The sequence below is a fragment of the Candoia aspera genome, chromosome 11, assembly GCF_035149785.1.
Source record: "Candoia aspera isolate rCanAsp1 chromosome 11, rCanAsp1.hap2, whole genome shotgun sequence".
In the NCBI taxonomy this organism is placed as follows: domain Eukaryota; kingdom Metazoa; phylum Chordata; class Lepidosauria; order Squamata; family Boidae; genus Candoia; species Candoia aspera.
In genome coordinates, this window is record NC_086163.1 from 16626089 (window position 1) to 17152665 (window position 526577).

The following is a 526577-nucleotide window of genomic DNA, read 5'->3' on the forward strand; positions in this document are numbered from 1 at the left end:
AATCTCATGGCGGTGTTCATTTTTGCATTCGGCCGGATTCCGCCTAGCTCACCCCGTGAGGTTTTCCTGACCCCGGGGTCAGGAATTTTTTGATTTCTGGGCGAAAAATTGTGCCGTCCCAAATCGAGCTTGCAAAAGCACTCCTAGCCCTTACATTCCACCCCTAACCTCATGGCGGTGTTCGTTTTTGCATTCGGCCTGATTCCGCCTGGCTCACCCCGTGAGGTTTTCCTGACCCCGGGGTCAGGAATTTTTTGTTTTCTGGGCCAAAAATTGTGCCGTCCCAAATCGAGCATGCAAAAGCACTCCTAGCCCTTTCATTCCACCCCGAATCTCATGGCGGTGTTCATTCGGCCTGATACCGCCTGGCTCACCCCGTGAGGTTTTCCTGACCCCGGGGTCAGGAATTTTTTGATTTCTGGGCCAAAAATTGTGCCGTCACAAATCGAGCTTGCAAAAGCACTACTAGCCCTTACATTCCACCCCGAATCTCATGGGGGTGTTCATTTTTGCATTCGCTCTGATTCCGCCTGGCTCACCCCGTGAGGTTTTCCTGACCCCGGGGTCAGGAATTTTTTGATTTCTGGCCAAAAATTGTGCCGTCCCAAATCGAGCATGCAAAAGCACTCCTAGCCCTTACATTCCACCCCGAATCTCATGGCAGTGTTCATTTTTGCATTCGGCCTGATTCCGCCTGGCTCACCCCGTGAGGTTTTCCTGACCCCGGGGTGAGGAATTTTTTGATTTCTGGGCCAAAAATTTTGCCGTCCCAAATCGAGCATGCAAAAGCACTCCTAGCCCTTACATTCCACCCCGAATCTCATGGCGGTGTTCATTTTTGCATTCGGCCTGATTCCGCCTAGCTCACCCCGTGAGGTTTTCCTGACCCCGGGGTCAGGAATTTTTTGATTTCTGGGCCAAAAGTTTTGCCGTCCCAAATCGAGCTTGCAAAAGCACTCCTAGCCCTTACATTCCACCCCGAATCTCATGGCGGTGTTCAGTTCTGCATTCGGCCTGATACCGCCTAGCTCACCCCGTGAGGTTTTCCTGACCCCGGGGTCAGGAATTTTTTGATTTCTGGGACAAAAATTTTGCCGTCCCAAATCGAGCTTGCAAAAGCACTCCTAGCCCTTACATTCCACCCCGAATCTCATGGCAGTGTTCATTTTTGCATTCGGCCTGATTCCGCCTGGCTCACCCCGTGAGGTTTTCCTGACCCCGGGGTCAGGAATTTTTTGATTTCTGGGCCAAAAATTCTGCCGTCCCAAATCGAGCTTGCAAAGGCACTCCTAGCCCTTACATTCCACCCCGAATCTCATGGCGGTATTCATTTTTGCATTTGGCCTGATTCCGCCTGGCTCACCCCGTGAGGTTTTCCTGACCCCGGGGTCAGGAATTTTTTGATTTCTGGCCAAAAATTTTGCCGTCCCAAATCGAGCATGCAAAAGCACTCCTAGCCCTTACATTCCACCCCGAATCTCATGGCGGTGTTCATTTTTGCATTTGGCCTGATTCCGCCTGGCTCACCCCATTAGGTTTTCCTCACCCCGGGGTCAGGAATTTTTTGATTTCTGGGCCAAAAATTGTGCCGTCCCAAATCGAGCTTGCAAAAGCACTCCTAGCCCTTACATTCCACCCCGAATCTCATGGCGGTGTTCATTTTTGCATTCGGCCTGATTCCGCCTGGCTCACCCCGTGAGGTTTTCCTGACCCCGGGGTCAGGAATTTTTTGATTTCTGGGCCAAAAATTTTGCCCTCCCAAATCGAGCATGCAAAAGCACTCCTAGCCCTTACATTCGACCCCGAATCTCATGGCGGTGTTCATTTTTGCATTCGGCCCGGTTCCGCATGGCTCCCCCCGTGAGGTTTTCCTGACCCCGGGGTCAGGAATTTTTTGATTTCTGGGCGAAAAATTGTGCCGTCCCAAATCGAGCTTGCAAAAGCACTCCTAGCCCTTACATTCCACCCCGAATCTCATGGCGGTGTTCATTTTTGCATTCGGCCTGATTCCGCCTGGCTCACCCCGTGAGGTTTTCCTGACCCCGGGGTCAGGAATTTTTTGATTTCTGGGCCAAAAATTCTTCCGTCCCAAATCGAGCTTGCAAAGGCACTCCTAGCCCTTACATTCCACCCCGAATCTCATGGCGGTATTCATTTTTGCATTTGGCCTGATTCCGCCTGGCTCACCCCGTGAGGTTTTCCTGACCCCGGGGTCAGGAATTTTTTGATTTCTGGCCAAAAATTGTGCCGTCCCAAATCGAGCATGCAAAAGCACTCCTAGCCCTTACATTCCACCCCGAATCTCATGGCGGTGTTCATTTTTGCATTTGGCCTGATTCCGCCTGGCTCACCCCATTAGGTTTTCCCCACCCCGGGGTCAGGAATTTTTTGATTTCTGGGCCAAAAATTGTGCCGTCCCAAATCGAGCTTGCAAAAGCACTCCTAGCCCTTACATTCCACCCCGAATCTCATGGCGGTGTTCATTTTTGCATTCGGCCTGATTCCGCCTGGCTCACCCCGTGAGGTTTTCCTGACCCCGGGGTCAGGAATTTTTTGATTTCTGGGCCAAAAATTGTGCCGTCCCAAATCAAGCTTGCAAAAGCACTCCTAGCCCTTACATTCCACCCCGAATCTCATGGCGGTGTTCATTTTTGCATTCGGCCTGATTCCGCCTGGCTCACCCCGTGAGGTTTTCCTGACACCGGGGTCAGGAATTTTTTGATTTCTGGGCCAAAAATTTTGCCGTCCCAAATCGAGCATGCAAAAGCACTCCTAGCCCTTACATTCCACCCCGAATCTCTTGGCGGTGTTCATTTTTGCATTCGGCCTGATTCCGCCTAGCTCACCCCGTGAGGTTTTCCTGACCCCGGGGTCAGGAATTTTTTGATTTCTGGGCCAAAAATTCTGCCGTCCCAAATCGAGCTTGCAAAGGCACTCCTAGCCCTTACATTCCACCCCGAATCTCATGGCGGTATTCATTTTTGCATTTGGCCTGATTCTGCCTGGCTCACCCCGTGAGGTTTTCCTGACCCCGGGGTCAGGAATTTTTTGATTTCTGGCCAAAAATTTTGCCGTCCCAAATCGAGCATGCAAAAGCACTACTAGCCCTTACATTCCACCCCGAATCTCATGGCGGTGTTCATTTTTGCATTTGGCCTGATTCCGCCTGGCTCACCCCGTGAGGTTTTCCTGACCCCGGGGTCAGGAATTTTTTGATTTCTGGGCCAAAAATTTTGCCGTCCCAAATCGAGCTTGAAAAAGCACTCCTAGCCCTTACATTCCACCCCGAATCTCATGGCGGTGTTCATTTTTGCATTCGGCCTGATTCCGCCTGGCTCACCCCGTGAGGTTTTCCTGACCCCGGGGTCAGGAATTTTTTGATTTCTGGGCCAAAATTTTGCCGTCCCAAATCGAGCATGCAAAAGCACTCCTAGCCCTTACATTCCACCCCGAATCTCATGGCGGTGTTCATTTTTGCATTCGGCCCGATTCCGCATGGCTCCCCCCGTGAGGTTTTCCTGACCACGGGGTCAGGAATTTTTTGATTTCTGGGCCAAAAATTGTGCCGTCCCAAATCGAGCTTGCAAAAGCACTCCTAGCCCTTACATTCCACCCCGAATCTCATGGCGGTGTTCATTTTTGCATTCGGCCTGATTCCGCCTGGCTCACCCCGTGAGGTTTTCCTGACCCCGGGGTCAGGAATTTTTTGATTTCTGGGCCAAAAATTTTTCCGTCCCAAATCGAGCTTGCAAAAGCACTCCTAGCCCTTACATTCCACCCCGAATCTCATGGCGGTGTTCATTTTTGCATTTGGCCTGATTCCGCCTGGTTCACCCCGTGAGGTTTTCCTCACCCCGGGGTCAGGAATTTTTTGATTTCTGGGCCAAAAATTGTGCCGTCCCAAATCGAGCTTGCAAAAGCACTCCTAGCCCTTACATTCCACCCCGAATCTCATGGCGGTGTTCATTTTTGCATTCGGCCTGATTCCGCCTGGCTCACCCCGTGAGGTTTTCCTGACCCCGGGGTCAGGAATTTTTTGATTTCTGGGCCAAAAATTCTGCCGTCCCAAATCGAGCTTGCAAAGGCACTCCTAGCCCTTACATTCCACCCCGAATCTCATGGCGGTATTCATTTTTGCATTTGGCCTGATTCCGCCTGGCTCACCCCGTGAGGTTTTCCTGACCCCGGGGTCAGGAATTTTTTGATTTCTGGCCAAAAATTTTGCCGTCCCAAATCGAGCATGCAAAAGCACTCCTAGCCCTTACATTCCACCCCGAATCTCATGGCGGTGTTCATTTTTGCATTTGGCCTGATTCCGCCTGGCTCACCCCGTGAGGTTTTCCTCACCCCGGGGTCAGGAATTTTTTGATTTCTGGGCCAAAAATTGTGCCGTCCCAAATCGAGCTTGCAAAAGCACTTCTAGCCCTTACATTCCACCCCGAATCTCATGGCGGTGTTCATTTTTGCATTCGGCCTGATTCCGCCTGGCTCACCCCGTGAGGTTTTCCTGACCCCGGGGTCAGGAATTTTTTGATTTCTGGGCCAAAAATTTTGCCGTCCCAAATCGAGCATGCAAAAGCACTCCTAGCCCTTACATTCCACCCCGAATCTCATGGCGGTGTTCGTTTTTGCATTCGGCCCGATTCCGCATGGCTCCCCCCGTGAGGTTTTCCTGACCCCGGGGTCAGGAATTTTTTGATTTCTGGGCCAAAAATTTTTCCGTCCCAAATCGAGCTTGCAAAAGCACTCCTAGCCCTTACATTCCACCCCGAATCTCATGGCGGTGTTCATTTTTGCATTTGGCCTGATTCCGCCTGGCTCACCCCGTGAGGTTTTCCTCACCCCGGGGTCAGGAATTTTTTGATTTCTGGGCCAAAAATTGTGCCGTCCCAAATCGAGCTTGCAAAAGCACTCCTAGCCCTTACATTCCACCCCGAATCTCATGGCGGTGTTCATTTTTGCATTTGGCCTGATTCCGCCTGGCTCACCCCGTGAGGTTTTCCTGACCCCGGTGTCAGGAATTTTTTGATTTCTGGGCCAAAAATTTTGCCGTCCCAAATCGAGCATGCAAAAGCACTCCTAGCCCTTACATTCCACCCCGAATCTCATGGCGGTGTTCATTTTTGCATTCGGCCGGATTCCGCCTAGCTCACCCCGTGAGGTTTTCCTGACCCCGGGGTCAGGAATTTTTTGATTTCTGGGCGAAAAATTGTGCCGTCCCAAATCGAGCTTGCAAAAGCACTCCTAGCCCTTACATTCCACCCCTAACCTCATGGCGGTGTTCGTTTTTGCATTCGGCCTGATTCCGCCTGGCTCACCCCGTGAGGTTTTCCTGACCCCGGGGTCAGGAATTTTTTGTTTTCTGGGCCAAAAATTGTGCCGTCCCAAATCGAGCATGCAAAAGCACTCCTAGCCCTTTCATTCCACCCCGAATCTCATGGCGGTGTTCATTCGGCCTGATACCGCCTGGCTCACCCCGTGAGGTTTTCCTGACCCCGGGGTCAGGAATTTTTTGATTTCTGGGCCAAAAATTGTGCCGTCACAAATCGAGCTTGCAAAAGCACTACTAGCCCTTACATTCCACCCCGAATCTCATGGGGGTGTTCATTTTTGCATTCGCTCTGATTCCGCCTGGCTCACCCCGTGAGGTTTTCCTGACCCCGGGGTCAGGAATTTTTTGATTTCTGGGCCAAAAATTTTGCCGTCCCAAATCGAGCTTGCAAAAGCACTCCTAGCCCTTACATTCCACCCCGAATCTCATGGCGGTGTTCATTTTTGCATTCGGCCTGATTCCGCCTGGCTCACCCCGTGAGGTTGTCCTGACCCCGGGGTCAGGAATTTTTTGATTTCTGGGCGAAAAATTGTGCCGTCCCAAATCGAGCTTGCAAAAGCACTCCTAGCCCTTACATTCCACCCCGAATCTCATGGCGGTGTTCATTTTTGCTTTCGGCCTGATTCTGCCTGGCTCACCCCGTGAGGTTTTCCTGACCCCGGGGTCAGGAATTTTTTGATTTCTGGGCCAAAAATTGTGCCGTCACAAATCGAGCTTGCAAAAGCACACCTAACCCTTACATTCCACCCTGAATCTCATGGCGGTGTTCATTTTTGCATTCGGTCTGATTCCGCCTGGCTCACCCCATGAGGTTTTCCTGACCCCGGGGTCAGGAATTTTTTGATTTCTGGGCCAAAAATTTTGCCGTCCCAAATCGAGCTTGCAAAAGCACTCCTACCCTTACATTCCACCCCGAATCTCATGGCGGTGTTCATTTTTGCATTCGGCCTGATACCGCCTGGCTCACCCCGTGAGGTTTTCCTGACCCCGGGGTCAGGAGTTTTTTGATTTCTGGGCCAAAAATTGTGCCGTCCCAAATCGAGCATGCAAAAGCACTCCTAGCCCTTACATTCCACCCCGAATCTAATGGCGGTGTTCATTTTTGCATTCGGCCTGATTCCGCCTGGCTCACCCCGTGAGGTTTTCCTGACCCCGGGGTCAGGAATTTTTTTATTTCTGGGCCAAAAATTGTGCCCTCCCAAATCGAGCATGCAAAATCACTCCTAGCCCTTACATTCCACCCCGAATCTCATGGCGGTGTTCATTTTTGCATTCGGCCTGATTCCGCCTGGCTCACCCCATGAGGTTGTCCTGACCCCGGGGTCAGGAATTTTTTGATTTCTGGGCCAAAAATTGTTCCATCACAAATCGAGCTTGCAAAAGCACTCCTAGCCCTTACATTCCACTCCGAATCTCATGGCGGTGTTCATTTTTGCTTTCGGCCTGATTCCGCCTGGCTCACCCCGTGAGGTTTTCCTGACCCCAGGGTCTGGAAGTTTTTGATTTCTGGGCCAAAAATTGTGCCGTCCCAAATCGAGCTTGCATAAGCACTCCTAACCCTTACATTCCACCCCGAATCTCATGGCGGTGTTCATTTTTGCATTCAGCCTGATTCCTCCTGGTTCACCCCGTGAGGTTTTCCTAACCCCGGGGTCAGGAAGTTTTTGATTTCTGGGCCAAAAATTGTGCCGTCACAAATCGAGCTTGCAAAAGCACTCCTAACCCTTACATTCCACCCCGAATCTCATGGCGGTGTTCATTTTTGCATTCAGCCTGATTCCACCTGGCTCACCCCGTGAGGTTTTCCTGACCCCGGGGTCAGGAAGTTTTTGATTTCTGGGCCAAAAATTGTGCCGTCCCAAATCGAGCAGGCAAAAGCACTCCTAACCCTGACATTCCACCCCGAATCTCATGGCGGTGTTCATTTCTGCATTCGGCCTGATACCGCCTGGCTCACCCCGTGAGGTGTTCCTGACCCCGGGGTCAGGAATTTTTTGATTTCTGGGCCAAAAATTGTGCCGTCCCAAATCGAGCATGCAAAAGGACTCCTAACCCTTGCATTCCACCCCGAATCTCATGGCGGTTTTCATTTTTGCATTCCGCCTGATTCCGCCTGGCTCACCCTGTGAGGTTTTCCTGACCCCGGGGTCAGGAATTTTTTGATTTCTGGGCCAAAAATTCTGCCGTCCCAAATCGAGCTTGCAAAAGCACTCCTAGTCCTTACATTCCACCCCGAATCTCATGGCGGTGTTCATTTTTGCATTCGGCCTGATTCTCCCTGGCTCACCCCGTTAGGTTTTCCTGACCCCGGGGTCAGGAATTTTTTGATTTCTGGGCCAAAAATTGTGCCGTCCCAAATCGAGCATGCACAAGCACTCCTAACCCTTACATTCCACCCCGAATCTCATGGCGGTGTTCAGTTTTGCATTTGGCCTTATTCCGCCAGGCTCACCCCCGTGAGGTTTTCATGACCCCGGGGGCACAAAAATGTGCCATCCCAAATAGGGCATCCAAAAGCACCCCTAACCCTGAAATTCCACCCTGAACTCAATGTGGTCTTCAATTTTCCATTCGGGAATATTCCACCCGGCTCATCCCGGGTTGTCGCCCTGACTCTGCGGTCAAGAATTTTTTGATTTCTGGGCAGAAATGGTGACGTCCCAAAGAGGGCATCCAAAACCACCCCTAACCCGTAAATTCCACCCTGCATCTCATGGCGGTCTTCATTTTTCCATTCAACAACATTCCACCCAGCTCACCCAGGGAGGTCACCCTGACTCCGCGGTCAAGAATTTTTTGATTTCTGGGCAAAATTGTGACGTCCCAAATAGGGCATCCGAAACGACCTCTAACCCTTCAATTCCACCCTGAATCTCATGGGGGTCTTCATTTTTGCATTCGGGAATATTCAACCCGGCTCACCCCGGGAGGTTGCCCTGACTCCGCCGTCAAGAATTTTTTGATTTCTGGTCAAAAATGGTGCCGTCCCAAATAGGGCATCCGAAACCACCCCTAACCCGTAAATTCCACCCTGGATCTCATGGCGCTCTTTGTTTTTCCATTCAACAACATTCCACCCGGCTCATCCCAGGAGGTCGCCCTGACTCCGCGGTAAAGAATGTTTTGATTTCTGGGCAAAAATGGTGACGTCCCAAATAGGGCATCCGAAACCCTCCCTAACCATGAAATTCCTCCCTGAATCTCATGGCAGTCTTCATTTTTGCAATTGAGAATATTCCACCCGGCTCATCCCGGGAGGTCGCCCTGACTCCGCGGTCAAGAATTTTTTGATTTCTTGGCAAAAATGGTGCCGTCAAAAAAAGGGCACCCAAAAGCACCCCTAACCATTAAATTCCACACTGAATCTCATCGGGGTCTTCATTTTTATATTTGGGAATATTCCACCCGGCTCATCCCGGGAGGTTTCCCTGACTCCGCAATCAAGAATTTTTTGATTTCTGGGCAAAAATGGTGCTGTCAAAAATAGGGCATCTGAAACCACCCCTAACCATGAAATTCCACCCTGAATCTCATGGGGGTCTTCATTTTTGCATTTGGGAATATTACACCTGGCTCATCCCGGGAGGTCGCCCTGACTCCGCGTTCAAGAATTTTTTGATTTCTGGGCAAAAATGGTGCCGTCCCAAATAGGGCATCCAAAAGCACCCCTAACCTTTAAATTCCACCCTGAATCTCATGGCACTCTTCATTTTTCCATTCGACAACATTCCACCCGGCTCATGCCCGGAGGCCGCCCTGACTCCACGGTCAAGAATTTTTTGATTTCTGGGCAAAAATGGTGCCGTCCCAAATAGGGCATCCGAAACCACCCCTAACCTGTAAATTCCACCCTGAATCTCATGGCGGTCTTCATTTTTCCATTCAACAACATTCCACCCGGCTCATCCCGGGAGGTCTCCCTGACTCCGCGGTCAAGGATTTTTTGATTTCTGTGAACATATCTCCTTACACAGGTTAATAAAGAGCATATATATTCCTACTATGGGAACTGAAGCTTGCACCTCCTTATGTAGGGAGGGTGCATGTTGAAAGTACTGAATGTATGTCACAATAAGGGAGTCCACTGGGGGTTTCTTGTAACTAGTCTTGGGGTCTCCAGAATAAAAGGTTTCACTATTAACATAGGTAAAAGAATGTTGCAAAAATGCTCATTCTGAGGGGGAGTCTGAACTATCTCCCTTATTAATTGATTTTGCAAGTAGTCTATTACTTGCTAAAAGCAAGTGTTTGATGGATACACAAGCCAGAAGGACTTGGCTGAGGAAGCTATCTTCCTGCAAAAATTAATGGCACACTTCACTCCTGAAATTGAGATAGTATTACCAGGAACGTTTGACCTTAAGATAGAATTTCATCATTCCACTTCCCTGATCTCCCCATCTCATTGGTGAGCTGCGTTCTTATCTATCACTGCAGATTTTGTGGAAGTTAAAAAGCTATAGCAAAGAATTGGGCGCAGATATCTTTTCAACAATGCATGCTTTTAAAAAATCTACATTATCCCAGAGATTTATAGCTAGGAATGGAGGAGAAGCTTATCTGGTTCTTATTTCAAAGCATACAACCACCCCAGACTGTTACAACAGGTCTAGAGGATGGCAACAAAGATGATGCAGGAACTGAAGGATGTGACCTATGAAGACAGGCTGAAGGAACCTGGGATGTTCAGACTGGAGAAAAGCAGACTGAAGGGAGACATGATATGAGTGTTCAGGTACCTCAAATGGTGCCATAGGAAAGAGAATCAGGAACTCTTTTCTGTTGCCCCAGAAACCAGGATCCAAAATAATGGTTTCAAATTGAGGTTGCTATCTTGATAGGCAACAGATAGAAGCAGGCTATGGGTGATCTGAGGCATGAAAGAAAAGAGAAACCCCCTTGCAATTGCCTTGGGTCAAAGGGATTTCCAGTTAAGAAGGTCCATCAATAAGCTGACATGGGCCCATGTGACCCTATGGGTAGATCAGAGTAACGGTTCATTCTAAGCAAGTTTTTATTGCACAGTAAGTGGTGTTGTTCTGTTCCCAGATCATTTTATCAGTAATCCTCTATTTCCTTGACAGCGCTCTGTCTCTTCCGCTCCTCCTCCATTTTGTTTTGCCAGAATCAATTTGCAACATTAATCTAGAACTCTGGGTAGGTAGTCTTCCAAACCTGACATTGCTTTGTGCTCCTAAATTCCTTAAACTGGCCCAAGGTGCATAAATAATTGCTTCTGTCATCAAATGCTCATTGAAATTACTGTTCACTCCAAATGTTCATCTCAAATCTGTCCTCTTGAAGTGAGTAACTATTAGATGTAGATTTCTTTTTCAGTGAAACAGCTATAGTGTTCCTTGTCCAGGCTAAATTCACCTTATCCAGGCTAAATTCATTGTAAACTGACTTAGATAGTTTTGAGGGGTTTTTTCTTTGTTTTATTAAATTTTAAGGGCCTCCACAAACAATCCAGCCAAAATGCTCCCTGCTACAATTCTGCTCTGTCCCAGTGCTTTGGCCCTTTGAAATAAATTTGTATTTGTATGCATGAGATATTTTCTGTATTACGAACTCATACGTTTATATTTGCCATGCAGCAGCACTGCTTCAATGTCTTGTATAATATTACAAAATATTGCTTGAAAACTTTTCTGCCAGCATCCTTATAGTTATGTGACAAGTTAATTGCATGGAAATACTGTTTTGTGTCTGTTATTCCTTTCATCAATGGAACTTGCTCTGGCAACAGCCAAGTTCTATTTGCTGTGTGGTAAATGAAATGAAATAAAATGGTAAATGTGTTATTTCAGTGAAACCATTAAAAAAAAATACCCCCAAAAGTGTATGTCTGTGTGTGTGTCTGTGTGTCTGTGTGCATATGTGCATGTGCACATGCACACAGAGAGAATATTTCACAGGGGAAAGATACAGGCAATCCAATGTGTATACCTAAAGGAGGAAATGAATATCAAGGAATGTTTCTCTCTCCATATTCTTCAACCCCTCTCTTATTATTTTCATAACTGAATAAGTTCAGAGCAATGGAAATTCCTATGGACTTGATAAACAAATCTTTCTCCTATTCATTTCTTTTTCCTCCCCATTGCCAAAAATTCCCATTTTGCTTAGATTTCGAAGTCTAAAACTTTGTCATCCTTAGCAAAGTATTTCACATCTAAATATGAATTAGCATGTGATCACCCTGATCTATTTAAAGTTCCTCTTCATAAGATGAATGCATGCAAAGTCCATACCTGCCTGCTTTGTTTAACATTTAATGTGAGGGATTCTGACCCCAGGGAGTGTGGAAGAGAGGGAGGGAGGGAGGGATATCTCATGTGATATTCACTACCAAATCCTTGGTTGGTTGGTTATGAGGGATTTAGGGAAGATTTCAGCCACAAAATCATTACCTTTCTTTCTCCTAGTTTTAAGAAGTTTGAATGTTCAACACAATCTTGCCCCAAGTCCTGTTGGTGCCTGGGGCTGGGTTTAAAAATGACACTTCCCCCCCACCCCCTTGCCAATACAGGAGCTAAAGAAAGTGAGAGCTGACAATGAGACCATATCCTCTGTCATTGGGAGAATGAAAGTTAGAGAAGCAGTGCTCATCATTCTGCCTTCTGGCAGACCATCATCTACCTCCTGAAGTTGTTTTCCCATTCTGCCTAATGATAGGGTGAGCACCAATTGTAAATCCAAACAATCCAGGACTTAAGGAATATAGAAAATGAAACAGGGACTCTGAAGAGCCACAACATGGCAAATGCCATTGTTTTGGGAGATGTAACGTTTACTGAGGAACCATGGAGATGTTTCATCCCTCTAAAAGCAAGTATGTAAACAGAAGAATAAGATGTTGAATCTCTGATAATTAGCCCTGCTTTTACTGTGCTGATTTATTTGTTTTTCTTAGTATCTCCATCAATAAAAAATCTGGTTCCTGTCATAAATAATAGAAGAAACCAACACTGGGCATAATAAAAAAGAAATAGTGCAACAGTGCGGTCAAATGTATAAAATATTAGATGCCATACAAAAGAGCAAGGTGGGAGAACTATTATCAGTTTTAAAAAATGTCCTGTTTCAGGGAAACCATCTTTATTTATTTATTTATTGCCAGAAATATAAATAATATAAATATAATAAAAAAATATTATAGATTTACTGGGGGCGGGGGGGCAGGGATGACTTCATTGCAATTGGTTTTAGCATTGTGGATGAATGCACCATGGTTTGAAACAGGTCTAGTTTAATCAACCTGATGTTATGGTTGCAGAAGATATTATGGCACGCATTACTTCCAAGGTCAGGTCAAAAACATGTGCCATTGTTTTCTTGAAAGTTGCCAGATTTCCAAATGTGAGATAAATAATGCAGTGCGTCACCAGTTCAGCAATTAAGGAACAACATTTTAGGAAGTTGACTGAAAACAAACAATGCAAGGTGCTGAATAAAAGAAATGAAAACAAAAAGAAGGACAATCACAGCTGATTAGAGAGACTGCAAGAAATAAGGATCACAGTATGATCCAAATTCTAGTACAGTCAGAACTCTAGAACAGCCAAAATTGGTTTCCAGTTGGCTTGTCTCCTTGGTGATCCTTTGGATGGATGTGTGAGCCCTGGGCCAAAAAACTTCATGTTGCAGAATTTCCTACACTGTCTTCTAGGGTGATTGATTTTTGTGGGATTGGTAATCTATAAATTAGCCACTGCTGGATAGGACAGAGAGTAATCAGGCTGCAGAGTAGATAAGTGATTGTGTCTGGAGGTAACCATTTCCTGGTTGCAGCTATATCTACATATATAGATATTATATTATATTCTATATGTCTGTACATAACTAAGGGAATTCTTTAAAATCAATTTATTTGAAATACTTGTATCTAGACTGCAGTGAGATTATTGCATGCACAAAGATGGAAAGATTCAGCATTACACAATGGAAGAATAGTTGGTGAAGATGATGGAACTTGCTGAGATGGCCAAATTGACTTCTTTGGTTAGAGAAAAGACAGTATCTATGTTTATGGCTGACTGGAAACCCCTTATGGAGTTTTTGTGTAAAACAGAAAAAAATGAACTTATGATTTATGGCTTTGATGATTAGACAGAATAGACTATAGAAAGAAGAGCGGTACATTGTAACCATAGAGGTAAACTTGTCATTGTACTTATAACTGCTGTAAAGAAAATCGGAAGCTGCTACTTTGTATCTTTTTTTCTTTCTTTTCTATTTTTCTTTTACTTTTTTAAAAACTTCTTTGTGCTTTCAGCTTTCTCTTTGTTTTCTTTCTTTTTCTTTTCTTTTTCTTACTTTATATTAGTTTGTATCAGTTTTTAATCTTCCTTTTAAAAAATTATTTAATAAAAATTATATTAAAAACACTTCTATCTAGGGGAGGGGAGGGAAGAGGATAAGTTGTCAGTTATAATAAAACACTGAGTAATCTTTATATTTGGATATGGTTGATATACAACACTTACCAATATTTGGAGAGCCAGTTTGGTGTAGTAGTGAAGGCATCAGGCTAGAAACCGGGAGACTGTGAGTTCTAGTCCTGCCTTAGGCATAAGCCAGCTGGGTGACCTGGGTGAAATAAAGGACTGTCCTTTATAATAAAGGATGTATGGTCACTGTACCTATAAACTATAAACAACCTATGTAAGGCTTCAGTTGCTTATAGACTATTGTAGAGGCACTAATCCTTAGAGAAGGAAACATAAGCCAGCAGGGCTGACCTAGAGCTATCCAAGGTCCTGCCTGGTTCCAGTTCCCTGGTTCTCCCTTGTCATGATGCTACTGCCTTGACAGAACTGACTTGCTTTTTCAGCTTAGCCTTGGTAAATCAGAGGCTAAGCTGATTTTGATTTGAATCATTGACTGGATTAAGGAAATTGATCCAAGTTGATCTGGACATTCAAACAGATCTGGAAGAAAAAAAAACCTTGTATATTGACAGAAGTATCCATCTCCTTCAAATCAAAATGATTAAATTTGGAAAATCAATTCAATTTTGAGATTTAGTTGACTTTCCTTTTAACTGAATTTCCAGATTTACTGTGGATATCATGTAGAATGGCCCAATATCCCTTAAAATAGATAAAATAATAAATTATTTATCATGGATTGATACACATTCACATTTGAGCCTTGACAACTAAAGCATCATCACTGGAATAGCTAATCCAAATATTTTCCAAAGAAAAGAGAAACAAGATGGGCATCACACCTTCACATTTTAGAGGCAGGAGCACAGTTTGTGGTAGAAGTATCTCCTTGGGTTTCCTGCAGCTCCTCTTTGCAATCACACCATTTTTCTCACCCAGACTGACACATAGAAGGGACCCTGTACCATTCCATGGCTATCAATGCATATGTGCCCCAGGTAAGGACATATGTTCATGCCACATCAGGCTAGGTGAAGGCTATGTAAAGGTACTCACTAGTGTGCACATATGTGGTGTAGCTCATTGTGCAAAATAATCTCCTAAGTGAGAATGTAGCCACTGTGTAGCAGCCCTAGTAAGAAAAACAAATTACAATGAAAGCCTTGTTGGGGCACTTTCCCCCCCTTTCAATGGATTGGTAAATAGACAATTCATCTCTCAACTGTATGTGAACTGCAGACCTGCCACAAGACCTCTTTTTCAATTGATTCCGGAACCTGAAAATGAAAGAGGAGAGGAGAAAGGACACAATTCTCCCTTTCCTGCAGAAAGAGCTGTAAACAAAGAGAAGGAAATGAAAGGTGGAAAAGTTGGACTCTATTTGTGCCTGCACAGAAGCGGGAGAGAGAGAAAAAACGCTCAGAACAATACAGAATTGTGGGTTTTGCACAATCCTGCACCCATGCAGGGGTGGTGGGAATAACATTTCTGGGAGTTTCAGTTTCCTGCTTCAGTTGAAAAGATAAAGTTCTGGTTCTTGAGAGATGGTGAAGGTAATTGTCAAAGGGGTGTGGCAGGGCCTAGTGCCAAAAAAAAGTTGTTGAAAAAGATTCCTGTTGCCTGGATTTGATGATCTTCATTGTTATTGCCTGTCTTCTATAGCAAATATGAGAATAAGGAACAGCACTTAGATTCGCTCAAAGCTACAGGAGATGGTGGATAAAGCTGACAAGTGTGATTTTGCCCAGATCCCCATATCTGTGACCTTGAATTTGTCCTGAACTGTTCTTGAACCAACTCTATTCTTTTAAAGGCATGCTTTTCTAATTTACATGTCTGTCTCATGGGTCCCTAAAAGAAACAGAAACCTTGAATGCCATTTTCTTGAGATACACAGCGGGTTTTTTTCCATATTTGCCCTAATATACATGTTCATATACACCTCCTAATATATACATTTAAAAAACACGTTTTCTCTTATATAATCCATTTTCATATAGCCTTTCCCTTCAATGTGCATGTTTTTGCATGTGGGTTATTTTTTTCAATTGTTCTCATGTTGTGCTTGAAACAAAGGTACCAGCATTTGACCTTGGAAATTAGTTAAGAAGTCCCATTTGGCTTAAGGGTGCATTGAACTAAGAACCAAAGGAATGTCATAATTACACCTCTATTGAAAGGTTCCTGGATAAAATGTAATCTGGTGAGTCTGTCCATGTTAAACAGATGCAGTGGCATCTGCAGGGGGGAATCAGAAGTCTGCAAGATGACACATCATACATACTTACACAAGGGACAGAACTTGGATTGTGGTATCATACTCTTTGTCTTGTGGACTTTGACCAACATCTTCATGGCCATCCCTGGGCAGAAAAATGTGGTTGAATCAGGCAAACAATGGCAATGTTTCCAGAGACTGTTGGCCAGCCTGCCAGTTGCAAGAAATGTAAAATGCAGGTGAACTTGCAGTTTCTGTTTCTAGGATAAAACTGGGATTATAACTGGTCTGGAGCTCATATTATTTTATTTACTTTTTTATCATATTGATATAGCCTCCCATATGTGACTCTAACACCAATGATCATGCATAAGGTGCTTGGATACTTGTCAACTTTTTGAGGATGCAAAATTGGGCACCTTGGCATAATGATTGTATACAATCTGGGGTTTCCATTGGTTTTAGATTTTAGAATTTCTAGTATCATTAGCACTTTAAGGAATTTCTTTTAAGCCCAAATAAAAGGAAGGGGATTAATATATTGCTAGAAAAGAAAAATGGTCTTGTCCCAGCTCTTTGGCAGAATACTGAAAGGGACCAGGGAGAACAGTAAAGATTAAATGAAGATAATAAGGGATAAATAATGAGGATAATCGATAATAAGGAAGAAAACTAGTTTCCTTTCTAAAAAAAATTCAGAAAAGTCTTTGTTGGATTTACTGTGGCAGGGAAAACCTTGTTCTAGTGCAAAAGAATTCTTAGAGGCAGGTCTTTATGATGACAGATATATATTTTGCAGAAACCCAAAGGGAATGAAAATGTAACACATATCTTGTGGAATTCTCATTAATGAGGTGGTAGAGTTATTGACTTCCCTTTTCTGGGATTTCAGATAAAATATGAGACACACACACGCACACAGCACACACAGTCGTGTGGACAGCCAGAGTAATAGAATTGTATTTTCTTGGTGCAGAGCAGAAAGCAAAAGCAAAAAATATATCATGATAAGCTAAGTTCTTTTCTCAATACATTTAACAAGAATTTCTTCTCCCCCCCCCAAGAAATCTTTTTTGTTAATGGAATACAAAAAACCAAGAAAAATAAAAAGAACAGACAAAATTATAAAGAAGGGGGGGGGGAAGCTAAACAAAGAAACAAAAGTTACAGAATATACAGTATATTCACAGACATATACATACATCCAAGTTTTATTCAGTAAATATTTCAATGAATGGAAGCCATAAGTCATTATAATCATCAGTAGCTAATCTGTATTCATAAGTTATTGGTTTGTAAATTGCTGGTAACATCAATTCTGCAGTCCACTGAATAGTTGAGGCCATATGTTTATCTTTCTAATGCCAAACAGTAAGTCTTCGAGTTGTAAGTAGAATACCAAAAATCCATTTTCTTTGTCTAGATGTCAACTTCCATCTGATAGGGATAAACTTCAAAAGAATATGAACATCTGAAAATATTGAATCTCAAAATTAAGTTAATGCATGTAATAACTTTTTTCCCCAATGGAACAATTGTTAGACACTGTAAAAAACAAGAATGTTTTTCAAGATAACATGAGTTCTAGTTTCTTTAATCATCAGGTTCTGAACTATACAGTATTTGTACCAGAAGTGAACCAGAATCTCACAGAAGACAATTTTCAGAGATTCTCTGTTCTCTTCTGCCCTCTTTGGCTTCCTCTAAATAAGGCATCACCTATCTTTTTCCTCCACTGGGTCCAAAGAACTGTAAACAAAGAGCTGTAAACCATGCAGAAATTGTGGTTAGATTCCCAACACCATTCCTTTGGGGCCTTTTCCGAGTCCATGCCCCAACTGTGGAATTTCCTCTCCCTAAGGGACGTTGTCTGGTCTCCACGCTGCCTTCTTTCAAAAAACCATTGATGACATACCTATTCACCATGGATAACAAATACATTGCCATTTAAAAGAACAATCTTCTTTAAGCCCATGGAGCCATGAAGTTCTAAAATTATGGAACTGCCTTTAGAGAGCAGGTTCACCTCTGTGAGATGCAAGAGGGGAAAATGGGTGGTGTTCCAAGTTGCAATGCCTTTTCATTGCATTCAAATGTTCCTTGTTCCAGAAAAGGTTAAGAAATATGTTGGCCTCAGTTAATCCTTGTAGGTTGGTTTGCCTGCTTGGAGTCTTTTAAGCCTGACAAAGTATCTTAAGCCTGGTCTGATAGTAACATGATTTATTTTATATAACAACGTAAGTAGCGCAAGAGACTAACATTGTTTTCTGACAGATTGTCAAGCCTCCAGCAAATATTGCTAGCCTGGGCCCATCACATACAAGCTGTGGTATATTTCAGGGCCTGGCTGAGTTCGTCTGAGACTGTCTTCATTCACATGCTTCTCTCTTCCTCTTCCTCCCTTCTTTCTTAGACTTCACATGCAGAGACACAGGCTGTTGCCTTTGTCTTCCAAACAGACAATGGCAACTCCTTGCAGGTAGCCTTTAGACGCATTTCAGGAGAGGTCACATAGGTAATGCAAATATGGCTTTAAAAAGCAGGTGGGGAAGAAGAAAGGAAGCAGTGTTTCTTTTAGCTTTATTTTATGGCTCAGCCACTGAATATGCATTGGCTATGTCTCCAAATTACAATAACTCTGTCCCTTTGTAATAAGTTGAATGAAGATTCTTTGACTTGGTCCTATGCTGGCTTAATTCCTATGCTATTTTTCCTACATCCAGGTCAGTGCTGGCTCTAAATTAATCAGAGGAGGGGTTCTAAATAATACATCCTCTTTTTAAATGTTTTCCTTTATTTTATTACAGTTTGAAAAAGAGTGCACAAAAATAATTCAATCAATCAATCAATCAATCAATCAAAGACCCTGATAAACAATAGCAAACAAAACATAACAGGGGGGAAATGAAAATTATAAACAATCTAAGCATTGTTGTTGTTGTTTATTCGTTTAGTCGCTTCCGACTCTTCGTGACTTCATGGACCAGCCCACGCCAGAGCTTCCTGTCGGTCGTCGACACCCCCAGCTCCCCCAGGGACAAGTCCATCACCTCTAGAATATCATCCATCCATCTTGCCTTTGGTCGGCCCCTCTTCCTTTTGCCTTCCACTCTACCTAGCATCAGCATCTTCTCCAGGGTGTCCTGTCTTCTCATTATGTGGCCAAAGTATTTCAGTTTTGCCTTTAATATCATTCCCTCAAGTGAGCAGTCTGGCTTAATTTCCTGGAGGATGGACTGGTTTGATCTTCTTGCAGTCCAAGACACTCTCAGAATTTTCCTCCAACACCACAGCTCAAAAGCATCGATCTTCCTTCGCTCAGCCTTCCTTATGGTCCAGCTCTCGCAGCCATATGTTACTATGGGAACACCATTGCTTTAACTATGCGGGCCTTTGTTGTCAGTGTGATGTCTCTGCTCTTAACTATTTTATCGAGATTTGTCATTGCTCTTCTCCCAAGGATTAAGCGTCTTCTGATTTCCTGACTGCAGTCAGCATCTGCAGTAATCTTTGCACCTAAGAATACAAAGTCTTTCACTGCTTCTACATTTTCTCCCTCTATTTGCCAATTATCAATCAAGCTGGTTGCCATAATCTTGGGTTTTTTGAGGTTTAGCTGCAAGCCAGCTTTTGCACTTTCTTCTCTCACCTTCATCATAAGGCTCCTCAGTTCCTCTTCGCTTTCAGCCATCAAAGTGGTATCATCTGCATATCTGAGATTGTTAATGTTTCTTCCAGAGATTTTAACTCCAGCCTTGGATTCCTCAAGCCCAGCTTGTCGCATGATGTGTTCTGCATACACGTTGAATAGATAGGGTGAGAGTATACAGCCCTGCCGTACTCCTTTCCCAATCTTAAACCACTCCGTTGTTCCGTGGTCTGTTCTTACTGTTGCTACTTGGTCGTTATACAGATTCTTCAGGAGGCAGACAAGATGACTTGGTGTCCCGATACCACTAAGAACTTGCCACAATTTGTTATGGTCCACACAGTCAAAGGCTTTAGAATAGTCAATAAAACAGAAATAGATGTTTTTCTGAAACTCCCTGGCTTTTTCCATTATCCAGCGGATATTGGCAATTTGGTCCCTAGTTCCTCTGCCTTTTCTAAACCCAGCTTGTACATCTGGCAATTCTTGCTCCATGAATTGCTGAAGTCTACCTTGCAGGATCTTGAGCATTACCTTACTGGCATGTGAAATGAGTGCCACTGTTCGATAGTTGGAACATTCTTTAGTGTTTCCCTTTTTTGGTATGGGGATATAAATTGATTTTTTCCAATCTGATGGCCATTCTTGTGTTTTCCAAATTTGCTGGCATATAGCATGCATTACCTTGACAGCATCATCTTGTAAGATTTTGAACAGTTCAGCTGGGATGCCATCATCTCCTGCTGCCTTGTTATTAGCAATGCTTCTTAAGGCCCACTCAACCTCACTCTTCAGGATGTCTGGCTCTAGCTCACTGACCACAACGTCAAAGCTATCCCCAATATTGTTATCCTTCCTATACAGGTCTTCTGTATATTCTTGCCACCTTTTCTTGATCTCTTCTTCTTCTGTTAGGTCCTTGCCATCTTTGTTTTTGATCATACCCATTTTGGCCTGGAATTTACCTCCGATGTTTCTAATTTTCTGGAAGAGGTCTCTTGTCCTTCCTGTTCTATTGTCTTCTTCCACTTCCGCGCATTGCTTGTTTAAATATAATTCCTTATCTCTTCTGGCTAACCTCTGGAATTTTGCATTTAATTGGGCATATCTCCCCCTATCACTGTTGCCTTTTGCTTTCCTTCTTTCTTGGGCTACTTCTAGTGTCTCAGCAGACAGCCATTTTGCCTTCTTGGTTTTCTCTTTCTTTGGGATGTATTTTGTTGCCGCCTCCTGAACAATGCTGCCAACTTCTGTCCAGAGTTCTTCCGGGACCCTATCTACTAAGTCCAGTCCCTTAAATCTATTCTTCACCTCCACTGCATATTCCTTAGGAATATTAGTGAGCTCATATCTAGTCTTCCCTAATCTCTTTAGTCTGATCCTAAATTGTGCAAGAAGAAGTTCGTGATCTGAACTACAGTCAGCTCCAGGTCTTGTTTTTACCGACTGTACAGATGTCCGCCACCTTTGGCTGCAAAGGATGTAGTCAATCTGATTTCGGTGTTGTCCATCTGGGGAAGTCCATGTATAAAGCCGTCTCTTAGGTTGTTGGAAGAGAGTGTTTGTTATGCACATTGAGTTGTCTTGGCAAAATTCTATCAGCCTGTGTCCTGCTTCATTTTGTTCTCCCAGGCCATGCTTACCTGTAATTCCAGGTGTCATTTGACTGCCCACCTTAGCATTCCAGTCTCCTGTGATGAAAATAACATCTCTTTTAGGTGTGTTGTCCAGTAGGTGCTGCAGATCCTCATAGAACTGCTCTACTTCAGCTTCTTCAGCATTTGTGGTTGGGGCGTATATTTGGATCACTGTGATGTTAGATGGCTTGCCCTGAATTCGAATTGAGATCATTCTATCGTTTTTTGGATTGTATCCAAGCACTGCTTTAGCCACTTTACTATTAATTATGAAGGCTACTCCATTTCTTCTGTGGCCCTCTTGTCCACAGTAGTAGATCTGGTGGTCATTTGATGTGAAGTGGCCCATTCCAATCCATTTCAGTTCACTGACACCCAAAATGTCTATCTTTAATCTTGACATCTCACCAATAACCACATCCAATTTGCCCTGGCTCATAGATCTTACATTCCAGGTTCCAACGGTGTGTTGATCCTTAGAACATCGGATTCGCCGTTCACCACCAGCACCGTCGGCTGCTAGCCGTCCTTTCGGCTTTGAGCTAGCTGCGTCATCACGTCTGGGGCTAGTTGAACTCATCCTCTGTTCCTCCCCAGTAGCATTTTGACCATCTTCCGACATGGGGGTCTCATCTTCCGATGGTATACTGACATATCTCTGGTTGTACTGATCCATTTAGTTTTCATGGCAAGAATACTGGGGTGGGTTGCCATTACCTTCCCCAGAGATCGCATTTAGTCTGACCTCTCTGTCATGACCTTCCCGTCTTGGGTGGCCCTTCACGGTTTAGCTCATGGCATCATTGAGGTGCTCAAGCTCCAGCACCACGACAAGGTAACAATCCTTTGCTGAAGAATCTAAGCATATCTCCTATCTTTTTTAAAAAAAAAATCCAATCTATCATGTCCGATTCTCAGAGACTTCCTGGTCAAGTCCCTGCAATTTTCTTGGCAAGATTTCAGAAGTGGCTTGCCATTGCCTCCTTCCTAGGGCTGAAAGAGAGTGACTGGCCCAAGGTCACCCAGCTGTCTTTGTGCCTAAGGGAGGACTAGAACTCGTGGTCTCCTGGTTTCTAGCCTGGTGCCTTAATCACTACACCAAACTGGCTCACATCTCCTATCTATCAAATAGTAAATTTTGTATAATTTTTTTTCTAATTGAAAAATCATGAAATCTGTGCCAAGGGAAACTTTTGGGGGTATGCCAGATTGGCATACCAAAAGTGGTATGCCTACCACTTTTTAAACTATTTTTAAAATGATGAAATAAACATTAATGGAAAGCTGGTACTCTACATTAATGGTATGTGGGAATGACCTTGGGAGACAGGAGGAAGAGCCGCAGCATAGACAACTGTCATGCAAAGGTATCTCAGCCCACAGAAGGAAAAGGGGTGTGGGAAACATCTCAGAAGATACCCTCCCTGCTTTTATCAAAAGTAAAGGAGGGGAGAAGAGCTTTCAGACTTGCAAGATTCTGTTACTATAACCTTCAATAAAGGTGATATCTAAAAGGGCTGACCCTTACAAATTCAAGTGCCTATTTCTAGCAGCATCTTTTACAAGAATCTCACAGGGCCACTAAAAAAACCCATAGGTATTTTTGAAAAATGAAAATATTGGGGCTTTGTTTCTAGGCACATCAACCCACCCAGGGGAGGGGAAAAAATTGAAGGCAACGTGGGGTGGTAGGAAAGCTATGGCGGGCATAGAAAAGATTGTTGGGGGGAACAGTCTTTCCAGTTTGTCTTCTGGCAAGTGAGATGTCTTGTGATTGGGTATGTGCCCTAGGAAGGAGCAATGGCAAACCACTTCTGAAAAACCTCACCAAGAAAACTGCAGGGACTTGTCCAGGCAGTCTCCAAGAATCAGACACAATTGAACCATTAAAAAAAAAAAAGTGTGGTATAGCATCTAATTTATGGCTATGAAAGCTTTTCGTAGTAGCTATTTTGTGAGAGCCCCTGTAACCTGCTCTCCGAATACCAAAAGTGCCCAGCAGCCCAGAAAACAGAGGACGAGGGAATTGCGGATGGCAGCTCTGTCACGTTTTGAATCATTGCTTGTGCTCTTAGAGATGACAAGAGAAAAAAACAGCACTGAAGAGGAAGAAAAGAAGGAAGGGAAGGAGACGAAGGGCCAGAAAAGGCCTATGTGGCTCTGTGGGCTCAGGATAGATCTAATATCAAATCTGAATCTGAATAGAAGTTTTGAGAAAAGAGATGAGACACTTTCTTGTCCTTCCCCCTCTGCAAAGACGACGTTTCCATTTGTCTATGAATATTCTCTACCATTTGCTACTGCTCCTTCTCTCCCCTTCTGCCTGCCCTGTAATGACATCAGGTCTCCAGCAAGCTGGAAGAAGCAAAACACCTCAAGCAAAAATTAAATCAAGCGGCATTAAAGGAGTGTGACGAAAAGCAGAATAATTCTCGGCACCAATTTCACTCTTGATCTTATTCCCCCTCCACGATATTCCACGAGGATCTTTATGTATTGATTTCTTTGTTTACTAATTTGATTTATCCCCACCTCAATACTCAAGGCAATACCAAGATTAAAAAATTAAAAATTAAATTAACTGAAAACCTCAACAGTTGAACCCATACATTCCAATTATTGCTAAAACTAATGCTAATATTAATGAGCAACTGCATTCCTGGTAAAAAGAAAGGCACTTTTATAGATTTTCGAAGGGCTGGGAGAACAGGGCATGTAACTGCAGCTCCATAAGGAGAATATTCCAGGACCCAGGAAAAATGCGGGCCAGGATGTCCACAAGGTATGGTAAAAAAGTCAAGATGGCAGTGTGACAGTGCCATCTAAGTCCTGCCTGTCATTGTGCATGTCACATGTGCCATCTTGACACACACATAAAAAACAGGCAGAGCTTTGATCACACCGTCAACATCTGCCAGCTTAACTTATTTGATGATTCCCTGTGGACACCCCTGAATGCAGGAGAAACTTGTCTCCTGCGATCCTAACTCATGAGCCTCTGAGTAGCTTCAGAGGGACTTCTGAAGATTTTAACAGCAGAAAGATTTGTAGGAGGAAAAGTGGCCCCCTCAGATAGTCACACCTGAACTGCTTTAGAGCTTGGATGGTCAATACAAATCCTTTAAATTACGCCCAGTAATCAACTGGCCACAAATGTAGATCTTTCCTAGGAGACCTGTATCTTGCACCGAATAACACTTTAGCAGGCCCCTCTTACACCCCTTTAGACTTCTAAATTCTTTTAAAGGGGAGGCCCAAGTAAAGTATGTTGTTGTAGTCAGGATGGAATGTTGTCAGAGCAGGAATAGCCATCATCCAGCTGGCCCAGGAAGGGGCACCCCTGGTATTCTAGGCATAACAATACAAAAGCTCTCTTCACGCAGCCTCTGCATGCGAAATCAGTGGTGGCACTCCAAGACTGCAAATGTGCTTTTTCAGGGGAATGAAATCCCATTCCAAACAAGCTGCATCTTGTCTGGATTTAATTTCAGCTTGTGCTTCCCCATTGAGCCCATGATCGATGGTAGCCAATGTTCTGTCATGCAACAGTTTCAGCAACTTTTCTTCTTCTCCCCAATCCATCAATCGGGCATGATAGCATGTGATTTACAGCATGTATCATTTTCAACCAAGCCCTGTACATCTTTTTAAGAGGCCAAAAGAACAGGTCCATTGGAAAAAAAATATGTTGCCATTTCATGCATTCTCTAACAAAAGGCTATTTGCATTATCTACACTTAGCTGAAGCCTCATCCATTATGGCTTTTGTTTCTGAAATGGCACTTTCATGTTCCAGCATTGCTTCAAGAGGTGACAGATGAAAACAGAGGCACTTGTTCTCCATTAAGCCAAATGGGGTGGGGGAAAGAGAACTTACCAGCAAGTGAAGCAGATGAACAGCTTCTGAAATGGAGGAAGAAGGCAGTTCATACCCAAAGCCAGGCTAAGAAAACATCTTCACTCTTCTCATATCTGCTTCTGCAATCCTTACTCCAGCTAGATATTTTAGATCCTGGGTATGTTCTTGTCCCTGCACATTCAACTTTAGGCAGCCATGGGTATGGCTTCAGTTGTGAAGTACACAACTCACTTGCCCAAGTTCACATTTACTCTCAGTCATGGAGGTCCCTGGAAGACTTTGAACTAATCACCATCCCTTCACCCAACCTATCTTCTCTGGTTTGTTGTTGTGAGGGTGGAATGGGAAGTGATAATACTTTGCATGCCCCCTTGAGCTTCTGGAGGATAGGAAGAAAGTGCATCCAATACATAAAGAAAAATTATGGGGTTTCAGGGGATGCTTCATTTCATAGCAGGAAGGGATAATATATGTTAAAAGTAATAAATACTGTGAGTTTCCATTCAACAGTTGTGTATGTTTTACTTGGATATAGGATAATGTGTTAAAAAAAAAAGATATACATCAGTAGGGCTCTACAGCGACTGATGTTCAGTTTCCAAAAGTGCTTCAGAACAAACAGGATCATAAAATCTGAGCACTGTCACTGTTGCCTTAAAGCAGCAGACAGGAGCTATAGTATGTTTGCACTCTCCTGTGCTCCAAAGTGTATTTTGGGAATCAGATCCAAAGGGCTGCCCAATCCTATAAATCAGGGTGCAACCTCAAGCCCATTATAGTTTTCCTTATATTATTTTTACCAGGGGTGTCAAGTCTTTTCTAGGTCACATTTCTGGTCCTTGGTTTCTTGGTCAACTTCTCTTTCATTAATTGGATAAGAACTGATAGAAATCATGCAACAGAATTTTTGATGCATGACACTAGATAAACAGCCCACTTTTCTCCAAGGAGTTCAAGGCGATATTCATTAAATTCCCTCCTCCCATTTTCCCCCAGGACATCCCTGTGAAGACAGTTGGGTTGAAGATCTTGCCAGATACAAAGAGCTTGGGGGAAAGGTAGTCTTGAACTTGGTTCTGGTCCTTAAGGCATTGCATCAGCTAATATAACAATTCATGCTAAATATGTGAACAGCATCACATCTGACTGAATCCCAAGCATTTTTATTGAGAAGTATCGTTCAGTTCCATGAGACTTGCTCTCCTGAGAAGCATGCAGAGGTTTGCTGCTGAAATACAGACTTTTAATGGGGCATTTAATGTTGCCTTGGATCAAACGTTAAAATGTCTTAGAAACAAATCCAGCACCAGCTTTGGTTTTCTTCCCCTTATAAATGTATCTATCATCCACACCCTTGTTGTAAGGACAGATTCTGAATTAAAGCAATAACTCAGACAAAAAAGAGTAACAGATTAATTTATGGGAACATCATTAAAGCATCCAACCCTAACATCTTTGCCTTTTTCCCCTCTCTTTAGGAAAGAAAAATGGTTCAATTTCAGCAGCTGTTCTGCTTGTGCTTCCATCACATCTTCTTGGTTTGAGCCACAAACAGCTTCATTGGAAATGATAAGAAGAAGCAGCCTCTCTGTTTCCCCAGTGAAGGGAAGAAGAGGAAAAGAGGAATATGTAGTAGTAATCGTAATGGGGAAGGGGAAAATATGTCCTTCATTACCCCAAAGTAAAAGATTTTCCTATTTGAACCCATCCTACAGATTATTGGTCTGTATAACTATGCCCTAAATGTGGCAAGAGCTGACATGACTTCTACGCAGGGTTGATTAAAATCATCCTAATATAATTTCAGTGATAAAAAGAAGAAGGAGTCATTTTTCACTGCTGAGGAGCACAAAGCAACTGAACAGAGACAAAGCTGCCTGCAGGCCTTGCCATTTGGTGCTCAAGTCTGAACCATATATCAAAAGTTCTGTTGTTATGGTTTAGAGTTTTAATAAGCATCTGGTCTGAAGAAGCTGATTCCTAGCATTCCATCCTGGTGGCTGAGGAGCAGAACCCCTTGACTGGGAAGTGTTTACCATAGTCCCAAAGTTCAAGGGTTGCCAGTCTGGTTTTCTATACCATCACACATTCTGACATGCAGAGTCCTTTTCTCATGAAAGCACCAGCCTCTTTTGGAACTCAGTAGCACAAGAAATGAGGGTGACCATCGACTTACCAATTATCATTTATCATAGATTAACCATAGATTAGGCTATGAGTATACAAGGGCAAACTCTCCTTCAGATCAAGCTTGTCTCCTATGAATTTGCCTTCTTTCAGGGTGTTTTTTCAACTTGCTGGGCTAGGCTACAGCTCTGTACTAAAATGTTCATTACTTTAGCTTAGCTTCTCAACCCAGACGTCAACCAGATACTGAGAAGACTCTAGTAACTCTGAGGCCACGGTACCCAAAATAACTCCTCAGATCCATTTCCTCAATGAGAATCCTCCACATTTGCTTCAAGAATAGTGGTACTCTACCTATTTCTAGGAAATACTGCACTCAGCACTGAAACTTGGTCATCTTCTAGGCATAAGGAACTAAAAGCAGGAGTCCTTTCAAACACAGCTTTAGTCATGACTAAGATCCTTCTTGTGAGTAAGAATTGTGCAACAGCTTCTGCAATAGTTTGCAGCTAAGCCTTGGGTTTGGGCTTTATTTTGTATTTGGTAATTGCTAAAACTGAATGGGCCTTCTTCTAGCTGCTTGCTCTGTGGCTGCTGCTCAGATGTAACTTGCAATACTTAGGTAGTTATGGAGGGCTGTTAGGCTTATTTTGCCTGAAACTGGGATGGTGCAGGTGGGTTATTGTTGGTGAGTAGGTGGGCTCTGTTCTTTAAAAAAAAATCCCCTCTCACCCCTATGGGTGGCATGTGTCTTCCTCAACTTCGGGTCCTCCACCAGAGGCCTGGGAGTTTGAGGGTTCTGCGCAGTATCGTAGCTGTTCCCAGCACTGCCCTCTTCTGGACAGAGAGCTCTAATGTTGCTCCTGAACAACTGATGTTGGAGCCACTCTCCCAGCTTGAGGGTCACAGCCCCAAGTGCCCCTACCACCACTGGGACCACCTTGGCCTTCACTTACCACATCCTCTCTAGTTCCTCTTTCAGACCATGGTACTTCTCCAGCTTCTCATATTCCTTCTTCAAGTTGTTGCTGTCACTTGGCAATGCTACATCTATCACCACCACTATCTTCTGGTCCTTGTCTATCTGGCTGATTGGCCAGCACCTGCCTGTCCATCTGGATCTGGAAGTCCCACAGGATCTTAGCCATATATATATAGTAAAGGTAAAGGTTTCCCTTGACGTAAAGTCCAGTCGAGTCCGACTCTAGGGGGCGGTGCTCATCTCCATTTCTAAGCCTTAGAGCCGGCGTTGTCCATAGGACACTTCCGGGTCATGTGGCCAGCATGACTCACAGAACGCCGTTACCTTCTCGCCGAAGCGGTACCTATTGATCTACTCACATTGGCATGTTTTCAAACTGCTAGGTGAGCAGGAGCTGGGACGAGCAACGGGAGCTCACCCCGCCGCGCGGTTTCGAACCACCGACCTTCCGATCGACAGCTCAGCGGTTTAACCCGCAGCACCACCGCGTCCCCTAATATATATATATATATATATATATATATATATACATACATACATACATACATACACATACATACATACACACACACACATACATACATACATATACACATACTTACACACACACATACATACATACACACACATACATACATACACACACACATACACACACACACACATATACATATACACACACACACATACACACACATACACATACGTACAGTGTGTGTGTATACATATATGTATATGTGTGCATCATATATATGATTTTTAAAAAGAAATACAAACTAATATAAAGTACGAAAAAGAAAAGAGAAAGAAATCAAAGAGAAAGCTAAGAAAGAGGGAGGAAAGTAAAGGAAAAATAGAAAAGAAAGAAAAAAAGATACAAAGAAGCAGCTTCCGATTTTCTTTACAGCAGTTATAAGTACAATGACAAGTTTACCTCTTACTCTACGGTTACAATGTACCGCTCTTCTTTCTATAGTCTATTCTGTCTAATCATCAAAGCCATAAATCATAAGTTCATTTTCTTTCTGTTTCACGCAAAAAGTCGATAAGGGGAGCAGATGGGCTTGGTTCTCTTCCCCTTCCCACCCATTCTCCAAACATATAGACCTTCTGTCTTTGTTACTTCTGCCCACCCATGCAATCCTTTATAAATTGACTCTTTTTTTATTTTCTCCCTCCTGGGTGCACCAAGCTAGCCATTGCTAGCTGGAAAATTAATCATAAACAGTTCCATGAGACTAGCCAAGAGATCTTGCCTGGAAAAGGAAAACTGAAGCCCAAGCAAATCCAAGATTTGTTACCACCTGAAGCCCTTTCCAGCTTATCTTTCTGTTGAACTTACTTTATGGCACCTAAATCGTTATTCTCCTTTTTGGTTACTCTTCCCTTCAGAATACAGTGAAAAGTTGTTCGTTTATAGTGAGGCGTACAAGAGACCCCATTAGTGGAATTCATACTAGGTCTGCTTCCCTTAATTAACACACAAACACAAATATACCAAAAAGGATAATTACCTATGAAATATTTACAAAGGAGTGCTACATTTTTCACACGTGAGCCTGCCTGAGAACTTTTTGGTTCTCAAAGAAGAATTAATTAATTGGCTGTATGTCCAGCTTTACAGAAGATGGCCCTGTATTTAAATGACTGTCAGAGGAAAATACATGTGTTCAAAGGGAGTCCAGTTCAAAATGCACTACAGGTAATCCTCGCTTAACAACCATTCATTTAGTGACAGTTCAGACTAATTATGGTGCTGAAAAAAGCCAACTTTCAACCGGTCCTCATATTTACAACTGTTCACAATTTGGGGCTTGGCAACTGGTTTGCATTTATGACCCTTGCAGAGTCCCGTGGTCATGTGATTGCCATTTTTGACCTTCCCAGCTGGCTTCTGGCAAGCAAAATCAGTGGAGAACCACATGACTCACTTAACCACCACATGGTTCTTTTACCACCCACAGTGATTTGCTTAACAACCACCCCAAAAAAGGTCATAAAATCAGGTCAGATTCACTTAATGACCACTTTGCTTAGCAACCAAAATTATAGTCCCAACTGTGGCAATTAAGCGAGGACTACCCATATAACAAAAAGAGGGAGGAGGGACCTAAAAGATTCTCATCAAGTGGTTTTACTTGGACAGTGAAAGAGAATGGGCAGACATGCCAATCCCATTCTTTTTCCTTCTGGTGAGAGAATTTTTTTTTAATTTTTATTTATTTATCAAATTTGTCACCACCTATCTCCTCCCACTGGAGGGACTCAGTGGGAGTCAATTCCAGTTACAGTTACTATTTATTAATTTCCTTCTCTGCATAAATTTGCATAGAGCATGTAGCCCAGATCTTGTAACCCATAACAAATTGGCCCATTTCTGGTATCCTTTTTCTGTACAATTTTCAGAGAGGGAGATACATTTTCCCATTTTTTGTCGATGGTTAAGTGGCCATCCTAGCTAGTACAAGAAAAGTGCCTTTCCTAGCATCTCTTCTGGGTTCTTGTGAAGATGGGGGGAGGGGTTAATAGGAAATCGTGGTGTGTGAAGTACCCATGAATGCCACTTCCTTGTACTGTCTTTAATGGGATTCCTGTTAAGGAAAAAGAGGGTAAGTTCAAAGAACTGGGTTAATGAGTTCCTTGTACTCAAGGAGGAATTTAGACAGCCTTTCTCAAGCAGCAGTTCAAATATCCTCTGTCTGGATGAATGGACATATGGACAGACAAGTGGATGGATGGACAGACAAGTGGATGGATGGACAGACAAATGGACAGATGAACAGACAAATGGAAAAATGGATGGATGGACAGACAGATGGACAAACAGATGGATGGACAAACTGACAGATGGGCAGACAGAGAGACAGTCCCTCTCTCTCAGCCCCAGGAAGGAGAAGGCAAGCGGAAACCACTTCTGAAAATATTGCCAAGAGGGACTTGTCCAGGCAGTTTCCTGGAGCTGAGACTGTCTCAAGGGCACCAAAACAATAACTATTTGGAATTGCAGCCCAACTACGGTATGTCTTCTCTGTGATCAAGGAATTATTCACTGTAAGAACATCGTTATTTTAAAAACCAGGTTTTTTTTTAACTTACTTGCTTTCTTCTTGTCTCCACAAAAGGAAAAGGAATTCTCTTTGTTGTTTAATGTGTTTTTTCAGGTGAAGAGCAAAGTAAAAATGATTTAACTACAAATGCAGCCACATGTGTTTCTATCCATCCAGTTACATACATGGCAAAATGGCAGACGCAACATCACAGTGTAATGTAATCACCTTTTGTAAATGCATGTAACATCAACGCACTTACAAAAGGGGTGGGGCTTGTATTGCAATGCCACATCCATCATCTTGCCTGTTTTGATTGACACCCACACCCACCTCATGGATGTTGCTGTATCCATCTATTTAACTATCTATTAGAGGCTGGAGTAAGAAGAGAACAAAACTTCCCTTCATGTAGTAGGAAAATGAACAGAGTAGCAACTCAGCCATTAAGTGAAGCAGTTGCTGAGTGAAACCATGATGGTGCTTATGATCTAACTTCAGCTTTCCTTTGCTTTACAGACCTGTGAAGGTCATAAATGTGAAGATTGGTTCCAAAGTTACTTGTTCATCGCTGTCATAACTGCAAACAGTCAGTAAATGCGGCAGTTGCTAAACAAGGACAGCCTGTAATTCTGACTTCATCTGCTCATTTAGCTATGATCTTTCTCTCACAGCCCCACCAACCCAGTTCCTCCATGAGAAGATGACATAAACCAAAGAGTGTTTGAAACTAGCAATGAATATACATGCGGCTATCATTATTTTTCCCATGAGTGGTAGGATAAGCAATGATTCCCTGCTGAGAGCAGGAATAGCTGGGTGCCCAGTTTGCTATATTATCAATGTTCAAAAACTAGATTTAGAAAGATCACCATGTAGTGCTGCAGTTGATTGGAGTACTATAATCTAAAACAACTACCCAGGAGGATAAAAAAGTGCTAACACAAGATGTGTGATGAAATTAAAAGTAACATTTTCACATCAGAGTCTCCCTGCATATGGCCGAAACAGCCGACGGGGCCATGATCTATAGCCTAGGGCACTGCAAAGGAAGAAATAGATGTTTAAAAAAGGGAAAGAAATCTCACTGAGTGATTAAATAACAGTAGGGCAATTCTTTCATTGGAATCAACAAAAGGATTATGAAGTAGAGAGAACAGGCCTTTGAATTGAACAGGGGGCTTGTTTGGAATGACTGATAAGTAAAAATGAAGGGAGAGGGGTAAAAAAAGTGTTACTACTAAGGCTGCTTGGCCGAAAAATCACCAGTTATTTTCAAGAGAGAGAGGAGGAAGGAGTTGGGTTTTCTAACCCAGCCCCAGTTGGGATAGAAAAACTGCAGAACGTTCGCACACACACACACACACACACACACACAGGGGATTTTGAATAGAAGCAAAGACAATTAAATGGCAAGATCTGTCCCCCCCCCCCCCCCGCTGCCCAGCAAAAAAAACTGGTTAAAAAAACAAGGATTGGCTGTGTTCACACAATGTGTTTGACCAGATTGGTTCAAGACACAGTGATTGTTTTTTGCAAACCTAATCAGCTGATTCTATGTGTAAATGCTATTGCCCACCCATGTGGTTCTCTCTCCTTAGTGGGTTTATCCACGCTTGTAAGAGAAAACCGAACTGGATGTACTGTATGAATCAGTGTTTCTCAGCCTTAGCAATTTTAAGATGTGTGGACTTCAACTTCCAGAATTCCCCAGCCAGCCATATATCTATATTTATTTCTAAGACAATTAAATAACCACCATGTTTCCCTAAACTATTGTATTTTGTATAAATGAGTCCCATATTTCATTATATTTATCCATACAAAGTCTACGTCTATAGGCAATCCACTCATAGGTGGCGAGTATAACCAGGTCTTCAATCCATGAGTGAATGGGGCCATACATTTATCTTTCCAATGCTGCAACATCAGTCTTTTAGCCACAGTAAGGGCAGAGTATTACATGAATGCTGAAATCCCTACTAAATAGGGATATGTGAGAATTTTAGTTCACATGCACATGGATTTTTTTAAGGTTAAATTTTTGAATCCTTACACAAAACAAATTCAGCAATCTTTTGAAATTCACACTTCTCTAAATTTGTTCACTGATTTTTAGAAGAGAGAGAGAACAGCTGTATACTCATGAAAATACTGTACAAAATACATCCGTATTAGAGCATAGCATTTGCCCAATCAGTGTATATTAAGCAAAATTGTGAACAAACAGGTACATTTTTTAAAAAAGACAGGCACATGGATTTTATTGCAGGCTTAAAAAAAATCTCAGTAGTATAAGAATGGAGCAAACAGGAGTTTATATATAAAAAAACAAGGAACAGAAGCTAAAATTTACAGATATCATATACAAAAATGAGAAATTTGGAAAATTGACTAATTCACACATCCCTACTACACATATCACTAGTAAAGCAGCTTGGATGTTAGCCTTTCCAAACAGATGCAAATGGAGAAACAATTACTTGTTAATAAACATTTCACAAAGTTTCAGATACCCAGCATGACCATTTGGTTCTACAATAGAAACAAAACTTGTTAAATTTCTGTCAATAAGAGGTACTTGTAAGATGTTAGGATTTTTTAATATATAGTATCTGTTAGTTTCACTATATTTACACTGAGATCTTCCAGCTGATGATTGCTATGATCACCTAAAGGAATTTGAGATAAATCATGGTATCTACCAATACGTATCACTTCTTGCCCTGCATATCTGCCCCAGATAACTTCTGCCATTGTTCATCTGAGATGACAATGATCTAAATTCTGGCTTGCAAATTAATTTTAATTAATAAATTGATATTAATTAATTTATATTAATTAATTGCATATTAACCTAATAGGGCAAATATTTTTGAGGAAAGCGAGGGCAACAATTGCAGTGTGATAATGCAAAGCAAATAAGACTCTCACGAATAGCAAAAGCCAAGATTTTGGTCTTGGGGGACTGTTGTGGGTTTTTTGTTTGTTGTTTGTTTGTTTTGCAGGCCTTCAAGGCAGGCCAGATCAGGAAACAGACGCCACATAGATTCCAGAAATGCTACTGTATTGCTGAAGAGCATATTAACAGAATATTGAAAGCTGGCCCAAAACCTTCACTACTCTTTTTCAGGGGCAACAAGGTCCAGGCAGGACTGGTCTGAGTCTCAGTCTCATGCTTTCTACTTTCCCAGGGCTGAGCGATTGTTTCCCCTCTCCCACCTCCTTCTCAAGACCAAAGCTAAATTCCTCTCCTTACATCTAAAGATTTAGTGTTTCTCATCTAAAAATGGAGGAGGAACACCTCTACTACTGATTTCCACTAATTGTGGTTGGGAATTCTAGGGGCTTACAACACAGTTTGAAAGTCCCAGGGACTCAGTACACACATCCTTCCCTTATAAGCTAGCAGTGATGTCTCCTCAGTGGACTTGAAATCACATCTGTAATCCTCTATATGATGTAGTGTTAAAAGAATTACATATGGAAGTTTCTGCTCATCCTGTATGATTGGAAATAGTCAGCATGGCTTAGCTCCCATTGATTAAACAGTATCTCCTGGTGGGCCCCAAGAAGTGGGCCTTCTTTGTCATAGCACTAGCCCTCTGGAACAGCCTCCCTCAAAAGACTCATATGGCCTGCTACCCTGGCCTAATTTAAAATATGGCTTTTCCTCCAGGCCTTGGACTAGATGGGTGGCAGGCCTCTTATGAGACTTTGTATGTTAAGTTGGACATTTTATTGCTCTCTTGGATGTGCATCATTCTTTCTCTGTAGTTGTTGGTTTCAGACTATTTTTATTGTTGCAAGCTGCCTAGAGCCATTATGGCGTGGGTGGCTTTATAAAGCTGATGAATAAATACATACATAAATAAATCCTATGAATGTTCAGATCAGCTCTTAGATATAGTAATGTAGGAATATGGTAGGCAAATCTGTCCTACTGTTGAATTCATCATTCTGATAGGGTCATTCCAAACAGGCCGGATGGTTTGAAGGAAATCAAATCTACTTCGACAGTGTCCAAAATCCTCACCACATGCATAACGAACAAGCATAAAAAAAACTTCCAAGGACTTCTGGGGTCAGTTTTCATACTCAACATACTACTAAAGGAATAAGACTGTTGAGGCTGGTTGGGGGGACATGATGAACATGTAAATCTTGACCTTCTGAAATGTTTATCCATTTCTGTCTTCCCCTGAAAATGAACTTTTTGTTATGTGCAGCCTAAATTATCTGCAAACAAGTCAAATTCTTCCTGTTTCACTAATCAGGAGAATTCTTTTTCACCTCAGGGAATTTAACCATCTTAGTGTCTACCCAGGGCTGGAGCTCTAGAAGCAGTGGAGGATGGCTTCTACTCTTCCCCCTCCTCTTTGGAGAAAGACTCACCTGAGGGGGAATGACATCCTTGCAGTTCCCATTAACGGAGTCTAGACTTGCAGTCTGGAGCTACAGAGGAATTTTTTGCTTCATCTTCTGCAGGAATGCTTTTCAGATATGTAAGAGCCGTTATTAAGTCTCCTTTCACCCATGTTAAACATTTTTTTTTTCCAACCATTCATCACAGCCAGGACTTTGTTTCCAGGCCTTTTACTATCCTGTTCACCTTGCTTTATGCATTCCATGCTCTATTAATTAGTATGTTGAAAGTACCACTGATGTATCAGGGCTTTATAAACCAATGAATAATAGCCTAAAGAGTTGCATTCTAAAAATTAGATCAATATACAGTGGTAAGGGGTGGGAACTGAACAGCAGCCATGGATGAAGTTTCCTCTTGAGGAAAGCCATCTGGAATACTCCCTGAAGTAGAAAAGTAGATTATAAATCAGATAAGTAAATAAATAAACTTCAGCAAAGGATCGTTACCTTGTCGTGGTGCTGGAGCTTGAGCACCTCAATGATGCCATGAGCTAAACCGTGAAGGGCCACCCAAGACGGGAAGGTCATGACAGAGAGGTCAGACTAAATGCGATCCCTGGGGAAGGTAATGGCAACCCACCCCAGTATTCTTGCCGTGAAAACTAAATGGATCAGTACAACCAGAGATATGTCGGTATACCATCGGAAGGTGAGACCCCCAGGTCGGAAGATGGTCAAAATGCTACTGGGGAGGAACAGAGGATGAGCTCAACTAGCCCCAGACGTGATGACGCAGCTAGCTCAAAGCCGAAAGGACGGCTAGCGGCCGACGGTGCTGGTGGTGAACGGCGAATCCGATGTTCTAAGGATCAACACACCATTGGAACCTGGAATGTAAGATCTATGAGCCAGGGCAAATTGGATGTGGTTATTGGTGAGATGTCAAGATTAAAGATAGACATTCTGGGCGTCAGTGAACTGAAATGGACTGGAATGGGCCACTTCACATCAAATGACCACCAGATCTACTACTGTGGACAAGAGGACCACAGAAGAAATGGAGTAGCCTTCATAATTAATAGTAAAGTGGCTAAAGCAGTGCTTGGATACAACCCAAAAAACGACAGAATGATCTCAATTCGAATTCAGGGCAAGCCATCTAACATCACAGTGATCCAAATATACGCCCCAACCACAAATGCTGAAGAAGCTGAAGTAGAGCAGTTCTATGAGGATCTGCAGCACCTACTGGACAACACGCCTAAAAGAGATGTTATTTTCATCACAGGAGACTGGAATGCTAAGGTGGGCAGTCAAATGACACCTCGAATTACAGGTAAGTATGGCCTGGGAGAACAAAATGAAGCAGGACATAGGCTGATAGAATTTTGCCAAGACAATTCACTCTGCATAACAAACACTCTCTTCCAACAACCTAAGAGACGGCTTTATACATGGACTTCACCAGATGGACAACACCGAAATCAGATTGATTACATCCTTTGCAGCCAAAGGTGGCGGACATCTGTACAGTCGGTAAAAACAAGGCCTGGAGCTGACTGTAGTTCAGATCACGAACTTCTTCTTGCACAATTTAGGATCAGACTAAAGAGATTAGGGAAGACCCACAGATCAGCTAGATATGAGCTCACTAATATTCCTAAGGAATATGCAGTGGAGGTGAAGAATAGATTTAAGGGACTGGACTTAGTAGATAGGGTCCCGGAAGAACTCTGGACAGAAGTTGGCAGCATTGTTCAGGAGGCGGCAACAAAATACATCCCAAAGAAAGAGAAAACCAAGAAGGCAAAATGGCTGTCTGCTGAGACACTAGAAGTAGCCCAAGAAAGAAGGAAAGCAAAAGGCAACAGTGATAGGGGGAGATATGCCCAATTAAATGCAAAATTCCAGAGGTTAGCCAGAAGAGATAAGGAATTATTTTTAAACAAGCAATGCGCGGAAGTGGAAGAAGACAATAGAATAGGAAGGACAAGAGACCTCTTCCAGAAAATTAGAAACATTGGAGGTAAATTCCATGCAAAAATGGGTATGATCAAAAACAAAGATGGCAAGGACCTAACAGAAGAAGAAGAGATCAAGAAAAGGTGGCAAGAATATACAGAAGGCCTGTATAGGAAGGATAACAATATCGGGGATAGCTTTGACGGGGTGGTCAGTGAGCTAGAGCCAGACATCCTGAAGAGTGAGGTTGAGTGGGCCTTAAGAAGCATTGCTAATAACAAGGCAACAGGAGACGACGGCATCCCAGCTGAACTATTCAAAATCTTGCAAGATGATGCTGTCAAGGTAATGCATGCTATATGCCAGCAAATTTGGAAAACACAAGAATGGCCATCAGACTGGAAAAAATCAACTTATATCCCCATACCAAAAAAGGGAAACACTAAAGAATGTTCAAACTATCGAACAGTGGCACTCATTTCACATGCCAGTAAGGTAATGCTCAAGATCCTGCAAGGTAGATTTCAGCAGTTCATGGAGCGAGAATTGCCAGATGTACAAGCTGGGTTTAGAAAAGGCAGAGGAACTAGAGACCAAATTGCCAATATCCGCTGGATAATGGAAAAAGCCAGGGAGTTTCAGAAAAACATCTATTTCTGTTTTATTGACTATTCTAAAGCCTTTGACTGTGTGGACCATAACAAATTGTGGCAAGTTCTTAGTGGTATGGGGATACCAAGTCATCTTGTATGCCTTCTGAAGAATCTGTATAACGACCAAGTAGCAACAGTAAGAACAGACCACGGAACAACAGACTGGTTTAAGATTGGGAAAGGAGTACGGCAGGGCTGTATCCTCTCACCCTACCTATTCAACTTGTACGCAGAACACATCATGCGACAAGCTGGCCTTGAGGAATCCAAGGCTGGAGTTAAAATCTCTGGAAGAAACATTAACAATCTCAGATATGCAGATGATACCACTTTGATGGCTGAAAGCGAAGAGGAACTGAGGAGCCTTATGATGAAGGTGAAAGAAGAAAGTGCAAAAGCTGGTTTGCAGCTAAACCTCAAAAAAACCAAGATTATGGCAACCAGCTTGATTGATAACTGGCAAATAGAGGGAGAAAATGTAGAAGCAGTGAAAGACTTTGTATTCCTAGGTGCGAAGATTACTGCAGATGCTGACTGCAGTCAGGAAATCAGAAGACGCTTAATCCTTGGAAGAAGAGCAATGACAAATCTCGATAAAATAGTTAAGAGCAGAGACATCACACTGACAACAAAGGTCCGCATAGTTAAAGCAATGGTGTTCCCCGTAGTAACATATGGTTGCGAGAGCTGGACCATAAGGAAGGCTGAGCGAAGGAAGATCGATGCTTTTGAACTGTGGTGTTGGAGGAAAATTCTGAGAGTGCCTTGGACTGCAAGAAGATCAAACCAGTCCATCCTCCAGGAAATAAAGCCAGACTGCTCACTTGAGGGAATGATATTAAAGGCCAAACTGAAATACTTTGGCCACATAATGAGAAGACAGGACACCCTGGAGAAGATGCTGATGCTAGGGAGAGTGGAAGGCAAAAGGAAGAGGGGCCGACCAAGGGCAAGGTGGATGGATGATATTCTAGAGGTGACGGACTCGTCCCTGAGGAAGCTGGGGGTGTTGACGACCGACAGGAAGCTCTGGCGTGGGCTGGTCCATGAAGTCACGAAGAGTCGGAAGCGACTAAACGAATAAACAACAACAAACAAATAAATAAAATCATGTGTTGAATTTTGTTGCATATATCAAGACTTAATTTAGCTGCTTGGTCTTCATTCCTTCTGAAATTAATGGCTGAAAAGTAAAGGATCTTTTAGTTCTCCAGATGTTCTTAGACTTCATGCCTATCCACCTGATCAGAAGAACCAAAGGGCAGGGATGATGGACATTACAACCCAATGTCTGGAAGTCCAAAGATTCCACATTAGTGAACTAAAAAGTTTTCATGGAACAGATGGGATTCTGAGTTCTTGCACACTGAAATTCTGAGGTACAATCTCAGAGATATGGCTGGAATAAAAAGGAAGGAGTGGAGAAAATAGGCAGGTGCAGGTACAATTTTTTTCATGATGCTATATAATTGTCATAACAACAGTTACATATTGCAGGAACCAAGGGGTTAAATAGCATCAAGATCAGAAGGATCTTCACCTCATCTACCCAGCAGGGGGGGAAAAAGCCTGGGGAAGGAAAAAAACAAAAAAGCTAAAAATAAATTACAGGGTATGTTCTGTTATTGTCTACTTCATAATGAATTGCTATTTCAGGCCAACAATAGAAGTTGGAATAACAAGAGCCCCCTCTTACAGACTCCATCCTTATCCCCTCATTAAGTTTTACTGTCAAAATGATAGCCGTTCTAGCCCTGAAATTTGACCAGGAGAGACGCTTCATAAATTCCACCCCCTCCCTTTCCAGATGTCTGGCTTGCATGCTGGTTAAGAGGCCTGTCCTTGTAGAGAGACATGCACTAGACACGGTATTTGATCTCATTTGCAGAAGCTCAATTTCTCATTCGTGGCAGAAGCTTCACGGGCCCCTTCCAAGTCTGGCTCAGTTTTGACTGTGGTGGATCAGGACTGCTAACCTTTAATTGAAAGCCAGAACTGTAGTTTCCCCTCTAGGATATAAGTGACAGCTTCATTCTGGTCCCAGCTGGCACTTTGAGCTGTGTGCAGAGGCATTTTCTTGTTTAGTCTCCAACAGAAAGAGAAATCCAGCAAGATGGAAGAGGATGACAGCTCTTGTACCTCTTTATGCTGGAAGGGGCAAGTGCAAAGCTTAAGCTTTGCTTTTTTGGTGACAGCGTTGATTTCTTACCAAGTATAGACTATGCCAATGGCATCATCCAACAACTTGGAAATAATAAAAGGAGGATTAAACACAACAGAAATGTCAACAGACTCTAAGAAAACACACCTCTTAGGATCAGCAATTTGTTTTTCTGCACTCATTATATTGTCCCCCTTAAGAACCTAGGCATGACAGAGAAAATTTTAGCCCTTTGAGGGAGTACAGACAAGAAGCACAAACTGTGAGAACGAACACTATCTTTATTGTAAGGCTACATTAACAGAATCGTGCAAGACTGAAAGTATTTCTCTCTTCCTTTCCTTTTACTCTCCAGAAAATTAAGGAGAGTCCCTTCTGAAACGCTTCCTATACCTTCTCTCCTGTGGATTGAGATACTTTTTGCATGACAGTTGTCTAGTCTGTGGCTCTTCCTCCTGTCTCCCAAGGTCATTCCCACATCACAGAAAAGGAAATAATAATAATAATAATAATAATAATAATAATAATAATAATAATAATAATTGCTATGTCAAAGTACATCTCAAAAAGTATGCAGGAAATTTAAATAAAGCTGCATTAAAATAAAACATAATATAAAAGCAAAAGAAGTACACATTTATATATTTAAAACATTAATTCCAAAAAGAAAGCACATTCACATACAACACTTGTGCAAGGAAGGCCTTCCCTCCAAAGTTATCAATAGATTAATTATCATCTTAATGTAAGACAGCCAGTTTGGTGTAGTGGGTTAAGGCAACAGGATAGAAACCAGGAGACCGGGAGTTCTAGTCCTGCCTTGGGCACAAAGCCAGCTGGGTGACCTTGGGCCAGTCCCTCCCTCTCAGCCATCAGAAGGAGGCAATGGCAAGCCACTTCTGAAATCTTGCCAAGAAAACAGCAGGGACTTGTCCAGGCAGTCACCAGGAGTCAACAATGACTTGAAGGCACAAAAAACCAAACTTCTTATTGTAATAACGAAAAAGACATGGTATAAAGTGAGACTCACTATAATAAGACATTTGGGAAATTAGAGGAAATTAGTAGTATTCATAAAATAGTTTACTACAGACAGGGAGGCTTTGTTTTTGCAGATTTTTACAACTGAAATGAACACTTTAAAAATATGCAACCATCACTCCCCAATGTGTACTGTTGTGAGAGCTGGATCTCACACTGATAGGAAATCTTATAGTGCTTTCCAAAACAATCATTTTGTTTTGGAAACTGCCATCTTTTTCTTTACACTGAAAAAGTACAAGAAAACAAACCAGAATACTGCCACCTTCAAACCCAATCACTTTATTACACCCATAAGGCCAGAAAAAAATGGCCTTAAATGGCCTGTATATAGGTTTGTCATCTGAAAACTTGCTGGAATCCTTAACCTTTTTTTAAATAAATATTACTAATCAACGGTTTGAGAGGCTGGTTCTTTAGATCTGTTGTATCTGGTCCAGGCTTCTATGAGAGAAATTTGAGAGCTATGAAGTTCAGAACCCGCATCTCAGATTACTATCCTATTCTGCCTATCATGAAGAATTACCTTAGTGAAATGAAATACTGAAGCCAGAGGTAGGACTATTTCAGACTAGAATATATCCATATTTAACAATATATAGGATCAGATTAAAATGAGGTTGTTGAAATGCTCCAATATTGGTGGGCATTGCAATTCTGGTGCTTCTCCATAAGCTTTAGATGTACAAACATATAAAAATGCCTATGCTTATAGTATCCTGCTGTCCAAGTAATCAAACATTTTGGCTCAGTCTCAGAGGCATTTTAAATTGGAGTCAAGGGTTTGGAGACAGAAAGTCTGGTCAGTTAGAAGAGTCTAAAGCTTGATTTATAATGGTGATAATGAATTTGCTTAAAATAATACTAATAAAGGGAGGAACTTCTTGCTAGTGGATGCTTTTTCTTTAATTTTTTTAGTATCTAAGTACATAAAATATAGCATCATTTTCCAAAGTCCCTGAAAGCAATGGTAAGTATTTTGCAAGTTGGACTAACAGTAATGCTGAAGTCTCTATTAGTAGAGTACTTTCTTCATCAAATATTTTTCCTACACTCAATAGGACTTAAAGATACTAAATATTTGCTAGTCCCTTGAACACATTGAAGATAACTTGAGCCAAACTGTAGAAGCTGACAAAAGCCACTGAATCTTGCCTTAAGTGAACAAAAGCTAGACATCATCAAAAAGGGAAAGGTAGGGAGTTGAATGTAAAGGCTTAACTGCCTCTTGCAGCAATCCAAATTTATACTAGAAGACTGAAAAACCATCTTGAACAACATCAGATATTCAACAAGAACAAGAATGGGTTACAGTGAGTGACACAATGGATCATCTATGCAGGCTAAACTAGAATTTTCTAGATTTGGGGGTATTTATTAAGTGAGAAATGGGCCACCCCATGGCACCTGCAGCCTCATTTCCATCTGTGAATCAAATTCTCTATAATCCCTTTTTTCCCATACATGCTTCATCAACTCAAGCTTCAATCTGGAACAGTCAAAAGAATGCATAGCTATATTCTTCAGCTTTGTTGACATCTTTAAAATGTAAGAATAGGGCTGAGGAAGAAAGAAGAATCTAAAGCATGTCAATTCAGATGAAAGTGCCACGGAGTAGATTAGGGCAAATTCTGTAGTAAATGTGCATAGAACTACAGCCACAGAAATGGCTTTGCATTTCAATATGAGATAGACACAGTAGTGAAATGTACTGGAGGTGAAATTTCTTCATTCATTCATTCATTCATTCATTCATTCATTCATAATTTTCATATTCCTTGCAATGAGCCTCTACCTTCCAACCTTTTTATAAAGTCTTCTTACTATCAGTTCTATCTTCTTCTTCTAAGGTTTTGTAAGCCCCAGAGACACATTGAGATCTTTTGTCCTTTGTGATGCATCTTCCTATCCAATTATGACACATTATTATTTGTTTCCTCTTGAAGGTGCTAGTTATAAGCTGAAGGAAAAGTTATAGAGATACTCTGCAGTAGTTTTATCGACCTGGAAGATGGCAGAATGAATAAGAGGGAGGAAGAGGAAGCATATCAGAAGCAAAGACATTCTGTCCCTGACACCCACCTTTGCCCAGTCTTTGAAGAAGGTATCCATGATTTAAAAAGAAGTGTAGGGAAAAGGCAGATGGTACTACTCTGATAGTATGTGAGAATATTGTTTTTTCCACTTACTCAAAGGCAGCAAAAAACAGTATTTTCACAGAATACAGTTCAAAAGAAATGGGCCTTTGGAAATTGATTCTTCTCTTGAGACAAATTACTTTGTGTACTGAAACCAACACTTTTGCAGAAAGTAATGGACCATCACAGTATATGAAAAACACAATTAACATAGGAAAAATACATTGACATAAGAGAGTCATGAAAAGGCTATTCGTTTTCAAGTGCAGGTCCTTTGTCTTTCTCGCTCTCCCATCAAATAAATAAATAGGGAGTATTAATTGCTAAAAGGTTTTTCAGGCTTAAAAAAAAAAACCCTGGAAATAGAGTCAGGGATCAATACATAATGAACCCTGCATGGGAAAGGGTTGCTGGAGATATTCCAAAACCAAGACAAGGCTACCTAAGAAAAAATCATTTATGTGCAATTTGCAAATGATAACACTCTGAATATTCTCACCAGATCTTATGGTGAGAGGGGGACGGCTATCTCTCAGTTATATTTTGCTCCAGTCATCAGTATCTTCCTGCCAACCAGAAGATAAACTGGAAAAAAACAAGCAACAGTTCTATTAATGGAATATAATGTGCAATATCTCAAACCAATTAGAAGCACACTAAGAAACCTGAAGGTTACAAAATAACAGTGTCTGTTAACTTTAAAATAGATACATTTATAAATGTCATAAACCAAGGGGTTGGTCATGTTTTCAGATGCTGCAATCAAAATGAAATAAAATTAGAAAAAGATGGCCAAAACCTCATAAGAGTGATTAGAACTGCTTTCTCGTGTTGAGAGTATATTTATGCTGCCCATCATTGAAGATGCTTTGTATGACAGATGGCACAGAAATCTTTTAAATAAATAAACAAACCTGTTTCTCTATTAGCTTTGTGCAGAAATATCAGAACAGAAGAAACAATGCAAGCCCTCTAAGATCTATGTTTGTTTGGGAAGAAGACTTGTAACAAGACATCATTTTAATGTTTCACCTCTAAATGAACTCTTCTAATTTATAAGCTGTTACCCAAAACTTCTGGTTTATTTTCTCTGATAAATTATCGCTTCCTTTCTAGAGCTTAAATGTGCCTTCTCATTAAAGGACTACTCAGCCACTGGGTGTTTTCACATGGTTGTTAGAGTTTCCCATTTCTACCATTCTGTGACTCCAGACATCAACTAACTGGTGATTAACCCTCTGATCCTAGTTGAACTTGCTTTGGTAGGCCATGATGGCACTTAAAATGAAGGACGATCAAAAAGAGGCCAACTAGAAAAGTCATGACTAACAGTTCAGAGTTAAAGTGGCTTTTGCAGAAAAGTGTCTTACATGGTGTGTGATGCTGTCCTAAAATGTAATTTTACATCTCATGCCCACACTATGAACATTAACCATCAATCTGGGAAGGACAAGCATCTTCAAAAACAGCTCTTAGAACCCCTTCAAGATCAGACCTCAACACATTTTTTTTCCTTCCCAAGTTCAAACACAAGGCTCTGCAGGCACGAGTCTGCATCATATATTTGTATTATGTATTTTAAAAAATTCCCTTCTCACCCCTATGGGTTGTGTGTGTGTTCCTCAACCTTGGGTCCTCTACCAGAGGCCTGGGAGTTTGAGGGTTCTGTACAGTATCTTAGCTGTTCCTAGCACTGCACTCTTCTAGACAGAGAGCTCTGATGTCATTCCTGGGACCTGTTGGAGCCGCTCTCCCAGCTTAGGAGTCACAGCCCCAACTGCTCCTACCACTACTGGGACCACTTTGGCCTTCACTTTCCACATCCTCTCTCTTAATATTTTTCTTCCTTCTTCTGTGAAATGGTGCATTCACCATGACCATGTGCTGGATTCTGTAGATGATTTTTGAGTCTTGCTGGGGCAAAAAAGACATATGGTGGCTGATTGTTCATTTTTTAAAAGATAAGATCCACCCTTAAGGTGGAGGGCAGTTGACGCTTGTGTTCCAGCTATCTTAGAAACATTATTTGATGCTTTCTGAAATGTGTCATGCATCTAATAGGATGCCATCTGCATTTTTTTTCTTCTTATATGTGAAGACTGTACCCAAGCACATACTTCAACACTTCCACCCTTGCAGCTCCCCATTTTACATTAAGTGTGAAGCCTGATGACAAACTCTGGAGAACTTTAATACTTGTGTGCCATTTTGTGACATTTTGGCAGGGATGAACTTCCACTGAAGAGTTCTCACATCTCTTTAGCTGTAAAGACAAGGAAAAACATCCCAGCAAAGATTAGTAGTTGAGAATGGTGATCATTGGAAGACAGAGCGTCTAGAGGAGGGACAGCTCTGATTCAGGAAGAGGGTTGGCAAGCCATTCTTCATTAGGGTTACGGTTATAAATATTTACTTCCAAACAGGATTACCTTTCAGCAACCACATTAAGATAAATGTTTAGTTAAATGTGACAGCTTGGTTGTTAGGTCCATATTAGCCTGTAAAAACATAATAGCAGACATTTCTGTGGGGAGAATATCATCCTTTGAGGTAAGATAAATGCTTCTGTGCCCTGACAAATCTGCTCATTACAGTCTAGTCCAGTGTTTCTCCACCTTGGCTACTTGAAGATGTGTGGACTTCAACTCCAGAATTCCCCAGACAACATGGGTTAGGATTAGGCTAGCATGGCTGGCTGGGGAATTCTGGGGTTGAAGTCCACACATCTTCAAGTTGCCAAGGTAGAGAAACACTGGTCTAGTCTCTTGAATACTAGGTCAGTGGCTAAGTCTGCTTATCACAACCTTGAAAATAAAAAGAGAAGAGGGATTCCCTATTGGCCAGAGACGTTGCTGACAGTTTACCTTTGAAGAATCAAGCTGCTCAACCAGGAAGCTGTTCCAAGGTGTCTTGATGGGTGACTCACTGAGAAAAGAGCTAGGTTTCCTGAGACTCTAGGAGACTAGATGAGGTGTGAATCTGAGAAGAAATTGTTCAGTGTGCTACAGGCCCAATGAAAATATTGCCCTAATTGGGATTCTGCAAATATTCTTATCCGCCAACATGGAGTCAGTTCTGGAGATGAGCTGCAGGAATTCCTGATTCACGCTGATGGGTGAAACACCATGCCCAGATAGCCCAATGCTTTTGTCTCCTGTCTTCTCACCCAGTCCCTCAAATATCTGTGCAGTGGAGACCCTGTTTCTGCTTCCATCAAACATGAAGTATATTCAGTGACCTAAACTCTATTTCTGAGCTTGCCCACTTCAGAGAGTTGCTATGAAGATAATTCCGTGCTGGGGGAGAAGCATGTATGGCACCTTCCTATCAGAAGTAAAGGCAGGATATGAAAACAATAAGTCAATTAAATATGGACTCGTGAATCCTACCAAGCTGGACCATTGACCAGCCTAGCTTAGTCCTATCTGTAGCAGCTGGCTGCATTCAGCTCTAATAGAGCTGGACCTGATGGGCACTGAATCTGCAGGCAGAAGAAATCCTTCTCTTAGTGATGCATAGGAATGATATGAAAGAAACTCTGCATTTCTCAAGTTGGCAATAGAAAAGCTTTTGGATTCAGGAGAGTAATTAACAGCCTGGAGCACAAATCTCTGAAAGCCAAAACATCATTTCAGGTAAAAAGAAGCTGATTCAAAGTGGTATTGATCTCTGGGCACTGAATCTTTTGTTTAGCACTTTTCTTTTACTCCTCCTGGCCCCTCCCATTTTAAACCTATATTCACATAGATCTTAATTCCCATCAGTAAACAGGTAAATATGTACGGTAAGTTCATGGTGGAAATCATGACATTTATTTATTTGTAAAGCGGGTTTAACAGATCACTCGCAATTCATTTTGTAGGCCATCCTCCATGAGGATGTGCTGTAAGCTCATGAGTGCACATACCAGCATGTGGGCACCTCAACTTTAAGCACGAGCAGACACCAGCACTAGATGATCTTGGCAGATCTCACAAAAGAAGCTATCCAGGCTGGACCTAATTAGCACATGGATGAGAGATGGCCAGAAAATTCTGGCGATGTAATAAAAACAGCAATGCCAGAGAAGATGGCAAACTACTTAGGTATATAACAGTTGCCAAGTAAACTACATTCCCATAGATCTACTAGGAATCTGGCTTGATCTAAAGCCACCAGTTCATTGTGCCTAAAACATACAGCTCTTTGGAAAAATTTCCTCTCCCCACTGATGCCCTATAGACCTTGTTTTGAGGAGGTGCTCAGGGCAACAAATTGTAAGGGTCCAAGTCAACTGCCAAGAAATGTATGCTTTAGAAGGAGTGGTTGGCTTGCACCCACCAGGGAAGAATTCTCTGGAAGAACACAGCAGCATCATGGTGGAGGAGGGAGCAGCAATTCCCCCCATCTCTTCAGGTGGCAGTTACAGTATCTCCACTTTTTCTATGGAGTCTTGAATTGGTTCCAGCAAGGGAATCATTCCAAGTTCTCTGCTTCCCCTCTTCTTCTCATTTCTTTCCTCCTTTGGAGCCATTTAAGGCCTCTGTTCCATGGAAAGTCCTGTTCTTCCTATTTAAACAAAGGAATTAGTTTGTGCAGATGGGTGGGAAGACATTTTAAAATCCAATTTCCAAGGTTTAAAATCAGCTGCATATTTCCAGCAGCGCAAGCCTCATTTTGACAGAATGAAATTCATTACCATACATTTTGGTAAGTAAATTTCAAAAACCAAGTCACTGTAAGCTGATTGTGTGTGTGTGTGTGTGTGTGTGTATAGTGTGTGAAAAATAGCTGTTTTTAACCATAAGGGAAGTGATTAAAAACATTACTTATGAAAAATTCATAAACCAGCTCATAAAAATGGATGTGCTGTTAAAACAACAATTGCCTACTTATTTATCCATCTTTTCCCAAACCTATCAGTCTTTCAACCTAGTAATAACCATACCTTGTTCTGATTTTTGTTTGTTTGTTTTTGCCTATGGTCAAGAGAATTGTCCTCCAGCCTCTGCAAGTGTAAAAACAAAGAAGCCATTTCCAGGTCTCTCCCCATCTCATGTCCTTAAAAGTAAGTGCCTTTTAGGTCTAATTCAAGCAAATCCAGGAGAAGGAGTTGTATATCTGGGCTCCACCACTTCAGCTTGTAAGTGGAAGTCTCGTGTGAGAATTCAATCTCCATCTTAAAAATAAAGATAGGGCAGTAGCAGAGGTTGGTGTTGAGGGTGGCCCATACTCCTACAAAGAGGATATTGAGGACTCTTAGGGGATGGCTCTGCTACTTTTCTTCCTTGTTCTTACCACCATCACTGAGCAGGTAGGTAAGCACCGTACAAATATTTTCCTTCACTTACTCCTAATCTCCCTTTATGTAGTTTTGCCAGTGGAGCCAAGAGGAGACAGCAAGGCATTAGATGATTGTGGAAATGGAAAAAGGCTCCTCTGAAAAAAAAAATTGGCCAAAAGCTACCTAAAAAATCTAAACTTTGAGGTTCTTCACTAGTCTTCTATTGCCCCAAGTTAACTGTAGGGTGGAGAGTAAAAGACAATGCATTTTTAGTGACAACTACCAGTGGAATCACAGGCCAAATTACTGAATTCCATGCCAGTACTCAGCAGTTGATTTTGCAGAGGCTGATGATGTCAAGCCAATCAGACCAGCTACGAGACATCAAGGGAGAAGCATCATGTCTCAATAACTTCCATGGATAGTCAAAATATAGGACCATTCTCTCTTCTTTCACTCTGACATTCTGGAAGATGGTTCCCAATACTCCTCCCTAGCCGATGCACCAGGTAGGGAAAAATGGTGTCCCTGAGTTTAAGGACACTTTTGTCAACATCCTAGTTTTTAATGTTTATGATCTCCACAAAGGGACCATAAAACAGACTACTTGTTAATCTGGCCTACTCTTGTGTGTCCTACAATTTAGTGGAACAAGGCAACTGTTTAAGCCAGAATGAGAAAGGTAAGAAATCCGAAGGATAATCATCTTTCATTGTTAGAACTGTAGATCCCAGGTTCAGTCCGTAGCAATTCCTTCTAAAAAAAAAAAAGAAACCTCCATGATAAGGAAAAGACATAAGTAGATCAAGAAACAGTTGATATAAAACAAGATGGTCCCCTTTTTCATTCTACAAACAAAAACCCGTGAGAGTGAAGATGATTCTTTCTTCACCCTTGGTGATAGGACTACATCAGCTACTGACAGCAAACTACCAGATAGCAAAAAGGCCAGAAGATATGACACATAGATACATATGGTCACATCAACCTTGCTAGAGAGACTCAACTTGAAAGGTGTGTCTTAAATGGGCGCATAATTAAATTATTGGGGTTTGCAGGTGAAAATCCATCTGGAATGTCTGAATAAATCAAAAACTTTAATATCTAGAGCATGTGTGTACATGCACATAGACACATACATATAATCTTTTTCTAAAGTAACATGCACATAAAACCACTCTATGCATGATAGCCCATCTTCAGTATCCAAGACTCCATTTATTTGCAATCTTTCACTGCCCTATTTTTCCTCACTTTAAACTGTTCCATGGACTTAAAAACATCACTGATGGAAAATGATTTCCCTGAAGGCATCTACGTTTCATTTCCATAACAGTAATGCAGTAACTTCAGAGATCTCAATCGGTGCTCTGGATTTCTATTTACAGCATCAAGCTTAGACATCAAGGTGTGAATATTCTTAAAAGGAAAACAGAAAGTGCTACATTGTAACTGTGCCATGTCTGATGCTGTCCTCTCCTTTAGCAAATACCCAGATGCAAGTCGGAGGCTTCAAAGAACAAGATATAATTGTTGATAGAATTCTACACACCAAAAAATTGGAGATGGATAAAAACCATGGGATTTAAAAATTATTTTTAAAATATAGATTACCTGTTAAAAATAGAGATGCATTAAGGTCTGCAAAATATTCCCATCCTGCGGAAAAGGCAGGTGGCCTCTAGCTCAGCTATGGAGAACCTGCTTTATATGAAAAGATTCTAGGTTCAGTCCTTCACATCTCCAATATGGTAGATAAAGATTCCTTTTTGAAATTCTGGAGCCCTTGAAGGGCCATCTTTGTCAACCAGATGTGGACAACACTGCTGCCTCTGGGTTGCATGGAACCTCATTCCTTCTGTTATGAACTCCAGAAATACCCAGGTCATGATGCCTAAAATTAGGGGATGTGATTTTAGGTGTTCGCTTTATCAAAATAAGAAGCAAGATTGATGTGTTAGGCTCCCACTTCCTCACACCCTAAAATGGAAGAAGGCCAAAAAAGTTTACCTACTTGTTAACTGACATCATTCTGTGGCCCTTGGGGGCATTTAAAAAAAATCCAACTCCAGTGTAGAGATATCAAAACCTGGCAAATTTCTAGGATTCATAAGTCTGACATATAGCTATGGGTCCCTCCCTCCCTCCCTCCCTTCCCAAATATATAAAGAGGAATTCAAAAATCATGCAGATCAGGGCAAAGGCTTAAGTCTCCCCACTTCACTAATATAAAACAAATATTAATATTTGTTTATTATTTATAATTATTTGTTTATAACACTAATAACACTAATATATAACAAATATTAAAAAATATTAAGGATCAGTGGACACTACATATATAATGTAACACATAGTCATAGGGGGGTGAAAAGTATTTTTAAATTCTTCCTTATTTAAAGAATGAAAGGAAGAATGGAAGAAAGAAGGAGAAGGGGAAGAAAAAGGGCATGCTGATTTTCTAGTCCTAGTAGAGGGGCCCAACTGAAGTCCCCAGGTCTGCATATAGTTTGGAAAGCCTTAGGCATGTCCCTCTAGAGCAGGGTTTCCCAAACTGTCAGGTTTACCTCCCTTGGAGAGATGCAGATGGAGTCCAAGGGAGGTGTGAATAACTTTTTAGTTACATACTTGTAATATACACATGTCCCCAACGTTTCACTGTATTGTTTTCATGGTTCATTTGTGTTCATTTTGATGTTTGGATTTTTAGGGGAGGTGTGAACATTAAGATGACACTAAAGGGAGGTGTGATGGGAAAAGTTTAGGTACCCCTGCTCTAGAGCATTTCCAGAAGTTCTCAGATTGTACTTTTTAATGTGTCAGAAGCCAAAACTGATTCAATACATGATGGGATCAGGTCTATAGGTAATTAAATTTAGATAAACATAAAATTGGTTTGTGCTCAAGCCCCATGGAGCACTGTCTAGAATGTAGCCCTTATCTTGCCATTCAAAAGCTAAGTGCAATCCTCTCCCAGAAGAAGTTGTGCAACCCTAAGTGGCAGGAATTTTTAACGACTAATTACTTCTTTTCAACAAATGACAGATACAGAGACCTATATTCTGGCTCCCACTTTCTGCTTGGTTAGCTCACTCATAACTGCCAAATAAGAGGTAAACCATGGATATAAATAGTAACCATGAGAATCCAGCTTACCAACAGCTTCTATTTGCAAAGTGGGAAAGACCTTCACCCGTCACACCAACCCAACGAATGCCACACTATTCTTCTTTATTTATTTCCCACCTATTTTTATTCTATTACAAAGAAAAGAAGTTGCTTTGGAATTATCTTCCAGAGGTTAACAGGATTTCATAGAAATTCTTGCGAGAAAAATGTGTGCACTTGCTTAGTGGAGGTTTGTGAGCATTCTACCTTTCGTTTCCAATCCTTTCTCCAGTTGCTGCAGCTTCATGTCTTCCCAAACTTCTATTAAATCCTAAGAGAACACATTGCAAGGGAACTCCTCTCACCAAAGAGATTTCATCCTCCCCCTGAAATAATCAGGATAAATTATTCACTCAATTTCTCTGCCCACACCACAAATTTGGTGGAGAATTTCAAATAGGCCATTTGTGCCCATCTCTAAGATCAACCTTACCTTGTTCTTGCTTTTGCTAATAAAGGTTTTATGATTCCTTGGTTCTCTAATTAGGGGGGGGGAAATCTGAATTTTCTAAATGTATATTTGGGAGGAAAAATATTTCTTCTGCTCTTGGAAGTAGGCCATAATATCTCTGTCAATGAGATAAACATAAATGATATGTCATTTATCTGATATTAATTCAACCGTTTGAAATGTTCTTGAAATACCCTGTTTTAATTTGCTTCTGCAGCTTAAATTTTGTTTTTGGATAAAGGCCATGGGTTTCCCCTCCCTACCACCACCTTTGGAGGCAATTTTCTTATCCTTTGCATTTATTACATTTTGTGCCTGATCTTCATTACCATTTTTTGTTGTTGTTGTTTATACACTGCTAATGGAATCCTCTGTGTGAAAACTGCCAATCATTTATAATGTTGCTTCACCCTACAAAGAAATGCTAGTGATGGAATCACCCATAATCTGTATCTGTCCTGCGGTTTTAATCTTACTGGAAATAAAAATATAAAAATAAAAATAGGACAGGCAATGGATGAGGGGAATGAAGAGACAGAGAGGGAGAGGGGGAGAAACCATCTTGGTAAGCAAATAGGGAGGAAAAGCAATTGATACATTTTGATTAGCACTGAAATAACAATTGCAAAAGAAAAGGCTTTGCTAGTTAAATTTTGCTCTTTAATACAAAAATGAAGGAGAACAGAGGACCTCAAGCCACAGTGGGATATGAAAGTACATTCAAGTACAAACAACTGTTCCAAAAAAGGAAGCCACAGTGGTCACTACTGACATGAACGATTTCTGACAAAATGGACTGCCTTCTCTAGTAACCTCTTCTCTGCCGACTCCAAACAGCTATATCTGGCCATTTGCGACCAGAACATGAACTTGATGGTTGCTGCTTATATATACTGAAAGAATGCATAAGAGTATACATCGCCTTCATTATCTGCTGAAAATTGCCAATCATGTTGCAAAAAAATCTCTCTGAAATGAAATCATTTTGAGGTGCATTTTGAATGTCAACAAAAATCAAGTCATTCTTGTAAAAACATTAATTCTGTACACCTAACAAAATAGTTTCAAACAGCATGTTTTTATAATCCCAAATTCATAGTAAATCCTCCTCTGCTGACTCCCCGCAAGAACATTTCCTGTCCCAGGAAAGTGATGCAGATCTTGCCCACGTTTTCCTATTTCTTTTTCCAGTTTCTATATTGTATCAGTAAATCATGATTTGAGGGGCAATTGAAATTAATAGAATTTACATTCTTATGACAAACTGCAATTTAAAAAAAAAACTTGCCCCAAAATGGAGTTTCTGTTATATTATAGATACCTTTTTCCTAGCATGATTGGAAGTAGACATGTTCAAAAGAGAGGGTTACCTAATGAGATGGAGAATGGTAGGACCAAGTTTCTGCAGTGTTTTGCATTTGAAACTCAGGACCTGGATAAAGGTAAAGATCAGGCATCAGAATCCAGCGACTGAAATGCAGAATCTAGTGACCTGAGCAGCATCTTTGGGGGAAGATAGGAAGAACCCAAACTTTCATCAGTTGCCACTGCCCTTCTAAAAGGTGATCTGGCCAGTTAAAGGTTCAATTAATTTTTATGGAGATAGTGGATTCTTTTGAATTGTGGGGACTAATCCAATGGATATTTCTCAGGACCTTTTTGATCCTCTGATGTACCTGAGGACTATCAATCAAATAGCAGAGAGAAGAAGGATGAATCCTTTAGTTCCTTTAGTACTGCCTAAGTCTAAATCAAGGCTTAACTAAAAGGTATATTCATAACAATAAAGAGATTATCAATGAGTATGAGGAAATAACTAGTTTTGATTGGTCAACCACTGACACCTAGAAAACACTGGGCTGGATTTTTTTTTCAAAATTGATAACTTTCTTTCAGAAGATGGGAGAAAAGAGGTGCAAAAGAAGAGTGTGTGAGAAGTGTGTGTGTGTGTGCGTGCGCACATGATATATGTTTGTATGTGTCTGTGTATATTTTTAATGTATTCATGGAAATATGCATTTTGTGTGAATATACAGTATATGCATATTTCCATGTATACATTTAAAATATACAAAAAACCGCACAACCCTGTAAGGTACACAAGACTGAAATATACTGATTGGCCCAAGGTCATTTGATGGACATCAGGATGGATTTGAGCCTGGTCTCCCCAGTCCTAGACACTGTAACCCAATGGTGAAGCCTTCTAAATGTTGCTGAACTACAATTACTCATCACTGGCCACGTAATCTAAAGCTACTGGGAGTTGTGCTTTAGTGACATCTGGCAGTCTGCCCCTGCCCTATCCATTATCCCCTCTGTGCTAACTTAAAAAATCCTTACGCAAAGACTGCTAAAATTGTATACTACCATAAAGTATATTTTAGTGCAAACAGAAACAGCTTGGTAAATGAACAAATACTATTTTTGTTCTCCATGACACATTGGTGGAGGTCCAAATTATCAAGGCTGATGTCAGGGTCAGTCTCGCTTCGCAATAAGACACAGACTCACTTAATGGGTATTAAGGATTTCTGGTTTATTGGAATGATGGCTGACAGAACGAAAAATGGGAACGGGGGTGGTGATGTGGAGGTGCCCCTTTTATACCCTCTTGTAGTGCCCTGGGCTCCTCCACCCTGCATTGTCCCGATCCCTCTTGATGGGACCCTTGATGGCTGCATGGGCGTTTTCCCGGTGTCTTCTCTTGTCCTCTCAATTCTGGTGTGTCCTCCAGGGCACCAGGTGCGGCTTATCTCTGCTCATCCGATGTCCTTCTTTTCAGCTGTATATGGGTCCATGGGTGTGGGTGCTTTGGGTGCTTGTTTTAATCCCTGGTTTAATTATCTTCTTCCTCTATTCCTTGATGATCATGATCTACGTTGTGAGGCTCTTTGTGCCTTGCAACGAGGTCATGACATGCTGCCCCCCCAAGATGTCTTTATGGTGCTGGTTTCTCTGGGTATGCCTCGTGGAACTGTCTAGCTAGTTGTCTTGCCATGACATGTTGTGCCTGGACCCACTCTGGGTGTGGGAAATGTTTCCATTTAACGAGGTATTGTAGTGTTCCTCTTTGCTTTCTTGAGTCCAGTATCTCTTGTACTTCAAAATGTTGTTGGTTGTCTATCATTACGGGTGGGGGCGGGGGTTCTTCTGTATGCCATTTGGATGTGCTTGTTGGTTTCAGTAGTGCACAGTGGAATACTGGGTGGACCCGTCTCAAGTTGTGGGGCAGTTCCAGTTTGAAAGTAACTGGGTTGATTACCTGTGTGATTTTGAAGGGTCCGATGAATTTCGGTGCCAGTTTCTTTGAGGGTTGTGAGGTCTTTGTGAACTTAGTGGAGAGGTAGACCCTATCTCCCACTTTGTAGTTCGGTGCCTCTGCCCTGTGGTTGTCCGCATATTTTTTGTACGTGGTTTGTGCGTCTGCTAGGGCCGTTTGGATGATTGGCCAGGTTGTTGCCAGCTGTGCCGCCCAGTCGTCTGGTGAGCAGGGCGGGGTCTCTGGTTGTGGCAGTTCTGGTATCGGTACAAAATCCCTTCCGTAGACTACCTTAAATGGGGTGTGGCCAGTGCTCTGATGTACCGCATTATTATAGGCTACCTCTGCAAAAGGTAGTAGGTCTACCCAGTTGTCCTGTTGGTAATTTATGAATGCCCTCAGGAACTGTTCAAGTGTTGAGTTTAGGATCTCTGTGGATCCGTCCGTGTTTGGATGCCACGCAGTGGACAGTGCTTGCTTGGTTCGGATTAGTTTTAAAAATTCCCGCCAAAACTTTGACGTGAACTGTGTGCCTCTGTCGGTCACCAACCTGTAGGGGGTGCCGTGTATCCTGTATATGTGTGTCAGGAACAGGCGTGCCCGTTGTTGTGCGGAGGGGATAGTTGCGCACGGGATGAAGTGTGCCTACTTTGAGAAATAGTCTTTTACCACCCATATCACTGTTTTTCTTTGGCTGGGTGGGAGGTCCACAATGAAATCCATGGAAATTTCTTCCCATGGGCGGGAGGGGCTGGCTACTGCCTGTAGCAGTCCTTGGGGTCTCCCCCCTTTCCGTTTGGTGGTGGCACATGTGAGGCAGTTGGCCACGTAGTCTTTCACGTCTTTTCTGAGGTTAGGCCACCAAAATTGCCTTCTCGTTAGGTGCAGGGTTTTTACGAACCCAAAATGTCCCGCAGTTTTGTCATCGTGCGATCTGTGTAAGATTTCCCCCCACAGTGATTCTGGCACGTACAAGGCTTTCTCTTTCCAGGCAATGCTGTCCTTGAAAGATACATGGTGTCAGTTGTTTTGCAACCATGTATCTGTTTGTAGTGCTTGTGTGAGTCTTTGTTGCCAGTTTGGTGAAATTGATCGGCGGCTCCGATCGTTCCCTGTCGTTCATGCTGGCGTGCGCTGATTCCTTGTCTGGCTGCGCGTGACAGCTGGGCAGCCCAGCTGTTTCTTGGTCCATACTGTCCCCACGATGTCGGAGGCTTGCGTGTCGTCCTGTGGCCATCGGGAGAGGGCATCTGCCAAGAAGTTCTTCTTGCCCGGTATGAATTTCAGCATGAAATTGAACTGGCTGAAGAACTGAGCCCAGTGCACCTGCTTTGGGCTGAGCCGTTTTGGCGTGCTGAGTGACTCCAGGTTCTTGTGGTCCGTCCAAACCTCGAAGGGGCAAGTGGCCCCTTCCAGCAGGTGCCTCCACGTTTCCAGAGCTGTCTTTACTGCGAACGCCTCCTTTTCCCATACATGCCATCTCCGCTCTGTTTCGGAGAATTTGCGGGAAAGGTAGGCGCAGGGTTTTAGGTGGTTGTCGGAGTCCCTTTGGAGCAGGATGGCTCCGATGGAAAAGTCGGAGGCATCTGCCTGCACCTCAAAAGGCTTGGTGGGGTCGGGGTGTTGTAGCACTGGCTCAGCTGTAAATATGTTTTTTACTCTCTTGAATGCCGTTTGACAATCAGCTGTCCAGTTTAGTAGTGCCCCCGGGTTTCTTGATTTGCGCGTGTCCCCCAAGCCCTTAGTCTTAAGCAGGTTAGTTAGGGGCAAAATAGTCTCTGCCAGCCTTGGCGTGAACCCCCTGTAGAAATTAGTGAATCCAAGGAGGCTTTGAAGTTGTCTCCTCGTGTGTGGGCGCTCCCACGCCAGTATGGCTTGGACCTTGCTTGGGTCCATTTCTATTCCTTTAGCTGAAATCCTATACCCTAGATAGTCAATTTGTTTCTTATGAAACTCGCACTTGGAGAGCTTAACAAACAGCTCTGCCTTGCAGAGTTTCCTGAGCACTTCTTTTACCAAGCGTTCGTGCTCACGTTTCATTTCCGTGTAGATCAATACATTGTCGAGGTAAACCAAAACCCCCTTAAAAAGGTGGTCACGCAGGACCTCATTAATTAACTGCATAAATACCCCCGGTGCTCCTGCCAGTCCGAATGGGAGCACCTTATATTGAAACGCCCCCAATGGGCAGTTGAAAGCAGTTTTCCACTCATCCCCCTCCCGTATCTGTATGCGGTAATAGGCTTCCCTTATGTCCAGTTTAGAGAATACCCTACCCTTTGCCAGGTGGGACAAGATGTCCTTTATTAAGGGTAGGGGGTATTTATTTGAAATGCTTGCTGCGTTTAATCCGCGGTAATCTGTACAGAGCCACAGTGACCCATCCTTTTTCTCACGAAAGAGGACTGGCGCTCCTACTGGAGAGTTTGCAGGCTCGATAAAACCTCTCGCCAAGTTTTTGTCCACAAAGTCCCTTAATGCTGCCAGCTCCCGCTGGGTCATGGCATATATTTTGGGTTTGGGTAGGGGTACCCCCAGGACCAGTTCAATGGTACAGTCCATTTTCCTGTGGGGGGGAAGTTTGTCCGCCTCTTTCTCGCTGAAAACGTCGGCGAAATCCGCGTATTTGGTTGGCAGTCCCTCTGGCAGTGCCGTCTCTCTGTGCTCCGCAGTCGTCGTTGCCCCCCCCCATGGCCGCTCGGGGGACCCTGTTCCCTGAAGGTGCTTGGTAACGCCCGTCAGCAAACTTAATCTCTCTGGTTCTCCAATTGATGACTGGGTTTTGCTGCATGAGCCATGGGATCCCCAGTATGAGTAGGGGTTGCCCCACCGGTGCCACGATGAAAGCCAATTTTTCCTCGTGGCTGCCGAGCCTTAGCGCGGTTTCTCCGGTGTATTGGGTGATCGGGCCCCCTCCCGCTGCAGATCCATCGAGCTGCGTGAACACCAATTGGTGCTGAAGTGGATAGCAGCGGAGGTTGAGTGCGGCTGCCAGGTTTGGGTGCATTAGGCTTTTAGAGTGGCCCGAGTCAATTAGTGCCCAGACCTTTTCGGTTTTATCCCCATGGGTGAGGGTGACACGGACGTAGAGGGTGGGGCATTCCTCACTCACCCCTTTGTCGTTGCGCCTGTCACTGTTCTCCACCTGTCCTTCGGCGCCCCTTAGGCCAGGTGGTTGTCGTTTCCCGTCGGCTCATCGGGGTTGCTTCCCTCCTCCTCTGAGCTGTAGGGGAAGTGTCTGCGTCGGTACTCCCCCTTCGCTGCTGGTCGCTTTCTTGGCGCTGGGGTTGGTGTGGTTTGTGCCCTCCTTGGGCTCTCTCTGGGTGTCGATTTGGGGCATGCTGCTGCTTTGTGGTCTTCCTTGCCGCACGTGAAGCACTGCCCTTTAGCGAAGCACCGGTCCCATTCCTCCTTCCATGGTTGGGGTCTCACCTTCCCCTGCCTTGCAGCTGTGCGTGGGGGTCTCGCTGCCTCCGTCTGCTGCGTTTCCCTCTTGGCATGGAGGAACGTGTCGTGGGCGTCCTCTGCTTCCCCCACCAGCCGGATCCATTCTGTCAGGGAGTTGGGGTTGTCGCGGCAGAGTGCCCACCGGAGAACGTTTAAGTTGAGTCCGTGCTTGAATTTCTCAATCAGAGTCGATTGAGACCAGGTGTCCACTTTTCCAGCTAGGGCTTGAAACTCCATGGCATACTCTGCCACGGAGCGCTGGCTTTGTCTGAGTGTTTTCAGCGCCCTTTTCGCTTTTTCTTGCTCCAGGGGGTCCCTGAAGTGCCGCTCCAGCGCCTGCAGGAATTCCGTGCTGTCCTGCAGCGCCCGGGCACCTGATTGGCACAACTGGACGTACCAATCGGCGGCCCGACCTTTTAGCTTTATGGCCAGGGCATTGACTTTGCCCCTTTCAGTTCTGAAACAGGGACCCCATTCCTTGAGGTAGTACCTCGCGTTTGTCAGGAAAAAGGAGAGTTTAGAGGGGTCCCCATCAAACTTTATGCCAAAGTCCTTGGCAGCTGTTCTGGTTTGGCTCCCGGTGCCCTCTGTGCCGTGCAGCGGGCCCCGTGGGGTCTGATGCGGGTCGGATTGTCTCCAGTCCTCTTGCGGTGTTTGTGTCTCTCTCTGGGTCTCCTCGCAAGTCCGTCGACCCGTCGTCCGGGGGGGGCGGGACGTTCTCCCTCGATTGGGCTCCTGGATCCAGGCTCCGCTGTCGCCGCCGCCGTACGCCGGGTCATCCCTCCGCCTCTCGTCCGGGTGCGCCTCCAGTCGTTGGGTGGGTTCCTGGGACCGAGCTCCGCCGCCGCCGCGGTCGTCCCGCCATCTCTCGTCCGGGCGCGCCTCCGATCGGTGGGTGGGCTCCTGGGGTCGGGCTCCACCGTAGTCGCCACCGTCCGCTGGGTATCCGCTCCGTCTCTCGTCCCGGTGCGCCTCCGGTCGTCGGGTGGGCTCCTTGGGCCGGGTTCTGCCGTCGCCGCCGCCACGCTCGCCCTGCCGCCTCTTGTCCGGGGGTGCCTCTGCACTGTTTCCACTGCGGGGTCCCTGCGCTGCCGTCAGCTGTTGTAGCATCAGCCGTATCGCCTGCATCCCTTCCTCCAGCGCGTCAAGCCTCGCCGCCGTCCGCGGACTCCCGCTGGTGTGCTCGCCATTCCGCTCGCCCTCGCCGTTGGCCATTGTGGAGGACGGACCTTCCCTTGGTCCCTCCGCGGTGCCAGGCACTCCCTCGCCTCCATGCGCCCTGGGTGGCGGTTCATCTCGCGCTTCCTCCGGGGTTGCCTGCGAGCCTGGAGAGGGTCCCCTCATCTCGCCCCCGGTGGCCCACGGGCTCCGGGGTGCTGGGGTGGTTCCCTCCCCCACCGCTTCCCCCCAGCTGGGTCCCATACTTACCGGGGCATTACATCGCCTGGACCTCAGCTGCATCCCACCCGAAGGGAGCGGGGCTTCGTCGCCGGGTGCCGAAGGGTTGTGCTGCCTCGCTTCGTGGGTTTCCATACCTAGCTGGGTCCCTCACAAGTTTGTTGGATGGGTGCTAGGTAAAAAAATTTTGGGGGTTCCCGTTTTTATGTCAGGGTCAGTCTCGCTTCGCAATAAGACACAGACTCACTTAATGGGTATTAAGGATTTCTGGTTTATTGGAATGATGGCTGACAGAACGAAAAACGGGAACGGGGGTGGTGATGTGGAGGTGCCCCTTTTATACCCTCTTGTAGTGCCCCGGGCTCCTCCACCCTGCATTGTCCCGATCCCTCTTGATGGGACCCTTGATGGCTGCCTGGGCGTTTTCCCGGTGTCTTCCTTTGTCCCCCGGATTCGGTTGTGTCCTCCAGGGCACCAGGTGTGGCTTATCTCCGTTCTTCCGACGTCCTTCTTTTCAGCTGTCTATGGGTCCATGGGTGTGGGTGCTTTTGGGTGCTTGTGTTAATCCCTGGTTTAATTATCTCCTTCCTCTATTTCTTAATGATCATGATCTACGTTGTGAGGCTCTTTGTGCTTTGCAACGAGGTCATGACAGCTGACTGGTAAACATACAGAAATGTTCCTGAGTTTGGTAATAAATGTGGAGAATGGCCAAGTGCATCAAGTGGTCAGCTTTCATCCCCATTTCCATTATTGACCACTTGTCATCAAATGTTGCCATTTTCTGAAGTACAGTAGAAGGCCTTTAGAACAAGCCTGGTGATAAAGCAATTTCTGTTCAACTCTAATGCTACAAAGAGAAAATTGAACCTGGCCCAAGAAGCATTTCCTTGAAATCATACTATGCACAAGGAAACATTAAAACATCCAACACAAAGAGTTATCTTAAAACTAAAAGGTGTAGCTCACATTCAATTCCCTTTCACAATGCGTGCTCTTCAGATTGATTACAGTGAGCTTGCTTAAATGTTTGGAGGCAATGGCTCTGCTGTAACCTTTGGGGTAGCTCTCCCCCTTCCTCCCAAAGTAGAAGTTTAATTCACTTTTCACCTCTGAAATATAGCTCTTGTCTCAAATAAATATTCATATTTAATAGAACATTGTAAAAGGATTCCTTTTAATATTCAGAGTTACTCTCCTTGGGCGGTGGAGTTTAATGAAAAGACACAAGGAGACAAAAATGTACTATACTAACAATTGAGGGTCTTGCATTGCAGAAAAGATTCCATCCTCCCTTCTCTCCTTTGAGAAGTTCTAATCTATGATAAACCTTTCTGCTAAGCACACTACAGCGATCAAGCTATTTCAATTTCATGATGGAGCATTCTTCCCTCCAATAATTGCTGCATCTTCCCAGCCTCTCCACTAATACTGTATTGGGATGCAGGAACTGTATGGAGAAGCTATTGCATGTATCTGACCCAGTGATACTGTGATCTATAAAGGGAGAAAGGAGTTGGCCAGATAGGAAAAACAGTTTACCCTGTTAAAGCTTGAAATGTGCTTTACTCAAGGATGTGTTGCCAATTTGTTAACAAGGGATTCTCCAGTCACAGACAGTGGGACAGAGGGAGAAAAGTCTCTCCTTGATATCCTGTCTCTCACATTTTCTTTTTCCAGAAACCAGGTTATTAAGGAGAAATGAGAATGATTAACACTGACAGGTGACAATGTATGAGTCTGCCCTTGCTCACACTTTCCAGAACCACAACAGCTCTTCTACTACCTGCTTAAATTTCTTCAGTCTTCTGGGCATGACCAGGCCACTGGTCAGAAAATATTACAGTCTGGCCAAAGCTTTGTTTACTCCACATTTTCCTATTAGCTCTGAAAGCAGAAAGAGAAATGTGAAAGGAATTCTCAAGGTTCCTGAGAATAAGGTAGAAAAGTAGAAACCTCATTCTCAGGGAAGGAAACTGGTGACAAATTGCAAGGCAGCAGATGGCACCACATTAGGAAAAGTCCCAAATTCCTGGCATTGTCTACATGCATAACCCTGTATATAATCGACCACCTTTTATGATATGAATATGTATAAAGCATGCTGGGCATATAAGTCTCCTTTCCAAAAGATATAATTGTTAGATCTTCAGTGCTTTGGCTGGCTAGGTGAAAACTGCTTTTTCTGTAGAAGAAAACTTGTTATGTGGAAACTATTGCTTTTTCCAGTTGCCTTCACTCAATCATTTGCAAGACAGTCTGCAGAAACAAGCATGTCTACCGTGAAAACATTGGCTAGAGAACCATCTGTTCCTGGGATGGACAATGTAGAAATGAGTCCAAATAAAAGTTTATTCCCAGAGCTGGGGCTGAATCCCAATTATTCAGAGCAGAGAGTGAAAGGGAAAATGTGTTCTAAGGGGTAGACAGATGATCGATGAACTATCTCCAACTTCCAAAGCAGAAGACTTCTGGTATTATGGATGTTTGCTTTGGGTTGTTGTTTCTTGTTCTCTGTCTAAAGAATCAACCAACTGCTTTTTAATATGAAAGTATTTCTTCCCAATAATAATAATAAATTAAATTCGTATGCTGCCCAACTCCCAGCAACTCTGGGCAGTTTTCTGTTCAAAACCATTAAGTTAGTTGACAACTGCTCTTCAGCCCAGTTTGTTTCAATGGGTGAGTTTGTAAAACAGGCCCAATTAGTTTAGACCTTGATTACTTTTTTGACTTCTGCAGGCCCAGCCCATTTAGTAAGTTTATGGTTCAAGCCTCTGAGTGAAGTCAGAAAATGGATTCATTCAGTAATCAAATGGTTATGTCAACGCTGCCATTATCTATCCAACCAGAGACTTGTTCTGTACAACTTTTTGTAGAAAGAATATGCAGTACATCTTTCTTGCTATCCGTTTTAGTTTGTAATGGTTTGGATTGTTTATTTATGGAAATTGGGATAATATTAATAAAAATTATACTATTAATATTTGCAAATGTTCATAGTATTTGTATTGTATTTAACAATACTACCATTTTCTAATCCTATATTAAGAGTTTGGGTATGCTACAAATAATAAAAATAAATAAAAGTGTGTTGTTTCCAATATGTTCACTGTATCCTAGCAACGTGCCACTGGAGCTCTTTGGGAAGAAGTTCTCAAAATATATATTTTTAAAGACATTCTTTTTTCTTATAAAAAATGGATGCATCATCATGCAATATTCACATTCATGGCTGTGAGGCAAAGAAAAACTTACAGATTTTCCTAAGCAACATTGATGTAACTTTTTTAAAAAGCAGAGAAAATAAATAATTACTGCATAGCAAAAATAGTAAACCCATATGTAGTGGCAATGAGGAAGACCATTGTCATTTCGAGGAGTTTAAGTGACATATTTTGATTTTCTCCTTCACAGAAAGAAGCTTAGAGTTTGATATACTAATGTTTAGCTGGCTTGCTTTTTATTTGTGTTTGAAATGGGGGGGGGGAGAGAAAACCCCAAGATTGTTTTTGTTAAGCACTAGCTTATCTGTATAGCCTCCCAGGCTCTTGGATTATGTCACTGAGTACTGGGTGGCATGGAGAAACAGTCAATGTATTTCAAGAATTATGAAGCAGAACAGGCCAAGCTTTTGGTGAATCTTACAAAAAGTCATTTAATGGCATGATTAATACCAAGTTGATCTATTTTCAGCCTCAGAGAAGACCAGTCTGCTTCCATCACTCAACTGATGACACCTCTTCACTTGTTCTGTGTATTAAAAGCCCTGGATTTTGCCCATGGCCCACACAGATGATCATCACTGCATTTGCCCTGAACACAGAGATTATCATCATTAAGTCAATGACAAACCAATCTTGGTGTCAGTGTTTTTTTGCCCACTTTCAGATGTGTCATGGCAGGGGAGAAATCATCAGATATTTCATGTTGATTTAAATAAGCCATGGTGCCATGAAAAAGTTGAGCAGAAGCATGATGCAATGCAGGGCAAACAAGGTGAACCTAACATCCACATCAATAATTCTCAGGTTTCTGAATTAAAATAAAGGCACACTGCATGCTAAAATATATGTTGTTCATTAATAAATCATAGATAGTTCAAGAATTTGTGACTACTTGGACAAGGCAATTTCAGTGGGATTAAATAAGGTTATAAGAATGGTCTAGCTCATATTATGCAACCAGTATTCAGTGGCATTTTTAACCCATATTTTATTCATTTATTTGATCTGTCCCCATTTTCTTCAGGGGCTCCAACAGATTATATGGAAATCTCCCTTCATTTTATCCTCACAACGTGAAGTCAGGCTGGTAGGAAATGGCTGGCCCAAAGTCATCCCATGAGTTACTAAAGCTGAGGATCTCCTGCACTAAATTTTATGGCTTAGTGTGTTGTGCAAACCTGCCAATTGGGGTTTGTTTTTTCTATACTCTCTCCAGTGACTGGCAGCTTCTCCGTCTTCCCATTCTTCAGTTATAGCCCAGAGAAAGAAGAAATCAGGAGAAAATTTATCCCAGGGGGCTTTTTCAGAAGTTGTGCTAGTTTCACTGCTAAAGATGAGACCTGTCCTTAAGCAATGGTCAGAATTTTTTTCCTTTCCCTGGATCAGAGAAACTATCCATTCATTTTTTTCCCCTCCCTGATGAAGATTTCAAAAGTCCATTTGTAGTCCACACTAGTTTTAGACTCATAGAATTGTGGAGTTGGGAAGTAATCACAAGGAACATCTAATCCAACCCCTTGCAATGGGTAGGAAAACCAATTAAACCATCCTCAAGTGGTAGCCATCAAGCCTCTTCTTAAAAACCTCCAGCCTTTGTCCTTTTATGGCCCATAATGGATTGGCAATTTGTGGATGAAAAATGCTACAAAGCAACAATCATCTTAAAATACTTTGAATAGTCCCTAAAATAATGTTGTGATTTGTGCAGTCCTTCTGTACTAGAATATATTTGACCTGTCCAGGTAGCTATGACTACCAGTGAAATACCAACTGTGTAACATGATGATTCAGTAAATAACTTGTGTCAGTTGTACAAAGGATTCATAAACTAGGTGATTTAATGGATCGAGTCTTTCTTTTGAAGTCCTACACTCTAAATCTAATTTATTTGGGAGGAAAGCTTATGTATCTCTTTGCAGAGTAAATTGCTCATCTTTTTTCCAGGCCTAATAGGTAAGAGAACTTAACATTAGAGTTCAATTTTATAAATTGGGTGTGAGTAGAAGTATTGCTTTGTAAATATTGGATCAACATATGGTAGATGTCTTCCCATTTCTCCTATTTGGCAAGATTAATGGACTGCAGGAGGAAGTAACATGTTGTTTCTTTAAATTTGCAAAATTAAATACAACAAATTCTGCTGCTTGAAAATCAGTGCATCAGTTCAGTTCTGTGATGGCAAAACTAGCCATGCTAGCTTAAACATTTGTTGCTAAACAAATGCTGGAAGTGTTCAGGATCCATCTCAAGATCCAGGGACTGCGATCCTACCACCCAGATTGTTCATCACAATGCAAGGAACCAACTTATTGTTTAACTCTCAACAGAAAGAATCATTGCTTGTGCGGGTTTAAGAGCCAAGCTTGGTCTTTGAAAGTCAGGCCGGCAGTTGCTGGTCAAAACTAAAGCTGATGGAATTGAATTGGTTGCTAATTACAATTAAAATGAAACAAAATGAAAATACATTTAAGAGGCATACTGTTAGACATTATCTGTAATAAAAACAAACCTGATTCCTGAGCTGTGACCCATAAAAGTGAAAGGTTTTGTTACCAAGAACATGGGGTGTTGACTTAAGTTCCATGTTTGACCCCAAAATGCATTCTCCTGTCTCTTGTCTTCAGAGGTGGAAGAGTTTGCAATGTTATGATAATCAGGCTAATGAGAAATTTTTACAGTTTGGGATAATTGGATGCTGATAATTAAACAAATTGGAGATGATTAAGAGCCAGCTCCTTCTAACTTCAGCTTTTGTAGGAAGATCAATATAATTAAAATTACCCATTCAACCTCTTCCTCAAAATTTATTTGCATCCCAAGTGAAGCTTTATTCTGGCAATTACAATATTCTCAACTAAGGGAGTGAAATGTGGTAATAATTCTGTGCACACATCATCTTCTTTCATCTGATACCTGGCCACATCAGCTGGTGATTCTGGGAATCATACCAACTCATTTGGAGGGCACCAAGTTGGGGAAGACTAAACTACACGGCAATGTCACAAGGCTTCACTTTTACAGAAGAATGGTACATATGGTGGACAGATGTGTAGTAAATTAGTTGGCAACCAACCATGCTGAATGACAATTATTAAATGCATGGTGTGTGCATGGGTGTGGTAATCATGTTAGTTCAATTATTTATTTAAGTTGCATTTGCACTTGTCCCAATTTTTGGGGTGCTAAGCACATGAAACTTTTTAAGTGGGGTGCTAAGCACATGAAAGATTATGCACTGATTTTACCATGGCATCTTACCTTCTTTCAAAGAGGTTTCATCTCCCAGCTCTGCCATTTGATGCTTCCAACAATCCTGGGGAAAGAATTAGGCTAAGGGGTCTTGATCGCTCAAGATCACTCAGTGCCTATAGGGAAATTTGAATCCAGGTCTTCCTAGTTCATTCAGCTAATCCAGAGATCCAGATTAGTTCATGACAGTCATCTCACTGTCATTGAACTAGCACAAGCAAAGTAACTCTAAGTGCTGGTTATGGCCTGATCACATCTTCAGCCCGTGTTTGGTGTGCTTCTCCAAGACATATGCTTTAAATATGCAGCCTCCAGTCTCTCTTTACTGAATCAAGTTGCAACCCAATACTGTAGTCACCATTTGTTCAGGCCAAGCAATGCATCCCTACATTCCTGAAGAACATTTTAGGACAATTTCAGCTTAAGAGTACTGTGGTTTCAAGGTATGATGGTGCTTTAACAATAGTTTCAAAGTTGTATCAAGGTATGATGGTGCTTTAATAATAGTTTCAAAAATTGACACAATTTTTACAATATTGGAATCCAGGTCATCAGGTGAAGAATAGTGGGAAATTCTAGGCAAAAAAAAAAGCAAAGTATTTTCAGATGCAGACCATAGTGAAATGATCAATTTTGTTGCTATAGGATTTATCGGTGGCCACTAATTTAGATAAGAATTAGACAAATTAAGGGAGGACTATGCTATCAATGACCACTAATTATGATGGCTGTATACCACCACCTCTAGGATCGGAGAGAACATAGAACTCTTAATACAACATGCAAAGGAAGATGATGGTGCAATTGCACCAATATTATGCTTGTGTAATCTGGTCACCATGGGCCTGACAAGGAGAAAGACTTGTATAGAAAGTCTTAAAAGACCTCAGTTTGATTTACTAATATTCTTCTTACACTCTTAATCATGGCCTGTATTATAACAAATTCTGAGCCTGGAGCCTTGGTTCATACACATGCCTGTCCATGACTTGATGGCATGAATGTATGGATGTACCAAGAGTCAAACCTCCTCAAGGACTTTAACATGGCAGTAATAATGTAAATAATTAGATCAAACTCCTAATCTTAATAAAAATTAATTAAAACCCTACTCCTAATCTTGTGAAATGTGTGTCCACAGAGCCAAAATGATGACACACAAACATACACATAAAGAGTTAAATTTATCTGGGCAAGATAATTCATTATACTGAGATGGATAAGTTTCTAGATATATGTTATTAATATTACTTAGCATTTCTTCTCCTTTTGTATATTGTTTCTGGAGGCAGAGAGAAACTTTGAACTTTCACTTGAGAGACTTCTTATTAAGGATCTGTGTCTTGATGAAATACGAACTCTGCTCCACCTCAAGAAATATAAAACCAGTCTGTAGTTGTGAGCATGCAGACCGTTGACTGCCTCTCCACTTTAAAAGGAGTTCACTGGCCTCTGAAAGTATAGCTGGAGAATCATGCCCTGACAGGGGAAAAGTGTAGTCATGGACAGAAAGTAAATTGGGTGAAATTTTTGCAGAAGTAATCATCTTTTATGTGGGTTATTTCTTGACAAATGGGTAATCATTTCAGTGAATGCTCTTCCCAGCAAGTCAGAGAGAATAATAACATGATGGGGGTGTGGTTTTCTCCTTGGTAGTTCCTTGATTAGAGTATTGTTTTCTATGTGCAAGGACTCTCTTTTGCACTGTGGCAAATGTAAACCGTATTTTCAGCATATTGTGTACTTTTCCCATACGCCGTTCGGGTGCTCTTTGCAGGAAGAGTTCTCACTTTTCATTTCTTTCTCTTTAAGCTGATTAGACCTAGCAGGAGGTTCTTCAACTGGAGAACATCTTCAGACTGAGATTTATACTTTATAACAGGAGTGAGCAAGTAGTGGGGCAGTGACTTTGCCAAAAGAGAAAAGCTCTTACATTTTCACAATTTTTTCTCTTTGTGAGGTTGGAAGATTACCCACAACTACACATATTACTGGGTCAACATCAAAAATCGCTTTTCTTATGATCATGGAGGACTCTTGCTCTTGAAGTTTTAAAGAATTGTTGGATCATTTTGAAAAGGACAGACCCCTGCATGGCCAATGTCCTTGTGATATACTAGCCAGAGAGTGAGGGAGGAAGAAAGTCAGCATTACATCTATCAGTGGTAAACAAAACATTCAACCCAGATATCTTATTTCTTAAGGAGCTTACTTCAGTCTTAAGCAATGTCTTCAGGGATCATAGAAAAAAATAAATATGACTACTTCTTGCACTTGTACGCCAGTTACTTCTATAAGTCAAGCAAAGTGTCAACAAAAAGATGCTGGAAGTTTCTTCTAAATTGATCACACTCTGGGGATTATTGGCTGTCTGGGAAAGTCTGAAATCAGACTATACCATTGCTAAACATTCTGGTTTGGTATATGGGGAGAAAGGTATGTTTGTTAAAATGATAATTCCCACATATATGCTACTTGTGGAAAACATTGGCCACAGACTAACAGATCTAATTCAACTAAAATGTCCTACATTTTGTTTTACCTTGTCATTTAAATAGAAGTAATCATCACTAAATTCAGGTTTTCCTAACAAACGTAAGCTATTACGTTCAAGACCCAGTACCTGGTAAGTGACTATTCTTACTCTGAAGTCCTTGGTGCTCTCTGAGCTTGGTTGTTTGATTGTAGACGTTTCATTACCCAACTTGGTAACATCATCAGTGCGAGGGAGTGTGGGGTTTGCTCCCTGTTTATATACAGTAGCATGCCCAGCCAGTGTTGGTGGGGGTGTGGTTTTCTCCTTGGTAGTTCCTTGATTAGGGTATTGATTTGATTGATTCTGATTGATTGACCAACACTGACAGGGCAAGCTACTGTATATAAACAGGAAGCAAACTCCACACTCACTAGCACTGATGATGTTATCAAGTTGAGTAATGAAACGTCTGCAAACAAACAACCAAACTCAGCACCAAGGACTCCACAGTTCAACACTAAACTACATATATTCTCTTCTATTATTCCTATCTTTTTATCTTGTATTTGACTTCAGGGAAGAAGCAAAAAATGTGCAACCTTATACATATGTTGGATCCAATTCCCCTTACCCTTGGCCAGCATAGCCAATAGCCAACCAGATCAACCTGGTACCCTCTCCCATAAATCCTATTAATTGCCTATCCATAATATTTATGAGAAATGAACTTTAAAGTCAACAAATTGTATCCTGGAGCATTTAGCAACTTGTAATGATAATGGGAGGACATGGCCTTGGACAGTTAATTTTGATATTAAATGGATATTGTACCAACATGTAATATGTTTTTATCTGCAACTGTGACACGTCATCTATCAGGACCAAACTGTCAGTGATACTTCAACAGTCTGGCCCCTTTTAATGGTATATAGAGATTGCTCTGAGTGCTAATTTTCCCTGACTTGCTAACATTCTGTCACATGTTAGAATCATCAAGAAATCCAATACAGGTCAAATTTCTGTTCTACAACTTAATTCAGGTCACATCTGCTTCCCTTGCATCCCAAGGACCAGGGTGCAAGGAATACTCTTTGCAGATCAGTTTGTTTGGCACCAATAAACATACTCACTCCAAAACAGCCAGGGCCATGTTATCCAAACACAAGTTGATTCAGTTCACAGTAGTGGAATCCTGTGTTGTAAATCAGCTGTTGGGGATCAAAGGGCAAAAACTGGGTTCCAGCAGCTGGTTTAGTCCTAAGTCCATTGATAAGTATACTTTCTTCCTCTGGGCAATGAAAATAAAAGGAAAGCATTCACTTTCACCCTATACGGTTTCACTGTAGTATGCTGGTCACTTCTCCAGTCCTCAGCTCCTTGAGCATTTAGTGAGTGTTTTATAAATATCTCTTCTTGCAAACATCAGGACATAATAACATGACTTATAATGATGTAATAAATAATGGGCTATTGTGCTCCAGAAAATTTTGTGAAGGTTTGTTTGCTTTCAAGCCTAGGGAAGTGTGTGAATAATACCCATCAGCCAAGCTATCAGAGATGGGAAAGTATAGGGGCCATGGGACAAGCTTATGCTTATAAACATGGGCATCTGCTGTTATATGTAGAATTTATTTCTGTATTACACCGCTTTTCCCAAATGTTCACAGCAGCCTTTCAAGATCCACATGTTTTGCATTCATAAAGTCCCGTGGTCTGTGTCCTGTATCTCTTAGACTCTAGGTAGCAAGGATGTAAGAAACATCTTAAACAATACTAAGAATCATGGAAATTATAACCAGGATCTTTCTAGCTTAACTGCAGCTGTCCTTATGGATACCACTAGGAGTACAGTTTGAAGCATTTTTCAAGATCTTGGTTAGGCAACAGGAAACCTGGAAGCCATATTGCATTCAGCTGCTGCTCTAATTTTGAAAGTCTTTTTAGAGTCACCTGCTGTGTGGAGAGTATGGTGCTTTATTCATTCATTGTGACTGCCTTGACTAGTCCTTGCAGTTTTCTTGGCAGGTTTTTCAGAAGTGGTTTGCCATTGCCTCTTTCCTAGGTCTGAGAGAGGGACTGGCCCAAGGTCACCCAGCTGGCTTTTTTGCCTAAGGCAGGACTAGAATTCACCGTCTCCCAGTTTCTAGCCTGGTGCCTTAACCACTACACCAAACTGGCTCTCTTGGTGGTATAGAGCATCTAAATCATGCATATAGCATTGTGTTGTTTGGTATGACTTTTAGTAGCAGTAGTGTAAATGCATAACCTAACACCTAGTGCTGAGACCTTAGAGTGGAGACAGCAGAACCCAGGACCTTGCCTTTATGTGCCTAGAATCAGGTAATAGGAGAGCACAATATAAACACCAACGTTTATGGTATATGCTGATAACATCAGGAAGGATACTACAAGTGTGAAAAGTAACTATGATCAATCTAATAGCTTATCAAAGCATTCCAGAGGAAAGGGCACTGAGTGATTACATTACCCCTTTTATCTTTCTGTAATCTATCTGTTTCCAATGTTATTGCCAATACATATATAATGTGGAGAGGGGGCTTGCTCAGGGCTCTCTCCTGCAGTCTGTCGGCATAGAGCCCAGTGACTTACTGTAAGTATTTCTAATAAAGTATACTTCGTTGTTTCTGTCTACAAATGCTTCTGGTGAGTGTTTTGCTTTTGGTGTTTTGCTCACAACAATAGGAAGAGAGAAAATGATGGCCCAACTCATGTTGACCTCTGGCCTTACCCATAGTGGGCTTTGTGTCCTCCTCCTATTTGGTAGTCAGAAGATTATTCCAGTAGGAATGCAACTCTAAACTGAAAAGAAAGAAGTTGCCAAGCCCTCTTTCCAACTGTGTGAGAGCCCCAGCTTTTGCTAAATCCATGCAAAACATTAGAGGTTCAATATAGGCTAGCAATTACGGGAAGGCATGTTGTGAAATTTTCTCAGGGTGCCCTTAGATGGATGCATTGAGATCTATTCAGATGTTTCAATGAGAATGAAGACAATTTGACTGCAGTATTGTGGTGGCTCAGATCAATACAAATACTCCCACATACACTGCTTAGATTGTCTGGGCATTCCTACAACAAATTATAAAATTTGCAAAAAATGAATAGATGTTTCAGATTTGGATTTTCTATCAGGATTGTTCACTTTATAGCACATCGTTCAATTATATTAAGGAAAATAGAAATTTAACCCTTTTTTTTCTTTCCCAATTGATAGAGAATAGATATCTGAATTTTGTTTCTCTCCAAGCTCATCTTTTATAGAACTAAAGAATACATGACAGAAAACCACAGGAACAGCAATGTCTTATAGACTTATTGACAAGGAACAGATAGCATGCCTTTGTTATAGACAATAATAGCCAATGTGACATCAGCTCTGCCAATTTAGCAATCTCACTGCATTTTAGGCTTCTTGAGCTGTGAAATTCTACCACTTCATTAGTCAGCCAGATCTCAGCAATTTACACATGCTAAAAAGACCAGTGGCATCAGCTCCATGGAAAGTCTGATTGGCCAGCCAACAAATAGGTTGGGTTTTTTTTAATTTAAAAAATCAAACTAGCAATTTACTAGTTTGCAGATCTGTTCCTAAAGTCAGGCTGTAAAATGCTACAGACTGGTCCATTAGCATCTAGCTAAGAGTCAGTTCTAAAAACAAGGCCTTGTTTGAAGTAAAGGAACTCACAAGTAACCTTTTGAGTCACTCCCTCCTGGATAAAGGCTTCAGAAAGCAATAATGAAGTGAATATAGCAGCCTTTCTCAACCTTTTGACCCTGGAGGAACCCTTGAAATATTTTTCAGGACTTGGGGAACCCCTGCACATTCAGGCTCAAATATAGGCAGAAGTTACAAAATTATTATATTCATTTCATGGGTAGGCCTGTCTATATGCATGAACATTGTTCTTAAACTAAAAATAAAGGAGACTTACCTCTTCAATGTGAAGTTGCCCAGATTTGAAATAATTTTTTAAATAGATTGTGATCCCCCAGGGAACCCCTAGTGACCTCTTGCAGAACCCAAGGGTTCCATGGAACCCTGGTTAAGAAACCCTGGAATATAGGTACACAAGAATAATAAGACCTTTAACCAGGAACTTATAAAGCCAACATATCTTTTTAGCTATTTCTACACGTAATGAAGCAAGTCAGACTTCAGCTGCTGTCTGTTGCTCCAAGATCAGCAGCTGCTGTCTGTTGTAAAACCTTTTAAAGGATAATGAAGTAATGATGTGAAAGAGGGAAAGGAATAGAGGAAATGGTGGCAGTGAAGAAACTGACTTATGGTCTATCCTCACACTTATGGCCAGATCAGTGTCCCATGGTCACATGATATCCTTTTCCACCTTCCCAGCCGGCTTCCAGGAAGCAAAATCAATGGGGAATCATGTGGTTCACTCAATGACCACATGCTTCACTTAAAAACCTATGGTTTGCTTAATGGCTACTGCAAAAATGCTCATAAAATAAGGGCAGATTTGCTTAACGATTGCATTGCTTAGCAACCGGAATTCCAGTCCCAATTGTGGTTGTTAAGTGAGGACTACTTGTAGCATCTGATCTGGATTAAATTTAGGGCAAATGGGTATTTACAACCAGGCAATTATGAGTCGCAGAGACTGTTGAAGTTTGCCACCAGCCCTGCTTTGCCATGAAAAACCCAGAGAACCCCTTCTGACACATCTCCTCCCTTTACTTAACAAGGACTATATATGTAAAATTCCCTCCACATCGCTCCACAGTGGGGTATTGTATGCATTTTTCTTTATCACAGGAAGAAAGTAAAGTGGTCAATTTGTTTTCCGAGTGGAAAAAGCTGACATTAAGGCAGAGCTTACAGATGGCTGAACAATTCAATGAGAAAAAGAGGATGTCACCAGTTGTGTGTGTGTGTGGAGGGGGAGGGGTTCTGACAGTTACCACACAAGCCATTTTGGTTCTTAAAAATTGATGTGATGGAGGCAAATCACTGAACTGCAGCTTTTGTGTTTGTAAGTATTCAGCATTTAGATATGACCTTTTATCTTCTAGTCAGAATAATGAAACACCTGAAACACACACACACACACACTGACACACTTAGAATTGCTGAGACAGAGCAGCACTCAATGGTTTAGGGTTTTTTCTACCAAGGAAGCCTATAAAATTAGAATATCTGTATTTGTCTAGAGTCACTTATTCAGATATTCCCTCTGTTACATAAAAGGTCAGCGAATCATGGAAGAATGATCCATTTGTTTAAAGAAAGTAGGATAAAAGAGAGAGTGGAAAGTGCTTGATTTTAACCCAGTTATAACCATTACTCCTTACCAAATCCTGTTTCATCCAGAAGCCTATGATATGGATCTGTACAGCAAGAAGCCCCCTGGGAGCCATAAAGGTGAAGTCTGCTTTGAGTCAACATTGATGAAATTTGTGAAGCTGTCCACATAGTTCCTTGGGCACCAAGACAGAAGTGAGTTGCCATCACAGGCACCTATGGGTCTACAATGGATGAGACATGCATCTTGATGTCATGATGCACTAGTATTAAGTTGTACCCTTTGCATTATAACACCATGATGCGCCTGTCATTTTTCTACTGCTGTGACTTGTTATGGATGCTGCTGTTTCCTGTTGCCAGGACTGTTTTTTTTTTTAATTCCCAGTCAAGCCTGCAGTCCTAATATTCTGTAGAGAATTCCCACCCAAATACTAACCAGGGCCAAGCCTGCTTGGCTTCTGAGCCCTGGCAAGACCAATCATGATTTCCAACTGCTGAAACCAGGAGCCACAGCTAGGAGCAATTCCAACAGCTGCCGTGGTCACTCATGGACCTCCCCTCCAACTTTTTCTCAGCACCTTGGCAATGGCTGGGATTGCATAATGTACTCGACTGGAGCAATGGCGGGTTACAAATGTTGTTGGAACTACGACCCAATCAAAAGGGGAGCAGTTCTAAAATCTTGCCTGGCTAGTACTCCAGAAACAAGAGTGTGAAATGGGGAAGGGCTGAACTAACTGGCAAAGTCCAAGCAGACACAGGACATGCAGTGATTGGCTGAAGTACCAAACCCAGTCCACTACTGCCTGGCTGGCCAATGGACAAGGTCTGGTTATATAACCAAATCTTTCCATTACACACTCAGCAAATACGCACATACTGTATGCAAATATGTTATCTCAAGACTTATTGAAGGAAATAGTTGGATGTTCTGTATCCCATCAAATGGTGGCTTTTAGTCAATTAGCATAGCTGTATATTACTAAAAGTTTTTATGCCTGGGTTAACAACTGATGTAAAGTTCAGAATAGTGCAAGCAACGGTATTCCCTGTCACACTCCATGGAAGTGAAATTTGGACCTTGAAGAAGCAAGATAGAAAGAGTATTGATGCTTTCAAACTTTGGTGTTGGAGAAGAGTCATGAGAATACTAAAGACAGCCAAGGAAACAAATGGATCATTGAACAAATCAACTCATAGTTGTCACTTGAAGCACACATGACCAAGCTCAAATTATCATATTTTTGACACATTATGCAAAGACTTCCATGAGAACACCATAACGCTGAGAAAGTTGGAAGGAAAGAGACAAAGAGGAAGATCAGCAGCAAGGGGGATAGACCTCATTACAGTGGTGATGTGTAAAGGTATGTGGGAAAGACCTTGGGAGATGGGGTGAAGAGATGCTGTCTAGGGAATCAGATAACAGAGAGCATAGTCCATAGCTGGATAGTCAGTGGGACAAGAGCTCAGAAGGGACCCTCTGACAGATGAGTACACTATTGGAAGAGTAGAAGGGCCAGGTTGGGGACAGATCATCCTGGAGAAAGTCTTTCTGTGTGGTTGCTAAGAATCATCACTGACTTGATGGTATGTAATCAAATCAATCAATGACTGATGTGTTACATGTGCTGTGCAAACTAAGGCAATGCGTACACACAAACTCTAATTCATGGTTGGTGAATCTTAGAATACCAAAAAGGATAAACTTTCTTGCAACCTTCGTGAACCTGAGTGCCAGTATAGGGTGGATCCAAAGAAAGCATAGACACTGGTGCTAACATATGCACACATTCATTCATACACACCCACACATCTGCATGTCCTCAGACATAGCCTCTGTATATTAAACCACTTCTGGGGAGTCCTGTATAGGCAATGTCTACCTTTTATGGAGGGAAAATTGACATTTTGAAAAATAGCAAAAGATGGAGGTAGAATCTCCCTAAATTTCTCATCATCATGAAAATCTTGTTCAGCTGCCAGAGAGTCATAAAATATTCTTTTTCTTTATGGGAAGATAAAATTGGGAAGTCTTCTTATGACACACTAGAGAAAGACAGTGAGCTAACTGAAGAAAAAACAAAGCAGAGAGGAGGAAGTATGGATGGAAATGGGAAGAGGACGACGAGGAGGAGGGCTGTTGCAGGTAAAAACACCCCCAGCAGACCTGTCCATTTGTAATACAACAAAACATGTCTTTTCCCCCAGGCTAGGGTGGGTGGCTAGATGGTCTCTTATGGGACCATTTGTTAGGTTCCATATGTTATTTTTCTGTTTGTATAACATCATTATTATTATTATTATTATTATTATTATTATTATTATTATTATTATTATTATTATTATTTTGCCATCATGGCAAAACTGTGGGAAGGAAGGCTCAGATGGTATGGACACATCATACGCAGCAAAGAAGACTTGGTGGCGAAAACAGCCATGCGCCTGGACCCTGGCAGCCAGTGGCCCCATGGTTTGTTGTTGTTTATTCGTTCAGTCACTTCCGACTCTTCGTGACTTCATGGACCAGCCCACGCCAGAGCTTCCTGTCGGTTGTCAACACCCCCAGCTCCCCCAGGGACGAGTCCGTCACCTCTAGAATATCATCCATCCATCTTGCCCTTGGTCGGCCCCTCTTCCTTTTGCCTTCCACTCTCCCTAGCATCAGCATCTGCATCTTCTCCAGGGTGTCCTGTCTTCTCATTATGTGGCCAAAGTATTTCAGTTTTGCCTTTAATATCATTCCCTCAAGTGAGCAGTCTGGCTTTATTTCCTGGAGGATGGACTGGTTGGATCTTCTTGCAGTCCAAGGCACTCTCAGAATTTTCCTCCAACACCACAGTTCAAAAGCATCGATCTTCCTTCGCTCAGCCTTCCTTATGGTCCAGCTCTCGCAGCCATATGTTACTATAGGGAACACCATTGCTTTAACTATGCGGGCCTTTGTTGTCAGTGTGATGTCTCTGCTCTTAACTATTTTATCGAGATTTGTCATTGCTCTTCTTCCAAGGATTAAGCGTCTTCTGATTTCCTGACTGCAGTCAGCATCTGCAGTAATCTTTGCACCTAGGAATACAAAGTCTTTCACTGCTTCTACATTTTCTCCCTCTATTTGCCAGTTATCAATCAAGCTGGTTGCCATAATCTTGGTTTTTTTGAGGTTTAGCTGCAAACCAGCTTTTGCACTTTCTTCTTTCACCTTCATCATAAGGCTCCTCAGTTCCTCTTCACTTTCAGCCATCAAAGTGGTATCATCTGCATATCTGAGATCGTTAATGTTTCTTCCAGAGATTTTAACTCCAGCCTTGGATTCCTCAAGGCCAGCTTGTCGCATGAGGCCCCATGGTAGACCCAAGAAATGGTGGATGGACTGCATTAAGGAGGACATGGAATGCGTGAACGTCACCCCTGAAGATGCCTTGGACCGAGCCAAATGGAGATGGATATGCCGACAAGCGGACCCTGCCATAGCATGGGGAAAACGCTAAGAAGATTATTATTATTATTATTTACACTGACTGTACTCTTTTTAGTGCTGCAGGCTGCCTAGAGTCACTATGGAGTTGGCTGCGCTTGTAAATTGGATAGATTAATAAATAAATAAGGTACTATGATGAACCGCATTGATGGCCAGATGTTCAACCCTTTGAATGGGGAACGTTGCACATTTATACTAACATGGGGCTACGTGATGAATCACATACCTGGATTTTATGAATAAGGTACCCAAGTGGGCAACATTATCTTTTGACAAGGTAAACAACAGACATTGCAATAATGGTGAGACATTTCAACCCACTCTAACCGTTAAGCATGTAGAAATCAATAATGTTCCCAAAGGCTGTCGTTCTAAATCTTACCAATAGAAATAAGGGGAAGACATGCCCTCCATTCCTAATTTCTTTGTGTTACTATCACAAAAGTTATCATGCCTTTGCAGACAAGCTGTACAAGAGGGAATGCTGCACAATCAGAGCTCCCAGACAGACAAAGTTCTCCTCTTGTACTAATCTAAATGTGGTTCAGATAAACTGCAGAGCTTCCCATGAGGACCGGGGAGGTCATAGGAGGCCACCCATCTCCATCTTTCCTCCAGAAACAGAATGTTAAGAATGACTAGAGGGTGTTAAAATGTATCTATTCAACAGTTAAAATCTAATGGCAGCCCTAAGAAACAATGTGTGTCAAGTATTTTTAACATTTAGTGCCACTTAGTGGCTGTAGAGGCAATTTATGCAATCATCTAGAATATCATGATTAGTCAGATTAATCCAGCATCAGTTTAATGGAAACTTAAGTCATGAGAGTTATTGGGGAAGTAACAGTCAAGACGCACGAAGCATAGAAAATCACTGCGCAGCCTGGAGGCTGAAAGAGAATGCAAGATAACATTTCAACAAAAGAAACAAACCAGCGTGTGTCCCATACTGCTTGCAGTGTACATAATACAAGAACATATACAGTGTTAACACTCACATAGTTATGAAACCCAAAGTGGCTTTCTAGAAAGGGTTGGAGTGAATGAGTGATTTGCCAGATAAATCCAGTGATGAAAATATGGTCCTAGTGATAAGAAAAAAATACTATTTGATATAGATCAAGAGAATCCTCACTCAGCCTAGTGCCTTCTGGATGTACAATACTGGATTTTAGCTCCATTCAGGCTACCTAACTCCCAGACATTTCTATAACATTCATTCATTCTTTTTTAGGGGAAAGGCAATTGTTCAATGGCCAACCACAGTTTAGAAATAGTTCTAGATTTCATCTTAGGTCAATATAGAGAAGATTTCTTCGCATGCATGCATGCATGCATATATGTATGTATTTATGTATGTATATAGTCAACAGATAATACTTGTCTACGTAAGTGAACTTCATGAATACATGAGATATATTTTCCTTTAAAGGCTTGGGTCTTTTTGTTCTGGGGTTTTTCATGTCGTTTTTTTTAAATTCCCATTTTGCCTCTCATTACGGGGGGCTTCATTTCTATCCGGGGCTCAGAGAACTGGCTAGAATCTCCTTGCTATTCAGATAGGCCTTTCCCTATCTGGGTGCCCCCCATATGTATTGGACTTGAAGATCTAGAGCAGTGCTTCCCAAAGCTGGGTAAATTATCCAAAACTGGGTAAAAGTGGTTTTTCTTTGGGTAACAACACACAAACCCATTACCCAATCACAACAGGGACATTTAAATTGACTTAAAGTGTTTTACCTACATTGAGTAAAAAGGACTTTCTGATAAGCGGTTTTGGATAATGAAGGAAAACGTTTGGGAAGCACTGATCTAGAGGAAAACAGGTTGGGAAAGATAAGCCTAATTTTGCTTTTTATTCCTCTGACTTCCATGGAAATGGGAAAAACAACAAATGACGCCCTTTTGATGTTCTCTTCATATGGAGAAAGAACCCATGATCTGTTGTGCCACAGCATGAATAACTTCTCGTGTGATGCCTTCAACACATTTGAGTTCCCTACTTTCTCAGGACACAAAAACGGAAAGACCTCAGAGGCACACAATGTTGCAAATGAGGCAGACAGTGTGACCCTACATTTCTTCTCCATAGAAAGCTTCCAAGAAGCAAGGGTCCTTTCTCACTAATGAAATTATCTCTTCTGGGTTGTCTTACACTATTATATTACTACTGGAGAGGTTAGATTGGTGCTTCAGAAATATTAGAGAAGTCATGTAAAGCTCCCTTGAGCTGAATCAGGTTATTCTCCCATGTCAGGACCTGGTAGTTGCTTTGCACAAGTCAGACAATTGGGGATGGAGAGCATCAGAATACAAGAGAACAGTTCTACACCAGAACTGGGAGAATCTGACATTGTTGAACTATAGCACCCAGCGTTCCTCACCATGTAGTCTGGAGATACAGTACAGCAACATCTGGAAAGCCACAAAAGTCCCACCCTTCGATCTAAACTGCATGGTCGCTGAGGCTGGAATCTTCCCTATCCTGTTCAGACATGCTGGAGATTTAACCTTGAACCCTCTGTGTGCAAAGCATGTGTCCTACCACAGAGTTAAGAAAACTGTTCATCTGTCCATAGTCTAGCTGTCATTGCAATATGCACTGCTCCAGACAACCCAATCAAAGCTTGATGAAATAAAATACTGCCAGTGGAACCAGGGCTAACAGTTGGATGGGGCTTTAATTTTTCCCTTACAAGTCCTTATATTCTAATCCAGTTAAAGTTAATGACTTACTGATTAACAACAGAGGACACATTACTTTTGAATTATCCATGGCTATGGTGGTGATTTCAGGAAACCTTTGAAGAATATTTTTTTAAGACTTGAATGAGCATCATTCTGAAGTCAAATTTCCTAAATATCTTGACAGGTGTGGTAGAATCAAAGTTATTCATTTTGGGAGTGCCTTTCGTGTGTGCGTGTGTGTGTGTGTGTATTCCATTGCATTGATATCAGAGCTTGGATATTTTTCCTGAGAACATGGGAAAGATGCTGGGGTGAGAGGGCATACAGTACTTTGCTCATCTCTGCTAAGGTCCAAAGGTGGGCATGACACAACCTATATAAGAGGACAGGTTTTTGTTTGTTCAACCAGAACAGGTCCAAATAAACTAATCAGGCCTGACTGCTAGTGATTGCATGGACATACTCATGTAATTTTCTTGGCAATAATAAGAAAGTAGTTTGTCATTGCTTTATTCTAGAATACTTTGTTGACTTTCCAGTCTACCCTACAATCCTAATAGTCTCTAACTATCACTAAGATCACCAATAACAAACTAATCACTAATAACAAACAGTAAGCAAATCTGATCCTGCTTAGCTTTTCCAGCTCAGCCAGGATTGACTAGTTGTTGCTACTGACTTAGCAAAATGTTCAGAGTTTTCACGAGCTGGAAGTAGGAAGAACCCTCCCAACATGGACTGGGGATGAACATTTGAGGCAGGGGTATTTAGTATGTAGTAGCGAGGGTGTTTAAAGCCCCCCCCCCTTTATTACTGTACTTGATTTATTTATTTTATTAAATTTATTATGGCCTCCCACTATAAAATATTCTGGGTGGCTTCAGTTGGTATGGAGAATTTCTAAGTATCTGAGTTACAGCAAATACACTAATAAAGGGGGGAAAGAATGCTTCACAATTCAGTGAGTAAAGATCAAGACAGAGTTCTAGGTAAAAGTAGGAGGGTTTTTACTAACCAATTCCCATTTCAAAATTGCTCATGGAAATGAAGTTGGAGGGAACCATTTAGGCCAATGAGTTGAACAACCTGCTTAGTTCAGGAATCTAATTTAAAGCATCCTCTGCAGATGCTTTAAATTAGACTGTCTCCCCTCCACTTGAATATATCCAATTACCTTTTTTTCATAGGACTTAAGTTTCTCATGTTCTGATGAGATATTAACTGCCCTTCTCTGAACTTGTTCCACTTTGCCTGAATCCTTCCTAATATGTGATGTCCAGGACTGGACACAATTGTTGAAGTGGGCCTGACCAATGCAAGAATAAGGTACCTTATTTTTACTAAGTGAATTGATCTGTATGTCATTTGTCTTTCTTGTCCACTGATGAATTCAGTGTACTCAAAAAACTAGTCAATCCTCCATACCATTGGCCTAGTATATCAAGGGTGGGGAGAAGATATGTCTGCATTTGGACTTCTGACACCCAATTACCTATAGACCCACAAATGTACCCACATACACACAGAATTATACTGGTGAATAAAGCCATGGATGTACATTATTGGGCAAGAAGTAAGAATACTCCCAAATCAAGAGACATTCATGGCAATTCTCCTTTTGATTTTTTTGTAATTGTGTATCCTACCTGCTATCTATACTTTAGTTAAATACCATTTGGGGATGATTGAATACATTTTCATTCTGTGGGTGGGACACTTTCTCCTTATCACAGAGACCTTTTCATTGCCTTTTCAAGATTGCTCAGACAACAGGGCTCGATTTTGCAAAAGTTCAAAATGCTAGCCCATGAGCTATGACTCTGCAGTAGGTCAATACTAGTGAAAAATTAATTGCCCTATGAATTATACATTTCATACACCCTTTTGCAGACCCATCTCAGAGTCACTACCCTTCATACAATCCCTCCAAAGTCAGCAGAACCCGGTGTTAAATGAGTTGGTCTCAAGATTGCTGGTCTTGTACTTGCTTGTTTGCCTTGGCTGCTTTGCTCAATCTTTTAATATCCTTCTTAATTGCTTTACTAACTTCTGTCTAGTAAAACCAGTAACATCATTTTTCCATCTAATAACACTCTGCTTGCTATAGAATCCTAATAATTTGACAAATCATTTTATCTTTTAAAATTAGTTTTTCTATTCACTCCATAAGAGCTTATGCATAATGCTGAGTCTGGCTTAGGATCATCCATACGTAGGCAATTTATTGATGACATGGGCATCAGACAACCTGCTGGCTCTGATCAGATAGTTCCTCAGTCAGAAGACACATGTGATGTCCAGGACTGGACACAATTGTTGAAGTGGGTCCAAATAATGCAAGAATAAGTTACCTTATTTTTTACTAAGTACATTGATCTGTATCAATTCAGATCAATTGAATCTCACAGTACATGGACAGACTCAACCATAGTTTCAACTGGGAAGCTGTGAGCATCCTAGACCAAGCTAATTCCAAAACTGTGAGGGAATTCCTGGAATCTTGATATTCAAACAAGTCAGCCATCAACAAGCACATAGAGATAAATGAAATTTGCACACCATTCAAAAAAGACAATAAAAAAGCTAAAAAGGAAACAAAAAGACCAGAACACCTCCTTGCCAGCAATCAACACCCAGATAAACAGGGATTAACACCAGGATTAACACCAGACAACACCAACAATCAAGCAGTAACCAGTAACCCCAATCAAGGAACTACCAACTCAGACAAATAATCAAGCAGTAAAAGGCAGCCTAATCAGGGACCTGCCAAGGAGAAAACAACACCCCCGCCAACACTGGCAGGGCAAGCTACTGTATATAAACAAAGAGCAAACCCCACTCCCTTCTAGCTCTGAAAATATTACCTAGCTGGGTAACGAAACAACTGCAGGAAAACAACCAAGCTCAGAGAACACTAAGGACTCCACAGCTCCTCTTTTCTCTGGCTACTATTTTGCAATGGTTAACTTGTAAGCACTTGCTTTAAAATAAGTCCTTGGTGACTCAGCTGGGGTCAGAGCCAGAAAAATGGATTGGAGAAAAGCCAGATTTTTCCACAAACATTTTCTTGTAAAAGAAACCCACTATAAGGCTGCAAAAGACACTGGAGCATTAGAGATAGTTTTGGCTCCTCTTTTGAGGCCACTCTTGCACCCAACTTCATTTTCCTGGATGATTAAAAGCTACTGACCCATAAACTGGTCATTAATCCATTTTCAGACTATTGTTTGGAGTGCTATATGAATGCCTCCTAAATCAGATATTTCTTTTGGGGAGTTATTTGGAATAATTATTTAGAAAATAATCCTAATGAAAGCATTTTTAAAACTTCTTGACATTCTGGAAGGGGCTATAGGATAATTATTTATTATTATACAGCTTGATTTAATTTTGGAAATGGGGAGGAAGAGAGGACAAGAGGTTGGTGTGAGGAAATTTGTAATTAAATATTTTTGTTTAACTTGGCCTGTTTCTTAAAAGAAGAAGCTTTATGTTATGGAACCTTAACGTGCATGGAAGCCAAGTCAAAAGATCAATCTTCATTTCAGATTCTTCAGGCATGGTTTTCACTATGAAATGCAATTTTTTTTTCAATTCTACCCATTTACAATATTTTCAGAAAGCCAAATCCGTGGACTCAAAAGCAAGACCATGAATCCGAAGCTTGATTTGCTGCTCAATGAACTCAGAGCATGGGAAATGCAAGCAGAACCCTTCATGTGTAATGATTCAGGAGAAAGGTCTTAATTAATATGTTAACTGGAACTTGTGCTATTTTTTTCCCTTTGGCTGTTAGATAGCAACTATATTGTACGTTTCAAAAACTTTCCCAATTTTATGGCTAGGGAGAAAACAATATACTTTCAAGGAAGATCATTAATGGTCTGGGCACTTTGGAAAGGATCAGAATAAAATTAATTTTGGAGATGCCATCAAGGCTTGGAGTTGAGTAGTAATTACATAGAACAGAAAAAATATGGGCACAAATTCCTACTCGACCACAAAACTTACTGCAGAATCTCAATTAATAAGCCTAATCTGAATAATACGTTTGGTGTAAAGATAGTGTGATGGAGCAGAGAATATTAATTATAATAATAATGGAAGCACATTCTATCAGATCACTTCTCATTCTTGCTCTTTCCCCTTATCAATCAAAGAGAATATTTGTAGCTCAAGGTTGAACTGTGGAGTCCTTGCTGGTCTCTGAGCCTTGTTGTCTTCTTGCAGACCTTTCATTGCCAGACTAGGCAACATCTTCAGTGCAAAAAAGGAGTGCTTTTATGCTTTTTACAGAGTGCTTTTCCTGCAAATATACCCAAAGGATCTTTCCAGAGATCTGTACTTTATCTCTTTTGTATTTTTTAAAAGGCCCAGATTTAATATTGGAAAGTGGTACCTTGGGGGAATCTTGGTGACCTCAGCAATCCTGGGCCATTGATGTAATCTGCAAGTGCTTTGTGTTGACTATCTGGTTGGTTGCTTGCTTTTTTCTGGCAAAACCTAAAACCCGTCCCCAGAAAAATATAATTGATGAGAATTTGCTCAAATCATCAGGGAACAGTGGAGTATTAAGATGCCCTTCTACTGAAACCAGCCTTGGATCCATCTGGAATGACTGCCCAATTGGCAATAGTTCTTTAGTTTCCATGTTGTTTTTCCAACCCTACCTGGACAGGCTGAAGATGGAACTGGACAAAGTCAAGGTGAAAAAATTAAAAAGGGATTAAATTCATCCTTCACAGATTGACCACATTTGGTGAGCTTCATAATGGGAAATGTTTCGTCTTCTCATAAACATTTTGTATTTAAGTTGCCTTCTATAGCTAAAGTTTCAAAAGGGATCCCAGCTGCCTTTTTCCATCTGCAACTTTAATGAATTGCTTTCTTTTATTGCAATTACAGGCTGAGTTGAGAAACCTGTCATGCACAACAACTCACTTTTCCACCTTTTCATGTCTATGCTCCATTATATTTTAAAGTTAACTTTCTCTCCCCAATGCCTTCCTTGATTATTATAATTATTGATCTATCTTTCAGGTATGATGCCTTTAGATTTACAGGGGGGGGTGGTTTGTTGTTGTTGCTTTGTTTTTGTTACTGTAAAGCATTTTAAGTCAAGATCTGCATCTTCAAATTTAGAGGAGTATGGAATCTGAAAGACAATTGCATCACCATCCACACCTGGAAATCAATTCACTTGAAAATACAGGCCAAGAAAAGTTCACTGACATCCCCCTTTGAAAGAGGTGAAATACAGTATATCTACTTTTTCCTACTTTCACCTTTTTGTACCAAATCACAAACAGTGTAAGATTAATTATCCTTGCAAATTGTGGCTTTTGTGATGCAGTTCTTCTGTTTAAAAATGCAGATCTTAGTTCCCTTAATGTTGGCCTGATTGGCTTCACAACATCTGTATCTAGATTACTCCTTTGCTCTAGGCTCATAACACTGGATATTTTGCTGCTGGTGTTGTTTAAATATTAATCCAGAAAATTAGAAACTGGGCAGGCTAACTGGAGGGAAGATGGTAATGATCCACTTGCTGCTGATGCCACCTGGGCCAGCCCATTTAAACTTCTTTTTTACTGAATACAACAAAATAAAAAGGGAAGAGAGGAGGACAAGGATGAAAAGGAAAAAGCTTGAACTGAGTGAATAACTCTGTTAAAACTAATCTCTGCTTTGTGATAAAGGACTTGACAGCCCTCCACTAAGACAAACATGCTGAGGAAAAAGAGGAGAAGAAAAGAAGATTGCAAACAATGTTTCCCTGAACTTTTTCAAAAGCTCCAGTAAGTCAATTCAGCAGCCCTGTACTTTCTGACAAGTATTTATCTGGCCTGATGTAGTGAGAAAGAATGATGGATGCTTGATGGACATTGACCCAAGCGGGCATTTCACTGACTTCCCCAAATTACTTTCTGTTCTAGTGGAGATTATTCTGTATCATTTCTAGGAGTGCCCAGTAAACTATCAAAGAAGAAGTCAAAGAAGAAATTGGATGGTGAGTTACTGTACTGTAATATTTCAAGAGGATGATGTGAGTTTTTACATCTCAGCTCCATTCTTCCCATGGAGAGGAGCAAAGGGCATTGACCCATTCTCTTCCCAGTTACACCTAACTAGGACTTCACATTGCAATTCTATGAATCTTCTACTCAAAACTAAGCTTCATAAAGGTGCCACCCTAGGCACGCTTTCTGGTGGCACAGGCATCTGCTCCTAACCACAATAACACCAAATTGATGAAACATGAACCATGATGTCATGACACAAGGTCTATTTCATAACTTGTTCCTCTATTGCCCAGTGCCCCAGACACATATGAAGGATAGGGCTAATTAAATCCATTGGTCTCACTTTTTCTCACATTCAGTGGAGCTTTTTAATCATAAGTTTCTCCCCATTCCATTATAAAGAAATTTAAGAAAGTCTTAATTTAAAAACAAAATTCTCAGCAGTCTATGCTAGCCAAACCCACCTAGACCACTACGGAGATGATCAAGTCTCATTTGTTTCTCTTATCATCATTACACGTAGGAATCTTGTCTGAGCCTCTTGCCCTGCCCACTCTCCAGCTGCAGGCTCAGCTGTATCTTATTTGACCATTCCCTGGGCAGCATCTCTTTGCCCCATCTCCCAAGGTCTTTCCTACATACCATTACATCATTATGGAAGAAAGCAATGGCAAATAGCTCCCAGAAACTACCATATAACTGCATTGCACGGATACAGTCACCAGGAGCCGAGTCTGACTCAAGGGTGTCTCTACCTTTATTTATTTATTTTTCAGATTTTGCCACTGCCCATCTCCCCCCAGAAGAGGGACTTTGGGCAGTTTATCTTGAGCAATCAAGACAGCTCCTGCTATTCTGAAGCAAAAACTTGTAATGATTAAATGAAGTCTTACCAATAGTAATAGAACCCAATGAACACCAAAATGCCTACAGTTTTGGTCCAGCTTTAATGTAATTTAGAAAGGCAAGGTTGCATTGCAATGGCCTTCTCTTAAAGCCACTTCAAGCACCTTTGCCTCAAGGTTGTGAGAATCTAGTCATTCCTCAAATTGATCAAAATGCAATTCACACATTGGAAGGTGGTGAGAAAAATCTCGGGGGTGTTAATTAATTCCTACTAATAGGCAATTACAATTTATGCTCAAACCTTTCCGCATTTCACTGGAAACTGTTGGCATTTTTTTTCTGCTCTTGGCTACCATGATAATTAAGTACTTCCTTAAGCATAGGCCGGGTGAAGAGGTCGAATTTAATTGTCCTCAGTTTAGGTGTTAATAGTTGCATTGCCTGAGGGGAAGGCAGCTTGCAGGACTTTTGTTTAGTTTTTAGCCTTGCAGCCGAGTAAGCAGCTCGCTCCTCTCTGAGAGCGTGTGTGCATGCACAAGCTTGTAAATATGTTTTTGTCCTTTCTGTAAATAAATGTTTATAGAAATGCCTGGTGTGTGATTTTTCTGATCTCCTGGGCCAACCACTTCCTAGCCTACTCTGACAGAAACTATAATGAATCTTCACTTTTTTTTAAAACAAAAGCTCTTTTTCTTGTCATATGCACTGGATTACTGTCTATTTATAGATGGGCTGGACATCATCTTGATCACAACCACAGCTGTGCTCTTAAGTAAAATCATTGTGGAAGGGGAAATGTTCTAAAAGTGATCCTTGCCTTGTCAAGGAGGAATGCATGCAACTTGTAAAAAGAAAGTTATTCCATGCTCATGGTTTTCTTTTTCCCTTTAATTGGTTCCTAGATCTGAGGCTACATTTATCCCAAGGTTGCAGTTTTATATCCCCATCTACCTGATCTCGAAGGGAAGTCTGAATTAAATTGGAACAGCATATGGGCATATTTTGGCTAGCTGTAAAAAGGAAAGCAGAGCAAGTTTTGTAAGTTCATTTCTGTTGCCAAGACCATGTGTGGTGCCATGACAATGAAGGTAAGCAGCCTACCTCTTGTACTCTAGCCAATCAGGAGGCATTATTTCTGTTGTTGTGGCCATAGGCAACAATTATGCAAATCTGGAGCAATAACTGTGGATTCCATTCGCCAGTCGAACGATTATCATTGAACAACTTGATCTACACAATATGTTTAATTCAGACTCTGGACAGACTCAACCATAGTTTCAACTGGGAAACTGTGAGCATCCTAAACCAAGCCAAATCGAAAAACCCAGAGAATTCCTGGAAGCCTGGCACTCAGAAAAAGCAGCCATCAACAGAGACATAGAGGTAAACAACATTTACATACCTTTCAAAAGAGACAATAGAAAAGCCAAAAGACCAGTACACTCCCTTGCCAGCAATCAACATCCAGATATACAAAAATCAACACTAGGATTAACACCAGATGAACCATCAAACAGCACAATACACCCTAATCAAGGAACTATTAACTCAGGCAATCAACCAAGCAGCAAACAACAGCCCAATCAAAGAACTCTCAAGGAGAGAACAACACCCCCACCAACACAAGCAGGGCAAGCCACGGTATATAAGCTGAGAGCAAGGCCCACTCCCTCTTCACACTGAAGATGTTGCCTAGTCTGGCAATGAAACATCTGCAAGAAAACAACAAGACTCAGAGAGCACCAAGGACTCCACAGTTCAACCCTGAGCTACAAATATTCACTTCGATGTTTAATTCAGTCATCCACTTACCCAGTCATTACATCTCATTTTTGGATATGGCAGCCCACAATCAAGCTAACCATGTTAAGGACGATAGATAGATGATAGATATGGATGATAGGTGAAGATAGATAGATAGATAGATAGATAGATAGATAGATAGATAGATAGATAGATAGATAGATAGATAGATAGTCTTGGAATTATCAAGGAATTAAAAAGCAATATTAACCATATTAGGGAAAGTTTTATTTTGATGCTAAGATCCCGAGAAAACATATGGAAAAAACCAGATCAAATTTATTGATTCTTAGAACCTCTGACTCCAGCAAAGGCAAGGAATTGAACTTAAATATTGATCAGTTCAAAAGTTGCTTTGTAGGAAACAGGAAAGATCTTTTTTTAAAAAAATAATCCTTTTCCACAAAAATGTTACTTTTTAGTTCTGAGTAATCTACGTAGAAGGGCAGTCATAAAAAGCCTATTACAGAAGGACTCCAAGGGAGAAAAATAGAACTTACATCTGTGCTACCTATGGATTTATCATTTGAACACATCTTTTGATCTCAAAAAAATGTTCGACAAGTCCCACTGACTTTCACAATGCAGGAAGAGTAATTTGGTTTTTCTATCTTGCAGGTTTGCTTTGATGACCTATTGATCTACTCAAGTGGCTTCCTGAAACATCTGGGGCACATAGATATGGCCCCAAACTATCAGAGCTAAAATAGGATTAAAGCTGAAATTCTCCAAGTGACATTTTGCTCAGCAAGATCCGGGGGAAAATAAACAGGCACTTCGCCTTCAACAAAGGCACTACCACAAATCTGCCAAAGTTGATGATATATTTCAGGCAGGATTGGAGCAGTTTTGACTTGGTTGGCTTTCTGGGCCTTAAAAAGAAAGAAAGAAGGAAAAAGTTAGCTGTTAGACATGTGTAAAATTATGGAGTGGGTTACCAAGTCTCATCCTTCTGGATGATCCAAATCAGCATAGTACCAAAGTGGTGTGAGTAGAGGAATACAGGAAATTAACTGAGACAAAGCAAATGAGATGCAGGAAATATGGATTGTGAAACTTTTGAATTCACCCACACGTATCTAAGCAAAGTTACGGAGAAGACAATCCATCTTTTCAATAATGCTGTGCTGACATTTCTTTTACATACAGTATTTTAAATATGCTCAAAAAAGGGTCCATCTGTTAATAACAGCAGGTTCTCTTTTGGTGGGAGCCTTTTCAGCCTGATGTGAAGATGCTGGGGGTTGAACCTTGGACTTTCTGCTGTAGAGCAACTGCTTTGTTACTGGGCTTCTATTTCTGTCCCAACTTCAGTTCTTAACATCTGAGCACAGCACAATCTCCCCCAGGCTTAATTTCTTGGCCACCTTGCCCCTCTGCTCTGAGATGTACATGACTTTCATTTCTCCAGGTACACTGCTGTCTACTTGGGTGAGAGTATAATGGAACCGCAACACCACTAATTCTATATTTTAACTCCTTTCCCCCTGCAAATCCCCAGTTATTATTTAAGAATGCAAGGCAGCATACAGAGGTGTGTTTGTAGGGATATTATTTATGTATTTCACGCAGACTCTATTTCAGAGGTTGCATGTATGAACTTTTGCTCTGACGGTCAGATTCCTGTAGCAGATTGTAGTTCACCTGCTTTTGTACTCAAAATATTAATCCTGTGTGACTGAATGATGTAGGGCAGAGCATAGGTGAATGGCTGTTTTCAGCATTGAAGTACAGCATCAGTTATGGAGAAAACAATCAAACCCTTCGGCAGAATTCATTCAACGAAACAAGATTGTGGGAAAAGGAAGTGTGAAAGTCTTTGTAACAGAGTCCACTTGCGCCGAGTCTGGATGATGCGCCCTTTCTTTTCATCTTCGTAGTTTTTTAAAACATCTTCGTTTTCAAAACATTTTCTTTACTTTTTAAAACATCTTCCAGGGGTGTCTGCAGAGAGGGAATTGAAAAAGTGAAGATGTCAGCCAGAAGCCCTGCCCCTTTGATTGAGTAGCTGTCCCCACCATCTTGACTTTCTGGACCCCTTTCCTGCAGATACCCCTGATACCTTCCATTTGATGGTGTTCTTTCTTTCTTTCATACAAAGAAGGTATGTGAGCTGCTGAGAGTTGGTTTGATTGTAGCAGCTTACAAATATGTTTAATAAATAAATAAATGTGGCCACTCACTCCCCAAGCAGCTCTAGGTGGCTAGCAAATTAAAAACATCAAAAATACATCCAACCATTGAAAAACAAAAGGCCCTGAGAAGCATATACAGTCCTGGCAACAACAACTCACATCACACTACTAACACATACTGACGGCTCCTGTAACACGCTGGCCCAGGGTCCGAAGGTGCAAACTTGCCCTGACAATCAATTCTTCCTGCTACGGTATGTCCCCATGGTATTGCCTTTATCCATCGCTAGCCCATGAGTGATGTAGGCTTAACTGTCCTTGTTATTATGATGATTATATCCTGCTTCTATTTTGTGCAACTCAAGGCATCATAACTAATGCTCCCACCTCCTCTTCCCTGCAACAACAACCCTGTGAGGTGGGTTGGGCTGAGAGAGAGGGACTGGCCCAAAGTCACCCAGCCAGCCTTCATGAATAAGGGAAGCCTCACGGTCTCCTAGTTTCTAGGCCAGCACCTTCACTACTACACCAAATAGGCTGTCAGTTTTAAATCATCCTTAGTTTAGCTTTGATACTTAGCTTAATATTAAAGTTGCATCCCCTTATTTTGACCCCATTCAAGGGCAGCCTTAAGGACTGTAAAAACTGTAAGGCTTCACCCTTGTCAGGAAATCAGGTGACTGGAGGTAACAGGGAAACCAAAGGGTGCACCCCAAAACCCATGTTGGTATGCCTTTCTGTTGACCAAGGGTTGGATGACTAGCACCTTAATTTAGTTGTGGGGAAAAGGCCTTTTGGAGCATTTTTTTCAGCACTTCTTTTATCTATTTACATTACTCTGATGTGGTCTCACTTGTGATTGATTTTATCCATTCTTGTGTAATCAACTCTAATGGACCATGAATCAGTATGATATCATCTTTGTCATAATATGATCTCTGATTGGCTAGCATCGCCTGTTAGACTTCCAGGAAGATGAAACAATGTCCAGAGGAAATGGTACAGAGAGTCTTTAAAGAGGATTTTAAAGAAGCAGATACTTGCATGAAATGTAATTATGGTGATATTGCTTCACTAATGGAAACTATAACTAGAGAGAGAGAGAGCTTGAAATTGGAGAATATTCAGCGTGGCACAAGACATTTTAGTTTTGTGATTTTATTAATTAGACTTTTTCTTCTCCTTACTCCCTTGCTGTGGCTTCTAAATAGAAACTAATCCTTTAATAAATTAATCCCCTGGACTTTCTATTCATTTCACAAATTATGACCTGTTCTGTCTTCACTTGCCCCTCACAACTTGCAAAACAAGTTGGTAATGGGTTAATGGATGTCACACATCAAGAATAATTTACCATTTTAATGATTTTTTTATTATCATTTTCTGTTGTATTAAAGCTTCCCAGGAGCTACAGAAATCATATTTTTCATGAAATTAAGTTATAATTGATGTCAGTCTGTTCTCCAAGAAATTAATCAATGTGATGCGAAAGCTGGTTTTGTTAACTGTGAACAAAGCGGAAAACTGAGAATATGGAAGTGTGATTTTTATTATTTGTTTGTTTTGACTTTAGCCACATTTCCATCCTTTACTTTTCTTGTCTCCTGCAGGTTAAATTTGTGATTACATGTTCTTCAGATGAAGGCCCTGTCCTCTTATACTTGTTTTGAAACTCCATTGTACTTTGATGGAATCATATAATTATAATATGGGTCAGAGAACAATGGGACTGAACATTTTCAAAGAAAGCGGCTAACTCTGTATTCTAACACACTTTCAAAGAAAATAAGTAGCAGTCTTTTTCAAAATAATTTTCCTGCATTTCAGGAGAAAGTTGCTTGACATTTGTTTTGCCCGAGCACAAGAAAAGCCACACACACATCCACTTAACTACCAGAACTAGTGGGAAAGTTCAATCCTGAAGAACAATAATGTTAACCATTTATATTAACCCTGTTTTAACAGGCAATCTCCTGTTAAACACAAAAATAGAAGCATCAAAAGATAAGGAAATAGATACTTCCTAAAAAAAAACTGAAATTGTTGGACCCATATGCTTTATAGGGCTGAGTTAATACTGATTTGGAAATTCAGTTTGAAGGGGAGTCAATCAATCTGATTCAAAGTCTGAGCCGAAACTCTGATTTTAAGTGTTAACTCAGACAGCTTCAAACTGATTTGGAAAAATCCAATCCTAAACACATAATTCAGTGAGCTTTTACACACATGTAAAAGCCCTTTTTTTTTTCAAGTTGATTCAATCTAACAAATTCATGTTGGCAATCTGAATCAGTTTGAAGGTCCAAATCAGATCATTTATTTTTTCCAAACGGACTTGAAAGTCTGAATCCATTTAATTTCCCAAATCAGTTCAAAACTCCAGATTTTGGGAGATTCATATACTCTGAATACTTCACGCTAAATTATACTTATAATACTGCAGACACTGCGTCTGTGCTGAAGATGTCTTCCCATTTTTTTATCACTGTTCTTCTCTACCATGGCAGCAATATTCTTTCACGAGGCTGGCAATGGATTTTCCCCAAAGAATATAGGAATGGTAGGGGATTTCAGGGAGAAAATGAGCATGCACCAGTCATCCAAGTGGTAAGGTTACAATGTCTCACCACTGTAATTATAGAGTTTAGATGCTAGATGGCTCTGGAATCAGTTGCGTCAGAGTGTGTATGTGGTCTCTTCTTATTGAACAGAAACAGTAATGTTCACTCAGGATGTTTTCTCTCAACATTCTGTGGCATTCTCTGATTTCAGCCCTCCAAAACAATCACTGTAGTTCTTCCTCCATTTTGCCCTCTATGAAGGAGGCAGACACAGACAGGGCGGGAATCTTTACCTTAATTTGGTTTTCTGTTATGTGGATTGGACACTGCTAAGAAACCCCATTGCTGAAGGCTAGACTAAGAAGTCAAAACAAAATCCCAGAAGAAGACAGTGGCAAATTGCATTTGTATTGTTTCCAAGAAAATAACATGAATCTGTTTGTGAAATCAGCAGGGGTTGAGCTCAACTCAGGGGTGACTCTACTTTTTAAATAAGGAAGATAAAAGCAGTATAACTCATCCATCACAAGATTAATACAGTTACTGGCATTGTTAGAGCAGTACAACTTCAGGAACTAGTGCAATCGAATTTTATAAATCACAGGATTCTCTTTTTTTCTACTTCGGTAATGTATGGACCTTTGAGTAACATCTCCATCTGTTAGTCTCCTAACTTGAATCAGATACTCCAAGTTGGGGATATACTTCTGTCAGTGATTGCCAGTCAGTTGATCACTGACCTCTTCACATCCAACTTTCAGAGGGATATCATTTGGTTTTGGACAAATCTGAATATAAGCAAAGATAAGATTCTGTTATTTGCACAACTCCTATGAAGATGAAGGACCAATTCTTTATCATTTCACCAACATGAAGTTGGTGTTTAGGACAGAGATACATCTCCAGAAAAAAGGGGGGGTGAGGAAGATGCATATTCCCTTCTGTTCAGACTTTTTAAAATCTAATATTCCTATTTACACAAGTCAAACTCAATCGTAGAATGAACCTATAAGTTCCATTTACACTTCGAGAAATATTTTATTAAATGAAAGTAGGTTGATAGCATCACTCTGCTTCTTCTTGAGTTCAAAGAACAAGGATACAGATGGCAATAAAGATTTCAATCTGGAGTTTTAAAGGGAGGGGGAAGATTTCAGGCCAAATCAGAATCCAACACATTATTTCCAAAGCTGAAATGAAATGTTGCTTTCATTTAACGGTAGATAAGCAGTATTTAACAGCAATTGAAGGCAGGAAAAAAAAATACAGGGAAGCTTTATGCAAATATAGAAACAACATTTTAAAGAGATAACTAGTGTTCCTCCTCTCATTCTGACTGTTATCCTATGGGATGATGGTTATCCTGCCTGTTCATTGCAGCTAAAGTTGAATTGGAAGGTGTGGGGTGTTTTTTGTTGTTGTTGCTGTTGTTGTTACTTAAGGTTCTACCACTTGCTTCCCCTTCCTACTGCAACCAGTGGAAGAGAATAACACCAGGTTCAGAGGTGTTGTGGTTAAAGCATTCCTTGGGGACATATCAGACAAATGCATTTTTTCCCATCTCTAAATACTTCCTCCTTCCTTTTAGAGGCTCTGCTTAAAGCTGCTCTTTTCTGAGTAGTAGAAATTTCTGGTTAATCACTGCTAATGGAAATGGGAAAGCATCAGTCTTTAGTAAAGCAAATGGGAGAAAAGGGATGTCCTTTGTTGCTGGCTCCATCCTCACAGTATTACAGGTAGATTCCCTCTCCAACATACTCAGATCCTCCAGCATTAATGGAAATTTAAGTTTTTCAGTATTGTGTCCCCTGGCATTAATTGCAATCACCTGTAGCAACCTGGCATGTCCATGTTTCATCAGTATACCAGAACACCATATTCCTCATCTATGGCCAAACACAATGGCACCCCCTCCTTTGTCGCAGGGGAAAATGATGAGCATCTTCCCTTTTGTTGGGAAATCCATAAAGATCTGAGCTGACGTTTCTCTGTCACAGTTATAACTACAAGCACCAGCAATAACTATCTTCTAATATTCCATTACTTTTTTTATATACAGATGGATGGTGGTGTTTTTTTAACAGTTTGAAAGCAATTTCTTGTCACCCTTGGGAAATCACTTAATAAAGTTCCCAAGTTTACTCAGCTATTCTGACCAATAAACGTGTTTAATTCTTGGCAACTTAAATGTTGCCATATGATGAAGGTGAAAGAAGAAAGTGCAAAAGCTGGCTTGCAGATAAACCTCAAAAAAACCAAGATTATGGCAACCAGCTTGATTGATAACTGGCAAATAGAGGGAGAAAATGTAGAAGCAGTGAAAGACTTTGTATTTCTAGGTGCGAAGATTACTGCAGATGCTGACTGCAGTCAGGAAATCAGAAGACGCTTAATCCTTGGGAGAAGAGCAATGACCAATCTCGATAAAATAGTCAAGAGCAGAGACATCACACTGACAACAAAGGCCCGCATAGTTAAAGCAATGGCGTTCCCCGTAGTAACATATGGCTGCAAGAACTGGACCATAAGGAAGGCTGAGAGAAGGAAGATCGATGCTTTTGAACTGTGGTGTTGGAGGAAAATTCTGAGAGTGCCTTGGACTGCAAGAAGATCAAACCAGTTCATACTCCAGGAAATAAAGCCAGACTGCTCACTTGAGGGAATGATATGAAAGGGAAAACTGAAATACTTTGGCCACATAATGAGAAGACAGGACAGCCTGGAGAAGATGCTGATGCTAGGGAGAGTGGAAGGCAAAAGGAAGAGGGGCCGACCAAGGGCAAGATGGATGGATGATATTCTAGAGGTGACGGACCCGTCCCTGGGGGAGCTGGGGGTGTTGACGACCGACAGGAAGCTCTGGCGTGGGCTGGTCCATGAAGTCACGAAGAGTCAGAAGCGACTAAATGAATAAACAACAATAAATGTTGCACGTAACTGTTTCAAAGCATTGTCTCTCAGCTGGATTCCCTAGAGCTGTTAGTTGGCTGGCTGAGAAACAGACAGAAATCTAGCCACTAAATAATAATAATAATAATAATAATAATAATAATAATAATAATAATAACAATAATAATAATAATACCTCTGAAATTGCCAGTACTGATGAATAATCTTTTGATTGGCTGGTTGGTGAAGATTTGAGATTGTACTTGCTGCATTTATTTTTCCAACAAAGCTGTTTATGAATAATTCTGAAACAAACAAGTACACAAACATTCCCAGAAAACATGAAATTTGGAGATCCTATCAGGTACATTCAAGAATCCATTTGATTGCTATTTCAATCTAATTATGTCCCGCAGCATTAACAGGAAGGCAGTATTGTATTTACAGATAATACTTAGCCAAGGTTATTTTTCAAGGTTTGTTGAGCAAACTGTAGTGACTTAGCTTATATATAATACTAAGCCATTGTGGAATTGTTCATTTATCATGCTAAGCCATAATCAAAGAAACCATATTTTATGGCTTAGGGTTAGGTGTAAACGAAGCTGGTATGCTTCGTTTACACCTAACCCTTAGATAACATCAGGAAGACAGATGTTAGGCTTACTGGGTCTCTTTTGGTCTTTTATAAGAACAGTGAGGTACACTAACAAGTCAGGTGCAACATAGTGACTCAGGTGAGCAGGTGGAAAGAAGTATGAAGATAACCTTGAAGAAGAAACACAACAGCAGTTAAGTAAACATCAGCACAACCCCAAGAAAGAGAAGGGGATGAGAAAGAAACTCAAAATTAACCTGCCTTGATTCTCTGTGGCAGTGTTTCTCAGCCTTGGCAACTTTAGGCTGTGTGGACTTCATGCTGGCTGGGGAATTCATGCTGGGGAATTCATGCTTCTTGCTGGCTGGGGACTTCTGGGAGTTGAAGTCCACACATCTTAAAGTTGCCAAGGTATGAGAGGGCCTGAGGGAAACTCTACCAGGCTTTCAAGGTGCTGTTATTAGACCCTACTGTACAGCAATAAAGCAGAATTACAATTGTCTTGGTTACCTGACCTGGCCTCCCCTAGAGGGCTGACAGCAAGATGTTGGGCATGATACTGGGAGCTTTCTATGGATCTATGCAATAAGGTTATTACACCCATTTTGGTAAACTTTCCAGGCCACCCAGATAAAGTCCATCTCATTTGTTTACTTGTAAACAGAGAACCTGCTACTACATCTCATGTGGCAAAAAAAACACCACCCTGGACATAGAGCATAGCAACAAATAATGAGGGGATGCCAGCAAAACTGGAATCCATTTCTCTCTCCAGTTGTAGTATACAATCCCTTATTTCATGTATGCTTCTGACTGCTTTGCTTAGTGTTGTATTTGCATTATTCTCAGTAAGTCCTGTTCTAGTAAGTTCTTTTATATCCCTGGCCTTTGGTTGCAATAAAATAAGCTTTCAGTCAGGTTAAGACCTGAGAAGCAAAGGGCTCCTGAGCACATGTTCAAAACCAGAACAAATCTCTCAAGCCCTTTCTTTCTCTCTCTCTCTCTCTCTCACACACACACACACACACACACACACACACTTAATTTCCCTTGGGTATTATTTAAAAAAAACTAATTTGGAAAAGAAAGATATGTAATATTGGTTTTTATCAGCAGTTGGGAACAGCAATCATGGAGCTCTAAATAGATTGCCGCACATCTGAATGATCAAGCCCCATTTTGAATTCAAAGCTGTGGTCCATGTATGCTTAAGCCTCTACACATAGCAGACTTTGGGGCAAAGACAGAAAGACATCAAGAATAGCAGATCTGGAGGCAAAAATAAGTTTTTCTATTGCCAAGATGGAATGCAAAATACCATAAGAATGAGCAAGAGTGATTTTCCTGTGTTCAGGCACATTCTTTTCACCAATACTTTTCATATCCCTATTTGGCACACTTGTTGAAAGCCATAAGAATAATTAAAACCACTGATTTGGCAATAGGGTTTATTGGATACAGTGAGAACAAGTTCTTAGTCAAGCTGCATTGGATTGGGGTATAAGAGATATATTTACCCATTTCTTTGCAACAAAACAAAATGAAAAGTCACGGCTGAGCAGAGACAGTCAAGCAGCTACTTGGATTCCAATCTCTCAAGAATATTGGATCAAGAAATCAGTCTTGCAGTGGAAAATACACCTGTCAGAAAAACGTTCTTTCTTCCCTGACACCGGTTTAATATGGCTGACATCTATCCTCTTGCCAGAATATGCCAGCCTGCTTAACAGCATGGTGAGACTGAGCACATAATACCTTAGTTTTCTGCTAAGCAATATTTTCCTTCCCAATTTTTTTTTGTGCAGCTTAAACACCTGCTTGAAATGAGGGGGGGGGGGCAGGAGCACCAGAAATCCTGCTGTAATTGTCATCTCATTCCAATCAGCATCATTGCTGTGATCCGTGGACAGAGATATGGTGATGATGCCTTGAAGAAGGAGAGAATCATCACCAAATTGTCACTGGTGTAGCTTTTGCTTTGCGGGAAAAAGGTCCTGCTTTCAATGTAGACACCTTCCATTTAAAAGGGGAGACTGGGTAGGAGAGCGTGATAAGTCAGTGTTAATACACAGTATGTTAGCCCTGAGAGATAGTCCAGACAAGAAGCACACCACAAGTACTAACTCTATCTTTATTGTAAGGCTCCATTAATAGAATCTTGCTGAAAGTAGAGTTCCTGGCTGGGGTGGAACCAGCTGCATATCTGATGGTTCAGCTGATTTTCAGAAGGGAACTGTCTCAGAGAAGATACCGTGTTCAGAAGACCCTCAATGTATTCCATGGATATGTAAACTGACAGGCAATTGCAACAACAGCTGTTGTTCCCTAAACTAAGTTCTGTGACAATAATGTGACATACGTTTGGGTAGGAGGGCTGGGGCTGAAATTCTAAATTTCTGCAGAAAGAAAATAGACAAGTTGATTCCATGGAGGAAGCTTTTATTCTCATCAGATCTCCTAATGACCAGAACAGTTGTCTAAACACACACACACACAAATAGAGATGGAACATATGGAAGAAGAACCACTGCCAGTTTTCATCAGCTACAAAATCCCTTCGATGGAATACTTCTTAAAGCTCATAGCATCTGATGCTTGGGTTATTCCCAATTTTAAGCATAATTCCTTTCTCCTTTCTTGACAAAACTAGAGCCTAGGTGCCAACAGAGGCATATTATCATTAGAAATATAACCTTCATTTTCAGAACACCCTTTTCATTATTTATATTAAATTTATTTTACAGAATAGGGTATGTAACCAACTCAGGGATTACAACTGGAGTGGTATATAAAATTTAAGATTAGATTAGATTAGATTAAAATATAGTCTGAATACCCTTCAACTGACCACATGGAATCATGGTGGAGTAAAAATTAGGAATGTCCCTTGGGCTCTCTTTTGAACCAGACTTCACAACCTCACAAATCATGCTCCTTTGCAGGTTGCAATATGGCTCTTGCTCTTGCTCTTTGTTTTCTTTTGCCAAATTTCAGAGTTTGGACTCCTCAGCCTTGTGAATGGCATCTGTGGCACTGAAAAGGCCAGGGAAGGGAGCTGAATGCCGCAGGTCAGGCTGATTCTTAGTTGAAGAAAAAGGAAACTGAGGACCTTTTATAATGGAGCTGAACTAGGTGGAGTTTCAAGAGCACGTTCTCACTGATCTCAGAACGGCTGCTGCGGTCGCTGTGGATATTACAAAATAAGCATGTACTGGTAGACATGTAGGAAAGATGTCTTTCCATGCTCCCTTTCCCCTGTTTCACTCCCCCACTCCACTTCCCCAGTCCAGATTTTCTTTCATTGGAGGTGACCTTTGTTGGGACCATGCTTCCAAGCAAATTCCTGGGCTGAAGCTATCCACCATTTTTGCTTTCTAAGAATGCTTCATGGTACACCAAGCTAACTTTTTCAGTAATATTTAAACATTATTATTTTAAACAATAATTTGAAAAACCTTTAAAACAAGTGAAATCAGGTCAGATAGGAAACACGGCAGGTATTAAAAGGGAAGGGCAGCGTATTGTAGTTTTTTATCTCTGGTCAGACCAGGTAAGGAGGTATATGGCTGCAACATCGGTCATTTCATTGACTGTCATGAGGGAGTGTCCATGAGCAAGCTGGAGCCCATAGGCACTGCACTGACACACACACATGCACACACACCCTACTGTACCATTTACTTCCTCCAATGTGTTTAGAGCTAGAACTCATAAACCACCACAAAGAGAACATAAACTCTTCTCCTTTTTGCAAGGATTGCAAAAACCATGCATTTGACAAGGAATAACTGGGATGCCACTGTAAAAGCCATGTCTTTCCATTATACATATTCTACTGTACCTCCACCCACACTTTATCTATCAACATGAGAGCGAACAATAAACCCGGCTCTTTTGCAGAGATTGGATTAGATGGCCTATGGATCCATTTTGTTCGGATGATATTATGGTGCCCAGGTCTCCTTTCCATCTCTCCTCTGAGTGAGTCTATCAAATAAAGACAAAATCAATTCCAAATTCCCCATAAAAATGCCGAGAAATATCCTTCAAAAAAGAAAAAAAAAACAGTGTGATCTATTGATGAAGGTATCTCTGTTATGACCTACCTGCCAATGGGCAAATTTTGCTCTGTGCAGATGCGACACCTAATCCATATCCAACAAAGTTCTTCTGTCAGTCAAAGTACTTGTTAATGATTAGATGGGACGCTGCCTCCATAAAGTACATTGCTTTTGATGGACAGCTTCAAATGTGGGATATAAATCACAAAAGGTTTCATATGGAACTGACACACAGTAGGAACCGTCCTTCAGCAAACTCATGGAGATTTTCTCTTTATTCACATGATAGCAAAGTCTCTTACTAAAAGGAAACATCCAGCCACAATTCTGGTGAGCAATAAGCTTTGGGCATTATTCTTTTATATGCAGGGAAGCTTTTACAGCAATATGCCTGTTCCTATACAATAAAAAGGAAACACAGCTGGGATTGCTGCCAAGAATAAACTAGGGAGAGATAATGCCATTTTGGGTTTTCTCAGTTCTCATCTTATCTTCCTACTTCTTCCACATTTGTTTCAAATTCTTTTTTAAATAATTGAAGGAATGTCTCCATGCATTTTTGTATGCAAGGACACTGTATTATTTCTTTCCGAGAAAAGGTTAGGTACAAAATCCTGCCCTTTCAAATTAAGGGACCCTTCTCAGCCCATCCACTTCATTCATGACAGTCAAAATAACTGTCTTGATTTTGTTTGATATAAGATGTAGTAGAGAGAATCTCTAGCAGGCTTCCAAGAGTCTGTTTTTATACCCTACAACAATAAAAGGCATTCCTAAAATCCAGTGCCACTGAATAAAGGTAAAGGTAAAGGTTTCCCTTGACGTAAAGTCCAGTCGAGTCCGACTCTAGGGGGCGGTGCTCATCTCCGTTTCTAAGCCTTGGAGCCGGCGTTGTCATAGACACTTCCGGGTCATGTGGCCAGCATGATGACTCGGAACGCCGTTACCTTCCCGCCAAAGCGGTACCTATTGATCTACTCACATTTGCATGTTTTCGAACTGCTAGGTGAGCAGGAGCTGGGATTAACAACGGGAGCTCACCCCACCGTGCGGTTTCGAACCGCCGACCTTCCGATCGACAGCTCAGCGGTTTAACCCGCAGCGCCACCGCGTCCCTGTGCCACTGAATAGCCTTGCAAAAAAAATGTTGAATCCTTATTTGGACACAATATTTTGTAACTGGGCAGGCTTTAAATCCTAAGCAGTTCTAGAGATGCTAATTTAATCTGATTCTATTAACATGTCAGCACATTAGTACTGTTGTTGGGTTTCTGCACAAGTCAGTGAGAAGACTGGTGTGTTGGATTTCTGAATCTTCATTTGAACTTCAGTCCCAGCTGAAGTGGACAATTTTAGATTCAGCTGAGTCTAAAGGAGCTGAAATCACTCAGAGTCTGAACTGAATCTTATAGCTGAAAGAAACTCCTGATTCATGGCAATTTATTAGTAGTGGCAACTGAATTTCAAGCTTTGATAAGGAACTCCTAATCTTTATGTTATCTTCACAACAGTCTTGTGAAATACATGTTTTAAATCACCCACCAAATACCTCAGGACTATGAAAAGGTAAGCACAGTTTTCTTCTGACATTCTAACTATTGGACTAGAGCGATTCTAGCATATGACAATTTTTCAAGATACATGTATGAGATGATAGATAGATGATAGATAGATAGATAGATAGATAGACAGACAGACAGACAGACAGACAGACAGACAGACAATAAGTGGAAGTTGATTAGTTAATTTGGTATTCCAGTTAAAACTAGTTGCCACGCCATGTGGGCACCACCACCTAGCAATGTGTGAATCCATCTAAACCTAATTTGAGTGTTACAGTTATTAATCATAACATTGGATTCATACTAATCATGGCAAGTGCCAATATTGGAAACAAAAATGGGGGCTGGTCGATAATTCTAACTGTGACTGCGGGAATGTCCCGCAAACTTTACATCACATTGCAATGGAATGCCCCCACAGAAGGTTCCCTGGTTCCCTGCAAGAACTACATCATCTTGAGGGCACTGCTGTCTAATGGCCATAGGTTAGCCACTCTAGTAACTGCTCATACATAACTTAATTCTATTTATAATTTTACTCATTATTTGTATTGCATGTTTTTAAAATAATCTACTGTCCCAATGTTTTATATTTTATACACATTTTATATATTGTTCTGTGAACTTTTATGCAATAATGCTGTATCCTGCTATGCCACACGAAATAAATGTTATCAATCTATTCTGTTCCATCAAAAGTTCTGCTATTTTTAATAAACTCCTGGAAAATCCATGTTTACTGGATATATTTGCTAAGTTGAAAAAGTTTTGAGATGATGGATGGATGGATGGATGGATGGATGGATGGATGGATATCAGAGAGAGAGGGAGGGAGGGAAGAATATGTATGTTTTTTAATTTGCAGCTACCCCAGATAGACAAACGGATGCATTGTTTTATTTGTATGACTTTTTTGGAGCATAACAACAGGCACTACCAGAATCCATGTATTGCTATTCATCTGTGACTAATAAAATCCATTTTGGCAGATCACACTTTTTTTTATCCCAAAGAAAGACATGGCAGATTTGTTCTGTCTTCCTAACCATATCACATTGCTACAAAACATGCCATTTCTATCCACAATCGTCTGCAACTTTTTTGTATGTATGTTTTGTATGTATATCCTCTTACTCCAACCATAAAAATTAGTTTCAAAAATATAAACTTTCATTTCCCCAAAGAACCACTAAGGGATAAGATTTATTTTAACCAGGGTGCTATGCAGATTATGGCTCCCCACCATCTACTTCTTGTATTGGCTCTCCACAAATCAAGTGCAAAACCTCAGAGAAGCAGGAAAGAGTGGCTTGTTGCCTCATGAGCTATTTTAGTTATCCCTCAGCTTGTGAATTTTAAGTGCAGTTCTATATGAGCCAGTTGTAGTCCCTGATATAAACCTAGGATTACGAAATGTCAGAAGCAGGTGTTACAGATATATTTAAGATTGCACATTGTGGATTATGTATATTTACTGTGATTCAGTGGTTTTCAGATCTGAAACTTTGCTGCACTCTTAGAAACTGGTTCTCTACTCTAGCCATATGTCATCAGAACATTTCAGAAGCTCTCAAGATTTTTCAGCTACTGCTTTAGCTATCATTCTTTGCAGAGTTGCTGATGGACTGAAACTCACAAATGAGTTTATTTCTTTACATCTTAGAGCATGTATGAGATACAAAGCTTTTTGCAGAAGGAAGGGGAAAGGGAAGGGGAAGGGACAGTTTGCATTAGCCTAAACTGTCTAATACTAATGTCTTAGAGATCTGCAGCTTTAAACAGCTACATTTGTAAAGCTATAACACTTAATCACTTAATCTATTGAGTGAATTGATGACAAACTATTGTTAATTAAACAGGAGTGTGAACAATTAAACAGGGGGGGGGTTCCACAAGGTATGATCCAAAAAGTCAAGATGACAGCCACAATGGTGCAAAGTTTCTCCCATTTATTATGTGCGTCTCACACACTTGTTGCACATAAAAAAAACCAGAGGAGGGTCTATCACCCCATTGTGACCATAATCTTGATTTTTTTTAACTGCACCCTGCAGACACCCCTGAATTAGGTGGAGGTTTTAAAAATGATTTTTGCTGAAAATAAAAGGAGTGGCATCATGGTTTGCCCTTAGTTGCCAAGAACCAGGGAGCCAGTACCAACTCCTCCCTCAGAGATTTTTAGCTCTTTAACTCTAGTTCATCACTGCCTCTGGCTGTTTATCTGTCCTCAAGGGGTAGGCAACCAGTGACAAAATAACATTAAAGAGGTGCAACATCCTTGCCACCCCTCCCCATAAGTGGGAGTGGTCAAATTAATGGAAAGAGGGGAGTGATGTGAAAATGAGAGCCCTGTTGAGGTCATCTTGGTTGAGGACTCCCGAAACCTTAGACTGAAACTAGCAAGAGGCCAGCACTAAGGTAGAAAAAAGGCACTCTGGCATGGTGGTGATTACATTTTCATTGGCCATTCATTTCATTGATTTTAAAGTCATTTTCAAAATGTCCTTTTAAAAGCTGCATGCTGCCTTCACTGTTTATGCCAGTAGAATAAATAGAACTTGATTACAGTTAATTTGGCATTCCAGTTCAAACTAGTGTGCCACCCCAGGTGAGCCCCACCATCTAGCAATTTTGTGTGAATCCATCTAAACCTAATTTGAGTGTTACAGTTATCAATCTCTTCTGTTCCATCAAAAGTTCTACTATTTTTAATAAACTCCTGGAAAATCCATGTTTACTGCTGAACGTACTGTACTGTAACCTAATATATTTGTTAAGTTTATGCCAGGATGGGAAGCTAAGAAATAAGTAAGACAGGGGCTGCTGGGAGATGCATGGAAAAATCAAGGTGGTATAATGGTTAAGGTGCTGGCTGAAGACCAGGGAGAGTTGGTTTGAATCCCCCTCAACTATGAAGTTCATTGATTGATTTTGGGCCAGTCAATCTCTTTCAAGCCAGCCTATTTTACAGGGTTCTTTTGGAGGGATAAAATTAGGCCAACTCCATATGCCACCTTGAGCTAAAAAAAAAACAAGATAAACATGTACTAATTAATTAAAAAAAACAACTTAAAATGGGACTGGGGTCTTCATCTGCCAAGCTAATGCTCATAAGACCCAGTACCACCTTCTTGGCAAAATCTCACTAGTCTTTCATTCAGTAGAAAGAACAAGGGCTGTTTGAGCAACCAAGTATGCCACAAGAAATTCAGTGCCTGACCAGCAAAACCTTCCTCTCTCAGGAGGTGTTGATAACATTCAGATGTTACTATGAACATTCAGGATGGAACCAAACCAACCTTGCAGTGAAATGAGTCCATCTGTCTATCTTCTGTCACTTCAGTAGAGAATTAACAAGAGAGATGGAGCTGTTAATAAGACAAAGTGTCAAGAAGAGACATTAATGTAAGTATTGGCATGACAAGAAAAATATGTTACCACATGTAAAACTAATAGTATCTCTTTCCCCACTCATTCATTTCCTTCTGCTCACTTCCTTAAGGTAAAGTGAAATGTTGCAAAGATCTCAGCAGCAGGCATCTACAAATGTATGCAAATGTTAGAGTCTGTGCATAATGAAGTTTTCCACCTGTCTGAAGATAACTCAAGTTTGTATTTTTCTCCTTCTGCAAAGTGCTTTGTCAAAATGCTGTTTTGGCATAAACTTTCCTCTCGTTTTATGAAGCCAAGAGGAAAACAGAAGTCTCTTTGTAGGAAATCTATCTGAGTACATTCATTCTTTTGGATGTTATGGCTTCATCTCTGTCTCTTTCCCCCTCTTCTCCTCCTTCCATCATTTCTGCAAGCCTATCCCCAGCTAGAAGAAACAGCTAATAGGTGGTATAGAAACAGTGGCTTGTTATACTTTATTGATTATGTGCCTCCAAGTCAGTATCAACTCTTAGGGACCACAGAGATAGATTTTTCTCCAGTACAATCTGTCCCCAACCTAGCCCTTTAGGTCTTCCAATAGTACACTCATTGCTAGTGTAATTGAATCCATCCACTTGCTGCTAGTTTACCTCTTCTTCTTTTTCCTTCTACCTTTCCCAGCATTAAGAGAACATTTGCATAATGTGTCCAAAATATAATCATTTGAGCCTGGTCACTTGTCCCTTGAGTGAGAACTCTGGATTGATTTGTTCTATGATCCATTTGTGTTCTTCATTATTCATGGTATTCTCAGGAGTCTTCTTTATTATTGCTTACTTTATTACTAGCAGCTGTATGCCTTCTGAGAATGAGTTGCAGTACTTTTCTGGTTTATTACAAGACAGGAATGAAAGGTGTTACAGATTTTAAAAAGAGAGAGAGAGCCCGATCATCCAAATACTTTCCAGATTAATAAGGCCATTTCCCTCAAAATCCTTCAGAGAAGAAGTGAAGAGAGAAATGCTAAAGTGAAGAGAGAAATATTAAAACTTAGTGATGCTAGGATTTTCATATCACTCTACGGCCATGAGTTCTGTTGCTGTGCATCATCCAGGTTACTGTGAATAATGCAAAGAAATGCAGTCTCTTGAATTCCTTTTCTTCCATTAGAATCCTAACTATCATAAAGGAAAGATGGAAGAGAGTCACAAAAGAGAAAAGGAGAACATCGAGCCATACAGAGCTGGCACCAAGGTCAGAAGCAGAGCCCTTGGCAATCCCTCCTAGATGGACCTGCTCCAGCATGGTAGACCTACCCTTCCTTATCATGCCTGTATGCAGCAGATTCAACAGCAAAAATGTCCACTTTATGAAAACACAGGCATAGTGTCCTGGAGCAATGGTGCTTCAAAATCTCAATGGCATTGTGGGGAAATTCAAACAGGAGGTCCTAGTCACAGTCAGCTTGGATCTAATATTGAATGAAGAGCATGGGGAGGCCCCAACTGGCTGTAGCTGGCGTTTAGATTCAGTAACAAGCATGGGGATGTGTCCTTCTGAGATATGTGATGGACTGACCCTACCATTAGACACAATCAGCAGAAGATGATGAGAAGTGACAGCAAAACATGGGAGGAAAGATCTGCCCTATACCTCTGGAGACTTGCCTTCAGGTATAAGGGAGAACACTGCTAAAAAAAAATCACTTGACAATTTAATCAGCTTTAGGACATGGTATAAGACTGGATGCCATTTTGTTATTCACCACAAGCAGCAAGGCATCATGGGATGGCTTTGATAGTGCCAATCAGAAACAGGCCTGGAGTCACAATTCACAGCTAATACAGACCCCATACTATCCCAAGAGCCCACCACGACCTTTAAGGGCTGGAACAAGCTCTTAAAAGACAAGATCAAAAATAAAACTTGGCAAGCTACATGAAAAAAAAGATTAATTTTGCTATTCCAAATGCTGTCTCAGGCTGGATTAACATTAATTTTCTGGAAATGCAGCTACTTATTTTTGAAAACAAAATAGTTACCTTTCTTGTCTCCCCAGAACTCCTTTGAAGTCAGAAGAAATCAGAAGCCTGGATGCTTCAGGACTCAAGCAGGTCAGGGTTGCCCTTGGTCTTCACATTGCCCTTTTCATTCTTTTCCCACAGATGGTAACCCCATGTGATATATCTTGCAATAATCCAGCCTGAAGGTGACTAGTATATTTTTGTTTCAGAACCAATTTGCATTTTGATGCCATTTAGGAAATATTTTTAGCCCAGACATGTTTATCATTTGACCTTGCATGTGACCTAGCTGTCTGCTTCCCACACATCACAATCTAGAGGCAGCAAAAGCAAGACACCCAAAAATAAGGAGTAATAATAATGGGGGTGGGAGGGGAAGAGCCACAAATAAGTGTTCTGTTCTGAAGACAACAGCCAAATCAAACCAATAGGACTTAGTCATTATGAATATGTATTTATGTACACCGGTGGGGATATTAATTATTTGAACGTTTTCTTGGGAATAACAACTTGAAATTCATCACCTGCCCTGGTATGTCATACATATTAACAAAGACAGATTTAAAACTGATTTGAATATTTTGCAATTTTGCCTTTAAGAAGTCTTTTGTTTCAGAGATAATGTTTGCCAGAGGGGTTGGGGGGTGGGGGAGAGCACATCAACAACAAAGAAGAAAGAAAATTGTTTTTTATTCATAAGAGGTTACAAGAGGGCCATTTCAAATTTCAGGAGAGAGGGCCAGTGAGACCAAGAGATGTCAAAGGACTTGATGTAAGGGAGAAGGTCGCCAAGGTTTGCTCTTGCACAGATTCACAATGAAATGTCAACATACCCTCAGCACGCACATGCTGGACACACGCACAGATTGCATGTCAAGAGCAGTGGTTCTGTCTCAGTGACAACCATAAAAGGACTAGCAAGAAAGGGCAACAGTTCAGACAGACCCTATTTTTAGAATCAAACTATTTGTATCTTTGGGACAGGCTAAATAAAAAAGTAAAGTCTGCCTCAAGTTGAGATTGACTCAGGGCCCTGGTGACTTCAGGGCTGGGCTGTTGGTAGGGAAGATCTGTGTCAAAACCTACAATATGACTGTGATGGTGCAACCATCATCTCACAGTTTGGACAACCCCTCTCCCTCGACATGCACCACTGCATCGTAGATGCTACCAGAAAATGTTCTTGGTCGCAATATAGTGTTTTGCCCTTACCTTCTTCTCATAAGGTTATTTTCCCTATTTCCCAGGCTAGCTTACAGCTACCAGAATTCCTGGTGGTTTTCTATCCCCAGATCCTTAGATTGAAATCCCCACCCAACCATAAAGCTTACTAGAGGCCTTTAACTAATAACTTGCTGGGTTTGTATAATTATTATTCTATGGCTTGTTTAGCCATACTTTGCTGAATATAGTATCCACGACTAGGTTTGCACAAGATATAAACCATATTTATAAGCTATAACATAAAGCTATGGCACTATGTGAGTCCAGACACTGCTTTGATATGCTCCTTCATTTTTATTTTCTATCAGTTCTTATTGAAATACATAAAGGAAATTTTGCTTTAGAATTTCTTGTAATGGAGAAGAGAATTTTGGAGGAATTCTTACTGGTGAAGCACAGTACTCTTGCTTTTATATTTGATATATGCTGGCTGAATCCTTTATTGCTTTCACTGGACAGACAGAATCTCTCCAGACTAAAGCGACTGTAACTAACCTAAGGGTAAATAACCTGTGAGACTCTAGGGCAGACCTACCTTGAACCTCTTAACTTTCCCAGCGACAGACTCCAGACTGTGAATCCTCTTATCTGCCTGGAACGCGCCCCCTCATTCCTGGGAATCAGCAGCGGCAGTGAATTCCACCACATTAAAGGATTTTAGTCATTTAGTCCAACCCCCTCCTCAGGGTAGGATCCACTAGAGAATCTCTAATCATTCAGGCTCTGTTGGAAGACCCCAAGCAAAGGAAAAGTCACCACTGCATATGGCAGCCTGTTTCAATGGCTGATAGTTCATATAGGCAGGAAGTCCCTCCTGATCCCTAGCTTGAACCAGCTGCCTTCTGAACCATGTGCATTTGCTGGATCATCTTCAAGGGCTGCCCCAGGTAATCAGCATGGCTGCAGTCTAACCTGTATCTTGTTTAGCATTGTCTATCTGATTGGCAGTGGTTCTCTAGGACTTCAGCTACAGATGGATCTGCCAGTGTACCAGAAATATGCTGATACATAAGCAGATCTCCCAAGGGGGATTCAGCTTAAGGCCATCCTATGCAAGGCTTGTGCTCTCTCTTCAGCACTGATTCTTCTCCTGTTATGCTTCCCTTTATCTTTCTTCTCTTCTTGCCCTTTGTCAACTTTCCTAGTTTTGAAATGTAGGGCATAAATCCCTCAAGGCAGAGGGCTGTCCCTTTTGTTTATGTTGCTCTGCAAAGTACCATGTGTGTACTGACTGTGTGATCTACAAAAATAAAAATAACATAATAATTCATTGCAGACGTCTTTTGGAAATGCATCAAGAAACTCCTATCTATGCCTTGAAGTGTGCATTTACTGAAGAAGCGAGTGGTTGAGATTTCAATACCATTTCCATTTGCAGCTATTATTCCCTTTAGTCAAACTCTAAATGAGGGAATCAGAGAGACAAGTGTTCATCAAGCAAAGATCATGCTTTGACATTTCTCTAACTGCTTTACTGAGTTTGACAACCCTTGGAGGCTTTGCGGCAGACTACGGAGCCATATAATAAGTATTGAACAAAGACGCTAGAACTCACATGGCAGTTTATTTCAATCAATATTTCCCCCTCCCTTGCTGACTTTATCTTTGGATGCCAAGGGTCTTGTGTTGTGTTCGTCTTGGGCAACTTCTGACATGAATAGCATTTTATAAAGGTTGACATTTGGCAATGATTTTTCTCTCTGCCTACTCATGTATGCCAGCTAGATGGAGACTGAACCATTCTACGCTATCTCCAAATATCTGACCAACTGGCTGCTATTTTGATCTTACTTCAGAGTCTAACCTTTCAATACATTCACCTGTGTGGGATAAGAAAAGCATCCAAGCCCAGCAAATTAACATGGTTTTCCAACCTCCAAGGCAATGACTTGAGAAGAAATAGGCCATCTGATGTCTTCCAGATCTTCTGGATTTCAGATCCTATCAACCCTTGTCAGCCCCAAGATGTAGATCAGATCAAGAAATTAAATCCACATTAAGATGGAAACTACTTTTATTAAGACTGGCTATTGTAACAGAATCTTGCAAGTCTGATTATGCTTTGCCTCCTCCCTTTCCTATACTCATGTGAATTAAGGGGGTGTTTGAGACATTTACACATACCTTCTTCAATGTTGCTTTGGTAATGGATCTCCCTTCTCTCTGTCAAAGTAATCTTTCTTATTCCCAATATCCCTCTCCAAACAGGTAGGGACTTTGGGGCACACTAACTAACAATCAAAAAAGTGAGGAAGCAGATGAAAATAACCTTCATGATCACTGAAGGATAAATGATGGTTGAATTAATTTAAAGCTTGGCACAGACAGACTTCAGAAATTCTTCATTGGGGGAAGTCCTGCCCTGAGGAAATTACACACAGAAACATTGGATGGACAACTTCACCACATTTTTCCAGGAGCAAACAAGAAATTCTTCAACTATTTCTCAAGGGCAGAATTCTACCATAATGGAGACACAGCTTAACGACTGAAAATGGGAGGAATTCCTTAAGGATATATTTCTGCGGGATTTCATGAAAGTGTACAAATCCTGTAAGGCCAAAGATTACTGGAGAAATGATGGTGCAGTGTAAGGCAAAACACCCACATGTGTACACACCACCATACCTTGGCCACTTTGTCACTAAATAAGTGCAAGAACATGACACTCCATTAATGATTATTGTTCCAAAATTCTTGCCTCCTTTGAAAACATTTCTAAAGCAAATTTACTTTCCTTGAACTGAATGAGAAACAATTAAAAAGACATAGGAGAATTTTTCTGCTTGCACTTAAATCAATCTATTTCCAATCTATCCTATTGATTTAAACAGGAGGAAAGATATCAGGAGGAAAGATATTAGCCATGTTTCCATGTGAATCTATAATTGGTAATGTGCTAAGCAAAATGGTAGAGTTGTCCTTTAGCAAAGACTTCTTCCTCCTGTTCTCCATGCTCATATTAACATACCTATACCATGACTCTTGCAGAATATGATCTTCCCACATGGCCAACCCATGTGATACTGTCCAAATATCAGGGGTATCTCAGAGAAAGAAAATGGTAATTGAGGTTTGCAGTTAAAATCTTTTCATAAAAGCCCTATTGTACCATTTTCTTCTGCTGCCACATTACGGATGGGAAATAATTGTAGCAGATTGGTCTATGCATCAACAGGATGTACTGAATTATCCCTCTGGACGAACAAAAATGGTATACCTGCACTGCAGATTTTTAAATACTTCACATCCAATGAAAAGGAATTGCCACTTCTAAATCTAAATGCAGGGTTGTGTGAAGACTTGATTCAAAAGCAGTCTGAATCACACTTCAAACTGAATCTCAGATTCGAATTGCCAATACATTCAGCACACCAAATTCATTCAAGTGCCCTCTAATCGATCAGCAACTGAGTGAACTTTGGAGCAAGCACACACTTTTCTCAAACTTAATGTTCCAATCCAATCAATTTAGAATTGACAGTTCAAACTGGCTAGCCTTGATTCCTCAGACCAACTATTTGAACCAAGCTTGCTTGAGTCAATGACCCTTTCTAAATGATCATTGTCATTAACAAGCGTTGCTATCACCGTTGGCTGAGGAGAGCCTTTTGAGATAGAATAATCTATTGGAGTAGAATTGGAGATGCAATGGTGTTCATTTCTAACTATCAAAGGTACTCAGAAATATCTCTCTCTTTTTTTTTCCTTTGACTAAACTGCCTTACATCATCCATTGGTATTTCAGGGAGAAGCAAAATTTGGGGTCCAAAGGCCATACATAGCATGAGTGGGCAGGGGAGTAAAATCTGCAAAGTGGAAGGGCTACATCATATATATGGATTGGGCTGAATCTGGGGAGCTCCTTTGTTTTTCAAATGTATATATGATTATATACATTTGTATATACAAATGTAAGTATGATTATACTAGAGTTTTCATGGAACCATGCATATAACAAGCAAACTGGTTTGCTTACTCCCCACTGGCTCCTCAAATTTTTCAGCATGCTCCTCACCACTCAGTTCCCTTTTTCCTGAGCAGAGAGGCCTAGTTCCAAGCTATGCAAAACCTGCATCCCTTCTTTTATTTTTTCAGATTGTCCTCTGGAATATCTGCAGGGCCCTAAGGCATTCTCAGAAGATTATGCCTGAAGCTCACCCCATGCTTTGCAGCAGGCTTCCTTTCTATTTAACTTTCTTTTCTAACTAAATGAACCTAAAGGTAATAAAATCAGGTGGAGCACAGAGTCTGACCAGCATGTATGGTGATATATTTTGGCATATTTTTCCCCCTGGCACCATGTTAGAACTCCAGGCTTTAGGTGCCAATAACATTTGTTCCTTTCTTTTTTTTTTCTTTCTCTGCATTATCTTCACTAGGCTAACTCAGCTACTTCTCTGCTAGAAGGATAATATGGGGAAGGGAACCAGAAAAGGAAAAAAAGCAGAATTAAAGGTATACCAAAGGCTAATTAAAACTGTTGATTATTTTCATACTTTCCTATTTTCATTATGCCCATCCCAGTGACTTTCCTTAACATCAATTGGCCTGAGACCTGCCACCTTTTCCCATTTTATTAGTTCCCTCACCAGCTCAAAGTCTCTCCCATCAACCTAAAATGACATTAAAATCCTCGTCTGTTGCAGTAAAAGGAAAGGAAAATGTAAGAGTTGATGAATGCTAACTAATTAGCTTCAATGAACATGAGGCATTTTCTTTTTTCTTTCTTTTTTTTCCCCTCATTTTTCAGATATGCATTGTTGTTCCAGGTACCCCAGCCAGATTGATGACTAATCACTTAATCAGTGAAGGATTTAATACCAGAAATGGTCACATTATAGTTACATGCAATCAGTTTACCAAGGCCTAAGCATTTCATGGTCACATACTGTGCTACAAATTAGAGTTACCATCTGTCTGAAGGTAATCAAGAACGTCTTGATTTGATTAATGTATCCCGATCACAGCAAGATCGAGTTGGGGGAGAGTGATAAGCATTTGTCCCAGTCTAACAATGAATAAACAAAATATGATCTCCATTAATAGACTAGGTAAGGACTTGAATTATATCAAAAGGCACAGGTGCTCTGGATTGAACTGGTTTATTTTCTTTCCACCTCCATCCACTTCTATGTCTACCTCTATCTTCCCAAGTGAGAAATCAAATTTGCTAATGTCATGTAGAGAGCCAGTTTGATGTAGGAGTTAAGGCACCAGGCTAGACACCAGAGGACCATGAGTTCTAGCCTTCCTTAGGCCCGAAGCTAGCTAAGAGACTTTGGGCCAGTCACCCTCTCTCTCAGCCCTAGGAAGAAGACAATGGCAAACTACTTTCAGAAAATCTTGCCAAGAAAACTGCACGGACTTATCCAGATAGTCACCAGGAGTCAACACTGATTTGAAGGCACCAAAAAACAAAACAAAAAAAAGTCATATTACAAAGAGGTAAAGAATTTGAGACTACTGCATACATGCAAAAGAACCTGTTCAATACTACAGCTGATCAGATCTCTGAATAGCAGACTAGGAATTATTTCTACAGGAGAACTAGCCCAGTACTCTGCTAGATAGATGAATGTTTTGTCCAGTATAAGTTCATAGAACCCAGAGTTCTTTATACCTCCCTATTTTTCCATGGCACTGTAATCTTCTGAAAAATAACCTGGGAAAGCATTACATCCCTATTCAATTTCTAAAGTAGCTTTGCTTTACATCATTGTTCACATGTGCTGTTTTCTTATGCGATTGTGACTAGGCATCAAAACTCTGCCCAACCACTAGATGGCAGGAAAGAGTTAGAATTTTCTTTATCCTTTTTCTGCCATCTAGTGGTCATGTCTTTTTTGCAGCTACTTACAGAGAAGAGGGAGAGAAAAAGAGAAACAAAAAGAAATTCAAATCATGTATGCATTTTATTTTACTATGCTTAACTGGTAGAGAAGTTGTCATCACCATCTTATCACTCCCTGATTTATTAAGGCTACTCGTGAAAGGCATTTAGCTATTTCATTTACCCTTTTTAAAAAATCTTTAATAAAACAAAATGTGTGCATCCATAGAGACCAGATGATTCTATAGCAACCATCCTAAGAGGATTAGCAGCCACAGAGAAAATGTATCAAAAATATGAAATTAGCCTTCCATCATGATTCTTTTCATAATTTTTGCCTGAATGTTGAGAGGCTAGAAACTGAATTTTCTCAGCAAGAATTTGGTTTGCCAATCCAAATAGACCAACATTTAATTTTTTATTCAAGTCATATGTGGCGTTTCCAAAGATGAATGAATATTGTCTGGATTGTAACTCCAAGAGGGCCTATATTTATTTAGCCCCACTGAACAATATTATGGGAATCTCCTTGTTGTTGTTAATTTTTCTATAAAATATCACCTATGTTTGAAGAATGACAGGGGAAGTATTAGATTTGTTACTGTTGTTCAAAGCAGAGGTTTCCCCACTAAGCTACAGTAATCACCCTCTGTGAAAACTAGGTATCACATTGTTGTGGGGAAATTAAAATACTCATGTCCAAGAGTCTCACTATGCAAGCTTAGTGTTCTTGTAATGCCCTATCTCAGAAGGCTGTATGACAATCCACAAGCTAATCACAAGTGTTTTTCCATCCAAAATCTGGTTACTAGGCTTTCATTTATAGGCTCAACTCATGTCTTACACTTCTGTGATTTGCCTAACCCTGATTTCCCAATTAAACCTACATTGAATGGGTTTAGGCATAGACATAGGTTTAGAAATCACAGTAGAACCAGGCATTGGCCTGATTCACACAACACACACTAAACCAGCCTTTCTCAACCTTTTGAAATGTTTTTCAGGCCTCAGAGAACCCTTGCACATTCAGGCTCAAATATGGGCCAGAAGTTACAAAATTATTATATTCGTTTCATGGGTAGGCCTGTATATATGCATTGACAGTATTCTTAAACTAAAAATAAAGACTGAAACTGACTTCTTTAATGTGAAGTTGCCCGAATTTGAAATAATTTTTTAAATAAATCATGACCTCCCAGGGAACCCCTAGTGACCTCTCACAGAACCCTAGGGTTCCACAGAACCCTGGTTGAGAAACTCTGCACTAAACTATATTATGTTGCTAGGTTTTGGCTCAACATGTTGGGATGATAAAGCACAGTGACTTTTTAAATATGATTTAGAGCTTAACACACTGTACATGCAGGACTGAGCTCCGATCATGAGTACGAATACCATATCTGGGCTGCAAATATCCAGATGACACAAGACAGGAGCTAAGACTTTTTTGTGTTGCTTTGCTGTATCTTCTGATCATCCACATAGTCGCAATGCAGACACTAGATGCCTAGTTCTGCAATGAGTTAGATTTAGCTCTTAACAGCCCCAGACTTTTATATTGCTAAGCTAACTCCTCTGTTCATCAGAGGGGGGTGGGGGGGGGGAAACAAGCAGGAAGGAGAAAGAAATGGAACAGTTAGCAAATACTTTGTTCCTTTCTTTTATATAACCAGAAATATCTTGTTGGTCTTTCTTCCTAGGGAAGGTACAGAAATTACAACTGAATATTGGAGCCAAAGCTGTGCTTCCACTTTGATGAAAGTGTCTGCCAACTCGGTGCACCTGCCTAAAGTACATTATGCTCATGATCAGGAACTGGAGCTAATCCATTGTTTAATCCCACCCAGTCGAAAATTAAAAAGTGGAAACAAAATTATTAATTAAAAGGCAGTGGAGCAGCTATAATTTAATACCTATAAGCCCCAAAGAAAGCCCCAAAGGAAAATGAAACATTCTTGCATGTCCTCAGTAGTATACAACTTAAGCTTCTGAATTGTCAGTTATATCCATGTAATATTTAGGATAGCTTCTCCAAACTGCGATGTTCTAAACGCCTTGAGACTTCAACTATTTAACCATCATAATTCATAGTCACCAACATTCCTTTTTAAAGTCATCTAGGTGGCCTTTACCAAAGCCAGTGGTTTATGCCACATTGGAGAAGAATGAAATCTACTAATTAATTATGGGCAGAATCTGTCTCAAATTGAGAATACCAACTTCTATATCACCCTGACACAGAATATAATTCTGGCCCTGTATATACTATAATTTCTAGTTCTAAACTCTCCTTTAGGTCAGCAGACTCCAAAGAATTCTCATGAGTAGGTCTTCCCTCACAGAATAGGGGACCCTGCTTTACAAGGGATTTTAATCATCCCCATAACTCTACACATATTTAAGGAAATAGGAATAGAACTCCCATTCAGATCTTTTCACTGTATGCATTAAATGGCATGGAGATCTCCAAGCAAAGTCCCATTTTTAAGTATCGTTAGCCACCCAGAGTCATGCATTTGGGATGGACAACCATATACATTTAATAAATAAACTGAAATTCCCAGCTACCCAGAATTTTAACCATTGTCAGCCAACATATTTGGAAGGCTTCAATTTGGAAGGAGTGCCCTGCTCACATGACACTAGTATGAGTGAGCAATCTTTGGGAAACTGGGGACTGCGCTTAACAGTGGGTGGAGCGAGGTCCATGAAACTTATTATTGCCATCCTAAGAGGAATCTTATAGCTGGTGGTGGCTCTCAAGCTGCTCATCTCTGCCTTAAGCATTCACACATTCAGGCAAATACCGCTTAAAGCAACAACCACATCACAATTGCTAATTCAGAGCATTTTATCCCTCTGTGCAAGCAAAATGGTAACACAAAACAGGTCAGAGAGAGAGGCCAATGGAATGCAAAGCCTGGCTGCTTCAATGAACAGAAAACAAAATTCAAGAAAGCAACCTAGTGCTCAGCAAATGTCCCAAAGTGGGGAAGTAGAGTTCATTCTTCCTCCTCTCCAGCAGCCTTTGTTTTGGGATGGCATTTTGTAGGCCACTATACCATGATTTGTTCCTAACTGTCACACCCATTCTGCCTCTGACTCTACCTCCCACCAACAATATCTCAATCTGAAAGCTCTTCAGTCTTAGTTGGCTTCATTTATTACATTTCCATTCATACAGTACAGTATAGAGCAGTGTTTCTCAACCTTGGCCATTTTAAGACCTGTGGACTTCAACTCCCAGAATTCCCCAGCCAACATGCAGCATGATGGCTGGGGAATTCTGGGAGTTGAAGTCCACACGTCCTAAAATGGCCAAGGTTGAGAAACACAGGTATAGAGAATGAGAGACAGAAAGCTCAACTTGTCTTGAGCCCCCCCCCTCCCAAACTCTTCTTGCAAATCTCTTCATATCAAGCTGCTAGCAAAAGCAAAGGAGCAGGCTGGATTGTCTGTTTGATCCTTTAAAAAGAAAATGATCTTTTTAAAAATGGGTTTCAAAGCAGCTGAAGCCACCTGACATTCTTTTATTTGCATTGTTTCCCCACATTTGCAAGCTCTGTTTAACATTTGCAAAGAACTGCAGTTCTGGTTCACATGCCGCCTCTCCTTTGCCTGGGCTCTCAATTAACACTGGCTGTCAACCCTTTTTAAAATTCCAACCTGCTCCAGACAAAGTAACTGTTTACAGTATCAGACTGTGTATAATCCATTATGGGGATTTGTGGGGGGGTCCTCAAAGACTCGACTCTAGGTAATTTCACACAGCTCTACAACGCACTAAAAGTGTTCGATTTCTACATTTGGATCTGTGATAGAGTACCAAGATTGACAGCTGGAAATCGAGGGAACATGTACCTCTGAGAACCACCATAGGAGTGCCATTCAGTCCAAGGTGTCTGCAAATAAATTGCACTCAGCATACACTGTCTTTGTGCACCAGAAAACAACAACAGTTTACATCTTGCCGCCGTTTCCGGTGGACTTCTTCAGATTCAGAATTATGTAGCTCCCATCCCACAGTTCTGCCTCCCAGCTTTGTACAATAAGCAACTTAAAGCAGATATGGACCCAGCCTTTTTATATCAGAGAGGGATAGCTCGTAGAGTTCGCAAGCCAGTGGAGTTGAAGCAAGTAGCGTGTGGGGCTAGAACATATAATGGACAGAAATAGTCCACCTTTCTTTCTCTTCTTTCTGATATCTCTTTAATTCCCCTGCTCATTCTGCCTTCTTAGTGGGCTACTATATTAGGAAGAGAACAGATTCTCTAACCCTCTCAGAAGTTTCCACTGATGACTTGCAGAGAGCTTTTGAAATTACGCCAAAGGTTGCAGATAGCCCACCCTTGCAGCTTTGCAGAGATGGGCCATAAATGCCAATGTCATATTGTATACCATTTCAAGCTGGAAAAAATGTTCCCCTTTTTTGAAAGAAAAAAAAATGACTCATGTATTTAAAACAAAACAGCAAAACTACATGTTCAGCGGTGAGAGATTTTGATATGGAGAAACTGTTGAACACAAGATCTCCTCCATCTAAAGGGAATCTCATTGGTAAACTGGACATCAAATTATTTAGATTGGTCATAACAACAGAAGGTTGCAAGTCAATAGTGGTGAAAACTCACAAGAGGTTGCTTAAAAAATGAAGCCAATTGGTAAGTAACACAAGCACACACATACCCACTTTTAATCACTCTTGTAATGTAGTCTGTTGAAAGGTGCTCAGAACAGGATCGGCCGAGTAGTGTATCAGAATTGTCTTGATCATTATCAGGCAATTAAAGGCAAATCTATTGATTTATGATTTATGTGGCCTTTTATGAGCTTTGTAATTACTTGAATAAAGATAATGAGGGTTCTGATAGCTGAAAAATAATGACTCCAGTATAAGTAGTTATTAATGAACAATAAGAGTGCATCAATTAAGCATCAAGGAGAAGTTAAATGGCCCAGGCAGTCATTTTATTGTAATTTCTAATTTTGATTATTAGGTCAATGGGGCAGCAGAAAAGCCAGCCTTGGCACAGAAACAAAAGTTACAAGTTTGACTAAAACAAATCACATCTGTGTGTGTGCATAGACACACACACACGTATGGGATAGTTCCTTCAACTGATGATTCAAGTTAATGATCTTGACAGCCCTTTAGGTTCTCACCCAAGCATGTTGCTATTGGAAAGTGTTAGTAACATGCCCATTTTGCCTTGCAAAGACATTTTAATTGAAAAATCATTTGCCCATCAATTCCCATTCTACAAAGGGAAGGGAAGAAGAGTGTTGTGGGAGGGGGGGAGGTCTGCATTATACCCATAAAACAATTTGTTCATTTGACTCACTGGATCACCATACATTATGCCATGAAGAAAATGATTAAAGCAAGTTAGCATTTCGTCAGGCAAAGTAATTACGTTATTATGCATTTCATCCACACAGATACTTCTTTCGGCGAATGCATTCATCTTGTTGACAGAATGTCTATACATGCTAGATGGAAATGCATTTTATGGAGTTGATGCAATTCATTCCATCTGCAAGATACTCTTGAACTTCAGCTAAATTTTTGTCAGCAGGATGGATTTTGCCATGACATAAAATTAAACTTGTCTGCAGGATCGGTGGTCAAGATGTGTTAGGACACAGCTTGCATGAGCAAGTTAAAAAGAAACACAAGCAGCAGAACATTCAGACTTGGTTTACATATCTTGCTAACTCTTGGTTTGTTTAATCCTACTTTGGGAATAAATCACAATTAACTCATTCTGCACATTACACTAATTCATAATTCATTTATGTATTGTTGAATAAGATACAGTTGTTTGGATTCCCACATCATGCCAAACCATAAACCATAGTTTTCCAACTATAATTCAAGGATAATTTCTTGGAGGCTGCATGGTAAATGAAGCTGAAATTTTAAAAAAAATGTGGGGGATTAAAACCAAAAGTGGATGCAGACATCCTTTTTTTTTTCTGGCACCTCCTTTTCTTCTTCTTCTGAAGCCCCTTTTTCTCCATCACTTTTTTTTTAATGCCTTTTTTATGCCTATGAAAGATGGATACTGTACATCTTAGTAGGAGGCTAAATGGATCATTTGCAAGGGGGCTTTTGAAAGTGGATTGAAGGCTGCAAATTGTGTTTCCCTGTTTCAAACAATCTGGAGAATCATCTTTTGGAGATCTTCTGGATTCCTGGCATGGGATGGAAGCTCAGATTAGATGGTCTATTAAGCCCCTCTCCAGCAAAACCTTATATCATTCCAAATAGCCCCTGGGAAAGATATTTGCAAACCATTCGTGCAGTTTTAGGTTTATTCTGCCTTTTCTTTACTTGGCTAGTTTCAAATATTTCCCCATAATTAACTTCTTCACAGACCTCCGGTAATATCAGCTGTGTCCTTACTAATAAATAAAGTAAGCATGAACATCAGAAGACCATTGAAACTAAGTATTTAAAGGCTATGAAAACACCTGAATTGAGTTTATAGGATGATGAATAATTTATTTTATTCTTTTAAAATGATATTAAATGTTCCTTGACAGCCCCATACTGAGAGTCTGTGGTGTCTTCTCTGTAATTTAGTAAACTAGAAGTGAGAACAATATTTTCCACTTTCTTGGATTTTAAAGATCGAAATGGATTAGCTGAGTGCTTTAAAGTTATTTACTTTTACTACATGCCTGCTATGTAGCTATTAAATATGAAGAGCAGTTGGAAAAGACAGAGAACGAGAGAGTTGGGAATCCTAATTTAGCCCAAGTTGATAAAATACCCAGGGATTCAGTCCCAGCTTTTATGAGTTAAGCGCCAAAACCTCTTTACTCTAATGCACAAATAAGTTATGTTTATTTTCTCTTCCGTTCAATTCTTTTTCTCCTCTCAAATTCTTCCCATTCTGTTTATGAAATCTGCAAAATTCATGGGATCATAAATTCATGGGATCGTAAAGTTGGAAAGGGCCTTTAAATCTAAAGTCTTGCTCAGTACAAGAATTCAAATTATAATATTTGCAACAGATGGCTGCCTAACCTCCACCTGAATAAATGCAAGTTCCTTAGCCAGGAGAGAATCCAGCCTCTTCTCAGAGTTTTTGATGCTCAGAAGTGGGTATAACACAACCATGTTCACCCTAAGGAGCCTTGTTCAGAGACTCCAGCTAAGCAAAACAGATGTGTCCTGCAAACCAGAGATGACTGCTATGAAACAATGAACACTACTTGATTTGCTTTATATGATCTCTGGATCTGATACAAAAAGCCAGCAATTTCAAGGCTGTTGAAATGAGCTGGAGGAAAGTTAAAGTTTAAGATGGAGCCACCCCCAAGGTTGCTTTCCTATATATCAGACCATAACCAGGGTCAAGTTGGGATCCTATCATGCATCTACTTGAGCAGTCTTTCTCAACCTTGACAACTTTGAGGTGTGTGGACTTCAACTCCCAGAACTCCCACAATTCTGGGAGTTGAAGTCCACACACCTCAAAGTTGCCAAGGTCGAGAAACACTGTACTTGAGGCTTCCAGAAATTAAACACAAAAGGAAAAACTAAAATACAGATACAGGGACCAGGCAGGTCACAATAAAAGAGCAACCAGAAACAATTCCATGGAGAGCCCAAATGAGTCTGACTGCCACTGGATTGTATCCAGATCAAACCTTAAGCTGCCAATATAACACCACCTTCTTGGCTTTGTCATTGGCCAAAAACAAGTCATTTTCAGTGCATACTATATAATAATCAGCAGGTCAGCTGAATTCTGTATCTCTCCACATTCACACAGCGTGTTATTATCCATCAGCAACCCCCACTTGAGCATATTAGTCTTTGACTTAGGCACTCCAACCCTCAACCAATTCAGAGTCCTCCAAATAACATAGGGGATGTTGAATCCCTCAGCCATTTTCTCCTCTGGGACTCTTCCTTGGTCAGTGATTTCTCTCCTCCATCTTCCAATTCAGTTCTGCTCTTGCGTGCCCTCGAAAGTATTTGTTCTTGCCATGAAACTCTTCCTAGATTTTAGTCGACAAGTTTGAGGCTCCTTCCCATCCAGAGGGTGCCAGGGATCATTCTCTTGTTTTGTTGTCTGAACATCTGCTGCTACTTCTCTCCTGATCTTGGGTGATGCAATTCCAACAAGGGGGTACATCTTCTCAGTTGGTGTAGGTTTAAGAAATCCTGTCACTATTCATACTGCTTCATTGGAGAGCCAGTTTGGTCTAGTGGTAAGGTGCTGGGCTAGAAACCAGGAGTCTGTGAGTTCTAGTCCCACCTTAGGCATGAAAGCCGGCTGGGTGCCCTTGGGCCAGTCATCTTCTCTCAGCCCAACTCAGTGCAATATGTACTAGCCTCCTCATGGTGCACCCCAGGCAACGTGACTTGTCATGGCTAAATAGTCCACACATCTGGCTGCTGGACCTCACAAGGATTTCCCAGCAAGAAAAAGCAGCATGAACAACAAACTGCTATGCCATACGATTAAAAAAAAAAAATACGGCAATGTCAACTTGTTTCACATGTGTAGATGCACTGACTGCCGCTAGCACATTTGTACCTCTGCCCAAAAATTAAAGCCAAGCTTGAAATTTCAAACATTTTTCCTGGAAAATTTCACTTCATTGGCAGGGGGTGGGGGGACACTATTTTTAGACATTCCTATAAATGCTCTCCAACTCTTGGTGTGAAAGTGGGTGATGATCTGTTTTTCCTTCTGTGGGATATTCTGTGACCCAGAAGGATGCAAACCCTTTGGTATTACATAGGATGCCAAATGGAAAATCTTAAGCAGAATTGTGATGGTGGTGGCAGCCACAGCAACGAAAAACACCTTCCAAGATTCTCATTAGCAGCTATGAACCTTATCTTAAGAAGCAGAGAATTCCTTCTCTCTCTCTGGAGAAATCTAGTACAGTAATCATCCCAGTTTCTCTGCCCACAAATTGAAATAGGCTGTTTCCTTATGAAGAATAAGCAGGAGAGGTTTTGATCTATTAAAAGGGCTGGATAAAGAGAAAGAGATGAAGCACTACCAGTCCCCCCCTCCCCACCAGCCCGGTTCTCTACTAGATAATTTCTACTTCTTCATTTAGCATCTACCACAAGAGGGGCATTTACAACTGTTTTACTAAAAAACATCCACCTGGGGCTGATGGGAAACTCAATGACATTGTGAAGTTATTTATAGAACTAATACATGAAAGGAGTCATTAAAAGGGCTAGGTATGTCTGGGTCTGCATGTGTGTGTTCACCCCTCATATAAACAATGGGCTACATAGTTAACTATGATTTTGTAAATAAAACACAATGTGCTGGCTTCTGTTGAGCCACAGGACCTCATTTACAAGCCACAATGGTTGGTTCACACAACATACAGTGGCAAAGCCAAAGAAGACACCTAAAAGTAGCTTAGTGAAATGTGTGAACCCAGCTTATACACCTAACTTGTAACACAGAATCATACTTCAGGCACCTGATGTTTCATATAGTAGACTGTGTCATAATTATTTTGATCTTCATGTCCACAAAATTCTATTTTCTTTTGTTTTCTGCAACAGACTAACATAGTTATCCCACAGCTGGAAAATTTTAGGGATAATATCTATCCACAAAATGTGTGCTGGAAGAATGCAAGAGGGAAAAAATTGACTACATGCTCTCCAACCTATTTCAAATATTAACCACATAAAATACCTTAGGCTGCTTCATTTTTTAAATATGCCTGCTCACAGATATGTACAAAGTCTGCTCAAACATCACACTGTTCAACCTGTTGAGTAGCCTACAGAGAAAAGAGGAGGAGGAAGAGGAGAATTCCAAATTCTTGAATGGACTACATTGCAACAAACAAGAGGGAGGGACATATTTTAAATGCTCTCCTATGTTAAAAATAAAATCACATTGCAGCAAAAGATTCTAAGCCAGCCCATTCCATGCGTTATGAAGTTGACCTTTGTGAGAAACATGCATCAGTTTAATTCCTACCAACAGGACCATCTCATTTTGTGGTACATGAAGGCTGGGGATGAGTGATGAACTACTTGATGATGGACAGACTTGTGTGAATAAGATATCTGAGATTGGGATCTACCTGCTTAGCGTCTACCAGATGAGCAGGAACTTCATGTTTCTTTAGACCTCAGCAACAGCTCAATTGGCTGTATAAATATGAGATTTTTATTAAGGTCGAGCCTTTGTAACAGACTATTTTAATGAAAACTCATCTTAACAGTATAGTCATTAGTTTTAACAGATGATCTGACCATCTGGTTGACAGAGGGTATATGTAAGTAGGACCATATGTTCCTTGTTACTCTGTCATTGGAGCAATTATGACAAAAGGTGGGCCACATGGATGGCTCAGCCACAACAGAAAAATGTTCTCCTCTAATTGATTAGAAGCACGGCTCAATATCAGACAAATCCCAAAAGTCAAATTCAGGCTAATTTGGACAGATTCAGGATTCATCTGAAGTAAGTCTCACTTTAGTCTAAAGCTTTGGGAATAGTTAGGAGATTTGGAAGGAACAGAGATGCAGGCACTGTGCACAACATCCTCTTTTTACATTTCCTCCCTGAGCTGAAAACCCTAAGGCAATGGGCTAGAAACCAGGAGACTGTGAGTTCTAGTCCCGCTTTAGGCATGAAAGCAGACTGGGTGCCCTTGAGCCAGTCCCTCTCAACCCAGCTCACCTCACAGGGTTGCTGTTGTGGGAAATTAGGAGGAGGAAGGAGTATTAGGTATGTTTGCCGCCTTGAGTTATTTATAAAAATAATAAAGGCAGGACATTAAATAAATAAACACATCAGGATAAAGAGAGAAGGAAGGGGGTGTAGCTTTTGGAGGCACCTCCTGTGTTTTCACTGCATTTGGGGACTGTCTTCTGGGCAGCAATGCTCAGGGCTTCCAAGAAGTGCCCAAGGGGCTGCACATCCTTGCAGAATTATTCTATAGTTAGTGATAAGGGGAATCTCTGTAATTAGTCCTCCCTGGAATGCTATGAAATCCCCACCTTTTGGCATTCATATAGGCCTCCACAGAAAGCTACAAGAACGTTAGAATATCAATGTATGTGTCACGGCCTCAGGATGGAAGGTCCACTTTTTTGACCCAGGCAAATAGGAAAAAGGCAGAGCTTGCATCGCGATGTTGTGATGCATGTTTTGTCACTTGCTTCCCCTTGGCCTCCCCCACCCCCCTAACAAAGATGGCTACAGGCATGAAAAACAAGTATTTTATCATGGCTATGATAGACGATTTTACATATACAGTACTTAAATACAAATATATTTCATTTTCATATATTTTATATGTACGTAGCATTCATATATTAGAAACAGTTGCACTTTTATTACGGCTCTGAAATCATGTTACATTTCCTTGAAGAGTTGTGTTGGCTTTCTTACTCTTCCTTTCTAACAGGCCTTGACAGATAGCTGGGCCCATAGAAACAAAATAAGGTGTTCATTCCAAGGATAGCCTCTCCAGAGGAAAGTCATTGTTTAATAACGCTCAAGGGGCCCTAGCAAGGATGGAAGGAAATCCCATATATGGAATGATGTTAAGATAAAGTGAAGGAAGGAAATTCCTAATATGGAATGAGGTTAAGGTGGAGTATGGGTAACTGAGTAAGGGGTGGTGTTCTAAAGGAGGAGTTGAATGGAATGCATATCATGTGCTGTAAGGAGGGGGTCCTGCACAGCTGCCCACCTAACAGCTTGATGTCATTGCTTTTGCTCTTGGGTGAAGAATAAAGAACTTAATTTCATGCAACTGCCCGTGTCTTTCATCCCAGCTCAGAAACAGCTACACTGTCATGACCTCGTTGCAAGGCACAAAGAGCCTCACAACGTAGATCATGATCATCAAGGAATAGAGGAAGAAGATAATTAAACCAGGGATTAAAACAAGCACCCAAAGCACCCACACCCATGGACCCATATACAGCTGAAAAGAAGGACATCGGATGAGCAGAGATAAGCCGCACCTGGTGCCCTGGAGGACACACCAGAATCGAGAGGACAAGAGAAGACACCGGGAAAATGCCCATGCAGCCATCAAGGATCCCATCAAGAGGGATTGGGACAATAGAGGGTGGAGGAGCCCGGGGCCCTACAAGAGGGTATAAAATGGGCACCTCCACACCACACACCCCGTTCCCGTTTTTCGTTCTGTCAGCCACCATTCCAATAAACCAGAAATCCTTAATACCCATTAAGTGAGTCTGTGTCTTATTGCGAAGCGAGACTGACCCTGACATAAAAACGGGAACCGCAAAAATTTTTTTATCTAGCACCTATCCAACAAGTGTGTGAGGGACCCAGCTAGGTATGGAAACTCACGGAGCGAGGCAGCGCAACCCCTCGGCACCTGGCGACAAAGCCCCGCTCCCCTCGGGCGGGATGTGGCTGAGGTCCGGGTGGTGTAACGCCCCAGTAAGTATGGGATCCAGCTCGGGGGAAGCGGAGGGGGAGGGAACCACCCCGGCGCCCCGGAGCCCGCGGGCCACCGGGGGCGAGACGAGGGGACCCTCTTCAGGCTCGCAGGCAACCCCGGAGGAAGCGCAAGACGAACCGCCACCCAGGGCGCACGGAGCCGAGGGAGCGCCTGGCACCCCGGAGGGACCAAGGGAAGGTCCGTCCTCCACGACGTCCAATGGCGAGTGCAAGCAGAATGGCGAGTGCACCAGCAGGAGTCCGCAGACGGTGGCGAGGCTCGACACGCTGGAGGAGGGGGTGCAGGCGATACGGCTGATGCTACAACAGCTGACGGCAGCGCAGGGACCCCGCGGCGGCAGCAGCGTGGAGGCACACCCAAATGAGGGATGGCAGGGCGAGCGCAGCGGCGGTGATGGCGGAGCCTGGCACAAGGAGCCCACCCGACGACCGGAGGTGCACCTGGACGAGAGACAGAGCAGATACCCAGCGGACGGTGGCGACTACGGCGGAGCCCGATCCCAGGAGCCCACCCACCGATCGGAGGCGCACCCAGATGAGAGATGGCGGGACGACCTCGGCGGCGGCGGAGCCCGATCCCAGGAGCCCACCCAATGACTGGACGCGCACCCAGACGAGAGGCGGAGGGATGACCTGGCGTACGGCGGCGGCGACAGTGGAGCCCAGCTCGAGCCCACCTGATGGAGAACGTCCTGCCCCCCCACCCAGGCGACGGGTCGACTGACTTGCGAGGAGACCCAGAGAGAGACACGGATACCGCAAGAGGACTGGAGACAATCCGACTCGCATCAGCCCCCGTGGAGCATGCTGCACGGCCCAGAGGGGACCGGGAGCCAAACCAGAACGGCTGCCAAGGACTTTGGCATAAAGTTTGACGGGGACCCCTCTGAACTCTCCTTTTTCCTAATGAACGCGAGGTACTACCTCGAGGAATGGGGTCCCTGCTTCAGAACTGAAAGGGGCAAAGTGAATGCCCTGGCCATAAAGCTAAAAGGTCGGGCCGCCGATTGGTACGTCCAGCTGTGCCAATCAGGTGCCCAGGCGCTGCAGGACAGCACAGAATTCCTGCAGGCACTGGAGCTGCACTTCAGGGACCCCCTGGAGCAAGAAAGAGCTAAAAGGGCGCTGAAAACACTCAGACAAAGCCAGCGCTCCGTGGCAGAGTATGCCATGAAGTTTCAAGCCCTAGCCGGAAAAGTGGACACCTGGTCTCAATCGACTCTGATTGAGAAATTCAAACAAGGACTTAACTTAAACGTTCTCCAGTGGGCACTCTGCCACAACAATCCCAACTCCCTGACTGAATGGATCCAGCTGGCGGGGGAAGCAGAGGATGCCCACGACACGTTCCTCCACGCCAAGAAGGAAGCGCAGCAGACGGAGGCAGTGAGACCCCCACGTACAGCTGCAAGGCAGGGGAAGGCGAGACCCCAACCATGGAAGCAGGAACGGGACTGGCAGTGCTTCACGTGTGGAAAGGAAGACCATAAGGCAGCAGCATGCCCCAAATCGACACCCAGAGAGAGCACGAGGAGGGCACCAACTGCACCAACCCCAGCGCCAAGAAAGCGACCAGCAGCGAAGGGGGAGTACCGAGCCAGACACTTCCCCTATAGCTCAGAGGAGGAGGGAAGCAATCCCGGCGAGCGGACGGGAAACGACAACCACCTGGCCTAAGGGGCGCCGAAGGACAGGTGGAGAACAGTGACAGGCGCAACGACAAAGGGGTGAGTGAGGAATGCCCCACCCTCTATGTCCGTGTCACCCTCACCCATGGGGATAAGACTGAAAAGGTCTGGGCACTAATTGACTCTGGCTGCTCCAAAAGCCTAATGCACCCAGACCTGGCAGCCGCGCTTAACCTCCGCTGCTATCCACTTCAGCACCAATTGGTGTTCACGCAGCTCGACGGATCTGCAGCGGGAGGGGGCCCGGTCACCCAATACACCAGAGAAATCGTGCTAAGGCTCGGCAGCCACAAGGAAAAATTGGCTTTCATCGTGGCACCAGTGGGGCAACCCCTACTCATACTAGGGATCCCATGGCTCGTGCAGCAAAACCCAGTCATCACCTGGAAAACCAGAGAGATTAAGTTTGCTGACGGGCGTTATCAAGCACCTTCAGGGAACAGGGTCCCCTGAGCGGCCATGGGGGAGGCGACGACGACTGCAGAGCACAGAGAGACGGCACTGCCAGAGGGACTGCCAACCAAATACGCGGACTTCGCCAACGTCTTCGGCGAGAAAGAGGCGGACAAACTCCCCCCCCCACAGGAAAACAGACTGTACCATTGAACTGGTCCCGGGGGTACCCCTACCCAAACCCGAAATATATGCCATGACCCAGCGGGAGCTGGCAGCATTAAGGGACTTTGTGGACAAAAACTTGGCAAGAGGTTTTATCGAGCCTGCAAACTCTCCAGTGGGAGTGCCAGTCCTCTTTCGTGAGAAAAAGGACAGGTCACTGTGGCTCTGTACAGATTACCGCGGATTAAACGCAGCAAGCATTTCAAATAAATACCCCCTACCCTTAATAAAGGACATCTTGTCCCACCTGGCAAAGGGTAGGGTATTCTCTAAACTGGACATAAGGGAAGCCTATTACCGTATACGGATACAGGAGGGGGATGAGTGGAAAACTGCTTTCAACTGCCCATTGGGGGCGTTTCAATATAAGGTGCTCCCATTCGGACTGGCAGGAGCACCGGGGGTATTCATGCAGTTAATTAATGAGATCCTGCGTGACCACCTTTTTAAAGGGGGTTTGGTTTACCTCAACGATGTATTAATCTACACAGAAACGGAACGTGAGCACGAACGCTTGGTAAAAGAAGTGCTCAGGAAACTCCGCAAGGCAGAGCTGTTTGCCAAGCTCTCCAAGTGCGAGTTTCACAAGAAACAAATTGACTATCTAGGGTATAGGATTTCAGCTAAAGGAATAGAAATGGACCCAAGCAAGGTCCAAGTCATACTGGCGTGGGAGCGCCCACGCACAAGGAGACAACTTCAAAGCCTCCTCGGATTCACCAATTTCTACAGGGGGTTCACCCCAAGGCTGGCAGAGATTATTTTACCCCTAACTAACCTATTTAAGACTAAGGGCTTGGGGGACATGTGCAAATGAAGAAACCCGGGGGCGCTACTAAACTGGACAGCTGATTGTCAAACGGCATTCAAGAGACTAAAAAACCTCTTTACAGCTGAGCCAGTGCTACAACACCCCGACCCCACCAAGCCTTTTGTGGTGCAGGCAGATGCCTCCGACTTTTCCATCGGAGCCATCCTGCTCCAAAGGGACTCCGACAACCACCTAAAACCCTGCGCCTACCTTTCCCGCAAATTCTCCGAAACAGAGCGGAGATGGCATGTATGGGAAAAGGAGGCGTTCGCAGTAAAGACAGCTCTGGAAATGTGGAGGCACCTGCTGGAAGGGGCCACCTGCCCCTTCGAGGTTTGGACGGACCACAAGAACCTGGAGGCACTCAGCACGCCAAAATGGCTCAGCCCGAAGCAGGTGCGTTGGGCTCAGTTCTTCAGCTGGTTCAATTTCACGCTGAAGTTCATACCGGGCAAGAAGAACTTCCTGGCGGATGCCCTCTCCCGACGGCCACAGGACGACACGCAAGCCTCCGACATCGTGGGGACAGTATGGACCAAGAAACAGCTGGGCTGCCCAGCTGTCACGTGCAGCCAAACGAGGAATTAGCGCACGCCAGCACGAATGACAGGGAACGATCGGAGCCGGCGTTCAATTTCACCGAACTGGCAACAAAGACTCACACAAGCACTACAAACAGATACATGGTTGCAAAACAACCGACACCATGTATCTATCAAGGACAGCATCGCCTGGAAAGAGAAAGCCTTGTACGTGCCAGAATCATTGCGGGGGGGAATCTTACACAGATCGCACGATGACAAGACTGCAGGACATTTTGGGTTCGTAAAAACCCTGCACCTAATGAGGAGGCAATTTTGGTGGCCAAACCTGAGAAAAGACATGAAAGACTACGTGGCCAACTGCCCCACATGTGCCACCACCAAACGGAAAGGGGGGAGACCCCAAGGGCTGCTACAGCCAGTAGCCAGACCCTCCCGGCCATGGGAAGAAATTTCCATGGATTTTATTGTGGACCTCCCACCCAGCCAAAGGAAAACAGTGATATGGGTGGTAAAAGACTATTTCTCAAAGCAGGCACACTTCATCCCGTGCGCAACCATCCCCTCCGCACAACAACTGGCACGCCTGTTCCTGACACACATATACAGGATTCACGGCACCCCCTACAGGTTGGTGACCGACAGAGGCACACAGTTCACGTCAAAGTTTTGGCGGGAAATTTTAAAACTAATCCGAACCAAGCAAGCACTGTCCACTGCGTGGCATCCACACACGGACGGATCTACAGAGATCCTAAACTCAACACTTGAACAGTTCCTGAGGGCATTCATAAATTACCAACAGGACAACTGGGTAGACCTACTACCTTTTGCAGAGGTAGCCTATAATAATGCGGTACATCAGAGCACTGGCCACACCCCATTTAAGGTGGTCTACGGAAGGGACTTTGTACCGATACCAGAATTGCCGCAACCTGAAACCCTGCCCTGCTCACCAGACGACTGGGCGGCACAGCTGGCAACAACCTGGCCAATCATCCAAACGGCCCTAGCAGACGCACAAACCACGTACAAAAAATATGCGGACAACCACAGGGCAGAGGCACCGAACTACAAAGTGGGAGATAGGGTCTACCTCTCCACTAAGTTCATAAAAACCTCACAACCCTCGAAGAAACTGGCACCAAAATTCATCGGACCCTTCAAAATCACACAGGTAATCAACCCAGTTACTTTCAAACTGGAACTGCCCCACAACTTGAGACTGGTCCACCCAGTATTCCACTGTGCACTACTGAAACCAACAAGCACATCCAAATGGCATACGGAAGAACCCCCGCCCCCACCCGTAATGATAGACAACCAACAACATTTTGAAGTACAAGAGATACTGGACTCAAGAAAGCAAAGAGGTAAGCTGCAATACCTCGTTAAATGGAAACATTTCCCACACCCAGAGTGGGTCCAGGCACAACATGTCATGGCAAGACAACTAGCTAGACAGTTCCACGAGGCATACCCAGAGAAACCAGAACCATAAAGACATCTTTGGGGGGCAGCATGTCATGACCTCGTTGCAAGGCACAAAGAGCCTCACAACGTAGATCATGATCATCAAGGAATAGAGGAAGAAGATAATTAAACCAGGGATTAAAACAAGCACCCAAAGCACCCACACCCATGGACCCATATACAGCTGAAAAGAAGGACATCAGATGAGCAGAGATAAGCCGCACCTGGTGCCCTGGAGGACACACCAGAATCAAGAGGACAAGAGAAGACACCGGGAAAACGCCCAGGCAGCCATCAAGGATCCCATCAAGAGGGATTGGGACAATAGAGGGTGGAGGAGCCCGGGGCCCTACAAGAGGGTATAAAATGGGCACCTCCACACCACACCCCCTGTTCCCGTTTTTCGTTCTGTCAGCCACCATTCCAATAAACCAGAAATCCTTAATACCCATTAAGTGAGTCTGTGTCTTATTGCGAAGCGAGACTGACCCTGACATACACCTACACTCCCCTAATGAAATCCATCTAGCCCATTTCAAAAGCCCAGTTTTGCTTTTTTCCTTACCAATGAAACTGAAAAGATTGATAGAGCTAATCATCAGCCACAAAAAAATGGCTCCACTTTTGTGGGATAAGGATCGGTGCTCAGTTCAGCTATTGAAAACCTAATCCTGGGTTGGCCAGAGGCTTAAATATACACTGACCCTTGATTCTAAGTCTATCTCTGTTCTGCTGAACCTTTATTTTGCTTGCCAGGTTCTAGACTGAAAAAAACAAAACAAAACAAAACATAGTCCAGAAATAGGAAGTCTGTTCATGCTTCAGTTTAAACGTGTGTTTCTCAACCTTGGCAACTTTAAGATGTGTGGACTTCAACTCCCAGAATTCCCCAGCTTAAAGTTGCCAAGGTTGAGAAACACAGTGTAAAAGGATGAAGTTCCCATAATGAAATGGGTGGTGAGAATAACCTTGGGAGAGAGCAGGAGGAGATCTGCAGCCTAGACAATGGTCAGACGAGATATCTCAGTCCACAGAAGGAATGGGGGTAGAGTAAGCATCTCAGAAAGGATCCTCCCGGGTTCAGTGGGAAGTAAAGGCAAAGGAAGGGAGAAGAGCTTTCAGATTTGCAAGATTTTGTTACTGCAACCTTACAATAAAGGTAGTGTAATCAAAGAGAATATATGTAGCTCAGGGTTCAACTCTGGAGTCCTTGGTGATCTCTGAGCTTGTTTGTTTGTTTGTTTGTTTGTTGGGTAATGAAACATCTGCAAGCAAACCACCAAGCTCAGAGAGCACCAAGGACTCCACAGGTAGTATAAGGATCTTGGATTTGGTTTTTTGTCTGGACTTCCTCAAAGGGCTGACCCATAACCACCCAGTGGCCAGCATTTAACAATCCCTTTCCAAGATACATTATGACTGGACATAGAAGTATTATCTTAGATATATATATAGATAGATAGATATTCAGATAGATATATAGATATATAAAGTCAGACTGCTCACTTGAGGGAATGATATTAAAGGCAAAACTGAAATACTTTGGCCACATCATGAGAAGACAGGACACCCTGGAGAAGATGCTGATGCTAGGGAAAATGGAAGGCAAAAGGGAGAGGGGCCGACCAAGGGCAAGATGGATGGATGATATTCTAGAGGTGACGGACTCATCCCTAGGGGACCTGGGGGTGGTGACGACCAACAGGAAGCTCTGGCGTGGGCTGGTCCATGAAGTCATGAAGAGTCACAAGCAACTTAACAAATAAAAAGCAACAACATACATACATACATACATACATACATACATATCAGAGAAGGCATCTGGTGGGTCCTAGGAGGTGGGCCTTCTCTGCTGCGGCACCCACCTTGTGGAAGCTTTTCCCACCGGAAGTGAGGTTAGCCCCTTCCCTTTTAACATTCCACGAGTCCCTCAAGACCTGGCTATGTGATCAGGCCTGGGGGTCCCTGGAGTCCCAGGAGATTTTGCAATGGCTCCCTTACTACGGTTAACATCATCCTCTCCTGTTTTGTGTGGGTTTTTTTTTATAGCTTTATGTATCTTTATTGGTTCTTTTTAACAGAGTGTTGTACCCTGCCCAGAGTCACTTTCTTGTGAGATGGGTGACTATACAAATATGACCAATAACTAAAGATATGGTGATGCTGTTGGGGGATTCTCACCATATGTGAAAACCTAAATCTGGATGAGCAAAATTCAGTTGCCATGTTTACATATGTTACATCAAACATATGATGGCTTAATATGATGGTCTGGTTCCTACAACATACTAAGACAATGTGATGAACTATAAACTACTCAACCACAATGTACTTAATCAGTGAGTGCCTAGTAGCATTCATAACATGAATTTGCTCTGCACTTCTTTTTAAATGTTACTCTTGTCAAATTTAAAACTTGTTTTATCATGAAAGGAACAATTACCGTTAATTATGAAACATTCAGAATAAAATCAGTTTGTACTAAAATAAAGTTACTCTTCTTTGTTCTTAACCCAAGTATCTGAAAACAGAGACTTCTCTGTGACTTCTGATAATAAAGAACTTCCCCAAAACTATTAGCCTAACGATATTCATTAAAATTCCATAGACATGAAATGTTTTTAAAAATAATAATGTAATTTATAAATGGGGACCTTCCAGAAGTCTCAGGTAGAGATACATATTTAATTCCAAGCTTTTTTCTGTAGAGAGAAAATACTTGCCTTGGCAAGAAAAGAAGGCAATTATGGTAAGTAGGGAGAAGTTAAAATTGCAGGGAAAGTTTGCATTGTGTTTAATCCCCAGGTGCCTTATCAGCACTCAGAAAAGGGCTGTTTTATCCCAAGAAAATGGTGTGACAAAGGTAAACCTAATTCAAATTGTGCTTCTTATGCAACAACTCATATAGCTTTTCTTAACCAGCCTATTAAGTATTTGAAGCATGTGGTTAGTCCCCAGTTTTCTTCCCCACCTTTTTGTTTCTCATTCTCCTGCATTTTCCTCTGCCAGTTCTTTTTCAGCTTGAAGAAAGAGAAGTTGCTTGAGAGATTTTCCATGGCATCCAAAGGAGTTCTCAGAAGGGGCGTATAATCTCGTACCTATTGTGTCATATGGTGGCAAGGGATAAGCAGGGATCTTCTGCCCTTCACTGTAGCAGCCTATTTCCAGTGGTCTGCAACCTCCCTCCCTTCCTACGGTTTCAGTCAGAGATGTCCACAGGATATGATGCTTCCATCAAAATGTTGTAATGCATGTTTTACATCATGACCCATGTACAAAAGGGGCGAGGCTTGGGTTATAATGCTGCTTTATCATTTGACTCCCTCTGTAGACATCCCTGGCCACCAGTCCCTGCAACTTAACAGGAAAGGATCACTCACTAACCTTGTTACTAAAGCAGAAGATACACTCCCTCCCTAAACAAAGCAAATTTATGGCGCATGCCTGGTACTGCCATATGGATTGGAGGAAAGCACATCCAGCTGGCTGTCTAGGTAGGTCCTTTCATAAGCATTTCGTCTGGATTTATGGATGACAAGGCTTCAATACATATAAATGAAGGGATGAAGATACTCATATGAAGTTCACCAAAATTCCACCAGAGAAAAATTATGGGTCAGGTAATTCACTACAGATCTCTTTCAAAAGCAACTCTTAAAACAGTCAAATGGGAAAATGGAAACAACAGCCCTAATACAATCTCACTGCTCTACAACTTCAGTTAATATCCTGTATTTGTGTGTGTGAGAGTATGCGTGCATGCACATCTGTTTAATCCTCCTTTGCAAATTACCTATTATACAAGATAATGGGAGAGAAGTCAAAATCATGTTTTAGTGGAATCAAATTATTGCTAGTAATTATATATATGGAAACTCCCCACAAAAACCTTCTACTGGTACATGGAACATCCTCTTTGTACAAATACTTTGCTCTATGTTAACATTTAAGGAGGGCCTCCATGAGCAGGTGTTACTGAAACCAGGAAAAAAATTAAATATTGGGTGCTAGGAATTTGTTCTCTTTCACACCAATTTCCTTGGCCAAGCCCTCACTGTATGGCAAGATATTAAAGGGCTGCTCTTTCTTTGATACGATCTCTTACAGAAGGCGTCTAATCTGCTTCTTGGTTGAGTGGCAATCAAGTGACAGCTGATGGTAGAGAAGGATAAATGTCAGTTTTTATTTTGCTGAGTGCCTTATTTTTCCACCTTAATTTTAGTCATTTGTGCATTCATCTGTGTTTTTTTTTTGCACACAAAAATTTGAATGCACTTTTACAATAAGCATATTGTACTCTCTTTTTGCTCTCCACACATTATCTTCTAATATAATGAATTTTTTGCAGATGTTTCTTGCCTAGAGCTTTTTTGTGCTGTTTTTCCTTTGATGCATACATTTTTCTGCACAATTGTTTTGTTTTGAGCCAAGAACTATCTTGTAGGACCACAGAGGTATAAATTTTGGCATAATAATCTGCAGTAAGTCTATTTCAGCTGTTTTAGCAAACTGTAGTTACTGAGTATTTCTTTCTCCCATGTCTATTGTGGACAGCAGACTCAGGCCACAGAAATGGTGGTCTTGCCATCATTTATTTATTTATTATTTATTAAACAAATTTATATGGCCTCCCAACTCACACGTGGTGACTCCAGGCAGCTTACAAGATTAAGATCCGTAAAACAAAACACTCCCCCGGATGGCAACAGACACACTCAAATTAACCATTTGATCAGCAACATAGAAACCTGGGATCCCCAGGCCCACTGACAAAACCATGTCTTCAGGCCCTTCCAGAAAAGGATCAAGGAGTAATGAGTAATGTCTGTACATTTCTAAAAGACCTCACCTCACTTTAAGGGCAACAGGACAGCCAAAGAAAAGAAAAGCCTGCCAGGCCATCAAAACTGCAAAACCCCTGAGATGGAAGAAGGTCACCACAATTTTCACTTCAGCCCTTCCCCAAGTAGGAAAAACAACTAAGGCTTCACATCTCTCCATTCAAGATTTATTTATTTATTTATTTATCAAATTTTGTCACCGCCCATCTCCCTCAAAAGAGGGACTCTGGGCAGTTTACAGTAAAGCTAAAAAGATTAAAATACAATAAAAACAAGATATCTTAAATAAAAATATAAATATAAAATAGCATCCAAGATGGCAATATTAAAAGTTCTGATTTAAATCATACGGTAAGTCCACGGGAACCACTTTAAGGCGCTAACCACCCCCAGGATTGACTACCCCCCTTCCTGCCCCAAGGGAAATGGCAGAAATGGGGTCTTCAGCCAAGGAAAAAATGCACAGCCTGAGTCTCCAAAGCCACCATTACCCTTCTAAAGCTTTGGAATGTGACCCACAAACCTCCTCTAAAAGTTGTTGCCAAATTGTAATTTTTAATGCAATAGAATTAAATATACAAGGAGCTATTAATTATGTTTAATTGAATTAATGTTAATTAAATTAAGCATTAATGAAGGGTTTAGTTAAAAATAAAAAAGTTAAGCAGGGTCAAGCCCGCATTAACTCTTTAATAGTTGATCACTGGGAAATTCCACAGTTCTAGGCTAAACTAGGAAGCCAAAAAAGTATTGCAGAAGAAGGTAATGGCAAATCACATCTATGTTGTTATGTTGGATGCGTGTTCATGTTAACAACCAAGAGTTGAGGTCAGTTTGAGGGACTCATCACTTTCACCAATTTCTTTGGCCTAGAAAAATAAGATTTTGAAGTGTGCCCTACATTACTCTACTCAACACTCAAATACTATCTTCAGCCTGCCTCCAACATACATAAGAGTTGTGCATCCTCACCTAGAAGGTGAAGGTGAAGTTGTGCATCCTCACAATGAAGGTGCTTCATTGTGTCAGGAATCCGAACATCCAAGCAGAGAAAAATAATGAACCTGAAACCAGGCTTAAGCAGCAAATGAGCAATCAAACAAGAACTATGTTATAGATCTGATGGTAAAAGCCACCCAGCAGTGCAACCAATAAACCCACATTTTCTGGAGATGTTCAAGCAGAGACTGGGTAGACGTTTGTCAGGAGTGTTTTAATTTGAATCACAGAACTAAACAAGGGATTTAATGTAATGTTATAAATTACCTTGCCCAATGGTATGCATACATGTGTCTATGTTCAAAAGAGACACCAGCAAATGTTTAATTATTTAACTATTTAATTTAAACTATTTGATTTGATTTAATTTAAATATTTAATTAAGTCTGTAGAGGAATCTAGGGAACTAATTTAGGTAGTTAAAAAAAAACAAACCTGAATGCTGATTTCCTATCAGCAAACTCATTTGACTTATCTACAACCTGCTGACTGAGCTGTACCAACAGGGCATCTTCTCAGTTCTACAGAGAGAGAGAGGCAAAGTTTATTTCAGAACAATATCTGCATATTTCTTTTCCTGGCACTCCAGATTGGCATGACCCATGCTATCATTAGAACATTCTGTATATAAAAGATTTGTAGAACACGTTCATTATTCTGAGTAGAGTAAGAAGCTATATTTAAAAAATGGTATTTATGGCTAGGGAAGCAAGCAGAAATTAATAGGATTACTAGCACATATTTTCTGTGCTAAAAACCACATTTTCATTTGGCCACAAATAAAATTAAACAGTGTCCTTGATGGAAATGATAACAAAGAGACAGCATTAAAACCGAATGCTTTTGTATAGCCACTCAAACACATCTAGGCTAAATCTCTGTGTAGGTACGTATGTATGTCCATATGTAGTTTTCTAATACAATGAATTGAATTATGTAGAGAATAATTTTATGGGAAAAGCAGGGGAGAAGTTCTTCAAAGGCCCTTAAAAAGTGTATGAATAAAAATTACACATTGTAATGGAACCTTACTGAGATCACTTCAGTTAGAGGTCCAGAGCCCTGTGGTCTGCTTCTGAAGATGCACAAACGCTGCACAACAGCCGCCTCCCTCCTCGCACACACATAATTGCAACGTCCGTCATGGTATCTTTACAGAATACCAAATACAAAAGTCATATCGCAGTTGATTTATTTTAGTGGTTCACGGACAAAACTGCTGGAGCAGAGTGTCCTCTACTGGGGAAACAGACTTTGATTTCTTACCTTCAGGATTTTTTTCTCCTTTTTTTTAAGTAATACAGTGACATTATTTCAGTCTACCTCTCTCCTGCCCATCAACTTGACCCACCAACCATGACTGCAACAGGGGAGGAGGAAAATGCATACACTATAGGGAAAAATGGAAGCAAGGGATAGAGGAAAACCATGCAAAAGATACGGCTTTGTGGCCTCTCCAAGCATCTCTGATTTGATTAATGGCCCAATAACCATCATCTGTATAATCCGCCATAAGTGATCCTAAAACGCTCAACATTCCCATGCATGCTGTCTTTCTTGAAAAGATCCTATTGAACCATTAACTGAAAAGCCTTCCAGAATCAAACATTCTTCATTATTATTATTTTTCATCCCCACCCAGGTATAATATATGTCTTCTCTAATTTCAGACCAGCAGCTCTAATGTTACTTTCTGATTATCAGGCTGCATTCAATTTCTGGGCAGATGCTAAAGAGGATATAATTTATTTTTCAAGGAAAAATGTTTCTGTATGCTTATCTATGTAGCAATAATTTAAAAACATATTTTCTCTTATTTTGATTTTTAGGATTATCATCTTTCCGACCTGCAATGCGAAGTGGTAGTGAAGATGGAGATCTCATAAAAGCCCACTGGAATGAATAAAGCTAGGACAAAAATATTTCTACTTAGGCTGACAGATCATGGGGAGTTATAGGAAATACCATATCATGATTCCTAGAGTACAAAGTATGCTGGATTTTACGGAAGGGGTGTTGCATAGCAAAGGTCACAGATTCGATTCACAGCCTCTCCAGGTAGATCTGGAAAAGAATTATGTCTAAATGTGCCAAGAGCTGTGGCCAAGCAACACAAAGATTCAGGAGCTAGATGGACCAATGACATAATTTGATATAAAGCTGTCTCTTAACAACAGCCTCCATATTCAGCTGATTGGCAGCTATTAATAGGTTTAGTTTTGATTGGTTGCCCTTCATTCTACCCCTACCAAGTCTCTTCCTAATATTCATGTTCAAAGACACCAAACAGCTGGTCTTTTTTATCTCTCCTAAGCATGTTCCCCATTATTTGTATTACATTTTATTATTTTTATAACATTTATCTTGCTTTTTCTTTGGGGACAAATGTCCAAAGTAGCAAATTGCCCAAGAAGAAACACTAAAAATACAGAACAAATTGATCAAAAGCTGCAACGTCATTGCTGTTATGGAGAATAGTAACAAAGTATAAAACAACAGATAAAAAGACAGCAATCACAACAATGGAATCAAAACATCGTCCAACATTATGCGGGTTAACAAAACCACTTAAATGTGGAGCCTAAAAATTGTTTTCAGATGTGAACTATGCACCACATGTTATTTTTTTATTAATGTTATTGCTTTTTAAAATAATAACAGCAAAAGAAAAAAAGAAACAATACACAAAGATACATACACTGCCAAAAAAAGTTGCTTAAAAAGTGAGAAAAATATAACAGAAAAATAAAAATAAAAATATGAAATGTAATACTGTATATCATTACAACAGTTGTAAACAGTTACAATTCCATATATTATCTAATGCAAATATGGTGCAAACATACATCTATATTTATTTCTAATACAATTATATAACCATCATGCTTTTCCTTAAACTACTGTATTTTGTATAAATGAGTCCCATATTTCATTGTACTTCTCCATACAAAGTCCACGTCCATAGACAATCCGCTCATAGGTGGCAAGTGTAACCAGATCTCCAATCCATTGTTATTTTGATGTTTTAAGCCTATGCTAAGGCTTACAACTTAATTTAGCATTTAAAGAGGTTGGAAGAGTTCTGGAAGGTACAAGGTATCGAGGCCCAAAATACAGATAAAATTCCACTCCTTTTCCTTCTGCTCTGCAGTGATATGGAGTCCCACAAGGAACACCAAGGTGTTTTAGAAGTGTACTGTTTGCTCCCAGGTGATGCAGGGAAGGCTTATACTGTATTCTGCTAATTTTTATTGCTCTTCTCAAGTAGAGTTTTGGTGCCAGATGCCTAATCAGTCTTCAAGAAGCTAGCTTTTTTTCTTTTCTTTTCTTTTCTTTTATTCTTTTCTTCCTAATGTGAAAGCATTGAGACACACAAATATAAGAGAACAAGAAATGTATTTGGGTGATCTCTTTTCCTGGACATTATTGCATTTCCAAAGCTTCAGTCTCATAACTCCTTACATTGTAGGGAATAGCTGATGTCAAAACCTCATTGACTGGGGAATAGAACAGCAGATCTCAGTTCCTTCTACATTCTGCTCTATGAATACTTTTTTTTTATCTGTTCAGTTGTGTCCAATTCTTGGAGACTGCCTGGACAAGTCCCTGCAGTTTTCTTGGCAGGATTTCAGAAGTGGTTTGCCATTGTCTGCTTTCTAGGGCTGAGAGAGAGGGACTGGCCCAAGGTCACCCAGCTGGCTTTGTGCCTAAGGTGGGACTAGAACTCCCAGTCTATCAGTTTCTAGCCTGATGCCTTAACCATTACACCAAACTGGCTCTCATTCATAACTAAATACATAACTAAATACGTTTTTATGGTTCCTAGGCATAGAAATGTTTTGCTATTATTGTGTTAAATTAATAAATGCAATGTTAGTTATTCATCTGGTACTATTTCTTAGTTGTCTTAATCCCATGTACACATAGTAGGGTAGTAATCCCTTAGAATTGGTCCACTGGGACTTTATATTAGACAAGTTAAATAAACAAGCAAATGAATTCAATTTCAGGAAAAGTTTCCAGAGTGCTCTGCCCATCAAATCAATGGATGATTTGCCTTTTGGCATCTGTCCACAACCTTCTTCCCTTATATAATGACAAAACTAATGAACCGCTAATGGAAGATAAGTATTTCATATACTTGGAAACCCTGGGTTTCCCAGTCTTTCTACTTGGTAAGAGATCGTTGGAGGAATGTTTGCTGAAAAAAAATTCCTTACTACAACCAATCCTTGCATAATTACCATTAGAAGTACATGTTTCTTTTGCATTAAATTCATACAGCTTTCATTACAGAGACTCCTAAACTGAGCCAAAGTATTTTTTTACTTCTGGCAATCTGGCACCATGAGCTAAGACTGGGAGGACCCAAGAACAAATCCCCACCCAGCCATTAAACCCTGATGGATGTAAACTAATTCAATCACACTCTTAGTTTATTCTGTCTCACAAGCTGTTGCGAAGATAAACATGGGAAACTCTGCATGTACAGTGAAGTCCTGGAGGAAACACAGATTAAAAATGAATCAAACAAACAAATTATTCCCATCCTGCAGGTAGATTCATAGCAGTAGCATACCACAGGCTTGTACTAGGTTGCAAGATGCTAGCTGGAGCCAACTGCAACAACTATATTATGCTAGTACCTTTCTACCATTACTGGCTCTATTTTCAAGTCCAATTCTTTAGAATATTTTGCAATTTGAGACATCAGTACTCAGAAAGATCGGGTGCTTCCTATATATGCACATTGATCTTGATGTTGACTTTGGGGGACCTTCTTCAAGAGCATCTGGTTGAGCTAGGGTGCACAGGTTACATCAAAGGCCATTTCAGTGGCAGCACACTCCCTAAGAAATGTTCTCCTAGAAGCATCTGCCAGTCAGGGGTGCTGCATGCTACAACAACCAATAATAAATGTGGATTTGTAAACCAGTTCATGATAACTGGTAGTTATGTGGGCAATGTATCCTCATTAGTAGACATTGAATTTGAGGTCAAATGAAAGCTCCTTCTAGAGAATAAGATCAATGGTGGCCTTATTCACACATGCAGATCAATAACACTGCCCCGCCTTGAATATGTGGATATTTGTGAGACTGTTATTTATCCAACAGAGTTGTCACCTTAGAACAATCTTCCCAACCAGAGTACCACCTGGATAAGTCAACTCCCATATTTTTAAGCAATAGCCATGATGGCTGGGGAATTCTGAAAGCTGATTTGCACATCTGGAAAGCATCCATTGGGAATGGCTGTACTAGACCATGTATCTTCTCCATTATGGAGCTGTTCTTCCAAAATGATGACAAGATCACAGCAGAGTCAATTATCCAAGTCCTTCATGTATATAGATTGTTTTTCTAGCTGGGATGGATCTTATAAAAGTGTGTCAGTGGCATGCGAGTACTATCAGGCCCACAGTAAAATTAGGGAAAACTACTGTAGCCATGGGCACATCAAATCTGCCAATGCGTTCCTCAACCGATCCTATTTTGAAATTGTAATAAATTAACTTCATTTTATTTTGTCTGTCTACACTATAAAAAATTTGTGCTACACGTGCACTTAATTGTGTTAGTGGAGCATATTATCCCTCAGAAATTGTTATGAGGGAGTAGCACAGACAGAAGTTTTCCTATTAATCAGTATTAGAATTAATGATGCAAGAAATAAAAACTAAAATTTCATATTTGAAAATAAAATTGAAACAGTCACCACATGTAATTAAAATGCCTTTCCAAGTTTCTCTTTAAAAATTGGTTCCATTAGTTATTCTTTGCCTCTCTGCGGATTCAAGTCTGTTTCAGTGACAATCACAGATTTATTAGCTCCATCCAAGTGCCTAATTTCCTTTTTATGCAGTCTCTTCTAGCCAAAAAAATGGGGCCTTTCAGATTTCAATTTTACTTTTCCTTTCTCTAGTCACACAGGATCTTTATACTACAACTGGTCTTAAGAGACTTTTTTTTAAGTTGATGATTAAATTTAAAGTAGATCTATGTAGTCTTCAGAAATTATTTGGAAGAAGCATCTAAACCCTGCCCAAGCAGTCCTCTCTCTGATTTTTTTATTAAATCAGCCCCACTGGGGGATGGGGGGAAGGGATGCAGCTGTTTCCTCAAAGACAGTTTTGGGCAGAAAATTGGTGATGAAGATGAAGATGAAGATGAAGATGATAAGAGGCCAACTTCTTATCTGGCAACACCACAAGATTTCAGCCACTAGTTTCAGAACATGTACTTAATTCTGGATATCTCTGGCAGTCATTGATAACTACACATCTCTAGCCCCAATTCCATTGGCTGACCATTGCACTGAATGGAATTGTGCTGACTTCCACTAAAAATATAAACCTCTGAGAGGTGGTGAAACCTCACATATGGTAGTGACATCCCCCTGTAAAATAAATGCTGCCAGATGTCAAGGAAGGAGAAGGGAAACTCAGCACGTTTTGCTATGTTTGACGTACATTTAAAGATGCTTGTATATTATGTATTTGGAACACTTTTGAATTGTCCATCAACAATAGCTGTTTCCAGCAAACCAGAAGTAAAAAAAAAAAAAACCTCTTGTTTGTATAAGCCCCAAATAATACTCAAGAAATATCAAGTGGCTGGATTCACTTTCAGTTATTCCTCATGCATATGTAAGATTTGGGGCAATCTAAATCTCACTAAGAACCTAGACAGCTAACTTATTCAAATAAATCCTTGCATCAGCAGGTGGCAAATGGAATCCAAACCACTCTTCATTTTGAGGAAGGGAGAGTTACTGTCAAAGGGTGGGGGGGACACCTTCCCAACTCACTTTGCTTTTTCAAGTATAAAATCTAAAGCGATCTCATCTTGCTGGAAGGTTTTCAGAATACTTCTAAGGACTTTTCTCCCAGCAGAACAGAATCTAAAACTAGTGTGTGATTGGAAATGGTCCTCCAACTTGTGTTTTGGGGTTTTTTTTAAGCACCTACTACACAAAACTGTGCAGAGGGAGCAGGTAAAAACACAATTAGCACATGAGAAAGAATGTAATGGAGGTAAGTTGAAACTAATCAGTGCATTTAGTGCCTTTGAACAAATCTCCACCTTTTACAGGTAGTCCTTGTTTAATGACCACAACTGGGACTGGAATTTCAGTTGCTAAGTGAAGCAGTCATTAAGTGAATCCAACCTGATTTTATTACCTTTTTTGTGGCGGTCATTAAGCGAATCACCATGGGCATTAAGCAAACCACATGGTAGTTATGTGAATCACATGGTTTCCCATTGATTTTGCTGGCCAGGAAGGTTGAAAATGGTGATCACAGGACCATAGGACACTGCAACTATCATAAATGCAAACCGGTTTCCAAGCACCCATATCATAATCACGGGACTCCAGGAACACTGCAATGGTCATAAGTGTGAGAATTGGTCTTAAGTCAGTTTTTTCAGCACTGTCGTAAGTCTGAACTGCCAGTAAATGAATGGTTGTTAAGTGAGGACTACCTGTGTGTGTGTGTGTGTGTGTGTGTTTTATTCTGTTAATGTATTAACACAGCATTTGGCCAGATCTCATTACCTACTCATATCATGTAATCACTCTGTTCACTGTGATCCCTTATTGAGTGGGGTCACCTAAGTTTGGCAAAAAGAAAAAAATAACTTTGGCCCCTCACTTGACCACTATTAGAAAAGAGTTAGATATAATACACAGAAAAATGATTTGGGTCAGAAATAAGCAGATGTTTCCTAGCTGAACTGAAGCTCAATTGAATCTAAAGTGACTTTAGTGGTGAATGCTGTTTTTTAAATGCTCAGCATGAAATAGATAACTATGATAAAGTCACTTTAACAATGAATACAATGGATATGCATACAGTATATGATAAATAAGTCACATTTTTCTTTTCATGATCTGTAAAGATCTTGTGGCAAAATTATAGAGATAACCCATTTGGAGAAGTTTGGTCTAGTGGTGAAGTGTAATGGTTGCCTAATCCCAAATACTCAGTCTCACAAGCTCGGGCTTAAAGATAACTGATTTATTAAAGGAATGGTATGCAAATACAAAGAAAGCTGAGAATGAGCAAAAGCGTGCCAAATACAAACTTAAAAGCCTTGCCTTCAATCCAGTCCCGCCCCAAGCCCCGTCAGCACGCACCCCCTCCCAAGTGCTAGGAACCGTTACACGCGCCTGGGAAAGTAACCTTGAATAGGATTGCAAACCCAAACATACATTCCAAAGTTCCAAAACAAAGCAGAGCGCAGGAATGGAAAAACCCAGAAATGAGCCAGGCGGGATACACGGAAAACGGCTTGACATGTGAAACGTTACAATGTTAACAGAACATTGAAAGGGGGAAACATGACATGAAGGCAACGGGCTAGAAACTAGGAGACTGTGAGTTGTAGTCCCACCTTAGGCATGAAAGCCGGCTGGGTGACCTTGGGCCAGTCCCTCTCTCTCAGCCCAAGAGCCAATCAGGCTTGGTAGGAGAGTTCTAGTCCCGCCTTCGGCATGAAAGCCGGCTGGGTGACCTTGGGCCAGTCCTTCTCTCTCAGCCCAAGAGCCAATCAGGCTTGGTAGGAGAGTTCTAGTCCCGCCTTCGGCATGAAAGCCGGCTGGGTGACCTTGGGCCAGTCCCTCTCTCTCAGCCCAGCCCACCTCACAGGGTTTCTGTTATGGGGAAAACAGGAGGAGGAAGGTACATTAGGTATGTTCACCACCTTGAGTTATTTATAAAAATAATAACAGCAGGATAGAAAATAAAAAATAAAATAAAAAATAAAAAATAAATGTATTGGGGAAAAAGTTTTCAGAAAATATACTGCTCTTATAACAGTGCATGTTCAGTTGGGCTTAATCCACCGTTTTCATAATCCCTTTGGGAAAATAAGAGGATTAGTGGAAGATTAGTTGAGACATGTTAGATCTCTGTTTTTGTTTAAGAAAGCCACAGCTATTCTTAAAGTCTTAAAGATTTAACATCTGGTTAAGATGACAGCTCCAGATCTGGTTATAAGCTTCTATCCTCCTCCAGCAGGAAATCTTGGAATACAAAAACCTCACACAATATTTAAATAACTGTTTATGATATCTTCATTTTTAAATGGTAACATTTGGTCCTGCCCAGCAACTATTTAAAAAAAAGGCAAGTGTGGAGTTTGTTTCAACCTCTGAAACAAAAAGAATGAACTAACGGAATGGAACTGATTGAACTTGTGATGTCACCGAGTCTGGGACATCAACTGGGCAGAAACCTGGCTGGATCAACTGGCCAGCAGGAAGAACTGTATTCACTTATCTTTGGTACCAGCTGAGAATGGAATTAAACAGGAGGAATTCAATCCAACGCATTAATTCATTGAATTTCAAGATGGGGGGGTTGTTGTTGTTTGTTTGGTCTGTTTATGTTTTTGGAGAATGCTTTTCCCCTGCTTCTAATCTCTCTATGGACATTCTATTTTAATTAGCAAAATATTTGAAGTACAAGATTTAGATCCCCTATAAGCAAGTATTTTTAGAGGAAAATTATGGTGGAATCAATGGAATGTGCCCCTAAATGAATGGCTTTAATGGTCTGTTCTATTCCAGAATTCTGCTAAACTCTCAACATGCATCATTATCCAGGAGGAATGAGTTAAACAGCACCAATTCCACTGACCACCTTTCAATCTCATTCCATTAATCTGGTAAAAGAGCATCTCTTCTGCTCACATCTTTCCATCTGACATTTCTGATACACTTTTCCTTATTTGCCTTACTCACCCTTTAGGAAACAGAAGGATTTAATCTGATGTGGGAAGCCACTGGAGTACAGCTTATGCTTTGTGTGAGGTCCTACATTCAGTTATCAGCATCTCCAGATAAAGGGATCTAGGGTAGAGACCTTATGATTTGCTTAATATTAAGACAGATGAATGAATAGTCTGAACTGGGTTAAATCAGCTTCCTGTGTTAAGATGAAAGAGAATGGTTTTGTGAATCCTGTTCTCTTATATTCAAGCAGAGTTTGCTTTGTACTTTCTGTCCCTATTTAAAAAAAAAAAGTACAGTTGGGTATATTGGAGTCCAACAAGGATAAGATAGATGACCAGATAAAGAGCAAACCACTTCTTCCTCAGTCTCTTGGTCTAGTGTATAGTACCCCACTCACCTTGGTGTGACTATGGGACCAGTTCATTACTGTTTCAAAGGTGGAATAGAGATTAAGGAAGCAAATTTCCCTTCCAATTTATCCATCAGCGGAAGCTGGATTCTCGGGTAGCCAGCTCAGGTCAACTCAGCCTTCCATCCTTCCAAGGTTGATAAGATGAGTACCCGGCTTGCTGGGGAAGGTGACGACTGGGGAAGGCAATGGCAAACCAACCCACTATAGTCTGCCAAGAAAACGTTGCAAAAGTGGCATCCCTCCAAAAGGTCAGACATGACTCGGTGCTTGCACAGGGGACCCTTCACCTTTCACATATGTCTACTTTGTCTTGTAAAATTTCCTTTTGGCTTGGTCATGATTGGCATGGAAAGAAAGCAAGAATGAAGGTAATTCAGATGATGTGGATGAATGTCCCTAGGCTCTTGGATGTGAATTCTCAACTTTTCCCAATTTGCTGATAGTTTTGAGTAGTTGGAGATGGGGGGGGTGCTCATCTTTAGCAGGTTGTAGTCAATTGCTTATCTTTAGGAGAGTCTAGTCAATTGAACATAGTCCATTAAAGTTTGAGCAACTGGAGATTAGGATAATACTCATGATCCCAAGACGTTATAGTCAACTAAATGCTATCCAGTGGAGTTTGAGCCATAGGAAGTTGGAGACTGACAATGGCTCCAAGAAGGTTTAACTCATTCAGTCCTGTCCAGAAAGGCTTGAGTAGTTGCAGATAGAGGTCTGTCTAGTATAATCTGGAAAGTTCACTAAAAGCTGTTCAGCAGGATTTGAGCAATAGAAAATTGTTGAAAAGCAAAAGTTGGACTTTGAAGAAGCAGGGTACAAACAGTACTGACACTTTTGAACTTTGGTGTTAGGGAAGGCTGTTGAGAATACCATGGATAGCCAAGAAAACAAGTATCAATCCAGAGTTTTCACTCGAAGCACAAATGACCAGGCTCAAATTGTCTTATTCTGGATACATTATGCAAAGACTCAGCTCCCTTGATAACTCCATAATGCTGTGAAGGGTGGAAAGAAAGAGAAGAAGAGGATGACCAGCAGCAGGATGGAGGGATCCATTTACAGGGGTGATGAATGGGAAACCTGAAGGGCCAGGTTGAGGACAGCTCTTCTTGGAGAATGTCTATCTACATGGTTGCTAAGAGTCAACACTGAGTTGATGGCACATAATCTCCCTTACTGGCACTTGGTAATTAAGTTTATTATGGCCTGTGCAAATCCTTATTTTCAGAAATGTAAGTCCCTTATACCCACTTAACAACCTTCAATCAACCTCATCTACACAACCTTGCATTGTGTAGATGAGGGAATGGGAATAATCCATCCTAAAGCCTCAAGACTTGACCTAAAACTACCTGAGCATAACTCATTTGAAATTGTTGGGTCCTTGGTGCTCTCTGAGCCTTGTTGTTTTCTTGCAGATGTTTCATTGCCAGACTAGGCAACATCTTCAGTGCATTTGAAATTGCCATGTGCAATGTTTTGAAAGTTTAGTTGTTATTATAACTACATCAACCAAGATGGAGGGTTTTTTCCTTCACCTTGGAGAATAATGGATGACCAGAGTATCCAGCAAAAATAGCTGTACATATTGCATATGATTTTTCTTAGGCACAGGTCTCTAGAGAAATGACATGTAGAACATCAAGACTGCAATAAAGATCTCAAAGCAAAATCATGACAGTATTTTAAAAATTCCTCAAGCTTTAAACTTTTATTTTGTTCCAGTACACCCAAGTCAGACTGAAATTCTGCTTCTCCTGATCAAAAAGAAAATCCAGTTGAGAGAATAGGCAGATCTGAAAAGTTAGGAATGTTTCAAACTTCAGACCAGTGAAAAGTTTTGTAGAAACAAAGAATCTGGCCTGATATGTCACACTAATAAGACTGCTCCATGAGAATTAATCATTCCTTAAGGCATTATTCTATTAGGATTTTTTTTCTCGTTCTGTTGTTGACAGCTGACAAATCCTTCAGTGGATGATTATGGAAGAAGGCATTCCTTCACACACTAATCTTTCTGAACCGTTTTTAGAAAGGTTTATCAATTAGCTGAGGACTGAGGACAGACAGGACCAAATATTGAAGGTATTCACCAACTCCTGTTCTGCCCTTCCAACCTGCTGTCACAGTTCAGTGTTTAAGAAACAAAAATATCTTCTCCTAACTTTGATAAGCACCTATGGGACATCTTAGATTACTGACTATTATACAAATTAGCAGCTAAGGTTGAAGCTGTAGAATTTGACAGAACTGTAGGACCTTACTCCAATAAGAATCAAAGCCAGAAGAAGCTATCACCATCCAGAATGAATAAAAAGTTTTTACTAATCTTTTCTGTTAGCATGAATCAACCAGTGGTCAAGTAGGTTAAGTGAACAGAAGCATTTTTATATCTCTAGCCCTGATAATGGCTCATACAGTCCAAATAATTGATTTTTTTTTTATCCTGAGCCCAGCAAATTCCAACATTCATCCTCTGTTTTAAATAATTTCATAGGCTATACAATGTTGGGTTCACATGTCACAGTAAGCTCTGTTTTAACCATGGTTTGGTGAATTGCCAGGTTCATACATCATGATAAACCCTGGCTTTTAAAGCACAACAGCTGGGTCCATACATCATATTAAGGCAAAGCTGTCATGTTCGCCGTTTCAATGTCTTTGATACATCGTAACGTTTCGCATGTCATTAATTGGATGCGTGTTTCATCTCTCTGGGGACGATGGGAACAGTTATCTTTTAGCTTTGCTTTGGAATGTATTTGTCTTATTTACTGCGCTCAAGGTTACTTTCCCAGGCTAGCGTCTCTGACGATTGCTAGCACCTGTGCCGGGCGGGGCTGTTACGAGGGAGGTGGGATACGTTTGCACCAAGGGTTTAAGTTTGTATTTGGCGCGCTTTTGCTCATTCTCAGCTTTCTTTGTACTTGTCTTTAGTTCTCTAATAAATCAGATTTCATTTAGCAGCCTCTTGTGAGTCTGAGTATTTGGGCTAGGGCAATCATTACATAAAGCTGAGAATCTAAGATCCTAACCCCGCTGGCCCCTGTCCAGGAAAGACCAGTGTCTAACCCTGTGAGGGAGAGAGCCCGCGATGACCGAACCCGACATCATGATGATGGAAGAAGGGGAACCGGACTCGACCGTGAGGCAGTCCGGCCGACCGTCCCAAGGTGGGGGGCTGTCAGCCATCCGGGAAGAGGCGAGCTCCGAGTCGGAGAGTGAAGCCGGGGGGCTGAAAACGGCCCCGGAGACCACCGTGAATTCTCCGGGCGAGCTGCTCACCTGGGATGAGACCCAAGGAGATGCCACCATAGCGGGGGGCCCATCCTGGAAGCAGAGATACCCATTATCCCCCAACGTGGTGCAGGTGCAGCCAACGGAGGGCTCACCCACTCCGGATCGGATCCGAGTACTGGAGTCCAAAATGGATTCGTTGGAGGCTATACTGAAACAGCTGAGCTTGGATGTGACCTCGTTGCGAGAGGTCCGGGAAGAATCAAGCCAGAGGCATTCAACCCCTTCTTCCCAGGGGCGGTCCCCGGAATGGCGACGGGTGGTGCGGAGGCGCGAAGGGGACCAGTCGGTCCAGATGGAAATCGCAGCATCGCCAGGGCGATCGCCCCGGGGCCCCGTGCCGCCCCGAGCCAGGGGAGCACCAGCCGCGGCAGCACCAGTGGTGGGGCGCAGCCCGGCGGGAGGCGGCATGCGAGACTTCCCTGTCAAGTTTGATGGGGACCCGACCAAACTCTCGTTCTTCCTGACGAATGCGAAAACTTACATGGAAGAATGGGGGGCGTTTTTCCAATCGGAGAAGGCAAGGATCATCACCATTGCCACCAAACTGAAGGGGAGGGCGGCAGACTGGTATGTCCAGATGTGCCAGTCGGAAGCGCCCGAACTGGAAAGTTTCGATGAGTTCCTCTGGGCGTTGAAACAACACTTCGAGGACCCCTTAGCAAAAGAGAGAGCAAAGCGAGCCCTGAAGGAACTCAAGCAGGGGTTCAGATCGGTCGCAGATTATGCTTTGGAGTTTAAAGCGCTAGCTGGGAAGGTGGATGACTGGTCCCAAGCAACCATTATCGAGCTCTTCAAGGATGGCTTGAATACAGAGGTGCTGCGCTGGTCCCTGGGGAGGGACGACCCATATACGCTGTACGAATGGATCCTGCTGGCGGGGAGGGCTGAACATGCCCAGGAGATCTTTGCCCAGCGGAAGACTGCCAAGTCGGGGCGGGAGGTGAAACCCAGCCGCCCAGTGAGCACCGGGGGGAAACCGGGACAACGACCCTGGGACGAGGAGCGGGAGAAGCGGTACGCAAAAGGCTTGTGTTTGAGATGTGGTAAGGAGGGGCATCGAGTAGCAGCATGCCCGAAGGCAAAGGGGGAGGAACGGCCCGGCAAACCGTCGGCGAAGTCCCCTGCATTGCCGAGGAAGCAGAAAGCCGCGGTGGCTGAAGCCGAGGGAGACGATGTGATGTTCTACAACATGGAAGGGGAGACCGAAATCCTGCAGCCGGCAGGAAACGCCAGCCACCTGCTCTAAAGGGCGCCGCTGGGCAGGTGGTAGAGGAAGGGCGCGAGCCTCCATCGGTGAGTGGCAGTTACCGCATTCTCACGGTGAAATTGAAATTGGGCTCCCAATCCAAGACTGTAGAAGTATGGGCCATGATTGATTCGGGGTGTTCCCGGTGTCTTATGCACACCGACGTGGTAGCGGCTTTGGAGCTACCCATTTTCCCTTTACAACGACCCATCGCTTTTACTCAACTGGATGGGTCCATGGCAGGGGGCAAACCGGTCACCCATTTTACAGGGCGCGTAGCCTTGCAACTGGGCAGCCACCAGGAAGGGTTGTCTTTTGTCGTGGCTCCTGTGGGGGGACCCTTGGTGGTGTTGGGGGTACCCTGGTTGGTGCAGCAAAACCCCCACATAAACTGGGTTTACCGAACTATCACGTTCAGGGATGGGTTCTATCAAGCGGCCGAGGGGAAGGGTGCCCCAGAGGAGATGGTGGGGGTTGCGGCAGCTGCGACTCCGCCTTACCCGGTCCCTCCTCTGGACGGCTTGCCGGCCGAGTACAGGATGTTTGCTGACGTATTCGGTGAAAAGGAAGCCGACCAGTTGCCCCCCCATCGAAAGACGGACTGTGCCATAGAACTGCTGCCCAACACCCAATTGCCCAAGCCAAAGATTTATTCCATGACACAAAAGGAACTGACTCTGTTGAGAGACTTTGTGGACAAAAATCTGGCGCGCGGATTCATTGAGCCGGCGAATTCACTGGTGGGGGCGCCGGTGCTTTTTCGCCCAAAAAAGGATGGGACATTGAGACTTTGTACCGATTTCCGCGGATTAAATGCCGTTTCAATTTCCAACAAATATCCCTTGCCATTGATCAAGGACATGTTGTCACATCTGGCCAAGGGAAAGATCTTCTCTAAGCTTGATTTAAGAGAAGCCTACTATCGTGTACGAATCAAGGAGGGGGATGAGTGGAAAACTGCATTCAATTGCCCGTTGGGAGCTTTCCAGTATAAGGTGTTACCATTCGGTTTGGCTGGGGCCCCTGGGGTATTTATGCAATTAATCAATGAGGTACTGCATGAACATCTGTTTAAAGGGGTACTGGTGTATTTGGATGATGTATTGATTTATACTGAAACCATGGAAGAGCATGTGGCTCTGGTAAGGAAAGTATTGTGTAAACTCAGATCAGCTGAATTGTATGCCAAACTGTCTAAATGTGCCTTTCATCAGACCTGAATTGACTACTTGGGGTATAGAATTTCAGATAAAGGCATAGAGATGGACCCTGCCAAGGTGCAGGCTATCATGGACTGGGAGAGTCCCCGCACCCGCAGGCAACTGCAAAGTTTCCTGGGGTTCAGCAACTACTACAGATTATTCATAAGGGGGTTCGCCGAGATTGCCTTGCCACTAACTGAACTGCTTCGAACAAAAGGGGTGGGAGATACTCAGAGAGTCAAGAATCCCGGGGCGCTGTTGCGCTGGACGCCTGCTTGTCAAACGGCGTTTGAGCGGCTGAAAGCAGCTTTTGTCAAGGAGCCCATTTTACAGCATCCTGATCCCTCAAAGCCTTTTGTAGTACAGGCAGATGCCTCCGATTATTCCATTGGGGCATTGTTGATGCAACAAGACGGGACAGGATGCCTCAAGCCCTGTGCCTACTTATCCCGCAAATTCTCCGAAACTGAAAGACGTTGGCATGTCTGGGAAAAGGAGGCGTTTGCAGTAAAAGCCGCGTTGGAAGCTTGGCGGCATCTGTTAGAGGGGGCAAATCATCCCTTTGAAGTATGGACTGATCATAAAAACTTGGAGGCGCTTAGTGCCCCTCGAAAACTGAGCCCCAAACAGGTCCGTTGGGCTCAATTTTTCAATCGCTTCAATTTTCAATTGAAATTTATTCCGGGGAAAAAGAACTTCTTGGCTGATGCGTTGTCAAGGCAACCTCAGGACGCTGGGGCAGCGCCAGAAGTGGCTAGCACCCTATGGACGGCGCCCCAATTGGGCATGCAGGCTGTGACGCGAAGCCAAACGCGCGCGCAGCAGCCGCCCACCACGGACGCTGCCCAGCCAAGCACTTTGTCAATTCCCTCCCAGTTGCAACAAAAGTTTCTGAAAGAACTGAAAACGGATACTTGGTTGCTGGCGAATAAAGACAGTGTTACTTTTGACAGAGGCTTCGCTTGGAAATCTAACCGCCTCTATGTTCCTGAAAGCCTCAGAAAAGATGTGTTACTACGTTCACACGATGACAAGCTCGCCGGTCACTTTGGGTTTGTAAAAACCTTGCACCTGGTTCGGAGGCAGTTTTGGTGGCCCACATTGCGTAAAGATGTCAAGGACTACATTGCCTCCTGCACTGTTTGTGCAATGTCTAAACGCAAGGTGGGCAAGCCCCAGGGCCTTCTACAGCCGGTGGCCGCCCCTTCTTCCCCTTGGGAGGAAATCTCCATGGACTTCATTGTAGATCTACCACCCAGCCAGCGCAAAACGGTCATTTGGGTGGTCAAAGATTATTTCTCTAAACAAGCTCACTTCATCCCTTGCGTGTCCATTCCGTCGGCACGTCAATTGGCTTGCCTGTTTCTTGTACACGTGTACAGGCTACACGGATGTCCCTCCCGCTTAATTTCGGACAGGGGCACACAATTTACCTCGCAATTTTGGCGGGCGTTCCTCAAGCTGTTAGGCACGAAGCAAGCCCTCTCCACGGCTTGGCATCCTCAGACGGACGGGGCCACTGAGGCTCTAAATTCTACTCTGGAGCAGTACCTTCGAGCTTTTGTGAATTATCAGCAGGACAATTGGGTAGACCTCCTACCGTTTGCTGAAGTGGCTTACAACAATGCAGTGCATCAAAGCACTGGCCAAACCCCCTTTCGAGTAGCCCAGGGTAAAGACTTTGTACCTATCCCTGATCTACCGCAACCTCCTGCAGGATCAGCCACTCCAGATGATTGGACAACGCAACTGGCTGACTCTTGGCCAATGATTCAACAGGCATTAGCTGATGCACAAGCGGATTATAAACTGTATGCTGATCGAAAGCGGGCCCCCCACCCTGCATTCCAAGTCGGGGACTCGGTGTACCTTTCCACTAAGTTTCTCAAGTCCTCACAACCTTCAAAGAAACTTGCGCCTAAATTTGTGGGTCCTTTCCTGATTACCGCTCAGATTAACCCTGTGACTTTTAAACTTGACTTGCCCCATAACCTCAAACGCTTACACCCTGTTTTTCATTGCAGTTTGCTCAAACCGACTATTCCTTCTGACCGCTGGCATCGCCAAGCTCCACCTCCAACCCCCATCATGATTGACGGTCAGCAACACTTTGAAGTTAAAGAAATTTTGGATTCTAGACGCCTTCGCAATACTTTACAATATTTAGTTCGTTGGAAACATTTCCCTCATCCAGAGTGGGTTGCTGCACCAGATGTGGCTTCCCCTGTCCTGGTAGCCCGTTTTCACTCTGCTTATCCCACTAAGCCGGGTCCCTAAGTGTATTTTTAGGGGGGCGGTATGTCATGTTCGCCGTTTCAATGTCTTTGATACATCGTAACGTTTCGCATGTCATTAATTGGATGCGTGTTTCATCTCTCTGGGGACGATGGGAACAGTTATCTTTTAGCTTTGCTTTGGAATGTATTTGTCTTATTTACTGCGCTCAAGGTTACTTTCCCAGGCTAGCGTCTCTGACGATTGCTAGCACCTGTGCCGGGCGGGGCTGTTACGAGGGAGGCGGGATACGTTTGCACCAAGGGTTTAAGTTTGTATTTGGCGCGCTTTTGCTCATTCTCAGCTTTCTTTGTACTTGTCTTTAGTTCTCTAATAAATCAGATTTCATTTAGCAGCCTCTTGTGAGTCTGAGTATTTGGGCTAGGGCAATCATTACAAAAGCCAAATAAACATCATTATGGCTGAGTTCACATGTTATGCTATACCATAATACAAACCATTTGTCATAATTTAGTTTAATAAATTGTGTGAATCCAGCCAATTGTGGCTTATTCAATTAATTATGCTAAGACAAATCATGGCTTAGTGTGATATGTGAATCCAATCAGAATATCCCCTTCTATAATGATCACACACAGCTTCCTGGTCAACTGGCTATTCAACTAATCGTCACTTGACCGATATCCTGAATTATTCTCTGCTTGGCCAATTGACAAGGCTTTCAATATCTCTCTTTATAGCCAGGTTAAAGATCAACCGTCTACAAGAACAGTTCGAGTGTAAGTTGGGGCTTGTAAATAAATATTCTACACTTCCTGGAGATTTTTCATAGCATCAATTTCTCTTGACTTTTTCATTCTTTGGATAAATGAATACAAGGCAAGGGCTTCTGAGAGGCTGCTGATTAAAATGCCCTTTATTGTTAAAAGCATAATTAAATACTACTTGGATTTCTCTCTCTTCCGGGACACTGGGCTCCTAAAGAAATTAGAATCTCAACTAACGCGGTCATAAAGTCATCCCAGTTAATAATACATTTTAATTATCATATTTCCCATTCATGCACATCTACAAGATTTTATGTTACTTCTTCTTCTCTCTCTCTCTCCCCCTGTAAGTGTGGTGTGTGTGTGTGTGTGTGTGTGCACGTGCAGATGAAACCATAGATCAAATTATGAAGCTTCCCTCTCTTTTAATTTGTCTGGCTGCTTAAAAAAATGCAATTTAAACAGTAGCTGGATGCTATCTACAAAGGGTAGGCTTTCTTTTGGAGTCAAGTGGACACATCTGGAATTCTGAAAGCTTGTTGTGGGTATTCCTAGGAATGGAAGGGCTGCTTCTTTATTCACAAAAGGATTTCCAGAGTGAGTGTGGCCATCTCCAGCTCTCTGCATCCACACACTGTAATTTCTCCAGGACATTCCATGGCACCCCAGTTTGTCTTTTTTTCCGGAGAGAAGGGCACGCTTCCAGGAAAAAGCACTCGGCTACAGCTGTCCATCATATTTTAACCTTCTATCATCAGTGCATATGGAATCTATCTAGAGTCCAGGTAGGGCTCCGAGGTCCAGGCTGCAAGTATCCAGATGACCATTGGAAACAGCAAAGAGATACGTAAAAGTCTATTGCTTGGTTACCATCTAGTGGTCCCCAGATCTTTATAGCTAGAACAGGTAGTCTGGGCTGAAAGTGATTCTTGAAAACAAGAGCAATGCCCAAGGCTAATGCTTTGCTTTTTAGCTGGCCAGTTTCCCTTTCTTTTAATGAGATGAATTTTTGAAAATAAGTCAGAAGGGCAGGGAGCCCATCCTTTGCCAAGAGAGGAGTCCATGGGCATCTTGGTGCCCATAAACACCATGTTGCCTTATCTTTTCTAAAGTGTGTCAGCTGTTGTGAATAAATTGTCAGTCTTTTATCAGTTCTATACATTTGACAATGATTCTTGAATCAGACTAGGCATCACAGTCTGTACAACCCAGAACTTGATGCTTGGATATGCACAGAGAAGGGCCAGATAGAAAGCAGGCTGATGTCATGCACATCATGATGTAATTGTGTGACTGATGCAAATTATGTACCATAAGCCATTTGTGTCATGGCATTATGATGTGACTGATGCAAATTACATAACACATCATTTGTGGGATGACATAATCACTCTCATGCACTATTGTGGCTTCCACCCGATGCCTATATGCAGATGCTGAGAATTAACAAAAGGATACCCATTTCTGACATACAGAGTTAGCTTCCTTGTCTTCCATCCACCTTCTTTTACTTTCCACCCCTTGACACAATTACCTTTCCATCCCTTGACAATGGGATGAAGATCCAGGCTCAGTTGACTTTGTAGTATAATTGGATAAGCACTTTATATAAGTAGTAGTCCCACACACAGAGATCTTCCCTGGAATATGTGAAGCGGCATCCTTTCCTCTGCATGTTGCTGCATTAAGTTCTGGAGACTACAGGTTCAGTATTCAGCAAATGCTCCCTCCATTCCTTTGGAGCATTAGCTTTGAGTTATGAAACTCTGTAGGGTTGTTCTTTAGTTACAAGTTCTATTCTGTGGCAATTTGGTTGAATTAACCCTTCACAAATTGAATCTTCCCATTGATTTGATGCATCAAATCCAATCAGATAGCACTGAATCTATCATAGATCTGCTGGACTTTTGTGCAATTGACTCTACCTTGAAAAAAAAAAACAGTTGACAATTTGAATCCCAAATTCAAATCGATCCCACTCTTTGAAAATACAAATTCAAAATGAAACCAATTGACTTATTGAACTGTGAATTAGAACTGGATCTTCCTTAATCAGCACTCCCTTATTTTCCAGTTCAGGTCTTAGACAAGAATACAATTAGGAGCCCTGGAAAGCTCTTATGATGCATAGGATAATACAGGGTTGTTTGGTCAGTTATCTAGAAAATGTACAAGCAGCATTTAAGCAAAGAAAATCTACAAAGCACATTACATGAATCATAAATGTCATATGACTCAGTTCTGTCTGGATTGTCCCTCTTCAGATTGCTGATCTCATGTATAAAATAAGCGATAGAGAAGAGTTTTATTCTATGCTGTAAGTATTGGTTGGAGCAGTTAGTGAATCTTGTTTTGATTTTATTGACCAATAATGTCAGTTTATCACTATCTATGCTGCTGAAGAGTTACAACTTTGGAGGATTTTGTTTTACAACCAGAACATTAGCTTACCCAGAAAGATTTCTGTGAAAATGTGAATGACTGTATGCAAATAAATCACAATCCCGGTATAAGCATTTACAGTATACTGTAGAAGAAGAATCTTGATCATTCAAATTATGCCACAGGAAATCAAAGACAATGTAATCAATTAAGAAGAGCTGACATCTGATGCAGCCAAGGCATTCTAATATAGCATAAAATATTATTTGCATCTCATGCACCACAATTCATCTATAGCAGGAATCGTCAACACAGTTCCTATGGGCAACCATGTAACCAAATATCCTAGAGCCTCCTACAATTTCATGCAAAATGCTGAAATCTCATGTAATTTCAGCCATTTTTCATGAGTTTTCCACAAGTGCTAGTAATCTCATGAGATTTCAGCACAAGTTCTGCAATGGTATCAAGAACATCTCAAGAACCTGCTGAGAGTTCCCCTCTATACTAGGGGAAGCCTTTCTCTGCTGTGGCCCCCATGCTTCGGAACTCCCTGTCCCCAGAGATTCCACAATCCGTATATGGGCTGTTGAAGCAAGCACACCCTCAGAGATTCATGCTGGCCCCTCCCTTTTGGTGTTCCGTAAGGCAATTACAATTTTTTCCAACAGGTTTTGACCATAGGTAATTATTTAGTAGCATCTATCTTGGGTTGGGCCAATTAATCTTGTTAGCTGTTTTTATGTACTTCCTTGCTGTATACCACCCAGAGTCTCTGTGGTTTGGGGTGAGTTGCAAAAACTGTAAATAACCAGTAAAAATAAATTAATAACTTGCAGTGCATGTAATTATTTTAAAGTAATTTGAATTCAGAGTAAATTCAAATCACATAATGCTTGTTCTGACCTCATATATTCCTTTGTTCTGGCCCTACTCTACTTTATGGAGTGTCACTCACCAAGACAAGACAGTACTAAGCTCAATAAATAATTGCATCCCCCTCCTTAAATTGAACTGCAGATTGAAACTTCACTATATACCAGATTTTATTCTTTCCAAATGCTCCAGTACAGCTCTCCCAAAATGTAATTAAGCTGGGAATAGGATGGGGGAAAGAAACTTCTTTTTAAGATAAGATATTATTTAAGGGCGAATGTTTGTGTATATGAAACAATATTAACATGGAAACAGGCCAGTATGAATTCATGGATGAAGCAAATGCAAAAGTAACATGGACTGCAGTTAGACTGATCTGATAGAGCTTAGTCACCCCTAGTACTACAACAAAATAACCTGATCGTTTATGTGATCCAGTTTATCTGAGTGAGATCTTATCAGGGTTCTACGGAGCTAACTGCCCTCTTCCAAAATACCCCAATTTGTGGTAGGACAAAAAAGTTACCAATATTTGTAACTTTTACAGATAACCAAGCACAGCCTGGAAAACAACATGGATTTGCACTTTAGAGGCGTAATTGCAGAAAAACATGGAGAGTTCAGTGTTTCTCTCCTGCTCCTAAAAACAGAAGCAATTTTCGCTGTGGGCACAATAACTAATTTACAGAAGATTGCCTGGATGATAGGGAACAAGACCAGACTGTTTCAGCTTGTCATTTCCTTATCAGTAACACCTGGAGTGGTTGATTCCATGGCCAAGTTACAGGTACAAGAATGAAAATACCCTAAACCATAGTCTTGTATGCCTACTCAAGGTGGGGCTTATCCTAGGACAAGGCTCTATAGGACTGATGCTTTACTTGCTTCTTTCTCTTTATAAGTTTTTTCTATTTGTTTAAAATGGGGAAAAGGCAAAGTTTAAATTTTAACCCAAAGCATAGTAGATGTCCATATAATTGAATCATTTTTTCTCAATTAATTACAAACCAGGCTCTGGCATTTGCTCATCTTAATATACCAGCTCCCAAATCTGAATTGCATACTTGCCAGCAAAACAAAATGTTTAATTGCCCATTGCACTGTAAAGATAACAAAAGTATTCTGGTTGGAACCTAATCTGTTTCAACTGGATTGGTTGAAAGACTTGCAGCTTAACTCCAGGTCTGGCATCAAGGTTTACCATAATCAGGTGCCTGCCAAGGACCCTCACTCCAAATACAAGCCCTGTCAAGAGTCTTCTAGATCAGCTTCACCACTGCAACTTGCTTGTCAATTTGCTGATCGCTCCAGCTCAGGCCAGAAAGGTTGTGTGAAGGAGGAACAATCCCTCTGCTAGTTTGTCTGCTGTCTGGGAAGCAAGTATGAGGTAGCAATGAAGAAATAATGAAAGGTTAGAATTGGCAGGTGAAAATGTGAACAGCATGAACTCACCAAGGAAGAACACTTATTGTGGTGTTTTGCCTGATGGCCCTTCAAAGCCTGAAATCACTTAATAGGAACCAGGAGCACTAATTCATGAGGTGGGTCTCATTCCAAGTCTCCACCAAGAAGAGTGGAGAAGCTTTTATTGTGAAAAGGAAGCAGTAACAACTTGGGAACAGATGAAGTCAGATTGGAAACCAAAGAAGTTTAATTGCCGAAGAATATACCAAACTGAGGTTCTGATGATTCCCCACATGGAGCACAGATCTGTAAGTACTGTACCTGTTCTATACTAGTCTCTCCTGAGAGGACCACTACCCCAGTCTGGCCAAAGAAAGAAACTCCAAGGAGAACAGATTAGGAATCTTGATTCTATGGAGCAGAGCAGGTTCTGTGACTTTCTTGGAAGCTTATAAAATGTGTAGATGAGATTCACTCCAATCTCCTCTTGCTGACTTTAGACTATCTTCATCCTTGTTTTTCTTTTCTTTTTTTTCCCCACCTGGCCTCATCTTCCCAGTATTCGGAGTTAATGTCACTCCTATTGATGGGAAGTGGCTGCCAGCTACCACCATGTCTTTGGCCCTCTTGCTATCACTTCTCCGTTGCTACAGAATTAATTAAAAGGAAGAAATGGTTCTCATTTTGCTTCTGCTGTGTTGTCCATGCATAATTAAAAGTCGGGGAATGATGATGATTGACAACGCTTACATAACAGATAAATTATTTGTCAAGATTAATGTATTGTCAATGTGTCCTCCCAGCTGTGGAAAGAGAGAAATATAGGGTTCTCAGATCGGCTGTCATTTTAACTTATCTGACAGATAATACTGGCCAAATTTTCAAGATGTCTCACTTGCAAATACATTCCATTCTAGGATGCAAATGATGGAATTTAGACATCTGCCTTCCTGGTTGGTTCCCAAATTATGTCTAAATTCCCATCATAGAGCTAATACAATTATAGATGAGAATTAAAGGCAGCTGCTGAAACTTTGTCCCCTGAGGCATTTGTCACTATTTCACTCCAATCAAACAGCTTACCAAATGGTCATTCCCTTGCATGTCATAAAAACATAAGAGACTATAAAACACTTGGAAATAAAACATTCTCCAAGATTATATTCCCAAGACTTTGCGTGAATATCATGTTAGTACACATGTTGTCCTTTGATCCTCAAAGATGACTCAGCTGGTATAAAGTTTATGGAGAGAAAGGGTAGGATTAAAAAGCAAACTAGATTTGAATTGTACCATAAATGCAATTAAGGTACAACATTTCAGTTTGCTTATGCAGAAGCTTAGGCATCTTTAGGGATCTCCTGGTTCTTTATTTTTTTCCTATTTTAGAGGAGAATAGAATGGAATCCTGGAGGGAGGGATGGATAAATGGATGGATGGAAACTCCATGCAGCAAAATGTTGCTGCTGCTCTCATTACAGGTTGTGATTCCTTCCTGAGGTTATCAGTATGATATCATATGATGATTGCAACAAATATGTTTCTTTCCCGCACCTTTCCCCTTGCCCAAGTTCTTTCAATCATTTTTGTTGTAAGAATTATTGTTTTCCAGATAGAAACCCATTGAGGGTTGCTGTCATCCCCTGACACTGAATGATACATATCAGTATCTATAAAGCACATTCATAAGAGTTTTTGCCAGGGAGACAAGGTCTACCATTAACATTTTCAAAATGTACTTAAATCACTTTAAATACCAATGCAAACATATTTTCCCTAAATTATTCCACTTCATAGGAATGCATAATTTCAAATTGCTGTTTAAGATGCAGAACTCAGTTTATGTGTAAATATTTTGATTTTTCTTATTAAGCTGAAAATCCAAAATTTCTAACAACTGGCAGCAATTCAGAGAACTGAAAGACTCAGGTGTTTGGGAAACAGAATTGAGTAGGGCAGAGCTGTCAATTTTTTCCCAAGCAATCAGAGAAAGGAATTATAAGACTTTCACCTAATCAGGTTTTCAAGCTGTATGTGGAAATGAAGTTTCAAAGCCTTGGAGAGACAGGGCAAGGGATCTTGTGAAATGAAAACCTTGTCTGGATACCCCCAAATTATTTCACATCTCTTATTTTATGGGTGAAAAACAGTAAACATGATGAAACTTCGCTTAAAATATTTGTGCTGAATAACATCTGACAAATCCTGGGATCAAACTTAGAACTTCAAGATGGACCCTGGCTTAATATTGTGATATATCTATAACTAATCATTAGAAGATATAGGAGAGCCAGTCTGGTGCAGTGGTTAAGGCACTGGGCTAGAAACTGGGAGACTGTACCCACAAATCTGGGATCCAAGAATGGATCCAAGAACCAAACAGAACCAAGAATGAAATGGAACAACATATGACATTTCTCCTACAGGATTCCCTCAAGGGCCATAGTATCCAAGGCCAAAGAAATAATTCCACACACAACATTCTCCATTGCTGGCAGGAAATCTACACAAAATATATACCAAGAAGCTAGCCATTTTCCAATCTTTCTGTAGCTGTTCTGCTGTGCTTTATGGTAGGACCAGCCCTGCCAGACACACATTTAAGAACTAATGTCTGTCCATTCACTCTACTAGAATGCAAGCAAAATAATGTATCATATAATGAACCTGTTTGCCCCTGTGGATCAGGGCTTTTCTCAATGCTCAGAAACTTGTGAAATTTCATTCCTTCTTGTGGACAAGTACCCTAATATCATCTACAGAGTAGTCAGATGTTGCGTTCAGGCTTCTAGAACACATTGGGATATTCTAAGGGAACCTCTGTCTTCTTTGTAAATGGAATATTATGTTTTATACATTTCTGTTGTATTTTAAATGTGCCACATCAATGTAAAGCTTATAAAAGCTGGTTTTGGACCATAATAAAAAGTCATTCTTCATTCTGAAAGCACCACTTCCTGGCAAGTTTAGAACAATGTTTCTCTTACAAATTAAACATTTCAAGAACCTATGACAAAAGCCAAAAGATACATGGAGTGTATTTCAGAAAGATGAGATTAAAATTCTTTACGCTGCATAGTTTATAAAAGTAACACAAGCAACATCCCTTCTTTTATTCCAACAAAATGAGAGTTTCTGGAGAAACGAGGAGTGAATGTTTGATAGCCTCAATTCATTATCTCTTCTGCCCACTATTGCTGTTTGAGCCCTCATAAAATATTTTATTTTTCCCAAAAGGGAGATAAGCCATCAGATTAGCTGCTTTGTTGATGTAATTTCTGTGACACCACTGGAGCTATTTAAGATAAAGTTAGATTCCAGATTCCAGCCCGATGTGGTTAGGATAATGTAGTACACACATGATAGAGTTGGCCAGATTATTCCCTTTCTAAGATATACCTTCCCAGATCAAAAAATAATATTGCAATAAACAAGGTGGAGACATCACTTCCTGCATTTTAAGAAAATGGTAACTGAAATCCCTAAAGAAAGAAAAACTAGTCTGTGTGAATATGTGAATGCGTACTGTGCCATGAATTTCTTTTGCAACTTTCTTAACCATTGCCTTTGTCCTAAAAGGGGTTCATTTTATTTTATTACCAAAGAAGAAATTTTTGATGATATTCTCATGGGTGGGATACAGAATTTTGGCACCTGCAACAAAATAATTGCAGAAGAGTTGACTGTCTTGGTTTATATTGTCAAATTATTTCTTTAATGATATTCAGTAAAATTGGATTCCCATGCTTGAATTAAATCCTAACAGAAGACCTCAAAAGGGAATTCTTCCCATTGAGCTTCTTCAGACTGAGAAGTATACCTAGCTAGGAAGGTTTCAGAACAATGGAAAGATGTGCAGCAGAACCCAAAAGCACCAGCAGCTTCATCTTCTGCCACCTCCACCTGGAGTCAACAACAACAACAAAAACAACAGACGTTCAAAAGAAGTTCTTAAGCCTCTTTTAAAATAAGTTAGAAAAATGGAAACGAGGAAAGAAACTTTTGGGAAACTGACAAAAGATGTCTTCATGACATTAATATTTAACCCACAGTAGCCTTTTCTGACTTGACATATCCCATCCACCCATATGCATTCATTTATCATGCTGCATTTTATCAGCTCCTCTGACTACAAGTTAAGGATATGAAGAGTTACATTTAAAACCTTAAGTCCCTCAACACTTCCTTCACATTCAGAATTAGCTGTCATACATAATTAGGTTAATTTAGGTTAATGCTCCTCTGAAATGTAAGTATGTTATTGGCAATGAAAGCAAACATATGGGGCAGGTGACCTTGCTTCTGATGGAGAACAGAACTGCCCTTTTATTCAACTTTTTACTGAAGGTAGCAAGAGCTTGTATATAATATCTATAGCTAAGATGGGTCTGGCTATGAGACTGGATGAAGTAGAGCTATCTTCTGAATGGGTCACTTTGAAGATGGAAACAGAGATGAGATCATCACACCATGACATCTTCTATAGTGCAGCAGTTTTATTTATTTTATTCATTTCATTTATACTGTATTCCGTGTCTCCACTATGCTCATCATTCAGGGTGGCTAACACAGACTGATAACAATACTGTTATAATGAAGGTTAAATCTGAGCTGGTTTGGGAGGACTCAGAATAGGCTTTTACTCAACCAGTGTGGAATGGCCAAATATAGTTCCCAGACTGGAAAAAAAGAAAAGCACTCCTGTCCTAGATCCATAGCTTTTCAACCATGCTGTTTCCAACTTCCTTTGTTTGGCAAACAAGAACACAAAAGTACTTCAAAACTTCACTTCTTCATTTCTTAATAATAACATCGGTCTTCCTTCCACTTGGTGATCAGGTTTATATATGGTTCCATGACAAAGGTTACAGAGCTCAGGAGGACAGTAAAATGTTCCTAAACAAGTTGCAGAGAATAAGGGAAGATAAACAAAAACCATCTATTGGGTGAAATGCCAGAATACAAAAGAAGATTTAAAATACTTAAAAAGAATAAATACTAGATTACTAAATATTAAGCTACTGAGACATTAAAATGCTGATTTAATGGTGCTGCAGCATTGATAGTTGAGAAATAACCCTAGACAAATACGTTAGAAGATGAAGCTCCACATAAAAGTCATTAAAATTCTCTAGTACACAAGGCTGTACTGTATAGTGGATCTTCAGTCCTTGAGTGAACTGCCATAGCAATTGCTCAGAACCCTGTTATGCTCCTGGACTTCATTATTATACCCTGGTTCCTCTTCAGATCGTATAAATCTTTCACCTTTTACTCTTACTCATTATGTAATGACTACAAAGCAGAGAATGAGATCGTTATCTTCTAGATTTCCATGATAGACAAAAAGGGGGAAATTAGATCTTTGCACCATAGTGAACAATGGAAAAGAATATGGCAAATTCATCCAACAATCATCCAAGAGCAGGGAGCAAAGAAGTTCTTCTTACAGAAGAGGAGTTAACCTTCTAATAGTGCTGATGATAGCATGTTATACCTAGCCAAGATGAAACCTATATTAGGGACAAAAAAGTAATCGGAAAAATAAGAGGCCTCCAAAAAGGGTCTAATGACTAGGTCAGGGCTATACAACATAAATTTAGGCTAAAGCATAGGTCCTTCTGAAAATCTACACCAAAAATTTCAATTCTCACCAGGCTTTATCAAAACCCAACGTGCTCAGATATTGCAGAGAGAGGCTATAGAACTTTAAGTCCACAATTGTTCCTTTGTAAAGCTGTCCTGAAGGGTCAAAAAGGTCAGAGGCTCTCAAAGTAAATTAATTGGAACCAATAGTTTAAGCAGAAAGCCATCTACAGGCCTGTAGAGAGATCAGCCTGGCTTCCAGCCATAGCAACGGACTGGATGCCCAGTGCAGCACACCAACTAAAGTCCTTAGAAATTAGGACTGGTCAATTTGGAAAGGGGACTCAGGACAGTATTTACAGACTTGTGCTTCATCACTCAAATGATTCAAAACTTTTGCTTTATATATCATTGTTGCTGTCTAGGTGTGATTGTTACTGTTTTGTCTCACAAAGTGCAAAAGGATGAGACTTTGGGTTAGGAGCATTCATGGATGCCATCTTTGATTGTGCTTTTCAGGAAGTTGATGCCAAAAAGGAAAGTCCAAAATATTTAAATGACAGCCTGCTCAATGCTGACAGCATCACTCTTCCAGAAATGGTGATATGTCATTGCATTTCTAAAAAACACAGGTAATTTTATTTGGGCATAATGAATGACAAGACCATTTTCTCTACAGTAGGAGATGAGAGCCCTGATCCTGATGCCTATTTGGGATGGAAAAAGAATGACGGTGTCATCTGCACATAGAAGGACTGAAACCAGTCTTTTAGCTAAGAAAGAAGGATGGAATTCATCCTTTTTTTATAGAGCTTTATTCATTTTTCAGAATATAATTAAATACACAATATAGAACAGACAGAATACAAGTCTATAAAAGAAACAAGAAAAACTAAAACAGTGCAAGAATAGACAGGAAAACAAAAAACAGGTGACTTCTGACCTTCTCCAACACAGATATAAAAGGACATAAAAGTTCATCTCTTGCTATTAATTAAACATTTAGTTACATTATTTCTCTAAAATCAAACCATTTATTCATCAAAACCCAAAATCAGAACTTTGTTTTTTTTTCCATTACAAGCAAATAGTCCAAAAGCAGCTTCCAAACAGAAGGAATTCATCCTTGACAGACTTGCACCAGTGACTCTACTATCAAAATTAAGTAGAATAGGAGCCAGAATGCAGCCCCATTTTACCCTTTTCTGGAGGGATATTGGGGTAGTAAGTACAGAAAACCTTGAAAGCATCATGGCTTAGTATCTTCCTTGGTATCTCAAAAAGCCAGTTATAGCTGTCAGTCAACATTGCCTTGCCTTGCCTGAAAGTAAAATAAATGCCAAGTACCAATGGAACAACAGGACAATACTTTGCAGTATTATTTTCTGATTGCTGAGTTGCCAGCTGAGGAGATGTTGAGGGGCGAGGGTCAGGGGAAGAGAGTTGTGAAGTGAATTGATGTTTCAGTCTCATTCTCGGGGATGTCAAATCCGCTTAAACTCCCTGCCACTATCAAGAGTAGATGCAAACTCTCCTTTGGCTCTTATAAAAGCTATTTAATGACATCCATCTGAAGTAAGCAAGAAAAATAAAATGAAAAAGCCGGTTTTCTTCGGTGTGTTTGAGCTTCAGCTTCCATTTTGCTCATTATCACAATAGTGTGCCCACAAGTTTATAGCAACCAAAGAACTCCATTAGCATTCTTCATGCTACTTTCATTCCCTTTAGAGTGGAAGTGGGACTGTAGGGGAACTTTAAACCAATGAGGTGGTTCAAGAATTTTTAAATCTCTTTTCTTCCTCTGGGGTTGGGCTGTAAAACTCTCCTTGGGTCGGTCGGTCGGTCTGTCTTTCTCTTCCTTCTTTCCTGACAACTCTTTGTGATAAAAAGATGTAATGTACCAAGGCAATCTGCCCAGAATACAAGTCATCTTGAACATGAAATTGACATGACATTCACCAGGACCTCTCCTTTAGGGAGATTACTTTCCCAGGACAGGCAGATTTCAAGAGAAGCTCCCTGTCTCTGCTGCAGTTTGGAGCCCTTTGCTTCTGAAACAGGGCAGAGCTGCCTGGAACAAAGCAGATAATCCTGCTTGTGGAAATATGTTTTGACAAGTCTCACTCTCACATGACTGCCTCTCTGATCTTCAGGTCAAAAAAATGAAATATTTTCTGAGAGGGGCAGATGTTGAAAGAGTCTGTGGAATTGGAACTCCATGACAAGCTTGCTCTGGGTCTGAATGAGGAATGTGGAAGTTTTACTTGGTAAAAAAAGGCAGGAGACCATATTTATCTACAGCAATCATTCCACACCAATCAGTGCTTTGGAGACAAAAGGTCCTCAGTTCCAAACAGTGTATCGAGGCTGTTGCCAACTGCCAGACATCAATTTGATTTCGATGCACCCAGACCCAGATGTTACAGCTACAGAACTATGCATTTCTTTGTATGCACAATTTCCCATCCCACTGAAGGTGTAAGCATGGAAGGCTGCTTCCCTTCAAAAGGCCCCCAGGTAAAATAAGGTGGTTGTCTTCCATATGGTGATGTACTTAACTTGTAGTGCTCCAGTTGTTCCATATTTACATATGATGTTCAGCAAACATTCAGACTGCATGTTATGTTCATATTCTGGCAATGAAAATGCAGGGGAACCCGGTATTCCTGATAGCTTTACTTCTCTGCTCATTAACTTGTAGGATCATCTCTTGATCTAATTTCAGCTGTGCAGGTAAAGTTCACAGTTCACGGCAATCTTACAGAAATTAGTGTTAAGATTTTATTGGGGAAAGATGAAAAATAAATGTAGTACATGAATAGTATTAGAGGTTTGAGAGCTGGTTGAAATGACCATGCTGCATCTTTTCCAAGTCAAAATTTCTGTAAGAAATGTTATCAGCAGGAGTGCCTTGAACAAATATCTCTTAATATCAGATAGCTGACAATTGGTAATATTACAATGATAGGTTTCAATGGGAAGGATGTCATAAGAAGGCACAGATAATGGATGGAAATGATGCATTCTTTCTTCCAGTTAAACTGTTCTGGAATGAGGTCTGAAAAAAGTTAGAAAGCTGACTTGACTTTCTGCAAGAAATTCAGTAGAACTTGAAGCCCCCCATATTCTTTAACATGTATGTACATCTCCTGGGAAGGATTATTGGCAGGTTGGTGCCAATTATCATCAACATGCAGATAATACTGCTATACTTCTTTTCTGAAAGTGCAGGGTTAGATATATCTAGGGCTTCTCTCCAGGCTGTAAATGACTGGATATGTGAAAATCATCTAAAGCTAAACTCAGTCCAGACTGAGCTGTTACTGATTGCAAAGGCTGGCCTTCAGGATTCAGGAGATCTACTTGTTCTGGATAGGGTTGCAGTTCCCCCTTAAGGATCTGGAAATACTCCTAGAACCAACACTGACACCAGTAGCTACATAATATATTTGGCAAGAAGGACATTTATCAGTGTGTGCCTTATTTACAAGAAAAGACCTGGCTTCAATGACTCTTCTACTGATAATCTTACATCTGGACTATTTCCCTTGAAGGTGCTCTAGAAATTGCAGATGGGCCCCGAATGCAGCAGCACAAGTAATGAGATCCTTGAATCCCTCACTGTGTCCATGTTGAAGCACCTTCACTGGCTGCCAGTTGCCTTCCAACCCTAATTCAAAGTGCTATTAACAATTATGTATAAAGCCTTAGGTCTATGCTACTTATAGAATGTCTACTTTTTGGTGATCAGCCAGACACCTTTTACAGGTCTCACCAACTATTTAACATCAAAAATTAATTTTGCTTTCTGTGTACAGGGTCCATGTTATAGAATAGAGAGCAGAACCGAGCTCCTTCCTTATTAAAATTTGGGGTAGGGCCTGAAAACACATTGATTTACCTAGGTTAGTTTATGTTCTAGTGTTTGAACGTTAACCGCCCTGGTTATCAAATCAAATCAAATCAATTTTTATTCAGTCATAGACCAGCAGATAAAACAGAAGATTCACATCTAATTAGAATAAAAAGAAAAACACTTAAAATTCTTTAAAAATCTAAGAAAAATTAGAATGACCTGGATGTTTAGTAAAGAATGGAGACAATAATTCCTGGTGAGCATCTGCATGGAGAGGACAATACAAAATGATGTGTTCCATTGTTTCAAATACTCCTTTGCCACATGGGCACAGTCTTTGTTCAAAAGGGATGTTTTGTTATCTCCCTTCAATAAAAGCTGTTGGAAGGGCATTGAATCTAGCCAAAGATAAAGCCATTCTAAATTTCAGAATTGTTATGCAGCTAAGATACCTGGCTGGTTGGAGAAGATGTGCAGAATGGCCCAAAAAATGTTTTTAGGTAGAACTGATAAATCTGATTGGCCCATTGTCCTGGTTTTCAGTGTTCTATATTTTCACATTCCAACAAAGTTTTTATGGATAATTATTTTTGTAATATTTTTGCAAGTCACCCTGAGCTGCTAAGGAATTGGTGACATATATCCATGCTCTAAATAAGTAAAACAAGTAAAGTAAATTGATTAAGCAGCCCTTTGTGCTATTGCACCCCTGAGAACCAATATATTCTTGAGTACCTCCACAAAACCATTGTCCTTTCATGATTTTATTCCAACATGACTTTCAATGAGGAGAAAACATTGGCAGTGGTACAGTGTTTACTGGAGTGTGGGAGTAATTAAGTTGCATGCTCACCTATTCCTCCACAACAGAAAATCTTTTTTTTTTTACAGAAAATCCACATGTCACAGAGAATGGTAGGGCAGATGCTCTCCATAACTGATCAAATGTCTGTGTTTGGAAAGTAAATCAGCTTTCAAACATGCCTGATGAGCCTCTACAGTGCTAGTCCTGGAAAAGCTGTACTACCTAGTTCTGCTGATGGTGTTGGCCTCTGTTTTGCAAAGGAGCCGACTCCTTTTCCATTCTCATCCATCTTTCATCATCCCCTTGATCATTCCTTTTTTGACCTCCTTATGACTTCTACAGTGACCAATTACTGCATGCATTTGGAGAGAGAGGATAATAATTCTAGGGAGGGAGAAGAAACAGCAGGAACTGATGAACTCTTAAGGAAGAAAGACCTTTTTATTCAAATGTGCTTAGTAATAGAAATAACAAGCAAAAAATATGGGTAATGTGTAATATTTAGAAAGAGCTATTTTAAAATAGAAAGCTGACATTCTCAGCATGGGGGCCAGTAGCAATTTAATTCTCTCTTCCTTTTGAACAAAATAAAAGTATGAAGTACCAGATGCTGGATTTGGCCATTTCTGAGTCAGCTCCGGTGACCTCTAGCAAGACAAAAGTATATATTTTTATAAATACAATTTTCTTAGGGAAATAAGGAAGACTATCTTTGTAATCGTATGGCTTTTTATTGTGATAAACTTTCCGGGGAGATGAGGGCAGATTTTACCCTAGTTTCCCTAGTCCAGAAATAGTAACCTACAGTATAGCTAGAATTAAGCTAAGTCAACTAAGCTAAGCTAAGTTAGAATTCTAGCTGAGGCCATAAGAGGCTTAGTCTCCAGTGCCCAGAACTTCTCCACCTCTATTTTCTCACTGGAATATCTTTTGCATATTCTTGCTAGGGGACAAGGGGAGAAGAAATTACAAATTCTTCCTCAAAAGTAGTGGTCTGTGCAAAACTCTGCATTCCAGGCACAGAATATTCCAGTATGACCCGGAATATTCCATTTTTCTTCCATATCTGGAATGCAGAGTTGTGCTCATCTCTTGACCAGACCAATGCTCTAATTGGTTCTCTGCACTATCTCCACCAGACTATCTTTCCAACTTGCAAATGTGGGTACTTTTTCCTGGCCAAAGGCTCTATGATTAGGGTTCTTGCAGACATGGCTAGGATCCAGATTTTCCATTTGTTTTGGATTTTCTTGGATTGGGGAAAGAATTTTGCTTCCTCCTCCTTCTTTTCAGTGTTTACACTATGGTTTACCATGGCTTCCATCTCACAACGGCAGGAACTAATGTTGCCAATATTCACTGTCATGTCAGATGGGGTTGTGGCAGGCACAAAAAATGTGTTTGAGGAGTCCCAATCCATTTGGTCTTGTCATACTATGTGGAGGGAGCATTCAGCCCATTTTCTAATGCTTATTTCCAACATGATTTTAGGCAGTTATTTCCTTCTCCCACTCATCTTTAAATTCTACTATTTTTATATTTCTTGGAAATATAAAAGCCCAAATATGTCTCCATACTGTATATTTTTTCATGCTTAGTAAGTGCAGGGATACAGACTGTTACAAAATAGGCAGGATATATCTTCAGGTTCCCCCATTCCTCAGGAGCCAAGTGTAAGTATGGGGAGAACATTTGTTAACAATCAGAGAAATACCTCTCTCCTTATTACTACCTGCCTTCCCACATCAAACATTCATGTGATTACTTGATGGACAAGCACTTTTCACGCATCAAGCTAGCCTAAAATGGGATTGAGTGTTTTGCAATTCAGTATGCTGTGGAAACTGAGCCATAATCTTTACTGAGCCAATTGTTTGTATTAAACAACTATACATTTTATTTGGGCATAATAGGTTATGCAAACACCACAGCTGAGTTGGGTCAATCTGGATTTCACATGGTGACCTTGCCATTGGGTAATCCCATGAAAATAAGACCATGCTCCCAACTGAAAAACTATCTCCATGAAAATCAACTGGATCTGCTTCTGAGGACAGATGCTCAGGGTGGGAGGCTAAAAATGAAACACTGTGCATTTTTTTTCAGATATTGAATATGAGACAAATCTCAGCAACAAAGTCAAGACCAAGATATGATATTATGTCCAGTGGTTTCCATGTAAAATATCCATATCTCCAAATTTCTTACTCCTTTTAGGTATTTCACATCATGCATTCAGTCTAGGGTGTGATTGTGGTGATGTATATCTATAATTATAGGTATAATGAAAAGGGGCAAAGAAAATCAATCTGTGCTGTCTCCCATACAAAATACTTGGATTATTATGCAAAGATGCAGTCACTGAGGCAAGAGAGATTGCAGTAAATAAGGGCATAGAAATCATTAGGGTAAGATAGTGTTTCAAAGAATAGATTATACCAGGCTCCCCTGCTGAACTTCATTACAGAGATAATCAGTTCCTATTGGGCAATCCTGATGTAGGTAAAACTGGAGGATAATGAGATTCCCCCCAGAAAAGGAGATATGGAATGTGATGCATACAGTTTGCATAAAACTGGGGCAAACATATGCTTTCTATGGCCCTGGAACCAAGATGCTGTGATCAGGACCAAAATAGCAAGCATGAAACAAATTAGGACCAATTTTGAATAACTCCACTACAAGTCTTCTCCCACTACTTGTTCTTTTGGAGCTCCAGCTAAACAGAAACCCAACCTATAAGAGCATGTTGCTTTCAAGACTCTTGCATTGGGAAAACCAAGAGTAAACAGGAGAAACTCAAAGGTTTATATCATCCCTCCATTTCCCTATCAAAAGTCAGTAAAAGTAATGTCCTCACCCACATTGACTTGGGCACAACACACCATTGGCATGCACTGCTCTCAAAGTTTAGCCAAGAGGAACTAAAACCCTCAGGCTGAGAAAGTCTCCATATCTATGATCTAATGGTTGAACAGTCAACTAACTGGATCTTTAACAAAATGTGGATTTGAGCCTATGTTAATACAGTTACATGGTTTCTTTAAAACTACAACCCAGGTTTCTACACTTATATTCTCTGCCAAGAACTGCACTGTGCTCTCTGGAAGAAGCTCAGAGAAGAAATCACAATAACAGCAGTTGTACAAGTCCCACAAAAAATGGAAGAGGCTGTCATAAGAAGCAATGAGTTCTTCAGTGAAGGTCTTTAAACAGATGATCGACTATCAGAGATGCTTTAGTGGAACCTGCAACTAGAATCTAGTTGAACTAGAGGAGCTCTAAGTCCCTTCCAACTCTGTGAAAAATACTAAGAACTGAATGTAGTAAAAATGAGGTCCCGGACATGTGTTTATGAAGCCATGGCATATCAATTCACATATAGAGAAAAGATGAAAAATATCCTTCTCCCAAAAACCACATTTCCTTGAGAACAATACACTGGGAATTGTCTAGAGTAGCAGGGATAGCTGCTTGCCAAAATGGGTGTGTCTAAATTAGGCAAGGATGAAGTCATTCCATAGTCCATTCATCTTTACTACAAACATGTGTCTCATTCATCTCCTTTCTATTTCCCTCTCTCTGGTTGAATTTGCCAAGGCAAAGCACTTCAACAACCTGGATTCTTTCTCAAGGTTTTGGCAGCTAAAGCCAACAGGGGAAAACACTAAGCAATGTACATTTAACAGTCCATTTGGAAAAGAACAGTGTCAGAACCTTCCTTTTGGCATAACTTCAGCCTCTGAGGTGTATCATGTAATGATGCATGTGATCTATTGATATAGACACTTATACAAATTATATTAGCTGGGGATCAATCAAAGAAGAATATAATTCTAGCCTTTAGGCTGTGCTGAAGGCAGCTAGAATTGGCAATTTGAAACACAGCAGGTAAAAGTGTGTGGTTATGGCTGTTGAGACTATTTGAGTGGGAGGTATTATCTTCATGAATGGATTCAGTTATAATCCAAGTCAAAGAAAGATACCAGGCACTTGAGGAGCCTGGTAAACCACTCATGGAAATTTCAACCAGATCTATCCTCTAAAGGACCTTTGGAGAAGTAATGAATTGACAATGACTGGGACTGAGATTTATATCAAGAATTGATTGATTGATTGATTAATTAATTAATTAATTTTACATGGTGCCCAACTCCCAGCAACTCTGGGCAGTTTGAATTTACTTCAAACAAAACTTCAAATAGGTTAAAATGTTGTTCCAGCTAAAGGAAAACCCACCAACATTGGAACTATTGGTTTAGGAGAAAGTAATTTTCAAGATAGATAATGAATGTAGGCAACCAATGGAATACTTACCTAATCAATGAGTAAAACAGAAAAAAGGTAAGTACAAGTCAAGAAAAAGTTATTGGGAAGCTAGGTTACTTCTGAATGCTGATCAATATCTCTATAGCTTAACAATTCCAGAGAAAGAGTCATCAAAGCACTATTTTGCAGGGAATGACTTCCGGTGAGGAAATGATGAACTGATGTCCCATGGAGAGCAGGAGACATCACAGCTGAAAACGGTGGCTGGATGTTGGATCCACACCACCGAAATCTCTCTGGAGCAAGGAGAGATCTTGAGATTGCTAATACATACCCCAGACAGCTGTTTTTCATGAATAGATGGCAGGAACTGAGGTTTTGGCGGTTGGCTTGTGTAGAGCTTGGAGTCATGGGATTCCATCAAGCTCATATGGATTCAAGGTTCAACCAAGCTGAACCTCTTAATCACTTTTGATTTTTTTTAATGCTTTTTAAAGATTGAGAACTTTTGGAACAACAAGTTTTATCATATTTCCTGGTTAAGTCTTCTTCAATCCTTTTAAGAAAGAGGTTTGAATTATGAGTTTAAGGTTTTGCAAAAAAAGAAAATCGGGGGGAATATACAGCAAAAGGGTGAGTGAAGTATTGATTTTAAAGAGTTTTAAATGGACTAAGGGTTCAGATGGGCTTGAATTAAGACTTTGGAATTAACTATAAGAATCCTTCCCATGGGAAACTTTCCATGTTTACATCCAGGGGAAAAAAATAACTGATAAGATGATTTTGAAGGTTGGTCACTAGAGGGCACCAGAAGGAAATAAATATATCAATGAATCCATTGAGAGAGATTTACAGGTTTGGGGCTCAGAAATTAATTTCAAAGATACCTGCTATTTTAGATAAGCTAGATGGTGTCACAAAAGAGGAACAAGCTTCACCAGATAAGAATAAAATTGTTTTCAATGTGGATTTAAAATAAAAAGATGAAATATTGGATATACTGTACAAATGAAACCAGCTGATATTCTAACAGTTAAAATAGACAGACAAATACTAAACCAGAAGAGTGATGTGGATAACCTTTTTATATTGGATGTACAAAAGGGACCTGTTAATGTTGTCAACAATTTTGTGAGAAGAGATAAGGAAAACATGAAAAGAAAGCAGATGCTAGGACATTATCTGAGGGGACTAAAGACTCTTGGGAGAAAAGGGAAAGAATATAAAGTTGGTTTATTTGACCAAGGTTAAAATAGATTGGTTGCTACATCTAGTAATATTTAATGGATTTCTGCCTAGGACCGGATGACAATGTTTTAAAGGTTCTCTTTGCCTATAAGAGATGAGATAGTGGATAGAGAGTTCATTTGTTGCATTTTAAGTGTATCTGATTAATAAATGTAAAGGGAAGGATTTAAAGTGGGTTTATTAGATACAGTTTGTAATAGTTATGTTGCTATTTCTGATAACCCTTAATGAACTTTTGCTAATTAAGATGGAATGATGCTTTAAAGATCTGTTTATAGAGAATGAGGTGGGATATGGGATGAAGAGATGGTCTGTTGTATTCTAAGAGATGGTACTAAGTTGTTAATGTTAACTACACTCGCTGGGGACAAAGGGAGAGGTTACTTCTCTTTTTTTTTCTCCACATTTTTATTTTTATATTTTGCGGTTTGTATGATTTTTATCTGCATACCCTTTAATAAAATTATTGCAAAAAAAGCACCATTTTGCAAATGAATCAATGCAGGATAAATCTACTGTAAGGAGTAGGAGAATGATGATCAAACTGCCAAAGCATTACATGATTGACACCTTCACACTGGGGAAATTTATGTCACAGCAGATGCTTTTCCAAAGCTATAAATCCAACTTTGAAAGCATGAAAGTTCTGAGCTTGAAGTATTTATTATGCAGAGTTATTATGCAGACAAGCTACTCTTCAAAGCAGACCAAACAATAGAAAATAAACTCATCAGTTGTGTATCCCTATCATTTTAAGCCATGGTTTATTTTCATCCGGATTCACTGAACAAATCATAATGGCCTAGTTCGGCCTTGCCTGGAAACCAGGAGACTGTGAGTTCTAGGCCTCCCTTAGGCATGCAAGCTGTCTGGGTGACTTGGGCCAGTCCCTCTCTCTCAGCCCAACCCACCTTACCAGGTTGTTGTTATGGGAAAAATAGGAGGTAGGAGTATTAGGAATGATCACCACCTTGAGATATATATTAAAAAGGTGGGATACAATTATTATTATTAAGTATCGTCATCCTCATCAAACCAGAATGGCTGGATTCATACTTTGAGTATAATTCAGCAAAACAAATCATGGTTTATCAGCATTTGTGACCCAAGCCATTAAAAATGCTAATGAAAATCGTCATCCAACTATCCACAGCACTCCTGGTTTCAGAAGATGGGACTTCTGAAACCACAGCCATAATCCCTCATTAAAGGCAATTGTGTGATATCAATGAACATGTGAAAGGAAAGAGGACAACACAAGGGCTACATAGAAAGTATAATGCAGCAGCATGAAGAGCAATGCATTGATTGTAGATAAATCAACTCATGAGTAAAACCATACAAAGCTGTTCTACTCCCATGTAAAGGAGAGCTGGTTCTGGTCCACTGTAGTGTCACTACTGAGTTTTGTACATCAATAGTCTGCTTCCTTTCTTCATAATTGTTTAAGAGAACAGTAACTCAGTGTGTTGAAGTAGCGAATTAGTAATTTGATACATCTCACAGGTGATCTGAAACTCAAGAGAGGGAGAGATTTTTGTGTTACTCCTGAAATTATCTTAAATTAAATTCTCTGGAGTTTCAGCAATACTTACGTATTCTTATTCCAGGCATTTCATTAAAAAAAGAAATAGCAAAAGTGACTAATAATACTGAAATACATGAATGTAATTATTCAAAGACAACTACCAAGAAAACCCAGGATGGTGTCTTATGATGTCAAAGTGAGACTGGGAAGACCCAGGTTCAAGTCCCCCACTCAACAGATCTCACTAGTGCCCATCAATCTCTTTTAGGCCTACTTACATGTCATCAACAGATGGCTGCTATGATCATGCAACTGGAGCCCTATCTCCTTTTTCAAGTGCCTGATCAGTTTACTCAGCCATAGCATTTGGTGGACCTTACCTCTGAGTAAGGATTTAATAAGAATGAAGAGTAGGTTCTATCTAGATCTACTCTTGGGGCAAATACAGACCATAAAGTAGAGGGCCATTTTATGATCAGAGGAAGTTAGATGGCTCAGCTTCATAGGAGGACAAACAAACAGCATGAACATTTTGGCCTTAGCTTTGCAGGCTCACTCATGATGGGTTGAAACTTTCAGCTGCATAAAATGATAAACATAGGTGGCAGACCAGCATTCAGTCAATATTATAAATTTAAGCAATTTACATTCTATAGCTCTTTATTTTCCTTAATTAAACAAGGCTGAAAAAGGTTAACACTTTGTCAGTGGTGATTAATGCTAGGTCTTAAAGATTCTGTAAAGTGAGTGCTATACGCAGTGTCAAAAGGTGTTAGTGTGCTACTAAATTTGTTTACTAATAAAATCTTGGGAAAGGCTATACATACAGACTTTGGGAGGTTAATGGGCAATTCACTTATTTAAATGAATTTTCTTAGACAAGCTAATGACTCAGATTTCAAGGAAGAGGGAGAGATTTTCCCCTTATAACATTTTGCTTCTCCAGAATTGTTAACAAGCTCATTGCCAAAAAAGTACCTTTTCCTGTGAATATTTTTCAGTGTTATTATTACATAAGAAATGATGAAGTCTTGTCGCATTGGCTCAACACAAGGTCAGCTATGGATTTGTCTAGCTCAAGACTGTCAGCAGCTCTCTGGAACTTCAGACAGGAGTTTCTAGCTGTGGTTGGATAGGCCTAGAATTGAACCTGAGATGTCTTACACGCAAATATGTGTACTCTATCATTGAGCTACTCCCCTTGGAAGGCAAAACATATGGGAATTGTCTGAGAATGTCATCTGATTACATATTGTATGCATCAGCTGGGTGCACAAAATTATCCATCCTTTTTTCAGCATGAATCCAAGGTAAATTTTCCTCTTCACAGAATTGGTTTATTAAGGCTACCAAGCCTAAAAACCGCTCAGTGCAAAAATCCACAATGCAGCACACCCAAACAGATGTTTGTCTGGCTTCTGTGTGAACGTCTCCAGCAAAGAGGAGGTCATTATGACCCTTGTTAATTAGTTCCACTGTTATAGACAGAATGTCCTTAGCACTCATATATTTTCTCAAAGAAGTCTCTGAAAAAACATGGTACTTTCTAGAGACTCCTCTCTCTTGGAGAAGCATCATGGCAGGTAAAAGCCAACCCACCAGGGCCTTAGTATAAACTGCCCAACCCAAGAGAGAGCCTGCCTGGGGAGTAGAAGAGTTTTGGTTTAGGGTATGGAACAGTGGGAATTATTTATTTATTTATTTATTTGATTGATTGATTTTTATTCCTCCTTTATTATTTTTATAAATAACTCAAGGCAGCAAACATACCTAATACTCCTTCCTCCTCCTATTTTCCCCACAACAACAACCCTGTGAGGTGAGTTGGGTGCAGAGAGAGTGACTGGCCCAAGGTCACCCAGCTGGCTTTCATGCCTAAGGCGGGACTAGAATTCACAGTCTCCTGGTTTCTAGCCCAGCACCTTACCACTAGACCAAACTGGCTCTCAGCCTTGAATATGTATGAAATCTGTAGTTCATCTGGAACTAGGCAATATTGTATGGGACCCACCTAGAAACTATGTGCAATCCACCTAGTGTTCTAATGAAACTTTATTGTACCACAAATATCCATGCCACCCAAATCTCAGGTCATGTTCTTCTAACTCTAAAAGTCTTCTATTTCTCAGCAACACCCACTCTTTCATCCAAACCAAACAGCAAGCTGCAAAATAAAATTTCAAATCAGGTAAACCCAATGCTCCTCTTTCCTTTGCATATTATAACCTTATATTTAACTTGTGTTTTTTTCCTTTGCCATACAAACTTAGATATATCCTTTTGCCACTGTTTAAATAATGAAACAGTAGTCAAAACTGGTATTGTCTGAAACAATATTCTAAACGTCATTCTAGGCAAAACATTCATTTTGATCACAGAAATTCTCCCCAGCAATGACAATTCTAATTTTTTCCATCTTAACATACCCTTTTTAAATCCATTCCATGTCTTAGCATAATTATTTTGAAATAACATACAGTTGATATTTGTCATGGTGATACCCAGATATTTTACTTTTTTCTCAATCTTAAAACCTGTTTTCTTCATCAATTGTTTGATCCTCTATTTTCATGTTTTTTGTTAACATCCTCATTTTCTGATTATTAATCTTAAAACCTGCTAATGTACCAAATTCTTTTAATTTCCTCATTAATGTCTCTATCCCCTTAGTGGATCCTCCAGAGTCAACACCAAATCATCTGCAAAAGCCCTTAACATATAAATTTATTCTGTAATTTTTAATCCCACAAGTCTCTCATCTTGTCTTATATCTCTATTTAATATCTGAAGAACTAAAATAAACATGAGAGGAGACAACAGTCTTGTCCCTTTTTGTACCTCACAGGGTTTTGTTAGATCTCCATTGACAATTATTTGTGCTTTCTGTGAAGGGTAAATCAATTTTACCCATTTAATAAAATTCTCTCCAAAATTCATATCTTCCAAAACTTTAAACAGGAAGGCCTAGTTCAGATTGTCAAAGGCAGGTCATTCCATTTCTCAGCAATTAACAGATGACTCGCTAAGAATAATATGATTGGCTTGCTTTGGTTCTGTCTTAGCCTATGACTCCAGGCATTGTGATTTACCAGTCATGAGTATGGCTTAATATTAGATACGAAGGAGATAAAATATCCATTAATCCTCTCACTTTTGTTTCTATAACAGTTTTGAAAGGGAAGAATTGGTTTAAATCCAACATCCCCAGGGCTGTATTGAACTAAAAACTTTCTCTTGGTTACTTAGCAAGCCAGTTTAGGGTATTCACATGTCATCCTAATTCCCCTTGACCCAGTTAACTGGGTCAGTCCAGAGGGAGCCCCTGTATATTGATCTATAAAGTGGCTGGAGTATACTATAAGCAATGAAGAGTAAAGGGCTCATAAACTAACAAAATACCCCAGGCCAGTCATCATGCAAAAGCAAGAAACCAATTTTATATTCCAATAGGCAATTCGTAATACTTTTAGATGTTAATAGCTATGCAAAGCTAGCTTCCGAGCTCAGTAATTGTGAACCTATATTGCATCTCCAATGCAAGGTCAAAGAATATCCAATTGCTGGAGAAGAAATTTGCTCTACACCACCCAAAAACACACCTTGAGGATACAACACAAGCGGAGGCTCAAAAGCTGCCAGAAACTTAGTCCATACCCAGAAGAAACGTGTCATTTGTTGTCTCGCAAGACAGATATCTCTCTTGATGTTGCATCCATCTCCAAGATAAAACACTTTTTCTCCTCTTATGGGCAAAGAACAGCTATTTGAGGATCTTACCAGGAAAACATCAGGTTTCACCTAATTTGTTTTAGATTTACAATCCAATGCTACAGCGCAATCACATACATCATACTTTCCTTGAATTTAAAATATTAAAAAATGATTAAAATGAAGTTGCTAACAGCTTCAGTTGACTAATAAAACTCAGGCAATTTTTCTTCCTTTGCTGCTCTTAAGATGATAAAAAAAAAATGCTACCTGAAAGAAAATGAAGAATTTTCACTCAGCCTACAGTTAGTCAAATATGTCTGAGCAAAAGTAAAGCAAATCAGATGGGGTAGAAAGTTTCACATACTTCATTTTTTAAAAGTTTTATTTACTCTGAGTTCAGGATTACAGAGGCTATTAGTTCAGGGGGAAGAAAGCATATCTTAAAAAAAAAAACAATTTTGCTTTCAAGCTTGCTGATCTTGAGACAAGGGGAATATATATGACCATTCCAAAAATTCTTGAGTGCTTATACCAATCAGCAGAGCTGAAATTCTGCCATTTATAAGGCCAGGCAGAACCCCATTGGCCTCTCCATGTCACCTGACTGGGGCTGAACTAAAAGCTACAGGACCAGCCTTGTTATAGATAGATTGATTGCATCCAACTGTGGCAGTAGACTAGACTACAACTCTCACTTCTAGCTAGCCCATAATATGACCTAGGATCAGGTTGTCATCATTCTTGGCTTCAGAGGGCCTGTGCCTTCCACTTGGAAACCATTTCCTGTACTTCTTCACCATATAGTTCACTGACTACTCTATAGAACAGGGGTTTTCAGAACCAAAATTTCCTCTGCAGATTTAAAACGTTCAAAATCTTGGTAAGCTTTTCTGGGTCAACTTCTGATAGTTTGCCCTTTTAAAAAAAGGTGCAGAATTCCAGTCTGGTGTTTGCAGAAGCATTCTGGAGCCTACTGCCAAACTCTGAGGGGAAAAAAAAACATAGGATCAGGTTTAGCTTTTTAAGGATTTTTGCCTCAAATTTTGGTGACAGCAGGGCCTGAGAGGGCTTTCCAAGAGGTCAAGCCATGTCTACTGGATTTAGAGTTACAAAGGGAAGGGTACAGATTCTCTCACTACTGTAACACCAGCCTTTGGAATAGACTCTAAGTATTTATATAACATCCTTTTGCTCCTCACAGAAGAATATGTACTCCTGGTAGGTTTAATGCCCTACCAACAATGGTTCTCTTCCAAGGCTGAATCTGTCTCTGAATCAGCATGGAGGGTAAGTTGAATCAACATCACACATTTTGTTGAGTCACCCAATCAAATTTCCTTAGGGCCATTATAGGTGCCCCTAGATGTGTGGCCAATCAAACCCTGACGCAAAGTGCCAAGTGTCGAATCTCAAGCCAGGTTCAGAATACTGTTAACCTGGGTTAGAGTCTTATTAAACCCCTGTGGTTTACTACCACCATTATTACCGGACAACGACAAAAACACTTAGCCATTAACCTGTGAGAAAAAGAGATTAATCCATATGGACTCTTGCTTGAATTTCTAAATTGCATGGGCTATGAGGATGCTGTGAATATATGGTACCATGTGTGGTATTCTCAGTTTACCTCCCCTCTTTTTAACCAATCATTCTGGCTGTCTCATGGAAGAGAATTTCTTCTTTTTTATTGCTGGATCAAACTGCAGAAATCTTAAAAGAGGTGGCAAAATATGGCTGGCTGGGGAATTCTGGGAGTTGAAGTCCAGAAATGTTAACACTGCTGAGGTTGAGAAACATAAGTCTAGACTACACTTTATAGTGCTTTATTTCACAGAAGCACAGGACATCTTTCAGCCAAGGGTGTATTTAGCCTTAGCGTGGTGTGCACCAACAACTCCACTAAAAAGGGGGTGGGGGCAGCAGGATTATAAGCTACATTTAACTCAAAAGGAAGCTACACAGCCCAGCCTATTCATGCTTCTAAATAAAGCAGCGAGTGTAGGACTACAGCACCACAGTTAATGCAGCTATTGATCTAGTCCAGCATGACTTTTACGTTGCCAAATGCTGCTGATCATATTTCACTGCAAACTGCATTTCCTTATTTGGATTTCCTGGCTAACATACACATGAGAAGGACCCTGAGGCACACCATGGGCTTGCAATGTTTTTGGCCTTCCACGTTATAGCAACTCCAACAGCGGCAAAGATGCAGCTCCCTTTGTGCCCATCTGTTATTTTTGTCTTCAGCTGGGCTTGAAGGGTGAAATTTCAAGTACTTTCAATATCCAGAGAAAAAGAAGATGGAACTTATGGCATAACCCTTTGGGCCACTGCAAACTTGATTCAGCAAGAATATCCTTCCAGCCTAGACTTCTACAGATTATATCTGTGTGTGTGTGTGTGTGTGTGCGTGTGCGTGTGTGCGCACTATAGTGTTCAATCCTCAACAAGGAACAGGAATGTTTGGCGATTTATACATTAAATTTAATCAAAATTACATTAAAAAAATAATGTGAACATAGGTTCAGAATGTTGTATGAGCTATTGTCCATACATCTGAACATTCTGATAATTTGCAGCAGCACAGAAAGGCCAAAAGATTGAATTGGGAGCCAGCATGTTCTCAGAAAAAAAGGAAAGAAACAAAGGCTTTATTTGTACATCATGCTTACACAGGGCAACAATGGCTTAGTCAGTTAACTCAATTGCCAAAGTGCGCATGGCACACTGAACCTTAAACTAAATGTTTGTGTTGGGTCAACAAAACATACTAATATAAAATGCAGTTGCCTCGTTTGCAGCTGATTGAGCTCTACAAAGAACAGGAGTTTGGGGTGACTGTTCAGAATTCTCTTTGTGCGGAACATGTCTATCTTTACTTCACTCTGAACCTTACATAAAGATTTTCCTCCTCAGATAATAAAATGACTTCTACTCCCCCTACCACTCCCACCGCCACTTTTTTGCACTTTAGCACATGCTGGAAAGATTTGAGAGGTTTCTAGAATTCCAACATTGGTGTTCTATGAAACTGTAAATCAGACTGTCTCGCCCATGTGTTGTTGTTGCATTTTCACAGAAAGGGAAGGGGGGAGAAAATTTTGGAGTTGTTCTCCTTCAGATGTCCAACTTACCTCACCTTAGAACTATGCACCATGATTTTCAGCATAGGTTGTTAACTCCAATAGGACTTCAATTTCTCACACTCATCCCAAGATACCAAATTTATGTCTTGACAATTGATAAGCCATGATAAAATGAAACATTCCTTCAAACACCTCTCGAAATTAGAGAGCAGTTGTCGGTTTTACTACACATCTATAGTGTGGTAAGGCATGACATGATATAAATGTGACCTGTCTCTACCCTCCAAACACTCTCATGGTAGAAAGGAGGAAGAGGGATTAAGTCAAATTAATGGGTCCTTCAAACAGCATGAATTCCAAATGCCTGAAGATTCCACCCTGTGGCAGAAGGAAATGTCAGTTCATAAGTCAATGGAGCTGCTGTTGTATGAAAATACATCTATTACTGTCACATCTTGTGCCTTACATTCATATTTAATTAGCACAAGTACAGTAATATTTTCCTTTTAATCCTCTCATGAAGCTCTCCACACGAAATGTTTATCTTTTCTCTCCTGGTTGACCCATTTAGAATCAAAGATTTGTGTTAGCAAAGTTTTCGTGAGATATGTACAGAAGAATCTCTCTGTTCCCACAACTGGGCCCAAATGGCCCTATTAGTTAGGAATAAAATTTATTCAGAAACAGACCCAGTCCTGGACTGGGTTAAGCTAATTCTACCCCATTAGCTGTTTTGTGAGAATATCAATATCCAGTCAACCAATCCACTTTGCATACCAACTTCTCCAAAAACAAGAGCTGGAAGGAAAGAGCAGATAGAAAAGAAGCCCACCCACTACAAAATTCCTTGATAAGGCCTAGAAGTTCAAGACACACCTCCAAAATGCTGATTGGCTGAAGCATCCCAACTGTGCCTATTGCTACCTGCTGAAATCACAGGGAATGGGTTGGTGATGTCATAAAGCCTTGCCGATATCCATGTGCTGCAAGGATTCATGGGATGCTAAGCACTTTGTCAAGAAAATGCAATTCCAAAAATACAGAAATACATATCACATCTCATTTAGAACATCCAAAGGAGTTCTAACACTGAGGTCAAGAGCAAACAAGCATGACTTTACTCCAGGTGCAAAAAGTCAAATGAATGTTGGAATAAAAATGGCTGGACTCTAAGAATTTACCAGTACTTGAGCTTGGGAAACCTCAGCCCTAGGATTTTATATGGTCTTGCATAATACCAAAATCTTGAGAGAATTTAACTTTCTCCCCAGAAATTGGCAGAAACACACCTGAGATTTGGTGGTTTTGTAGATTTCCCTTTACTTGTTTAAAGTTATATTTTTAATTTAATTTGGGGATTCCACCTCCAGGGCTATTATGGATGGACTGGGTCCGTGTGGGCATTGCCTTGCCACCCTTACCCAGCTGATCTGCTATAACTGCTGTGCAGATTCATGCTGGACATTTATCTTTGACTATCATTTCTGATAATGTGTATTTAATGTACCGTTGAATGTGCACATTTATACCAATGGCTGGAGCATAAGCCATCCATCAAGTCATCCAGATTCCAATATAGCAAAGCTCATGAATCTCTCTTTACATTTTCCAAGTCCCTGATTTCAATAGGGGTTACACGCAGTGCTCTGGAGTGCCATTAAACACTACATACACAGTGCAATATTGACCCCTAATAGGCTTCTCAAACTATTTTAGTTAGAGTAACCTTTTCTGCCTCATCCTTCTGAGTCAGAAAAATAGTTTTTTGCCCCTTTTTTTCCTTTCAGCCTTCACAGCAAGAGCCTTTTAGCATAATGCATTTTAAAAATTACATGTAAATTCACTCTTCAGCTAGCAAAACAACTATAATCAGTGTATCGTGCCTGCAATCTAACTGTAATTACATATTGGGGGGAAATTCCTTTTACTGAATCATCCTGCAGCTTCTAGTTTTGTGGTTGGTTTCACAGGTGAAGGTGCAACTGGGTCACACAAGAAGGGTGAAAGGGTGTGTGTGTGTGTGTGTGTGTGTGTGCATGTGTGTGTGTGTAAGAGATTCAACATCAGTAGAAAGTCATGTGTAGAAACTGTCCAGATTTCTATGTGTGAGAAAGAGAAAGAGAGAAAGAGAAAAAGAGAGAGAGAGAGGGAGATCCATTTGCTTCTATGAAGGACAAACAGGAGGTTTTTATCATTCCTGCCAAATCATGAATGGGTATTAAAGGTTTGAGGACCCAACTCAGCCTCTCAGAGTTCTGAAGAACTACAGGAGGCCATTTCAGTGATGTGAAGGGGCATGGTTGAAACCTTTGGCTTTAGTTGGGGGGAAGGGTATTAAAAAGGGTTGGGAGTAGGAGGCAACCAATATCATTCCCATCCTTAAAACCATCAAAAAAAAACTGAAAATCATGCCATGGATATTTGGGTGTTTTGCTGCCAAATTTTGGTGGTGAGACTTCAGGATACTCAGACTATAAATAGGAGGCTGGGAGTTTGGAATGTCCATCCCTGGTGCAGATGGAGATCAGAACTGAAGTTATTGATCTTATATGGAATAGATGGAGATACAGTTCAAAAGCATCTTCAAAAGTTGCTGATGAATTGCAATTTCCAATGGGACAGAAGGATAACATATATAAATTTGTGAGAAAATATGGATATCCATGTGTGGGGAGCAATTGAAGACATGTGCTAGGAAGTTCTTCTTTCTTTCTATCTTAATTTTATTTTTATTTTATCTATTTTGTTTTCTTCTTGTAAATGTTAACAGGCAGGTCTATATTGTGGTTTTACTGCTCTTATTGTATGCTTCTAAAAGATGCATCTAGAAGACTCTGCTTCTATGTGCCCTTCTTTTTATTCTTGTAGCTACTTTGCTGGTTGCTGACCATAAATATAATTTACAATTTGCATAAATAATCACACGGTCAGAAACATATGTGATGTTTGCATGATAACATCATGTTGTTGTAGGAAAAAAATAAGCTGGGCCTGTTAAAAAATAGATCCAGCACTGTTTTCGATAAATGGACAATTACATGGATATGAAGGACAAAGAAATGGGCCAGGTACCAAAGAAAGAACAAAAGTGAGCTAAACTAAATCAGTACATCTGCAACTTTTCATTGGTAGCTTTTTAGATGCCTGCATTCCATGTAACATGAATACCTTCACCAAATCAATCTGTACATTGAGCTTGCTTGTACTGCTCATGTGTACATTTAACAAGGAAGATACATTGATCACTCTTAAAGAAGCTTCTAATAAAGAACACTTTCTCTTTATTTGTTGGTATACTTTAACTGGGTAAAAGAATCCATTTTTCCAGAACAATGATGCCTATGTCATAATTTTAATGTCATGATGATGTAACAGATGCCCAAGATTGGGCCTTATTTCAAATTTAAACTAAGCTTACATTAAAATGACATCAAAGATACTTATTGGCCTGGATCTACACATTTTCTGGAGGGCAGCCCCTGCCATGCCATTTAAAAACTAAATTAGGTGCCAAATCAGACACAATCCCATCACAATAAAGCAGCGGTCTCACATCCCATGATCTCTTGCCCACAATATTTAGCGAGTTAATGTTGAGTTATTTACCTTGGTTGCAAAAAAAGGAAAAAAAAACAGATGACCATTAGAGGGCAGCACAGTGTTCAAGGTTTCTATATGCCTTTGCTCCCCTCTAGCAGTTATCCCAATTTTTCAAAGCATGCATGTAGCACTACAAAAAGAAAGTGATGTTATGTTGGGTTTATCCACTTTCTCCCTCTCCCTTCTGGCTTCCTCCAGTAGGAGTATGGGTGGGTGGCAAAATGCTAAGATAGCAGGTGCAACTACACAGTTGAAGATCTGCCCCTTTGTACTTATGTAAGCACCTGTACCAAGAGGTGGGAAGGGGCTTCAGACCATGGCTTTTTGAAATTACAGAAGAGACAACAAGGAGGAAGAAGAGGAAGAGGAGAAGAAGGAAAATAGGGATTTGCTTGGGAAATGAGCCAGAAATTAAATGCTCCTTTAGTGGCAGAATTTTGTCCATCTAAGGCAGTGTTTCCCGATCTTGGCAACTTGAAGATGTGTGGACTTCAACTCCCAGAATTCCCAGAATTCCCCCACCAGTGATCTGGAAGTTGACGTCCACACATCTTAAGGTTGCCAGGTTGAGAAACGTTGATCTAGGGTAGGGCAAATGCCTTAGTGGCCGTGAGCATCCACTGCCAACCCCTGCTTTTCGGGGGATCTTCTGCCTACCATCACTTTTCAGTCTTGTTGTGGAGATAACAAGTAGACAATAAATAAGACAATAAATAAGACAATAAATAAATAAATAAATAGGAAGGAAGGAAGGAAGGAAGGAAGGAAGGAAGGAAGGAAGGAAGGAAGGAAGGAAGGTTTACAAATGAAATCAGTTTGTTTAAAAATGCCAGCCGGATTTCCTTTGAAGAGAAATCACAGTTCCTACCGTCTCTTCCAGTTGTTACAGCCCAGCATTTTGACATGGATACTTGCCAGTCCTTCTACAGTATAAGCAAAAGCCCAGCATTTCTCATCCTTTTTTTTCCTACTGATCTAGCCCATGGCAACTGAAGACCAAAAGGAAAAAAAAAAAAGAGGGAGGAAAACCAGCCTTAATATGACTGGTTTGGAAACACAACTCTCTGTGGGACTTTCATCTTTCTGCCAGTTCTGGGGTCAGTCCCTGTTATCAATATGTGACAAGTTAATGGGCTTTAATTATAAAAGCAGCAGTAAAGCAATTAAGCAAACTGTGGCATTATGATGATTCTCAGTTGGGACAGCATGTTTCTCACATGTGCTGGTTCAGAGATAACAGATATCTTCCCATTGTAAACAAGATTAATCATCTTAAGCCCTGAGTAGATCACGGTCCAGAGAAATTTATTTATTTCCTTTCAACTGTATCAGGATGGGGAGGGCTTGAATACAAGCTATTCAGTGGCAGAATATTTCACTGGGAAAGGTCATTGCTCATCAGAAGAGACCTTTCTGGGCAAGCAGCAATCCTTGGTATCTTCAAACAGAGTCAATAGACCCACATCTGAAATCCAAGACAGCCATCAGCTGCCAATATTCAACAGCTTTTCCCAATCAACCTGTAATGAGCTTCCAGGCTAAATGGCCACAGTCTAGTTTTCTAGTTTTAGACTGGAAGCTCATTATGGCTTGATTGACACCAGCCATGAAAGCCTACAACAGTGTGTAGCTTTTCTCAGCTTGGTGGCCTTCAGATGTGATAGACTACAACTTTCATCCTACCCAACCAAAAAAGTATACTGAGCTTTGAGAAGAGAAGATTGTGGGCATATGTAGTAAAGTAAAGGTAAAGGTTTCCCTTGACGTAAAGTCCAGTCGTGTCCGACTCTAGGGGGCGGTGCTCATCTCCGTTTCAAAGCCTTGGAGCCGGCGTTGTCCATAGGACACTTCCGGGTCATGTGGCCAGCATGACTCACGGAACGCCGTTACCTTCCCGCCGAAGCGGTACCAATTAATCTACTCACATTTGCATGTTTTCGAACTGCTTGGTGTGCAGAAGCTGGGACGAGCAACGGGAGCTCACCCCGCCGCGCGGTTTCGAACCGCCGACCTTCCGATCGACAGCTCAGCGGTTTAACCCGCAGCGCCACCGCGTCCCATATGTAGTACCACACCTGAAATACCAAAAGAGAGGGCATTCAGAGGAAAACCTATGCTTGTGCTTTTTCATTCCAGAGTTCAAGACAAAAAATAATGTACTTAAGTTAGAGGCAGATTCTTAACCACAAAAGGTTTACAGAGGTACTGATTGCTCAGGAAGGTAGCAGGATACATTCAAGCAGAAGCTGAACTGCTATCAAGATTGCTGTAACCAGGATTCCTGCACTGAATGGGAGATTGGACTGAATAGCAACAGGGGCCCCTTCAGATTCCATGATTCACTGAGTTCAAGAGAAATAGATAGACTTTCTATGTCTGATTATAGGGCTGTTTCTATAATAGGGGAGAAGAATGATAGGATATTGTCAACCCTCCCAGGTAAACCAGACAGGAAACACGACTAGATGAGCTAATTCTACTTTATTGTAAGACTACATTAACAGAATCTAGCAAGTTTGAAAGTAGAAACTTCCCACCCTCCCCATTTACCGCCTGGATAGTTAGGGCGGGCCCTTCCTAAGTTTCTTCCTCTGGCTGTTACTCTGTTGTGGGCTCCTTTCCCTTTTATCCGATTGTTCCCTAGACAGCATCTCTTCCCCCCCCCCCATCTTCCAAGGTCACACTCACATTCCATCACAGATATTAATGGCACTGATTATCTGCACCAATTAATAGCATTCTGTAGGACACAGCTGGTACCTAGTTGTCCACTGTGAGAAATATATGCATTTGATCTTGTCCAGGGTTATTATCCTTATGTTCTCTGAAGGGTGTCTCTGATCATTCCTACTACAGCTCTTTCTATACTTCAGAAAAGGAAATGGAAAGATAAGCCAAAGTGGGTATGTTTCCAGCATGAGATGTAGTCCCCCAGGGGGTCATAAGAAGGAGCTAATAATTTCTTATTTCATTACTCGCCAGATCCAAATGTTTATGAGAAATAATATGAGCCAGTTTGGTGAAGCAGATAAGGCACCAGTCTTAAAATTAAAAACTGGGAGTCCATGAGTTCTAGTCCCACCATAGGCACAAAGCTGGCTGGGTGACCTTGGGCAAAACGCTAGGAAGAAAACAGTAGCAAACCACTTCCAAAATCTTTCCAAGAAAGTTGCAGGGACTTGTCCAGGCAGTTGCCAGGGGTTAACACTGACTTAAAGGCACCAAAAAACCCCCCTTTCCTAATCAGTCTCATGCCACCTTTAGTTCTTGTAGTGATGTTCTCCTAGATCAAACTTAGACAACCTAAACCACGGTTTCTCAACCAGGGTTTCATGGAACCCTAGGGTTCCACAAGAGGTCACTAGGGGTTCCCTGGGAGATCACAATTTATTTTAAAAATTATTTCAAATTTGGGCAACTTCACATTTAAGAGGTAAGTTTCATTCCTTATTTTGAGTTTAAGAACACTGTTAATGCATATCTACAGACCTACACATGAAACAAATATAACTTCTGGCCTATATTTGAGCCTGAATGTGCAGGGGTTCCCTGAGGCCTGAAAAATATTTCAAGGGTTCTTCCAGGGTCAAAAGGTTGATAAAGGCTGACCTAAACAGACATTGTTCTGATAGGTCAATATGATACAGGGGATGCTGACTTTAAAATGTCAAATTTCTCAGCAAGCTTTGATTCACTAAGTTGGAGCTGATTTACAGTGCGCTATCTGCAACATTTTAAAAATGCCACTCCAGGCTAATTGCAGGCTCAGCTGATCCCCAAATGATTAATAAAGTTCCTGACTAATTTTCTCTCTGTCTTCAGCTGCCAGATGGAGTGCAACAAATTAATCTGCATCACATCATGCAGATTTGCACATTAATACACAAAGCTTGCAGGTGAAGAAAAACTAGGGAACAATTCACTTCTGACCCATCTTCCAGTTGACCCTTGAAGAGTACAAGCAAGATGAACTAATTAAGCATGGTCTATTTATAATGTCTCAGATTATATCACACATCCTATGTGGCACTTCTAATATAGATATAGCAAATTAATGCATTTATTACAATTACAAATTAATAAACTGCTAATATTATAATGCCTCTATACCAGTGACGGCGTGGATCAAACATGGAATGGGGTACTCAATTCTGGCTACCATGTCCTCCAAAAACAGGTGAAAAAAAATTGCAGAGCTGACAAATGTACAAACGGGAAACCAAAATGGAACAGGAAAACTCCCCTATGGAGAGAAGTTACAAAGCTTGGGATATTTTAGTTTAGAAAAGGAGTAGATGAAGAGAACATGACAAAATGATGCTTAATGCAGAGCAAGTAGGAAGACAGACATGGCGATTCTTTTTCTTTGAAACTAGAAGTCATTCAATGAAGCAGAACAGTATGAGATTCAAGAGGGATCAAAGGAAGCATTTCTTCACTCAGAGCATGGTACAGTTATGGAATATGCAAACTCAAGAGGCAATGTCCATCTCCTTTGATGTCTTTAAAAGGAGATTAGATAAAGTTACCTATTATTTCTATAGCTACTAGACATGGTTTTTTAAAAATAATGTATGAAATGTATAAACCACGTCAATCTCAGAGATTCTAAGCAGTTTACAAGAACAGCAACAGTGCAATAATGAATACCATGAAACCAAAAAATAACCTTTTTTATAATAATAAACATAACCCTTCCTCCTAATAGTGAACTCCCCAAAGTTGAATCGCTAGGTTCAATCCAAGATTCTCCAGTTTAGTTGGGCCAAATTCAGATATATCAGTATATCTGAGTGCACGTATGTGTGTGTGTATCTGTGTATATATGTATATATTTATATGCTCTATATCTTTTAAAAAAAAAGTTATGTTCTAAGTTATATACATTCTGGAAAAGAAATCTATTCAGCAGCTATTAGTTATATTCCCTATAGCCCCATAAATATCTTGTTGGAATTTACTGTCTAGAATATTATATTATTTAATCTGCAGTATGTTAAGAAAAGCAAACTTCTCAAATGGTGACTACTAACAAACAAAAGTGGAAAAAGAAAAAATGCCATAAAGTTTTAGCAAATCATGTCTGACTTTTCTTTCCTTTGGAAATTATCATGGAAATCAATACAAACACTGTATAGTATCTTATTGAGCTGAATTTGTTCCTATGGATTTTGTAAAAGTTACATATTGGCAGAAAGTATGCAAAGTTCATGGCTTTAATCCAATACCCAGTTTTCTAGGAAAAAGTTCCATTGAATTTGAATGAAAGAATTTTGGAATAGACATGCATAAAGCATATACTATTTAATTATATTTTAATTATTGCTATTTTATTTCAAATATGTAAAGAAATTCCACCCCTTTGGAGTATCAATACCTTTTTAGGAACATTCTATTCCAATGTGCTAAAAATTGTTTCCAATTTGTATGCAATTTTTTAAAATAAGGTTTGTTTTTTCACTTTTTTCATCTTTACCTGTGACTCATCAAGCATACTTATCAGCCATAGATCTTTCTATGGGGTTCAAACCCGCTGCAGGGAATTGAACTTATGTGAAATTGCACTTTAGATGAATTTATACACCACATTAGGTTGAGTTGCTCTCCAGACACCAGTCTTAGCAGTGTTGCAGGAAGTGATATATAGGAATACATCTTTAGCATGGTATATAGAGTCCACCTTTCTTTTTCTTAAGCTCTCAAGGAAATATGGAAGTTACCTACGTTATGCTCTAATTTTACATGACTAACAACCCCCTTGGCTAGCTGGGAGGGGAGAAATTTTTCTATTTCTATGCTGTGTATCCTGTGTGGTGTTTTTCCTTATAATGACCACCAGGAGGCAGTACACAACCAGTTGCATCTTCAGCTGGGTCTCATCAAGTACACATCTTTCTCCACCTGCTATGTGTCTCATATCTTCAGAAGTAAATGCAGTCATGTTGTGGAATCAAAACACAGGACCCAAAGGAAATAAGGCTCACTGCAGGGTTTATTGAACAGTACATAGTGGAGGCCACCCCTACTGACAGAGCCTCATGTGGTGCAGAGTGGCAGGCAGCAGTACTGCAACCGAAACTCTATCCTCTACCTGAGTTCGATCCCAGCGGAAGCTGGATTCTCGGGTAGCCGGCTCACGTTGACTCAGGCTTCCATCCTTCCGAGGTCAGTAAAATGAGCGCCCAGCTTGCTGGGGAAGGGGACGACTGGGGAAGGCAATGGCAAACCACCCCACTCGATAGTCTGCCAAGAATATGTCGCGAAAGCTGCGTCTCCCCCAAAGGGCCAGACATGACTCGGTGCTTGCACAGGGGACCTTTCACCTTTTGTCTTTCACCTCTACTGACAAAGAGAGGCACTGACATTTATACATTTCAAGAAAGAAAGGAACTGATGCATGCATACATATCCATAAGTAAGCAGAAACCTCCCACCCTTCTGCTAACTGCTAGCTTCAAAGAGAACAATTGTTTTAGTGAGAAGAAACAGGTGAGCAGGAGGGGGCAATTTAGGGGTGTCAAATGGCAGGAAGGAAGTTACACTCTTCCTTGGCATCTGGAGACAGATTCATGGGTTTTCATGAGAATGCCCAGATAAGGTTTGCAACCAGTTGGGTGTGAAAAGCCAGCTTCAAGGCTCGAAACAAATTCCTTCTGGTTCAGTTAGGGTTAACCTGTCCCATTCATTTGAAAACTTATTTTCCTCACCATGTTATATGCCAGGAAAGGTAATTAAAATTTTCTGACTTCTCTCAGCATGAACCGCTGAACTCTCGATCGGAAGGTTGGCGGTTCGAAACCGCACGGTGGGGTGAGCTCCCGTTGTTAATCCCAGCTCCTGCTCACCTAGCAGTTCGAAAACATGCAAATGTGAGTAGATCAATAGGTACCACTTCGGTGGGAAGGTAACAGCGTTCCGAGTCGTCATGCTGGCCACATGACCCGGAAGTGTCCTATGGACAACGCCGGCTCCAAGGCTTAGAAACGGAGATGAGCACCGCCCCCTAGAGTCGGACTCAACTGGATTTTACGTCAAGGGAAACCTTTACCTTTACTAAGATGCTTTGAGGTTTATTCAACCTAAAGTCAGCATACAAAAGTTTGAAATAGCTATGTAATAATTCTCTACCCAGACACCTGGAAGTAAGCCCTACTGAATTAAGGTGGACTTGCTCTGAGTCGATATATATAGTATTATGCTGTAGCTTGTAAGTGCAGTCCTATAGCCAATCCTTCTTGTACCTACTCAGTTGGACTACTCACATACCACATACAGTACCCACTCAGTACAACCATATAGAAAGACCTGTGGCTGTGTGTACCTGATGAGACCCAGCTGAAGATGAAACTGGTTGTATACTGCCTCCTGGTGGTCCTTATAAGTAAAAATACCAGAGTATCCCACAATGCACTGAAAATATAATTTTTAAAAAAATGAAAAGAGAATCCAGTATTGTTGCTCTTTTTTTCTCCCTTGAAAATCCCCCCCCCCCAATTGCTCACTTCTTATTACCTCTTTGTGGTCTGTACTACATGGGTGCAATCTATTGAAAAATGTAATGTCATGTTCAAGATTTCTCATACAAACAAAATGCCCCATTCAAAAAAGTGCCCTTGGCTTTTTCAAAAAATTGTAAAAAGGATGCTGAAAAATAATTTGAAAATGAAGTAGCCAGGGATACTGCCCATTCAAATTCAAATATCCCTTCTACAGAAACTAAAAGGAAAGGAAAGCTATTTTTAATTTAGGGCATTATTCTAAAGGAGTAGTTATCCATTGAATTTGCTGATACATTCTACAGAAATATAATTTTGATGGTGTTTACAATTAAATAAATTTGTTTCTTAGATGTGCTTCTGGAAAGCTTGAGAGCACATTTCAGCCAAATGTAGTAATGAGAGGTGTGAATTAGAAATGAAACACAAGACATTATCAAAATCAAGACTTAGCCAGCTGTTTTTCATGGATGATTAAGAAAGGACTGTGAAAGGATTTGTGCTGTAATCCCTAATTTGTGTTATGATCCCTGACTGGTAAGGAACAACTGTGTAACATGTATACAGAGGATTGCTTTCACTCTAAAGGAAATACTAAATAGATGTTCAAATACTTATCTAAAATTTTGATGTCATTGTATTCAGTAGATGATTTCCACTTGTCAGGGATCATTTAAGGGAAAAAAATGGCCAAAGCATTAGCATCAGAAGAAATCAATGACTGCATGTCATAGCAAAAAGCCACACAACATTTCACTTATGTCCAGCATTTATTCCTCTTCTAACCAAATATTCAAGGAGACACTATAGATGTCCATGACTTCTGATTCATCTTCAAAAGATCAAGTGGATGAACACAAACTTAAGATTAAAGAAACTCTCAATAGATTTCCCTTCCAGGAAAGCAGCTGCAACCTTTTAAAATGATAATTACATGTTGACATTTTTTTTAAAAAAAATTGAAAACTGCACTTAGTAGAGTGGTCAACCATGTGCAACCCTTATTGTTCTATATGTGTCTAACCACTGAAATTAAATTCAAACCAGTCAAAATTCTTCCCTGTAGCTTGACTACAGGGAAGATGCATTTACTTCCTCTAAGTTTTAATACCTAGGATTTTTTTCCTCTGATAGTGAGGAAGAAATATTACAATTCAATTTTAGATGTGCCTAGTCAACACAAGTTATTTCCTTTTGGTGATACTTATTCCTGAATAATAGAGTATAGGCCTAAAAGTTTATGTATTTGGGGTTGATTAATCAAACTTTCTCAACAAGATGCCAGGCAGATTATTGAGTTATCATTCCCATTCATCCCCAAATAACAAAGGCAACGGCTTTTCTGACTGGGATGTAGTCCAGCATACATGCAAGATGCTGGTTTGGAAGAAATCTAAAATGTCTAACAAAAAGATAGCAGGTTAACAGAAAGGTCACAGATCTGAGTTTAAGGTGAAAAATGGGGCATGGGTAAGAATAGCTACAGATTATTGTGCTTTTACCTTGACCAACAAAAATCATTCTGCAGGAGCTGTCCAAAGAGGAAGTGCTGAACAGTCCTCAAAGTTGTTCTTATGCATTAAAGAGATGCTGCACCATGATTTCAAAACATAATTTAAAAATATCTAGTTAAATGATTTTTTTTAATATTATCATCCTATTGAGCTTTAAATACATTATCTTTATTCACATTACAGTCAGAAATGAAAATCACTACATCTCCTAATCCCTAATTATCCATGCTAAATGATTAGCAGTAGCCACAAAGAAATGTCATTGGGTGCAATAAAATAATGGTAAAGTTACTGACAGTCTGAAACATTATATAGAGAGATATAGGTATAGATTATATATATATTCATCAGTTTGGAATAAAGTTCTGTTCAAACAGAAAACATTACAGGTAAGTTTAGCAATGGCAGAATTATCATCTTCTGCCAAGCTGGGAGCCAGTGATAGCTTTCAATTTGATGTAGCAAAGAGATTTTATAAAATAAATATGAAGAGTCTTTAATACAAAAATGGGATTTTCATTGTGGAAATATACGAATACATAATAGTCCCATTATGTTTCATTCTTATCACTGCTGATTCTACAGGAAACAAAATGATCAACTAAAATTAGGTGAAAGTTCTCTCTACTTTGGAACTCCCCACCTGTTGGCCTGGTACTTGAGCCTCAAAAGAAGAACTACTACATGAATACTAGTGCACCCAATGTGATGTAGTGAATTTGATATTGGACTAGAACTGAGGAGACCAAGGTTCAATCCAGCCTCAGCCATTGGGTGACTTTGGCCCAGTAACTCTCTTGCAGCTCAACCTGCTTCTCAGGGTATATTTTTGGAGAGGGGAGGAAATTGCTGTAAACACTGCTTTGGACACCACTTTGAATTCCTGGAAATAAACCTAAAGAATAAATAATAAATCTCGACCTAAGGCACCGGCCCTCCTAATTGGCTAGTTGGACCAACATAGAGCAGATCTCAATTCCATTTTATCCATAAACAAGTGGCAGGAGCAAGCTTTGAGGGATTTCAGAGTCAAAAACTGGCTGTAAATATTTTAAATCCAAACTACTATAATAAATAAATCTCCTTCTGTCATATCCTGCTAAAGCTCTCGTTTGGCACCTTTTGGGGTTTATCATGTTAAAAGAAAGAGAGAGAAAAAATAGATGGCCACTGGTCTGTATCAGCAATCAAGCTTGTTTTGCCATGAAGCAGATGCTCAGCACACTCTTCACCAGTATCTATTGATAACATTTATATAAAATTACCTTGCAATTTAACTTTCCTGCTTCAAAATACTGCTACTTGGGGCAAGAAATCAAAAGCAGCTGACAAAAGCTGCTGATCAACAATGGGAGGGGATAGAAAACAATGCAGCGCACAAATGGTTCACGTTTGTTCCGGGTAAATACAGCTCACAGTTAGTAGGGACAGAACATGTTCTGCATGTAAGTGTATGCAGACCAACATTTTCAAAAAGGCAGTTCATATATTAGCTATGGAAAGCTGCATTCATGCTGCGAAAAACAGAGACTTTGCATACAGCCTAAGGAAAAATTTTACACCTCTCTTGCCATTCTAGCATACATAAATAATGTCACTTTGAGACAGGCTATGGAAAGGAAAACTGACTTAAATGTATGGCATTTCACATCTGAAAATGAGCTTATAGTCCAGCTTGCTTGATGATGAACTATTTTTCTGCTTTTAACTTTTTGCAGTAGGGAGCATTCAAAAATATAATACACAAGTGCGCGCGCACACCAACACACACAGACTCCTGCTGCCTGCACACTATGGTTCATTGTGGTACCTCCAAACACTCCCAGCCTGCCCTTCTTAACTCTGGAACCAGGCCTTAGTTGTAAATCATTAAATATGGAAGAAGAAACTAACAAGAAACCAAGTTCATGAATGAATCAGCCATAAATCTAAGGATTCCAATCTGTGCAAGTGAAGATCCACAGATGCCTTTCCATTCATAGAAGCTCACAAACAGTGGCTTTCAAAGAATAGTTTTATCATGTTTCTATCCTACCCTTTTTCAAAGAACCTCAGAACACTGTGAATGGAGCTGCCCCATGGACAGAGTACCAAAAAGTTGGAATGATCTCACCATGCAGCAATCCAAGTGACCCAACTTCATGCTGGCTGCAACCCAGCAGGATGGAAACAACAAACAAAAGAACTTCATGTCCTTCTGGAATTCATGATCAGAGAAAGGAATAGTAAGTGGGGAGGGGAATTTAATTTGAATTCCCCCTTCTGAGACAGAATGTCTGTCTCCAGCCTTTCAGGTGTAGAAACTAAAGAATCTTACATGCTGTGAGGTGCTGCCTCTGGGGTGTATGATTGCAGTGTTAAGATCACTGCAGCCTATCAAGTAGGCTGAGTGAAAGAGAAGGCAAAACTGTCTCACATTCACTAGAACTGATCGAGGATGCAAGACCATATGATGGTCTGGCCATGTCCGATGCTAATTACCCACCCAGATTCCACCTGTGCCTTTTACGGCTCTGAAACAGCATTCCAGAAAATGAATGAGACACACTGTATAATATCTCTTTTATTTGGTAAACCACAATGCTCAATCAAACAACGCTCTACCATAACAATCTGCACAGCTTACAGGAAGCCAATCACATAAGATTTATTTATACAATATAATGCAAATGTGCTAAGCAAATGGAGGGAGGACGTGGAAATCGGCACTGGTAATCAGAAAGGTAGAAAAGAAATCAATAAACCACAGTTGTGAAAGATATTGCAAAGAACATACCGTAAATCAGGAAACAATGAAATGCACAAATTGGTGCCTCACTCAGAAAGAGTTAAGATACAAAACTAAAAGAACAGCTGATCTATGAATGCATAATTCAGTAAAAGGGACTGGAATAACTGAACAAAATATTGGAAAGTGGGGACTAATGATAACAAAAAACATCTTAGGCATGAGTTGGTTATGCTACTGAGAATACATTTAATATGCATGCAGTAACCTCCGTTCAGAAGGCTGGGAAATCACATATGACTAATGTCCAAAGAATATAGTGGATCACCTATATTGTGTTATGTCCCAGGATCCTGGATGAGGAGAGTTGATTGGACATTGCTTTCTCATGAGACAATTTCCAAAGTAATCAGAGCAGAAGCATCTAGAAGAACTAAAATGTTCATAACCTCATCACAACAGGAGGCCATGGGCTTGGGAAGACTGTATTAACCAACTACTGACTACATTGACTGCCCTAGAAATGGCTGTATCTAGGTCTACTTCTACACACACCTGTCCCTTGCTCCCTCTCTAATGGCTTCATTCCACCTCCACCATCACCAATGAACAGGTAAACCCCAAATGTGGGCTTGTGCCACATAACAGGGTATATCTGTGGAGTGGGAAACTTTTTTTCCATCTTGAGCATGATGGAAAAACAGAACATCCATTGAACGCTTACCCCAGACTTGGCACTACTAGAAGTTTCCAAAGGTAGAAGCGATCAGGAATATTAGGAACATGAAACTGTGCTAAGATATTGACACGGGGGCAATGCTCAGTGTTTGAAAACTACGCAGGTGGCTTCCTATAAAAAAAAAAAAATGTGCTTTAGCATGCTCAAAGAAAATCCAAAATCTGCCCCTTCTAAATATAAACGTTTGCCAGTGAACTGTCCAGAAATGTCCTTGGCATATGGCAACTCAGCTCAGCTTATTTTGTGAGTTGGTTTTTCAGGACTGTGAGGACACTTTACATTACTTCAGGCTGAATTATATAACTTATGCCACTAAAAGTTACAGGATATGCCTGGACACCCTATGTAGAGAATGCATAACGAGAGCCACTGTTCTGAAGTGTTTGTGGGGTGGCGGCGGGGCGGGGGGGGCGAGTTGCTTGTAAAATCTGGACAGTCAACATTTTGGCAGCCATTGAATTTAACAAGACACCAAAAGTACAATGTAAACATTCAAAAACGTAACTACATTTGGCAACCCAGATTTAATTATTAAAATACACTCCGTCTAGAAAAACACCTTGCAGAATATCACCTGCCAGATGCCACCAGGGGATGTGAAAGAACCTACTTTGTTTTTTCTTAGTTGTTTTATACCAAGTTCTTCTCCCATCCTTTTGTCTTTTTTTTTAATAAGAACTTTATTAAGTTTCAGACAAAGATAAAAGCTACAAAAAACAAAAAACTACCAAAAGAACTATTAAAAAGTGTAGAAACACAAGAGAAATCTTTTTTATAAAAAAAAAAGTTACAGAAAGACTTCTGACTTTTAACAGCAAGGATATACAACAATTTTCCATAATCGGTCCCTTACTCTATATTAAACCAAGATTGCATTATTTCTATAAATCATACAATTGGTACATTATAAAAAATCACTAAGTATCGTTGCCCCCTCCCCTTGTATTAAAAGAGAAAAGAATATATACGTATAAACCTCCTAATAACTCCCCCCCACAAAGATAACATGTATTTAATTATTTCCTTCCTATTACTATTCTATGCATTCCTGTCCACTATAATAGAAATCAAACTAAAAAACATACAAACTGTCTACCATTATACTTGATAATACAGCAGTTTTAATAATCTTAATCATATCAAACCCAAACCCAAATGTTATTTTTTGTTCTACCTCAATCATCTTAATCCAAATCGTTAAGGATAAATGACATCAGCCAAACCCTAAAAGCAATCCAGATAAATATTCTTAAACCCTTATCCCACTTCAAAATAAACCAAAGCATTTACATATCCCCACAATACGCTCAGAACTGGAACTAGAGCTGGATTCAGACCTGGACCTGGACCTGGACCTGGACCTGGACCTGGACCTGGACCTGGACCTGGACCTGGACCCGGAGCTGGAACCAGAGCCAGAGCCAGAACTAGAACTAGAACTAGAACTAGAATTAGAACTGGAACCAGAGATGGAACCAGAACTGGAGCTAAAACTGGAGCTAGAACTAGAACTGAAACTAGAACCAGAACCAGAGCTAGAACTGGAACTGGAACTGGAACCGGAACTAGAACTGGAACTAGGACCAGGGCTAGAACTGGAACCGGAGCTAGAACTGGAACTGGAACCGGAGCTAGAACCGGAGCTGGAGCTGGAGCTGGAGCTGGAGCTGGACCTGGACCTGGAGCCGGAACCAGAGCCAGAGCCAGAACTAGAATTAGAACTGGAACCAGAGATGGAACCAGAACTGGAGCTAAAACTGGAGCTAGAACTAGAACTGAAACTAGAACCAGAACCAGAGCTAGAACCGGAGCCGGAACTAGAACTGGAACTAGGACCAGGGCTAGAACTGGAACCGGAGCTAGAACCGGAGCTGGAGCTGGAGCTGGAGCTGGAGCCAGTGCTCAGCTACCACACCTCTGATTCCGATCTTGGTTGGGAAGGAACTGGGTCCTTGAGAAAAATTCCCAACCACAATAGATAGTGCTAGTGCTGTGCATTAAAATCATCGTGTTATTTTTTCCTGCTAGTTCTCTTACGTTTTTCAAGTAGAAAATGTGTTCTGAGAACTTCTCATGGTTCCACTATGAAGCTCTTGTACTTGCAGTTCTTCTCTTCCATTCCATTCCATTCTATAAGATCTATATGGCTACTGATCTTGTGAGACATAACTCTGGACAGCTAACCAAAAACAAACAAACAAGAAAACAATCCAACAAACAAGAGAAACCTGATGCCCAATCCAGCAACATCCATCGGACTATCCATCTCCCTGGCCTACTATCCCAGTGTCTGGGGCAGTGATTCTCAACCTTGGCCACTTGAAGATGTGTGGACTTCAACTCCCAGAATCCTCCAGCCAGCATGCTGGCTGGGGAATTCTGGGAGTTGAAGTCCACACATCTTCAAGTGGCCAAGACTAAGAAACATGTGGTCTGGGGAAAAAGCCAGCACTTAACAGCTAATACCCATGTGCTATTTTCATAGCAACCAACTTCAGCCTGAAGTTTCTGGATAATTCCCTATCTTTTTCTGCTTGACTTAGCATAACAAGTACTACCAAGTGTATACTTTCTCAGGCTAATGTGTGAAAACAGCTAAACAGAAGCTGGAAGATTCACCTCCTCCCCAGCCCCGTCCTGATGCTGTGCAGACATCCAGATTCAAAAGGCAAAATATGATTGACCGTGGCGCATAGGCACAGCATCCGTCAAAGTAAAGCTAAAGGCTGAGCTAACTGTCCTTCCCGGCTGCCACACAATCACAGAAAAAGCCATGTTGGGTTTACAGTGTGTGACTTTAGCTCACATACACTCCAAATGACCCTTTGCCCTTTGAATGTCGGTTGCTGCACCACCCTGCCCAGTATTGTTTCGAAAAATGCAGCATTTTGGAATTAAAGTCACTCTCCATGGTTCAGTGGGTCTATGGCCATAGACCTCTGGGTGAGATGGCGCTGAACAGCCTGGCTCCCTCCTTCGCCACTTCGGAATTTGCAGTCCTCCAAAGCAGTGTCAAGCATTAGCAGCGTGCATTTAAAACACACACGGCATCTGACTGCAAGCCTGGATCGGGATTTGGTTGGGTTTTCTGAATTTCAATTAGGCCTTACCACATTGAAAAGCTAGAGAGAGAGAGAGAGAGAGCAAGCAATCCACTATCCCAGTCTTTTTTAAAAAATGAACACAGTGTGCTTCCCTGAACCAAATGACTTGTAGTCTTCTTCAACCCCATTATGTGTGATATCATTTCATCACCCAAATATTCTCTCACAGCTGCAGCAGGCTGGCAAACACCAGTCATAACAAATAAAAGGGGGAAAAAATCTCATCTACATATTGGCTTCTGGCCTTGCTCACTAAAGTAACTTGCAAAGACAAATTGTGGTGTCAAAAAAAAGCTCATTAAAATTTTAATATCTGATTGTTTTGTTCCTCCTAAGTCCTGGGGTACTCATCTCTTTTGCTGCCCAGGAACATTTGGGTCCCCAAAGCTCAAGAATCTTCAAGGGCAGCTGACACATCAATTATATATCTTAAGAAGCTGTTTGCTTATTTGTCTAAAATGAAGCATGCAGGAATCACTAATTCACATTTCCCTCAAAGTATGGAGCTCCATTATCCTAGCCAAGCAGTTCTTTTGAGGACCATAATGATTCAGAGGGCATTTAATTCCTTGCCATGTTTGTGCTGAGCCAATCACAATGATTACATCCATGGAAATGGGAATTAAGATTCTTTCCCCCTTGATCTAGTGATCCTTTCTCTTTCCCACTGCCTCTTCTGTTGCATATGATTAAGCTCACCTTAACTATAGCTCACCAAAGCTTATACTGACTCATAAAATTTGTTAGTGAGAAGATACTACCAGACTCCTCCTGATTTTTCATGCCCCCCCTTCAGTGATACTGCCTCATGGCCCACAAAGTTGCTTTAAAAGCCTCTATAAAACTTGGGTTTTTATAAAATGATGCAATTAAGGAATTCCACTAGATCAAAGATGAGAAACCTGCTACAGGCTAGATGGTGCTGATGGTTAACTAGCCTGGCCAGTGTTGAGAGATGCTGATGTTGTTAATTCAAAAACACCTGGAGGTCTTTAGGTTCCCAACCCTACAGAAGTTCCCTTTCTTCATTCTAATAAATCTTATTGAGCAGTTAATTTCCACAATACGTTTTTAATTTCATGAAAAATAAATGGGTGAGAATCTGCCTCCTCCATCACCATTTTTGGTGTCCTCAAGTTGGAGGATGAATGTTAGCAGTTGAGAAATAACTATACATTTCTTGGTTCATTGTGTAATTTAGACCTCTGGGATGGTGGTGGGGGGGGGATCATCTAAGTTCTAAAGCAGCCTTTGTCACCCTGGTAATCTCCAAATTTGTCAAGACCTTTGGAAAAGCAATTGCTTTTTGACTAAAATTTTATAAGACTAATTTTCCCAAGTTCATCCAAAGCATGACTTGATACTTGGAATGATTAGATGGATCAATATTTTTCATTCAAGGCAATCAAAATGATCAATTAAAATATCATCTCAAGGGGATTTATTAGTATTTGGGGTTCCCCAGGATGCTATGGGGTAATTAATTCCAAATGAGGGGGGAAAAGTAGGAAAAAAGAACCCCAACATAGGATGCTTAGGCATCCAATACAAGCCACAATAACACCCTGTGCATTATGACATCATTGCACAAAGGACACAAATTATATAATTTGTGTAAGTCGCATGCAAATAGTATCATTCACAGTAATTGCAGGATGAAATCATGAAGTATATGTGACATCATTTGCTCCCCCGCCCTATTTTCCTCCCCTGTTGAAGCTTATAATAGGATGCAGTGAGTACAAAGGGTGCACCATATTTAACCAATAAGACTGAGTGACCCAGCCATTGTCTGCAGCAATTAATTCAGTCTTTCACACCAGCCACACATGGTCAAGAATGAGTCAGTCAGTCCCGCAGCAGCTATTTTTAAAATCCTCCCAGCCACTGCAAGAGAAAAATGGTGATTGTGTCCTGATCTCTTATTAGGAAGGAAGGAAGGAAGGAAGGAAGGAAGGAAGGAAGGAAGGAAGGAAGGAAGGAAGGAAGGAAGGAAGGAAGGAAGGAAGGAAGTATTGTAGCAGCCTAGGTTAGGGTCAGGATATGAGAAAAACAACTGGGGAAAATAATCCACCTACTCTACCTCTTTCTGCCTTTTGATCCCCAGGTGGTATGGAGTACTGTGAGAAGCCCCATCTGGGAACCATCTCTAAGAATTCATATCTGTTTCAGAAACTGGAAGAAAAACTTAACTCTATTAACCCCCTCAACCCTGCTCATATGACACAGTTGATTATGGGAAATTAGTTACAGTCCTGGGGTTATATCAGGCTAAAACCAACCTCCCATAGGTTAATTTTCAAGGTTAGGCAACTGGATCATCAGGTTTATTCTAACCTTCTCCCCTTGACTAAATCAAGTATAATAGATAATTTATATGTGGGAAGGGGAGCTTTAATTAAGTCAGAACTATGAGATTCGAAACCTAGCATATCTGAAGGCACCAAGCTGAGAAAGGAAACTCTACAATATGTGGAGCATACTGAATGAGACAAAGTCCTCCAACATTGCTGTACACTTTCTGCATGAGGAGCATGGAAATAGCATTTTCATGTTGCCCTTTGTTCCTATTTTACAGACTTCACCTAGATATGTCCCTATATCCATTAAGAAAGATGCATCTGCTCTTTCACAGTATGACTTACAGTAGAAATGCTATGGTAACACCACATGCAGTTCTGAAGAGGACCACATCTGTATTTGGAACATTTCACCATTTTTCTTCCTTTTCATTAACATTTATCTCCTAGACATTATAGTTTCCCAGAACATGGTTTGGAAACACTGCTTTATTTATTGAAACTCATCAAGTCTATTTCTATCAACACTGTCATGGTAATCCACCCCCTTAGCTTCTTTTTTCATGATTAAATAGTTGAAGGTTAAAATACCTTCATTGAAACTATCAAATATAGGCTTCTTTGATTTTATGTTGTTTATATGCCATCTTAAAAGAGAAACAGGGTGGCTTAGAAGGTGCAAACAAAATGAGTTAAAATAACTGCAGTTATGATTGAAAAAGGCAATCTCATGCAAATGACAATGATCTTATATGCAGTGGGGGGTTTCCTGCATGTAGTTTATCCAGTATCGCTAAGCAGAATCTACAGCATTACATATTCTTCCCAGCATGGAATAAGAAATGTGGTGCCTCTTTTCATAAGGCTTTCATTACTTAACATTAAACAGGGGTCTGCATGGATTTTGTAAGGGTGGATTTTCCCCTACCTTAAGGTCAATTTACTTCTCAGCTTTGACACTATTGAGATATCAAGCTGATGAAAATGTAATAACTCCTGCTAGCACAGAGGGAGTACAACTATAGTAAGGTGCTAACAAAATCCAAGTGATTACCTTGGAAAGTTCAAAGCAGACCAAACATCACTAGCAACTTTGTTCAGAAGCATCAGAGGCACTTTTAATATAACCACTTGGAGAACTGGGTTTTGGATGGACAAGAGGAGGATTGCATACAGTTCTCTCAGTATGGGGTTATATATAATATTAGAGGATTGCATACAGTTCTATAGTTTGGGGTTATATATAATATTAGAAAGCCATCATGTATCAAAACATATATTCAAAATCACATACAAAATGCATATATTAGAGAAAGAATTACAGAATTCAGAATTACAGAAATGAATAAGATTTGTAGGTCATCAGGCCCAACCCACTGTTCAATTCAAGAGTCCAAATTAAAGTTATCTCTGACAAACAGTTGACCATCCTTCAGTTGAATACTTCCAGAAGAACATAGTTCATCACCTCCCTAAGTTTATTTCAACTGTTCTTCTGATGTGTTTTCTCTAACCCTGAGCTTCCACAAATTTGGAACTGTTGTTCTATATTCTACATTCGGAGGTCAATAGAAGATAATTCATGCCATTCGTCTGTATTATATCCGTTCAGAGAGTTGAAGTGTTCTTTCTTAGTTGAAATCTCTGAGGAAAGGACTTAGGAAATGTGGAGTTGGGGAGCATGCCTTAAATTGTGCAATTGTGCTTTAAACATTGAGTCCAAGCAAAATTAAGATTTTTTAAAAAAAATGGAAGAAAAACAATCCCTCACAAGCCCAAGTGGTTTAATGCCACTAAATAAATCAGAGCTGGTTTTCAATCTAAGTTTTGCTTTGTAGTCATAGGTTTTGCTCTCAAGTGCCAGTGAAACCCCAGCTAAGGAGACAAAACTGAATTTAATATTCAGCTTTCAACAAATGGTCTTCCATGAATGGGAAGATTCCCTCTCCCTTCCACCCCCATCTCCTTTCCCCAGAGGCTCAGAGAAAAGCTTGCAACTTGACTGACGTTATCTCCTCCTGGGGAGAAACCAATTTCTACAAGAACTTAGCAATTTGGAACTTGGAGATAGAACATGCATTCAGGGAATCTTTTTTCCCCCTTCCACAAATTATAGGTTTGTCATTTAAGAGATTTAAGCTTGCTGTAAGGTTCCCACATCTCATCTTTTTCATTATAGTTGACATCTTTGACATCCAGAGAATTGGGACACTTTCTTTGAACACAACGGCTATGGGAATGGAGCTGTTTTCCTTCGGTCCCCTCTTCCCCGCCCCCCATTGTAATTCTTAGGTTGTTGAAACATGACATTTCAGTCTTTAGAATTCCCTTATTCAAATCACATTAAGCAGATATCTGTCCCTAAATAAGAACCCATCATTCTCCTCCCCATAATTTAAAAAAAAAAGTAAGACACTATAAAAGTGGGAATAATCTGTGAAACAGAAACTAGAACGATGAAAGTATTGGTGGATTTCCCTAGAAGGATGGGACAAGTTAGCTCTGAGGGGTGGGAATCAAACACTCCTCCCACTCAAGCCTTGCTAAGTCCCTTTTGGAGATTTCCCAGGTCAGGATTCCTTTCTTTAAAAAGAGAAGAAGGAGGATCCATTGTCACATATCCTTCTCCACCCAGGTTGGAGCTGTCTTTCTGGCTCTGGAAAGAATCATTTGCCTAATCCTATGGTCTGTGAAGCCATAGGATTGCAGCCTAAATGAGTTTACTGAGATCTTTGATGTTGGGGTGGGGGTCTCTTGACTTTCCCTAAATGAATTTCTTGCCTACCTTTTGCATCTTGTGGATGGGGGCATTATTTCTATGAAAACATCGGAAGCATTTCTATGAGAAGCGTTGAGTGGTACCCATAGAAATACAGCTCTTGTGCTTTCATAGACACATCATTAGTTTCTCTTCCTTCCTGACATTTCTTTTTCTATTACTTTGCCAAGAAACCATTGGCACAAACTAGATGGATCACAATGAGCAATACTAGAAGCACCCAATTAGATATATGTATGTACGTATATGAATGAGCAAGTGAGTGAGAGAGCAGGACATGGGACCAAAGAACAAAAATGGTAGATGGCCATTTAAAAGCATTTGGAACATCCAGCCTTGCTCCTTTAAATCCTGAATTTGCAGCAGTATCCTTCATGCCACTTAGCAGAAAGAAAGAGGCAGCTGTTTGAGGCTGAATGGGTCAGCCTCATAAATTAATTACAGCCAGTTAAGTGACCCCTAACTGGCATAGTTCTTCAATCATAGTCAATTGACTTCCTTCCAATTGAGCTAGGAGCCACTATCTGACCTGCCTTACTCCATGGGGAGTTTCCCGATAACAGCAAAATTTGACCCTTTGACATCTGATATGAAAGTCTGTTTACAAATCCAACCCACTTCTCTGGAGGCTTGAAACAAGTCTTAAGATATGCTATGGATACAATTTCAGGACACATTTTTATTGGCAGCTCAGCCTTCAGATTGTCGCTTCTGTTTATCACCTGGGCCATCGATGTAATTTATACAAGTGTATTTTGTACTTGGGAGTCAAATACAGAAAAGCACATGGGGAAGCATCAATACCCCAATCCTTGTCATGCTTACTTGCATCTAAGTTTCATTGATTTTAATGGTGTAGTCTTCCATTAGCCAGTTCTTTTGGAGGTTTTAGAGCAGAACATCCAAATGGAAAGTCACAATCAAGCTAGAATGCAACAATACATGGAAATGAATAACCCTATAATTATATCTCCACAGCACCCCCAATTTATCACACCCATACAGTGTAAAACATTCCCTTAGGAGGTCAAATGGCTGCGAGAGCTGGACCATAAGGAAGGCTGAGCGAAGGAAGATCGATGCTTTTGAACTGTGGTGTTGGAGGAAAATTCTGAGAGTGCCTTGGACTGCAAGAAGATCAGACCAGTCCATCCTCCAGGAAATAAAGCCAGACTGCTCACTTGAGGGAATGATATTAAAGGCAAAACTGAAATACTTTGGCCACATAATGAGAAGACAGGACACCCTGGAGAAGATGCTGATGCTAGGGAGAGTGGAAGGCAAAAGGAAGAGGGGCCGACCAAGGGCAAGGTGGATGGATGATATTCTAGAGGTGACGGACTCGTCCCTGAGGGAGCTGGGGGTGTTGACGACCGACAGGAAGCTCTGGCGTGGGCTGGTCCATGAAGTCACGAAGAGTCGGAAGTGACTAAACGAATAAACAACAACACAGGATTGCCTAATACAGTAGACAGAATCCTTTGGCAGGGACTACCACAAAGACGTCAACTGCCTCCACTTCCAGGAAGGAGAAAAATGGAGAATTAATTTTAAAATAATTCCTTCAAATAATTTCAAATTTTACTTGCCATTTAGTGGTATCTGATAGCAGAGATTCTAGTCACTGAGGGTTTTTTCTAAAGTTAGTATTGAATTCATAAATTTGCCCCTCGTCCAGTCACTGGCCTCAGCAACTATAATCATACATGATCTGCTACTCAAATTGCTTTGACAATGACAAAGCAACCTTGATCTATAATACACATTTATATTCCATGCCAATCATCCAATATTGGCTAATTACAATGAACGTGCTTTCTGCAGGATTATCAAGTGCATTTCTGGGGTTGATTTTCTTTTTCTAAAATAATGGTTCACTTACGAGGAGAGGAGATGAATGGTAAGGAGGGAAATAAGAAAAATGCAAAAGGATGGAATATTCATCACCATGCTAGAAGAACAGCTTTTTCAAAAGATCCCAGTTCAGTTATATAGAGGTCAAATGATACAGAGGGATGCAGAAGGCAAACTATTCCAGGTCTGATCAGTGCCTACATAAGACATTGCAGAAGTGCTCCACAAAGAAAAAAGTTGGGGTCTAACTCTGATAAATACCAATAAATTAAACTGAAAACCAGTTCCAGTTTCAAACATACTCCTTTCCTTATCAGGAGGAAGCACCTGGCTCAGAAGCTACACAGGAATTAGTCAGGAAGTACTTAGATGGGAGACCACTAGGGAATCCCAAGACTGTATTCTAGACTGGAAGTTGAAAGACTTCCTAGAAGAAGACAATGGCATGTCAGTCCTGTTCTGCTGAAAAGTCTGCACTGCTGTATCTATACAGTCATCAGAAGTCAAGCTCAACTCAAGAGAGACCTTACTTTGATCTTGAGGTAAAGTACCATATATATGTCATATCTAGAATGAAGAACAGTATCCAGTCAAGAGTGCTTTGAGTTATGAAGCTAAATCATGGTGCTGCCAAGACTGAGAAAATTCTGAGGTTCTCTGGAGGCCCACCTACCAACACCTGGCCACAGGTATCCACGGAGAAGGCAAGGGAATAAGTGGTTAAACGTATTTCTTGATCTCATGACACAAACCCTGTGATCTATTAATTTGCCACTGGACATAAGTACATAAGGACAGGGTTTGCATCATGATATCACCAGAGGTATGTCATTCTTTTTCCATCTGCTGATGCCAACCCACCCCTCTTTTATCTGCCTACTGCTGGCACATGCATTCCCAGTGGCTATGTCTACATGAGTCAGTAAAATACCTAGTAGTTGTATTCACACATCATGCTAAGCTTAGCACCTTGGTTAAATTTGGGAAGGCTTTAGCATGCTGCTCAAACCCAAATCTATTCAATAAGTGTATGATTTAGTGTGTTGGCCTGGAAAATGGATTAATTAAATAACTAAATGAAGCAGCCTGCAAACCCAGCGTCTGTGCATTTTCCTCTACATTTTCTTATAAGGGAGAAGCAGTGGCATTATTTCTCTGTCTCTTTTCCTTAATCTGTAAGAGAGTTAGACTACATGGTCTGCAAAGCTACAGTTGAATCCAGCATTTTATTTTCTCCAAAAAGTCACTCTTGGGGATTGTAGAATCCCCACCCATTTCACCAAGAAATGGGTGGTGTTCCACAACTTAAGATATATACTGTCACTATTGAAGAGGTTGTCTCTACAGTGGAGTCAGCATAGAACTGCTAGAGAAACCCATTAGAATTTGGCCCTTGGTTTAAACTATAGAAGTAGGATGTTCCTCTCCTTTTCCTTTCCTTATTCCCAGGGAAGTGACTTCATCCTTTCCCATTTCCTTATTCCCATGGAAATATTTCATCCTTCCCATTTCAAAAGAGGCAGAAATTCTGTTTATATTGCATGTTGACATTTGCTGGTGTGGGGCACCATCTGTATCTGAAACACCTCCAGTGCCACTTTTATAAAAATTTTGTAGCAAAAGGAGGAAGAACAAAACAAAGAAATGTGTGTTTGGAAATCTCCTGATGCTTATTTCATTCCAATGCCTTTCCAGCAAAGTTGAAAGCCAAAGGTCAATAGTGTAATCCTATACATATCGACTCATGCCCCATTGAGTTCAATGGGTTTTACTGTCTGCCAGTCAAAGAGAATAGAATTACAGGCTAACTCCACAATAGCTGAGCTTTCCATCCTGGGGATAAAAGAGATCCCTTTAAAAGTTTATTGCTGAATAGAAAGAAGCATTCTAAATTTTTCATTGAAGTTTGCTCAAAGCCAAAGCTGTATTAGTGGAAATGTTCTCCTACACATGGTTCAAAGTCAGAAATAGCAACTATGGCTGCCTAGCTGCTACTAGTAGCATAATAAAGGAGATTGGTGGTGATATACATCTCTTTATCCTTCTGTCTTCATTCTGCCTTGCTTTATGGCTTCATGCAAAACTATTGCCTAAGAAAGCCATTTCAGCTGCAAAGTACAGAGGGCTGTGGGAAACTAAGTCTAGCACATAGTCATTCTCTTGTTATATGATTCCTCTTGGGTGTTCATACAACAAGGATGGGAAAACTGTGGTTCTCCAGAAGTTGCTCACAAGGAAAATAGACATCCCCCATTTAGCAAACAAATCTCCCTGTGGATGGGTCAGATACCAATGTACACCTTATATCCACTGAACTTACATTTGATGTTTATAGTTTATTGCATGTATGGCCCACCTTTCCTTAGGAATTCAAGATAGCATGCATAGAGGTCTACCCTCAACATATCCTCAGGAGAACCACCTTGGTAGATCAAGCTAAGGCAAAAATGAGCAAAAACACAGCTGCATGGAGCACATGGTCAAAATTTGGGAGCAAATCCATCCATTTTCAGCAGTGTGATCATGTGCTAGCACACCCCCTTTGCTCCATAGCTCTATTGAAACAGTCAAAAATTCAATTCCAGGGATGTAAACCCATCATCCCCTTACAGACCCACAAGAACTTTTTCTTCTGAAAAGCTCATCTTTGCTTTGGGTTTATATTTCATCCTCTTCAGCTGCAATTGCAGCATTAGAGAGTAAACAGAGCATTTCGTAGAACAGGTCCCATATGCACACAGCGATGTCTGGATGGAAAGTGCGGGCTTGATGGCTACATGTTATGATACTTTAATCTTTGTCATGGTTAATATTCAACACCAACCTTCTTCTTGAGTTTTGCTCCTATTAATACAACATGCCTTTGAAATCTTCTTGAAGTGTACCTCTCTCTATATCCAAATTAACCTCATGTTTAAAACAAAACAGGGGTGCTTGAAAGAGGATAATAATTGTCTCTTACTCAAATTATTCTCTCCAATTACATGACTCCTTGATAATGTTTGCAATGGGGAGCAACATTTATTAGGAATACCCCTCCTGACTTCCATTCAACCTTCTAGCTTATTGTTCTCCCAGGATAATAAATAGATTTTTTTTTCTTATGGTTTACCTTATTTAGCTATTGTCCTACTGGGAAGGATGTACTCAATGGGACCAAAGAAATTTTGCACGCTAAACATTCCAAGTACATCTACCAATTCTAGTCCTGTTTCCTAGAGCAATGGATAGCACACAGCAGGACCACACTTCTGCTATTTGAAGCAACAATATCAGATATGGTTTCATGTTTATCATTCTTTACAAAACGTAATTGTTCAAAAGCATCTCCATCCTTTCAGACATAGGATTCCCAAGGCTTTTTGGTTAACCATGATGAAGACACAGTGCCTGATTAATAAATTCAAAGAATTCCAACCAGGCGATTTGATGCCCCCAAATTTCTTCAGGGGTTTTATTGGATGGCAAAGTATTTATCAGGCCACCTTCAAATTGGTAATAGGAGTCCAGCAGCTGGCACTGCCAGGATCGATACCAGGGAGTCATTGGTTCTGCAGAAATTAGATGGTGTTAGAATTCTAGCCAAATACTATTAAAAGCAGTAAAAGGCAGAAACACATTCAAGAAAACATATGGGACATATTGATTTTGGGGCAACTCTTTTCACTCTAAAAAAAACGAATGTTGCATTCTTTATCCCTGTTTCATACTTGTCCCATCTAGGTGCTCATCAGATGTGTCAGAGTACAATTCCCATCATCCCCAGCTGCCATCCTGGCTAAGTGGAGAGAGCTCTAATCTAGCTTCTTTACCAGATACTAGGTAGCCCATCAATTCAAACCATTCGTTAACAATGTTTTGCACAAAAGTTATACTTCATCTGTTTGTTCCTATAATCAAACATTCATGCCCAATTCAAACAGATGTTGCTTTAGGTTCTCATTTTTCAGAACAAGCCTTTTTTTTCTTTTTTCTTTGCAATGAAGCTTAATTGGTTAGCATTTATTGCCCTGAAGTTTAGCAAAATATGGGTTTGCAAGGTTTAACGAAACAGAGAGAGAACCGCTGGGTGGAATTCGGGGGAATTTTGAAAACCTTCCCTCAGTCTTGTTTAAATGGGAGCTTAGCTAGCGAGAGTCACATTTGCTTCTGAACATAATTTTAGTACTGTCCTTTTACAAACTCTGACAGTGCCATGATTAAGATTAAGCAAACAATTTCTGGTGTTCAATTCTTATAACTGAGGGAGTTTTGACACGCTCTCCTGGTTGCTCTTTTGAGCAAAAGCAGGATTCCATTTAAACCTTGCCATCCCATGCTGGATTGGGTACTATGCATTGGAGTTTATATATTGGGACAGGTGGGCTTGCATGTCTGCATGCACATGCCTAGGTAACTCGTATCTGAATTCTTTTCTTCCTCCTATCTGAACAGCCAGTTAGAATTCACATCGCATCTCCAATTTAGTCCTAGGCAGTTCTCTCAATACCATTTGCTTTCAAGGCTGTTTCCTATAAATCCTCAGCAATCAGGCCATGTTTTGTTATTAATACCTTTAATCTGACCCTGGGTATGAAATTTAGTGCTGTGTGATTTTCACCAGATCCAGCCAGTCAAGATTGCTGCTCTGTCTCTAATGCACATTTTCCTTCTATTTATTTCAGTGGGGAAGCAGGCTTGGCTAGGGAGAAAGAGTGGAGAGAAGAAATAAATAAGGCTCAATAGATTATGGACAGGTACAGGGAGTGAACTCAGTCATAGCTGCCTTGAAAATGTTCCTCTGAGTTATGAGACTCAGGATGCCCCCCCGTGCCCATAAAACAAACAAAATGGAAACTTATGATTTGCATATCATGGACAAGTCAAACATTTCATGCATTGCTGCTTATTAATTTTTCCTTATGAATATTTAACTGTAAACTAGGAGCACCTTGGGTGTTCAGAGAAGATAAAAGGTTTCTGTCGAACTTCACCATCAAGGCACTCCTTCAGATGGATGGCGCTAAAGATGAAAGCGCATGGAAAAAATGCAAAACAGTCTAGAGCTCAGCCTTCTCCAAGCAAAGCTCACTACCACTCAGCCAGTGGAAGGAACAGGTGCCAGATGTTCATGGTTATCTCACCAACATTATTCCCTTTCTGCCTCTCCTGTCATTCTATCTTGGGTTTAGGTGAGGAACTAGGGTCTGAATTCCAATCCTGATGCTAAAATTTACATCCCATGTTTTCATTTTTGGGTACAGGTCCATAAACAACCTTGAAAACAATTTGAATTACTCAATTTAAAAGCAATGACACTTGGAAAAATGAGTCCAGCGTTTAAATTTCTATTTACAATTTACATTCCACTGTTCTGCCCATAGGATACGTTTAAAGCCACAAACCCCTTAAAACCCTATCAAGTCACAGTTTCCTGTGCCCCTTAAAATGTGTTTTAAATCCTATGTTTAAAACCATCAACCCTTAAAGCACTATTACTATATCCCTTTTCATGACACCCTTAGCTAAGTCATATTTGGGTTGAATGCTATACGAGAATAGCTAAACCAGTCACCTGTGACTTGGAGCAGGTTAATTGTAACCTAAAACAGAGCTACAGACAGACTAGGGAGTACTAAAGAGAGAGTTAACCAACATGTAATCCACTCTTCCTACTGCGGTCATAGAGCTGAATGCCTAGAGAAACTGCAAAAACAGGGCTTCTCTAGGAATCCTCTCCAATTATTTTACTCTCCACACCCATTGTTTTCTCTCCCTGCAAGGGAAACCAAGGACTTGCCTAAATGTATTCTATGGAAATGAATCGTTCAGATGACAGCTTGCAGCTACTGCCAAATCCCAAGTGAACTGATTTATTCCTCTAAAGAAAGTCTCCCTGTGGTTCTGGCCACACCAGCAGTTGGACATCCTTTTGGCTTTAATTCTGCACAGTGTAAAAATAAATTTTAAAAAAAATACTCAGCATTTGCCCACTAGCTCGTTAGATACTTCCCACCTGGAGGGCTCATCTTCCAGTAACATGTTGACCATGTCCTAGTAGAGAATGTCCATTTCTCTTAGCAGAATACTGGGTGGGTTGCAATTTCCTTCTCCAGTGATCATATTTGGTCTGATCCCTCTTCAATAGTCTGCCCATCATGGGTACTTCTGGGAGTGCCTAATCCCAATTTCATTGCGATGTGTAGGCCCCTTCTTCACTGCAAGCAGGAAAAAGTTCTGCCCTAGTGTTTTCCTTTACAAGGAAGAGATGGATAGATGGTTGATAGACAGACATAAATACCTTGTCATTTACAGTCTGATACAGGGCAATCCAACACTGCTGTAACACATGCCTTATTTTGAAAACACAGATCAGGTCCAGTTGTACCAGTTCATTGTATCTTGGAAACAAGGGAACTTCCAATAAAAACCACTTTGCTATTGCAGACAAAATTCTGCATGTCTCAGCAACAACTTCCTTTACAGTAAATCAGGGTAGGGTTAAAGAACATTAGCAGGAGATGAATCCTATGAAGCTAAACCATTCTTGGAATTTCTTTTCTTTTGGGGGGGGGGTGTTTTGCTTTCTCTAATGGGTGCCTTTATTAGAGAAAGAAATGATCAAAACAAAAGGGACACTTGCCAATGTGCCTCTCTACCCAGGGACAACTCAGGTTGTCACAGTGCTTCAACATTAAGAGTTATCACCAAGGGATTTGCTAAGCAGTGCACCTGTAATTTATTCCATTTATGCTGAAGGAACTTTGATATTTAAATTAGACTCCCTCCCCCTGAACACATCACTTTCCTTCAATGTAAATGCTAATCAAGAAGACTGATGCTTAATGGAGCAAAAAATCTCCAGATGGGTTTTGGTTTTTGTTTTTTAACTTACAGCTTTACAGGAGGATGAAGTTTACAATGCTACCTCCTCAGAGGTGCACTCATTCCTCTCAATATGGTTAATTAGCACTGGGTTTCTCTTATCCAGTTTTTAGTCAGGCAGCTGTCTATCTTCTTGAAGAAAACATGAGCATGGCCCTATGCCCATCAAGCCAACATTCTGTCCCATATCTGTGGCACACTAGATGCACCTTGGAGGCCCACAGATAAGAGATCAAGGCCACCTTCCTCTCCCATTGTTGCCCTCTGCACCTAGCACATAGAAGGGGACCATTCCATGCCTGGAGGTAGCACTCAGGTATTAATTCAAGTAATCATTGGTAGATCTGTCCTCTAGGAATTTGTCTAACACTTTCTGAAGCCATCTAAACCAGTAGCCAACACCATATTTCAAGGCAGCATATTACAAATGTTGAAGAAATATTTCCCTTGTCAGTGTTAAATCTTACTAGCCAATTTCAGTGGGTTGCCTCTAATTCTACTATGGGAGATGAAGAAAAACTATTTGTTCATCCTTTTGTTACTATGTATAATTTGTAAGCCCCGGTCATACCTCCTCATAAGCATTTTTCCACTAAGTTAAGATGTGGAATGCTCCAGATAATATGGGTATTCAGCCTTGCAAAATGCAGTTTTATAGATACAGTCTTGGTATGTTTACAGCTCAGATGTTCCCATATGATCAGCTCAGGACCTGGACAAGCAGATGGATCATGGCTCTTCTGGCAGTCCATTGGTTTAGCTGCAGTGATGTCAGAGAGAAGCTAAATCATTTCACATTATAGCTGCTTCACACTCCTACTGCTACTATCAATGTACAAACTATCCTTCACGTTTCTTTTTTTTTCCCCAAGATGATGTCAGCTTAGTAGCCTAGTCAGTAACTCATCTAACTGCCTATCTAATTATTCAGTTAACAGAGGAGAATATGTATCCTCCATACCAGGATGGGCAAGAAGAGACATGGATCTAGCCCTGAGTCTTTGAGGTGGGTGAAGGTTGCCAAACAGTTAAAGATTAATGACTGTCTAACAGCCAACATTTCCAGTGAGTATCAGAAAGCTCCTAACACCGAGAGTATTACAAACAAACCATTCATTCCAACTTATCTACTAAAGATAACCATGAAAGCAAGAGCTGCCTGTCAGGACAACAGGGATCAACAGACATACCATGACTGGCAAAGAATCCTTGACAGAGTATCTAAACCAGCCTTTCATATTCCAGTGGTCTTCAGGTGGACTGGACATTACACCACTCCCAGATCGCAGGCTGGAAATTATAGCAGCTGCAGTTCAAGGCATCTGGAGCACCTTCAATTGTGTAAGAATGAGCTATGCTAATTGTCTTTGGGAAGCTTAGGACTGAAAATTGTCTATAGAATTTTTGTAGAGCCTAGCTGGTTGGGAAATTAAAAATAACATATATACTCATTTGTTTGTGGGTAGATACTGTATTCAGGGCCTAAACCATTATTCTATTTTTATAGACAGTTGAATTTCAAATGACTTCTTTAAGTGGCATAGTGGTTTATTTCTAATAATCATCTCTCCTAAGATATGTATCAATTGCATGTGATTAATGTCCCAATTTAATGTTTTCTGATGTTTTTTTTTAATAAACATTAATATTTATACTGTAGTAGCTTTGCCATCCATCCAGAGAACTTTGGTGATTGGGGAGATTATAAACATAAGTAAGCCCTGCTAAATTGGCAGAAAAATGTATTTCCAGTTTATGCAATGCAGATGACAGTAATCCTTTACAGGACCCCCAAAGGGCTCACAGGGGGCTCTTATCCAATATAGTAAAGAGAATAAGTTGGAAATAAATTATGGACTTAAAAAAACTAAAATTACAATATTTGCCAGAAGATCAGAGACATACCCCTGGAAAATCAATAGAAATTTAATGGAACAAGACTCATAGTTCAAAGATCTGGAGATGGTTTTTCATGTTTCTGGTTCACAAATGGTCCATGGAAATAACGTACCCCAGAATTCTCAGAGGAATGGTGATGCTTTCTTTTTCCAGAATCAAAGAGGCCATTACACACCAGCAGCTCTTGAACGTTCTGAAGCCAAGTCCTTGCTGCAACTTTTATCTGGAGTAGAGTTAGCTCTTTTTCTAACATTGGCCATACAAGCTCCAGGGGTGGGGAACAAAAGCTATGTTTGGAGGTAAACATGGCAAAAGCACAGCTAAGCCATACTTAACTTCTGGGACCACTTTTTCTGATAGGATTAACCTCACTAATGTTTGTAGATAGATATCTAATCTCATGGAACTTAACTGAAGAAATTACCTCTGCTTAAGTGTTCTCAGTGGGCTATACATAGACTAGAGCCTTCATAAAGCGTCTTATAGCAGCTATAGAGTGCCAGTCTGACCCAAGTCAGAAATCTTTATCTTATAGTACAAAGTTATAGGTCCCTAAACTCAGACAACTTCTAGAATTCATTCTAGCCCATTTCAGTCCCTCCCCTCAACTGTGCTAGGAGAAAGATTTAGAATATTTCATTTTTGGAACACTGTGGATCTTGTAATGATGGCTGAGTCCAAGTTATACAACACTGAACATGTTTTCTTCCATTGTGCATATTATACAGAGATTTATATTGCACTGATCAATAACAATGCCCATTTATTATTACTTGGCAATGGCTCTTGCAGCTTACAACAGTAATAGGCAGTTCTGCCACAGCAGCATAATAAAATACAGTGAAACCTGATAGTCACTAAATATTAATTGGACTAGAAATACATCCTTCAGCAAAGGATCGTTACCTTGTCGTGGTGCTGGAGCTTGAGCACCTCAATGATGCCATGAGCTAAACCGTGAAGGGCCACCCAAGACAGGAAGGTCATGACAGAGAGGTCAGACTAAATGCGATCCCTGGGGAAGGTAATGGCAACCCACCTCAGTATTCTTGCCGTGAAAACTAAATGGATCAGTACAACCAGAGATATGTCGGTATACCATCGGAAGATGAGACCCCCAGGTCGGAAGATGGTCAAAATGCTACTGGGGAGGAACAGAGGATGAGCTCAACTAGCCCCAGACGTGATGACGCAGCTAGCTCAAAGCCGAAAGGACGGCTAGCGGCCGACGGTGCTGGTGGTGAACGACGAATCCGATGTTCTAAGGATCAACACACCATCGGAACCTGGAATGTAAGATCTATGAGCCAGGGCAAATTGGATGTGGTTATTGGTGAGATGTCAAGATTAAAGATAGACATTCTGGGCATCAGTGAACTGAAATGGACTGGAATGGGCCACTTCACATCAAATGACCACCAGATCTACTACTGCGGACAAGAGGACCACAGAAGAAATGGAGTAGCCTTCATAATTAATAGTAAAGTGGCTAAAGCAGTGCTTGGATACAACCCAAAAAACGACAGAATGATCTCAATTCGAATTCAGGGCAAGCCATCTAACATCACAGTGATCCAAATATACGCCCCAACCACAAATGCTGAAGAAGCTGAAGTAGAGCAGTTCTATGAGGATCTGCAGCACCTACTGGACAACACGCCTAAAAGAGATGTTATTTTCATCACAGGAGACTGGAATGCTAAGGTGGGCAGTCAAATGACACCTCGAATTACAGGTAAGTATGGCCTGGGAGAACAAAACGAAGCAGGACACAGGCTGATAGAATTTTGCCAAGACAATTCACTCTGCATAACAAACACTCTCTTCCAACAACCTAAGAGACGGCTTTATACATGGACTTCACCAGATGGACAACACCGAAATCAGATTGATTACATCCTTTGCAGCCAAAGGTGGCGGACATCTGTACAGTCGGTAAAAACAAGGCCTGGAGCTGACTGTAGTTCAGATCACGAACTTCTTCTTGCACAATTTAGGATCAGACTAAAGAGATTAGGGAAGACCCACAGATCAGCTAGATATGAGCTCACTAATATTCCTAAGGAATATGCAGTGGAGGTGAAGAATAGATTTAAGGGACTGGACTTAGTAGATAGGGTCCCGGAAGAACTCTGTACAGAAGTTGGCAGCATTGTTCAGGAGGCGGCAACAAAATACATCCCAAAGAAAGAGAAAACCAAGAAGGCAAAATGGCTGTCTGCTGAGACACTAGAAGTAGCCCAAGAAAGAAGGAAAGCAAAAGGCAACAGTGATAGGGGGAGATATGCCCAATTAAATGCAAAATTCCAGAGGTTAGCCAGAAGAGATAAGGAATTATTTTTAAACAAGCAATGCGCGGAAGTGGAAGAAGACAATAGAATAGGAAGGACAAGAGACCTCTTCCAGAAAATTAGAAACATTGGAGGTAAATTCCAGGCAAAAATGGGTATGATCAAAAACAAAGATGGCAAGGACCTAACAGAAGAAGAAGAGATCAAGAAAAGGTGGCAAGAATATACAGAAAACCTGTATAGGAAGGATAACAATATCGGGGATAGCTTTGACGGTGTGGTCGGTGAGCTAGAGCCAGACATCCTGAAGAGTGAGGTTGAGTGGGCCTTAAGAAGCATTGCTAATAACAAGGCAACAGGAGACGACGGCATCCCAGCTGAACTGTTCAAAATCTTGCAAGATGATGCTGTCAAGGTAATGCATGCTATATGCCAGCAAATTTGGAAAACACAAGAATGGCCATCAGACTGGAAAAAATCAACTTATATCCCCATACCAAAAAAGGGAAACACTAAAGAATGTTCAAACTATCGAACAGTGGCACTCATTTCACATGCCAGTAAGGTAATGCTCAAGATCCTGCAAGGTAGACTTCAGCAGTTCATGGAGCGAGAATTGCCAGATGTACAAGCTGGGTTTAGAAAAGGCAGAGGAACTAGAGACCAAATTGCCAATATCCGCTGGATAATGGAAAAAGCCAGGGAGTTTCAGAAAAACATCTATTTCTGTTTTATTGACTATTCTAAAGCCTTTGACTGTGTGGACCATAACAAATTGTGGCAAGTTCTTAGTGGTATGGGGATACCAAGTCATCTTGTATGCCTCCTGAAGAATCTGTATAACGACCAAGTAGCAACAGTAAGAACAGACCATGGAACAACAGACTGGTTTAAGATTGGGAAAGGAGTACGGCAGGGCTGTATACTCTCACCCTACCTATTCAACTTGTATGCAGAACACATCATGCGACAAGCTGGCCTTGAGGAATCCAAGGCTGGAGTTAAAATCTCTGGAAGAAACATTAACAATCTCAGATATGCAGATGATACCACTTTGATGGCTGAAAGTGAAGAGGAACTGAGGAGCCTTATGATGAAGGTGAAAGAAGAAAGTGCAAAAGCTGGTTTGCAGCTAAACCTCAAAAAAACCAAGATTATGGCAACCAGCTTGATTGATAACTGGCAAATAGAGGGAGAAAATGTAGAAGCAGTGAAAGACTTTGTATTCCTAGGTGCAAAGATTACTGCAGATGCTGACTGCAGTCAGGAAATCAGAAGACGCTTAATCCTTGGAAGAAGAGCAATGACAAATCTCGATAAAATAGTTAAGAGCAGAGACATCACACTGACAACAAAGGCCCGCATAGTTAAAGCAATGGTGTTCCCTGTAGTAACATATGGCTGCGAGAGCTGGACCATAAGGAAGGCTGAGCGAAGGAAGATCGATGCTTTTGAACTGTGGTGTTGGAGGAAAATTCTGAGAGTGCCTTGGACTGCAAGAAGATCCAACCAGTCCATCCTCCAGGAAATAAAGCCAGACTGCTCACTTGAGGGAATGATATTAAAGGCAAAACTGAAATACTTTGGCCACATAATGAGAAGGCAGGACACCCTGGAGAAGATGCTGATGCTAGGGAAAGTGGAAGGCAAAAGGAAGAGGGGCCGACCAAGGGCAAGATGGATGGATGATATTCTAGAGGTGACGGACTCGTCCCTGGGGGAGCTGGGGGTGTTGACGACCGACAGGAAGTTCTGGCGTGGGCTGGTCCATGAAGTCACGAAGAGTCGGAAGCGACTAAACGAATAAACAACAAAGAAATACATCATATTTGTATTTTGATATTATTTCTTGGTATTGTTTTTCAAGTACTGCATAATTATTATTTTACTCTTGACTAGGTATTATTGTCAGCTATGTTAGATTAGGCTAAGCAAATTTTATAGGATTTCATAGATTTTTTAGATTTATAGCAGTAGTTTTATAGATTCTCTTAGTTTCTATCTTTACAGAATATAGTCTTACATTTTATAATATAAATATTTTACTCTTATAGATCCTAGGTTAATAGATTCGTTCATTATAGTCTTTAGTTTTATAGCTCTTAGGTTTACAGGTATTTTATAGTTTCTACCTTTACAGAAGCTAGTCTTATATTTTATAACATAAATCTTATACTCCTATAGATCCTAGGTTAATAGATCCATTTCATTATAGTTTTTAGTTTATGGATCTTAGTTTTACAGGTATTTTATAGTAAATACTGTATATCTTGTTATTAATTCTTAACACCATAGGTTGCCTCTATAGATAATTCTGTAATCAGTTGTGCATTGTCTATTGTACAGCTTATGATGGTCCAAGACGAAAAATAGAAGTGAAAGAAAGAAAACAACAAGTAAGCTTAGGAAACCTAAGAATCACAAGGACACACTCCCCATGGAGACACAGGAAGGCATAATGATGCAGGGGTAGGTTAGTTCTTGCATCATACTGTTCAAATTGTTCCCATGGTCATTTGTGAAATTTTGAAGAGTAAAATGATACCAAAAGCAAAAAAAACCCCACCACAACAACCCTGTTGCTTACAATTGTTTGATAGAACTGCAATTTTCTGAGAAAGGAGTTAAGAATTTTCTGCTGTTCTTTGCAATGGAACTTTGGTGGCTTTCGCGTCTTCATATTGGTTTCTCTAAGGCCATTACCCAAATAATATCATTCAAAACAAGCATAACAAAACACTCAAGGAGATGTCAGAAACTTTATGAAACAAATCCACTCGAACCTCTGGCTGTCTGTCAGTGTACCCAGTCAGCCTGTGCATGCTTTGAAGATGGTTTAGAAGAAGTGCTTCAGACTGTGTGTGAGTATAAGGCTGCTCTGCTATTCATGAAAGTGACTTATCTTTTTTAAGACTTGCCATGAGAACCTAACAAAGGATGCAGTGGCTTTAAGAGTCACATTCACTTTAAAGAGTTAACTCCTCAAAGCAGCTGCATCTTTTTCAAGCTCACCCAGGAGACAGAAAAACTATCAGTTCCTTTAACAAATAGCACAGAGTTCATTGGCTCACACCTGCATGAGGTCTGAATTATTTCCTAAGCATGCACAATCCTAGTATCCAATTCACTGGATGTGTCTTGAGGAGGAGATCAATGAAATTCCTCCCAGTGCTATATTTTTTTCCTAAAGCAGCTTTTGATCTCATATTAAGAAGAACATTCTTACTGAACCAATGAAACATACCAAGGAGGTGCCAGGCACCTTCTGGGAAAAGCCATTTTCAAGAACAGATCCACAAAAAACAAAGCCCTCTGCCTTCTAGCCACCACCCTAACTTCACTTGGAAGGTGAGGCTACCAGATGGGGGCTGCAAACATCCAGATTACCACTAGATGGCAACAGAAAGATATGTTTATAGCCCAGATAGCCCCATCAGCAGGGACACCTGGAAGAGGGTCTCTAGAAATTACCAGGTGTCCAGGAAAATGCATATAGAAAGAGATATTCCTTAATATTCTTCAGCTCCAAACCATTCAAGCTGAAGATATATTACTATATCTTTGTTTATAATAACACTTAGATTGCCTTGAGTGTTTATCATATAGCGTGTTCCAAACAAAGGTAATCTCAAGAAAGCCTGATAGGCAAGAAAAAAGACATAGCAGAAGTAGCCAGGCGGAAGAATTCATTTTGTTTTATTTCTTCAAAGTCTATCCCTCTGTTCTTCCATAAAGAATATGCGACACAGTGCACACAGAACACAAAATAGATGCTTTGAGAAACGTGCTCCTATCCAAATTCAGTTTTTCTGAATGCTTGAGGTTTCCAAATGCCTCTCAGAGGCATTGCCTGCACACGGCAAGTTGAAATGAATTAATGTAGCATGTATCAAGAGCCACTGGATGAGCTCGTGAAAAACAAGAGACAAAGTTCTAAAAGTGGCATGAAAAACATACAAAGCTAGAAGTGATGTACAGGTGATGTCGTGTTATTTGTAAGGGGCTTCTCCTTACAGAAATTCTGAAGGAGGGAATACTGTTAATAGAAACAATATTTGTACATGAAAACACCAATTCAGAAAAGAAAGCCTGAGAGGATGTTAGTGGATAGGGAAACCAAGAAGTACAGTAAATAGGAGAGAGATAGGACAGAAGAGCCATCATCAAGGCAGGAGCCAGAGATGGCACACAGAGCAAGACCTTCCCCAAAAGATCGTACAGGTAGTCCTTGCTTAATAACCACAATCGGGACTGGAATTTTGGTTGCTAAGTGAAGTGGTCATTAAGCGAATCAGACTTGATTTTACAACCTTTTTTGCAGCGGGTGTTAAGAGAATCACCACAAGCATTAAGCAAACCACATGGTTAAGCAAATCACACGGTTCCCCGTTGATTTTGCTTGCCAGAAGCCAGCTTGGAAGGTCAAAAATGGCGATCATGTGACCATAGGACACTGCGACGGTCATAAATGCAAACCAGTTACCAAGTGCCCAAATCATGATCACGTGACTGTGGGGACGCTGCAACGGACTTAAGTGTGAGGACTGGTCTTAAGTTGCTTTTTTCAGCACCGTCATAAGTCTGAATAGTCACTAAACAAATGGTTGTTAAACAAGGACTACCTGTAACTACAAGAAAGGTGGACAAACTGAAGATATTTTTTATCTTTATCTTTTTTGTTTTTTTGTTTTTACTTAGTGTTTTATGATGTTTATTGTTTTTATGTATTGTATGCTGTCCAGAGTCATGCTTTGTGAGCTGGGCGGCTCTATAAATTTGTTAAATAAATTTGTTAAATAAATTTGCTAAATAAATAAATTTTTTGCTCCAGTCCAACTGCTCTCTCAACGCATAGACTTCAGCTGTCAGAACTGTGGTCACTAATGAGAGTTCCAGCAAATGACAGACTGCATACAGTCTCTAGAGTGTCCCCAGAGTGGGAAACTTTGATTTAAGGTTTTATTAATACTAATGGTTGAATGTAACTTAATAGCAAACTGGCAGCCAGGAAGATCTTTTAGCACTGATTATGAGGTGGGCACTGTATGGCTCCTTGGTGCTCTCTGAGCTTAGTTGTTTGCTTGCAGATGTTTCATTACCTGACTAGATAAGATCATCAGTGCTGGTAAGTGTGGGGTTTGCTCCCTGTTTATATACAGTAGCTTCCCCTGCCAGTGTTGGTGGGGGTGTGGTTTTCTCCTTGGTAGTTCCTTGATTAGGGTATTGTTTCCTGCTTGATTCTGATTGATTGACCAACACTGGCAGGGCAAGCTACTGTATATAAACAGGGAGAAAACCCCACACTCACTAGCACTGAGGGTGTTATCAAGTTGGGTAATGAAACATCTGCAAGCAAACAACCAAGTCAGAGAGCACCAAAGACTCCACAGTTCAGCCCTGAGCTACAGATATTCTCTTCTATTGGAACTGTAAGGCTACCCAGTCAGTTAGCTAACCACCCTCTTTTCCACTATCTGTAGTCTCCAGACCCGCCCCAAGGGTATCCACACATGATCCACAGTGCTGATGAACATGTGGTGCTTTTCCATCAAAATGCAACTTTTGTCCAGCAACGTACAAGTTTAGATGCAGGATCTAATTTGCATTTGCTGGTTCATGCATGTAAGCTGTCAGTTTACTCAGAGAATGCCTTTTCTTCAGTGAACATTATTACATCTTTTAAATGTTTTTTTTTTATTATTACTGCAATTTAGGCAAGATTCTGACTCAGAGTTTTATTGGCATGCCAAAGGAGAATGTTAAAATACTTTATCATTTTCATAGCAAGAGGACAAAGGAGGGGGAGGGAAAAATCACACTCTTAAGAAAATTTCCAGAGGAGCCTATAATACAGAGTGTAAAACCTACTACTAATAATAAAGACATTTTATTTGAAATGCTCAGGGAGGCTAGACTGATAAAAGCACTTCAGCAATACTTTGGCAACGGCGCATTATGGCAGGAGTGGGGAATCTAATGTCATAATTTTAATGCAATAAAATAGGTTGAGATACTTTGTTCCAGTAAAAATTAATTATTTTCAGCTTGTGCTTCCAAGGAGAAATGGGTAGCTGCCTCCCAATATTTTTAGTTACAAAATTGGGCTATGGGATATACAGCTTCAGAAATCTATTATATAGGCATCATATGTGTATCTATAAATAACTATGTACACACATATCATTATAATATTATTCCTTACCCAACAACTACCATACTGAATAATAAATACAAATAGACACATGAGGACACAGATATAATTTTTTCCCCATTGTGTTCAGATTGTTTTTCAAAAAATACTAGAACACCCAACTCAGTAAAAGCAAAAGAATGTGTAGTTCTGCAGAATCCTCATCTAGGCTGAGGTTCCTTCACCCCTAAAAGTGCTCTCACTGCATTGCAGAAAGCCACCAAGAACAGGCCCTGGTCAACTTCACCATCAATTTTTCCCCAAGTAGAGACAGTCGTTCAAAAATCCTAGATCCTTATGCCAAAAAAAGAAAGAAGAAAGAAAGAAAGAAAGAAAGAAAGAAAGAAAGAAAGAAAGAAAGAAAGAAAGAAAGAAAGAAAGACCTTGAATGTCAAAACCAATTATTTGAATTGGATCTCAAAGCAAATTAGTTACCCATTGGAAGAAATGTGCTCCATGTGCCTCAACCCAGTTGATATTCTGATAGCAGTGAGGGTACCATTGCAGTTAGATGCTGAAGGCAGATCAAAGCTCTTCCTCAGTGAAATGAATAAAAGAGATCTTAAATGTGGAAAGACTGACTCATTTCAATTTAGGGTGCTTGTCACCATCTAAACAGGGGCTGGCTAGATTAAGGTATTATCTTGCCCCAAAATATCTACATAGGCTTCATATTATAGCATCCAACTCACTATAAAAATTACTTCATTTCATTTGGACTTTTTCCTACATGATTCAATTCTGTAGTGTTCTGTGATTTTATGCTTTGCAGTATTCTTTAGGATTTTACTTTCATGTTATTCTTTAATTGCTGTGTGGATGCATTTAAATCACTGCCATTTGTTTTTACCGTGGGGGGTGGGGGGCAGAAATCCCAAAAGGAACAATAAATATTCCTTCTCCACTCTGGTTCTAAAGGCCATTCACATCTTTGGAATCCATTTTTGTATCAGCTGGAAAGTATGTGAGCTTTCCAACCACGGTGCCAAATTTTTGGTCTTTCCTCAGTTTGGGTGGCCAACACATGAAAACAGTAGCCAAGTTACATTATAAAAATGATTATCTCAATAAGCCAACAAAAATGCCTTAAAACAAATCCAGACAGGACATTTAATAACATCTTGGAATACTCAACTGAAAAGCCTTGTTTTCCACCAAGGATATTTGACTAGGAAAGGAGATCTGTGGTTTACCAGTTTAGAAAATGGCCTATTATTGGATCAGCAGTGTGTTCTTATTACTCAATCCGGTGCACGAATCAGGAAGAAATGAAGCATCACAGACGCCTCCATAAATATAATGCATCCTTGGTGAATGCAGTGCCTTCTGCATTTATAAGATCATAAAGAATGTTACTGCTGTATTGCTCTGATAGATCAGCCTAGCAAAATGGGAAGAACAGTTTTATCAGCCTATTGGACAAAAAATGTATTACTTGCCTTTCCCAAATGCCAATTTTTAGCAGGATTTCCCTGGACTCTGAGCCAACCATCTAGGTCCATGCTGGAGCTGGTAAGATGGGCTATTTTACTCAGGTTGCAAGATCCCTTCAAACACATAGATGAGCCAAGGTCAGCATCATAACCTGCAAACAGAGGCAGAATGAAGGCCTCTGAATTGACTAGAGCAAGTCTAAATCTCAGAGACTAGCCTTCTTACCTTACTGGATACTCACACCAGAACAACTAGAACAAGCATAGGACTCTAACACTTTTCCATTAGGATACCAGTGTGGAACAGGGCCAGAGTTAGAGGGCACCATTTTGCTTGTGAAGGCCACCCAGTAGAGGGCTTATTTTGAGGCCTGGGGCCCTCTAGGCTAGCTGCTGTTCCTTGTTGCTATAGTATCAGTCCAGGAATGTGGGAACACCCTAATGTAAGCTAGGAGCTGTCAACCAAACTAAGGATGAAGAGTTTGATGTGGAAAATAACCCAAGATGTAGGATCAAAGATACAAGGACACACCTGAACTATATTGAAACAAGAAGTCTTTTATACTTCTTATAGCCAAGCAGATGGTGGAGAGTCAAACCAGGACTTGAAGGATGTCTCTGAAAAGTCACCACCTAAAGTGGTAGAGACCCTTCAAGAAGTTGCTTCAAAACCTGGGGAGAAATTTGCAGACAACCTGAAGATGTTAGATGAAACTGACAAAATGATTCTTTGCATTCTAAGGCTAATGAGGTTCTTCTTCCAACCAAGAGTTTCCAGCTTATAGACATCTGGAGAGAGGCAACAAAGGGGATAAATGACACCTACATCATGATACCATCCCACAAATTATGCAGTTTATATCAGAAGTCATGATACAGGCACATAATTGTGTCATTTGTGCCATGACATCATGACTCAAGTGTCATTATTTTGATGTTATTGCTGCTTGTTGCAGTGCAGATGTTCCTCCATCTTCTTTCTTTTGTGCCTTGGAAGAGCTTCCAAAAACCCCAGTGTTGCTCTTTGGAGAGGAATTTGAATGTTCATAATTCTAATTAGTTCTCTGTAGAAAAATTCTCCTGTTTCCAGCCACCCTTCCACCCACCCCTGTTCTAATTCTGTTGGATGAAAGAGAATTGGCTTTCAAAGGAGAGAATTCCACAGAAATTCTCATGGGTGGAATACGATGTTCTTGCACTTATTTCTAACAAAGTGGACAATGGGTGTGAATATCTCTCCAGCAACGTAAAGCCACACATTTCATTTCAGTCCCAAGGGAAGTCATTGTGAAGAATAGCACACTTAGAGCTTTTCAGATGGTGGAGCGTGAGTAGCCAGAAGATTTCAGAGCAATGGAAAGACTGGCTAACAGGAAAAGGTATGCTGTCTGCCACATCCAGAGATAAAATAAGCTCAAAACCACTTCCAAGAGAAATGCAAAATACATTCTCAAACACCCTGAGAATAAGGTAGAAAAACAGAAGCCACACTGAGGGGCGAAGCAACCTTCAGAGATGTTGCAAGACAAATTGTGACATAATATTCAAAACTGTCAGAGCAACAAAACTCCTCCCTCCACACTTCCCCAAATGCACCTCTGTGTCATTTTCAGGCAAAGAAGATCTAGCCTCACGATGAGGCTATTATTACCGTCATAATCATCCCTTTCACCATCTTACCAAGCCGCATTGACATCTGCAAAGCAGAGGGAGACAAAACCTTGCTGGAGACATCTGTTGCAATGTTTATCATGCCAAAAAGGGAGACTCTTCCAAATGTAGGCTGCCTCCCTCGTTGCTCATTAGTGTGACACTGGTAATGAGGTAATGCATCGCAGGGGCTTTTTCAGTGTTAGCTTGCTTTAAAAGGTAACAATGCATAGACTGGAGAAATGAACCAGATGTTTTGAAGGCAGCTCAAGGAGAAGATGGAGAGAGGATGCTGCAGCTTCACAGTTTAACTGACTTGATACTTAACCCAGGAGTTTCAAGCACAGAATGTTTCATTTCAGAGAGGGTGGGAAAGAGACGGGAAAGACCTTCACCCAAGACCACGCCAGCTGGACTCTATTTCCCTCCACTGCAGGACTGTTACTATCAACTGCCCAGGATAGGGAGCATCCTAGAATTCCAGTCTTTAAATCATGGTTATTTTTCTTTGCAAATTATGCATATTTTTCTTTGCCATTATTTATATTGCTCGAAAGCCATTCCAGGATGGTTTCCCTGAAAAGCAAGATTGAGAGAGAGAGATCTACAAAAAATAAATACACATTTGTTACAGGATTTATGTTTTACCTTGGAATATTTATGCTTGATCCCCCTGCGTGGGCATCCTTGTGTGTGTCTGTGGGTGCTAGATTTATTTTATATTGGTATGCATTGTTTTAACTGTAAGCTGCCTGGAATGTTCTTTATGAACAGAAAGGCAGGCTACTTTATAGAATAGATAATTAATTAATAACGTGAGAGAGAAGCAAGTCAGCTGCATCTTATTTTGCAGGATGCTGTTAAAAACAAGAGCCAAAATGACAGGGATGCTGAAGAGCAAGCTATGATTGCATCAGTGCCAACAATGACACAGCAACTCCACTGCCAAAGAGAACAAGCCTCTTTCAATGATTGCTTGGCTCCTTAGCAATAGGAACCATAGTAAAATAGGAGCTTTGCCTCTAGCTAGAGACCATCTGGCAATGGGAGATTTATCCATTGTTTCTGATCCATCAAGTCTTTCCAAAGTGGCCCACCTCTTTGATTACAGGAGAAGGAACTGGTTTGGTGAAAATGCTATGTACGGAAATCTCCCCTGTGGGTGTGTCTGTGTCTGTGTCTGGGTATGTATCTTTAGATCCAAGTCAAGTACATAAAAGTCTCACTAAAACAGATCCATTCGGATCAGGCAGTGTGAGCAAATCCAAACATTTTAAGACTCATCTGCAGCCTAAGTATGATAAATTCTCCAGACAACCTGGCAAGATAAACACAGGTTACTGTAAATAACCAAAGTAATCTAGATGAGCTATTTTTCTCTGGGGAAACACAGTCAGTTTCATCTCCTTGCCTACTAATGAGAATGTGATTGATTAAAAGATGTCTATTCCAATAAAATAACGTAATAATATATTATTAACAAAAGCTAAGCTGTTGAATGAACACATACACAGGGATCCTAAAATAACTTGCTACTTCTTCTTCCCCAGATATTAGCTTAAATGGCACTAAGCACAAGAGGAAAGTTAGGTTTAAGCAAAACACCTTGGGAGATCCAAAGCTTAAATCCCTGATTGTCACTTGCCTAATTTGATTTAATTTTATCCACTACTGAGTCTCCAAGAAAATGACTCATGTAATGATGGAGTTCACAACACACTAAAACCATAGTTTTGCTATATTTTATTAAATAAACACACCATGTTTTGGAAACCACAAGGGGTGGGAGGATTTGCTCAACTAGCTCAGCCTTGGTTACCCAAAATTCAGACAATATACTTCCACACCATTCCTAGACAGTATGGCTAATAGTGAGGGTGCTGGAAGATGTTGTTAAGCAACCTCTGGAGAGATGCATATTGTACATCCAGTCACTAAGGCAAGCCCAATAATCCACAGAATAGCTTTACAAGCTGCATGAACTAGAGCAGGAACTGCAGAGACACGTTCAAACAGTCCTTGTGGAACTTAGTCAATGCGTTTACCATTGATTTGCCACGGCTGATAAAGGGATATTGCCAGAGATATAGTCTAGCTGGTTCAGTATGTTTTACAAGAACCAGTTACGTTTTTTCAAAGTTAAATCCCAAATGTCATCATTTTGTGCCAAAGTGAATAAAAGATATAGTTGAAGATGGGAAGGTGGGTGGGAAGTTAAGCTGCAGCTACAGGAAGATACTCAGAAGATCTGGGATGTTCCAGCAGGAGTATCAGTAGCATGAGCCAAAAGACACTGGGAAGGTCAGCAGGATGGGCCAGCAGAAGAATTTGCAGCAGAAGGAAAACACTGGAAAAACAGAGATGGGCAAGCTGGTGGGAAGGTGTTGAGAAGATCAGGAATGGGCCAGCTAGAAGATCAGTGAAAGAAGTAAGAAGATTCTGAGAAGATGGAGGGTGGACAGGCCAGTGGGAAGTTGATGAGAAAATCAAGGGGTGGACAGACAGGCAGGAAGCTGCTAAGAAGTCAGAGTGCACATCCCAACCAGTTGTTGCCTAATTTAGATAACACCCCTGGGTATCTCTATTCTCCTTCTGCTTTAAAAAAAAAAAAGGCAAGAAGTACACCGACCTGAAAAAGGCAGACCAACAACAAAAGTTTGCATGTTAAATTATTCCCTCTGTCAAGCCAAACACTACGGTTCAGCCTTCAGAATAAAACGCTACAATTCTGTTCAATGGCAGCACAGCCTCCCTTCTCCTCTCCCCCTTCCCTCCCACTTCCTTCTTTAGCCATAACAATTATGATGCCCCATTTCCTCTGCAGCTCCCCCACCCATGGAGTCTCTTTGGTAGATTTAATGAGCTTGAGCTATTGCCCTGCAATCTACTCATCAACTGCACATCCAGGATTACAATTTCGTCCATGCAAGCCAGCATGCTGAGTGTCACTGCAGGAGACAGGAGAAATGAACGATCAAAGGGAGGACTCTTCCCCCGCCCCCGTTCCTTTTTTTTTTTTGCTCCTCTGTCTGCATCAAGTCCCTGAAAAGGGAGAGGTTGCTCCAGGGCAGGGGGTACTATGAGTAATTTGTAAGTCAGCCTCTGTCTCCCTTTCACTGTATGATAAAGATATTAATATTATGGATAAGAGGATTTCTTTTATTAGGTTCTTTTCCTGTTATTCGGGTCATTCTGCCCCGCAGATTTCTTCTCCTGAAATCCTGTTCAAGAAAAAAAAAGTCTGCTCTGAAATTGGAGCATGCCTATTTGACTGGGTTTTTCAGTCCTCACAGTTCCTTTGCGTCTTCTTCTTCCCCTTCACTGACAAGGTATACAAGTGCAGGTGTAAAACACTGCAGCAAAGCTGCCTTGCTATGCTTTAACATTGACTGCAACAGGGTTCTTTTTGTGCAGTGTTTTACTGAGATCCTCCTGCCCATTGGTAAAACACTACACAGGAATGAAGAATTTTGTATAGTAAAATCACATTGATTCCTCTTGGGCAATTTTTCATTGATGCATCTATACAACAGTATAATGAAAGAAAGTGGGGGAAGCATGCATGTGCTATAGCATTACCAGAACTTGAGATAAATTTCATATGGACAATGATCTGTGGACAAGTTAATTTAAAAAAAAAAGATGCATTAATGATGAATTTCGAACACATTGATTTAACACTGAATCAAATAAAAAGTTCCAGGCCACTGTGAAACATATGGGGAGGGAATGTTAAAATTATCTATAGTTCACATCGTAAAGTGATAATGGTTGGAGGTTTAGTTTATTTCTCCTAAGGAACTGTGTAATGGGAGGGAGTGAACAAATTATAGCATAGACTGTTGCCTTCTCTAGACCAAAACAAATTAGAAATGTTTACACAGTCAACAATATCATAGGATAAATGTTTACTTGAACCGTATCCTCAGGGATGCAATTGAAAGGAGGGACTGTGTGACTGAATGAGAACGTACAGAAAGTAGGTTCATTGGGGCAAAAACTTCAGTTTGGTCTTCCCCCTGACAAATTCATCTCCTATGCACAGGCAAATATGAGATCATCTCTAATTAGTTCTACAACTACTCCTTGCATTTCCGATGTTTTAATAATATAAAAAAAAAAATCCTGCAAGGCTGAGCTATTGATTTATTTCATTTGCATTGTCAAAATGTTACATTCAGTCCTGCACTTTTGTAAAAGCTTAGGGTTCTTCCTCTCTCCCCCAAGTTCTCTTCAATATTTTTGCTAAGTGTTCCTTAGGAATTAAATGAAAGTGACAGCATCAGGGCAGCTTGAAGATAATGTGTTTAGAAAGAGATTATGTATTATGTTTAATTAATGGATGTCTATACCAAGAGATCAGGCTTTCTAAACCTAGCTGAAGTGACAGTGTTTAGCGGTATCTTTTTGCAGATTTACTTCTGTGCAGCTGGGTCTCTAAAAAAAACTACTATATAACCTATTTTTCTTCGAATGTATTGTAATTCCCATTATTCTGGCTAAAGTGTTGGTTTTATTCTTTCCAACCCAATGGATGGTTGGAGAGGAATTGTGTGATGGCGCAGGCATCTGCAGGGGAGGCAAGTAACAAAACATGCTGTGATGTTACAACAAACTCCATCCCATACAGTATGCTTGTATGCAATGTTGCAGTACAACTATGGAAGAGTGGACCTAGAACTGTGACTTCATGACATACATTCGGTCAATTTGGCATCATTGTGGTGAAGAATGGCGGCATGTGCCTGAAAAATTGAGGACTCTGTCTGTCCATCAGTAAAATAACTGTTGGTAGTGCCACAACTCCATGTGGTCTTAGAAGCAGTAGGTTATCTGGACCCTTTTCAGTTGGGTTTTAGGTCTAGGTACAGCACTGTGATAGCACTGTTTGCACTTGTCAGTGATTTCTGGCAGGACCAGCATAAGGGTAGTGGGACTCTCTTAGTCCTACTCGATCTCTCAGGGGCATTCAACATCATCAATCATGGCATCTTTCTGGATCACCTCCGAGGGCTGGGACTGGGGGGCACTATTTTGCAGTGGTTCTCCTCTTCCTTTCTCCAAGGCCAGTTCCAGTCGGTGTTGGTAAATAGGGAGAAATCCAGCCTTGCTTTGCAGGACCTCACAGAGCTTGAGGCTGTCTCTACCTTTATTCAACATCTACTGTATATGAGACCACTACGTGAGGTCATCCAATGGTATGGGATCATCAGTATCATACCCAGCTTCATATCTTGACCCCTAGCTGCATAAGTGATGCTATAGAGTTGCTGGGAGTCAGGCAGCATATAAAATTATTATTATTATTATTATTATTAATAATAATAATAATAATAATTCAGTCCTGGTACCTGGAGGCTGTAATTGTTTAGATGAGAGGGAACAGGCTTAGACTCAAGCTTAACAACACTGAGTGACTTGATTTCAAAGGCTTGCTGGTCACAGCAATCTTCAGTTTTTGTCAGAGTGACACTACCCCAGGTAGAATTAGTATGTGAATTAGGGGTCCTCCTGGACTCTCAGGTCCTACTCAGGTCCATGAGCAGAAGGCAGCTGTGGCCAGGAAGCCTTTGCTCAAATCCATTTTGGGCATCAGTTGCATGCCTTCCTGGATCAGGAGGCTCTTTTCATAGTCACTCGTGCCCAAGTCATCTTCTATTTGCACTATTACAATGCATTTTCCATGGGGCTGCCCTTGAAGACCACTCAGAAGCTACAACTGGTCCCCCATATAGGGATTGACACTTTCCATTTCTCCTAAGTAACAACATTGCTCCCCAAACTGCATTGGGTTACTGGAGAGCTTCCAGGGCATTTTAAGGTGTCGGCTGTCACCTATAAAGTCCTTCATAGTAGGTGGAATGATTGTAATTGGGGATAATTGGGTGTGTGTGTGTGATCTGCTTGTGTTACTTATCCTCCTCAATGCACGCCATATATTCTTTTGTTATTTTTACCTGATGTTTGAATCTTATGGGGTAATTCCCCTAGAGTCACTTTGTGATTGAAGTGTCCTAAGTTGATAAATCAATTTTTTTTAAAAAAATCTCTCCCAACACTGAATAGGGGAGTGGGGGAGCCAGCAAGAAAAGACTGAGTTCAAAATTGGGCTGAGTCATTTTTCAGATAGATAGATAGATAGATAGATAGATAGATAGATAGATAGATAGATAGATAGATAGATAGATCAATCTACTATTTTAGACACTGTAAAGAAATCATGTAAAGTGGCTTAGACTGGGTTCAAAAATGGGGTGGGTCTGATATGGGGCTCTGGAGAAAACAAATCCAGAAAAGACTCGGCCCAAACCTGGTTCACCTGAAGCTACCAAAGGTACAACTTAATTTTGTTTGCATGCAGACAAGCAACAACACAGTATATACTGGATCCTCCAACAAAGCTTTTGAACCCATTTAGTGGCCTCCTAGAACCACTGAAATGGAGCAGAGCTTAACACAGCTGAGAAGCTGTACACAGAAAAGAATATTATCTTAAATAGCTTCAGTGAGCATGTCAGAGAAACACAGGTTATTGATTTTACACACTTAGCCCTCCCAAGCATAAAGAATCATATACTTAGACAGAGTAGGTTCAAAGTAAAAGTAAAAAGGGTCTTACTGACTTTATTGTTTAGTGCAGTTGCATCCATGTTCAGTGGAAAAGATGAAATCTTTGTTTTCTTTTGTCCCTAAACGTAATTCACCCTTAGCCCTACAGCTGCTAAGAGCTGCATGGAAGAAAGGGGCAGAATCCTTCATCAAGGCCCGAGCACATGGCCTTAGCACATGGCCTTGATGAATGGAGAGCAGAGCAGCATGCTTGCTTCTCCCTCAGTGGAAGAAGGAGGAAGAGAGAGAGGAAGTGGGAGTAGCAACAAACAGCTTTCTCAACAGCACAGAGAGTTTGCATCCTAGAGCAACTATCCATATGCTAATGAGGCATGCTGGATTTGCCAGGACTTCCAACAGTTTTGACACCTTGCTGAGTGGCTGTGAGCAAAAGCAGAGCCTATATACCTTTGGCCCGCTATGTGACAAAGACAAGACCAAGAACAAGGCAGACAGTGGAAATTACAGTGTGACATTGGAATATTTTAGATAAACCATCCATGTGATGACATCATCATCATCATCATCATTATAGCTGTGCTGGCTGGGGAATTCTGGGAGTTGAAGTCCACCCATCTTAAAGTTGCTGAGGCTGAGAAACACTAGTCTATAGAATTGGTAACTGAATAATATCTGCATGAATTGGGTTTTGTTTTTCTTCTTTTAAGACTGGGGAATTTGTGAAACATTTGCCAGGGATGTGTGTCCAGATGGCTGCATTCTACCTCGTGGACTCCAATTTGTGAAGATCTGAGTTATGGGTTATTTTCTTAGAGCCCCTCCATTTATCCTCAGCCTCATAGACTGAATGAATTCTTACTCAGATTTGTTTAGCAGGAATCTGCACTTTCTCCAGCCTAATGATTATAAGATTATCAATGGAAATAATCTTATTAAATGTGACCTTTTTCTTTCTTTCTTTTTTTTTGTGCCTCGCGTTTTAAGGATTTCACGTGCAGCACGTAAAGCAGTTTATTCCATTGTTTTCCATAGGTGTGTTTGCACTCACACTGGCAAATGGTTTATTACTTAATTTATTGCTTGACTAAAGCACTAAACTTCTCTACTGTCTGCGGTGCACTGGCAATGAATTAACTGTGTTTCTAACTCATAAAACCTAGGCTTCTAGCTCGCTCGTTTCCTTGAGGTTAATAGAAATCCTGCTATGTTTGGAACCCTGCCAAGGAACAATCATGATAAATCTATTACAAGGTCAACACCTATGTAAAACCTGAATCAGGAATGAAGGTTCAACAAACAATATACCATGGATGCTACTAACTTGATGAGTGGTCACTTCAGTGATAAAGTATTTCATAGAATGTATGAGTTGAAGGGACCTATTCGTTCATCTAGCCCAACCTTCTGCTTACTGTAGAAATCCATTAAATCATAGGTTGCCATCCACCCTCCATTGTGCTAAGCAGGTTGGTCCACTGCTTAACGACTCTTATCATCAGGAAATTACTCTGTCAGCTGGTTCACCTGGAGCACATTTGGTCATAAATACATATTCTGCATGAATCTCCTCTTTAGTTTCAACTTTGGTCCATGTCCTGGTTTCAGTGTTAACACAGGACAGGTCCATTCCTCACACATAACTATTTTTCAGATATTTATAGATGGCTATCATATTCATTTATTTATTCATTTTATCAAATTTTATCACCATCCATCTCTCCCCCAAGGAGGGACTCTGGGCGGTTTACCAAAAGACAAAATTTAAAATTCAATACAATTGTAAAATAATAAATATAAATATAAACAAACAATAAATATATAAAATGTGGTAAAATCAAGATGGTTAAAAATTCTATATCAGTCCGTGGGTATAAGGGCCATTCTAAGGTACTAGCCATTCCCAGGAATGACTATTCCCCTTCCCGCTCCAGGCAAGCTGGCAAAACCAGGTTTTTAGTTTTTTAGAGAAGTCCAGGAGCAAGGGGGGCTATCTCACCTCTGAGGGGAGGATGTTCCAGAGGTTGGGGGCTACTGCAGAGAAGGCCCATTTCCTGGACCCTGACAGATGGAATTCTCTTACCAACAGGGTCAGTCTGCATGCCCAGGTGGGACGGGTCAATGTGATAGGGATGAGACAGTCCCTCAGGTAACCCGGCCCCATGCCATGTAGGGCTTTAAAGGTGATAACCAACACCTTGAATTGGACCCGGAAGCAAACTGGAACCCAGTGCAGCTCACGTAGCAAAGGTGTTACATGTGCCAACCTTGGGGCACCTAAAATTGCCCACGCAGCTGCATTCTGAACCAGTTGTAGCTTCCAGATATTCTTCAAGGGTAGCCCCATGTAGAGCACATTGCATTAGTCTATACGGGAGATTACCAGGGCATGAGTGACTGTTCGAAGGGCCTCTCGGTCCAGGAAAGGGCATAACTTGTGCACAAACTAAGTTGAGCAAAGGACCTCCTGGCCACAACTGCCACCTGTTCTTTGAGCAGGAGTCGTGAGTCCAGGAGGACCCCAAGATTACATACCGGCTCTGTCTGGGACAGTACAACCCCATCCAGGACTAAAGATGGCAATTTCCCAGATACCGAGGAGCTGTCAATCCATAGCCACTCCATCTTACCATGGTATCAAAAGCCGCTGAGAGGTCAAGAAGAGCCAGGATGGATGCACAGCCCCCATCCTGCTCCTGCCAAAGATCATCCATAAGTGCAACCTTGGTTGCACTTATGGTTGCACTTATTTATCATATTTCTTCACCACCCATCTCATGTAGTGACGACTCTGTGTGGTTTACAAGTAATAAAAGCTTCCTTATAAAATATAAATATACATAAATATAAAACTATTTTTAGACTTGTATTCTATCAGTCTTATATTCTGCATTATGTGTCTTAATTATATCTTGAAAAATTAATAATAATAAGAATATATAGAATATATACAGTATAAATATAAAATATAAAATCCAACACGGTCTTAGTGAAATTTTTCAGGGCCACATCAGGGCACCAACCACCTCCATGATCGACTATTCCCTCTCTCGCCCCAAGCAAGGTGGCATAGCCAGGTCTTAACTCCCTTTCTGAAAGCCGAGAGAGTGGGGGCCTGCCTCACCTCTGGGGGTAAATTATTACTCACCTCTGGGGGTAAATTATATTTACCCGTAGTCTTCTCTTTCTGCAAATTACACATAGCCATTCTTTCCTCAAAGACTTGTTTCCCCATGCCTTGTTGTAACAGCTGTCCACTGAATCTTCTCCAGCTTCTCTGGGTCCCTGGACATAGTACTCCATGTGCAAACCAGCCCAAACTTGTTGGCCTTCCATAAGGCCCTAAAACTGGTTCTTCCCCAGGTAGGTACTGAGCCACAGCATGAGATGAATCTGTCCAGAATGAAAGATTTTTGAATGGACTACACAGTGGCTGGTCTTTGCCATCCCGTTTCCCTTGGTTATTGTTATTGTCGTTATTCTATTATTTTGTCTTTTTGTTTCGTTGTTCTGGATCTTTCCTGTGTTCTGTTTTCATTCTTCTATACAACTGTAAATAACCACCAAGAATACAATAGGACCATTATTTTCTGGGATCTGACTGCTTTTTAACTGCATTGATAGAAGCATTGCATTAGCTGTTGTATCTTGCTCTTACTCATAATCAGTTGGTAGTCTGCTAGTACATCTAGATCCTCCTCACTGCTGCCAAGCCAGATATCTCCCATCTTGTACCTATGGTCTATTGCATATCCCCCCCACCAACCCCAAGAAGGACTCTTTCTTACAGTTGATCACCATCCTATTGGATTTGATCCAATGCTTGAGCTTCTCAAGGTCATATTTAATTATGGTTTTGCCCTCAAAGGTGTTATGTGGTCTCTCTAGCTTAGTGTCATCAGCAGATCTGAAAAGCCTCCCTTCTGCCTCATTCTCTATTTCATTTATAAACCTGACAACTAGCACTGGGCTGAGAATGAAGCCCTAAAGAATCAGTACTTCCCTCAAGATAAGGCAGACCCATTTACAAGTATCCCTTGGCCTCTGTCCATTAATCCAGACTTAATGGCAATACCATGCCCTGTCCCTGGAACACACCTCCCACTAACTACCACAAAAAACCAAATGTACCTCATAGAGGATGTTCCTCTATCTTCCCCAGAAGATATCAGTTAAGCATAGGAAATAGATTTATATCCAATAGTGCTCCATCTAGACCCCAGGTTTTTCATATCAACCTTCCCCAACCTTGTATATATACCAGGAAGGCAACTTCCAGAATATCCGAACAGGGTGGCATTTGAAAGCTGCCAAAATATTCTGGGATTTATAGTCCCAAATATAAAGTGTCTCTTTGGGGAAGGCTGATCTGTACTCCAATCAGCATCAGGTCTCCAGAATTTTTAAATGAGGATAATTCTAAATCTACCTGAAAATGCAAAAGATTAAACTCAGGGCCTTTAGTATGTAAAGCAGTATTTCTCAATCTCAGCAACTTTAAGATGGGTGGACTTCAACTCCCAGAATTTCCCAGCCAGCATGCTGGCCAGGGAATTCTGGGAGCTGAAGTCCACCCATCTTAAAGTTGCTGAGATTGAGAAACACTGGTCTAAAGCATGCATTCAACCAATGAGTTTCATTATCACCCAAACATTAAGTCTACCACATTCTCCAAGATGGCAGAATCTTCAGAACATCCTTAATTTTTGATTTGCGAGCCAAGTTACATTTGCCATTAAACCAAAAGTCTCAAAATAATATTTTTCATAGGAAAGAAGAACGTGATTATCTGTGCAATTAGGCATTTTAAAATACAATCGTGTTTTGTTTGTTTGACTTTTCTCTCTCTCTCTCTCTCTTATTTATAAAGCTAAAAAGGATGCAGTCGGGTGGGGGGATGTTATACCACAGCTCCTTCTAGTGGCTAAAAATCGCTGAACAAAAGGAACATTTGTAAAGAACAATCCAATCCTGACACACTATTGAATAGAAGTTACTTAGGATTACCTATATTTACCCATCAGTGTTAGCCAAATTGCTTCTTTCAGCACTAGGGACAGAGAACTGCAATTCTTCAAAAAGATAAAGGAGGATTCTTAATCATGTTGACATGAATTTCAGGGATATTTTGCTACCTGGCTACTACTTTCCAAATGATCACTGTGGCCAGGAATGTCCTACAATTCTCCATTTATCAGCAATACTGAATATGCCATCCTCCCTTTTATACATACAGAAAGGGGACCTACAAAAAACACTTTCGATTTCCTTTTAGTCCCATATATCCATATCAATGATAGTCCACCCCAATAGTCAGACAGAAATTCCCTTTGCCCCCTCCTTTGTTTCAAAACTTTGGATTTTTCTGGTCTGTGATGAGAGTCAGCCACCCATCCATCTCCAAAACTTTTCTTAATTAACTTAGCTTTGTACTTTCAAAAATCTTTGCTGTTCCTTGAATCTGCACTAATTCTCTTAGATGTGTGTGTGAATCATTTTGGCTACAGAAGGATCAGAATTTAAAGAACTAAGTTTACTTTTAGCTCAAAGGAGGCTTAGAACATAAAAAGGGTCCTGTTGGGTCAGATCAAAAGCTAATGTCTTCCCACATGGCCAGTCACAGGCCTATGAGATGTCAGCACAAGGTCCAGCAGTATCCTGATGCTTGTGTTTCATATCTTGATAACCTTATTTTCCATCAATTTGTCCAATCCCATTGTAAAGGTGTACAGATTGTTGACTACCACTATATCCTAAACAAGGACATTCCACAGGTTAACCCTGCACTGGGTGAAGTTGGATTTCCTTTTATCTATCCTGAGTGTGTGTCTGCTTCTTTGGATGCATTATATGTTCAAATAATTTGAAAAAGAGAAAGCAAAACTCTTCCCTCTGTCCACTTCTTCACACCCTTGATGCTTTTATCTGTATCGATCATCTCCTAACATTTCTCTTCCTAAGCTAAAAGCCCTAAATGTGAGAACCTTTCCTTACAGAGAGAATTGTTCCAACACCCTGACATTTTTGCCATCTCTTCTCTGCACATTTTCCAGCTCTCTAATGTTCTTTTCAAGGTGCAGGTGTTAGAATTGTATAGAGGATCCCAAGTAAAAAAGGGAATCTAGGTGCAGGGCTGGAATTTTCATTTCCACTTTCTTAATCATCATTGTTTCTTCCCTAGAGTATGGAAAGCAAGAAGCAAAAATCACTGTTTGTAACCCCACTCCAACCATTGGAGCCCTCCAGTTTTAGAGATGAGAGATGCTTCACCCACCGCCATCCTGACAGAGCCACTGCAAGTGGTAGCTCAGCTACATATGTACTCAGCTATCCATTCACTAGCTGAATCCTAGAGTAACAAACAGTTAATCTTCAATTATCAAGCTGGCAGCACTGATATGGCTGGTGAGGGTTGTGTTAACATTTGCTCATTAATCATGGAAAAATGTACAAGAGCACTGCCCATTCGATAAATGATGTGTGGCATCTGTGATCAGATCTGTGTATGCAAATATATTGGCTTATATTACAAGGATAAGTCATGCATGCAAATAGTGAACCAAAGTCATGAAAGGGATACAAATGGTATATCCTTTTGTTCCTGGGTACTCTATTTCTCTAAAAGGAAGACTAAGCACTTGGCAATGAATGATCATTAACATGGGAGGCTCTTCTTAGAATTACTGGGAGGGTTACTTAATTTTTTCTTTGGAGGAGAATAATTCAGTTCAGAATTGTCTGCCATTGGGGTCAAGAGAGGGAAATGCTACTGGGGCTTCAGAGCCTGCCACAGCCCAAGTCTATCACCATAGATGGGAATTGATACAGTCGTTGGAGAAGCAACAAAAGTCCACACCTTTTCCAAGAACAGAGCAGTAATCATACAGAGCTGGCAACCTCTTCTTTCTGGTTTAGTGTGGGAACACAGGAGGATCTAAGGCAGGGTACACAATTTCCAAAAGCTGGACTGTGCTCCCAAGGCTCGTCAAAGGCCACCTGTCAAAATGAAAGGGGTCCAAGCCAATTTGGGAGGGGACTTTTAAGGGATGAAATTGATCCTTCCTTAGCTGCAAGATTTAAGATATCCATTTTGCACTTTAGGACTACCTCACATTACCAAAATGCAAAAGAAGGGCCACTATTTTGGGGTCTACTCATTCTGAAGGACTCTGGAAGCTACAAAAAGGACTGTGCACACAGGCAATGCACACAGCCCCTAAGCTCAGAGTTTACAAACCTGCTTTATTTTTCAAATTAATCTATCTACTATCATAGCATATTAACCCTGAGAAGCTTCTGCATTCAATTTTAAGATTACTAATTTAGTTCTAATAGCAAATATCCAAGCAGAGGAAATCCAATGTCTGTTTTTGCATCCTTTCACAGCCACAACGTCCTTGACTCTGATCTCTTCTATGATTGTTCATTTTAAAGTATGAAATCTGAAGTCCCAAGGTGTCTGATAAAGTAGAACCAAGGATACATTGCCAGCTTGTCTCTAAATCAAAATAATTTGATGCCTCTTTAGTCACATGAATTTTTCCCAAAATGAAATGAACTGAGCTCATAAAAAAAATGAGGGGGGAGAGAAAATGTCTCTCCAGTTGCTCCACGCATGAAATGAATTATGGCGGGATCATTGTCTCCAGCAAAGGCAGGAAAAGTCTGCAAAAGCTAACAAATAGCTTTCCAATTAATAGGCCACATAATTCATCAGAACATTGGAAAATGGCTTGTATCAAGTCCTACAGCCTAAGCAGGGTTTACAAACTATGTTGGGTGGAGGGCTTTGACAGGCATGCTAAGGGCTGTGCTCTGCAAAGGAGGAAGAACCTGGGAAGACACTAAGTTGATTAAACATATCTAAATGAAATTTATATGAACTATACTTGATAAGATCATCATTTTGTACTTCACGATTTCTCCCATTTTGTTCCACTTGGGGAAAACTATTGGAAAGTCACTGAGGGCTCCATGTAACTCAAGGGGCTTAGCTTGATGCAGCTTCCCATTTCTTCCTGCATGTCGAACCAGATCAGTCGTTTCTCGATTTCTCTGTTAGTGTATCGGTTTTGTGCACCCTTGAGTTTCTGTTAGTTTGTAACATTCCTGAATCCTGTCTGATTCAAAACCATCTATTTATGGTCCCAAACACAAGCACAACTTTTAAAAATACAGGAAAAGAAATCTGAAACAATTAATGAGGACAAGAGGATATCAAGCAGGTTCTGAAAGCCATAGCTATTGCTAGAAATTTGTCACCCATTATGGTGGTTGTCCATGTTAGGTTTTGCAGAAGTAAGACTGGAATTTCTCGATCAGAGAGACAACTAAAATTTCCGATGATCGGGTTTATGAGTGCCAGATGCCATGGGCGGTGCAATAGGCATGTAACAATACATGGATGCCTAACTCAGCCTCTGTATCTGAGCAAACACACTTCCATACACCATTGCTGTATGGAAGACTAGTATTTTTGCCTATGGTCTCCATCATGGGTAGTGCACCAATCTAACCCAAGATTTTAAAAAATCTCCTATGTGAAGTATGTAGGATGTTATAGAGGTAGCTAGGAATTGTCCCTGGAGCACCTGCAATTGCACCATAACACGAATGGATGATTTTGGTCCTTTCATTTTGTAGATCTAAATCTCAAGTCCTCTGTTTCCTGCCTGCTTTTATTTAAGGCTGGCTGACCCCCAGTTTCCCTAGAAACTGACAATGTCAGAGGCCTTTGTGAAAAGGAGACTTAGGATCCAAGGTTTCAAAGAGGTTATAAGGTCAATCCTGGACAAGCCTAGGAACCTTGATTGCAAACAGTATCCTGGGATCTCAAGAAAAATGCAAACCAACAATACAATTGCCTTTCACTAAGTCTCACCTAGCTGGTTCAACTAAGGGCTAAATTAGAATACGCACAACTTGTGTGTTGTACTGTCCCTGATTCTGATTTTACTTAACCAAAAGCATATAGCACATCTACTGTAGACAACAGCGCACCACTAGGGGAACCCCACCCCTCCTCATCTTTTATTTTTTTTATTTTTTTATGTATATTGGCAGCAATCCAGATTGGGCTACTGTGTGCATACAATTAAGTGAATAAAACTATCAACTGGAGCAGGACAACATGCAGTTTCTCCATCTAGTTTAGACCTTAGATAGTATCAATTCTACCATCACAGGACAAGATGTCCATCAGTTTATCTGAGCTCCCTTTTTTCCTAACCAGTTGGCATCAGGAATTGAACCTAGGTTTACTTTCTCCAAGCCAAGCAGGTTCTACAGCCCCCATAGAGTTCCTTCTCAAACTAAGAGAAAGAAGGCATCATCAAGAAGAAACTATTCCTTAGGACAGGGGAACCACTGTTTTCTTTGCAACCAACACAAAGAAGAACACACACCTTGAGGACCTGTTTTTCTTTTTCAAGCCTGTAAATGTGAAGTCAGTCTCAGAGCCACACTGGTTTCCCAGAAGATCCCCTTTAAAACTCAAGCAAGCACTAAAGAGAGAGAAACAGTAAGTATATAATCACACTTTGAGCCAATCCAGTAGGATACACCTGGCAAGCTTCAAGGGAGTCATCCAGGAGTTCTCCAACTTGGAGAGGGGAGATTCATTTTATTTGGGATGTTGTAGTTCCAAGGAGAGAGCTTTTTTATTCAAACTGGCATACTGGTAAGGCCAGCAGTAAAATAAAGAAAGCAGGTGAAGCAGACAGTGTGAGCCAAGGGAGATCTTGGGGGCACAACTGTAGCACAGGCAAAATAGACCTCCATCCCACCACCCCCAAGTCAACCATTGACAAAGATATACAGGGACAAGTTAACAAATTGGTAGATCTAAGTTCTAGGAGATTGAAGAAATTAGCTTATGTTAGACATTTCTCAGCCCTGGTCACTGTTGTTTCAGGATTTTTTTAATCACCTTGGGTGGAAGAAACTCAGCCATCCATTTGAGTCTTAAAGGCAAGGAGCTTGGTTAATGGCTTTAAGCTGATAGCTATCTGTTAGGCTCAGGCAGTTTCTCAAATCAAACAGAAACCACCCAGTTACACTTTTGCTGGAAGACAGAGTGCCCAATGGCCGAACAGCCAGTATTAATGTCCTATTACTAAGATATTATCACCAGCTTAGAGCAAGGCACAGTTCAGGTTAAGCTCAGCAGTACATCCAGGCAGATGATGTCATGCCATGGATGGATATGCTTGCATGCACACACAGTCTCTCTGGACTACAGTCAGTTTTATTTTATTATTAATCAAAACATTGGCTATTTTGACCTTCTGTGGCATATGTTTCATTAGCCATCTGGCCCACCATGGGAAGTTCCAACGTAATTCAGAGCCTGTTCAGCAAAACAGACCATTGGAACATAGAAATTGTGAAGGCAGACAGCACCATCATTTTTACTATAGGTATCACTTACTCTGCATTCCCACCTTTTGCCACAACAGCCCTTATAGGGAAAACATGACTAGCTGATGACCTAATACATAATTTAGAACATCCTCCTCTTTGTAGCACAGAAATATCCACATTGTGTAGACCTGTTATGCTTGGCTGAAAATGATTAACTAGATCATTCATTCATAGTCTTAATTCTTTTAGATTCAAGATTCTGCTTTGGCTTCAACTTGTGATGTGTGTGTGTGTGTGTGTGTGTGTGTGTGTGGAAGGAAGGAAGGAAGGAAGGAAGGAAGGAAGGAAGGAAGGAAGGAAGGAAGGAAGGAAGGAAGGAAGGAAGGAAGGGATCTCTCTCCATTTCACCACATTTTTCTCTTATTTCCTTTAAGTGTCCTTTAAGTAAAGCTTGACTCCTGGTAATTTCATGGAAACATCCATGAAAATTTCTTGGGAATGGCACAGAAATAATTTGCCAATCCATTGCCTTCTTCTGGGATGTTTTTTTGAATTCCCTCACAGTCTAGCCTAATTATGTGCCATTAAATAGGTGTCCACATAGACAGACCTTCTCCAAAATAATCTCTCTCCATCCTGGCCCTTAAGGTTGCCCAACAATGCACTCATTGCCTCTGTAATTGAGTTTATCCACCTTGCTGCTGGTCATTATCTTCTCTTTCCTTCCACCTTTCCCAGCATTATGGACTTCTCCAGAGAGCTGTTTTTTTGCATAATGTGTCCAAAACAGGATGATTTAAGCCTGGTAATTTGTGCCCCAAGTGAAAACTGTGGACTGATTTGTTCTATGATCCATTTGTTTGTTTTCATGGTATTCTCAGGAGTCTTCTCCAACACAAAAGTTCAAAAGTGTCAATACTTTTTCTATCCTCTTTCTTCAAAGTCCAACTTTGATATCTATAGAGTGTTACAATCTAGCCTACAGCTCTGATATTCTCTAGATGGAAGTCTCCCATCCAAGTGCTCATTAGGCCCGACTCTGCTTCCTTTCAGGGCCCAGCCAGGATTAACCTAGGCACTACCACTTGCTGAAGTTTTTCTTTCTTCTGTGTCATTTTTTCAAAATTCTTGCTCTCTTCTGCTCTTTCACTGCTCCTTTCCTCACTGAAACAAATTTTAAAAGTACTGTAATGTCATTGCTATAAATTGCAGATGGCTACATCTTTGTTTCTCCTCCTATAACTATATGCTTTCAAAAAAATAATCCATCCTATTTATAAAGAGGCTTAACAAATTCAGGTAAGTTATTATGAAAGAAAACAAGCAGGCAAAATCCTCATTGAATCCCAAGGTAAAACATCACAAAGGAATTTTTTCCACCAAACTTCAGAGAAGGCTTCAGAGTAGTGGAAAGATGTACCACAGAACACACTCTTAGCAACAGTACCATTCTTTGACTCCTTCACACTAGAATCAGTTCTAAAGCACCACCTACAGAAACCTGAAAGAAATTCTCAAGCACCCTAGAAACAAGGTAGAAAAACTGAACCCTCTTTCACAGTGGAAGAAAATGTCTAACAGATTGCACAACCAATGTCAGCACAACTCCCCTAAAGCCTCCATTCTTTTGTTGTTGTTTCATTTCCCTGTATCTACCAAAGCCCCATTGCCACAATATTCATGGAAAGAAAAAATAACAATGCCCTGAAAGGATTGTGATAGCTTTTGCTGCAAATTTCACCACCCTTTTCAGTTCAATGATTTTCTATTGTAATAATAAGGATAATAAAAAAATACGTGAGTCAAGTAATGAATCGTAAGAAGCTAGGCTGTCATGCCTGAGCTACAAATTTTAGGAACATAAATGTAGGTTTTCCCACCCACATATTTCGTTGTGGGATAACAGTGCTATCTGAATAACAGTGCTATCTGAATATCAAAAGAAGAAATGCAATGAAAAAGTATTGGGTGATCAATTCATTTTTAATGAAGTAGAAAAAGACCTTTTTGCTGCAGGAGAAAAGAAAACTGCATCACTCTTCTTGCAAGCCAACCATCCATAAAATGAAATACACCAAAGAGTGAGAGGGTGGGAAATGCAAGAGCCATTTAAAGAATAGTCACTAACACCCAATAATATGTGAAAACATGTTTAACCTCCTAAGCAATGCCTGAAATTATTCAGCAACTCCCCATAGGGAGCGTTTATGTTTTGTCCTGTTTATTCCGAGGTATGCGTAAATTCTCAAAAACATCTTCATTCTAATTTGGCCAGACAGTTTTTGGGTTCAGCATATTTTTCTAGAGGTGGGAACTCTGGTGATTTGTTTCTTTTAAGGGCCAAGAAGGTGTCTTTTGGCTTTGCTTAACCTGGAAAAGGCCAGCAGTACCCAGGCTCTTTACAGGAAGGTTTCAGCCTTTCTCTTGGTTCTTCTTCCAATGGCCACCCAATATTAGGTGGTGGTAGGTCTGTCCATGACACACAAAACAGGACAGCATCCTCTTTAGCCAGGTCACAGCATAACTGCTTTTTGATGTTTATCTGACTGTATTTATGATCTGGATATTTCCATGCTACTTACAGAGGGAACGGTGTAAACATGACAGCGGGCAAGCCTACCTACTCTCAGGCTACTAACTTCTTTGCAAGATGGACAGGGGTATCTGCAAGGTCTAGTAAAATAAATCAAGATGGTGACTTTGATGGTGCAAAGCTCCTCCTGTTCTTTATATGCATGGGGAGTTTCAATCACACTGTTGCAGCTGCCATCTTGACCACACCCTTCAGATACCCATGAAGACTATAATGCAGGATTTCTATAAGAACAATTTCAGTTTCTACTAACAGTCTCAGGAAAGCATTTTTCAGTTGCCATTATTATCCCAGTGGTTATCTTCTCTATTTGAATAATGCCTATCCATCACACTTGAAGTAAAATGGAGAACTTTAGTGAACATTTAATCTGAGATTATTTATATATGCACACACTTACACAGAGAGACATTATACACACACACGTATGTATGTACATACATACTTTGCCCCCTGAAGCAGACTGAGAAAACACAGAGTATGAGGCAAAACAGCCTTGACATCTACAAATGATAAGGACAGCTTGAAATAACTAGACACCACTCAACACTGTCAAATGTAGGTAGAGTTAACAAACTTGGCACTGATTCTGCTGACTATCTTGTCTAGCATACAAGAAACTCTTGGGAGAAAAATGTCACTGGTTCTCAAAAGCTGAGAAAGAAAATAAAACCTTAACTACATCTAGTCAGCATCATTAAATGGTTCTCTGGTACACATTTTAGCAGATTCAACTTAATATACTTCCACACTACTCTGCAATGTCACCACTTTGGGTTGAACATACATGATCAAATCAGCAGCTCCTGGCCTTAAGGAAAAGGTAGTGAGGGTAAATAGGAAAAGTGCCAACATCCACAAATTGTAAGGATAGTTCAGAATAGCTAAGCACCTTTCAACAGTCTAGCACAAAGTCTGCTCAGTTCCATGTTCATTTGATAGCATCAAGTGGCATGTTAGCCAGCTGGGCTTGGATGTATTCAGAGGTCAGGAATTTTAGGGACACTATGCTATAGGCTGTCAACACAAATTTAGGGGGATCAGGCAGGTGGTTGACTTCAGCCACCCCAAGTCAATGAAAGCTAGCACAAGAGAATGGATACAATGATCAGTGGGTCAGCATCTTCATCTCTATGTCTAGCACTGATCCTCTTCAAAAAATAATTACAATACAATACAATAGGCAACCCTACCCTGAAGCCTAAGCTGCTTCTCTCCCAAGCTTCTCCTGACTGTTTCTTAAGCAGAAAAGGTCAAGCAGAAAAGGTGGACCTGCCCTTAATCTCAATATTAGGTTGTATTTTGTAGTAATGGATAGATCAGTTCTTTCCTTGCTCAGAATTCCAGTTCCATATGATCATTCATAAACCAGTTCCATCTCTTTTCCTCACTGTATACATATTGTATATCACACTTAAATATATGTTTCTTAATACATCAAAGCTGCAAAAGACAAGCTTGCTTCTGGAAATCTCTAAAGACCATTTTTCATAATATTCTTAAAGCAGTTCATGTTTTTGGAGCCAAGAACCACATTGCAAGTGTATTTATATTCTGATACGTGCATGAATTCTGGTTTGGCTCTATTTTTATTAGATTTATCTAAGATCTCATTTCTCTGCCATCTTTAAAATAGAATTCCCAAATTGCTTCCTGGGTTAAAACAAGGACCTGTCTCCCAGTTATGAGATAGGCTAATGGTAGAGTTGAAATGTTGTAGGCAACAGATTCTTGGCAGCATTCTCCAAAGTTTTGGTATGGAGAAGTCTTTCCTTGAATTGGCAATTTGGAAATGTTAATACTGAATGCAAGACCTTATCCATATTAATAACTGAATGTAATCTTGTCTTACGTTGTCAGCTTATTGTTCCATCTTAGTTCAGTATTATCTATTCCAATGCAGTAGTTTGCTAAAATCTCAAGCAGAGACCTTTTCCAGGATGTCTTTTCAACTAGAGTTACTGGGAATTGACAACACCTTGCTCTGTACTGTAAGAATCAAACTTTGAACAGTGGCCATTGTAACCGTGGATAAATCCATCAAACAATGAAGACTCAAGTACTTCCAAATCTAAACTGATAATTCCACTGGACTGGCTGAAATATTATTAGATCTGATATAATCAGAGTTCTTTCTAGCTAGAAATACAGTGATACAAGAAGAATGCCTTGATACCTAGTGACATAGGTGTCTGTAAAAAGCCACAGTGATGTCATGCAAACCATAATGTTATAGGGCAAATGCTACATTTTTTGTAACTTGAGTCACTTGCAAAATGACATCTTGAGGCACATGTCACTTGCTCCCCTCCCCTACTGATGCCCATGCCCAGGGTGAAGCAGCAGAAGCAGGGATTAGGAATTGCATGGATACCCTCAATAATTTTTTGAGTGTGGAAATTGTGTTGAAGATTTGGTAAGATTAAATAGCTGGAGAGGTGAATTTCAAAAATTGAGAAAGGTTGAACTGCAACATTCACTGAAGCCCTAACCACACTTTCCTGGGAACAAAGCTTATTGAATTCAATTTGCCTACTTCTTGATACACATCCATAGCATTGCATAAACCAACTGCAAGTCCCGGTCTGCAATTTTAAAAGCTGTGTATATAATCTTTATCCCACAAATACATTGGAATGGTGTCATTACACTGCATGGTTGAAGCTCTTTGTATGAGAAAGGCAAATATATCATGCAAAATAGTTCTGGCCATATTAACACACCAACTTTTATTGGCATTTGCTAACTGCTTTTCTGAGAAGTAACTGTCTTGGCAGGAAGGGGGGAAATATAGTGAGCATATAAAATCAGACAGTGCCCTCTTTTGACCAGCAACTAATGAATGATGGATTTTCCTGTTTGTTGATTTGTACTGACCCCCAAAAGAAATTAATCACAAGTTAATTGCAATAAAGCACACCAAAACCAACCACACTAAGGGGAAACTACCTCTCTAACAGCAGTTAAGATGCACTTGAAAACTTCCAGCAAGATAAATCAGCTTGCCTTAGGGAATACACTCTTGTACTTTCATTATGTGGATTTTAATGTGCTTAAATAGAATCACAGCAAAACATGGCAATAGAACATAAAGCACTTGTAAACACTTGGCAAATTTGCATTTTTAAGCAATGTCGACAGTAATACATTTTTTACCTGATCATATAGCTGACAACTGAAAAGAGAACCTTCTATTCTATATATAAGTCCTCCCAGCCAAACTCCGAGCTATGTCAGGCGTTAAGCCCTGCCAATGTTGGAAGTTTGTTTGAACCCTCTCTGCAACTCAAACTTTGAATGCCCGAATTGAAATGCCAGATTGATCTCAGTATTTTATATGTGAAGCCAAAGTTCAAAGGAGGTCTCTAAGTGGTTTTAGCCTTGCTAGTATCTATTTCTTTGTTGTTTTATCAGACATCAAGTATTTGAACTTATGAACTATATAAGGCTAAAACCGCAATTATAAGCCTAATCAGACTTGTTAGGTGGTAAACCTAAATATACACACTTCTAGTTCAGTTTTAATCTGTGAACACAGATACTTATATGTGTGTTGTGTTCTGGTATTTTCGCTCTAAATATCCAAATAAGTAATTATAAAGGAAGCCTCACTCCAAATCTGACTAGTAAATGCAATTATTAGGAAAATAATTTTGATGGGATGGGGTTGATGCATAACGGAGAGAAACAAAATCTCAATTCTAGCTGCAATCTTAAGAGGAGATATATTAAAATGACAAATTTTACCCCTGAGTAACCTTTCTGTAAAGATGAACCTTTAGAGATTTAATTTCCTTATACTTACCCTCATTGTTAAGTAGTCCTGCAGTGAAATGTAACTTCATCATGTACATTCATCAGATTAAAGCTATTAAATTCTATGCAAATTATGTAAATTTTGTGTGAATGTAAATTCATCAAATTAAAGCTTTTAATATTAAAAAAATAGGTCAGAAGGAAGGGAGAAGGGAGATGACGTGTAGTCTATACATGATTATCCTATCAACTTTGATGACCATTTTTGACCCCATCAGCATGATTACAGTGGAGGACAGATGAGGAAAGCATATGCCTTACAGCCCCCAATGATTTCCCATTCTATCACGAGGCGATGAACTACTTCTTTCAGCCATTAGGTTTCATTAAGGAAATATGCACTAGCTATTCTGGGTTACTTATATCCCATCTACCTGGCAAATTGTATGGATTGTCACCAGCTATAAAGGCATCATTATATCTAATATTGACTTTTACACAATAATGTTCAATGAAGTAAGGTGACTCTTAAGTACCCAGCTGATGAAAAACTCAGATAGTGTACATGTATATGTGGACTGAACATATGTTTCAAAATCTCTCTTATCCTAAAGATTCAAATCCAAAATACTGATTTCAGAACCAAATCAGCGAGGGGAAAAAACAGCTTGAAGAATTCATTTGGAGGTGAATGCTCACAACTCCTAAATCATGTATACTGTATTCTTCTCTCACCAGGAATAAGCAAGCAAACTCAGCAGGTTCCCTGTACTCCACATCTCATTACTATTGACAAATCATGAATTTATGTATTTGGAACAGCATGTGGTCAAACATGCACATGGGTTTTATAAAAATCCTCCATTACCTTTTTCATATTTTTCTGGTGCTGTTAAAATGTCACTTGGGGTAAATAATACGTGATAATGTACCTGATAAATCTCACCTGCTTTTGTTCACTGTCTCAATCTCCTTTGGTTATAATTCAGCGCTGATGGGTTCATCAAGGTTATCTACAGCATCATAAAGAAACCCAAATCTTCGGCTTGTAACTCCAATCACATCAAACCCAGTTTGTTGAGATGTCATGCAAACAGAATTTAAGAGATTTCCTTTTGGCAGTGCATCACATCCAGTTTAACCAGTCTGTAATTTACCACTGTTATGGATGCATATTGATCATTAAGAGAGCCAGTTTGGTCTAGTGGTTAAGGCTCTGGGCTAGAAACCAGGAGTCTGTGAGTTCTAGTCCTGCCATGGGCATGAAAGCCAACTGGGTGACCTTGGACCAGTCACTCTCTCTTAGGCCAACTCACCTCATGGGGCTGTTATTGTGGGGAAAATAGGAGGAGGAGGGAGTGTTAGGTATGTTCGCCACCTTGAGTTATTTATAAAAATAATAAAGGTGGGATAGAAAATAAACAAACAAATAAATAAATAAATAAATAAGAGGTTCAACATATGTTAGCATACAGAACAACATAAGGCTTCATGCAAGGAGCAAATCTGGTTCAAAACTGATGGGTAAAACACTGTATAGGGAAGTGTATCCAATTGGTTCAAATGCAAAGTCTAACTGGGCCGCTTTGGAGAAATTCTGTGGCCTTCTGAATGAAGTGGGATTTCCTCTCAGCTTATTAGAACTGCATCTGAACCTTCACAAAACTTTGGCATTGATTCAACCTTTTTTTAGGGTTGGAGAAAGACAGATGATATTCATTCATTTCCGCATACGTATATACAGTATGAGGCATTAAATACAGAGCAATGACCTTCCTTTGAATTCAGTTTAGACAGATTAGGTAATTTGAATCAGAACCAATTCCGGTAACTTCATGGATACACACAAGTTGTTCTCTTGGCACCAATTTGAAAGTGGTTGGCCACTGCCTTCTGGGAAGATTCACCTCCCCCCGCCCCAGATTCCCAGTCTAGCTTGGAACCATGAGATTTTCTAGCCAAACTTGCTTAGCTTCTTGAGATCAGCCAAGGTCAGCTAGGCTCTGCTACTTATTCACCCACCCTAATCCCCCCTCCAACCAATCTTCAGCCAAGCTGCTATCAATCTTCATCAGATTCCAGGCAAATTAATATATTCCAACCCAGTACAAAAATCCTGGGCAGAACACTGTTAACCTGTATCTCTCTTAGGCTTCTTCTCCAAGTTTGACTTGTATTATAATATTGATCTGAGCGATATTAATTAGAAGCAGATAGCAGGCAGATAAGGGTCACATTTTATCTGCAGCTCCTGCTTTGTTGTAGCTTATGGTGATAAATCAGATAAATTAAAAACCACACTCCTTATTATTGAATTGGAGGATGGGGCTTTTCTTAAAAGAATTTTTTAAAAAAACTAAATAGGGATGATAGAAACCAACAAAATTGCCCCTTTTGTGTAGCTAATTTTTTCCTTCTCACTGCACAGCCACCCCCACATGAATCGAGATTGTCCTTTGGTGACTGTGAAACTTCCTTCTGTGGAGAAATAGATAGATGGGTTCTGAACTACTCCTATGGTTTGCTTAGTGCTTTGTCAGGAAAATTACAGTAATATCTCATGCCATCTGTCCCCTTCCCTTCCCACAGCAGGAGTCATCTTCAGCTATAAAGTTGCGAAGTTGGATTTAAATCTTAAATAGTTTGCATGCAAGAATGCGGGCTTGGAGGAGACAAATGTTCTGTTTAAGAGAAGGAAAAAGCAAAACGGTAGAGCATAAAGTTGAGTAGCAAGATCTGCTTTCCATATGGCTTCCCCCTTCCTCTTTCCTTTTTTTAAAACATAAGCGAGCTTTGGGGACACACATCCTTGTCTAAAAATGCACACAGAAAATCTGCTGTGAAACATCTCACTGATTTAGCAAGTACCAATGGTTCTATTGGAAAAAGATTTATACCCTCAGTTATGCAGGTGAGGGGTGTGTGGGCACAGCTTTCCTGGACTGAAAATCAAAGGAGTTTTCTGATATCTCCTCTAAGGTAGCATGGTAGGACATGAATCAGGATTCATGCCCATCAGAGGTTTCATATTCAAGGTTGTATTCCTACAATAAACAGTCAGCGATGGGCCATAGGAAGGGATCTGAAATAAATAAAAAGTTAAGACTGAAAAGTAGCCATCAGTGGAACCAAGACCAACCCACATCAGAACTCAGAGCAAGCACTACAAAGACAGATTTTTGGTCCAACTGAGCTCTTCTGGGTCCAAAAAATCCAATGGCTGTGATGGTATGTGGGAAAGACCTTGGGAGATGGGGCAAAGAGATGCTGCCTAGGGAACGGCCAGATAAGAGACAGCATAGCCCACAGCTGGATAGTGGGCAGAGCAAGAAGCTCAGAAGGGACCCTCCCTAGTTCCTCAGACTGTAAAGGAGGCAGTGGGGAAGACTGCACTTTCAGACTTGCAAGATTGATGTTGACCTTGCAGGGTAAACCAGAAAGGAATCAGAACCAAATGATTCTCCTTTATTGTAAAACTACATTGACAGAATCTTGCACGTCGGAACATATAATCCTCCCCCCAACACACACACCTCCTTTATGGCCCAAGAAACTAGGGAGGGTCCCCTCTAAGCCTCTTGCCCCACCCACTATCCAGCTGCCTGCAGCATACTGATATTGTAAATATATACACTTTACCGAGATATTTCAATTCTACCCACAGCAGTTTGGAGTTCCTAATCCAACAGAGATATAGCTGGGCCAAATGGCCAGTGCTTGGGCCCATCTTTTGGGTAATTGGCAATTAAATGGCACAATCAATTGTCCTTTTTCATCTCTTAATGTCCCTAGACCCCTCACTTCATCACGCTTGCCATCTTTTATCCTTATTTTTTACATTTTATTGATTTTATTGTGAGTCACCCCACGTTGTTGAGAGTTGGGCAGGATACAAGTTTAATAAATTATTGTATTATTATTATGCTTTGAGAATGGAGTTTAATGGACTGATCCAATCTAGAGGCAGCTACCATTCTATTACAGGGGTGAAGACAATATTTTAACATAGAGATTCTGCACTTCAATTTATAAATTGATCCTACTCAGATGTTGCCTTAGTTGCGTTCCATCAGCACCATACCAATTTGACCATAACTTCTCACCAGGTTCCATCCAGGTCAGGGTTTCTCAACCAGAGTTCCATGGAACTCTAGGGTTCCAAAAGAGGTCACTAGGGGTTCCCTGGGAGATCATGGTTTATGTAAAAAATTATTTCAGCTTTGGGCAACTTCACATTAAAGAGGTAAATTTCATTCTTTATTTTCAGTTTAAGAACACTGTAAATGCATTTATACAGGCCTACCCATTAAACGAATATAACAATTTTGTAACGTCTGGCCCATATTTGAGCCTGAATGTGCAGGGGTTCCCCCAGGCCTGAAAAATATTTCAAGGGTTCCTCCGGGGTCAAAAGATTGAGAAAGGCTGATCTAGAGAATTAGCATTCTAAAATAAACAAAAAATTAAAGGGTTTGTTTGTGTTACAGTAGCTAAAGTGTATTTATAGTATTCTATGGAAGCAAACTGAGAAAGGGAGAGAAATAACATCCAATCTCACTCATTTACTTTACTAAGTAAAGAACGGATTTCCTCCCATTTCATTTCTAAGCCAAATGCAATAACTATACAACATAGAGAAATGTAAAGACAGCAAAGTATCCTAATTAAAAAAAAAAAGCTGAGCCATACACCTTCACAAATATACATAGAAAAATTATGAAGCTGCAACTTAGATTAGCAAAAGTGGAAGCTGAGTGCAGAGCAAGATAATTTTAAAATGGATTGGCCAACCATCACTTTTATATTATACTACAGTACTGTGGTCAGAAGTGGGGAGGCTTTGTTTTAAAACTGGGAAGAGGGAACCAACCAACCTGTATCATTCTTTACATAATAAAAGACACCCAGCTATTCTTAAAAAAAAATACAATTTTCAGTGTTGTTTTTTTTAAAAAAACCAAAGATCTCTTTGAATGGCATGCCCATGAAGCTTTCTGGTCATCATATGAAAGCCCTTTGCAACTGCCATTTTCTAAAAGCCCTTTTTCAACTTCCCAGGCAGAGTACATTATGAAAAAGAGAAGGGGGAAAAAGATACCTGCAAGCATTAAAACATTCCAGGGAATCATTACAAATGCAAAGCCACACTTAATTACAATTCATTATTCACAGAGCCAACAGCAATATATTTGCTCCAGTTGAAAATCAGTAGCATAGCTCCAAATTTTTAGATTCTAGACAGGATGCTTTGACGTTCCCCCACTTCCTTCAATGCTAATGGATGTTATCTTACCTAAACCAACTCAGATGTTTTCAGAGGACTAAACCAGCCCACCTGTTTTTGAGTGCAGCCTTAGATGAGGATTACTTAGCTGGACTGCAAAACCAGGCAGTTGTCCAGAATACCTCAATACCTGCCCTCACCACTCCTGATAATACCAACTCCGGGCCCATTTCAACTACTCAAGAGCTTAAAATTCATGGTAGAAGCTAAAGAAAATTGTCTCTATTTCCTGATGCATTCTGACAAGATACAACAAACTAGAGCAGAAATGATGGAACAAGATACTAGAATTAGGACAGCTATTGCATCAAAGTTCCAGCCTAAACAACAAGTCTTTTATAGCCCTTCCTGTCCAGTCTCAAGCATGGATAGGAATATATATTCAGCCACCTTGGAAGATGTTTCAGTTACATTGCTTGTCTTTTCCCCCAGGAGCAGCAACATAGACACCTATTTTTTTGATCCTCTTGAATTTAAGAGGTATGAAAAATAGATCTGTAACCTCATTTCTGGTATCCTGTATTCTCTTACAATAAAGAGACAACCACTGTGGAATAAGGTATCTCCAAAAGAGAGAGATCACCCTGAGATACTGCTTCCATCTGACCATCCTAAAGGCACAAAGTTGGAATATGCATCATATACGTGCATACACTGAGGTTGAAATGAATTTGATTCTACTTAAAGCGAATAAAGCCTAAATTGAACACCCAAAATATTGGGGTTTTAGTGACCCCAATGAATTGATAGGTATCTTTTTTTTTTCAGGGCAATATTCATTTTAGGTTGATATAAAGGTTAAGGTAAATGGGTGATTACTATTCAGTTCACCCCGCCCAACCTGATACACATTTTAAGATGAAAAAAGGTCATGAGACAACCCTTACATCAAGAATTGACAGAGGAATTATTTCAGAATTCTAAAGCAATTGCATTCTAAATTATAATTGCTATTTTACCCAATTCTGTTTTGTCAACTTTAAGGTGGTTTTATTGTACCATATATCTCATGTTTTTTTTTAATATTTCATTTTTAAATATTTCATTTGACTCTATTTGACCCCAAAATCACAACAATGAAATGCAGCTCAATAAACATATGTAGATTAACAGGCTCAGTAATCCAATGAAGTTGGTAATTAAACAAATGCCTAACCCATTTTTCAGGTCATCATGATCTACAATACCTAAACATTATTTACAACAGTAAAAAAAAAATACAGGAAATTACAGTTCAAAAAATTTGAATTAGAACTATCCACAGCTTTAAAAAAAATCACAGCACATTAATCAAATACTAGCTGGGGTAAAATTATGTTTAAGAGTTCACTTAGAAACCAGCAGTAATAAAGCTATAGAGATTGGCTTTGGAAGAAATCCAAAACTTTGGAGCTATCACTAAGAGGTCCTAACTTTGGTACCTAACCATCTAATAGTTCTTCTAGTTGAGCCTCAGCGTCTGAGGATCATTCTAAGACAGGCCTATAGGGATTCAGGCAGTCCTTGGACAACATGCTCCTTTGCCAAGTTTGTTTCTTACTTTCATGTCGCCTTAAAATTTCAAATTTTGCAGCGCCCTGAGCTATTTGGAATATATTACTTGGCATCATTAGCTTAAATCTCTTTTCCTTCCACTGGTTAAAAAAAAAAAGCATCATGCATTGATTAAAATTCCTCCCTTGAAGAAGTTGAAGCTAACTGCTTTCAACTGATTAAAATGTTTCACAGCTACTTGCCATTCTGCTCCGGTATCTGTGTTTGTCTCTTTAGTGAAATGATCCACTTGGCTATAATTAGTTCTGGTTTTATCTCCCCTCCCCTTCTCTACATACCACAAATATATTGAGACTCAACTTTCTGCTTGATATTGGCTTAATATAGCATGGCTACAAAATATTACAGGGACTGGGTTCACATCACACATGAAGCCAAACTCAAACAGACCACATTACAGTTTAGCATAACGTATGGACTTACTTATCCAGGCCTCACAAACAAATATGCTTATTTGTCTTTAATAGCAGTTAAAACATCAGGCTTACCTTCTGGGTTATAACTCCAGTTCAAGTTCATACTCATTCCTAGGCAGCAAGAGAATATAATCCAGATATAGACTGGATCAGAATTTTAGAGACCAGTTCCTGGAGAAGGTCCAGTGTTGTGGTTGCTAAAAGTCAATACTGACTTTATGGCACATGATCAGTAGCAAGGACATCTTCACAACAGAAATTAATAAAAACCCTTCAAAAGAACATTATGTAGCAATCCTGAAAGCCCAAACTTCTGCTTAAAGAGCATCAGCATCTGTCTCCAGCCAAGAACAGCTGTCCTAGTCTGACCTGATCTTCTCATAGATTGATCTGGATGGATCCAGGAGTCTCTTGACATAGCTGAGCAGTCCTCCATAATTCTGCCTTCTATTGTACCCTTTGCTAATGCCAATGTTTGTGAGCTGGGTGGAGAATGCATTTGGAAGAAGTCAGAACCTGCTGTGGCTTAGTTGCTGGGCCCATGGCACACACAAGCTTTGCTCTGACAAAGCTTCTTACTGGTCTTCTTCTGAATCTGAAGACAGCTTGTGAAACCAGGTCATGACTCTTAGCTGTGACAGTGTTGACATATTGCGCTAAGCTACTTGAACCATGGCTTACTGAATAGAAGCAGTCAACTGGGCCCTGAGTCAACTACAAGAGGCTGCAGTTGGAGATGCACAGTTTCAGAGATGTGCTTTTGGGCAGGGTGTATATTTTTCCTCAGCTGAACTATATTGATCTAGCAACCAAATGGCTCATGCTTGCATTTGTTGCTGTTGTTGTTTTCCAGAAGTTGAATGGGTTTTGAAGACGGGATGGTGGCTTTATAGTAGAGCATATGCACTGTCTATATAGAAGGCTCCAAGTTGTGTTCCTGGCTTTTAGCTAGCAGGTAGCATATGATGAACAGCTACATTTACTTGGAAAGTCACTCTCAGTGGAAATAAACACCATTCTGGGCTAGAAGAACACGTAATGTGATCTTTATGTATTCTTAAGGCATCCTGGTGGTTTGTTCCAGGAGGCTATTTCAAATCCTCAAGGCCATGCCTGAAAGGACTAATTTCTCCCTCCTTCATTTGTTTCATAATGCTTGTTACAATCTTTAAAGCCCTAAAAGAGCTAACGCACTGGGTATTTAAAGAGCCTTCTGTTCATTTGTTGATTCAGCTCACCAGCTGAGATCTTCCAGAAAAGATGTGTTCCTCCTTCCAACTCTGAGATTACTGTCAGTGTTTCTCAACCTTGGCAACTTTAAGATGTCTGGACTTCAACTCCTAGCATGCTAGCTGGGGCATGCTGGCTGGGGAATTCTGGAAGTTGAGGTCCACACATCCTAAAGTTGCCAAGGTTGAGAAACACTGCTGTAGGTTAATAATTGTGAAACAGGGCATTCTCCTAGCACCGAGAGTTGGAATCCTTTTCTTGGGGAAACCTAATTTCAGCCCTCTCTTTCAGTTTTGAAAGAGCTGTAGAGACAATCTTTTCTAAAACCAGTTCTTTGATGTTTTTCTCATATTTTATAATTTTGTTGGTTGAATTCTGTATTAGAAATGTCTTTTTAAAGTATTACTTGGGTCTTCCCTTTTTGAAAAGAAAAGGGGAATTGCCCCTTCAAAGAAGAACAAGCCAACTTGTTGTGTAATAAGCTAGGGGGCAAAGGCCATGTTTTAAAAAAGAAAATTGAAACAGATGTTGAGAAGACTTCAATTTAGCTGGTTTCTAACAGCTTATTTACTAGAGCTGAATGAAAAAATCTGCAGCAAAAAGTGTTTTCTCAGATTAATATGCAACGTGGGTGGTGGGTGGCTTCCAACAAGCAGTCCTTGGACTTCTTTTGAAACGAAGAAAGAAGGGAATTCTGTTTTTGTTTCAAAATATGCATGTCATTGACAATGTCATTTAAGACAAATGTGCAAGCATTGTAGGAAGTGTTATACCTGATGGCTTGCTGTAAACCACAATGAGAAATGCATCCCTTCTACTTTGCAGAACTGTGCCCAGACTCTTTGGAGATTTGTCAACAGAATCTAGAGAACAAAATTATGGATCATGACAGTTTTTCTTTCTTTCTCAGAAGCAGAGAATCCATTTATGACGGAGGTGCTCAGTAAAGAAAGGACATCTCATTAAAACAGGGGCATGTGTACCATGGTCCATAGACCACAGTCAAATTAGAAATCTGCATCAATCCAAAGATCCAGTTCAGACACAGTGCAGCAGTGCAGGAAGAAGCTCCATCAGCAGACCTGCTTTGACCCAAATGAAAAGTGAGATTCAAAAGCCTGATTCTCTTGTTTCCCATTGAATTAGTACAGATACTTCATGCACTTCCTGGCAAGTCCAACATCCTGGGATTGTGATTGATTCCCCTGAATAAACCTTCCTCTAAACCTAAATATGCAATATCATATCCACCATTTATCTCAAAGTCCACTAAGGGAGGGTAAACTCTGGTACATAGAAAATTGATGCTTCATTTTTGCCTTGACACCTGTCTCATTTTTTGCAAATGTTAAACTTTCATGTTACCTCTTGCTTGGCTCTCTTCTGCCTCCACAGTGGTATTACTGACCCTTGTAAATGAAATAGTCTTCTTGCTTTGTTCTGTCTGCAAACCAAGTGACTCAGAAAGAAGACTTTGGCAATATAGAACAGCTGCCACTGGCAAAGAGAAGGCATTCATCTTCTTGCCTTATTCCATCATCTTTTCTTAGAACCTCCCCGCAACATCATCTCCAAGTTCGACCTTGCCACAACTGTATATCTATTTTGTGGAACTGTTGTGTGAAAACTGCACTGAGCAGATTATTTGTGTGGAGCAAATTAGCATAGGAGAGAGAAGCACACAAGCAAATTGTCTATTAATATGCATCTCGTGCTGTGAGCAAGTGTGAGAGTCCAGCTTTAGATGGCAAATAGCTGGCAGATGAGATGACCTAATCACTGTGCACATTAAGACATTAGTTTCATTAGGGGAGTCTAAAAATAAGGAACTTACTAGATCTGGGAAGTGGTGTAGAAACTGAATCCATCAGCATGTAACTGACAGGTATATTGTCATCAATTCTTTCCTCACCTCATTAAAATATCCATTTGGGACCAGAGAATCAGTTCCAAAATAATATAGAGAAAAAATTACTTCATTCCATGGAACCAAAAATCTGAAACCTTCTTCTGCAATTCTTTATTGTTTTCATAAGAGATGGCAAGAGCCACTGGCACTTTCAAGGAAAAGAGACAACTTGGAGAAGATCCATTCAGCCCTAACAGGGTAGAAACTGCAATGGCAATCAGACTACACAGAGGGCCTCATTTCTTGAACTTACCTTTTCTCTCCTTAAATGCCCAGTGATCTGGCAGTGAGTAAAATCACATCCCAGGGTACAAGGAAAAAAATAGATCAACTCGTTTCCATTTCAGCAGACAGATTAGAAATAAAATAAGAGAAGAGTCAGAAATAGTAAGTGCTTCTTAAAATAAAGTAACACTGTGACCTTCCCCAACCTTGGCATCCTCCAGACATGTGAATTTTGATTCCCAGAAATGTCATTAATGAACATGTTTGCCGAGGAATTCTGGGAACTTAAGCCCATGCATCTAGAGCAGTGTTTCTCAACCATGGCAAATTTAAGATGTCTGGACTTCAACTCCCAGAATTCCCCAGCCCTCATGGCTGGCTGCAGAATCCTGGGAGTTGAAGTCCAAACATCTTAAAGTTGCCACAGTTGAGAAACACTGATCTAGAGGGTAGCCAGGTTGGGAGGATGAATTAGATATAGATCTTATTCAGTTCAATTGACTGATTAGGAATTTTAATCTTTTAGGGTACAGTCAGGAAGATTCATAGCATGCACAGTTCTGTATTCTCCGCTGGATAAAACAAGATTCAGCAAACAATGAGAGGGGAAGGGAGATAAGAAGGTAGGAATTTCCACAGATGGTGATTTCTACAGTTGAACCAATAATTTGAATGACTGGAGGTGTATTTCAGTTAATTTCTGCAGGATGTGTTAGCACAGAGCTGAGTCCTTGGAGACTCAGTCTTGGTTGGCAAAGTTTGCTCTCTCTAATTTTGGTCAGTTCTTTGGTTTAGATGAATAATCTAGCAAAGGGGACTGGATTCATCACAGGTGACCACAAATTCTGGTTCTGTCCACAATGTCCCCATTGCATTCCAACTTCACTTCCACCTTTCTCAACTTTACTGTGTCGAGAGACAAGAGGATTCTGTTTTATTGCTTTAAACTTGAGTTTTCTGGACAATTAATGTACACAGAAAATAATTCTCCTTTACAGATTGTTATGTATCTTAACAAGTTGGAGTATTACATTAATTCATTTTGGTTGGTTAATATAAATATATTGTTCTCCACATCTCGCCACCTCTATCCTGCATAACTCCTTCATCACACTCAGTTGGCTTTCCAAGGGCTGGGTGGGTCATTCTAATTTGGGTACCACCCACTATCATTTAACATTAAAATTAAAAACTGGAAAACATTGCTAATTGTTAGTTTCAGACGTTGGATAGTAAGTAATCTGAAACAGTAACCAAATGCAGAAAAAACACTTAGCCAATATTTTTTTAAAAGACATACAAGATGACCTGGGAACATCTGAAATGCATCCCATAATTCCCAAGGTTCATTGCTAACTCCCAATTAATTCCACTATAGTTTAAAGGTAAGTTTGGTTTATCTCTTCCAGATCCCCGAGATAAGCTGCAAATATGCTAATTTAAGAGTAAGACATCTAACATATATGGTCGCCAACCCACCATCACCATGCTTTGCAACCGCCTCTTTTAGGGTTAAGTAATTCTAGAAGAAATTATAAAATTACATGGTGGCAAGTTAAAGATATTATTCAAAGCAGAACATATCTCAGTAATACATACAACAATCTGAAGGAAAATATACATATGGTGTAATTATAATTGAACATCAACTTGCACATCCAGCTGCCCTTTTGACTACTTCCCCAAATACAATGTCGCAAGATGTCCTACATCAGAGATGGGAATCACTCACCATTGGCATTCTAACTTAGGCTGTGGTAAGTACTAGTTCATCACTATCATGAGGGCCACAGGTTCCTCACCTCTCTCCTTCACCATTAAGACGCAAAACATGAAGGATCATTATAGCACCCTCATATGCTGCTCTATTTGGAAGCCTTACCAACCCAACCAGCCAGACGTTGCAGGTAGAACTTCTCTGACTCAATCCACAGCATCTTCAGGTAATACATCTTATGTAAACAAAGCAAGTAGTGATTCCAGCTTGGAGAACCATTCTGAGCAAATAGTGACCATTTTTCAAAGGAAAAAAAAAATCTCTAGTCCATAGGAGCCCTAAGCTGTTAGAAGATAAATTCAGATTTTTCTGAAAGAGAACAAAGCCAACAGACCATCTCTCTTAATAATTCATCTTTCTCCAGATAACTCCAAACAAGGAATAAATGGCAAGGCAATCATGTAGCCAAGCACTGATCACTCTTAACTTGTCTTACTTATCAGAGTTTTGAAGAACAACTTTCTGGAGCTATTGATTTGCTGTGAAGAAGCATTAAGAAACACATCATCACATAAAATATTTTATGTTCTGCTTTTCTGTGAAATAAAGAGTTGTAAATATCAATACATAGTTTTATCCATGACTATGTTGGCAAAAGATTTTCTGGAAAGTGGGGAAAGTAATAGCAAGCCTCCTGCTGTTAGAAAAATGAGATGGATTAGGGATTTGTCTATACCAACCTTTCTCAACCTTTTGACCCTGGAGGAACCCTTGAAATATTTTTCAGGCCTGGGGGAACCCCTGCCCGTTCAGGCTCAAATATAGGCCAGAGGTTACAAAATTATCATATTTGTTTCATGTGTAGGCCTATGTATATCCCTTAACAGCGTTCTTAAACTAAAAATAAAGAATGAAACTTACATTAATGTGAAGTTGCCTGAATTTGAAATAATTTTTTAAATAAATCCTGATCTCCCAGGGAACCCCTAGTGACTTCTCACAGAACTCTGGTCTATACTAATAATGGTAAATTAGCTTATCCCTGCACAAAGTGGAAGTTGTGAGCTGTGAATAGTACCAAACCTAACTATTCAATACACATCCGCATATGCTACTTAGATCCCAGCCACATTCCTTGTAGGCTTGGTCAAACACATTAACCTGGGGATCTCAAGGCTGGGCAGAGATGAACTTGAGAAAAATATGGCAAAGAATACAGCCTCCAGCACTACCAATCAACTCAAGTAATACAACCACTGGTTTCTTTCTTAATTGTTCTTTCTGTAAGAAATACAGCAGAAATCATGTTATAGAAATAAACAGGGCTATAGATGGATTATAAATTGGGACCCATGTAAAATTCTATGAATGAGACATGTTTCTGAGGAAATGGGAAGAAGCCTGGGATATTAGTGGTGATGGCAGTTAAGGAGGAAGTGGGGAACTGAAGATGCTGGGAAGACTGACAGCCTATGAAGAATAGGGAAGACGTACAAGGCACATTATATTTGCCCTATTCAACCATAAGACCCATCTAGATGCTGATTTGGCTGAAACCTAAAATAACCAAAATGTTCCATGGTTTGATTCTTCTGAACCACAGCCTGCCCAGAAAGGTTGTGCAGAACTTCTGAAAACACATCTTCAAAACAAACCACATGTTTCACACATACCTTTCTGAACTTCTCAGTTTAGCAACAGAGGTGAATAACATTTCAAACTGCTCTGGTCCCAAAGAGAACTAGATGCTTAGAGCAGAAAAAAATATCCCATTATTTTCTCCAAATAAATGCACCCCCTAAATGTAGGCAACACACAGTAAACTGTGCAGCTGATAATATTTGAAAGCTTATTTCTGTAGCCAAAAAAATACAAGAGAACAATTTTGCTAAATATAAAGGTTTACTCAACACAGCTGAAACTGACACACAGCCATTACTCAAAAAACAAATGTTCATTTTACTTGCGGTCAAGAGGTAGAAGGGTCCGGCCAACAGTCTCCCCTTTAAATGTACAGAGCTTTATTTTATTTTTAAAATGAGGTGACTTATGTTAGACATAAATAGTATAACAATAGAGTGATACACATAGCAAATAAGGATGAAGCTTCTCTCTTCAGAAGAGTCACTGGAGAGCTTTCAACTCTCAAGTTATGGCTTCAAAACTCACTCCAAGCGATATATGGATTTCACGGCTGTGATGCACACATCCACTCCTCAAAAGACTACACCAGAAGCACACTGAAGCAAGAAATATAACCAGATTTTTAAAAAACAGGTATCAAGAGAGCTTTAGCTATTCTGGAAGGCATCAGCACTCGGCTGCTGGTTATCTCTCTGGCTTTCCAACGCAATTCAGAAAGTCAATAAAGAAAGGTTCCAAAACACCCTTTCCCATTACGCTTGAACTGGTTGCCCATGATGGACACAAACAACTCCTGAGACATTGGGTTGTCGCGTGCCTCTGTGTTCCCCAGTTGACTCAGTCTCTTTTTAAGCAACTGGTTCTTCTTCAGTGATGTGGCAGAAAGCTCGTTTGTAATCTGAGAATTGCCTTCCCCAGGATCATAGTCACTGGCTCTTCCGTAAGGATCCAATCCACTACTAGCCCATTCATGCAGACCTTCACAATTCACAGTGGTAGCACCTTCAGCAGACTTGCTCTCTTTTATTTGTTCTAAATCAGAAATAGTGACATCAAATTGATTTTACGGCTGATTTTTATTTACTCCTTTCATAGACTCCCTTTCTGTCGATGTACATAGGTGGCATACAAAATGATGTGCGCTGGCCTCAGTACAAAGCAGAGAGAAAAACAAACAATAGCACCCATTTCTTATGCAGTGTTACATTAAAAAGATCTAAAACATGAAATGGATGTTTATTTGTTTGTTTGTTTGTTTAATTTTTATCCTGCCTAAGGCAGGACTAGAACTCTCCTACCACACCTGATTGGCTCTTGGGTTGAGAGAGAGGGACTGGCCCAAGGTCACCCAGCCAGCTTTCAGCTTTCGTGGGGACTAGAACTCACAGACTCCTGGTTTCTAGCCCGTTGCCTTAACCACTAGGAGAGGACTCTACTGAAACTGGTCTTAGCCGTTCAGGTGCAAGCAAGAATAGATCCAACAACTCTCCAAATAAAGACCATTTAATCCAGAGGGCCAAGATAGTGTTGATCTCAATGTGGTGGACCAGAATCAAAGAGAACAGGGTTCCAGTTCCCTCTTGGTCATGGATCTCACTGGGTGGTTCTGAGCTGGCTACTCTTTCGACACAACTTATTCTATGGAGTTATTTTTGACAGGATGGCATAAAACTATGGGAGACTCCATATATGGTGCCTCAAACTCGCAGCGCGTAAGGCACAACATAAATGTGATTAGCACAATCTGCTTTAACTACTGATAACTCCCAAGTTCAGATATCTCCATGTAGGGCTTTAATGCACAGCCTGTTAATAGGACCAGACAGATAAGACATAATTACATTTACTAACTGCAAAAAGAAGAAGTTATTTGACCTCTTCTGTTATAATGGCTGGGTTCACACACTGCATGCAGCTTAGCCCAGACTGTGACACCATCTATTATGGTATGTCTAGCCAGGATTTATAGCAGTGTTATGTTTGATTTAATCTACAATGGATTCATATACCATGCTAGGCCATAACATGGTTTGTTTGGTTTTGATTTAGGGCATTGGGGGAATCCAGCTGTTGCAGTATGAAAATACTGGCTTATGGCATGTTGTAGGGCGTAAAGCCGGCCGCTTTCATTGCACCATGCCCTTTCTGCAAGCTTAACAGCAATGCTGATGGGTTGCCAGTAAGTAACATATCAAGGCCATTCAAAATCATACCTGCCATGCTTTCTGGAGTGGTCTCACTTGTGTCTCTAGGTTTCACCAGCACCACACCGTAGCCTTCGTTATTGTGAATCACGTTGTTCACCATGGTTATCTTCGGAACATCCAAATGCTCATCTAAGAAGTTCTAAAAGCCAAGAGAGATGTACATAAGACCTACCCAGATCAACAGTTCTGGGAAGACTCTTTTTCAGCTCATTTGCAGATAGGAAGCCAAAGGCCCATATGCAGTAGTTTTATGTAGAGGAAGGAACCAACAAGAAAAGCTGTGCCATTCACCATCCTGCCAACATCTGCCAACCAGATGTTAACCAGAGGTACAGAAAGCAGCATATAAAATCAGCTTCCATATTACTCCAACTTCCTAATCAGCCAGTATTATGTAATTCTTATTTTACCCAACCTGGACTGAAGAGATCCAAGTCCTAATCCTAGCTTGATCATCAAGGTCACTGGGTGAAATTGTTTCAAGGTCACCCAATACACCCAATACAATCATCAAATGATGGCTGTATTTGTGCAAATCAGCTAAACATCTTTGAGCTAAACATCTTTGTCAGGTATCTCAACTCATTCTTAAGTCAACAGAGGCTGATTTGCACAAATACAGCCATCATTTGATGGGTGTATTGGGTGACCTTGAAACAATTTCTCTCCTTCTCAGCCCAATCTACCTTGCAAGTCTGTGGTGAGGCTAAAGGGAGGAGAGATTCACCCAATGCACTGTCTTGATCTCTCACAAGGAAATAACTGTGAAAATGACATCTTCCTACCACTGAAACTCTTCTGCTTGTTTTAGATAAAGAAACTCAGGGTGCTTTTTAATTGCACGATAAATACCCAATCAATTCTCATTCATGGAATTTTACAAGGAGTTCAGCCTTTGGTCTGTAACAATTCCCAGTAGGGTAACTCAGTTGCAGAAATAACAATAAAGCTGGGGGCACCTTAAAGTGTTACTGTGTGATTGAAACACAAGCTTTAGTGAAATAGATCCTAGTCCACAAAACTTGGGCTAGAATGACAGTTAGTTTGCAAAGGAGCCACAAGACTCTTGCTGCATTTCCATTTGTAATTCTCTCTTCTTTTTCCATCACTTTTTTTCTTACTAGGAAAAAAAGCTGTTAAAAGAAGACAAAGTGAACAGCTGAGCAATCCTTTCAATAATAGATTCAAATGCAGTGCATCCTCTTTAGACCAAAGTTGGACTGCTTCCTTTAAGGTACGCATCTCTCAGGCTAGAACACACCTTGATGAGGATTCCTTCTTTGCAATGGTGTATGCCATTCCCAGTCAAGGTGCACATGCTGCCTGGGTAGATTTCAATCCCAGCACCCTGAAATTTAGAGGAGAAGAAACTGTTAAGAAGCAGGTAAAAAAACAGGAACTTAGATACAAAGGCACTGAAGAAGCTAACTTAGTCTGGGCTGAGCAGTAACTGCCAGGAGTGATTGCTGGAAATACTTCGACTTCTCTAATGAAAGCTGCCTTCCAACTGAAAAGTGAAATCAGTAAAATGGATGGAAAGATGCAGTAAATGTAGCAAAAAGCATGGAAAACTGCAAAAAGGTTCAAAAGTGGTAGTGCAGGAGTCAGCTATTTGCTCTAGTTCATACAAATCTATGGCTACATCACTAGCAACCGAGTTTTTTTGAACAGAGCAAAAGTTACTTCTCAACAAACATGAAGAGTAGCCAAGGGGTTCATTCTTGGAATCCTACCAGAGTCTGCAATGTATTGGCAACCCATGTAGCTTGGCGTTATTCAATCACTTTATTCATTATTAGCCCAGCTTCTTCTGACAGTGGTGTCATCAACAGTGATGGATCCATAGAAGCACTTTGGTGCTCTGGGAAAGAGGAAAATCATTTAATGCAAATATCTGTCCTACCTTAGCACCATACAAGTCAGAGTTCTTCATTAAGAACTCAGCTGATGTCCGGATGGCAACTCCAGTTGTTTCACACTGCAACACGCAGTTCTCCAGAGTAGTCCTTCCTTGATGAACACCTGCAAAAGTATTGTACTCTTGAATTTGTGGGCACACAATCAAGACTTAACAGAAATTCCTGGTGAGCATAAACAAGGAATTCCGAAATGTTTGAGCTAAACATTGTTAGGTATCTCAACTCATTCTGAAGTCAACAGAGGCCAATTTGCACAAATACAGCCATCATTTGATGATTGATTTCAAACACACAGCTTCAGGTGCCTTTTGAGTTGCACGACCTGGTATGGAAGTTCTTTTGTTGATGACACATGCTTTGATTAAAAATCAATGAGCACAATCATTCCTTGATAAAAGCAGCAATCAACACTTATGTTTTAGAAGACTCGTATGAAGAAATAGGCTACAGTTATTTTAAACAAGTCAGTAAAAATAATAATAAAGCTTTCCCTACTGAACTATTGGACTATTATTCCCCAAATTCTTAACCAGCATGAGATTTGTTGTCCAACACTTTGCAGGGGACCAAAGTGGAGAAAGCTATAACACAGCTGATGGAAAAAGGAGTCCTTGGGAATTAAGAGGCATTTCTAGAAGTTTTAGACCAGTTTTGATTTTCTTGCATCAAAATGCACGCGCTTATATTAAACACTTCTTTTTTTTAAAGGACACAATGTATAAATTTACTCTTTTAAAGAATATATTAGGGACATGCAATTAGTAACTTTCTCCAAGAGTGGCCCAAGCACCCCCTCCCCACTTTTTTTGGTGAGTGAATATATTTTCACATAAAAGGTGCTGAAATAATCTTGCTAGCCCATGGAGCATTTGTTATTCAAATCCACACCTCAGATGATGAAGTGTTAATTATCACCTTCTTCAAAAGGCAGGACACAGCTAATAAAAATCATCAAATTCAAGGGGAGGGAGAGATAGAGAAAAGAGGACAGAAGAGGTGGCAGGTCCCCACTAGGAAACAAAATCTTTAAAGAAACTTTGGACATCAAATGTTAAGGAAAGTCATCATGTTTGCCTGTTCTAACAAGACACATAAAATCAATATAGGTTATTAACATGGAAAGAAAGGAATGGGGAAAAAGAATACAGTAAAATTATAACAATGAATACCCTGAAACTTTTAATTCTGAACATTATAGTCAAGAAACAGATATCACTGCGAGTGGGGGAGATGGGTGGTAATAAAATATGATAGATAAATAATTAAATAAATAAAATCACCCAAAGGATGTGATCCTCAAACAGATTTCTCTGCATACAAAACAGAGAAGACTGTGTTCAGACAACCAGCTCATATAAAAAACTAGCAAATAGATATCCACAACCTATTATATTTGGTTGGTCTTCCCCTAGTTTAATTTTTCTATAGTCTTTGGGTATTGAGCAAACCCAAAGTTTGGGTCAGTTTATGGTTCAGCGTATTAAGTCTACTAGAAAAGTCAGCAACCAACTTAAGTGTGCCAATGAATGCTACTTTTGCAGAACTCTTCCCGATAACTTTTTTTGTTGGTTAACCAGTGGAAGGCAGCACCTTCTACCAGGCACACCAGTGCAGCTTGGGACATCCATTGGCTGTATATGCTTCATTTGACTTAGGATGTCAGCTCAGAAAACTCACTCAAAATGCCTTTCACCGCATCATGTTGGATGAGCTTCAGGCTGGAGATTTTCACATCCTTTCCAGTACACTCAACAAAAGCATGTGCCTTCCCTTGCTTTTCTATCACGATGTCATCTGGCAGTCCATAGCCTTTGCAAAAACAGAAAAAAAAGAAAGAGTGGGGTATATTTTTGTAGGTTAGTAGATCTCCAGAGATGTAGATCCTTCCTTAGAGAAATATTCTGTCCACATCATTCCATGCTTATTTAGGACAGAAATTCAGATTCTGTAGTTCTACAATACCATCACACTGAACAGCCAAGAATTATTCTAAACATTGACCACTGATCTTTGAACTGTTCTAGAAAAACATATTGACCAGGGTTGGAATCACAATTCTATGCATCTGCATGACAAAGAATAGCCTGCTATATTCAGTGGGGTCATATGTTCAAAATTGTGGTAGTGCGTCACACAAAATGACTCACTTAACTTTAAAGAACTTGCAGCCAATGAATTTTTTTCACCAAAAATTTCAGGAAGCTGTAGTACAACCTCAAAACGTATTGGAAAATGTATTCTTGATTAAATAAGCAACATTACTTATCCACAGTGTTGTTTTAAGGAAGCTACCATTATGTACTACTTAGGAACATTCAAATGGCTTCACATTCCTTGTGCTAGCTTTCCTCAAACTGATGTCCTCCTGATCTGCTAGGTACGGCTCACACCACCTCCAACTATAATGCAGTACACCTAGAAGGCACACACTGGCTTAAAGATAAACTAAACTCCTTGGTAATCCCTGGCTGGGGAATTCTGGGAGTTGAAGTCCAGACAAGTTAAAATTGCCAAGGTTGAGATACACTGCTCCAAACTACTGAGGTAGAAAAAAGGATGAGCTATGCTTTGGATCCAATGCTGGAAAGGTATCTCTTTAATCTCTTTAAAGAAGCTGCATCTTTTCCTGGACTCACTCAGTAGCCACACAGTCCCAGGAAAACACAGATAAGGAGGCACCAACAGGCTGCAATAAGGCACTTCTGAGACACCATGGGCATGTTAATGGAGTTGCCTTACCTCAAGCATCTGTTTGAAAGGAGAAGACACATCCCTTCTTTACGGAGGCACCACAGGTATGGTGTGCACCCCTTGTCCACTCCAAAACACCTTCTCGGCTCCGGGTCCAAAACACTGACCATCCAAAGGATTTCTAATACTCCCCGTTTAGAAGCAGTGATAAGCAAGCAACTAAGACTGCTCATCAGCAGCTATGCTCCTGGCATTAATTTCAGTGTTAACAAATGGAGAGCTCCCTGTTACCACCAACTGAAGACAGATTTTTATTTCCATTATCTTAAAATGGACAGAAACTAATATTTTGCCATGACAGAGTATCTATTTGATCACATTGCCATGACCATGTCAGGATTCAGATCTCCTATTTATACACCTCTAGGTTTTTTAAAGGAAAGGCCTGCTGTTTTCTCATACTTAGGTTTTTTTTTTTAAAAAACTGCCTTTTTTTTAAGACCAAGGCTAAGTTAACTTAGTTATCCACTATTGTTTACTCCAAACCACTTAAAGAAATTTATGAGCACGTAAAGCTTTTATGGCCTGTCACTAGCATGAATAATGACAAGACAACCAGGAATATAGATACCATTAGAGTCAATGCATTTCTTTTTCTTTTTTTTTTAAGCATCCCAAAACTCAAGAGATGGACCCAATGAAGAGGTAAAGCTATCTACTTAAAAGGAAGAGTTCTAGGTGCCTTATAAGAAGCTAGGATTTAATTAAGGTTGCATACAGATGCACATGAGTCCATGCTAGGGGCTGTGCAAAATGTTCCAAGTTTGAAATACCTGGAATGGGCATTTCAAACGTCTGAAGCTTGAGTCAAAACATCCCATGTTTCAGAGCAATGTCTCCCAACCTTGGCCACTTCCTGATGCATGTCCTTTAGTACCTAGAATTCCTCAGCCAATGTAGGCATTGCTGGGAAATCTGGGAGTTCAAGTCTATACATGTGAAAGTTGCCAAGGTTGGAAAACACTGTTCTAACGGTTTGTTCCCAACACAAGACAAAATAGATATTTTGTTCCATTTTGTTTCACGTGTTCCATCATAGGAAATATTGAGAACTTGAAGCAAGTCCTTGAGCTCTTGTTTTGCATCCTGGAGGCGTGCTACTTATTACTCCACTTACAGAAAAATGGCCAAAGGGATTGTTTTTTTAAAAAAAATGTTATGTAAATAGGCTGAAAAATGTGCGTCATTTCTATGGGTCACTTTAATTTGAGCATGGACTTGTGGCTCTTTGATTCTACTATTCCCTTCCTGGCATTATGGAAACAAATGAGAAGTCATTCTACAAAACCACCCTTTTTTGCTGCGCTCTGAATTACATACAGGATGGTAAGTTCCATGTAAGAGTTTGAACTGAAGGCAGACAAATTAGAGACAATTATCCTGTCTCAAGCAAGTTAACAGCATCATCCAAAATTATCTACACTGCTCCAGGTTTGGGCTTTGCACTAAGGTACCAAGCCCTACTTTGCCTTACCATTTTTACATAGGCCAGTAGCTGGATTCCCCACATTGCACTAAGGCAGCATGGGGGTTGGGCTGAATTAGCCTAGCATGATATATGAACTGGCCATTGTAGTTCATAAACCTTGTTTTATTGCTTAACATGATGATCAATCCCATCAAAAAATCATACATAAGCAAACGGTGGCTTAATGCAATGGATGAATCAAGTCAGCGTATTAAACTGCCCACTAGATTTCTTCATATAGTTGCATGGGACAAAAAAAAAAAACCCAGGGTCCAATTGAAAGAAGCTTCAGACCATCTGATTACTAGCAGCCCTCTCTTCCTCCTTAAAAAAACAAGTCTTATCCCAACTGCTTCCTGCCAGGCCACAATGGTTCAAGTTTGGCCTTCATTGCAATTATACCTCCCACATCATTAACACTCATCATGAACAGCCTCTGTCTTTCAAAGTATTGTTCAGCTTCCTCTGCTTCCATGGCTTGCAAGGTGGGAGGGGAGGAAAACCACCCCCTTGACAGACAAGAAGACTTCCTGACCCTTGATCAAATCACTGCATCGACTCTGTGAATAAACTTGACATGGGCTTTGTTCCTTAAGAGCTTCTGGCTCTGGCTGGTCGAGAACACTTTTAATTTGCTTGCTAACATTTGCCTGACCTCTCCAACGGGATGTGATTTGTCACAAATACCACCCTGTGTGCCCAAACCATCTTATCCTCACCCCTACTGATAAATGAAATTTATTGCAACTCCATATCCTGCAGGGGTTCTGCAGGCTGGTATGGGTATCTGCATAAATCAAACGTTTGAGGCGGGCGGGGGGAGGGCAGCAAGAAAACCATCATAAGAAAAAAAAAAAGATGACTGGCACAGGGAGGAAAAAAACTAGAATCCAAACAGCAGGAAATTAAAAACCTTTGGCTCTTTTTCTATTCAGAAGTTTTGACAAGATAAAGAATGAACCTACAACAAAAGCCGGCTCCAAGAATCTGGAAGAGCGATACGCATCCCTGTTATGTTAACCATGAATGGCAGACCTCAGGTTCTTCTGGCAGACGGAATAGGGAGCTTTGCCTACAACACAGTTACTAAAAAAGAGTTTCGTGGGGGGTTAAAAAGGGGGGGGAAATCTCCCAAGCCAACTGCAGCTAGTGCAAAATGCACCGCCCTGTTGCTGAAGAGGGCATTGAAATTGGAAAATATGGTACTGGCTTGCAGCATGTTAGCAAGAGAACTTCAAGAGCCTGATTCTTACCCATACAAAGCACAGCTGTGACCCCCTTTGGACTGAACAGCAAAAGAGGCTCTGGGGCGCACATGCACATGGACATCCAAATGATGATGTGCATAATGGCGGTGTCGGTGTAATGACATCACCGCACAGATGTCATTGTTTTGGTGCCTTTGTGATTAGTTGAGAATGCTCTGTATGTGCAGCCTCTGTCTGAAGCTCTTTAAACCAGCTGTCTCTTTTCCAGGGAGTCTGTAGCTGCACTGAAAGGCCACGTTTGGGTTAAGGACAGACAAGAGCTACCTGCACGTCCAGGATCTGAAGCCTTTTTGCTTTTAAATCAAAAATACCGCACAGTGTTACTGCAAAGCTCTCTGTGGTCTAGGATCTAGACAACGTTTTGCTATGTGAGAACCTAAAAAAAAGCATTCTTGATACAAGAACCCCAATTGTACAATTCTCTCCCTGTTCATTAAGGTTTGTGTCAAGTCTGGTCCTTTTTTGGTATCAACTTAGATTCATCTTACCACCCAAGCACTGGTTAAGCCAGGGTTCTGCAAGAGGTCACTAGGGGTTCTCTGGGAGATCACAATTTATTTAAAAATTTATTTCAAATTTGGGCAACTTCATGTTAAAGAGGTCAATTTCAGTCTTGATTTTTAGTTTAAGGATGTTCATGCATATATACAGGCCTACACATGAAACGAACGTAATAATTTTGTAACTTGTGGCCTTTATTTGAGCCTGAATGGGCAGGGATTCCCCGAGGCCTGAAAAATATTTCAAGGATTCCTCCAGGATCAAAAGGTTGAGAAAGGTTGGGTTAAGCTGCTGTGATGTCATCACACTGAAATCACCATTATGCACATGTCATCATTTGGATGTCCATGAGCATATATGCCCCAAAGCCCATGCTGAACTTTTTGATCTGATTTGGGATTCTCCTGTATTGTAGACTTTAAGCTGTTAAAGATATTCAGCACAGTATTTTTGTAAGTCTTTGTTTGTTTATACAATTTATATGACCACCCATCTCATAGCAATGCATGAAAAGTAAAACCAAAAATTAAAATTAAACCAACAATTCAGATAACAAACATCCAAGGTTGAAAAAAATAATTCCCCTCTTACAACAGAAATAACCAACAATGAAATCAATCAACTAGCAGAGCTACTTAACCTCCTGGCCCCAATATTTTTACTGAGTGCTTACTTTAGTGTACAATAAATTTAAAACCCTCGCTTTCTAATTTATTCTAATGTTCTTAAAATGGTTCCCTGATTTGGATTTATTTTTAAGAAAGAAAACATGGATCTTTAAAAAAGCAATTAAGCAACCTTTCATGTGCTCATCAAGCAAATGCACCTTCAAAAATGCTAGACAAAAATAATAGACAATTGGTGCTGCCAATTAAATAACAGAATATGGAAGGGTAGGAATAGAGGAGTCTAATATTAAGAAGTTTGATCTGCCCAGAATCAGCCTCAACTGCTTCAGTTTTATCCCAGTTTGCATTCAGAATCTCCAAAATCTCTCATCCTAGGATAACTGCACCATGGTGGCAAAAAAAAACAAAACATCATTTAGGAATGCAAATAGTCCACCCAGCAGACAGAAATGAATGAGGGAGGGGAAACTTGAACACCTGATGTAGTTAATGAACATTTGGAATAAAAATGCTAGATTATCTGTGCTGTGATAATTTCCCCACCCATGGAAAAGTTTTGGTTTTTTTATTTTAGATAGTAAAGGTAAAGGTTTCCCTTGACGTAAAGTCCAGTCGTGTCCGACTCTAGGGGGCGGTGCTCATCTCCGTTTCTAAGCCGAAGAGCCGGCGTTGTCCGTAGACAACACGGAACACCATTACCTTCCCGCCGAAGCGGTACCTATTAATCTACTCACATTTGCATGTTTTCGAACTGCTTGGTGTGCAGGAGCTGGGACTAGCAACGGGAGCTCACCCCACCGCGCGGATTCGAACCGCCGACCTTCCGATCGACAGCTCAGCGGTTTAACCCGCAGCGCCACCGCGTCCCTTTATTTTAGATAGAAAAGTTAAAAATAGATCACTCTTAAAAGAAATACTCACCTTCTAGTGCAATAGAGTCAGCGATAGACAACTCTCCCTCAATAATGTAATGGCCAGGACAAACTATGATTCGGTCTCCTTCATAGCAAGCGCTCAGAGCAGACTGTGGATCATTGTGGAACTAAAAAGAACACAGACTAATGAAACCTGGAGAGCACCACATCTGGACGGTGATGCATGTCAAAAAGCAGAAAAGGCTGGAAGGAACGGTAGCCAAGAAATGAACTTTGATTCAGGATGAGATGAAAGTTAGTCAAACTCAGATCGATTATCTCCCATTCATTTCATTTCATCCTATCACTGCCACGTTAAAATAGTGAGTTATTTATTTAAAACATTTATATAGCCACCACCACATGACCAGATCCGATTTTATAACCATTTTTATGGCAGTCGTTAAGCGAATCCAGCTTCCCCAATGACCATTTTTTTCTGGAAAAGGGCAAAAAAGTTGCAAAACGTGATCGTCTGACCACAGGACACTACAACTGGTCGCAAATGCAAGCCGCTTGCCAAGCACCCAGAATGCAATTGTGTGACCAGCGGGGAGGTGCGATGTTTGCGACACTCAGAAGTGCTTTACGAGCTTTAAAGCACTCATTCCGAGGCCGTCATAACTTCGGACCATTGTTAAATGAACAGTCGTAAGTCGAGGATTACCTGTTCCTACTCAGGTTATTTCTGGCATAGCAGAGTAGCTACCAAGTATTTAACACTGTTCAGATTGTTAACTCCATTGCTGCTGCACATCTAAGATGACAATAATAATAAGCCATGACTGAATTTGAGGGCTAGGACCCAGAGGTGAGTCACAATTAATTCCTTTACACTTTATTTACAGCTTAATGTAATCATTTTTCTCCCCTTTTAGTGGTTCAGCTATTTTTTTCCTCTCATTTCTCATTTTCTATGGCGTTTTGGTTGTATTCGTGTTCGCCATACCTGACTCGTTAACAACCATAAACAAACTTTACAACTGCTGTGAATAGAACACAGGAAGTGCTGTATAGCCAGCATCTTAAATCTTTGCCTGCCTGCCCGACTTCCTGCCTTCCTTCCTGGCATTGTGTTAGTGAACACTCAAGAGGGTATTGGAATTGGTGGTGGGAAGGACACCCGGAGTTCTAGTCCCGCCTTTGGCATAAAAGCCGGCTGGGTGACCGTGGGCCACTCCCTCTCTCTCAGCCCAAGAGCCAATCAGGCGTGGTAGGAGAGTTCTAGTCCTGCCTTAGGCATGAAAGCCGGCTGGGTGATCTTGGGCCAGTCCATCTCTCTCAGCCCAAGAGCCAATCAGGCGTGGTAGGAGAGTTCTAGTCCTGCCTTAGGCATGAAAGCCGGCTGGGTGACCGTGGGCCACTCCCTCTCTCTCAGCCCAAGAGCCAATCAGGCGTGGTAGGAGAGTTCTAGTCCTGCCTTAGGCATGAAAGCCGGCTGGGTGACCTTGGGCCAGTCCATCTCTCTCAGCCCAACTCACCTCACAGGGTTGCTGTTGTGGGGAAAATAGGAGGAAGGAGTATGTTCACTGCCTTGAGTTATTTATAAAAATAATAAAGACAGGATAAAAATTAAATAAACAAATTCTGGGAGTTGAAGTCCAGACATCTTAAAGTTGCCACGGTTGAGAAACACTGCTCTAAAGAAAAGGTAAGCTACTAATCTAACCAGCAATAATTTAATAAGCAAACCTGGATTTCAATTTCTTCACTGAACTGCTCGGGAGAAAGTTTGTCCCTGAACAGACATTGCAGGAAGCTCGACTTGATTGTAGCACAGACCACATGGGTGAAAGTAGCACTAGAGGGACGGACTCCTTTCGCTTTGAGGCCACCATGCTTCTTAGAACCAAACACGTATCTGAAAAACCAAAGCAGCTGGCTATGGAGGGAGCGTGGGGATCAGATCTGGTTCCAATCTGATTCAGCAATTCAAACCGGCGATACGGTATCAACGTATGGTGCATGACACCGGTCAAGCTCTCAGAAACGCACAAAGGAATATCAAACTAGTGTCAGAAGTGTGAAAAGGAAGAGGGGGCTTTTTATTGTGCGTGGTGGACTTGTGAAAAAGCAAAAGAAATCTTGGGTGCAAATCCATACAATGATGCAAAAGATATTGTGGATTAACATTACGATGAAACCAGAATTATTTCTATTGGGTTTTATGGACTTTGAACTAGAAAAGAAACTTGGGAAATTTAATATTGTACATGGTAACTGCGGCAAGGTTATTGTATGCGCAGAGATGGAAGAATAATGAAATACGCACAGTGGAGGATTGGATTATGAAATTGACAGAACTTGCCGAAATGGCAAAACTGACCAGTTTGGTCAGGCAATAAATGATAAAAGACTTTTTTGAAGGACTGGAAACCTTATATGGACTTTTTGTTGAAGGAAGAAAAGATTGAAGTGATGATTTATGGATTTGGGGACTAAAGTGGAAGGGAAAAGAGTAAGATGGCAATGACTTGATAGAAAGAAGGGTGGAAATAAAAATTCTATATTTTCCTTCTTTCTTTTTCTTGTACTTTTCTTTTTTTCTTATTGTCTATCTTCTTTTTCCTTTTATTTTTTAATACTTGTATTGCATTCAAAATTTCTAATTAAAAAATAATTTAAAAAAAAAATTCAAACTGGTAGTGGCAAAGCCCAGAGGCACCTGAGTAGGTATGCCTATCCAAACTGATTTGGAATGTTGCTTCACTTTGGAGATTCAACTGAATCAGCTTCCAACTGAATCTCCAGATCCAGGCCTCAGACAGCCTGACCCGCCATGGATCTTCCCCAGTTTCCTGAAGTACAATTTGAAAACAAAAAGGGAGGCTCCACTGGTTAAATCTCTTCAAAGCATGTAGAACAGCCTTTCTCAACCTTTTGACCCTGGAGGAACCCTTGAAATATTTTTCAGGCCTCGGGGAGCCCCTGCACATTCAGGCTCAAAGATAGGCCACAAGTTACAAATTTTTTATATGTCATGTTCTCATTCTAATGTCTGGTTAACATTGTAACGTTTCACATGTCATTCTCTGTTCCGTGTTCCTTCACCCGGGGTTTTTCCATTCTTTCGCCCTCCATTGTTTTGAGGGCTTGGAATGCATGTTTGGGTTTGCGCTCCTGTTCAAGGTTACTTTCCCAGGCGCGTCTGACGGCTTCCAGCACCTGGGAGGGGGAGCGTCCTGACGGGCGACGGGGCGGGACCTGCTTACAAGCAAGGCTTTTAAGTTTGTATTTGGCGCGCTTTTGCTCATTCTCAGCTTTCTCTGTATTTGCATACTATTCCTTTAATAAATCAGTTATCTTTAAGCCCGAGCTGGTGAGACTGAGTATTTGGGTTTAGGCAATCGTTACATAAAGCTGAGAATCATTTCATCCATTTTCCGCTAGCCCCATCCAATCATTGGATAAGAGGGAACGCTAGCGATGACAGAACCTCAACTTCGCGCAAGTGAGGGAAGCGAAGAAGAGCGGGAGGCGGCCAAAAGCCGGCCAGTGCTAACTTCAAGAGCGCAAAGAGCAGCACGTCGGGAGTTGCGAGATATCCAATTGGACGAGCTGCTGATATCCATGCAGGAGAGTCTCAGGAGTGATCATAGAACCGTTATGGAAAGAACACAGGGGAGGGGGTCTCCACAATTGACCTGGGAGCACGAAGTCCCCTTGTCACCGAGGGTGGTGGTAACCAACTGTCATGTTCTCATTCTAATGTCTGGTTAACATTGTAACGTTTCACATGTCATTCTCTGTTCCGTATCTCTTCACCCGGGGTTTTTCCATTCTGTTGCACTCCCTTGTTTTGAGGGCTTGGAATGCATGTTTGGGTTTGCGCTCCTGTTCAAGGTTACGTTCCCAGGCGCGTCTAACGGCATTCAGCACCTGGGAGGGGGAGCGTCCTGACGGGCGACGAGGCGGGCCCTGCCCACAAGCAAGGCTTTTAAGTTTGTATTTGGCGCGCTTTTGCTCATTCTCAGCTTTCTCTGTATTTGCATACTATTCCTTTAATAAATCAGTTATCTTTAAGCCCGAGCTTGTGAGACTGAGTATTTGGGTTTAGGCAATCATTACATAAAGCTGAGAATCATTTTTTCCATTTTCCGCTGGCCCCATCCAATCCTTGGATAAGAGGGAACGCCAGCGATGACCGAACCTCAACTTCGCGTAAGTGAGGGAGGCGAAGAGGAGCGGGAGGTGGCCAAAAGCCGGCCAGCGCTAACCTCGAGAGCGCAAAGAGCAGCACGTCGGGAGTTGCGAGATACCCAATTGGACGAGCTGCTGACATCCATACAGGAGAGTCTCAGGAGTGAACAGAGATCTGTTATGGAAAGAACCACGGGGAGGGGGTCTCCCCAATTGGCCTGGGAGCACGAAGTCCCCTTGTCACCGAAGGTGGTGATAACCAACCAACCCCTGGAGGAGCCGGTCACTCCGGCCCGTATGAGGGCATTGGAAGATAAAATGGATTTAATAGTGACGATCCTCAAGGATCTACCCAGAGAGGATCAGCCCAGAGAGGCAGAGCCCACCCCGGAGGATTGGGAGGAAGAGCCGTCACAGTACCCCAGGCACAGCACCCTGTCGACCCGGGGGAGAAGTAAGACTCGATCAGCCCATCAAAGGGGAGAGCGAGAGGCAAGACCTCCTAGGGATCGACCAACTGTGGGGGCTCGGCGTACGCTGTCATTCGCGGCACCGCCACAGCCAGCTGAGCCGGTAAGAACCTTCCCACCATTTGGAGTGAAGTTTGATGGGGATCCTGCAACGCTCTCCTTCTTTATTACGAATGCCAAGCATTATATAGAAGATTGGGGTCGGAACTTTCAGTCTGAACATGGCAAGGTCAATTTCATTGCCAACAAGCTGAGAGGAAGGGCAGCGGATTGGTATGTGCAACTATGCCAAGCTGAGGCAACTGAGTTAGAGGACTTCGATGAATTTTTGTGGGCACTCAAGGAGCATTTCGAAGACCCCCTAGCTCAAGAAACGGCCAAAAATGACCTGCGCAAACTCTACCAAGGGTCCCTCTCAGTTGCTAAATATGCGTTGGAGTTTAAAGCTTTAGCAGGAAAAGTGGAAGACTGGTCTGAGCCAACAATCATCGAATTGTTCAAGCAGGGGCTAGAACCCGAAATCCTTCGATGGGCGCTAGGCAGAGACGATCCCAAAACGCTATATGGGTGGATTCAGTTGGCGGGAAGCGCAGAAAATGCCCTACGAACCTACGCCCATACCAAAGAGCTTAGACAAACACGTCTTGCTAGAGGAGCGCGCACATCTGGACTTGCCAGCCGCCCCAAACCGAAAACCTGGGAAGAGGAGAGGGAGCAACGGTTCTCCAAGGGTCAGTGCCTCAGATGTGGGAAAGACGGGCATCGAGCCACGTCGTGCCCGAGACGCCGTCCTGAGGAACGACAGACGAAACCCACGGTAAAGATGCCTGCTCCTGCTCCACCGCGAAAACTGAAGGCGGCCCTCGCAGAACTGGACCCCCCCGACCTACCCTTCGGAGAAGAGGAGGAAGAGTTGCAATTCGAGCAGCCGGCGGGAAAAGCCTACCACCTGCCCTGAAGGGCGCCCTAGGGCAGGTGGAAGAAACCGGGCGTAACCATGATTCGGTGAGTGGAAACTTCCCCACACTGACTGTTAAAGTTAAACTGAGCTCAAAAACCAAAACTGTGGAAGTGTGGGCCATGCTAGACTCGGGTTGCTCCCGTTCCCTAATGCACCCTGACGTGGTAGCAGCTCTCGAACTGCCCACGTTCCCTTTGGCAAGACCCATGATTTTCACCCAATTGGATGGAACTATGGCGGGAGGGAAAGCAGTCAATCTTTCCACGGGACTGGTCGCTTTGCAGATGGGCTCCCATCAAGAAAAGCTGCCATTTGTGGTAGCTCCAGTGGGGGGCCCTCTGGTAATCCTGGGAATGCCTTGGTTTGTGCAACAAAACCCTTTTATCAACTGGCTCCATAGAACTGTAACGTTTGCAGATGGATTTTACAAAGTACCCGAAAAGGACTTACTGGAGGACATGGAGGGTGGAGGGGTAGCGTATACTACTGTGCAAACGCTTCACCCTCTTGAAGGACTACCCAATCAGTATCAGGATTTTGCTGAAGTATTTGGGGAAAAAGAAGCGGATCGCTTGCCACCCCACCGAAAAACGGACTGTGCCATTGAGTTTTTACCAAATGTAAAATTGCCTCACCCAAAAATATACCCCATGTCTCCCAAAGAGCTTACCACGCTAAGGGAGTTCATTGACAAAAACCTGGCTAGGGGTTTCATTGAGCCGGCAAATTCCCCGGTAGGAGCTCCTGTCCTATTTCGGCCAAAAAAGGATGGGTCATTAAGACTCTGTACCGATTTCCGCGGGCTCAATGCGGTCTCAATATTAAATAAATATCCTTTGCCCCTGATCAAAGATATGTTATCACATCTGGCCAGAGGCAAAATCTTCTCAAAACTAGATTTGAGAGAAGCGTATTTTCGCATTCGCATAAGGAAAGGGGATCAGTGGAAAACAGCATTTAACTGTCCTCTTGGGGCTTTCCAATATAAAGTCTTACCTTTTGGCTTATCTGGGGCACCCGGGGTTTTTATGCAGTTAATCAATGAGGTCTTGCATGACCACCTATTTAAAGGGGTACTGGTATATTTGGATGATGTATTGATTTATACTGAAACCATGTCAGAACATATCCACTTGGTGCGTCAAGTATTGACTAAATTGAAAAAAGCAGAATTGTATGCAAAACTGTCAAAATGTGCATTTCATCAGTCGCAAATTGATTACCTAGGTTACCGAATTTCAGCTCAGGGCATTGAAATGGACCCTGCAAAAGTAGAAGCTATTGTGGCATGGGAGCCTCCTCGTACCAGGAGACAATTACAAAGTTTCCTTGGATTCTCTAATTTCTATCGGGCATTCGCCCAAAATTTTGCAGAAATCGCCCTCCCCCTTACGGAACTGTTAAAAACCAAGGGACAGGGGGATACGCGACGTTCGAAGAACCCAGGCGCGCTCCTTAAATGGACTCCAGCCTGTCAGCAAGCGTTTCAAACGCTCAAACAACTTTTTACCACAGAACCAATTTTGCAGCATCCAAACCCCTCTAAACCCTTCGTGGTACAAGTCGATGCTTCTGATTTTTCCATAGGCGCAATCTTGTTACAATCTGACCAATCTGGCGATTTAAAACCCTGTGCCTACCTCTCTCGCAAATTCACTGAAACAGAGAGACGATGGCACGTTTGGGAAAAGGAGGCTTTTGCTGTAAAAACGGCTTTAGAGACATGGCGACACCTATTGGAAGGTACTTCCAACCCTTTTGAGGTCTGGACTGACCATAAAAACCTGGAAGCTCTAAGCACCAGCCGAAAACTCAGTCCGAAACAGCTGCGCTGGGCTGAGTTCTTCAGCCGCTTTGACTTCACTCTTAAATTTATACCAGGCAAGAAAAACTTTTTGGCTGATGCACTCTCGCGCAGACCCCAAGATGCTGGCCCAGGGCCAACGGTCCAAGGCACCGTCTGGACCGACAAACAGTTAAGTCTGGCAGCGGTGACTCGCAGCCAGACCCGAGCACAATCGACTCCGCCTCCAGCCGCTCAGCCTTCCAGCGGCTCGCCTCCCTTGTCAATTCCCTCCGATTTGCAACAACAGTTGCTCTCCCACCTTAAAACAGATACTTGGTTACAAACCAACAGACACATGTTAACTTTCACCGATGATCTTGCCTGGCGCAACGATCGTCTCTATGTACCCGAAGCACTGCGAAAAACCATACTCCAGCGCTGCCACGATGACAAACTAGCGGGGCATTTCGGCTACGTGAAAACTTTGCACCTCGTTCGCCGCCAATTCTGGTGGCCCACTTTACTCAAAGACTTAAAGGAATATGTCACTGCGTGCCCTGTATGTGCGGCGATAAAGCGCAAACCGGGCAAGCCCCAGGGTCTCCTTCAACCCGTGGCCACTCCGTCTGTCCCTTGGCAAGATATCTCCATGGATTTTATCGTTGATCTACCCCCTAGTCAACGAAAAACTGTCATTTGGGTCGTCAAAGACTTTTTCTCCAAACAAGCCCACTTTATCCCATGTGCTTCTATCCCCACCGCACAACAGCTGGCACGCCTCTTCCTCATCCACGTGTACCGCCTCCACGGTATCCCCGCCCGTTTGGTGAGTGACAGAGGCACACAATTTACGTCACAATTTTGGCGGGCATTTTTAAAACTTTTAGGTACGAAACAATCACTTTCTACTGCTTGGCATCCGGAAACGGACGGATCTACAGAGGCGGTTAATTCTACATTAGAACAATACCTCAGAGCTTTTGTTAACTACCAACAAGACAACTGGGTCGATCTACTCCCATTTGCTGAGGTCGCTTACAACAATTCCATTCATCAAACCACTGGTCAAGTTCCCTTTAAAACTGTTTTTGGACGTGAATTTGTTCCTATTCCTGAACTTCCTCATCCTCAACCACTCCCAGCCACCCTCACTGGCTGGGCAGACTCTCTCAAAGACTCATGGTCTAATATTTTACTCGCTCTCCACCATGCCCAAGCTACCTATAAACGCCATGCTGATGCCAAGCGTTCCCCAGAACCATCCTTTACAGTCGGGGATAAAGTCTACTTATCAACTAAATTTATCAAGTCCCCACAACCCTCTAAAAAACTTGGTCCTAAATTTGTCGGTCCTTTTCCAATTATTGCTCAGCTCAACCCTGTTACGTTTAAACTTGATTTACCTCACAACCTTAAACGTTTACATCCTGTTTTCCATTGTAGCTTACTCAAACCCTGCCTGTCATCGGACCGTTGGCATCCGCAACCCACTCCTCCACCTCCCCTCATGATAGACAACCAGCAGCACTTCGAGGTGGCATCTATTCTCGATTCTAGACGCCAGCGCTCTACTCTACAATACCTCGTCCGCTGGAAACATTTCCCTCATCCTGAATGGGTTGCTGCTCCAGACGTGCATTCTCCTCGTCTCGTAGCCCAATTTCACTCTGCCTATCCTGACAAACCGGCTCCCTGATTTCTTTTGGGGGGGCAATATGTCATGTTCTCATTCTAATGTCTGGTTAACATTGTAACGTTTCACATGTCATTCTCTGTTCCGTATCTCTTCACCCGGGGTTTTTCCATTCTGTTGCACTCCCTTGTTTTGAGGGCTTGGAATGCATGTTTGGGTTTGCGCTCCTGTTCAAGGTTACGTTCCCAGGCGCGTCTAACGGCATTCAGCACCTGGGAGGGGGAGCGTCCTGACGGGCGACGAGGCGGGCCCTGCCCACAAGCAAGGCTTTTAAGTTTGTATTTGGCGCGCTTTTGCTCATTCTCAGCTTTCTCTGTATTTGCATACTATTCCTTTAATAAATCAGTTATCTTTAAGCCCGAGCTTGTGAGACTGAGTATTTGGGTTTAGGCAATCATTACACCAACCAACCCTCGGAGGAGCCAGTCACTCCGGCCCGAATGAGGGCATTAGAGGATAAAATGGAGTTAATAGTGACGATCCTTAAGGATCTACCCAAAGAGGATCTACCCAGAGAGGCAGAGCCCATCCTGGAGGATTGGGAGGAAGAGCCGTCACAGTACCCCAGGCATAGTACCATGTCGACCCGGGGGAGAAGCAAGTCTCGATCAGCCCGTCAAGGGGGGGAGCGAGAGGCAAGACCTCCTAGGGATCGACCACCCATGGGGGCTCGGCGCACGCTGACATTCGCGGCACCGCCACAGCCAGCTGAGCCGGCAAGAACCTTCCCACCCTTTGGAGTGAAGTTCGATGGGGATCCCACAACGCTCTCCTTCTTTATTACTAATGCCAAGCACTATATAGAAGATTGGGGTCGAAATTTTCGGTCTGAACATGGCAAGGTCAATTTCATTGCCAACAAGCTGAGAGGAAAGGCAGCGGATTGGTATGTGCAACTATGCCAAGCTGAGGCAACTGAGTTAGAGGACTTCGATGAATTTTTGTGGGCACTTAAAGAGCATTTCGAAGACCCCCTAGCTCAAGAAACGGCAAAAAATGACCTGCGGAAACTCTACCAAGGGTCCCTCTCAGTTGCCAAATATGCGTTGGAGTTTAAAGCTTTGGCAGGAAAAGTGGAAGACTGGTCTGAGCCAACAATCATCGAATTGTTCAAGCAGGGGCTTGAACCCGAAATCCTTCGATGGGCTCTGGGCAGAGATGATCCTAAAACGCTATATGGGTGGATTCAGTTGGCGGGCAGCGCAGAAAATGCCCTACGAACCTATGCCCATACCAAAGAGCTTAGACAAACACGTCTCGCTAGAGGAGCGCGCACATCTGGACTTGCCAGCCGCCCCAAACCAAAAACCTGGGAAGAAGAGAGGGAGCAACGGTTCTCCAAGGGTCAGTGCCTCAGATGTGGGAAAGAAGGACATCGAGCCACGTCGTGCCCAAGACGCCGTCCAGAGGAACGACAGACGAAACCCACGGTAAAGACACCTGCTCCTGCTCCACCGCGAAAACTGAAGGCAGCCCTCGCGGAACTGGACCCCCCAGACCTTCCCTTCGGAGAAGAGGAGGAAGAGTTGCAATTCGAGCAGCCGGCGGGAAAAGCCTACCACCTGCCCTGAAGGGCGCCCTAGGGCAGGTGGAAGAAACCGGGCGTAACCATGATTCGGTGAGTGGAAACTTCCCCACACTGACTGTTAAAGTTAAACTGAGCTCAAAAACCAAAACGGTGGAAGTGTGGGCCATGCTAGACTCGGGTTGCTCCCGTTCCCTGATGCACCCTGATGTCGTAGCGGCTCTGGAACTGCCCACGTTCCCGTTGCCAAGACCCATGATTTTCACCCAATTGGATGGAACTATGGCGGGAGGGAAAGCAGTCAATCTGTCCACGGGACTGGTCGCCTTGCAGATGGGCTCCCATCAGGAAAAGCTGCCATTTGTGGTAGCTCCAGTGGGGGGTCCTCTGGTAATCTTGGGGATGCCTTGGTTTGTGCAACAAAACCCTTTTATCAACTGGCTGCATAGAACTGTGACGTTTGCAGATGGATTTTACAAAGTACCCGAAAAGGACCTACTGGAGGACATGGAGGGTGGAGGGGTAGCGTATACCACTGTGCAAACGCTTCAACCTCTGGAGGGACTACCCAATCAGTACCAAGATTTTGCTGAAGTATTTGGGGAAAAGGAAGCGGATCGCTTGCCACCCCACCGAAAAACGGACTGTGCCATTGAGTTTTTACCAAATGTAAAATTGCCTCACCCAAAAATCTACCCCATGTCTCCCAAAGAGCTTACCACGCTAAGGGAGTTCATTGACAAAAATCTGGCTAGGGGTTTCATTGAGCCGGCAAATTCCCCGGTAGGAGCTCCTGTCCTATTCAGGCCAAAAAAGGATGGGTCATTAAGGCTTTGTACCGATTTTCGCGGGCTCAATGCGGTCTCAATATTAAATAAATATCCTTTGCCCCTGATCAAAGATATGTTATCACATCTGGCCAGAGGCAAAATTTTTTCAAAACTGGATTTGAGAGAAGCCTACTTTCGCATTCGCATAAGGGAAGGGGATGAGTGGAAAACAGCGTTCAACTGTCCTCTTGGGGCTTTCCAATATAAAGTCCTACCATTCGGTTTATCTGGGGCACCTGGGGTTTTTATGCAACTGATCAATGAGGTCTTGCATGACCACCTATTTAAGGGGGTACTGGTATACTTGGATGATGTATTGATTTATACTGAAACCATGTCAGAACATATCCACTTGGTGCGTCAGGTACTGGCTAAATTGAAAAAAGCAGAGTTGTACGCAAAACTGTCAAAATGTGCCTTTCATCAGTCGCAAATTGATTACCTAGGGTACCGGATTTCAGCTCAGGGCATTGAAATGGACCCTGCAAAAGTAGAAGCCATCGTGGCATGGGAACCTCCCCGTACCAGGAGACAATTACAGAGTTTCCTTGGATTCTCTAATTTCTATCGGGCATTCGCCCAAAATTTTGCGGAAATCGCCCTCCCCCTTACTGAACTGTTAAAAACTAAAGGACAGGGGGATACGCGACGTTCAAAGAACCCAGGCGCGCTCCTTAAATGGACTCTTGTTGCTCAGCTCAACCCTGTTACGTTTAAACTTGATTTGCCTCACAACCTTAAACGTTTACATCCTGTTTTCCATTGTAGTTTACTCAAACCCTGCCTGTCGTCGGACCGTTGGCATCCACAACCCACTCCTCCACCTCCCCTCATGATTGACAACCAGCAACACTTCGAGGTGACATCTATCCTCGACTCCAGACGCCAGCGCTCCGCTTTACAATACCTCGTCCGCTGGAAACATTTCCCTCATCCTGAATGGGTTGCTGCTCCAGACGTGCAGTCTCCTCGTCTCGTAGCCCAATTTCACTCTGCATATCCTGACAAGCCGGCTCCCTAGTTTCTTTTGGGGGGGCAATCTGTCATGTTCTCATTCTAATGTCTGGTTAACATTGTAACGTTTCACATGTCATTCTCTGTTCCGTGTTCCTTCACCCGGGGTTTTTCCATTCTTTCGCCCTCCATTGTTTTGAGGGCTTGGAATGCATGTTTGGGTTTGCGCTCCTGTTCAAGGTTACTTTCCCAGGCGCGTCTGACGGCTTCCAGCACCTGGGAGGGGGAGCGTCCTGACGGGCGACGGGGCGGGACCTGCTTACAAGCAAGGCTTTTAAGTTTGTATTTGGCGCGCTTTTGCTCATTCTCAGCTTTCTCTGTATTTGCATACTATTCCTTTAATAAATCAGTTATCTTTAAGCCCGAGCTGGTGAGACTGAGTATTTGGGTTTAGGCAATCGTTACATTATATTTGTTTTCTGGGTACTCCTGTATAGATGCATGAACAGTGTCCTTAAACTAAAAATCAAGAATGAAACTGACCTCTTTAATGTGAAGTTGCCTGAATTTGAAATAATTTTTAAATAAATCATGATCTCCCAGGGAACCCCTAGTGACCTCTTTTGGAACCCTGGTTGAGAAACCCTGATGTAGAAGACACACTTTGCGAGCCCTGTGGTGAAGTGTGAATCATTACAACAGCCTGCCCTTTGCAAGACTTGTGCAGCTGTTTCACAAATGCTCCCCCACTTCAGCCGGAGTATACAGTCAACATTCCATTCTTGGGACTGACAGGGAAGGAATCTGGCTGTGCATGTATGTACACACACGTGGAATCAGCCTGGGACACAACTATATGACGCAGCTGCTGGGGAGACAACTGACCTTTGTGCTAACTCAGTTTGCAAAAACCTCTTTTAAATGCTTTGCCCAGCCTTGAAAGACAAGATGGGCAACCAAAGGAAAGGCAGTTGTGTAGTGCTCATAGGTTAATTCTTTTCAAAAGTGGCAACCACAGGAAAAATCAGTGTTAGGATTGTGGTATATGAAATAATACAATTTGTAAAAATAATAATAATACCAATTATTATTGATATTATAAGGCAATATCATATAGATCTTGGTTGGGAAAGATTTTAAGGTGTAAATACTAATATTAGATAATAGCAAAGAAGCAATATATGTAAGCTAGTGAGTAACACAATGATAAATAATTAAACTAACACGGAGACAGAAAGAGACAGTTAACACAGGTAAAGGTTTAAATGTGTAAAAGCCTTGGGCTAATGAGGTGAAAACTGGCAGGCTTACAAGTAAGAACTCTTTCAAAAGAAACAAAGGGAAGCAATTGGTCTCTAATTAGCCTAACACTGACCAACAGAGGAGACATACGAACAAAGGCTCCTCCAGGGTGTGCTAAGCAAGGAGATAGAGTAAATGTAACCATATGAGATATTGTCCTATGAGGATTTCAATGTGTGAAAACCTTGGAATGTTTCAAATGCTTCAAAATAGGCTTTTACAAGCATAAGCAAAATAAGATAGAGGGGTCCAGGGAATGAGGCGGTCAGAAGATTGTGCGTCTGAGTGCCCAGCCAATGGGTAAACAGGCCAGAAAGGAGAGGGGGGAGGCTGGACAGGGAAAAGTATAAGAAAGTGTGTATTTGTAATTTTGGGTGTGGCATCTTTCCTTTTGATCAGACTCTGCGTAGCCTGGTCAAGGTGCCCACCGCGCTTTGCAAACCGCTTCAAATAAAGTAAGTTCCTTTTCAGAAATCTCTGGTCCAGTTTCCATGATTTTCATATCTAACAGGATCAAGGTGGGGGGAAGGATCCATTAACCCCCCCTGAAAAAAAACACCATCCTTACAAAACTTCTATGTCCCCAATTTCTCTGCTTCACCCTTTTATTAGGAATTCAGTATGGGGAGAAAGAGATCGAGTTTGGTGTAGTGGTTAAGGCATCAGGCCAGAAACCAGGAGACTGAGTTCTAGTCCCACCTTAGGCACAAAGCCAGCTGAGTGACCTTGGGCCAGTCACTCTCTCTCAGCCCTAGGAAGGAGGCAATGGCAAACCACTTCTGAAAAACCTTGCCAAGAAAACTGCAGGGACTTGTCCAGGCAGTCTCCAAGAATCAGACATGATTGAATGGATTAAAAAAAAGGGGGGGGGGAGAAAGTGTCAAGTCCCAACAGGCTTTTGGTGACCAGAAATTTGCTTAATGCACTGAAAGTCACAGAGCACACAAGGAGGATACACAGCAGGAAAGACTGGGAGTGTTCTTTCTGACAGTTGGTGGATGGCAGTGGCTTGTATTCAAACACCTATGAAAGGCTTGTACTTTAACTGGTGTGTTTCCTGCCTCAAAGTCAGAAGAGGGAATGAAATCTGGGTTGCACTCCGATAACTCCAAGAATTGCAATAAAAGCTTTTAAATATCACAGGCTGCACACTTCTGATTTCCTCTATTTTCCTGAGACAGCTATTTTTAATGGGAAAAAAAAGTTAATCCATTAAATGCAATCAAACATTAACATATAATCTGCTTTGGCCATGAGACCAAGGTAAGCAAACCAGATTATTCCACAAAAGAATTTAAACTAGAGGGGGAAAAAAAGACCTCTTTGCATTAGATGCTGTAGGCGATGTAATACTTTGCTTCAGAGAGTTAAAATCTAAATGTTTGCTTTACCTGAATAGAAGATTTTCAATCATTTTCAGCTTCTGTTTCAGGTGCTCTATCTGGTCGTAGAGTTTCATCCCTTCCACCACAGAGATATTGTCTTTCTCAGAGTCAGAATCACAGGCTGAGAGGCTGTTCCTGAGGACCTGAAACTTGCCATAGAGTTCTTCACACTGGGAAAGGCGGCTGTGATAGTCTGACACAAGAGTTGATGAGACACGATCTTCAATGATGTCGTAGTACCTGGAATTCCATGGTTGGAGGTGATTGGAAGGCAGAACGATATCCATGTCAGAAAAATTCCTGAAGTCTATGCAGTAAAGGTAAAGGTAAAGGTTTCCCTTGACGTAAAGTCCAGTCGTGTCCGACTCTAGGGGGCGGTGCTCATCTCCGTTTCTAAGCCTTAGAGCCGGCGTTGTCCATAGGACACTTCCGGGTCATGTGGCCAGCATGACGACTCGGAACGCCGTTACCTTCCCGCCGAAGCGGTACCTATTGATCTACTCACATTTGCATGTTTTCGAACTGCTAGGTGAGCAGGAGCTGGGACGAGCAACAGGAGCTCACCCCGCCGCGCGGTTTCGAACCGCCGACCTTCCGATCGACAGCTCAGCGGTTTAACCCGCAGCGCCACCGCGTCCCATCGAAGTCTATGCAACAAAACCTAAATTTAAAAAGTCTGCAGGACTTACCAAGTTACTACCATGAACACCTCTCCTTCATCCCCCCCCCCCCCAAAAAAGAACAGGGAGCTAGACAGAACATTTTCACTTTGCAGCAGAGAGAAATTCATTTTATTTTGTTACCAAAATTATAACCCACCTTTCTGTTGACGTAATTTCCCAACCATGAAAAAAAGACTATTACAGGCAGCCCTCATTTAGTGACTGCAATGGGTTCCAACAATTCGGCTGTTAAGCAAAATGGTCGCTAAGTGAACATGTGACAGAGAGAGAGACGCTGTGAAGATCACTGAGTGCTGCGTCTGATTCAGATGAAGTTCTCTCACATGGTGTCCTGTGCCTGACCCATTTTTTTTCCTTTTTTTTCCCTGCTTTTCTCCTCAGTGCAGCAGTTCCCTAAAAAGTACTAACAGCAAGTTAACAAGCTTAGCTCCATGACCTTAATTCAGTGCTTCCCAAACCTGGGTAAATTACCCAAAATTGGGTAAAAGTGATTTTTCTTTGGGTAACGACACAGGAACCCATTCAATTAACTTTAAATGTTTTACCTACATTGGATAAAAAGGACTTTCTGATAAGCAGTTTTGGGTAATGAAGGAAAAAGTTTGGGAAGTGCTGCCTTAATTAGTTGATTAGAACCCTCCCACCAGCTGCTGCCTGAAACTGACCAGACCTTAATCAGTTTTACACTGAAGACTTTTTAGTTGTAAATGCAGGCATTGTTGGTAAATGAATTTTTTATTACCATTAATTATCATATTTGCAAATGGCCACTTTCCAAGGCAGTTGCTAAACGAAGACTACATGCATTTGTGTCATACCACAAGATACAGCAAGAGCCTCTGCTTTAAAGAGGGAATAGATTAATTCATGAAAAATAGAGTCACGGTCCACAATTAAGCATGTGAGCTAACGGAACCTCAGTGGTGCAAGCCAGTGCACCTTTGCACACCCATGCCTTGCAGCACCCTAGGACTGTAGATCAGAAGTGGACAACCTGAAGCCTCTGGCTCAATAAAAAAGCTCTTCGCAATCAATTAAAGCCAAGCTTCAGCAAAAGAAATGTGTCTTTTCCACAGCAGGGCACTGCCTGAGGTAGGAAAGGAAATATATTTCAGGAAAAGCAGGCAGAAGGACCAACATTGCTGCTATCCAACACCCATTGGGGGTGAGGAGGGAACATATTTCATATCTACCGTGTTTCTAAACAATAAATAACTTTCGTGTCAATTGCAGGGGAACACTATTGCCTTTAGATCTTCTATGTGAGCAAATCTAATGCATCTCAATTTTCTTCTGTGGTGGAAAAAGACAAGGCTGGAGTGCTGGAACAAGAAGGCCTTTTGCACTCATCCAGCAAGGCCCTTCTGAAGATTGGCAGAGCATTCGACTAAGCAGACAGAATTCATTTCAGTTAAGACCTTGTCAAAACTTTCCTTGATTAAAGGAGTAAAACAGGTTTCCCAGAACCCAAGACACCAAGCCATTTTGGAAGAGAGTCATTCAAGAAGACAGTCCCCCACCACCAAAAAAAAAAAAGTCTTCCTCAGCACTGCTATTGCCAAGCAACAAGGAAAGAGGGCCCTTCCTCTGCACCGCCAAGGAGTACCCCACATTTTCAGACTCAGTGGAGAACGGCAGGCTCGTTTTCATGTCATTAATGAGGATGGCATTCACCTTTCAACTTCCTAGAATAAATCAACCTGCAATTTGCACCCCTGGTATACAATCTCTCTACTGCTGCTCTCCAAACATCCCAGAATGCAAAGAAGAAAACCAGACAAAACACACCACCTGACCAAAACGGTTGTGATCTAATTTTAAGACGAACTTGTCCAAAAGAGGAACAAGCCAACATCCTCTTTCTGGATGCTACAAGAATTTTCCCGAGGCATCGGATAACGGATGGGCTCTGACCGTTGGAATATAATCTAACTAGGCTGGATTTCCATTAATTGAATGCTTTTCCATCAACCTATCTACAATCAGTTTTGGGGTGCCATCTAGTGGTAGATGGGTGCAATGCCTCAGACAGAGCCAACAATACCCCTGCCCTCTCTTCCAGAATATCTTTTCGTGGTCAGGTTGTCAGCCTGAAAATATCGATAAAACCATTTAATACTTGAAATACAGAATGTGGAAGCGGGGAGGATTGCTTAAATTCTCCTGTCTGCTCCACTCACTACTCTCCTGCCAATGGTGGACTGACCTTGTCCACCCTTACGTTGAGTTTTGCCCTATTTCTCTTCCCAGCCACCCTCTCTTGATTTATAATATAGCTAAACTCTCTGCCTGATGCATACAGTAACTGCACATAGGCTGGGGGCCCTAGCAAGTGAACACGCCCTGCCCACCTAGCCACTCCACATGAAAACCATGCCACAAATATAACTGCACACAACACACTGTCTGCCAAGCCCATGTTGCACGCTCCCAGGCTTAAAAAAAATCCTTGCGCGGTACTTACAAACGCAGCCGAGGCTCCACACATCTGACAAAGTAGTCGAAGTCATCATCGTCTTCTTCATCCCAGCTCCGCCAAATGTGCTTATAGAAAAACCTGCAGATTCAAAAGAGTAAGCTAAGGGACCGCAAGATTCACAAGGGAGGGCAGATGCAAAATACAGGCTTGGTTCACATGTTACATTAAGCCCTTTGTTCACCGAGTAAGCCACAACCAACAGGTGTTCACAGAATGCCCTAAGTCCAGCTCTAAACCACGTTATGGCTTCCTACAGTGTGTAAACTTTTTCAAGATGACTATCCAGAAGTCCCAGTAAGAAAAATCCCGGTTTCATCTGAATATTAATTTTTAAAACTCTCTGCATCATCCTATGTATTTGTGTCCAATATTTATTTTGCTTTCTCACAAGTCCATCATGCGTGGTAAAACGACCCTTTGTGGGGGGTTTTTACATTTCCAAAGGTAATTAGAAGTACCTTTATACATCTTAGACAATTTCTCCGGTGACATACACCAACGGTACATCATTTTATTAAAATTCTCTTTTAAATTACAAGACAATGTGAATCCCAAACCTTTTAACCACTTTCTCTCCCATTGGTCCATTTGAATACAATGTGTAAACCTAACCCTAGTATTTGATTCTGTCTGCTGGCTGGGCCAGCGTTCTGAATTTCTTTGCTTTTCCCTTCCTTTGTCACCAGTTTTCACACTTTCACCCTGCAGGGAATGTGGAAAGCAGCCATTGTTTCAGATTATCTTGTTTCAATATTACTTCCCATCACTGGCAGGAGGTCCCTAACAACTCAGTGCAGAAGTGCTACTCAACTCACAATCCTTTTTTTAAACTACGAATGGGAGGGAGAGATTGAAACGTTTAGATGCCGAGTCTCCTTCTTGCAAGCTGTGTTTGAAATCCAGCTGAGGAAGGAGAAGCACCCAATGTGAACACGGTTAAGCATCCAATGTGAACCGTGTCAAGCACGGTTAAGCACCCAATGTGAACACGGACCAAGCTTCTTTTAAAGACAAGGCCCTACGCCTGTTTCCAAAAGGTTTCTGCCAAGAATGATACTAGATTTCCAACCAGATCAAGCTATCCTTTTTCTAATAGTTTGCTGGATATAGAGAAAGGGATAATAAGGAACAGAAAATTGTGGGGGGGAGACTATTTTGGCCATGGCTCCATCCACTGTTTCAACTCCACCCATAAGGGAGAGCATGAAGCTGGTAAGAAATTTCCTAAAGGAAATGCAGTCTCAAGGAAGGAAGCAAGCAAGCAAGCAAGCAAGCAAGGGCCTTGCTCCCAGTCCCCCATAGTTTACATACACCAGACAGAATTAGTCAGAAACTTGAAACCAAGTCTCTCCCCCAGCTCCAGGCCAGCACAGTCTACCTGACATGCTCTACAGCAAGTGCCGTCTGGTCAAATTCTCCCGATTCATCAAACACCACCCATAGTTCCTGCAGCGGCAGCTGGTACTCCTTCAGTTCCAATAGTGCGCACACGTGCTCTGAAGTGAAGCCAGCCTCTTGCACCTTGCACCGGAAAGGCTGAGAAAGGCGGACCACAGCTTTCAGGGAGGCATATTCCATATCGACCACCTGGCAGGTTAGGAAAACAAGAAATCAGCAGTGAAGAATTTTCTTCCCATTCTGGGGCAAACTCACCCTAAAAGAAAGCTAAGTCTCATTTGTAACAGCTTATCAGTAGTTGGGAAGCACTAGGCTTGATCAGCGACCAACTCAGCAGAAAAAGCAGCACTTGGGGAGAAACTGAAGCACTCCGGATGTCCTTAAACTACAGTTCCCAGCAGGCCCAGCCAAAGCTAAGGTGGGATGGGAATTGTAGTTCTGCAATTTCCTGAAGCCACAGGCCAAACCCCTCTGACAGAAGGAAACTCCATATTGATTTATAGAATTTGCTGTCAGCTAATGTGAGATAGGGGTTAAGTGTTGGGCTTGAACTGGGGAGACCAGGGGTCAAGTCCCCAATCCATCAGCTGTGCTGGCTGGGGAATTCTGGGAGTTGAAGTCCACACATCTTAAAGTAGCTGAGGTTGAGAAACACAAGCTTAAAGAAAAGCAATACAGAAATAAATACAGCCACTGGTGCAGGATGGCCATTTGACAAAGTCATGGAGCTGTGATGGCCAACTTAAATCTCCACTTCTCAAAGGTTTCCAAGCAGTCTGTGCTGGAATCACAATGCCTTTGGTCTGATGTATCAAACTGCAAGCAGATGCATGCTGTGAGAAATCACATTCAAGTCACCTATAGGGAAAGGTGCGCTACCTTCATTTCTACATCCATTTTCTGCTTGCCTTGTTTCCACTAAGAAAAAAAGATCAGTCCATTTGCAGGCAGTTTGCTTAGCAAAGAGTCTATGTACCTACAGAGCAATATGAGATCTTCACAAGGAAGCTGCATGTTGGATATCCTAGGGTAACCTTACCAGCAAGCAGCAAATCCATCGGAGACAAGATCAGCAAAGCCATTGAACCTGATTCACATATTTTTATAAGTCCGGCAACCTACAATGCCTCCATCTCTTCATTCCTACAATCCAGAGCAAGCAAGTCTGGGATCACTGCCAACTTGGCCAAACTGTTACGCATGATTGCTCCAACTTTACACCACCTCCATCTGACAAGGCCACAGTTCAAAAATTCAATGATTTTGAAAGCTCAAGGGGTCTGAATTTGCTAGTATCAAATTTTTGTTGTTTATTCGTTTAGTCGCTTCCGACTCTTCGTGACTTCATGGACCAGCCCACGCCAGAGCTTCCTGTCGGTCATCAACACCCCCAGCTCCCCCAGGGACGGGTCCGTCACCTCTAGAATATCAAGTATCAAATTTATCAAGGTTTATCTAGTATCAAGGTTTATCAGAGTATCAAGGTCTGCTAGTCTCAAATTCACCTCTTCAACATTTGTTGAAAATGGGTCAAATACGTACATGGAAAGATTTAAACATGTGCAGAGTTTTCTTTTCAGCTCTAAGTTACATGCTACCAATAGATTTAAACATGTGCAGAGTTTTCTTTTCAGCTCTAAGTTACATGCTACCAATAGTGCCTTGCAGCTCTTTCAGCACCAACTCAGTTTTCAGATGGGATCTCAATCTGAAATCAATCAATCAATCCATTAAGATTTTTTTAAAAAATCACCCATTAGCTGCTCTGAACCTTGAAAGCAGGCAACTAAATAGCATGCTGAAACTGTGTTACGCTTACCCCAACTAAGACTTCAAACGCATTAGTGCGCCAGATTGCCTGCCATCCGGAGGGTTCCAGAACCTTTTCCAAATACTCCGCTGTGAATTCTTTCACCTCTGAGGCTTTACAGTCAGCTAAAAATTAAACCAGGGACAACATGTTGATTATGCTTCTTGCCTACATTGATGATGATGATGATAGCAGCAATGTCATGACACCATAGCCACTACGATCCATCAGCCCCCGTGCAAAATTTTTGATTTAAAGGTTTCCCAAATGTGCTGTAATCTCAACAATGAAAAAGTTGTTGAAAATGATTATTTTAAAAGGTTATGGGATTTTCACACACAAACTATTAGCCATCTAGAATACAACACAACAGGTATAACAATAATTGAAAAGAAAAGAGTATTTTTTGTAGTGGTGGCAATACATCTACTGGGACAGCAGAACTGAGGAAAAAGAATTGGAAAAAAATTACAAAATATAGAAATCTAATGATCAAAATGGATAGATTATGGAAAAGACCGTACAAGGTTATCCCTATAGTTATTGGTGTATTAGATATGTAGAATAAGAAGCAAATTAAACCATTTTTACCAAAACTAAGTATTTCAGTTGTATCAACTGTGGGTTTACAAAAAAATAACATTGCTTGTTATATGTTAAGATGCTTCTTGGGTAATTCTTACATCCCTGGCTGGAACTCAAATTTCCAAAGAATACCAGTCAAACATGTGACTCTCTTTGGTGAATAAAAACAACAAATCAGCCTCCTGAGTGTTTTGGTGGGCAAAACAAAACAGAAAGCAAATGAAAAACAACAGTTAAGTCCTGTCCCTTCTGGACAAGATTTAGGAAACTAGGGTGGCTTTTTCAACATGCCCAAACATTGTTCCTGGCTGCAGAATGTGGAAGCTGCATTTCCACTGTATCTCAAGGCCATCAAATCAAACAGGAAGAAAAGCAGTCAGGGTTGAACTAGCAAGCAAAAACTAGTGTGTCAGACATGAGGCAGGAAGTTCTACAAAAATAGGCAGTTTGCAAACTTGCCAAGGGGAAGTTTGGGCCCTAAAGATATTTATGATTTGCAAGAAGAGCTGCGTAGTAGTGATTCTTGGGTGTCTAGAAACATTGGCAAGGGGTGGCATACAAATAAAATGAATAACAAAATAGAAAGGGCCCCAATTCAGCAAAGGTATAAGGGACGGGAACGCCCAGAACCTTGGCAGCAAGCTATAGGATAACCACTGAAATTCACTCACCTAACATGTAATCCTGGTAGGTCTTGAATCTCTCATAGAACAGGAGGTTGTTCGTCTGGAAAGTGTCTGGCAGAAGAGCTTTTCCATCTGACATAACCCTTTGCAAAGCTGTTCCAGGCCTGTCGTGACTCCCATAGTCGCTGCAGCTGCTGTCCTCGCTGTAGTTACTCTCATCATCCGCGTCTGGTAGCAAAGGGAAAAGACATTCACCCACATCTTTTAGTAGGGTTCGTACATGCATGCAGAATTGTTACGTTCTATTATTACTAATATTATGGCTATCATTTAGCAACTGCCTCATTTAGCCATCATTCACAGTTATGACAGTGATGAAAAAGTAACTTTGCAACCAATCCTCACATTTCAAAGCCTCACGGGCCCCTAAAGCAAAGAAAGCTGAAGTAAGATCATAAGCACAGTCGCTGTCTCACTTAGCAACCACTTTGCTTAAAGATTGAGTTGCTGGTCCCAGTTGCAGTCGCTAAACGATGACTACCTGTATTATTATTATATCAGAGCCAGTTTGGTGTAGGGGTTAAGGCATCAGGCTACAAACCAGGAGACCGTGAGTTCTAGACCCACCTTAGGCACAAAGCCAGCTGGGTGACCTTGGGCCAGTCCCTCTCTCTCAGCCCTAGGAAGGAGGCAATGGCAAACCACCTCTGAAAATCTTGCCAAGAAAATTGTAGTAACTTCTCCAGGCAGTCGCCAGGAGTCAACACTAACTTGAAGGCTCCAAAAAAATTTATTATTATTATTATTAACACAACAACCTGAAATCACAGCTGCCACTTCTTTAGCTGGTGTTCCTCTTCATTCGCATCAAGTTCTTCCCTAGGACATCCTAATGTAGCCGCATAGTATATGTGTGGATCCAAGCAGTGTGGCCTTTTGTAATTGACAAATGGAAATTTTGTCGATACACAGATTTTCTAAGTGCCATCCAAGGTTTTTTGGAATGGCACCCAGTGTGCCAATAACCACTGGGACCACCACGGCCAGTTTATGCCATAATCTTTCCAGTTCGATTTTCAGATCTTTATTGTTATTGTTATTACTACTGTTACTATTACTATTTTCCCGTTTGCGCGCCTAGGTAATCCACTTCCGAATTTTTAAAATAAGCGGCAGAACGTCCCCAGGCGAACCAAGAGAACAACTGAAAAGTGGAAGCAGTTACGAGGTTAGAGAGGGTCGTGCGAAGACTGAGGCTTGGAAGAGGGGAGGCAGTGAAGAGAGGGGGACAAATAAGGCTCACCTGAATTAGGGTCTTTTGCGATTTCCGGGATCAGGGAGCTGCTGCTGCTGGCGGGCGGCACGGGGGCGTCTGCTAACTGGTTGTCCCCTCGCTCCGGCTCCACCTCTGGCCGAGTTTCCCTCTCTTCTTCCCCGGCCCCAACCGCTCCTGCGGCCGCTCCCGCGTCTTCCACGGCCATCCGCGATTCAGCCTCCAGGGCAGCCCCCGCTGGCCCGCCTTCGCCGGGCTCGTCCATCGCAACCCACCGGTCCGCCGCCACCCAGGCGCTTCGCTGTAAATTTCAAACCTTCGCGGCGGAGCCACTCGCCGTGACGTCACGCGCCGGAGAGCTGCGGTTGGTCCGAAGAAAGGGACTGCCAACGCGACGGAGCCAATCGGCAAACAGGCAGCAGGCGCGGTGGAACGTTGAGGCGGACGAGCGGGGTTGCAGCGTTCAGTGGAGGCGGAGCTTGAGGGAGATGAAAAGAGAAAGGCGGTAACTGGGGCGCTTTGGGAACTTTGAACTTGGGCGCCGAAGGGAAACAGAGGGAGGAAAGGAGAGCAGCGCGGGAGTTTATACGTGGAGGAGCGGAAATGCTGCCTGTTGGTGCCGTAGAACAGGCTTCCCTATTTTCCAAACTGGCTGAAGGATGATGGGAATTGTAGTCCGGCGGTTGTGGAGGGCGCCTCGTTGCAGAACGTTGCTGAAGAAGTCCTGTTTCTCCAACCTTCAGTTTGCGCTTTTGGCTGGTTTTACACAACGGACTAAGAAATGTGAATCCAACCGGGTGGGTTCACCTATGGTTAAAATGTGCTTAAAATAGAGGTGGTGTGCTTAGATTAGTTATACTTTTTTCTTCTCTGTTGCTTTTCGTCATTAATTACTGTGTATCTTTTGTCTTGGTTAATCGCTTTTTAAAATAATTTTTGTAGTTGGTTTCTTTTTGTATTGTTCCGTATTTTTAAAAAAGCTGGTAACAAAATAAAGTTTAAAAAAAATAATCAAAATGCTTTTCAGAAGCCAGAGTGAACAGTTTTGTGTCCTGGTTAAGAACAAAGCCACCATGTTCTCACATGTTGGGTAATCCATGGTTAACTGAAGCATGGACTACTGAAGTAACTGAATGGCCCATGTTTGCACAACCAGTGGAATCAGGCAACCCACAAGTTAGCTTAGTGGGTTGTATGCACCCAACCCTATTATACACCTTTTGTTTCCAGGACTGAAGGAATGGACTTCCTGAAAAAGCTTTCGTGTGGAACCAAATTACACTAGCCACAAGGGGGCCACGTAACATTTCAAATTAAGCTGGAAAACTCAGAATGCCAATCTGTCCCTATCTGTCTGCACAACCTTCTCCTTAAGAGCATGACCGAAACACCAGAAAGCACCAGAAAGCATGGCTGTGATGCAGCTTCGTTTTGCAGGAAGAGAAAAAAAAATGATGCATTTACTGAGAGAACCTTCAGAACAAACTGCATTGCAAAGTAAAGAAGGAGGCTCATGCCCTGACATTCACATTTTGGAATTTGAATTGAAAAAAGCAAGAAGCTGGGGTGGGTTGGTGTTTGACATAATATGTTATGTGTTATGTGAATCCAGCTCTTGTAGTTATAAGCCAGGGTTAATGGTTCAGTGCATGAAAGTGCCCACTGTGGCTTGTTAAATAAACCATGGTTTATTTAACAAGCCACAGTTTGCTCTAAATTAGTCCGGAGAGCAGGGAACCCAGAAGAGAAGGTATTTGCTCATTTATACATAACATGCAAGTAGTTTGGCATACTTTGAGGCAGAAAAAACCAATTTATTCATTAATTATGTTATTCCTGCCTTAGCGGCGATTTGCTTAGTCCAATTTTTGCCAGCTAATATGGTTTTCAGTGAGCAAGACTGATCACTGACAAACCACAACACTCTCTAATTGTCAGAACAGAATGACCTGCCTCATTAAGCAAATGCAAAAGTCATTGTCTTTAAACCATTAAAGTATAAATTCCTTCCTGAGGTGGAATAACAAGATAATCTTGTTGGTTTCCAATCAATCTTGCCTTCCTCTATGGAGATTTTGTTTTCTATTACTTTTTTTTCCCCTTGTTAACCATTTATGCAAAGTAGGGTTTTCCAACCTGATGTTGGACTTCATCTCCCAGAATTGCCAGGCAACATGCCATTGGCCATGCTTCGGAAGAATTCTGGGAATTCAAGTCCAACTCATCTTCAGAACATCAGGTTCAGGGGAGACTCAACACACATAAAGAAAGGGGCAGTGCTTCAACTGCATGGTTATATAAGGCCACCATCTTGACTACAAATGCCCCTATTAAATTCCAGAAGGCTATTCAAAAAACTTGCTAAAATTATTATTATTATTATTATTATTATTATTATTATTATTATTATTATTATTTAAATTCATATGCCACCCAACTCCCAGTGACTTGCTAAATCTTTGTGGAGACCACTCAGAGCTGAACTATTTGGATCTGGTCCTGTGTCTGGGAGGCATGTTTGTTCTTGGAAATTTTTCTTCACAAGAACAAAATAATAAGCTGTCCCCACTCCCTATGCAGCTTGAAGACTTAGCACTCAGGGGGAAAGCAGCCTCTTCCCAATATGTCTGGAATTACTTTTCAAAGATGAAACACCTACCCACACATCAGGCACCCAATGGCTTCCGTTTTCTTGACAACATCTTGCTAACTGGCAATTGTCTCTGGCATGTCCATAGGAGAGAAGAAGAAAAGGACAGCAGTATGTTTCCAAGTAGGCAGTTTCATACTAATGGTCCTCTGGAGTACCAGAAGTCAAAATCTATGCATCACTGGGGGGAAAAATATGTACAATATTGTATCCTCAGTTGCAGAGATCTTGTCTTGCAAACCAGCTACATCAGTATTTCTCAACCTTGGCAACTTTGAGATGTGTGGACTTCCACTCCCAGAATTCCCCAGCCAACCATGCATGCTGGCTGGGGAATTCTGGGAGTTGAAGTCCACACATCTTAAAGTCACCAAGGTTGAGAAACATTGAGCTACATTGTCCTTTTTTTTAAAAAAGTGGATGTTTAAATCAGTGTCTGAGAATTTAGAAGCATCTGAGGACATGCGTTACCAGCTCTCTTGGTGCATCAGCTTTGTTTCTTCTCATCATTCTGGCACATCATTGAATGCACATAATTAAGGAATCTCAAAAGTGCTAGTAGCCAAACTGAACAGATGGCTTTTAGAAAGAAACAACCCTGTAGAATGCAACTTGGGACACCTCTGAGGTTTATTTGCCTGAAGCAAGCATTTGAGATGCTGATGCCTGCTACTTTAAAGGGGGAACTGCAACAATTCATGGAAGGGAAGAGGTTTAGCTGTTGAGCTTCCTGTGTTCATGAGCCAGGACTTAGGCCCATTGATGTAGTCAAAGAAACATTTTGTTGAGAATGGAGAAATCCAGTCCTATCTCATCCTTTCTGCTCCACCCTTGTCCCTCAACCTTCCAGATGCATTGGATCACTGATGACATAATACCCAGTGGGGGCTGGGAATTATGGGAGTTGCCATCTGATGCATGCAGAAGACGTCAAGTCAGGAGATAATAATTTATTGTTATGCAGGTTGATTGGGACACTCTGTTTAGAAGGCATTGTGAAGTCTGGGGATTAAAGATTTTATACCACTAAGTCAGCAGTATATTTAAGGAGTGGGGGGATTTGCCACCTCTGAGGTTGCCCATGCCTTTGGTCATCATCATCTGCAGCACAAATTGCTATTGACAACACCATCAGTTTATCTTGAAGGTGAAAGATATAAAATAAAGAAAAAAAAATCAGTTCCCCTGAAACATAGCCCCTATATTCTGTCTCTGCATCAAATTTATTTTTAACTGAGCTAGCTGGAAAACAGACAGAGGAAAAAAGTCTAAAGCATTTGGATTTCTACTATTTTAAAAGCTTCTCTTGTCTCATTTTAAATATGTGACATTCTCTCATTTGAAGGGTATTACTTTACTCAGCCTTTGCATATACAAATATGATTGATTCCACCACAATAAATTATTAAAATACCTGCTTCTTGTTTTGAAATACCTATTTGTCTTGATAAAGTCATTATGCTCTCATTGAATATTATGTGACAGTTGAGAATGCTCTGTGTCTGCCTGGAGTTGGTTGCTATTTCTCTTATTTACTTGGAATAGAAATCAGAATACATTAGGAAAAATCTTATTTTTCCATAATAGCAATAATATCTATTGTTATAATGAAAGTTAGGCAATGTGCCACTGATACAAATGAGTGTATTTCCGTAGTTGCTTTAGCCTTGGTTTTTGGAGGTAAATAGATATTGTTTCTTTACATCATCCTTCCCCAGTGTGGTGGTTTCTAAATACGTTGGACTTCAATTCCCATATTACCCTAGCTAGCATTCTTAGAGTTGAAGACAAGCACATCCCAACTTAGTGAAGGCTGATTTATGTCCACTTTTCTTTAAAACATATAACTTGGGTACAATTCTTCCTGCTTCTATATTTTAAGTAGAAGCTGGCCTTTCAATAGATTACTTACATCTTTTAGAATCACCATTCTAAGAAAATAATCAGAGAACAGTTTCTAGAAATGACACTAGCCTGAACTTAGACCCTATTAAGAAACCATGTTAGATGGACACCAGCCAATTATGTCATTTCACATATTTCACTATTCCAACAAAGATTTTTCTTTAGAACCAAGTTCAGTATTTATCTTCAGCAGCTCAAGATGGAAAACCTAATAAAGTCCATATAGCCTACTTGCCTCTGTAGTTCTGGGGCTACGGAATCCATTTCTCATGTGTTGCTCTACTACCCTTTTTACAATGACAGCAAAAAGAACCTTATTTCTCTCTTGTTACTACATGTTCCAGGATGTTCTGATGAGTTTTATGCCAGTCTTCTTCTCTAAGGTAATGTAACTTCAGTCATGCACAAAGTGACCAGGCTTTGTATGGCAGCAGTCCACAAACAATTGGTGTTGTATTCATATTATGAGTATTTTATATCGTTTCTTAGATAATTTTTATACTGCTGGCATTCAATCATTATTTCATTTTATTCTGGTTTGACTGATGTGTATGATCTTTGATTGCTACAAACTTGTATGGTATCATAAGTAAAATGTATTTGGAATCTTCCGATCTTGGAATTTAACCAGAGCTTCCTATGCCAGGAATTGAGGCCATCTCTGACCCTAGCTATAGACTAATTCCTTAAATGTAATAGAAGCAGCAGCACTACATTCCCATTCGCTTTTAAGCCTATTTTATGTATTTATTCATCAAAATTTACCACCTCCCATCTCCCTCCAGAGATTTGCTCAACACAATCCAGCCAAATTTATTTTTCAGCTCTGAATTATAACAGCTGCATCTTCCTCTGATTGGGTTTGCTTGCAGCCAAGTGGACCACGCTTCAGGGAATTGAGATGAGCTGAGTTGAGTTGAAAATTAAGCACTGCTCTTATATAGCCTTTGCTCCTCTATAATTGTATGCTCTTATACAGACTCAGTCTTTCTGAAATGCTCAGAAACGTGCTATCCCTCCAGGTTTGCAAGAAAGAAACCCACAGAGTTGTTCTGGAGTCTGCCCAAGTCATTCTGGAATCAGGTGGCCTTCAATCTAATAAAGAAAAAAACAAACTTTTGGTTCATTACACCCTGTCCATTGTACTTTGCTTGGGCTGAATTGTTGTGCTGGGCAGAAGAATTACCCTGTATTTTTCTACTTGTTCTCATTCAACTTGACTCACAAAATTTCTTTCAAAAGGGAAGGGAATTTGGGGTAAATTCTTAATGGTGGAGCATGTGGTGTTCTTGCACTTATTAGTGACAACAAAACTATGAGTGTGAGTACATGACTGTCCTGTCCCAGCCCATGGAAATCACGGACACACAATCTTTACTAAAAAGATTTTCAGACAGAACTCTAATGGCAAAAAAGATTTGAACAAGCAATTGTAGTCCCTCATGCCCAAAATGCCCAGCCCACAGAAACTCAACCAGCTTAAAGTAGAGGCAAGAGTGAGTTGCCAATTGTAAACAGGGTACTAGAGGGTCAATAAATGTGGTATGAGGGTCACTACCTGAGAAGGCAGGCTAAGGAGTTGAGGAACATGGTGGTGAGGGAAAGGGAGAGTTGTTGCCAACAGATCTGTGAGGTGCACGGCTCCCCTTATATGGGGGCAGTGTGACCTGAATTTGTTCCTTTGGCAGGGTGGGGTTCTTTCTGGCCAATAGTCTTGCTGAGCGCCTTTGCTTAGCCCTCCTCTCTTTGCAGCAGGCCCTTGCATTGGGGGGAGGTGTTAGCTCTGCCTCTTCAACTTCTGAGGCCAGCGATGGCTTTTGGTTGCTAGTCAACACTGCTTTTCCTGCCTACGACTCTTCCCACTGAACCCCCTCAGCTGATGACTCTCCTTCTTCTGAGTTTGAGCTGGCCATGGCAGATACTTTCATTGGGCTATCCTCTTTCTGGTTTTGCAGCCTCCCTGGCTTCCAATTTATTAATTAAATCTCAAGAGAATGCCTGAGAAGAGAAGTGTCTCCAGGTGTCAGCACCTGATCATTCCAGCATTCACACATACACAGCCAAGAGGCTGGGTCTCTTTTAACTGTTTTAATGAAGCGTAATGAACGGTATAGAAGGCAAGCTGCGAATAAAGATTTCCCGGTCAAACCTAATTTAAAACTACATTCCCTTAGTTAGTCCCCTTTCCCACGAAGCATGTCACTCCCCCTCCCATCCAGATGGTATTCCTGGCATATCTCAACCCCGCATCCTTGATGTGCTCCGTAGCCATAATAAACCACTTTACACTCCAACTTCACACCCCCTCCCATCTGGCACCACGAGAGAATGAAATGATGGGAGATGCCCTGATAAGGGTTTCTGTGAAACCTTTGATCGGGGGATCTGACACCAGGAGCATTTTTCAGTTCTGAAAGCGTGGACAGCTAGGGAACTTGTAGTAAATTGCGTAACAGGTTATGCATGAGCCTCTCTCCAGTAGCCTGCAGTCTCCCTGGCTTCTCACATTTCCAATAAATCCCAAGGGAAAACTTCAGGAAAGAACTTCTGCTGTTGGGCTTCTTAAGCATGGTTGCAAAATTTCTCTTTCCCTGGAAAAATTCAAAGAAATCATCTATCCAATTTCTCTGAAAGCAGCACAGCAACTTTCAGCATCTTCCCTATGTTCCCCAAGGACACATTTAGGCCCTGCAGGAATTACTGTGTTTAAAAATAGAACAGCAGTTCGCTGCAGCCCAGGTTTATTTTGAAGTGTGCCCATCTACCCAGAAAAAAAGACAAAGGGAAATTGGGATGGAAGCAACTAGATTCCCCATACAAATTCTTGGGATTACATAAGCAGAATAACATGTGTATGCGTGCTACATGTTCAGCTGGTTCTCTGCAGCCTTCTTGTCTTCTTATTTTTAAAGAACAGTTTAAAATCTATGGCTAACTGGCAGAATATGTGAGTTCAGTGCAGATGGGCCAATGTATTATTTTTCCATGGAAAACATTATTGTCCTCTACCACAAAATAGTGCTAATTTCCAAATATACATGGCCTTCCAAAGATAATGTCCCTTGAGATCTTTAAGTCACAATGGTGAGGAACATATACAGGTAGTCCTTGCTTGATGACCACAATTGGGACTGGAATTGGTTGCTAAGTGAAGTGGCCATTAAGTGAATCCAACCCTATTTTATGATCTTTTTTGCAGCAGTCGTTAAGCGAATCACCGCAGGCATTAAGCGAACCATGTGGTTGTTAAACGAATCATGCAATTCCCCATTGATTTTGCTTGCCAGAAGCCGGCTGGAAAGATAAAAAATGGTGATCACATGACCATGGGACATTGCAATGATCATAAATGTAGACCAGTTGCCAAGCTCCTGAATCATGATCACGTGATCATGGGAATGCTGCGACCGTTGTAAGTGTGAGGACCAGTCATAAGTCGGTTTTTCCAGCACTGTCATAAATCCAAACTATTACTAAACAAATGGTTGTTAAGTGAGGACTACCTGTAGTCCTTTATGAGGGACGCTGGATGTTGATGTTGTAGTTCAGCGACATGTGGAACATCACATGTTTCTCATCTCTAACATTAGTTAGTCATATCCTTGCCTGTGAATATTCCGCAGGGGAGAATGGATCCTTCTTGAACCTACCTATGAATTCCCAAAACAGGAGAGTAGTTCATCTGCAGCTTTGAATATATGCAAATAATAAGCACTTCTCAAACAACAACAGAGGCAGCTGAGAGAACTCCTGGCATCCAAACGACACCAAAGAGATCTCCTGCTTCTCAGCTTCTTCCCACTCCCAAGCTTTGCCTGGCAAAACAGCCCTGTGACTCAGCTTCACTCTTTCCCACCATGGTCCTGCTGTGATGAAGCTAGCCTTCCCAAGCAAAATGTGTGCATTATGTAAATGTTACACTTCCCACACACTGAGGATCGGGTGAGTAAATTTGCACCTGGCAATTCAGGAAGGTATTGTGAGAAAGCCCCAGATTCAAAGAGCAGCAAGGCAGACTCCAATGATAATGAAATGGAAATTAGGCTGAAAGCCAAGGTGAAATATGGAGGAGATTTTGTTGCAAGATGCAAATGGCCAGAGAGGAGGAGCAACCACAAAAGGGAAATACTACTGGAGTGCAAAAAGGGGAAGTACAGAAGGGGACCGAGCAGGAAACAACTCACTTAGTTGTTAGTGCATGTCTGAAAAGGACACAAAATCAGCAAGGTGCAAGCAAGTCCAAAAAACAAAACAGTCTTCAGTTCCAGGGCATGGACTGCAGTGTGGTTTATAAAAGAAGAACCGAGAAGGAACCAAGAAGCTTCAGGATTCATACCTGACTTCTTCCAACACCCTAGGCCAGGGTTTCTCAACCAGGGTTCTGTGGCACCCTAGGGTTCCACCAGAAGTCACTAGGGGTTTATTTAAAAAATTATTTCATATTTGGGCAAGTTCCCATTAAAGACGTAAGTTTCATTCTTTATTTTTCGTTTAAGGATACTGTTCATGCATATCTACAGGCCTACCCATGAAACGAATATAATAATTTTGTAATTTCTGGCCTAAATTTGAGCCTGATTGTGCAGGGGATCTCTGAGGGCTGAAAAATATTTCAAGGGTTCCTCCAGGGTCAAAAGGTTGAACAAGGCTGCCCTAGGTTCTGTCTGGCCAACAGTAGTCCTAGGGGCATGGTGAGTATGGGGCAAGCCTCAGAATGTGTGAGGAGCATGATTTTTGCCTTGCTTTAATAAAGAAACTCTCAGTTCTCGATATTCATTGGGAACCTTGGTGCCAAGTGAGTATTTTCCACAGAAAGTCATGTGTGAGTGTATGTTTTCCAATAAAGAAACCATACAACAGGTGTGGGCAAAGCTCTTAGGGTAAGAAAAGCAAGGGAGAGAGGTTGGTATTCGTGTCCCTACAGATGGAGAATGGTGGATATATGTCTATGGGCAGGGCAGGGAAATTTTTAACAGCATCCACAGGCTGCCAAAATCTTGCGAGTCTCTACAGATAAAGAAATTAACAATGCCTATGTGTTACTGCATTGCCGTTGATTAGATCACATCCTTTTATGATCCTCAGCATTCTTAAAGCAGAGAGATAGAGTGCAAAGTGTAAGTGAATCTCAAAGATGAAGGTTTGAGAAGAGAATGGCGAGAAGCACAGCTCACACCACTCGAAATCCCATCCCCAGGAAGAGGGCCATGAATAAAAACATTATGTTTGGATCAGAAACAAAAAAACACCTCTTGCTCAATTTTGAGAACTGGGTTTCTACATTTCTTATAAAGATATCTGAAGTTAAGAAAACTGAAAATATTGAGCTGCCCTTTTTATGGATTCTATTTATGGCCTTTTATAGGATTTTGAAGGGCATTGCTTCCTTGTTTGGATGGATTATTGTTTGATCATGACTATCATCAGCTGGCTGATGCCCCCTTTACTGGTTTCCCACTGGGTCTCATTGATTACTTGTTGGATGGCATAGTTTTTGCCACCTTTTATAGATGGAGGCTTCGAGTTTTACAAAAACAGGGTAGATTAGCCACATTTGAGCCTAGAGTAGGACTACTATATTGGGGCCGCAGGAATCCAGGTGACTATTAGACTTCAACAACAAGAAACAGAAGAGTCTAATTTTGCTCTGCCATCCAATGGGTCTCTGGAGCTTTGCCGTCCAGATATGGAAGCTCTACAATTCAAGCATGTAACATGAAGTTGGTATTTATATACTTCACTCTAGAAAAATTAACACTGATTTTATTGGGGGGGGGAATGCTTAAAAATGATGACTTTTGGTGGTCTGCTTGCTGAATTAGAATAGTACTGCTTGAACTGCAAGAAAGGGGTTATAAGGGCTTCAATGAAGTCCACGGGCCACAAGACAAACTCCATTGTCTAGGGGAATAAGGAACACTGCAACTTTGTTTTGCAAATCTGATTTGTGCAATGACAATTAAAAGGAGGAAGAGGAGTTATAACTGGAACAGCAAATATTCTTGCAGGTGCTAAAGTTCTTCTGTTAGCTTTGAACTTAGTTCTTGAGTAAGCCCCATGGCAGTAATAGGACCTATTTCTAACTAGACACATATAAGACTGTGTGTGTATGTCCCAGGTGAATAGGACAATTTAGCCATGCATAACCTAACACCCCATCACTTCAACAGGGTTTGAGCATGCCTTGTTCCACACATACGCGTCCAGTTCAGAACCTAAAAGCTTATTAAGCCATGTGATATGAGGCAAAATGATACAATACTTTTGACTGATGGGCAGAGCTATTTGAAAGAAAGCAGGATCCCAGGACATGTGACTCAGGCTACAGGCATAATTATGTCAATTGTTCACTGCCCAAGAAGCAGGAAATAAAGGGTCATGTTACCATGGAGACTCAAATATTGAGGGCCATAATGAGACCAAGGCAGAGCATTTTCGTAAGATGGCACTGCAACAGTTCAAAAAAAGAAAAAATTAAAAGCAAACATATGCAAAACAATACCCACACACACTGTATACAGCATTTAACTACCAAGCAATTATAAACTACAGAAACTAAAGCATAAGGCCGTTGAAAAATGACGTATGTTCCGCGAGTCCACAAATATTCTGGGCAGTCAACAACAGTGAAAGAAATGATGCGACAGTCCCTGAACATGTATGATGTGCTTTTTGAACATCTCTGTCCCCATCCCATTCCATACAGGGAGTTTCTGAATGGCACATAAGAAGGGCAGAGCAAAGTGCTTTGAGATTCCACTTGGTATCTTTCATTAAGATCTTTCAGCTAGAGGCTGGTAAAGCTGAATTCTCATATTATGCTAAGCCATCCTGCAATTTGTTGCTTTGTTGTGTGAATCTCACCATGTGGTTCATAGCTTAACATTATGTGTAAATAGAGCCCTTGTGGCTTATTTAGGCAACTGCAGTTAAAACAAAGCACAGTTCAAGTTTTGAGTTATCAGGTTGATTGGTTTGGTTTACTGGAGTTTGTCAACCATGGTTTATAATTTTAATGTAACACATGAATCCAGCTATTATGGTTCCTTCTGCAAACTGTGCTTAACCAAACCCTGATTGATCATACTGTTAAGAACCTAGCAATTAACAATATATGAGCCCAGGAATAGCAGAAGTGAATGGATTCACACTCCTTCAGAAAAAAATCCATTCCCAGTTACCCAAGTTTTTTCCACCAATATAATATAAATAGAATCTAGTGGGATCATTTGGATGTGTTTATGGTTAAAGAATGAAGAATCAGATCCATAACAAATCACTGCATTTCCCTTAGAGATCCATCTATAAATTATCATCCATGTTCTGCTCATCTTGAATGTTTTTGGAAACACTTTTCAGACATTTGTACCAAGTGTGCAAAGTTTGAATCTCCTATAAGAAGCCTAAATGCATCCTATTTACATAACTTAATATGTTACATTCTTAAAAAGTGTTTAGCTCAGACATTAAAAGGGGGTAGGCCTAGTCATATGATCATTTCCCCCTCCAGCTGCCCCCTGTCCCCTCCCCAAGTATATACATATTGTCTGGTTAGGCAGGGCTGAGCTTATCAATTCAACAGCTCCAAACTGAATATCCTAAGCATTTTTAAGCAAACTACTTTGCCAGATAGCACCATATGTTCTCATCCAAAAAAGGGGGGAAACAGTTGAATTGGGGGGAAGAAATGGGAGTAGAGAGACAGAAATTCTTCTAGATTTCCAAAATTTGATGGTATAGGTAACCCACATGGCCATATTCAGTTCCAAAGGAAAGATTAACATTTAGCTCCATTGTGCTGCCAAAAAACCCGTATATTTGCATCCATGTAATCCCAGGAGACAAACTTCTCTAGAAGAGAAGATTGTCTAACAGTAAAAACGGATGATGCATTTGTGTTGCATTTGGCACTCTATTGTTTCAGTTAATAATTAACTTGCTGTTCTCTCTCATTTCAGTTCAAAAGCTCCCACCAGTTGTTTGCCACATTCCAAAAAGCTCTCTCAAGTTCACTCAATTGTCCATCCCACCACCACAAAGAAGCAGGTTACGTTTTTTCTATTGTGATGCAGCAGCTTGTGCCTATGTCTGTCAGAACTGAGCCCCCACTTTCCCTCAATAATTATCGCAACCTTTTGAGACACATGACCAGGTCTAATCATAATCATAATATTTAAAATCTAATCTTTAAAAAAAACTAAATGATAAAGGACCTCAAGTGGAAAGCAGAAAATTGAAAATGTGTGAAATGTTATCCAGATGAGGTTACTGTTTTATCCTCATTGCATCCCGTAACTGTTTTTCAAACATATAAAAAGGTTCATTGAACATAATTCATGCATTTTGCTAAACTAGAAAATGCTCTGCTTGTTTCTGACTGAATGTGAGAACCTAGCCAATTGTGGTTGTTTAATAAACCATAGTCAGACAAAGCTGATCTTAGTACAATGTATGCTGAGTTTGTGTGCATTTCCTAACAGGCTTAGTGAACAATAACCACGTTTTGGTAATAAAATCTCATATCCTAAACCTATTCTGGTTGTGCTTGGGAGCCAACCTCAACACATCATTCTTTTCTGCTTCCTTCCATTCTCCAAAATGCTTAGGTTTGAATTTAAGTTCTATACAGGTTGTATCAAATATATTGTGCTAGGTTATATTTTATTCAGCAAAAGGGTTTTTTAAATCTTTTATCCAGTCATTTATTTTCATTCTTTATTCATCCTCTCTGCTCATCTGCACTTTGAATATATATCTGTCTTGCTTTTGTAAAATATTGACAGATACATAGGTGGGAATAGCCTCATGTGGTGCAGAGTGGCAGGTGGCAGTATTGCAATCAAAACTCTCCCCACAACCCGAGTTCGATCCCAGCGGAAGCTGGATTTTCAGGTAGCTCGCTCAGCTCGACTCGGCCTTCCATCCTTCCGAGGTTGGAAAAATGAGCACCCAGCTTGCTGGGGAAGATGACGACTGGGGAAGGCAATGGCAAACCACCCCACTATAGTCTGCCAAGAAAACGTCATGAAAGCGGCGTCCCCTCAAAGGGTCAGACATGATTCGGTGCTTGCACAGGGGACCTTTCACACACGTAGGTGGGAGATGAAAGCTTACAGTATCCTCTTTGCTCAACGTGTTCTATTCAGTAGAAAGGTGAGTCTTTACTCAGGATGAACTTTAATAGTTCACTTTCATTTGATCCCAAACATTGCTACAACTTGATAATGCGTAAGACAGCCCTAAGAGCTAAGGTACGTCCTTATCAGTACATGTTTTATGGTCATGTGCTGCTTAGCAGAGGTATGTATTTTGAATTGGTATGTCAGTACCCCCTTGGGACTTAATCAGGGTTTGCCTTTTCTGTTCGTGGGACCTAGATGCCTTGTTTAGGAGAATAACATCCAACACATGTTGCTATCTTTCTTTGTGCCATTCTTTGTTGTAGGAACCTAAGTATAATTTAGTTGAGCAGCATGAAGTGTAGCTTTATAGATCTGAATAAGTAACTTTACAATGAGCTAAGAATACCAATAATAATTACAACCTTGTAATCAGTAAAAACCGATTTGTAATGCTGCTATGTGTGTATGCTCTTGAGTATATCAATATCCAGCAAATATAGTTCTGCACTCATATCTAGTGCTGAAACTGGAGTTAATGACCACAACCATAACTGAGAAGTTAGCTGGAAAAAACTGCCTAAATTAATCACTATGCATGCACATGTCCATGTTGGATTTTTGGCAGTAGTATGGAAATTATTTGCCATTGCCTTCCTTCTGGGATGTTTTTTCAGCTTCCAAATTTAGTCTACATCTCTGGGATTTCTGTATAGTCTCATATCCAAGTATCAAGCAGGTCTGGCCCTGTTAAGCTTTTTCAAGATTAGCCAAGCTTGGCCAGGGATTACCAAAAGCTACCAGTTCAAATAACAATATAGATCACACATGCACTGCAGTAAAATTCTTAGACTGAGACTCTGATGAGAAATGCTTGAAATATTTATATATATATATATAAATAAAAGAATAAGGCAGTAACTGTCTTGTTCTAATGAACATTTAAACATTTCTTTTGAAAAGTTCTCCTTACATTTCAAACTCCTTTAATAATTTGACAAATGGGAATTCATCCACATCAATACATTCTGTTCTGCTAGCAAGTAGCAATTAATCCCAAGTGCTCAAGAAAAATTAGAAAGCACATCATTTGTGCTTAAAAGGAATACGTGTGTATAGGCTGTTGATTTTGAGCAATTAGATATTTTAAGAAAATGAAATGTTCAAGAGCAGAGAGATTAAGTCCCCCTAGGGAGGAATGTGATTCATGTGAAGAATATGAGTTTCATTACAAGAAATCAAGACCTCCCAACAGCCAAAATCTCTTTTAGCAACACCTGAGATTTTGTAAGTATCTCTACCTTATATATTGCAGCACTGGCACCCTTAACCTCTTTGTAAGAAACATCAATCAAAAGAGAAGTAACACTTGTTGTGGAATGTTGCCAAAATAACACTGAGGAGAAGAACTATGAATGTTGCAATAATCATTGGGTGCCTGTTCTACAAGAAAGAGGAATCCCAAACACTGGAAAAGCAAAGATTTTTATAGAACTTGAGGGCTTCAAGGTAGGAAATCCTAGGGATCTGATTGGCTGCCGGTTTGGGGAAGCTGGGTGTCCTGTTTCAGCCTTCAACCTCACACACACAGTTGCTAAGTGAGAATAGCAATGTACTCAAGGCTAAGCAGATAATGGCAGACAAGGGAGAGGATGTAAATCAACAAAGTCTCTTGGAAAGAAAGCTTGCCTGGGTGGTTTTGCTTTCAGCAGGAACGTGCAGAAGAGTAGTCAAAATCCAGTCTGTAGTTCATAGAGCCAAGTCAGGTCTGTCAGCCAGTCCAAGGTCAGAGTTTCACAAGCAGGATTCACAGTAATGACACAGCAGGAAATCAGATGGTTGTTTCCAACGGAGAAACATGGGTCAGGGGTGCCTCTTAAATCAGGCTGCAGCCAGCCATCTTCAAGGAGCCTCATTGAGTGTCTTTGTTCTGCTCTCCACTCTACTCTCTGAGTTGGAGGGTTTGGGTGCCATGCCTCATCATCTGACTGCTGCAGTGTGTCTCTTGAGACTGACACTCCATAGGTTCAGCTGGAGCATCTTCTTCAGAGTCAGAGTCCTGGGCCATAACACTAGGCAGGTCACTGTCCCTGTACCTGGCGTTAGCTATTGTTAGGCAAAATGGGCCTTTCAGGAGGGCAGCAGAGCTGAAGAAGCCCCTTGTTAAGGAGATAGAATGTTGAGGTCATCAGCTCATAAGAAGATGGAAGTTTGGGATTTCTTAAGGTTGCAATTTCCTTGTAAAAGATTGCCCTTGGTCTGGGATGTGAGCTGGAAGCTTCTACTCTTTGGTCTAGATGGGATGGCAGGGGACTTCGTCTGGGGCATGGATCGTCAAATTGGGTCTGAGGGGAATAGGCGAAGAGAGGAACTGAGTTTGACCTTGATCATGTCCAAAAGATTGTGTGGGGGGAAGGGGTGCAGTCTTCATTTTGTTTGTTAGGTTTATTTTTCCCACTATTCTTAAGTCATAAAAAAATGTGTAACTTGATTAAGGGAAAGCAGTCAACGTGTGCAGGACATGTGTGGTTTTCTGGCCCCTATATCACACAGCTGCAATTTGGGTAAAAATGTGTCACTGCACTCTGTTTTCTTTAGTTAAGAGTCCAGATTCCCTGCGTGCAAACACTGCCTAGTCAAGAATACAGTGCAGGGGCAAAGGCCAGATGAAAACCAAAAGCAACAAACTGTGATGAATGCCTTTTCCCAATAAATTGCACAGATTCAAAAGCTAAGTTTAAGTTCTGATAAGTTCTGACAAAAACAGACTTTCCACAGTAACATATGAACTGCTTTACATTTCAACTTTTCTCATATGTCGCCTCCAAGAAGACAAAGAATGCCGGTTGACAGGAAACTAATCCAGACATATACACTATTGAAGTTCTTTAGAGCTCTGCTTGACAACTCAGAGCTCACACGGTTCACCTTTCTGAACCCACCATAAATTGGAGCAACATTTTATTTTGACTCCAGGTTAGCTAGGATGTATGTGTACGTGGGAGCCAACCTGCCTGAAGAGCAAGCAGGTGGATGTGGGCTTCCAGCAGCTTGGCTTTTCTTTGTTGCTGCTTTTCTTTGACTTCAAACAGGCTATTGTAAAGACAGACTATTCTCTAGGTCTGCTCAGAATGGGTAGGTTTATGTAACTCCAATCACTAATGCTACAGAGAAAGCAATTTTCAAGATATTCCCCCAAGAAGCTAACGTCCGCATCTATCAGCAAAGCTGAAAACACCGTACAATTTTCACAACAGTATCACCTAGCATTTCAATGACACTAAAATTAATTTACTTTCATTTACATATGTTTTAGTGAGCATCATATCAATTAAAGATGGTGGATGATGTGAAAACTCCCCATGCATTGAATCCTTTTCCTCTACCGTCCCATTAAAAATTGTGAAGCGTTGATACCTTTTGGGAGGGATCTAGGGGTCACATTTAAAATTTTCAGGAGCTGCATGTTGCCCTAGGACCTCAGACAATGCTCTTTTTCTGTTAGAGCAGTCCAAAGGTTTCACATACAACAGAAGCATAAGGGACTTTGAGATCAACTAGCATAGCCAACCCTCTGCTAATGGGGACTGTTGCTTTCATATTCTGAAAGATGGCTGGCAAACTCTGCTAAACTGCTGTGAGGTGAAGTTTTGCTTTCATTCCATGGTGGAAATGTTTCTCCTACTAGGTTCTTCCAAATCTGCCTCCCTTCCATTTCCATCCAATGGTTTTGGCTCTGCTTCCTGGGGCAACAGAGAATGTAATGCCTCTGTGGATCAGGCAAGGAGATCAACAAGCTCAGCATCCCTTCTCCCACAGTGGTTACCCAAACAACTGTAGAAGCTAGTAAGATGGACATAAAAGTAATAAGCCCATGCCTCCCTTGCTCTACAAAATGGTCAAATCTCCCTTTAAAGATGCTGAGATAAGTGGTCTTGTTCTGCAGATGAATGTTGCATGGTTTGAACCAATAATCCTTAATAATCTTGTGAAGCTAAGGAGTAGTCTTAACATGCAGGACAAGGCCGGGAGATGGATCGGTTTATCTCAAGCCATCTAATAAAGTTACAGTCAAAGCCTGCAGTAAATGGGCCCTCCAGCAGGACAAGCAATATGGTGGCTTTCATGCTCTGCCTCCAGAAGGAAGTCAGGGCTCAGTGGCTTGATCCAGTAAAATATCCAGGCTATAATTAATTTCACTTCCAAACATTTCTTATTTCCTAGGTGCTTGCTTGCATTAAAAAAAAAGTATGCAATTCAGTCATCTGCCACTGAAGGTTACCCTTTACTGGGGGTTGGGGAAAGTACAAGAAATTCACTGTCTTCCAGCCAACCAGTTCTCTGGAAATGACAGGAGCAGCAGAGATGCCAGGGCAACAATAAATAAATCCACTTGGGAGTAAAAGATTAATTTATCATATACAGTCTGAAGAAGGCAGATAGGAAATGAGTGGGACAGATTTTCTCCATCCATTTAATTAAATTTAGATGTTACTAATAAAAGTGCTTTATTTCTCCGACTGATAAAGCCTTGGATGCAATCATTTCGAGAACCTGCAATAAAGCTTCTTACAAACAAAGCTAATGGTTTATCTTCTGTGGATGTGCTTTCTTAGTTCCTGCAAAAGAGCAAACTCAGGAATATTTTAATAGAGTCATGGGTAGCAGGGTGGAATCCTCCAGAAACACTTCTTGGGAGGATAACTTGGTTTAGAAAAGATGCTTCATAAATCATTGCATTTTGCAAGGTCATGGGTGAACATCATTTGTGTTCCCCATGAGATGAGTCATTATACCTATTTTATAAATGAGGCATTGAAGCTGAATGAAAGAAAACAACAGGATGTTATCCCATTCGGAAAAAGCACCTACCAACTGGCTACATTAACTGTGGATGATTTATATTACTCAATTTACTTTCAGAGGATGAATGTGAAGGAAAGGTTTTTTTACTTCCTTTCTTACCCACAGTTTCTACACTCAGTATGTTCTCACCAGTTGCTTTTTTCCACAATAAATAAAAGACCTACAGTATCTGTCTTACGAACACATACATGCACACACACATAGCACTAAGAGATTATTTTGACAGTTGGAGTCAAAATAACACTCAACCTGGTGTCTTCCAGATGAGATGGACTACAACTCACTTCATTCCCAGCCAGTATGTTAGCTTGGGATGACATGCTGGCTGGGAAATTCTGGGAGATGAAGTCCACACATCTTATTAAAGTTGCCAAGGTTGAGAAACACTGGTCCAAACCATCTAAAGAGCACCACCTTAGAGACGATTCAAGCAAGAAAAATCACAGAATAAGATACTAACATGAACTCCCTGCATCCCCACTTTTTTCCAGACCAGAGAGCCAAAACAGCATACAACTTCAATAAAGCAACCTGAGTTTAAAATGATAGAACAGCCAACTAAATAATGTTATCTCAGGATATATTTAAACATTTTTTTAAATGAAAGATGTGGACTTGCTCCTAATCAGGGAAAAATGAGTGCCTGATTAAAACTGCATCTGGACTCAGGAGCCTTCAAAGCTTTTGGTAACTTAGCCAGATGGATTATTCTGAAATGGACTGTTTGAAATGCATGTGGTTTTCATGCAGTTCACACTATCAGCCTTTTCCTCCCTCCTTGTCTTCTCTCTCTCTCTCTCTCACACACACACACATGCCTGCACACACACACACACACACACACACACACACGAGCTTGCAACACACTCACATGCAAACTTGTTTGAAACAGAAAAGGAATACAACTGGCAGTGCTTTAACAGAATCCAGGGAGTTGGTTCTCATGCTTTGCAATGCCTTTGTCCAAAGGACAGCAGTACAGCTATGGGGGTCTGCTGAAAAGAAGGACGGCAAACTCTGAAAAAGGACATCAGCACCCAAAGAATGGAACACCAAACTGGTAATTTGGTCTCTCTTTTTCTTCCTCTCTTCCCCATGCAAGAGTGCAATTCAGGGAAATATTTCCTGGGCTCTAGGAAGAAACGGTGGGAACCTCTTACCATCTGCCTCGCCTTTGTATTTTTCTTTCTGATGCTCCTTTTTATTCTATCTCTTGACCCTTCCCCTAATTTTCTGTCCTCTGCCTCTGGGAACCAATCCAGTTTATATGCTCAGCCAGCCAACAGCTTCACTCTCCCTCCAACAGTTGATATCCCATGCTAAGGAATGAATCTATAAATGAATAACAGTAGTAATAACAATTATCAGTTGCTCTGACTTTCCAGCCTGTTTGTTTATAATCACAGTAATACGGCAATAATGTTAATCCTTTTGTCTCTTCACCCTGCAGCTATGTCTGAGGGGACTCAAATGGGTCTGAATTTTTCAGCATGTCTGGGCGATGGATGTGTGATTGCTGCAGAACATCCTTTTCAGCACCATGGACAGTTTTCAGCACCTGTCACTGTACTCTTGGCAATACTCATGGGACTCCTCGTCTTCGTCACTGTCTTGGGCAATGCTTTGGTCATCTTGGCATTTGTGGTGGACAAAAGCCTACGGACCCAAGGAAACTTCTTCTTCCTGAACTTGGCCATGGCAGATTTTTTAGTGGGTGAGTAAAGCCTTTGGGAAATGAGCAAAAATGGGGGTTTGGGGTAGGATGGGGGGTTGGTTGGTTTCTTTCTGGGAGCTCAAAGCACCATTGATGGGCAAGGAAAGGGATCTCCCCTAATTTTATCCCAAGAGCAACCACTATATGAGGTAGATTGGGCTGAGAAGTAAACAGGGTTCACACTTCTTGATGTTTACTTAACCAATGGGTTGTTGACTAAGCCATAATGGGTTGGGTTTACACAGCACTCCAAATCTAACCCAAAGTTGTGATGGGTTTCTGAAACCAACAGAACTAGGATGGAAGAGAACATGATCCAAACCCTCAACTGCAATCATAAAGCTGAGGGGGTGGCCTTGAGTCAATCACTGCATAGGATTGCGGTGGTGATACCTTATATTGATACAATATGTTGGACCTGGTTGTTGAATTAACCCATTTGCAGGGTCACACAATACAGTGAACTGTAAGCCAACCAGAATGAGCTGGGTTTATACAGCACTAAGCCACAAAACCAAGTTTGAACCAAGCTTCAAACAAAACCAACATTAGCATGCTGTGCAGATGCAGCCCCTGGGTTTGTAACTGACTTGGTTAAATGTGTTGTGTGCACAAAGCCATTGTGGAAGAAGTCAGAGAGATCAATGCAAGTTTCCTTGTGTTCTTCAAAGGAAAGTCTGAATATATATAAATACTGTATAAGAAATGAATAAATGTGACAGTGAAGGCAAAATCAAAGATTAAAGCAGCATGGGTTTGGAATACAAAGAGTAACTGCAGTGAAGACAATGTGTAGTTCTATTGACATGGCAACTACAGGGTTTTATCCCTTTTTGGCTCAGTTCTGATTATTTTAAGTGGAAAAAGGAATTTACTTCTCAAGGATATTATATGCACAAAGAAAAGGAAAAAGCATTGTTGCTCATAGGCTGTAAATGAGAATTTAGTTAATATCATAGCGGCAAGCTCCCAGCTTAGAGGTACAATGGCATTAATTTTTCTTCCCCTCAATAAGGATTGAAAAGTAGCTTTCTATGTGGAATCTAAAGTGGGGAGGAGGGCAACCACAATTCCCAAGTGCTCCTCAGCATCCCTTTAAACCCCAGAGTCCCCAAACCAGGCAGACTCAAATTATTTACATTTGAAAGGAGGAATTTAAGAGGCAGAACAAGCTCATTATCAATGTCATCTCTTAAAAACCTGGAATGTATGCTTTCAACTGGAAGATTTAAGTGCACTCTTTTTAACACTTAAAATCCTAAATTCTGCAGGCAGGCAGCCCATGCAGGCTAGATTATTGTTTTGTCCTTAACTGTTGGACTTCCTGTGTCTTAAGTACAACTTCTGGAGTAAGAAAGAACTTTTCCTCTCTTGAATGATGAAGTGATTGCTTATATTTCATGCATTCATGGAATTCTTTCCATGGCCAAGCAACCAAGCATGTTTGAAATAGATTCATTCCAAAATCCTAGGATACAGCAACCTATTTGCACTGGCTATATGATTGCCACAAGAGAAAACCTGAAGAAGTGTAACTCCTACATGGTTGCACAAATTGTGTCATTTTATGATAGAAAAATAGCTACCACACACATTTATTTAATCTCAGCTAGGCACTGATGCTGGTGTAGTTTTCCCTACACAGGATTGGGGCAGCTGGGAATGGGAGAGGTGAACCTCTTGAAAATGATGTGTATTCTCACATGTCATTGTGTAAGTAAACACATCCATATCACATGCATACAAATAACTACTTTATTCGGCATGCATTTTTTCTTTACATCATCACACAATTAACCTCTGCTCTGCAATTCTGTGAAGAGGCATATATGAATCCACAATCTTGTTTGTATGAAGATAGTTCATTTGTGTTCAGATGATGAATCAGGATGCAAAGCACTCCTGACAATAACACTGCCACCCTCATCATCCCTTTTTTATTTTACATCAATCCCAGAGAGAGTAAGTGGGTGGAATTAGTAACCAGAGAAAGGCAAGATGCAACGGAGGCTACAACTCTTTAAACCTATCCGAGCTAGACATAACTTTTCCAATCCTCATAGAAGCTGCACTTGCCCAAATTTGCCGTTTCAGATCTGAGAGTGCTGAGGAGACATCCATCTGAATGCATAATGAGCACTAAATAATGCATTTATCCAGAATAAATGTATCTACTCTTATTTAAATATAAGGAAACACTTTCTGATGGTAAGGTTTATTCAACAGTGGGACAATCTCCTATGGACAATCTCCTATTGAGATGGTGGGTGCTCCAGCTCTGGAGGTTTTTTAAGAAGATGCTGCACAGCCACCTCTAATTGGTTTTCCTGCACATTGCGGAGGGTTGATCGGGATGATCTTTGTGGTCTCTTCCAACTCTGCATTTCTAAGATTCCATGAAAGAATGCCTGACTTCATCTGATATGTAACTGTAACATTTCAAATATCAAGTGTGTGAAAGTTTGAGGGTGTGGGGAATTGCTGCTTGTTTGTAAAATTGCCTAAACTTTGGCCTCTGGTTAGAGCTGTCTCACCAACTTCGTTCCCCTTGGTGGATTTTGCTCACAGGTGGATTTTGCATTCCCCTTTACATCCCATATATTCTGACTAATGAATGGAGATTTGGAAAAGGCCTGTGTAAGCTCTGGTTGGTGGTAGATTACCTAGTATGCACAGCCTCTGGATTCAACATCGTCTTGATCAGTTTTGACCGATTCATCTCAGTTACAAAGGCGGTAAGAAACTTTGCTTTCTATTGGCTACTGACACCTTCCAACCACTGGCATCTTCTCAGAATTCAAGTACCACCCATGCACTCAGTAGGAAAAGAGGAGGCACCCACATACAACATGTTCTCTTGTGGAGTCCTTATCAGTATTCAGCCTTCCATTGGCTGAGTTTTATTTATTTATTTATCACATTTTTATCACCACTCATCTCCCCCACACCGGGGACCCTGGGCGGTTCACAATAAAAACAATTTAAAATTTCAATAAAATCATAAATACAACCAATAATTAGTCAGCATAAAATGCAATAAGGTCCAAGCCACAGCGGATCTAATTCAAACCTCAAGGGAATAAAACTGGTCCCCACAGAACTAGGGAATCAACCAGTCCCAAGAATGGCTCTTCCCCTCCCTATTCCAGGCAAGGCAACAAAACCAGATCTTCAGCTGTTTTCTGAAGTCCAGGAGGGAGGGGGCTAACCTCACTTCTGAGGGAAGGATGTTCCAAAGGGTGGGAGCTGTTGCAGAGAAGGCCCGCCTCCTGGACCCTGCCAGATGGAATTCTCTTACAGACGGGGTCTGCAACATGCCCTCTCTGCACGATCGGGTGGGATGGGCTGATGTAGCGGGGGTGAGATGGTCCCATAGATAACCTGGACCCATGCCATGTAGGGCTTTAAAGATGATAACCAGCACCTTGAATTGGACCTGGAAGCAAACGGACAACAATGCAACTCGCACAGTAAAGGTATTATGTGTGCTGATCTTGGAGCACTCATCACTGTTCGCGTGGCCGCATTTTGGACCAACTGAATTCAGTGCCCATCTAACCAAGTTATGTGACAGCTTAGCAGCTGCATTTGCAAGGCACGTTAATCAAAATCAACACCATCCAAGTTTAACGTGTTACCTGAACCCAGCCACTGCAGTTGACTCATGATTCCATGTTTTTGCAAACCCAGAAAATGAGATCATTCAGTAATCAGGCCCTTCATGTTATGTGAGCATAGATTTTATATAAAAACTCAAATTGGTCACTCCATATCAATAGCATTTCAGGTTTTTCATGTCAATAGCAATACTTGATACCAATAGCTAATAGCTTAATGCTAACACCAGTAGAGGAATCATGGCATGATGATCCAAGTCATTATCAGAAAGTTTGACTGTGAAAGTTCAAGAGTGAAAACCTGTAGATGACCATCAACCATGGAAACAGCTGTTCCTTAGAATCTTCCTTCTGATAAGCAAGCTTTTCATATTACACTTCCACCTATACTTTTTCTTCTAGGTGAGCTACAGGGCTCAGAAAGGGATGACCAAAAACGCAGTGGTGAAAATGGCTATGGTGTGGATTGCAGCATTTCTCCTTTATGGTCCAGCCATCATCAGCTGGGAGTACGTAGCTCAGCAAAGCATCATACCTGAGAAGAAGTGTTATGCTGAGTTCCTCTACAATTGGTACTTCCTTATGATTGCCTCCACCATTGAGTTCTTCACACCATTCATCAGCGTCACGTATTTCAACTTAAGTATCTATTTTAATATTCGCAAGCGGACGCCAGTCAGAAGTGAGAACTCCCCACCAGGCCAAAAGGGCTGTGAACATTTTTGCTGCAGGAAGAAACAAGAGCATGCCATATTTTTCACAAAAAGAGAGGACAAAAGGAATGAAAAGGCGAGCAACTTCACACCTAGCAAGCCCGCTATCGCGAGGCTCAGCATCCATAACCTCCAGACTCTCTCAGTAGAGTTTAACATCAATCAAGATCTCCCACCTTTGCAGGTAGACATTCAAACCAAATCACCATGCGGTGGTTTCTATAAAGCTCTAAAGAACGTATCTAGCACCACACAGAAAGCAGAGGTTGCCAATACTGCGGCTAGCCGGTTTAGGCTTTCCCGAGATAAGAAAATAGCAAAATCTTTAGCCATTGTTGTCTGCACCTTTGCTGTATGTTGGGCACCCTACACCCTTCTAATGATCATCAGAGCTGGTTGCCATGGGCAATGCATCCACAATGATCTCTATGAAGCATCGTTTTGGTTACTGTGGCTGAATTCAGCCATTAACCCAGTATTATATCCGTTATGCCATGTGAGTTTCAGGAAAGCCTTTTTAAAACTGCTCTGCCCAGGCAAGGCAAAAATCCACCCAAATATTTTTACGTGAGAGGGAACACCGAAGGGAAGAGAAGGTTCTGCATAGATATCTTTGACATCTCATAGAACCACTGAACATGTACTTATCCTCCAAGTTTGAAAGACATCTTCAAACATTCTATCCTGAGACATTCACAGACTTCTAGATCTTTTTGGCAAAAGTGAGAGAATTGACAAAACTCAATCTTGATTTCAGAAAATGCAAGAATTTACAATACTCTGCAGTGCTTATGTATGCAAATGAGTATTAATTTATTCTCCAGTACCTAAGCTCCACACACTTTGTAAATTCTCAATGGAGTCCTCATTCTTAAGAATTAATGTAATTCTGATAAAACAGTTAACTATTGGACATTGTACGCTTGTGTTGAACTGCAAAAAAATAAAATGCAGTTTCCTTTGGCATGTAAGGGTTTTGTACTGATGTGGGATTTTTTGAAGAATTACTTGTCCACCTTATATCCCAGAAAACACAATGCAATGGAGCATCTCACTAGAGGTTCTAGTTTGTAGATGGACCCTACTCATGTGCAATGGTGTTATTCCACAGATTACTCACAGTTCCAGAGAATTATTCCAACCCCACTTGGCAAAATGCCACCCATAAGCAACCTGCTGCAAAGTTGGGTGGACAAAGTATGATGCACTTCATTGGCCAACTTCAAGTTAACACACCAAGCCATAACTTACTGAATAATGCATCGCTTAGCATGGTTGAAAGCAGCCATGATTGCTGTACTGGCACTCTTAACACAGCCACCCGTTGCTGTCAGATAGATGACTGTGCATTTCACAAAACCCTGTTTCAGTGATATGATCAAACCACTGATACGATCAGTGCACATACGACCAATTTCACAGAAGTCCATACAGTTCTTAGAATGAAAAAATCTGCTTTATGTTGCTTTTTCATTTTATAAATATCAAAATTTGACATTGAATTTCTCCGGCCCCAGATTTCCCTTGGATTAAAATGGTTTCAGAATGTGTTGATATTCTCCATACTGGAAATAGGAAATTATTCATTAAAAAAAATCCAGACTTTTGTCATATAAATCCTGCCATTTAATTATAGCCATGTCTTTGATGTTTATTTATAACTCTGCATGTTTTAAACTTCTAAAGCTTTTCGTTGAAGGATTTCTGATTAGAAAGAGCCACGTATGGTTATACTGTTGGTGTATGTGGTGGCAACAACTGTCATCTGGGACTTCTTGGCACATCTGACTGATATCAATTCATAAGGAGATGGAACACTCCTTAAAGGAAAGGTGGGGACTTCTTGCCTTCCAGATGGTGAACTACAGCTGTTCTCACCCCCACTCCTGGACACAGTATGTTATCAAGAATCTTCTGCCATGCTATACCAACTGTAAGAGTAGGGTTTGTTCTCTGCAAAACCCAAATTAAACCTGTTATAGTTTAACACAGCCTTTCTCAACCTTCTGACCCTGGAGGAACCCTTGAAATATTTCTCAGGCCTTGGGGAACCCCTGCACATTCAGGCTCAAAGATAGGCCAGAAGTTACAAAACTACATTTGTTCCATGTGTAGGTCTATATATATGCATGAATAGTGTTCTTAAACTAAAAATCAAGAATGAAACTTACCTCTTTAATGTGAAGTTGCCCAAATTTGAAATGATTTTTTAAACAAATCATGCTGTCCCAGGGAAACCCTAGGGACCTCTCACAGGATCCAAGGGTGCCACGGAACCCTGGCTGAGAAACCCTGGTTTAATACAATGTCTGCAGCTTCGCAATGGCTCCCTGGCTATGTAACACCAATAGAGGAGACTTTTGAAAACAAAAGTCCAGTCACTGTAACTAAAATTGTAATTTCATTGTAACTCCAGCCACTGAGCTAAAAAGGCTGGCAAACAGAACTAAGGAAGCACACCAGAGAACTTCCTTTTCTAACAGATTTGAAGCAGAAAACCACCTTCATGCCTAAATGGAAATGGAATCAATCAATCCAGAGATGGAATTTAACTTACCTCTGCTTTTCCCTCGTTGCAATTGGTTGTATCCAACTGATTTGATTAAGTTAAACTCTTCTAACTGGGCGGTATCTAATGCAGGCAGAGGAAGCTTTTGTCTGTGTGATGGGATTTGGTCTTTCCAGCTATTTGGGATCACCATGTCTGTTGAGGTTTTCCTACTAATAGATTATTGTGCCTAGTCATTTTGGCCGGGTGAAAAGGTTGCAAGTGATTGTCTCCTCTCACGTGCTTCATGCAAATTAGCCTGGGGGGAGGAAACCTGCCCGGACTTGTTCTCACTTCCTCTTTTTCTCTCTGCCGGCAATGTAGCCAAGCAAGGCTTGCTCCAGGGGAGCTAAGTCCTTTAAATGTTTTGCTTTTGTTTTTGCTTTCTGTAAATAAATTATTTTTATAGAAATGCTTGGTGTGTGACTTTGTTGACCTCTCCTGGGCTAAAGGCTTTCCCAGCATCTGCCAACAATGTTCACCATCTCCAACCTTGAGTCATACTAGCTGGTTGGCAAGAGTTGCAATCTAGCAGCGTTTGGAAGCAGCCAGGTTGGAGAAGAGTGGAGCTCAAAGAATTACCTGGTTTCTTACCTGGGGCTTACCTGCTAAGACGTAAGCCATGGTTTATAAACCACAATGGCTGAGTTTGCACAACATCCTAAGTCAAAACTGAACAAGCCTTACTTTGGCTATGAATTCAGTCTATTTGTCCATTCCTTCCTTCAGGTTTGAAAAAAAAAGGCCTAGAATTATCATTAAATGCAACTAGAAACAGATGAAGCCATACCCATTAATAGCAACTTTATTGTTATACTGGCACAAATTAAGAATACAGATTGCATTTCCCCCTAATTTGACAGTACTGAAGGTTATATACTCTATAGACCACCATCTGTTTTCAATTTTCTTACTATTATCTTGATAAATATGCCCTGTGCACTTTATCAACCCCTCACTGTATGTCACTGAGTCCCCATATGCAAAATATAACTTTCTTGGTTTAATTTCTTTCCTTTTTTAAAAGAATGGTGCTTTATAACTCCAAATACATGCACGAAGATATTCTGGGGTGGGGGAATCTGACAGAACCCTGACAAATATGAAAAAAGGAGGAAGTGGAATCCAACGTACAAGAAAATGAAACAATGTTATAAAAAACAACAACCCAGCCTGTAGCCCTAGTAACACTTGCAAATGGAAAGATGGATTAGAGATTATATGGCTTTTGGGTGGGGATGTGGGGACAGAAGAGCAAGAGAGAAAATCAGAACACAAGGGGGCAAAAGAAGGGGAGAGAGGTACACACCACATGGATTTTTAGAAGATGAATTCAGTCATGCTAATTTTCTATGGGTCTGCTAGTCCACGGCTTGGAAATTTTGAGAGGAATACTTCATCCCAAGTGCTCGGAAGCAGCAGCCTGGAAAGTATTTGCACATTCACACAAAAAGAAGAGTGAACTGAAACCCTACCTTGGCACTCCCAAAAGGCACAAGTCTATGATCTCTAATGTAAGAATAATGAGAATAACAACAACAAAACTCCTTGTGTGTCGTACATGGAAAGACAGAGGACAAGTACCCACAGAATGGGATGGGGGGGTGTCTTTCATTTAAATGACCAGCCCTTCGTAGATTGGCCCCTCGGATTCAGGGGATTCCCTCCTCAAGCTCAAGTGCTCCAGTGTGTTCTGGAAGTGTTTGTTGATCTGTTCGGTTTCCTCGGTCGACTCAAGATTAGGCAGGTCTTCACGGATTTTTTGTATGAGTTGATTCAACACCTGAATTGTCACCTGCATTTAAAAAGAGAGGGGTGTCAAAGGGATTGGGTTCACACACTGCATGATCTGGCTTGTTGTAAGACCACCCTGATGTTGCGGAATGACATCTCCTGGCATCCCCCGTTCTTCTCCACGCTGACTGGGGCTGCTGGGAGTTGTTGCTGACCAACAACTGAAAAGCCGCAAGTCAGGCACTCACAACAAAATATATGAATGCAGCCAGTTAAGCCAGAGGTTGGCAGAAAGTTTTAGTGCCCTCTCACCCAATGGCCACCTGGCCAATCTCATATCAGATTTTAGAAATTTATTATGGAGAAGGCACGGAAGACCTTAAGATGGTCACGAAGATTTAATTAAGTATGTGCAATGCATGTGAGACCATAACGAGGGTCTACAACTTTGTAACCTGCTTAATCTCTTTCACACCATTCATTATCCCAGAGTCTTTTTTCCAGTTCAACTTCAGGTATGCATCTGCATATTCAGAGCTCTCAAATGGTAGAAAAGCTGTCGGAGAATGTGGAGGAGAAGCCCCCCCACCCTATTTCCCAGTGCTCTGCAGAGAAGTGAAGGACCACAAAGATTTATCAGATATAGCTAAGTGTAACAGGTAGCCTGACCTCTTAAGACAGGGCTGTGCTGTGAAAAATGACTGGGCTTCAAACAAAGAAGGGATAGCACCAAGGCAAGTCCCAAATCTGAATTTAGCATCTGTCAAGTACTCTTACATTGTAAGAGATAATTAGAAATTTAATTAATTTTAATATAGGTCAAAAGGTTGCCCCCTTTTGTGGGGGGGGGGAGAAGAATTTTCCCTCTTTGGTCACACTAAAGTTTTTATTCTATTGGAAACTTTGGAAAGATTCTTGTAGAAATACTGAGGGTTATGGGTGGCCAGAGATTTTGCATATCTGCACAAAACACAAGTGCTATTTCAGTGTGCATGGTCATGCTCCTTACCGCCTCATTCTCTTTTTCATAAAAGTAGATATATCTGTTTAGAATTTCTATGAAGAGTTGAACTTGCAGAGAGGGATCCATGCACTGATTTGCTATCTTCAGCGCCTTTTTCAAGCATTCCATGACCCTTTTCCCTCCATGGAGCTACGCAGCAAGACAAGAAAAAAGAGTTGATCAGTACTCCCCATGCTGACACACTCATACGAAGCTTTTCAGCAAATGTTGTAAGCTGCATGGCTAATACATTTATTTAGTTTGTTTAGGGAGGATGAAGGAATTCAGAAAGTTCACAAAATTCCAAAGCAAATGCAATCAAGTCACACCTCTGATATAGAGCTAGTCCTCGACTTATGACCACAACTGGGACCAGAATGTTCATTGAGGTCATAAGTCAAGTTACCATGTGACCAGACCCGATTTTACGACCAGTTTTATGGCAGCCATTGCGTGAATCATGGGTCGTTGAAGTCCACACATCTTCAAGCTGCCAAGGTTGAAAAACACTGTCCTACACTATCTCGCTGCAGGTAATATCATCAGTCCTAAGAGATAGCCATAGTGCCATTTTCAGCAAGTGCAGGAGGGAGTGGGCTTCATAGTAGTGTAAACCACTACCATCTCTTAACAAACCAGAAAAAGACACAAGACACAGCGAGTCAGCCCTCCCATGGCTGGACACTGCAGAAGACAGAACACTAGATGGGAGGCGTGATCCAACAGAGCTCTTTATTGACCCCCAGGGATGAATTCTTATTTAATAAGGACAGGCAATGCTGTGATGGCTGTAAGAGACCCACATAAAGTTTTGGAGGGGACAAGACCCACACTGGATGGAAGGGGGAAGTAGGTGGGAGGAAAGAGAAGGTCTTATTTCCAAGAGGCATTTTGGAAGGAGGATCTTGATCTTTTAAACTGTTCAGGACTTTTCTAAGAAGCTTGGGGATGGTTCCAGGCTCAATACAGCAGGAAGCCAAACTTCTGATTTTTAGGAGCCATGAAGAGGAGGGGGGTGCAGATTCCCAGCCCTGCCTACAGCTAACTCTGATATTTCAATTCCAACCATGTCCTGGAGAAAAGGAAAGCAAAGCTGGGTATTGCAAGCATACCCAACAAATAGATCTACAGGTGACCTCACCTGTCTGAGGACTCTCTTTCTACAAGAACTGGCTGATACCTTTCCTAAGACAGAGGATGACAGCCCTGCAACATCATCCAGACCAGGAAACCAAAACCCAGAATGCTAATACTACTTTTATGGTAAGGTTACAGTAACAGAATCTTGCAAGTCTGAAAACACTTTCCCCCTCCCCTGCCTTTACTTTCCAGAGAACTAGGGAAGGTCCCTTCTGAGAGGATATCTCCACCCCTGCTCCTGCTTTCGACTCAGATTTCTCTGATCAGACCCTTGTCTAGGCTGCGGCTCTTCCTCCCATCTCCCATGGTTAGTCTCGCAGCCCATCACAGAGGACTCCTTCCCAAGCCTTGGACTTGCCTTACCTCTTCCCCATTCTTGTCTGTGTTCCGGCCAGACCAGAAGAGATGGGCGCAGGTGCTCACGGCTCGGCACTGATCTGGCTTTTTCAGCAATTTTGAAGCCGCCAGTGCGCACTGAGTTCTCAAGGGCTCGTGGTTCTCCTCGCCAAAGCATTTCATCCGCTCAAACGTCCCAATTATCAGTGTGATTGCAGCCAGCTGGGCTTTTGAATCGCTGATTTCATCTTCATAGAGAGAAAATGCCTGCTTCCAGCAAGAAATACGGGACAGAGGAAATAGGAGAGAGGAGGAGAGGGAGAGAAGAGCCGTTACACACTGTGTTCTTTAACTGCTTTTCTCAACTCCCTTTTTGAAAGTAAAAAAATACATATTTCAGCACCCAGTGAAAGTCCTCTTAAGCTCTTTGCACAAGATACAGAACAACTGAAGACCACCATTCCCAACAGGGGCTGCTCGGAAGGCAGATCAGAGATCACCAGCTGAGAACATCTTGCACACAGACAATCTCAGGTTTAATCCTTGCCATCTCAGAGTTAAAGGCTCTCCTTTGTAAACATTGTGGCAAGCCATGTTAGGTTTGGGTAGCAAACAAATCAGGAGGAGGCTGGTCACACCTTTTCTGACTAACAATTTTTATTAAAAGGCAGAAGGTTTCAGGAGCTTCGACGTACTTCACCAGATGAGCAGAATGGCTTCACTCTACCCCCTAATGAAGTCAGCCCCAAACCACATGCCTTTTAATAAAATTTGCCAGGTGGAAAAGGGGCAAGCAGACTCCGTCTGATTAAAGGTTTCCAGGCAGTGCAGGTGGCAGGTAGCAGTTAAGAACACGCTGTAACGTATTTGCAATCAGAGATAAACTGGTATACAATAAAAATCCAGGACTGACTAGGTTTACAAGCTGCACTAAGCAATGTTGTGGTCTGTTGGTTTTGATTTAATGTGCTGCATGAACCCTAAGGGGTGTAAACCATGATTTATAGTTTTGTGGGATGCGTGCATCAAATCTTTAGGTTATGGTTTGTTTTGCCAGCATTTGCTGATAGATTAGTATCAACCATATTCCAGAGTCCCCCTTTTCAGGGAGAGATGGGCGGTGATAGAAATTGGAATGAATGAATGAATGAATGAATGAATGATATTCACTAGTTTATACAGGTAGTTGTCGCTTAACGACTACCCTGTTTAGCGACCGTTAGAAATTACCCACAACACAGAAAAAGTAACTTTACGACCAGTCCTTGCGCTCATGACCGTCGCAGCGTCCCACAGTCACTTCATTACCTTCGGACAAGCAAAGTCAATGGAGAAGCCAGCAGTAAAACCGTAAGTCGCAGTCATGTGATGTCTTGTTAACAACTGCATCGCTTAACAATGGAGTTGCCAGTCCCAATTGTGGTCATTAAGCGAGGACTGCCTGCATTCACCATAAACCATGGGATACAAACCATACCTGCTGGTTTCACACAACAGGCCGAACCAAAATCAAACCAATGATGTTCAGGCATTGTGCAATGTTCTACTATGAATAATCCCACTTCTCAGCCATAGCAGAACATTTTGCTCCTGTTTCCTCACTTAAATTACACTCACTATGAAATCATGACCATTGTTCATGTTCTCCACTTTCAGAAATGTTTTTTTAGTAGCTTTAATACTGATTTTAAGTAGCGCTAGTAATACCTTTATCTTAGATTGTATTTGTTGTTTGTATTTCTGCAATTGTTGCAGATTGTTGTTTGTATTTCTGCAATTCCCTCAATAGCCATCAGAAAGATTTCAAAGAAAAAAAAGGGGGGGGTTCAAGAAAGAAAAGGATCTTCTTGACTTCACCTGAGACATGAATTCATAGGCCACCGTTTCGTGGTTTTCAAAACCAATTTCTCCAGCTGCTAAAGCTCCCTGAAGGAAAAGGCGAAGTGGAAGCTCTGCTAGCTCAGCTTTAATCAAAGCACTGATGGTCTGGTGAGCAAAAGTGAAGATCTTCTGGCATTTCTTTTCCCATTTGTCATCCTTCAGAAAAAAGGGAAGCAAAGCAGGAAGAAGTCACACCAGATGGGAAAGAACAAAATTTGCACTCTTCTATTTAAAATCCCGTATCAAATTCTGCATAAATCTGCAGCCTGAAAAAAATGGTGTGTGTGTGGAGTGTGTGTTCGTGCAAAACTAAACATGTGATTTAACAAGTGATCTTTTTTCCAACACACACCTTGAGATATCAGTCTACCCAGTCCAGCCAGATCCAAATCTAGTTTAGGAGATTACTTTCACCCAATTTATTCCATATTGCGCCAAATTTAGGGACCTGAAGGTAATTTACCCCTCTCTAACCAAAGCTTTCTAACAGTCCCTGACTCATACAATTTGCCATTTCTTTGTTTTTATACTGCAATTTCTTTTTTTAATTTGTTCAATCGAGTTGAATTCTCGGAAGCTGCCTGGACAGGTCCCTGCAGTTTCCTTGGCAAGGCTTTTCAGGAGTGGTTTGCCATTGCCTCCTTCCTAGGGCTGAGAGAGAGTGGCTGGCCCAGGGTCGCCCAGCTGGCCTCGTGCCCAAGGCGGGACTAGAATTTCTAGTCAATCCCATTTAGCTTAAATAGCCATCAGAGCAAACACGTCACATGCAGATGAACTCACCACTTCAGCATTCTCCTTGTAGCGAAATGCAAGCTGATATGCAGCAAAAACCAATGGCGGCAATGTGAAACGGATGCGCTGGTTCCCACCTGCACCAAAGTGTTTCCGCGCAGTGTTTAAAATCTAAAATATGCAAACGTTCCCATGTTGATATATGCGCTGTATATCACAAGGCAGACATATCCCAAAGGAATAGCCTAACTTACAAACTAGAAAATTGTCTTTAAAAAGCGGGGGGGGGAGGAGGAATTGAGTACAATTCCCAGAAAAGTGAAGTCAAGGGTCCAATCTCACACCTTCAACGTTTTTTTCTTTGCACAGACCAGCTGTGGACCAAATTAGCCAAGAACCTGCCTAGATTCCATATACAAAGCTGGGACAAAGCAACTGACAGAGAACAGCCCAAAACTGTAGGTCCCCCTGGATTCTGAGTCACAAACATGACAACAGACATGTCGTGTTAAGCCAGAGTTTGTTTTAATTATGGATAGCTGAAGAAGCTACCACATGTAGATTTACACCTTGCACTAAGACTTAATGTAATTTGTTTGGTTTATTAGCCAACCACTGTGATTAATAATTCAAGATTTGTAATGTACAGTCTTGGATAAACTCAGCAAATTATGGCTTAGCCACAAACCAGGGTTAAAACAAATAATGTCTTAGTACAATGGATGAATGCAGACCAACAACTGCATAGGGTCACTCAATACGCTGAATTTAGTTCTGGCTATGTCAAATTTGAATCCAGCCTGCTTCCTTTTGGTATGCTGGAGCCCAACTCCCTTGGCTAACCTAATGACCAGAGATGAAGGAAAGTGAATTCCAGCACCTTTGGTGACCACTCAGTTATGGAAGGAAGGAATGGAAGAAAGATTTGAAAGCCTTGGAAGACTGCCATACCAGATACTGCTGATTGGGATCATCTGAACGAAGGAGGTGGATAAACCTGCCCACAAGACCCTGTTCGTCAGCCATGTCTTCAGGGTCTGGATCTTCAGCCGGCTGGTCCGGCTGGTCCTGAATAAGCGTCGATACCAGGTTCATGATGGCATCCACCTACAGAAGGCAAACCACATTCAGGTCAAGAGGGCTCCTAAAGAAAAGAAAAGAAACTCACGCTGGCTTCAATTGGAACTGCTAGCAGAATTCCATTTATCCAACAGCATTTCCTCCTTGCTGGAACAGCATAAGATGTAGGCCAGAGGCCACAGTGGAGGGAGAGTCCCTGCGCATGAAAGTCATACAGCCCCTTGCAGAAGGGAAAATAACTTCCAGTCATGCTAACACCAAGGACTGCAGCTGCAATGAATTCAGGGCAACAGGCTTGGAAAGGCAATACTTAGGGATCAGAACTATTTTGACCCCGAACAAGCCCTATTTTCAATGAACTCTATTCTGAACAGTTTTGTTTTACAGCAATTTCTTTTATTGCTGTTTTTCAGTGTCCTGTTGTATTCCATTCTAGGTTCCTTCAAGAGGAGCAGTACAAGCACAACCACCCTCACCCTTTTCCATTTTACTTAATAATACAAATGAGCACTCATTCATGTGATTTCCCTACCTGGTCTTGGGAGACAATTTCTGTGTTATAATCCAGCACATTGCTAAGAACATAGCAACTCATGCTCTTTCTGGATTCGTAGTCAAAGTACTCAAAAAGGGGATGGAAATGCTTCAGTTTCAGGACAGTTAGGACGTTGTTGTAGGTATCAACAGGGATCTTCAAGAGTCTCATCAGTTCCTTTGAAACAGCGCTGCTGGTTGCAATACTGAAAGGACAAGAGTGGGTGATCAATGAGGGTCTCTGATGCTTTAGCCTCTTAGTTTATAGGGAAGGTCTTAGGAAAGACAGAACTGGCAAAAATCGATCTCTATTGCATGGAGATTTTTCACCAAAAGTCAGATGTTTAGGCTCCCAGTTCTGTCAAGGTTCAATGTCATAGATCAGGTAAAGACACATCATTTGAAGTGTCAGATGGTGCAGGAATTTATTTCGTTTCTCCACCCAGGAGAGATTTTGTACAAGGCCAGGGGATTTGCATCAACTTACTGCTCCAGGTTAAGCTTGTTGAAGATCTCCACTGTTGTCTCCAGCACTTTATCAACATAGTCAACACGATCTGGGTAGCACTTCATTGCCAAGTTAATGAGAGAGACTTGTAATGACACTACATCCTCCGAAGGCATATCTTGTCTAGACTGAAGTTTGGATGGTCAGGAATGGAGGAGAGAGAAGCATTATTTGTGCGTTAGATGTAACAGAAGCGATGCTTCTGTTTATTAACATCACCTTTTGCCTTTTATACCCATGAGCAAACTCAAGTAGTCACTCAACCGGTCAAAGAAGCACTTCATTTTAGCTAGACTGGGTTACTAGGAGGTTTAACTTTGTTCTTATTTTACAGTGGGGGAAAATATTTCCTTTGCATACAAAAGATCTCATGTTCAAACCTTAACATTTACAGGCAGGGCTGGGAAAAACTCCAGCCTAAATTCCTGAAGTTGCCAATCTGTAATGTTCACAGTGCTGAGATAAACAAACTTTCTATGTTCCTATGGGTCAAGGTTTTAGGAGCACACTAATTGGAGCACATTAAGAGATTCCTAAGGCAATCAAATCACCCTGGCCTTCCTTTAAATTGATGAGCCAGAACTTGGCAAAGCACCGGGAGGAAGTATTCAGTACATTAAGTACCCAGTAAGGCTAGAGACCTTCACTGCAAAGATATGTATGTCCCTTTTAATGCCCTGCACTGAATATCCATGGTGAAAAAAAGTATATCTTCATAACCTATACTTCCCTTTGTTTCTAGAGATAAAAGCAAAATGATGTCCTTTACATTTTTGGAGTTCTATGCTAGCCTTTAGTACTACTTTCCCATGGCATCTAACAGGTCATTAAACAATAGTTGATTTTTTGTCTTGGATTGGCTGGTTGTCAGATTCAAGGATATAAGTCAAACCCGGCAACACACATTGATTTTAAGCAACACAGATAGAGTGCAATTGCTTTCCACTTACCTGTATGACTGTAGCCACCTGCTGAGAGAAAATGTCAAAGAGTTTAATATCAGCAGGGATCCCTGGTCCATCCTCTCGATGGGCAAAGAGTGCGAGTCTAAAGTCAGAACAGGGAAGGTTTATGAGATACAGCTTGCAAACTTGTCCAATAGGCAATTATGCCAAAGCAAGTCCAAGTCAACATGCTTTCAATCACAGCCTTTGATTTCCCTTGGAGAAAAATGGAAGCTCCCCCAGAATATGTTCCCAACCCATCAGAACTACACCTGCTCTTCTCCCATCATGGAACTCAGGTTAGCATGCATGAAGCCCCTCCCTAGCTAAACACAATGTCTCATCAGATCACACCACCGCAATCATGTCCCCCAGCAACTCATCAATACAGTCAGCCGAAGTAAACCAAAGAAGTCAGACAAAGTAAACAATATGAAGGCAACCTTCCACCGATAAATGATTCTTTGATCCAAATGGGCTTCCGTTGACACAACTACTAATTCCACCTTCCCCTTACAACTTCCCTCCCCACAGCTCCCAAATCTCTTGCAAGAATTGGGAAAGCTGCACAAGCAATTAGGAAAGGAAAGGCAAACCAGTAAGAATTGTTTTTCTGGAAATCACAAACCGGTGGAACAGATTTTGACCAGCAGATGGATACCACCGGATAAGAGATAAACATAAGCTGGAAGGGGTGGGGGACGCCTAATCATCACAAGAGTTGGACAAATTTCTAATTCAAAGATTCTGTTTGAAGGCAGTTTGACTGAATGTCTGAACTGAATCCTTTGTGAATGACAGTTTGGATCAAATCATCAAATGCCTTCAATCAATAGGACAATCAAGAAAGGCTTTTAGGCACATCTCTAAAGTGATTTTATGATCTAAGTTGATGAAGTAGATCCAAGCCAATTTGCATACCCACAATAATCACTATGACCATAGTGTAAAGTAGTTTTACATGGGGGAAAAACACTATCAGCACCCATATCTCTCACTATTTTTGTGCTGTGAAGAAAAGGAAATGACTCAAGCAATGGTATGGAGAAGGATCAAAAACAGCTTGCTCCATATGATATAACGGGCTTTGAAGACTACCTCTGAAACTATATTTCAGAGAAATCTTCCATTCACAGCTACCTGCAGACAAAAAAATGGGACTTTAAGCTCACTTCAGAAAGCTGATTTGCATACATCTCTCGAACAGACAGAAGACAACTAGCTTCTGAAAATGTTTATTTAAAAATATACATCTATAAACATACATATACCAACCAAAGCATATGCAAATATTGCAGTTCTCTGAACATATGCCGGTACAAATTGCCATTTGAAAAAAAAAAATCACAAGGAAGGTGGGAGGGAGAAAAAAGGTAGAGCTAGAGAACATTTGCTCAGACATCTCCAGAAATATGATGGGAGACAGAGTTGAGCCCAAAAATCTGTAGGAAAGGACTGAGTTTGAATCCAGTACACATCAACATGAAATCATGCCTTTGTATTTCACACCAAAGCTCCACATATCTACCGTGGTCATACGTCACTGGCCCTCATGGATCACAGCCTGGCATCCTCAGAATATCCTCATCTGTTCCTTTTTTGCCAATTAGCTCCTTCCAATTTCAAATCCTAGGTCTTTTTCCAAAATGCATCTTTTGTTTCTTTACAATAGGGTAATATGAAACATAGGTAAAGGTAAAGGTCTCCCTTGACATTAAGTCCAGTTGTGTCCGACTCTAGGGGGCGGTGCTCATCTCCATTTCAAAGCTGAAGAGCCGGCATTTGTCCGTAGACACTTCCGTGGTCATGTGGCCAGCATGACAGTCACAGAACGCCGTTAGCCTGCCCGCCGAAGCAGTACCTATTAATCTACTCACATTTGCATGTTTTCGAACTGCTAGGTTGGCAGGAGAATATGAAACATACTAAATTTGAAATTGGTTGTTCTGACCTGGTCAAAAGTAGTTCTGAGGCCTCCATTTCAAGCATGGGATCCTTTGGGATGTGACATTTTTCAAATTCACAACTTTTTGTATTTACTAATTCATCCTTTTCTTCTGTGTATACCCACTATCATTTCATCTGTTCAACCTCTATTAATTTTTCCTTCAGTTTTCCTACCCAGTTTATATAGTCTTTTTATTCATAAAACATTCTTAACTTCTATCTAACCATCTACTAAAGATGATGCAGATGAAGATGTAAGTAACTGGTTGCACTGAAATATGTCTTCCTGCATACACTGAAATATCATATTTAACTCTTCCAATCCCTTAGCAATACACTGACATAATATTTTCCATTGAAAATTACAGGATGAGATGGCAATTTGAAATAGGCATTCATATAGCAACAACAAAATTAAGCCTATGTAGATTTCTTCACACCTTCTGGATGAGGCCACATGTTTTCCTTTCCTCTGTGCTCCTGCACAGAGTTTATAGCATCTGCTTCATTACGTACCTATCAATTAATGCAATTATGATATTTTTGACATTCACATTTTGGTGTAACTCTGCACATGCTCGAAGAAAAGGATTCAGAGTCTGCAGGTGAAATTCATCTGGGAAAACCTAGGACATGGGAGCACATGATGGAGCAATTTGTCAATTATTATTCTAGATTGTTTAGTAAACAGACATTTAATCATTGTGCTAAGGCATGATATAATATTTCCTTCATTTCAACTTATCATGTTGTAAAAACTCAGGTAATTTCTGCATATTCACTACTTATATGTTTCCCCAGCTATCAAGATTCCAGGTTTACAATAATAAAAATTAAAACCTAAAGCAACAGATTCCACATCTCTAAAACCAAATAACCAACTTACATAAAATACGGTAGCCCTGTCATCATAGCATTTATATAAACAATGTTAAAAAACATACCCCATATAACATGCTGTTGATCACAATCCACATACAAAGGTTCTTGGAAGCTCATTTAGGGCTAAGAGGGCCAAGCATCTCCACTCTTGGTGCAGATTTTGCTAGCTCAAGAAAGGCATCACAGCCTTGCTCTGGTCTACTCATTGTCCTTCTTTTCCAGCCAGATGTCAGCCTGTCAGATGCTACTTACCAACCTGCCAGTTAACCTTTTCCCTAAGCCATGTACCTGTATGATGCATTCCATTAGGTATTCTTGAGCTAGTGCATCCCTGCAGTTTACAACTTGCTCCAATATGCCAGGCAAGACAATCTGGAAAACAGAAAGAAAATTTATTTTCTATTATACTTTACTTGTGTGCCTTCTACAGCCATGAACGTCATTGCATCGAACTCTGGATTTGTCCCTCCCCTAAACCTGCCTTCTTCCAGTGATGTTATAAGCCGAACTAGTTAGGATGCAGTCAGAAACAAGAGCTGACTTACCTGTTTGTATCTCTCCACATTGACTCCTTCCAGCTGGCTGAGTCGGACCAAGTTGGTTCCTACCAGGATCCTCAGCTCTTGCCTCTCACGCTCCCTCTTCTCACGGTCTCGACTGTGCCCTTGATGTTGCATGCGCACCCAGAGCTTATTCATCTCAGCAAAGTTCAACAGCACAAAGTCCATGGAGTCACTGATGTCCCCGGTGGTTTCTTCACTGTGGGCCAACAAAAAGGAAATGCTCATTTTTCAAAGGGGTAAAGAATATGTATTTCCAGGATGTGGGTTAGATGTCTCTGAACCCACAGATGGCACACATTTTGAATCATAAAGAGATTATTCAAACCAGGACAACAACTCTCTTTGGGGTAAGATTTGAAGCTCAGATTTAATATCATCTCAGAATTAATCCAGTCAAACCCCAATTGTGGATTAGGAAGCTAACTATGTAACATATTTTCTCCATCCAATGCTGCAACCCCTCTCTGTCAGAGCTGCCAAGCTACAATTAGCTGCACCTCAACCAGTTATGAAAGCTTTAGGTCAGCTACATCCAGAGGGTGGATTTAGAAGTTACAGGTTTTCTGCTGCCTCCTCACATTACTTCACTTCTGCGAAAGCACTGGTCATCTAGGGATTTTATTTTAATACTCACGCTAATATACAGATCTACTCGTAATTCCACTCAAAGTGGAACAGGGAAGAAAGCCATTTTGGTTCTTAGAACTATTTTTTTCCTGCAGGTGGTTTCAGGTTTTCCAAATGCTATGTTTCAAGCTCAAAAGATTTCCAAGTGGCCCAGAAGAACGGTTTCAAGTTCAAAATAGGGTGTTTCCAGTTCAAGATGGTTTGAATTTGAAATGTTTTGTAGACCTCAAATTCCAAAGCAATCCCTCTTCCAGGCAGTAAGCCCCCAACTCAAATTAGGTTCAGCAGCTGACTTTGTCCCATGCCTTCAAACTGTGCCAAAGATAGGCAACTTTGCCCTACCGTCCACCACCCACATGTTTCTCACCAATGAAAGGTATTCACATTCACATTCAACCTTTCAAAGTTCTTACTCTGTCTGCTCTCCATCATCAGGCAAAATGTTCCGGGTGCACTGGAGAAGATAGTTGCGAAGGAACAGGCCTCTTAAAGGATGCTGGACCCCACGACACATTTCCACCAAGTCTTTTAAGATGTCCTTCCGAGACTGAGGGAAAGACTTCACGTAGACCACCCCAACAGTTATTAGTAGATAGCTGAGAAATAAGGGAGACAGCATTAAGAGACTTGCTTCCTACAGCTCTGCTAGTACAAAAGCAGGCTGCTCATTTCCATTCCAACACTCCGTTCGACTAGAGTTTTCATGTTTGCTTATTTATTTTATTGGAAGTATTGCTCTCCCGCCACAATTAAAAAAAGGCTCTTGGCAGCTTACATAGAACAAATAATGTGGTTAAAATATTCACAATACAATCTAAAACCCCAACAGTCATAAGTAGAAACATTAATGATATGCAACATTAAGGAAAACCAATATACTACCATAAAAGTAGAAAATAAAAAATAAAGATGGCAATACCAAATCAGGGAAAAGCTCCCCAAAACAGCTTAGATTTTAGACATTTTTGAAAAATCAGTAAAGTGGGGGCCAGCCTCATCTCCAAAGGGAGGCTGTTTCACAATGTTGGCTCCTTCCTTTAGCCCCCCCCCCAAAATCTCTTATTTTTTTTGCTTCTTTTTGAAGCACGAGCAACCTAGAGTCTGTTAAGAAGGCAGCATATGTATTTTAAATACATTAATAAATATACAATCACTTTCCCATTTTTTTTGTTTTTATTTTTCAAACGCATTGCCATCGCTGATACAAAGATGAAGCTGATCTGTTACCGCAAAAGCCCATCTTAATGTAGCCTTTTTAATCTGACTGAAGGACTGACTGATCAATTAAAAGTTACCTTCCCTTATCTTTGAAGATTGCAAGGCGATACAAGGCCTTGTTGGGACAGGCACAAGTGGACAGGAACACATTTTGTGAACATTTTGTTCAATTCAATAAAGCACGTAAAACAAGACTGACCATCAGTGCTACAACTGAGTGTCTGCCCGCAAGATTCCCCCTCATTTACTTACAGCCGTGGAATGATGTTTCCGGCATACTGAACCAGTTCATAGAGATCAGCCACCTTCCTTCCCTTAGCAAACTCATCCGTCAAGTAAACTTCCAGGTAGTGGAGCTCATCAGAGATTGCCATATCTTTTCCTTGCAATTAAGGATTGCAGACTAATGCAACACAGCCTTGCTCATTTCCATGCAATACCAAGGAGAAACCAACCACTTAGAAACTAAAGAAGGAGATGCAAAGGAAAACGACGGAGCTAACATCCAGCCTAATAGGAGAGCCTGAGAATCAGGTTGGGCAAGGGTGCAGTTTGGACCAGAAGCAGCAGCTGCAAATGGAGAAACATGAGCAAGCCACATATCAAAGCAGCTGCTTGCCTTCACCTATGCACAATGCTCCCATCGTAGCTTTCCCACAACTAGGAGCCACACACTCACTTTTTCAAAATTGGAAGGTCTTCAAAAGCTACAGTGTTTTTTTTTAAATCCATTCAGTTGTGTCCGATTCTCAGAGACTGCCTGGACAAGACCCTGCAGTTTTCTTGGCAAAGCTTTTCAGAGATGGTTTGCCATTGCCTCCTTCCTAGGGCTGAGAGAGAGTGACTGGCCCAAGGTCACCCAGCTGGCTTCATGCCTAAGGCAGGACTAGAACTCACAGTCTCCCAGTTTCTGGCCTGATACCTTAACCACTACACCAAACTGGCTCTCTTCAGGGTGCCTAGCTAGCAACAAAGTAAACTGGCTGTCCATTTTATTTAGTCATTCATTCAGTTTTTATTCCACCATAATCAAAAGAGTCTTGGTGGCATACAATCTAACCCATCATCAGGCATTCCTGATGAATAAAAAAAAAAAACCCAAAATCCACATTCATGCTAAAATAATCATAACACTTTAAAAAAAAATGTTCCAATGGTGTCATCCCAATTTAGGAGGGATCTAGGATGTTCAATGCAGAACTGAAGTATTAAGCCTAAGAGATGCCTCAGGGGCTTATTTTCATTGGGATTTTTATTTTAAAAAGCAAAATAAAAACTTTTCCAGCAATAACTGGATTGGCTACATGAGGTCTGACTGTGATACCTCAAAGAATACGGCAATATTAACACTCACATACAGCTGATGCTCTAGGTTTGTCTTCCCCAACTTGGTATCCTGTAGTTGTATTGGGACAACAGCCCCTAAAAACTGCAACCAGCATGCTGGCTATCATTTCATCACATCTAAAGTACATGTTCACTTTTTCAACAGTTGAGATATGTTACTGAGAAAGTACATGTTTAATAAGATTACCCCCTTCCTTTTGTCTCCAACGTCCTGTAGAAATTCACAGGCAAGAGATAAGAAAGACCTGCGGTTTTCCATTGGTGCATCTGTTGAAAGGCCAGTTCATCTCCGCTACCTTGGAGATATCAAGAGACACTAACAAGCATCACTTAACAGTCAAATGAGCTCCACATAGCCAGCCCACTTCAAGAGGATACACAATTCGTAATAACTCTTTGGAGACAACATTGAAGTCCTCAGCTCACCAAGCATGTTCGAGGCATGTTTCAGGGCATCCATTAGCTTATTTTTGTCCTACCAAAATAATAACAATAACAATAATAATGATGATGATGATGATGATGATGTGCAATTTATTTTCCAACCAAACTGTAGAGGCTTGGATTACAGCCCTTTAAGGAGCAATTGAAAGAAGATATTCCAGATTATCATTGTTACAGAAGCTGCAAACTTCTTGAAATATTCAAGCCATTAAAACAATGCTGGAAAGTTGTTTATTTTGTTAATTTATAAACTTTCTATCCAAAATTTGGGGGAGACTTAGAGTTTGGATTCTTCTTGCAGCCTTTTTTTTTTTTAACATAAGCAATATTATTGAACATTTTGCATTTCAGAAGTTTTGGAAGAGCAGAAGTTTTTAAGTAATAATAATAACAATTATACAGCTGGCATATTTATGAAATATACAGGGCAGCCCAATGTATGTTTGTGGAGAAGGAAAAAAAACCTCCTGATTTAGTGGAGCCTATACTCAGGAAAAAACACATGAGACTACAAAGCTATAAACAGGCTGCTACTTTATCAGATTTCAGAAATCACACAGTTAATCATTGCAAGGGGAAAGGAAAGAATTCAAGTCCACCAGTTCTTACCAAGCACCGTTTCATTTGGAAAGACTGGACCTTAACAGCCTGTATGGCCTCATCCAGAAGCTTCTCTTGTTCATCTTGTGGAGACTGCTGTGTAGTTGGCTAGAAAACAAGGAAAGGAATGTTTCCAGATAAGACTATCAGGGCCAGCCTCTGCTACAAGACACCACGGAGTCATGCAGCCCAGCATCATTGTTCCTCACTAGAGGCATTAAAAACACAAATGAGCAACTTTTTCTGTCAGAGGCACAACTGAAAAGTGGGGTGTAGGTGCAAAAAACATAGTGGGCATGGACAGGACTTCAGGGGAAGAAAGGAATATTAAAGTTTTTCTCTGTTGTGTTTTAAAGTTGCTAAAGTTATTTTATAACCTACACTGATTTTGTATATTTATTACTGAATCATTAAACAGACTTATATATTGCTTATTTTAAAAATCCTAAAGTTGTTTCTAATAGTACTACTTATTCCTTTATGGTTAAAAAAATATAGTAGCAAAAATATAGGATAAAAAACATAAAAAGGATAAAGAATTAAAACAGAGTTTAAAAAACTAGTAACAGAGTAAATCCAATCCTTGAAAAACAAAATGATGGGGGGAAAAACACTGACTTTTTCTAACTGCAATCAGGGGACCTAACTTCAAGCTGCCTATCCCACTTTAAACCAAACTAGCCTTTATCATCACACTGACAGTTTATAGTCCTCTAGTGACCATCCAAACCAATCCTGATTTGTTTAATGGCTGAATGCACCAGCCATTGTAGAATAAACAAGAATTCTTTGACATTGTAGATTACCAATGCATCTTGTCACTGAAACCCCAGACTAAGCATATGTTTTCCATATCTACAACTATGATCCTGACTGATCTCCTTGGAAAAATATAATTGGAAACTAAATTGACTATGCTTCACCTCTCATTTTCCACCAGATTTACAAAATTTAACTGACTTTAGATTTTCTGCTCAGAAATAATATGAAGTTTCTCTTATGTCAAGCTGAACTATCAGTGACTATATGGACATATCTATGCTTCCTTGTCAATAATATGAAAATGGTTGTCCCTTCCCAATCTAATCTGTAACTCTGGATTCTGTGGTGGTTTTTCATGCCGGCTCTTACTGGTCCATTTTCTTTATATCAAGGAAAAGGAACTAATGCTGCCACCTACTTCCTTAACATCAAATGCTGATTGATTTTTATAAAGGATCCCTTTGAAATCAACAATAAAGCAACTGCATAACAATCAAGGGGAGTAAAAAACTTATTTGTTGAACATAATCCTCTGTTACTCCTGTGGAACAGCATGACTATACATGTAAGAATTGCTTCCTCCCTACTGAGTTTCCCAAGAGTTGAAAACTTGGCGCTGGGGAAGACAACATAGGGAGAGGAGGGTGTTAGGTTTTCCCTGGCAATATACCCCAATTGATTAACGCTATTCTATTTGAATGGCTGCTGTTCTGATGTTTTCAAACCTTTATTTTGGCTGTATGTCAGTCAGAGAAGTTTTGGAGAGGACAGCATAGAAATACCAAGAAGAAGAATACATGTTTAGTCTGTGTTGGAGAAGACTCCTGAGAATACCATGAACAGCCAAGAAAACAAAGCAATGGATCATCAAATAGATTATTAACCCAGAGTTCTCACTCATGACACAAATGACCAGGCTCAAATTATCCTACTTCGACATATTATGCAAAGACCCAGCTCTTTGGAGAAGGCTCTGATGCTGGGAAAGGTGGAAGGAAACAGAGGAGGACAACCAGCAGCAAGGTGGATGGACTCCATTACTGCAGTGATGGGTGTGCCATTAGAACACCAGGTTAGGGACAGTTCATCATGGAGAACATCTATTTATGTGGTTGCTAAGAGTTGATATCAACCTGATGACACATAACAACTGTTTATCCTAAATTATAGCTCAGGAAGTCTGATGTCCATGTGTTATCAAACTGTGTATATGCAAGCTAAGTAATAATGTAGTAATTTATTAAATTTGGATGCCACCCAACTCCCAGCAGCTCTGGGAGGTTGTATTGTCTAAGGCAGGGTTTCCCAAAGTGGTCAATATCGACCCTCAAGGGTCAATGGCACTATCCATTACTGTTATTACTCATTTGTTGTTATTATTCATAGTACTATTAAAGTAGGATTTATTAAATTATTTTCATACAATAAATGTTTGGGGATTGATGAACAATCTGAAACTTGATGAAGGGGTTGATGAGCCAAAGAGTTTGGGGACCCCTGGTCTAAGGCAAACCTAGACATCTTTATTCAAAAGATAAGATCCTTTTACCCCAAAGGATCCACCCAACATCTTCTCCTGCAGCCCCCCCACCATAAAAAACGCAGCTCTCTTTATAAAGACACCAAACAGCCCCTGCTCAGGCTGACTTCATCCTCAGCCCCACTTCGCTGACTTGCTTCTCAACCGGCCCAGGGAGGCCCCGCAATCCAGGTATTTCCCCCCATTCCTCAGTTTTACACGGGTGTAGGACTCCACACATGCACGGGGGGGAAGGGAGGGAGCAAGCCCATTGGGTGGCCCGGAGCTGACTTGGCTTTCTCTCTGCATCCCGGACTGTCCTTCCCATCCTGCTGGCCGGGGATGATGGGAGCTATAGTCCGATCCCTCTGAAGGCCTCCGGGGCGGGGGAGAGCGTGGAATTCCCTTCCGCGCAGCGCCAACGTCAGCGGAGCCACGCCTGGCGGGGAAATTTCTCTTTTCCTCCTCCCAAGGAGGAGCAGGAGGTGCTGCTGCGGCAGGAGCAGCGCACCGGGCAGGCCCGCAGCCCTCCCCGCTCGGGAGGAGAGACGCCCGGACATTCCATCCCGGCCCGGCCCGACCAAGGGACCTTTTCTTTGTGAGGGAGTTCTGCCCCCCCCCCCGGCTCGACTGGTCACCCCCGCCTTCCTCAACTCACCATAGTGGCACCTCCCTCGCCCGGCCGCACCGCCCGCGCGCCTGCCTGCTCAGCACCTCGGTCCCCTCAACATCATGTGACCCCCCAGTGCCCTCCCCCTTTTCCCTCCTATGCGCGCCTCCGTCTGCCACTCTTTTGCTCGCCTCTCTGATTGGTCGACGGCCGGCAGAACGCTAAGGAACGGCGACGGACGCGGTGCGAAACCAATCGAAGTGCAAGGGCTGCTTCCTTTCCGGATTTCATTCCCCGCCCCCCCGCCCTTCCTTTCTGATGGAAACGGAGCGGCCGCGTCGCAGAAAGGAGGGAGGCGCTGGTGGGCGGGGTGAGAACGTCGGGGAAAGGCAGGAACGTTCGAAGGAGGCGTGGCCAGGGGAGAACGTTGAAAGGGGTTGCGGGAGCGCGGGAAAGAAGCGGCGGGAATGGAGCGAGAGAGCCTGCAGCGCTGGGCATCCAAGCTGGGGGTCTGCACGCCTGGAGTTATCAGGTGATCGGGAGGGGGTGCAGTTGGATATAGCGGAACCATAACCTCCAGCGGTACCCCCTTTTTTTCTGGCCGGGGATGATGGGAACAGTAGTCCATCGCCCCGGAGGGCTTTGTATATGGGGATCTTGTTCACTCCTGCTTCGCCGCTGCCCCTCTGCGCCCATCCAGATACTTTGCAAGGATGGACTCCAGGCGGCAGCCCTTCTCTCTGCAAGATGGGGTTCAGGAGAGATACACTGCCTCTGGCTATGGAAGTTTCCCTGAGCTGTGCCGGATAAATCACTGTGGGCCAAAATAGAATACAAATAAAAACCCGCAACCCATCTGAGATCGTCCAGATTGTTGGCGCTTCCCTTCAGGATGGCCTCTGCAGCGATTCACTGCACGTGTTTGCCTTTCCGAGGTCTAGCGAAGACCCTCTGATTCTCCTATCGATTTAGAAAAATGAGGCTTTTAGAACGTCGCCCGGTTTTATTTCTGTGATTTTCTTCCTAGATGTATTTATCTTTATGGCTTGGATGATCTTTTCCCTTAATTAGGCTGTAGTTTCTAGGTGGGTTTTGATGCTGTTCCGTTTTGGGTGGCATGTTTTTAGCTGAGTTATATCCCAGCCAGAGTGCTGTGTTTATTGAATCAGTTGGAAGTATAATTAATGTAGTAAATCTGTTGGCCAGCCCAGCTACAAATAATGGGCACTGTAATTTGCAATATCAGAAAGACTCCTGCTTTAGATATTAAAAAGGGAGGGGACTCAGAGGTCAGAGGCCTTCAAATTCAGCATCTTCCTTGAGGATGTTTCCTAGAAGTTAAAATATAATTGCTCTTCCTTAACCTTCACCAACTGATATAATCTTCTGTATATAGAGGATTATTTAATTGCTAAAGATTAGGTCTTGCAATGAAACAGCTGTGAACACAGAAGTCATCTGTTCCCTTGCCTGTCATACTGATGAATGGCCTTTTCTCTTTGTGGCTCTACAGAAAAGCAGAGGAATACCTGCGGCTCTCTCAAGTTAAGTGTGCACCCTTGCTGGCCCAGATGAGCCCCACAGGCAGTGCTGTGATCTGCCTGGACTTGGCTGCTACCTTCACAGGGAATCCTGTGGACAAAGTAAAAAAAAAATCTGATTTTAAATGATATTGGCTTGCCATTTCCTTCCCAAATGTGTTGCTTTGTTTTCCTTTGCATTGCTGTTTTATGCAGAAATCTTTAGGGAAGCTTGAGAATTAGGCGATGGTGTTTCTGTAGATGTCTAGCTGATGGAAAATAGGATAGGAATAACAAGCTGTTCATGGGTTTTTATTGCTGTGAATCTCTCTCACACACACACACAGAGTATTAAATAATTTAGTTTGGGGCAGCCTATTTTTCAGGCCTCTGGGAACCCCTGCCCATTCAGGCTCAAATATGGGCCAGAAGTTACAAAATCATTATATTTGTTTCATTAGTAGGCCTGTATTATGCATTAACAGTGTTCTTAAACTAAAAATAAAGAACGAAACTTAGCTCTTTAATGTGAAGTTGCCTGCATTTGAAATATTTTTTTAAATAAATTGTGATCTAGGGAACCCCTAGTGACCTCTTGTGGACCCTAGGTTGCCATGGAACCCCAGCTGAGAAACCCTGGTTTGTGGGGGGTTAAGAAAAAGGGGGATGCTGTGGCCTTCTACGCAAGAGAACTTGCACACTTAGGGTTTGCTTGATTTTTTTTTAAGGTTTTATCCTGCCTTTATTGTTTTTATAAATATCTCAAGGTGGGGAACATACCTAATACTCCTTCCTCCTCCTATTTTCCCCACAACAGCAACCCTGTGAAGTGGGTTGGGCTGAGAGAGAGGGACTGGCCCAAGGTCACCCATGCCTAAGGCGGGACTAGAGCTCACAGTCTCCTAGTTTTTAGCCTGGTGCCTTCACCACTAGACCAAACTGGCTAGTGCATCCCATTCACTAACTTACAAAAGATACATGAACCTTTTTTCCCCTGACACAAGAGTTTGCTAGACTGGGGCATCGTTTTGTCAATTCCATTATTTATCATGAACTTTGGGAGGCAACCAGCCTTTTAAACATAATCTAATAAAAGTCAGCCTGGGAACAGTGCTGTGGATGAATTTAAAGATTTAAATGGTTGCCTATCCCATGCCATGAAGCTGATAATAGATGAGCCAAAACTGGTTTTGTGCCTACAGGTAGTCTTTGTTTAATGACTACAACTGGGGGCAGAATTTTGGTGGCTAAGTGAAATGGTCATTAAGCAAATCCAACTCGATTTTACGACCTTTTTTGCAGCAGTTGTTAAGCAAATCATTGTAGGCGTTAAGCAAATCACGCAGTTCCCCAGTGATTTTGCTTGCCAGAAGCCAGCCAGGGAGGTTGAAAATGGCGATCACGGGATGCTACAGTGGTCATAAATGTGAACCGGTTGCCAAGTGCCCAAATCATGATTAAATGACCATGGGGACACTGAGACGGTCATAAATGTGAGGACTGGTCGTAAGTTGTTTTTTTTTTCAGCTCCATCATAAGTCCAAACCATTGGTAAACAAATGGTTGTTAAGCAAGGACTACCTGTATAAGCTGTATAAAATAACCTTTTGCTAAATGTTGTTTAGCAAATGTGGCTTGTGAGTGACTACGTGCAGGTTTGGAAGAGAAAAGACTTCATTGTTGCTTTGTTTTTCCTCTAAAGAGTTATTTTGTGAAACTCTCCGGCTTGAACAGAACCACTTACCAGCGCTACTTGAGATCCTTTGAAAGCCTGCTTGCTCTGCAATCCAACTTTGGCATCAGAGATGTGGCAGTTCAGTTCTCCTGCGTGGAGGCTGCAAATCTGGCATCAAAAATCCTGCAGAGGTAGGGAGTGTTGAAGAAGCATTTCTGCTTCCTGTTAAAATGGTGCAGCTCCTTCAGAACACTCCAGGCTGTGCCATGCGTAGGATCCTCCATTTTCCTTCCAAGTTTCTGTTTCCCTCCTCCAGCCAACTGCTTTTCCACAGTTGCTGAACATGCTTCATCCTTTTCAAGCTCTTTTGGATGGTTTTGTATGTTGGCAAAGGTGGTTGCCCTCTAAATATCCTTTTTTTTAAGCTTTAAGAGTCTCCCATGTTTTCTAAGATCTCCTTCCTGTGCAGGGATAGTCCTTAAATAAGGACTGGTTTTCAGAGAATGACTCAGGATGCAGTATTTTCTCACTGTATTCAGTGTGGTCTCTTTTTAATCCATTCACCCCATGATCACTTTTGAATTTTGTTTCTATAAAGTTCTTCCTTCCAGAGATGTCCAGCTGCATCTCCTTGTAAAAACAGATTGGTAGGTTAAAACTTTCTCCCATCCATTGTGTGGAATTTGAATGATTAAGTGCTACCAAGCCGGTATCAACTGTTAGTGACCACATACAGGTATCTTCGCTTAATTATCACAATTGGGACCAGAATTTCGGTTGCTAAGTGAAGTTGGTCATTAAGCAAATCCGACCCAATTTACAACCTTTTTGCAGTGGTCATTAAGCAGATCACTGCGGGCATTAAGCAAACCATGTGGTTGTCAAGTGAATCATGCAGTTCCCCATTGATTCTGCTTGCCCGAAGCTGGCTGGGAAGGTTGAAAATGGAGATCATGTGACCACTTGACACTGACGGTCATAAATGTGACCCGGTTGCCAAGTGCCCAAATCGTGACCATGGGGACACTGCAACAGTGGTGTGTATGAGGACCCGTCATAAGTCGGTTATTTTCAGCACCGTTGTAAGTCCAAACCATCACTAAACGAATGGTTGTTAAGCGAGGACTGCCTATAAGTTTTCTGTGGGATATGTGGGCCTACATAATGTATTTAACTAAATCCATCATTCTCAGCACAAACAAGATTGGGGACAGCTCTTTTGGAGAATGATCACTGAGCAAAGTAGATGAGCTAAAAGATCTAGTTATCTCAGATGCTTCTGTGCTACATATTGGGGGGCTTCAGCCATCACAGTCAAGTTTTGTAAGATTATAGTTCAAGTTACCTAGAGAGCACAAAGTGGATTGTCTCTGGAGTTGACAATCCTTGGCCAGTGATCTGACACTCTAATATAATTAAAGATATTTAGCTGTTTGGATAGTTTTTTCCATCTGCCATATCTAAAATTAGGAAAGAATAAGCAATGGAGTCAATAAAAGGATTTTCCTGAATATTCAATAGTATAAGGGTTTATAGAGTAGACATAGCAAGGTTTCATAGCTAAAGATAAACCGAATCTCAGGTTGAATTAAAATTGTTGGGACTTTATAGTGAGATGGGCGGTGTATAAATTTAATAATAAATAAACTTCAGTAAATAGGTTTGCTCTTTCAGGTATGAATCCAGCCTGCCAGAAACTCAACAGATGGCTCTTGATTTGTCCAAACCCTTATTCACTACTGTGGCATTGTTTACTGCTTGCAGGTAAAGTTGGAAGAGGTGTTACCAAAGAGTTTCCCTTGGGTTGATTTTATGGTGGGGAGGGCTGACATCTGCATTTGGAAGAAAGAACACTGATTTTATCCCGGACGCTGATTTAAGGTGTGTTCCACAGAGATGGGAGTCAGATTGTGATGAAGATCAAGGGCAAATTATGGAATGTGATAGGCTATTGGTGCCATGGGCCAATTTTCTTCTAAAAATTTACCAGTTAAATTTTTTACCAGTCTCATGGCCTCCAATTTTGAGGATGACGCCAGTGCTGAAAGAAAACTGCCCTATAGTTTTATCCTTGTAATTAATTCAGAAGCAAAATACATGATGAGAACCATGGGATTTATTCAGTGGTGTCCTGTAATGTTCAAAGGGTCCACAGAAAATGGCATGAAGATGGTAGGTTTAAAACAGGCTGAATTATAGGACTTCAATTCTCCTCTTGTGTAGCCAAAAGAGTCAACTATCATGAATGATGGGAATTGTTGTCCTAAGCAAAAAACCACGCTGAGATGAGATTGTCTCTAGTGTTTATTAACTGCTATAGTAGACAGAAAATCCTACCAAACTGAAGGAGCGTAGGAAACCCAGACAGATAAACCCCAAAACTCAAGGTGGGTCTGCTCTGAGTTTCTTTGAAGGACAGTTCAAAGCCTCTAAACTACACATGCATTTTCCCCCCTGGATAGGGGCCCCCTCCTGCTCACCATCCATACTCATAACAGTTGTAGTCTCACTACAGCACTTACAGGCTCTTGGGTTTTCCTAAGGTCCAGGGTCTGATGTCAGCTTCTAACCAGTCTTTCCACATGGAGGAGCCCTTCCCCCAAATATCCCATCACAGGAATATTTAGGGCGGCGGTGGAGGGGCTCAGCTATAATTCAACATGTGGTTTGGTTTTAAAATAGTTTTTGTCTAGCAAGGATTGTTGATTCATGGTCTGCTCTTATTTGTCAGATTCCTTAAAAATAAACATTTGTCAGGTTTTGCACTGGACACAAAAGGAATGAAAACTAGAAAGACAGTCTTTCCAGTCAGTTTTTTGATAGAGCCCGTGCTTCAGTTGGGTAGGAGAACTTGATGCAGAGAAGACAAGCCCGATGAAAACAGTGAGGACAGTGGAGTCCTTGGTGCTCTTTGAGCCTTCTTGTTTTCTTGCAGACATTTCATTGCCAGACTAGGCAACATCTTCAGTGCGAAGAGGGAGTAGGCCTTGCCCTCTGTTTATATACCATGGTTTGTCCTGCTTGTGTTGTTGGAGGTGTTCTTCTCTCCTTGGGAGTTCCTTGATTGGGCTGTTTGCTGCTTGGTTGATTGACTGAGTTAATAGTTCCTTGATTAGGGTGTATTGTGCTGTTTGATGGTTCGTCTGGTGTTAATCCTAGTATTGATTTTTGCATATCTGGGTGTTGATTGCTGGCAAGGGAGTGTACTGGTCTTTTGGCTTTTCTATTGTCTCTTCTGAATGGTATGTAAATGTTGTTTACCTCTATCTGTCTGTTGATGGCTGCTTTGTCTGAGTGCCAGGCTTCGAGGAATTCTCTGGCGTTTTTGGATTTGGCTTGGTTTAGGATGCTCACAGTTGCCCAGCTGAAACTATGGTTGAGTCTGTCCATGTGTGGTGAGATTAAGGAGTTCTCATCATGTCTTCTGACTGCTAGTTGGTGTTCTTGGACGCACTCTGCTAGTCTTCTGCCCGTCTGTCCTACGTAGTGGCTGTTACAACAAGGCTCAGAGAGCACCAAGGACTCCACAGTTCACCCCTGAGCTACAAATATTCGCTTCGAGTGAGGACAGTGTTTGGGAATTGGGAGAATTGGAAATGTCTAAAAATGGATACCCCGTTCAGAACCTGATCCATCCTCCACATTGTTCTGCTACATGCACGCCAGCTGACTCCTGTGGTGGAACTCTAAAGAGAGGACCTTCTGGAGGAGTTACAAGCACCTGTTTGGAGCGAAAGGTGTAGAGAATCATAGATAGCATGGAAAAATGACGTTCCCTAAAAAATAATAATAAATGATAGGCCTTTGAGAAAGCTAAAAAACCACTGCTCACACCAGCCTTCCAGAACGTGACTCTTGCTGCTTTTCCATTTTCTTGCAATGGTGAGATTGAGTAGATGGGGGTAAGGATATTTGTTTTACCCAAAGTAGGAAAAGCAAACTCTTGGAAATTGGAACAATGCAAAGGAACCTGAAGGTTAAATAAACAAACAAACATACACACACACACACCCCTAAACCATATTGGAGATTTATATAGAAGAGATGCTTTTCAGTAGAGGCGTATCTAGCTAACCGGATTTTTTGATGTTTGGTTGATTGCCCACAGTTGTTGCTTGTTAGCGATAAAAACCTGGTGGGATGTAAATTAGAACTGGGAGCTTCTAATTGAGTGATTTGATAGTAGCAGCAGCTGTTACGGGGTAGGTTTAAATCACTGGGCAAGAGGATTTTCTCACGAATCTAATCTTCTCATTGCAGATACTTGAAACTTAAAGTGGATAAAACCAAGATGGTGGCTGTATCTGGGGTGAAGAAAACTGTATTTGACCGTCTCCACACCCAGTTAGAGAAGATTAGCCAGCAAATCAACCGTATGGCTTTCTTTATGCTTTTCTGTCTTGATTCGCTTTTTGCAACTTGTGAAAATTGGATTCATGTTTTTTGTAAACCTTTGGTTGGAAAACTAGAGAACGGGAGGTGCCTGAATGTATAAAGGGGGCAGATAAAGCAGAAAGGCAAGTTTGAAATAAATAAATTTGTTTGTTTGTTTGTTTAGTTAAACAATTTGTGGTGGTGGCCCAACTTGTAAAGTCTGATTCTGGGCCACTAACATAAAAGAATTACAACATGCAATATAAAAACAGCACAAGAAGAGGCCACACACATAACATCCATTATTATCATCATCATCATGTTTTTATCCCGCCCTTTTTATATACTCTATAACTCAAGGCAGCAAACACACCTAATACTCCTTCCTCCTCCTATTTTCCCCACAACAACCCTGTGAGGTAGGTTGGGCTGAGAGAGAGGGCCTGGCCCAAAGTCACCAAGCCAGCATTCATGCTGAAGGGGGCCTAGAACTCACAGTCTCCTGGTTTCTAGGCCAGCACCTTCACCATGACACCAAACTGGCTCTCGTGATCCTGAGCCGCTTTCCCAAACAGGCTCATCTAATGTCCAGCGCTTGGAGGGAAAAGCATGTTTTGAAAGCTTTATGGAAGCCCAGCAAGGTTGGGGGCATCTGGATCCCTCGGGATATGCTGTTCCAAGGAAACTCAAGCATGTCAGCTTGGATCTCATGGGATGGGCAGACATAATTGGAGACAGGCAGTTCTGCAAAACCTGGGCTTGTGCCATAAAGGCTTTCATAGGTGATCACCAGCCCCTCAGATTGGCACCTTTCACCTATAGAAAGCCAGCGCAGCTCGCAAAGTAGCAGTCTTACATGGACACATTTCTGAAAGGGGAGCTCTCCCCTCTGTGCCCAGCCGTGTTTTGGGTATACTTGCCTCTCATTCACTATCAAATAATGGGTGAGGGAGGCTTTGTGACGTGCCCTCCTGGCCCTCAGTAGTGGCAGCTGAAAGCCTAGGTCACTGAGAGTCTGGTGATTGAGCAAGGGTGGTGGAGGGCCAAATTAATACACAATATATATGCCCACTTTCTCCAAGAGTAGCCTGCCCCATGTCTCCATATCTCCCCTGCCTATCACCCCTTTGATGTTATTGCCTGCTCTTCCCCCTTTGGAGTGCCATTCCCCTCCCAACCTCTTCTCCCTCCCCTAGAACATAGGGACCTCTCCCACATCTTGATCCCACAGATGTCCAACTGGCTGACTACCAGTTCTTTAGGATGCTTCTGACCTGGCCCTTGGTGCCTTCCTCCCAATCAGCTTAACTGCCCAACCATCTCAATACCCTCTTCATTCCCCCCACGGTCACCTGGAGTAACTAGAGGCCTAACAATGTCCAACAGCCCTACCAAGCTGGCATGAATGGATGGCTTCCCTCTGCCTCTTGGAGTGAGAGCAAGCATCTGCCCCACAGCCCCCAATACCAGCTCCTCGGCACTATCCAGCAAGGTCCTCTTATCTTCAGAGTTTGTCAGCTCTTCATAAGCCTTCCTCATTTGGGGTGAAAGAAGCAAAATAAATCTGACTAATTGTCAAATGGGGTGATGAGAGCAATTCAAGAAACCTTTGATTACTATTTTTCTAGTCCCTAGCATTCCTTGTGTTTGGGGGCAGGTATAGTCTAAAACAGTGTTTCTCAACCTTGACAACTTTAAGAAGCGTGGACTTCAACTCCCAGAATCCCCCAGCCAGCACATAGTCCCTAAACAGAGATATAGGCAACTGACTGTCTTCAGCCCATTTCTGGTTACCAAGCCATAGGCCAGCTTCAAATATCATAAGCTAGAAAATGGCTTGTTTGATTTGAACTTTGCATGGTGGGCAAACTTAGCTATTGTGATTTGTAAGCCATAGTTTATAGAAGTGTGTGACCATATCTAATGTAGCAAACCTTATTTGAACTTTAGAACAGTATGAGAACTCGGCCATTTACTTGGCCCAAGGTTTTTCTTCCGAAGTTGGAATCAACTTTTTATCTCTAGTTTCAGCTGAAGAAAGAAAGGAGAGCTAATAACTGGGTGGGTAACTTTAGACCAGTCACTCTCCCTCAGCCCAACCCACCCCATAAGATTATTGTGGGGAAAATAGGTGGCAGGAGTATTAGATTTGTTCACCACCTTGAGTTGACAGTGTTCTGGACTGTGGCTCCCAGTTTGCTATGAAGTACCACCAGTTCCCCAGTTCAGTTTATCCATTGTGGCTTATTCACCTGAATGTTGCCATTGTGCATCCAAAGGTTGCCTAAACTTTTTAAAGATATTTTCCTCTTCTTCTAAAGGAGAAAGTGATTCATTGTCGATGAAGCGTGCTGAACCTCAGAAATCCTTACTTGAAGATCTTGCAAAGGAAGAAGGTAAAAGGAACCATGCTATAAGAGGGGCCTATTTATAGGCAGGTTCCTCATCTGGGGAATATCCCTACCCCGCTATCCTCAAATAATTCCCAGCTTTCATAGCCAAAACACGGAATTCCATCCTGGCTTGAAACTCCAGGTACTGAAGTCCAGAATTCCAGAGGTCATCAGGTTGGAGAACACTAATATGAAGTTTTTCCCTTTACTCAGCAAAGTCAGTAGCTCATACAACCTCCAGTGGCCAACAAACAAAGCATTAATCTTCCACCTGAATCGTAGGAGTCATCCTCATCTCGTAACATCCAAGTTATAGTGCCCGAGTCACTCATCCGAATCTATTCCAAAAAATGTATTTAAATACCAGCTAGAGGTTCAGCAAAAAAGTTCTTGACAAGCTAGGGGGATCCAGTAATGTGTTTCTTTACAGTGTATCATAAGAGCTGCTTCTGCGAACCTCACTTATTCATTTATTCATTCCTCATTAGTTCTGGAAGCAGAGGTCCCTCGCAAGCGTCCAAAAAATGAAATTGAGCCTAAAGAAGACTATGAAGAATGGAAACAAAGAATCTTAGAAAATGCTGCAAAATCACAAAAAAACAGTGTGTGAGTGGAGCATATCCAAAAAACAAACATCTTGGATTTTTTTATACCGGCAGACTTTCAAGCCAACAGCACTACACAACAGGGATTAAAGGAACCAGCCTGTCTTTCATCCCACTCCTCAGGTTATTCCTCTGGGTGAGTGCAAAAGACAGGCCTAACTTTTGGCTTATGTCAGCCTTGAGAACTAGTCTGTTGGGGGGGGAAACTCTGAAACTTGAATTCCTTGAATAGGCCGCCTTGAAGCCTGGGTATACCTGCTTTTAAATGTGTTCAGCTTTTTGATACTTCAGCAAGATGAGAGCCCTGTTTTTGCATGATGGAACTGTAGTTAAGATTATCTCATGAGGCTCAAGATATTTCCACATCAGTTGTAGCAACAATTAACCATTAAATAAAATGGCAGTTAACTATTCTGTAAGAGGCGTAGATTAAGAATATATCTAAATCCAAATTGCCTGTTCTCTTCCTTGTTTAACTAGTGGGAGTCACATAATCAACAATACAGAATATTTAATGTCCCATTTAAGAACCCTTTTTAAGATTGGAGCCACTCAAGTTTGCTTGTTTATCTTTTTTTTTATCATGGCTTTCTCTGGAAGCATCAATAAAGTTTATTTCTGCTGCTATAATCTGTTGTTTCATTTTATAAATCCAGATGTCAGTTTCTGAATTAGACATCTGTTTTTCCCACTGATGTATCCATGATGATACCGTAATCATAAATGAGTAGAGTGGGCAATTGGTTGATCATTTAGGTGTTTAGGCACACTGGCTAGGGAATTCTGGGAGTTGAAGTCCACACATCTTAAAATGGCCAAGGTTGAGAAACACTGATTTAGATGGTGAGAGAGAAACAGACATGTCAGCAAGACCTCAAACTGAATTCAGGCCAAGGATTCGGCCAGTGTCTCAGTGCACCATCAAATTGTCCAGTCAGGTCCAAGTCTTTCCAAATCAGTTTGCAAGGAGCTGATGTAGTGTTTGAATCAATGCAGAAATTCAGCTCCAAGGAACATTTACACAGCCCCAGGTCAACATTAAAAAAAAAAAAGTAAAAACACAGCCAAGAGGATGCCATTTTAACAAGAGTAGATTGAATTGAAATCTCAACTTCATCACAAGACTTCCTGGATCAATTCGTTTCTCAGCCGAGCTCCACCTAATAGGATTATTAATATTAAAAAATGAAATGATATCTTTAATACTGCCACCAGCTGCTTTGGATAAAGAGTGGAGTAAAAATGTAGTAAAAATAAACTGCATTGCTGTTGAAATATGTATATTGCCCAAGAGGCATACATTTGCAGGTGTGGATGAAGATAGTTTCAGAAGTCTTTCAGATCTGAACCTCACCTACAATATCAATCAATCAGCTGTTTAATCTGATGGTGTTTCTTTTTACCACTGAAGATAGGGTTTATCTAGTCTGCCTGTTGAAGTGGGAGTGAAAGCTTCAGGCTAGACTGCTTTAGATTATATTTTTAGGGTACTTGGACAAGCATCTTCCAAGCAGTTTGTGCACAATATAGAAACAACTGCTAGCTATTCTATGGACAAAATGAAATGACTAAACAGATTTACACATTGCATTAATCCATAATGTGGTTGGTCAGGTCTTGGTTAACATATTGTGTGAACCCAGTGATTGTGGTTTATTTAATAAATCATAGTTTAATACAATGTGTGAGCCTACTTAACCTAAGAGTTTCTCCTGGAAACTCTTAAAGAGGTTCTCCATGTTAATGCTTCGCATGCTTGGATCTACATCTTCATATTCACGTCTCTCTAAATGTGAAAATCTTTCCTGGTTCTGAAAGTTTATGAAGTTTTATTACTGAGGTTTTTTTTAACAGTTTATGCTGTTTAAATTCTGTTGTTAGCCCCCCCCCCACCCCCCACCCACCCCCCACCCCATTGTCAGCAACTTCTGTTCTGTTGGGGGTAACAGCCCTTAAGTCATTTTATTTGTATCTCCCCTTTCCCACAAAACACCAAGCTGACATCCTGATGGGGTCATGGACAGTGGCAAACAATTACATGGCTCATCTCAGGCTCAATCTGATTCTAAGAAAGGTTAGGAACGTTAAGCAAAAGAGAAGCCATAAATGAGTGTATAAAAGGTGACGAATACCAATATGCTCAGCAAGTGTTTTTAAAGCTATTGATCGCTACCCAAAGTTCTATTTTCAAAGCAAAAATACTGAACTCAGGAAAAAAAAATAGCACAACCCCCGGAGAAGCTACATCTTCCGCCTGAAGTTAAACCTTCCAACCATGACTTGACGTTCTCAAACCATAACGTTCTTAAAAATAAGACAGCCGGTCCCCAGCAGAAAAGGCCATTGCTAATCACTAATGTATAATTACAGAAATGAAAGTCTAAGAGGTATAAGTCAAGCATTTTTCCTCCTCTTCCCTTGCAAGTGACAGGTTGTAAGACCACCCAGTCAGTCTTCCCTTGGTGTCGGAAGTCTCACTGTATCTTCTTAGGCTTCGGGGCAGCAGCTTAAGCAGGCTGGTGGGTATACAACACAGGAAGAAGAGGAAAGAAATCTTAATGTGAAACAGGTAGAAATGGACTGATCACTAAAATCATCAAGTCTCAGTTATCTTCAGCAGCAGGAGTCTCAGACATGCTAGGGAATCTTCTCAATCTGTTGGCAGCTGTCACCACGTGGAAGTGTTTCTGTAAAAGAAGGGAAAATGTTGAAATGACAAGACTCTTGTAAGATCCCTACAGCTTGGGAATGTAACTTCATGATAGCGTTCACGTCCATAGAGATTTTTGAGATCCCTGCCCAAGTGTCTGTTTTTACATACTCAACACCACCTAGGCCCTTAGACCAGCTGTATACTCATCATGTTCAGCATGCATCTTCAGCTGCTTGATCAAGCACATCTGCTGCTTAAAACTAGCCTGCTGGTACCTACAGTCATCTGGAAATGCAAAGTGTTGATGTGATCAAGGGAAAAAGCGGCACATGGTGACAATGCCAAGACTGGAACCCTCCCCAGAGGACAGTCCTAACATCCTTTGTTTCTCATGGAGCAAATTCCACATTTGGCCATCAGCAACCAAATTACAATGCTGCTAAAAAGGCAATTGAAACCCCAAAGAGTAAATATTTTTGTACAGGAGAAGCCAGATTCAAACATAACGGACAATCATTGAGTTTCATAAGAACACAAATCAGGCTAGATCAGATCAATGGTCTGTCTAGTTCAAAAGTAAATGGTGAAGAGAGCAGCCCTCCAGATGCTGGCCTGCAACTCCCTCTTCCTATGATCCCATTGATCATAGGTGCTAGGGCCGATAGGGGAATGGAGTCCAACAGCTTCTGCGGGGCCACATTTGGCCATTCCAGGTTTTGTCAGCATCCTATTTCCTACAGTGGCTGAGATGCCTTCTGGAAGATAACAAGCAGGATGTGAGGCACTACCTCTATTCCTGCTATTAATTTCCAGGGGCTGATTCTCAGGCCATACTGCAAATCGCTGCATATGCTATCCTTTTTTCTTTTTTTTTCTGTTCAGTTGTGTCCGATTCTTGGAGACTGCCTGGACAAGTCCCTGCAGTTTTCTTGGCAAGGTTTTCTGGAAGTGGTTTGCCATTCCCTTCTTCATAGGGCTGAGAGAAAGTGACCGGCCCAGGGTCACCTAGCTGGCTTCGTGCCTAAGGTGGGATTAGAACTCATGGTCTCCCAGTTTCTAGCTTGGTGCCTTAACCACTATACCAAACTGGCTGTCATGCTATCCTTAGTAACCATCATTAGCCTTATCCACCATGAGTTTAAGTCTGTTTCTAAAACAGTCACTACAGATGAATTTTCATGACATGCTTAATATTTGTTTCTCAAATTTGTACTGCCACCCATCTGCCCCCAGAAGAGGGACTCTGAGCTTAATATTATTTCATTAATATGAAGTAATATTAAGATGCTCTTGAGTCAATCTTGACTCATGACTACATTTTTGGCAAAAATATAGAGCTTCCCAGTCTAGCCTATAGGCCTGATAGTCTTTTGGGGGACTTATATCCAGGGGTTAACCAGGTCTAATCCTCCTTTGCTTCTGAGCGCAAACAAGGTTGGTCAAGTTCCATCACCTGCTGACTTAGGACATGTTCATCCCCAGTTAATTTAATGATGAAGTATCTGATTAAACTGTATGAGCTTGCAGGACCCACTAAAATCATAAACAGACCATACACAACAAGCTGCTAAAATCTAGTAAGCTAATTAGTGCCATACTAACACAGACTACCTTCTGGGGCAGTCCATGTTAGCTGTAATTGATGGGCAACAACAGGCACTGTGAGCTGTGCTCAGGAAGAAAGGGGGAGCCAGTGTGGCATTTACCTTCCATTTCTTCTGGGCCATGTATCGCTTTAGGAGCATCTGGGACTTCAAGCGAGCTTTTGATTTCTTAGCCTTGGCAGGCAGGTTGGTCAACCACTCATGTTTCAAGCAATTGGCTGCACTTATTCTGCCACTGTAGTATCAGGACCAGAAAAGGGAGAAAAAGAACTTGTGAAGGGGCAGGTTGCAATGCAGAGCATGCCTTCCTTCATTATACATACACACATGCACACATTAGTCTGATCTGTACATCTTAAGCCATGGTTTGTGGAATAGAGCATGATTGATTGGGTTCAGACAACACACATCAATTCACTAAATAATAATAACAAGGCTGGGTGTGTGTATGTGTGCATAGGGGAGGGACTGAAAGATCTGGAACCAGCTGGGATAAGACACCATAGCAAATAACACCTTTTTTCCTTTATGAGAAGTCTGGAAACAAAGTCTTTTGCCTCTTCTGACACTTGTTCAAATGCTTCTGCATCAAAATCCCAGTTGCAGTTGACAATATAATTCATGGTTTCTGCGTCAGTTTCTCCAAGGAAAGGCGACAAGCCACTGACCCTAAAATAGAAAGAAGACGTTGCTTGGAGATGCTTTGTGCTTTGCAGCTAATCCACAACTTGGAGGCAAGAGCTCCAATTGCTTGGAGAAGGGGTCAAAATGCAACTCTTTGAGGAAAATGTATTAAGGTGAAGTTGTCCTCATGAAGAGCTCAACTTCTGATGACCACATAGTCACAACCATGCAATTTTCTTGGCAATGATATGAATGTTTGCTAGCTTCCAAGCCCAGACAAGATAAGCCAAGTGCTGCCACTGTTGAGACAAGGGACAATCTGTACAGCCATACTTAACATAAAGAAAGGCACACAAGTTGACCAGCACAAGAACAACAATTAGTCTGCCAAGGGTCACACTCCAAAAAACTAGTAGAGTTAAGAGAAGAACTTAAATCAGATTTCTTTTCACTTACATGTAATCAAAATTAAATAGAGTTCTTGGAATTGTTCTATATTAATTATTATTACTCGGTCAGTATGTCCAAAATAATCAAAAAGTAGACTTCAGGATGTCAGTCAGTCAGTTTATTACAGTGTAGACCAGCACAAGCAATGTGTCCATGAATGCTCTGTGAGTATTTATAAATCTATCTTAAGAGATAGTAAATAAAAGTTAAGACAAACTTAAAATACATCTATAAAACAACCTGACTAGAATCCATGAGCAAAGTCCAGAAGGAGTAATCTGTGTCTAGGTTATAAGGTACTATCTAAAATTATATAAAATGTAATAACTTCTAAGATTACAAAAATGTGAAGGTATCTAAAATTCATGTAAAGTGTGATAATACGTAAAATCACCAAAAAAAATGATAATATCTAAAACCTTATTTATTGATTGATTGATTGATTGATTGATTGAATTTCTCCACTGCCCATCTCGTGCAACGACAACCCTGGGCGGTTTACAATGAACAAAAGAATAAGAATGCATTATAAAATGGATAAATATAAAATGTAAAATATAAAATATGAAGTCCAAGAAGGTCTTAATGAAATTTACCAGGGCTGCATCACGGTACCAGCCACATCCACAATCAACTATCCCCCCCTCGCCCCAAGCGAGGTGGCATAGCCAGGTCTTAACTCCCTTTCTGAAGGCTGGGAGAGTGGAGGCCTGCTCACCTCTGGGGGTAGTTTATTCCAAAGGTTGGGGGTCACGGCAGAGAAGGCCCTCCTCCTGGATCTTGCCAATCGGCAATCCCTCATGGACAGGATCCGTAGCATGCCCTCTCTGCCTGACCGGGTGGGACGGGTTGATGTAGCGGGAGTGAGGCGGTTCCTCAGGTAACCTGGACCATGCCATGTAGGGCTTTAAAGGTGATAACCAACACCTTTTACATTACATTACATTAATTACATTAAGTCCATCTGTGTAGTAGGAACGTGGCCCATCAAGGTCTGGTGGATCTGGCATGCTGCTGCGCAAAACCTAGCTACATGTGCTGTAATCAATGGCAGTTCACCTATGGGCAGCATCTGGGCATAGCCCAAGTCTGAGTGACCAACAGGATTTTAGAATGAATTATGTGCAGAATTGACTTCAATCACAGTTAGGTTAAATTCTTCCCAGCCTTAATTAGAAGAAATGTTCCCTTTATGCTACTTATACTCAACCTTCTCTCTTCCCAACCATCATGTCATAAAGGTAACCAAAAGAGCAACTCCCTGAGAGGTCTAGCCAACTTCTGCAATTCTGGCCCACTAAAATTCTGGTTGTGTCCTGGTCTTCCCTACAAAGCAGTTGTTGAGAATTGCCCCATTCCCTTCCTTCCTGTTCCTTGAAAAACAAAGTTTACTCACAGCATGTATGTTATGATGCCTACACTCCACATATCCGTTGGGAATGACACAAAATCATAGTTCACAACTTCAGGAGCCAAAAATTCGGGTGTGCCAAAATTGACTTTCAGCTTCTCACGAGGCTTGTACCTTGGCCAAAGATGAGAAAGGGAAACAGACGGGTGGTGAGTGTAGAGCAGGTGGGGGGTAGATGATGAGTTGATAAGCAATATAGGCATCAGTGTGCAAAAATATTGTGATAGCAGGCACATTCCAGTAAGAAGTGCTTTTTGAGCGAAACCATCGTCACCATGGCAATAGGCGGCATTTCAGTGAACTTCCAGGCGAGATCACAAAATATTTATAGTCTACAACATTAGATGCTAAAGGATTGAAGAAAACATCAACAAAACATAAAGTGGGGGGGACTTACCTCCTTGCCAATCCAAAATCAATTATTTTAATCTGGTTCCCAGTGTGACTCACACAAAGTATGTTCTCAGGCTACAAATGAAGAAAGAGGACAAGCTTAAACCCAGCTTTACAATCCCTTTCCAGAATCCATTTTTACCATACAGGAGCCCAGGATATGATGAGATGATTCAAGTGATGGGACCCAGCTTGACTTCCCACTCAGTCCAGCCCCCACTCCTCAGCCCGACCTACTTTGCAGGGCCATTGCATGGAGGCAGAGCCACCTTCTCTTCCCCCCATTCAAACATATCTTGAAAGAGAAAGCCTACCACAAAATGTAACAACAGTGGGGAGAGATGTCAATGTTTTTTTTTTCTGCTCTTGCATGCTGTTTAATCTGTGTTTTGCAGGGCACTCATAGACTCAGTGCCGGTAGTGGGAGGGATGATGATTCAGGCATAAGTGGACAATCTACAGCCCTACCTCACACAGTCCTCTGGGGGATCCCAAAGCCTTGCAAGGTTGCACCACTGAAATCCAGCAGCAGCTCATTAAATAAACAGTAGTATACATAATTATCAGCCAGTTTTCAACTGAACAATATGGGGAGAAGCGTGTCTGTCTTTTTTAATCTTACCTTTAAAAGAAAAAAGAGGGCGAGGGAAATTAAGCCCCAAATCTGGCTCATCCTATCCAATAGCATCTTTACATCTCTGCTTCCATGTGGCTAAAATCACGTTCCAAAGCATAAGCCCAACAATGTTCCCTGCTCTGGATTTAAAGCCATATTGGTAGTAGGTCCCAAACATACCTTCAGATCAAGATGAAGGATGTACTGTTGATGCAGGTAGTATATTCCTTCACATATTTGTTTGGTAAACAAGATAGCGTCCAACTCAGTAAGATTGTAGTTTTCATCTATGATCCGGTCAAATAACTCACCACCATCAACACTGGCGGAGCAACAAAAGGCAGGGACAAGGACAATTATTACCGAGGTGGACAATGACATGTGTTCCCTCCCTCCACCCTCCCTCAAAAGACCTTGGCAGTGGCAACCCCTCCCCGCATTCCATACATTGCCACTGACTTGTAATTTTTAATTGCAATAGAAGGGGGAAATTCATCCAAACCAATGGACATCATCAGCGTAGCTGTTAAAACAAGTCATATTTAAGATTGTCAGATCCAACCCCTTTGTTTATTCTGACTCTGACGTCTTTCGTGCATTACCCTCGGCCAGAAGGAACCTGCACGCCACTGACTTATTAGCATGGCTAATTTACATCAGAGTGTACCATGTCCCAGATTTAGTGAACAGTAACTGCAAGAAGGTAAGGGTCAAATAAGAGTTCCCAACTACTGTATATTATACAACTCAATCCCAGGCATGTTTGCTCAGAAAGAAGGTCCTCTGAGTTCAGTGAGGTTCATTCCCTGGCAAGAGTTCTCAGATCATACCGGATGGCCCCGGCCTTCGTAGCCTTTCGCGGGGCTGTAAGATCTGGCTGTTTCCCCGTGCATTTGGGACAGGAGGTCAGTCAAGGTCTGCTATTGTTGATGTGTTTTCTTTTTGTGACTGAGGTGTATTGTTGGAACCTCGGGCACTGTGGGTTTCATGTTGTGGTTTTTGTTTTAATCTCTGTTTGCCACCCAGAGTCACTTTTGTGAGACAGGAGGCATATCAACTCTCTAAAGAAATAAATACCTTATGGTTCACTAATCAATAAACACCTCTGAGGCTAAAATTTAACTGGTGAGGCTGAGAAGTCAACTCAAGTTTGTTTAGTCTGGAGCAGGAATGATCAGTTCATGCTTCCCAGGCTATATTCAGACCCCACACTGTGGTCTCCTGAAACTGCAGTAATGACACCTGGTGGCAAAATAGTTGAATTTCAGCACTGTGATTTTAGCCTGGTTTTGTGTTGGTTTAAAGGAAGGGAATTGGGGCATTAACCCCCCTTCCAAGGTCCAAAAAGTGGCCAGAACATGTTTGGCCACTCCCTTTCCAGTGATATCATCAGATTGCCTTCTGCAGATGTTCAGAAGGCTGGGAGATGAGTTGGAGACCCTGACTAGTCAAACGCTGTTACCCCTTTATTAGAGGTTTCCAATCTGAAGCCTTCCAAATATGCTAGGACTACATCTCCATAATTCCCTGCTAGCATGGTAACTAGTTTTCATTCTTTTCTTTCTTGAATAAGTCCCAAGAATCCATATTTTGAATTCACATGGCTTGAATTGGTCTGTTTGCTCATATTTCCCTTTAAAAATTATAATACTTATTTAATGATATAGCCTCTCGTGTTATGAAACACTCAACCTTTCCAGCTACTTCTACCAAACTGGTCAAGAATTCCAGGCTTTGAAAGATCTGAAAAATACTTTGAAGATACTTTGCAACTCACTATTCCATGATTAAGGTGAGGTTGTTCTTGCTCTCAAAAGCATCATAGAGTTGAATTAGGTTCACATGGCTTAACTGGTTCATGATATTTATCTCATTCTTCACTTCTTCCTGCAACATGAGTAATGAAGCATATTATTAGCAATACTGATAGCAGGAAAAGGAGGATGTAGAGTTCTGTCTGGTACTAAAGCTATCCTCCAGCAATTTTCCTACTACAGTAGAGGATAATCAAGATATATTTCAGAAAATTCTGTCTAGCATAGTCATCTTATTTGCCAGCTCCATTTAGAGCCCAAGGTTTCACCCAGGGTGCCAGAATACAGAGTTAAGAGCTATCTTAACTTAATTCCTTCCAAATTCAAATCTAGCTGAGAAACAAAAGACAGTAGAGGTCCTTGACTTATGACTACAGCTGGGACCACAACTTGGCATTGGTCGCACTTATGGATGATCTCTGGCAGGAGCGGGATGGGGGCAGTGCATCCATCCTCACTCTCCTTGATCTCTCAGCAGCTTTCGATACCATTGACCATGGTATCCTTTTGGGGCAGCTCAGGGAGTTGGGAGTGGGCGGCGTAGTCTTACGCTGGTTCACCTCCTTCCTCCAGGGCCGATCCCAGTCGGTGTTGATAGGGGAGGAGAGATCGGCCCTGCGGCCCCTTCTTTGTGGGGTGCCACAGGGATTGGTACTCTCCCCTCTCCTTTTTAACATCTACATGAAACCGCTGGGTGAGATCATCCGTCACCATGGGATGAGGTATCATCAGTATGCTGATGATACTCAGTTGTATATCTCTGTCCCGGGTGAAATAAGTGATGCCGTGACCACCCTCTCCGAGTGTCTGAGGGCTGTGGGGGCCTGGATGGGGAACAACAGGCTTCAACTGAACCCTGGTAAGACCGAGTGGCTGTGGGTTAATGGTTCTTCTGTATCCGGGACATTAACATCTCTGGATGGGGTTGCACTGCCCCAGACAGACCCGGTACGTAACTTGGGGGTCCTCCTGGACTCACGGCTCCTGCTCGAAGAGCAGGTGGCAGCCATGGCCAGGAGAGCCTTTGTGCAGCTACGTGCTGTGCACCAGTTACGCCCCTTCCTGGACCAGGAGGCCCTTCGAACAGTCACTCATGCCCTTGTTATCTCTCAGATAGACTATTGCAATGCGCTCTACATGGGGCTACCCTTGAAAAGTATCCGGAAGCTTCAGCTGGTCCAGAATGCAGCTGCGCGAGCTGTTTTTGGTGCCCCCAGAAGGGCACATGTAACACCACTGCTGCGTGAGCTGCATTGGGTACCAGTTTGCTTCTGGGTCCAATTCAAGGTGTTGGTTATTACCTTTAGAGCCCTACATGGTTACCTGAGGGACTGCCTCTTCCCCATTACATCAACCCGTCCCACCCGATCATGCAGAGGGGGCATGCTACGGACCCCGTCTGTAAAAGAATTTCATCTGGCGGGGTCCAGGAAGCCGGCCTTCTCCCCAGTAGCTCCCGCCCTGTGGAACATGCTGCCCCCGGAGGTGAGATTGGCCCCATCTCTCCTGGCCTTTCAGAGGAGTCTGAAGACCTGGTTCTGCCGCCTCGCTTGGGGTGGAGAGGGGAATAGAGTTACATGGGGATGGTTGTTATAGACCACTCCTCCCACACTTGGACTGTTTTAGATCTCTCATCGCTTGGATTTTTATTCTTTATTTTTATTTCTATTTATAGTATTTTTATTGTATTTTATTATTCTGATGGTTTTAATCATTTGTTGTAAACTGCCCAGAGGCCTCTGATGGGAGGAGATGGGTAGGGATAAATTAGATAAATAAACAAACAAACAAACAAACAAACAAACTTCTGTCGCTAAGCATTGTGATCGTTGAGTCACACCCAATTTTATGACCTTTTTGCCACAGTTGTTAAGTGAATCACATGGTTGTTAAGCAAATCACTCAGCCATTAAGCGAATCTGGCTTCCCCGACTTTGCTTGTTGGAAGCCCCCTGGGAAGGTCGCAAATGGCGATCACTTGACCCCAGGTCGCTGCAACTGTCGTAAATACATGCTGGTCGCCCCCTGCCTGAATTTTGATTACATGACCATGGGGAACACTGTGATGGTCGCAAGTGTGAGGACTGGTCATAAGTCACTTTTTTCAGCACTGTCGTAACTTCAAACAGTTGCTAAACAAATGGTCATAAATTGAGGACTACCTGTATATCAACACAACTTGATGGGGCGGACTCCAAATTGGCATGACTGACATTTAGATCTAAAGGAAAGCTAACAAGGCAAAGCAACAACCCAGTGGGAACTGAGAACATAAGATCAAAGAACAACAGAGCAGGTGTACGTGCGTGCACACACACACACACAGAAAAATACATGTGTATCTCTATCTATATCCTTATTAGCCTCCGGAATCAATCCACTGCAGAACAAAGGCTTCTTCACTGCAAGTTATGGACTGTAATCTACCACACTGGTCCAGTGCAGATTGATAGAGGTAACTTGCTCCTATCCGGCACCTTAACCACTGGAATACACCGGCTCTTATATCTAGCTATCTAGTTATAAAAGATCTTGCTTTTTAGAGAAAATGCTGGCTGGAATAAGAGGACTCTTTATCCTGGTCTTCTGCTTGTCTTCTTTTTATTTTTAAGAGGCTATACTTACCCTTTCTTTTGCAAATTTTACTTTGATGATCTTGGCGGCCAGGCAGAGCCCTGTGGACTTTTCAACACACTTGTGAACTTGACCAAAACGCCCCCTGTTGAAAGGTGAACAAAAAGCAGTGAAAACCCACGGGGAAAACAGCTCAGGGGGCAACTCACCGCAGACTTCTCCAGAGACCAACTATTCTTATCATCAATTAAAAATAACCTGGTACAAAACGAACGGAATCAAGAGGTCAGGAGTCTAGAAGCTCTTCTTTCCCCCAGCTTAGGGAGGATTAAGGCTGATCTTTCCAGCCAGTTGTTCAGTGCTTATGTTAAAATATTACTCCCCCGTTGTATTACTTCATGGTAGAGTGAAATATGACAACCTGGAGGTGGCCTGTGGTTGGCTCCGTAATCAATGCCTGTTGCACTTGAGCAATGAATTACAGTACTGAAAAGAGGGAATAATTCCAGTCTATGCTGGTCACTTTCTTAATTATGCAAAAGCCAACAACTAGAATTAGGCAGTCTCCATCCCATGTTACAACTTCTAGATGATGGGAAAAATCAGTACTGTATGACATTAAAATTGTACAAGTTGTAAAGTGATCCTCCGTAGGCCCATTTGGAAGGGTCTGATCACTAGAATTTTATTCCTATGCAACCATGCAGGGCAGAAACAGCAAAGAGCTTGGATTTCGGCAAAAATAAGAAAGTTTTTTGTTGTCTTACAAACATAAGCTTTCCTAGATTGTAGGCAACTTCATCAGATAGCCCTGAATATGGTCCTGAAAATGAATCTTTGGGCAACAGATTTATACCAGAGGGCCACTTTTCTAAGGTCAGAAACATAAACCCAATACCTATAATCCGCTTTTACAGGGAAGTGTGTGCTGAGATTGCCAAACAGAATTTTGTGATATTTATCTTCTATCCATTAGAAGAAAACTATGGCAGCACAGATGGCATGTGTCTCCTCTGCAAGCTACCCAGCAAAGTGTCATTAGATCAAAGCAACAGTTCCTCCTGAACTCTTCTTCCCATATCAGGTTTCTACCATACCTCCAGTATATATTTGTGAGGGTGTTCTGCCAAGGAGATTTCAACACAAAGCTAGGTCTCCTCTGGTGTGGAATGGACAACTGCACAGGCTTCTCCCCAGCCTCTACAACTTCACACCTCTGTTTCAAGTCTTCAGTGCAAGCAAACCTTTCTCCCAGCCAAAATGGGCTAAATTTTATTTATTTATTTATTTCCTATCCCACCTTTATTATTCTTATAAATAACTTAAGGTGGGGAACATCCCTACTACTCCTTCCTCCTCCTATTTTCCCCACAACAGCAACCGTGTGAAGTGAGTTGGGCTGAGAGGGAGGGACTGGCCCAAGGTCACCCAGCCGGCTTTCTTGCCTAAGGCAGGACTAGAACTCACAGTCTCCTGGTTTCTAGCCCACTGCCTTAACCACTAGACCAAATTGGTTTAGTTTGTGCAATACACTTAGTTTGGTTGTTGAATTAACCAATGTCCTGGTTTTGCACAATACCCTGAGATACTTAAACTAACAAAAGAAGCTGAATTTGCTATGCAATAGCTTATGTTAAGCCTAACCAAGCATAACCATAGCAAATCCAAATAGCCTATGTTAAGCTTAACCAAGCTTAGCATGTTGTGTGAATGCAGTTGCTAGGACTTTCACTGACATGGTTAAGTATGTTATTTAAACACTTCTTGTGAAAAAATCCTATACTCTATAATGTAGGTGCTGTGACTTGAACTGAACATGTCATGCAAAAACAGCCTTTGCAAACTACCATTGTAAGGACAGTATTGATGTGTGCAGATGGTCTTAGAGCAGACTTTAAAAATAAATCACCACTTCAAAATAACTCTTCTTTATACCACTGGAATATAAGAAATTATTTCCAAGGTACTCTGATTCATGATCATGCTGTAATTAATGAAACTTACCCTCCCAAAACTTCATCATGGCTTACTGTGTATAAAGCTGTTAGCTCAGTTTGTTTGATGCTCACAATGCGATGTTCAAAAGGGGCTGGAGGAGGAGGACTGTCATCTGAAGGAGAAACAGACCAGCATGACATTGATTTTCCTCGCAACAGACAGTTGCACATCAACTTGTCATCTTTCACCTGCATCTTCATTTCTCCAGACGGAGAGAGACAAAATGCAGTGAGTGGGTCAGAGACTATCTGCAGCTCAAGATGTTTCCAATGATGTAGGTAGAAGGGAAGAAAATGGTAGGTATAATTCATTGGCAAGCTACACAAACCTACATAAAAGCCATATTTTGCTTTTATGTTTCATTTTGCAAATGTTGATAGCTTATTAATTAATCCAATGATTTCAGGCACTGGAGCAAATACAAATCTTACATAAAGCTCTGAAAGCTTCATCTACATAGACAGTTGGCTTCAAACATCACAGCAAGCTGTGATTTTTTTTAAAAAAATTGTTGTTTAATAAATAGTAGCAACTTGGTTCGCTCATAATAGTATACTATAAATTATAGCTCACAATTCTCATTTGCAGGCTCACACACTGCATTAAATGATAAGGTGGTTTGATTTTGGTTTAGTATATTGTACAAACCCAGCAAGTGTGGTTATAAAACAAACCATGGCTTAGTATGAATCCAGTCTACACATCAAGGAGAACATTTCTAAGCTAGCTTTTGCCCCAATATGCTGCTGCTCTTCTTCTTTTCCATTTTCTGGAAGAAATCACACCAGTCATTAGTCATGATCCTCTCCAGACACAACTTCACCAATTCACCAGCTGTAATAATCTGCCCTGCAGCTGAGCTTCTGAAGCAAAGCGTACATTAAAATCATAGGAATTGGAAAGGACTCTACAGGCCACATAGTCCATCCCCCTATTCTGTATATTTAAAATTACTCTCCAGAAATTTTGGATTTGTAATGTAGATGCAACTCAAGAGATAATGTTCAATGAACCAGAAGCAGTTACTTACCAATGACCATCTCTTCCACTTTGCTGGCTCCTACAAATGGAGTAATCTCTGGAAGTTTCCCTGCCCCCTGTCTGGATCTGCTCTCTCGCCTCACTAAAGAAGTTCTCCGTGATTCCACAGTTTCTGTTTTGATGTCTTTTGTTACCTTTGCTGTCTCCTTGGGGTTTTTTCCTGGGCCTCCTAGATCTTTGCCAAAGTCTTTTGCAATGGAACTTGGGCATGAGAGAGCCTTGCATTGAACCTCTCCTTTGTCTTCAGCCTTTGCCAGTGGTGCTGCTGAAGCAGGACCTGCTAGCTTGGGAATCTGCTCACTCCACTTATTGGAAGAAGGAACTCCTTTCAGTTCTTGCGTGAGTTCAGTCCTGCTGTCCTCTGAGGGCTCCTTAGATTTAGAAGGTTCCTGCAAATGCTTACCTCCTTCTCCTACTGGCCGCAGGGAAAGGGGAGCCAACCCTTCAGCATGTTTACCTCCAGAGCGGCCAACACTTTCTTCTTTGCTTTTCAAAGCCTTGTCTTGAGCATCATTCATCTGTGCAATGACTGAAGGCCTGCAAAGGAATCATGTTTAGATCTTTCCTTGTAGCTTTTTAATTTAATTTAATCAAGATCTTACCGAATTACTCCGGGAAGGCATAGACTCAGGGAACAGCTTTCCTTGACCTGGCAGGCCTCAAAATTGTCATGCTTCAACCCACATTCTCCCCAAGGCTAGTTAGTAATTATGGTAATTACATTCTAACACCTGGAGCGTACCTGGTTGAGGAAGGTTAATATAGATCTTATAGTAGAAAGCTGTCTTGCACATCTACCAGATGTTCTCAGGGATATGGACATGTTTATAAAATGATCCTTTTCATCCTGCATTGACTATTCTGGCTGAGGGCAGCTCTCCAATCCCTTAAGCAGAATTTTTTTCCATATCTCCTCCTGCCTTACAGATGGGCCACCCTCAGGTGTAATCTATCCAGACAGATGGGGCTGAACAACCAGTGTGTGGAGCCAGAAATAAAAGTGGGTGGTGCCATCTTCTTTTTACCAAGCAGCAGGCCAATAGGCGGGGTTCAATAGCTCTCACCAAAGACCCGAAATGATTTCTAGTGTACAAATTTTGAAATTGGGGTTCTTCCAGGTTGCCAGCATCTGTCTTCTCTGAACCTTCTCCTAACCAGGGATGTTGAGTCTTTCTGCAGATATGCCAAGCTAGCACTGTGCTATCTCCCTTACATGGGTCTGAAATGTCTCTCCTGTGACATTTCTCTAAGTTGAAGAATACCAAATCCAGCTATTCAAGAAAAACTGGAGGAAGGTGACAAAGGGGACTCTGTTTTGTTGAAGGATATGGCTTTGTCTTGGGGGAAAATAGTAGGCAGTCTGACCAATAAATCATAGTGGTTAATTTTATTCCTTAACTTTCTGCTAGGGTGCTACATGAAATGAACCATTGATTTTGCCATTAGATTCCTAGTCTTTTATATTTTTGCTCCTTGCTTTAATGAGGCCCTTTTATTCCAGTTAGTACCACAGAAAACAATGAATAATGTCTGGATTTTATATTTTCAAACAGAGGACAGGTATTGCTTTTCTTCCAGGGGAAGAGAATATTAAGCAGACTTAATTGGATGGGGTGTTTCATAACACCTAAGTCTGCTTAATATTCTCTTCCCCTTGGAAAAAATACCATTTGTAAAATACAGAGATGGACTTTTGCAACATGTTCAGTTCTAATGCATCATTTTTCATGTCTGTTGACGCCCCCTAGTGGACACTATCTCTGTATCAGAGGCAATCAGTAGAGCTACCTTTTTATCTAGTAAAGAAGATCATGATTGGATCTATTATCACCTTACCTCAGGATCACCCTAAATCTCATCAGATCCCAGATCAGTTTGTCCTTAGAGTCTTCAACCCCATTCTTGAAAATACCTTGTGACTCCCAGTTTGGAAAACTGAATTAGTGGGGAAAAAAAGAAGGTTCCCCTCCCCATTTGCAATTTTTATAAAGATTATGTCCTATGTATTTCCACTTGGGCAGCATTGCAGAACTCTGTTTTTAGCAGCACACGTCCTGTAAGTCCTAAGGCCCAAGAGATGATACTGCTGAATCAAACTATAACTAAAATATATTGCAAGGTAGCACTGTTGCATTGTAAGGTGCTAGCTTGACAACCATAGGAGGTACTATATGTTGCAAAGTATTTGTCAGGATATAGCAGGTGCTGATAGATTCCCTTGTCAGTAACATTGTTCAGAAACTTTCAGTGAAGGAAATATATACAATGCATACAATAAGTCTGGATCCAAAAAGCTACTTGGAATTTTATTTTACTGTATTCCCCGGAACTGCTGGTTCACATGATACAATAAGGTGGGAATAGGTTAAAAGAGTACTCATAGAATTGTAGAGTTGGAAGAACCACAAGAATCATCTAGCAAAGTGGAGGAAAGCCAGATTAACCATCCATAAGTGGTGGTTCAGCTGCTGCTTCTTAAAAACCTCCAGGGATGGAGAACCCACAAAGTTTGTAGATAGAATGTTGTACAGCTTGATCACCAGGGAGTTTTTCCTTATTTAAAATAACTTCTATTTACTCAGCATACAGTTAACTTCATAACAATTGCTGCTACAGGAAAAATCATAGCCACTGGCTTAACTAGCTTTAAGCTAGCTTTCCCTCAAAGGAAAATAATCTCTGGAGGTTCCACATTTATAGATAATAGGCCACAGAATACTAATCACACTGAAGTACCCATAAAACCTAGTGCTTTTAAGCTGTCCCTGTCAGTTTCCCAGAAACTATCATGGTGGTGTTTGTGGGAAACATGGTGCTGGATGAGGTGCACCTTTGCTCTAATTCAGTCGTCTTCTTCAATATCCCAGAGCAGAACATTAGGAACTGCCAATTACCTTGTCCTTGTAACTTCACAGCCAGACTTCAAGGTAGAAGACAGAGCTTCCACAGCAGGGGTGTCAAGTCCAGAGATACTTTTTTCACCTCCCTTCCATTTTGGAGTCACCTGCTTTTGGGGAGATTTTTCTTTGCCCATATTTGGGGTCTCTCTCCGATTGCTACCGCTTGGGCAGAAAAGGCCATCCTTCTGGGCAACATCCCTCTTCCCAGTTCCTTCTTCTTTTGGGCAATCCTTGGAGACATTCGCCCATCCCAAAGGCTCTTTTGGTTCAAGATGGGCCATCTTCTCTACAGCACATGGTCTGGAGCCCTCTTTGGAAAGGACCGTACTGGCCAAGTTTACCTTTTCACGTGCTCCGTGCTGCTCATCCAATTTGGTCCCCCTTTTGTTTTCTACAAAAATTATTTTCACAGGGAAAAGATAAGCTGGAGACATTGACAGAGCCCAGACTGCAAGAACAACCACAATGACTGAAAATTGTGTATGTGTAAGCTTTCGCCCCTCCCCCTCTCTTTTCATCATTTCTTCACATTTCTGAGATGTGTGCATTAGGCACACTGAAGCATTTGCCGGAGCCTATACCCTGTGACAGAATTAATCTCTTACTTGTGACTCCCCCCAAGAACCCAACCCTTCCCTCCCCCACAACTACAAAAGCCAACCTTGGCTTTGCACTGGTATCAGCACCGTAATGTGTATCAGACGACCAGCTCTGAACTGTTGTTCTGCTCCTTGCCAGAGACATCTCCTGCATTTGTCCCAACTGCAGGGCTCCTTCTATTACTGGCCAGAGTGAAGCAGTTGTGGCAGATGCTGGGAGGTCGTAGTACCAAGTAAAGTGTTCAGTGCCCTGCCAGTCACCCTGTGCCTCCCAAATTAGACTGACACCTTCAGGTGTAGCCCCTTTTCCAGTGCTGAAAAAAGACACAACAGCTAATCCCCTTTGAATGTGGACTTGGAACAGAGGGAGCACCATCTTTTGTGCCTTTCTTTTTAGGGATGTGGGCAGCAACATACTGCAAACAACCGGTGGCAGCAATTATATTGCCATTTCTCAAGAACCAAGCAACACCAAGTTCTGGTGGCCGACAGGCTTTAGGCGTGCTGAACAAGCCCCCGCCTGCCAGACACAGGTTGTTTGGGGGATGCAGTTTCAGATATCAGTGCATGATGGAAGAAGTACTGCTAGGTGAAAAGGCCCATTCCTGGAACGGGTCAAGGTGAAACAGAGAAAAACAGCAGATCTAAAGAGCAGTTGCTGTGGCTCTTTCCATTTTAACTAACAACATTGCAAGTAGAGCATCAGAACCAGTTCTAGTTTAAACTGTCTGCAGTTGCATAATGAGAGTATCTTCTTGCAGGCCTTATTTAGTGGATGGGCCCCTTTAATTGTAAATGGCATAATATGTTGAATCAACCAACCAACTAGAATTCTTGCTTCTGACTGATATAGAATTCATACAACAGGCTAGGTTAGAATCACCTGGCATTGGATAGTTTGCAATTCAGTATGTTGTGGAAATCCAGCCGTAAGAAGCAAGCTGTCACATTAAGCCGTACTGGGACTGAATAAGTTTGGATATGTGGAGTCCTTGGTGCTCTCTGAGCTTCGTTGTTTTCTTGCAGATGTTTTATTGCCAGACTAGGCAACATCTTCAATGGCACTGAAGACGTGGCCTAGTCTGGCAATGAAAAGTCTGCAAGAAAACAGCGAGGCTCGGAGAACACCAAGGACTCCACAGTTCATCCCTGAGCTACAAATATTCGCTTTGATGTTTGGATATGGCAAGTTCTGTGAATAGAACAATTATATTAACATGGGTTTAGAATACAGGCTGCTGCGTGTACCCAAACACACACAGTTTGCAATTTTATGATGGGGGAGGGGAGAGCTGAGCATTGCCTTAAATCAGAGATAGGCTTGTCAGATTTTTGGACATCAACTTCCATAATCCCCAACCAGCAGGGTCAATAAGGACTGAGGACACTAGTAATCTGAAGCATTTGGAGGGCACCAGGTGGCCTTCTCTGGCCTTCAATCAAACCATCCTGCTACTTTATTATCACACCTTAAAGATTCTGCCTCAACGTTATTCAGCAGAATGTATCTGTAAGTACCTTCCAAGGAATTCTTGCTTTCTGTCTGTATTCCTTTCTTGGGAGGTGCATGCTTTCCTTTCGTACCCTTGTCTTCTGGCTTATCTTTAGTCTAGAAAAGTAAAAGAAAACCAACAAGTTCAATTTACTCCTTCCTTGCAAAAATGAAAAAAAAACTTGCCCACTTATTGCCTTTTAGCATGGACAGCAGATTTGGGTGAGCCCTTGTAACTGGACTTCGGTGCCCACAGTTTTCTATCATCAACATTATCCATGCATATGCCCTCTCCTTTGAGTCCAGCAACAAAGGGAAAGGGAAATTAAGGCAAGGGAAAGCTAACAAGGGAAGCACTCCATCCCTTGTTTCCGCTTGCATGCTTGCAGATGTAGGTGAGAGGTTGCTGGCTGGGAAGGTAAATTGAACTATGAGAATCAAGAGGTGCCTGACTCCTTCAGCAATGGCAAAGTGGAATGACTACCATCAGGATCTCTAGTTTCCTCCAATCTTAGCACTTGCTCATCTATGATAACTACTCTGTCCCAGACGCACCAATCAACTGCTTCAATAAGCACTGCATCTTGTACTGTGAGATTTCAGAGCTCCACAGATCACATTGTCCCAATCTGATTGTTGGACCTTCCATTCCAGAAGCTTATATGATGACACACTTAGATTAGCAACATGCTTGCCATTAACCATGTGATTTTGAAAAAATTAAGTCTTAAGCCTAGGACCCAGAATAGGAGATATTCCATCCTTGCGTTCATTAGCTTTCTCACCTGTTTTCTGTCAAGCCACCTTATTAAGAATTAAGCCACTGGTCTATCAGACTCATGGTTGAATGTTTAATTTGCTGGCTTTCCTTGACCCTGCTACTTAATATTCCTTATCTGAAGCTACTAAGGGTTGGAGTTTGGTGCTTAGCAATATCTGAAATGCATCTGTTTGCTAATGAGAATTTCCCTGAACCCCTGTTCAACCATTCCACCAGCTATTTCAAAATAAGACCATTAGAATCTCAGAAAACAGCACACACCACTTTGAACCTGGCATTTATTTACTTCATTGAACTCACTTGAGCAAGAAGGGATATTCTTGGGGGACTGTGGTTGTTTATGCATTCAAATTTGGTATCTTTGCTTATTTGGCTCCAGCTTATCTACTCCTTTTTGAGTGATGAGAGATCTATCACACCATGTGGCAGAATGAAACATGTCCCATGGAACCTTTCTGAAGCTTTTCTCCATCTCCTGATAAAAGCACATATTCAAAACAAGGCCACTAATGGCAAACTAAAGTTTTTGTAAGTGCATTGGTTTACTTCATTTAGATTTTTTTTTAATGAACAACATAATACAAATAACGCTCTGGCTAAATAAAATTCATCTGAGGAATTTACAATCCTATGCAGATCAACCCTAAAAAGGACCTTAGGAAATGGATGAATTATCTCTTCTATAGCCCTGCTTGTATGTGCTGGAAAATGAATACCTGTAGATGACTTTTTTTCCCCTCCTGTTTTCTCTTCTTGAAAAAAAGATATTTTATCTGTCTATATACTACTACAACTCTCGTGTCTGTTTGATACTTTGTAGCCTTCAATTGGGTGAAATGCTGCATCATAGGACAAAACTTTTTCAACAAAAGTACCTCAAAAGGGTTAACTTACAGAATGCCGGGATCCATTACTCCTGTGGGAATGAAATTTGGGGAAGTTGTTGCCATTTCAGCACCAATGCGCTGCTGCTGTTCAACGCCATTGCCATGCTGCTGCAGTCAGCCGCGGTCACATGATCTGTACTGGCATTCCCTGACAGCTTCCCACAAGTCAATGGGGAAACCTGGAAAGCTTGCAGGGAGAAAGTCAATGGGATCATGTGACCATGGCTGACCACGGCAGGGTGGTGGTGGGTTTGGACTTGCAACTACCTGCCTGGGAACCTTTCAGGGAACGTAGTAAGATGCTCAGGTAAGTCTCTCCCAGCTGTGCACCATCTGCCAGTGAAAGGATGACCCAGCGGGTCATGGGTTGTCTAGATGGTTATAACAACAAACATATTTCTGTTCCACATTGGCAAGATGAGGAGCCTCATTTGTGTAATTTTGGTTCTAAAGGCAGCTCTAGCCAATCTGTATGAAATGCCATTTTTCAACTTTACACTTTCTAACACCAGTGGGAGAGCAATCAGCAGTAATTTTCTGTAGATTCCACACAGTCCAGTTGTAGAATCCCTCCATATAACTAAAAGTCATTGGGAAGATATTCTAATGAACAACAGTCTCAGGCATCAGCCCATAATATTGTATACACACACACCAAGTTCTACATGATAGAATTTGCAACCTACAATCCTATGGCCATGAATAATGCCAAGCTCCATTTCTATAGAGCTCAGTTATCCCTTTGCAGATGAATTCTGGTGAAACAATTATTGAAAACAGATGGTATAGTTTCCAGTTGTAAAAAAATTATAGCCTAAGTCTTAATTTAGTCTGAACACAATTAACAGCCAAAACAAAAAACCCAAACCCTCCACCACCACCACCCAAAAAGTGGGGAAGATCCTGGCCAGGTCTGCCATTTTGCATCATTGCGTTGCCTATGGTAGTGATCACTTCTCCCAGGAACAAAGCTAGATGCGTCTGGCTACCAAGAGGTTGTGTTTTAAATTTTATGACACTTGTAAATTTTGTTTATTTACTGATAATTTATTCCCCAGCCACCATGTCTTTTCTCATTTTCTTCTTTTTTTCTTTTGTGTGATTCTTTGAATGTCCCAAAATAAATTTATTTTTTTTCATGGTTGCTCAACTCTGCAATCTGGCCTCTTCTTCCTACCCGCCAATGAAAAGAGCACATTAAAAATAGGTCAGATTGGTTAGGAAAGAACAACAGGGCCCTAAGAATTTTGTACAAATAGATTTTCGGAACGGAAATGAGGTTCCTAAGCGTTTCTCACCCACTTAGAGATATGCTTACCTCACAGTTTCAGAAGGAAGAATTATGAAATTTAGCCATTACTTCAGATCTGCCATAGTGTAAGAGCATTTGTAATCTCACACCTTCATTTTCACACCACTCATTTTTAGTGCCTGATCTGGAGAAGCTGAAACACTTTTAGTGAATTAAGTATTGATTCATTACAACGTTAACTTGGGAAAAGAATAAAAGAGATATCCCCAAATATGAAAGTCTAGAACAGTAACTTTCCTTATTTTTTTTTCCAAATCCAGGACTCATCTTTAATCTTCCAGTTACAAGTGACATTCCCAATTTAAATGTCATTTAAAATGCCTGTATTTTCTCCTCTTGGATCACTGGGAATGGAAGCAGGCAAGAGCTCCTAATTTTTTTAAATAGTTGACTTCATGGGTATGAGTTGCACCGAAGGGTGAAAAGAATACCTTGATCACAGTGTTTTATTCCATGCAACATTTAAGAATGAGAAGTCTAGACTTTGTTTCTTGTTGCTCTTTTTCCTGCCTCCCGCTCCTGTTTAACATACAGCAACACAGAAAGAACAGAAGTAGAAAGCAAATAAACATGATTGAACCCTGTTAGTTGAACAAAAAGACAAAGCACACCAAGAGAGTCTAAAGGCATTGGATATAATTTCATTAAATATTCCTAGTATGGGAAAATTAAAGATTCCCACACAGGGAATGAGAAGGTGCTCACCTCTTCCAGGATTTCAAGCAAACTCCCTTTCCACCAAGGAGCACACCCTTTCAGAATGAAATCCACCACCTTTGAGTTTTTGAACATTTCTCCCAAACATTTCACCATCTTGTCAATAGCATCTACAGCTGCCTCCATCTTCTCCATCTTTTCCTTGTACTTTGAGGCATCCTGATGGGTTGCTTTCATCAGATTCAAAATGTCGGTGTACTCATTCTGAGTTGCTACCTGATGGGCACCCTCTTCACATTGCAGACTTCTATTTATTCCACAGACTGGATCAACAGGCGTTTGTGATGCACTCAGCTGATGGAGGCCTTTCCCCAAATCATCAATCCCTTCATTAACTTTCTGGAGTTTTTCAGTCAAGTCTTCTTGGAAATGTAACAGTTTGTCTACCTTTTCATTGAGAAGGTTCAGTTTTTTGTCCATTGTGTTTAAACGGCTGCCTTTCGTAACCTGAGGCCTATTTATAAATGCTTCTTCAGACCCCAGGCTACTTTCAGACATTCTGATGAGTAGAGATTAAACTGGCTGGTGCTTTAGTTGTTGAAATTAGAGGGCAGTGCTTGGAAATTCCATCGACCTTTGGAATGAAAAGAAAATTCTAGAACATGCTAAGACCATGTCATCTATTAGCTGCAATGTAACCCTCTCTTGTTTCACGTTATCTGTTTTCTTCCTGCATGAATATGAGGATGACAATGATGGTAACTTGGCAGTCTGTTCCAAGAGGCCCTCCCCAGCGGCCTTCTTGCCGTCACAGAACCATTTAAAATTCTTCCGTTGAGAGGCTGTTGATAACCAAGCATCTTAAGAATTGGCAGCAGCTGAATAGTAGACATTCGTCCAGAGAAGAGGAAAATTAGACTTTTGTACTGGGTTTTCTGATGGTATAAGAAAAAGGCCTATAAAGTGATTCATTTCGAAGCAAGGAAGAAAAGGTAAAACCAAATGGGGAATTAAAGCAAGGCTAATGACCCCCTCAAAAAAAAAAAAAGCAGTATTGTCAAACAAAAAATGTACACATGTTGGCCAACACACATGCTGGCCATGCTTAAAATTGGCTGGCAGTCAGGATGTAAAAATAGGACGTTCACGACAATGATACAAAGCATACATCTCACGCCAGCATGCCTTTCTCAGCAGAAACAATTCAAGTCAAATTCTTTCAGTTGTGCCAAGAAAGTCCTCTGCCATTTTTTAAAAAAATGTCAGATCAAAATTGTTTTTACAATTAATAGCAAATCATTAGTCTCACTGGCTTCTCAAGCAAAAACATTTCTGTTCAAACGTGCATTTTCCCACCAGTGATATCTTAGTGGGATTTAGCATGAGTTATATTCATTAGGATGACCAAAAGTTTTGCCTACTGTTTCTCTGTTCATACAAATGAAGGGAACAGATCTTACGTGCTACTGCAGGAGTTCCTTGAACGATACCTATTTTTCAAAGAGTCTAGATTTTTACAGAGTACATATATCAAGGTACATGGTCCCCAGAAACAGGATCAAAATACAGTTGTTCGCTAATTCTTGATCAGCTGAATGAATAAATGCCATCCAAAAGAGTTTCTTGTGGCTTTTACCCTTTGTCCTTAACTGAGCTCCCATTCCAGAACCTGCATTTCAATCTGCAAAGAGTTTGGTCCAGACTAAAATTGGAGCCAAAACTCTCACCCCAACCTTTGAATGAACAGTCCAATCTGGATTGGATCTCTAGCCTCAAGTTTTATGGGAGATTGGCATTTTAATAACTGTTACATTGATTGATTTATGTGCCTCTCTGGCTACCATCAGGAAGAAGAGGGGCATTAAATAAATACAGATGGTGTAGAAGGTCCCATCCTTGTGCCATTGTCTCTGTGTGTTATGGTATGTGGGAATGACTCTGGGAGACAGGAGAAAGAGCTGTAGACTGGACAATTGGCATGTAAAAGATGTCTCAGCCCACAGAAGGAGGGAGGATGTGGGAAAGATTTTAGAAGAACTCCCTAGTTTTCCAGAGAGGAAAAGGAAAGGAGGGGAGAAATACTGTACTATCAGTCTTGCAAGATTCTGTTAATGTAACCTTACAATAAATACAGAGCTAGTATTCCTGGTTATGCTTCTTGGGACTAACTCGAAGGGCTAACTTCGTGTGATCTAGACTTAAATTCTAACCTCCTTAAGATGGAGACCTTTCCTAGTGATGCTTTTCCTTCCTTCCTTTTTTTAAAAAAATTCTGAACAGGTAAGGGTAACTCATTTGAACTGGGGACACTGTCTGATTTCAGGGTGTAGCTCTTTTGTATTCTGATGTCAACAAGGCTAAGAGACAGTTTTAGCAATTCTTGGGCCTATATATTGCATTTGCCAGACTATCTTCAAACAGTGTAGGGGCATAACAAAAAGAATGTCTGTTTTGCATTTCCAAATCTTGAAGTGCTTTGATTAGTTTTGCTGTTGTTGAAAGTATTCACACTATTGTCTGCAAAAGGTACCATTTGGACCAGTTTGCACTGAAAAAAAGATAACAAAGCTCCTAAAACTGATGTTGTAGCAGGATCAGCCAAAATGCCCATTAAATCCAACTTTCATTTCCAGCAGCAGCCAATCAAAAGTCTCTAAGAACCTCCCAAATGATCCTAAAGATGTTGGATTTTAGGATAGGATATTGGACATACTAGCCACATTCGGTATAATTTATACTCATTTCTTCCCATGCTCACTAGCTGCAAAATAAATGAAGCAAAGAGTATGCAACACAAATCAGCAAAATGAATGGGCAAAACATGAGAATTTTGTGAATTTGGTTAATAAGCACACTTCACAGAGACTGCAGAGTTGGTTTCCTAGGCTTTGCATCATTTATGTGCAAATAGACACACCATATTGTTGCTTTTTCCAGCATAGCAGCCAAGCTTCCTGATGGCATATAGCTAAAATCCGCAGGACTCTGGTCTTCTGTCTGATCAACAGAATGTAATATAGATATATAATAGAATTATAATAGATATAAAAGGAGGAGGAGGAGGAGGAGGAGGAGGAGGAGGAGGCAGCGGCGGCGGAGGAGAATAATAGAGGGAGGACTTCTGGTTCTCCACTTGTGGGCAAGCCTACAGCTTTCATCTGATAGGGCCAATGATGGATACTGAGAGTTGTGATCCAACAAGTTTAGGAGAGCTACTGTTCCCTACTCTCTTGGACTGAACTTGCTCAAAGCTCACTCTGGATCACTATGTTGCATTCAAAACCCATGTTTTCTTCAGGGAAATGTGACTAACTTTTCATGCACCAAGTCCTCGCATCATGACGAATCTGCAGCAACAGTTGTGCAGCACATGTTCTAACTGCTCAAGCTATGATTAGCAACCCTCTAAAACAGCAGTTGCACCTGGTGCTGCCCCTGCCATTATCTTGGCATAGTTTATCCAGGGCCCCACATTCCCTCTGTCCTCCTTACTTCCCAGATAGCCTTCATCACAAATCAACATCTTCTTCATCTTAACTCATCCAAAAGTTTTTCCTTCAACATCATCACCACTCTTCTTACTAATACCAGGACTAGCTACCCAAGTGAACTTTTAAAGTAAGATTCCTCTGACACCCAGATCTCCCACATTCTAATCTCAGCCTGGCACACTCATCTGCCAGCTCTCCGTGACATTTGCATTTGACGTCATTCACATGTACAAGAATAATTTATCAGTTGGGGGAAAAGGTATCAGCAATCTGATCATAACAGCTAACCCAGCAGTAGAAGCAGGTGGAACCTCAGTTAACCAGTGTGCAGCAAGTAACCCTTAGGCTGTTGAATTACTTAGGCACATCTACTGACATGCCAGAATGATTATAAAACTTATTCTCTGCCCAGCAAGCCAACTCCAGTGGGTCAATGGGAATGATACCAAAGGACTAGTTCATGCTCTGCTCAGAAATCCTGAGAGCCCTGTCGGTTGGGAATACAACAATAGAAGACCTGGCTGCCTGGTAATTGAAAAGACAGTTGGAAGCTTTGTAGAGCCCACGTTTTGTAATCAATGGCCTCATGCAGTCAGATTTGCCCAATTGCTTGTAGCTCTTAAAATACTCTACACGGTCAACTTTATAAACCCCCATTGCATGGGAGTGGAGCTGAGGCCAACAGTGATGCTTAGGAGAACATCTAGGCCTTCCCGAGATGAGCTTCAGCCAAGAACATCTTCATTCATAGTGTCATTTCCTAGCCACTCTTTTACATCAACTGCTAGCATGACACTCCCCAATAACACACTGCAGGTTTCAGCATCTGAGTGAAGACCCTTAATTAAGTTGCATGCCTTTCTCCCCCAAGATTTTGGCACATGAACGTATGTCCAGCGTGGAAAATTATACTCAAAATAATCTGCTTTGGAAATGATGGCAGCATGAAAGTGTCACTTTTAGCATTCTCCACCAGCTTCCTTAACTTTGTACTCTGTAATGTGTTGGAAGCTGCAGTCTGGTGAATATCACATGAAGGATGGCTGGCCTAAGGACACCTGTATTCCATGTATCTGCTCATGTGTCCTCAGAAAAGCTTACATTATCATGCTTAATATTCTACTGTAATACTAATAGCCTACTTATTTTCTGAGTGCCAATTCTTATATACTTGAAGGACATCATCTATATTGAAAGAGGAAGAATCAGCAGGCTTGGGTGAGACAGAAGTTTTGAGAGAAGCACAATGAAGGGGAAAACAGCAGGAAAAAAATGACAGGACGGAGAATGCCATAAAAATGACCCACTGAAGCCTAAGCATACACAGTGAATGTGTAATAGTAAGCAGAAGAATGGACAGAAATCATGTAGAGAAGAGAAATAAATGGAGAATTCTGGAAGAGTGTCCAGCTGCTTGGATTCCTGAAGAAGAAAGTCTAGGTTGCAATGTTTTGTTATAGGCCCTACTTGTGCTGAAATAATTCTGACTACTGTACATATGTTTGGTTTTATGAACAATGGAAACCAAGTGTTCAACAAGGTTACATTAATATAGATGAGCATTATGAAATAAAATGGGATTAAAAGCAGAAAACCCACAAAACCATTAAGATACCTATCCCAGAAGCTTATCATCAGAAAGGGCACCATTCCCTGTCATTTGCTCACTGGGTTCCAACAGGACTCTTACAAAGTCCACTGCTTTGGAGTTCTAGCTGAAATTGAACAAACTACGCTATGTGAAACCTGGCTGGGGGACCACCTGGTCTTTCCAGGATTGTAGGCTAGATGGAGAAGTCCATCAACCCTCCCAGAAGAAGGCAGTTGAAAACTTCCTCCGTGTTATTACCAGAGAAAACAACATGAATAGAAGTTGAATTTAACACAATCAAGTATCTACCTCTTTTTTTTCCCTTAGCAAATGGTTGAGAAGAAGTTGAATTTAATACAATCAAGTAGATACCTTCTTTTTTTTTCCCCTTAGAAAATGATTGAGAAGAAATGAAATGCCATATTAGTAAGTCCAAATCAAAATATACATTGAAACAATGCTTGAAATGGGATTGATTGATTGATCAATTATGTTCCATCAAGTTATTTTCCTCCTAGTGACCACATAGATAGGTTTTCTCTGTGACAATCTGTCCCTAACCTGGTCTTTCCAGTCTCCCAACAGTGCACTTGTTGTGACTATTAGAATCATTTTCTTTGAGGATGCTGTAGATAGAGCAAACTTGGGTTGATTTATTCCTCACAGCAGAATAATGCATCCTGTCCTTGAAAAGAGGAAGACCTCTGAAATGCATTAGGCACCGTTTCAATAAATATTTCAACCCCAGTTTTCTATGTGACTTTTTTTCTCAGCTGGTTACCTGTGGAACTTGTGCTTCTTTAGTTCAGAAATGTTCTGATTCAATTAGAAGACCATCATGTCTTGCTTCTACAGTGACCAGCCAGATGCCTCTGAGTGTCTGCTAATCGAGCCCAGAGACCACTGCCGCATTTGCACGTCCCTCTCTGAATATAGCTGCCATTTGTTTATCATTGCTGTTGATAGATACCTTCGGTATAAACCTGTTGAATCTCTTACCAGGGCCCAGTTAGCCCTTGAAAGATCATGGTGGCTATGTCTCCATCTCTTTACAGCTACAGTTACCCATTTCCATTGTGCTGAGAAGTTATTACTGCAACGGAAGTAAATAACTGTGAAACAGCACAAGAGGAGAGGAGACAAGACACCAGGATCTTGCAAGAAAAGAATGCTATTTGTAGAAAGATATGCTTGGAGAGCAAAATAACCTGAATATCCCCATCCAGCCAAAAGGTTGCCACTTATAATAGAAGAACTGATCAGCCATTTGCAAAGATACAGTAAAATTTAACCCAGGCTAAGAAACACTGTGTAAGAGAGGAAAATACAGGCATTGCAATAGTGGTTAATATTTAGAGAAAGATTGGCTACATTACCACCATAATCAGTGTGAGTTTCTGTGTCTGGAGATAGAGATATATGCAATCTTCAGTGGAGATCACTGTTAAAAACTTCACTCCTGAATTTGTTTTTTAATGACAGAATTCCTCTCTTCCCCACTCCAGCACTTCCCCCACCTTTTTTTTTTTTTTTTACTTTCAAACGTATATAGTCTGGCTAAACCCAGATCTAACAGCTCAGAGAAAAAGACCAATAAAGCAGTGTTTAGATTTCCAAAAATATGAGAACAAAGTGACAGCATATGACTTGAAAGAATGCAAACTTTGGCAAAAGCCATGTCTTCAAAAAAAATAAAATACAATCTATTGTAAAACATAGCTTCTGTCCAAAAGGTAGGCACTGTATGACATAGTCACATTGTATAGAAATAATGAAGCATTGTTTGGAAGTTAACAAATGAAGAATGGATGTTGCATGCTTTCACAGTTCATCAAAATAGATACGACAAGGCTGGAAGGATTTTTGTTCTCTATCAGTTTTGAGATGGGTAGAAAATTTCATCTCTATGTTTCAAACAGCAGTCAACCCCAAGCTTCGTCTGGAGAGGTACTTAGAAATGTGGACCACATACACTGATCTATACATTTAGATTTTCTTCCCTTTTTAACCATATCACATTACATGAATCTCTCCCTAGGTTCAGTTTTGTTGAGTATGTAAGCTACAAATGCGGTTTTGGAGGGGGACTTTCTGTTTCTCAATATAACAGGTAACAGCCTGGAAGGAAAAACAAGGCAAATGACATCAATTCTTGACACCACAACTCAAGACTATTTTGCCTTTTAAAAAACTGATGATTCAAAAGAAAACACAGCCGAAAAGAGCTTCTTGGAAGTAGTGTCTGAAACTTAAATAAAGATATGTTTCCTTACCGCAAATTTCTTTATGTAATCAGAGACACAAGATCCTCCCATGCTCAAACGAAGAGACTTATGCAATGAAGAACTCTGATAAAGTGTTCCCATTTTTTTGCTTTCCCCCTTGGACTTGTTGGGCAGACCACCAAGGACAGCCCACAGCTTTTGACTCAATTAAGGGAATGGAAGTCTGGCTGAATCTTGCTAGGATAGACAGCCTCCTTTATCTGTCACTGGACCAGGCATTTCAGCCACTTTCTTATCTTCAAGTCCAAGCCTTTATCTGTATTCCTACAGCTCACTTCCTGAATGGCTGATAGAGGCCATGGCATAGAGCAGTGGACGCCGATATGACTAATCTGAAATCTGTGCAGGGACTCCTCATTCTATTATATGAAGCCCCTTTTGTAACCTGAATGCACAAGATGCAATTGCAGGAGTGTCGCTTTCAGGATAAGAGGATTAGCCTACCTAGATTAAATTCTAGGACTGTGCAATGTGTCAGATTTAATTCTGAAACAGTGCTTCGAAGTAGGTAGGAACATGAATGAAGCAGATGTTGGCAACTCATTAATGCTACCACCTCTGTTCCCACAGTGAGAAATGAGCTGCAACCAAGGTGCTTTCATGCTTTTTTAGAATCAGATCCATAACATTGAACAGACAACCCCATTAAGTGCCATCTCAAAGACAGACTTTTCAGATAGCTGAAGAAATAGCAGTGCCAAGTTGACCCTTGTCTGTCTCCTTCTCACAATATGAGTAGTATGTAGGAAGATCCCTCCCTCACCTATACACCGTGTGGAGACCATGTGTCGCAAGACTGTATGAGATGTAAGAATGACCATAAGTTGGTGGTAGAGTACACAATGTACATACAGAATACCAGAGGTTCAGCCTGTACCATTTCTGTGAACTGCTAGAAAAGTGCCAGAGATACTGAACAGCAATTAGCAGAAAGTGGCATCAGTGTGGACTACATGGACCAAGAGTCTGTCTCTGCATACAGCAGCTTCCTATGTTCCTATATGGCTACTCCTCAAAAACTATGGGGTTCGTATTCCACTCTACATTGGATAGCCTTCTAAGTTAAGATCCATCAACAGATAGTCCTGAAGTTGAAGTTGACCTCTATTTGAAGAACTTTGAAGTCCAAGGAGTAGATCTGAAGTAGCCTCTCAACTGTCAGCATCTGTATAAAAGAAGGACTCAACATTCAAGTATCTCTGTCAAAAACCTTCACAGTCCTGTGAGATGTTTTGCATTTTGATTTCAAATTAGAACCATCATTTCTTAATTAACCTCTATCTATTTATATTTGCATATGCAAACTTTAGGCCAGTTTTTACTTTGCCTCACTGATACATAAATGTTCACCTATCATGATCAGCTATATTATGCTTTTATTCAGTGAGGTACAGGTTTCCTTATAATAGTCTTCTCCAATCTCATGTCCTCCAGAAACTTTGAGAAAAAAACTCCCAGAACTGCCTATAACATGGCTGAGAATACTGGGAGTTGTAGTTCCAACACATCTGAAGATCAGTGGATTGAGGAAGGATATACAACTATTTTGTAATGAGGACCACATGGAATTCTCACAGAATGTACCAAGGTCAACTAGGGAAAGGGGAAATTTTCAGAACAAGCACAAGAACCATATTTTTCATAAATGGCATCTATTCCTTCAAAAGTTGATTCCTCCCACATCCACCCCCTCTTACTTATTCAGTCTTCAAAATGCTAATTTCAATTTTATCAAACATCAGCAGCAACCAACTTGGAAAGGCACAACAAGTAGAATGATTAAGCTTGACAGCTAATAGTTCTGACTGGTGTTGAGTCAGCTTGCTGCATCCCTAGACCAGTCTGTCTTCTGATTTAATGAGTTCATCACAGAGTAAAATTTGAACAAGCAACTTCCTGATCCTAACTGATCATCTTAGCTACTAGGTGACCCCTGCAAAGTAATACTTGCATCTGGCTTGCTGAAGAAAGGATGTGATACAAAAGTGGCCGCACCCCCATTTAGATGGTGTGAGTTGCAGCAAGTCCATAATAGGTTTGCAAGGGACATGCACAGTCCAGAGCTTGCAGAGGTTGCAAGTGGCAAAAGGAAGGAAGGAGGGAGAGAACAATCTTGCATGACAGCAAAGGTCCCCATTAGGAAATTTGGCAGCTGGTTTGGAACAAACAAGGCAACATGCCTCCCTTAATTGGCAGCTCTAAATACAGAATGGTCGAGTAAAAGGACACCCTGCCACCACAGTGGTTAACATAATATATGGAGATAACTGCATTATCAGTCACATTTCCCGGTGTCTTTTGGCTTTTTCTTTTGCATGCAAGAAAGCTTTTCTTTCTCTGAGATTCTACAGAGGATGGACAGAAAGACAATCACTGTACAGGTATTTGGATTATTTTTTTTAAGGTACATGTTTTAGTTTGGCATTCATAGCTTCATTGCTCCCAGGATGATATTGAGGGTAGGAGGGAGCGAAACTTACTTCCAGAAAGGGGTGGTGGGTTTTATTTATTTATTTTTGCTAAGATTGAGCATTTCAAAAGCAGGCATTAAAATAAAGACACATTTATCTACTTAGCCCTGATTTAGAGGGCATTATTTTATTTTCCCAGCTCAGCTCTGAAAAACTTCAAAATTCAAGCCATCATCCGCAACAGAGGGCAGAATTCTCAAAGACGTTGGCTCAAATTTTGCACCTATCTATGGTTGAATGTTTGGAGAAGGAACTTGGAAGATGCCTAACAACCACACCCATCTCCTCTTCTTGAACATTCAGAATAGTTCGCTACTGGCTAATTGGCAAACCATCATCCGCAACTGAACTGGGGGCAGACCTGTCCTATAAACCAACCCAACTTATCCAGAATGTTAAGCTGGTTTCCCATGCAAGAAATCCTAGAATGAGTTCCAAAGATGTTTAAAGAAATAGTTTCAGAGGCTGCTGCCAATAGAAGGGATCACTTATTCACTAGTTCCCCATGCAACCTTCATAGTGCTACTGATGCTCTCCTAGTGTGCCCTCCACCCCTCTAGAACAAGCTGGGGATGAGAAAATACAGAGATATTGCTTTCCATCCTTATCTATAATTGCAAGTTTCCCCTTTGTATGAGTAAACATCTGCTTACAGATCCCAGGATCCAACCTATTGTTTCCTGATTCAGATGTAATAATAACCAATCACATTTTGCTGAAAATAAAAATGCAGCTAATTGCTGCATGCACTAGGAAAAGAGTGTGATCTTCAGAGTCTTTTCAGGCCTGTTCCAGTGTGGCATTTTGTCTCAGCAGAGTCAGAAACCCTGCCAAATAAATGTAAGTAGCAGTCAGCTTCTAAGATTGGGCAGAAATTTCCGTCATACCAACAGCTCAAACGCATAGCAAGAAATGCCTTCCTGGTCCAGCAAACTGAGCGACGGTCCCTTTAACAGCAAACTAAGCAGAGATAAAGAGCTGAGAAATCTCAACAAGCAAAAACACATATATGACATTTCACATCCCTGCCCATGGCAACTGAGCTTTTGTATTAATCCTGTTCATTTTGAATCCATTTTCCATCCCAAGCAATGATCCTCAAGAATTTTTCCCAAACTGCTCTTAAGAGCTCAGTCACTGAGTACTTCTGTCTCTGAGGGGGAAACATCACAGTGCTATATTTTGGATTTATTTATTTATTTATCAAATTTGTCACCGCCCATCTTCTCTCACTAGAGGGATTTCATAAAAGCCCATTGTTTATTCATTTTACTCTGCTGTTTGGCTGCTGCACCGCTGACAAATCCTGCATATCCAATGTCAAAATAAAGCACACATAGGAAATAACGAAGGTCTTCCTTTCCCTATTTCCATTACTGTTTAGAATAACTTAATTTCTGGGCACTCAAACCAAGAACATAATATCCGTAATGGCCAACTGAACGTCCCATAAACACAAAGAAAATCCAGCGTGTTGGTTCCATTGGCACCTACCTTTTCATTTGTCTTCCAACCATGAGCCAACGTAGAATTGGATACTAGCATAGAGCACAGAAGTGTCACCAGGAAGTCTAAAGCAGAATAGCAACACGGGAGCCTGGGTAAGTCCTTATCAGTTATAAATCAGGAAAGACCACTAGCAAAGCTGCAATTGGATAGAAATAAAATGGAAACACACACTTTGGTATTGGTGAATTTTCTCCTGCGGAAGCATCCTCAGACAGCCCTCCTATCTCTGACAGCACAGCGTTGGCACAAACATATTTCAAAAGGTGCTTCCCTCCAGATGGATTAGAGCAAAAGGTCAGAACCCTACCAGCTTCTCTAAAACTAACTGAGATTTGTCTCTTCCATCTCAGGTAGAGCAGAGGGAGCATTTCAAGGCTAAGATCCTGCATTTAAATCTTCTGCAATCTGTTTTGAAATCTCTCCCCCGGCCATCACTAATTCCAACCTTGCTAATGACAACGTATTGCTGGCTGCTTCTATTTAAGAAAGTGGAGTGGGGCAGGAGAATTTGGTCAGATTTCTACCAGAGCAGAGTGGGTTTTTAAAATTCCAGCTCAGTCCATAGATGCTGTTTAAGACAGCAAGGCAGGACTATCATCTCCCCGCACTGCACAACTAATTGGGTTTTGAAGAAATTGGAAGTGATAAAGGCACACACACCCCCTGCCCTAACAAGATCTTTATTGCCCACATGTTAGGGTTCCTGGTGTCTTGCACACGTTTGTGCACTTTTTTCCAAAATATATGAGGGTGTTTTTTGTTTCTTTTGCTTAGTTTAAAAAGACTTAAGATGAAATAGGCATGATTTTATTGAATCCATAATCTAAGTTTGTGGCTGCTCTCCAATGTTCACCAAATCTTGATCATTTCACTAGTCCAAAAGTTAAGGGGACTCTGCCAACAAAGAAATTTGGTAGTTCATTGATTGGTTGGGAATACCTTCCTTGTGACAATTTCATTGAAATCGCAACACTTTTCTAGTGATCCCTGAACACACATCTGTTCCTGGGAACATACTACAAAAAGTATTTGCACATTATTTTGTGTTTCTACATTACACCATTCCACTGGCTGCATACGCACTTCTTGGTATGCACAAACATTTGTTCAACATCAGGTTTAGAGACAAAGATGAACCTCCAAATCCAAATAATAGAATAATAGGATTTTTATCAGTTCAAGGTAAATAGATGGAGTGGCAGACATTCCTATCAGCTACAGCTTCCTTAGCAAAAATTAAAAAATGAAATTTCTCTTGTTGATTCCTGGCCTTAGAAGTCATTTCCAGAAATATCACCTTATTTTCCCAATATTTTGACTATGGATGCATCAAGAGCATCTTTGTTAATGTACAAGGAACAGAAAAGAAGCTGCAATATAAAAGTTGGCTAAGAAGCAAGATAGTTTGATAAAAGAATTTTGAATTCCATATTTCCTTTCCATAGAAAGCTGTATTTTAGCAAAAGTTCCTTGCTGATACCAATTTAATAAAACGCAGCTTGTAGAAAAACATGGCACTACGAAGTCCTTCTATTCAGATAATTGCATCTTTTCCTAAATCGGATAGCATTCAGGTCAACTCATTCCTCATGGCAGCAAACTAAAAAATTGTTTTGGTAGGCTTCCCCTCTTCTGGAATTCCTCTTCTGTATAAGCAAAGGCACATGATAAATTATTTTATGTCGAAATATGGGTTGTACATCTTTTTAATAAAAATAACAGGATATATGTAATATATTCTGAACATGCCATGTATTTCAGAATACACATGTTAAATTCTTTCAGTATTTCAGAAATTCACATGTTAAAGACAAGGAGCCCATGATAATACTGTCAAGCGTATTTTGGTTTTCCCTGGGATAAACCCACCAACCCTCACAATAGTAGCCAAATGAATTTTCCCAAACATATGCAGTATACATAATTTCTGTCCTTGTTTTAAATGAATCTGGCACACCTTAAAATGGTTGAAGCTCTTCACAGATGTCGGTTGAATAATTTTTATTGGATTAACACCCCGCCTTGCTATTTATAGCTAATAAAAAAACAAAACAGAATAAAAGACAGAACCCATCAGGTAGAACAAAATGATATGATAATAATGGCAAGAGATGCTATTACTACCAATTATATATGAGGGTATAAACAGCAAAATATACCTTAAGAATATAAATTTTAAAAAACTGGTCTAGATCAATATAATGTCTGATACAGGACACATCCTCCAGAAAGTCAAAAGAATTTTGGAATGTTTTGGGTGAGCCGTGTGATGTGGAGGGGAAAACGCAATGGGAAGGATAAGAGGAAAGTGTCTTGGGGGAAAGTTGCCTGGAAAAACTCAGGACACATTTCTTCCAACCACTTTAGTAAAGGGGAGCAAATGTTTATTTTGCTCTTCACAGCAAGTGATCAAGTAACCACAGCATACATGGATTCTTTTTTCCACAGGAAGGCAATGCCACCTAGCCCTGGAAGATGGAAAGGCAAGAAGAGAATTGCAACCGGCAGAACAATGAATACGTTTGGAATACAAGTGACCCTAGGAAGGAAGACGGAGGGAGATTCCCAGGGCTTGGCTTGGTCTTCCACTATTCCACCTGTACATGCTTCTTTCCTTTTTATTTCAAAGGACCATTATTCTACCATTTAATTTTTTTTTAATCCCACTCCTTTCTATTAAGTCAGGGGAGAGCAGTTTTTCAATGCTCATGGACGAAGTCAGAAGCTTTTACATGAGTGGTGAAGCTGCTGTGGGCTTAACAATCATGCACAATGTCACCCTTACAAACAGGAAAACGTAGCAAACTACTCTTCCTTATTCTGGTGGAAAAATGTATGAAGTCTGGAGTTAAGGAATATAACCTCAGGTTCTTAAGAACTTAAATGCGCTTTAAAAAAATATTCTTAATGCATAGTTTTGAAGAATTAAAAGCAAAGGCATGAGAGACCAATGGGGAGATGGGAGTGAGGAGCACACGAACAGGTAGGAAATGCGGTTTCCACATAGGTTCCACACAATGTTCTGTAATATAAACCATGGTCCCAGCTGTGAAGCATTATTTTAACCACATTTAAGAGCTACAAGCTTATTTTATCCCTATATGGATTTTTTTTCTAATTCATGTCCTTATTTGGAAAAAAACAGGGACAGTTGCCACGAGAGCATATAAAGGGAGCATACATTTATCAAATAAATATGACTTCTCTGTGTGTGTGTTCCTGCGTGCATGTGTGTTTGTACGTATAGACATATTTAGAGAGCAGAGAAAAAAAATGAAAAGAGGGGAAGGTACATATATTCTGAAGTGTCTTTTTAATTTTCCATGTGGCTGTTAACTGCTTCTGGTGAGATATCCTCTTTCTCTCTCCTTATACAGCACCCCATGGCACCACAGCCAAGTTAGCTCAGTCAGAAGGGTACATATACCCAATAAAAGGGCTTCAAACCAGGTAGGGGTGTATATCAGGTACATCCAGATGGCCCTGTACGTGACTTCTACTCCAAAACCAGTTATACCTCCACCTGCTACCCTGCCAAATTAAGTTAATTAGGTACCAAAATTTGGAATAAAAACTATCTCTACTGACGTATCCAGATTTGCATCACTCTGCACAAGGTGGAGAAAGCAGCAGACTTGGGGAACTCCACATCTTGCAAGAATGAAATAAGAAGCCCCAGAAAGCGACATTTGGTTTGAGCTATCTCATTTAAAAATAAAAACAAGGCTTCCCAGCTATCCTTGACACTTTTTCTGAATATTTCTGGATAAGAGTTCAGGACCCCCTTTTTAAAAACAAAACATCAAAATGAAATTAAACTGTTTCTAACAACGGAATTGCCATTCTTATTCTCTTTTATAACCAACGTGAGGATTATTTCATATTTTATACAAACATAATTTTGCAACATTTGGGAACTGAAATGTGAAGTTCAGTTAATAGGTTTAAAAACGATGCAAGAAGTAGAAGAATGGAGTCCCCATGATTTCACTGCAACTGCACACATGTGATATTTTAATTCAAATTCTTTAATTGACATAGAGGCATCTGAACACTGCTAATGCAAAACAAATTTAGAAGACAATTTCCATATGAAATCATAGACCAGCTTTCCTTGATCTGGTGCCTGCCAAATTAAGTCTGGATTATAGGATTTTAAAACCCGAGACACCAAAGACTGTATAAAATAAGCTTTTATAAAAGCCTATCAGCAGAATGTATGTCTGCTTACTCACATCCCAATAAGTTCAATGCAATTTATTCCCTCATGTTTCTATGGTTACAGTCTTACACGTCCATTTGATAAAGTTCAGAACAACGCAGAAAGACTCTTAAACCAATAACATATTATATAATAATAAGTTCAACTTAACCCACCAATTGATTTCACAATCCGTGGATTTCAATAAAATACCAGAATATCAATTTATGTATAGGTTAGCTTGACTATATACATAGATGTTCAACATAACTGAAAATCTGCAATTATGTGAAGGGAATTTTAAATTAAAACACTGCATTTTAAGTGCAGCAACGTTCAAAGGAACAGTGTGCAAAAACTTTTGAGAGTTCTTCTAGCTGTCTCTGCAGAGTGAAAAGATTTTGCTTCAGACATCCCCGCCTGCCCCTTCAACAAAGCAAGGAGCTGTTAATTTTGCTTCTTGACAATTAGCTGGAACATCAAGTCTGCAGGCTTCAAAAGCAATCACAAGAGGCAGAGATTCAGCCAGGAAAAACGTACGGCCTCAACTGACGCAGGTTAACAGCATTCATTGCTGGAGAGGCCACGGAAGGTTTGAAATCCACTACCTGGCTTCATAAACAGCACGGCATGCTGAGGTCATGACCAGATAATCAAAGAATAAGTCTCTGGTTGATAATTTTTCTGTTTATTTCTGCCAAGGCCACAGAAAATACAAAAGCCTTTTCATCAGAAAGGTTTGCATACATGTCAACTTCTTTTTCTTGTTTCTCTGTAGAAGGAAAAAAAGATACTGCATGAACTGAGTATTTCAGTTTCTTCTTTTTGAAGTGGAAATATGTAGGAATTGGGCATGCAAATATAAACTATTATTACACAGAACTCTGAACATCTTAATACAAGAACAAGCTTGTTGGGTTAGGCAAGAGTCCTACTTGCTCTAACAATATGCACCAGACGCCTCCAGGCTTGCAAGCAAGAAGGTGAAGCCAACAGTCTCCTGTCAAATCCAGTAAAGTCACATTGTGTTAATTAATGTACTGTAAATAAAATCATAACATAATCATAAATCATAATCATCCTATTTCTACCAGGTTGTATGTGTAACTTAAAGCCTAAATTTTGAAAGGTAACCTGATATTTTCTAAGATTGGGTTCAAATAGCATGTTAAACTATACTGTGGCTTGTCAATTCAGCCACAATGGCATGCAAATGATAGTTTATGGTTCAGCTTGTTGTGCAAAGCAACTGTGCCTTATTCAATATGCCATGGTTAAATAAACAATGACTTAGCATAATATGAGAACTAGGTCTGGAGAAATTCATCTCAAAAATAGCAATACAGCCTTTTACCACCTACTGTCCTCCAGATACATTGCCTTCACCTCCCATCATCCACCAGCCATCATGGTGAACACTAGATCAACATTAAAGAAACTACACATCTTGGAGGACAATCTATTTTAAGCATAGCTTATAAAACAATGAAGGTTACCTTATAAAAGAAATATGGTCAATCCAACAAATAAATAATAGTGCTGATTTTCATACCTTTTTCTTCATCATGCTTTTTAGATGAAGCTGCCTTAGGTCGTCCTCTTCCTCTTCTGCTGTGATCTGAATGACTATGTGATCTGGATCTTTTCCTGTTTTCTAAGTCTTTATTTACCACAGGATTTATCTTCTCTCTTTTGACTCTCTCTGTCCGTCTTCTCTTAGCTTCACTTCTGCTTTCTGTTGCAAGACATTTTAAAAAAATACACACACAAACACACACACACACACGTTATCTGATCTGGAATTGTTCTGAGTCTTTGCTCCATCCTATATTTTCCCCTCAGCTTCTTTAGCTTTTTTTGATGCACGAAGCAGAACACTGTCATAAATCAAGTTACCTCTAAACTATTCCTTATTTTTGAAGTTGGACAACCTTGTTTTTCAGAAAAGATACTTTAAAGCAGTTTCCAACAGGAGAATGTTAACCTGCAAGAACTTCCATATGGCCAAGCCCCAAAAGAGAAGAAAAAGAACAGAATAAGAGAAAAATGTAAAACATGAAGGTGAAAGGAAGAAGAGAGGACAAATACATTCTTCTCTACCAATAAAAAAGAGCCAGACTAATGAAACAAAAATGTTTGAGAACGTATGAGAAGAAAGAGAGGTGGTAAAGGAAAAATGAAGGTGGGTAGACCAAGCCCAGGAACAAAGAATATTTCTGAGCTTGGGTGCTGATATAAGGTCAATGACATTCTATCACATTAATGTCTTTGATACTCCAAAACCTATGGCCTACTTTCTCTAGGACAAAATAGCATATGCAGCTGAGAGCTACACCCATTTCCACCCTCAGTCTGGGGGAGGGAGCATCTGTCAAAACTGACAAAATGGCAGATGCCCTGCCCACTGTCCTGCAGATGCTGACCTCTCCCGTTGATGCTGCCAATTCCAACATTTCTTCTGAATGAAAGGAAGGGCCTTAAGAAGTAGAAGTAGATTTCAAGTCAAGCCAAACCAGGTGAAGGAGAGCAATACCTGCAGAAGATGGCAGCCTTTCAGAACGTTTTGCATTCAGGAGTTTCCGACTGATAAATATATACCCACATGGACAGGACTTGCATGCAACAGGAACCTTAGAAAAATAGGGGAAAAAAAAGAGGGAGGAAGGTGAGAATTTGTTTTAACCCCTTTGCCATGAGAAACACAAGCCTAGCTGATATGCGTATCATGCAGTTAATCCTTGAGCTGTACTGATGAAGACTGTAAGACTGTGTCCTTTGTCTGAATATTCCTTCCTTGGGAGGGGGAAAGAGAAAGCCCCCTCCATAAAAAGGATAGAAAAGAGAAAAGAAAAACTTGGAAGAAAGTCAGACTCCGTCACTTTGATACCATCTGTTTTATGGAGAAGTTTTGTTTTGCATTTTAATCTAAAGACGTACCGAATTGAATTCTAACAAATTTACTTCTGAATGGACAAACTTGACAGCACACTGTAAATCATCTGCTGACACCATGCTGATTTACAACATAGTTATCTTCTTGACAGTAAATCAGCTGCATAATAACAAGATTACTTTTGCATGCAATTCACATCATTGTAGATGAACACACTCTCCAGCAACCGCAGTGGACTGGATACTAATTACATGTCTTAAATAAAGAGTGCTTTACAAACCTACTGGGTTATTTGCCATGTTTTTTACTGTTTCAACTTCAATGGGTTATTAATTCATTTTAGGAAAATGAACACAACATGAAAGGTTGGAGTTAGACCCAACGCAAACAAGTTTTGATGGGAAGAAGAAATGCTACTCAACATTCCTTTTAAAACCCTCCCTCTGGGTGCATCACACAGTATTACAACTATTGCCAGAGGTGGAGCTCTTATAACAATCCATACATTGATGAGGATCTGCCTTTGAATGGGAGATTATTACTGTTCAAGTACAGCATGCATTTTTTTTGCCAGAATTTGTTATTAACAAAGGAAGTCATTCACTATGCAACTAAGGATGATTAACTGGATTGATACTCCAGAAGAACTAGTCCCAAGAAAGGCATTTCCATTAATTTTTTAAAAAATAATTTCTTCTAAGCAAAAATTAGTAGAAAGGCAATTGATGTCACAATACTTGTGTGCAATTTTAAATCCAAACTGAGTCATAACATTTATTACTGTGTTTTCCCCTTGAAAAAGTTCACTGTCAGATATTAAAGAGCAGAACAGAATAAATTTCCCCATCACGCACCACAGACAAATTTTCAGACGCAGCTTCCAATGGAGAACAGAGCTACAATTCAGTGTAAGCAGTTCCAGTGTTTCTGGGCAGATGCAGGCTTGCATTCAAAACCTCGCTTTTCCAATCGCGTTACTGGTCCTTGGTCAACAACTGAAGCTGCCATTTCCATGAATACATCAACCTTCAGCTGCCTCTTCAGTTGCATTCCAAGGTTTCATTGACTTGCTCTGTTCCAAGATGCTTTGATATTCTTTCTGTTTATTTTATCTTTTAATTTGCAGGTTTGATGTTAATGGTTCTGGAATCAATTACAATTTAGCTTATATGAACAGGAGGAAGGGTTTTTTCTAAAAAAAATTACAAACCCACAATTTTAGCGTATGAATCCAAACACAGAGATTTCTGCCTCTCCCACACAATGGCCACTTTATGTCAACGCCATTTGGTATTAGTTCTGTTCAAACCTCTACATTTTGAATTAACAGCAGTGTACTGGTAATGGAATTCTTTATGTTATAGGAATTGAGAGGCTTCACCTTGGAGGTGAGTATTTTTAAGTACTAAAGAGGGCTGGTATGTTTCAGTTTACTGAGTAGAGAATAAGTCCTCCTAGTCCGCTTTTTACATTTCCAGTCTCCCTTGCTAAAGAACAATCATATTTAATGTCATTGAATAAGACATCAATGACATTAACTATAGAAACAGTGTAACAGCAGCTTCTGTTTTTGAAGGCAGGGTTCACTACAATCCCAAGAACCTCATATTAATATTTCTGAGGTACAAAGAATTCTCATATACTTATTTTTATCTTACACTGAATAATATCTCCCAGGTCTTCCTAAAAATTACTATGATTTGGGAGACTTATTTTGATTCCAATTCCCCAAGTAGTAGAGTAGCTTTATGATCTGATATTTCAGAAGGAAACAATTATAGGACTTTTCACAAATTAAAAAACACCCCAAAGGTTTTCATCACAGGAGCTATAAATAGCTCCTCTGAGGCTTTCAGAACACTGGAGCAAAACAGCATGAGCTGCTCAGAAGAATTAGCTTATAAAACACTGAAATGAGGCCTTTGGGGAATGGTTAAATAAAACAAAACTCCTCCATGACACATTTAGACCACAACGAAAGCTCTCTAATTTTGCTTTCTTTGGTCATCATCCAAGACCCCCAAACTAGGTAAATTTGTTTAGCTTGGAAACACTATTTCATGCCCAGTTTAATGTGTCAACTTTGGAAAAGGCCTGCACACTAAAAACACAAAAGAGGGCATGTCACAAAAACTCATATGCAAAGCAAAAAATGTAAATATCTTATGAGCACAGTACAAATTATGCTTTCTCGGAAACGAGGCTCTCTGAATTTGGTGGGAATAATAATCTTGTTCTGTATCACAACCCTGAAAATTAGTATAAGTGTAAGCACAGCAACTTCACATCAGGTCTGAAACCTCACACTTTATGCTGATCAGGAAGGACATCTTTCTTCCTCCTAAAATTCCAGTGGCCTTGGCTGTTATTCTTTGATGAAAGGAAGATAAGTCCCCCTGATTTCAAGGTACAAAGTAAATTTTGCCATTGCTGGAAGAATTAAGTGACAAATTAACCAGAAGGTCCATCTAGCCTTTATCAATAACTTGTGTAAAGATGGACCTTGAAAATTCAGGTGTTGCAGTACTTTGATACTCTGAATTGCACTTAGTGTGACAATGCTTAAAGAAATGTGAAAAAAAATAAAAGAAAGCTAACAGGGTAATGTATTTTTATCACTAAGAATCACAGAACTAAGAATATGTAATACTGTAATTAAGTCCAAGTAAAATGTGTCACCCATTTTGATAATGAGTAAGCTACCAATTTTTCAGAACTCTTTGGCTGGATTCACCATGTTACTAAGGCTTAATGTGGTTTGATTTTGGCTTATCAGCTTAATTAGACCAAGTTATCTTTAGGTGTCACTTGAAACCTGGATACCACTTAGAAGAGAGCACTGCACATCTAGGACAGCAATCTTCTCTTTATTGACTCCACCTTAAATCCTTGCCTGATGTAGACTTTTATTTTTTTACTTAACATAAAAGCCTGGATTATTTTGTCTGTTTCTCTCCCGCCCTCACTTTGCTTAACATTCAGCTTCTGGAAACCCCCAAAACATTTTTGACACCCTGAATGGTTCTAATAAAGTATTACTCAACTGTGGTTTGGGGATTTTTTTAAAAAACAGACTGATATGACCTTTTTTGTGTGTGTTTTGAAAGATGCCAATAATAATACTAAGTAAATGTGTATGTTATACCCAGGGGAAAAAAAGAGATAAGGATATTTTTTAAAGGGAAACAACTTAAGGAATTGAATGTGCTACACATCACAGGGTAACATTAATTGCTAAAAGGACTTAGTCATAAAAACAGCTTCAGTCTTAGTCAATGATGACTCCAAAGCAGAAATGAAACTGCACATAGAATGAAAATTGCACATTACAGCAATCATCTTCACCTCATCTTAAGGCATCCTTTAGCTTCCCTAGTCCTGCTTCTAGTCTTTCATTAGGCCATTAACAAAACACAGCATCTACAAACCATTTTAAAATTACAACCATAGAATAATTAAGCAGCAAGCTGGCAAGAATGTAAAAAGCAGAAGCAGTTTTAAAATACACAAATATATGTACATTTTAAAATATGTATATATAATTTTTAATTTTTTCCAGCCTGCTACTGGGAGATCTTACAGGAAAAATGATATTTTCACTGCTATTTATCATCACTGCTGGAGCCTGGAGGTGGGCAGACATGAAGTTGAAGGCAGAGGTAATAGTCATTCAGACTAGTAAGTTGTAACCATTTAGCTTTACTCTAATTCCCTATTAAAGCTGCCATTGGCACCCATCACTGCTTCTTGCGGAAGTAAATGCCACAGCCATGCCCTGAGTGAAATACATCTCTTTATTTAGCCAGAGTCTCCCGACCACTCAGCTTTATTGGATTTCCTCACATGCTAGCGTTATGACAGAGAAAGAAAAGTTCCTCCCTTCCCACTTCCTCCCTCCCAAGGAGTAATTTTATATACCCCTACACACCAACTTCTTTTCTTTTTTTCAGCTAGAAAACTCCAAATTCCTTTCCTCATGGGGAGCCACTGCAGTGTGCATGACTGGACCAGGTTTCCAGCTCAAATATAATCAGAATGAGAAATAAACATTTTTGATGCAAGAGCCTTGTAAAATAAATTAAACTGCAAAGCCTCTCATAGGGATAAGCAAAAGGAGACTTTAGGGACCATAAAATACCACATAATCACTCAAAGCTGAAATTTCTGAATAATTTGTTATACAGTAGGAAAGGAAGTGTATAACACTGGGAAGTTATGCCAGATAAGTTATGCCTGAAGCACAAGGAACCTTCACATTTGCCACAGCAAATGAGTTTGCAATATGGTTGCTGTTATTTTGTGCAGTATCTTTGTAAAATGTTGAAAACACATGAGTACACACTACTGGACAAGGTTAGGCTTTCCTTACTTAAATATATAAGCATTCAAAGGTAGAGGTAGATTTCTTGCTTTAGATTAGTCTCAACCTGATTTCCTTTAAGTATTTCACAACTACAGTTCCCAGACTTGCAAGGCAGTGAGGCCAAGGGACAATAATTCCCAGAATTTCCAACAAAACGTCAGGCTTGCTGGAAATTCTGCCACTGTAGATACATGTATACACAATATAAACTTACTTGTTAGATGAAGTCTGGAGCTGAAAGTGCTTAAGATGGCTCAGCAAATACCTCACGGACTTAAAAAAAACAACACAATCCAACTCAGCCAGAGAAAGGCACAAACCACTGAAACTAGACAATTTGAATTCAACCTATTCAAGGCCACTTGTATCAAGCAAAGAGATTGCACTGAAAATTGCTGGCAGCCACTGACTTTTAGAAAAGAAATGCTGCAATCAGACTGTACCATTAACATGAATAGACCTAAGATGCTTCAAAGGAAGCTTCTATTACACTCTTGCACAGCCTTGTTCTCAGAATTTTTTGGAAGCCCAAATATTATATCAACTGCTATGTACAACTATACATGGCTTCATCCATCTTTTTTCTCTTACCACAGAAAGCCCATTAAGGAAGGAAGGAAAGAACAGTTGCAAAATATCTTTGAAAATAGCTCTGCTGGATCACACCAAAAGGCCTGTTTACTGAAGTACTCTGTTCGCACAGCAGCCAACCAGATGCCAACAGGAAACACAGATACAGAATATAGATGCATGCAAGTTCCCATCCAAATCACACTATCCAGCTGAAGTTGTATTACATTTTTAAATAAACAAAGATAAATTGTCAAATTCTACTAGGTCTGCCACACAGTGCCTTCCCAAGTTTTATAAACATAATTTTAAGTGACCAAAATAATTTAAGTGACTACATGATTCTACGTAGATGGAGAAAAAAAGGCTTTCAAAGAGAGAAAAAATATTTTTTTAATGCCTTCAAGTCAGTGTTGACTCCTGGAGACTGCCCGGACAAGTCTCTGCAGTTTTCTTACCAAGATTTTCAGAGGTGGTTTGCCATTGCCTCCTTCCTAGCGCTGAGAGGGAGTTACTGGCTCAAGGTTACCCAGCTGGCTTTGTGCCCATGGTCTCCCAGTTCCAGCCTGATGCCTTAACCACTACACCAAACTGGCTCTCATCAAATATTTACTTATACTAAAACAAAAGGATAAGGGACGATTTATTATAACTATCCAACACTCTCATTTCCTCAAAATAATTATGTTTTCTGCATTGTTTCTCAACAAATGCTTGTTTTTCATAGATCAGGGATTAAAAATATACATGTAAGCTTTGAGTTAAACAGATCTAACTGGGAAACCAGAAGATTGCTTATCTGCATAAAGCAGTACAAACAAAAGGGTTTTCTCCCAGCTCAATGCATTAACAGTAGGCTGATAACTGGAAAACTGACATGTTTTTATCCAAGGGATGGTAGCAGATCTAAGCTAATCAATAATACCACAAAACATTGGGGGGGCGACATATTATTTACAAGAAGCATGGTAATAACCACATTTCAAAAACAAAACTATCTGAATTTGAGAGTACAAACCCTCAGCTGATCTAAAACTGTACTGTCAGCTACTAAGGTGGCAATTTTCTAATTCCTGCACTGTATGCAAATCTAGTTGAATTCAGTGGGCAATTTCTGAGTCAACGTGCAAAGGGTTGCACTAGCAGGTCCCCATTCTACCCATCAAGGAAGACTGATACAGCCCAGGCATTTCCAGCCTGTTACCTTTTCCGGATCACACCTCCAGGGAACATAATGGAGGCCTTGATTCAGAATAACCCCCCCCCCCAGTTCTGCAAAATACTACAGAGCAGGCCTTTAAGAACCAGGACAACGGATTTACAGCTTCTCCAACCCAGCGCCCACCAGAGGCGGTCCAGCTATAAGCAAGCCCGGGACATGAAGTGCTCGTCTTTCTGCGGAACATCAGGCTGAGGAAAAAGCTGATTTAACGTCGGCTCTTCCTCCCAGCCTTGCAACTGTCAGCCATTTACCAATGAAAGAGGAGCAGCATTTGGATAAAGGGCAGAAAGTGCCCCCTACAGAACCGGCTTTGGGGAGGGTATTCAGAGCGGGGTCGCCAGCCGTAAGCGCCTACGCCGTGCTGTCAAGGAGCGTGCATCCTCGTCGTCCCCACAGCGCCGGGACAGACCACGCGGGCAATACACCTGGACGGGTCAGGTGCGCCGCTAGGGCTGGAGGATGGACAAAGCCGCGGGGAAGGGTTCTGCCATGGCAACCAGCCCCTTGAGCCGGGGCCAGGCTGCGGCTCTCACCTGCTGGTCGCACTCAGGGCACGACTTGGTGGCCATCTTCACTTTTTTGGCCCGGCCGGCAGACATGCTACTACCCAGCTCCGTGGCGGCGCCAACTGCGGGCGAAGAGCGGCCAGGGAGCGCGCGCGAGCTCGCCTGCCCCGCCCACCTTCCTGGGACGGGGCCCTCGTGCCCGCGGCAGCCAATAGGAACGGCCGCTCGCTCGCTGGCAGGCGCGCGCGACCTCCCTTACCCCTTTTTTTTCCCGCCCCATCCTCCCAACGCCTTGACCACGAGCGGGCCGCGCATGCGTATATGACGCCACCTCGGAAAGCTGGCGCGGGCGCCGGCGCCCAGGGTCGCTTTCAAAGGCGGAATAGAAACCCGAAACCGTTGGGAAAGCCAAACCGCGCCCCTCTCGTCGGGGAGCAAGACGGGGGCGTGGTTTAAAAGGCCGATTTAAAAAAAAAATTCCTTGAGTGTCGCGATTGGCTAAAGGGATCTGAACGCCGAGGAGGGGCGGGGCTGGCCAGTTGTCCCAGTAACGATTAAGGGGAGGCGGGAAGGAGGAGGCGGATCTCTTCAGGAGAGAAAGCGGGGCTGCCCCTCAAGGAAGGAGACACCGCCATAAATTCTTTCAATTTATCAAAAATAAACACGTTCCGCTGTATCTCAGGGCGGCTGGTGCCCAGTTAGGGTTAGCATAGACAAAACCCATCACATTTTTGTTTCTAAGGTCGTTGAAGAAAGACATGACCCAATCCTATGTCCTAAACCAGTGTTGCTCCGCCTCAACAACTTGAAGATGGGCGAACTTCAATTCCCAGAATTCCCTAGCCATCTTCAAGTTGCTGAGGCTGAGCCAGCTGTCCTAAAAGATGGAGCAGCTCTTTTTTTCAGCAAAGCTCCATGTCCCAAACCCCATGCTCCAAGGCAGAGTGTTCACACAACATGCTGCACCTGATTAAGGAATGAATCCATCTTCTGGGCTCAGTGCAAGGAATCATAAACCAACCAAACCAAACAGGTTTGCAGGGCACACTAAGCTGCATGAAAACAAGCCACTGCAAACGTCAGTCATAAAACCAAGCTAAAAATGTGCAATGCAGCCCCTAGCTTTGTAACAAACCCAGTTAAAAGTGGTATGGGAAAAGCCAAAGCATTTTCTCAAAATCCATGTGACCCAGTAAGGAGCTAGAAGGGAGAGAGGTCATAGCACAACACTCAATTTTGGCTCCTTTCAATAGTCTTAACCTGCTTCTTGCTAGATCTGGAGTAAAGACATTGTGCAAATACCGCTTTTTTAATAAAAGAAAAATATTAGAATTTTTAAATTTATGTTTGTACATCTGGCCACTTCACCTACAAGACTAACCAGCTGGCTAACTTCAAGTCTCTTATAAATACCCCAAGTCAACTGGGTTGAGATCCTGCTCTGTCCTACACTATACTTGGCTTCAAACATTAGCACCAACATTAAGACAAAATGTTGGCCAAGAAATGCCTATGGAATTGCAGGGGTGTGATTAAAAAAAAAAGTCAGGATGGCACCTGCAATGGAAGCTCCAGCTGTTTTTTATGTGTCTTGCATGTGGGTGGAGCTTCAATTACCCTAACATGGCTGCCATCACGACTTCTTTGACCACATCTTGGGGACATCCCCAAGGAAGCCAACACAGGACAAAAGATACCAACAACTAAAACTTGCAGCAGGCATTTTAATTCATGAATGTATCAATAACTTAGACATTTATAAATATGAACATGTTTCACATATAAGCACATCCATCATTTTGCCCCATGTTTGTTATTATCATCCTAAACCAGCATATTAATTCACCCCATCAAATGATGTGGGTGGATGTTCACAGATTTGAACTGCTTCATTGAAATGAGGCAGAACATTCCAAAGGAAAAAGGCCTATTAGATTAAAGCAAGTTTAGTCTTGCTTTTATTGTACACCACTCCCCACAGCTCTTCATCTATCCAGATGCTCTGTTTGTTGCAAGAGTTCAATGTTTTTCCAAAGTCCTTAAGGGAGAGGAGTCTGCTCTTACAATTTCTTCTCTGTGAAAACAAGTACAATGTGACTCAAGGACAATGACTTTTTACACATTACTGTCTTCCCAGCTGCTTTATAAAATGCATGTTGTAATCAGCAAAAATGAAGGAAATTCACAGGTTGCTAAAAACTTTAGGGCAGAGGTAAAAAATGTGGACAAATCATAATAGCATTTGAAAATATTAGTCATGTTTATCAAATAAGAACTCCCAGTCCATCCAGAATTAAGATGCTATCAAACCACAAGGAATAAAAATAGGGGCAGAAGTGTTTATAATGAATATGCCAAGAATAAATACATCTTTCCTCTTAGTCCCAATTATGTATTTCTCATAATGCTGATGCAGTTTTCCCATGATTAATCCCATACTTATTAAACAAAAATCCTATCAATCACATCTTTTAGGATTTTTTTTTCTAAATAGATCCGTCAATTCATATCTTTTGGGACAACCAATCTATTAGTTTATTGCTGTTCCAGAGTACCAATGATCTATGCTTAACAAAATCACAGCCTTTAATTTCACTTTTCTCCTTTGCTTTTCATAAATACCCATATATTGATTTCATAATGGATATTCTTTTAGCCAGCCCACAGACATGCTAATAATATTACATAGCATTACTTGCAATGCTGTCTATCCATGTATGGCAGGTGGCGTCCTTGAAAACTAGCTTTGGAAGCTAGTAGTCATTTAACACAGATTTCAGCAACACTAAAGGCCAGTGAATCATAATTGCTTAAATTCTGGATTTATGTGAGTAGAATGTCATTTTAATTTTCTGTCTCATGCACTAGAATGCCTCCAACAGGTCCCCACTGTTGCTGAAATATTCTGGATCAACACTGGCATTTGACACCCGCCCGCCTTTTCATCCTTTTTAAATTTAGCTTTCTCAATAAAAGGACCAGTGTTGCAGAAACGACAAAGAAATGTTTAAACTAAGAAGGCTTAAGCATTTTAACAGCTGTTTCTAATGCAGTCCAATAATAAAATTACTTGCTACATCTGTCTTTAATCTAGCAGCTACGTTGAACTATAGTTCCCATCAGCAACATGAGCAGTGGGGGTGCTCAATAGATTATTGAAGTTGTACTCCTTAATTTTGAGATTCTACTTCATGTTAAATCATGATGTGGTTTGTTTGATTTTGTCTATGAATCCAGACATTGTGTTTTGTATATAATGCTCTGTTTTAGCCTGTTTTGTGAACCTAGCCAATTGTGGTTTACTCAACAAACAACAGTTTAACCAACCATTTGTTGTTTATTCGTTTAGTCACTTCCGACTCTTCGTGACTTCATGGACCAGCCCACGCCAGAGCAACCAACCATACTATACCCTATATGAGAACACAGTTTAAGGCTAAAATATATGGATTGTATAATTTATCTAGTGAATTCCTACCTATTCTGACATTTGCCCCAGGGGATTTTGCAATTCAGTTCTGAACTCTAGTTATGAAACTCAAGGAGTATAGTGAAAAAAAGATAACTAAGATTATATATAAAGAAAACTAAACTAATGAATACAGGTATAACAACCAGCCTTAGAATTGGCAATTAAGATACTGAAGTGGTGGTAGCTTCTGCCTCAATTATCAGTAGTAAAGAAAGCAGTCAAGAAATATGCCGCAGACAAGCACTTGGTAGGGTAGCAATAAAGGCCTTGGAAAAGATTTTGAGATGTTATACCTTTGAAGATCAGAATCATGCAGGCAATGGTTTTCCCTGTGACGCCTCACAGAAGCGAAAATTGGACTTGAAAAAGCAAGTTAGAAAAGGTATCGACACTTTCAAATGTTGGTGTTGCAGAAGACTCCAGATAATATCATGGATAGCTGAGAAAACAAAGAAATGGATCATTGAACAAATCAACCCAGAGTTCTCACTCGAGGCACAAATAAACCAGGCTCAAATTACCATATTTTGAACATACTATGTAAAGATCTAGTTCTCTTGAGAAGTCTATAATCTTGGGAAAGGTGGAAATTGGAGAGGACAACCAGCAGCAAAGTGGATGGACTCAGTTACAGTGGTAATGGGTTCACCGTTGGAAGACCAGAGTGGGGACAGATCATCATGGAGAAGATCTGCCTATGTAGTTGCTAAGAATCAACTCCAACTTGATGGCATATAATCAAACAATGGTCTAGTAATGGTAATGCCAATTACTGACATAGTTAATCTTTGTGTGAGAGAAAATGTATCTCCTATATCGGCTTCTCTTCTTTTGGGCCTAAGTGGATGCAAGTTGTTGCATGCTATCCAAGTATCTTCCTTGCGTGCCATGTATAGAAATACTATCTTTGTTCTAACTGGGACTGTTGCCAAAAACATTGAGCTAAATTGTACAAACATGAAAAGGATTTGGTTCCAGAATTTAAAAAACAAAAAAACCCTGACTGGGTCTGTTTGTGATATTAGATATGTGAGCCTGACATTTTAAAAAAGAGAATTAAGCTATCCTCGGCTATTGTTTAAGCACGCTAAATACTGCAATATATACAACTGTATTTTCCAGTGGAAGAAATGTATACAGCAAAATGAAATAAGCAGCCCAACTTAATAAAGCCCAAGCTTTTGCGGCACATTTCTTACTCTGAAAGAATACCAAATGTTACACATGGAAAACTTGCAAATGTTACCGAGCTTTTAGCTTAATTAACAACATTTGGTTTCCAGATCAACTAACATTTTTTAACATATTATTCCACTGAGCCAACAGAAATATATTGTACAACATAAATGAAAATACATATTAAAGTGAAATATTAAGACAAGCCAGATATAATTGTATCATCATAATTTCATTGCTATTATATCTTTCTAATTGTACCTTTTAATTCCTATCTCCATCCTGGCCAGTTTTACATACTTAACATTTGAAGGTAAATAATAAGTATAAGACAATCTTGAATAACACATTTTGTGTATGAAAGAGGCCATGTATGTGCATAAAGCAGTATTGTATCTCAGCAATAGAAGTTGGAACTAATGTGTCTTCTTCATACACTTTTACATTACTCACTTATGTTGCTATTCATTATGTTACTCTCTCTCTAAACCTTTAATGATTCATGCATGGTATTAAAACCATGGTATTATGGTTTGCCTAAACATGGTTTACTGCATAATCCTGAGTTGGTTGGAATTACAACATATGCTGTTGTAAACAGTGGTTTATAAATCACAGTGCTGGATCCATATATCCTGCTGAGCCAAAATAAGATTTACTTCGTTATGGTTTAGTGCTGTGTGTAAACAAGACTTGGTTCCCACATCACACAAGGGATTTTTGTTTTCATTTTTTTTTTTTGCTTAGAGACGATTTCCTGGACAAAGCATAATTGGCAGGGTTCATCTTTTGCACAATCCATAACCCATGCTGACAAGCAGCAACAACCACCAGATTAACAAATCAGGTTAAGCCAAAGCCAAACAATGCACATGATGGTTTATTGTGTTGTGGGAACTATGTCAGTGTCAGTCATAAACCAAACACTGATTATACCAGTGTTTCTCAACCTTAAGCTGTGTGGACTTCAACTCCCAGAATTCCCCAACCAGCATGCTGGCTGGGGAATTCTGGGAGTTGAAGTCCACACAGCTAAAAATTGCCAAGGTTGAGAAACACTGTACTACACAGTTGGGGCACGCTGTTGCACTTTGGACCTGAGGCTTCTCAGTTTTGTTAGAAATGTCTTTGTACTATGTCCTGAAAGGCGTATGATACCACGTGCTATCTTTGGTTATTTCCTCTGTTTCACATGACCCACTGGGGTTTAACAACAGTATTAACAATGAGCAGGATATTTTTCTGTATTGCACCAGGCATCACAGCAAATCTTGACCAGTGACAGCTTTCTTGTCACTTTCCACAACATTGGCCTATATTCTAGCTGCCCATGCAATACAGAATTTCAGAAACGGAAGAGGCCATTAGGTCATAGAGCTCAATGCACTGGTCAGCTGTCCAGGTAGACCAGATCAGGAAACTAATTCCACAAGACTAGAACCATATTGAGACCAGCTATAATAACAGAATCTTGCAAATCTGATTGTGCTCCTCCTCCTCCCCTCCTCCTCATACCCCAGTGGATCAGGGTGCAGCATCCTGAGTCTCTTCTGAATACTACCGCCCTTCCCAGGACTTAAGATACGCTTTTCTCCCTTTGCTGCGAAATGGTTTCTGAATACTTGCTTCAAGGCCGTCTCCCTGGGTCTCTACACCAGCACAGGGATCCAAAAAGCATCAAAATAAGAAAATTCCTGCCTGTGATTTGGAAAGTACACTTTTTGTTGATGCAGTTTAAAGCATTTGTCTTTTTCAGTCACGTTAAGCTGCTGGCCGACACGACTGGCTTTTGTATTCACGTAACAGGAAAAAAAGAAAGAAAAGAAAGCCAACGAAACCACAGGTCTTCCTGTTTGAACACTATGCATGGTCTTGTTTTGTTTTCTCCCCCCCCCCTTTTTTTAACAGAGCCATTTTATATTTTAATTTATTGTATTTTATTGTTATGGTTTAGTAATTTCATTTTTAATAATCCTTTGAGATAGTTACCCGGGAGGCTATGTGACGACATTTGCAATCAGTCATAAATTCTAAATCAATAAATAAAGTATTGGAATAGAAGGAATGGAATGCAGGTAACTGGAGCTTGCTGCAGGGCATCCTAAGGGGATGATCAAAGCACAGGGTTTTTTTTTTGATAATCTGTTTGTTTTATGGTTACTGGTTTTACTGCTGTTGTGAGCCGCCCAGAGTTGTTTAAGATGGGCAGCCACACAATTTTTTTAAATAAATAAATAAAATTCACCACCCTGCATTTAAATAATAGACAGCAGCATTAAAGTTTAAATAATGGGTTCGGATATCATGCTGTGTTGAAGCATGTGTAACATAATGTGCCATCTGGGTTCCAATGTGAAGCATGCTTATAATTATTTATGAAGCATAAAACAACTTCCCCCTTTTGTTTCCTTGTTTGACACACTAAGTCACAGCATTTCACATAAGCAGTGGAAAGCCTTGTGGTGTTTTAATGTCTAACCCTTTTTTTTTTGCCTACATTTTCCTGGAGCACTGCCCCTTTCGCCCTCTACCACGTGTATGTATCAAAACATTCCTTTGCTGGAATAATGCATCACCCATCCAGCGAAACAGACTGTTTTTTGCAAACACTAATGAGTTTATTTTTAAGATGGTGCAAAATTCTTTGTTTGCTTTTGCTACAATAAATCACTAGCTGCATTCACACATCAACTGAGCCACAAACTAGATTGCCACATTTTAGCATAGCCTCTTCTGTCAAATCCAGTGGGTATGGTTAGTTTATGGTTCAATTTTAATCCAGAAAACAGAGTCAAACTAGTAACTAGGGTAAATTAACCCTGGAATGGTGTTTGCACAAATGGACCCACTAAGATACTGTATGTGTACCTAAGTTGATCATTTAGACCACTGTTTCTCAACCTTGGGAACATTAAGATGTATGGACTTCAACTGCCAAAATTCTCCAGCCAGCATAGCTGGCTGGGGAATTCTACGACTTGAAGTCCACACATCTTAACGTTCCCAAGGTTGAGAAACACTGATTTAGCCTGTTTGGTTATTTTCCACGAGAAAGTTGACAAGTTCAGCGGAAAAACACCGAGCCTGAAGGAGTGTGTTGTAGACCCTCGAACGCTGTTCTTTTATCGTTAGGGATAGCTCACATGGTGCCCTCCTTCTTCGTCATTAGTCAGCAACTCATGATTAAAGCGAACCATGGCCCAATAGCTGCGTTTGCACCATATACCTACCTCTGGTTAACTGAACTGAACTGAACCTTGCCAAATGAACCCAGCCGCCTACATTCCGCAAAAACACTGAGCCACCCGCTAACCATCAGGGCCTGCGCTTTACTAGGCTAAACAGTAGCCGGCGCTTTTGCGGCTTAGTTCTACCAGCCCGCCGCTGTCTCCGGTGCGGCCCACGCCTAAGACTACGTGAGAGGCTCGCAACCCCGAATCCTTGCTTGGAGATCCGCAAAGTTCGCGGCTGCGCCCGACCGCATCTCCTTCCCCTGCGTTTCTGTCGAACTCATTCCCCTTCGCTCCGGCGGCGCTTGGAGCCTCGTTGCCTCTGGAGCCCTGCAGCGTTCGGGAAACATAACTTCGCGTGCAAAGCCGCCCTTTTCTTTTTCATTAAGGAAAATACTAAATAAATCTTAAATTGCTAATATTAAACAAATATTAAATTCATTAAATAACAGACCCTGTCTGGGGAGGTCGCTTCGGGGAGGGGAGGGGAGAGGCGCGGACCACCCACCATCAGTTCCTCCTCCGCCTCGCACACTCCCGCGCCCCCGAGCAAAGAGGCGCGTTACACCCGCTCGCGAGGGGAGCATTCTGGGGGAGGTAGTTTCCTCTGCCCCCCCTGTCCGCGAGGGCGGCTCCGGGGAACTACAAGCCCCATCAGGCAGCGCGCCCCGGCTGGCGCAATCCTCTCGGCCAGCTGCCGGGAGGTGTTGCCGCCCGGCGGCTCCGCGTCCAGTAGGCGCGGGGGCCAATGGGCTGTCCCGGCGCTTGCTTTCTCCTTTTCGCGAGCCGCTGAATCGCGGCAGGGGCGCCGAGGCCGGTTGCTCATTGGCGAGCTCCGCGGGGCGCGAGCCCGGTCAGCGCCGCCCCTGTCCCCTTTCTGCAGGCGGAGCGGCCGGGGCTGGAAGAGGCATCCGGAGCCGTCGGGCGTGCGCTTGCCACCGGGTGACCTTCTCCGCTTCTCTCGGAGCGCTGGTTCGGGTGAGATGCGGGCGCCGGGCGGAGAGCGCCTTCGGCAGCGCTGGCGGGGTCGGGCGCTTATTCTCCCCTCCCCCCGATTTAAGGTTTTCCCCCTTCTTGTCTTCCTCTCTAAAGGTACCATGCATCGCTTGTCGGGGCTGACCAGGGAAGCCGCTGCTGCTGCCGCCGCCACTCCCCCTCGCCTCCCGGGCTGCCTCCCCCCGCGGAGAGCGGAGGCCGTGCGCTTCCTCGCCTGGCTGGCCACCGACAAAGAACCGCGGCGCCGCCGGCCGCCCCATGCCCCGCGGAGCGTCGCCCCGCCGATGGGGTCGGAGCGGACAGCCGGGCCGGGGCTGGCCCGCCGGAGCAGCGCCGCCGAGGCCTCCGCGGTGCAGCTGAAAGAGAAGGCGCCTCGCGAGAAGATCCTCACGCTGGAGTCCATGAACCCCCAGGTCAAGGCAGTGGAGTACGCCGTGCGGGGGCCCATCGTCTTGAAAGCGGGCGAGATCGAAAAGGAGCTGCGGAAGGTAGCGGGGGGGGGGGCGAATTAGGGTGGTTTGGGGTACCGTGCGAGGCTCCTGGGGGCTTCCGTAAGGGGGACCGGCGCACCGGCTGCTTGCTTCCTACAGCGCGCTAAGGCCGGGCTGGCGGAACGAGCCCCGACTGGCTGCGCTCACACTGTACGCGGGTCCTTTCACCGGGGCTCGCGAACCGCAGCAGCCGGGCGCCCGCCGCCAAGCTAACCCGCATTCGAGGGGACTTGGCGCGGCGGGGCGCTTGGAAACTGCCTTTTCCAAAAGCTGGCGCCGTCCGGAGGCGGCTGGGCGACACCCTCGGGACCCCGATTTGGAGTCCCCCAACTTTGCAGCGCGTGGGGAAGAGCCCGAGGGCCGGCCTGACCGCCGCCCCCTGAGCCACTCCTCCGCCGCTGCGGCTCTTGATTGGGGCAGGCGAGGCCGGCCGGAGAGGCAGCCAGCCAGCGTATGCGGCGAAAGAGGCGCGCCGGGGACGCCTCTGGCTTCAGTCCCCGTGGCGACAGCCGCCGGGCAGACTGTTGAGAGGACCGGGGACGGTTCGTTTAGGCGGCTCTCCCCCGGCCCTGCCCTCCGCCGTGCTGCTTGGGGACTGAGCCCGACTCTGCATCCAAAAAATGCTGCCCCAGGCCACCTTCGGAAAGAGCTGAGCGCCGCTTTCTCTGCATAGATTAAAAAAAAAAAGGGGGGGGGGTTGCTCTCTGCCTCTTAAGCTTTGGTTGCACACTTGGGTTTACTTAAAGTGTTATTCCAGTCTTCTGCAACTGGTGCCCTGCAGCAAGGTTGGGACCATCAGTTCTGGTTAACCTGGGTAGAATATCCAGTCTTGGGGAGGCATCTGCTGGTGATCCTTATCTGTAATAAAGTAAAGTAGGACCCTTGTTTTTCATTGTGTCTGTACCTGTTGTCTTGTTTGGTCAAATAAGCATGGTGCTCTGGCCTCCCCCTTTATTTTTCAGTCATTATTTTAGGGAAGCTAAACAGAAAGCCTTCTTTTGCTTTGGAAATGTTGGCTGTCCTTTGGAACATGATGATGTCATAGGAAAGGATAACAGGTGTGAGCAAACTGAAAGAGTCAATAAACTCAAATAGATTTTCCAACCTTGTAATAGAATGATTTTCTGTTTTCTGCATTTTTGCTAGGCAGTTAGGCTAGAATAAATGCCCAGATAAAAGCAAACAGCCACCTCCCATCTTTTGTGTCATTTACTTGCATAAGAATGCAGTTGCATATTTCGTAGGATATTTACTTTTCTTCTGATGCAATCTCAGGTTCCTCAGCCTTATGTAACAGGGTAATAGATAACCAGTCTATATTTCAGATCTTGTTTCAATAAAAGATTAAATCCGCCTTTGGGGGGGGGGGACCCTTTTCCCCTGGTCCTGGCTTTTGCCCTTAAGTGATTTTTTGGTTGGTTGGGCTAATGGTGACAGTTTAAAAGTTTTTTATTATTATTATTATTGTTAATTTGGATGCATCATTTTTCCAATCCTTGTCGAAGGTGCTGGTTGTAACCTTTGAAGCCAGATACTTTACAATTCACTGGGAGCCTTGGAACCTGTCTGTAGCTCTTTAAAGCATTAATAGCAGTTCATATTTGTTACAATTTTTATCTTCTAGCAGCTCTCCCCAACAGCTTCGTGCCCTGCAGATACATCAGGTATCAGCTTCCATAACACAGTTGCAATCTACCCATCTGCAGGGCACCAAGTGGAAAAATCTGTTCTACAGGACTCTGGTAAGCCAGCTTCATTTTCCCCAGGGAATTTACTCCTGTATAAGTGCCTTCATTATGGTACAGCAGGGGTCACATTAAGCCAGCTGGCTGGATTCACAGAACGTGCTAAGTCAAAACTTACTAAGTGATATAAACTTACTAAGTGATATAATAGAATAGTAACGTTTGTGAACTCAGCTATTTGACATAGTTCAGTTCTTTTCCCATGCTTGCCACTCTGCAACTGCCTGCTCACCAAACACTCATCAACTGAGGTGGTGGTTGCCTCACCCTACCTGTTAGTTAGCAGGACCCTGACCCTTCACCTTGACTCTTTGGTTTTCTACGTTTGAAGGATTTGTGCATACAGATAAAGTGTGTTCATGTGAACCTCCATCTGTTCGGTTTTAAGACTCCTGATTATTGGCCCAGCACTGTTTCCAAGAGAGTTTACTTTAGTTCTCTTGAGTTTACATAAGCTTCAGTCCTGTGATACCATCTTGATATTTATATGTCAAGAAGAATTAACCTGGCTGAGCATTTTGTTCCAAACTGGACCACATAACCTAGTATTGTTAACGTTGATCAGCAATCATTCTGAAACTTAGATCTTTTCCCATGGCAGTCTTTCAATGCATGGTTTATTTTTGAAAGGCAATCTATTGGCATTTACTAACCATAGTCATCAAAAGGGATTTGGCCTCTTTTATTACTGTCGGTTGCATTTGTGCATCATGCTAAGCCATCATGCCACTGGATGGCTTTGACTTCATGTGCTGCATGAACCCAATCATTGTGGTTTGCAAACCATGGTTTATGACTTAATCTGATATGTAAGTCTAGACCAGCCTTTCTCAACTTTTTGACCCTGGAGGAACCCTTGAAATATTTTTCAGGCCTCAGGGAACCCCTGAACATTCAGGCTCAAATATAGGCCAGAAGTTACAAAATTATTCTATTTGTTTCATGGGTAGGCCTGTATAGATGCCTTAACCGTGTTCTTAAACTGAAAATAAAGAATGAAACTTATCTCTTTAATGTGAAGTTTTCTTGAAATTTAAATAATATTTTACATAAATCGTGATCTCCCAGGGAACCCCTAGTGACCTCTCATGGAACCCGAGGGATCCACGGAACCCTGGTTAAGAAACCCTGCTCTAGACTGTTGTGGGTTGTTTGATAAAGGATGGGTTTAAATGGCTAAATGTGATGTGTGAATGCATCCAAGGAGTTTTGTATCTCAGCATAAATTACAAGGACTTTCCCCCCTTTTTAAAATTCATCTGGCAGAATGTAATTACTGGTAGTTTCTGTTTAGGCTGTCCCATCTAATAGTATCTACGCTCCCAGAATCATGCGTCAGGGTAAAAGGGAGGCTGAAATATCAGAAACTAGCAATAAATGTATCTACAAGAACCTGAAGAAATGCAAACATGAAAAACAAGTTCCAGCAGGAAACTCTTGCTTTATCACTTGCTCTGCTGTTCACTTTCTTCTTTTGTTTTGGCAAACATAACACTTTGTGCTGAAGAATTTGTGTACAGTACGTTTCAGCATTTGGAATCCACCCTTGACGCTGGCACACGGCCTGTGGCTGCCTATAAACTTGGAGTGTAGTCAGTTCTAGCAGGGATGTAGTGTTGTTTTCCAGAGCTTGGTGCTGGCTGCAGCCTTCTTCAACCAGGAGCCTTTCAGATGCATCATCCCAGCTTTACAGTCTCTGTTCAAGATGTTGGTTGTAATTTTTAAAGCTGTCATTAGTATAGGACCTGACTATTTAATGAAGGCCTTCCCTGGGGAGATCTTTTGCAGAGGCTCCATTGGAGATGGGAAACTTGTAGGTCAGAATTCAGAAGTTGAGTTCAAATCTTGTAGCATAACATAGTTTCAGTAGAAGAGAATATCTGTAGCTCAGGGTTGAACTGTGGAGTCCCTGGTGCTGAGTTTGGTTGTTTGCTTGCAGATGTTTCATTACCCGACTAGGTAACACCCTCAGTGCTAATGAGTGTGGGGTTTGCTCCCTGTTTATATACAGTAGCTTGCCCTGCCAGTGTTGGTTAATCAATCAAAATCAAGCAGAAAACAATACCCTAATCAAGGAACTACCAAGGAGAAAACCACACCCCCACCAACACTGGCAGGGCAAGCTACTGTATCTAAATAGGGAGCAAAAGCCACACTCACCAGCACTGATGATGTTATCAAGTTGGGTAATGAAACACCTGCAAGCAAACAACCAAGCTCAGGGAGCACCAGGGACTCCATAACATGGTTTAGTTGGTTTCTGTTTAATGATTCACTGAAACCCAGCTAACTGGGGTTTCTAACCATAGTTTACGATTTCATGCACTATGTGGACCCAGCTAACTTGGCTTGCTCCATCTATTGCGTAGGACAATTAATCTAGTTCCTCTTTTTTTCTCTTTCTAAAAAAAAATGTTGCTTGGATCACGTTTCTTTCCACAGGTCCTTTGAGTACATGTATGGAAGCACGCCAAAAAACACGTCTCAGCACAAATCCAAGGCCTTATTCCTGAATACATACCAGAGAAACAGATACTTGATTGCGGCATATTGCATGTATTACTTGTTTATGGATTTACTTTAAAAGTGAGCTAGCGAAGGCATTTTAAGCCCAAACGACTCTATTAGAACATTATTAACTTAGTTTCAGGAGGATAGCCATGCCAGCTAGAGCAAAATTAACAAATAGACCAGTGATTGTTCATTATGTTAAATTGTAGCTTGTATAGCCATGGATTGTTGAAAAAAGCAGAGAGCAGTGGTTCACCCATAATACTGATCCATGCACTGTGGGCTGCAAACCACAGTGGCTAGGTTCGCACTATGGCTTAGCCACCTGTAGAAATCATCTTTGGGGTGACGTTTGGGGTTAAAATGCCTTCGCTAGCTCACTTTTAAAGTAAATCCATAAACTTAAAGACTACCAAACGTCTTACAACGTAAGCTTTCATGGATAGCTGTCCGCTTACATTTTTCAGGTACCACAAGGCCCTTTATGATTAACAAGGCTTTTTTTGTGGCTGTTTTTCAGCAGAAAAGCATGTTTGCTTTTATTTTTTGCCAATTTAACCGCAAATTGCAGTCTGGGGTAATGTTTCTAACCTCTGGCTTCCAGTGACATTAACTCAGTGCAGTGAACCAAAAGATTCACCAGAGCACTGAGGGCCATTTACCGTCTAACTTTTGGCTGTTCAGCCTCCCCTCGCTCTGGCTTCAGCCCTGTCGGTTTGAATTACGCTCAGGCCTTACTAGTGCAAACAACAGCCGATAAGACTAACAGCCATGTTGTATCTGCAGAGTGAGAACAGGAGATTTGGGTGTTAGCCGTTTGCATATTTTCCTGAGAACAAATCCCACTGAACTCTTAGGGATTTACTTCTCGGTTGACCTATATAGGATGGTGGTATGAGTTGCTAATTCAGGCTGCAAATCCTAAATGTGTATCTGATTAGTCGGTCCCATTGAACTAAACGGGGATTGCTTCTTAGCAGAGACCTAAGAGTAGACACTGGCTGTGGTTAGGCATGGCTTGTATAATCACAGTTTATTAATCAGCTGCCATTCGCTGGGTATGCAAAACTGGCTCACCCATAAATCACAATGGCTGGATTCATAATATAACCTAAAACTAAATAAGTCAGTTTGAACCAAGCCTATAGTATGAGATTGGGGTAAAAGAATGCTATTGATAGTATTCTTGAAATGTTCTGTCTATTTCAGTGTTTCTCAACCTTGGCAACTTTAAGATGTGTGGACTTAACTCCCAAAATCCCCCAGCCAGCATCATGCTGGCTGGGGAATTCTGGGAGTTGAAGTCCACACATCTTAAAGTTGCCAAGGTTGAGAAGCACTGCTCTGTCTTAACCTTGAGGCTGGATATATACAGAATACAAATCCACACTTTGCATAGTCCTGATTTATTGTCTAAACTACTGTTGAGGACTGAGTTCACACAACAGATGAAAACCCAAAGCCAGACAAAGCATATTATGGCTTAGGATGTTATATGAACCCAACCAATATTTTGGGATTAAGGTAAAATGCTGAATGCATTCTGTACAATTTATACCTATTTTTTTCCTGGCTGAACTCGTTTACCTTTAGCTTTGGAAGTACCAGCATGAGAATAGCAGAAAATCTGTTGTTTAGGTTTTCTCTGCTGTGAATGGGAAGACATTCAACTGCTGAATTTCCACTTGCCATTTACCTAGGAATCCCACAAGGATTAAAACTGGAACCATACTGCACAGGGTCCATTGTTCTCTGCAAGAAGAAAAGCCATAAATGAAATTAGATCCCCAAATTGTGCTCAACTTCACATTCCTTTTTTTTTTTTTTTTGGATGGCCTTTAGACTCTTGTTCCTGCTGTTCTTAGGGGGTTGGGGAAAAGGCTAAATGGCATCGTTTGTTAGAACTTGCTCAGATTTCAGGGCGCTGCACATCTTGAGGATCTTAAGCCTTGCATCTGTGGCAGCCACTGCCTTAAACTTTAACTATGCATACTTCAATGTTTTTTGTTGGAGGAGAAAAACATTCTCCTAATTCCAGCCTTTGTACTTCTTAATGGGAGACCAAGAACTAACTCAGCCTTTGGATTATGAATAGCTTTGAACACCCTTATGGAATCCTGTAAAAACATCTCCCTCTTTCTTTTAGATATTGCTGTTTTGCAAAATATGTTTTTTTTTTTTAAGCATTAACATAAAAGGAATGCTTGATTGCTAGTTGACTGTTGTCAGTCAGGTGTTCTCTTGGGCTAGTTCTACCCTAAAAATAACTTCTTGATGATTTTGGTGGATGTAGGGCGACCTACTGCTGGTATAAATTGAAAAAATTGAGAGATATGCCATACCTGCCTCAGTGTATATCTTGAATATCGGTGCCTCTCCCAGCAACACCATTGTTCCAAGCCAAATGTGCAAAACAGAAGATTATGGGAAACAAAAGGAGTTGCAGCAGAACATGTAAAGACAGAAATCAGCAGTGTACAGTGCAGCGTTAGAGCAAAGAGATTAGATTTGTCCTTGCAAAGTATTCATTTATTCCTTTTATAAATTAAAAAAAAATTGCACATCATTCCATGCTTCATCTTAGTCCTTCCAGATTAAATGTCCATTTTGATTTGCCCCAGTTATGTCTGAAATACATCCTTTTATTTGTTCAAGAAAGAAACATCTTTCAGGTTCATCCTGGAAGGAAAGAATGAGGTACTTTAATGTAAAAGCAAGGACCTCCTCATGGGTCAGAAAACACTTGACAACCACATGGTTTGCTTAATGCCTGTGGTGATTCACTTAATGACCACAAAAAGATTGTAAAATTGGGTTGGATTTGCTTAATGACTGCTTCGCTTAGCAACTGAAATTCCGGTCCCAATTATGGTCGTTAAGTGAGGACTACCTGTAAAAAGACAATAAATAAATCTGTGGCCCTTGTAAGAAAGTCAATTATCCTTCTGTAAATATGCATGGACTTTTATTGTTGTACCTCTAAACAGAATACAAAAGAACTTTGTTAAGGTTTCAAAGTACTTTATTAGAGGCGACCAACAAAAGGACAAATTCTACTTATTGGATAAACAAAAGAAATCTGCTGAAGTGCTGAAAGATTTTTGGCTTGAAACACAGATGAACAGAAAACGAAATAGAAGTGATTTACATCCGGTACTAACCATCCATATATAAAGTTGTTATTGCAATCAATTTGTTCTCACAGTAAAAGAGATAGGAGGATACCTTATATTCTGTGTAAGATACTACACCAGCAGGAGAAGAACCAATAAGCAAGTATGTCAACTCTCTACATTTATCATTGCAGGGTGGCATCAGTGAGATCTTTAATCACATTTATTCTCCAAATAAACTTAGAAGTTACGCCATTTCTGACCAGAGAAACCTGGTTCTGCCATAACAACATCTGATCATCCGTTGCATGGACTGTCTTGATTTTAGCAGCAGCATGCTTTTGAATATTATCTCCTGCAGTCGTAGGAGAGGACCAGTGCAGTCACATCCTGCTTCTAGTTCTCTGAGCATCAGCTGATTGACTCTGCAGTCAGAAACTGGGCTAAATGGACATCTGGACCAACCCAGGAAGACACCTCTTAGCTATTTATCAAACCAGGAGGTTATTCGTTAAGCCAAGCATGCAAGGGGAGAAGGACATACGAGGTTCATAAACTTGATGTCTAAATGTACCCATGACTTGCCTATGACCCCTTGCCTTATGTCATGGATGGACCTTTTCCCTGCCTTTTCTAAGGTGACAAAGCACTTTAGGCTTCACATGCTCTACACTGAGACTGGCTTTGTTGAAGGGAAAACAGCAATACCATTCCTTAAAAACACTGGTTGACATTATTTGCTTTTAAGGACACAGGGGTGCTGGCTTGATCCATACACAGCTGCTCTTGGACACAGGGCCAAAGGAATTCTGCCCACTGTTTCTGTGGTTTGCCCCATTCTCTTTGCATTTATGCATGGTTGTCCTTGGTCTTTGTAAAGAGTGCCCTGTGTAAAGATTTCAGCTGTTGGCTTGTTTTTAACAAAGTAATAATCATCTAGGGATTTTGTAAATTTCCCTAGGGTTTGGGGGAGAATATGTGACGTGTAAGTACCATGTTACTGATGCCTGCCTTACAGGTCCTCAAAAATTTTCAGTGACACTACAGTGGTCTGCATAAAAGAGAGGGTTGGGAACTGATCAGTTGTGTCCTCCTAGGTGCGATAGTTCTATAAAGCTTGGATTTACTGCATAACAAGTTTTCGTCGTCTCCCTTCAGGGTATCAAAAAGCCTTTCACAGAAGTCATCAAGGCCAACATTGGTGATGCTCACGCCATGGGACAGCAGCCCATCACCTTCCTTCGACAGGTAGGACGCTGCTGGAGGTAGACTAGAGGTCCCTTGAAGAAAAGCAGCTAAAGTTAGAGGGAATGGGCTCTGCTGTTATTCCAAAGTGGACAGCTATGTACTGTTTCTCCAGATTGGAAACTGAAGCGAGGAGGAAAAAGATCAAGCTGCTGACCCAGATTGTTTAGGAGATCAGGAGAGAATGTCCTCCATATAGCAAGCAGTTGTGAGATGTTTGTGTGTGAGAGAAGTGCACCGGAGGGGATAATAAAGCTAACTTAAGCAAATTAGAGCAAAAGTACGGTTGCCAAGTAGCTGAGAAACAAGCACCATGACATACTGTACTACTTTTGAAATTGATGATGATGATGATATTAAACTTGTATGCCACCCAACTCTCAGTGACTCTGGGTGGATATACAGAAGTCAGCTGATAAAGTGTTATGTTCTCACCCAACTGACCGTCCCAAAGGCATATGCAGCAATGCCCTTCAGTGGGAGATTCCTTGTAGGTATCCTGTGCTATAGTGATTTCCATGGAAGGAAGTTTTGATTTTGAAGAAATAAAATAAGGGTATTTGCAGCGAATCAGGCTGATTTTCAAGGGAAGAGAATAGGTGTCAAGCCAAGGACTCCCAGATAAAATTAAATTAAAATTAGACCAAAGTTTTTATGTCATTTTCATTTTAAAAGCTGTTTTAGCGTTAACATAAAAACCTTGGCTGCAGTGATGAGATGGGGTTCTTCCTAATCTCCTGTTACTCACTGTTTGCTGATGCATCTTAAGAAGAAATGCTTTTTTGGTGGAGGGGGGAAGAATCTTATGACTTTTTGACATGAAAAAATTCCAGCAGTCATCCAAATTCGGATGTAATAGAGCAAGGTTGGAATCATTTTACAGGTTGCATTGAATTGTTGTGTCTAAAGCTGTGGAATTAATTTCTTCCCATGTCTTTTCTGGGCTACATAGGTGGTGGCACTTTGCACTTATCCCAACCTGTTGGACAGCCCCAGTTTCCCAGAAGACTCCAAGGAGAGGGCGAGACGGATCTTGCAGGGCTGCGGAGGAAACAGTTTAGGTACTTTTCTAACCCTGTCGCATTATATCCCAGCCGTCTCTATTGGCTGCCATTTTGGAGTGTGAACATGGAGGAGTAGAAGACTTCTGTATGATAGGAACTGGCTCTTCTGGGCTAGAGGCAGCTTGGGGTGGGGGAAGGATTTGAATTGATCACTTTCCAATGGTGATCTTTTGTTTTCCCCTGATTTCCACCATATTTTACCTTCTTTTCTGTTTCTTTTCACCTTGCAGTTGTTTCATTTATTGTTGCTTGTGTTACACATGATAAACACAAGTTGTTGCTTGTTACGCACAATAAACCAATTTGGATATGACCACTTAGCTAAATAATTTGTCCAGGGTTACTCCCAAGTTTTCTCTTTTTTGGCATTTCTTTGTTTTAATTTCTGTGCACAACTCAATCCCAAATGTTGTTTGGAGATTCAGGGAGATATGCTGGACTTCAGTTTGGATTCGTTCTTTCTGATGACTATCCAGATTTTGTTGAATACTGAGTCAATTTCTGGTTGCAAACAATTTTGGATCAATTTGCAACCTATGAGGTTGACTAACATGAAAGTGGCTTATCATGAGATCATGGCTGTATTAGCTTTTGTGTTTCCAGTATATGTAGTGATTTGTTTGCTAGATTTATACCCTGCATTTTGTATTTCTAATTATTATACATCACAGTTTTTTGCTTGATGCCTTTATGTATTGCAGTGTGACTACCTATCTACCTATTTACTTGCTTGTGTATGCCAACCTTCTTCAGGTGTAAAAATAGAAATCCTAAAGACCCCCTTGTATATATGCTTTTGTTTTACATAACTTCTACATCAGTGCAAAGTGCATGGAATAGGATCCATACATGATAAACCGTGGTTTGTTGAATCAGGCAGTTGGCTGGGTTCACACCATGCCTGAAGCATAAATGAGCAAACCTCATTTTGGCTTACCATAATGTATGAAGCTGGGCGCTGCATATATTTTTTAGTTTATTTTCAGTAATCTGTTGTGTCATTATGGAGAAAATCAATCTAGGTGGTTGCTAAGAGTCAGCACCAACTTGATGGGATATAATCAGTCTTGTAGAGTGATGTGTTATAATCAACATGGTCATCACCAGTTCAAGAAGTTCCCAGTTCATTGTGTCTAGAAATGAGTTGAACTGGAATAATTTACTGAGATACAGCCAGAAATATTAGAAACTGCCCAGTAGAAGCATCTCACAGCTTAACATTAAATCCAAATGAGACACACCTTTCCCATCTCAAACCAGAAGACAAAACGCTAGCTGGGATGAATAGCAACAAGGCCAGTCTATCTGAGTCTTTTTTTGCTTATAGTCCTTCATCCTGTTCCTTATGTCCACAGATATTTTTCTAGGCTTCCTTAATAACATTTAAACTACAAAACTAGTTTAACTAGATATATAAGGAAGTATAATTGGGCAAGAGCGACACAAGGCAATCCCTGTAAGTATGTCCTGAAGTACATGGCGTCTTCATGTCTGAGAAACACGTGGTCGTTTTTATATTCTTTGCAAGGAAGTTTCAACCTACTGTGGTTATTGGAGGTGCTTTGGCTGCACATTTTCATCTGTCACCCTGATATCAACAAAAGAGCTTGTAACTATTTTGATATGAGGAAAGGATGTCATTGCTCTTAAGCCATTACGTCATGGCCATGTTTGGTGAATCTCTCTGCAGTCTTGAGTGTTAAGAGCTCAGTTCTAAATAAATTCCAGGATTCAGGATCTAGACCCAGACAGCACCAGCAGGGCACACAGAAAAGATGGAACACTCACAAAAGGCATTTCTCTGTGGGCCCGTTGGAGCAGAGAACTTGAAAAGCACATTGCAAGATATAGCCGAAGCATAAATCTGCTTCCTGCTGAACATCAGCTTTCTCCAAATTGTTACTCAATTGGAGTAGCAATTAGCTCTCCTGGTACCTAAAGTATGTGTACTGGGCCTGTTTTTATTCTGTTTCTTGTAGAGGGCCAATGTTTTGTGCTCTCAAAAAGAGGAATGGGGGAGATCTGTGGCTGCTTTGAGATTAATTTTAGGCATTGGGCCTCGAGCAGATGGAGGCTGAAGCAACAAACGTACTGCTTGATCAGGACATTTTTTCTGAAAGGCCACAAGACTGTCTTGGTTTCAAGGAGGTAACAGAAAGTGGGGGAAAATCTGCCCCAGATTTAACCCTTATTCCATATGAGTATGTTGTAAATTGATCAGAGAGTTCATTTGATGGACAGAAGTAACAGAGAGAGAACCCATGCTTTTTCCTAGGTAGTCATATAAATGTGTTGCACTTAGGAATAATTTTGATTTTTTTAGCATAATTTCTAATTGCATCTTCCTTGAGCTGTTCTTATTTTCTATTTGTGTGTATGTTCTTTAACGGTGGCATTAGCCACTTTGACGGCATCCCACCTGAAGGGAAAGATAGGATATGGATGGGATTATGCCATTGGTGTGTTCTGTCGGCAGAAGGGTGCTTCAGGCCATACCAGACATTTTAGACAAAACTGGCTTCTCATTGGCTGGATCCGTTGTGCTAAGCGGTAATGTGGTTTGTTGTGCTTTGGCTTTGTGTATTGTGTGAATCCAGTTGGCACCTGGTTCTACTGGGGACTGCCGCCACGGCTATAAACGCAGTGGGAAAAACGATGCCACTGGAGAGACTGGAGAGCTACAATTGCAAGGTTTCTTGTCCTCTGTGGTTTTCTGATGGCCTTTTCCTTCCTTTTGCAGGTTCATACAGTGCCAGCCAAGGGGTCAATTGCATCCGGGAAGATGTAGCAGCATACATTGAGCGGCGAGATGGCGGCGTCCCCGCAGACCCAGAGAACATCTACTTGACCACAGGAGCAAGCGACGGCATTGCGGTAGGTGGCATCTGGGGCATCTTCTGATGTGCAGTTCCTCGTGTTTGGGACAGAGCACCAAGTTTTTTCCAGGCTGAAGCAAAGCACAAATCTGGAAATGAAAAAGAAAAAGAATGCTCAGCCTAATTTGCAGAGCGTAGAGATCTCTTTCTCACGTGGTCTCACCCTCTCCTCCTCCTCCTCCTCCGTTTCGACTAAATCCAGGGGCTACACTTCTGGATGGTTGTCAGGAGAAAATCTGGCTTCATTTTGCACTCAGTGGGGTTATTTCAAACAAAATCCCTCAAGGTTTGCCTGCCTGCCTTCTGTCCTCTCCCCTTTGTCCCTCCTGCTTTTGCTACCTTAACCAAAACAAACAGCACTATTAAAATGCCATTGCCAGGCATAATTTGGTATTACAGTCTTCCTGCATCAGCAGCTCTGTTGATCCAGCCTTTTCAAAGTCTTCCAGAAAAAAAACTGCTTAAAGTTCTCTTCTGGTTGATTTTTTTTTTTTTAGCCATGAAGGATACCATTATATATGTTTAATACAGTTGGGGATCAGGCAGAGCAAAGAAAATTATAATAAAAATGATCTTTCCTCAATCTTCCAGTCCATTCTCAAGATCCTTGTCTCTGGAGGAGGGAGATCCCGAACCGGAGTGATGATCCCAATTCCTCAGTATCCTTTATATTCAGCTGCCATTTCTGAATTGGATGCCATTCAGGTGAACTATTACCTGGACGAAGAGAACTGCTGGGCCCTAGATGTGAATGAATTGCACCGCTCCTTACATGAAGCCAAAGCGTACTGTAATCCCAAGGTTCTTTGCATCATTAATCCTGGAAATCCCACAGGTGTGCAAAACTTCTACAAGTCTGCTCTTCACACCTTTCTATGTCATTTCTCTATGGCCTGGTTCATGGGTTGCAATAAATCATGATATGTACTTAAACTATCCTTTGTGACTTATATGTGAACCACAGCAACATCTTTATCCCATACAGCAGTGTTCCTCAACCTCAGCCACTTTAAGATGGGTGGACTTCAACTCCCAGAATTCCCCAGCCAACCATGCTGGCTGGGGAATTCTGGGAGTTGAAGTCCACCCATCTTAAAGTGGCTGAGGTTGAGGAACACTGCCATACAGTACATGTCCTAAGTTGTTATTTTTACAACTGGATGTTGCAGAACACCTACTTCTGAGTGGTAAGCCACAGCCTGGACTATAACACTGAAGACTTCAGGAAAAGGTTGGCCCAAACAAAGGATTTTCCATGTTTTGCCTCATAGTTTTTGGAATCCTTTCCTAGACAAACAGCTAAGCAAGAATCTGATTTTGTCAAGTTCTACTTCCTAACATTTTGTAAATAATAATTTATTAAACTTGTATGCCACCCAATTCTCAACTACTCTGGCCGACTCACAACAATAAAAGAAATTACAATAAAACATAAAGGATGACAAGCACAATGAAGTGAGGGGTCTCCCTCTCTCTCACCAAAGGCCTGGTTGAAGAGCATTTTGTAATTTTGTATTTGTGCATTTTGTAATGTACTTGGCCTACATTTTTCAACTCCAGAATTGTAGCTGTAAATTCCTCTTCCCAAATTGGGCTAAATTAATATTGGCATAAGTTAATCCAGGCAACCTGACTCTAGGTTTGTTTTACCTTATTACTTTTCCTGACTTAATTGGTTTCTTGCAAACCTAGTGGGGTTTTTTTAGTGGCGGGGGGAACAGTTTCAGAATACCTTTTATCTTGCTTGACTTTTCCTCTATTAATGTATTTTTTGGCAAAACAGCGGTCTATATCTTCCCTTCACTAACAACCCAATGGCGAAAAGCTAAGACTGTTGCTCGTTTGGTTTGGAATTAAGAAATGATTGATGTATCCCTCTGTTTCATTTGAAGGGAGGACTGCTTTGAATCTTCTTTCCCGTTTCTTCCTGAATTTTAGGTCAAGTTCAAAACAGAAAATGTATCGAAGAGGTGATACACTTTGCCTGGGAAGAGAAGCTGTTTCTTCTGGCTGATGAGGTAATGAAAATATTAAACCATGGGGATACTTGGAATTTGGAGAGCATGTCTTGTTGTGATGTGCTCACAAAATGGCCACCACAGTCAGTGGGCCAATCACAAAACACTCAGATCCTAAAAAACAAACCAATACATTATTGTATAACGTACATTAATGTATATCTATAGACACACAGACATGTATCCCTTGCCTTCCATTGGTCTCATGATCATTCTTAGAAAATGAAAATGGTGTGTTTCAATACGTGCTTACCTGTTGACAGAGGATCCAGAGATCAGGATGATATTAGAGTCTGGCAACTCCTTTGGAGCACTCCAGTGTTTTTACACATGTTAAAAGAATGTCAAAAATGAAAAAAGAGAATGAAGTCTGCTGGGCGCAAAGGGAGGTGTCCATGAGTACAGAAGTTAAGGGACATCAAGAGCTCTAGACCAGCCTTTCTCAACCTTCTGACCCTGGAGGAACCCTTGAAATATTTTTCAGGCCTTAGGGAACCCCTGCACATTCAAGCTCAAATATAGGCCAGAAGTTACAAAATTAATTGTATTTGTTTCATGGGTGGGCCTGTAGATATGCATTAACAGTGTTCTTAAACTCAAAATAAGGAATGAAACTTACCTTTTTAATGTGAAGTTGCCTGAAGTTGAGATAATGTTTTAAATAAATCGTGATCTCCCAGGGAACCACTAGTGACCTCTCGCAGAACCCTAGGGGTCCACAGAACCCTGGTTGAGAAACCCTACTCTAGGCTGTTCATTGGTCATATCTCTTTCCCTGCCATATATCTGAGTCCTAAAAAGTGGGGTTGCTTTTTGAAAAGTGAGGGTCCTATCCTGTCTTTTCTGGTGTGCAGGTTTATCAAGACAATGTCTACTCAGAGAACTGCCAGTTCCACTCCTTCAAAAAGATCCTTTACGAGATGGGACCAGATTATTGGAATAATGTTGAACTCGCTTCTTTTCATTCCACTTCCAAGGGCTACATGGGCGAGTAAGTTTCACAACTGTCTGGTTGTGTTGGCTTTTTTTGCATTGCAATACTTTATGTACTTAATTACTTGCTGGGCCTTCTATGGAATGGTCAGAAAAGGTCAAGAGGGTGGCCACCAACACGTGATCAACATCTCACTGCTTTTGCATAAAAGGGGGCATGGCTTGCATTGCACAGGTGTGGCATATGTTGACTTTTTTAAAAAACTGTTATTGTATTATTATAAAACACAAGTAGTACACTATATTATTTGGTTACATTTATACAGTGTTGATTGGAGATTATTAACACTCTGACAATTTAGCTAACTTAAACCTTTAAAGATAAAGAAAAAAAAAGTTTATGTCAATATTAGCTATGATTTTTAAACCCCACCCCCAATGAATGGCCCTGACTTATATGCCCATCCAATCCACCAAGCAGTTGACATTCCTTTCTCATGAGAAGATTAAAATAGGATTCTGTGTTAGTTGTTGGTTTTATAGGTGGCATTTCTGGCATTGCAAGAGTTTCATGCTGTTTTTTCCCCAACCACACCTCTCTCCCTTTCTCCCTCTCTCCCTTTCTCCCTCTCTCCTTTTTCTTTTTTCTTTTCTGTTCCTGCTGCTTCTGCCTTGTTTTCAGGTGTGGCTACCGAGGAGGCTACATGGAGGTGATTAACCTGCATCCAGAAATTAAAGGGCAGCTGGTTAAGCTCCTCTCTGTCCGTCTGTGTCCACCCGTCTCGGGTCAAGCAGCCATGGATGTTGTGGTGAATCCCCCTATTCCCGGAGAGGAATCCTATGCACAGTTTATTAAGGTGTGTGTGTGTCCATGAGATGCTTTCATTTTCCTACCCATCTTAAAGCCAGAGAAGATGGGAACAAAAAAAGGTGTTGAAAGAAATGCTTAAGAAAATACTACATTTTCAGTCTATCTATGAGGGTTCATTTGGGATCCATTTTTCCAAAGCAGAATTTGCTTTTAATTTTGAAACTTCTATTTAAAAAAAATCCTAGCCATTTCCTAATACAGACTTCCTCCATCTGGTGCCTTTTCAAATGTATTTGACCTTAGTCATTCCCAACCAGCATCTGAGGACCCCAGACTGAGAATGCCTACCAGTGTCTGAAGTGGCAGGCACTGAAAACAATGTGTCAGTGATAGTGTCTGGGTTCACACTTGGATTGGATTGGATTGGATTGGATCAGATTTGATTTGATTTATACCCCAGGCTGGGTTCACACAACATTTCAAGCCAACCAACAAGCCACACAGGAACCCAGATAATATTCAACAGAAACAGTGCAGAGCAAAACTTAGGATCTGAAGATAACTGAAGAATCAAGTCAAGTGTATCTTATACAGATTGAATTGCCTACTATCATAAAGGACTACCACAGCTGACTCTGTCCTCCTCATTGGCGTAATTATTTACTCATTCACTCATCCACCCTGAACATGGTTTCTTTTGTTAGTGGGATGCAGGACGCTGGACCTAAGAATCTGCTCCCATTTTTCAGCCAAGAAAATGCAGATAGTGGGATGACGGAAGTTTAGATGGAGGGTGGGTGGTGTTGAGAAACTTTAAGAACTGGTGCTCTAAGGAATAAAGTAAGAGCTGTAAAATAGTGCCAGCTGGTTTGGGTTGCACAGTTCAGGTGTCCCCTGTGTGACATTCTTTCACTTTTCCTGACACAGGAAAAGGAGTCTGTCTTGAACAACCTTGCAATGAAAGCCAAACTAACAGAAGACTTGTTCAATCAAGTGCCAGGGATCCACTGCAATCCACTTCAAGGAGCCATGTATGCTTTCCCACGAATTTTTATCCCTGCCAAGGCCATTGAAATGGCAAAGGTGAGAATTTCCTGCTCCTCTACAAGAAATGTTATCGCTGCTGAATCAAACTGGAGCAGTTCTCCTGCATTAGGTAGAACATTGGGTGAATATGTGCATCACACTAAGCCATAATTGTTCAGCCATATTTTCTTAATGAAACCACAACTGGCTGAGTTTGCATGTCAGTTATACTCTATATGTTGCATTGGCTCTATTCATTAAGCAAACCACATTGTTTGGGTAATACTCTCCATAATGAGAATATGAGCCTAGAAGGCATTGAAAAGCTGGTCCATCTGCTGAACATCTTCTTACATGTTACAGAATTGCTCTGCCCTTCCAATGAATGTAAAACTAGAATTTTTGAATGTTATGTTTGCTTCTTAGAGGACATGCCTTTAACAATTGGTTGTCAGATAGAAAAAGAATAGATGTGGTGTGTTGTAGTAGGCGTCAGACTTGGTGGTGACCAACATGCTTCTCTTAATGAAGGGACAGGCAACCCATGGTGCCCAATCATTTAGTGCAGCCCTCAGGCCCCTATTCCAGTCCATACTTATTAGAAACCATCAGCATGCTTTCCTAGACATTTGAGATGAGAAACACAGGAAAATCTGAGGGCATGTTCTAAAATAGACATGGTGTAGTTGGTCATCCTGCCCACTTCCAACTGGCTTCTTTTAAACCTACACCCAGCGTTAAATGCTAAACTACAAGGATGCAAGAAAATACATGATCAGATCTGAACACAGGAACATTCACAGCTCTTTAACTATTTCAAAATAGCGCAATATTCACAAGCAAGCACAGCATTTTGAAAGGACTGTGTTATTACTAATTAAGCCATTTAACTTCAAATTACTCCAGGCCCATCAAATGGCTCCTGACATGTTCTACTGTATGAAACTTTTGGAAGAAACTGGAATCTGTGTTGTTCCTGGAAGTGGGTTTGGCCAAAGAGAAGGAACTTACCACTTCAGGTAGGTCTGATATTACAGATACTGTTGTCCAGATCGCAGTGGAATTATTTCCTTGTAACTTCCACAAAATACTCACTAAAGTACCTTTTCTTTTCCCTCTAGGATGACCATTCTCCCACCAGTAGAGAAACTAAAGGTCTTATTGGAGAAAGTGAAAGATTTCCATATAAAGTTCCTGGAGGAATATTCTTAAACAAAATAAAGACACTTTTTTTTTCCAGGGTGTATCTTGAAAGTGTGTCCAAGCTGTGACAGAAAAATATGCTTTTTGGAGGGGCAGTCTTCTTTGATCAAATTCACAATAGAATTACAACTACTGGAGCCCAGCTGTACTTGCTTCAATATGATAAAAAGGGCTGGTAAAATACTAAAACAGGCCTACTAAAATAAGATATGGGAGATTTGTTATAAGAATTATTAATGCAGTTATTGGTTGTGAACTGGGATGTCACAAAAATTGCTCCTGTCCCACAATACGAAAGCAAAACTTGATTGGGTTTGAAGTTCGGATGTTGATAAACATTCTTCTGTGCTTTTTTTAATAAAAGATATTACAATATCCCTTCCTACCAAACCAATTCAGAAAACTGCAATTGTACTGGTAAGCTAAAGGAACAGATTATTTATTTGGAGCTCTTCTGGGGAGACTAAGTGGGTTGCACCCAGAAATCTTCTGCAGTAGGAGAAGTACTCAAATCTCCTGTTTTGGGATCAAATAAGAGGCCCAAGATTTTGTTCTGACAATCAGAGAATGTATTGAGTGCCTTTTAAATTCCTGGTGAGGTTGCCTCAACATGTGAAATAGAAGAATGCTCACTTAATCTGTTTACAAGCATGACCAAAAAATAGTAAAAGAAGGGAGCTAGAAATGGACTTGGGGAATGATAACAATACTTAAAATCCTCTTTATTTTTGCCCAGCTGTTTGCAAGCTAGAAATATTGGGTTTCAGCCCCCTTTGGCCATGATGATTGTTGAAGCCTTAACAGATTTGGAGGGGGAACCTGGTTGCAGAAATCTGGGTAGGAACTACTTTGGAAAATAAATACTAGGTTACTTTATCCAAACAAAGAAAAGAAGGTTTGGATTCCATCTTTGAATTATAAACACAAGTTGATGATAATAGAGGAACATTTCATCAGAACTGCTGGCTTTCTTGATCATTGTCCTTTAGGACTTCTGATGGCTCTTGAATAATCATAATGGGGCCAACATAGACAAGATTCCACAATAAGGGTCCAATTTGACATGCAGTTGCTTTCCTGAATATTCAGATTCCTTCAGAACTCTGATTTGAATTGAAATGGGTATTAAACTGGGACTTGGTTGGAAACTTAGTCTGCTTGAAACTGTGTTCCTGGTTGTTGAATTTCAACTGTTCAGAAGCCATTCACTTCAGTCTCTTAATTCAGTAAATGTTGTTTGATGTGCCAGAAGGCTGATACATGTATAACTAGTTCTTGTAGTAGTACATAAAAAAATAACAGGACAGAATAACAAAGAGAATGCCTTTCATGTGATTAAATGGGATCTAGTTTGACCCATGTTTTTCACCCTTGGTGTCAAGCCCCTAACAACAACATTCAATCAAACAGGAGAAGGAAAAATTCACACAGAGTTTCATTAATCAGGTTTAATGCCAGGGGAAAAAAGATTGAAAACTGAATAAGCCCTCATTTTAGTGAATTCATTAAGGTGGCATCTCCAAGGATCATTTCAGCTGCTTTTTCCCAAATTCCTTCACTGAAGGGCTAATGGCTCTTTGCCATATAAGACTGAAACATCCATTTGTTCTCCATTAGTTGTGTTTTGAAATACTCCTCCCCATCCTCCAAGACTTCTGTTACACTTGGGTATCATAAAATAGGATTTACAATTGCTTCCCACCCAGTGCTCTTCAGATTGGATGGGAGTTATGGGTTCAGCACATCTGAAGACCCCTCATGTTGAAGTTTCTCATGTTAGTTCAGTTGTTATGATATAATATATGGACCATCAGTACTCGTAAGATCTCACTACCAAGATGGTATATTATTTTGAGTAGCTGAGCCATTTTCCAGAACTTTCAAACATCTCTTCAGCTGGAGATTACTAGTCACCCTATTTTCTTAATGAGGGCTATACTTGGTTGGTGTCAGTTTTGTTGAATTCTGAATGACTTGCTTAGATTATACTATAAATTACAGTTAGCTGCCTCTTGAATCATATTTGGTACTTTATTGATGTCATCAATTCTTAACAGGGTGATAATAGTTCTCAAACCGATGGCACTTTTTCTCAAATCTGTAAGTTGCCATACAGACTACCCAATGCAAGAGAATGTTGTGCTTCATCACGGGCAGTTGCAATTTTAAAAATATATATTTTTGTAAGTAAACTTTTTTTTCCAGACTGGACGGATGGGAAGTATTTGTAGTCTTACCAAACCATTTTTTAAAAAATACTCTCTTGTGTTAACTTCTTAATGCTACTGAAAATTATGTCAAGTTTACATGTTTCTAAGTAATGCTTTTACAGGGATATTTTGGAATTTTACTTGTTTCTGTTCCTTGCATTTTTAAAAATGGGAAGTAGTGATACTTTTCATTTACTTTTAAATATAAAACACCAACTTCTAGTTTTCTTTTTGTCTCAGAAACTGTATCTTAGGGTGCCTTTTGGTTTCTGGTATTTTTTGGTTTATTGCATCTCAGCATGGTGCATAATATAGTCATCATTAAGGTTGATTTATCACATTTGTCATTACTTCAAGGAAATTAACATGCCACTTAATTGTCCTTGGCTAGTGATGGCCATTTTCTGAGACCTACTCCCAAGCCTCCATGGATATGATCCTCAGATGGTTTAAAAATAATTAGACTCTGGGAGTTGCTTCATTTTTTATGTCAAGGAATTGATTACCAAGGCAATCTGACATTCTGATGTTTGGTCATAGGTTTGCATTTTCTGCCTACTGGTGTTCCTCATTCTGTACTTGGATGACTTTTTAAAGATCCTTTAAAAATAAAAGCTATTATGAACTGTGGAAATTATTTATTTAATAATTTGCATGATGCATGCATGGTAGGAACGACTAGAAAATAGATGCAAATAGAATGTTCAATTGAGTGATTTGAAGTAGGCTACCACTGAACAAATCTCCATCCCTGAATTGTATGGAAGAACATTTGGGATAAGCACAGTTAGATTGTCACATGAAAGGGATAAGTGTTGAAATCAGTGTCCAAAACTACTTTTTATCCTTTGGATTCAGAATATTTTAATTCTGAATATCCATTTTTTGCTCTAATGTTTGGTTGATAGATCTCTGGGTTCCAGTAAAAAATCAAGATCAATCCCTCACATGAGAAATGTGTCTACTTATGAAATACTGATTTATATTTCTCATCCTTGCCTATTTTTGGAATGGTCCTTCAGTTCCCAGGCTAAATATTGCATCACCTTCTGGATAGCAGGATTGTGTCACATTTTGGAAAGCTGGAAATAAAGGAAAAAGTTTTCTCCTTTCTCACTGTAGAGTGATACTTTCTTCATATCTGCATAGACCATATCTAGTCCAATCTCAGCTCTTCACCGATCTTCTGAATTACTTGGAATTCCTTGGTGATGGGAGAAAGAATGCAGAAGCAATGGGACCATGAAATAGGCCAGGTTTACACAACACATTAAGTTAGGAGTTCCCAGAGTTTTGGAGGAAGGAGCTAATGGAAATATTTAGAATTTGGTCATTGCAGACAGTACTGGGTAGCAGATACTCATAATTTATGGAGCTCACTTGGTACCCAGAGTTATTCTTGGAGGTAATATTGATGCTAGAGGCTGATACTGTGTTTTAATTGAAACAGATTTCAACAGTTGTGTGGTGAGCAGCTGCAGAAATGCCTGCAGGCACATTAAAGCTCCAGACCCCAGCACCACATCACTCTTAGTCATGAACCATAACTTACAAGTCATACTATAAACCTTATTTACAAATTACAAGCAAGCAATGCACACAGTGACTGTGTTCACAAGCCATGCTAAGATACTGTTTGAATAAATACGATCATTTCAATAAACCACAGCTGGCCCAACACTCCTAGAAAAACATCACAATAGGTTCCTAGTTCAAAGTAGTTTCTGTTGCTTCCTACACTTAAAAATCTCCTAGCTTTACCATCTTCGCTGCTCTTTGATCCAGAATGGAGTCTATGACTGGAGTGATTGCTGCAAATAAACACAAAGAAAACCCATTACTGCTTACAGCATCCAACAGGAATCCATTTAAACAATGAAGATGTTTATCTTGTTATAAAGGGCTTGCATCCAGGTGTTTCTGCATAAGCCTTACCTTTGTAGTGACATCTTTTTTCCCTGGAAGATTCCTTTTCCTTCACTCCCCACCTTTTCAGGCCCATAAGAACTGAATGGCAGGAATTCTACAGGTAAACCTTTTCCTTGCTGAAGAAAATTGACCCAAGGATTTTATTTATTTATTAAATTTGTCCCTGCCCATCTCCTCCCATCAGGGGACTCTGAGCAGTTTACAATAAAATAGTCAATTAAAACAGCAAACATACAATATAAATACAATATATAAATCTATCATTACCCCTAATAAATAAATATAAAAATAAGAGTAAAAATGAGAATATGAATAAAATCCAAGTGGCAAAGGAATCCAATACAGTCCATACACTGGAGGAGTGGTCTAAGATACCAGCCATCCCCATGCAGAACTACTGTACTCCCCTCTCCGCCCCAAACCAGGTGGCAGAGCCAGGTCTTCAGGCTCCTCCGGAACGCCAAGAGCGATGGGGCTAACCTCATCTCCAAAGATCGTCCTCCAAAGAGTAGGCAGTTGCTAGGTTTGTGAGATCAACTTTGTTTTACGTAGGCTGATATGTCTGCCACATCTGTGGATTCAGTTCCAAAGGAGTGCTTTGGAACACATGGGAATACCAACACAGCACCTGTCTCTAACCCACTGAAGCCCCAAAGCGTCGTGCAGCTCTAAAGAGAGTTTATAGAGAACCCATGGGCTGAGCTTCAAAAGTTAAGCAGAGTCAGGCTTGTTTAGAACTTTGCTAGGAAACCGGTGAGGGACTAGGATGGAAAGTTGAAAAATCTTCCTGGAAGAAAGCAATAAGGGAGGGAGAAGGAAGAAAAGAAAAAACTATTCTCCTAGATCTGCAAACCCACCATCCTGGGTCACACATCACAGCCAATGGAGTGCTTAACCACAGTTAGGCTCATACTAGTCCACTTACCAACTCACAATGGCTGGGTTTGCATTAGGGCAAAAACAAGTGAACCTCATTTGATGGCTGAGTTCACTCAGCACCCTAATATAAATGTGGTTTGCCATTTGGGGGCTGGGACAGCCAGTCAAATCCAACCAACACGGTCAGTTTATCATTCAGGCTTGTTATACGAACTGAGACAACAGAATTCAGGAAATCATGGTTAACTGGCTGTTTGCATCTCCAATTTAGATGTAAAAGCTCTATGAATCTGTGTTAATCTTGATTAGTTTTAACCTTGATTGGGTTCTTTAAAAGTAGGTTTACGTCGTTTGCAAAGCCAGCCAGTCGCATCAGCTCCTGGTTCTATAGGATGCAAACCCAGATGGAATACGACCATGCCGGTAACCAGGTTTAGAGCATTGCTCACACACCACTTGGACCTTAGTCCAGCGCGCCAATTCAGACCTTCAGGGTTTAGAGAGCTCTTTGGAGCGGTGGTGGCGGACGTGGGCGGAATGCAGCTCCCACTCCCACCCCACCTCCTCTGGCTGCTGACCCAGCAATCTGGATTAGGAGGTGCAGATCTGATCCCCGCCCAGCTTTGTGGAAAAAAACAAAACTTTTCAACAAACTTCCAGCCGACCCATGCGCTGCTTCGCCCTCCTTCAAAGGCGATCCCTGGAGCCCAGCTGGGAATCGCCCCTACCACGGTACCCCCACCCCGGGTCCTAGGGGCGTGTCCGCCAGAGAGAGCAGGACTCTATAAATGCCCACCCGCCCGCTGGTCCCTCCACGTTCCTTGCGGGGCGGCGTTTTTCTGTGGGCTCGGAGGTGCCGAAGGAGGTCGCCCAGCAGCCGGCTCGCCAGCTCTCCATGGCGTTCAAGATGCAGTTGGAAGACGCCAAGGAGCGCAACGGCGACTCCGGAGTCGAACCGGATCGGAGGGTCTTGAGCAAAGAGCAAAGGCACCAGCGGATAAGCCTCTTCCTGCAGGATTTCGACCACCAGGGTGAGGCTTCGGGGAAGGGGCGCGTTCCTGTTGTGTTCGTTCATTCCCTCCTTTGGCTCCGAGAAGGGGGTACCCTTGCATCTTTCCCCAGCAAGGGCCTTCAGGTCATTTGTGGAACTATATGAACCATTCTGCTAATACCTATCATTCATGGGGGTTAGAGTCCGACATATCATAAGGTGGCAGGACAAGTTAGGGGACAGCATGGTACCCTCATGCTAAGCTAAGATGGCTAGTTTTGGCTTCACACCTTGTGGCAACTTCATCCCTGTGATTAGTAGTAATTATGGACAGTTCTTGTGATGATCCTTACCAATTGTGGTTTACGCAGTAACTCTTGGTTGATGGTGTAACTTGTTCCAGGAGCCAATTTGTTGGGCATAATGTGGCTCACTTTGCTTTTGCAAGTTGCAAGAACCTAGTTTGTAAACCAGGGTTAAGCAAGCTATGCTTCACCCCACCCCCATCACTGTTTCCTTTTGCTTTACTACTTTGGGGAAAAGGTTGGCACCCTTTTCGTCCTCTGCTTCTCTGTTCAAGCGAAGGAGAACCTACAAGAGATGAAGAAAGAACTGGCTTCGCTTCTGCAGACGGCTGAGAAAGCCTTCAGAGTGGAGCTGCTGGCCCTGCCTCTGGCCATGAGAAAAATGAAGAGGAAAGACTTGTTGGGTGAGCCCTGGGCCCCACTGTCCGCCCGGCTTTCTCCCTTCTCCTAGCCCAACCTTTCCTTCTCTGCAGCAGGATTGGCCCACCTGTAAGCTTGTAGACCCTACGTTGGTCTTCCTAGAATCCTTCCAGATCTTTGATTCCAGAGGAACTGACATAAGAGGAAGGGACTGCCTTTCCTCCAAACCTCAAGGTCAGTTGTCTTCTCACCCTGACCTGTTGAGGGAGACTAACTGGTCACAAGTCACCCAGAGAGCTTCCATGGCTGAAGGTCTACCTGAACCTTGGTCTTCCTGGTCATAATTCAACACACAGTGTGGCACCAAACTGGCTTTGCTGCAGACTCTGGAGGTTTCTGGAGTCTGCTGTAATGTTGGACCTTGTGACTTTAGCCCATGTGTGTCATGGTAGGGGTTTGATGGGGAGAGTGACATGGGAGAGGCCAACAAGGTGCTACAGAAAGTCAATTTGGAGGCCTCCCCAGGCAACTCTGCTCAGCCCAATAACTTCTTTTCAGTCTCCAGAACAATGTTTCTCAACCTCAGCAACTTTTAAGCGGTATGGACTTCAACTCCCAGAATTCCCCAGCCAGACGTGGCTAGGAATTCTGGGAGTTGAAGTCCACACCGCTTAAAAGTTGCTGAGGTTGAGAAACTCTGCTTCAGAGGATGTGTACTTCTGTCATTAAAACCTGTCCGCCAAACTTTTTCAGCTTCCGCAGACTGATGTTACAGCCCTGTATGTTTACTGGAGAATAAACCCTTCAGAAAGTCTGACTTCCTTCTGAGTAGACATGTCCTTCAGTCTTTTTCCTGGGTGTCCTCCAGCTGGGTGGGCACTACAATTCTCAGAATTCCAAGCTTGGCTAGTAGAATTTTAGAAACTGTAGTTACTCCATCTCTGGAAGTGCCTGGTTTGGGGAAAATTGAAGCATAGGATTGTACCATTGGAAGCTGGTGGTTGAAGGGCCCTTTTAGTTTCAGTACATACCATAAAACAAGTTCAAGGTCTTGGAAGCCTTCCAGAGATTACCAGTAAATACTGATCTACTCTCTGCCCACACCTGCAGAAATGTTCTGAGATACAAGCCTAACAAATAATAAATAAAGGTGGGAAGCTGGTGTTTCTTCAAATGTTAAAGTAAGATAAGACTTCTTTGTGTAGAACTCAACTCCATGGACCCGTTCTTGTCACTTTTTTGACAATGGTGTAGACATTGTTTGCCACTGTTTTCTTCTGGGATGTTCTTTGACTTCCCAGCCTTGCCTCTAGTCCTGCAATGTCCTGACCCTGCTTAGCTTTTTGAGATCAAGCCATAGTCAGCTCAGTGTGGCTGCATCTCCAGATGTTGCTGAATTCCAACTCCTAGCAATCTTTGCTGCTACTAGTTGGGTTGAATGCAGATCCTGGGAATTGCAATTCAACTCCAGATATTTCTGATCTGTATGAAGAAAGTCACTTTTGTGAGTTGGCAGCCAGCTGCTTTAGTATAATGGTTTAATCTCTATCTTTCAGATCTAAAAGAAGAAGATGCAGCTGCAGCAACAGCTGTAGCCACTCTGGAGGCAGTAAGTGTCTGTTCCATCAAAATATGTTAAAATAATGAATGGGAATGGAATCCACTACCTTGTGATACCTGTACAAATAGAAAAACTAATTCCCTCCCTGTCAATAATATCTATACCTGTTGGTGTTTCTTCTAGATATAGAACTGTTAGCAGGATCCTGAAACCTTAATCCTGATAAATTATTTATACCCTATACCTAGAGATTGATGACTTGTACCTAACCAAATATGAATGAAGGGACCATGGTGATGCTAGTCTTAATTTTTCCCTTTTCTCCCCCAACATCTCTAAAGAATGACTGTGGCATTGGAGATCTACTCAATCCTAGACTAATGAGGACAAATCGCAAGCGAGGTAAATCAGAAGTGCTCATTCTGGTACAAAAGATGCTTTTCTGTGCTCTTCCCAAGTTCTTTGGTACTGACCCTCTTTGGAGCTGAAGAGAGTTTGCTTGATTCCAGTCTCTGGAACACTTGGACACCAGCCAGATAAATGGTCTCAGTTCCTTGAGGTCTCAGTAATAGCTGTGCTGGCTGAGAAATTCTAGAGATCTTGGGAATGCCAGGAGCTGTTTTGGGAAGGGGATCAGGGTAACTCACCAAGCATAGAAAGTCCTTTTGATCCTACCATAGTTTTGGTGAAAAAATGGCTGGTTGTAAGGCCCATGCATGCTTCAAAAAAAGATTAGGTGCTACTGAACACTTAAGGTCTAAGCGTTTCTGCTGAGTACATACGTTTCTTACAGCCCTAAGGCCAGACACAATAAAACTATACAATAGCAACAAATCTTACATTAATACATATATATGAAACAAATGCAATTAGTATACTAAGATTCAAAATTAATTTTGTCTGGCCTTAGGGCTGTAAGAAACGTATGTATTTCTGCTGAATTGTTTCTGAAGCAGGCACAGCTCTACTTGTATCCGTTATTAGTCTCTTAACTCTTAACCCAACTGTCCTTTCCAGTTAAAGTCACCACAATTGTGGAATATAAGGAAGCAAAAGAGGAACAGAGGTCACAAACCAAGGAAACATCTCAGAAGGTAGGTGAGGAAAGGATAATATCCATTCTGCTGTCTTGAACCTGTCTTCCTTGTGATTTTAAAGGTGCCTTTGTCTGTACCAGGCCTGTATGTCATTGCCCCAAAGTTGCTTTGGATCCAGTGCCAGTTCTGCATGCAAAGTGATATATATACTGCTTAATTTTCTTCAGGTATTTAAAACCAAGTCACTGACTTCTGCCATCAAGGATAAAAAAGGCATTCTCTGCAGGTAAGAATAGGTCAATGCTTTTAATTCATCCCATACTTTAAAATGAAGGTAATTCATCCACTGAGATGGATTGATGAAAGATGGCCCCTCTACATGGCTGAGCTGCTATGCTATTACAGGGGAGAGGCCAGGTGCTTATGTTGACAAAACAGCAGTATTGGGTGTGCAAAATACTCAGGTGGGGAAAAATCTCAGGAATGAACCAATAAGGAGTGAGCATGGCTTGATTGCCAAAAGATGCAATGGACTTTTCTGTAAAGGAATGGAGAATTGGGGAAAGGGTCTGGTGGCATGATTAATCAGGATTGCTCTGGACTGGAATGTTTTTTTTTTGCACTTGATGTCTGTCTTAAAGTGCATCATAAGCATGTTCAGGCCAGGGCTGAGTCTCCTTGATTTTAGCAGAGAAGACCTTTAAGCATCAAGTTGATGGAAATCAACTTAACAGGAATGTGGTCTTAAATAGTTGAAAGCTGGGGCCTTCTTTGGCAAAACAAGCAGCTCAGTGAAATGGTTATGAATTCATTGGTTTCAAGAAAAGAATAAACCCAGCTGCTGTTTATCAGGACTGTGCAGAAAAGTTTTCCTTCCATCATTTAGATCTTAACCAAATGCATCATAGTCGTATTTGCAGGAAGGTAAATAGAAGCGGTCATGGGAGGAAACATTGTGTGTGTGGGGGGGTAATAATTCAATGACTGGTGTCTTCCATCAGGTCTGCATCTGTGTGCTCCACTCCAAACAAGAGAAACATTGAGCGATCTGCCTCTCTGCGTGAGCAGCCAAGATCTGCTCCCAGGTTCATCAGCTCAGACTCTAAAAGGTCAATATTGCTGGTTTGTTTTAAAGAACAGACTCTTGACACTTTTAAAGCACTAATTAGATTTCTAACCAGAAGGTGTATGTCTGCCTATATCTTTCCTCCCGGGTTAAAGTGCTCTCCACCTATCCTTGAGTCAGCACACAATTACCCCAGCATGAAATTGATTGTCCCCGCTGCTGATCCCTACCCCGCCTCTCTCACTTCTGTTTCAAGTCACTGCAGTGCCCCAACCTCTCTCCAAGATGATGAGGTAACCACATCTGGGAGCTGTCCTTGGATGCTGCCAAAATAAGTGTGGCACCAGTTTAGCTAAGGGTGACTTAAGCCCATCTCACTCATGGATGGTGGAGAAGATGAAGGCAATGTCATGGGGAACACAGCAGAAACTAAGTGATTGTCAGGGCATGTTTGTGTTGTTTTAGGTGCAAGAAGGGGAAAACCCTAGGTCTTCTGAATGGACTGGTGCTGGACCATCTCTCCATTTGTACCTCTCTAGGGGTCCTTGTAGAAAGTTGCCTTGTGGGTGTTCAGATGACCCTCTTCTTGCCTACTCAGGGGACCTTGGGGAACAAGTGATCTGATGGCAGCCCCCTGACAGCTTGGAAATATGAACAAAGACATGGCTGCTTTAATGAACTGACTCTTTAAAGCAGCTGCATATTTTTCAGTCTGTAAAGCTACCTACCTACTTGTGTTTATGTGTGTTTGTCTATATGGAGTTAGGCAGCCAATACATTTAAATAATGTGTGTGTGTAATACAAACACACACACACATATCTGTATACAGATGGATGTATATGTATGTACATTTGATTTAGTCACTCATAGCCTCATCTTTTTGAAGATGAATACTTCAAAGAAATCAAGACAATCCCTTTCCCCTTGTCGATCCCCACCTACTTTCTCTTGCTAGATTTTCACAGAGGGGGCTCTCCACAGGAACTTCTGGGAGAACTCTGGCTACAGCTCTTCGCAGTTCTTCTATGCCCCCTGAACGATCACTTCCTTTTGTCAACATACCTCTGAGTGATGGGCAGGTATGGTTCTTATGGACTTTGGCCAAAGCAGAGGTGTCTTTGCTTGATGGGTATATGTATACATACTGTATATGTACACACATATCCAGATTCTAATCACTGCATGTTAAGGAACTGCATGAATCTGGTCCTGGTGGAAATAGGATTTTGAGAAACACAGGTTTCATTCTCAGAGCAATAGTAATTATTTGAAGGCGCTTAGGAATAAAATCATTAGAATAGGAAGACCATGAGGCTTTGATCTCAATGGAGTGGGAACAGGCTGCCGAACATCCAGCACATGAATGGGGAGGAGCAAATGTGAAATTACATGCATGTGTACTCTGTGTACATTCCAAACAGAATCTTTCTGCTTTGTTTCAGACTCTTTGCTCATCTGGAGATGACATTCAGAACATTGATGTGCAGCTATTAAATAACGACACTGTCCAGCATATCCACACTCTGGTGGTAAGTGTTTGAAGCAAAGTATTTTGGGAAATGGCTGGCTGTCCCCCACATCCATATCTTTGGGGAAATTGGAGTTTCCACCTTCAGGAAGCCTCTCTTTAGCTGTTGACTCTTGTCAGTTCTGAGCTGGTCTGAAACCTTTTTCTCAGTCAAACCTAGGAGTTGGCAACCTTTTCAGCCAGAGGGTGCAAATGAAATGGTGGCAGCTTGTCGTGGATACTGTCACAAAAGGGTTGCCATAGGTAGACACTAACAACTTTGCAAAATGGCAGCTGGAGTGAATTTGGCCAAATGGAAAACTCTCGTCCCCTTGAAGATAAATATGAAGTGGCTTCATCCTACTGTATTGCCCATTCTTATTCTTGTTTAGAATGGGTCTACTAAAGGAAGTGAAACCGTTGGAATTAGAACAATCCACCCTGTGGATCTAAGAACAGCTAGGAACAGACTTAAGATACTGATCGATTATATCCATCAAGTCAGCATTGATTCTTGGCAACCGCATAGATAGACCTCCTCCACAATGAATAGATTTATAGCCAGTACTGGAAATAAAGATGACACGAAGGGCAATCAGTTTCCTGCAAGCCAGCTTCTCTCTCTCTTTTTTTTTTTGACATAAAATTACGTGGAATCAATTCTGCCTTCATATGAAATCCAATAATTCATTATTTTTAAAAAAATCCATAAAAAGCATAGACAAGAATAACCCCCAAACTAATGTTTAGTGGTTCCAGGGGGATACTATCAAGACTTAAATGAATTGCCTTTTCCTTCCCCAGAACCAGCTGACAGTTCTTTGTGGAAAAGCAACAGTTAAGTCAAGTTAAAGGAATTGATGGCAGCTTTTCCTGTATTTCATTCATGTTGCAGAACTCCCTGATGTATTTAAAGCAACAGGCAATTGGTTTTAAGAATTTATTGCATATTAAACTTTGTATCTTTCTCATCTAGAAACACTTTTGGTGACTTGCCATTTGAAGCAAATGTTCTGATTGGGAGACAGGAAGTAAAATTATATTTGCATTCAGTTCCCAGATTTCAGTTAATGCCTCTGGCTATACATAAAATATAATTAGTGGCTTTAGCTCAAGTTTATTGAAGCACTTATTTGAAACTGACCCTCTGTTAGAATTAGAAACTGAAGAGAGCAGTTCAGAGTTCTGATTAAGCTTAGTGTTCGTCACCTTGGTAATCACGTACTTTTTAAAATTTTGTGATTCTTGGCATAAGCTTATAGTAAACATACATGTGACTAAGGTTGGTGATGGTGTGTCCACCCTGGCCAAAAGTAGATGGTAGTGCATCTAGGGAGCCCCAAAGGTCTGTGTTTTTTAGCATTTTGAGAATGGCTCTTAACAATTAAGGATAATCCCAATATGATCTTATCTGACCTTCAGAAATTTAGGTGTGCCTGTATGCTCCAATTGTATCAAGTTACTACAATATTCAGTGCCTTAGCTTGTTTTTAACTGTTGTCTACATACATGCTATACATCTCCCCCCTAAATGTAGTAGGAGAGGAGACATAATCCACAACATTAACTCAGGATCTTTCTGGACCCCTTGGCTGAGTGAGTCTGGAGAGATTGCCAGAAAGTATATTAAGTTGCAGTAGAGATGATGTAGAGAGTAAGAAAGATGACCTTGACAGAGATAGGCCAGATCTGTTACCAAAGCAACAAGAAGAAAAACATAGTTTAAGTCCAAAGCAAGCAGAAAGTATGCAGAAGCAGCTCAGAAAGACACCTCCCTAATTCACGTGGCAGTAGGTACAGCACAATCAGACTGGCAAGATTCTGTTGTTATAGTCAATCTCCATAAAAGTAGTTTTAGCCTTCCTGTGGAGTTGATGTCCTGGTCTGGACTACCTGGTGGAGCTGATAGATGGTTAATTTTTGGTAGCTTTGATTGAGAAGTGTTATTTTGGCTAAGCAGGTTGGACCTGGTTGATATCTGGATGGGAGACTATTAGAAACAGGTTAGGCTAGGAAGTTGATGAAACCAGTCACCAACATTCAAGCCTGACTTGAAGGAAACTTCACTTTTTTATATATCTTGCATTCAGTCAGCTGCCCAGAGTTGTCATTGAACGAGATTGGGTGGTGGATAAATTTAATAAATAAATAAATGTGATATTGATATCAAGCTGGAGAGAAAGGTGTGGTTGTCTGACTTTAATGAGGTTTAAGTAAATCACATTTAGAGTTACATTTAACTCAACTGGAAATGTTGATTATGTGTCATCAAGCCAGTGTTGACTGTTAGCAACCACATAAATTTTCTCCAGAAATACCTGTCCCTAATCTGGTCCTTCAGATCTTCCAATGGTGTTGTTTGTTGTTGTTTATTCGTTTAGTCGCTTCCGACTCTTCGTGACTTCATGGACCAGCCCACGCCAGAGCTTCCTGTCGGTCGTCAACACCCCCAGCTCCCCCAGGGACGAGTCCGTCACCTCTAGAATATCATCCATCCACCTTGCCCTTGGTCGGCCCCTCTTCCTTTTGCCTTCCACTCTCCCTAGCATCAGCATCTTCTCCAGGCTGTCCTGTCTTCTCATTATGTGGCCAAAGTATTTCAGTTTTGCCTTTAATATCATTCCCTCAAGTGAGTAGTCTGGCTTTATTTCCTGGAGGATGGACTGGTTGGATCTTCTTGCAGTCCAAGGCACTCTCAGAATTTTCCTCCAACACCACAGTTCAAAAGCATCGATCTTCCTTCGCTCAGCCTTCCTTATGGTCCAGCTCTCACAGCCATATGTTACTACAGGGAACACCATTGCTTTAACTATGCGGGCCTTTGTTGTCAGTGTGATGTCTCTGCTCTTAACTATTTTATCGAGATTTGTCATTGCTCTTCTTCCAAGGATTAAGCGTCTTCTGATTTCCTGACTGCAGTCAGCATCTGCAGTAATCTTTGCACCTAGGAATACAAAGTCTTTCACTGCTTCTACATTTTCTCCCTCTATTTGCCAGTTATCAATCAAGCTGGTTGCCATAATCTTGGTTTTTTTGAGGTTTAGCTGCAAGCCAGCTTTTGCACTTTCTTCTTTCACCTTCATCATAAGGCTCCTCAGTTCCTCTTCATTTTCAGCCATCAAAGTGGTATCATCTGCATATCTGAGATTGTTAATGTTTCTTCCAGAGATTTTAACTCCAGCCTTGGATTCCTCAAGGCCAGCTTGTCGCATGATGTGTTCTGCATACAAGTTGAATAGGTAGGGTGAGAGTATACAGCCCTGCCGTACTCCTTTCCCAATCTTAAACCAGTCTGTTGTTCCGTGGTCTGTTCTTACTGTTGCTACTTGGTCGTTATACAGATTCCTCAGGAGGCATACAAGATGACTTGGTATCCCCATACCACTAAGAACTTGCCACAATTTGTTATGGTCCACACAGTCAAAGGCTTTAGAATAGTCAATAAAACAGAAATAGATGTTTTTCTGAAACTCCCTGGCTTTTTCCATTATCCAGCGGATATTGGCAATTTGGTCTCTAGTTCCTCTGCCTTTTCTAAACCCAGCTTGTACATCTGGCAATTCTCGCTCCATGAATTGCTGAAGTCTACCTTGCAGGATCTTGAGCATTACCTTACTGGCATGTGAAATGAGTGCCACTGTTCGATAGTTTGAACATTCTTTAGTGTTTCCCTTTTTTGGTATGGGGATATAAGTTGATTTTTTCCAGTCTGATGGCCATTCTTGTGTTTTCCAAATTTGCTGGCATATAGCATGCATTACCTTGACAGCATCATCTTGCAAGATTTTGAACAGTTCAGCTGGGATGCCGTCATCTCCTGTTGCCTTGTTATTAGCAATGCTTCTTAAGGCCCACTCAACTTCACTCTTCAGGATGTCTGGCTCTAGCTCACCGACCACACCGTCAAAGCTATCCCCGATATTGTTATCCTTCCTATACAGGTTTTCTGTATATTCCTGCCACCTTTTCTTGATCTCTTCTTCTTCTGTTAGGTCCTTGCCATCTTTGTTTTTGATCATACCCATTTTTGCCTGGAATTTACCTCCAATGTTTCTAATTTTCTGGAAGAGGTCTCTTGTCCTTCCTATTCTATTGTCTTCTTCCACTTCCGCGCATTGCTTGTTTAAAAATAATTCCTTATCTCTTCTGGCTAACCTCTGGAATTTTGCATTTAATTGGGCATATCTCCCCCTATCACTGTTGCCTTTTGCTTTCCTTCTTTCTTGGGCTACTTCTAGTGTCTCAGCAGACAGCCATTTTGCCTTCTTGGTTTTCTCTTTCTTTGGGATGTATTTTGTTGCCGCCTCCTGAACAATGCTGCCAACTTCTGTCCAGAGTTCTTCCGGGACCCTATCTACTAAGTCCAGTCCCTTAAATCTATTCTTCACCTCCACTGCATATTCCTTAGGAATATTAGTGAGCTCATATCTAGTTGATCTGTGGGTCTTCCCTAATCTCTTTAATCTGATCCTAAATTGTGCAATAAGTTCGTGATCTGAACTACAGTCAGCTCCAGGTCTTGTTTTTACCGACTGTACAGATGTCCGCCACCTTTGGCTGCAAAGGATGTAATCAATCTGATTTCGGTGTTGTCCATCTGGTGAAGTCCATGTATAAAGCCGTCTCTTAGGTTGTTGGAAGAGAGTGTTTGTTATGCAGAGTGAATTGTCTTGGCAAAATTCTATCAGCCTGTGTCCTGCTTCGTTTTGTTCTCCCAGGCCATACTTACCTGTAATTCGAGGTGTCATTTGACTGCCCACCTTAGCATTCCAGTCTCCTGTGATGAAAATAACATCTCTTTTAGGCGTGTTGTCCAGTAGGTGCTGCAGATCCTCATAGAACGGCTCTACTTCAGCTTCTTCAGCATCTGTGGTTGGGGCGTATACTTGGATCACTGTGATGTTAGATGGCTTGCCCTGAATTCGAATTGAGATCATTCTGTCGTTTTTTGGGTTGTATCCAAGCACTGCTTTAGCCACTTTACTATTAATTATGAAGGCTACTCCATTTCTTCTGTGGTCCTCTTGTCCGCAGTAGTAGATCTGGTGGTCATTTGATGTGAAGTGGCCCATTCCAGTCCATTTCAGTTCACTGACGCCCAGAATGTCTATGTTTAATCTTGACATCTCACCAATAACCACATCCAATTTGCCCTGGCTCATAGATCTTACATTCCAGGTTCCGATGGTGTGTTGATCCTTAGAACATTGGATTCGCCGTTCACCACCAGCACCGTCGGCCGCTAGCCGTCCTTTCGGCTTTGAGCTAGCTGCGTCATCACGTCTGGGGTTAGTTGAGCTCATCCTCTGTTCCTCCCCAGTAGCATTTTGACCATCTTCCGACCTGGGGGTCTCATCTTCCGATGGTATACCGACATATCTCTGGTTGTACTGATCCATTTAGTTTTCACGGCAAGAATACTGAGGTGGGTTGCCATTACCTTCCCCAGGGATCGCATTTAGTCTGACCTCTCTGTCATGACCTTCCCGTCTTGGGTGGCCCTTCACGGTTTAGCTCATGGCATCATTGAGGTGCTCAAGCTCCAGCACCACGACAAGGTAACGATCCTTTGCTGAAGTCCAATGGTGTACCTATCAGCATTTTAATTAAGTCCATCTTGCTGATCATCTTCTCTTTTTTTCCACCTTTCTCAGCATTATAGATTTCTCCAGAGAGCTAGATCTTTGCATAATGCATCTGAAATAGAATAATTTGAGCCTGGTAATTTGTGCCTTAAATGATAATTCTGGGTTGATTTATTTGAAGCTTAATTTGTTTTCTTGGCTATCCATGATATTCTCGGGACTCTTCTCCAACACCAAAGTTCAAAAATGTCAATATTCTGTTTCTTCGAAGTTCAGCTTTAGTTTCCCTAGTGTCATGGGGAAAACCATTGCCTGCACGATTCTGATCTTTCTCCATATAGATGCATCTGGTATCTGAGCATCTTTTCTAAAGCCTTCATTGCTTGAAGCGCTAGTCTGCAACATATTTCTTGACTGCTGCTTCCTTTATTGTGATAGTTGGTCCTAAAAGGCAGACGTTACCACCACCTCACTGTCAGTCCTGAGGCTGGTTGCTGTATCTGTTACCATTGGTTTGCTCTTCCCTATATTTAACAGTAGTCCCATTTCTTCATTGTGCTCCTTGACTTCCATTATTAGAGCTTGCAGATTATTTGCATTTTCAGCTGTCATTGTCGTGTAATAACCAGCATATCTCCTAAATTTAATGCAATGTGTATAGACATCTAAACTGCGAAGATCCTGGTAGAGGGTTTAAACCCCATTGAATAATATCTGGCCAACCACATCTGATAATTCCCAGTAAGGATGAAACCAGTAATGTGATGCCTCCTAGTGGTCAATGTAACTGAAAGATGCCACACAGGATATACACTTCGTAAAAAGAGAACCCCCCCCCCCAAGAAGGGGGATGGGGGTGGAAATAATGTCAAACCGCTTAGATTGGGGTATACATCTGTATCTCTCTGCTCCGAGAACTTAAGACGAGGTGGATTTTAGATACCATTCTGAGAAATTGAGTTGTCTCTTGGTAGAATACTTGTAAATACCACTAAAACTGTGTGGTTCTGATGTTCACTTTATTTTCACTAGGTTTTCAGAAGAATCAAAGGAAAGAGCTTCTTGTGTAACTTTAGCTCAAATCCTGAGGGGAGGGGAGGGGCTGAAAAGGAATAACTCTCAACAAGTATGTTTACCCTTTGAATTACCTCTCAAACCTCTACTCTGGTTACAAGGCAATAACCTGCAAGCAGTTGGGAGCTTATGGTTGACCCACATGAACTGTCAAGAACTTGCTTTGCATTTTAGAAAGGATTTATAACCATGTTATGCTTTGAGACTAAGTTGACCTCATGCAGGCACCGTTGAGTCTTTGTTGTGCAAGTCACACACAGCTTTGCAAGGGTTGTATGAACATTGGGAACTGGGGGTCACCTTCTATGATAGCTTTGTGAAAAGCTGTTCAATAGCTGAGTATACTAATACAGCCCTCTCTTGCCCTGCAAGTTATATGGAACTTTAGGATACTGACCCACAATCTTCTCATTTCTCTGCAAAACCCATTCACTTTAAAGAGGCCTTTGATCTGAGCTTATCTGTATAAAGGCTAGATTGCTTTACCCTCTGAGGAAGAGGTAATCTCGATTTTATGAACAACAGGGTATAAATGGATTGGGTCCCCCCACCCCTTCCAAGTTTGGAAACTTTTAACTGAAAGGCATACTTCTTTAAAATATTTAAAATGAACATGTTACATCTGTTTTTGCAAATGTGAATTACAATCTTCTACCCAACAAGATGAGATGTTGAAGGCTGACTACCCTTCTCACCTCTCAATCCAAGACTCTAATCGCATGCAAGTTTCTACAGGAATTTGAGTATGTGGCTTTACTCCTGCACAGTGCGGTGTATTGGATTACACATGAAGAACAGAGGTGGTGTTATTGGAGACAGCCCAGCTGAAATGATGTGCCTTTTTGGTGGGTTTTCTTAAGGTATGTGAAGTCTGGCCAAGTCCTACTAATCTACTTCCTGTCCTCCCTTTAGAAATAACCCCCCTACTTCTTAAAACTGATACTTAGTTCAATCTGAGGGGGTCTTCAAGCTACACGCTGCCTGGCTGTCCCTGAATTCTGACACACAAGGGACTTCTGCTTCCTTACGGCCAATCTCCCCTAGTTCTCTTCAGTTCAGGCTGGTCATATGGGAAATGAATTGCTTCAAAACTTCAAGGCCTAATTTTAGGTGTGGACTGAAAGAAAGCAGTTACAAAAAGTATCATCATACACCAATGGTTTTTATTAAGTTTCAGAAACCTTTTCACAAGATGGTAAAAAAACTCTTACAACCACTTTTTTTAAATCTTCCATGGTTTTCCCCATCAGTTCTATTCCCCTGTGTGCCAAAACCAATTTACTTACCATGCATCTAAAGTGGTAGATACAGGCTATGAATGTCTTTATTCTATTTGTAGCAGCTTATGCAGATGCAGCCAAATACCAAGCCTCAGGACAAATTTTTACACAAAACTTTACAATGTAGAATTTGAATTTAAAATAGAGAACTTAAAATCTACACAAAACTGGTAAAAATCAAGCACAAATACAAGGACTGAAACTTAACCCAGATGAAAAGGAGAGAGTCTCACCTTCCTTTCAAGTGCCTTTATTCTGCTACAGAACAGTCAAAAAAAAAAAAAGATGTAAGCTTTTTTTGTAGTTAGTTTAAATTATACACTCTGTAGATACTATGGACCAATTTAAAAGTTACACATACAGCAACATATGTCCATTGGGCTCATGTGCATTGTTTAGACAATCCAACCGTGTTGCTGAAAACAATTCAGGCAAAATTTGAAGAGAAAAATCCATGTGTAACTTCCCTTATCCCGCCCTGGACAGAATTTTTACTGATGGGCACATTGCACCCCCGGTCCATGATGGCCACTTTCCTCATCGGAACTATCATTGTAGGCTTCACGCCTCTGGCCACCGCTTGACCCACGAGTGGTGTCAAATTCTTGAAGGTCTACTTCTTCTGCATCGCTAATTATGTTGGGAACTTCTGGTCTGGCAGGCAGAAGATCTTCAAGTTCCTAAAAATGAAATATGGCAAGGAAAGTGGTGAAAGTGGTGTATGATGTTGTCGTTCTATGCCCCCCAATGTTTATACTAGTTTGCTTCTTCAACAGGATAGCTTGTCCTTCACTCATGCTTTGTGATGTGGCTGCCCCTCCCCCCCAATATTTCTGGAGAAGGTGGAGCAATGATGTGAAGTGGGCAAGGGCATGTTACCTTTCCTGTGTTTGGGAGGGAAAACTCTTTAAAAAATATTGCACTTATTTTAAGGTTTAGTTGCATGCAGAGAGGAGGTGTGAAAATCCTATACCCTTCAAGAGGAGAATATTTAGTGGGCTGCTTTGCATACTTACTGTAAGCTTTTCTGGGCTAATCCAGTTGTTTTCAGGAAACTGCACATCAAACTTTATATAAAGATCACCCTTTTCAAAAGGGTTGCGATACTGTGGCATTCCCTCCCCTCGAACCATCCGGACACAGCCTAGAGTGAAAAAAAAGGGAACACGGTCAATGAAGGGCAGCTTGTTATTTCTCTCTGGGCAAAAACAGATGCAAAAATACTTCAAAATGTCTTAAGATGGGAGAACTCTCAGAAAACAGTAAAGGGTTTTACCTGGCTCAATTACTTTTCCTGGGGGGTATTTCACCACAATCTGACGTGCATCAAGGTGCTTAAATGTGAACTGAAAGCCACACAGTGCTTCAACAAGTCCTATCTTGTGCGTCATGTGCAAATCATTTCCATCTCTCTGGAACACCTTGGAGGAAGGGCGAGAAGGGCAGAGTTGGGTTTTGTTTTTGCCACTTGGCACTACAACGCTTCAGGCAGATGCTGGCAATCTTAAGAAACCATATTAGATTCCTCAAACTCTTGTCCAGGTGAGCCACCATTCTCCAGACTTCGCATTTAATGAAGTTTTGCTACCCCAAACATTAGCACTCAAAGTGTTCCAGTGTCATTTAGCAAAAGTTGGTTTGGCAACTCAAGCCATCATTACCTCATGCTCCTTTTCTTGAAGCAGGAGAACAATATCACCTGGCTCCACACCTGGGGCTTGATCAGCTTCTCCGGTAAAGGTGATTCTCTGCCCGTGCTTCATGCCTTTATCTACATGAACTTCAAGGATCTTTACTTCTTTTATCACCTTCTTCCCTTCACATTTTTTACAACGATCTTTTTCATTGATAACTTCTCCTAAAAAGAGACAGCATGTTCACACCTGTGTTTATTTTAAGCAGCAGCAAATTCAAGCTACAGATGTCCCAACTCCTGGATCAGCAATGGTTGTTCCATATATGCTTCCTTTTCCCAGGTTTGGGTGCATCCTCCCAAGTCCCTCCCTCCTGGACTGGCAAAAATTAGCAGTGCACAGCAATGCACAGGGCAAAAACATTCTTGCTCCCTCATATTTAGGAGAGAGATCATGTATGTATAGGAGAAGAGACTGTCCTATCTGCTTAGACTTTATGGAAAAAATTGACAGGATGTCTCTGGTGGCAAAAAAAGTGTTTTTATTCACATGTTTACTAAATATTGGCAGGATTTTTCTTGCTCTGACCCCTCCCCCCTTTCTCCTTGAATACATTCACTTTCTGAATGTGGCCTTGATCCCTCAAAGGTTGTCACCCTTATCCTACATCACGCCAAACCTAGTTTTAAGTATCATAATGCAATAGCAGTGTGGGACTTCTGATCCAATAGCTTTCATTGAAAACAAGCAAAAAACCCCTCTCTGCTGTATCTCAGTGCCACTAATCCTGTGATAGATAAACTAGGCCAAGGGCAATGCCATACCCAGTTTATTGAATCATCAAAGGACTTCAAATGCACAGATGGCCGGTTTGGTGAGCACCATCCAGCTTCTGTGTCTATCATTTATACCATTAGGATGCGCAAGGCAACCAATCTATTTGCCCAACTAAAGTACAAAATGTTTATGAACCTTTTATTTCACTAATTTCTGAAGCTGGCACTGTAGTATCCTGAGCATTAACTGACTTATCTGGTAACAATGGGATTAAGCCCGCCTAAATACTTTGGCCGCCTCCTTTCTCCAGGGCTCACTGAAGAACTGGTTGGATTACCTTCTCCATTGCAATCGGAACAGACTGATTGCATTTGCTGAACCATCCCGGGAGCCAGCTGCCTGATCATAATACGCATGCCTCGGCCTCGACAAGCTGCACACTTCTGAACTGCTCCAGATTTACCCCCTTGACTGTACCAAGAGAGAGAGAAGAAGGCAAACAAACACTATGATCTTTTGAGTCTGACTGCAGGCCTGGAAGCACCAAGAAGACAGCAACCACTGAAGCTAAGCAGGAGTGCCAGATGGGACACCAATTGGAGGCCCACTTTGAAATTTAAAAGGGCCAAAGAAAGAACTGAGATGCAGGTATTATGCAGGTACTCTGGTTGGAAAAGTAGAGTATTCCCATTATACAAACAAGTGCATTTTATGTGGGCGTGTATTGTTGTTAGAATGATTAATGAACCAATCTTTGAAATAAGTAATCTCTGAAGGCAGATGAATTAAAAAACAACTCACCCATTACATGAACTACAAAGGACATTCTTGCTAAGTTGTAGTTTGGTAGTTTTTCCATTATATAGATCTTCTAAAGAAACTCTAAGGAGAAAAGAAGCTTATTTTAACACATTACAGGTGCAAATCTAAATAGTTGCATTACTGCACATTTTCTTTGACGGAGCGAAAATGCAGCCTTGCAAATATGATTGCTACTTGTTCAAAGCGGCCCACGCAGCCTAAGGACTGTTGTGGCTGAATGTGCTACAAAGTTGAAGATTACGGATACCTCCCATCTTCTTGCCATCATAGGAACTCTGAACCCATAACCATACACCATGACTACATTTAAACCCCATTTCCTCCAAGCATGGGAAAACTGATGAATCTTCTCTACTTCATCCTGTCACGGACCTAACACTGAGATAGAACGTCACCTGAGTCTAATTGTTCAGCAGGCATTTGACTTGGAACATCCCAAAACTAATTACAGTGCTTTGTTAAGCTCTTCAGTGGAGGCAAATGTAGGTCAAGATAAAGCAGATGGCTATCTACACAACCTTTCCCCTGTGCTAGCAACTCATCCAAACCTACAGCTACTATCCTTAATTTGTATCAGTATTTAAGAACTAGTTTAGAACAATCACTTTCATTCAAGTACCTAGTGACAGTTCGTAATTTGAAATACTCTGAACTATTCTTTAACAACAGAATTTTTCTTATATTAGTGTTGGCAGTAAGCTACTTGGCAGGCTTTAAATGAGCATTTTTTATAAGATTTTTTTAAAGATACATCCTGCCATTCTACCTATGTTTGACCACCGCTGCGTTCAAAATTTAAGATAAGCATATTTCGAATATATTACAGCAGTAGAGGGGAGACTGAAGAAAAGCCAATGTAGCAATGCATTCAGAGATGGGTTCCTTTTCAGGTGTTCGGTCCAAAACAATATTGTACTAGCCATTTAATTTCGCTCTTCTCCCTCTCTGATTCTCTGCTGCTTCCATCCTCAAGCAGCACAACCAGGATTATTGTGCTGTGTTGATTTTACATTTACTTCTGTGGCACAGCTTGTTTTTCTTTTGCACCACTTTCAACACAAAAAATATCAACCCTTCAAGGCAGTCCAGACCAGGAAACCAACACCAGGAACACTAATACTACTTTTATTATAAGGTTACAGCAGTTTTTCTCAACCTTGGCCATTTTAAGATGTGTGGACTTCAACTCCCAGAATTCCCTAGCCAGCCATAAAAACTTTGGTGCTGGAAAGCTTACAGAGATTATTGGCTTCCCTGAAGAATGTAACTACAAATTAGATACCATCATGGAGAAGGTTGAGGCTATCCACCATCACTGTTTCCTCAGGCAGAATTAATGATCTGACTCTCACTTTCATACAAACTGTTTGCCATCTTTTTCCTGCTACTTCCATGCTGTCAGAAAGCAGAACTCTTTCTCCTTCCACAAAGGAGACCCTACCAAGCCTTAATTATTTTCTATGGTTTAGATGAATTTTCCATGTTTACATATCCAGGACTGGGAATGTGAGACTCCTGGACACAATCCACACCCAACATTTTTCAGATTACCTGCTCCACTTGACTTAATAGGTTGCTTATTAAAAATTAAATAGGAAGCAGACATGCCAGATATCGAAGAACTAACGTATTTAGTAGAAGTATCTTTGAGCCCCACAAAAGTCCCTCTGGGATGCCAGACAACATCCCAGTTGGGACAGTACCTTCTAGTAGATGAAGGTTTTCATGACTGGCCACCCTGGAGCTCATTTGCAAATAGGCAGTTTTCTATAGCAGCCACTTTGAGTGCACCTATCACATACTCCTAATATTTCAAATGTGCTCCCACCTCAACGATTGCCTACTTGGTCCTATACAGTGAATGCTTTTCTTTGCCTTGATCAATTTCAAACATTTTGCTGTTTTTATAAAGAGATGCTGAACAACATATTTTTAATGCACTACCTGGTAGCATGATAGCCTCCCGTCTATTATGATCTGCTCATTGGGCTGTTAAGAAATGCAGCTTCCCTCCCTCAGTAAATGTATCTAATTACCTTAAGTGTGGGGGAGGCTTTAATATTCAAATCTCCGATGATTCAGTGGTATGGTCTTATTTTTGCATCACTTGCCTAGAAGTGCCAAGCAAATGGATAACCAAATAAGAGTTCCCACAAAGTATTTTAAAGTTTTATATTCTCGAGTCCAAAATAAAGCCGCCTCAGTCCTCAAGGATCAAGCCCTAACAACACTGAAATGTCCTTCACTATAACGTTATTACTTCCTCCAAGTACCTTGCAGTTTTGATATTGTATAAAATAATTAGTCAGAAATTAATGCTTAGCCATTATTACCTGAAGTATAATAATTTCAGATAGGAAGATTTAGCCCACTTTATGGCATGGATCAACAGCTGTGATCAGAACCTTTATTAATAATAATAATAATGTAGTATAGAAGGAAACCTCTCCTGCCCTTATTGGCTTCCACTCAGTTTCCACATTATGTTCAAGGTACTTTTAAAGTGTAAACCATTTGGACCAGGATTATTTTTTCCTACATTAACTTTCCATTTTCTAAGACCCTCTTCAGAGACAGTAAAGAAAACAGAGATAGTAGGTGCAGGTATGCAAGGACCATTAACAAATAAAAGAGAAAGTAAATGACATCTCAGCCATGGAAAAGGAAGGAGCATGAGAAAGGGACTCAAAATGGCAGGACTTCTGGAGGAAGAATGGCGGATTGAAGACAGCTCTGAAAAGCAAAGCCAACAACTTTGGCAGAATGAAGAGTTGGCAAGTAGACCGGCTCTTTCATAATTCTTCTCCGGACAAAAAGAGGACTTGAGATTGCCCACAAGTGCTCCAGACAGTTGCTCCTCATGAGGAAACCATAAGTTAGCAGTCTCTGGTGGGTTTAGAGCTCTGAGAGATGAGGGACTGGCCATCTTGCTAAACCCATGGTCAGTGCCTTTAAAAGGACACTAAGTTTGCCTACTTCCTTTTCTAATCACTTTCAGAAATTACTTGTTAACTGCCTTTCAGCTATTAGGAACTTTTGGATTGACATGTTTTACAGCACTAGGTGAGTTTCCTTCAATTCTTAGTGAAAGAAGTTTTAACTACAAGTTTAAAGACTTTAAAAAAATTATTTTGGAATAAACAGAAAAAGGGTGATTAAAACTTAGATTTTAGAAAGTTACAAATGGGCTAAGGGTCCACATAAATTTAAAATAAGATTTTGGAATTAATTATAAAGAGTCCTCCCCATGGGAAAATGCTTTTGCTTTGAATTTAAAAAAAAAGACAAGATTTTAAAAAATTAGTTCTAGAGGGAACTAAAGATTACAATTAAAGGAGAAGAACACTTGACTTACAATTACAGAATGAAGCAAAATATTCTAACATTGGACATATTGAAGGATATTTTTGAACAATGGACCAAGAAGTTAATTTTAATAGTGTCAACAGAGACATCCGCCTCTATGGAGAGACTGTGCCTAAATGATGTTATGAAAGAGGAACAAATTTCACCTGACAAGATTGAGACTGAGTTGAAAGTGGATTTACAAATGACAGGCTACAAGAATGAGATGGAAAAAGATGTTCAACTGGACACAGAAACCAGATGTTTTAATAATTAAAAGGGATATACAAACAATAAACCAAGAGAGTGACCTCGACAATTTTCCTATATTAGATTTACAAAAGAGGTTAAAGTTTTGAAGAATCTTGTGAGAAGGGACAAAGAAAAAATGAAAAGATATCCAGTTCTATGACATTATTTGAATGGATTTAAGATTGTTAGAAGTAAAAGGAAGGAAGATGATGTGATCAAAGTTAAAATAGATATGTTATCTCTGGTAACCCTTAATGGACTTTTGCTAATACCAGGACTGAAATGATGTTTTATGGATGTTTATAGATAAGAGATGGGAAATGGGAAGAAGAGATCATCTGCTGTATTTTAAGAGGTGATAAGTTATTAAAATTGTTTATACTTGTGATGAAAGTCTTTTGCTTTACTATATTATTTTTTTCTTTTCTATTTCTATATTATTTCCTCTTTTCTGTACCTTCTACTCTTTATTCTTTTATCTTTTTTTGGTTTTATTAGTTTTTACTGTTGTAATTATAAAACTTTAATAAAATTAGTATTAAAAAAAGAGACTCAAAATAACCCCCTCTTGATTCTGTATGGTATAAGAGGGAGCAGAAGGAAACTCTGCCAGGCTTTCAAGATTCTGTTGTTATGCCCTATGACAATAGGCATTTCTGGAATCTTTGTGATTTCTGTTTCTGATTTGGCCTACAACGGACTGACAGAGACTTCCTTCCAATCCCCCACCCCACAGAGATGAAAGAGGCAGAAACCCATAATAAGGGATTTGTGGCAGGTGGCAACCTAACCCTGGGATGCTTTGCCTGGTATAGGGGCTAAAGTCTTCTGGCACAGTGTGAAACTTCTATTTGCACAGGCTTTCTTAAATTTTAAAACTTGTTAGGGTGTTTTAGTCTAATTTATATAACCATAATGTTCATTTTAACTTTTATATTACTGTTTAAGCTTAGTCCCTCTATTAGGTTATTCTAAATAAACACTGTAAAAGCTATGCATCCATTTTCCAGCAGCTATTTTTCCACCACCTAATCCAAGGCTGAATTCTTCAAGTGGGAATAAAAGTCCTAACTCGATTAAAAAATCCAGTGAGCCAGAGATGGCTTGGTAGGACATTGCGGAGCAGACAGGGTTCATTTTCCAAGTATTGGCATAATCCATACCGTAACAGGCTACTTTAAGTCCTACTGTGATCCCCTTGCACCAATACACCTACATTCACACAGGAAGACATCAAATAATTACATTTATTTGTGCTAAGTCAGGAAATGAGCAGATCTTCTGTAGATTCTGAAGCACAGATTTCAACCTCTGCCACCAGAACTGAAATCAGCATGGATATTTTAGTAATGAACAAAGTCAAGTAGAACACAAGTGCTCCTGCTTTTAAAAAAATGCTTAAGCAAATAGGGCTATTGTGAATTAAACAACTTTTCAACAAAAGGACACTGGCTTGGTACTTACTTAAGTGGGTGCATCATATCTTCACCTCGTCTTCTTCCATTGCGACTTCTACTCTGATTACCCATGAAGCCAAAAAGCCCCCCACCAAATATGTGGGAGAATATATCGTCCATTCCTCCACTTCCACCACTACCTTCCCGGAGGCCTTGTTCTCCATATCGATCATATAATTCACGTTTCTCGGGATTTGAGAGAACTTCGTAGGCAAAGCTTATTTCTTTGAACTAAATAAAGAGAAAAGCAATTAAACACTATTGTTTTCAGTTCCCAGTATTACAAGCACAGAAGGAAAGAGGTTACCATCCATACATAATATTGGAATGGTTCCTGCTTTATAGGTGAATGCATGCCAATTCCAAAAACAAGACAAGTCATTTCATTTGTGCATCTAACATTTTGCATTATCTACATTAATAAGCCTCTCCTCTGCTTATCCTGTTTAACCTGATGGTCCACTCTTTTAATGTACTTAGCTTTCAAGCATCTAAGTCAGCCTTTCTCAACCTTTTGACCCTCGAGGAACCTTTGAAATATTTTTCAGCCCTTGGGAAACCCATGCACATTCAGGCTCAAATGTAGGCCAGAAGTCACAAAATTATTATATTCGTTTCATGTGTAGGCCTGTCTGTATGCATGAACAGTGTTCTTAAACTAAAAATATAGAATGAAACTAACCTCTTCAATGTGAAGTTGCCTGAATTTGAAATAATTTTTTTAATAAATTGTGATCTCCCAGGGAACCCCTAGTGACTTCTGGCAGAACCCTAGGGTTCCACGGAACCCTGGTTGGGAAACCCTGATCTAAGTATTTGCCATTTGCAAGCACCTCCCTTGATTCACAACTGTGAGGGGCAAGCTACTCAGTCTCCCAACATTCTGGCACAAGGTGGAGATGAAAACAGCTTCTGTTATTACAACTGTATGCCACTGTTCTCCAAGGAGCTTACAAGGAATACAGGAATCATCTTATTTTATGCTTATAAAAGCCCAGAGAAAGCAGTTCCTAGTACTTGGCCTGCTGAGCTTTAGGACTGCACTAGATTTGAACCAGGCCATCTCTTCAAATCAAACTGAACACTTTTTATTTCACAGTGCAGACGATCATCTGACATCTTGAACAAATTTATAAGAGATGTTATTACAAATAAAGCATATGATTTATTTAAAAATATTTCAAATGTATATTGTAAATGTTCATTTATTTTCAGATGATTCTCTTGTCAATTCCTCAACCCATAGGCTACACATTCATATGCTATTTTATTCACAGTTGTGTCTAGCTCAGTTTAAGGTGCAAAATTTGTTTTAGCAGCAAGTTGCAAGGAAAAAAAATCATACCTTGTCACCTGCATTTGGATTCTTATCCGGGTGGTATTCTTTGGCAAGCTTACGGTATGCCTAAACACCAAAAAGAAGCCAATGCAAGAAGTTAGCAGAGAGCCATGCAACTTTTGCAGTTGAGTTTATATTACTACGTAAAACATCTAACTCCCATGCAAAACAGTATATGTGGTGGTCTTCCAGACACTGTAGAACAGTAGCTATTACAATCCCTCATCATTAATCACACTGATTAGGCCTGATGAGGAATGTTCAGCAGTATCTGCAGGGCCAATCATTTTCCATCCCTGGACAAGGCTTGTGTATAAGTCCCACCGAAAAGAATACAGAAGATCAATCAGAAACAGGAATCAAGGTTTGTAGCCAGCTAAGAGTATTGTCCAAATACAGACAGGTTGTTAGGTTGTTCTATCAGACACCTGAAACACCTGGTTCTGATAGTGTCACAGGAGAAAGAGGAATGGCCTCAAAATCAATTTGAGATGTAAAAGCATTAAAGACATTAAGTGTGTAAGATATTTCAGATACACCTTCCTCAGGCAGAAAAGTATAACTATTTCAAATAGATATATCTGATACCACACTATACTATTTAAGTTAAATACCGTTATTCACAAAACTGTACAAACTAAAATTTTAACATTGATTAAGCCTTTTGAAAAATTGCACAACTATTTTTAAAAGTGTTTGAATTTTTCAATCTCTTCCAAAGATGCAATCCTTCTTACAAACCTAGAATACATTTTTCCATTTACCACAAAATTCACCCTTATTAACATTCCCAAATTAGTAAATAATTAATATTGACATTAATTTAATGTCAGCCAATTTTAATTAAAACAACATTTATGTTCTCATTCTATCACCTTAACAATTACAATCTGGCAGCATCTTTGGGAAGGCTTCTGGGGCTTTCTCAAAGGCTGCAGAGAGAGCTGGGGATCTCAAGGTATGCAACCCTGGTTTATGGCTTAGTGTTAAGGGTAAGTATAAGAAGTATGACTTATTCAATAAGTATGTCTAAACATGGTCAATTAGTTTCACTCCTAAATAATCATTCATGGGCTTTGTCTAGCTATCATTTACATCAAAGATTAGCTAAATCAGTTCACTGAAATAACAAGGTTTTCCTAAGATCAGCAGTTCAAACCATTATATATGCCTAGGTGAAGCCTCACTAACAAAGTGTGCCAATAATCAGCCTTCAGACAAAAGCTACAGCTGTTGTAACATGACCAAGACCTTGGAGTATTTTAAATGGCATCCCAATTACTGTTTTATGTGAGGTAATTATTCTTAAGGACTGCAAGCATTATCAGAAATGAAGCCAAATCCATTCAGCATGTTACAAATCCTGAACAGACCACTCCTCTTTTCAAAGTATATGGAAGATTGTCATGCCAACATTCCCTTTTCTATTAAAAGTGAAGCAGCTTTGTGTTCTACTTCACCTTTGCTGAACTTTTCTTCTAAAAAGACAAGCAGCAAAAGGATGGGAATAACACTAGCGCAATGCACGTTAGATTGAGATACAACCCAAGAGTTGTTAGTTAGCAACCATTTTAGAAGTTAGGAATGGAACCCTCCATAACTGATAATATAATCTAGAGAGTTCCATTTTGGCAAACACCAGAGGGAATATCCATGCCAGATTTAACCACTTTCAATGAACTTGGGAAAGGATTAAATGGCCAGGTATTCAACTTGCTCCCCTAACATCAACTATATTAAAATAAATTCATTCACATGTGTAGTTTTTTTAAGAATGCATCTTCAATTCCACATTTATGAAATCTTTAATTCATGTATTCTGTCAATAGGCATATTAGGATCAAACAGATGTATTCAAAACCAGTGCCAAAGAACAATTAATTTTACCCTCCACCTAAGAATTGGTTTTAAAGGGGGCAAGACATCATAGAATATCAAACTCTATTTGTTTGCTCATAGGCAGGGGCAAAATACTACAGAAAATAAGGTTTTTTTCCACCCCAGTCCACAATAGGGATCTTATTTTCCTGTTGACCTCAGGACCTATCACTTGTGTGATTCCTCCCATGCACCTGCTTCCTCAATAACAAACATCCAGCCCAAACCAATTAAGGTACAATACTCCCCAAAGTCTAGGATCTCTTTCCCAGCAGCAGCACCCTCCCATCATAAAGAGGCAGGACATGGTGATTAACCAGTTGAAAACTCTATTGTGGGATGGCATTCCCTTGGAGTGGGTGAGAGGGGTGCAGAGTTGACTTGTTACAAAAAACAAGGATACACAGATAGTGAAAGGGTCAGCTACTGAGGACAAGGTTAGAGTCTGATGCAATCGCTAAAGTGGGCAGGGTCAGGGCAAAATAAACTAGATTTGATTTAATGAAAAATAATTATGAATTAAACAATACTGTATTTAATAATTTCCCTATCTATCACTAGAAATTACTTTTGGCAACACTTGAGAAGTTCAAGAGGACTGTTCATACAACTCTGCCTGATGGCGATTCTGGAGACAGAAACAACCAAGCTGACATCAGATTTAAGCAACCAAATTTACTTCCAGGAAAAGAAAAAAGGAAAAAAAAATATAGTGGTAACCCATTCTTCTCCTCCTTGCTCTAAGAAGTGGGAAGGTGATCAGAAGATGAAAACAATTTCTGGAAGATTCCTAAAAGATACTGGCGATGAGAGAAGCGAAAGAAAGTAATTTCTGGGTCATCAAAGCAATCATAAGATTACCCTATAAAATTAGGAGAGAAGGAAGACATGTTGTCTCTTGCCACCCTAAAATAGCTCTCAAAAGAACAAGACAGTGGACAGAATAAAAGAAGAAAGATATATTCTGGTTTCCTTTTCCCACCATAACTGTTTAAGGCAATTGTACAGAATGTCTATTCTTAGGAAGGAATGAGGAAGCCAAGCAGAAAGCAAAATCCCAATGTTTCCCTATTCTTCCCACTCCAGAGTAGGGCACCAGGTATTTAAACTGGTGTTACGTATATATGTGTATGTTGCTCTGCCTTCCCCAAAGGGACAAAACAGAGATGCTTGATTATAGCTCTGGTTGGGAATGTTGGGAGCTGCAGTTCAAGAATACTTGGAGTGAGGGCTAAACACAGGAAGATGAACACTTGGTACAAAAAACACAAAAGGCAAAAGAAAGCCATGGAGTTGCTTAGTTAGGGATTAATGTGTTATCACAAATCCAGACATTACAGCCTGGAAACCATGGCTCAGCTTGATGTTAGAACCCAGCAAGATGGGTAGCTACAAAAATTACTTAAATAAATATTTACCAAAGTGGAGAAAAAATGTGACTGAAGGTGATATGTGACCCCCCCAACCTAGGGAGGGAGAGGAAGAGGCAAAAGTGGGTGCTGCTCATCAGGCCACTGCTCCCCTCCTTTCCCTCCCCCATGAACTTGCACAGCAAACTCCCTTTCTTGTCACCCTACACTACAACTCCCATTTTCGCCAGCACCCAAACACCATCCTTATAATACTTCCCACCGTCCTTCCCTACCTGACAGCTTACACTACAGCTCCCATCCTCCCCAGCACCCCATCCCTCATCCATACACCCCCCACTATCCTTCTCTACCTGACAGCTTACAACTCCCATCCTCAAAATACAACACCCCCCGGCTGCCCCTCTCTACCTGGCCCCCTATGCCCCCCCATTGCAGCTCTCCTTCCTCCTTTCACCCTCCCCTCCCCCCCCCAGTGACCTCCCCAATCTTTTCCTATCAGGTGCCCCACATCATACCTCCCATCCTCCCCAGCCAGCCCGGCCTGGAGGCGTCGAGCTTCTCTTCCGCGGGCCTGCCCCCTCCCCCCGGGAAGGCGAACCCCGGCCGGCCCGGATGGCCTCCGCTCACCCCCACACTGGCGAGGCCCGGCGCCCGGCCTCTTCCCCGGCCGCCTCCTCTCGGGCGAAGCCTCCAGTGACCCCCCGGGAAGGCAGCGGCGGTCAGGAACCCCCTGCCGCTCGCTCCCTCCCTCAGGCTGGGCCTGCTTCCCCTGCCCGCCCGGCTGGCTTGCCCGGCCGCCCGCCCGGCCGCCCGCCCGCCTCGGACCTTCTTCAGCTCGTTGTCGGAGACCCCTGGCGGCACCCCGAGGATGTCGTAGAGCTTGGTGTCGGCCACGTTCGCCATGTCCGCGCCGGGGAAGGCCGCACCGCCGCCGCTGCCTGCGGGAAAGGGAAAGGCCGCGAAACGCCGGGAGCGCGACGGCGCCGCGAGAGCTTCTGAGGGGGAAGCAGGAAGGAGGGGGACGGCGGAGAGCGGAGCGAAGGCCGCACGCACGTGACGTCACCGAGACGCACGCACGCACGCGCCCGCTCGCCCGGCCTCCCACGGCAAGGAGGAGCCCCGCGCAGGCCCCGCCTCCCTGCAGGCCCCGCCTCCCTGCAGGCCCCGCCTCCCTGCAGGGCCCGCCCTTCGCTTGCGGGGCGGGGGAGAGCGAAGAAGCGTTTCCACCTTCTCGGGGGGGAAGAAAACCTGGAGGCTGGATAACAGCGGAGCGAGATTCTAGAGGCTGGCGTGACGTCAGGGCTCCCGGGGAAGTGGAGGTGTGCTTGGGCAGCGCCGAACAAAGGAGTTTCAGTCCCTGTCGATAAACTGCAATTCCCAGCAGCCTTTGGGGAAAGGTCATGTGCTTGGCTTCTCTCCAGTTAAGGCAGAGGCTGCGCTGGAGTCAGGGTTGAATTGTTCTCTAATAATCCAGTTTGGAGGCTAGTTTTGGAATAGAGGCTGATTTAACGTGTGACCAAACAGAATATGGCTGGGAATTGCACGGTGCCTATTTTTGGATTTAGGACCTTGCAAAGAAATACACTCAAAATCTCTCCATCAGATCAGTGTTTCTCAACCTCAGCAACTTGAAGATGGGTGGACAACTCCCAGAATTCCTCAGCCAGCATGCACGCTTTCTGGGGAATTCTGGGAGTTGAAGTCCACACACGTTGGCTGAGGAATTCTAGGAGCTGAAGTCCACCCATCTTCAAGTTGCTGAGGCTGAGAAACACTGCTTCAGGCAATGATTAGCTGTTGCTTCCATGTTTGGGAGGAGTTCCACGCAAGAAGACATCCTCCCTATTTTTAAAAAGGAACAATAATAATGTTGGGTTTAGTTTTACCATCTTGTGTCCTGGGAAGTCAGTGGTTCGTGATCTGCTGAGTTTTGAGAGGACCAAGAACATATATGCATCATCTGAGATGGGCCCACCACCAACCCCAAACAGTGGGGAACCACCAGGGTATTTAATTCCAAGGTGGCTTCTCTTGTAGCACTGTAGTTATTGATCCTGGGGGCCAGCAGTTGAAGCCCATTAAACGAGAAGCAGTAAGCCCTTAGAAGTTCAAAGTTGCAGGATATTGCACCAATACCCTGGAACTGCCGTGCATTAAATTATGATCAATATTTTATCTGAAGCCCACCTTGACTTTAAATGCTGAATTGTTTTGCTTCACATACATCAAGATGCAAATCAGCAATGCTGTATTTTGTAGTTCTCCAACAGGGCTATTCTGCCTCAAAGTCCCACTGAAATGGGGTGATTGATTGATTGATTGATTGATTGATTACTTGCCATCAAATCGTTTTCGACTCCTAGCAACCACATAGATGGATTTTCTCCGTGATGATCTATCCCTAACGTGGTCTTTTAAAACTGAATTCTTCTGCAGAGTCAAAATGACCTTTCGTGCTATTACATTTCAGAGTAGAAACACGCTGTCAGATTACAGTATAGTATTATCTACCTACGTATATGGCAGCAGCATCCAAATATCCAGCAGCAGGACTTTTTAATCCCGCAGTTGGAAAAAAGGTGTCAAGACATTCATAAATGCTTTAATTAGAAAGAAGGTCACTTTTCATCTGTACTCTGCCCTATGACTAAGGTAAAATGCCGCCTCTGTGTTTCTTAATGACACAGATTCTAGGGAAGAGGGCGTGTTTTTTTGCTGCAGAGACAGGTTCATTTTTTGACTGGGCTGGTGAGGAAATACAATAAAACTTTTTCTAAAAGGTCACATTGGCTATTTGTCTCCTCAGATATTAACACCACTTGGTCCTCAGCCCCCCCTGCCCTTTATTCCTGAGCGGTGGGCAGGTAGAAAAGGTAGAGACCCATGAAGGGGGTTGATGCTTTGAGAAGGTTGCCGATAAAGGGTGACATTTAGGAACAGGCATTGACAAAAAATGCTGGTCAAAGGAGCCATCTTCCTTATGCATGAAATGAGAACGGCTCTATCACAAGGCATCTTGCAGTAGCTATGTTGGACACAATTCAGGAAGAACATTTTTTTTTAAATTTAAAATGTGCTAACCTGTAGATTTTAATCTCCTTGACTTCCGGAGAGGAAGGGTCCTGACCAAATGTTGCTTTTCCGTTGCTGGGGGGTACACTTAATACTTGGGGTGGGGGAACCAAGGTGTGAGGCTGTATCACAAACACATGAGTTGTATTTAAGCTATATTTACGATTAAGGTGCAGGGTTTTTGTTTAACTGTTTTACTGTTTTTACTGTTTTATGATTGTTTTATTTATTGGTTTAATTGTTGTGAGCCGGCCAGAGTTGCTTAAGATGGGCAGCAATATAAATATTTTAAATAAATAAATAAATAAATAGATAGATAGATAGATAGATAGATAGATAAAAATGTTTGAATAGGGAATGGAGATTAGGCCATTACGGCATAGCTATCCGAGTACTTTGACGGCCTGAAAACTTTCTGCCTGATTGTAGCTCAGAGCTTAGAGGATTTTTCTGTTATAAAGATTTATATTACAGGTAGTTCTTGCTTAATGACCACAATTGAGACCAGAATTTCAGTTGCTAAGCGAAGTGGTCATTAAGCAAATCCAACCAGATTTTACGACCTTTTTTGCGGCAGTCATTAAGAGAATCACCACGGGAGTTAAGTGAACCACGTGGTTAAGCGAATCACTTGGTTCCCCATTGATTTTGCTTGCCAGGAGGCAGCCAGGAAGGTTGAAAATGACGATCACGTGACCACGGGATGCTGTGACGGTCATAAAGTGTCCCTCTTTTTGGGGGGAGATGGGCGGTGATAAAATTTGAAAAATAAATAAATAAATAAATAAATAAATGCGGACCGGTTGCCAAGTGCCCAAATTGTGATCATGTGACCAAGGGGATGCTGCAATGATCATGTGTGAGGACCAGCCGTAAGTCGGTTTTTTCAGCACCATCGTAAGTCCAAACCATCACTACATGAATGGTCATTAAGCAAGGACTACTTGTATAGTTTTCACCTGTTTTCCAACTCTGAAGAATAGGATGTTGAGCCATTAGCTTTCAGCAATTATGGCCAGAGGGGAAACAACCCAAAAAGGATTTAGGAGTTTCAAGTTGCCACCCTTGTGCTAGAGTTGTGCCAATCATGCCGCTGACCTGCTGCTTCCAGATCAGGTGGGATATAATGCCTGAGGTCTGGGTGGCCCCCACCCTACTGGTGTTTCAAAAAGGCTCAGAGACCCTGCTCTTCTCCCACCCCTTAGCAAGGGTCAGCAAAGCTGCCTTGGATTCTTTTTTTCCGTTTCAATCCAGTCCGGTTCTGTCATCTTGGTATCTTTAATTTTTGTTTTTTATTGTATTTTTTAAAAATGTTTTTACTCATGAGCCGCCCAGAGTCATTGGGAGTGGGGTGGCATACAAATTTAATGATAGATAGATAGATAGATAGATAGATAGATAGATAGATAGATAGATAGATAGATAAAGCAAGCTTCTCATAGGCCATTTCAGCTAGGAATTCCAAAAACAGGAAAGCTGCTTTAAAGACCGACAGACAGCATGGAACTGAAATGTATGTGCTGGTGGCCATGTAGCTTTTCAAGGAGGTAGGCTAATCAGTTGGGAAGAAATCTACCCTCAGGTATTGTCCATACCTAGAACATTCATTCAGAACAGGGTTTCTCAACCTTAGCCACTTTAAGATGGGTAGACTTCGACTCCCAGAATGCTGGCTGGGGAATTCTGGGAGTTGAAGTCCACCCATCTTAAAGTGGCTAAGGTTGAGAAACCTTGATTCAGAACATTCATTCAGAACATTCATTCAGCCAGGTTTGGATGCTGGGTCTGTCCCTTGATGCAGCCACCAGGGGGCACTTTTGTTTGTCAAATGTTTTAAATGCCATCTGTGGCTGGGCAAGGTGAAACAAAGGAAGTGCAGGACCATTGAGCAGGAGAGAAGTCAGATGTGCAGAACGAGAAAAATGATTGCATAGCTATCGGTGCATCATTATGCCCTTGCTAGCGTTACAGGGATTCCATGCCACTTTTATCATCGCTGTCAAGCAAAGAACACGTTCTGCAGGCATAAGGACCCATTTTGATGTAATTCCTGGCATTTTCAGATAAGACCCGGGAAAATCTTGGTCTGAAAATTCTGCTATGAGAAGGTACCGTCCAAATGGCCCATGATTCGCAGCCTGGGTGGCTGAGGGCATTGCTGGTGGCAAATTACAGCTGTTAATAATCCAACACATCTGGAGGACATCAGGTTGGCAAATGCGGTGCCTCTCAAAAACAGGCAGAGCTTTGACTGCAACATTGTGGCCTCCCTCTTGACTTTTTTGACCACAGTGGGTGGATGCCTCTGAATGTAGATGTTATTGAGCAAAATGGAGCAGTGGTCTGATTGTGTAAAGCTCTTAATTTAAAGCAAAGCAGTATTGAAATACTTCGTCATGAAAAGAAAAGCACCTAACATGGAGTGTTGTGTAACAGCTTATAGAAGCCGAGGGCTGGAAGTGGTAGAAAATAACATTATTTCAACTGGCATTAATACAGCAAAATATCCATTAAATATTCTGAGGGTTTGATGTCTTTCAATCAATGAGTTCATACAACTGCTAAGCATGGTCTACTTAACTATGGTTCATTAAATAGGGTTAGTTACCCTGCCAACCTAGCAGTTCGAAAACATGCAAATGTGAGTAGATTAATAGGTACCGCTTCGGCGGGCAGGTAACGGCGTTCCGTGTAGTCATGCCGGCCACATGACCACGGAAGTGTCTTCAGACAAACGCCGGCTCTTCGGCCTTGAAACGGAGATGAGCACCGCCCCCTAGAGTTGGACATGACTGGACTTAATGTCAAGGGAAACCTTTACCTTTACCTACCCTGAGTTTTACATAACAGTTTACAAACTAGAGTGGTTAGGTTCACACAGCATACTAGCCCCAAACACACATGTCATATTATTGCTGGTTTACATATACTAAGACCTCATTTTGTTAAGCTTGGTTTGTTAAATAAGTTACAGTTGGCTGGGTACACACATTTGCATTAAGCAACAAACAGAAATCTGTCTTACGATTTAGGGTAATATGCCAACTCAGTCAGTAAATGTAATCTGAATAAAGGTAGAACATATATTTTTAATTACTTATGACTGACACATGGCTTCTATGCTTTAATTTAGTTTATACCTTTATTTTGTACCATCTGCCTTTCCCAGGTGTGAATCCTGAGATAGAATACTGTAGATTAATATGTTGGGCGAATCTGGCCAGTGATGGGTAATTCCATAAACCATCATGAAATAAAGCGTGAGCATGTGATATGTGAACTGGTTTGCCCATTGCACTAAGGCAGGAGTTTTAACCAGAGCTTTTCATAAGCACAGATGCCCAGGTTTATACAATCTGCTGAATCAAACCAAGCCAACTGCATCCTGGCTTGGAAGGTTGGCCTAACTTTCACCAGCGGTGAGCAGGAAATCTTGTTTTTGCCAAGATGCAAGACCAAGCTGGAGCAGGAAGAGTGAGAGACCCCGGGATGTTGAAGCAATTGAGCTCTGAAGTTCAGGGCAGTGGAATATTACTCTGGAAAAGGTCAGCAAATAACTAAAAGTTTGCACTTTGGCAGAAAGAGAAGGGCTCCCTCCTTTTACCTTTCATTCTGACTTCCCCATTTACTCCGTTCTGCCTTTTTATTTAAAAGCAACTCCAATATTTGCCCGTTTGTTTTTTGCTACAAAAGCGGATAGAAACAAGGGCAGTGCCAGGAATGTGGGTTTTATCTCATCCTATCCAAGAAGCATTGAAGGAAGTAAAGACAGGCCAACCGCACTGTCCACAGCACACTGTTTAAACCCACATTTAAGCAAGTTAGTGGTTTGGTACATGTACATCAGTATTTCTCAACCTTGGCAGCTTGAAGATGTGTGGAGCCCAACTCCCAGAATTCCCCAGCCAGCAAGCTGGCTGGGGAATTCTGGGAGTTGGACTCCACACATCTTCAAGCTGCCAAGGTTGAGAAACACTGATGTAGAATGTGGGGAGTGGGGGTTGGTTTGGGCATCAGGGACCCAGTTACTTAAGGTGTAAAACTCTCCATTCTGGCTTATTCAAGAACTCAAGGTTAAGTGAAAGCTCATAAAGTTATTTTTATGGTTATAGAATTTGGTCCTGAAATCTACCTTGTCGGTGGCAATGAGTTGATCAAACTCGCCAATCATTGATACAGGAAAGAGAACAAAGACAAATCCTCATTTTCTCTATACAGCTAGATACTTTGGACACTCTCTCTAATGCCCACTATTCATCAAGGCCCCAGAACTGTTTCTCCCACCTAGCCACCCTGTGAACAGTAATTTAAGGAATGGGTGCTGAGTCTACTTTCTCCTCCTCCATCTGCATACTTTTTCCTGCATGTTATATCTTTGGGGCTATCCCTCTGGCAGCAGGGATCGTAATGCTACTTTGCAAGCTGCTAATGGGAGACTTTGGGACACATTTGAAGAGTAGGGGCAAAGTCTTGGGTCGTTACATTGGTTTGTGACGCCCACCTACCGTTTGTAGGTTAGAACGGCAGCTTAGTGAATAGAGGGCTTCAATCAGGTGCTTAAGGCGTAGACATCACAGTGTGTCCAGGAGGCTTATGGTGCTTCTGCTACAAGAGCTAGCTTGGTGGATTACAGAAGCAGCTTGCAGCTCCTGTCTGGTTTAGGAAAAAAAAAATCTGGATTGGGAAATACATGTTTAGCAAGGATATCCGACTTTTAAAAAAAGTGAATTGAGAAAGTGTTTTCTCAATTAGAAGTTGGACGATGAAAAAGTTGGATAGAAGGAAAATTGATTCTTTTGAACTACGGTGTTGGAGGAGGCTCTTGCACATCCCTTGGACTGCAAAAATATCAAATAAAGACATGTAGAAGGACATAAAACTGGTCATGTCGCTAGAAGGAAAAAGAACAAAACTTAGACTTAGTTACTTCGGTCATGTCATGTGATCAACATCATTGGAGAAAGACATTATGCTTGGAACTGTCAGTGGCAAAAGACGACGAGGATGCCAAAGAACGCGGTGGTTGGATGTAATCAAAGCAGACACAGGCCAAAATATAAAGCAACTGAAAGAAGCTGTACAAGATTGGAAATCATGGAGAGAGCTGGCTTATGGAATCGCCAAGGCTCGGGTACAACTGAATGGTAATTCGATTAGATTTCTCAATTATTATGGCAAACATTTTGCAGAGGTTTCACTGAAGCAGCGGTCATCCCCTGGGGACAAACCGAACAAAAGAGAGGAAGGCCGGCAAGGTTCCCTTCGTTTCATTCCAATGGGGTGTGTGTGTGTGTCTCGTTAGTTAATTACAGAGAGCTCTGCAATGCTGCAGCTTAAGCGGTTCTGACCAGGACTGAAAAACAGTTTAGAAAAATGGTAGAATCCAAATGAAGAGAGAAGGTTGCAAAGGAATTTCTAATATAGTGACCTGCTAGGGCAATGCTCTTGTAAGCCAAGTTCCTTTGCCATTTGAGCTTAGTCTGCATCATGTGAATTCAGACACTATGATTTATAGACCACGATTTATGGCCATGCCACGTAAATCTAGCTAATTGAGATTTCTCCAATGGGCTGTAGCTAAGTAGGCAATGATTTAGCACCATAGGAAGCCAGCCAAAGAGTCTGTGTGCCTTGTAGTAGGACATCAAGTCCAACTTGGGGCTGAATTCCAGAAATGCAGGGTTCAAGTATCACCCCCAAGGGAGAAGGCAACATCCCACCAGCTTCCTCCTCCTATTTTCCCCACAACAACCACCCTGGGAGGTGGGTTGGGCTGAGAGAGAGGGACTGGCCCAAGGTCACCCAGCCGGCTTTCATGCCTAAGGCGGAACTAGAACTCAAGGTCTCCCAGTTTTTAGCTTGGTGCCTTAAGCACTAGACCAAACTGGCTCTATCACCTAAGAGTAGCAAGATAAATCTCCACTAAAACAACATTTAATAACAACACCCACCACCACTATTTCTCACTTTCTATCCATCCTATTCATTTATAGCAATTTTTTTTTAAAGACTCCCATTCTGCCTTATTGTGACACCAAATCATTGTCAGCACTTTGAAATGCTGGGGTTGATTTCTTTGTCAGATCATCCATGACCCAAAAGGTTTAATCGAAACAGTTCGTGGCGAATCTCTTTCTGGTGCTAATCCCTCATAAAAGGATTAGCTTTGTCTCAAAAGTGGGGAGATCAGAGCTGAAGAAGAATAAAACATTGTTACGGTGGGGTTTCTAAGAAATCACTTTTCATCCTTGTTATCACATCAGTTTGACCTACCCACCTTAATTTACTTGCAGCTTCTTTTATAGCACGATCCCATTGGCAGCAATACATCCCTGACGTCGCTAGGCATTGGGTCTGATTTGAAGGACACTTTAACCTTACTGGACTCTGAGTTGTATCTTGCAAGTAATTGTAAGCGGAAGGCGAAATGCCACTTCTTTATCCTGCACCAAAACTTCCCACAATGTTCCCTTTTATTTGGAGATCAACATTTCCACATGTGAAAAGCGTGCACACAAACAATTTAGAACAGTGTTTCTCAACCTCAGCAACTGTAAGAAGTGTGGAGTTGGAAGTCCATACATCTTCAAGTTGCTGAGGTTGAGAAAGACTGATTTAGACCAAGGTTTGTGAAACTGGATTGGGATCCAGTGTGTGTGTGTGTGTGTGTTTCAGGATTTTGTGCTGGCAAAGTGGGAACACTATCACATCCCATGCTGGTTGGCTCCACATTTTGCCTGTGCAAGGCACTATGGCTAGTTGGGGTAACTCTGTGATCCATAGGCTAACATTTCCTTATTAAAAGTAAGTGATAGTATTTACTTCTTGCCCAACATTAATACTGCTGTGATAATTCATTTTACTCATGTGGGAATCATGCAAAGACATTTAGCATTTTAAGGAACTGTGGTACGATAAAGTTTGAGATGCACTGAATTAGATAGAAGCTGGGTTCCCACCTTGCAATAATGCAGTGTTTTTCAAACTTGGCAACGTTAAGACGTGTGGACTTCAACTCCCAGAATTCCCCAGACAGCATGCTGTCTGGGGAATTCTGGGAGTTGAAGTCCACACGTCTTAACGTTGCCAAGTTTGAAAAACACTGCAGTAATCCATAATAAGGTTTGTTTGATTTTGGCTTAATGTGTCTGAATCCAGTACTGTCATTTATGAATCCAGTACTGTCACCATGCTTTAGGTTTTCACATCTTGAATAAACCATACTTCATCAGACTCCCACCATATGCTAAGCCATCAGACTGGTCTACAAGCCTCAGTGACTGGGTTTGCATAAAGGAACTATGTCACCCCAAAATGCCTATCTACATTGTAGCTTAGCATGTTGTTTGAACTGGATCTCTAGCTGTGTGTTGTTGAGGATAAGGACACAGTTCTGTTCCTGTTCCTGCAAGACTTAATCGTACTGAGTTGGGTTTATTTCCAAATAAGCACATCTAAAATGTAGCTGCAGTAGTTGTAGAGAATGAAAGCGTTGTGTCTGGCCCAACTAGAACCACATCCTGAATGCCAAATGCTTGGGTCAGTACACCCAACGGGGTCACCCTGGTTCTGCTGTGCCCATCTTTTGTGTTAAAACTCTAGCTGATCCCCAATTCTGCTTTAATTTCGCTGCCTGTTCAGCTTCCCTGTGATTTCTCTATAACAACCACCACCAAGCTGGTTGCAATTACTCAAGAACTGGTTTGTTTTTTCAGTGCAAGTTTAATTTCCTTAATGTCTCACAATCATATTATGGCTCACAAAGGTAGACTATTAGGTAGACTGCTTTTGTGGGTAAGCACAATGATATAATTAAGACTATATGTTCTTAATTGAATTGACTGGGAAAGCAGCTGTATCAAACGTTTCCAATGGCCCAGAAAAATAACACTTCAATGTTTTGTCGTTTGTCCACAGAAGGATGATGCTTCTGGGAGTGACCATATGGCAGTGGAGAAAAAGAGGGGGTGAGCTGATATGGAATAGTATGTACTTTGATTTTCCGAATAGCTCAGTAATATTCATAAAGATCATCCCTAAAATATGCAGACTTTAAACAAAAGCAGATCGCCCATACTGATTGGAGCCTTGCACAATGGTTCTTTAACCAGGATTTATTGAATAAACCATAATAGCTGGGTTCATATAGCACAGTACCCATGCAAACAACATTAGGTTATACATTAATGTAACATATGAAGTCCTGAGATTTTAGTTCTGCAGCTCCATTAAAAAAGAAAGGCTTTGACCAAATGGCTTATGACCCCACACACCAGCCAGCCACAAATGTTGGTTTGGTGGGGTAGTTGATTCATGGTGTAATATGTTGCAGACGACTACGCAGTTGATATTTGAGTTACTCATAGCTAAGTTAAACCTGGACAAGAGTGTGTGGGGTGAACATCGCCACTGATGAGCTCTCTCTCCTGATGTAGAGTCCCATCTGGCCAGAGACAATTCTCTATTCCCCCCTCCTTTTTTTTCATTCTGTCAAATTATAGAGTCTATCAACATTCTTTTCTGCATCTTTTTCAACTTTCTGTTTTCTTTCTTTCCATCCTGTGCTTCTCTGGCTAAATTGGGTGAGGAGGGGGGACTACTGGTTTTCCATTGTTCTAATGTTCAGCTTGATGTCCATCAAAGCACATACCTTCCTTTTGAAGTTTCAAAGAAAGCATTTTGTCAGCTTTTCTCAAGATGTGATTGATCTAAGATGTTCAGGGATGAATTAGGGAGGGTGGAAGTTTTAGTTTTGTTTTCCTTTTTGAGACACGGGCCAGGTGTTAGTCTTGCTTCAATAATTAAGTCTGTGTTTGCTTGCCAAGGCCCTTTTCCTGATAACTGCTGCTTTTTATATTGCTTTTTAGCTTGCAGGATATCTGTACAGTCTCAATGATGGCAGGGGAATGCAATGAGGGGGCCCGCTTGGTAACAGAATAGCATTCCAGGGGTAGCAAACTCTAAAGCAGGCATGATCAGAACAAAAATGAAGGTTGATTTAATTCACTTTACATTTTAGTTTCATTAGAATCACATTAAGTATCATGTCAAATTAATTACATATGATTCCTGTGGCTGTTGGAGGGGAGATCTTCAGAAAGCCCATTTGTAATCTAGACTGACAAGGCAATGGAATCCCATTTCCATCTTCTTAAGAAAACAACATGGATTTGACCATTAAGACACCAGAATGAAGTCAAAGGAGACTTACCTGTTTAATATATTGATCATTCTTTGTTGGTCTTATTTATTTATCAGATTAATGTCTCATCGCTTTTTCAGAAGTTCAATGCAGCCTGTTTTCTACACAACAGCCACCCTGTGAGGTAGGCAATTAGAACAGACTGGTTTGGGGAGATTTCTAGGGACCCTCCAAGGCTTTGGAGACCATATTTGGTCCTGGGATCTGAGGCTATACAGCATATCCTGGTTTGCTGAAGGCATGCAGTTCATCCAGTAGTTTGCACTGAATGAATGGTGGACCTACACACAACGTATGAATCCCCTTTCAAGACATTGTCATCTTTCTTTTGGTAAACGTCTTCCTTAACTTTCAGTTCCATCCTAGTAAACAGGCAGCAGGGTGGCCACAGGGTTGACTTAAGATGTTTTTGCGATGGAGAAGAGGGTGTCCTTTCTCATTTCAGGTACCTAAACTGACCAGTTAAATCTTCACTTACATTGACAATGGCCACCATCTCCCACCACATCTGGTGCACTTGCCTGGCTTAATGTGGAGGATTGGCCCACGGTGTACAATGTTCTTCTTCACAAAATTCTTCCAGCATTTTGTGCTACAGTTCCTGACCCTTCACACCTGCAACCTGAGGCAGTTGATTTACTCTCCCTAAAGTGAGGGTTCCTAAGCTTTTTGCCATCACAGCTCCCTTTACAGGCAGTCCTCACTTAATGAACATTCATTTAGCTGTGGTTCAGACTTACGACAGTGCTAAAACCCGACTTACAACTGGTCCTCACACTTATGACTGTCGCAGCATCCCCATGATCACGTGATTGTGATTCAGGTGCTTGGCAACCAGCTTGCATTTATGACTGTTACAGCATCCCCCAGTCATATGATCGCCATTTTCGACCTTCCCAGCTGGCTTCTGGCAAGCAAAATCAAGGGGGAACTGTGTGGTTCGCATAATGACTATGTGATTCACTTAACAACTGTAGTAATTCACTTAATGACTGCTGCAAAATGGTAGTAAAATCAGGTTGGATTCGCTTAACAACTGTATCGCTTACTGACCAAAATGCCAGTCCCAATTGTGGTATTTAAGTGAGGACTACCTGTAGCATCATCTTAATGTACACACCTCCCCTAAAAATCCAAACACCAGCATGAACACAACTGAACAATGAAAACAATGCAAGGACCCTTTATTTTAAATAAAGTCATAAAGAAGCAAAGATTCTTCATACCTCCCCTGGACTCTGTCTGCACATCCCCAAGGTGGGTACGTTTCACAGTTTGAGAAACTCTGCCCTAAAGGTAGGGCTGGCACAGGGTGATTAAAAAGAATCTACTGGCAACAGAATGAAATGCAGCTTTTTGAAGATTATGCCTCTTCTTCCCGGCTGGAAATTTCAAAGCTGGTGCTCTTCTCTGTTTCTCCCTAATGTATGTTTTGTGGCTCCTCTCAGCTGATGAAATTCCCAGCTGGCAGTGCTGGTGATGTGCGCTAATGCTGGTGCTCTTAGAAATGCTCTGCTTTGTTGCATTATTATTGTCCCTATTCATCAAAGCCTCACTGTTTCAGTCCAACCCCTTTGTTGATGGTTGGTGATTTCAGAGTCCTGCTCCACTGCTTTCTTTTCTTTTGAAAATAATACATACGTGCTTCCTTTGTTACTGAGACACTAATGTCCTACTCTGTTCCTGTCTTATTAAATGGATGCATCCCCCCCTTTTCCTGCCCCAAGAAAACACCCTCTTTAAAGATCTTCTTTACAACATCTTTTCCTTTGAGGGCCAAGACTAGCCTTGGCAGAAGAGGGCCACAGGCAGCGGTCCAAATGTCCTGGACATTGCTTTGCTTTAATGCAGCTCCGGTCCTCATCGGAGCAACGCCTCTGAGGAATGCGGAATCCAACACTGCTCCCTGGTGCTGATCTAAATCCCTCCATGAAGTTATTGTCAAAGCCACAGAGGAGATGGAAATGAGTACCTGTCGGGCCCTGGTTAATAGGCAACCAAGCAGCATTGGTGCAAGGTTGGGGAGACTTTGGGGATATATTCTTAAGTCTCCCCCTTACTCAGTGAGCCTCTTTCCCCACTGGCCCACCCGAGGGTCCTATTACCCTAACCTTAGCCCTATTACCCAAGCATGTAGTGGTGTCTTTTTCTTCTGCTTCCGCGTCTCTCTCTGTCTGCCCATGGTTGTTGTTTATTTGAGGTCTCTGGTCCACAGGGCCCCAATAGGGAGTGACTTCTTGGCAGAGGCCCAATCATATGGGCTCTATATTAATATGAGGTTCTCAAGCAAGATTTATGCGAAGCTCAGTGAAACAATCAAGGCAACAGACCAGTAAAAGTAATGATTGGATGACACCAGGGAGAGAACAAGACAGAAGTCTTGGAGTTTAGCATTTCAGCAATTTGCCAAAGTTTGCGAAAGTGTGCAGAGGGCTAAGATTTTTGACAGAAGATGCCATTTGCAATTTAATCCCACAGAGAGGATTTCCTCTAAGAAATCAGTTCATCCAACCTGAAAGTAAGGCCAGCTTGGTAATCAATCTGTTCCTGGTCTTCAATCTGTTGCCTTTCAAGATGACCTACTGAGATGGGGACAGTTGGTTGGGTAACCTTGAACAGAATGCTTCTTGCCAGTCCATACTTTGATTATTCTTGAACTTGGGCAGAGGTCAAGAAAGATTGCATCAGGAACATCCCCAGCCCACAAATACTTTGCTATTTTAATGAAAGATGCACAGTATCCAAGAATGGGTGATATGTTACGATACCAGAGGTAATTGTACACCACTTCCCTTACTATAATTTTAGAGAATTTTTACCTTCATCGAACCCATTCCACTTTGGGAAGGTTCACCCTTTGCATTAAAACCATGCTTTTAAACCATAGACTGTAAAATATGCTTTAATGGTTAGGCTGATATATAATGTTAAGCCATATTAGGGAGGTTTGCTACACCTCAGTGTGATTGTTTGGTTTGGCTTAGTGTCATGGGCGAACTCTGCCTTTGTGTCTTATTATATGTTTAAACAATTTCTTAGTGCATGTGAAAACCAGAGCACTATGGCTTATTGGACAAACTATGGTTAAATAAACCATGGTTTATTATAGGGTAAATCAAATATTGATGTCAGGATCCAGTAACAACAACAACAACACATTTACAACCTTCTTTGCCCTATTAGGAAATGTCTAAACTCAAAAGTATGACATCCATTGTGCAAGAATCTGCTTTCATGTTGAGCTATGCCAATTGCTAAAGCCTTGTTTCAATCCTTTTGGGGAAAAAATGACTTAGTTTTTTAAACAAGTTGACATGATTGCTCCATTATTGAAGTATGTTAGTGAACTAGTAAAACAGTTTAACAATAAACTGATCAAGTCTGCACAACATATTGGCTAAAATGAGATTGGCTACATTTGGTTCCCTATTGTGTGAACTTGGAAACAGTGACCAAGTTACCTTTCATGGACAATCGAGAGAGGATGGCCCAGATCCAAGAATAATTACATGTAAGAAAAATACCTGCTAGCATTTTTGCATAAGCATCAGAGCTTCTACAATTTCCAGAGTGCCACAAATAAACGGCAAAGCAATTCTTATGACTCCACTAGAAAGTTCCCAGGCTTGTGAACCACAAAAGGAATCGCTAGATGCTGTTCTGTTTTTTCAGGCAGTGGAAGCTACCATGAATTATATATAAAATAGCCTTTTCCTATGGAATCACTTGGTGTTTGGTTACCGCATTCATCATGTTTTGGTGAGAATAAACAAAGATTTCAGTTAAAGTAATAATCACCCCATCTACAAAATACTTGGCAATTATCTTCAAAGCTCTCCAGATTAGTGTCTGTGAAAGTAATGGGACTTGTTGTTAATTAAGAAAGATGAATTGTTTGTCCCCTTTTGTTACTGGATCTGTCAGTGAAGTTACAATGATATCTTTTTGCTCATATAAATGAATGAATCGGATGCGTCTCAAGATGAAACTTTTCTATTACAATCAGTGAATAGATCCTTAAAAGTCTGTGTTGCAGAATCTGATCTTTAAAAGTTAAACAAGAAGAATAAGATGGTCAAAGAGAACTTTGGTATTAGAAACATTAATTTACATGCTCAGCCGCTACAACACGGTACAGATTTTTCTTTGGATGCTTTTCTGCTACGGGCCTATTTTGTTAATTAGTTAATAAGTTAGAGGGTGTTTCCATCTCAAGGAATTGGGATACTGTAAGTACAGTAGTTGTTTCTGAATCAGCTCCACGATTTACCAAACCACCCAAAATATGTTGGCCCATGTTAACATATGAAAGATGAGATCTGCAAAATATTTTGGTTTTATAGCTTTCTAACTCTCCAACCAATTATGTATGCATAGCATTTCTAATGGGTAGATAGGTTTATTTCAAAGGAATTATGCTAGTGATGTGGAAAAATTTAAACAGTGAGCTGCATTAAAATAAAATCCATATGTCCATTTCCAGCTTTAATTTCAGGACCTTGCTAATCCTTTTCATAACTTGACTATATTCTCTTTAGAGGTTTCCAAAGGCTGTTATCAGAAGTAAAAGCAAGGAAATAATAAAAGCTAAAAATAGATGTTGATATCTTCATTATTTACATGTAGAGCCACATCTTTGTGGTATTGGATTTCTTGTTGGATCAAACTCAACATGATTATTTAAAAAAAAAGTCTTGTGTGCAGTTAGATAATAAAAGTTTCATCAGTTCAAAAGATAAGTGAATAAATTTAAGAGAGTAAGGTTATAATAACACACACACACACACAAACCTAGGAGTAGGAGTGGTTGTACCATTGAACGTAATGCAACGTTTTTGTGTAATCACAACGCAAACGAATGTTTTCATTCCTAAACATCAGTCTACAAATGCATTATTGTACCTGACATTGATTCAAACAATTTAATGAGATTGTTTTTAAATCACTACTAAATAAAGAATGTGTTTGTTTATTTATTCATAAGGTGTGTCTGCCACTCACTCCCTTGATAGGTCCAGGTGGCTAACAAGCCACAGTAAAAACTAGGGGTGTGCAAAAGTTACTAATCTGGGAATAAACTATTCCAAGGTTTCCAGCAGTTTCCCAAAAGTAGATCTTTAGAAAACTGTTGGAAGATCCCTTTAATGGCCAGATCTGGGTGGCTGAGAAGGCAAATGGAACAATCCAACATTCCCCTATTCCTTGTGTAGCACAGGCCTAGTAAAAACATTGTAAAACATTAAAATGTCACTAAATGGATGCAGAAGTTAGACACTATCACTGATATGCAAAATGGGAATTTTAGCTGGAAAAAAATATTAAATTTACACTGAATATTATGCTTAGAGAAAACAGGTAGGACAGGACTGATTGCTAAAATTACCTAAAAACTGTGGGAAATGTAATGACCAGGTTGGATCATTTTTCCATATTTGGTGGCCATGTTGTAAAGCTCAACGGTTATGGAAAATGATTTGCAGTAGAATGAAACAAGTTTTAGAAGGTGAATTTCTTTTCCAACCACGAAGGAGCTTGCTTTTTCCTTTTTTCTTAACTTTTAAAACCCGAGAACTGAAAGAACATTGTTCTGCAAAGTTCAGCATAATCTGCAAGTAGTTTCGCGCATGGTGTACGTTTTGTTTATATTCAGTTCTCAGTACAAGGCATTGTCCATCGGCTCAGAGTGGCAAGATCACATTCAGCGGAAAAGACATACAGTATAAAGGAAGCTTAAAGAAACAGGAATTTTAGGGAGACTAAATGGTAAAGAAACTAAGTGTGCTTCACAAGTGGCAACACGGTGATTTACAGCTGTTCCTATGAACACTAATAATCCATTTGCTGCACAGGTACTTGAATGGGAACACCACATAGGTCATACAGAATTAAGGTGCATCAAAGTTGCATTCTATTTATAAATTGTTTGTTTAAAAGGTGGGAGCCATACCAGTACAATTTTTTTTTAGATTTTTCAATCCTGCCTGTATTATTTTTATAAATAACCCAAGGTGGTGAACATACCTAATACTCCTTCCTCCTCTTATTTTCCCCACAACAACAATCCTGTGAGGTGAGTTGGGCTGAGAGAGAGGGACTGGCCCAAGGTCACCCAGACGGCTTTCATGCCTAAGGTGGGACTAGAACTCTCCTACCACACCTGATTGGCTCTTGGGCTGAGAGGGAGTGACTGGCCCAAGGTCACCCAGCCGGTTTTCATGCCTAAGGTGGGACTAGAACTCTCCTACCACACCTGATTGGCTCTTGGGCTGAGAGGGAGTGACTGGCCCAAGGTCACCCAGCCGGTTTTCATGCCTAAGGTGGGACTAGAACTCTCCTACCACACCTGATTGGCTCTTGGGCTGAGAGGGAGTGACTGGCCCAAGGTCACCCAGCCGTCTTTCATGCCTAAGGTGGGACTAGAACTCTCCTACCACACCTGATTGGCTCTTGGGCTGAGAGAGAGCGACTGGCCCAAGGTCACCCAGCCGTCTTTCATGCCTAAGGTGGGACTAGAACTCTCCTACCACACCTGATTGGCTCTTGGGCTGAGAGGGAGTGACTGGCCCAAGGTCACCCAGCCGGTTTTCATGCCTAAGGTGGGACTAGAACTCTCCTACCACACCTGATTGGCTCTTGGGCTGAGAGAGAGCGACTGGCCCAAGGTCACCCAGCCGTCTTTCATGCCTAAGGTGGGACTAGAACTCTCCTACCACACCTGATTGGCTCTTGGGCTGAGAGGGAGTGACTGGCCCAAGGTCACCCAGCCGGTTTTCATGCCTAAGGTGGGACTAGAACTCTCCTACCACACCTGATTGGCTCTTGGGCTGAGAGGGAGTGACTGGCCCAAGGTCACCCAGCTGGCTTTCATGCCTAAGGTGGGACTAGAACTCACAGACTCCTGGTTTCTAGCCTGGAGCCTTCACCACTAGATTTGAATTGAGAAAATATTATAAATATGAAATGAGACTTCCTTTCGGTCTTCTTAGCCAGACAAATGTTGACCTCAGCAAAATAGCAGAAACTCCGGTTGGAGACCAGAAGCAATAAGAGTTTTTAAGTTCAGTCTTTCTGCAGAAGTTCTTACTTCCTCCTGACTGTAAAGGATAAAGTAGAATAAGCAGGATTAGAATGGAGAGGCAGTAAATATGTAGAGGGTGCATATGAGGGTGCAAACAAATTATGCATGGCTGCCACAGCCATGGACTTGAAGCCTTGCTCCTTTTTGCACATGCAAGTAAAAAAAAAGGGGTGGGGGAAATTCAGTGGCATAGTTGTGGCCACCATGACTTTTTTGACCTCCCCTCCCTGCACGTATATACTTTCCTATATTATAATTTCTGCAGAACCGTAGGCTTGGATGTTTCCAATGAACAAATGGCCAGTTTTCCTTGTGGGAAAAAATGATTCAAGGAGTGATAAGCAGGATAAAAATATTTGCCCCAAGATGGGAGTTTGTAAGACTGCTGCAAGGGAGGACCTCCAAAGCTCTTTTTGCAGCTGGGGGCATGATTCTAGAATTGGGGAGGCTATGAATGTCTCCCACCCCCAAAGAAAATCCTTCAAAGTGGGGGGAAAAAAAGGTTTAGGAAAGCCTCAGATTTTGAATATAAAGCACTAGTAAGCAGGTATTATGTAGTCTGTACAGGTACTCCTTGCTTAACTACCACAATTGAGACCAGAATTTTGGTTGCTAAGTGAAGCAGTCATTAAGTGAATCTGACCTGATTTTACAACCCTTTTTGCAGCAGTTGTTAAGCAAATCACTGTGGGCGTTAAGCAAACCACATGGTTGTTAGGTGAATCACATGGTTCCCCATTGTTTTTGCTTGCCAGATATGGCCAGGAAGGTCAAAAATGGTGATCATGTAACCATGGAACACTGCAACAGTCATAAATGTGAACTAGTTGCCATGTGCCCAAATCATTGTCACGTGACCAGGGAAACACTGCAACGGTCATAAGTGTGAGGACCGGTTGTCAGTTTTTTCAACACCAATTTAAGTCCAAACCATCACTAAATGAATGGTTGTTAAATGAGGACTACCTGTAATGGATTATCACTTTACAAAGTCCATCTGCTTGGCCTCCACTCAAACTTGCCAACTTCAACAACTGAATCTTTGAACACCTGGGGGAACATCCTCATCCATGGAGCCCTCTGAGGGATTTGGGCTTAGTTTCTAGCTCTCTGCCCATTCTACCCAACAGGACTGTTGTGGGAAAAACCTGGAAGAGAGTACTATCTACACTGCCTTGAAGTTCCTGGAGGAAAGCGGGGATGTCAATCTTCTTAGATACCTGACAAGTCTGTTTTGGATAAAACCTGAAGACTGCTGAAGGACAGTCATAAATCACGTTGTAAGCCTTTTGGAAAAGGGCTGATATTGTTGCAGGTATTAACTGTCAAAAAATGTTTTGCAACGAGTGAAATATAACTGAAATTGCCTGCAAGCGTTTTTTTAATCCCTGATGGGCTGTTCCAAGAAAAGGGTGATCTGAACAATGAAGCATCCAGATAACTATAAAGTAAAATTGCCATTTATTCTTAACACATTGTACTCTCAGTGCACAGGTAAAGCAGGGATTTTCAAACTGGGTACCACAAAAATATGATGGGCTCTGAGAAACTAAGGGCAATAATAATAATTTGAACAAAGCCAGTTTTCTTTCACTGGAGGTTTGCCTCTTGATTGGGTGGTTCTGGGATTTCTTTTTAATTTTAACTATTGAGTTCCTTGGCCTGAAGAAGTTTGAAAACCCTGTGAAAAATACTACAGCTGGAAGAATGAAACATATTCAGAGTGTTAATGCTGTGTAAGTATAAAGTGATTCACATTGGGACCAAACTCCCTAATTTCACATGTACACTGATGGGGTCTTGCTTGTCTGAAACTAAGCAAGACAAAGATCTCAGGATCATACAGAAGAGCAAAATGAAGTTCTGTATGGTAGCTGTGGAAAAGGCAAATTCTGTGCCAAGAATCATTAAAAAAAATAAAATGGCCCAAATTGTAAATCTATGGTACATCTTCTGACACGCTGTGTACAATTCTGGTTGCTTCATTTCAAAAAGGATGTAACAGAGCTGGAAGAGATGCAGAAGAATGCAACTTAAATGATCTGATGGCTTAAGCAATGTGAGAAAAGCCTAAAATGTTTATGACTTGTTACCTTGGAAAAAATGGTGACTGAGTAAAACATGGTCAAAATGTATCAGAACATAAGTAGGGCCCTGCTGGATCAGACCCCTGGCCCATCTAGTCCAGCAGTCTATTCTCACAGTGGCCAACCAACTGCACAACGAAGCCCACAAGTCTCCCAGCAGATGGCCTTCAGAGGCAATCCCACTGCCATCAAGGCTAATAGCTGTTGATCCATAGGACTTCCATGATTTGGTCAAACCCTTATAAAATAATGCACAGCATGGAGAAACTAAATAGGGAAAAGTTTTTCTCCATCTCTTAAAACACCTGGACCAAGTTCATCTAAGAAAGCTGATTGTACAATTTACAACCACCATCATAGTATATGATTAACCTGTGGAATGTATTCCTGGAAGGGATGATGATGGTCACGAACTTGGATGTCTCTAAAAGAAAGTCGAATGGATTCACGCCAGACAGGTCTATCAAGAGCCATTAGTCTTGAAGACTCAATGTTGCAAATGCGTTGGGGGCCACATGATAGGGAATAACGGCAGAAGAGGGTTACGTCTCCATCTCCTTAGCTCACACCACCAAGCAGAGGTATCTGCTTGGTGGTATGAGCTAAGGTGGCTCTGCCATGATCTAGCAGGGATATTCTAATATTCTTAAATGATTCAGAGGTCTTTGTCTGGCAAATGTAAAACCCTTGATTTACCAAATGTCATAAAAAGTTACAGCACACCAAAAAAAGAGCTAACTCATTTCCCAGAACTAGGTTAATCACAGAGTTAGGGTAATCCTGAATATCTGTGCTGGTATGATATCCTTAAAACACTGGCCCAGTGTTACCCACAAAGACAGCTGAAATACCAATCATTTGCTGGCATAGAAAACCATAAGACTGAGCTATAGAGAAACAATAAAAAGGCAGTGGTATGAAAAACACGATGTTTTATAGGGCTACCTTGACAACACTTAAAAGGCAGCTATATCAAATGAACCAAAGGGTAATTCAGTTGAGTCTGAAGTGGCACTTACTACAGTAACTCTACCAGGTTTGTCAAACTGTAGCTAAATTGTTAAGTATTAAGCTCTTTGGTATGGTACCCACTTTTTAAAAAAACGGATTCAGCTTCTGGACGAAAACCAGTAGATCTGAAGGAAGGAAAAGGAAATGAAGCAATATAGACAGTAGATCACTGAGGTGTCTGATACGGAGTTTGTTTTGTTTTAATGTCAACTAAATGGAGCCCCATGCAAAAGCTACAGTCATTTCTTCCACCAGATGGGCAATTCCAAAGGGGAGGAGAAAAGATTTATGCAGAGCTTTCCTTCAGGGGAGAAAATGAACAAGCTTTAAAAAAGTATGAATTTTTAAGTCTCCATCAAATTCCATATGGTACATTTTTGTACACAGACATTTTTTTTAATATATGTACAGTACATCTATTTACACACACTGGTTTCACATTTAAAAGGAGATTAAAAATCAATTGATAATGAACCCTGAGCAGCATCTTCGCGACCCCTCACGTAGATTTCACAAGGAATCTCTTCCATCACCCGGTCTTCTATCACCTGCTCTGGGCATTCATGAGCCTGTTTGAATGTGTAACTACTTTTCTTGAAGGTGCTATTAAAGGTCTTCATTGGCTGCGGTGGTGCAAAATCATTGTGGAAAGGAAGTTCCATTGAACCAAGGTTGGTCCTGCTTTGCTTTACAGCTGCAGCTTGAGAGCCACAGTGATGGTCGTGAATGCACCGTGAAGCTGTCGATGAGCGCCTCATTTTCTGGTAATTTTCAAGTTCCTCAGAGAGGTCAGCCAGGTCAGCAGAAATCTCTTTGTCTCTCAGGGAGAAGAGTTCATAATGAGGAGGATCAAAAACCTCCTGGAAGCCTGTTTTGTTGAAAGTGGTTTTACAAGTCATCACCTTTTTACGTGGTTGCTTCACCTGCACCAGAATTGAAATGATGAGGAGAACTAAGACTATCCCTGAAGTAATTCCAATGACTGTTCCATGAGTTTTGGTGATTTGTTCAAATAATCCTGTTTTCTTCTTTTCTAAAGCAAACGAAGGAACAGACAGACAAATGAAAAGGGAAGAACTAGTAGCAATCAGTTTCAGGTTTAAACTATTAGGTATATTGTTAACCTAAGCTTCTTTCAGCATCAGTCTTTAAACAGAAAGTCCACCTAATAGTACATCTTATCAACATACATGCCTTCAAATGTGGAAATTTGAAATATTATATCTTTCGCAGAAAAATATAACGGTCTGTGTAATGAGGGGACATTCTCAACCAGAGGAGCTCTGCTAATAAAATTGGGAGCTGGAAAACAGCATTGCTTCTCACAGAGGCGTATTGCTAAATAAGCCACATTCCCATTTCTATCAGAGTGAGGAATCCCACAGTGTATTATTAGATAATAACCCCCTGTTGGTGCATAGAGATTAAACTCAACTGCATCTACATAGCTGTGCTTCAAACATTCCTTTTTGTCGTACTGTATAGAAGTTGACATGAATACTTTCTTTTTAGCTACTATTCTTAATTCTTATTTTCTATCTTTGGGCTGATATTTCTATCTTTTGCTGGTCAAAGACTAATCACATTTGATTGAGAATGAAGAATCCATAGCCCTCGAAATGCTACTGAAGAACAAGTCAACCATTACTGTCCTTGTTGTTTGGGGCCAATGAACGTGGTACTTCAGCAAAATCAGGGCCCCAGAGTTCCCACGCCTAGTCTATTCAACCACAGTTTGCTCTTTTTTTTTTTTTTGCAAGCAACTGCAGCTTGTACAAGAAATTTGATCCAAGAGCAACTAGATCAGAACACCTAGTTGAACAATCAGTATGTCAATGAACACCACTTAGTTCAATAAATGCATTCCTTTGAAAAGATTCTCAAGAACTAATCGGCCTATGCTACTTCTAAATATATACAAACTCAGTCTAACAGCTCTTTAACTAGGTGTTTGAGGTACAAGCTAATTAGTCCACTAGATAAATTGAAAAGCTTGGCTTAGAAAGACATTCTCTAATTAGATGGCACTAATGGCAACATTTCAGCTGAGTCTCAAACTGGAAGAGAGACCCACATGGCATATTATTTGCCAGAGGAAGTTTTCTTGAAAAGTTTAGAATACCTTTTATTTTTAAGCAATGATTGGCATGCCCTTAATTTCATGCACATTAATCAAATTGGGGCTACAAAATGTAAATAGATGCACTGATTGTCTGTTGCAGTAATTTTCCAAGAAAGGTTAGTGATAAATGGCAGTGACACACTTAAGAGAGAAATAACGCCACACATTGTAGCTTATTGAGTCATGCTAACCCAGTTGAAAGGCTTTTGTAAGGGACACAAATAATGTATGCCCCTCACAGACATGCATTAGACTTGTAAAACTGGCTATTCCTTGTAATCAATTGCTATTTTAAATTTGAAGATGTGATGAACTTGAATAATAAATAGATGACTTTGTTAGTCTGACCTTTCCTTTGAAGTGATGATATAAACATGTAGATGGAAGTAACAACCTGAAGACTTATTTTATCTTTTAAAAATCCTACAATATAAACATTTATTACTCAACAAAAGTCCATGTACCATGGGAAATAATTCTCACTCTTACTGTTCTTTTTCAAAATAAGGGTGATTAATATTCTTTGAGAGCCAGTGTGGTGTAGTGGTTAAAACATCAGGCTAGAAACCGGGAGACCGGGAGTTCTAGTCCCACCTTAGGCACAAAGCCAGCTGGGTAACCTTGGGCCAGTCACTCTATCTCAGCCCTAGGAAGAAGGCAATGGCAAACCACTCCCGGAAAACCTTGCCAAGAAAACTGCAGGGACTTGTCCAGGCAGTCTCTGAGAATCAGATACAACTGAATGATTTTAAAAAAACACTTCTTTACCCAGTGGCATGACTAAATGGATGAACCATTCCCTTTTCAAAAATAACTGAGAAGTTGCCTTCTTCCATTAAGAAAAAGGATGTCTGAACTAAGAGTAGGTTGTATATACAGATGCATCAGAATAGTCATGCTAAGAGTAAGCTTTTGGCTAGGAATGATCAATGCTGGTGATAGCAGTGATAGCTCATTTTAAATAATCTACAGTAGGTCTTTTCAGCAAAGGATCATTACCTTGTCGTGGTGCTGGAGCTTGAGCACCTCAACGATGCCATGAGCTAAACCGTGAAGGGCCACCCAAGACGGGAAGGTCATGACAGAGAGGTCAGACTAAATGCGATCCCTGGGGAAGGTAATGGCAACCCACCCCAGTATTCTTGCCTTGAAAACTAAATGGATCAGTACAACCAGAGATATGTCGGTATACCAATGGAAGATGAGACCCCCAGGTTGGAAGATGGTCGAAATGCTACTGGGGAGAAACAGAGGATGAGTTCAACTAGCCCCAGACGTGATGACACAGCTAGCTCAAAGCCGAAAGGATGGCTAGCGGCCGACGGTGCTGGTGGTGAACAGCGAATCCGATGTTCTAAGGATCAACACACCATTGGAACCTGGAATGTAAGATCTATGAGCCAGGGCAAATTGGATGTGGTTATTGGTGAGATATCAAGATTAAAGATAGACATTTTGGGCATCAGTGAACTGAAATGGGCCACTTCACATCAAATGACCACCAGATCTACTACTGTGGACAAGAGGACCACAGAAGAAATGGAGTAGCCTTCCTAATTAATAGTAAAGTGGCTAAAGCAGTGCTTGGATACAATCCAAAAAACGATAGAATGATCTCAATTCAAATTCAGGGCAAGCCATCTAACATCACAGTGATCCAAATATACGCCCCAACCACAGATGCTGAAGAAGCTGAAGTAGAGCAGTTCTATGAGGATCTGCAGCACCTACTGGACAACATGCCTAAAAGAGATGTTATTTTCATCACAGGAGACTGGAATGCTAAGGTGGGCAGTCAAATGACACCTGGAATTACAGGTAAGCATGGCCTGGGAGAACAAAATGAAGCAGGACATAGGCTGATAGAATTGTGCCAAGACAACTCACTCTGCATAACAAACACTCTCTTCCAACAACCTAAGAGACGGCTTTATACATGGACTTCCCCAGATGGACAACACTGAAATCAGATTGACTACATCCTTTGCACCCAAAGGTGGCAGACATCTATACAGTCGGTAAAAACAAGACCTGGAGCTGACTGTAGTTCCGATCATGAACTTCTTACTGCACAATTTAGGATCAGACTAAAGAGATTAGGGAAGACCCACAGATCAGCTAGATATGAGCTCACTAATATTCCTAAGGAATATGCAGTGGAGGTGAAGAATCGATTTAAGGGACTGGACTTAGTAGATAGGGTCCCGGAAGAACTATGGACAGAAGTTCGCAACATTGTTCAGGAGGCGGCAACAAAATACATCCCAAAGAAAGAGAAAACCAAGAAGGCAAAATGGCTGTCTGCTGAGACACTAGAAGTAGCCCAAGAAAGAAGGAAAGCAAAAGGCAACAGTGATAGGGGGAGATATGCCCAATTAAATGCAAAATTCCAGAGGTTAGCCAGAAGAGATAAGGAATTATTTTTAAACAAGCAATGCGCAGAAGTGGAAGAAGACAATAGAATAGGAAGGACAAGAGACCTCTTCCAGAAAATTAGAAACATCGGAGGTAAATTCCAAGCAAAAATGGGCATGATCAAAAACAAAGATGGCAAGGACCTAACAGAAGAAGAAGAGATCAAGAAAAGGTGGCAAGAATATACAGAAGACCTGTATAGGAAGGATAACAATATTGGGGATAGCTTTGACAGTGTGGTCAGTGAGCTAGAGCCAGACATCTTGAAGAGTGAGGTTGAATGGGCCTTAAGAAGCATTGCTAATAACAAGGCAGCAGGAGACGACGGCATCCCAGCTGAACTGTTCAAAATCTTGCAAGATGATGCTGTCAAGGTAATGCATGCTATATGCCAGCAAATTTGGAAAACACAAGAATGGCCATCAGACTGGAAAAAATCAACTTATATCCCCATACCAAAAAAGGGAAACACTAAAGAATGTTCAAACTATCGAACAGTGGCACTCATTTCACATGCCAGTAAGGTAATGCTCAAGATCCTGAAAGGTAGACTTCAGCAATTCATGGAGCGAGAATTGCCAGATGTACAAGCTGGGTTTAGAAAAGGCAGAGGAACTAGGGACCAAATTGCCAATATCCGCTGGATAATGGAAAAAGCCAGGGAGTTTCAGAAAAACATCTATTTCTGTTTTATTGACTATTCTAAAGCCTTTGACTGTGTGGACCATAACAAATTGTGGCAAGCTCTTAGTGGTATGGGGATACCAAGTCATCTTGTATGCCTCCTGAAGAATCTGTATAACAACCAAGTAGCAACAGTAAGAACAGACCACGGAACAACGGACTGGTTTAAGATTGGGAAAGGAGTACGGCAGGGCTGTATACTCTCACCCTACCTATTCAACTTGTATGCAGAACACATCATGCGACATGCTGGGCTTGAGGAATCCAAGGCTGGAGTTAAAATCGCTGGAAGAAACATTAACAATCTCAGATATGCAGATGATACCACTTTGATGGCTGAAAGCGAAGAGGAACTGAGGAGCCTTATGATGAAGGTGAAAGAAGAAAGTGCAAAAGCTGGCTTGCAGCTAAATCTCAAAAAAACCAAGATTATGGCAACCAGCTTGATTGATAACTGGCAAATAGAGGGAGAAAATGTAGAAGCAGTGAAAGACTTTGTATTTCTAGGTGCGAAGATTACTGCAGATGCTGACTGCAGTCAGGAAATCAGAAGACGCTTAATCCTTGGGAGAAGAGCAATGACCAATCTCGATAAAATAGTCAAGAGCAGAGACATCACACTGACAACAAAGGTCCGCATAGTTAAAGCAATGGTGTTCCCCGTAGTAACATATGGCTGTGAGAGCTGGACCATAAGGAAGGCTGAGAGAAGGAAGATAGATGCTTTGGAACTGTGGTGTTGGAGGAAAATTCTGAGTGCCTTGGACTTCAAGAAGATCAGACCAGTCCATCCTCCAGGAAATAAAGCCAGACTGCTCACTTGAGGGAATGATATTAAAGGCAAAAGTGAAATACTTTGGCCACATCATGAGAAGACAGGACACCCTGGAGAAGATGCTGATGCTAGGGAGAGTGGAGGGCAAAAGGAAGAGGGGCCGACCAAGGGCAAGATGGATGGATGATATTCTAGAGGTGACGGACTCGTCCCTGGGGGAGCTGGGGGTGTTGACGACTGACAGGAAGCTCTGGCGTGGGCTGGTCCATGAAGTCACAAAGAGTCGGAAGCGACTAAACAAATAAACAACAACAGTAGGTCTGCGATGGATCTATTTTTGTTAAGCTATAAAACAAAACAAAAAAAACAAGATAAGGCAACAAAAACAACACAGTGGAGCACAGAAAGTGCATTTATATGGTTTCTATCTCAAAACACAGCTCCAAAGTGAAGAAACAAGTAACAATTGGTATAAAGCTGGCAAAAGCTTCAGCCGCCCAAAACAATAAAAAGGAATGGCTGAATTCTGCTACTCATTTAACTTGTGTTTTGCTTTGTAAAATTTAGACAGGCAAATCTCTTGGGTTCAAAGAAAGAAACTTGGTTTAGTTCAGTGTTTTGGGCTTGGAAACCTGATGGGGATTGTCTTTTGGCTGCTGAGGAGAAAACAGGAGGCTTAGTCACTACTCCTTCAAAGTTTACTCACTACTCACCTTTGCAGTGATTTTCATCCCAAGGGTATGCACAGTTTTGAATGCCATTGCAAACTAAAGAATTATTGATGCACATGTTGCTGTGACAAAAATAAGTACCAGCTAAACAGGGAGCTAAGAGAAATGGGGGGAAAAAAAATAAGGATTACCCAAATTTCAGCTGCTCTGTAAAATATACTTTTTGTACATAAATGACTTCAAAGTTTCATCTAGATTTTAGGTGTAAGTTTTCTGCATGTAACATAATAATATACTTAGAATATTTCTACAGATAATGGCTATTACTGTATATCGTATACCTGCACCTTATTAAAAGTAATATATCGATAGATTTTTTTCCCCAGCAAAATAGAGGACACATGTTTTTTCAGGATTATTATACAGTAAATCACTTTGTGAGAAATTGGTCTTTTGTAACAATCTCGTTCCAAGTTACTTGCTTTATATGATCTGTGTTTTTAATTATGAGGCATCGTCTTTATGGATTGTGAACACAGCAGTAAGATGACTGTCACCAAGTTATCAGAAAACATGTGAATATCATTTCAGATTTAATTATAGTTCTTGTTTCCTGCTCCTGTTCTCTGTCTAATATATAGAGCTTTAATTAAGGATGATGATGACTTCAAAGCCTTAGTATATTAGAGAAGGCTCACATAAGCAGGCTTAGATTAAATGGTCAATCATTTGAGAAAACATTCATTTCTAAAATGCCTGGTAAATAAAAGAAAAACGAACAAGCAAACCCAATTTCCTTCTGTCCCCTGAAAATTATTCAGCCTACAGGTCTGCCCTAAAATAGAGCTACAGAGCTTTCCAAATGCAGAATGTAAAACTTTTCTTCTAAGAAACCACGTAGCATGGCAGATGCGCTGCTATTTTACTTCTTCATTTTATTTATAGAAATATTAAGAGCATCAGGTCTGCCTGGTGTTTTTTCTTGGAGAGGAAGAGACGTCTGGGATCCTGGCTTCCTGATGTGACTTAAATCTCAGGTTTAGGAGCCGAGACCGAAGCAGAACCAGTGCCTGGGGCATAGTCAGATAGCTCTGCTCCAACCTCTTATCTTCCCTGAGCCCCAAGTGGTGATGCTGCCTCCCAAGAAGACTGAATGTTTAAGAAGTCCCATATTGCAGGGATGGGCCCTTTGAAGGAGAGAGTCTCCTTGGGAGTTAGATCCATGATGAACCAGGGAGGCCTAGCTGAACCAGGGAGGGCCAACTGAACCAGGGAGGGCCTAGCTGCTGGAAATGATATAAGGCACTTTCAGAGGCTGAAATCATTACTGGAGACAATGTTAATCTTAGCCTTTCTTGAACCTCAGCCTTTGAAATGTTTGACTGTGAACTGTATTTTGGATGGATCAGCTTTTGTCTAACCACAACTGTTCTTCTAGCCCAGTGTTTCTCAACATTGGCCTCTTGAAGATGTGTAGACTTCAACTCCCAGAATTCCCCAGCCAGCAAGGATGGGATTCTGGGAGTTGAAGTCCATACATCTTCAAGCGGCCAACGTTGAGAAACACTGTTCTAGCCTGACCTCTTTAGAGTCTCATGCAACATTACTTGTCCTTGGACCCAGGGACTGGTCTGAGTCAGTCCTTAGCTTTAGCATCTTTGTCGGACTGCTTTACTGGCTCCTGACTTTGGCAGATTATTCTCTATCTCTTGATTCCTGCAGCTCTGCGGGACAGAATAAATGCATTACAAGCTGTAACTCAGTCCTGTGTAATTTTCAGGGGGAAAGTCTTACACCTCAGATCTCCAAGCTCAGTTCAGTTTGCAAGAAAAATGTATGCCAGGAAGCTGGGGTGGCTGGGTGGGTTGGGGGAAAGTTCCAGGAAGTCTTACACAATTGTGCCATCTTTTTCAACAGCATGCTTCAGTATATACTTACGATCTACAAATGAGGTGAAGAGCATTCGAAACCTGCTTAGCCTGCTCCCTTCATCTGCCCACATGCGTATCACCCCGGTTCCTGTTTGTAGCATCACGTCATTAGCCACCGTGCTGCAAAACTTTGCTTTCAAATTTTCAATGGAACTGCTTCCATCATACACGGCCACAAAGTTTCTCTTGCATTCGTTTGAATGTTCCATTTGATAGTCTAGAAATCTCAAGTAAATCTATTTGATATTAAAAGAAAACAGTTTAAAAGAAGGGAAGTAATAATTAAACTGCAAAAAAGCCCAGGAGGAAAACATTGCTTTTCATTAGGAAAAAAAATAAACATAGAAGCATCACGAATTTCATTCAGATACAAGAAGTAGATGCACAGCTTGTGTGTGGGTGGGTTTGGGTATAGAACTTGCCATTTCTAATCACTGCATTCTCTCATGCATAAAGATATAATAATCACATCGTCTAATACAAGTCCCCACTTAAATAGATTTTATACTTTTCTAGGGCAAAGAAAAAAAATCCATTTCATTAGAAGAGAAAATGGAGCTTTCCTTGAAGAACAGAAACAAATCCTTGCATCTTTCTCTCTTCTTGATTAAACTGCAAAGCAATTTATTTCCCTCCCTCTGGAAATTAAATCTGCATTGCCAAGGTGCTATAATTGAAATAGCAAAGACACATTATGTAACTCTCTATTTGTTAAGTAGAATTCCTTAATGTCCTAAATGTTCTCTCTTCCCTAACTTCCAAAATTAAAGGGAATACTCGTTAAAGTAGAAAGAAGAACTTTGTGAGCAGAAAGAATACAAGCTAAGACCAACATTTTGTAAGTTTCTAAAAGGACGCAAACTTTTATTCATGCATGTAGAAAAATTTCCTCCGCCTGCAAGTTGTCATTATGTCTAATTAATATAATTCTGTCTTGTCAGAGGTATACATTATTTTATCAGTTTTATCAGATAGAACATATATCAACAATTTCTTCACAAACAGATGTTTATACCTTGGACTACAGTTAAAAATAAAGAATATCATCACAGCACCATATTTTAAAGCACCTAAATCAGCCTTTCTCAACCTTTTGACCTTGGAGGAACCCCTGAAATATCGTTCAGGCCTCGGGGAACCCCTGCACATTCAGGCTCAAAGATAGTCCAGAAGTTACAAAATTATAAGGTTTGTTTCACGTGTAGACCTGTATCTATGCATGAACAGTGTCCTTAAACTAAAAATAAAGAATGAAACTTACCTCTTTAATGTGAAGCTGCCCGAATTTGAAATTTTTCATAAATCGTGATCTCCCAGGGAATCCCTAGTGACCTCTGGTAGAAGCCTAAGGTTCTACAGAACCCTGGTTGAGAAACCCTGACCTAAATGCTGAAGAATTGCCACAAAAAAATAATACTGCTACTGTAATTTGGTCTGGAAGCAGCCTATGAAATGAATTCTGAATTGTTGTTTTTTTGTAACCAGCAATGCAATAATTAATTCCAGTGAATGAGACACAACTTGCAATTATTACTAACCACCAGCTGTTCTCAGTTACTAATGAGGAAGAGCCCATTACACTCCAACTCTTAAGTGGACCCACCTTGGCATTTGGAGTAGCCTTAATTGTCCATATGCAATCAACTGCTTGTCCAGGTTTTGTTCTCTCTCCTTGTTCTACCTGGCTGGAACGCACTATGCCATCAGCTCCAGAGAGTTCAAATTGGCAGTCTAGAGCAGGAGAGACACAATATGTTGTCAAATCAAAGATAAAAGTGATTTAAAGCGTAATGAGCAAAAGAGGTTAGTGCTGTCATACTATACCTGGGATGGGATTTAAAATACCTCCTCGGTGTGTGAAATCAGGATCTGTAATGGAGAAGGAGGAGGGGGAAAAAAAAGGATGTTATTCTCTCTCTGAAGTTTCATTAGAAAGGAAGATAATCTAGGTGCCAGAAAAATGCAATACACTAGGATGCTGGACTGAGAAATGACACGTGTCTTATCCCCAATAACACTTATCCTTGGAAGAACTCGCCAATGAGGCCGCTGACATGTGCTTCATAAAACTTTAATCTTATTTGTACAGGGTGAGGTACAAATGGTGGTGTACAATTAAGTGGTGCATCTTTCCCACTCAAAATTAATATGTTTCCTGAATAAACCTGGTTAAGTTCAGAATCATGGTTTGAGGTTCCTGCATATAATATGAGAAGCCTAATTATCATGCTTGCCTCTGCAACATCAAGAGCAATACAATATTAACAGATAAATGTTGCTCTAGAATCTACTATATGCAGCTCTCAGCAAAACAAGTATAAAATAACAGTGAGCAAAATAAATAGGATAAATTATGTTTTGGCAGGTATAACAAGAAACCCAATGCTATTTTAGCAGAATCGCTACAACACCAAGTAAGAAAAATGGAACAGTAAAACAATTTTTACCTGGTATAAATGAATACTTTGCTTTAAATCCTCGTCCTTCCAGTTCTTCATCTGAAGTAAACTTTATCCACATAAATCTCCCTGTTGACCTAACCAGGGTCGGGCTTTTTAGACCACAATAGCGATCAATGAGTGGGGAGAACCCGAAGGGTCCATCTCGAACCTCCAGGTGATCAAATCGACATTCAAATGAAGGCTCAATGTAGAACGGTTCATCAAATGTCAACTCTATTCTTTGCCGTGGGGCAGCTGTAGCAAAGCAAGAACAATCCAGATCAATGTAACTCCCAACATCAGTGAATGAAAGCAATTTCCAGAAAGATATATTAACAGGTCTATCATTAACCCACCACTGCAACCAACATCTGAATGTAAACATAAATCTCCAGCAGTGCAATTCCATACAATGTATTTGCTGACATACAGGTTCCCTTGAGTTTAGTTGGACTGACTTCTACTCAGATCAGCAAGTGCAGCTTAAATATTCTATAGAGATGAACTCTATAGAGGCATTAGAGATGTGTACCATAAATTAGGTACCATGATGCTGGGTGGAATCACGAAGTTAAAGAATTTGTCCCAATATACTTAAATACTTGTCCTCGGTTTAAGAACGAGTTCCGTTCCCGAGTCTGTCCTTAAGTTGAATTTGTATGTAAGTTGAAACAGTTATTTAGTATCAGTTAGTCAAATGTTTGTCTTAGTATATAGTATATATTTTACCTTTCTATGCATATAAAACACTTAAGAAACACTTCCAAATACACTACATCTTAAACATAATAATATGCAAAGTAGTATTGGGTATTTAACCCAAAACATTATACTTAACTCGAATTTTTAATATAATAGTCTTTATGGCAGTCCGTTCTTAACCAGGAGTCAACTGTAAACTGGGATGTTCTTAAACCAGGGACCTGCTGTACTTAGTTATTCCACATGTGTTTATATGTGAATTATTCATACTTCCAGTGATGGGACATTAAAAAAAATGTAGATATGTCCATACCTTCTAAAATATAGACACATTCCTGGTTGGGTGGGTAGAAGTTAGGAAAGTTTGATGAAGCAAAATGACCTCCATTGCTTGTTCGTACCCAGTCACTACACTGAGTAGATGCCATGCGGTTACTTCCAATATTCGGCCCAACTTTTTGAAGAAAATACAAAAACACAATTCATTGTCATTCTAGCAAATCTCAACAAACATCAAACCAAGGAGGCGGCCTGTTGATGCAGATCCCATTCCCATAAAATCATTTTTCCCCAGTTGTGAATAAACAATCTGTTCATAGTCCACAAGCAGGTGGCAGCATCTAGCTGACTTTGACCTCAGAAAACTAAATAAGGACAGATCTGAATAGTACATGAAAAGGAGACCACTAAGAAATACCAAGATTGTAGGATAGACTGGAAGCAGGGAGAACATCCTGAAAGACTGAAAAGACATCAGGAGTTTGACTAAAGTGATTCTGTACCTTTGATCTCTCAATAATGGAAAAACTTGCTGCGGGAATTAAGACAGAGGTAACGGCATTCCGTGAGTCATGCCGGCCACATGACCACGGACGGGTCCTTAGGGACAACGCCGGCTCCAAGGCTTAGAAACGGAGATGAGCACCACCCCCTAGAGTCGGACACGACTGGACTTTACGTCAAGGGAAACCTTTTTATGCTATCACAAAGCCCAGCTTCTTTATCTCTGGAGGTGACCACTTACAGTCAATATCTGGGTTCCATGTAACCCTATTTCTAGTTTACATCATTTCTGAGTATTTTATTTCAGAATTAATTCCCCCCGTATTTACATTTTCAACATCCTTTTAAATTATAACTGGCCAAATTAAAAATGAGAATTTAAACTCTCCAGTAGGGAAGAGAAGGGACTGGACAATTGTTTGTGTTCTGCCTAAAAATACACAAGCCTAGAGCTTCATGCAGCCCACAGTTGAATTTCATGTCATCCTTGTCCTAATTTCAGTAGTTGTCTATAAGCAGTTAATTCAGATATCTGGCAAAAGCAGTTTATTGCAGCCTGCTGCCCTGGGATGGAAACAGAGAAGATGGTCAGAAAGCTAAAGACAGGGAAATTTGGGTGGGCACACCTACCTTTAACCCAACATTCACATTTTCTTTTTCTTTCTTTCTTTCTTTCTCTTTCTTTCTTTCTTTCTTTCTTTCCTTTCTTTCTTTTTCTTTCTTTCTTTCTTTCTTTTCATTCATTCATTCATTCATTCATTCATTCATAATACCCACCCAACATTCCCATTTGCTGTCCCAGCCCTGAAATTACACCCAAGATAATATGGCATTCCCTTGGATGGGAAATGTTTTCCCTACACCTGCTTTAAGGGGCAGAAGCCTAAAACACAAGGATACCTATACCCTTGTGTACAAACATCGTATGATATATTAAAATGTCAACTTTACTTACATGAAAGCCTTCTAAGAATTACTCAACATGCCTTTTTCCCCCCAAGACTGCTGCTTTTTCAGACAGCCATTAATGTACAACGCTTGTTTTGTGAAAAATTAATTAGCCTTTGATGTCTACATATGAAAATCTGTTGAATTAAGAAATCTTGCTCTTAAGTCTGTATAGCTGTGGTTCACAGAATTAGCCCCTGTACAGATGAGGAAGCTGAGGATGAATACTGGGGCCCCACCATTCTGCCTTGTTGTGCCTATTTTCCATTATGAGCTGGTGAAGCAAGAGAAAATCACAGCAAATGTGCTTATCTCATCCTTCATGAAGCATGATTTGGGCAAACATTTGAAATATTCTATGTTTCAATCCAGGAGACTTTATAGATTTATCAGCTGACTGTTCTGTACAGTTCCAAACGATCAAAGGAAACTACTTTCAATCAATCAATCTTTAATACGGTCACAGACCAGAATTAACTACTTTCAATAATGGCTTATTTTGATTTTTTAGCTTTCAGAGCATAAATGTGGTTACAAACTTTTCCTCATACCATACCTTGTGTTTTTTGAGCCACAGCAATGCCTTCCACTACCAGTATAGTTATCAAGAACACTGGAGAGAAAACAACAGAAGACATGTATAAATAAAACAAAAGGGGCATGTCATATACAGCTACTATGCTGCTTGACTCTAAAGGAATCACAAAATCAATACTGAACATTTTATGTCCACTGTCCCCAATAATATCAGCAGCCTTTATCTAGAACAAGACAAAAATCAACTTAACACATTTCCAAAATATCCAGGGCCTGACACCTTTCAAATAAGAGGGCATTTACAGAATAAAGGTACCTCTTACTGCAACTTCATTTTTATCTTAATCTTTTTAAAAACTGTTCTTACAGTTATTCTGGACCCTGGTGCAAAATATGCCAGTTACTTTCTGAGGTGATACAGCAGGATACAGCAAACAGTAGAATGGAGAATATCACATTTTTAATGCTCAGCTACATATTTTCTATTACGTGAATGCCTATTATAGCACAGAACACACTGGGTTTGAAAGTCTCATGTGCTGGATTTTTAAATGCAGATGTGATTTTTTTTTTAATATTCTCTCCAGCTTGAAGTGACCTGTCCAGTATACCACCTCTGGATTCTAGCATCTCATTTTGCTGCATGAGTTGTTCAAGACATAAACTCTATACATTACCAAGTATAGGACAGAGATAATATATCTAGGACAGCTTAAGAGCTAATTCTTTTAATAAAAAATGTGGGAACCATGCTTATATTCTGGATTCATATGACGTGTTGCTCCATTTCAAGCCACTCGTTTGTAAGAGAATTGCCTTATCTTACAGTCAACTGTTTTCTTCTGCAAGTTCTTCTAGCAAACTTACATTATCTTTCAAACATGGTTAATATTCCATTAAAGATCACACACACACACACACTTAGGTCACTGTTTTCATTAACACTGATCTACAGCAGAATGTAACTTCCCAACAGACGGCACTGCAGCTGCTACAGATGGCTAACTGCTTTTCATCACTACTGACCTACTCTAGATATAGAACAGACATCATAAAGGAGAAAATCCTATTTTCTATTATGTGTCTCCAGGGTATTGCTGCACTATTAATTAGTTACCACCAAGTAAAAAGAACTATGTTTTAAATCAGTCCCTTGGTTTCTACATCTTGCTGTTACAAGGCTAGCCTTTTCCTTCCAGAAGCTACATAATGCTAACCAGTGACAAAGTGATGTAGCAAGACAGCATTTAATGAAGTAAAGAGCTAAGTTGTTGCTGACCAAACTATCTTGTCATGGAAAAGTTCTAATACTGGGCCATGGAGAGTCCACTGGATATTGACAGTTCAGGTGTAAGCATGGAAGGAAGAGGAGGAGGAGGAGGCGGCAGAAGAATTACATGAATTTAAATTAAGAATTTTTTAACATCTCCATCTTGGATTTTATATTTATATTTTTATTTAAGAATACGGTTTTTATTGTATTTTAACCTGTACTTATCTTAGTTTTATTGTAAATCGCCCACAGTCACTCTTTCAGTGAGATGGGCGGTGATGAAATTGATAGATAGATGGATAAAAGACTTATATTATTATCATCATCATCGTATTTGAATTATGTGAATTACTCCACAGAGCTTTGTATAAGGATCTGATGTAGCTCAAGAACACATTATTGCAATGAACAAAAATTATTCCTCCAAAATATTTCTTGTCTGAATGCCTTTGTATGAGAGTGCTGAAGGTATTGAAACACACAACATAATGGGGATCAGTGCCCCTGATTCCTAGTTTAATCATCTACTTTCATCTCAGTAAAGTCAAAGGTTGGTTTCAAACTACACGACCCGTTTAGAAGCTCCAAGCCCTTTATGAATCGTAAATGGCCCAACTGAAGAAAAAGAAAAGCACACCCTGTGGCAACTCCACAGACATCGCAAACAGGTTTGGAACTGGTTTGATTACGATTCACTGTTCACTCTGCAAAGGTCTATGAAGAATGAAGCCCTGTGGGAAGCAGATTAGACTGAGTTATGGGAAAAGCAGCTTTTTGACTGGTGTGAGAAGGAAAATCCTCAGGCCACGTAATTCCTATGCAAATATGGGACGGAGAACTCCACCAAAACGGGACAGAATCGTATCTCGGTATCATTTCTTCCATAATATACAGCACACATAGATGTCAGGTCAAGCTTGATTGATAATGCAGATATAATTTAGCCCAGATGTTTAAGAAAAAAATGAACGAGAAGCAGCACCCCAGAATCTCAAAAAGCAAACGCAGATGCTTTCATCAATGGCATAATTTAACATCCCACGCAACCAATCACTTCCAACTGACAAGTCTATCTAGTGTGGCCTCCTCTTTATTGTACACTTATTTCAAGAGGGGAGGGGAAAAAAGGAAACTGAATGGATGCCAATGTCTGCGTCTGCAGACCCAGCTTTTTGGTGTTCTGAATTAAGGAGCAATCCACAAAAGGCACCAAAGCAAGGCTAGATTTTTCAGTACCACTATCTAGCAATTTTACTTATGCTGCTGCCGCTACAGAATCAGCCCTCCTAAGAATGTATAAAACCTGATTGGTTTTCCCTAAAGCTCACGCTGATTCTATAAATAGTTTGGCACTGTGTATATGTGTAGACGAGAAGCATACAAGAACGGCGTGGCTAAGTAGCAGATAAGCAGGCAATTACAGCAGGTAAAGATGCTAGACTTTTTTTTTCCTAAACCAATCCTCATCCCATTCACTTTTTGTTAAGGCTCTGAATGCCTGTTTTTCTACCTCACGCTCTCCTTTCATTACTCAAACGCTCCCACATCTCGCTTTACCAGAACCCCTTTCCTTTTATTCCTTCTCTGCAATTCTAGTAGGTCATAGCTGGAAAAAACGATGCCCGCTTCTAGAAACGCTGAAAGCACCCCAGATCCTCCCATTTGCAGGAACCATTGCAGAAAGGAAAGACAAGCTTCAGACGCAAATTTCAATGTGGCTTTTCTACTGCAGGTCATGAAAAAAAAGAATAAGAGCCTACTTGACGGGTAGTACAAAACTCTAAAAATCTTGTCTATCTCAGTCTCAAGTCAGTCACATCTTGCCAGACAGGTACAGACTATTTAATGTGGAGTATGAAGCAAAAACCAACTGGCTAGGTCAGCCTTTCTTAACATTTTGACCCTGGAGGAACCCTTGAAATATTTTTCAGGCCTGGGGGAACCCCTGCATATTCAGGCTCAAAGATAGGCCAGACATTACAAAATTATTATATTCATTTCATGGGTAGGTCTGTAGATACACATTAACAGTGTTCTTAAACTGAAAATAAAGAATGAAACTTGCCTCTTTAATGTGAAGTTGCCCGAATTTGCAATGATTTTTTAAATAAATTGTGATCTCCCAGGGAACCGCTAGTGACCTCTGGCGGAATCCTAGGGTGCCACGGAACCCTGATTGAGAAAGGCTGAGCTAGATTATCTCAGGTTTGGAATACATGCAATTCCCACTTCACTACTATCACCAGCAGAACTATGTTGCAAGGAGGAAAAAAGTGAACTAGGATTCCTGAAAAATTGACATGCTATAAGGAAGTCACAAATACTAAATTTTATTTCAAAAAATGCCAGTTTATCACCCAGAACATTATTACTATTACTATGGTTATTATTATTGTTATTATTCACCACACAAGCAAGGTCCTGCCGATCTTTAAAAAAAAATAGGTTATAGTAAAAACCAAAACAAAACATGGAGGGGATCCAAAGATTCTCAGTGGCTCTTCTCATGATAATGGAAGTCAAAGTATGGGTATGCGTAAGAGTGTATTTGCTACATAAATTCTAGAAATAATTTAAGACCACAGGTACAACTACTGTTCAGCAGACATGATAACCACTTCAGTGAGTTATTCCATAAGCCATAGTTAAAACAAACCCTGGATTAATGCAGCAAATACACCCCATCAGGGTGTCAAGTTTTTGGAATATTGTTGCTATAAATTATCCAAATTCCATTCCATTACTTCAAGGTTGGTTCAAGGCTTCATCTGGCCATCTGTTCTTCTTCATAAGTATGTTCTCTTGCTTGACAATAGGGCTGTACAGTGATCTGGATTCAGAGGGGAAAAGCTGATTCAGAGGGTGCATGAGCACACCCGTTGTATCTGTCAACAACTCTAAAAAGCCTTCGTTTCCCTTTTCTTTGTGCTGCACAATTCCAGGGAAAGACGCATTTGATTTCAGGAGGTATGGTCAGTTCCACACGTGTCTTTGCACAATTCAAATCACCTTTTCCTCTTCAAAACTGGATCAGAGCACAGTCCTATTTGAAAGCACTGGAACTACGACAGCTGTGAGGATGTGCCTATATTATCTTCTGCAGCTTCTATTCCTAGTCCAATAAACATAATATGGCAATTAGGATAGGGGCAAAGTCATCCTGTCACCCATGAAAGTGTTGCTTGAGAGAGACAAGAAGAGAAATCTGAGTTATGTAGTAGTACAACTAATTTAATTGGATTCAATAAAACTGGCAATAAGTGGAAGTGCTTGAAAAATATGTTCTATCGTCTGTCTGTCTATCTACCATCTATCTAATCTATCTATCCAGCTTATTGCAAGATCTATTTACTCTCTAAGTGGTTAGGAAAAAAATTAAACCTAATTCCCACTGCAAGAACTAAATGCTTAATTTTCACTTTAGGTTAGTGGTAAGCCTTGGGTGGCCACCCAGATGTTGACAAATTACAATATAGGCCAGCACAGCCAGTAAGAAAAGTTCCTGTGAGTTGTACTTCAGCGATATCTGAAAGACTATCTGCTGCCCAGCTGTTTTAAACATGCCTCTTTAAAATCTGATTCTGTACTAGATTATGTAGAATTACATTAAACTAGTATTTTTGATAACGAGGCTCATCTCTGAATTTCTGATGTTAAATGCTGTAAATCCAGAATAAAACCTCTTTCTCATCTACAGTATAATTGAACTGAAGGCCAAATTAGGGATTGTACCAGCGTATTACCATTCTGTTGCCGATCAGTGTCCACACCTGTGCTGACTTAGGTAGCCTTTCATTTGGTGCTAAGGACTATAAGGATGGATACTGAGACCATTGGAAGCAATGCAGTTCAGACCTTTACAGCTGGCATGACGAGGAGGCTATCTCAATGTGACATTAGTCCAATGAATATGGTACATCACACTTTGGACATGGATTTCCTGAGTGGGCACATAAATATGTGGGAAAGACCTTGGGAGACTGGGCCAAGAAATGCTGCCTAGGGAATGATCAGATAAGAGACAGCATAGCCTGCAGCTAGATAGCAGGTGGGGCAAGAGGCTCAGAAGGGACCCTCCCTAGTTTTTTGGACTGTAAAGGCGAAGGGGGAAAGATGTACTTCCAGACCTGCAAGATTCTGTTAATATGGTCTTACAATAAAGTAGAATTAGCTCATCTGGTCATGTTTCCTCTCTGGTCTACCTAGTAAGGCTGACATCAATCTTGCAAGTCTGAAAGTACCATTTCTGCTGCCTCCTTTACAGCCCGAGAAACTAGGGAGAGTTCCTTCTGACCCTCTTGCCCCACCCACTATCCAGCTGCAAGCTATGCTGTCTCTTATCTGATCATTCCCTAGGCAGTGTTCTCTCCAGTCTCCCAAGGTCTTTTCCACATACCATTACAGATAGTGAACGGCAAATGTGGGATTTAAGCACTCCCTTGTCACAGTCAAAAGAGGTTTTGACTTTCAGTGGCCTTCCCCCTCTGCAAGGGTGGGAACACCTATTAAAATGGCACCTGGAGGCTAATGGATCCTGATCTGGAGTGCTCTCCACCTGTACAAAGTGCTCAACTGGGTGGCTGCTGATCAACTCTAAGCATTTTGATGCAAGTAACTGTCTAGAACTATTTCAGTCTGCTTCTAGGTCTAATTTTGCAACAGAAACTGCTTTAATCACTTTGTGGGGTGTTCTATACTATAAAAGACAGGGGACTGGAAATCTATTGGTTATTTTGGAGCCTTCCCATATACCAGCTATGACTCTTTCTGGGTAAAGACTGTCCAGTTATGGTTTAAACCCTTCCCAGTTGAATTATTGCAATAGGTTTTATGATCCATTGACAAGACTTTGAAATGGTTTGGAAACCTCAAACAGAGCAGCTAAACTCCTGACTGGATCTGGCCAATGGGATCACATTTATGGCATCTGTATTGGCTATAAGTACATTTCTGGTACAGTAGTACACAAAGCCCGACGTGGCTTGAAATGAGGATACTTGAAGGAGCATCTTCCCCCATATTTTCCTGCCCAGAGACTAAATCTTCATCAGAGGCCTTTCTCCAGATTCTCCCATATAACAGGGTAAAGGGATGGATAGAAAAGGGTGGTTTCAGTAGTGGTTGCCCATTTGTTGAACATCCTTCCTAGAAAAGGTGTTTGCATTATGGACCTTTCAACAATAGGCAAAGATCTTGATATTTTTGTGTTTTCAGGAACAGTGGTTTGAGTGAGCTCTCACTTTTACTGCATTAATGTCAAATTTAATTGAACTTTTAACATGCAAGTACACAGCCAGAGGACCATTGGCGACACAGTAGATGTTTTTAAAACGTAAAAAAATCTGCATAATGCTTAGAAAAATTGTAGGTGCACTTTCAGTGTTAAACAACATTTCTATTACCAAAGTATTTGTGTTTCCAATTTTCCCAAGATTGCAGACCATCAGAGAAAACGCTGTCGCATGTCAGCAAAATGCTATCTTTGTATGTGGATTAGAACCTGGATGGCCAACTTGTACTTGACACAAATTAACCAGAAAATATTGCAATAAGGGAATTGGAGGGATACAATAGGTCTTAAAAGTGCTGTTACTTTATTCATTTTTATATATTTGACCAAGCACTATATCTTTAATATATTTGACCAAGAACATTTCTTACCCTTTGAATAGATCTTATATTTTTACATTAATTTTAGATACCCACTTGTTCAGAAGAGCATTTACCCCTCTTATCATCATGAATACTTTTGGCTCTACAAAACCTGAGTCCCTAATTTTGGCATCGTTCTGAAGTTTAAAAATGAGTATGTTTTTGGGGGAAGTCACTATCTCAGCACAAATGACTTCTAGTTAAAGAGTTGCTATGCCCGAAGATACTGAGTGTGGTTTCATCTATCTGTAGTGCAGCATCTTTCATATGCCTATTTCTTGCTTAGTATCACTGTAGGAAAGTCTGGGAATATAGTAAAATTTGATATACTAGGGGGAAAACGTTAAGCTGCTCATTAAGTGAAAATTGGCTAATAAGGTAATAACATTTTTATGGGAATGAGAAACTGTAATGTTAAGCAAAGCCCTCAATGAGTAATCATAGTTTAATGAGGTTTTGAAGTTGGATCTCTTATTCATCCATCTACCATATATTGTAAATAGTATCCTTTAAGACATTAACTTTAATACTAATTAAACTAAGTCTCTGTGATCAAATTAGGTTGAACTCTAAACTACAGGCATACACTGTGTTGTGCCCAGTTCTATCAATTCTTTAAAATCATAACCCAACTTACATAATACACAATAAACTGCTATCCTGGAAAATTAAAAATGAAGTTAAAAACTGATGGCACGGCACCCTTGACTTTTCTAGTAAGTGCGTAAAAAGGATTTCAAAGATTTACAACTTCCAGAAAGATTGATATTTATTTCAGGTTCTTTTTACAACTGCATAGGCATCTCCATTTTAGTTCACAGAATTTCACAGTGTTAACTTTGGATAAGATGTTATTAGAAAAGATAAATGAAGCATATGGTCATAGGTCATTTGTGGAAATGAAGTAAAATCATTTTAAGCTTAAGTTTGGTGAATGAAAATATACTTCGCATTTATGTTTTTAGAAAAGATGACCAAAGGTAACTTTTAAAATAATCATGCCTACTTTACTCCCAGGCAAAACTAGAGAAAGAGGCTATGCAAGGCAGGTGTGCAAAACATTTTGAGGGTTCTCAACTTTTCAAGCTTGGAATTTTCCCATTTGCTTTGACCTCAAGACAGACCATTTGAAGCTCATCAGAATGGTCAGAACAGATTATTTCAACCTCATTCTAAGGCTACGTCACTCCTAAGCCTCTTGTTTCTAGGGTTAATTAAAGCTGATACAAATGTGAAATTTCTCTGAGTTATAGTGGCTTGCTCAGCCATCATTCCTGGTTAAATGTTTGAGAAGCATTGTTATCTTCTTAGCAAATTGTTTTCATCAGACAGTATGTTAGCTTAAGTATTAGAAGTAACTAATTTAGCTAAAATGAAGTAACAACCTGAAGAGTGACATATATGCCTGTAGCTCACTTACATCTTCCAAAGCAGTCAATCCTAAACATGCCACGATAATAATGGCCTACAGATCTGCTATGGTCTTCTTAAATTTCAGTTGGTTGTTTGTGTTTACAGTGCTATTGTGTTTATGTTTAACATTTTTGTTATTATGGTTCTGGAATTTAAAAATTCATATATGCTTATTTAAAAATAAGTTTTGAAAACATAACATTAAGTCAACAGACATGTCAACACATTCTCCACATTTCTGGAAAGGAAACCATCAGCTTAAAGTTATCAAAATGCTGCAACTTCCTTAAATATTTGTTATTCATACTTGATAAGTGATATTACTAAATCTAAATAATAATTAGGCTCATCATATCTACCTCTACGATATGATATCCTTACTTAGCTTGATTCACAAATTTTTAAGACAACTTTGCTTAAATACCATAAGAGGTCAGCCTAACTCAAAATATAAGCTAAATTCTGTCAGCAGCAATTTGTCTGCATCTTAAATTAAGAAACCAATATTTCAAACCCCGTTTCTTAATTCACCATTTGACAAAATAATGTCAGAACTTCCGATTTCTATGTTATGTCCAAAGTTACAGCTAATTAAAATTTATAGGGACCACAAATCATCTGGAATGCCCAATTTTCCATGTATGCATATTTTTTCTCTCTGCACTTCTGATGTGGCAGTATATAATTATAAATATTCTTATTCTTATTTTATATCTATTTATTAATGGTATTTATATTTTTATATATTGTATTTGTATTGTATATTTACTGTTTTAATTGATTAACTTTGTTGTAAACCACCCAGAGTCCCTCTGGTGGGAGGAGATGGGCGGTGATTGATAAATAAATAAATAAATAAATAAATAAATAAATGACAATATTATTACATATAGTGACAAAGTTTCAGATAAATAAGCTTTCAAAATAATTTGAGATCTAGAATGAAATAACAGATAAACAGGAAGAATAAGAGAAGGAACATCTGGGAATCCAGCACAATTCACTGCTTTGCAGTTTTTGTTTTTAGGAAAGTAAGTTGCTTTTGTTGACAAAAGGTGATAAATGACTGGAAAACTGTGCCCTCTGAAGGCACAACTATTAGGAGCAAATGTGAACACTAGTGATTTCTTCTGTAAATACAAGAAAAGAAACAGGGAACCTTGGATTCTCACAAGCTTTTTAAAATTATTATTCCCAGTGCACTCTTCTTCCCTGTCTAATATTTTTCACTGTGATGCTATACTATTCTAAAATAAAGGCATCCCCTAAAATCCACTGAGCTGCCAATCTGAAAAAGAACAAGACCATTCTTACAGCAGGAGGTGCCCAGAAAGAAGCTTCAGGGCTATTTGAATTACATTTGATGGTAGCAAAATTTTGCACTGAAAACAGAGAGGTTCAGAATTTTCCTAGGGGCTAGCTTTAAATCACTATCCAGACACTGCGGAGGAGGGACCATGGACGTTGGCTTTGTAGCCAGACCGAAAAAAGATACTCAGGTGGGTATAACAGTAATCAGTTACATATATTCTGAAATAGCCACCCCCTAGATATTAACTGCAAAACAAATAATGACTGTACATCAAGACCAGGTTTGGAAAAAGCAGGGGATGTGCCAACGTCAGCTGGCTACAATAGGACTTTTGAGAGAGCTGCATGATATAGTTACAGATCTGATGTGATTAAAAGGAACTGTGGGGTGTTTGCTACATTGTATCTGGAATATCATGACTGCATCTCATTTATTCTGATGTATAATACTATCTACCTTCTCCCTGTAGAATAAATGCCACTCTACTCAGCCCAACTTACTTCTGAGTAGACATGGACACTCCTGACTGACAGCCTGGCTGAACAGGCACTTGGAGCACCAGGGACATTTCGTGTGACAGGCTAGGACCGTGTGCCAGGAAGCACTGACCCCCCTCTCATTAGGAGATCCAGGCCATTAAACCCTCACAAGGAGCAGGTGACACAAATCTGAGCTAATTTGCATCTCTGGCAGGAAGGCAAAGGAGGAGAGCATCTTCGATGTGTCACCAAAACATACCAGCAGTTCCAAGTTTAGAGGGCAGCGCGGTACAGCCACTCTTTCTCACCTCCACAAAGTCCCAAGGAGGCACCAACTGTGGAAACTGAAGTCCGTTGGGAGTGCAGTGTGATCTGCTTCTCACATGTGTGGGAGGGACAGGGAAAGAAGTGTGCATGCCTCTGCCTCTGTGTGTGTGCACGCAGGGGTGTGTGTGTGTGGGGGGGGGAGGAAACCACACACCAATCAGGAAATCCCAGATTCTTTCTTGCACCACAAAGCCAGCCTGCTTTCCCGCTTTCACCAAGAGCTTGAAGAATCGCAGGGAAATTAGGATTCCCCCCTCTGTAGGAAGAATGTTGCCAAATGGCTGGATGGATCCTGCCAGATTCAAATCTTTTCTCTCCCCCTGCCAAGTAGCCCAGAGCTAACAAGCCTGGCACAGGGTTTAGGGATCAGAGTTTTGATCTGGCAGGAGGTGAGAACTTCAGCTTCCCTTGTGCATTATTCGGAGAAAAACAGCTGGTTTGGTATGCTGGTGAAGATGCTGGGCTAGAAACAGGAGACCTGAACTCCAGTCCCTCCTTAGGCTTTGGGCCAGTCCCTCTCTCCCACCCCAGCCCACCTCACAGGGCTGTTGCTGTGGGGAAAATAGGAGATGGGAGCCTTAGGGATGGGCACTGCCTCAGGCTGACAAAAAATAAAAGCAGGATAAGCCAAATAAATAAATGGGGGCAGGGGAGAGGAAGGAGAAAACGACTCTGCCTTTTCAAACCTCTGCTTGCCCAAACTAAGAACCCACCAACCTGGAAGAGGAGTCCACTGGAGTGGGAGGCTGCGTTAAATCGAATTAATTACTTAATGATAGGGGAATAACCACCCTACCTATTACATTCTCCTCTCCGCAGAGCAGTTTGGGGGTGTCCCAGCCCCGAATGCCCACCGACCTCTGCCCCCACCCTCGTTACCGGACTCGCCCCACTCATCCCCAGGGCAGGAAACTGTCGGGTGGCCCCTCGCGGAAGCGGGGCCGCAGGCGCCCCTGGTCCCAATCCGGGGACGGCGCTCCCCTTCCGCCCGTCCAAGAGCAGCCTTCCTTCTCCCGCGGGGTCGGCGGGCAGCTCCCCTCACGTGCTGGACCCTCGACTGCGGGAGGGCAGTGAGACCCGAGCCCGGGCGATTCGAAGCCGGCCGACCTTCGGGGGCGTCTGCGGCGAGAGCGACGGAGCGACCGCGCGAAGCCCGACCGCGCTGCCCGAGCTGCACGACCAGGCGGCGGAAGGAACGGGGGCCAAAGGATAACCCGCCGCCTCGGGCAGCTCAACGGTGCCCGGCGAGCGGAGGGGACCCTAATCCGGATTCAACCCGGGATTTGCACAAAGGGCAGCCCTCTTCCCTGGCGCGCACAGCCAGTCACCCCGTCCTCTCCTTCCCCCGCCGGCCGCGGCCAATGCCCTTCCGCCCGCTGGGGATAATGGAGGCTGTAGTCCGCGGCGGCGGCGAAGGGCGCCTCTCCCCCTACCTTCCAACACTGAGTAGACCTTGTCCAGAGCCATCTTCCCCGTCGCCTTCCTCCGCGCGCTGGGGCCGCCGGGGCTGCAAGAGACCGTCTGGCGAAGCAAAGGGAAGGGAAGGGAAGGGAAGCCGCCGCCGCCGCCGCGCTTCAGCCGGGGGGGCTCATCCTCCTCCTCTTCCTCCCCCTCCTCCTCCTCCGCCTTGCCCCTCCGGCGACGGCTCCTCGCTCCCGCTGCCTCTGCCCGGCGCTCGAGCCCGGCGGCGGCCGCCCCTTCATGCCCGCGGAGCGGGAAACTCAGCCCCACGTCCGAGGCCGGCGGCCGGCCGCGGGAGAAAGGGGGGACAGGGAGCCTCGCGGAGCGCCCGCCCCATGCTTTCCTCGCGCGCCCGGACCGCAGCGCAGCGGCGCCCAGCCACGAAGCGCCCGACCCGCAGCCGGCGGAGGCACGACTGAGCGGGCGAGCGGGCAGACGGGCGAGGGGCGGCGGTGGCGGGAGGAAGGGAGGGAGCGCTTTCTACGCATGTGCCCCCGCCTGCCCGCCACGCGCGCGCCAGCCGGCCATCCCGCCCCCAGCCGGCTCCGCCGCGGAGCCTGATCCGCCTGCCCCGCGGAGAAGCCGGGAGGCGGCGCGGCGTGGCCGGGCGCCCCGCCCCAACCCCATCACGCCCCCCCCGGGCCCCTCCTTGGCTTTCGCGGGGGCGTCCTCCTGCTCCGGGTGCCCCGCTTGGCTGGGCTCCGAGGACCGGCGGCTCCACTGCCCGCCGCGGTTCCCCGTCCCACGACGGGTTTCCTGGCACCAAGCTGGGTCTGATACCCCGAACCACAAAGCAGCGGCTTCGGGGCAGCCTGTTGTGCAAATCCAAGCAGTGCGGTTAGTATAGGGTACAGCGTGTTGCGGGGATCCAGGATACTGGTTTGAGTAAACCATGGTTAAGTTGGCTACGGATAAGCCTGTGTGTAAACACGCCATCTCTAGGACTTCACTCACCCCTACCCACTCAAGCCAAGTTAAGTCCATTAAACAGGTCTCAATCAATTGGTTATCCCCGCCCTCACTACGACCCCCCCCCCCCAAATACGATTCCCTGAGTCAAAATCTGCCTCATGTGGGTGTATGGGCACCTCCAGAAATGTTTTACCATCATATTTATTCACCTACTTTTTAATCACCTTAGAAATAAAACGATTTTTTAAAAATTCCAGTGCAACTGAGCCCACCTTCTCAGGAATACCGTGGGTCAGACAACTTGCTCCCCCACTCTTTCCTTTTGCTTTTTAAAAAACACTTATTTTTAGCTTGTCTTATTCAAAACTCCTGGAGTGCAATTGGCAAAGGCAGCCTGTGAGTAAAAAGCTTGATCCGGCGGCGGCGTACCAAGTAATTCAAATGAAAGGAAAAGGAGAGAAGACGTCTGTGTGGGCATGCATGTGTGAACCTGGGAAGAGCTGGGTGTTGCTAGATGCTCCTAAAGTGGTGAATGGATGCGAGAAGGTAGAGGGTGATGGTGAGGGAAAAAATGAAGGGTGCAGGGAGAAATAAAAGGTAGGAATGGAAATGAAGAGTGAAAGAGAATAAAACATGGAGATGATGTAGGGAAAGACGGTGACATAAAGTACAGTAAATTTTTGGAACAAGACAGGAGTCATAGTCTGATCTTGGCTTCGGTTCTTTCGTCTATGGTCACATTTGAAGGCAGAGTGAATCTGTGCGTATGCAGAGTGCCTTTCCATCCACTGGAGTTGGGGACTGGAGGCTTGACTTCAGGGCGTGCTGAGTCTTGGCAAAGCCATTTGTAGTGTTCTCACAGTTTAACCCCGCTCTCCGCCTTCTCCTTTTACCCTCGCTGCAGCCTCGAGAGATATAAAAGGTTAAGCGGGGTGGTGTCTTCCGAGTTGCTTATTCCTCTATTCCGTTTAATCTGAGATACTTCCCACCCCCCCGCCGCCGCCGCCGCCCTTTCAGCTGGATCTCAGCACTTCAAGACTTTGGAGGATGGCTGGGAGAGATGGCTGGTTATCCTTCCTGTTTATTGGAAAGGATCTTCGTCTGTCTCCTGACCTGCATTTTCAGTGGATTACATTGCCTGGGCTGACTATCTGGGTTGCTGCCTTGTGAAGAAGCTGAATAGGCAGGTGGGGAGGGATCAGAAGTGAGTTTTTATTTTATTTTATTTTATTTATTCTGAACATGAGCAGAGCTAATGCAGCATGATTTTCTTTTTTCTTTTATGGAAGCCGAGGCTGGGCAGAGCAACCTGTAATAGTCCAGACCCCGTTTGGATCACCTTTCTAGGGGATTAAACCCAGCCAGTTCAGGTGACTACATCTTTGATTGCATTCAATGCCTTCCTTGCCTTTTGGAGCAGACGCAGCAAGACACCCCCTGCCCCCTGGCTGAATGGGCATACTTTCAATTCAATTTTATTGTGATTTTGTTCCTTGTGCAGGGTGAGTGGCTGGGGAACTGCTGTAAATCTGCAGCAGCAGGTATTTTAGCAAATTTAGGAAGCACCTGTAAAGAGCAGGCAGACTGGGGTGGGTGTTTGATGCCATGCCGGGCATTGCTTAATTTTTCATGCCAGCAGTCAAGGAGAAGATCTGACCATGAATCTGCCAGACCTTTTTTTTAATCTCAGATATGGAGGCATTAGTTTAGGGCAGTGTCTCTCAACCTTGGCAACTTTAAGATATGTGGACTTCAACTCTGCAAACTGGCTGTGGAATTCTGGGAGTTGAAGTCCACATATCTTAAAAGTTGCCAAGGTTGAGAAACACTGGTTTAGAGCATCACAACCCAACCTGGTTCCTTCCATATGGATTTCACTGCATTACCCCAGACCCTACAACTCCCTATTTTGATGGATTGTTGAAGCTGGAGTTCAACCCATTCGGAGGTACCCAACTGGGGAAGAATGTACTAGGGAAGGCTCAGTTCAAGACAAAGGTTTAATTCTGATGCTAAATTACTGGCCGTAGGGCAATTTTTCTTTGACAAAATATGAAGGCTTTAGTAAGTGATGGTATATTTCCTCTGAGAGAACATAGTAAAGAGAACGTAGTAAAGTCTGAATTGCCTATGTTCCCTTTTCACCTGTTTCTCTTCTACTTCTAGCAAAGTGAGAAATCATCTCTATCAGCCTTTCTACCAGGTTATTTTCTCCCTGGGAAAAGCCACAGCCTTTTCTCACCAGTTTTTTTAGATCTTACCCTGTGCCACTTTTAAAGATTCCAAGTTTTACCCCCTCTTCCCTCCTTGTGCTGTTCTTTATGACACTCACTGCCAGATCATGTTAGGTACAGGTATATAGTTAAGTCTTCTTTGGATTTTCCATAAAGCTTGTGATCCCCCCTCTGTTGATCATCCCTGTGTAGAAACATTTTGATTCTTTGGAAATCAATCACATCGTTGTCTAATTCAGAATTCACTATAAAGTTGACGCTTGCAACTGTATATTGCAAGGGGGGAGATGGACGGTGATAAAAATTTGATAAATAAATAAGAAAAACACTGCAACCAAGCTCCCCTTCTTTCCCACTGTTAAACTGAGCCACAAACATTTTTTCCCCATTATCTTGATTTTAACAGAGTTTTACAGCAGTATTGTTATTGTAAGTTCACCCCATAATAAAGGGGGTGCCATTAAAAAGAAAAGCCTTCTGAAGCTATGGACAGGCTTTCAAAATAGTGAATTTATAGGAAGTAATATATGTACCACTGTAACTGCTGCAATTAATAATTTGATACTTAAGTTATTTGGAAATAATATGTATTCTCAACAGCATATATACTGTACAATATTAGTGTGCAGCTGGGCCTTGCTCCATTTTGACCTGCCTGCATTCCAGTACTTAAGGCAACAACATGTAACTGAATTCAAAGAGTTAATAAATCTAATAAATTGCTTTTTAATCTATTTAATGGCCATACTTATGTACTGGAGCTTAAAATAATTCCATCTCCTTTTTGTATTGAAAGATAACTGAAACATCAAATAGATGCTGCCTTTCATAATCTGCTAAGTATTTTAAGATAGGCAAGGTGTGCAGGCTTTCATTTCACACAGAATTATTATTATTTACTGGAATCCGAGCAAAAGAATAGGGGAATGTGTTGGAATCAGGAAAAACAGGAGACATTGAGTTGTTTTAGTGCGGCGCAGCAGATGGCACCAGTTAATTTAAAAGCCCCCTCTGTAACAGGGTAGGGGCACTGAAGAGGTACATCAGTTATAAAAGTCAACAGTACTCTGCATTTTTCGTAGTATGATTTTTTGAATGCTTCTTTGGAAATCCTGTGTTTGCTTTTCAAACATTAGAACTTGCTGTTTTGCAAAACTGTTATTCAACTTATGAGAAGATTCATAAGCAGTCTGCACATTTTATACATCTGTAGCTAATAGCGCAATACAGCCCTGT

The 526577-nt window shown here is 41.4% G+C and overlaps 10 protein-coding genes across 12 annotated transcripts; 4 read left to right on the plus strand and 6 right to left on the minus strand.

The window, feature by feature from the left end:
• Positions 1-14139: 14139 nt before the first annotated feature.
• C11H16orf87 (chromosome 11 C16orf87 homolog) lies at positions 14140-413382 on the minus strand. Of its 2 annotated transcripts, XR_010068618.1 has the most exons (5): positions 413274-413382; positions 406226-406322; positions 405245-405427; positions 404242-404464; positions 14140-14151 (listed from the first exon to the last, which is right to left on the minus strand). XR_010068618.1 is itself a non-coding variant. In XM_063312998.1 (4 exons), the coding sequence occupies exons 1-4, from the start codon at positions 413337-413339 to the stop codon at positions 404346-404348; spliced, it is 465 nt and encodes a 154-aa protein (XP_063169068.1). In that variant the 5' UTR covers positions 413340-413382; the 3' UTR covers positions 403574-404345. The 2 variants fall into 2 exon arrangements, 1 of the variants encoding a protein (XP_063169068.1); XM_063312998.1 differs by lacking the exon at positions 14140-14151 and having other exon boundaries at positions 403574-404464.
• On the minus strand, positions 270921-306493 carry SHCBP1 (SHC binding and spindle associated 1). Its single transcript, XM_063313103.1, has 13 exons — positions 306259-306493; positions 305001-305183; positions 303754-303869; positions 301915-302123; positions 300522-300614; positions 297381-297614; positions 284021-284189; positions 282336-282456; positions 276475-276606; positions 274782-274900; positions 274140-274226; positions 272885-273017; positions 270921-271703 (listed from the first exon to the last, which is right to left on the minus strand). The coding sequence occupies exons 1-13, from the start codon at positions 306491-306493 to the stop codon at positions 271390-271392; spliced, it is 2145 nt and encodes a 714-aa protein (XP_063169173.1). The 3' UTR covers positions 270921-271389.
• Positions 322889-331383, plus strand: LOC134504088 (histamine H3 receptor-like). The gene is made up of 4 exons (XM_063313104.1): positions 322889-322937; positions 326219-326482; positions 329051-329217; positions 330502-331383. Exons 1-4 carry the CDS (start codon positions 322889-322891, stop codon positions 331381-331383), a joined length of 1362 nt encoding a protein of 453 aa, XP_063169174.1.
• Positions 334142-353907, minus strand: VPS35 (VPS35 retromer complex component). The gene is made up of 17 exons (XM_063313235.1): positions 353820-353907; positions 350890-350988; positions 350215-350311; positions 348742-348865; positions 347685-347867; positions 346627-346840; positions 346370-346453; positions 345716-345825; positions 343259-343355; positions 342288-342436; positions 341799-342006; positions 341138-341293; positions 340235-340357; positions 339431-339610; positions 337601-337840; positions 336104-336247; positions 334142-335155 (listed from the first exon to the last, which is right to left on the minus strand). Exons 1-17 carry the CDS (start codon positions 353820-353822, stop codon positions 334976-334978), a joined length of 2391 nt encoding a protein of 796 aa, XP_063169305.1. The 5' UTR covers positions 353823-353907; the 3' UTR covers positions 334142-334975.
• ORC6 (origin recognition complex subunit 6) lies at positions 355253-364538 on the plus strand. Its single transcript, XM_063313106.1, has 6 exons — positions 355253-355414; positions 356994-357157; positions 358641-358730; positions 361227-361339; positions 363662-363736; positions 364222-364538. Exons 1-6 carry the CDS (start codon positions 355253-355255, stop codon positions 364341-364343), a joined length of 726 nt encoding a protein of 241 aa, XP_063169176.1. The 3' UTR covers positions 364344-364538.
• Positions 366430-396098, minus strand: MYLK3 (myosin light chain kinase 3). Of its 2 annotated transcripts, none has more exons than XM_063312939.1 (13): positions 388193-388639; positions 384534-384624; positions 382411-382807; positions 379506-380053; positions 378482-378587; positions 376529-376622; positions 373867-373976; positions 372270-372411; positions 371478-371548; positions 371066-371194; positions 369112-369264; positions 368698-368830; positions 366430-367025 (listed from the first exon to the last, which is right to left on the minus strand). In XM_063312939.1, the coding sequence occupies exons 1-13, from the start codon at positions 388622-388624 to the stop codon at positions 366942-366944; spliced, it is 2490 nt and encodes an 829-aa protein (XP_063169009.1). In that variant the 5' UTR covers positions 388625-388639; the 3' UTR covers positions 366430-366941. The 2 variants fall into 2 exon arrangements, with proteins under 2 accessions (XP_063169009.1, XP_063169008.1); XM_063312938.1 differs by lacking the exon at positions 388193-388639 and adding an exon at positions 395500-396098 and having other exon boundaries at positions 366431-367025.
• Positions 413383-421860: 8478 nt separating the features above from the next.
• Positions 421861-444000, plus strand: GPT2 (glutamic--pyruvic transaminase 2). Its single transcript, XM_063313249.1, has 12 exons — positions 421861-422102; positions 422217-422608; positions 431139-431228; positions 432178-432286; positions 435030-435163; positions 435757-436000; positions 437104-437183; positions 438038-438174; positions 438799-438973; positions 439855-440010; positions 440860-440972; positions 441075-444000. The coding sequence occupies exons 2-12, from the start codon at positions 422222-422224 to the stop codon at positions 441163-441165; spliced, it is 1716 nt and encodes a 571-aa protein (XP_063169319.1). The 5' UTR covers positions 421861-422102; positions 422217-422221; the 3' UTR covers positions 441166-444000.
• Positions 444001-447064: 3064 nt separating this feature from the next.
• Positions 447065-454044, plus strand: LOC134504002 (borealin-2-like). The gene is made up of 10 exons (XM_063312997.1): positions 447065-447205; positions 447746-447874; positions 449387-449439; positions 449733-449793; positions 450409-450485; positions 450656-450714; positions 451430-451537; positions 452452-452575; positions 452939-453025; positions 453808-454044. The coding sequence occupies exons 1-10, from the start codon at positions 447070-447072 to the stop codon at positions 453853-453855; spliced, it is 882 nt and encodes a 293-aa protein (XP_063169067.1). The 5' UTR covers positions 447065-447069; the 3' UTR covers positions 453856-454044.
• A 6761-nt stretch (positions 454045-460805) lies between these two features.
• DNAJA2 (DnaJ heat shock protein family (Hsp40) member A2) lies at positions 460806-474837 on the minus strand. The gene is made up of 9 exons (XM_063312691.1): positions 474645-474837; positions 470575-470634; positions 469237-469460; positions 464155-464235; positions 463691-463824; positions 462604-462800; positions 462219-462363; positions 461959-462086; positions 460806-461622 (listed from the first exon to the last, which is right to left on the minus strand). Exons 1-9 carry the CDS (start codon positions 474720-474722, stop codon positions 461434-461436), a joined length of 1236 nt encoding a protein of 411 aa, XP_063168761.1. The 5' UTR covers positions 474723-474837; the 3' UTR covers positions 460806-461433.
• A 21861-nt stretch (positions 474838-496698) lies between these two features.
• On the minus strand, positions 496699-508633 carry NETO2 (neuropilin and tolloid like 2). The gene is made up of 7 exons (XM_063312799.1): positions 508324-508633; positions 507315-507563; positions 506692-506736; positions 506471-506598; positions 504875-505103; positions 502979-503092; positions 496699-497302 (listed from the first exon to the last, which is right to left on the minus strand). The coding sequence occupies exons 1-7, from the start codon at positions 508436-508438 to the stop codon at positions 496722-496724; spliced, it is 1461 nt and encodes a 486-aa protein (XP_063168869.1). The 5' UTR covers positions 508439-508633; the 3' UTR covers positions 496699-496721.
• Positions 508634-526577: the final 17944 nt, after the last annotated feature.

What these genes read in the sequence shown, in the direction of transcription:
- SHCBP1 (XM_063313103.1), bottom strand. Translation starts at nt 306,493, where the DNA reads ATGGACGAGCCCGGCGAAGGCGGGCCAGCGGGGGCTGCCCTGGAGGCT. An exon ending in CGTTTGAAGTCTTAGTTGGG is followed by an intron (nt 302,124 to 303,753) that starts GTAAGCGTAACA and finishes CTAACCTGCCAG; the next exon opens with GTGGTCGATATGGAATATGC. An exon ending in CACTCCAGAAAGCATGGCAG is followed by an intron (nt 271,704 to 272,884) that starts GTATGATTTTGA and finishes TTTCTGATTTAG; the next exon opens with AACAAATAAAAGAGAGCAAG.
- LOC134504088 (XM_063313104.1), top strand. Translation starts at nt 322,889, where the DNA reads ATGTATGTGTACGTGGGAGCCAACCTGCCTGAAGAGCAAGCAGGTGGA. An exon ending in CATGGCAGATTTTTTAGTGG is followed by an intron (nt 326,483 to 329,050) that starts GTGAGTAAAGCC and finishes TTTTGCTCACAG; the next exon opens with GTGGATTTTGCATTCCCCTT. An exon ending in TCATCTCAGTTACAAAGGCG is followed by an intron (nt 329,218 to 330,501) that starts GTAAGAAACTTT and finishes TTTTTCTTCTAG; the next exon opens with GTGAGCTACAGGGCTCAGAA.
- VPS35 (XM_063313235.1), bottom strand. An exon ending in AACAAGCTTAACCTGGAGCA is followed by an intron (nt 342,007 to 342,287) that starts GTAAGTTGATGC and finishes TTGTCCTTTCAG; the next exon opens with TATTGCAACCAGCAGCGCTG. An exon ending in ATCCCAATCAGCAGTATCTG is followed by an intron (nt 340,358 to 341,137) that starts GTATGGCAGTCT and finishes TGCATATTTTAG; the next exon opens with ATTTTAAACACTGCGCGGAA.
- ORC6 (XM_063313106.1), top strand. Translation starts at nt 355,253, where the DNA reads ATGAATGGCCTTTTCTCTTTGTGGCTCTACAGAAAAGCAGAGGAATAC. An exon ending in CAGGGAATCCTGTGGACAAA is followed by an intron (nt 355,415 to 356,993) that starts GTAAAAAAAAAA and finishes TTTCCTCTAAAG; the next exon opens with AGTTATTTTGTGAAACTCTC. An exon ending in GCATCAAAAATCCTGCAGAG is followed by an intron (nt 357,158 to 358,640) that starts GTAGGGAGTGTT and finishes TTGCTCTTTCAG; the next exon opens with GTATGAATCCAGCCTGCCAG.
- MYLK3 (XM_063312939.1), bottom strand. Translation starts at nt 388,624, where the DNA reads ATGGACAAAAAACTGAACCTTCTCAATGAAAAGGTAGACAAACTGTTA. An exon ending in TGCTTGAAATCCTGGAAGAG is followed by an intron (nt 384,625 to 388,192) that starts GTGAGCACCTTC and finishes TTACTTTTCTAG; the next exon opens with ACTAAAGATAAGCCAGAAGA. An exon ending in CTTCTCATAAAGGAAAAAAG is followed by an intron (nt 368,831 to 369,111) that starts GTGTTATTTGCT and finishes CTGATACTACAG; the next exon opens with TGGCAGAATAAGTGCAGCCA.
- C11H16orf87 (XM_063312998.1), bottom strand. Translation starts at nt 413,339, where the DNA reads ATGTCTGCCGGCCGGGCCAAAAAAGTGAAGATGGCCACCAAGTCGTGC. An exon ending in AAGGCTGCCATCTTCTGCAG is followed by an intron (nt 405,428 to 406,225) that starts GTATTGCTCTCC and finishes GTCTTGCAACAG; the next exon opens with AAAGCAGAAGTGAAGCTAAG. An exon ending in AAAGCATGATGAAGAAAAAG is followed by an intron (nt 404,465 to 405,244) that starts GTATGAAAATCA and finishes TTCCTTCTACAG; the next exon opens with AGAAACAAGAAAAAGAAGTT.
- GPT2 (XM_063313249.1), top strand. Translation starts at nt 422,222, where the DNA reads ATGCATCGCTTGTCGGGGCTGACCAGGGAAGCCGCTGCTGCTGCCGCC. An exon ending in GAGCAAGCGACGGCATTGCG is followed by an intron (nt 435,164 to 435,756) that starts GTAGGTGGCATC and finishes TCAATCTTCCAG; the next exon opens with TCCATTCTCAAGATCCTTGT. An exon ending in TCCAAGGGCTACATGGGCGA is followed by an intron (nt 438,175 to 438,798) that starts GTAAGTTTCACA and finishes CCTTGTTTTCAG; the next exon opens with GTGTGGCTACCGAGGAGGCT.
- LOC134504002 (XM_063312997.1), top strand. Translation starts at nt 447,070, where the DNA reads ATGGCGTTCAAGATGCAGTTGGAAGACGCCAAGGAGCGCAACGGCGAC. An exon ending in GAAGAGGAAAGACTTGTTGG is followed by an intron (nt 447,875 to 449,386) that starts GTGAGCCCTGGG and finishes TCTATCTTTCAG; the next exon opens with ATCTAAAAGAAGAAGATGCA. An exon ending in ATCAGCTCAGACTCTAAAAG is followed by an intron (nt 451,538 to 452,451) that starts GTCAATATTGCT and finishes TTCTCTTGCTAG; the next exon opens with ATTTTCACAGAGGGGGCTCT.
- DNAJA2 (XM_063312691.1), bottom strand. Translation starts at nt 474,722, where the DNA reads ATGGCGAACGTGGCCGACACCAAGCTCTACGACATCCTCGGGGTGCCG. An exon ending in ATCCAAATGCAGGTGACAAG is followed by an intron (nt 469,461 to 470,574) that starts GTATGATTTTTT and finishes CTCTTTATTTAG; the next exon opens with TTCAAAGAAATAAGCTTTGC. An exon ending in CTTTGTAGTTCATGTAATGG is followed by an intron (nt 463,825 to 464,154) that starts GTGAGTTGTTTT and finishes CTCTTGGTACAG; the next exon opens with TCAAGGGGGTAAATCTGGAG.
- NETO2 (XM_063312799.1), bottom strand. Translation starts at nt 508,438, where the DNA reads ATGGCATCTACTCAGTGTAGTGACTGGGTACGAACAAGCAATGGAGGT. An exon ending in AAAGTATTCATTTATACCAG is followed by an intron (nt 506,737 to 507,314) that starts GTAAAAATTGTT and finishes TCTCCATTACAG; the next exon opens with ATCCTGATTTCACACACCGA. An exon ending in TATTTTAAATCCCATCCCAG is followed by an intron (nt 506,599 to 506,691) that starts GTATAGTATGAC and finishes CTCCTGCTCTAG; the next exon opens with ACTGCCAATTTGAACTCTCT.